General features: G+C 46.3%; 14 protein-coding genes and 2 non-coding genes across 21 annotated transcripts in view; 5 read left to right on the top strand and 11 right to left on the bottom strand.

The window, feature by feature from the left end:
- The window catches only part of LOC144110610 (rho family-interacting cell polarization regulator 2-like), a 128089-nt gene extending 106706 nt beyond the window's left edge, over nucleotides 1-21383 (bottom strand). For both annotated transcript variants that reach the window (XM_077643633.1, XM_077643635.1), the window contains exon 1: nucleotides 20825-21383. The gene's annotated coding sequence lies outside the window, so the exon portion shown is untranslated. The remainder of the gene's footprint in view (nucleotides 1-20824) is intronic.
- A 2420-nt stretch (nucleotides 21384-23803) lies between these two features.
- Nucleotides 23804-92002, bottom strand: Rpn1 (regulatory particle non-ATPase 1). 3 transcript variants are annotated; one of them, XR_013310018.1, is made up of 23 exons: nucleotides 91866-92002; nucleotides 91497-91553; nucleotides 91247-91411; nucleotides 90831-90952; nucleotides 89478-89693; nucleotides 88725-88883; nucleotides 87821-87965; nucleotides 86793-86853; nucleotides 85248-85397; nucleotides 82564-82670; nucleotides 82156-82283; nucleotides 81169-81256; nucleotides 79855-80017; nucleotides 79460-79561; nucleotides 79306-79376; nucleotides 78782-78949; nucleotides 76990-77158; nucleotides 76475-76696; nucleotides 75428-75546; nucleotides 74044-74158; nucleotides 73451-73519; nucleotides 67352-67417; nucleotides 23804-24747 (listed from the first exon to the last, which is right to left on the bottom strand). XR_013310018.1 is itself a non-coding variant. In XM_077644521.1 (22 exons), exons 1-21 carry the CDS (start codon nucleotides 91947-91949, stop codon nucleotides 73452-73454), a joined length of 2679 nt encoding a protein of 892 aa, XP_077500647.1. In that variant the 5' UTR covers nucleotides 91950-92002; the 3' UTR covers nucleotides 24084-24747; nucleotide 73451. The 3 variants fall into 3 exon arrangements, 2 of the variants coding, with proteins under 2 accessions (XP_077500647.1, XP_077500646.1); XM_077644521.1 differs by lacking the exon at nucleotides 67352-67417 and having other exon boundaries at nucleotides 24084-24747; XM_077644520.1 differs by lacking the exons at nucleotides 23804-24747; nucleotides 67352-67417 and having other exon boundaries at nucleotides 73405-73519.
- On the bottom strand, nucleotides 27586-28934 carry LOC144111468 (uncharacterized). Its single transcript, XM_077644786.1, has one exon. It carries the CDS (start codon nucleotides 28786-28788, stop codon nucleotides 27769-27771), a length of 1020 nt encoding a protein of 339 aa, XP_077500912.1. The 5' UTR covers nucleotides 28789-28934; the 3' UTR covers nucleotides 27586-27768.
- On the bottom strand, nucleotides 31621-34042 carry LOC144111422 (uncharacterized). The gene has a single exon (XM_077644719.1). The coding sequence runs from the start codon at nucleotides 33594-33596 to the stop codon at nucleotides 32577-32579; it is 1020 nt and encodes a 339-aa protein (XP_077500845.1). The 5' UTR covers nucleotides 33597-34042; the 3' UTR covers nucleotides 31621-32576.
- LOC144111420 (uncharacterized) lies at nucleotides 34181-35902 on the bottom strand. Its single transcript, XM_077644717.1, has one exon. It carries the CDS (start codon nucleotides 35900-35902, stop codon nucleotides 34673-34675), a length of 1230 nt encoding a protein of 409 aa, XP_077500843.1. The 3' UTR covers nucleotides 34181-34672.
- Nucleotides 34181-38094, bottom strand: LOC144111421 (uncharacterized). Its single transcript, XM_077644718.1, has one exon. It carries the CDS (start codon nucleotides 38026-38028, stop codon nucleotides 36838-36840), a length of 1191 nt encoding a protein of 396 aa, XP_077500844.1. The 5' UTR covers nucleotides 38029-38094; the 3' UTR covers nucleotides 34181-36837.
- LOC144111283 (UDP-glucose 4-epimerase-like) lies at nucleotides 58011-70630 on the top strand. Its single transcript, XM_077644522.1, has 10 exons — nucleotides 58011-58332; nucleotides 65225-65359; nucleotides 66640-66755; nucleotides 67378-67491; nucleotides 68273-68449; nucleotides 69037-69217; nucleotides 69281-69366; nucleotides 69897-69974; nucleotides 70053-70167; nucleotides 70298-70630. The coding sequence occupies exons 2-10, from the start codon at nucleotides 65236-65238 to the stop codon at nucleotides 70435-70437; spliced, it is 1131 nt and encodes a 376-aa protein (XP_077500648.1). The 5' UTR covers nucleotides 58011-58332; nucleotides 65225-65235; the 3' UTR covers nucleotides 70438-70630.
- A 148-nt stretch (nucleotides 92003-92150) lies between the features above and the next one.
- Nucleotides 92151-100731, top strand: Alg14 (ALG14, UDP-N-acetylglucosaminyltransferase subunit). The gene is made up of 5 exons (XM_077644523.1): nucleotides 92151-92578; nucleotides 93004-93206; nucleotides 94256-94396; nucleotides 94686-94745; nucleotides 97468-100731. Exons 1-5 carry the CDS (start codon nucleotides 92413-92415, stop codon nucleotides 97636-97638), a joined length of 741 nt encoding a protein of 246 aa, XP_077500649.1. The 5' UTR covers nucleotides 92151-92412; the 3' UTR covers nucleotides 97639-100731.
- A 9907-nt stretch (nucleotides 100732-110638) lies between these two features.
- bt (projectin protein bent) lies at nucleotides 110639-317445 on the bottom strand. The gene is made up of 134 exons (XM_077644518.1): nucleotides 317008-317445; nucleotides 286979-287337; nucleotides 266019-266040; nucleotides 235705-235867; nucleotides 234733-234874; nucleotides 234053-234182; nucleotides 233014-233198; nucleotides 232296-232311; nucleotides 231444-231654; nucleotides 230685-230775; nucleotides 230130-230356; nucleotides 228954-229044; nucleotides 228176-228396; nucleotides 227340-227430; nucleotides 226847-227143; nucleotides 226140-226173; nucleotides 225938-225986; nucleotides 225770-225846; nucleotides 224553-224719; nucleotides 223834-224141; nucleotides 221974-222816; nucleotides 217475-217581; nucleotides 217275-217393; nucleotides 216214-216450; nucleotides 214012-214051; nucleotides 213028-213121; nucleotides 208171-208441; nucleotides 207210-207349; nucleotides 206348-206489; nucleotides 205310-205451; nucleotides 204514-204638; nucleotides 204279-204417; nucleotides 204018-204148; nucleotides 203801-203887; nucleotides 203468-203674; nucleotides 201813-202115; nucleotides 200683-200840; nucleotides 199213-199357; nucleotides 198616-198760; nucleotides 197735-197871; nucleotides 196641-196946; nucleotides 195755-196057; nucleotides 193693-193980; nucleotides 192784-193083; nucleotides 192145-192447; nucleotides 191142-191423; nucleotides 188406-188711; nucleotides 187479-187781; nucleotides 186747-187028; nucleotides 185738-186043; nucleotides 182507-182809; nucleotides 181486-181770; nucleotides 180967-181266; nucleotides 180092-180394; nucleotides 179165-179446; nucleotides 178330-178629; nucleotides 177240-177542; nucleotides 176357-176638; nucleotides 174970-175269; nucleotides 174506-174808; nucleotides 173587-173868; nucleotides 171734-172033; nucleotides 171043-171345; nucleotides 170002-170283; nucleotides 169281-169457; nucleotides 167922-168044; nucleotides 166303-166602; nucleotides 165289-165570; nucleotides 164779-164969; nucleotides 163809-163923; nucleotides 163084-163219; nucleotides 161749-161915; nucleotides 160916-161197; nucleotides 159129-159425; nucleotides 158019-158318; nucleotides 157173-157451; nucleotides 155739-156038; nucleotides 154975-155277; nucleotides 154072-154350; nucleotides 153452-153557; nucleotides 152811-153016; nucleotides 152262-152434; nucleotides 151495-151624; nucleotides 150533-150820; nucleotides 150356-150463; nucleotides 149719-149910; nucleotides 149086-149190; nucleotides 148384-148581; nucleotides 147702-148004; nucleotides 147245-147405; nucleotides 146052-146175; nucleotides 145629-145928; nucleotides 144844-145146; nucleotides 144203-144321; nucleotides 143916-144081; nucleotides 143632-143774; nucleotides 142735-142894; nucleotides 141526-141714; nucleotides 141016-141129; nucleotides 140811-140915; nucleotides 139810-140007; nucleotides 138727-138838; nucleotides 137503-137681; nucleotides 136423-136701; nucleotides 134966-135138; nucleotides 134355-134484; nucleotides 133037-133342; nucleotides 131906-132190; nucleotides 130704-130991; nucleotides 130279-130444; nucleotides 129848-129969; nucleotides 129724-129759; nucleotides 129541-129606; nucleotides 129316-129406; nucleotides 128953-129156; nucleotides 128295-128436; nucleotides 128013-128212; nucleotides 127775-127927; nucleotides 127608-127653; nucleotides 127414-127494; nucleotides 127191-127296; nucleotides 126735-126852; nucleotides 125646-125818; nucleotides 125228-125273; nucleotides 124358-124505; nucleotides 123389-123566; nucleotides 119378-120118; nucleotides 118502-118647; nucleotides 116916-117072; nucleotides 116427-116549; nucleotides 115128-115325; nucleotides 114507-114620; nucleotides 113260-113490; nucleotides 110639-111407 (listed from the first exon to the last, which is right to left on the bottom strand). Exons 2-133 carry the CDS (start codon nucleotides 287292-287294, stop codon nucleotides 113291-113293), a joined length of 26586 nt encoding a protein of 8861 aa, XP_077500644.1. The 5' UTR covers nucleotides 287295-287337; nucleotides 317008-317445; the 3' UTR covers nucleotides 110639-111407; nucleotides 113260-113290.
- Nucleotides 317446-326115: 8670 nt separating this feature from the next.
- Nucleotides 326116-345075, bottom strand: LOC144111280 (ATP-binding cassette sub-family C member 2-like). Its single transcript, XM_077644517.1, has 11 exons — nucleotides 345003-345075; nucleotides 343943-344153; nucleotides 342629-342939; nucleotides 341076-341402; nucleotides 339139-339240; nucleotides 337439-337633; nucleotides 336277-336435; nucleotides 333328-333494; nucleotides 329950-330144; nucleotides 327269-327428; nucleotides 326116-326220 (listed from the first exon to the last, which is right to left on the bottom strand). The coding sequence occupies exons 1-10, from the start codon at nucleotides 345018-345020 to the stop codon at nucleotides 327290-327292; spliced, it is 1824 nt and encodes a 607-aa protein (XP_077500643.1). The 5' UTR covers nucleotides 345021-345075; the 3' UTR covers nucleotides 326116-326220; nucleotides 327269-327289.
- Nucleotides 331482-331553, bottom strand: TRNAE-CUC (transfer RNA glutamic acid (anticodon CUC)). The gene has a single exon. It is a non-coding gene; the product is annotated as a tRNA-Glu (tRNA).
- Nucleotides 345076-346485: 1410 nt separating the features above from the next.
- On the bottom strand, nucleotides 346486-372547 carry LOC144109546 (multidrug resistance protein mrp-7-like). Its single transcript, XM_077642371.1, has 17 exons — nucleotides 372437-372547; nucleotides 371981-372127; nucleotides 371047-371151; nucleotides 369681-369815; nucleotides 366832-366951; nucleotides 365858-365925; nucleotides 363735-363854; nucleotides 361103-361231; nucleotides 359359-359521; nucleotides 358352-358609; nucleotides 357335-357538; nucleotides 356344-356490; nucleotides 355200-355293; nucleotides 353280-353500; nucleotides 351117-351293; nucleotides 349737-349904; nucleotides 346486-346674 (listed from the first exon to the last, which is right to left on the bottom strand). The coding sequence occupies exons 1-17, from the start codon at nucleotides 372545-372547 to the stop codon at nucleotides 346486-346488; spliced, it is 2556 nt and encodes an 851-aa protein (XP_077498497.1).
- Nucleotides 372548-404572: 32025 nt separating this feature from the next.
- TRNAM-CAU (transfer RNA methionine (anticodon CAU)) lies at nucleotides 404573-404644 on the top strand. Its single transcript has one exon. It is a non-coding gene; the product is annotated as a tRNA-Met (tRNA).
- Nucleotides 404645-416247: 11603 nt separating this feature from the next.
- Nucleotides 416248-435436, top strand: LOC144110092 (peroxiredoxin 2-like). Of its 2 annotated transcripts, none has more exons than XM_077642909.1 (7): nucleotides 416248-416396; nucleotides 426845-427081; nucleotides 431996-432133; nucleotides 433468-433584; nucleotides 433978-434100; nucleotides 434295-434425; nucleotides 435217-435436. In XM_077642909.1, exons 2-7 carry the CDS (start codon nucleotides 426969-426971, stop codon nucleotides 435300-435302), a joined length of 708 nt encoding a protein of 235 aa, XP_077499035.1. In that variant the 5' UTR covers nucleotides 416248-416396; nucleotides 426845-426968; the 3' UTR covers nucleotides 435303-435436. The 2 variants fall into 2 exon arrangements, with proteins under 2 accessions (XP_077499035.1, XP_077499034.1); XM_077642908.1 differs by lacking the exon at nucleotides 416248-416396 and adding an exon at nucleotides 416414-416556.
- Nucleotides 435437-444569: 9133 nt separating this feature from the next.
- Nucleotides 444570-447168, top strand: LOC144110091 (peroxiredoxin 2-like). The gene is made up of 6 exons (XM_077642907.1): nucleotides 444570-444703; nucleotides 445691-445826; nucleotides 445936-446052; nucleotides 446505-446627; nucleotides 446748-446878; nucleotides 446966-447168. The coding sequence occupies exons 2-6, from the start codon at nucleotides 445693-445695 to the stop codon at nucleotides 447049-447051; spliced, it is 591 nt and encodes a 196-aa protein (XP_077499033.1). The 5' UTR covers nucleotides 444570-444703; nucleotides 445691-445692; the 3' UTR covers nucleotides 447052-447168.
- A 2311-nt stretch (nucleotides 447169-449479) lies between these two features.
- On the bottom strand, nucleotides 449480-486846 carry Tnpo (transportin 1). 2 transcript variants are annotated; one of them, XM_077642906.1, is made up of 21 exons: nucleotides 486753-486846; nucleotides 486406-486537; nucleotides 484711-484786; nucleotides 482787-483259; nucleotides 481382-481504; nucleotides 480521-480700; nucleotides 478810-478917; nucleotides 476656-476716; nucleotides 474291-474616; nucleotides 473379-473528; nucleotides 472934-473008; nucleotides 472614-472700; nucleotides 470572-470679; nucleotides 468102-468260; nucleotides 464934-465021; nucleotides 463185-463283; nucleotides 461275-461370; nucleotides 458698-458773; nucleotides 454011-454185; nucleotides 453353-453465; nucleotides 449480-452564 (listed from the first exon to the last, which is right to left on the bottom strand). In XM_077642906.1, exons 2-20 carry the CDS (start codon nucleotides 486520-486522, stop codon nucleotides 453358-453360), a joined length of 2685 nt encoding a protein of 894 aa, XP_077499032.1. In that variant the 5' UTR covers nucleotides 486523-486537; nucleotides 486753-486846; the 3' UTR covers nucleotides 449480-452564; nucleotides 453353-453357. The 2 variants fall into 2 exon arrangements, with proteins under 2 accessions (XP_077499032.1, XP_077499031.1); XM_077642905.1 differs by having other exon boundaries at nucleotides 486758-486780.
- Nucleotides 486847-518374: the final 31528 nt, after the last annotated feature.

Here is a 518374-nt window from a genome sequence, read left to right as displayed (position 1 = left end):
CAGGCCCGCGGACCCTCTACGCGGCTATTCGAGCGTGGGGTATGCCCACCTAATTCCAGAAAAGCCGACCCTCGGAAAGTGGTGCAGTGTCGTCTATATATCAAAGTACCCCCACCCTTTCCACAGCTGTAGCACGTGATGCAACACCTGATGGCCAACGATGATTTTTTTACATTTTCGAAAAAGGTTTTTTTTTTAAACAGTTCAGCGCATGCGCAAGACAAAGCCCAGTCGTACTGTAGAAATGGTTACCGAAAGCTTAAATAACCGATTAAACTGAGGTGAGAAAAAAAAATGATGGTCGATTTGCGATGTGAGGCCAAATTGGAGTTAGGTGCGCTAGCACCTCGGTTTTCGGTTCGGTTCCGATGTCCGGATTCAGTGTTCACTGATGGCAGTGGTTCGGACATCAATAAAGGGTTAATGTCGACATATATTCGGAATTAGTCATTCTCTCCTTTACATTCTAGATCCCTGGGAGTCCTCATACCACTCCTGGCGCAGTGGCGCAGCGGTTTAGCGACGCGCCACTGCCCTTCTATGGAAGGTGCCACCATCGGTGGGTTTGGTTGCTTTTCAAAAGCAGCCTGTCGTGATTAATTGAGCTGCCACCTGACGCGGTGAGCCAGTTGCTAGGTCCGTATTTACACGGCACATGGGCAGGTTGCCCCCTCCGGTGGGCAGGTGCCACAAAGTAGGCTTCAAACACAGAACGGTTAAATGCGGAAAATAGCCATAAGTGCTAGCGCACTAAAAAAACAGGAAACTTCACGCTTTTACGTATATACGGAGACAATGTGATACTTTCTGGAACACACCAATGCAGTGATGAGTGAGGAGGTTTTGGGAAAAAGCCTGCAAGAAAGGGTTATAGTTTGAACGCCTGTAAAGCGTGCAATGAAACTTCGCCTCGTGTTGCACTGCACGATATTACTAGACTACGGTGTGTTTGCCCCTGAGGCGTAGCCAGAATTACACAATGACGTCAGAGTGCACGGCGGGTAGGAGGGTCGGTGGACGAAGCGTTCTCGCAGCGTTTGTGACGCAACCTCGGCCCGCGAACCTCTACCGCCACGTCCTCGTGAGACTAGCGGAAAATGACAGATGGCTTGGGTGTCGACTTCGATGCACTGGAAACCCCTGCGCATGTTTTACGAACGAGTCAGCCCCCACTTTTTCTGGTCTTGCCTGGTGTTCTCTCTTGTACATTTTACACCGTTAGCCGTGTTATGGGAAAGTTTTTTTTTCCGCCGTACCGTAAACTGGTTCGCCATCGTACGCCACCTGGTGGTTAAGTACAATGTTACCCAGGCGGGCCTGAGAGAGAGGAACTATGATAGAACAGGGACTGGCCGTTCTCGTGGACAGTGCGGCACACATCGTCCGCTGTCAACCTCCTGGGCCCGGGAAAAGAGCGCGGCAGTTTTTCGGTTTTATATCACACCACGCCTGCCCCTCGACAATCACGTCCGTCAATTCCGCTCCACAATTCCGTCCGACAATTTTGGTCAAAAAATGAGCCTGATATTTCGTCCGAAACTACGTCCGACAATTCGGCCGACAATTCCGTCCGAAAATCCGTCCGAAACTGAGTCCGAAAATCCGTCCGAAAATGTGTCCGAAAATCCGCCCGACAGCTCTGTCCGTATTTTTACGTCTGCCGGCGCGTGAACCAGAAACGAAACAGCGTCACGCCTCCCAACAAAACACGGTATGAAAAAAAAAACTACAGGTCCGCAAATTATGTAAGCTTTAGGCGGCGGAAGTTTAGTAGGCGGCGGCACAGCGAATAAACACATCAGCGCGCCGAAAACACACACATACACACCAAAAGGTCTACACCAGAGGCATCCGACCCAACGCCTCCGACCGTCGTCTCGCCGCCGCGGTGGGGTGCGTCCCACAGCCTAAATATGCACTTGCCGCGGAGACTCATCGCCTCCCACTTTTGGGGGCGACGGTGCGCGCGACAGTACGTGCATTGACTGCGGCACCGCCAAAAAAAGCATAGTCATCTCCATTTTTGAAAAACGCAGTGCACGGCAGGAGACTAAAGCGTGCAGGGGAGGTTGAGGTAAACGTTTATGACGTCATCACGGTACTGCCAAAAATTCCCACACAAAAGGAGAAGAAATCAACGACTCGGTGTTTAAAAAATTATATGCGTTGAAATCAATCGAAACGGAATACAGTTGCGCTTCTAGCACACTATTTATTTATAAAAAAAATTACAGGAATGCTGTCGGTAGCGCCCACCAAGTTACCGATATGAATCATGCGATTTGAAAAAATTGTTTGTTGTCGCCATGTTAGTACACATTAGTACGCCCTGCATTTGATCCCCACAGTAACGGTGGCTGGTTATCGAGAGGCGTTACCATGATGGCTGCCTCCATGGTTTGCAAGGATTTTCAGAGTGTGCGTGCATCAGAGCGCGGTCCTAGGGTCAAAAGAACGTTTTCATCATCGTCTATATATGATACAGGGGGTATTCACCTAAATGTACAAGCACATGCCGCTTTAAGGCGCTAGCTCCGTCTACTAGCAGGGTCTCCTGATACTCTCCTACTGTTCGTGAACCCCCCCCCCCCCCCCCGGCCCCAAGTTTAGTTCGGCTAATTGGCATATCATAAATGTCTAGAACAAATGGAACAAATCTGCTCTGAGTTCTTGTAATGCGGCTGACTCACCATCTGCTCTAATGCTTCAACATAAATTACATAATGTACAGTCCCTTGAAGCTCGGCGCAGAATACTAAGGTTACGATTTCTCTCTCTACTAAAAAGAAATAAATTGCCAATGGCTCCCGATTTGTATCTTCAACCGATAACGTCCAGGTCCACAAGAAACAGGCACACTGAATCGTTAAAAACCTTACTTTTCCAGAACTAGCATATTAAAATTTTCGTTCTTTTTCCCACACCATTACCGAGTGGAATGAGCTACCACCATCATCAGTAGTTGACATTGATGCCTTAGAACAGGCCGTTCACTGAATTGTTTTTGTTGATGTTTTGCCTAGCACTTTGTTTTGTGCTTATTAAGCCCCTCATGCCGGGGCCCTTCAGTGGGCCTGCAGTATGCTCTAAATAAATAAATAAATAAATAAATAAATAAATAAATAATCACTGTTAACAGTAGTAGCACTAATACTAATCGTGAAGAGCGCCCGCGCTCCGGGCATGCCAGCGCCGCCAACGAGTCATCGTCCCGTTCGGAGAAGGCGAGAAAGACATCCAATACGACGGGTGGGCAAGCAAGGAAGATAACCCGCAGGCTGTTCCAAAAAGCGCACCCCCCCCCCCCCCCCCCCCCCGGGGCGTGCGTGGCTCGACGTTCGTAGTCGTGTACGGGTGCGCCCCCACCGCGATGGGACGCGTGATTCACCGCCCCCAGACGTCAGCTACGACCCGCTTGCGCAACCTAACCAGCCCGCGCCCGACGGAGGGGAACGCACGCTCGCTGCAATGCAGTGTGGGCCAACCGGGGGGGAAGAGCCTTTCCGAAGCGTCGGCCGTATATGGCCGGTGCTTGAGCTAGGCGGAATTCGTACAGGGTGTTTCACCTAAGATCACAAAGTTTTTAAAAATAGGCTTTTTAAGTTAGAAGAGCGCTTTTTCGGCGTAGCGCTGTTAGCGGTGCAGTCGGGGTCAAAAGTCTCTGAACCACGTGTTCCTCGAACGAAGCCGATAGCTCTACTATTATGCGGCGGCTGGAGAACAGACTTGTGGAGATGGAAGAACAAAATTTTGAATTTCACCTGAACAAGTATGATCTCCAGCCTGAGGCTAATAGCAGAGCTATCGGCTTTGTTTGAGGAACACGTGGTCCAGAGATTTTTGACCCCTACTGTACAGCACATCAGAACACAGCTAAGACGTGCTAATTAACTAGCAGGCCGGTTAACTAATATTGAACAGTTACCCTTTTAACTATTACTGTAGGTTACGGCGGTGGCTCAGTGGTTACGGCGCTCGGCTGCTGACCCGAGAGACGCGGGTTCGATCCCGGCCGCGGCGGTCGAATTTAGATGGAGGCGAAACTCTGTAGAGGCGCGTGTACTGTACTATGTCGATGCACGTTAAGGAACCCCAGGTGGTCGAGGTTATTCGGAGCCCTTCAATACGGCGTCCCTCATAGCCTGAGTGCTTTGGAACCCCTATAAACAAAAGCATAAGCCCTAACTATTACTGTTCATTAATTAATTGCAGGCCTGTAGCACACTTTATGTAATATCCATGTCAGGTCTTAGAACTTCGAAAACGCAGTTAGTCTTCGCGCTGCGGACCAACAAATTTTGGCTACATCGCGCCTTATTAAATGCGCATTCGACAAGCTTGCGGATAAAGCAACCTCACCGGTGCACGTAACTCGTTGAAACAGCCAAATTTTGTTACCGCGATTTTGTTACGGTGGGCTACACAAGTTACAATAAAGAAGCCTGACAGTAATATAGTTTAAAAGTTAACTATTCAATATTAGATAACCAGTCTGCTAGTGAGCACGTCTTGGCTGCACTTCGATGCAATACAGCGTTGACTATGGCATGCCCAAGAAAATGTTTTCTAGCTCGAAAAGCGTGTTTTTAAAAATGATGGAATGTCTTAAGTGAAACACCCTGTACGTGGTCGGTGCTTGAGCTAGGGAATTCAGCTCTACTGACGAGGCACAAAGAAATGTTGAAGATCGATGGGGACTTTTTCTCATTGCCTCAGGGAATAAAAGCAATCAATTTGTAATTAAAATGAGCTATTCAAAAATCAAACTTAAACGTAACGACTCAATCAAGATACAAATTAATGAACTACAGGCCTGACCTTTGCAGGATGTTTCAAAGATTAATTAATTGATAATTATTAAAAACAAGTATTCAATCCTCGATATGGCAACCAGACTTCCTGAACTCTATCTCTTCTTTTTGCTGACATGTAATTCTTAAATACCAATTTGATCCTATTTCTCCTTTGTTTTACCTGTATCTGGCTTTGATGGCCCGCCCCATTGTGAAGTTGTTTGCGATTTGTGCAATAAACATCACTACTATTGTTACTATTATGTAATAACAGAAAAAACAGTAAAAAACAAAATAAATATGTAAAAATAAAGCACTCGGTGACTTGTGGATTCGGCCAGCGAGAAAGTGACAAAGGTCACATGACCTCAGCTTCTTGAGACATGTGCAGCTACTTACGCGAATGAGGAAGAACACCCTGGGAAAGCTATACATATCCAAGTCTGTCGAGGATCACAAAATAGCGGGCGTTTTCAGTTGGACATTTTGAACAAAAACCTCCAAGCACATCCCGTACTTGAAAGCCTAAGAGAGAAGAAAGCCCAAGAGAAGAACCCGAGAGTTGTGCTACATAGGGAGTGGTATGTATCTTGACCACAATTAGAGTGAACAGAAGAGCGCGTCAATCGCTTCGGATACTAACAGCCCATTCTAACGGGGCCGAGAGCAACTCAGAGGTGCGAAGCACGTGTCAGACACGCACTGAACAGCCTTTGCCAAAGGTACAGAGCGCGAAGTAAGAGATATGCTTTTGGGGCACGCTGGGTGCATCGCCATCGTTTCATATATATCTTGAAGGTGAAAGGAGCTCATCCTCGCACCTACAATCTAAACAGAAAGGAGTAAACTGCCGTCTTACTCTCTTTTATAAAAGGGTGTGTACTAGGGGACAACTAACTCCCTTTTCTACTCCCATACAGAAAGGAGTAAGAAGGAAGTAAACTGTCGTCTTACTCTCTTTTACAAAAGGGTGCGTGCAAGGGGACAGCTTACTCCATTTTCTACTCCCATATAGAATGGAGCAAAAACGGAGTAAACTATCGTGTTACTCTATCTAATAAAAATGAGTGCGCTAGGGGACAGCTTACTCCCTTTTCTACTCCCATATAGAAAGGAGCAAAAGGCAGTAAACTGTCGTCTTACTCTGTTATAAAAGGGTGTGTGCTAGGAGACAGCTTACTCCATTTTCTACTCCCATATAGAAAGGGGAAAAGAGGAGTAAACTGTCGTGTTACTCCACTTTATAAAAATGAGTGCGCTAGGGGACAGCTTACTGCCTTTTTCTACTCCCATACAGAAAGGAGTAAGAAGGAAGTAAACTGTCGTCTTACTCTATTTTATAAAAGGGTGCGTGCAAGGGGACAGCTTACTCCATTTTCTACTCCCATATAGAAAGGAGCAAAAGGGGGGTAAACTGTCGTCTTACTCTGTTATAAAAGGGTGTGTACTAGGGGACAGCTTACTCCCTTTTCTACTACCGTATAGGCGTATTCCTGTTTTGTGTGTAGGACTTGCATGGATGCTGCAAGAGCCCCAACAGACGGCTTAGATGCAGACACCTCGGCCTCCTTACAGATGTACTATGTACAGCTGAACGTCTGCGCAAGACACAGCCGCTGACGTCACCACATGTTCCTAGCGAGCAACCTTCCTTCTTAAAAAGTCAGGCTTGCGCCGATTTGCATACATCCACGCAGCGAGCACGCGCTATGGGCGAAAGAGCGCCTCGGATGTCACGTGACGAGACGACTGACAAGTGAGGAAGACGAGGAGAAGATATAAAAAAAGGCGTGGCCGGGTTTTCAACATCCCCAACTACGTGAAGGAATGAGAAGAATCATATGAGCTTACCACATGATATAAAGAAAAAAAAAGGTTATGGAAAAGCAGGAATCAAAACTTCCAGTACGGGCGGGAACTGGCATTACCGGTTCGTGACGAAAGTCTGCAGGCGCATGTCGGATGCCGCGCATGCATACGCTCGTCCTTCTCCCCTATGCGCATATAGGATACGCGCGCATGGGCTTGCCTCAGCTTTCTCGAGGCGGTTTACGGCCTTTCCGGGAAGACAGCCGTGAATCATGCGACTCTCGGCAGAAACGTACACGCACACATACACACACATGTGCGAGTTCTCGTCGCTCGAGACGAAGAACGGTGGAACGCGCGCGCGCTCGGGTAGACCTTGGCGCCGAGTACATACTATGCGCGTGTCGTAATCCTCACGGGTAAGAGAAGACACCCGAGGCGCGAAGGCGCCGTGATTTTTCCCGTCTCACTTTGCACTCCGCCTTCGCATTTGAATCCGTGCCTTCCGTGCAGTCAGGTGTGGACGCAGGCTCGGTCAACGGATTGTTTCGCGCGGCACAAATACGGTGGAGTGCGCGCGGAATGTTTGAGCTTTCGCACGAAGACGGTGAAGGACGGTACGGATAAGGCCGCGGAGAAAGTTTGTCCCTGTCCTCCATTTTATGTGTAATAGTGTGCTGTGCGTAGCGCTATCCTGTCGCCTTACGATAACGAACCAACTCATCCAACAAGTTATTTTAACGAATGATTCAAGATTCCGATTGTGCATATTCGTCCCTATTTAATGTGGCCCGCGTGCCACATGCAACCAGGCCTCGTACGCGGGCATGTGTCACATATGGTGCGTGGCTATATATGCCGCATTTCCGCATACAGCACCTGTCCAAATACGCGACAATTCCAGATACAGCATGTGGACACATATGGCCCATGAGCGCACACGAAACATGTCGAGATATAACTCAGCAGGCAAAGGAATGGAAAGAGGTGCTCGTTATGACACAATTGACGGAAGCCAATCGGCAATCACCGAAGCCAAGGATCACTGGGGATGCCTTTTTTCAATTTGCAGTTTTCATCAACGGGAGATTAATAAAAAACATAAGAAAAAAACAACCACACGAAGCCGGTGGTATCCGAACCCACGACCTCCGACGCGAAATTCGGAGGTCGTGGGTTCGGATACCACCGGCTTCATGTGGTTGAAAAAAAGATATCCTCTATGCTCCTTGATTTCGGTGACTGTTGGCTTCCGTAATGTATGTCCAGATGGCACATGGTCACAAATGGCACATGGTTACATAAGGCATATGGTCACATATATGGCACATGGTCGCATATGGCACATGGTCACATTAGAATGCATATTATGCATTAGAATGCACCTATAGTCACCAACTAGCCCGCCTTTCTCTGTTATGCATGGTCACATATGGCCCACGGCCACGACCATGGCCACATATGGCCATGGCTATGGTGGGCCCTGGAGAAAGGTCTCTGGAAAAAGGTCCCTGGAAAAATGTCCCCGACCATGCATGGCCACACATGGACACATACGGAACTGTTCATATGGATATGGGCCATGTCCACACATGACACACATAACCTTACAATGCACATGGCCACTCTGGACATCATTTCATGGCCAGCCGGTAAACAAAACAATTTTGAGTTACGACGTACTACAACGGTGATGGCGACACCGTGAATCCCCGGAAAGTCGCATTTCTACAGACCCGATGGCTGCCGCGTCTACTCCTTCCCCGTCCGCGATGCGCCGCCCTTCCCCTTCCAAAACGGGGCGGTATCTCAACCGCTCCTTTCGCCGAAGTGGACAGCGCAGACCTTGCCAGCTGGCCGGTACGAGACACCAGATTCTTGAGGAGTTCAAGAAAGGAGGCGCCAAACGATAAGAGCCGTACGTGCCGCGTTGTCCATTGAAACGTGTTTACGGACACTAAACTCGTCCAAATCGAAAGTACGCCCGGGATTCAGAAGAAGGAAAAAAAAGGGGGGGGGGAGGGGGGGGGGAGAGGAAGCTCGCGGTATGCGCGCTGCACGCGCACATTCGACGCCGCGAACGCGAATAACATCCGGATAAGCGTGCGAAGGAACGCGAGGCAAGAGATGGCACGATACGGATGCCCTCAGCACCCGACTCACGTATAGCATCGCTTATGCGAACGGAGCCCAAGGGAGAAGACACTCGGCCTTATTGGCAGCCAATGGAGTTTCTTCGGCCGGGAGTGACGCCAAGGAAAAGCGAATGTTGCACGCGACGGCATAGCTGGCCTCGTCGCAGAAATTGCGCGAATTGAGGGTGTACTACACCGCTGGTGTGCTGGTCGAGGCAATATGCAGGGGGTTCCGGGAAAAAACGTCCCCAGAAAAAACGTCCCCGGAAGAAAGGTCCCCGGAAGAAAGGTCCCCGGAAAAAAAGGTCCCCGGAAAAAAAGGTCCCCGGAAAAAAAGGCCTCCGGAAAAAAAGGTCCCCGGAAAAAAAGGCCTCCGGAAAAAAGGCCTCCGGAAAAAAAGGTCCCTGGAAATAAGGTCCCTGGAAATAAGGTCCCTGGAAATAAGGCCCCTGGAAAAAGATCCCTGGAAAAATGTCCCTGGAAAAATGTCCCTGGAAAAATGTCCCCGGTAAAAATTTCCCCGTTCGCTAATGGTTTATGGGGTTTAACGTCTCAAACACAAGCTATGAGGGACGCCGTAGTGGAGGGCTCCGGAGAATTTCGACCACTTGGGCCTCTTTAACGTGCGCTGACATCGCACAGTATAAGGTTCTCTACAGCATTCCACCGAAATGCCACCGGCGTGGCCGGGATCGAACTCGCGTCTTTCGAGTCAGCAGCCAAGCACCATAACCACTGCGGCGGCGCAGGGTACGTGTTTCGTGTTATTCGATACAAACATTTCATAAAAACGTTACAATTGCTGCCAACGGTACAGCTTTTGAAGTTGCAATATCTGTTCGGGCAGATATACGTTCTTGAGACACACTGTTTTATGTTTCAGCTGTTTACCTAGGCCCCGCCGCGGTGGCTCAGTGGTTAGAGCGCTCGGCTACTGATCCGGAGTTCCCGGGTTCGAACCCGACCGCGGCGGCTGCGTTTTTATGGAGGCAAAACGGTAAGGCGCCCGTGTGCTGTGCGATGTCAGTGCACGTTAAAGATCCCCAGGTGGTCGAAATTATTCCGGAGCCCTCCAATAGGGCACCTCTCTCTTCCTTTCTTCTTTCACTCCCTCCTTTATCCCTTCCTTTACGGCGCGGTTCAGGTGTCCAACGATATATGAGACAGATACTGCGCCATTTCCTTTCCCCCAAAACCAATTATTATTATTATTATGTTTACCTAGCGTGTTCTAAATAGCTTGGTAATTCCGCCATGTAGGCCACATCGATATTGAATAAAAGGAAAGCACTTCCCTAAAGGCAACAAATTACCACTATGATGTAATAGACGTTAGTACCGCCGTTGAAATGGTTAACTCCCTGGAAAAAGCAGCTGCGATCGAACCCCCCACCCCCCCCCCCCCCCGATAGGCACGTCTTATAGCTACAGCGTTGAAGTGGAATGTAACATTCGTTAATTCTTTTCTATTAAAGAAAAAACCGACTACTGCGCAGTTGTTACTTGTTTCACTCAATAAACGCCTCGCTCTAACGGCGGCGATTATTTTATGGCTCGTATTATTTTAACGTGAAAGCAGGCCGGAATCTTGGCCGCCATCATGCAGAAGCAGATTGACGTCTAAAGTGACGTCACAGACGGCATTACGGAACACGCGTTGGCACCGTGAATCGATACGTAATTAAGGATAGTGGCCGTCCGTACGAGACAACAAAAAAACACCGAAGGTCGCGCGCAGCAACGCTCTTTAAATAGCAGGTAATGCTACCAAGAGCACCGGCAAAATGGCGTAGCTCCACAGAACACATCCACGGTTTCGACGGCCGAGTGCTCAGCAGCTAGCAGCATCTGAGTAGCGCTTGGGTACAGACATTAACGGCATAACCTCAAATGCTCGCTTGTGGAAAAACAAAATTCCGAGGTGCGGTAACTGCTTGTCTGTGTGAGGTATACATGCCCATATACTATAGTCGTATACAACTCAAGAAAAAAGCTGCTTTTGCCGGTAAAAATAACCGCCTTCCAGCCAATGGCATCGGTCGATTTTCGTGAACCTACTAGCGTGACAATGCAGGGAGTAGCAGATGAAAGGGGATAGTCCCCTCCCTCCATGGTCGGAGATAGCCCTCTCCCTGCATTGTGACGCTTACAGGATCATGAGAATCGGCCGACGCCGTTGGCTTGGAAAGGAGTCCTGTGACGGGGAAAAGCCGCGTTTTTTTTTACTTGTATTCGACTGCCAGAAAGCTTCCTATTTATTCCGTAGCTTTTCTTTCTTTTTACGAAATTGTTCATAACAGCCACAGAGCGCCGCGAACTAAGTAGGCATTCAGCACTGCGAAGTTCTGGGCCAGCTGGTCCATGTTCAAGTAAGCATTTTAGGTGAATCCAGCGCTAGCAGACACGTAACACAGGACGGAAATATAATCCCATATAATTACAAGATATTTACAAAGACGAAGCTGGTCCAGGCGATTACCTTAGTCAAGCATATCTTATTATTAATTACATGAAGCTATTTCTTGATTCCAACATTTAGGCCGCCTGTACAAGGGAAATGCAGCACCCTGTACACGTGAGTGCACTCAAATCACGCGCAACCATTTACCTGCAATACAAGTATTGCAGCCAGAGGTCTCTTAAGTTTCGCAACGCGCGGCTCAAATCTGCAGCGTACGCTCCCAAAGCTTCTGCTTGCTGCACAGAATTGGCGAGACGGGAGGGAGTGCACATGAAAGTTTAAACGCCGCGAGTAAAACAAAACAAAAAAGGCCTAGCTCGAGGCACGGTGTCACCGTAAAGTGGCGCCCTCTCTACGACAATCGCAAACTACGGCGGAAGGGTGCGACCGCAAAAGGAGTGGAAGAGGAACCCGAAAATCGAGTGAACGTTCCTTCCTGCCAGGACTACTGTCATCTTCTGCACGTTATCTTTCTTTTTATTCTCTTCTTTCTCTCGTGCTTACTTTCTTCTGCGGCATCATCCTCGCGTCGCGCATCCAGATGAGTTTTGTCCGTGCTCGGAGCGACAGAGAGGGGAGGACGTGGACTGCCAAGTTCCAGATCCAATTCCGCATGGTGCGAGGGCCCAATTTCGGCGGAAGCTGCGCTTGAGGGCACGCCCGCGGCCCGCTCTCGAGAGGAAGGTATTATTAAATCCTCCCGGCAGTTTCCCGAATTGTCGACGCCCGAGGCAGAAAAGCAACCTATCCCAAGTGGGCTGCGTTATGCATTGCGTGTGGTTATGCCCAATGCTACGTTAGACGCTAGCACGTGCGTTGACGGCCACAAGTCCCGACCAAGTTACGCAGATGATCGACGCGTCGGTAGAAGCCCGTTTGGGTGGCGTATGTATGAGAACCCCCCCCCCCCCTTTCTCCTACCTACCTGGCGGAATAAGCGCCCCCTTTTCTTTGGCAAGTAACGCAGATCTGGGGCTTGCCTTTCGCCTTTTGCTTGATATAATGTTCTTTATTTCTGGCCCCAAAATATATATACTTTTCTCTGCAGCTATCGTTAGGTCTTAAAAGAAATGTATGTGCAAGTAGCAGAAAGAAAGCCAGCGCAAAAGACGGAGACACAGAACAGGAACAAAGGACGCGTCGCTGGACTATCGACTGCATTTATTTTTTCAGAAAGGGTCACATTTATACCCTTCAGTATCAGTACCCTTCAGTTCCTGTCCTGTGTCTCCGTCTTTTGCGCTGGTTGTCTTTCTGCAATCATGTACCGACTCGCCCAGCTCACCAATGTACTGAATTATGTACAAGTGTACATGATCTGAAGCAAAATCAGTTTTAAAAAAAGTGCCGTCTCCCAGTCCAGCGTTTATCTATACAATTCAGCATCGAGGGAAGGAAAGTGTTCCCGATGCTATGATAACACAATAACACCGCAAGAGTGTATTTAGTTGGTTTGGAAGAACAAACGTCTGGCGCGGGTGAGTTGGTGACACCGCCCTATCTATATTCGGCCCGTTGCTTTAAGTTCACGATGCTCATGCTAAAAATGGCTTGCTCGATCTGAATTGCAAGGACAACGCTCGCTGGCGGGAAAATCGATACTTCCTATGCGAGTAGAGAATAAGCCAGGGTACTGTCACCCGTTTCACAGATTATTCAGGAGATTAGGCTCATTATGTTCCCATATGAGATTAAGGTGAAGGGCGCACGATTTTATTTACAGCGCTCTCTACGACGTGATGTCCGCGTGATGAATGCGAAACTACCATCAGGCGCTTCTGTACTTGGAAGTTTGAGAAGCGAAGAATCTTTCGAAGGGCGTCTGAGGTGGACATCTACATTTCAGTGCACATCTCAGCGTGATGGGGCTGCCAGGACGATATAGTAGCATGCAGGTATGAGCGCGTAGCATGCAGCCATTGCAGTGACACAGAAAAACATAGCGGCTGGAACGCGAAAGGCAAGTGTGCGTCACTGATGAGAAAGCCAGATGATGGGACTTAAGAAGCGCGACACACACAATACACAAGTGGTCGTTTGCATTCGGAGTCGCTGTCGTATTTTGGGTAGATCTGTTTTGGTGAAGGCGTCGTGCAAACAGACCACTCCTTTGGAAGTCCCGAGGAGGCAGTTATCCCAATCCAGCGTGTTAGGGCGCTCGGCTACTGATCCGGAGTACCCGGGTTCGAACGCGACCGCGGCGGCTGCGTTTCGATAAAGGCGAAACGCAAAAGGCGCCCGTGTGCTGTGCGATGTCGGTGCACGTTAAAGATTCCCAGGTGGTCGAAATTATTCCGGAGCCCTCCACTACGGCACCCCTTTCTTCTTTTCCTCTCTCACTCCCTCCTTTATCCCTTCCCTTACGGCGTGGTTCAGGTTCCCGCCAATATGTGAGACAGATACTGCGCCTTTTCCTTTCCCCAAAAGCCAATTTACTGTTATTACATTACCCGTACGGACATTAGAGCTGATGTTTTCGAATCACGCTTCGAAGAGATAGACGCAGGCGTATGAAACGGAGAAAATTGAGGCGGAAATGATTTGTGCGCACTGGTGAGGTGACGCTTAGGTATAAACTACCATACACGTACTTCGCGTTATAGGCGAAACACGCCGCTAAGACAGCGCGGTTTATGGTTTGGTTTATGGGGGTTTAACCTCCCAAAGCGACTCAGGCTATGAGGGACGCCGTAGTGAAGGGCTCCGGAAATTTCGACCACCTGGGGTTTTTTAACGTGCACTGACATCGCACAGTACAAAGGCCTCTAGAATTTCGCCTCCATCAAAATTCGACCGCCGCGGCCGGGATCGAACCCGCGTCTTCTGGGCCAGCAGCCGAGCGCCGTAACCACTCAGCCACCGCGACGGCTGCTAAGACAGGGCGAGAACTACCGACTGCTCTCCAACTAACGCAGCTAAGTCCGTTAGCAATAATTCACAGGGATACACTTCCATGCCTAACTACACGCTTGTAGAAGTTCGCAGATATTTAACGCAACGCATAGAAACTACAGCCCAGCCACTCCATCGTCCACCATGGCGCCAATAGATGGCTTTTAAGTGCATCGAGTATCAGTGGGAAAAGAAGTGGCTCCGAATGGAGCAGAGTTCTGTGCATCGTTTTCCCAAATAACTTTGCCGCGGCAATGCATTGCAGCTTTGACGCACATTATCAGGAACAAAAGCACGATAGGTACTACGCCGAGAAGCGATGACGCAGCTGCACTGTTCCTCACAACGAAAAAGAAACAATACGAAAAAAAGACAGACGTCACGGCAAGGACGGGGACTTCGAAAGCGAGAGTCACCTTTCGACTGCCGTGTAGCCGTCAGTATAACCTACGGCGCCAACGCGGCAGAATCCATGCTCAATTACGCCGCTGCCGTCAGAGACGGTCTTAGCGTCCGATCAAACGGCGGCGTCAGCAACACGTACCTGCCTCCCTTCTCGGCCCCCATCATGCATCACTGTCGTTCGCGAAGAGGCCTATCCGTTGCGTCACAGTGACGCACAAAATGTAGCCAGCTGTCAGGGGTGGGACTCAAGACACGCACGAGAGGAAAAAGTGACTTGGACAGATCAGCAGAGAGAGACAGAAAGGCGGAGACTGAAATCTATATACACGCTAGCTCGGAAGTTGCCTGCAGCACTGGCAAAGGCGCAAGGCGTGCACTCGGTTCACCAGCTGCGCCACTGCATAGCGGAGTGTAATCATAGGTGTACGTTGCGATAATGGCTAAGGATGATGAAGCTGTGAGTTGGGAATAGCTGCAGTCCACAAGATGTATGGAGACGATAGAAAGTGGCGCAGTCCACAGGATGCACTCCCGCTTCACCAGCTGAGCCATTGAATAGCAGAGTATAAACATAGGTGAATGCTGCAATAATGGCGAGGATTAGGACAAGCGACTGCGGGAACATGAAGCTGGGGGTTGGGAATAGCTGATGAAAAAAAAAAACACATGACCATAAAAGTTTAGAGCGCCTGGAAACTGAAATTGGCGCAGTCGACAGGATGCATGGGGAAGATAAACGTGGCGCAGTCCACAGGACGCGCGAGCATATAGGCATCCACTATAATCCAGCACTGCAAGCATCCACAGCGCCGATGCGAAAACGGGGGTGCAAGAAGACGGAGGTATACAAGTAAATGCGGAATAAACAGATACGGCGGCCACGCCTAGCCTGTTTACTGTCTCTGCGGAAGCAATGCATGGTGAAGTAGTATTAGAAGGTTTTTCCGTGCCCTATGAGACGGTTCTTATGGGTGGTCTCCGCAGAATGCAGTATATCACAAATTTTATGGTTTATGGAGTGTTACATCCCAAAGCGACTCAGGCTATGAAGGACGCCGAAGTGGAGGGCTCCGAATAATTTCGTCCACCTGGCGTGCAATGACATCGCACAGTACACAGGCCTCAAGCATTTCGCCTCCATCGAAATCCGACCGCCGGTGCCGGGATCCAAGCCGCGTCTTTCGCGTCAGTAGCCGAGCACCACAACCACTGAGCCGCCACCGCGGCAGTATATCGTGGTTACCATAAAGAAAGCATACCTTAAAATGCGCTTTCGTTCGCGTATCTTTGCGCTATCCTTCCGATTATGGATAGCCAGTTATTGCAGGCTGTTTCTATTGTTAGTCTACAGAAACTAAATTTCGTGTCTCAATTATTCCCAATCAGCAACTTATAGTTATCAAAGGGTGCTTTTTTGTTTCTTCGTTTCTCGCGAAAGGTTTTTTTTCCCCTCTTGAATCAGTGCGCCTGGTATTCGAAACGAGTGATAGACCGTCAGGCTAGGCGCGCGGCCCTTATTGGCTGACAAGGTTTGCAGCTTCCACACCGCTGCGGAGAACTACTCAAAGTGAGCATACGCGCAAGAGCGAACGAGAAGGGGGAGGGAACATCGCATGTGCGTATACATCGGGCGAGCAGCGACATTGGAATCTCTGATCGATGGAACAGCTGGTCCGCAGTTCACTGTCATGCTCGAGGCCGCTTGGAGCCCGGCTGCGGGCGAGCACGCGGCGGTCGTTGAACAAATGCGGACGACTTTGCAGCTCTCCGTCGGCGCCGCCCTCGGAGGAACAGGCGCGTACTCCCGCCGGAAATTGACGCAGCTAAAAGTGAAATCCGAGCGAATCGCAAAAAGAGGAGAGTGCGACTGTTTGCGTCGAAATCTCGCGGAGGTTTCGAGCGCCGATTCGGCGAAGACGCCCGGGGGAGGTTTTGTTTTTGTAGCTCGAAAAGAAGCGGCGCTGAAAATGTCAAGGAATCTCGCGTCTCGGAAGGGAGCAGCCATCCATCCAGCTTTCTCCGGTGACTCATCCGAAAAACGCGCTAGCTGGGAGGTCGGTCGATCACGGCTCTGCATGCGAGAAGCGAATTGGAGCCACGCCCACTGAGCTTATTTTAAATGTTTTTTGCTGTCCTTAATTGCGTGCATTTGCTTTCCTTATCAGTCTCTAAGGACACGTTATCACATTGTATTTGGAGGGATAACTAAAAAAAGTGAATTTCATGACCCAAAAACAACCCATCCTCGCAACCGCATTTGGGCACAGACAGCCATATACTAGCGCTAGTGAACGCTGAACCCCAAAATAATATTCTGCTGCCGAAAAAAAAAAACAACGCACCCAGACCGTACAAATAGAAGGCGAGCAATCGAATTTATGCGCGAATAAAAATTTGTTCAGCAGTGCCCACTGTTCCTTTTAAAATGCGCGTCGTTCTCGGCACATAACAGTACATATGCGAACCGCCGTAACCAATAGGATCGACAGAAATACACGAGTAGTCCAACATGACCCTGTCGGGTATATGTTAAAGGACTCATTCTTGAGCCAAGGCTACACATGCGGGCTACACTGTAAGCAGAAGGGAGTAAAAAGGGTAGAGAACCTGCCCTCTACACCCTTTTATGAAAGGGAGTGAGCCAGATGACAGCTTACTCCCTTTATTACTCCCATATAGGCGAATACCTCCGTAACCTGCCCTCTACACCCTTTCATGAAAGGGAGTGAGCCAGATGACAGCTTACTCCCTTTATTACTCCCATATATGCGTATACCTCCGTAACCTGCCCTCTACACCCTTTCATGAAAGGGAGTGAGCCAGATGACAGCTTACTCCCTTTATTACTCCCATATAGGCGTATATCTCCGTTAATAAACGTTTTTTCGACCTGAGCAGCAATTGGGATCGAACCTGCGGCCTTGTGCTTTGCAGGCCCCAGCCACCAAGCCGAAGCACTGTGTGAATTTACGGCCACACTGTCCACATTCGGTACCTGCCTGTAACATGAACATTTCCCTTTATCTCTTGCAATTCAGGTTCAAATTGACCTGTATCCGGTGACGTCATCCAAGCTGCCTTGCTTATATCCCGCGCCTCCCATAGGAGCGCTGGAATCCCACGCTCATTACTTGGCTGCATATCCGTTTCCTTTTGATCGATTACATCTCAAGACCGAAATGGCTGGTATAAGCGGTGACTTCATACACGTTTGGTTGCATACTTTGCGCATCTCCCATACCTCCCCTGCGCAACCGAAATTACGTGCATCCAGTGACATCATGAATGACACAATAACCATATATACAGAGGTGCGAGCAGAAAATGAAGCGACGATATCTCGCACGTCCAAGTAACCTGTTCGCAATGCTCGATGGTATTGCTTTTTTGTTTATTTGTTTCTGGGGGCGCTAAAGAAGGAAGTACAGCTGCCAGGGTGCGCGCGAACGGGTGAATTAGCCCTGTCAACTAATTAAGTTGCCTAATAATCGCTTGCTCATACTTATCAACAATGCGGTTGACGATAAGCAAATTCCTCTTCAATTCACGGCGGAGTTTAAAGCGTGAAGCGCGCCAATACGCTGAACATTAGGGGGCAACACTAAACGGGGCGGGAGAAGCAGGGTTCGTTACACAGGAAAAAAAAAAAATGGGGGGGAGGGGGGTGCATTTAACGTGACGACGCCATATACGCGGTTTTCGGACTCAACAAAACAAGAAAAAATAGAGAAGGCAGGAGCGAAGAGAGCATGCCGCCAGGATGCTTTACCGGCTTCGTTATCTTATCTGTCGGCGGCGGCGTCGCAGCCATTACGCCGGGATAGCGAGAAAGGGCACTTTCCGAAACGTCGTTGTCACCCCGGCGAAGTGTCATAAAAGCGATCATTCCCGAGCAGACTTGGAATGAAAGTTACGAGCTTCCAGAATTGCGTCGTTTGCGGCTACTACGTCACAGAAAACAAAAGGGAAGAAAACGGTGGATGGCTGGGGAAAAAAAATCAGGAAAATTTGTGGTGATTTTAAAACGATTACACTCACCAAACGTACTCGGGCGCATTAAATCAATAGTTAAATTCAAAATCATTCCAGCACCTGCTGACACCGGTCGTAATGTTAGGGCTGAATCGTGAGGAAGCTAGGCTTTTGCAGTGAGTGATCTTACGGCACGCCCCGCTGCGACTTGGACTGAATTAATAAATATAGTGGGAAATACGGTTTGTGTAATGCTGTGAGGAATTAGTTGATATTGCTTTGCCGGGTAAAATGAAAACTGCTGACGATATCGTATACGTGACAGGTTGGGCATTTTCACGGTTAATGTGAACATGAAGCGCAATAAATGCAAGTCGACACCTTATATGCGCCTAGCTTTAAACGATTACTAACTCCAAGTATAGTACTATGCAGCAAACGTTTAAGTAGAACATTTTGTTACGCCGTGAAGCCGTCTGGTGCTCATTAGTAATTCTTCATCAACTGTTACGTTCGCGAATTGTTAGGTACACAGCACCACTGTGGGCTATGGGCTAAGATTTATACTTCCGACCACGGCTGAGACTTTCCAACCTGCACAGAAATCTCGGTACGCGGTTTCGTTACTACCATTATTTCGCAATATCCGTTAGTTCGTCACATCAGCGCCGTTTCATTAAAACATGCCGGGTTTTGCTGCAACACCGTCAGAACACAGCAATGCTCTGAAGTGCCGTCAGAACGCGACTAACACGTCCCGATATGCTCCGTGATAAGAACTGATACGAATAACCCAGTGAAGACTGAGCGATAAGAAAGTACTTGTGACCTGTGATCAAATCGAGGTATATAGTAGTTCGAAGTCGAATGTAAACGCGTGACAGTGACACAAGTACGGATTTATCAACACCAGTTTAGGTAATGCATTTCTTGACAGAGCGCAGTTTCAACAAAGCACTCCTGAAAGAGCAGCTTCCTGTAAATACTCTGGGTGGCTATTTGGGTCATTTAACTTATAAATAAAAAAGCTCCGAGTCGAGCGCTCAAAAACCATAGATACATTTAAAGGCAAAGACCAAGGAATTAAGGGCCGCTAGTCAAGAGCCAGTACGTGCGGATTATTTTAGGTATGAAGATTTCAAGGCCACGTGCTTGGAAGCGCGCTAAACTGTCGTGCTATAAAAAAAAAAAAAAACAGCGATGCAATCTTCACCAACATCGCTGCTATCAAAACGACAACCAAAGCACGCCACCCGACATAAACACGCCATTCAGCGCAGCACACCGCTACAAAGAAGACCCGCCTCCGTCAATTTACGAGTCACGGTAACGCGCGCGCGCGGCCAGCTTCAAATGGCGTGACCACTAGCGCTCATTTGGCGGGCGCGGGCGGCTACCGTAGTACGTCAGACGGGGATAAACTGCGCCCAATTACGCAGCACCTCTACGGCCGGGCACCACCCCTTCCACATTCAGCGGAAAAAAAAAAGGGAAATCCGCGCTGCCATGCCTCGATCACGCCACGGCAGGTGCAAGCGAACGTAGTACCCCATTGCATGCAGCGCCCCAAAGCTTGGAGCGCCGCGCACCCATCGACCTGCTAAAGCCCTCACGTCCGCTTACAATGCGTTATTAGCGAGAGCAGTCAGTGTCAATTAAAAAAAAAAAAAAAACTGGCGCTAGAGCTAGCGGTATGCCAAGCAAATACAGGCAACAAAAGTGCACTGATTCAGCCTGATTTTAAGTGAATATCTGTACCTACTAACTTCGCTCGCCAAAAGCTGATTACCCGTGGTAGTACTATGTCGGGCACGGGTTTGGCTTGATTGCGCAATGAAACGACGCTATAGTTGTGATATATGTGCTCCGAAGACAGATAAACGAGTATGACAAGAAGTAATTAACCTTTTCACGAGAAGTCAGGTGAAGTGAAACAGGTGAAACCAGGCCCAGAGGCGGCGTAATATACGCACGGCTACGGTTACTTGCGGCTTCAGACAAACGGAACGGCGCTGCGCCGTGTAGGTATATACAACACCCGAGGCTGGAAACGCTCAGAACTAATAAACAGTCGTTTCCGCGGGTACAACAAACGAAACACTTGCGCTAGAGCTTACTATAGCGTATGTAGGCCATACGGAACGTCGGAACATAACGTGCAAAGCGGCTTTAAAACGATTTCGCAACTACACCGCACTCGCCACTTTCAATCGAGCTAACAGGCGCTTGCTGCGAGACTCAAAATGGAAGAGGGTCGTCGCTTCGCTGGAAACTGATACCTCACGCACACCACACACTAAGGATTCCAATAATGCGCGCATAGAAAAAGAAATGGAAGAATCCGTCGGGAAACATACCATCACTGGACGGCGCCCGAGTCGAGAGGATCGGCTCAAGGTATCCGTTGGCTCCGTAATGCGCTCGCGGCAACGGCGGCGACGCACCAATCCAAACACGATTCGCACTGGCACGGAGGCAGACAGCGTTCGGCGGTTGCTAAGCGGCAATCACGGCAGGTAAACCAAGTCATCCATCGGTGCGCGTAGCGCTCGTCGAAGATGCGCTCAACAGTGAATCCCGTCGAAGTCGACAGCAGTGCGCGCACACGGTTTCGCGCAAGCAAAACAGCGCCAACAGCGGCGGCTGCAGCAGACGCTTTCTCGTCTCGTTCGCTTGCGTCCTTTCGTCGCCGTGAGGGCCTCCTCACGCGCTCTCTCACTCTCGAAAACGGCTGGCCTCGCCTCTAAAAACCAACTCGCGCCACGGACAAAATAAGCCACTGCCGCGCAACCACCACCACGGCACAGCCGCGCGGCACAACACCGGCTGTTCCGTCGTCGACGTCGTCGTCACGCGGGCGGGGGAGAAAGCTGCGCTCGAGAGATGCGCCGCGCGCGCGCTTCGCTTGCAGAGTGCGCCGCGCGAGAAGCGCGATGGTGGCGCCGGCCTGCGACGGCGCTCGTAACTAGGAGAAACCGAAACTGGAGACCGCGGACACTTGTTTCTAGCACTTGTAGCGCCCCAACGTGATGGTGCTGATAACCGCAGAGCGATGAAGGATATTTGGCGGGAAAAAGAAAACAATCTTGCGCCAAGCTCATGCGCCGAACAGGTACCGTGGTGAATATGTAATAAGCAAAGTTCTTTTTTTTTTACTAAAAAAGGGGGCTTGAAGGATATCACCCAAGAGAAATTGGCCAACGGCCGATGGTTGGTTACTCGCCGGCCTCGAGTTGGTAGCCGATGTGCTCAGCCGACATAGCTCGGGCCAGCCTCGGGCAACGGTTGGCTGTGTCGGCCCATGATTGGCTAAAGGCAAACAACCGACCACTGGCAAACGCCTGGCAATAGTTGGCCACCGACACGTAGGCAAGCAAACACAGGCTGACACCGGGCCACTCCTGGCCCTCAACCACTTCGGGTAAATTTTGACAATTATGCGTAATTATGTGATGTAGTCAAAACGCTACATCTTGATCGTACGCTTAACAGCCGGCTGAACGTTTTTTTAAATATACGAAAGCATGACCTTCATGACATGCGCATGTCGTGCAGTCGTGGTGCCTGAGAAAATCTAGCCTCATTACGTTTGCATAATCTTCGCAACAAAGATTGCAGACACGACTATTGATGGTTTATGGGGGTTGAACGTCCCAAAGCGACTCAGGCTATGAGGAACGCCGTAGTGAAGGCCTCCGGAAATTTCGACCACCTGCGGTTCTTTAACGCACATCGCACAGTACACCGGCCTCTAGAATTTTGCCTCTATCGAAATTCGACTGCCGCGGGCGGGATCGAGCCCACGTCTTTCGGGTCAGCAGCCAAGCGCCATAACCACTGAGCCAACGCGGCGGCTGCAGACTGGACTGTTATTTCTAATAGAAGGTATTTGCAACGTCGTGCACTCATTAGCATTTCTCGTTTGTGTAACCACAGAATCCCAAATGAATAAAATAATATTGCTTAACGCGCAAGAGCCACTGACTCCAACGGCAGGGTTTTAGATTTGGACTGTATAAGATAGTGAAAATTCTTCGTTCTGTGGATGAACGCTTAGCATGTTGGTGATACATGGACTTTTTCTGGTTCGTATAGTGTTTCTAAAGCTTGATATGCGTGTCGCATTTGCTTGTCGTTACGCATTGGTGTTCGTGACGGCGTGATATTACTATTCAGATTTCACCTGTAAACGTGTCGGCACTGGGCCAAACGACTACTCCATTCTGATAAGCTGCAGGCAGCAGACCTTTCCTTTAATGCCTAAATTACAGAAAATCCAAATTAGGCTTTGCGAATATTTTTCATGTATTTTGTATGCTGCCATTCTGGTGTGATCTAGTATGAAAGGCAATTTATCGTTAGGCCATCGTTAGGCATGGCCCGGTGTCGGCAAGCGGTGATCGGCTCGTGCAAGGCCAATGTCGATCCCCAACCACGGCCAGGGCTGGTTTGCCGAGCAAGGGCTATGGACGGCCTGGGTGGCTGCCGGAGTCTGGCCATCGACGGGCCATGCACGCTTTTTATGCGTTGCATATTGCAATCACTCAGTTCAGCCCTTGGGCGCGGCCGGGCAGCCACCAAACCACGTGACGTGACGTCACGACAGCCGGAGGAAAAGCTGGTCCCCAATTCGCGCGGTCGCGCGCGGCCGCAGCCACCACCTGACTCCCGCTCCTCCCGCTAGGGGCGCTGCGCCGGTGCGTGACGTCACGGAGGAAAAGCTGGGCCCCAACTGGCGCGGTCGCGCGCGGCCGCAGCCACCACCTGACTCCCGCTCCTCCCGCTAGGGGCGCTGCGCTATGATTGACGTCACGGCATCTGTATAAAAGAGCTGCGCTCCTTCGCCGGGACAGTCTTATACCCCTGTCACACGGGCATTTCGAGGGCCCTGCTACACGGGCAGTTTCAATGGCGATCGAGTCAATAGCCTATCGAGTCAACGGAGCAGCACGGAACTCCATCGAGATATGCAACGCATTCTTGGCTTAACCAAGCTAAGCCTGGCCATTTTTTTTTCATTGGGTCATGGGCGGCCATGAATCTACCAACAATGCCTCTGTTCATTAAACATAGTATTATCAGGGCAGATAAGTTATATTTGTCTCGATTATTCAAAGACAGTAACACGGGCTATGCACCTCCAGCGGACTTCAGCAGGCGGCTAGCACGTCCTCTGTATGCGTTCCAATACGCAGTTATATTAGATGACTTCGAGAATTTTCGTGCTGCCTGAGCTCATCTACTAGCCTACGTCCTCCAACCTATGGATACAATGGATAAATCAGAATGTCCCTTAGACTGGGGACTTCATGGAGGGAAAGCTCTTCTGGGGAAGCAAAACGCAACATCATTATTGGTGCTGTGCTAAAGCCAGCACAACTCCTCGCACAGTAAAGCCTCGTTAATGAAAATCCCGCTGATCCAGGGATCCGGATAATTCGGACTGCAGGCGGGGTCCCAGCCAACACCCATAGAAGTCAGGCGGCGCAGCGGCTGTGTTCACAACAGTAAATTCTGGTGGGCTCCCGACTGAGCACCGTGTGACAGCATGACCGACTCAGCAAGTGATAATCCAAACATGAATATATAAATGAATGAATGAATGAATGAATGAATGAATGAATGAATGAAACTTTATTCAGGCAGACAAGGTACAAAGAAGAAGGTCTGTCTTAGAGGCTGACAAAAAGGCATCGATACCTGTCAAATGTCAGCTCCTTTTCCGAAATCACACAACACTCAAACATACTGTGTAATAAAAAAACATAATAGATTAACATACACTGAAACAGAGGGTAAAAACGATGGATATCACACAAGCACTAGAAGCAGAACGCGACAAGAGAGTAAAAAGTATATTACAGGTACTGAAAGCGGAATCCGAAAAAGAAATCGTGTCTTCTAAAGTGACAACAAACACACGTTTAATTTTTTTTTGAAGATGCTATGGACGACGATTCATTTACAGTAGAGGCGATAGCAGGATGGTGATTTAAAAAATCTGTTACAATAGGTTATTGCTTTCGTAATCCATTCATCCGCAAGCCTCAATTCTAGCAATTCTATCCCCAATAATTCTGGCATGTTTTTTTCAGATTTGTTGACAGCCACACGGTCCACTCGCCATCAGGAGCACCCTTGACTAATCTTGATGGTGAGGTGCTGGGTTCTTCGGCGTCTTCATGAGGAGTTTCATCAGGGCACCATTCATCTTTCCGAGAACATTGCCCCTCTCCCATAGAGTTGTTCCTTGGCTGTTCGGTGTGCAACACTCGATGGCCTGCAGCATGAAAACACAGACAGTGTAAGCGAATCTAGAGATAGTAGATGTGATCTAGGTCGCGTCCAGTGTGGAATGCTCTGGACACTGGACATTGCAAAATTATCCCCAGTACAATATTCTCGAGCGCCCAACCGGCTTGCGCCGTCAGCGCTCCACTCATTATACAAATCTGTTAAACCAAACTTTCCAGCACACAACGTATACACACCTTTCGCTGCTCTGCGTTTGAGGTATCACTAAATCGAAGGTTTTGTAACGAGAGGCTTAGAGTCAGTTCGTAGCTGACGCAACCTACCTATCGAAGACCGCCAACTGCCATTCAAGCCCCCAGTGAAGATTACAAGTCTCGTCCGCTGAAACATGCACGATCAACGCAAACACTTCCAAAAGGCGAAATTTAGGCACACAGGCAGTTATAATTGAAAGAATCCAGGATAGCGGGCCTGGGATTCTTCTTCGTGCGGAAAATGGGACTGCGATTTGCCCCGCGGCGGCAGCCCGGACAGTTCTGCCGCATTCATGAGTTACATATATGGAAAATTAAGAAGTTGCCAAGGGAGGTAAGAACATCTGGATAGCACCATTGCGTTAAGTCAGCGCCTGAAACTATCTTCACTTACATTCGTGATGCCGAGGGAGTACGTGAGTATTCACGTATTCCTTAGCCCTCCTTAATTAACTAGTACTCACGTACTTTAACCGTACTATATATGACTGAATTGCCAATGAATGAATCGTACTTTGGCGTTAAAGCACGGATTCTTCTGTTAGGAATGACTTAAAAGCAGAAGAGCGTTTATCTAAACCGGTCAGAATGTTGCCAGTCACCCTTCTAGTTCGACCACTGGAAGTATTTGAGCCAATCTTTAAAAATGCTTGAGCACCCTATCTTCTGTCCCCATTGCAGCTAAATTTTCTGCTCGCGGCCTAGGATGAATTTAGAACTGCTTACCATACAACAGTCACTTCCTTCAATTTTCGGTGGTCGCCACAGCATACCGTGTGTACCGGAAATGTCATTTTCTCAACTTTCATAATGTAAGGATGAAAGTAAAGGCGCTGAATTAAGTAGCCCGTTAAGTTGTGCAGAGGGATATAAAAAAATAATCATTGCATATAGCACAGAAGTCATTCCATACGAATAGCAAGCAGTGCAGGATGAGTGTCCTGAATGTACTGGCGCACAAATATGTAATAGAACCATGAAAGCGACCACGCCGCTTCATTAGAAGAAGCTGATAATTATGCAGCGAAAACGGCAATTTGTTTGAGTCACGTGCTCAAAAACACTGCAACAACAGAACGCGCGTTAGATTCGTGTAGCTATACGGAGTTGTGGTGAGTAGAATGCCGGTTGTCTGCACATTTAATCTTGAATTCATACCAAACAATTCTGGAAAAAAACACTTCTGAGCGGGAAACAGTTTATGAACTTAGTTTTTTTTTAATATCATGTAAGATTTCAGTATAAAAATCAAAATATCCGCAGACCACATGACGGCAATGTTGCGTTTTGTTTTCGCTATTAACGTTGAATTACTATAATTACTATAAGGGGGTCAGGATTAGATATCCCCCACCTCACAAAAATCTCCACCAGCAGGAAGCGGTCTATTGGAGACAGCTACAAACGGGAACTTTCCCGAATCTAAACAAGCTAAGCAAGATCCACCCAGGGCTATGTAGCAGCAAATGCCCGTGGTGCGAGGACAAAGCCACGTTAAGTCATACAACGTGGTGTGAAAAGAGAACAAATGCGGCGGCAATAAAAAGAATCCCGAGTGCGGAGCAGTGGGAGAGGATGCTTTCCAGCGAGGATCCGGCGGTCCAGACAGGATGGCCCGGAAAGCCTACCTGGCGGCAAGACTCAGCGGGGCCCTGGACTAGGGGCTCCAACCCTGCCACAAGAGTCACAGACCACATCAAAAGATGTGAAGAGTGGCTCGACACCGAGACACACCCATATATTTCTATGAATAAAGTTACTACTACTACTACTACTAACGTTATTACTGTCATCAAAAGCGTTCCCCATTGCTTTTCTGTGGGAGTCTCAACTGTGCGTTACGATCGACGGCAGCACGTTAAAAGAAAGATTTTGTTACACATAACACCACCTTACAAGCTTTCAACATTCAATTTTTGTCCCAAAATGTTGGACGTGAAGTATACAGTCATTGGATTATATGCGATATAAAGCTTATTTTGCAAAAAAAAAAATCAAAAGCGACGATCAACGTGCGACAGGAGGACGATTAAATTTTCAGCAATGTTGAGCACCCCACACCCAAGCTGTGATGATAATGGCTATTGTAATACCAGTAATTAACTGAATGAAATAATTAACCTTTTATTGAATGCCGTTAGCATGCATGTTTATATTGAAAACTTAGAAACAGTTGCTTTTGATGAACATTCTATTTTGTATGATTTTAGTAACGCGCCTGTGCCCTGAATGCGAGTGTATAAAGTTTCAGCCTATATAGTCCGTCTAATTACGCATGCGAGACCACGGCACTCGGCATGAAACTGCTTATCTCAGGACACAGGCGCCTTACTAATATTGCACAAATAGTACAGTAATCAAATGTCACTATCTCTAAGTTTTCAATATAAACAGTGCATGTTAACTGCAGTTAATACAAGATTAATTATTGCATTTAGTTAATTACTAACATTACAATGACAATTATCCTCAAAGAGATTTCACGTACAGCTGCGCTGTGTTGTATTCCTAGCTGATACGAACTCTACCCGCTGCAAACACCAGCTCCGTAATTACGACGCAGAAGGCGATGACGAGGTTTTCGAAAGAAAGAAGGCCAGAAATGCGAGAGGGCACTTTAATGATAAGAAGCTGGGGTTTCAGTCAGCATGTAAAAGCAATACCACATCGGCGTTGACGCTTGTGCGGATGTCTATATATGCATACTGCAGAGAAAATGGAAAGATCACTTCCGCCATAGCCGCAGCGACAGAACAGCATACAAGCACACAGAAGGTCCGGTGGGTGACGTCCTAGAACATGCCACGAAACTTGCTTCCGATGGTTGTGACGGCATGCTTCACGTTTTTCCACGCATTGCTGAACAAGCGACCCGTCTTCTTCCAGAAAGACACGGGGACGTCGACGGTAATGACCTCTATCGTCGAACCATCGGTCACGTTTGTGATTGTTCCATTAGTCCAGTTGGCGTTGCTGGAAACAACCAAGAGTGGTTCTAAAAATGTCACGGGTTCGAATCCCGCCGGAAGATTGGAGACCAGTACCCCTGTAGTGCCAGCCGGATGGAGCCTGACGGTAGCCGAACCACCAGCAGCGAAGAGATCGATGTGCTCCAAAGACTCCACCGTGGTGCCATTGCTGAGGAGGACCTGGTATTTGCAGACGCCTTCGCTGGTGAGGACGCATTTAGTGCCCAGAGTCTCATCGCTGTCATTTGTGGTCACGTTGAGATCGCAGAAATCTGAGACATCGCCAGAGCCAGCGTCGGCCCTGAACCCCACCGAATACCTGACGGGAACCGCAGACACCACGCTAAGCCGTGAATCACCGCAGGCGCGGAGGTTGCTTCCTCCGGTTAGGGACACTTGTAAGTCCAGGGTTACGGTGTACGGTTCACCGTTGAACTCCGGTTTGTACACGACCAGAGCCACGGAAGCAGGTACGGGGATGCTCATGGTACCATAGTGGCCACACAAAGAGTACACGGTGTCCCCTGACGCATCGGCGTTGCTGTAGACGGCCGCGGGACAACCGGGTATCTCGGCGTCGTGCACAGACCTGATGTCGTTTGCGATGACCAGAAGACCGGAGTGCTGTGGAGCCTCGAACGTGTAACGGCACTCCACGACGCTGTCGGTAGAGTTCACATACTGCTGGATGAGGAGCTTCACGGTCGAGTCCTCCACGACAAAGTGTCCGGAACAGTCGGCCGCCGTCACAGAGCCGGAAACCAGCGGCGCCCCGTGAACTAGCAGAGTCGACAGCAGCCACAATAGGCGGAGTGATGGAGGCTGTCGCGGAGCGAGTCCCATGCTTGTGTACGTTTTCCGCCGCGCTGCTGCCTCCAGTTCAGAGACAGACGCTATATGAGCAATATCTGAAGTCACGTGGAGATGACTCCGTGCCAGCGGACAAGACTAGCACTGACGGATGGACAGCTGTTCGTGACGAGTACATTCGCAGCATTGGAGCCTCAACTCGCTTGTTCTTTTTAACATTATTTTTATTGCAAGGGTTGTCTGTGATTAAGGAAACGCCGAGGGAGTAGTCGTATTTGGAAGACGTCTACGTGGTCAGGTGTGTAACGAAAGGTAACGTGCCGTAACCACGGTCCACCAAATATGCGGAATACGGCTCATATAAAAAAAAACCAACGTTTTGGCTTGACATTCCTAACTTTGTACATATACTCTGCTAGCCAAAAAATAAGCAATTAATATGTCCAGAAAGAAGAGTATGATACACGTGCCGTGAAAATAAATCGCATCAAACAACCGGTGCGAGACTTCAAAACTGTTTTTCATGGAACGCGCACACTGGTACTGAACATTTTTCGAGAGAAAAACCTAATAGGGTGGAAAGCTGGGCAAGAGGACACGGCGCTCCACTTTGTGTCGTCTTCGTTTGTCTTTCGCAGTGTTTTCGCGCTCTTTCATCCATATTGAAGAAAGACCAAATTTGTTTATGGAACACCCGCGCACGCCGCTCATGCATGCACTGTATGTCAACACCATCCAGATGTTTTAGAGCTTGAAAGAACCACGCGCATGCAGTTTACAAAAACCTTGGGTTTCACTCATCCTCTTTATCGCCATAGCATAGCGGAGTTCAAATGCTCCTGTCGAGGTAGTATGCAATGGACCCGTTCAAACAAAAAAAAAAAAGACAACGGCCGCAATTTGCGGCGCGGCTTCCAGAAAGAACGGAACAAATGACCTGTTTTGTTTATGTGATCTAACTCAGAAAAAAAAATCGAGAAATAGCTCGCGAGGGTATATTCAAAACCAACTGCGAAACCAATCTCCGACGGTTTTGAAGGCACAGGTGACGGCGTTTTCAACCGTTTCCGAGGCGTCAATAAACCACCTGGTTGTCCTGTCAGCGATTCCGGAGAGCCCTTGACAACTTTGACGTCGATCGTTATTACCGACTTTATCAGCAGAAGTTCCTGTCGGGGAGCTTACGGAAGTGCCCGTTGCGTTTTACACTGCGGTTTCAGCTGAATTTGCAATGCACGTCGTGCTGTAGGAAGTGCTTGAAGTTGCCTTTTCAGGGGGAACCACAGTGGGTAGTTGTTCTCGTGAGGATAACGGCAAAAATCTCGACGGCAGGTTAGAGACCAGGACCCCAGTGATGCCCGCCGGGTGTAGCCTGACCGTAGCCGATCCACCAGAGTAAACAGCTCTATCGATTCCAGGAACTTTGACAGGATTCCATCGCTCACAATTACCTTATAGTTACAAACACCTTCGCTAATGAGAACGCACTTGGTGCCCAATGTCTCCCCGTCGTCTTTGTTCGTCACGTTGAGGTCGCTAAAGTCGGAAGCGACTCCGGAGGCAGCGTCGGCCCTAGAGCAGATAAAATACCTCACTGGCACGGCGGACACTGCGCTGAGCCGCGAATCGCCGCAGGCGCGGAGGTTGCTTCCACCGGTTAGGGCCACTTGCAAGTCCAGGGTTAGGGTATATGGCTTGCCGTTGAACTCCGGCTTGTAAACTACGAAGCCACGGAGGCAGGCAACGGGATAGTTAAGGTAGCGTAGTGACCGCACAAAGAATACACCGGGTCCCCTGACGCTTCAGGGTTGTTGTAGATGTCCACAGAGTAGTACCCAGGTAAGAGTCTTCAGGGACGTGTATATGTACGCCCGAAATCCATAAAGTGCGGCTATAGTCAGATACAACTCAAGAACAAAGCGGCTTATCCCCGTCAAAGGTTTCCCTTCCAGCCAATAGCATCGGCCGGTTCTCATGATTCTGCTAGCGTGACAATTCAAGGAGGGGACTGTCCCTGACCATGAAGGGAGGGGACTATTCCCTTTTATCCGCCACTTCCTGCATTGCCACTCTAGCAGGCATATGAATAATCGGCCGACTCCATTGGCTGGAAAGGGGCCTTTTGACGCGGAAAAGCCGCTTCGTTCTTGAGTTGTATCCGACTATAGTGTGCTACTGCACTAAAACTTGACGCTTCGGAACTGGGTCGGGTGAAAGTGTGCCATTAAGTGTGCAGCTTTAATTCGTCTAAAGTGGTGAGGAGGGAAGGAGAAAGGGAAGCACACGAACCGGGAGATCTTTAGGGTAGATAAGAGAGCATGTGGGAGTGACATGGTTTCGAGGGCAGTGGTTCTTGGGTTCACGGGGTGCGGGGTCGCCTGGAGCCCCTGAAGCGGTTTTCGCAGCCCCGTGTTTTGAATGGGCCACGACTCATCTACGAGTATCTATCCGTGGCATGCTTCCAGTTTTTGCGAAGCTGAGTTCGCGCTCGATATATTCTGAGTGTCCTCCGACCGTACTGCGCCCTCTCGGAAAGTTCCACCGCGAGCTCCGCGAAGTTGCTCGTGCAGATTTCGCTCTATAGAGAACCGTCTTCTTGTTCATGTCCTGCGGGAAGTGAAAAAAATTGGACAAAATTTGCGTCCCCCTCACCCTATGCCTATTTGGGGGGGGGGGGGGGGTCACTGTCTCCTCTACAACTCCATCCCCCTTCCCCGTGCGCATGCCTGTGTTTACAATAATTACCCAGGCGGCTTGAGCAGCTATGATAACTCGAGAAAACTCATTGTGCCAAACAAGAATAACCTTTTTGCAAAGGTTTAAAGAAGAGTCAAACAAAGATAACTAGCCAGAAATGTAATCGCATTCAAACGTATGGCTTTTATTAGAAAAAAAAAAGCTTCAAAAATTTTTGTACGTAGCAAAACTCACAGATACACAGCAGGCCAGAAAAAACGACGAAATTCGGCGCAGAACCACGTAGTCACGAGTATATAAACCAAAAAAGGGCTCTAAATCCGCCTTTTCACCATAATTACAGAAAACCCTTTGAGGCCATAAGGTGAATTCACGAACGAAAGCGTCCTGAAATATTTTTCCCGACTTGCCCGACAGAAAAGGGCAAATTAAATATTTTGCGTTTAGTCACGTCGTTTTCCGTTCAACTTGAGATCTCTCCTCCTTTCCCACGAGACTTTAGATCGTTCCGGTTATCAACTAATACCACGATCAGCGCCTCTGCCCATGGTAACCGAGCTCCCATACTATACTCTTGAGCGGTGGCACGTACAAGTGCGTTTGCTGGCACCTGCAACGCCAGCTGCACTATAGCGTCATGATGACGCGTTAGAAAGGAAGAAGGCCTTAGTTCTGAGCGCTACGCGACACGTGTGAGGTTATATCGCCTGCAGGCTACAAAATATGCGAGCCTGGCTGATCGGGCTAGTTGGTAATTCATGACAGATAGGGCGGAAGAAAAAGGCGGTGGTGTCCCGTCTTGTCTTTGTCCTTGTATAAACGCTGCGGTGTGTTGTACTCCTAGCTGTAACAAAATCTAACCGCAACAAACGCCAGTCTCGTATTTACCACGCGCGAGGCGATGGTGAGGTTTTCAAGAAAAGAAGGCAAGGAAAGCGAGGGCTAGCTCTTTAATGAAAAAAAAACAAACAAACTGCGATTTCAGGCAGCATTTAAAAGCAATACCATATCGGTGTTGACGATTGTGTGGCTGTCCATATCCATACTGCTGAGAACGTGGAAATTTCACTACCGCGTCACCCGCAGCGACAGAACACTACACATCAGGACTGCCGAATGACATCCTAGAACAAATCACGAAACCACTTTCCGAAGCTTTTGAAGGCGTGCTTCACGTTTTTCCACGCATTGCTGAACAAGCGACCCGTCTTCTTCCAGAAAGACACGGGGACGTCGACGGTAATGACCTCTATCGTCGAACCATCGGTCACGTTTGTGATTGTTCCATTAGTCCAGTTGGCGTTGCTAGAGACAACGATGAGTGGTTCTAAAAATGTCACAGGTTCGAATCCTGCCGGAAGATTGGAGACCAGTAACCCTGTAGTGCCAGCCGGATGGAGCCTGACGGTAGCCGAACCACCAGCAGCGAAGAGATCGATGTGCTCCAGAGACTGCGCCGAGGTGCTATTGTTGAGGAGGACCTGGTATTTGCAGACGCCTTCGCTGGTGAGAACACATTTGGTGCCCAGAGTTTCGTCGCTGTCATTGCTTGTCACATTGAGATCGCAGAAGTCTGAGCCGTCGCCGGAACCAGCGTCGGCCCTGAACCCCACCGAGTACCTGACGGGAACCGCTGACACCGCGCTAAGCCGTGAATCACCGCAGGCGCGGAGGTTGCTTCCTCCGGTTAGGGCCACTTGCAAGTCCATGGTTAGCGTGTACGGCTCGCCGTTGAACTCCGGCTTGTACACCACCAGAGCCACGGAAGCAGGTACGGGGATGGTCATGGTACCATAGTGGCCACACAAAGAGTACACAGGGTCCCCTGATGCATCGGCGTTGCTGTAGACGGCCGCGGGACAACCGGGTATCTCAGCGTCGTGCACAGACCTGATGTCGTTTGCGATGACCAGAAGACCGGAGTGCCGTGGAGCCTCGAACGTGTAACGGCACTCCACGACGCTGTCGGTAGAGTTCACATACTGCTGGATGAGGAGCTTCACGGTCGAGTCCTCTACGGCAAAGTGTCCGGAACAGTCGGCCGCCGTCACAGAGCCGGAAACCAGCGGCGTCGCGTGAACTAGCAGAGTCGACAGCAGCCACAATAGGCGGAGTGATGTAGGTTGTCGCGGAGCGAGTCCCATGCTTGTGTACGTTTTCCGCCGCGCTGCTGCCTCCAGTTCAGAGACAGACGCTATATGAGCAATATCTAAAGTCACGTGGAGATGACTCCGTGCCAGCGGACAAGGCTGGTACTGTTTGAAGCACAGCTGTTCGCGTCAAATACCGCAACATTCGCAGCATTAGAAACTCCACTCGCTCGTCAATTTTAACATTGCTTTCCTTGGCTACATTGGGTGTCTGTGTTTCAGGGAAAGAATGTGCATGCAATGCCGAGGGAGTTGTCGTATTTGGAGCACGTGCACGTGGCTAGATGCCTAGTTAAAGGTAACGTGCCGTAACTATACGGTTCTCCACACGTGCGGAATGCGGCTCATGTATTAAAGAACTGACCTTCTGGCTTGACATTGGTCACATTATTCACACACTGGGCTAGGCAAAAAAATACGAAGTAATTATCTCCGGACCGGAAAGAAAAGTATGATTCACGTGCCTTGAAAATAAATCACAGCAACCAACAGCTGCCAAACGTCAAAGCTGTTTTTTCTCAAACGTGCACACTGGTCTGCAAAATATTTCGAAAGAAATATCTAATACGATGGAAGGCTGGACAAGTCGTTAAAAGTTTATTTTATATCCATGGAACAGAGAGAAAACACTGCAAAATACAAAACAGGAGGACACGGCGCTTCTCTTTGTGTCGTCTTCTTTTGTCTTTCGTAGAGTTTTCGCGCTTTCTAACTATATACAATGAAGAAAAACCTAACTAACTTGTTTATGGAACACACACGCATACGGCGCTCACCTGTCATATGCACTGTCTGACTACACCGAAAGAGGCTTTAGAACTTGAAAGCTAGAGCCACGCATATTCAATTTACTAAAACCTTGGGCTTCATTCATCCTCGTCTTCGCCATAGCATCTAGGAGTTCAAATGCTCCTGTTAAGGTAGTAGGCAATCAACCCGCTCGAACATCAAAAAAAGACAATAGCGCTCAGCGTCACCGCATCAGGAACAACGGAACAAATGGCCGCTTCTGTTCATGTGATCGAGAACGCGAAAAAAAGATACGAGAAAGAGCTCACGAGGATATACATTCAGAACCAACTGCGAAACCAATCTCCGACGGTCTTGAAGGCACATGTGACAGCGTTTTTAACCGTTTCCCAGGTGTCAACAAACCAACTGGTCATCCTGTCCCATAGCGATGGTGGGGAGTCGACGACAACTTCGACGTCGTCATTACCGACGTTATCAGTAGAAGTCTCTGTCGAGGAGCTTACGGAAGCGCCCGTTGTGATTTCCACTGCGGTTTCAGTCGAACTCGCAATGCCCGTTGTGCTGTAAGGACTGTTAGAAGTGGCCTCTTCAGGGGGAACCACAGTGGGCGGTGGTTCTAGTGAGGATAACGGTACGAATCCGGCCGGAAGGCTGGTGACCAGGACTCCGGTGATTCCTGCGGTGTGTAGCCTGACCGTAGCCGATCCTCCAGCGTCGGCGAGGTCTATGGATTCCGCGGACTCCGCCACGCTTCCGTCGCTCAGAAGGACCTCGTAGTTGCAGACGCCTTCGCTGGTGAGGACGCACTTGGTGCCCAACGTCTCGCCGACGTCTTTGCTCGTCGCGTTGAGGTCGCAGAAGTCGGACGCGTCTTTAGAGCCAGCGTCAGCCCTGAAGCCCACGGAATACCTGACCGGCACTGCGGGCACTGCGCTGAGCCGCGAATCACCGCAGGCGCGGAGGTTGCTTCCTCCGGTAAGGACAACTTGCAGGTCCAGGGTTAGAGTGTACGGTTCACCGTTGAACTCAGGCTTGTAGACGACCACAGCCACGGAGGCAGGTACCGGGATAGTCAAAGTAGCGTAGTGACCGCACAAAGAATACACCGGGTCCCCTGACGCTTCGGCGTTGTTGTAGATGGCCACAGGGCAGCCTGGTATCTCCGCGTCGTTCACGGCCCTGATGTCGTTCGCAATGACCAGCAGACCGGAGTGCTGGGGAGCCTCGAAGGCGTAGCGGCATTCTACGACGCTGCCGGTAGTATTCACGTACTGCTGAATGACGAGTTTAGCCGTAGAGTCCTCCAGCACGAAGTGACCGGAACATCCTCCAGGCGTTTCGGACCCACGGCTGAGCGGCGTCTGGTGGACCAAAAGGCCGAAGAGGAGCCAGAATAGGGCGATCGACTGCTTAGCTGCACGTGCCATACCTGTGTGCAGCCGCCAGCTTTGGCGACGGAGCAGAAACAATGAACCGGAAGGAGTGAGCAATACCAGGTGGCTGCGCTTACTGCGTGCGTGTGCAAGCAGAAGAGGCTGGAATGTCATGCAGAACTGCCGCAGCGCGCAGCTTATGACATTGATACCGGGGAGTCATACATCCGGGTGAATTTTCTTCGTGTGTTTTTCATTTCCGGCCGAAGCTTACGTACCTACTCGGGCTTTTATAGCTGAAGCGATACGGACGGTGCTGAACAGATGTTTTTGGAAAGCTGAGCTGTTGGCGATAAGTAAAGTTTAAAGCAGTACACTACGGCATGTATGCAGGCCGCCTACAGATGCGCCAACGCGAACATGAAGTAGTCCCCTGTCAAATGAGCCTGATGTCTTGCTGGTGTGCAGAGAGTTCTGCAGTCAGCATGCGGCTGTAAGAAAATACGTTGTGACAGAATGCACGAAATAATCGGCAGAAAGAAACTGCAAGTCTGGAAGTACACAGTGCAATGATTTGTCACGTGCCGTTCATATCCGTTTTTATTTCTCATCTCATGAATACATACATCATTGAAGGCAATTGCTACAAAAAAACGACATATGATGTATGCGGACGTACCAAGCAAAGCTCGAACAAGTAATAATAAAACACATGAATGCACCTAGGAGTGTTCTAGTAGAGCACGTACACTGCCACTCCAAAGCGCAAAGTGCACAAATGCCACAAGGTCTGCTCGGGCGCGAACAGTGTTTCGGTGGGGCAGATCATGATAGTGACAGTAGAATCCGCGATGCCAGAGTACTCCAATAGCGATTAAAGATAGGCAGAATTACACTCTCACACGTACAAAGTAAATGGCTTAGTAGTAAGTAAATAAAGATAAACAAAAATATGCCCGGAAGATTTGCTTTGTCTGAACATTCAGCTTCAAACTGAACAAACAAGTCAAGGCAAGCTTTAAGTGCATCATCCGGTGTGCCTTGCTCCCTTGCGGTCAATCTTCAGGAAAGACGATACAGATGCGTCCCGAAAGTGGAAGCTATTTCTCTCAGAACCAGCTGTAAATCCATGTCTCAATGGTCTTCCAAGTAAACGTAACTGTGTAGTACATGGTTGTCCACGTCTCGCTGACCCAACGAGTCGTCTTCTGCCAGAACGTCGGTGGACCGTAGTCGATTATCAGGATGAGGTCATCATCGTCGTCCTCATCGTCATCATCATCGCCAACTGTGCTACCGTTCGTGGTCACGTTGTAATCAGTAACATTCATCGTCGGAGCCTCCGTCACGTTCGTCGTCACATTCGTAGTCAAGCTCACGACAATGTCCGCCGGACTTTCCGTCAAAGTCTCGTTAGCATCTGCGGCGTCTGTTGGGCCGGTCGAACTCGGGACGGTTTCTTCGGATGGAACCGCCGGCGGTTCTAGCGAGGCTAAGGGAACAAATCCCGCCGGAAGACTGGAGATCAGGACTCCTGTGATGCCCGCCGGGTGTAGCCTTATCGTAGCTGATCCACCAGAGGTGGACAGGTCTACAGAGTCCGCGGACTCCGCCACACTTCCGTCACCCAGAAGGACCTCGTAGTTGCAGACGCCTTCGCTGGTGAGGACGCACTTGGTGCCCAAGGTCTCGCCGTCGTCTTTGCTCGTCACGTTGAGGTCGCAGAAGTCGGAGGCGTCTCCAGAGCCAGAGTCCGCCCTGAAGCCCACAGAATACCTGACCGGCACGGCGGACACTGCGCTGAGCCGCGAATCACCGCAGGCGCGAAGGTAGCTTCCTCCGGTTAGGGCCACTTGCAAGTCCAGGGTTAGCGTGTACGGTTCATCGTTGAACTCAGGCTTGTAGACGACCAGACCCGTAGAAGCCGGCACCGGGATCGTCGTAGAGGCGTAGTGACCGCAAAGAGAATAAACCGGGTCCCCCGATGCCTCGGCGTTGTTGTAGATGGACACGGGGCATCCTGGTATCTCCGCATCATTCACGGCCCTGATGTCGTTCGCGATGACAAGCAGACCAGATTTCTGCGGAGCCTCGAACGTGTAGCGGCATTCCACGACGCTCTCGGTGGAGTTTACGTACTGCTGTATGACGAGCTTAACTGTCGAGTCTTCCACCACGAAGTGTCCGGAGCAGTCACCCGCAGTATCGGAACCGCGGACGAGAGGCGTTCCATAGACCAACAGAGCCAACAGTACCCAGAAACGGGAGGGTGAATCAGATTGCTGCATAGTGGGCGCCATGCTTGCCTGCACACAGCGCTACTACTGCCTGTGCAGAGGCAGCACCGGGAGATGTGTCGTACAGGAGGTCACGTGGCCTCTGCTCTTATGCGCTCGGGAAAGAGGCCGGCGCAGAGGGGAGCGCAGCTGCGTTACGGGGGATCGCAAATGGCCGTGGCTTCACAAACACGGATCGCGAGTTTTTGTTTTGCAGTTTGCTTTGTTTTACGTTATTCGCACGAAGTGCGACGCGTATACCTCTACGCCCCTGTGGTTGGGACTGCACATGCAGCCAGCACCGGTCAGGAACTCTGCCTCGCAACACACGCCGCGCGTACAGAGAGAAAGTAAAAGGGAAGAGAAATATCACAAGTTATGGCGACGGCGCAGATGTGAGCTGTGCCGGCATGCCGTATATATCTATAGAATTCGCGCGTAAATTGTGGACTTCAGACATTTCGAGATTTGTCACAAGGCCGCGGTATATGCGGTGGACGCACGCGTCAACGTACGCCCTAAAATTGGAACCAAATGTATACCACCGAGGTAACATGGAAGTTTTCTAGAGAAATTATCAGTCATCGTGACAAAGCAGTTTTGAAAACGCCGGTTTGTACACCGGGAACAAATTTCATACCATACCGCAACGCAGCCGGCGCCGTTAGTGGCACCGGACTTTCACGGAAATACCACATACAACCGGCCTTTCAGACTTCTGCCATGTGCCAGTGGTATCGAATAGTGGAGCATTGTAAGGTCGAGTAAAAAGAGAACGATAGTCATGCACATTCGCCATCTTTTTTTTCACTATTTTTAGCCATGCACTCATTTAAAGGGACACCATGGAGAACTTCTTTTACGGCTCTATGATGCGTTATAAGCTGCCCAGAACGCAATTCGACTTCTCTGCCATGCTCCAGACCCTCGGGTAGATTTAAAGCGCGAAGATTGAGAAAACTTCAGTTGATTGCATCGACGTTTGTGCTTGAACTGGACGTGTATTACGTCAACTAAGCCAACCAAAGCGTAATTTGTAAATTGTAGGGTTTAACGCACCGAAGCGATTCATGGGCTGTGAAGAATTCCGTAGTGGACGGCTCCGGTATAATTTAAACCACCTGCGGGTTGCTAACGTGCGCAAGGTGGTCTAGATTAATCCGGAGCCCTCCACTACAGTGTACCAGAAGGAACCAAGAAGGCTGTTTTGTGAGGACGAATACTATATATGCCCGAAACTTGCCCATCGTGATTCCGTGAAATAACGCCTCGAATGAAGCAAGTTACGTTAGAGCACGATAAATAATGATCGCTTTTTTTCTCGGGGGCAATGCATCGAAACATGCACATGAATCAGGAAGCGTGTTCTAGCGGCTCAGTATCAACTCTGTTAAAAAAGTAACTGGACTACGTACGAAATCGTACGTGAATATGGACCCTTAAAACATGCCCGAAGCGCAAACGCATGGGCCCGCACAGCTTTGCGATGTTTACCTTTAGCATACACGTCCATCACCTGTCGTCGGTCGCTTCGAACGCAATGCGGCTCAGACTCCCGACAAACTCTAGGTTTAGCTGAACTATATGGTTGTCCAAACGGTCATCTTATCCCTGTCTATGCACTGGAGGCCGTTAGTCACACGAAGCAAATGACGGCCGCAGGCGAGGCCTGCCGATTATGACAGGTTTTAACTGACGTCTATAGTGCGTCCAGCCTATGCGTCGCAGGACTGCTGAAAAATAAAAAAAGAGTATCGGAAATAAAAACGCTCGGAAAAAGGTGTTCATAATCGACTGCCCCTAATGCGTAAAAAAAAAAATGTAGTGTCTTTAGACAGCGCAGGCTCAAAACAAGAGCACACGTACACTTCCACGTACATGCCAGTCTTCGAGTTGATTGCTGACGTTCAGCTGAATGCGCGCTTTAGTGGGCAGGAGCAACGGCTGTTGGCACACGGCCCAGGTACCAAAGCGCGCACAGAGACCAATCGCGATCCATAGCAACGTGGACAGGTAAAATTCCTGTCGCGCTCGTGTTTATATTCGTCGGGCATCCAGGAATACAGAGAAAAAGGGAACAGGAATCAAAAAGAGCCTGTGAATACAGTGTGAAAGAATAGGGAAGCAACTTAATGATAACAGCATATATAGCACACATGGTTTCAGAATCTTTTACCAATCAATCAATCAATCAATCAATCAATCAACAAAAAACTGTAGGCTGTCCTATAGTAGCAAACATACCAGTAATTCTTGCGCTACGGCGGTGTGGAATGTAGCCTCCTGATTTGCGTTAAAAAATCTGTATTCACCTCGCACTTTAAAAAATAATATGCGCTATATTGTTCTTTGTCTTTAATTAATACCTGGATACCTTGTTGCCCATGTGTTCCTTTTTTTACATTTTATGTACGTAACCGATGATAATTTCTTCATTTATCCCCCTTATTAATGTCGCGTCTGCTGAATTTTCATTCATAGTTCTCGACAAGATAGTATTGACATGAGGTCCCCTCACATTATTCGACTCTTGGAACTCTTTTTACATTTTACACATGCATTGTACTGTACAGAACTGACAGGAGGTTCCCCTTATCAGTCTGACTCTTAGAACTCTTTCTGTATTTTAAATATGCATTGTATTACAGTACTGACAAGAGGTCTCCTTATCAGCCTTGACTATTAGAACACTTTCTGTATTTTAAATATGTATTGTACTATACAGTAGTGACAGGAGGTCCCCTTATCAGCCTTGACTATTGGAACACTTTCTGTATTTTACATATGCATTGTACTACAGTACTGACAAGAGGTCTCCTTATCAGCCTTGACTATTGGAACTCCTTCTGTATTTTAAATATGCATTGTACTACAGTACTGACAAGAGGTCTCCTTATGAGCCTTGACTATACGAACCCTTTCTGTATTTTAAATATGCATTGTGCTACAGTACTGACAAGAGGTCTCCTTATGAGCCTTGACTATACGAACCCTTTCTGTATTTTACATATGCATTGTACTACAGTACTGACAAGAGGTCTCCTTATCAGCCTTGACTATTGGAACTCCTTCTGTATTTTAAATATGCATTGTACTACAGTACTGACAAGAGGTCTCCTTATCAGCCTTGACTATACGAACCCTTTCTGTATTTTAAATATGCATTGTGCTACAGTACTGACAAGAGGTCTCCTTATCAGCTTTGACTATAGGAACTCTTTCTGTATTTTAAATATGCATTGTACTATACAGTAGTGACAGGAGATCCCCTTACCAGTCTTTAACTCTTGGAATTCTTTCTGTATTCTAACTTTGCATTGCACTACCTCTGTTTCAACAAAACCTTTCCAAACTTTCAACTTGCAAATCATTCGCACTGTATCCCGCATTATGCACGTGCAGGTCAGTATACGGTAAACTACGGCGTCGCGGTACAGTGTAGTTGACTGTCTATGCGCCCTTGTCACCGTCATTGTCTATCTATAAGGGACACGGCGCATGGAGGCGTTCTTGACGCATACCGCGACTGTTCGCGGTGACCGCGTTCTAGCGCTTCGAGACGCTATACACTGGCGCCCCTCCCGATGTCAGAAAACAGGAATTTACGGGTCTGAGGGTAGGTTGCAGCCTCGGCGATGAGAAGACAATGGACGGACGAGGCATGGGCGGTAGACAGACATGGAACGCTTTACGAGCTATGGCAAGAAGAGCCTTGCGCAACACGTCGATAGACGTGCTTCGACACGATCGAACCACGCCAAGACAGCAAGCGCATATGTCACCGACGACTGGGCCACACAGAAGTGGGATAAATGCGATCAAAACAACTGATAACAGGGCACAATGCGGTGGCCTATATGGTTCTTTCACGTTAGTTCTAGACGAAATGAAATAATAAAATGAAATGCTGCAGTACGATCAGCAACCCTGTGCGTCCTAGAAGCAGGCAGCAGGAACACACACACTATAAACACGAACACGCTTATATGGGAGTTAAAAGGGAGTAAGCTGTCTAATCTAGGACACACCCTTTTAATGGCAGGGTGTATACGGGCATGGGGTAGATTTACACCCCACTAAAAATACGAAATACTTACGGCTGGCAACAGAAATAAACTTTCTCTTCAAAACGTGCGGAGTTCTAGAATTATGAAAATTTTAACCTAGGCTTCACGGTCCTCTATTAGCTGACCTCAAGACCTTCAATGCAGCGTTTAGATGTCTCTTTCCAATGCTAACTCCACCGAACTACTGTGCTCTGCGGTGCCAAGAGTAAGCATTAACTGTATTTAGTTATCGAAGCTGGGTGCAGCGCATATGGCAGGTTCTCTCAGATCATGAATAGCAGTTTACGAATATCCCTCAAGAGAAAAGTATACAATATCTGTATCTTACCGGTACTCAGCTACGGGGCAGAAACGCGGAGGCTAACGAAAAGGGTTGAGCTCAAGTTAAGGACAACGCAGCGAGGTATGGAAAGAAAAATGATAGGTGTAACGTTAAGAGACCGGAAGCGGGCAGAGTGGGTGAGGGAACAAACGCGTGTTAATGACATCCTAGTCGAAATCAAGAGGAACAAATGGTCTTGGGCAGGGCATGTGATGCCAAGGAAAGATAACTGTTGGTCCTTAAGGGCAACGGAGTGGATTCCAAGAGAAGGCAGGCGTAGCAGGGGGTGGCAGAAGGTTAGGTGGGCGGATGAGATTAAGGAAGTTTGCAGGCATAGGGTGGGCGCAGCTGGCAAAGGACATGGTTAATTGGAGAGACATGGGAGACGCCTTTGCCCTGCAGTGGGCGTAGGCGTAGTCAGGCTAATGATGATGGTGATGAGTGATCGAAACCTACTCCGGGACCAGGGCAGCAGACCCCGCCCCTAAAAGAGAATATGCTAGAGGACAGCTTACTCCCTTTTTTACTCCCATTCAGGCGTATTCGTGCTTAGACTGCACAAAAATTATCTTTAAGGTACACTGAAGAAACTTTACGCAATCATTGTTTTCAGTAAATGCGGCTCTTTCTGGGAATGTTGACATTTGTCCAGCAGCAAAATACGCACTCATCACCCGGGAAATTGTACTTAACATACGATTAGTCTTAGTACGCTTAGTACGCGGGTGTTTAAAGATCGTGCCGTCCTTATCTAAAAAGACGGGTTGCCACCGTTTTGAAGTGGACGGCACTGTGGCGTAGCCCGTGAGATCCGCTACCTGAGGTTTTTAAGCACCGGAATCTTAGTACGTGAGTGTTTCTGCGTTTCATCTCCATCGAAAAAACAGCCGCCGTGGCCGGGATCGAAGGTGACCTGGGCTCAGAAGCGAATGCCACAGCTAGTGAGAGACCGTGGGTTTTTGAAGTGGTTGCACAGGACACACGTGTACAGGTAGAAGACGCCAGTTTTCCGAGGGACATCTTCAAAGAAAGATGCAGGCATTTTTCCTATCCTGACTCGTGTCAGCTTCCTCGCCGGGGACTCGCGAAGCATCGTTACGTAAGTGCAGCTGTTACGAAGCGCAGACGAAAGTAATCCGCTCTCAGAGAGCTCGGTGGCACGTGTGAAGTGCACCGTTTTACTCATGCTGTCGCAAGCCGCGTGTACGAGCAGTCGCTGACGTATATATATGCACAGGCAGCGCAAGCCACGCCAAACGAGCGGCCTGATTTTGCCGGCAAAATGCAACCTTGAACCTATGGAGAACCTGCGCTGCCAAGGTGGCACTGCAATTGTTCCATTCGGGGACCCAAAACTGCTTTTGTCAGCCGCTTGGGCCGCTGCAAACGCGAGAACACATTCTGCGCGATTAGATACCCGCGTTTGGCTGACAGCATTCATTGCCTAGCTTCTCTCGGCGTAGCCCAGATAGCTGACGCACGTCACGTGCGCCTTCGACAGAGCGCGGAGGCTCCCGCCAATAAGCGCTTGAAGGTGGCGCGGAAAAGTACTAATAGTACTACCCAAAACTGCTTGCTCTTCTCGCTATGTAGTGTGTTATGGCGCTGCAATCGGCACCGCAAACTTCAGCGCAAGTTCCCCATACGGGGCGGAAACTTGGACGCTAACGGAAAGGTGTGAAAGGCTAATGAAAGGCATGAAATCCTTACAGCGCTAAATGAACAAATACATATAGACAGGGAACATGGGAGAGATACAGCCTATAGTACTGCTCATGCCCTCTTCCCTCTCCATTTTGTGCTGCAAGTAGTTCAAGTATTGGGCCAACAACGCACAACTAGCCCGCTACATCGACTGGTCAACTAGATCAACCAGGCCGAATTGAGTGGACTAACCAGCGCCGCTAGAAGGTACTTGAAAATGCCTCGGGACATGAAAGCTGGAAGGCCGCTTTAATTTATCAGTCCAGATCGAGCCGCAACAATATGTTCAGCAGCGCCTTTCCTTTGCCAGGAAATGGGATGTGACGGGCAAATGCGAAGCGCTTGAGACCTCCCAACTATAGGGTCCGAGAATAATATAGCGTGGCGTTGTGATATAACAATAATTGGTTTTCGGGGAAAGGAAATGGCGCAGTATCTGTCTCATATATCGGCGGACACCTGAACCGCGTCGTAAGGGAAGGGATACAGGAGGGACTGAAAGAAGAAAGGAAGAAACAGGTGCCGTAGTGGAGGGCTCCGGAATATAGCGTGCGCTGACATCGCACAGCACACGGGCGCCTTAGCGTTTTTCCTCCATAAAAACGCAGCCGCCGCGGTCGGGTTCGAACCCAGGAACTCCGGATCAGTGGCGTTGTGTCAGATTTCACTTTCGGGGCACGACTGCACCACACATGCAGGCCATCGCTTGGAAGCTTTGGTGTTTGCCTCTTTTCCGGGAATTTGAATGCCGCTGCACATTTCTGGCTGTAAGTAGCTCACACGTTGTGTCATTCCAGCCTATGTTTGTAAGCCGCTCTTGGCTGGTTTTCTCGAAAGACAATTCCAGCCGGCGCTGCGGCTAGACAGCATGTCCCCACACCCGTGCGATCGCAACACGCAGATAAAAATCACGGCCACTTAGCGTTTGCTGCAGAGTTTGACAGCACAAAGAAAGTCGAGCCCAACGGGAACCTCCAACTGTAGAGCGAGATCGAAAATAGGGAACTGAAACCTGTTTTGTATGTATGTGAGAGGCCTGCGCGCCCGTCTCTCAGGCATGTGTGATGTGCGCACGCATGAACGAGTGCATCGCGTCTTATACACTGCATGTGCAGCTCACATTGGTAGGAGAGCATCGCCTCGCATCTGTCATTAGCAACTTCCTCACACTAACACTTCCCCCCATCCTCTCAAAGAGGGAACAGTAGAGAGTTTTAGTTTCACGTACGTAGAGGGTTCACGTACGCAAACGTGAGAAGTCTACGTAGCCTGCACGCAGGCGGTTTGAAACCCTTATAGTTACACGTACGCGAAACACGCCGCGCGTTACGCCTAGCGCCATCTACTAAGAAACACAGACACTGGTTGTAGCCAAAATCATCCAAGACAAGTCATTAAGCGAAGCCATTTATAGCGAGACCGTTGCTATGACGACGACCAACGCTACTTCGTCAGGCTTAGCAGCTGAAAAATCGCCCTTCTGTCTGAAAAACAAAAGCTATTTGTCGCTTGAAACCTTATGCGAGGGTGAGAATGGGCAAATCGATGGCGAATACAGCAGTTTAGAACACCATATCGCCTCGAGGGATTAGCGACGAAGCTGTTATCGCCGTGAAGCGGCGGGCAGGGTGCCGCCATGTTTGTCAAACCTACGTACGCAAGCAACGCAAAGACCGCAACGTAAAAATCCGAATCTCACGTACGTACGTGAGACTCGCTCATACCCTTTGCGTTCTGCGCATGCGCACTGGTCACCCGTAAGAGCTCTACGTACGTGAAGCCTCTACGTACGTGAAACTAAAACTCTCTAGTTACAATAGCCATCCACCTGTATACTCAGCCAGCCCGGGCCATATATACGGCTCCTCACAGATGGGTGCTACACTTGTAACATTCCCTCACCAGCCATGCAAGTTATCCAATACGCCTCGCTATACCCTGTAAGTGTGCCCAACCCGTTTGATCAGCGCTGCTGGACTGCGGCTTTATCTCGGCTATCTTTTATAGACAGAGGGTTGATAAGGCGCTACCAGCTTCACGGCATCAAGTTACGTTATAGGTATAAAGAGCGGGCATTGGAATGCATGCCTCCCCTAACGCATTGCGGTGCCGTGATATGCGCATAATTAGGCGAATTGAGAGCGAACATTGACTCTGCTTGTCTTGAGAATCGCACCGCGGTCACGAGAAATTTGCAGAATGGGTCGACCTGGAATAAGCGCTATACTCTAAGGGCTTAAATGCATTAATAATGTTACTGAAAGCGCGCTGTCAAGTGCTTCGTTATCGGATAAATAAGACACGAGATGATTAGCTAGAAGCATTTCAAGATTGCTTTCCACGCATTCTACAAACGAGGTTGGAAGCTATACGGCTACCCTGGTTATAACGTCTTGGAGGACGGCGGGGACGGTTGTGAGCCTATCGCGAACGACAGCTGCGCTGACCAATCACAAGCTCGGGTAAAATTCCGAGTTACCTCCAACTAGAAATGGAGAAATGGAGCAAGCGGGAGGCGAAGGCTTCCGCAACCACAAGTGTGGAGTTCTCCAACACTCATGAGTCGACCACACACGTCTGGAAGGCGTCAATGAAAGTTCTTGTTGAACAGGTTGGTGACGCGCTTTTGAGCTACAGTTGTCCTTCTGGAGCAGCGGGCGCACTCTAAATACGAATGCTTATATGGGAGTAAGCTGTTCCCTAGCGAACCCCTTTTCAGGGGCAAGGTATACTGCTCAAGTTCGGGAGTAGATTTCGATCACTAAATAAGCTGAACGCTTACCCTTGACAACGGGGACATATTCCCACAGCAAAGCATAGTGACTTGGTTCAGTTTGCAATGGAAGCAGGATTTCAAACGCGGCACTAGAGATTTGGGGTCAGTAAACAGGGGAGGTTGAAACCTCGGTCAGAATCTTCGTAACTGCTACAATTAACTTCGCACGTTTTGAATAATAATAATAATAATTGGTTTTGGGGGGAAAGGAAAGGCCCAGTATCTGTCTCATATATCGTTGGACACCTGAACCGCGCCGTAAGGGAAGGGTTAAAGGAGGGAGTGAAAGAAGGAAGGGAGAGGTGCCGTAGTGGAGGGCTCCGGAGTAATTTCGACCGCCTGGGAATCTTTAACGTGCACTGACATCGCACAGCACACGGGCGCCTTAGCGTTTTTCCTCCATAAAAACGCAGCCGCCGCGGTGGGGTTCTAACCCGGAAACTCCGGATCAGTAGTCGAGCGCCCTCGACTACTGATCCGGAGTTCCCGGGGAGAATTTGTTTCCGTCGCCACCCGTAAGTACTCCGTATGGAAATCTACCCCAGGGCTTGGGCAGCACACCCTGCACCTAAGAGAGAATTCGCTAGTTGACAGCTTACTTTCCTTTTAATTATTTCGTGTTTGGAGAGCGGTCTCTATAGATAGGGTGCAGTGTCCGTAGCGGCATCTCCGGCTCCCAGGCATGTTCTGTCAATGTTTTACCAGGAGCTAGATCAGGTTTTACCCAGGTGGCGATTCGGCCCCTCTTTAAAGCTGTCGGGTAATGGGGGAGAAGGCATTGGCGGACGCTGGGTCAAGCACCGAGTTGAAGTCTGAACACCACAGAGAACATGGAGTAAAGTTTTTGCCACGTGACCACTGCAAACTTCTTGAAATCTCATTTTCAACTGAGTGTGATGCCAAAACGAATAGCGATACTTTCCCGCTGCTGGCGACGAGCGATGACGCAATAGATAGGCGGGAATTTTTCTTTCCCTAAAAACAGATTTAAAAGAGGTCCATGGGCGCCGCCATATTGGGCACTGGGCTGTGCTCGTAGTACTGGAAAAAGTTGAGGGTTCAGCTCCCCCACGTTCTCCGCACAGCCCAGAAAACCGGTTTTCCCGAGGGTAAGTGAGAGGTTTATAGAAAGTGCGTCCTTTCTTCTTTCACTCCCTCCTTTATCCCTTCCCTTACGGCGCGGTTCAGGTGTCCAACGATATATGAGACAGCTACTGCGCCATTTCCTTTCCCCCAAAAAAGCAATTATTAAAACCAACTGTTGGTACGCTCTACACTGTATGCCAGAAAGGACCAGAAGGGGTCAGCAGTCAGTCCATTTGATGACTATAACTGGTTGCCACCAGTGTTAGTCCCTCAGAGATCAATCATTACTCCCTTACAAGTGGGCCATCAGCTGTAGCTAGTTCCTCAACGGGGTCTTTAACCGCCCGTCACGACTCTACGCCTGTATTGGAGTAAAAAAGAGAGTAATCTGCCCCGTGTCTGTCTAGTGCATTCCCTGTTATAAAATTGAGTGCACTTGTCCTTTATAAAAGTGCCTTGTCCTTTTATGAAAGGGGGTACGATAGAGCACAGCTTACTCCCCGATCTCCACGCCGCTTGTCTTGGTGCGCAGCGCATTGAAATGAAATTGCACACGGCGCTCTCTTCTTGGTACCTCACTTAGTCGATTCCAACAAACTGCACGAATCGCGCCACAACGGTTCCCCCATCTCAAGCTGACTGAACCCACTAATGGGTTGTTACGTGGGCTTTTCTGCACCTATTTCATCCCCTCCCCATTAAAAATGGCCTATAGACTTCTTATAGGCTCTGTTGCCTTCCTACAGATAATTATTTTTGTCTATCCATAGTCTATAGACTGTCTAAAGACAACTAAAAGTGTATGTCCATAAATCTATAGATTGTCTATAGACTGTCTATAGGATTCGTATTGCCTATAGACTGTTCTCTAGGGTTTCTCTATAGAGAGTCTATACACTTTATAGATAGAAGTATATGAAAAGTCTACAGACTGTCTAAAGAAAATTTTGTAAGGGGCGCCCTCCCTCCCCTTACGGCGTATTACAGGTCTGTAGACTCGGACTGAGACAGTTACCGCGCCTTTTCTTCGCTCACAACCCCCTCCTCTCATGCTGCACAGTCGTAAGCCGAGTCTGCAACGTAATTACTTTGTTTAAGGCGTGCCAACAGCAACCGTGTACGGACGCACTCGTCTTTCAGCGTACTGCATACAAGCGCCTATAGCCGTCTAATGCGCCACGGAGCCGAAAGCGTGCCAGTCACTTTGCTTCTATGTCCCGGCATTTCGAAACGTCCCAACGGTTGCCGCACGCTCCCGCCTACGTATACGTGGGAATACGAGCGCTTAACACGCTTCTCGAGACGACAGTCGTTTTGGCCCGACAGAGAACGAGCAGTTTACGAGCAAGGGCCTGTAGTACTTGGCCTTGTCCTGAGCCCTGTAGCCTTGTCACGCCACCCTTGCCCCCCCCACCAGCGCGAAAGAAGAGACCCAAGGAACACGGGGAAGCGGTAGCTCACCGCTACATCGGGGTCATGCGAGATTAGGACCAACTGATTGAAGAAGGATGCTGCAGTGTAAATATTGGCATGTCACGCACCACATCGGTGAAGTATAAGGGATGACCCTGAAATATACCCTTGACACACCTGCCGTTTCATTCGTCTCCCGAGACTTGCTGTCATCATAGCAAGAAATTCCGGTGTGACACGTATATAAGGGAGCGAACAAATATGAAAAGTTCGCGAAAGGTTCAGTTCGGGCTCGAGAGCCAACCCAAGCAGCACAGGTAATTTGCCCAACATTGGAACCGCATTGGCAAAGGCCGGTCCTATACATAGGACTAGGATGGAAACATCCTGTTGCAATATTGGGCCGATTACCACTGCTACTTGGGAAGTTTATGCTTGCTTATGCATCGAACTTGAGTAGGCATGAATGAGAACGTGCATATTGAAGAAAACTATACTCAGAAAAAAACGGAAAAACAAAAACATAACTGGCCGCCTTTTTACACAGTCCCTCATCAGCGCATCGCTACCTGGCGATTGAAGGATCATCGAGGCGGTTCCTACATGTCTACAAGTCTCGAGGACAGCTCACTCGCTGTTTGCTTCCGTATAGGCGTAACATGCCAGTACTTATTCACCAACAACATGCTCTTTTACTAAATCGCATCTAAAGTGAGGTACTGGCCGAGCTCCAGATTCAAGCAGAGCATGGGAATACAGTGCATGCATATAGGAGAGGAGCGGGTGGGGGGAGGGGGGGGGGGCGTGGTTGCCTGCAGCACCGGATGCCGCTGAGCCCAGTGAAGCCTTTGCTAGCAAGGCAGCACGGCAATGGGATCCGAAACGCGCACTTAAGAGCAGCTTTGTATCGGCTTTGTCAAAAATATGCATTACACGGCAACGCTTTGTCTCTGAGAGCTTCAGTGTGACCTGTTTTGCATCGTCACCGTTCCAACCTCTCGAGCTATCTATATCACGTCTCCGAAGCTCAAAATGTTCTGGGCGGTGGGGGGAGGGGGGGGGGGGGGCTGCGTTACATAAGAACCGCCTCCTGCCCCCGACCCAAACGCACAAAGTGGCCCTGCAGGACATCCGCTAGCCCGAGGTATTTTATAAAGGCTAATAATAATAATAATTGGTTTTTGGGGAAAGGAAATGGCGCAGTATGTCTCATAGATCGTTGGACACCTGAACCGCGCCATAAGGGAAGGGATAAAGGAGGGAGTGAAAGAAGAAAGAGGTGCCCTAGTGGAGGGCTCCGGAATAATTTCGACCACCCGGGGATCTTTAACGTGCACTGACATCGCACAGCACACGGGCGCCATAGCGTTTTGCTGCAGCATAAAGGCTGCAACTTGATCAATTGCGAGGGGTGTTACTTAATTGGCTCGTCAGCTGTAACATATTTAAGAACTAAAAGAATTGAAAAATATTACCTTACGGTGCGCGAAATTTCCTCTCCCAGGCCCCATTTTGTTGCGTATACGACATAAGAAACGTTACTGAAGTAAATCCAGTTCATTCGACTCAAGTTTAAAGTCAGCCGGCTGCAGTACGGCCGCAGAACCAGGCCATTCTGAACATAGTCATGACACACAGTCGAGCGTGTTTTTTTTCTTCCTTTTAGAATGTTTATACGCGAGATTGTTTTGGAAATTGACATCGTTGGAAGAAGGAGTGCTGCGCCTCGTAGTTTGCGTTCGCTTTCTGGCGTTCTTGTATGTGCGTTTCCACCAGTCATGAGCAGGCGCATTACAACTTCGGTTTCGTATCGCCGAGAGCCGGATGCGAAGCCATGCCTTCTCGCAGGATGTATCGGTTGTTCGCGTCTATTTTTACTGCGTAGCCCAGCATTCGTCCAGCGAGCGGCACGCCTTTCCGAGGAACGCGCAAAAAGACGCAGCCAAGGACACACGCGCGGCGCCACAGGCATGCCTTGAACTCACGCAACCTTTTCTCGCACCCCCGTGTTGGTGTACTCGTTGGAATAGGTTATTCGGTAAGGGAGTAGTGTAGAGGGGAGGGGGGGGGGATAGTGTACGCGCCGTAGGCACTTTGTGCTGGAGTGTTGCAAACCTTTCTGCGCCCTCCGGGCTAGGCGCGTACGTGCGCATGTATTTATGCATGCAGGAGGTTAGCAGTGCAGCTATATGACAGTCCAATGCTCACAGCGTCGACATAAGGCGCTGCGGACACAGAACGGAGAACCAGGAATGTCATCGGCATACGCAGCATACACTGTTCCCGCTGAGCAGCGTTGTCGCCTCAGGTCCAACGATTACAGGCCGGTACAGTATAAAAGGGAACGCGTTATTATAACGCAGACAACGACTATACACTCTTCAGAAATGCGAAGCATATATTGATTTTTTTTTTCGTAAACAGTTTTCCTCAAGGAGCACGATCGCTTATATGCAATTTCAGGTTTGATGTGCAAGGAAAATGTTTTCGGGTGGGAAATGAGTCTCACACTGCTTGAACCCTGTTCAACAAGCGACTCATTTGACCTTTCCAAAAGGCACGTGAAGATAACGAAACATCCCCTGAATTTCCCGTCTGACATTCCTCACTGTCATAATAATAATAATAATTGGTTTTTGGGGAAAGGAAATGGCGCAGTATCTCATATATCTTTGGACACCTGAACCGCGCCGTAAGGAAAGGGATATAGGAGGGAGTGAAAGAAGAAAGGAAGAATAGGTGCCGTAGTGGAGGGCTCCGGAATAATTTCGACCACCTGGGGATCTTTAACGTGCACTGACATCGCACAGCACACGGGCGCCTTAGCGTTTTTCCTCCATAAAAACGCAGCCGCCGCGGTCGGGTTCGAACCCGGGAACTCCGGATCAGTAGTCGAGCGCCCTAACCACTGAGCCACCGCGGCGGGGTCACTGTCAGTCTTGCCAACACTCCACGACAGGCGGGAAATGTTCTCGGCACCACTGCTTGTACCTCCACATCTTCCGTGCTAGGGAGAAGGAAAATGCGCTTGGGGGACCTTTACTTTAAACACAAAAGAGTAAAAAGAGGGTAAGCGCTGTCCTCTAGCGCGCTGCCTTTTATAAAAGGAAGTGCCCTAGAGGGCATTTTACTCCCTTTTTACTACCATACAGACGCAGTCGTGTTTAGAGTGCAGCGCACTGGACTGACTCCCACCCCTGTAAAAATTCTCACGTGAAGTTCGAAACCGACCGCGGCGGCTGCGTTTTTATGGAGGCAAAACGCTAAAGGCGCCCGTGTGCTGTGCGATGTCAGTGCACGTTAAAGATCCCCAGGTGGTCGAAATTATTCCGGAGCCCTCCACTACGGCACCCCTATCTTCCTTTCTTCTTTCACTCGCTCCTTTAAGCAGTAACCGCATGAGGCGAAAATTCGCGGCGACACGCCGCGCGATGGCATCGCGCGATGGGCTGAGGGCCGCCGAAGCACTGTCGCTCATCGCGTCGCCCAGGTTCTGGGTTTGCAAAAAATTTCGCCCATCGCCCGGAAGTGCCGTGCGAGACTAGCCAATGACGGTAGGCCTTGCGGATGAGTAACTTCCGATCCGTCTTGCGCGCGAAAGTCGTTTTTTTTTTTTTTCAGTGGGCTTTCCGCGCGGAGCAACAGCCGACGCATCCCTCACCATGGCAGCTATGCAAGAATTTAATGAAATGCTCATTAATGAAGTTCGAAAGTAAAGGGTGTTGTGGGTATGTCCTACACGCACTATAAGTCGCAAGAGCGCAGGAATGTCGCCTGGCGCCTCATCGCAGCGTCCCTCGGGCGCACTTTTCTGCGTCACGTGACTTTGTGTAGACTAAAAATAAAATTATTACCTAAATATATTTTTCAATGTTTTTATTGTGTTTTATCTTGTATGAAGCCTCAAGAGCGTTGTTCTACGCGTTAATTAACACAAAATGACTGAACGCTGAAGCGGCCGCAATCGAGCAACACTGAAAACGCGCCGCTCCGACGCCGAGTCCCGTCGCTTCGTGCGGTTTGCGCCAGCGACAGCGATGGGCGACGGCGGCGTCATCGCGCGACGTATCGCGAAGGAATATCGCCTCATGCGGTTACCGCTTTATCCCTTCCCTTACGGCGCGGTTCGGGTGTCCAACGATATGTGAGACATACTGCGCCATATCCTTTCCCCCCAAACCAATTATTATTATTATTAGCTCACCAAGTAATTTCCAAAGCATGATGTGTCCCCAGTAGACGTAGTGTGCGATCTGTACGGTTCCTCCTTCGACTTCCGGTGCTGTCCGCAGCACGGAGCTTGCATCGCCATCTTTAAAAGACGACCGCCAAGAGCAAGAAACTGCTTCCGCTCTTCCACACTATAGGGACTTGAGAGCCCACGCGCACGTCCTTTATTAAAAGATAATCAATTTCCAACCCTCTTCCAGTGGAAATAAGCGACTGCGGTCTCACCTTGTCCCTACGTTCCTCCCGAGTGGACTAAGGCTTCCTAAGGCCACAGGTGACATACCCTGAGACCGCATTACCGCAGACGGCATATTTCGATAGGCCGGCAGGTGAACACGAAAATACCGCATTCTTATTGGTCAGACGGTGATCACGTGCTCCGAACACAGGGTTTTCTGTTACGCGGCAGCCATATACTACCAAACCAACGACGCTGCCAGCCCCAGAAGACCTCTCGAACAGTGTAGCTTTCGCTTTAGTGTCCGTCACGCTTTAAAACGCAGACCCTGATCCCAGATAGTTTATTTAAGAGTCGGAGTGGATGGATACTAAGAAAAGGAAAACGCAATAACCCTGAAAAAAATTTGCTGGGATAACATGGTCGCGTCGGGCACGAATGTAGTTGCAAAGTGTAGCTGGCGTATAGCTGCAGGTTACTGGGAAAGGCCTTTGCCCTGTAGTGGGTTCAACTCGCTGATGAAGATAATAATGAAATGGATGCAAAACAAAGGAGGATGTCACAAATGACAGAAATAAAAGTCCCTGGATTTCGTTCAGCTAACACTAGTGAAGAAAGCTGCACGATGCAATGTCCTTATACAAGTGTGTCACACAAACTGCGTACATCTTTACAAAAATCACACATGTCACACAATATCTTTCGCATTGTTCGGCATTTGCACGACAAATAATAATGGGTTAATAATTGGTTCTTTGGGGGAAAGGAAATGGCGCAGTATCTGTCTCATATATCGTTGGACACCTGAACCGCGCCGTAAGGGAAGGGATAAAGGAGGGAGTGAAAGAAGAAAGGAAGAAATAGGTGCCGTAGTGGAGGGCTCCGGATTAATTTCGACCACCTGGGGATCTTTAACGTGCACTGACATCGCACAGCACACGGGCGCCTTGGCGTTTTTCCTCCATAAAAACGCAGCCGCCGCGGTCGGGTTCGAACCCGGGAACTCCGGCTCAGTAGTCGAGCGCATTAACCACTGAGCCACTGCGGCGGGTACACGACAAAGCCTGTACGAGGTTATTGAATCGTACAGATTTTTTTTTCACTTGCGCAGAACTTCGCGGAAACAAGAGAAACTGGCAGCTTTGAGAAGCATGTGAGGTAACCTATGGGGCAGGACGCTAACAGCCCCCTGCTCCTAGCTGCCGAGGCACGAACTGCGCTGTGGTCATATGGTCAGACACGCCATCACGAGAAAGCGTTCTCTGCTTACGACAGCTCTCCAGAAAGCATCACGAACACTGATACGTGGACAACTTAACTGCGCAATTACAGACACAAAACCAAGATGTGCAGCCACATCGTGGAAATCCGGGGTCTCCCCATTCGAAGACGTGTAAAGCTGTTCCTTCATTCGAGTCATCCACTTCCAGGCTTTGCTCTAGGTCGCCGTTCTTGAACTAGCTTCGTCTTAGAGAAACACCGACGTTCACGCCTACTTGGCCGTTCCGAGCACAAAGAGACAAGAAAACACCCGAGCCAACACTCAAGCAAGGTCCTGCAGGCCGGCCGCCACAACCACTATAATCGCGCAGAACAGCCCACTTCGAAGTAGCAGATGCCGAGTGCGTTGCCCTCGTTCGCAGACGACCGACGGACAATTCCGAAAAAGAGGCGACCGTGTGGGGGCATCCCCGAACGGCGGTTGCGTTCTCTGCCTGAAAGAGAAACGGCTCTCACGAATGGACGCACGCTCAGTGAAGCAAAGCAGCAACAACAACGGCCAGCAGAAATCGCCAGAGATGAAAGACCTCCACGGGGCAAGGTCGATAGTTGGCCTCTCCGGCCATCTACCGAGAAGGCTCCCGAGGAGCCAGTGGAGATGATGATCGTTTATCCGTCCTCCTCGCTATCGACCTGCGCCAAAGGTCCCCTGGCGCAACGGAATAACCCCAGGCATGCACCGACGGGAGCTCTATCTCAAAAATAAAGGAGAGTAAAAATAGAAAGAAAAACCGCGAAAAGCGACAGAGTGTAGGGTTATAGTGCCTAGAACATACTTCTAGGCACTATAGTAGGGTTCCACCGGAGGGCGTACAATGTTGCCACGCTGCCTGCCCTTGGGGACGACTTGTTTACGTTGGCTGCTTTGTGCTCTTATGTGTTTGTGTACTTCTCATGCAATGCGTGCGATTTATCTCACACACTCTTCGCCCACAGAGCCTAAAATATGCTTCATTGTACAGCATACCTCGGCATCATGAGAGGTGGCTCACTCACACTGATGTCTATACTAACACTCACAACCGCTCACTCACACTTATGTTCACTGGCACTCCCAACCAGTCACTCACTCATGTCCACTCGCATTCGCAACCGCTCACTCACACTCATGTCCACAAGCACCCACAGCCGCTCACTCGCACTCAACCGCTCACTCACACGCTTCCAGTAACACTCACAACCGCTCACTCACACATGTCCACTCGCACTCACGCCCACTCGCCCTCCCAGCCACTCACCCACACCACTCACGTTAACATACTGTGAAATTTGCTTGCAAGTTCACGTGTGGGCGTTTCTAGTTTTCTTTGTCCTTGTTTGCTGACAACGGTGGGGATGCGAGATTTGCGTCCACGACCGACGACGCTCGTGGCTTCCCTAGCATAGCCTGGCCAGCACAGATGTGGTGCCCCCGGGGCACTCACACCCACTCACACTCACAGACGTGTGTGCATAGCCCGGCCAGCACAGATGCGGTGCCCCCGGGGCACTCACACCCACTCACACTCACAGACGTGTGTGAATGAGGCGATATGAGTGCACTCATGAGTGCGCCGACCTATGTCGGCCAGTAGCATCGCGCTGGCGTGGCGTAGCGTTTGCCGCCGCAGTGTGTGCGTGCCCTCACCCTCAAATACGAAGCTGGGCATCGAGGCACCCAAGCCAGGGCGAGCTATTCTACGAACTGTCGAGGCACTCTAGCACCACTAGACCAGCTGTTCTCCCAGCTCTCCACGCACCAACCCACACAGGGCCAGTTGCTCCACCAACTATCGAGACACTCAGCCACACAGTGCCAGCTGCTTTACCGACTGTCGAAACACCTTGGCCACACAGGCGAGCTGCTCTACGAAGTATCAGGCACCGTAGTCTGCCTACCGAGGCACACTAGCCACACAGTTGGTTTATCAAATGGGCTTGGGCAGGGTACGTGATGCGAAGACACGATAACCGCTGGTCCTTAGGGTAACGGAGTGGATTCCAAGAGAAGGCAAGCGTAGCAGGGGGCGGTAGAAAGTTAGGTGGGCGGATGAGATTAAGAAGTTTGCAGGCAAAGTGGATGCAGCTGGCAAAGGACACGGTTAACTGGAGAGAAATGGGAGATGCCCTTTCCCTGTAGTGGGCGTAGTCAGGATGATGATGATGATGAGGGACTGGAGCCTTCCCGATGCGTGGCGAAGGCTCGTGCTCTTACAAATAACTAAGAAAATGTGAGAGACGTGCCAAGGACAATTTGCATAAGCAATCATAGACAAGCATTAGCGCATATTATTGCCCTTTTTTACACAGCTTTCGTACCCTGAACCAGTTCATCCACAATTTTTGCATCCACATTCATCGTCATCATCATAAGGCGAATTAGGCAAGTGCGGGGAAAAAGGTCTCTTCCACCGGGGCGATTATTTAAGCGTACAAAAAAGGAAACAAAACTGTTAGCGCTCGCATACACTCAAGCTACCGGGTCTACAAGGAAAATCCTGCCTCTATGGACGGGAGAATGAACCTTTATTCAGCTGGTCTCACGTTTCAGTCTAAAAAGAAAAACAAAGAAAAAGATCAACGACGCGAATAGCGGCCCCTCACAAAAAGTAACGTGCAGCCGACACGCACGCCTCATTGGAATGCCCGCCTAGGGACGTTTCCGATCGGCCAGCGCTCTCACTTTCGCCTAAAAAAATTAAAAAAAAATGAATACAAGAACAGACGTCAGCGTGAACTCCACCACGACCTCCCCCTCTCGCTCGAACCATCCATCCCTGCAAGCCAGCCAGCCTTGCTCGGCGCCACGCAAGAGAGCGCGGCTATCAAATCCGGATGAGGAGGAGGAATAAGCGATGAGAAAAGAAAAGCGGCCCGACCAGACGAGGCGGCGACGTCATGCGGTCCCCCCTTGCAACAGCCGGCCATCCCCCTCGCCCGTTCTGGCGAAGCGGCGGCGAGACACCCGCCACACGACGCCAACTCGGCCACCAGGCAGTCAGTAGCGAGTTGGAGAGGAAAAGGAAGTTCTTGCGTCGCTCGCCCCACTCCTCACGCAACGACATCGAAGCTCGGGGCTTGCGCGTGAAGCGCTGCACGGCTACGTGTTCTGCACGCTGCAAGACAACGCTAGTCCTCCGTGAAGCTCGACTACTGTGGGCAGACAAGGCAGGCACGCGTAGCCTCCGAGATTAACGTCGCTGCCAGCTCTGCGACCTCCGTTTCCAGTGTAGGACCTTGTCCAGCGTGTACCACCCCTTCCTATTCGGCGGCGGCAGCGACGCTACCAGCGGTAGGTTTATCTTCGACGTCGTACTGCTGTTCTGGAGGACAACTTTCTGTAGCTATGCAACTTAAGCTACGAGCGCGAGGCTACAGCTTTCATCCTATGAGGTTGGTTGAAGAGGGTGTACGAACAGTAGTGTATACATTTGCGGAAGCCCTTGTCTCGCGCTCACAGCTTCTATTGCATAGCCACGGAAGTTGTCGCGTTCGCAGGCACTAAGATAAGCGACGTCGCCTTCTGTGAATGGCATTGCATGGCTATGGAGAAATGCATGCATTAGCGGGAACGTTGTCAACGCGCTGGAATGGAGTCATCGACGAGATATATCGACACCGTGCAGGTTTTGTCGAACGCCCTTTAGGTAGCGTGTGTGACTGCGTCGAAACGCAGGCTGGGGTCATGAATCGAACACGATGCAAGGAAGGAACGATCTGTGGTTTGAGGCAGGTAGGAGTGCGCCCTCGATGTGCAGAAATGTATCACAACGAGGTGCAAGGTAGAGACAGAGCTTCGCATGCTGTTGAGGAACATCAGGATGCATGTGCAAAGCGCACAGAGGCAGCTCCGAACTGACGAACTCTTTAATACCGTGATGCCGAACAGAGTGCGGGCACGTTTGTCTACCATCAGGTCAGCCAGTTTCTGAAAGCCGTGCGGTACGTGTGACGTCCCGCTGCGATGTCAGGAGCCAGGAATTTTCGGTTGGGGACAGCCCCGCCGCGGTGGCTCAGTGGTTAGGGCGCTCGACTACTGATCCGGAGTTCCCTGGATCGTACCCGACCGCGGCGGCTGCGTTTTTATGGAGGAAAAACGCTAAGGCGCCCGTGTGCTGTGCGATGTCAGTACACGTTAAAGATCCCCAGGTGGTAGAAATTATTCCGGAGCCCTCCACTACGGCACCTCTTCCTTCCTTTCTTCTTTCACTCCCTCCTTTATCCCTTCCCTTGCGGCGCGGTTCAGGTGTCCAACGATATATGAGACAGATACTGCGCCATTTCCTTTCCCCCCAAAACCAATTTTATTATTATTATTATTGGGGACTGGTTATCGCAGTGGTGTGCCGGGAAGGAGCTGACGAATTGCACAAGGCTAGCCACATTTTGGCGGAGGAAGTTGTGCTAAGCCCCAGATAAGCACCAAATATGCCTCATTTTGCTCATATGCCTGTCGTTTGTTCGTGGGAATGAATGTGCCGAGCACCATCTCAGTGGCTGCGGAGCGTCTGCACAGGCCGGTTTGGCTTTTCGAAAAACCTTGCAAAATGACAGGACAGCGCAGCGAGTGATGAAGAGGCAAATCGTAAGCGTAACCTTTAAAGCCAGAAACCGAGCAGAATTTTAACGGTTTGATACTGTCCTACTCCTGGTGGACACCTCAGCCGCTCCGTACAGGAAAGGATGAAAATTGGTTTTTGGGGAAAGGAAATGGCGCAGTATCTGTCTCACATATCGGCGGACACCTGAACCGCACAGTAAGGGAAGGAATAAAGGAGGGAGTGAAATAAGAAAGAGGTGCCGTAGTGGAGGGCTCCGGAATAATTTCGACCACCTGGGGATCTTTAACTTGCACTGGCATCGCACAGCCCAAGGGCACCTTACCGTTTCGCCTCCATCGAAACGCGGCCGCCGCGGTAGGGTTCAAACCCGGGAACTCCGGATCAGATGAATAAATGATTATGGGGAAAAGCTGCCTCACCCTCGGCGGGCACTTCAACCGCTCAGTCGTATGCACCGTGAGTGAAGGGATAAAGGAGGGATTGAGAGAAGGAAGAAAGGCGCGGCTGTGGAGAGCTCTGGAATAATTTCGACCGCCTGGGGTACTTGAACGCGCACAGACGGCAGCATAGTGTCCTGAGGTTTGGTTTATGGAGGTTTAACGTCCCAAAGTGACTCACGCTATGAGGGACGCCGTAGTGAAGGGCTCCGGAAATTTCGGCCACCTGCGGGTTCCTTAAACGTGCACTAACTTCGCACAGCACACGGGCCTCTAGAATTTTGTCTCCATCGAAAGGAAAGGGTGAGGGCTGTGAATAGGGATAAAGTACCACACACACACGTGCGTGGCTGTGCTCGGCACCGTGGTTTCTGGCTTACATACAAATGCGCACTTCAGGAGTCATGCGGGCCTGTAGTGGCAGAGTGTATACCAAGCAAAATTCGCCCGTGTGCTGTGGGATGTCAGTGCACGTTAAAGAACCTCTGGTGATCGAAATTATTCCGGAGCCCTCCACTACCGCACCTTTTTTCTTTCACTCCCTTCGCTTACGGCGCGGTTGAGGTGTCCACCGAGATATGAGAGAGTTACTGCGCTGTTTGCTTTCCTGAAAATCCAATTTTGCATTTTTTTTTACCAGGCAAAGGAAGACATAACTTAAAGGCGCAAATAACTAGGCGGAATGGCGGTTAAGAAATTCTAATATGCTTCACGGAAACGATGGAACAGCGCTAACAGACTGGACAGGAGTGAAGAAGACGGACATTTCACTTCGCTCCTGTCCCGTCTGTTGGCGCTGTTCCTTCGTTCCGTCATAGAGTTTCTCATATTAGCCAGAGAAAGTCGCGCTGCGATGGCTGATCCACCATGGATAGGCGCAGGAGTGCCGAGAAGATAAGGTTTCGTATTTGTCTTGACTATTATTTGGCATGAGACATGGTTTCAACGGTAACAGGAAAACTCTCTCGAAGATAAGCTGTAAAAGTTTAACTGTGAAAATGATGTAATCTGCGCGCAAAGGAGAGCATCGCGGCGCAGCTGCCGATTCAGAGGCAGAATCCACGTTTTCGGCCCGACATTAGCCAGGCCAAATACGAAACCTCACCTTCCCGGCATTCCTGCGGTGGATCAAGTGCTCTTTAAGAAACTCGCATAGACGGTGGCGCTACTTTCCCTCTTTTAGTAGGATACAAGTTAAAAAAAAAACATTGTTGGCGTTGGCAACAATGGGCTATGGTCCGCGTCGTCTTTCATTATTCCGCTGATCAGTCGCTGGCGTTGGCAACAATGGGCTATGGTCCGCGTCGTCTTTCATTATTCCGCTGATCAGTCGCTGGCGTTGGCAACAATGGGCTATGGTCCGCGTCGTCTTTCATTATTCCGCTGATCAGTCGCTGGCGTTGGCAACAATGGGCTATGGTCCGCGTCGTCTTTCATTATTCCGCTGATCAGTCGCTGGCGTTGGCAACAATGGGCTATGGTCCGCGTCGTCTTTCATTATTCCGCTGATCAGTCGCTGGCGTTGGCAACAATGGGCTATGGTCCGCGTCGTCTTTCATTATTCCGCTGATCAGTCGCTGGCGTTGGCAACAATGGGCTATGGTCCGCGTCGTCTTTCATTATTCCGCTGATCAGTCGCTGGCGTTGGCAACAATGGGCTATGGTCCGCGTCGTCTTTTATTATTCCGCTGATCAGTCGCTGGCGTTGGCAACAATGGGCTATGGTCCGCGTCGTCTTTCATTATTCCGCTGATCAGTCGCTGGCGTTGGCAACAATGGGCTATGGTCCGCGTCGTCTTTCATTATTCCGCTGATCAGTCGCTGGCGTTGGCAACAATGGGCTATGGTCCGCGTCGTCTTTCATTATTCCGCTGATCAGTCGCTGGCGTTGGCAACAATGGGCTATGGTCCGCGTCGTCTTTCATTATGCCGCTGATCAGTCGCAACACTAAACGAAAGCAGCTTCTTAATAGTTGACTATATCGGCGGTCGCATTTTCGATGGTGGCGAAATGCTAGACTGTGTACTGCGCGATGTCAGTTGCACGTTAAGAATCCCAGGTGGCCCAAATTATCTGGAGCCCTTCACTACGGCGTCTTTCACAGCTTAAATTGCTCTGGCACGTTAAACCCGACAAAACCAAACAATATTCCTGAACTTACTATTAAGCGCAAAATACCGGACGAGGGACAGAGTAAGGGACACACACACAAAAAAAAAAAACGGGTAACGAGCGTTCGTGAACCTCTTTTTTGTGTCCCTTACTCTGTCCCTCGTCCGGTATTTTGCCCTTCCTAGTTTACAAGAGCACCACCAACTAACCCGGCAGCTTGCTCTCCTGAACTATTTTGTCTAGTGATTACCTTTTTCTTTAGGCAAAAAGAGCTTTAACCACGGATTATTTTTTTTTTTCACGAATGGATTCTGTGTGACGGTCGCTGAAGACAAGCTCTATTCGACTTTAGATAAAATTGAGAAACTCTATGGTTTCCGTCAAGATGAACCAACCAGCCCGATTCAGCGCTCTTCTCAAATATTTCGCGGCTTCAAGGAATCTCGCGCAGCTGGCGTAACACAGAGTTGATAATCGAAAAGCCTATCCCACGACACATATCGACGTTCGACATCAGTCAGTATGCGGAAGTCTGTGGCTTTCGTCGTCCAGTGAAACGTCTGCTCCGATGTCTGTCTTCTTTCAAGGCGTCGCAAACGCCCAGAAAATCTAGCCGAACCGCCAAACGAGGCCCATCTTCGCCACGAAAAAAGAAACACTGAAACGAATAGAAAAAAAAAAAGCTCCCGAACCATTCCGCTCGTCTGGCATTCGGTAGCCACCATCGACGTCCCGTTGCACTGCCTTTTGTGTTTTTTTCTTTTCGCGAAGCCATCAATGCTCTCTTCCGGGGGAACGGCGGCCAGCGCTTATCGGTCAGCCGCACTTGCGATTCCAGCGAGGACTACTTCGAGACGGCCGGTCGGGGGCCTTTCCCTCGCTATGCGGAGATGAGGTAGAGACAAGAAGCCTTGCGGCGCACTGCAGTAGCATGGATGAGCAAGTCAGGGTGAATAAGTAAGCAAGCTAGACATTCGTGCGGCCCGTCGGTTCCGAGATTGCCTTGAGTGCTCGGAGGCACGTCGGCTGTAATACGGCGCCTGTGTGCACCCAGCGCTCATCTCTAAGCGGCGGAACGCCGAGTGCGCGCACTTAAGTGTTTGAAAGGCCAGTGCCAGTGTACAATTTTCTTTACTCTCCGCGACGCAAGCGCCACCACTGGACGACAGGGCGGCGCTACGGTCGCGTGACGCGTTGAGGAGCACGCGATACCTTGTCGCATTTCAGGCAACGGGAAGGAGCGGTAAAGGAACTTCTGGTGAAAGTGGGCGCTACTGCTCTCGTTTCTCCTTAGCAGGTGCCGTTAATTACGCTCAGATGAGTGTTCAGACGTTAACATTACGTCGTTAGCCAGGAGACTACCAACGTAAACAAACGACTGCACCAACCCTTACAGACGCATGTCTATAGACTTTCCATAGACAAATCCCGTAGTCTATTCTATCGACAATGCAAATCCCATAGAGTCTATAGACAATCTATAGATTTGATGCCATACACTTTTAGTAGACTTTTGTCTATAGAAATTCTGACTATAAACAAACAAAAGTAAATATCGATAGGGAAGCAATAGTCTATAAAAAGCCTACAGAAAATCTATAGACCATTTTTGTAAGGGAAGGTGCCTTACTGCTCGATGCTGCAGTGCGGTTACTATGCTATTGCGCCCCTGTGTGAGGTTTCAAATACACGAGCCAGAGGCGGATGACTACGAGAATCTCGGCATCTTTGTTAGTACGTCGCTCCTTTCCTCCAATACTCAGCAAGCACTTCGCTGCGGAAGATTTTGTCTATGGGGTAGGATGATTTGAAATGAGCGTCTTTGTTTGCCCTTGAACGCGGTAAGCGACTGAAAGTTAACTCCCAGCATGATGGAAAAAAGCGCATGCCTTTGGGCAATGTTTATGCAGGATCATGCTCACCCATAGCGCAGGGGCTGCATGGTCATAAAATATACAGTACGAAAGCGCTCGTTCAAATGGTAACTAGAAAGAAAACAATGGCCAAAATTCAGCGAAATTGTGACCAATATGGGTGAAGGTGGAACAACAGGGCGTCCTGAATTCACCTTACTGGCATGAACCATCATGCGATGGGCCGCAGAAGATGGTCGTCGCGAAGTTTCCTGCTTGCAAGTTTTTAGTAGAAAATGCCTCAAGATGACTCATGTACGTTGCTCTTTCAAATCCTATATGTCAGCTCTAGCCCTTTGCATTACGTTAGGACTGTTTACGAAAGCAGACCATATGTTGGATTCCATGGTGGTGGCTGCTGTGGTAGTGCATGCTTATTCTGAACTTTTTATGCAAGTGCACATACATAATTTGAAGCTGGGGAAAATTTGCTTGTGACATAGACTGGAATCTTGATCATTTGGCAATCTCGATGCTGCGGCTGTTACAGCTATTCACAAGAAAACAAAGCCATCCAGATATGTAATGTCACACCCGAACGTGCCTTGTTTCCATACACAAACTTCGACTTTTCCAGGGTCTCAAAAAAGAAACTGCGGCACTCGCTGCCATACTGTGCAATGAGGTCGACAGCCAGTAGTTCAATATCCGGCACTTCCTTCGATTAACTGTTTCGCACATTTCCTTCAAATAATGACTAACACCTGTTGGAAACTGATGAACACGGAATTGTCTTAATAGCCATGGTTGCCGTGATGCAGATGCCCATAGCACGCTATTAGGCAATGGATATGCGTTATATAGCCACATAGCGTACGCATATTGTTAAGGGTGACAATTTAGATGGCTTGCAGAGGCGTTCGAGACTCCATTATAGTGCGCCACTGGTAGCTTCCACGGTGCAGGCGAAGATGAGGGGATTCGGTAAACAAGCCAGTTAGTCACATTTCTGGTTCACCAACATGGCAGCCACTGCGACGTCAGTGGAAGTCGTTTACAGGCCATGGCCTGTAATATGGACTGCTGATCAACACAAACGTTGCATTGCTAAATGCGCTGAGCTACAGTGTGCGAGATTCCACGTTTGCCAATAAATGTTTTCAATCCCGTCTGCTTAACAAGCGAATCTCTCCTCACGTCTTGGTCTTCGGTCCCGCAGGTGCAAACAAGATGAGCGGCAGGACGGTGTTCGTGACCGGCGCGGCGGGCTTCATCGGTAGCCACACAGTGATCGAGCTACTGAAAGCCGGCTACAGGGTCATCGGCATCGACAACTTCGCAAATGCTGTTCCAGGTACGCATGCACAGACGAGCCCTGTGCCTAAAGCGAGATGACTAGCACAAGTCAGTTGGACATCCGTCCAACCTTGTGACTTTGAATGAATTCTTATTTGAAATCTTGTAGAATACTGAGCCAACGTGCTAAAGGACTTCGTATTGCACCTTGTGTGTACGTGTGTGTGTTCGGGGTGGGGGGTTAAATGACTCACTGGAGCTGCAACTCCAAGTTGTGTCTATATGATGAAAGTCTCGAAAGAGCTCGCTAGTGAATAGCGTCAAAACTGTGTAGTAGGTGCCTGTGTGACAGCAGCATTAAAAAGGAGCATCTGAGTTCAGTCAGGAATTCGTAACGCTTGGCTTAAAAAATCACGCCTTGCTGATCTGTGACCTGCACTGCCTCATGGCGGAGTAAAGATAAGCGGATGCTTTTTCTCAAGTTGGCTGAATTTAAACCAAAAATACTTTTTTTATGTTTTCAATACCACGAAAGTAACTTCTTCGTGCAGTTCTCTAATCAGGGTCCACAAAGGTGTTTTCGCAGTCCACAAACCTTTCCTCCGCTGTGTTGGTTTTGCATTAGAGAGCGGAAGCAGGAAATAGAATATCTGCATCTTGTTTTACCTATAACCCAAGTTCACTTGCTGGTTGTAATCAGTCGCAAGCTTGATTGTCTAACCTCTAACCTCCAAATTCAAGCGTTGTCGGGTCATCCACCATATGACAGTCCCCGAGGCGTTTTTGGCACACCAATGGTTGAGGGCCACTACTGCTCTTCCGCACTGCCGAGCAAGCTACTCTTTTTCAAGATTTACTCCCTCTTCCACTGCAGACGAATAACACGAATAATCCATCACACAGGAGTAACTGCACAACACTGCCGTCCAGAGGGGACAATATGTTACCCCTTTTGATGAAATGTTTCACTGCCTGGGAGTAACTGCTCACCCTCATTCTGGAAGTGGTAATCTCACGGGGGAAATGATGTGTGAGGGGGTAGAAGACACGGATGCTAATTTCTGCTGCCCCCTGCGGTCAGCACTGCAAAGCGTTCAGGAGGGGGATTTGACAAGCAATGCGGGAGAGAGAGAGGCTGTCGGAGGGAAGACCGTGGACAAGGTCTATAGAAACCAGGGGACACAATACAGTTTAGGGTCTTGCTAAAATAATGACAGGTGAACTGTGGATGAACACCCATGCCAGGAGGTCCCAGTTTATACCAGCTAAGCCTTTTTAATGCAGCACACGCTAGTAGTGCCAGGGTAGTAGTGCCACTCATGTAAGCTGTCATTTCAGGTGAAAACGGCCAGGCAGCCAGTCTGGAGCGGGCTCAAGAGCTCACGGGAAGGACTATGACGTTTTACCCGTGTGACCTGCTCGAGAAAGCGTCCTTGGCAAGAATATTTGACAAGGTACGGGGCATTACCATAGCCCATGATATCTCACAATGTTACTGGATTCAGGCTTACACGACACAGCACCTCGGTGCAGTGTTATTATCCAGCGTGCAGTGTGGGCTCACCATGACTGCCTGTCACATAAATGGTGTTGCACCGAAGAGTCGGTGATTATTTAAAAATGGGCTTTTCGAGTTAAAATAATGGTTCTTCGGCATAGTATTGTCACCGGTGGTGGGCTTCACAAAGAAGCGACAACTTAAATAGCAAGCTGGTTAACTAAATCTATATAGAGCTACCTTTTGGCTACTAGTTAGGTGCCTTAGAAATTTCTACCTTGGCATTAGCAAGACCTTATTTTTAAAAATTGTCAGCACTGCACCGCAAGAAATTATGGCCCTGCATACATGTCAAACCGAAACCGCATGACTAAGGAGCTAACAAACATTTAGATATGCAAGTTGCCCAGCGACATGTGTCACTTTCTCCCTGTTCCTGCCCAGCTGCTGCAGCAGAGCACTTGATGCGCACTTGTAGCGATGGCTTTGTGCACCCCTCAGCCCCGTGATTACTATGCAATTTCAAGCCATCAAGTTGTAACTGTGCCTTACCTATGATTCACATTTTGCTTGTGCAGCACAAGATAGACTTTGTCATCCACTTCGCCGCCATGAAGGCTGTGGGAGAGTCCATGCAGAAGCCGCTGTTTTACTACAAGAACAACATCGTCAGCACCATCAACTTGCTTGAGGTAAGAGACAGGAACGAACTGAAGTAGTGGTCTGAGGTATATGAACTGTTAATTAGCTTTCACCTCACTCATGAAATAATAATAATAATAATAATACGTAATTGGTTTTTGGGGAAAGGAAATGGCGCAGTATCTGTCTCATATATATCCTTGGACACCTGAACAGCGCTGTAAGGGACGGGATAAAGGAGGAAGTGGAAGAAAGAGGTGCCGTAGTGAAGGGCTCCGGAATAATTTCGACCACCTGGGGATCTTTAACGTGCACTGACATCGCACAGCACACGGGCGCCTTAGCTTTTTCCTCCATAAAAACGCAGCCGCCGCCGCGGTCTGGTTTGAACCCGGGAACTCCTGATCAGTAGCCGAGCGCTCACTCATTAAAGTCTGTATGCGAATTCAAGGAAAAAAAAGAAAATGCAGCACAGGGAATTGCGGCAGCGAAACTGCAAACAAAAGAGATGGGAAGTGTAGTGAGAGAGGGCGAGATGAGCCACAATAAAAAACAGGTGCATGGACGTAGTCATGAAGGAAAGCGACATGTGGCACCACGCCATGGAAATAGATGCATAATCTCTGAAGGAAACCGGGAAGGAATCGGATGGCCTGGGAATCAAGACAGAGGTGATAGATGCAAAGAATCTAAAATGAGAAGCTGTACTGTGTCTTCCGTGGCCCTTTAACAGCAGACTGCTGGTATGCAAAATCCTCCACTGTACAGATTGCGATTTACTGCATGCCCAGCAAGCGCTAAACATTGATGGAAGTTTTTTTTATCCTTCAGGTCATGAAGGAGCACGGAGTGTACAGCATGGTATTTAGTAGCTCGTGTGTGGTCTACGGCAACCCCCAATACCTACCAATTGATGAAGCACACCCTACTGGTAATGTGACCAATGTTTATGGCAGAACAAAGTATGCCATTGAGCAAATGCTTGAGGACATCTGTAAGGCTGAGAAGGTAAGCAAGGAACCTGCATGCGTAGTTTATCTCTAATTACATAGCAGCATTGACTATGCACACACTGGGTGGCACTCATCTTGCGAGACCACATGTAGCACATGTCTTCCTCATGCAGCATATGTCTTGCACACACACATGCACGCATGCTGCACCACACACACACGCACGGTTGTAGAGAAGGGCTCTGCATACTCTCACAGGCACGAATGCGTGTGCACTTACAGCGCGCACTGTACACTGTGTATATGTGCACAACACACGGAAGTGTCACAGAAGGGAATCTAGGCCTATTTTACAGAAAAACCTGATCTTCCATGGGAACAAGGCAATGAGCAATAAAGAGAACACAGCCTCCCAGATGGATTGATATTAGGGCTTAAAACAAATGGATGACTGAAAGCTGGATGCCCATTTGGTTCATTTCTGAATACAGAGAGATGGGTTGTGGAAACGAGATGCTCACAAGAATGTCTTGCAAACTTCTCATTTGCGGTGCCCGTATTGTTGTAAACAGTGAAAGCTACACGTGCCTGTGTATGCAGCAAATTACACTTCATTTCACATCCATTTTCTTTTTCATTCAGCAATGGAACATCATTGCTCTGCGCTACTTCAACCCTCTCGGTGCACACCCATCTGGAAAGATTGGCGAAGACCCAATCAGAGCCTTCACCAACCTGATGCCAGTCATTGGAGAAGTAGCAGTCGGAAAGCGATCGGAGCTGGCTGTTCTTGGTGGAGACTATGACACTGAAGACGGAACAAGTTAGTGAAAAATGCTGCTCCAGTCTAATCTTGCACGTACCACCCAATGCTGTTAAAATGCAGGTGTACGAGATTTCATACACGTCATGGACCTTGCTACTGGACATGTTGCTGCTTTGGAAAGGTTGGAACAGAACCCTAGATACAAGGTACGACACTTGACGCATCACTTCCAGAGTGTGTACCTCAAAACTGCACACAGCGGCAAAAATTAAGCATACTGTAAATCATTAGCACACTTTTTGTTCTAGCAGAAGCAATAGCAGCGATCTGTCTATGCGAAGCTGCAGTATATAAAATGCAATTACAAAGAAATAAGCAATAATACTTAAACCTCTCCTAATAAGAGAAGAAAGCTTTAGTAGGCTCTGCTTGGATGAGCAAATGACACAGATAATGGGGCATAAATTGGCAACCAATTGGTTCAAGTTGCATTTTTGACCCGATTTTTGTCTTGACAGAGTTTAGTCTTATTTTGCACAGAGCTGTATAACAATGTGCATAATCTTTGCACGCTTTACCACTATACTTCCACTACTGTGTAACCTTTCTTACAATATGCACAGCAGGCCTCATTTCAGTTGCAGACTGTGGAATATCCTTTATTTTGCATGACACTATGTATGTCTTGAAAATAAATTCATGGTTAAATTCTTGGTTTCCAAACAACTTCCCTTAGGTTTACAACCTTGGCACTGGCAAGGGGTACACCGTGCTCCAGCTCATTGATGCCTTTGAAAAAGTTACTGGAAAGAAGGTGAGTGTGGGGTGCAGGCACAGCCAGTGCAAGTACGGCTGAAAACGTGGCCGTGTGCCGAACTGTTTGTGCACACAGATTCCGTACAAGATCCATGACCGCCGACTTGGTGATATACCGGCAATATGGGGAGACTGCAGCCTGGCTGAAAAAGAACTCCGCTGGAAAGCACAGCACGGGATCGAACGCATGTGTAAGTCCAGCCTGTGCATTTCTGGAACTAAAAAATGGTGTTCAGCACGGTTTTCCTGTAGAGCTTTTTTTTCTTGGAGGCAGTACTGTGCAGTCCTCGTGAGAATGTTAGTACTGTTCTTTGTGTATAGGCGAAGACTTCTGGAGATGGCTCACATCCAATCCTGCCGGATACCGCACTGACAACCCGCACACAAGCCTCAAGATCAGCAACACTGAAATCGGTTGCGGTGATCCATCCCTGGCGCCAGAGCTTGACTGTGACAAGTAGCAGCATTGAAGTCCGCTGGAGTGCTGGGCTTTCAGTATTTATACTTTTGCTGTGCATTACTTCATTAGATATGGGAGTCACAAACGCACACCTGCAGGTCGGGTCATTTCATTCTCTGAACTGGTCACCTCTTTCCTGATTTTTTTTCCTCTCTCTCCGGCAATAAAGATTTGTTGTCCAAGGTAGAAATAAACGTACTGTCTTCATTCTGCAAACTTCATACACAAAAATTATTGACAGACGATAAAAAGAACGAAAAATAAAGTGTCCCTGCCAGTACTCAGCTTCATACACAGTCAACTTCAAGTCCTCTGCGGAGGATCAGTGGCTTCGGCGTTCAGCTGCTGATACCAAGGTAGTGGGTTTGATCCCGGCCGCGGTGGCTGTACTCAGATCGAGGCGAAATACAAAAATGCCCATGTTATGTGATGTCAGCGTACTCAAAGAAACCTAGCTGGACTAAATCTAAAGCCCTTTGCTACGGCGTTGCTCACAGCCCATGTGTGACTTTATGACTTTAAACCCCGCAATTTAAATTTACCGTAACTCTCTTCATGCGGCATAATTTTCAGTCTCCCTACAGCAGACTGCAGGTCGGGTCTTTTAAGGCGAAAGCCTTACTAGCCCAATTACGAGAAAAGTCGGGGTGTGCGTGGCACAGAAAATCCAAGTGATTGCAAGATAAATAGGGTGATGTCATCAAGCGGCCGTAGGACGCACATAGCAAGCCGAGCACTGCACTATCGGACTATCATATACATTTTGCTCTTCCGCCTACATAACTCCCCACTGGTGCCGACCTCAATGTGGTGCCAGTTTCTCGACATTCGTACTAAAATTGTTACGCAGCTGCGTCGTACAGCATTCTGTGCGCTGTCATAACATTTCATGTTGCATACAGCTTGCATGTACTAGTCAAGTTGGAGGCTAGTTGGACAGGGATTCGAACTGACAACATATTCACCTTCAATTGTATGCCTTCCCACGCTTTCTCATCCATTGAAAATGCCAGATAAAAGTTATGAACTTCCAGGACTTTATCACTAATGGCTCCTTTACCACAAATATGTAAAAAGCTTTTAGATTCATTAGGAAAACATTAATTACATATTAGTTGATTTGACCTAATTTTTATATTTGAGTGCCTAAGGTCCCACAACCATGTGCTAGCACATACTACATAAATTTTAGGCTGTTTTGCGTTAGGGCTAGCTTTTGCGTGAATCTCTTTTTCACAGGCCTCCTGCATCTCTGGCAGGTTACACTTTGGCCTTGCATTGATAAAAGTTGACCCCCCCCCCCGCCCCATCATATTTCTGAACAAAAAAAAAAAAAAAACTTGGAGGTCGTTTACGCTTGGCCTTCAATAATAAAACGCGATAGCACTATCCTGTGGCCTCCGCTTATCGCCAGCCGCTACCGGCTGCCGCACGTGGGAGCGCCCGTGGGCACATTCCAGAACAAAAATGTAATATGTAGTCACTGGACTACTCGTCCTCACTAGCGCTGCCGTCGTGATCGCTGCTGCGGTCCCACAGCTCGTCGTTCTAACATCTCAAAATCCCGCTCTTCACAAACACCCTCATCACGACATCGCGTGGAACAGCTGAAAATTTTGCCTCACTGCAGCTGCCACACCTGATCACCCGTTGCAAACGTCGAACTTGCGGCCCGGTGAGCAATTGTTAGTTTCTTCGGCGAAAAGAATGACAGCCATCTCAAATGTAGCCGTGAACGAGCACCAGTTGCGTACCGGACCCGGAGCACAGATGATGAATGACGAAGCACTACATTAGAAACTTGTGAAACGCGGCCAGCAGGAGTCAAATGCGTCAGAGCCAAAGAGAAACTACGTGTGAGCGACGTCGGCTGCAGACACTCCCCGGCGCCGCTGCGGTTCCGAGGGGGGGTGTCGCCGCGATTGGAACAGCGGACCTTCCATCAATTATCGACGCTCCCTGGAGCACCGAGCGCGTGGTTGAAAGTAAACGAAAAAAACAAACAAACTTGGACTGCGCCTATTAAGAGATGAATGTGAATGCGTTATCGGGCCGCCGCCGTTTATCAGCAGACGTAATCTGCGGCCACGTGTGGGGAGTGTGCTGGTGCAGTTTGCTGCTTATTGACAGCCACCATCGGCCACCTCGTGTGGGGTGGGGATGCCGGTTCTGCGTGTTGACATAGCAGCTGCTCAAGGCTTGCACCAAGAGCGATGCGACGGAGCCGCGCAACAAAAATGCAACCACGCTGTAGCATGCTGGTATTTTGTTTGTCTCTCCATTATTTATGGTGCGATGCTTCGGTTTAGATTTCAAGTTGACCCCCGCACTTTGGATTTTCAAATTTTGAAAAATAGGTCGACTTACAATCATGTAAATACGGTACGTTAGCAGTTCAAGAAAATATGCGGGCGGAAATTAAAATTATTCCCATTTTAGTGCTCTGTATCATATATGCAATGTCAGGCGTTAATGGGTTAAGACGCTGTTGAGGTGCCCACCAAGATGCATGACGGTTACTGCAGCATTTCCTTTCCTCAAAAACATATTAAAACTGAGAGCGAACCCTTCTTTGTGCACCGTTGCGGGTGGTGTTATACGATTTCTCATTCCATATAGCATACGACTCTTAAGTTGGAGTCTCCAGACAGGTATTCAAAGACAGTGCTTGAGCATTTCACCCTGACCTTAGTGAATTCAATGTTTGTGGAATCAAGTGTTTGGAGGTGCGTCCTTTCATTTCTCAGTGTGCAACCTGTGTCAAGGTCAAATGCTCAAGATGACACACTAATGCTTTCACCCTCACAGCATGTAAGCAGTCTTCTTAACTTTTTTTATTCCCTAAACTGGTCACTTTTCATATTTTATTTTTACCTCTCCAGCAATAAACTGAAAAAACTGCTCTACAAGGTAGAAATAAATGTTCGCTTTTCATTCTACATACGATGAACACAAGCCAAGAACTGTACACAGTCCACTTTTTTTTTTATTAAGTTAGAGAGCAGCAAACTCACTTCAAGCGGCGTAATTTTCATTCTTCCTCAGTATGACGAAACCTTCCAGAACAGGCGTGAGAGCAATGTCTGGGCAAGCAAAAGTCAAGGTTGAATACGGCTGGAAAAATACTTCAGGTTCCTGCAAAAAATCTCGCAGAGAGGCTTTTGTTCTAACACCACAGATGAATGATGACACACCAGGTTATCCAAAAACTACTTTTGGCAGAGGAAACACAGACCCTAATGTAGAAATTTCATATTAAAACATTATTCCACCCTGTCAATGAAAACTTTATACCGTAGATCATACCTTGTGCAAGCCAAGAATTTCACAACTAGGCTCTTATTTTTCTTTCCTAGAAAGGTGAAAAAGTACCTATACAAGTTGGAGCTGCTTTATTCTGAGAAACAGGCAAGCTTTATGAGCTTTGTGACAGCTGCAGTGCCCATATAAGAATATAACCAGCAATATGGGTATCAATAAAGGGGCCATCACCTGTTTGTTTACTCAGGCGATTTTAAAATCTCATACCCTTTGACTGACGCTTCTTCTACACAACTTTACGGCAGCTTAGAATGAACAAACATTTTCTCCAGCAGTCAAAGGATACATTCTTCTGTGGCAAGTTCTGCTCGCTCTCCGTAGGCAAGCAAGACCGGAGTTGTGTGTGTCTGGAAGCCTGTGATGGTCTTTGGCTTTCCGGCCTGGCCAACCACGTCAACGGCCTGCATTTGAGAAACAGTGTAAATACTCTATGAGCACGCCTCAACGGCCAAGGCGACTCTACCCTCAACAGCTACCAGTCAGATACTGTGAAAGGAGCCCATGATACCAGCATCGCTGGGTGACACCCGATGGCAGGTGTGGCTGATGCTCGTGCTCGCCGCTTAGTTTCGCTTTAGCCCTTTCGCGTCCCCAAAATCACTTGTGCTGAAGAAGCAGCGAAGGGAATGGCATTTACGAAATCTAAAAACTGATATCAATATTACTTAGAGTGGGCTACAAGCCTTCCAATAATCAAAAAGCCTATCAGTAATAGTTAAAAAGTTAACTCTTTCAATATTAGTTAACCAGCGTGCTCGTTAGCACGTCTTGGCGATATTCTGATACACTACACCGCTGACAATGCTATACCGAAAAAAGTGCTCTAGTAATTCAAAAAGCCCATTTTTAAAGACTGCTGACAGTTTTAGGTGAAACACCATGCATAACCACCTTGCTGCAAGGACGCCACCGGAGTTAAGTCAAAACTGACAGCACAGTCAATTCTTACAGCACGAATTTGTCTAAGGGGCCCCCTATAGCCATGGTAATCTGAAGTAATCAACCCCACTCTTTAATTGCAGATTACTCATCCCTTATGTGAGGTGGTTCTAGCTGTATCTCAGACGTGCAGACTTTTGAAGTTGGTTGCGTCTGCTCCATATAAAAAAAACTGGGAAGCATCTTTTGGGCACCAAGCCACCAAGCACCGATTGAACGCTTTAAATTTGGAGCGTAAAAGATACCCCTGATTTCCTGAGACAATGTTTTGTCTTCCGACACCAAATGGTAGCTTTTTGCAGAATGAAGATTGGTTTTTCTTGTCCATAGAACACATCTGAATAGGAAGCCTGCCCAGAAAACATGCACGTTGTTTGCAACTAGAACAACACGCCGCATATTTCATAAAATGATGACTAATTTTTTTTTGTCTGCGCAGCCCAACACAAATCTGTCCAGAGATAGAAACTAGAATGGTCTATACTGTCTTTGTTAGACTAGAGAAATGACAGAGAGAATGTTGAAACTAAAACTGTCTATACCGCGTTGCCATTTCGCTAAAGAAGTCGTGCAGAGGATGCTGCATCAAAAAATGCAAGCAAACTGACAATATCTGCCAATGGACAAGCACACCACAGCCATGACCACCAACACTGTGGTTAGGAAAAGAAGAATGACCACTGCGGAACAAGAAGGTAACAAGTAGACACTGGGCGAGAGTGAGTGCTCACCTGCCCAACACGAACAGGCACCGGAAGTGGCTCCAACTTGTCGTTGAAGGTGACCAGCATGCGAGGCTGGATGGCTGTCACCAGGCAGTACAAGAGGTAATGGGACTTTCCCAGGATGACTGCGGGGGTGAGACAAGGTTTCCCAGGTTCAGACCCTTGCAAAAGCCTGGCTGTCAGTCGGTAATCGGTGAAGCAACAAATACTGCCACACTGCTGCTGTGCAAAGACCACGTGTGTTATTTGTTGACCAATGAACCAAAAGTAAAGAGTTATCGCATCACAGCATTGGTGAGCCACACTGGCACACCCGAACAGGAACATCAAAAAAGACTGTTACAAAGACTGACTTGAACAATGATGCAGTCTGTGCCCAGACTCTGCCTTTCAACTCGTTTGTGGCAATAATCTCGAACCTGGCCAAATAGAAGTAATTAAGAGATTACCATTTTCTAATAACGAAGAGTCTACTCTCACTAAAAGAGCAGCTTCAATAAGCTAGAAAATGTCAAAGAATGAAATACAGATGTTGAACCCATAAAAGCTTCTTCTTTTCTTTTTTTTTTCATCGCAGAACCAGACACCACCAAGTCCTCTCTGTTACCGACGTCCCAGAGTTTGAATCGACTGGCAGAAAAAGAACTGCGATATTCAAAGTTTACTTTCTCAGCGATACTAAACGAGGCCCTCACTACAACATAGCCACAAGAAGCCATGCAATCTATTTTTACTGCAAACTAATATTTCTTGTGGCCCACACTGTCCCTTTCAAGCATTAAAAAACGCTTTCCTCTGATAGGTAAAACCCACGAGACCACAAATGTGGGCTTAATGAAGCATTCAATCAATCACTTTCCTCAAGGAGGCACATGGGAGTATTGTACAAACTTCAAGGACATACTGCCTGCCTTTGTGCTGTCTTGTAGCAATGTTTAGACCAAGATAACAAAAAGCCAACCCCCTAGCTTATGTACTATAGTGCGAAATTAATCCTTTTCTTTCTGGCCACTCCCCATCGTTCAGGGAGGACAGCTGGTGGTTAACACTCACTGTTCTTGACATCCAAGAAGGCGAGCAGGGTGGTAAGCAGCCCTGCGGTGGCTACGGGGCTCATGAGCTGCCGGTCGCTGTGGTAGGGCCCCAGGGTGAGCGTGCCCTTGCCCATGTGCGCCAGGCCCTGGGCCAGACGCACCATGAACAGGTGGTTCGGGTCCTTGGCATGGTACTGTGCCAGCTGCCGTAGCATGGCCGCCAGCCGGGCGTTGTTGGTGCCTGTAATGGCAACCAGTAATTTCAGAGGATGCAGAGGAGCACAGGGTTCTTGGACGCGAGGGGCACAAAAACCTCGGGAAACACGATGCAAGACATACAGGCGCAACAAGGTCTGGCCATATCTTGTAGCTGTGCAAAAAAATTTTGGGTACACCAAATACAGTGGGCAAACAAAGTTGTTCTGTTTCAACAAGACATCAGCGAAAATGTACAATGATTCCATCACAGTACAATGCTGGGTAGGCGAGGTAACCGGGCCAGAAAGGAAAAAACAAAACAAAATAGTGTCTTACCTGCACCAACAATGCCGAGACCAAAGATGGCATTGTGCGCCACCTCACTATCGCTGTCGTGAGAGAACTTGCTGAGGGTCTCGAGGATGTTGAGTCGGGGGTTCGAGACAGAGATGAGAGCCAATGCCAGGGGTACTGCCCTCTTGATCACGGGCTCTCCATAGCGAAGCTGGACATGAAAAAAAGATAATAAAATGGCAAAGGAGATACAGGTGTGTGACATTAGCGCAGAACCTCTCACAGAATCATGATCAACAATGTCACAAATCCATAACGCAATCAAAGAGATGCGCCTCCCCCTTTTCCAGTTCCAAGTCTTAAACCAAATCTGAACCACCACAAGGAAAAGCCGTTCGGCTTCTGCTTATTGCAGATAAGTAGCAAACAAGTTTCAAGTGAAATTCAGTATTCCCTGTCATACTTCTCAAAAGTGTTCACTGTCTTCGGAACTATGACAACAGTGCTTAGAGCTCCATCATTCCTATGACGAAACGCTCCATATGTTGCCTGTTCTAAAATCCAGTATAGTAAAAGCTCGTTGATTCGAACTCGCAGGGGACCAGAAAATTGTTCGAAACAAGCGAAGTTTGAATTATCGAATGGGCGCTAGAATGAGCGTTTATAGCGCTCCACTGCACGGGCAGAACACGAAGCAGTTACATCTCGACTCGTTATCGCGAGCTAGGCACTACTACACATTTGGGGCAGGCATGTTCTGATATTCTGATTGATCCGCTCCTAATGGCAAATGAACTAAATTGATCGGCCAGTTATGTGCCAGAAACAAGTACTAGAATGCATTCGCATGAGCAGCGAGCTTTAGTGCTGGAATATACGAGGCTATTTATGCTCCAAAACATGTTTATTTACGGGGAAGGGTTGTCAAAATTAAAAGTAATCGGCGCAGTGAATTTGCTTGTGTTTCTTCTGCCGAGAATCCATCAGCATCATCTGCAGCTTGCCCAAAGCTCCTGCGCAACGTCAGAGTTCTCACTGACAGAGAAGTAGCGTGCTGCAACATCGAGCGCCGAAGCTACTTCACGTGCACTTGGCGGTGGCATAGTCTTGTCGCTGCCGTCGGACTCATTACTGTCGGCTGTTCTCACCGCACGTGAGCCCCGCGACATGAAGCATGCAGCCTCAAATATATTGGCACCACTCAAGGGCTCCAACATTTCCACGCTGCTGTCCACGTAGCTCGCGCTCGCGGCACCAACAAAATCCGCCAACGCCCGAACCGCCATACTACGTTGTTTACACCATGTGATCACGACCGTGGCACAACGAAAACCTGGAACAGCTCGCGCCGAAGCATCAACGGCGCGGGCGAGGGCTCCGGCAGCGAAAACCTGCTACAACATGCACCGGAACGCGGACTCCATGAACCCCATGCACTCGGCTTTTTTCTTTTCCATTGTTTTACATCCCTTATAAATTTGGAGCGTGCTTTACTCGCTAAGGGTCAACTTCTATCTACGAGGAGCGTTGTCAGCCAGTGGCTCCTAGTTCGAATTAACCGTAGCGGGTGCAGACTTGTTTGAATTATCGGGAGTTTTCCCCCATTGAAATACACAGGGCTGTGCTGGGACCCGGGCATCAGTTCGAATTAACGAGCTTTTACTGTACTCTTTAGAATGTGTCTAAGGCCCAGAAACAGTCACACCCACCCAAGCCAACTAAGCTTGTTTCAACACCGTTACACGGCACTGCCCACAGAAAATGACACACACCCTTGCCTAACACTTGAGCGTGGCGACGTTATTCCTCGGTAGTAGAACATGCAAGTACTCACCAAGTGGCCGAATGCCCTGAAGGCCATCTCCGACCCAATCTCCTCACCCATGGCAATGAGAGCAATGCCCAGGACGGCAACACTCTGCTGGCTGGACAGGTCCACAGACCCGGTCGGCTTCTCGTCCTTGTCCTCTTTCTTGTCCTTCTTGTCATCCTTCTTCTCTTCCTGTCGAGACAACCATTGCAAGCACCGCATTTAGTGCACTGCAATTCAGCTATGCGGTAGAAGTAAAACTACAGACGCTCGGTCTGGTTAGAAAGACTACTAAAAGACTCCACAGCTCCCACATCAAAGTCTTGTTTTCAAGGGTAAGCAATTGATTATGACAACTAAGTCAGAGAGGGTGACAAAAGCGGTACATGCCACCTCTTTTGACTATTAGTAGTGTATTACAAGCACATAACGAGCCGGCAAAAACAGAGAAACATGCTCAGCTCAGGTAATTGTGAGGGGCAAAATAAAACCAGTCACAAAGTGGCACATTCTCAGCAAGCCCAACAAACGAGAGGAAGAAGCCTTACCTTTTCATTTGCTTCATAATGTTCACTGCAGATGTGCAGCAGCTGCTGAACCTTTAATACATTGCCGGTGCCTGCGAGAAACATCGGGTGCTTGCTGGGCCACCATCACCACACAAGGCAGCCCCTGAAAACTGCAGTGAAGGGCCCCACTTACCGGCATAGGCACAAATGTTGACAAGCGTAGTGGCCATGCTCCTGAAAGGCTCTGGAAGGACTTCCAGGGCAGCTGTGATGGTTTCAGCCCCTTCTTGTTTACCTGGCAATGGATGCAAGGATTCAGTACTGGCATGTCACAACAGCGAAGCCACCGTTTTATTCGAAACTTAAGCCACCTGATGGAATAGGTCAAAGGGCGGCAAACGAATGGCTCCTGTCCCAATTCATGCATGCACGAAGGGGTACTCCAGCAGTGGCAACCGCTCAAAGCATGTACGCAGAGTATACATGAATACAAGAGAAACCGCTGGCATGCCACGTGCCAGAGAAAATGCACCACCTGTGCAAGCTCCAGAAATCAGGGCAGCGACAAGCACTCGAGCCGAATCTCACCCAAGAAGCAGAGACCCAGGCCCAGGGGAAGAAAGCGGGCGTAGGTGTCCTTCAAGTCGGTTTCAGACTTCTCCAGCAGGGCGGTCATGATGGTCGAGGTGACATCGCCATTGCCCGAGCCGACCGCCACCATGCCGCAGGCGATGGAGGTCACAGCCAGTACCTGAGCATATCATGCAAGACAAGAGGTGCATTTTATTTGCATACATATTTGTTTACCTCAAGAGCCCATTAGGCAATAAGATGTAGGGGTCTCAGGAAGTGGGCTTTAAAAGAGACAGGGCCCAAACTTTAACGAGTTTGGCTGAAAATTAACACTGCGTATCTAACATGTAGCATTAAAAAGGTGTGTTAAGATAAAAAGCAAAGAGCAAAAAAAAAAAGCAAAGCAAAGCAACGAAATATGTTTCAAAGTACAGTGCCAATAAAACAAGAACAAAAAGACAAATGCAGTAGAACCTCAATGATACGATCCAAACTGATATGAATTTCGGGATGATACGAATTCACAAAATGCCTCAGCCAGAGTACACTGGGTGCAATGGGCATAAATACAGATGTTATGAACAGCCCTCTGACCCACTGCGGATGATACAAACGCACAACTATAGCTTAGAGCACCAATTACTTGCTGTCCGTAAATTGCCTGCACTGGGATCGACAGTTACACAGTGCGCACCGTGAATAGTGAGAGGAGACACATAGCCCATACATTGCCAACGTCGCGATTGCCAGTCGAGTGGCACGCGTCAACGCCACGAGTCAGCGGTGGCATGCAGCCGTAGGTAAAACCCCATCAGCTGAAAACAGACCTGCGTAAGTTCTGCTCATAAATGTCCGTTTTGGATGACACGAATATTTTTCGAGACCCCATGAAAGTTGTATGATTGAGATTCTACTGTAAAACAGTGCACCAGGCATACATAATGCTCCATCGACATTAGTGTGAACACTCAATACAGGTGTGCTCAACTACCTTAATGCAAGCATCACCAAATGTCTTGGCTCAAAGTAATCTTGCATGAACACTGTATGAATATTGTACACATGCATTTACACAGTGTCCTCAAGAACTCAACACCTTCACATGGACTCCATCATACAGCTCCTTAAAGTAAGCAATGCAAAAACAATTCCCTCAAATGCACGAATCAGAAATTGCCCTTTTCATTACAGAAAAACTACCCAGAATGGGATGTAAAAACTCACAAATATAACTCCTCGCGCAACAAATATGCCTCAACCACTCTAATTACAAGAAGATAGCAGAGTTGTTTGGCAGACTACAGCAAACTGTTGAAACATGGGCCCAACCTCCATTGTGGACTTGGAATCTGTGAAGACGGGCAGCAGCAGATGAATGACGTCACTGTGGTTAGATCCCGCATAAGCCAGGCCCAGTCTGAAACAATCGCAGAGCTGATCAGTAAAAAAGAATGCACGTATACAAGTGTGAGCAAGTGAGATAAGAGGATAGGTATAGTACTTCTCATAGGATGAACTGGTATGAACATGCGACTTGCACAGAGCAAAGCATGTCCCGTATATGACACACGGTGGAAATAAATCACATGCAGTGAACAAAAGCTTAAGGGCAAAGAATCCATCTGTTAATCTGTACTGTCAATCAATACAAGTCTAGCAATGACATCAGTACTGACGAGGCAAGCAGCACCCATAGTTACGTGGTGCAAACAAATGTTAGGTGGTAGAAAGAGCACTTTGCGAGAATAAAGTGCAAGCTATTCACTTCAGAGAACACCAACTGCTTGCTTCCATATAATAAAAATTGACATGCGACAGTATATACCGTCCTGCTAGGTGGCATATCTGTACTTTACCATCACATAGTCTTGCTTGAGATCCACTGCTGCATTAAGTGCTGCACAGGAAGAATCTATGATACGAGCTAAGTGAACACAGAGAACATGGCCTGGTTTGGCCACATTTGCATTTTTTTAAGTAATGAGCTGAGCCACTCTGTTTCCTTTTTTTATAGGACAATACCTGAATGAAGTATGCCAGTGAGAGATATTGTGACAATCAGGGCAAATTGCGCGTAAAGTTTTAATGAAAGTCTATAATGGTGCAACAAACATAACAAAAGTAATGCAGTTAATTCCTCTCCAAACATAGTGCCACCGACTTCCCAACAAGAATGAAACAATGGTTATTGTGAAGCAACTAGTAGCAATTCCTACTATAATTAATCACGCAGCATCAAGTAGTATGATAACGTACCTCACTCAAAATAAATGCTCAAGAAATGAGTCGCCACCGGCACTGACAGCCGCCACTTACCCAAGGATGGATCCAATGCGCATCAGCATGGTGTTGTGGAGGACGTAGTCGCTCAGAAGGGCGAGCGCAGGATCACACTCGTTGCGTACACCACAGTTGACAATGCCGCACGCCAAAATGGCTCCTGCCTGCAGCAGCAAATGTCTGTCTCAGACCAACGTGGACGGCACTCCTTTACATAGCTCCCAATAACCAGGCTTTATGTTTACACAGTTTCACACCATAATTATGACACCAGAATCTGAAATTTAGCCCCGCAGAATTGAATGTACCCTGCGGCCAACTGTGAATTATTGTGTGCTTAAGCATGCCGAAAATTCACCAAAGAATCGCAAACAAATATTTGATCCTAAATTTTGCGCACAAACATTTGGTTAATGAAAGTAACCACCGCAAGAAATCACGTACCTTGATGTAGTCCTCTGTGGAGTAGAGGTACTTGTCGATCTGTGCGAGCCCTCCATCGACGTTCCACAGCAGGATCAAGCCAAGTGATGCTGTGGCACTGAACATGCCTGGATGATGATAGGACGGGGGAAGCCACAACAGCCAAGTTTGCTTCGTTCAGTCTCAGCATCGACAAGTAAGCGAAGGTGTCATAATAGACACATCTTCAAAGATTTGAGATGACCAAAGAACCACGACAACATCAAAGACCTTTCACAAGGCAAGGGCAGTGCAAATATTGCAACTTTTGAATATGAATAAAATATGGGTTTAACCCTTTCAGGCGCTTTGTACACAATTGTGTACACAACAAACTCACAGCTTTTTCTGAGAGTGTGCTGCATGTAGGAGTGATTTCATTGTTTCAGTCAAATTAAACATCCTTCTTGTCACCAATAAGTTGGTTTTTTGTGCCATACAGCGAACGCAGTAAATATTTCACTAAACAGTGAGCTGGGTAGCCTCTTGCCCACCACTTCTACGCAGACAGATTTTGCCAAACATCGACTGTTTCTGCTCAGTGTCAAGCGTAATAAGTACCTTCAAAACCTAGTCATCTTATGATCCCCCAGGTGCCTACTTGACAGATCCGGGCATTTCGATGTTACTATTTTGAACCAATCTGACACTTTGTGCATAATTTTTCATATCCTTGTAAAAACTTGCTCACTGAGATTTTGTGCTAGAAAATTTATAAACTGCTCTTCTTGAGGCCTGAATATACTGTTTAGGTGGAAAAATAATTGTTTTCACACAAAACGAATAATGGCGCCAGAAAGAGATAAAGTCTCTTCAAATATTTGTTTTTTTTCTTTCAAAATTACATACAGTGTTCGCAACCTAAACAAATCTAAACTTACTGTTATGCATCATAAAATAAAAAAAAATGACATGCAGAGACGTGAATCCAGATGCAGGATTAGACAGCAAGACTTAGGTTCGTGCTAGCTGGTGCAGAGATATAGCTAAATGAATACGACCGTGCAAGAAAACGAGGACGAGAACACGTAAAATACAGCGCAACGGTATGCAACCTCTAATGTGATCTTGCAAAATGAGTGACAAAATGAAATCCGCTGACACATGAATTATGGATTAATGGGGTTTAACGTCCCAAAGCGACTCAGGCTATGAGGGACGCCGTAGTGAAGGGCTCCGGAAATTTTGACCACCCGGGGTTCTTTAACGTGCACTGACGTCGCAGAGTACACGGGCCTCTAGCATTTCGCCTCCAGCGAAATGGGGCCACCGCAGCCGGGATCAAACCAGCGTCTTTCGGGTCAGCTACCCAGCGCCATAACCACTGAGCCACCGCAGTGGCCCCACCGACACATGAATGGGAACTAAAAACAAAACGATGGGTAGTAACATCTTATTGATTTTGATATCAATAGACTGGAAAGAAATGCTCGATTGTGGATTGTGGGGTTTTTAATGCCCCAAAGTGGTGCACGGGCTGTGGATTAAATGGATTAAAGTTGACTAGTGAGTGGCCTAAGTAGAAAGAGTAGGTCAGGCTAGTATAAGCCCTAATGAAAATCCAACGGAAGGCGCTGGAACGATCTAGTCCTCAGATTTTCAAACTTGGCGGTGCTGACGACATCACGACCCTCTAGACAAATCAGGGATTTTCGTTAGAGAAACTGGACTCTTTTTGCAAACGACAACCTAAAAATGCTATCGCATAAAAAAGGAGAGGAAAGAAAACATCAGCAATGTGCCAATCTAGACTAGGCTCAGCTAGATTAGGTTGCCTGGCTGATGATAGCTGGTCGACCGGCCGTCCCTACAGGCTGACAAGATGCTTCGAAAAGTGAAACCAGAACTAAGTGGCCAGAGCGTTCCCAGATATGGGACCGCCCGTTTGTTGTTATGCCTGCAGAGGTGCACGAGTGACTACACAACACAGAATTCAGGTTTTGAGTATGGCTGTTTCGAAGTCTCTTGCTATGCCGGTCACACCTGGACGCGGCCTCTCCTCAGGAACCCGTTCGAATTAACTGGTGCAAGACATGTAGCATCCGAATCAGCGAGCATACAATGCCACAGACCTACGTGAGTATTGGCCAGCGGGACGGAACCTGCAGTTTGAATTATCCGGATTTCCCAATTGACGGGGGTCGAACAAACGAGCTCTTACTGCATTAGCTCGTATCTGAGCCCGACTCAACCTTTCGCCATGTCTGCACTGCACTTGTCCGCATCGCACCTCATGTAACCGGTAACAATATGTGCGATGAAGATGCGGGTCACGCGCCGAAGTTTTCTACAAAGGAATTCTGTGCTAGCCCATTGTAACGCATCCCCCCCCCTTCGTCACTGCTCTGTGAATCACGTGATTACGGTCGTCTGCCATGCGAGGCAAGGACAAAGTCCGTCTCCTTGAAGTAAGTAACATGATCTCGCAGATCCAGAGGGGGAACTTGCAGGATTAATCAAGCAGGGAACCGCCCACCCCCACCAACTCTGTGATCTATTTAAATATATCAATAGAATTTAAAAACTGCAAAAAAAAAGGGCCGCTCATTATCCTGCAAGTGAATGCAGCTGCACGATAACCAACACACATGCTTTCACTAGGTGAGACTAAGAACCTTGTGCAACAAAAGTCAACACACAAAAATTGGAATGCAAGGCGCACACACCATGTTCTTTGTTCTTGTACAGCCACTTATTTCCGTCTTCCATAAGCAGCCTGTCCTGGCCAAAGGCAGCATTGACAAATCCGTTGACAAAGCTGGATGCCAGATTCTGTCGCGCCGAGTCCACACTGCCTCCAGGACCAAACGATGGCCCTGCAAAGAAGCACAGAAGCCAATTTTCGCAGCAAAGCAGTACATCGGGTATGATGACGTTACCGAATAAAAACTTACAAATCACAGGAGCTGTACCATTTGGGAGATGAAAAAAGGAGTGCTTATTATAATGCTACAAATGCAAAGTGAACATAAGACGCCAGATTCTGCACTGTGTCCTTACATCACATAAGCTATACAGTAAAACCTTGTTGATAAGTTCCCGGTTCATATGATTTCCCGGTTCGTACGCTCAAAATCGCGGACATTAAAAATGTCAAATAGAGTTACACTATATTTTTCCCGTTTAATATGTTCCCGGAAAACACAATTCCCCGGCTACTGCATTTAAAATTTTGACAAATTGTGGTCGCATACAACGTTTATTGACCAACCGCACATGTGCAAACACACCAGTGGACTGAACGAGAGGGCATGTGACATGTTTTCTCTGCAGCGCCTCGATGCAACGAGGCGAAGCACCATCACCACCACCCAGACCAACAACAAAAAAAAGAACCGGCACGCTAGCACTCGCGACGGCCGTTAATGCGGGGACGTGATATGAAGAGGAGAAACACTGCGGTTTCTTCCCGGTGCATAAGGGAAATGAGGCGAAGCTTCTACGAACTACAGCGACACGCGAATATACAAACAGGCTGGGTCTGGGAAACGCAGCTTAAACAGCAAAAACAGTGCGACAATCAGCCGCCGCAATGGCCTTCCCACCGTACTTGGGTGTAAAGGGGGCGAAGCACCCGAAAATGACAAGGAAGAGATTTTCGTCACTGTCGTCGACAGACCGGAAGCGTTACTAATTTCCTTCAACACTAAAAACAGCGCCGCGAACACTGACTGAATCCAGCGAGCACTGGAATAGGATCTGTTCAGCTTTTGTGCCAGGAAATGCCAATCGACATCTTCATAAAGTAAAATTGTCAATAATGTTTTTTTACCTCGTACAACAGTTACATTTCTCAAAATCAGGTAGTTTGGATCATACGTTTTCTTGGATATGTTTTTTCCGCGATTTAAAAAACAAACAAACATATCAATGAGGTTTTACATACTCAATAAAGTGCCTAAAACTATGAGCTTTCTGAAGCATTTATGTGCCAAACAAACCGATCTGATGGACTGGCCTTGCACAAGTGAAACAGTACTACAGGACTCCTGGTTTGCGCACCATGAATAATACAAATGAGTAGAGCACAGAAGTTGTGACCACGTTGTTTGTGAGTTCTTCCTGTCTAAAGTACTGCATTCAAATTCAAACAAAAGACTCAGTGTTCCCCAATAGCCAGCACTGAGGTTAGTATTGATGCCATGATATCAGTAGTGCCAAGAAACTCCAAGCACGTGGTCACGTAACAGAATGACGTTAAATGCACTCACGGGTGTTGTCGAGGTGAGACTTGTAGATGTCCTCGGGAGTCTTTGGCTCAGTGATGTCCAGCTGCATTTGGAAGGCAACGAGCAAGGCAATAATTTTCAACAACTTACACAGGATGCTGATAAAAGGTCACCAAGTGATGGCGGTTACAGGTAATGGCACTGCGGCATGAATACACTTCGCTACTCAATAAAATGGACCATAGGCGCTTCCCATAAAAATCTGGTTGCAAATCCTAAGGAATCACAGATTCCACGAAAATGAATAACACAGGACCGCCCAAAAGCAGAGGCACAGCCAGAATGGAGAACTTTAGAATAGCGAACCCAAAATCAAGATGTATGCCCACTGTGTACAGTGACTTTGCGGGGTGCACACACAACAGTTTTATAATAGGGGGCTGGCTGCATATGAACCGTGCTGGGCGCTCGCAGAACCATTTTCACTGCAAAGTGAATCTTGGAAATTTAATTTCGTTTACACTTTTATTTACATCCGCGTAAACAAAAAGCAGTAATAGATAACAAAAGCACAATGCATTGTGTGAGTAGTTTCTAACCACATTTTTTCATGAGTAAAATCAACCTGTTTAAACATCCAGCACTTTCCGATGTCTTATCTCCACAGCAGCCAAACAATGAATACTTGCTAAGCATAGCAACTGTCCAAATCCAGATGCAATCTTAATATCTGGGGCATTTTAGCGCTGAAATTTTGTCGTGCAGGCACCTCAAGACAAAAAGCTTTGTGCAGTATTTGCTTGCCCTGAACACAAGACACAGTCAAGCTGCAACAACAAATTAATGGTGAGGCGAGCGGATCACCCTATTCTAAAACTCTCCAATAATGTGCAGCAGGCCTTGACATTCCAACCCATCTCCTGTGTTACGCTGCAGAAATATGAGGCTCGTAAAACGCATGCTGACCTTTCCAGTTTTCACCAGGTTCTCCACAAGATGAGTTAGAAAGCAGAAGCACGCTCCTTACAAATAGAACAAATATGGAAAAAAATAATGATAGGAGAACTTGCCTCTCGAGCGAGCCCCATGAAATGGTCGTTGAGGGAAGAGTTCGACACGATTTCCGCCAGGTCTTCCATGCACGGAATGGTATCGTCAGCTTTCAGTGGCATCTGTTGTCTACCCAGCATGAAGGCCATCTGTTTGAGAACATCACTGAAAGAAGAACCAGAATATCAATGCAAATGTGCCCCATAGAGGAGCGATAAAAAAAAGAACAGAGTAGCATTTAGATACTGGCAGTTGAGAAAAGCCTCGTTAATTCAGCCCAATTAATTCAGAAATTTGAATAATTCAGCCTGCCACTGAATTAATTCAGCCTGCCACTGGAGTTCCGCCAAATGCCCAAGCAAGTCTATGGTGTTGGATTGGAATCTCGTTTATTTGGATGCCACAGGGCTCACATCGGAAGCTGGTAGCTGGTCAATGCACACCGTATTTTGTGGATACCGAAGTGCTCTTTGTACATTCTGAAAGGTGCACATTATCAAAAAAGCCACATTATCAGAAAAAAAAAATATGGGTGCATTAGCATGCCATCTGTTATATTATCTTCTATGGAAATGAACATGCTTCATAGTAGATAACGGTTCGGTGTTATATTCACATGCTTTTGGAGGTTTTTTTTTACTTTTTATGAGAACGTCTGTGGTTGACACGGTGCATGTGTGCAGTTTTGCTCTTGTATAAATTGACGTGTGCATACTTCCAATAAAACTCAGTTGAAAGTTCAGCGCCATTCTCTGTGTATCTTATTTTACTCTGTCCTGTTTGTTTACGCTGTTGAACCATCATGAATTTGGGCTCGTTTGCACGTTTCTACCCCTGCATCGTTTATAGTAAAATTGCGTTCTTTCGCTGTTTCTGTTCACCACTAAATGTGACACTACATGAAAAAAAAAAGAGGACACCTACACATCAGGGCACTTGAGGAAGATGCTCTGTATGACATCGAGGTCGCCTAACTGCATGGCCAGGCGCAGGGCTTCAGGGTAGCGCTCGTACTTGTTGAACAGCTCCATGGCGGTTCGCAGGAGGTTTGTGTTCTCTGGCTCTGCTACGTACGGCACACAGCTGCACACAGACCACAATCTGTCAAAGCCCTTTCACTGCAACCTTGGGCTCCAGTGGTCTCAGCGGCAGCAGTAGTAGTGTGCCAAAAGTGAAAGGCTTCATTCAATGAACCAAACAAAATTCTACGATATACAGAAGCTGCTATCAAAAATTACAGAAAGAATGACAAGTAAGCCTAGAGAAGAAGCAATTTAGATTTACATCCTTGAAAGCCATCTCAAATGGGAGGCATACAGTGGCCAGTAGGTAAAAGGTTACTGCAGTTTTTTCACTGCAATGCCAATAATGCAACACAAAGACTATGCTAACCTTGTTGAACACAGGAAATTTGACTAATTGTGCACTACATAAAATTTTATGGCTGCTACAGCAGAAGGAAACCAGATATTCCTTAATGTCGCGGATGCACACCCAGTGAGCTCCATCTTTACAGAAGGTCTTTGCATACGCCACAGTTTCAAGCATTGTCATGGTCCTGCTGTTTACATGACCGACCACTCAAGCACATCAGATAGAAAAAAAAAAATGCATGAAAATAGTCATACCACACAACCCCCAAACCCTATAAGAAAAGATTGCTGCCTGCCCACGCACCTTGTGAGGTACAGGCAGACCCTGGGGTAGGCTTCCTTGTCGACATACTCCTTCAGCAGCTGCAGCTGCTCAATCTCCATGAGCAGGTCGCACGCCTCGGCCTCCGCATTGTGCGCCATATGGTACGGCACAATCTGTTTGGCCAGACCCAGGAGGGCCACGCGGCGCTCTTCGTCAGCCTCGAGCCAGTCCTGGGAAATCTCGCCTGCCAGGTGCCTGCAATGACGCCAACATGCTGCTACTTCAACATGCATGTTGTACAAAGTAAGCATGTCAAACCCTGCTTTGTGAAGTTCGTCTGTGCATGAATTCAAGTAGCGCTTCATGGTACGTTCTTTCATGAAGGCATAGATGGACACACTGTCTCAATGGACAGATGCTCCCTGGGGAACTCGGGCATCAGTTACAGCCATCTCATGCACCATTCCTGTTCAAGTCTGCTCATAAGACAAAAGTCTGCACAAAATAACTTTCGAATGATTGTATGTTTATTGGAACAAAAGCTACACAGCTGCAAAAATGGCAAAAAAATGCTCTCCCACACTAGAGAATCAAACCCAGGACCATTGTAGATCAAAGACCTCTCCCACTGACCTCCAATTAACTCAGTCCAGTGCCACCTTAATCCTGCAAACTTCCCGATCTCATCAGCACACCTGACTACTGCCCCCTGCTCTGTTTGCCTTCTCTTGCAATCCACGCGGTTACACCAAAAGACCCCCAGTTATCTTCTCTTCAAATTATGTGCACTGCCTATGTCCACTTTTTCTTCTCGAATTTAGCCAGGATGTCATTAAATCAAATTTGTTCCCTAACTCACTCTATTATCTTCCTGCCTCTTAAAGCTACATATATTATTTTCCTTTGCACAGCTCGCTGCAGTGCCAGTTCAACTGCAAGCCAGGATGCTACTTTGAGGCCTTCACGTGTCGCACACAGAATTTGTGAGACTTTATGAATGGAATATGTTTGCAGTTGATCGAGCTTAGGCTCAGGCTTGTCTCGTAACATAGACGAACTTTTTTTTTCCTCCATAGTGTGCCTATTTGGCTGCATACTTGTCTACTCCTCGTGCTACTGCTTATTCTTATTTGTTCTTGTTCATTACCCTCCACGTTTCTGTCCCATAGGCAGGTAACAGCAAGGTACGGCTATACTATACTGTCCTCTCGAGAAAGACTGGTAAGCTGATCTTCATGACTTCCCTCCATTCTTAATCTCCAAGACACTTCATTCTTTGCGGCCATGGTCACTAGCAATACATAGCAATGCAAACCCAGGTCCCCGTTTATTCCGACTCATTTTCATTTCAATTAATGTTAGTAGCAAACCCACAAAGCAAGTAACACATACCGCACATATTCATGGCCCCAAGAGCCGATCTCTTCTCGGGAGCCGACAAGTCTGTACTTGAGGCATTCCCTTTCTTCACTGATGGTCATTGCCAGGATGGATATGATGTCGGCACAAAACCTCTGTGCAAAGAAGGATGGGCAGAAAGCAGATATAGAAACTTGAGGTCAAATGACAGGTTCTTTTTGCCCCAAAATGACGAGCGTTTTGCCCTCTGTACCACCACTACCGCCCAGGTTAAAAACTGATTTGACCGCATGAGCATCATTTGTGACTCCCGACGCCCTTGCGAAAAATAAAATATGTATGCACGTATGTAAGTGTGTGTGCCGTAATTCAACTGCTGAATCAGAGGTGCAGGTGTAGGCTCAACTTTGCGGGCGTAGTCGGCTAAGTACACAACCTGCCAAGCTCACCTTAGTTGTTTCTTCGTTGATCTTTTCGTAGACTTCTTGCAGCGTCTTGTAATGAGGCTTGAGAAATTTCAGAGGCTTGGGTACTGACGTCATCGAGGTGGTCGAAGCCTTGATCTGAGAGCGAAGGCTCTCAAGCGCGGACAGGTAGAGTGTTGTGTCGTCCTCCTGTTAGAACGCAAAGAAAAATGAATGAGTTGAAAGGAAACAAGCTCAGTTTAAAACGGGCGCCACAGCATCGACAGACACTTACGACGAGTCGGTGAACGAGCAAATCCAGATCATCTTGAAGCTGCTTGTCTTCCTCGCTCTGAAAGGAGCAACGAGGGATTACACCCAAGACGCCAGAGATGACACTGAAGCCTGGTTTTCAAAAATAGGTACACAGATGAACATTCACCGAGATATAAACCAAAATGATCAGAAACGTGGAATTAATAAGGGTACAGCGTTTAGCGGACACGCAAAACACAAAAGTGCACTCCAACCGCGGGACTTGCGCGAAGTGAGACAGCAATATTTGGAAGAGCATGTCGTCGACTGGTAGGGAAGAAGATTCCGCGGATAGGCAATTGTCAGCTGAAGTGCGAAAAGGTCCTCGGTTATTGTAAACGTCACTTACGAGTTCCAATTCCTTTTCTCCTTCATTTTTCTTCTCTTTAGAAGGCTGCTCGCTTTCAGCCGGCACGCTCGACTTTTCCTTCATGTTTGAAACTCTCTACACCAGGCCACAACGTAAGCGCATGCGCGCATGTCATAAACAAGATAGATCACTTAAGCTGATAGGTAGGTTCACAACTAAATTAAATATTACATCGAAGCACTATTTATTATCAAAAATGACGAAAAGTTTATATTGTGCCTACCAATTTTTTGAACACAAAATTCATCACTCTCGAACCATGGAGCCACCATGACACCATTATGGCCTCAACGGTGAAGTGACGTACGCGTGAGCCTCGAATCGTGCGAAATAATGCGCTGCAGCTAAGTACAGCGTGCTGCAACTTAGTGCACGATAAGCAACGAAGCGTGAGAAGCGCTCGAGAAAGCCGACGACAGTCAAAGATGTAGCGCCGCCGAGCGAGGATCCGCATAAAAAGTAACTACGTGGACATCACCTCGCCAGTTTCAGTTTTGCAGCGAACGCTGCCGATCGCGCGCGTCCGATGGAAGCCTTCGCCTACGCGACCTACCTCCAACACCTGATCGCATCTCTGGCGGTCATCCTGCTCTTTCGGGTTGTTTGGGTCCTGGTCAGAATCAGACATGCGGCCGACGCACGCAAGATTCCCCGCAGCAAACCTGCCAAGTTGATGGTCGTGTTGGGATCAGGTAAGCGTTCGCCGATTAATTTCGCAATCACGTTGTACCTCGCCGTAAACAACGCTCCGTTGGCGGCTGATGATGCAGTGTATACATGCTGCTGTGTGCACATGATCACGAGTAGCTTGTCGATGTTTCTGCAGAGCAGTCTGTTCAAATGTTTGTTGCGACTGTTTAGATAAGGATCGCAGATTTACGACTGCTCATTGCTGCTTGCCACTTGCGACTAACCCGTGACCCGCTCAGAGAGTCGTTTAATTCACCGCCATTTGCGACAGTCGGTAAACTGTAGCGGTTATAACGGACAAATAAAATTAGTAGTGCGATTAATGCTCTGTGTACTCTGCGGATACCACGTCATTGCTGCGTAAGCAGCCAGGTGGTTTTAGTTTTATGTATCGGATGAACGTTGACTTTTACGATGCGCTGCGCAGGCGGCCACACATTCGAGATGCTTAAGCTGGTGGAGAACATATCGACGACGGCGTACAGCCCACGTGTCTACGTGACGGCTACGACCGACCCCATGAGTGCCGACAAAGCCAAGCAGTTGGAGATGTGGCGAGTGGCATCATCTTCGCAGGTTTTGCTCCTGAGATTCCTCTCGTCCAAGAAGGACGCGAGTGATAGTCCAGAGGTGAGCGAATTGTGGCCTTTCCTTAACTTCCTCACTGGCCTCGCCGCACAGACATTTCTGCGCGCTTGCTTTTGGGTCCGTGGGCATAAAGGCTATTCGATGGGTCTTGGTGCTTAATCAGCGGCTCAATACCTTGAAAATAGTGTTCATAGCATGTTTGAGAACGTACTGCGTTGGGTGAGTTGTGATGGTTTAGTGACACATATTGAAACCACAATGCAAGCTGGATGTCATGCTAGTTGATTGATAATAACTTTTATTTAACATCCTTTGCGTGTGATTCAGGCATGCATGGGTAGCAGAAGGCAATACTGCCCATACCACAAAGGCTGTAAAAAGGACGAGTCTTTGAGTCAGTGGGAATGCCGCCCCAAGAGTTGCTCGCCGATGTGGCACTGAAGAGATTACTTGGTTAAAGCTTTATAAAATCGTGCACTAATGCTTCTGTTCCTCGGGGCAGTTCGGCATCAAGAAATGTACGAATGGATCAATATGTACAGATCTAAACAAAAAGCCACACACATGCTTTTCTCAAAATAGTTGCACTAATTGTTCACATCATATGGACTTGATGAAGATGCAGTCAGTGATGTAAATGAAGGCAGGTCATTCCAGGATCCACCAGTTCTCTGTGTGAAGAATAAGAGCATTGTTTGGTCAGTTTGATACAGCTACTTTTATTTGGTGGTCAGTGTGGGACGATATAAGCGCCCGTGAGAGCATCCTAAAAAAACTTTTTTTGGCTGTTCTAAGGGCAACATATTTTACGAATATTGTAAAGATAGGTATGACGTAATGAAAGACCTGTTAGGTTTATTGTGCATGAATTTCCACTTGTTGCCCCTATGGCTTGAGGGAGCTCGGCTGTTTTCCTTGGCATAAACAATTACAGAGTCTGAGATCGGTAATTGGTGTGGTCAATAATACCATTTGGCAACTGCGCTGCTGAACTTGAGGTCGATATTCGTTTTGATGCCTATTTAAATGCGAAAATTGCCGACGTGTTCTGCTCACAGTGTGGTGATGCAATTTTACATCGTATTTTTCAGGCAGACGAACCCTCCGACTATGTTGTCGAGCGCATTCCAAGAAGCCGAGAGTTGCACCAGTCCTGGTTGACCACGGTGCCCACAACTTTTTACGCAATCTTGGCATCGGCACCCATCCTTCTGCGTCATTCACCAGATGTTGTGAGCATTTGCACTTTTACATACAGTTCGGTAATATTCTTTGTTCACTTTCATTTTTCTGTGTTGTGCATCGTGCAGAATTACACTGTGGACTTCACAGCTTCACGTGTCGCTCACAGAGTTTGCGAAACTTTATGAATGGAATATGTTTGCAGTTGATCGAGCTTAGGCTCAGGCTTATCTCGTAACATAGACATGAATTTTTTTTTTCCTTCATAGTATGCCTATTTGGCTGCATACTTGTCTACTCCTCATGCTACTGCTTATTCCTATTTGTTCTTGTTTACAGATAATCTGCAATGGTCCAGGAACATGTGTGCCCATTGTGCTGATGTCATTTCTGCTGGCTGTGAGTAGCATTTCTGTTCGAAGGCTAGCCTCGCGTTTGGTCATTGCTAGCGTTTATTCTTTGCTGACTACCACAGCAGTGCATCAAAAGAAAAATGATAAATTACGGACTAATCTGGGCTACAGCTTAAAGGGACTAGGAAATGATATTTACCGAGGTTAAGTGAAGAAGGCGAGGAAATAGGTATTCCATCATTCATCACCTTGCTGCAAAAATTTTTGAGCTTGCTTCAGTAACACCGAAGATAGTGGTGCTTAAAAATAACTTTACTCCTCTTCCCCCTCATTTCATAACTCTGCCCCCCCCCCCCCCCTCCCCCCCCCCAAAAAAAGGGGGAACAGGTTAGTAGCCTTGTCCGTGAAAACGTTGCACAGCGTGACCTGGCTTGTTTACTTCCGGTGGCCTCACCGTGCGTAGAAACCGGCTTCTGGCCTACAAGCGGCAGCGCAGTTAAGGGCATCATTTCCCCTCCTTTTCACTCCGAGCATGCACAGTGGCTGTGGATACGACTGCAGAGCACACGACTGTCTTGCTGGAAGTGTAGCTGTGACGCCATGCTAGCAGCGAATGGCAGTGCAGGGCGTCCTGTCGCTCACCATGACATCACTATAGTCGTGACATAGACCTTTTCGAAAAGTAGTTCCGAAAACTGTCACTTTGCGCACATCAATCGACCTATCAATGTGCAGACTATTCGGTGCGGAGATTTACTTGTAAAGGTAAATATTCGACAACATTACAGGACACACACCTTTATTAGGTGCCACGTACCATCTGAAATGTTTCAAAACACAATGCTTCTGTTGTTTACGGGCTGCACAGCGAGAGAATGCTTCTTTGCAAGACACAAATGCATAGCCACGTGACGGTCATGGCCATGGTCCTTCGTTGTCCACTGGAATGCATGCGCTAAATGGCCAGCTTTCCCTCTAGAGTCAGTATATTAACTCTATGCCCTGAACCATACTTAAAGTCGGTCAGCGTCTTGGCCTGAGAATATCGGGCAGCACACTTTTAACACTTTTCAAGGAATGCAGTGGCACAGAGACAAAATGGCATGTCTTGTCTCCCCATATTGCTGAAATTTACTTTAGCTCTAACACAATCTTTAAAATAATGCACTGAAAAGTATTGCTTATTTACTGGGTGTCCTATGTGCCTTTCCCGAGAAGTCGAAGGTAACATTCACCACCTGCGATCTGCCTGCCTGGCATTGAGACCAACAAGAATTAGACACCTGGCAGCAGTACGTTGCAAATTCAGAGCTTTATCTGGGAGTGTGCAACAACTAGCGGCGACTTCTTTGTCTCAGACGAATTGAGCACCCTTTATTGCCTAAACTGTGCTTTTTTTTTGTCAATTAGCATACACAGTAAATAATATATCTCAGAATGGTGAGTCCAGTAGCAAGTCCTCCGCCATTTTCATGCAAATAGGTTTTTCCCCCCGCAGTAATATGAGTTGTTCTGCATTTCTGGCATTATATGCAGCTTTGAAATATCCCCTGCTGAACCCTCGAGTACGCATTGTACAAAACCTGGTGCTGCAATGTTCCAATTTTGAACCATTGGTGACATGTAGTACGAAATTTCGTGCATGCAGGTAAAATGCCTGCCATCGGCGCTGTCTGTTGTAAAGCAGATTAATTGTCTTGAGGCTTGCATAAACTATTTAGACAGAAAAATAAAATATGTGAATAGAAATGACGAGCAGCACATGAAAGGGTCAAGTTTTGAGAAGTATGTTTTCCACACTTGAAATATCGTGCAGTGATGCCAATTCCGACATTTTAAAAACTGAGGTCGACTTGGATCTTCACGGCCTTTAATTTGGTAACAGAGTTTTGGGCACTAGAACAGAACGATTTTAATTTGTTTTAGATAACCTTATTAATTTAATTTCACTCTTTTACTTCAATAACATTGCCTTGTTGCACAATACACGTTGCAAACCACACCAAAGTATCGTTCTCTGCAGTGAAAAATCTGCATACAAAAATTTCAAACACCCAGTATAACAACCCTCTTTTATGCATTGAGGCTACAAACACTGCTTAAAAAAATGATGCCGCCACCGTCTGTAAGACGTTGAAGTAACTAGCGTGAGCTGTTTTATAATTTACGTCACCAATCAATCGCCAATTGGGTTGCTACTGATTTCCTATGGCGGCTGCCATCTTGGATTTATCGGTGACGTCGACTATTGGTGGCCATCTTAGATATATCAGTGACATCAGCAATCAGTCCGCAATTCGATATACTAATGACGCCACCAATCAATCACCAATTGGATTGCTATATCGATTTACTATGGGGGCCGCCATCTTGAATTCCTCGAACTGAAAATTCACGCCGAAGGGAGGTGGTAGCAGACCCCAAGAAATAAAGAAACGTGATGAGTAAGAGCTAACGCTCTTAAAAGAATAAAGCAGATTGTTGCAGCAAATCACAACAGTATGTATTCATGACCCTACGAGCTGTTTGTTGAAAAACTGGGGAAGAGTCGCAGCTTTCCATCATTGAAAGTAATTTTTTGAGGTCTGCACTTCACTAGCTGCTGCCAGAAAAGGAAAAAAAAAGATCCGCAAAACATGATGATGCCTGTTTTCTTTTTTTTGATAAGAGGAAACTGCAGTTGTAATGTTCTGTTCTCATTTGGATCACTAGTCGTCTTTATTAATATTTTTAGGTTGTGCATCTAGGTCATGCTTGTGTTTTTGCAGGTGCTGGGCGTGACACGGACGACGGTGGTTTTTGTGGAGAGCTTCTGCCGAGTGGAGACGCTTTCAATATCGGGGCGAATCCTATACCACCTGTCGGACCACTTTGTGGTCCAGTGGCCTCAGCTCACCACCAAGTATCCGCGGGCTAAATACCATGGCCTGCTTATCTAAGTGGGCCACCCACTGATCTCTGGCGCAACTTGTGTGGATTGTGCAAGGCACTATGAAGCACTTTAGTGTGCAGCTGGCATCAAAGTGAACTTGGCGTCTGGCTAGAGCGTGCATTCAGAGCCGTGCCATTTTCCCTCACGGTTCTTCCATATTGCAGGCGAAACTAAGGCTAAGCTACCCTAAGCTAATTCTTGGTCCCCCTTTCCTGGGCTAGGTTTAGCTAAGCCTAGCTCTTAGGCTTAGCCAAACTAGGTCTAGCTTCCCTAAGCTAGGCCTTAGCTAAGCTAAGGTGAAGCTAGAATTGTCTTGGCAGTTTCCCATACATGCTCACCACAAAAGGCAATTCGATAACTTGAGAAAAAAAAAATGCCTTGCATGCACAGGCCCACTTGCTTTTGGTGTAGGCTCTGTCACGCATTCCTTCCTGTTAGCCCCACCATTGTGGCTGTCTTGCATAATCCAGACGGAATTGTACGAGACGGAGATCACTGGATGCCGCACTTTTTGGTCTCTTGCTTTCTCGGGTTCATGGCTGTGCACCAGGTCTCGAGCTGCTTTAATTGTATGCTGGCAGGGGATTGTTGCGGAGTGTGCCATCAAGCAGCACTTTCGCTGCCTGAAAATCTCAAGTTTTGTGTCATTGTCTTTTATAGGTATGGTCTGTCAGCTACTGATAGTGGTTGTCGGATCGTAGTGTTTTAGTGCTTGAACAGTGTTTAGTAATTTAGACGAGGGTTTGTTTTGTGCTGCTGAAAAGAGCATTTAAATGTCCAAAGGATTGCGAGTCACGGATGTGAACATATTCGTTGGTAGGGTTTTTGAGAATTGGATGTATTTAGAAGTGCATATCAGTTTGCAGTTCAAAGGGACGATGGTGTGGTGCTGTGGCTATATTTTTTTTCTTTATCTTAGCAATATTAGCATGCTATCGCCTGTCTTCAGTACATTACCAGATCTGGTCGGCAATATGCCCGTGTGCCAAAGAACTTGCGGCGACATGCAGACACTAAGGTATCGGTTGTGGACTTGTGCATTTGCACATCTGCTCAGAGCGATTGGTGGAGCAGTTGCTAGAATAGGTTTAACGTTTAGCTCAAAGCTGCCTTGTATTATTGTGCCGGACTGCTGTGATGGCACCGACTAGTGTTGTGAGCAATTATGTGGCGTGCAAGCAATGTGCAAGTTAAGCTCTGGCTTCGTGTTGGGCGTGTGCCTGTGTTCTCTCATTTAGGCTGGGTAAGTCGGCACCCAGCAGCGAAAGGAAAAAAGATGTTGACCGTCGCACAGCCATGAACCTGTGGAGGCACTCCGAAGTATTTTTTTTTTTTTTCTTCTCTCGAGTGTTCAGTGCCCTTGCCAAGTACAAGGGCCCATTGTTGCTTCAGGGCTGGCAAAGAAAGGGACAAAGGTTTGATACTTTGCCGAGGCACATTGGGACAGTGGTGGTGGTGTCACTCGTGTAGCAAAACTGCACCTGAAGCGCAGGACCTTCTGCCCAGTGCCTGTGGGTTGTTGCTGGTTCAACGACCCTTAACAGGTGGGCTCTAGGTTCATTGCACAAGTAGCTCGCAGCAGGTTGCATTTAAACTTCGACACCGTGACACCCAAATGCATCGCACAAGATATCGGTGTCTGCTCGGGCCGATGGAAGCACAGGGTGTGTTCCTGTTCATTCTGGCATAGCAGACGGTCTCTGTTCTGCTATTCAGGAAGGCTTTATGATCAGCAACGTGTGGCATTTGGTAGTTGAAAGACAGTTTACGTGGTACAAATTAGCTTTCTGATTAATGGTTTCCTTGGGATGTAAAAGGTGGTGCTGGTTTGGAACAGCACAACTGCATCGATGTGGACAGCACACGGAGCATCTGTGAACTGTCTGTCGTCGTTGTCTGCTTAACCGGTAACCAGGGGGATCGGAGCACACCCATGGGTTGAAAGGCGCTGCGTACTAAATGAAGCCCCTCAAGCCGACTTCTAGCACTGCTGCTACATCTAGGAGTGTTGCTCTCAGTGCAGCTGTTTTTCTTTGTTTCTTAGTCCTTTTTTACACAGGGTTTACTTACCATATGGAGAAGATAGCACTGCTAGGGAGGATCTAAGCAGTCGTTGTGTTCTATTCAATATTTTTTTCCCCCTATATTTCTACTTTTCCTCCAAGAATGAGAGGTTTACTTCTCGCGGGCCCCCACTGTGCCGAGCTGGCCTTTGGCGCGGTGTGGATGGCCTGCATCGAATGCTTGAGATGTTTAGACGGGAAAACCATTACCCACGCAGAACTCGCTTAACAAAAGAACGGGATTATATATTTTAAGGAAAAAAAAGGAAAGAATGCTAGTCGTGTGAACAGCTGGGGCTCATAACATATTATAGGGACACACTGCATCTAGCTTGTAATCTCACTCAGGTTTTGCGTGTTCTTATTAATCTTCCGTTCATTTTTATTTTTTTTACAAACGTAATAACCTAACCTACCTTGTTGCCGGTTTACGGAAGTGTCCTGATCTATTTGAAAACAAAAACCTGCTTTATTTTCCGGTTGAAGTTCGGCTCAAACTGTTTTCGTTGCCTCTTTACCCGTGAGCTGCAGAATTTAAGTGTTTGATTTGTCTCTAGTACAAAGAAGCCGGGGCGTGTGCAAATGTGTCCTGTTTGTGGCTGGTCCACTGACGAGGCATTATGCATTTAAGAGGGATTTATCGTGCCTATTTTGTGAAAAACGGCACTTGAGAAATTTGCTTTTTTTTTTTCCTCCTCTTGTAGCTGCATTCATGTGCTTCCCCACATTGCAATTTCTGACAGTATTGTCGTCACTGCTGCTTTGAGCCAAACTACACGATTGCATGTCGAAAACCTAGCCGATCCAGGGAGGGGACGACGTAACGTTGTTTCGGGGGCTCGTTTTTCAAAAGCTTGACGCATACAGCGAAAGCAGTCAACGCACAGCCTGTGAAACACAGCTTTTTTGAGCAGTTTGACGTATGTCTGTGGCTTACGAAATTGGCTTTGAAGTGAACGCACAATGTGGAAGCTTTTGTTTGAAGTGTGCAATCCTGGATTTTCTGAGATCTCCAGAATAAAGTTATATAACTCTTGCTTTTTGGTTCTGGCCTGTTCTTGTTCCAGAAGCAGTGGCGGGTATGGGGCAATGTAATGCAACATAGGCATAGTAGGAAATATGTGGCAAACGAGCTTGTCTGCCTTGCTTCTGGAAGGAAAGGGTTATTCAGATGTTATGAACTGTTTTCTCTTCGGTGAGAGAGGTCTGCTAATGATTTCGTGCTGAATATGTTCTCGCAAGGGAACAGCAGTTCACAATTGGTAGTGAGGTGCTGGAACTTGTAAGGGAATACGTCTACTTAAGTAAAACCAATTGCTGGGCTAGCTGGTGCATGCTGAATAAAGGAAAAGTTCCACAGTGCTAAAAAAGACTTCTGTGTGCTTAGGTTAGATTAGGTTAGGTTGGGTTGGGTTAGGTTAGGTCTTTTTTGGTGCTATGGAACTTTTCCTTTATTCAGTTAGTCTACTTAGGGCAGGTAGTGGCCATTGCTCCGAATCATGAGAGGGAAATAACTAGAAAAAGACTGGGATGGAGCACATGTGGAAGGTTATCTCAGATCATGAATGGCAGTTTACTAATATCCCTCAAGAGAAAAGTATAAAACAGCTGTATCTTGAAGTGAAAAATCATGTTCCATTTCCATCTTGCCACATTTTTTGAAACTTGTATAACGCCTTTTAAAATTTACTTGTATTCTGCTGAATCTCTCTTGCTATTATATAGCGTTTCTCTTCAATCGTTGTTTTGCTCTAATGCTTTCTGAATTCATGTGTATACTGCCCCACTCACACAAAGCTCTTATGTAAAATGAGCCTGTGAGTGACTTGAATAAATAAATAAATACCGGTACTCACCTACGGGGCCGAAACATGGAGGCTATTGAAATGTGTTCAGCTTAAGCTAAGGACAGCGCAGCTAGCTAAAGAAAGAAAAATGATAGGTGTAACGTGACCGGAAGCGGGCAGAGTGGGTGAGGGAACAAACGCGAGTTGGTGACATCCTAATCGAAATCAGGAGGGAGAAATGGGCTTGGGCAGGGCATGTAAAGCGAAGGCAAGATAACTGCTGATCCTTAAGGGTAACATGGATTATAAGTGAAGGCAAGTGTAGCAGGGGGCGGCAGAAAGTTAGGTTTTGCGTATGAGATTAAAAAGTCTGCGGGGATATGGTGGCCGTTGCTGGCAAAGGACAGGGTTAATTGGAGAGGCAAGGGAGAGAAGGCCTGCAGTGGGCGACCAGACATTCGCCAAGACACGATCTGCTGTTCTGCGCATGCATGAATATATGGCAATAATTCGGATGGGTTGCTCATGTGGCGCAGTAGATTGGTATTGCGTTTTTGAGCACGTTGGGACAGCGGTCTGAATCTAGTTTTCGCTCACACTTTTTTTTTACCGAGCGTTCACACCACAAAAAGGATTTATCATTTACACCTGTGGATAAGTTCCCTTTTAGGTAGCATTCTGAGGTGCTTTTGAGAGGAAATCTCCGTTTAAACCAATCTCTAGAAATACATTTTTCAACCATCTTTTTTTTTTCTCCACCCCTAGAATTACTTGCGCACAAACCAATTAATCCTCTGCGGATGTGCGTCCTTTTAGGTTGCATTTTGACATATTTTGAATAAAAATTTCCTGTATAAAAACATTTAACACCAGCCAGAAGGTGAAACTGCAAATTGCTGCACTGCACCGTTGCGCATACGTAGAACGCAAGATTGCGTGTTGGCGAATGTCTGGTACCTCAGTCATGCTGATGATGAGCTGTGCCCATATTCAGAACCGTATTGAGTGAGCTATGAAAAGAAAAATTATAGGCGATAACGTTCAGGGACAGGAAAAGAGCAGAGAGTGTCAGGGATCGAACACTGGATAATGACATCGTAGTCGAAATCAAGAGGAAGAAATGGGCTCGGGTAGGGCATGTAATGCGAAGGCAAGATAACTGCTGATCCTTAAGGGTAACATGGATTATAAGTGAAGGCAAGTGTAGCAGGGGGCGGCAGAAAGTTAGGTTTTGCGTATGAGATTAAAAAGTCTGCGGGGATATGGTGGCCGTTGCTGGCAAAGGACAGGGTTAATTGGAGAGGCAAGGGAGAGAAGGCCTGCAGTGGGCGACCAGACATTCGCCAAGACACGATCTGCTGTTCTGCGCATGCATGAATATATGGCAATAATTCGGATGGGTTGCTCATGTGGCGCAGTAGATTGGTATTGCGTTTTTGAGCACGTTGGGACAGCGGTCTGAATCTAGTTTTCGCTCACACTTTTTTTTTACCGAGCGTTCACACCACAAAAAGGATTTATCATTTACACCTGTGGATAAGTTCCCTTTTAGGTAGCATTCTGAGGTGCTTTTGAGAGGAAATCTCCGTTTAAACCAATCTCTAGAAATACATTTTTCAACCATCTTTTTTTTTTCTCCACCCCTAGAATTACCTGCGCACAAACCAATTAATCCTCTGCGGATGTGCGTCCTTTTAGGTTGCATTTTGACATATTTTGAATAAAAATTTCCTGTATAAAAACATTTAACACCAGCCAGAAGGTGAAACTGCAAATTGCTGCACTGCACCGTTGCGCATACGTAGAACGCAAGATTGCGTGTTGGCGAATGTCTGGTACCTCAGTCATGCTGATGATGAGCTGTGCCCATATTCAGAACCGTATTGAGTGAGCTATGAAAAGAAAAATTATAGGCGATAACGTTCAGGGACAGGAAAAGAGCAGAGAGTGTCAGGGATCGAACACTGGATAATGACATCGTAGTCGAAATCAAGAGGAAGAAATGGGCTCGGGTAGGGCATGTAATGCGAAGGCAAGATAACTGCTGGTCCTTAAAGGTGCACTAAAGAGGAATCTGAACTCTTCTCTTTACAGCGGGAACTCTATCTACACGTTTCGGGCATTCTTAGAAACTTCGAATTATTGCCCTGTGTGGCCGATTGCCCTAGTTAAATCGGATTAAACATCCCGTCTCCCGCCTTTTTTTAAAACTCAACGCGGTAGGTAGGAGGAGTCAACCAACGCGTCAGCCAGACCCGCGACAGCTTGCCGCTCTGCCATCGGCGGAGTGATACGTAAACCAAAGAGTCCGCGTGTATTTTCATTTCCGTGGTCTTAATTTGCGGCTACACTGTCTGTGACAAACTGTTTATTCAAAAAAACCTAAAAAACAAAATAAAAGTGAAAGCGAAGCCACCGCTGAACTGGCTGAAAGGCACTTCACGCGTTGGTTGACTACGCCTACCTACTGCGTTGAGTTCAAAAAAAGGCGGGAGCCGGGATGATTAATCCGTTCAAATTAGGGCAATCGGCCGCACAGGACAATAATTCGAAGTTCCTAAGAATGCCCTGAACGAGTAGATAATGTTCCTGCGGCAAAAAGACGAGTTCAGATTCTTCTTTAGTGCACGTTTAAGGGTGATGGAGTGTATTCTAAGGGAAGGGAAGCATAGCAGGGGGCAGCAGAAAGTTAGGTGGGCAGATAAGGTTAAGAAGTTTGTGGGGATAGGGTGGCCGCTGCTGGCACAGGACAGGGTTAACTGGAGAGGTATGGGAGAAGCCTTTGTCCTGCAGTGGGCATAGTCAGGCCGATGATGATGAGCTGTGCAGATTTGGAACACATACACGACCATCAAGCTGATCTTCAAATGACAACATACAGGGACATTGAGGTTGTTAGATTACCACAAGCACCGTAGAAGAATTTTACCGAGAATTTTTCAGTCGGGGCATGCACCCGATTTTATGTATCCCGGTGCTGGAAACCATGATCAATGAGCGCGGTGGCGATTGCACGCCAGCAAAAATGCTGTACCAAAAACTAATAAAAATCCCACTTGCCAAAGAGTAATTAGACATTTTTAGTATAGAGTGGCATCCATTTTAGTTTGCACACTCAAAGTTGTTACAGCACAATGAAAGACATTTTGTCAGGGAAAGTTTTAGTCATGGAGAAAGGAAACTCTGAAGAGGCCTTCGCTATCCAAGCTGCACGCCAAAAACTGCTGGAACTCGTCTGCTTTCACAAGGACTACTGGGAGTCTTTGGCCGACTGCACAGCCAATAGCAACGTTGGGTGCAGTGGCGTTGTCTGCTGCATTGTCTGCTGCACATGCGCAAGCGTGCTGAGATGGCAGCCAAGTGGGGAGTGAGGGAGGAGGGGACTTCACATCTGGCTTCAAAAATATGACATAACAGCCTCTCTTGAATTCTTTCCTTCCTCCTTGGTTTTAATAAACCGCAGTTGCCGCTCGATCTAAGAAGTGCAAGACACTGTGGCACCATCTAGTGACAAAAGCTAAAAGCACATGGTTGACAATATGAAACGAGCATTGCTTTTCATCGAAGGGCACACGAGAGAGCACAGACAATAATGAAACATGACGAACACTTGTGAAAGAAATAAAATTAGATATTTTATCAAGATGTGGTCACATGGTGGGACACATCGATAATAATGGCTTTCATCCCGAGGTGGCTTTTTATGCAATTTTCAGTGCCAAATTAAAATCGTAAATTCTTCTTTCTACGATACTACAGTGCTCAATTCTTACGATATGAGGCACAATCTTTTCATTTGCACCATAATCTCGTGACACGTTTTGGTCAGTGGTCGGTGCTTTTCAACCCCATTTGATTTACACTGCAAGAAAAATATGTGGACATCTTGGACTTATTTGAGAGGGGCACCTTTGATCATTGGGGATGTTAAACATCTTTTAACACTCATTTTCTAGAGGCAGATGAATTTGAAGATAATTTCAAAAAGGACGATTTAAATGCGAGAGGTGAAAAGTGATAACATGGTTACCGACAAAGTCGTATCAGTCACTGTATGAAGCGCTACCCAAGCTAACGACTCACCAATCCAAGGGCCTTGCGCATTTAAAATGTCAGTGTGATGTTGAACATTTTCGCACGGTACAAATAAAGGAAGGCTGGTCTTGCTCAGACACAGGAGTGCTCTGTAGAAGGTTGGTTCCCGCTGCGAGACGCAGCGCTCGCGCTAGGCGAACGGAAAGCGGAGCAAACAACGGACGATTATGCTCGGGGTTGGTGCCCATCGGATTAGTGCTTATGCACTGAAAATTAGCCGACAATTACGCTTCTTGGTAACAATTTTTGAGCGCAGCTACTGCAGCGCTCGAACCATAGACAACCGCATACGGAACGTGCAGTGCTGAACGGAGGAGGATGTGGATTTTGACTTGGGCAGCGCGCACAGAGTACTGCCGCCGATGAAGTTCGTCTTGGGCGAATGACCAGAGGACCAGAGCGTGCTAACTGTGGTGCTATCTCCGGGGAGCGATGCACACTTTGTTGGTGACGTCATCGTCAAGCAGGCGATGGCACGTGCTACTCCTCTCTACATGCTGCTGCCGTTCCCTACCACCTCTGCTTTCCTCCGTGCATGGTTACGCCGAGGATGAGGCACGTCGCTCAGCACAGGAACGAGCACCCAAGAGCTGCGCTCTAAAACTAGCTGTTATAGTAAACTGACTTGTGCTGAAAAACATTGCACACAAAACACAAACTATGAAATTTTTTTTCTGAATAACTTAATTTTCACCCAAATTTGAGATAGAAAATTATTGCCCGATTTTTACCTCTGAATTGTGCTAAAAATAAAACCCGAAAATGAAGGGCCTTATATACTCTCGAAAAATATCGCTAAACTGCCATTCATAGTCTCGGAGTAGCTGCCAAATGCTCTCCAGCTCATTCTTATTCTCCTAGTTATTGAACTCGTGGTTTGTATTTGCAGTTTCTACCTGCCTTAAGAAGATGTATTCCCTCATCACAGACTACTATAGTTGTAGTTTTCTGCACATTAATTTTTAGACCCACCGGTCTGCTTTGCCTTTCTAGATTATTGGCCATGCTGTGCAATTCGTCTTCCCGAGTTAATTAGCAATGCAATTCAACCAGCTAATCGCAGAATACTAACCCCAAGCTCTCCCCACTCGAGATCTCTGAATACCTCGTGTAAACATGCGGCGAATACCATCGGTGAGATCGTGTCCCCCTGCCTGGCACCCTTTCTTATTGGAATTTTATTGCTTTCTTTATGGAAGACTGTGGTGGCTGTGCAGCCGCTATAGATATCTTCCAATGTTTTGACATATGGCTTTTCTACATTCTGGTTTGGTAATGACTGCATGACTGTTGAGGTTTCGACTGAGTCAAACGCTTTCGTGTAATCCATGAAGACTACTATATAGAGGATATGATTGTATTCTGCTCATTTTTCTCTCACCTGATTGACAGTGTGATTATGGTATATTGTCAGGTAGACTTAACACAAATAGCCTGGTCGGCCCTTTGGTTGACTGATGTTTAAGGTTGCTCTGATTTTATAGTGACTACCTTAGTAAGTACCTACTTTGTAGGCAACGGACAGTAAGTTGATCGGTGTGTAATTTTTCAAGTCCTTGACGTCTCCTTTTTTGTGCATTCAGATAATATTAGCATTCTTCCAAGATTCCGGTGTGCTGGAGGTCATGAGGCATTTCAGGTACAGGGTGCCAGTTTTTCTAGCACAAGCTATCCACTGTCCTTCAACAAATCTGCAGTTACCCGATCCCAATCAGCTGCTTTCCCTGTTTGCATTGCTTCTAAAGGCTTTCTTTGCTTCCTCTGTTGTTGCTGATGGGATGTTGAATTCCTTTGCACCACTGCCTCCATCATTATCATCCCGATTACTTCGGCTACTGCGTAGATCTGTGTAGAACTCCTTAGCTACCTTGACCATTTTATTCATGTCATCATTTTATTTTATCCACTCGCTTACAAGACTTTCGTCAGACCTAAACTTGAATATACTCATTCTGTCTGGGATCCCCATCAGATTAACCTAATTAATACCATTGAGTCAGTTCAGAATCGTGCCGCCAGGTTCATCTCATCTGTCTACTCCTATCATACCAGCATCTCAGGTCTGAAATCACAATTGCAGTTGCCTACACTAGTCACCCGTCGGAACGCAGCACGTCTCTGCTTATTTCATAAGTTCTTTCACAACTTTCCAGAAGCCAACCGATTAATTCCATGTGTGCATCGCATTTCCCGCCATAACCACCCGAACGCTGTTTACCTTGAACGTGCACATACCACCACATTCCAGCAATCATTTTTCTTAAAAACTGCCCGTGACTGGAATCACCTCTCCGCCAAAGTGGCCACCATCATGAATCATCGACTGTTCAAGACCACTATCGAGGAAGCCTATTCATCAACATAATTTTTGTCCATTTTTCATTAATGTATAATATTTTTTGCCGTGTTATCCCCACCCCTCATGTAATGTCCCGAAAGGTACCTTTGAGGAAAAAATAAATAAAATAAATAAATAATGACATTGCCCTCCTTGTCTCTTCGTGCATACATCTGATTTTTGCCTAAGTCTAGTTTCCTCTTGACCGCTTTTAGGCTACCTCCGTTCTTTAGAACATGCTGAATTCTTTGTATATTATGATTCCTTGTGTGGGTTACGTTGTGTTTATTGACTCTGCCAGTTATATTCTGATGGTGACGATGATGAATTGTATGGCACAAGGGCGTCTGTAGCCAAAGAGCTCCATGGCACAAGGCGTTTTTGTCTACTCAAGGTGGGGTCAAAGACCCATTTCCCAAGCATTTCACCTTAAAGAAGCCAAGCACCAGGCCAAGGGAAAGCTTCTACTCACAATACCACTAGTGAATACCCAGCGGCACTACGACTGAACCCCGCACCTCCCGCATGCGAGGCGGATGCAACCATTAGACCACCGCTGCGGTTGCCAGTTCTATTCTACCTATTGGGTTACAGGCTTCCCTGGTTTGGCGTTGCTAATCGGATCTTTCGTCTCCTGAGAGAACTTACTGGTACCCTGCCTAGCCACCCTACTTCCATTGTGCACTCCGTAATATCTGTGAGGGTATATCTATCTCCTGTATAGTAAAGTAACTGTCCCCTGTTAAAGCGGAATGCATGAAGGAAAGGTTAGGAGAGGCCCTCACTATCTGAGCTGCATGACTAAAGGTGTGCCGGAAGACAAGTGCTTTTGCAAGGGCTACTGGGATTCTTTGGCTCATCACGCAGCGTCATCGTCTGCATCAGCGGCACATCTGTCAGCTGCCAGCAGCCTGGCGTGAGACCATGATCATCTGCTCGCCTTGGCCTTTGCGGCACAAGCACACTGAGACAATGAGCTAAGTGAGGTGGCAAAGCCTGGCTTCAAAAAATGCATCGCAATGGCCTCCCCTAAATTTTTTCCCTTTCCCTCCTCCAAGATGCAGCTAGATTCCGAATTCCTTTACTTTCCCTCTTAACGCTAACTCACTGATGTGCTTCTTCCTAACCAGTTCTCTTCATTTCCTGTTCAATGTTGGCTAATTCGAGACCTTGCCATCCTTGGTCACTACATCTCACCTTACCAAGCACCTCCACTTACTGCACTATACCAGGATGTGTGCAGAATATTTCATTTTTAGTCTCGCCATTCGGCCTCTTCCACGTCCACTTCCGGTTCTCCCGTTTGAGAAAGAAGATATTCATGATCTATAACTTATTCATTCTGCGCCACCAATAACTCCCCTCTGCCATTCCTAGAACCAATGCCATAGTTACTCACTGCATTTTCTACTGCCTGCTTCGTGACTGCCATGGCACTGAAGTCGTCCATCAGTACAGTTTACTCCTGTTTTATTTTACTCATTGCTGATTATATGTCTTCATAGAAGCTTTTTACTATCTGGTCATCATTACTGGATGTAGATGTCTAATAGGCTTGTACCACCTCAGTTTTTAGCTTAATTACGATAACTGCCACCCTCTTGTTAACTGATGCTGATGCATAGAATTCCTCTGTGTTGCCAGCTGTATCCTTATTGATCAAGAATCCCACACCTAGTTCTCATTTGTCCGCTAAACCACAATAGCATATTATGTGCCTACCCATTAACTGTGCCCTCCTAACTTCACTAAGCACTGCTAGGCTAGCCTCACTGGATAAGGTTCTACCATTAAATGTTGCCAGCTCCAGTTTCCAGTGGTGGCCTGTCTGGAGCCAGAGATTCCTAGCACCCTCCACTGCGTCACAGGTCTGACCGCCACCGTGGTCAGTTGCTCTGCAGCCGCACGTCGCTGAGGGCTGATTGGTGTATTCATATAGGACGTGGTGGCCATGTATTGCACCAGAGTGGCCAAATCGTGTTCTGGTGCGAGGGTGCGTTGTTGGCTCTGTTACACCCCAGGCCTGGTTACTCAATTCCATCGACACGTGGATTTTTCTTTTTTTTTCCGGTGGGACTCAGATTCGAATTGCGGCCCTCTTGCATGAGATGCTGTACATCTATGCCATTGCCGCATCTCCTTTTCTTAATGTGCATCAGATGACCACACTCGAGCTGCTTAGTGTGTCACCTGTGCATCAAGTTTTAAGTAACTGGGACTGAAATGTCTTGATTCCTGGATCAATGCAAATATGGATGGTGCACTTGAGTGTCTGCAAACTGAGCCATGCTAAAAGCTGCTAAATGCCTTAACCCTCATTGTTTAAATGTAAGGCATCCCTGTTTGGTTGATCCTGCTTATTCCTTGAGTGACAGGTGATGGAACATGGAATGTGGATTAGTTACTGAGGTTTCCTTGGAAAGTATGTGGTGCACAGTTTCTTCTGCATGTAGCTGACATTGCTCAGCTGCTTTACAGCTACAAAGTTTGCACTTCCGGGGCTAGCTTAAATGAAGGATCAATTCTGTTACACACAAATTTGCGTCTGGTTAACTAACTAAAGCAAGAGCATTAATGCTCCACCATAGCTCAGAATTTTCTGCACTCCTGAGAGGTCATCAACACATATGAGCAGAGATTAAATGCCACATGTGATGCTTGCTCGTGCTCCTCCACAGTTACCCGAAGCACAAACAAACGAAAAGAAGACACTGGGCCGGAGCGTACACCGACTTCTCTTTTATTCACATATGCCCGTAATATGACGTCCAAGCTACAAACGGCTGCTGTTCCGCTAAACTTGTTTTCACTTCTACACGGCCTCAGCTCGGCACTTTATTCAGAAGCTGCCCCCACCTTCTGAATTCTTAGTGCATGATTTTAAGATTGCAATCAACCAGCACTTTTCGTCTTGGCATGAATTTTGGTTGAAGTGCACGAGCTGTGCAGGCCGTGACGGAAGCCAAAACACGTTTAGCCGCCAAACAGCGCGTACTGTCACTGTATGCACGGTTGTGTAGCTTTTATTTTGAAGAGGGAAAAGAAAAAAAGAGGGCGAAGTTCGGCACAAAGACAGGCTGGAGAGAAAGGGGAACACTCCAAAAAATTGAAAAGATTGCGCGAGAAAAAAAAAAATGAAATAAAACAGCAAGCCAAGAAAACCTAGGTCGAAGTAAATTAATATGCTTGTAACTCGGCTTCACTTTGCCTCCGGTGTGCTTAATTGAAAGATGTTCTTGCTTATACTGTTGCACTTTCAGTCTGCCATTGCGGGGTGGCATCAGCACGCACTACGCGTCTGCGCACTCCTTGCCAGCTTCTTACGTATGAGTGAGTCATTGTTAGGGAAAGAAAAAAAAAAACAGGCCATCAGTGATGGGAGAAATAATGCTGTTTCGTGCCATGCCACCCCGCAATATTTTTTTCTTTGTTGCTCTTGTAGGAGGAAAAGAGAGAGTGTTGAAAGAAGAAAACTCCATCGTAGATGATGCACCTGAAAGATGACAGAAAGGAGGACAGGCTTAGAGAAGGCAGAAGGGACAACAGGCAAAAAGGATAGGCGTAGAGAAAGTGGACAGGCAACAAGAAGTTAACATGTGCAGACAAGTGTCAGTGAAAGCTGACTAACACAATGTTTTTTTTTTTAGGCCAGTTACACCTTTATTTTGGTTTTGTTTGGTTTATGGGGTTGAACGTCCCAAAGCAACTCTGGCTATGAGGGCACTGTAGTGGAGGGCTCCGGATAATTTTGACTACCTGAGGTTCTTTAATTTACACTGACATCGCACAGCATACGGGCCTCTAGCATTTCACCTCCATTGAAATGCAACCGTCACAGCCAGGATCGAACCCGCATCTTTTGGGTCAGCAGCCGAGCACCATAACGACTGAGCCATCGCGGCAGGCCCTTTATTTTGGGCCTGTAACAATTTAACACTACCTTTAAAAGGTATCTTAGCAAGCAGAAATATCCCTGGACTGACATGACTAATTCCACAAAATTTACGTAATTGTGTGTTAGCAGCCACATTCTTTTTTTTTTTTGCGTTGTTCCAGACATCAGCAGGAATGACAAAACGATGGGAATGTAACTAATTTAATAACCTGAAGTCTCTTTAAGAAAATTCTGGTAATTAATTAGTTCTGCCGATGTTTTGGCATGCTTGTTTTCCCATCAGCTCAAGCAAGCTAGCTCATCGACCATGGCTGCTCTAGCGACAAGTTCATACTGCTCTATGGGAAGAGTCATGATACTGGAATCTGTCAAAAGGAATATTAATAGTAATGGAAAAGAATGTTTCTTGTCTTGAATAACATCCTTCATCTATTTTGGTATCTTTCTCTTTTTGCATTACCAAGCAGCTCAGGAATGAAAGCGAACGGCAGATGAGTGCCAGACATTTGTGTGAATGCGTCCCACCTGCTCGCAGAGTCACAACAGCAGGTGAGGGATTGTGCACTGGGGCTTTGTCACAAAAATAATTCAGTTGCTGGGGGGCATTGAGTCAAACAAGCGTCATTCTTCAGGTGAGCATTTACTTACCCGATCTGAATTGCAACAGCCACATTCAGTTTTGGTGAAGGTACATGCAGAATATGCGAGGCATGTTGAGGTATGTTGAAGCATGTGCGTAATGTTCGTGTGGAGTATATCACGAATTATTCGATATGCATTAGCAGAACTTTAAATTTTCAGCCGCAGATACCTTACAACATGGCTCTCCAACTGTATTGTGAGCTGCGCTTGTGATCCTTAGGCACTGTTCAGAAGCTAGTCTTTAGTCATGGCTATGACACTGGGCAAGTATCATACATAGTTACATGTGGCATGTCATGCTATTTGTTTATTTCCCTTAATACTTCAATGGCTGTCATTGCTTCATGTGTTAATGTCATTTCCATTCTGTTTCTGCCAGCGTGAAATAGTTGGCCCCTCATAACAATGCACTGGCAGCAGATGAATTTGCACATGCCTTCATACTTGAAACTAGTGTTGCACATAAAGATATCGTCTTACAGATATCACATGATGTGAATATCCTTTTCTTTCATGTGAAGCCTCACTCAAATGAGATTGCATTAACTCCAAAAGCCAATAGCCTAAACAATACTGTGACCTTCATGATGCTGTAATACGAGATGTGACAATTGAATTCATGTTTGGGGGACTCTTGCCACAGGCAGGCAGAGGCAAGGCGTATCATGCACTGGCATGACTTTTGCCGTTAAGTGGTTGTAGTGCCACATTTAGTTAACCGTAGCACATGCCGTTTTCTTTCTGTTCTTGGCACTGTGATAGTGAACTACCACACTAACTGCAGCTTTACATAACAATGGTGACTTACCATTAAAAATACCAGCTCAGCATTGAGGTTCTCATAGCTGGTCAGCCTCAGAGACCACGTTGAGGGCAAAGCTGGCAGTGCTCTCGCCACTGGCGTCTTTTGCGACGACCTGGTACTGGCCTACGTCCGTCACGGTGGCCTGGGTGATGGTCAGCGTGCAGGTGCGGCCGTCCTGGGCGAGCTTGTAGTGGGCACTCTCCTCCAGGGTCTGGCCATCTTTCAGCCACCGAACTGCGACAAGTGCCATCATGCCATGCCGTGAGGTTATGGCGCAGGCACAGTGAAGTGCAGTACAGTACAGTATGGCCTGCACTAAGCCGGTAAGTCACCTGTCTCGGCATGTTTTCACCAGTAATGATGGCAGTGTGGTGGACAGCCTGGATAACATCACGTGCTTGGCTGGCATCAGTGCACAATTCTACATGTGATGCCCACGATGCCAACAAGAAATCAATAGGGCAGCAAATTAGGCACAGCATCGCTCTGTGCTCAATGCAGCGAGCAGAAAAGGCCGTAGAACAGAAAATGCGACAGTCTATGTGCGTGTCTAGAAGAGTGCGATGAGGGGTTAGTTGGTACGACGTTGTAAAAAAAACAAAACAGGAACTGCACAAAAAGAACGAGGCAAGAGGGAAGAAGCATATGGGACGAAGGTTTCCATAGTGTCACTTAAGTCACTAAATCAGGTGACTAAAGGGTGCTTTTGCAGCTTCCCTGACTATTGCCACGAAATATGCAGTTTTAGAAAAGGAGGATTGGAATTTGCTGGACTATAGAAAGAAACAGCATTTGCAAACATATGTCCACAGTAACAAAATTTTTGACCGTTGAATGAAAACTTAAATGGCCACGAACTATGCCACAGAGGTACTCAGATCTGGATATCGTGTTCCATGAAACGCACTTCCACATTACCCTTCCTTTCACTGCATAAGACTCTGCACAACAAAATTATTATATATACCAAGCTATTGGTTAACTTTGGCTATCAACAACAGGCAGTGAGCCGTAAAAAAAAATACTTTGCATTTTAGGGTGCTGCAGAGGAAACGCAAGTTGACAGTTTTTTTCTCTATACTTCGCTTCATCATACCCTCCTATGTTACAACCCTGGAGTCTCACTTTCAGTTTGGAAAGTCTTGTCACTATGTCGTCACCAGTTAGCAAAGTAAAGCTGATGAGGATATAGTGTTAACAGCTGCAAGAGCAGCTAACTGCAGCTAACCAGCAAACTGACTAGTACAAACCTCCAAGAGCTTCCTTGTCTGTTACACACTTGAAGACGACTGGTTGGCCTTCTCCAGATGTCGTCGACCTTGGATATATGGAGAATCCAGGTCCCACGAACGGTTCACCTGGAACTGAGAGGCGCCGAGATTATAGACTACAAGGCTGTGTGGTTCCCATGCACGCCTTACTGCACTGCATGAGAATTGGGAAAGGTCTACGCTGTGAAAACGGGGACTGCATGCAGTTGTTCAAGATAAGCTTGTCTATGCCAGCAGTTATTGCAAGAAATCATACACGCTTCTTGGATGTGTGTGCATGCATAATGGCAGAAGACCTACTGCTGCTTCTCATGAAAACGTAATTTTGCACAGAATAAAGACAAAATAAAAAAATTCATCTTTGCTTAACACGTGCATACACAAAAGAGATGTCCAAACATCCCAGGGATAGAATTCCAGAGTGGCTCGCTAAAAGAAGTTGTTCACCAAGTCTTGAATACAACTGATAGGACTGTGAGGGGGAAATGGTGCTTGAGGACAGGGAAGAAGGGTGCCAACAGTGGGCTGACAGCCTTCCTTTTCGTCCCATCCTTGATCACTACACTTCTTTATGATATCCAACTACGCAGCAGTACTTACCTAGGACGTCCAGAGTGCAGGTGCTGAACGCTTCCCCTACATCGTTGAAAGCTTCACAGGTGTAAGTGCCGCTATCCTCGGGGTACACTTCAGCAATCACAAGCTTGTAAACGTCGCCCTCGGTGACGTATTGGAAGTCCTTGCTTGACTTGATTTCCTTTTCGTTGTGCAGCCATACCGCATCAAACTTGCTGGAACCTGGAGCAAAATATTTTCAAGTATTATGCCACACTTCTGGCATCTGAGACACAGGCCGCATGAATCCGTCACTACAGATATGCGATTCATTCATTTTGTTTATTCACTTGTACACCATGCCCATGAACAGATCGATGCCTTCATGACAGCAATTTAAGGAGTAAAAAAAAATGTTTGTTCTTTCCTGTGTCCCTGTTTCATTGCATAGTTTGACTACCAAAATGCAAACATAAAGAATGAAAGAAAAAATAAAGGTAAAACAATAGCTCAAACAGACTGGAAGAATCTGCTAAAAAACACAAACACGGGCATGTCTACCTCTAACAGCAATGCATTTTGTTTGTTGGCTTTATCCATCCATTCTCATGGAGCATGCACCTTTTTGCGAAATACTATGCTCTTTCCATGCTGTACTTTAGACGAGTCCAGTTAATACCCCTGCCTTTCTGTTACCTGCACTTTCTCTTTTTTTTTCAAAAAATCGAGAATGCCGAAGTGAGTGTGAATAAATATTGCTAAATTGAAACTGCGCCTTACTAATGAGTAGCTGCCAGAGATGCGCTGCTTGTTGCTGTTATCAGCAGAAACAAACAAGCGTCAGTGGAAGACTACTCAAATTCCAACAGACTAGTTCTACCAGCTGCTGGAATTCTACTTTCTGCACTGAGAATTTAATGACTTCATATTCTACAGCGAAGATTTTTGCACAGCTGCACAATAATGTGAACTGTTCAGCAAATTCTTTGCATATTTCACAGAGCAAATATAGATGGGATTCAAATCTCTGCTCTCTGACCCCGTGTGATGGTGTCACAAGTGCCTGGAGGACCCTTGCATGGTGGTGGCATCTGGTGACAGCAAAGACGATTGTCACCACAACTGAACACGCAGTTTGTGATGCTAGGTTTTTTATTATAATGCATTTAACATTTTGGGTGCATTCAGGCACTCTGAAGAGTTCCCAATAACCTATTTCTTTACTGCATTCATAGACAAATGCAGAGTGTAAACATGTGCTCCATACCACCACCTGCTGGTACCAATGAGAAGTGCGCTGTCTGGTGCACAGGCGTGCGTGTGGATTGCAATGTGCATTTTTACCTCTGATCGTGCACTGCAGCGTCACAGCGTCGCCATCCTTGACAACGTGGCTCTTGAGGTGTTCCGCAAACTTTGGCGACTTGCCGTCATAGCCTTTGGGCTCTACCTCCTCTTTCTCCATAGCTGTTGTGAAGAACATGAATGCACAAAAGTTGTAATATGTAGTTGAATAAATGCAGCTCAGTTTGTAATTTTTTATGTGCACATAATAGCTGCACAGCGAAGCTGCTGAAGTAACAAGCATTAGGCTGTGTGAAAAAATGTTGCTTCAGACGTTTTTTTTTTTCCTTTCCACAGATAAGACTGCTTTTAGTACTTTTAGTGCTCTAAAAGTGTTGAATAGTCAAAGATTGACTTTATGCAAGTCCTCAGTGCTTAAAGAACGCAATTCCGTTCATGCTTTCCCAGTGGAAGTTCCTCGTGCTTGTTATGCCTGTTCAGATGAGTACACCGTGTTACTTTTTTTTGTGTGTGGATAAGCCTACTTACGCAGGACGGTCAGCTTTCCGCGTGTCTCAGCCTTGCCTTCAGCATTGGTCGCGACACACTTGTATTCTCCTTCATCCTCAGGGTACACTTCACCAATGCTGAGAGAGGCTTCCCGATTCTTGTACTTCAAGCTGATGATTTCAGAGGACTTCAGAGACTGCAGATGTCAATAGAAAGTGTGCATTAGAAACAGAATGACAGTTTTTCCTGTAAACAGCCATTTCATATTGTAAACCTCTGTCTTTATCCCAATGCTACTCATGCAATACATTCAAATATGAGACTGCACTCTGCTCTGTGAGGGAAATGTCTTAAATATCGTAAGGGCTGCAACCCGTTTTCAACAAGATAACTGAAAAAAAAAAGGTCATTTTTAAATTAATGCACGGGCTGCACCTCCAAAATTGAAACGTGAAATTTAAAAAAAATGCGCGGTCCTTGCACGAGTTTATATGATAAATTCCTTTTATGCATGGATTTTAGAAAAGTTCTCTTTGAGAAAAAAAGTGGTGAATAAAAAATTAAGTTGGCATCAATGGACATTTACTGAGTGGATACAACAAAGCACACAAGCTTGAGCTCCAACTTACACTAAATTGCATGCACAGGTATTCAAAAACGGTGTTATAGCAGTTTTTTCTCCTATGCTTTTCACAGCAGTCAGTCAGCAAAAATGAGAAATTATGACTACATGAAATTAAATTTCCTGGATAAGCATATTACTGTAATCCGCTTGAACCATTCTAGCCAATTTTTTTGCTACCACTTGCCAAATTATTTCTCTCATGTCAACAGAACATTGTTACATTCCAAAGAAAAGCACTAGCTGTGGTTGCACACACTATTAAAGGAGCATGCAGCTCAAAGTAACGACACCTATGTCCAAGCTCTACACATGAGTGCATTCCACTCTTCTGAACCTGATATTTTACAACTAAATTCAAACACATTTCCAATTCAAATAACAATAAACAGCTAATTTGAACAAATTTCAGTATATTTTGGTTTTCAATGTACTATACTTATTTTTACAATGTACTACATTTTCAACATGTTTCAAAGCTGCTTAGACTGTGACTTTCCCCAGTTTGAATGTTTCAGTTACTTTGACTTTCGTGGAAAGTAAGAGAGTGGTGACCAGAGCAGGTTTTTCATGCTTGTTAGTCATGTATAGTAGAATGCTGAGGCCCCGTCAGGTGATACTGAACATTTGGCCTCAGCTCCCCTCTTAGGCAAATGTCTAAGCAACAAATAAAGAAAGATATGTCAAGTTGGCAGCACTGTGCCGCCTAGATAATCCAAATGGCTTGATGCGGCACAGCTTCAAGGAGCATGTGCGGAATGTTCGGTTCCGGGCATGCTGCCTGTCGATATGTATTTGCAAAGCAGTGTTGGCTGTGGCTTAGGCAGAAAAGAAGCAGTGGCGAGGAGCAAGTGTATGCGGTCCATTCAGGCGATTATACGCGTCTGCAGTCGTCGGTGCATTCTGGGTTGACACATTCAGCTCGGAACAGAGACATTCTCCATGTCACACTGGCTGACGCGAGACGCCAAGGGTGTGTCGGGCAGCACCAAGAGAAACAAACCTCGCCATTCTTGAACCACTCCACTGATGGCTCAGGGTCGCCATCCACGACAGCCTTGAGTAGCAGGGGCTCGCCATCCTTAATGCTGATGTCCTGAAGGCCGACCTTGAAGGATGGTGCCACCATGGGTGGCGGTTCGTCTGGAACTGCAAAGCCCAGTGTGCCTCAGACACTGCTTGTTGCCATCAACAACATCACTGTCCTAAATAGACGAGCTGATCCTTATTCTAACCAAGGGTGCACAGTGAGACTTAATGTACTGTGAACGCCACACAGCTATGCCATAGCCAACTTTTATGTATGAAGCAAATGTCAGCTAAAAAAGAAAAGGAACCTTGGCGTGCACCTTTAAGCCAGTTGGGACTGATAGATATACATACTCTGAACCTGCTCATGCAATAACTACATCAATGCAGCAGCAAAAGGACGGTGTTGGAAAGCTTGATCCACAAGTCTAACCACTCTGCAGGTCAGTTAATTATTTTATAACCTATGCCAAATGCCACAGTTTTCACAGATTATGCTTTGGGCACTGATCTTTGTGAACTGAAGGAGTAGCCACCAAAATGGTAGCACAAAGTACTACATGATATCACAGTTACTTTAAAAGGATACATTCAATAGAACAGACATTGGCACGAAGTACTGGGAACTATAAAAGCAACACAGAGTAACAAAGGGTTCCAAGCTAGTTCCTAAAGGATAAGCCAGACATGCTATAACATGGCGCTTGGCAACCGCGGAACGTTTTGCACTGCCTTTCATGGCCAATTCAAAGTTATAAACATCCTTTTTATGTACGCAAAGGCACCCATGCAGTAAGCTCCTCTTTCTGGCCAAACTGGTATCTACGAATAGTGTTCCTGAGGTACTCACGTTTGAGCTCTTGCGTGGCAGTCCGAGATCGAGATGGGCTAGTACCTTCCGCACCTTCCTTCTTACCATAGGGCTTCTGAACACGTTTGGTGGCGCCACCTTCCGGTGGAGGTGAAAGCTTGGCAGCTGCAGAGCTTAGTGTGCTGGCAACACGGTCCTTCGCCGAGTCTCTCCTTGTCAGGGAGGACACATCCGAAGCCTTATAGTCCGTGGTCTTCTTGTCCAGCGACTTGTAATCGGATGACTTATAATCAGATTTGTAATCCGACTTTGACCTGATGTCCGACTTGTAGTCTGACGTGGACCTATAATCCGACGAGGACCTGTAGTCTGACGAGGACTTGAGGCTGGAAGAAGACTTGTAGTCCGACCGGTAGTCAGACTTGGATTTAAAGTCTGACTTGTAGTCCGACTTGTAGTCAGACTTGTATGAGCTGCTTGACCTGTAGTCTGAACTAGCTAAGTGCTTGCTGGTCGAAGAGTAGTCCCTGGCAGAATAGGCTGAGGAGATGTCGCTGGCCCGTGCGGAGCTCTTCAGAGTTCGGGTATCTGCGAATTTGGAGGACGTGTGCAAATAGTCGCTCTTGGAGCGCAGGTCGGAGGCTCGTGCATACGAGGGCAAGGAGGAGTCGTAGCCAGAGTAAGCGGGTTTGGCAGAGTAAGGGAGATGCGAGGCAGGGGCGCCCCCTGTCTGGTGGTGTATCACGGTCGGGGAATGGCCTTCAGGAAGTTTGCGGCGGTCTGCAGTGGAGATGGTGGAGAGAGAGCAACGTGATGTCAGAGTCTGTGCATGTCGGTGCATGTTTTCGCTGCTCGTCCTGCCCCGAGAAGGTTTTTCTGACGCTTGGGACACCCTGGCCAAAGCCAAACCAGGAAGCAGGAAGTCGTGATGCACTAGAGTACCCATAATGTGCTGCACGGCTCCAGCTCATTTTGTGACAGTTCCAGCTCGATCGTGTGGGAATAGAAAAATTCTGCCACTTATAACTGTATGTTTTGTATCACAAGTCTTGTGAATGTGTCACGATGTCCAATGCAACACTTGCAGCGCCTGCCTATTCTGTCTATAATAAAAACTTGCTAAGCTCTGCTCATTGCAAAAGAAATGGCAGCATAGCACGTTTCCACGGTCTAAACAGCAGCACTGACATTACCTGCTTAGGAACTGCATAAATGTGGACTAGAGGCACTGTCTCGACCAGGTGCTCAGCAGCTATAAAAATGTCATTTTTTTCTCCAGAAAGCTGTGGCACTGTTGTTTCTTGCCTATGGAAGCCTGATGTAGTTCAGTGTGTTGCTGATTTTTGCTGTAGGTGATGATAACAGGCTTTTGTGAGTCCTATATAAGCCAGAAAGGTGCTCACATTGAGCCTTGCATTAGGCAAAACTGATAATAAAAAGCAGTGCCCACGTGAGGCGAGATAGCAAAAGAAAGATATACGTTAGGCTTATAAACTTTGAAAGATACTTCTACAGTTTGAATCAAGAATATGTGTGCTTTTCTAAAAGCAATTAGAAGAAGTTGAGGTTTATATTCTTAATGACTGCTGTGAACAGTGTGTGCAGCAAAGGTTTGAAGGAGCCTATCAGCACATTAGAAGTAGAGTCTAGTGCACAAAGAAAATTGTCACTCCTGCAAAACACGCACCAAGACAATGTGAAACAGCATGTAGTCTGTCTCACTACACCCATACAGTGTTCTAGAAGCTAGGGCAAACGTCGGCTCATCAAGAAAGCTATCGCACAATAATGCACAGTGCCTCCGAACCTCTGTCCTTCACTTTCGTGAAGAGAAATAGACGAGACTGAACCGCTCTTTCAAACTTTTTAACCGGCTGGCATCTTTTTCAGCTGTGAACTTGAGCCTGCCTTGGCATGCCTTAAAGCTTCCAGAACACTGCATGGCCATCTAATGTCCTGATTCCTGGTTTGTATACTGCTTCTTTCTGACTTGTGGTTTATATGCATGTAAATGTGAACCCACAGAGGTGCTCGCCTTTGTTGTAATGCACAGGTTGTCGGTAAGGCGTGGGATAGCTATTGTAAGTTTACCCTGTACATTCCCCTGTTCCAGTCATTCTGTAATTTCCTACAGCTCATCGGCTGTACCAAAAATACAATGTGTGGTCGTTGTGTTGCAAAGTGCTTGTTTTATGAATTTAGTCACATGCAGTCATGCAGGTGAACTTATGTTTGACATCCTGAGTGAAAAAATGTATTCATATACAAAATACTGTGCCTTTAGGTTGTGTGAGTATAGTGCAAACAGTTGTGTAACTTGTGTGAATGGTGCAAATAGAGTCGATCCCAGATATATCGAACTCTAAGGGAATCGCGATATAGTTCAAAGTATCGATAATTCAGTATATAGAAATTGGCAGTAGATAAGGTTATCTGTAACTTAAAAGAACGAATACAGTGCACCCACGTCAGCGATGCACTTCTTGCAGAAATGTGCTGCCCGCCGATGTACTGACAGTGCAGCCCTAGTCGATTGGCCTGGCCTGCTTCGCATCGAAGTTGCAGTGAAGATGCTTTGCAACTTGCCATCACTAGCTACCACCTATCCTAAGAGGTGTAATCCTGGTAGCAGTACATGATAAATCTCTCATTAAAATTAGCATACAGTTGGTTTCCGCAAAGCTTTCGGCAGCGAAGCACGGGGGCCACTGGTAGCCTTCGGGCAGCTTATGACAAACTGTGCATTGAATTCTGGCTTCTCCGCTTGACAGCGGTGTCGCGCAGAAAATAATTACGAGACATCAAAAGCTAACCTCAAGCACACCCAACATTCACATTGTTCACTTGGTTTGACAACACCAGTGCTGCAAGCAGCTGTCTAACGCCACGCAGCTGACCAGGCTCACCGCGCAAGAACTGATTGCAGAAGCGAACTTAGGAGAAGCGTCACTTGCAGGGGCGTGGTGCACCATCAGTAACGGCTGCTCCACTGAACATGAGTTCGATAAACGTGAACAATAGTGCTATACTTTTGCATGGGATTTTCAAAGGAATGTTCTGGCTGTTCGATACAAACAACAATTCAATATATCTGGGATTGACTGTGCTAATACAAGGTGCCAATATAGGTACAGTGTTCCGAGTATTGCTTGTGCTCCTGTACACCACAAGTGCCAACTTTACTGAATTGTAATGTGGATGCTCTTAGTTTGTTAGGAGATTATATGCCATGCCAGGCATAAATGCAATTTACGGGAGGAGGATTACGCAATGACTGGGACCAGGCCAAAGGTTGAGGGCCTCGTTATTCCGATGCGTGCACTGGTGGTTTGAGACTACAACAGAATAAAGACCACATACAGTTCACAATACATCACACTTAAGGACGAATTACACAGATTCTATATCAACACAGAAATACTGCAGCAGCATGAAATCTATCTCACATGCTCGATTTTAATGGATCAACTCATATGCACAGGTCACTATAACTGCATAAAAGAAGAAACAAAGTGCATCACAACACGCTACAAACGATCCACAAGACAAAACTAACATTACACATCAGATACAAAACAACGTGAATTACAAGTGCATGACAACAACAAGAATGTTCAGTTGTGAGCATTATTAGAGGGAACAATGTTTGAGAATTCATTCAGTGATTACTCCATAAGTATGCGTAACCGTAACAAGCATCTAGTTTTCCTCTTGGCGTATAATATCAAAAATTAATTACGAAATTTAGTAGAGAAATGACAAAGTTAATAATTGTGCAAAAAGTTTGTTCCCTTTCATATTTCTCACGACTGTACCACACATCGGAAGCAAACCAGTAAGGATTACAAGTACACCAAACAAAGGCTACACAAGTTAGACAGAGTGCAGCACTGACAGAACTTTTCTCGAAGGTAAGTCACAAAAAATCGCAGCATGCAGAATCAGAACTTGTGCCTAAGTGCTGAGAATGCGAGAGTGCTGTTCTCCAACACTTTTTTGCTGCACTGCAACACTGAACCATCACAGTGAGTGACCTTCGTCTTCACTTACCTTCAACGATGAGGAAACAGTTGGTTTCATCCTCTCCGAGAGAATTCTTGGCCTTGCAGACATACTTGCCAGCATCCTCCTTCTTGCAGTTCAGAATCTCGAGCGTGACCACGCCATCCGCGTGGGTCATGTTGTAATCAAACTTGCTGAGCTCTTTGCCATCCTTGTACCATTTGATCTGCAGTTCAAATGCTCTTATTTAAACTCCTGTTCTTTGAAAGCGTTTTGCACCCCGTTCATTTTGAGAAAGTTTTCAAGCCAATTAGACTTTTCAAATACAGAACCGCTTCAAGAAACTCTGCAAACTCTAGCGAGAATCAGTGCTGCAGTCTCATAAGCCAGTGCAGTATCTCAACATCTGGAGCCCACCCCGGTGAAAGAGGCCACTGACTTAGTTCTTCGCACATCTATACAATGGTTTGACGAGTGGTCGTGAAAATTTTGTTCACTAAGAGGGGTGCAACGTTCAGACGCATATGCTTATTTACATTTTAATATTTAGGCAATACTTTCAATAATGAGACTTACGATTAAGTCTAACGGTCTGTGTCTTTGCACTGGGTATGCATATTAGGCAATACATTCAATAATCAGACTTACGATTAAATCTAATGGTCTGTGTCTTTGCAATGGGTATGCATGGCACATACATGCAGTTTAGTAGAACGATGATGTAGTGCGCATAATCATTACCTATATTCCAGAAGAATGAGAGTTTAAATAAATTTTGGCCACACATCAGCTCTGTGAAGTCACCCTGAGGTGACCAAGCAGCGCATTATACAGTGACTTGCAAAACAAGGGTAGATTTAAGGAGTTCCTCGAACAATATTGAATGTTTTGTACCTGAGCCATGGACCCCAAAGCAACAAATACACCTAGATTTAACCTAAGCCCTCTGCATATAGGCATCAAAGCATTCTGTGCTTGGAGCTGGCGATGATGGCAGTAGCGGACGATTAAGCCCACCTCTGGATGTGGCTTTCCAGACAGGCAGCAGAGCAGCTTGACACCGATGTTGGTCTGGATGACACGAGGCCGCAGGTGGAATGTGAAGTTAGGTGCACTGTCAGCAGGCTCCTCCCAGAGCTGGTACCTGAGGGGCTCTCTGCGCCGCCTAGATGTGCACATGCAATATTGTCATGTCAGTAGCTGCTATATGTATCTTCATGAAGCAACTGAAGCGGATATTTTCTGGACTAGATAGGCACGACAATCAGTGACAAGATAGGCACTGCTCGTGGACCTATTTTCAAACATCCCAAGTCCTCCACTTTCCTTCCAAAGTGAAACTGTGTTCTCACGCCTTAAAAGCAAAATGGGTGATATACAGGGTGCTCCACTTTATTCGATACTGATTACGGCTAAACGAATAAGCTAAAAAGTTAACTGGGTCATGTTGGGTGATGATTCGATCAGTTTACAAATAGGCTGGAACAAGGTATGCACCTGGCAAGGTTACCACACAAAAGACATGTTCCTTAGCTATTAACAGTGTTTCTAGAATAAAAAGGCTTGTACTGAATAGAATGAAGCACCTTGCATATTGGATTAAATCTATTACACCACGTTCAAGAAGGAATGAGGTATCTTTGTTAGCTTTTTTAACTGTCATTGAACAGAGAAACTTGTGAAACCATAACAGTAGTCAAGCAAAGTTAGGTTCTTTGTAGCTTCTGTTCTGTGATTAGTTGTGTATTGAAATTTATTCTCATGGGAGGTCCCACCTGCGGTCTTATACCTTGGGACCTCTCGCTGTATATTCTTGTAACTTCTTTTGAATTCACAAATAAACTTTAAACTTCAACCATAAAAAAAATTGTATGTGTAAAAACTCACCTGACAGGTTCCTCAAGCCGAACTTCTGGAATCGTGATTGGCATGGCTGCAGATAAAAAGGGGTCACATAGTAAGTACAGGTCAATGCAGAAGCAGAGCTTACTGATAAACACAAAAAAAAAACGTTCATGATTTCTTAACTAAATGTAGCACCAGAATTTGACCTATATCATCATCGACTACACTTCAAGTGATGCCTGCTGTTTACTACATCAGTTTTCATCAATAAAAAAAACTATACTTTCGAAGAGACTAACAGTCAATCAACAGGCAGAAATTCATTAATCGGCAGATTACTACATCAGTTTTCATCAATAAAAAAAACTATACTTTCGAAGAGACTAACAGTCAATCAACAGGCAGAAATTCATTAATCGGCAGATTAGGCTGCAGGGTGAAGTGAAATTTAGGGCCTTACCTTGGACGTTGAGGAAGACAGGCTCCTCTCTGTAGCCGTAGCTGTTCTCTGCCCGGATAATATACTCGCCACGATCGTCCAGGCGGCACCGGTTCAGGATGAAGTAGTAGTCGTCTCCCTCATAGCGCTTCATGTGCTTCACGCTCTGCCGCAGCTCACAGCTGTCGCGATACCTATGAGAGGAGGTGCAGAAACATCCTCAGTTAGGGACTGCTGCCGCTGCACAGCACATCATGTTTTAGGCGCTTGTCAGGTGCTACAGGCAAATGAAAATAAGAGCATGAACGAACTATCAACCTGCGGCAGTGAGTTAAGCTGTAACGAACTTGAATTTTGGATGCTTGCAGTGTTATGGCTTCCATTTAATAATTTCTCACACTGCAAACAAATCAGCTTATTTTCAATGTGAACTACACTGAGGATGCCTTTAGAGGGTGCTAAAGTGATTCTGAACATTGGGAGGTTTTTATCGTAAATCGTTTGGTTTATGGGGTTTATGGGGATTTAACGTCCCAAAGCGACTCAGGCTATGAGGGACGCCGTAGTGAAGGGCTCCGGAAATTTCGACCACCTGGGGTTCTTTTACGTGCACTGACATCGCACAGCACACGGGCCTCTAGAATTTTGCCTCCATCGAAATTCGACCGCCATGGCCGGGATCGAACCCGCGTCTTTCGGGCCGGCAGCCGAGCGTCATAACCACTCAGCCACCGCGGCGGCTTTTATCGTGAATCAATAGAAAAATCAGTGCTTGCTTGTTTTCACATTTTTCTCTAACAAAATACTGCTGCTGCAGGCCTGGCTTTGAAACTGTAGCATTCGTGTTAAAGCATTTTCATGCAGCAGCATAGATTAAAGTGACAACTGGAACTGTTGAGAATATTAACCTTGATATCTCTGTTTACTGACTTAGAGCATCAAGAAATGAAGTGCACGATTAGCAACAGCACCAAATCATGCTCTGAGTGACAAAGAAAAAAGAAAAGCCACAAAGACTTCACAGAAGAGAGAAAACAGTCACACAAGATAATTTCATGGAGTCGGTGCAAAAGATTCAAGCTAGCAGCCATTAAGACTGCATTTTCTTACCAGGTGATGGTAGCTGGTGCAGCAGCAATGACTCTGCAGTAAAACTTGGCACTTTGTCCTTCGTAGGCAAAGGCACTGGTTGGTTTGATGACAAAGCGTGGAGCTGCCTGTCTTCGATCTGCCGGCACAGGAAAACAAAAACTGCTTCTTAGAACAAGTCATCCCTGTGCAGAATTTTTTAATCACGCCCTTCAAGTACACCACTGCATGCTTTGAGTCATGTGGAACTGAAATTAACAAGCACAGTATAAAAATTCCATCCCAAGAAATTTCCACGACTGACATACATGACTATGTGATGAAAGCTGAAACAGTTTATGAGTTTGAAAATAAATCTGCCTTACAACGCTAAGCATTAGAGAGAAAACTTCTACATGCCAGCTTATGAGTGAAATAAAAAATTTCTTGCTCTTCCTGCGTGCTTGTTGGAATGCTTTAAAATAAAAAAGCACCTACCGAAGTAGAAGTCGTGTATGTTGTATTTCTTGTCGTGCAGCTTTCGTAACGAACTGTAGTTTGCAATGTGCCCAATGGGTACAGTGCAGCTGTCCCAGTAGTGGCCCTGAAGCAGTCAAGGAAAAAAAATTAAAAAATCCACGAACAAGTTGCATTGGTATGACATGCCCATGCATATACTATGATGCAGTGTAAAATTAGTATGTGTAAATCGCAGGCTTACATATTTTGCCCTGATGTGATCCCGGAACTTGATGTAACGGCTGTTGGGTATTGGAATGGTTGCCGACTCCTTGATGTCACCCTGAAACACAACATACGCATTTCAGTTAGACGTGATGGCAACGCTGCTTGTCCTTACTTCGGACAACATAATAATGGTACAGCCTATGAGTACGGCCCTTATTTGGTACATACCTTAAGCCAGTCGTGCTCTAAGCACTCGTGTGCTGTCATACGTTTACTACATGGGGGGGGGGGTTAGAAGAAGAGAAAAGAGATAATGAAGGAAACCTCACTTAGAAAAAGGCGAGCTCTGTAACACTAAGATGCGGGAAAACAGAAAACAAATTGAATGTACATACTCCTTATTCCTTGTGAGCAGGCGGCGAATGAAGTCCTTCCCTTGTTCGGAAACATTTGCAAAGGCCTCATCATCAAAGTCCCAATCACAGGCCTTAACGTTCTTCAACGTTTCTACATCATTCTCGCCCGCAAATGGCGACAGGCCACTCAACCTGCAAAGAGAGGAAGATAGGATGTTTCAGATGCTGTGTCATGCCTGGGCACAGTGGAAGTAGCCTCAAAGAAACCAATGCTCACAGAACGTATGCCAGCACACCGACTGCCCACATGTCTGTGTAGAAACCGACCGGTTCGCGGTCAACGATTTCAGGAGCTGCGAACTCGGCAGTGCCAGTTGATATCTTGACGACCTCATTCGGATCGAGCTTGGTAGCCAGGCCAAAGTCAATGAGTTTGACGTTGGTGCTGGTTCTAGTCTGGCACATGATGTTCTCGGGCTGAAAGAATGCAGCAAAAAAAGACGTGTTAGCCTACGAAGAGAACAACGGCTAACTTCACGTTTGGCCACATGCGCTGTACCTTGAGATCGAGGTGGATGATGTTCTTTTCGTGCATGTGCTTGACGCCTTCACAGATCTGCCGCATGTAGTTGATCACTTCGGCCTCGGACATTTTGTAATCTTCATCTGTGATGCGTTCAAACAGCTCTCCTCCGGACATGCTGAAGTACACAAGCACAGGTAGAAATAATGCCAATCAAAAACAGACCCATAAAAAAACTAATATGTTTGGTAACCACTGATGCTATAAATGACCACTAAAATTTAATATTTTGTCATTAGTGCATATTCTGAACAGCAATAAGTGCATATACAACAGCCAAGTTAAGTTAAACGAAGTTAACTGCAGTTGAACTCATGCATAGTATGGGATGAATTAAACGTAGGTGACTGACTTAACAAGTAACAGTACAGCACATCAACCAAAGAGCAAGACATCTATAAATTTTACCATCAAGCTCTTCATCAACAACATAGTGTGCTGGAGAAAACAGTTGAGCCATCACTAGCCGCAGTAGACTGCGTTGACAATGTTAGACGATGTTGCCAAACATTTAAAAATAACATGCAGAATGCCATCTGATATAGCCCTATCTTCACTGCCTCATTAAACTGTGGTTGATATGCATATACTGCTTGTCGCATTCGCAAAAAAATTAAAGCACGCAAGGACTTACAATTCATAGATGAGCACCATTTCATCATCGTCCTCAAATGCATCGTGAAGGCGGATGAGTTTGGGGTGATGCAGCTGATTCATGATGTCTATCTCCTTGCGGATGATGGACTTCTCCAGCGGATGAGAAACAGGAATGAACTTGGCAGCGTAAATGTGGCCAGTCTTCTTCTCTCGGCAGCGATGCACCACACCAAAAGCACCGCTGGGGGACGAGAAAGTGGCAAAGGCGAAAAATGAGTGCAAGCAAAAACGCATATCTAAGGGCCAACAATCATTTCACATGTTTCGGAAACATTTCTTATTTACAGACATGTCCAATTAATTCTTTTCTTTTTAAGAGGTCAAAACATGGGTTACATACGTTCCGATTTCTTCAAGGATGTCGTAGTAGTCGTATACGCTAGAAGTCTTGATGTCAATTGGTTGCGGAATGTACTTGTCATAGTCTTGCACTGGAGTGAGAAAAATTGAATCAATGAACGAACGAAGTAATGCATAATGTAATAAGTAAAAAATACAGGCGATCACATTTCATTAAAGGAACGCTAAGTTTGTCAAATTCAGTAGTGCCTGAACGATAACTTACCGAACTGGTCGTAGTTTGAAATTTTGCCTTCCGACCTTCCTCTGATCTTCTTTCCGTGTTCATCCACTGAAACGAAACAAAATTACGGTGAATATCAGAGAGACGAAATTACTTTTTTTTACTTTCTAGCGCGGTTAAAAAGAGCACTGGCACATAAACAAACAGTCATATTTGTAAACGTACCCATATAGTCTTTCTTTGCCTTGTCTTTCCTTGATGCTGCAGAAGCAGATAATGCACAAACAACGTAAATGTACTGTCACAGATTAACAGAAGAAAAAAAACCCAGAAAGATTTGCACACTTACGCTTGGTCATGATAGGAGTAGTCGGCTCAGAAGGCTCGCTCCTGCCAAAGACATTCTCGGCATACACACGGAACTGGTATTCCTTGGACGGGTTCAAACCAGTGATCTGGTGAGTTGTGAACCTGTAAACAAATTGTGGTAGGTATTAAGCAACAAAGGACCTGTGTACTACTATAAATAGAATAAATCAGAATGCTTATCAACATTATAGTATTTTCATTCGATAAGAAATTAATTCCACTTCAGAGAAAAAGACTAAATTTCGAAACCTTGCTGCGGGATTCAAAGCTGAAATGCTTATTCATTTCAGTCATTTTGTTTTGATTTTTTTTCCTACTTTGCACGTCTAGACAATGATAGGAAAGACGGAGAAACCAGTAAAATGATGTCCCCAGAAGCTTGCACAACATGTGAGGACTCGGCAGGCATACCTGGTGTTGCCGCAGCGCACCCAAGTGGTGAGTGGGCTCTCCCGCTTTTCGATCATGTAGTTTGTGACGTGACTTCCACCGTCCCACAGAGGTGGCTTCCAGGAGAGTAGGCAGTTGTCGTCGTTGATGTTCTCAACCACAGGGTGCCTTGGTGGATCGGGTTTGTCTGTTTGGGAACAAGAACAGTCACTCTGTTCAAAGAACCGTGAGTCGAAGATAATAGTTGAATAACTGCTGCACTTAATATAAAAATAAAGGCTTGTTTTGAATCAATCGTAGGCTAAGTGAAGCTATCTTGAACAGCCGATTGTAACAGCCCATCATATAGAGGAAGCTGCAGTTGGGTGAAAAATGCATTTAAGTTCCTAATGGCCGCAACGAAAGTAGCTAGCAGCAGGGAGACAGAAGCTTTAAACGATGCTTACCACTGATCTGGACCTTGATAATAGCCGAGTCCATGCCCAGTTCATTCTCCGCGACCAAGCGGTACGGTCCGCTGTCGGTCTTGTTGACGTCGCGGATGGTGAGAATGGCATGCCGCTCGCCCGTCTGGATGTCGAAGTGGCTGCCGCTCTCAATCTCCTCAGCTTCCTTGAACCACTTGATGCGCGGCTTCGGGAAGCCCGTGAAGGGAATCTTGAGAACCACATTCTCGCCCTTCTCGAAGCAGGCCAGTTCGCGGAACCGAGGAGGCACATTGATGTGCGGCGCCGCTGCATGAGGGAAACATAACGACATGCTTAAAAGCCTGTCTCCGAAATTTTGTTCACTGAGGCTTCATTCTGCAAATACTTGAACTCTTAAGTGTTCTTTAGGTTTTTATTTAAGAAAAAAAAGTTAGGCTAATTAGACTAGTTCTGCTACTGTTTAAGGCCTAGTAATGCAGGAGAAAAATTCACATCTCACACTGACTTTGTGTACTTTATGCAATATGTAGGCCTAAGAATATTACGCCGAATGTTCGGCTGACCGTGCCATTTTAAATACTAGCCTTGAGCTCACAGTAGAAGTTGCAGGGCTAGTTCTGTTAACAAATGAATAAGGGGAAACCAGAAAAAGAGGATAGGTGCCACTTAGTAACTATTACGAGTAGTTTAATACAATTTACAGAGAAAAATAGAACAATATAGTAGCAAAAAGAAAACTATTAAAGCATCGGGGATATTTTTTGATGCACCTTGAGGTAAATGAGGGTGATTACAAAGGGATTAAGCTGCACAGATGGCGGCCCAAGGTCTCTGCGACTTTAAACTATTCCTCACTTTTAGTTACACCTGATGTACCGACTTTAGATTACAACTTCAAAGCAAATAGGCACACAAAAGAAACAGTGCATAGACTGCTGAAAGCCTACTCCATTAAGATGTGAATACAACAGTTTTTTGCAAATGACACTTGTCCGGTGACTGACCACTCTTTAGAAACCACTAAAACACCACGCTTTAGGAAGACTAAAATTTATTAATGGGTGCCTCAGTGGTCTTTACTGAAGGTGCTTTCTCTCACTCGATCGTTTTCTCAAGATAAAAGACTCAAGCCAGTACAATCAAGAGGAAAACTGGTTGCAATCTCACCAACTGCCAAATGAATTGAAGAGGGAAAGAGAGAGTTCACAGCAGACACTCACTCTTGATAAGCAGCTCCGCACGGGTGGTGCGGGCACCGCCCTTGTTGACGGCTCGGCAGGCGTACTCGTCGGCATCCTCCCCGAAAATGTCCGAGATGATGAGTGTACACAGTTCACCTTCGCGCGTGATGCTGTACTTGAGACTCTCGTGCAGCTCGCGTGTGCCCTTGTACCAGGTCACTTCGGGGCATGGGTTGCCAGTCACCTTGCACTGGAACTGGGCGCTCTTGTTCTCAATGCCTGTGGCAGTCTTGAGCGGCATGATGAACTCGGGTGGTGTCGCAGCTGAGCGATATGAAAGAACAGTGCACGGAATGTTAATGTCATCATTACCACTGCTACATGGAGCAAAACTGAAATTAGACTATGCCTGGAACACCATTAGATTTAGAAAGGAAGAAGTACCCACTTCAAGTAGCATTTGAAACACAAGTGGACATTATTGAGTCAGATTGGTATGAACTAGTTTGAGGTAGGGCTTGTGACACCAACAGGTTGGACCCATTTAAACTTTTTGACTAGGACAGCACTACCGAGCTTCTCTTCTTCATGGAACGCTCAGAGATGATCTCTCATTTAGACATCTTAGGTGGAGGTCTGACCCGAGCTGGAAATACTTAATAGCTTTAATCTTTAAGGTTCAAAATAGCCTGTAGCTTCAGAACAATATAACTGCTTGCTGAAGGGACTGAAGAAAGTAAGGAACTGCCTGCTGAGTGCAAGACTTCCACCTAGCAGTCTACGTGACATGTCTCATATGTACACCCATAGTAAACGTTTACAAAACAAAACACAAGTAAAAAAAAAGAGCCTGGAGTATACGTATAGATGCAGCCTTATCCCACAAAAGTGAATTACACAGTGTACCATTAAGCCTCAACCAATGCATCCTGGATAGAAATAATTGAGTATACGTATAGATGCAGCCTTATCCCACACAAGTGAATTGCACAATGCACCATTAAGCCTCAAGCAATCCATCCTGGATAGAAGTAATTTAAAATTTTTCACCAAAACCAAGTTTACCATAAACTTGACAGTGGGCGTGCATCTTTTTTTTTTTTTCCTGTACCCTCACAGAGGTGGCCCACAGAACCGTCGCGGCACTGCTGCAAATACCGCGCCACTTACCGTCTGGGTCCTTGATCTTGACCTGCTGGGAATTGGAGGACGGCGGACTCTGGCCGGCCTCGTTGACGGCAAACACGCGGAACTCGTATTGACGGTCCTCGATGAGGTTGGGGATGTTGATCTGTGTTGGTAGGCAGAGGTGTGCAGGGTTGACGCGCTGCCAGGCCTGCGTGCCCACTTCGCGCTTGTCCACCCAGTAGCCCAGGATGCGCGCGCCGCCATCCGACTCCGGCTTTTCCCAGGAGAGGTTGACAAAGTCGCCTCCCACCTCCGTGACCACCGGTACGCCGGGTGCTGTCGGCGGGTCTGCAAAGTACCACACGAGAAAAGCAACTCAAGGCCTGTACGTTTATGCAAACTCGGCCACAATACTCCATGCAGCTTTGATCTATCAGCATATGCAGCGGGCTGACTAAGGGCAACAGATGCTGAAGTCTAGAGAGATGGTTCAGAGCTGAGCAATTAATGCTATAAGCTAGGACTTTTGACTAACTTCAGTCACCATGAGTTTGCCTCACAAAACACACAAGCACAGGCATTTTTTTTGCTCTTTGTATCTGCAAAAATGTGGATGATGTGGAGGTCATGTGGGAGAGGACATGAGCTCTTGCTCATCACACATGTGCACATGAACCATGCAAGCTTATTAACCTGTAACAGGCACCGCTCTGGAGCTGCCAACATTGATGACGTTGCAGCTGAAGATTATAAAAACCAACATGTTGCCACATTGTAAGCTAAATGGCTAACTCCTAACACCTGCACAACAGTGCAATGTGTTTAGCCTGATGGCACAAACCATAAAGAACGACATTCTTTCGGGGTGTACCATAAGGTAGAGACTACACGTGCTCTACTGAAAAGAAGGCATTGTAGGATTCCTGCATACCTAACACTGGCACAGTCTATAGGGGCTTGCCAGGATTTTCGTTGCATAAGTATCATGTGTATTAGGCTAGCCAGCAGTATCATGCTTGCCAAATGACAAGCTCTTAAGTTTGCCACAGATTTTCCACTTTCCAAGAGGCTGAATAAATTTGGCACACACAAATGGATAAAACCAGCTCAAAAATCAGAATAAATAAAGAACAATTCTCAGCCAGTTTTTTTTCAAATATACTATTTATAGACCTGTCTAATTTACGAGATGATCACAGTGCAGTGAATGGAAGCTTTGCAATGTTAACATTATTATGTGCAGAATTCTCAACTTTTTAAAAACTCCATTTCTTCCGTCTTTATTCCATATCTTCATTACAAATCCCTGTACCTTTTGTAAAACAGTAACAAGGTGCAACGAAAGTGACGTGTCACTCACCGAATGGCAACTTCGCAATGATCGGGTTTGTTCCTTCCAGAGGAGCACTCATGCCATTCTCGTTGACAGCCATGACTCGGAAGAGGTACTCTCCGTTCTCAGTCAGGCCTTGCACTGTCATTGTTGTATCCTGGTAAACCATTGCAGAATAAAAAAAAAAAGGAAGACTTTTAGAAATATTCTTACCACACCTCTACACTTCTAGTGGAGGACATCACTATACACACAAAAACAGGAACAAAACTTGTAAACACTTGTAAAGAAACCCTTGTACATAATGCTTGTGTGCAAATGTCTCCTTTGACTTTACATGTGGTATCTTACTCCTAGTTTTTTACTGCGACAACAATCATTTTTTGAGAGTACATGCGAGATGTCAAAGCCAAGGTGAGAGAGTAAGTGGTCATACAAATAAGGTGTGGTAACTACGTAATACATTCCCTGCCTGACAGTTATGACACACTCACTGAGCATTCAGTCTTCTATGCAAAACTCCCTGCCAGTGACAACTTTTAAAAAGCTGCTTCCTGACATCCAAGAATGCCACGAAGCAAGCACCTAAAAAGAGGGCACGCTAACAGGTGGTCCAGTTTGCCAGGCAATGCACTCACACGGCAGTAGGTGCTTGCAACCACCCACTGGTTGTGGGTGGTCTCTCTGCGTTCGACAACATAGTGGGTGATCTTGCAGCCACCATCGTACTTGGGTGGGTGCCATGCCAACTTGCATGTGTGCTGGGTGATGTCCGACACCTCCAGAGGACCAACAGGTGGCCCAGGTAAGCCTGCCAGCAAAAGGTTCCCGCTCAGAATCAGCTTTCTTGGTAACAAAAAGGTAACTGCTGAGCTAGTAGCACGAAATCCCTACGACAAATGTGCATAAGTACAGCATAAGCACAGCATAAGCACAGCATAAGCACAGCACTGGCATAAGCACAGCAAGATGATTTCCGTCGAATATAAAGGAAAAGATGCTATTATATAGCATTTAGAAACATGAACTCCAAAATATTAAAAGCTGCCATAAATGATGAAAAGTTCGCCAGGAGTAACACTTATTTTCTTCGGTAACGTTTCTTGTAATCTTTTTTTTTCCCTATTTTTAAATACTTTGAATATACTAGCATGTTTGCTAGCAATAATGACAGTTGCTCTAATTCTCTTACTTTTTTTAAGCTATTCTTTGGTAACCTGCCTACTAGAAGTTATCTAACATTTATTATCAAAGTTCCCTTTCTGTTGATCTGCTTGTAATTTGTCTTTATTGTTTGAACTTTATATTGTACTGATTGCCCACCTGCTACGGTCTCATATTAAGACTACCAGTATTGTAAATAAATAAATAAATTTCATACTGTTTCGGTATTACACGCTGAAGCCTCTCTGCGTCCCAAACACTAAATTATTTCTTAGTCGCAAGGCAAGTATCCTTCCTTCACAAATGAACAACGGATCCATCGAAAGCCAAACTACGCAGAAGAAGCTGCAATGGGAACACCACAACCATATTCAACACCAGGTGGCATGATACAGAGGAACTGGTTTTTGACCACAACGATGCACCCCTTTGATATCAAGCAAACTTCCTCCCAGTCCACTTCATTGAATTTTTGGAGAAAAAGTCACGAATGAAGGCATCGAAAAAAAAAAACTCGGTTAAAATGAGGTTTACTGCCAGAAATTTGTATGGCTCTTTGTGGCAATGCTGATGTTTGTATGGCAGCTAAAGATGCATTTAATGCCGAAAAATTGTGATTTAGAAATGGAACAATTTTTTTTTCTGACAACATTCGATTCAAACCTGCGCCACCAAGACCGAAAAATTACTCCATGAACACTGTTTCAAAGTGGATGGCTGCGTGGACTGGCCTCAGAGACTCGCATACAAAAGTTGCTTACGACGGGACTGCAGTTTGCTTGTGAAAACGGCTGGTGGAAGTGCCACCTGCATTTTATGTTTTGGCTGTTTCTAGCACATAAAGGCTCTCTTTCAATGTAATTACAGCCTCTGTCATTAGAGCACCATGATTTATGGCTAAAAGCCAATGATGCGAAGAATTCCTGCTCACCTGTGACATACAGTGTGAACTGAGCATTCGCCGAGCCACTGTTGTTCTTGAGGGTGAGCTGGTATTTGCCCTCATCGGGCTTTATCGCCTCACGCAGGTACACGATGATGTAATCATCGAACACAGTGAACTTGAGGTGGTCACTCTCCGGCACCTCGAGACCGTCCTTGAACAGCGACACCTCCATTGGCGTCGAACCCGAGAAGTAGATCTTGACCTTTCCGTTGTCCTTTTCTGGGACGAACACTTCGTTCGGGCAGCGCTCAATTCGTGGTGGTGCTGCAAAGAACCAAGCACCTCTTAGTAGCTGCACAAGTCAAAAAGAATTGTGCAATATTTTTCACTCTGAGCAGCATAACACAAATAAAATAGCAAAAGCAGTACCGTCAAACTACCTGCCATCTTGGAAAAAAAAACAGGACCCTACATTAACTTGCCAATTGCTTGCATAACAAAAGACGCCCTTGGATAGGTCATAAAATTTTGCTGTGTCATTCACTTGTTATCCCAAAAAACCTCAGTGAAAACCTGACAGTTCGTGCAGTAGGACTAAATGTCCAAACTCAACGGCACAGCATAGAAAGAAAACTTCTCTGACCGACTGCAATTGCTCATCAAGCCGACTGCCATATCCGTGAAGAAGCAATTTCTTAAAGGTAAAAATGACTACAGTGCCATCAGTGAATTTATGCCACGGATAAAATGCATTTTATCAAGATAGAAAATACAAAATGTACTAATTTCACATCTTTTTCATGTCTGGCTCAGTAAACGAAGACATTTTGCACCACACAGAACAAGACAAAGTTTAACACCTATAAGGCTATGCCAACCCAGCTTTCTGGCATCCCAGCTTAATAGAAAAAAGCTGGTTCGTCAGTGCTCAGAAAACAACACTATGAAATTGGCACTAGCAGTGGCACATGAATTAGCAGTTTTGAGCTAGTAAGAAAAAAAGAAAGAAAACAGAATCACAATAATTGCAGTGTGCATCTCATGAGACATGCAAAAATCACGATGCAGACACGTTTCTTTGCATTTAACCTTACTAGAAAAATTAAAGTAGGACATCCAACATACCGGCGATCTTGAGGTCAGCAGAGCACCGTGCAAAGCCCAGTGGGTTGCTGATTTCGCAGGTGTACTCTCCTTCATCGCCGTCCTCAATTTCACTGAAGATCAGCTGGTAGATACCCTCCTCTGGCTTCTCAACAGCTCGGATTCTAGTTCCGACACGAATGTCCCTGCCATTCTTCAGCCTTCGAGGGAAACAAAGAAAAGGCAAAAAAAAAAGTTGTCAAAAATTGTGCCGCACAATGACGTCCCCTAAATTTAAATTGAGCCGGCGTTTTCAATTGCGCCGCGTGCGCACAATTAGGTGCAACTTACATGTCGGTTATATCCTGCAGCATAGGCAAGAACAGAAAGGAAGAAGTTTTATGCATTATTTCGGGGCCCATTGTAGACAACAAATAACCTACAGATTATACACCATAACTTAAAATCATGATCTGGAAAAGCAAAGCGGAACCTTGCTCTGACAAACATGAGCAAAATGGCTTCCTTTGAGCCTGCAAACAGAACTAAAGTCTGTTTTTGTTTATTTTATTTTATTTTTAATTGATTATATCAGCAACAGGCTAACATGTGATATACCTCATTAAATACACTACAAACATTACGCTTCACAGTTTGCACCACATTAACTTTTAAAAATTATTAGGCATACTGCTCAATAGTTAATTGGTCACCATTTTTTTCCTCCAAGTGTGCTGCGGCTATAAACTCAAGCGTCCCCATTGATTGCACCGAAATACCGGTAACTTATGACAGTGCAGTGGCCAAGAAAACCAAATGCCTGGTTGAAAGGTGTTTTAATATAAAGAGATTATGCTTGAAGGTCATTCTTAAAAGCAGCGCAGCTACAAGAACAAGCAGAAGAGACGACACATACATTCTGGAGACAGGTGCATAAGCACTGCTTCGGTCAATTTTTTTCAATAAAGAAGTAGGTTATCTAAATTGTTGACACTTGTGGGACAGCATTTCCATTTCCTCTTCTTTTTGACCTCATAGCTGCGCTGTTTTATAAATTTTTTAACCAAATAGCCCAACTTCAAACCATGATAACTTGAAGCTTCCATCTACCGTTGCTTCTGGGAATAGGGATGGACTTTTGGCAGTTGCTAGTGAAGTCCTCGACGAATATGTCTACCATTGCACTAACATCATTCATCTGAGAGAGGCCATTAGCTCATAAACAGTGTTCTTTGAGTACCATATGGACTCGATAGGGAGACTCACCATCTTGATGTTGGTACAGGCTTTCCAATGGCTTCACACTCAAGAATGACCTGCTTTTTAAGGCTGACGTTCTTGTTGAAGAGTCTCCGCACAAACTCTGGCTTTACTCCATCTGGATTGAACACAATCAAGTCAAAGCGTCAGAAAAGGAGCTGGATCGAGTAACAGTCTGTTAAACATATGAATACACATCAATATATTTCTTACACAATCACTGACAGCCCTCAACGGAAGTGCTTATCCTGACAGCCAATATACACCCACCCATCAAGCTCGGCCTGAAAGTGCATCCTGAGAGAGAAAATTTCACAGTGCCATCAAAAAGCATACCAGTATTTTAAGTCAACATTTAATTAAGCTAAAACGATTACCTAGGTCGCTAACAAATCATTTGAATGAATTTCTGTTGGTTATTAACTGGCATGATCTTCCTTTCTGCTGTGCCCTTTTTTGTTTTGTGCACTTTATATCCTGCTTATAAGTATGTCCAAAATTTCTTTTGAAGTGCTTTTATTGCTTTATCATTGACATTTATCTGTAGTGTGCTTCACTGTGCAGCTCGAGGAACCCTGATGCTGAGTTTTCCACCACTGAAAATTACAGCAACGGGAGAATTTTGAAGGGTCACAATACCACGTGAAACACAATTTCTTCCCTCATCCCTTGCATGTTCAATAAACTGTCCATTTTCAGGCTGAATTTGCATACATTTACTATAGTTTTTCATTTTCCATGTTCAAACTGATGTTTGTCATGCCATTAAAGTGTAATTTATCTATTATTCTTGTATTCAAATGTTTTGCTCCAAGGTCTCTAAGCAGGTCACAGAGCTATTCCTCTTGTGTGCATTTGTATGCAGAGGTCACGACAGAATTTAAAAGCAAACTTTTGCCTCACAATAACAACTGAAAATTCTGTTTGTACAGAACACCTTTCTCTCTTTTGTTTCACCCCGAAAAAAATAAAATGAAGTCCACCTATGTCACTGTCCCCACCCACTGTGCCCTCAATGCAAATGACAAGGTGATTTCTTTGGACGCAATCATACACCCTGCAAAAAAGAAAGGCCAAGAAGGCACAAACCTGTATACTCGGTGGCCTTTATCGGTGTGGTGCACATGGACGGCTCGCTCTTGCCGGCTGCATTGACGGCGTACACGCGGAACTCATACTCATTGTTTTCCTTGAGCTTCATGTCCGTGTAGTCACAGTCCAGGATTGTGTAGTCATTGGACACCAGCCAGAATGGGCTACCGACTTCACGACGCTCCACAATGTAGCCTGCAATGAAGGTGTTGAACAAAGGCATAAATTTGCTATGCATGCAGTTCACTTGCTTAAAAATGCTCCAAATAGGATTTTTTTTCTACATTGCAACAAACTTGTAATCGTATAGGCAATCAGGTTAAAAATATAACCATTAGGTTACATCTTTTTATGTTACATGCTCACGTAAGAGGCGCCTAGAAACAGTTTACCATTGCAGGTATGTGATGCTGTTTACGATAAGTGTAGCTGAGACAAATATGTTGGGGAACAGATGAACTCCAATCTGAAGCCAAAATTTCCTTTTGTGTCGCAGCAACAACGCGAGACACAATTTTTAGTAAGGAGGTTACTTCACGGGGTTCAGCGCATCAGGTGTGAATATTTCATTTTATGCTGACCTTTTTATACTAGAAATATGAACAAGTCAATAATTCAGTTCATTTTACTCTTCCAGACGTACACAAATTCTGGATTAAGTTCATGAAAAAAGTGTTTAACAATGGCTTGACTGGGCCCAAGTGAGGAAAAAAATTTAAAAATACCACGTCTGTGAAAAAGCAATTTACTAACATAACATACTTGTGCATAGAAAACAGAACCTGAATAAAAAAAATTGCCCTTTATGACTGAAAATGTTGAGAAAAAATTTATAATAAGAAGATAAAGAAGAGGCTGACAACTTAAAGCCCTTCATATCTAGTATCAATACAGTCGTCATTTTCTTGATAATGACCAAGTGTAGTAAACTAAGCAGATTGCTATAAATCAAACTAGAATGAACGGATCATGACTGCAATAGAACAAGCAGTAAGTACCTGTAATGCGGCTGCCTCCATCTGACCTAGGCTTCTCCCACTTGAGGTCACAATAGCTCTTGCCGACCTTGACGACCTGGACATTCTGAGGTGGTGATGGGACGGCTGCAAAAAAAGCAGTGTCGCCCAGTTAGCTTTTAATGCACAGGCATGTCAACAACAAAATGCAAGAAGAAATAATTAAAAATAACTGAACACTGCATACTGAATTTAGGCTTCAGCCGCAGCGTTGCTGTAGGCTCGCTAGGCTCACTGAAGCCAGCGGCATTCTTGGCTTTCACCCTGAATTCGTAGTCCTTGCCCTCGAACAGTCTGGTGACTGCACATAAAATGCAAGAAAAAGAGAGAACAGCAAATGAAGCGGCGGCTTATGATAGAGAGAGAAGCACCTAACACGAAAGAAAGCAGTAAGGATGCTTTGCACAAAGTCTCGTTTAAAAAAATTCATTGGCTGGTACCAATGAACCCCAACACAAAATAGAAGGCCATTTGAATCAGTGCAACAAACAGTCACAGTCATAATGGCCTTCACAAGCCCTTCCTTTCGACACAACATTTTTACTTAAAAGTCATTCAATAAGCTCATTTAAATCTTCCCATTCTTGGGTGCCCTTCCTTCCGCGTTACGAATTGGCAGAAGCCATATATGCAGCAAAAGCACGAATCTGCTTCCTAATCGCAGCTGCAAGCTAAAAGAAGGAGGATAAACCCTCACCAGTATAGGACGTGTCCTTGACGAGGCCATCAGTGGCGATTCGCCACTTGCCGTCGATGGGCTCACGATACTCGACCTGGTAGCCTTGGATCTTGGAGCCACCATCGCTGGCAGGACGATCCCACCTCAGGCTCACACTGGTGACATCGTAATCCACAATGTCGGGACGGCCTGGTGGGCTTGGCACATCTAAAAGTAAAAGCAACGGACCGATTTGTACTGCCACACTTAGATGGCGACGCAACACCTGACATCAACGCACGCTGTTCCCATGCTGGCAACCGTTATTCCTCTGCATTTCCATCCTGTCGGTCCTTTTACCTGCCATCGTGCACCTAGCGCCCTCCTGTGTTTGTTCTTGTAAGTGCAGGGTATTCTGCGCCCTCTCGTGGCACTGCATGCAACTAGGCCTATTGTAGAAGACTAATTCATTTCCACACACTTATAACAGTAATGTCGGCTATTTGGCAAATAACGGTCGAACGAGTGTGAAATCGAAAGAATGTTACAGAGTGTCTAATTCGAGATTTTCACTGTTTCCAAGAGAGTTTAAATTTACTGAACATAGATGAAAGTGGTACTTCAGCGAGCTGTTACAACCTGTGCACGACAGAAAGGAACTGTGGCTAGAAAGATCGTGTGAACAATGCAACAAGCCAATGCCACTCGCTTCTATGACGCCATTCTGTGTTGTGCAATGCTAGGCAAATTAATGGTAGCTAGATTGCATTTTCGTTATCGTTCAGGGATTTAATACAAAACAAGCCACTATAAATGTGAGGGGTGGTAGCTGGCACTGCCAGCTTTGTATTAGTTCTCAGTACTGTACCGTTGCATTCGTTGAGCTTGATAGGATGGTTGCATTTGCTATATTTGTGCTTTTGTGCTACATGTTTAAAGGAAAAAAAAATGAGATCCGGAATAATCACTGGCAAGCTGGAACTTTTTTCTACTGTTCACGGTGACAACTGAATCTGCAAAGTATGCCTTTTTTTTTTTGACAATGAATGCGTGTTTTAGACACAAAACACTCCTTTTCTGTTTTACTACAACATTGATTGTTAACATGAAATAATAGCTCACAGTATATAAAAACTAAAAGGAAAAGTGAAATAGTCAAACAAAAAGAAACTACTGAACTAATTTCTCCATGTCAAAACAAACTTGAAGTACTTCTTTGAAGTGAGCGACCTAAGTGTACATTCTTACCGAACGGGAACTTGGCAGTGATGGGACGATCAGTCTCCAGCGGAGTGCTGACACCGTACTGGTTTTCAGCACTAACCCGGAAGTTGTACTTCTTGTTTGGTTCAAGCCCGATGACGTCGTAATGACAGCCACGAACAAAGCTCGAAAGCTTGGTCCATATCTGAAACACAAGAGCAATTCTTGATATTAGACTGATTCCACATTTTTGAACATACAATGCTGTCATTTCAAGCATTTCACAATTTTCACTGTGACACAGACTGTGCGTATGCTACACAATACTGACTTCCAAACTAGCAACCATCCTGAAAATGTTTCTTTTACTAGGCTGCGTCAACTAGTGATTTGAAACAATGAGATTACACACAAGAGGTTATAAAAAATGTACATGCTTTAATGTACGCCTTTATCCATTGCACTCAAAGTCATGCTGATAACCCTGAACAGTTTTTGCAACATTGGTGACGCAGTCTGAGTTACAGCAAACCCATTTATAGGGCGGAAGCAGTTGCGGGGACTAAACTGTTTTTTTTTTTATCATTTCTAACTCTCAGGTATAACAAGTGCACTAATAATTAAAACTGTACAGCAAAATAATTTATTGCTAAGGCCACTTCACGGCTAACGAACTAATTCATGTCTCCTTAAATTCCCAAACAGCTTTTGTGATCAATTTGATCGCATAATTACAACTATGAAACAAAGTCTATCTTTCTGCTGGATACGTTACAACTAGTGCACACTGCGGCCTGTACAAATTTCTTGCAACTTCAGTTATCGTTTGACATCTGTAAATTCTAGATTTTGTAACGGCGAATTTCTCCACTTAGTCACCTAATTCAATTAATCAATTAATCAATTTTCAGCTTTTCATTTAAAAATGTGAGAGAAGGTTACCTTGGTGGTGGGATCTTGTTTCTCGACAATGTAGTTGGTGATCGGGCTACCACCGTCATCCAAAGGAGGTCGCCACGACAGTGAGCAGGTTTCGGGAGTAATATCCGATGCCTCCAATGGACCCTGTGGTGGTCCCGGCTTGTCTGAAAAACAGAAAAACACAAAAAGTTAAAGCATAACCTACCTGCTGCTTGCTCTTTCCTACATTTGCTTTCTTTCCTTATCTGTTCACTTAGTACAACAATGGCAATGCATAACTGAACAAGAAAACAAGATAGACGCACCAACAACGAGGACCTTGCAGGATGCACTGTCTGAGCCTTGAGGGTTCTTCAAGGTAAGCGTGTACTTTCCACTGTCCTCACGCTTTGCCTTCTTGTTGAGGAACACAGTGAACGCCACATTGACTTCAGTGTGAATCCTGTCGTCAGGCAGCACAACATTTCCGTTCTGAAAAGCATAACGAAGGGAGAATGTTGGCCGGTTCCAAGGGCCATCAAGGCAGTTCAAAGAAGCAACCTCAATCATGTTTTAGGCAATGAACAGGTGGCTTAATTAGTTCAGAACTCACTATAGTCCAGGACGCCTCTGGTGCCGGACTACCGCTGTATGGCACCCTGATGGTGAACTCTTCGCCAGCCAGGACCACGATGTCGCGCATGGCGAAGCCACTGTCGATCTTGGGCGCAGCTGGGAAGGTAGACAAAAACAAAGAAAAAAAAGGCACTTTAAGACAGGCAAGGCCAAGGTTATTGAGCTGCGGAGAGTAGAGACTTTGGCATCCACTATTGCCTAGAGCTTGAAACCAGAAGCTTCTTTACTTAAACATCATTATAGAACTCAAATAAATACCATATTTACTCATGTGATAGATGCACTCGCACAATGAAGGCACCTGTTATTTTCGTAATAAAAGTTATAAATTTTTGCTAATCTTACCTCGTGTCATTAACGTAACCTCGCAATTAAATTTTTTTTCGGGAGAAAAAAAGGTGCGTTAATTATGCAATAAATACAATGTGGGCAAATAGAAAATCTTTGAGTTGAAAGCCTGAACTCTTTTCAGAAACGAATATGCAGCTTATCGCAGTGACTTGTCTTGACTGCGGCTCACAAAGTTGTTCAGTTATTGTTCAAGAAAACTCATTCAAACCTCTATCAAGAAAAATTGAGGCAACCGAAGAGTACCCAAAAAAGGTTGGCAGCAATTACCTGGAGGAGGCCTTGCATAGATGCCATCCGAGGCATTGCTCCAGGGTGACTCTCCAGCAGCATTGACAGCGCAGACGCGGAATTCGTACTGCTGGTTCTCGACCAGGCCCGGCACCTTGTGCGTGAGGTCTGGAATGGCAGTCGGGGTGACGCGGCTCCACTTGGGCTCGCCCACTTTGCGCTTCTCGACCAGGTAGCCAGTGATTGGCGAGCCGCCGTCGTTGCGCGGCTTGGTCCACGAGATGGTGATGGAGTCGGGCGAGGTGTCCACAGCGTGCGGTGCTCCTGGTGCACCTGGTGGATCTGAAAAAGTGGTCAGCAAATGAAGTAAGTAGCTGCGAGGCATTTGGCTTATTTAGAACCATACAGCTAAGGCTTCAAACACTCCACAGCTACTTGTTACTGTAATTATGCCATAACAAAATACTACTGCATTCATGACGTCAGACTGTGGTGTTATCTAAGTGGCAAGTGGATTGAATGAAGCTTGCCACTTATGAATCGACGCGTTTCCTCAAAAAATAACCTTTTTCACAGTCATCTGGAGCAGCACGTCAAGTGCATTGCCAGACTAACTTCTCTACAAAAAGTACATGTCTTCCATGCTCAATCACACTATCATTACTTCATAAATATCTGGCTGGCAGAGTGGAAGCCATGTGCGGTGCAGTGAAGCGGCAGATTTTCATGTCTACACTACTCGCATAGCTTTCCCAGTGCTATGTGAAGCACGAAAAATAAAATACATTGTTGCCCAGGCCCAAAACTTGACAGCCACATCATACCGAATGGAAGCTTGGCAAGGATCGGCTCGGCAGTGGTTGCCGGATCACTGGTTCCAAACTGGTTCTCAGCCATGACCCGGAAGTTGTACCGGCGGCCGACGGTGAGCCCGCGCACTCGGAAAGCAGTGCCCACGACGTAGGTGCCAATGCGGTGCCACGTCTTGGTGCCTTCCTCCTGCTTCTCCACCACATAGTTGGTGATCTCCGCTCCGCCGTCGTCCTTGGGCGGCAGCCAGCGCAGTGTCAGCGAGTCACCGTCCACCTCTTCACCGCGCAGGTTTTCTGGTGGTGCTGGACGATCTGCACAGACAGATGGATTTGATTAAAAAGAATGCTTGCAACAAGGTATATTCCTCTTTTCAGACCCATTAGTCTCAGATGTGCTCTAGAGATGTTCATTATAGTACAAATCAGAGAACTCACCAAGCACGGTGACTTTACAGTAGACAGTGTCGAAACCATGCTTGTTCTTGAGGAAGAGTTTGTACTGGCCGGTGTCGTCCCTCTTGGCTTTGGTCACAGTCAAGCTGGCATTCTCCTCGGTAATCTATGGGAAGTGTGCATAAACATGTTTATGAAAATCAATACCAAACTACAAATCTATCTGCAAATGCAATCTCAGGTCTACAAAGCTTTTTCCTACAAAACAGAGGTAATTCTGTGCCAATTACTGCAATAGTATGACAGTCACTGCAGCATAAGAAGCGGTAAAAGAAGAGCATTTTGAGCAGCAATTTTTCTCTTTTGAATAAGTTTGTATTTACAACATCCCAAGCGTTAAATGTGTGGACCCATATAATTCAGTGTAATGCCAATGCTTAGATTCTTGCGACACGATCATGGCTGACCAGGCAAAGTAATATTAGCAAGTTGCATAAAGTGCACTGTTCATTGAATTGACCAATTCAGCAATTATAAAACTGCACTAAGAAGACAGGACGAGAGGAGACACAAAGATGCACAACACATCTTTGTGTCTCCTTGTCCTGTCTTCTACGAACCGACTAGCCCAACATCATGCCTGAATTCGCCAACACTTTCAACCGTCTACACCTGAGAGCAACATGATAGCAGGGTTACACTGCACATAGGGCAGCATCAGTTGAGTTAAACAGTACCGCCATGCAAGTCTGCCGATACAGTATTTGTTCACATTAATCCCTTCTAAACCCAGATTACCCATCCACCCTGGAGACATAAGAAGAGAGAAAACTCCATTACACATCCTAGATCCAGGTTATAAAATTAACTAGGAAGAGAATAATTAAAGGCACCGTTCTGTGAGCGTAAGAATCAGCAAAAATATATACACACAGCAAGAGTAATTTTTTGTTGTTTGCTGTGTAGGCTGTCACTAGTGGAACCGTATTCTAGAAAGAGCTAACTTTACAAACCTTGCAAGCCACATGGTCAGGCACTAAAATTAAAGTGTAGTGGTTGGAGGATGCTCAGTGCCTCACAAACACAACTTATGCGCACCATATCAAAAGAACTGCACATCTGTTGACACAGGCTCACTTTGTCAGGAGGAAGTGAAGGCGACACATTATACATATAAACTGCAGCGCACTGTAATATGAGAATAAGTATGACTAGTTGCAATTTCAAATCCTTACCTTGTAAGTCCTCCTGGGCTCCTTGTCGTCAAGATCAATGTCATTCTTGGACCAGATTGCATCAGGCTTGGGGAAGCCAGTGAATGGCACATTGATGCTGAAGTCCTGGCCGGCCTTCACAACAATGTCCTTCACGGCACCAGCATTGATCCTTGGCTTGTCTGGTGAAAAAAAAAAATCATCAAAAATAAATGCTTTACTGAGAACATTAACAGTGCCCAAAAGGTTTCACAGATGTATCTTCATGACTGCCTTCTCTACAGCGGTGTAAATGACAGTCAAATGACAGCTGTGTATGCTAAAAGCACTTAAAAGGAGCCCTCAAAATTTATATTTCAACTAACTGAAGTTCTCAAGGAGAACTTACAAATAATCAGAGCCCTTAAGCTTATATACACACGAGAACCTTATGCAATCACTCCTGAAGTTCAGTGCCAAGTCTGTTTCAAGCTCTCACCTGGCTGTTCCTCCACCAGCACAAGTCCGGTGGGTTTGCTCGGAGGGCTCTCGCCAATGTCGTTCACAGCCACCACGCGGAACTCGTACTCCTGCCCCTCTTCCAGGTTAGGCACCGTGAAAGTGGTCTCTGGGTGTGGCAGGATGTTGACCGGTGTCCAGTCCTTGGCATCCTTGGGCTTCTTCTCGATGATGTAGCCCTTGACCTTGCTGCCACCGTCGCTTGTGGGCTTGTTCCAGGACAGGGTGACCGAGTTCTTGGTGATCTTGTCCACGCGTGGCGTGTCTGGGGCGCTGGGTGCGACTGCAGTGTTTCGAGATGAGGTATGTGAAGAAACACGCCAGATTAAAAAAGAAAAGCTGGCAAAATTTGTTGTTAGGGTTATGCCTCGTGTTTACCGGTGCAAGGACAGCTGCAACCAAGGAAGCTTCTATAGACAAGGCAGTTGTCTTGCGTGAATTCTTATATCCTGTTCTCTCCTGTACTAATAAATGTAAAGGCTGAACAAAACTCAAGTTTTTCTAGGTACCTTGCTCTGTACACTCTCCCTTTCAATGCATTACTGCTACGTCCAGTAAAGAAACTTGAGCTTTGTCCAGAAGCCAGGAAGGAGAACTCTTCCTTGGTTGCTCGTCTTTCAGACAGGCAAGAACGAGCACAATTTGTACGAAGACACACTCACACTTGGGTTCCTTGGCCACAACGGCAACACTGGGCTTGCTTGGTTTTCCTGGGCCGCCTTCGTTCACGGCCGTCACCCGGAACTCGTACGTCTTGCCCTCGGTGAGGTGGGGCACCGTGAACTGAGTGCCGGGTGTTGGGGCGGCGTTGGCCTTGACCCACTCGGGATGGCCCCTCTCACGCTTCTCAACAATGTAGCCTGCATGGGATATATGAGAAAGATATGTCTACAATAGAGGCAATGCACTTGGCGTAGAGGAAAGCTGTACAAGCAATTGGGCAGTTTTCTTGCGGGAAAAAAAAAAAATGACACTGTGCATGTGTTCTTCTGTCGTACTCAGTTTTCATGCAGTACTAGACCCAATGCCTTCGAAGAAACTTTTCTAACAAGATCAATATCTCATGGCACTGCCAAGTCAAAAGAGCAGTAATAAACTCGTAAACCAGTAATAAGCTTGTAAAAACATGAGAAACGTAATGGGTAGCACTATTGATGAGAAAAATGAGGACATTTGTGCTGGCACAAATATGTTAATGCACATTAATTGGCTGAAACTGTTCATTACATAAAAAAATACGGATTATACATTAAATTTCATTCTAAGCATTCACATTTGTTGCATAATAAAAAGCACAACAAATACAAAAAAAGAAACATCAGGATGGTAGCATAGTTAGCTACTGCAGGATACGGGGCACTAACCTTGAATGGGACGTCCACCGTCACTGGCGGGTGGTGTCCATGAAATGGTAGCTGCGGTGGGGCCAATTTCGTCAACCTTTGGCTGACCAGGAGAGTCGGGTGTGTCTGCAAGGGACAAATGAAGTTTGAAATTTAAGAATACGCGTGCAACACCACACTCATATGCATTAAAAATGCTCAGAATCACTCATAAACACCAGAAAATAAGCAGACTGTAATGCACACTTTGAAGAAAGAATGCAAATCAGGGCTTTAGCCAACACAAAATGGGAGGAACATCGTTCCTGATCTATCTAAACACTGAATAATGACAAAGTGTAAGGAAAAAAAACAATGATGCTGCGCTCAAGTAAGAACAAGCAACATTTTGGGCTCTTTTAAAGAACTCCAATTAGCACCAAATTTATACAAACACTAAATCCCACCATTGCCCCAAGGATACTAGATGCTAAAAGAGCTTGCTGCAGTTCACTAGAATTATTAACGAACACGCATTGTTCCAACACCCGTAGAAAAAATCATCCAGCACCCATCTTAAAATTGAAAATTGGTTTTTGGCGAAAGGAAATGGCGCAGTATCTGTCTCACATATCAGCAGACACCTGAACTGCGCGGTAAGAGCAGCGATCTTACCGAACGGGTTCTTGGCAGTGACTGGCTTGCCCTCGAGTGGCTCGCTGATGCCATAGATGTTCTCGGCACGTACGCGGAACTTGTACTGCTTGCCTTCCTCGAGGTTGCGGACAGTGTACGTGGTGTTGGGGCAGTACCCTGGCACTGGCTGCCAGAAATCTGACCCAACCTCGCACTTCTCCACAAGGTACCCTGCAAGCATTGACAAAGAGAGAAACATTTTCTAACACATAACCGAGCACGAAGCATTTATCGCCATTACAAAATGTGTTTAAAAAGTCAAAGTTCATATTTAATATTGCACGCATTCAGGGTAGTATACTCAAGAGTGGAGTGGGTATTGTGATGGAAAAGAACTGGAACGCACAGCACTTATACAAACATCTATAAACATCTCTGGTTGATTTTTAGAATGCAAGAGCACACAATATACTCATGTACTCTCTGTCGCACACCATGAGAGTGCTCGCTGGAAGGCTAAGAGCCTTTGCGCGAAGAAGTACTTGAAAGCACTGAAAGAACTGCTACACATTCGTACCAGCATCTAAATGTACACAAAACAGTCAACCTTGTTTAATGAGACTGGAGAGCTACAAGCCAATATCAGGCATACAATATGACAAAGCAGCAATCGTACCAGTGATTTCAGCTCCGCCGTCATCTTCCGGTTTCCTCCACTTGAGCACAACTGTCGAGTTGGTGACCTCGGGGTATTCAAGTGGTCCCTGAGGTGGTCCAGGTTTATCTGTGGGAGACAAATAACACTGCCTTTGAGCAAACCGATCCCGCCTTTTAGGGCTGCCAGACTACGTACCGTAGACAAGGACATCAATGTCGGCCGAATCCTCTCCATACATGTTCTTTGCCTTGATGGTGTACTTTCCAGTGTCACCTCTCTGCGACACTGGTATGGTGAGGTTGACGGCCTCATCCGCAGTGTCGGTACGGATGCGGTTGGTTGGCGGGATCTCCTTGTCGTTTATCAGCCAGGTGACGGCAGGAGCTGGTGCACCCGTGAGCGGGATGTTGATGTTGAGTGGGTCGCCCGCGCGCACGCGAATGCCTTTTCCGTACAGGCCATCCAGGTGCAACTTGGGCTTCTCTGCAATTGGACAAGAAGGATGCGCAGGTGTCAGCATGTATTGAGTATTTTCAGGTGCTGGGGAAATTAACTTTATCTGTCAAGACAATTTAGATGAGGGCAGCCAGTTATAAGTTGCTGGTCTAGCAACATTGTTTGCAGCATTTGCTAGAAGTTGCTAATGTGTAGTGCTTCATTAACTTGACAATATACAAGTAATTCAAATAAAGTTGCTCTAGCCTAGTCTTGTTCTGGACAATGTGCCCTATTGCAGCTTTTGGATGAAATATGATAAATTAAGTTTCAGCTGAAATAAGTGCTGCGAAAAAATAATTTCGCCATCGCCTTTACTTATTTATTACCCATTGTGTCCTTTGGGCTTTTAAAATTACAAAAGCAGCAACAAGTTCAAAACTGTTAAGAGGACACATACACAACACAAGCAGCAACAAGTTCAAAACTGCTGAGAGAACACATAGACAACAGGTACACATGCTGCAAGTTCCAGTATGATAAAAGAAAGCATAGCAGGAATTTTCTGCATGCCATCAGCTATTTGCACATATATGTGCTCTGCTTACTTTAAAATGCAATTTAGTGTCTTTCAGCACACGCTTCAAGGAGACATGGAGGCCTGGAGTTATTAGCAAGTCATGTGACAGAGCTCTAGCGCTGCCACCACTCAGAACGCTCACCTTTCATTGGCTTGGCTGCAATGGGCTTGGAAGCCATGCTTGGCTCACTGGGGCCAGCTGCATTCTTTGCAACCACCCTGTACTCATACTGATGTCCGTCCGTCACATCCTTGTCCGTATACTCGGGTGTCTAAAAGAGAACGTAGTGTTAACGAATTACTAAAGTGTGCAAACCATCACTTGTAATGAAAACACTTGGTGCATTTTGCAAATGAACAATCAGCTGCCTTCACAAGCAATATGGCAAAGTGAAAATGCACTGGTAAACCTGGGAACTAAATACAAACAAGCTAAACTAAACAGAGAAACCAACCAAAAACAAATTGTTTAGGCTCAAACGGGAGATCTTTAATTTATAATGTGCTGTCGCTCTACAAAGCCAAGTCTGCAGCAGTGCACAAAAGCAGCCAACTTTTGCATGTACCAAAGATGAAATTACTTCGTGCCAAATCAAGCAGAGCTTTCTTTGGTTTGGCACGAAGTACTGCATCCATATAACGCAGTTCAGCCCAACTGTGCTTGTGTACCATTAGTCTGAAGCTGCACATTGCAAGGTCTCCAACATGACTGCTGCTGTAAAATGAGCGAAGCCTCATGACATCAGCTTTATGAATAACAGACTTCAAAAAACTTCATTGCTAAGCACAAACAGGCAATTTAGGTAAAGATAGGCTTAGTGTGACTAAGCACAGACATTCTCATGTCCCACATTCTCTGTTGCCTGAAGCTGAGCCATTGGCGACGAGAGATAAGGCCAGCTGACTTACTCGAACAGGCTCCTTGTTGACGCGCACCCAGCGGTTAGACTTGGTGTCTCTCCGTTCAATGTCATAGCCAGTGATGGGTGACCCGCCATCATTACGCGGTGGCTCCCATTTGATTTTGATGAAGTCACGGTCGTGGTCAACTGCCTCAGGCTGGCCAGGCTTGCCTGGGGTACCTGTATTGTTGTTTGGAAGCAAGAAAACAAAACAACATAAGAATATTGAAGATATATCAAAAGAATGTGTAAAGAAGTAACCCTAGAACACTAGTCAGTTAAAACTGGTCCATAGAAGAATGCAAACCAAACTTTAGCTCTGCGGTTGAAAAGAATATTATGTATACAGTTTGATGCACAGTACCCTTTCTTCCGTTTCCTTCTATACTGAAACATGTAACGACTTTTGTTTCACTTTAACAATGCAGCAGCGAAGCACTGCAGTTATCAGTACACTGTGAAGTTGGGCACTACAACTATCCCCAAGAAAAGTTGGCTCTTTTCACATGCACTGAACAGTGATGCCAGATGCAATGAAGCACAACAGAGCTCTTACCGTATGGGCTCTTGGCTGTGACTGGACGAGTTGTTGTGAGTGGCTCAGACAAGCCCTGTGCATTTTCAGCCATCACCCGGAACTCATATGCAGTTCCTTCGATGAGCTTTGGCACAGTGGCATCGGTGGCGGTTGGGGGCACAAATGAAACTGCAGGCACCCACTGGCCTCCGTGTGTCTTGTCACGCTTCTCAATCACGTAACCACTGAAGGCAAAAAAAGACAGAAAAAAAAAATGAATTGCAGCAGTGTGACTTGAATGTACGTCGGCAGCATGCAGAAAGAAACTGCTTTGTTATCATTAGGAAATGTGCCTCTCACAAGGTCTTGCAAGAACATTGTTGCAAAACATTAACAAAAATTAATTTGCGATCTCTATAACTATGTCACTTATTTTTCTAGAGCAGGCAAATATTTAAAATGCATGATCTGGTCTAATTTGTTTCACAGCCAATGGTCCCTCTTCTGGCAAAGCTACACATTTTGATAATGCCAGAATGGTAATTGAATAATTATCTGCGCCACCATCCACTGAACTTTTTTTGCATTTGTGCATTTATCGTGCACAATGTTCTATGAGAGCAGCATGCCAGCTATCTTACAAAGTGAGTCTAATTCTTTTTAATCAACGAACAACTCACGTGATATCGCTTCCTCCAGTGTCCTTAGGTGGCTTCCAAGAAAGCTTCACGTGGTCTTTGTCAACTTCGTCGACATTCAGAGGACCTTCTGGAGGATTTGGCTTGTCTGTAAAGTAATGAAATATTGATTGTTACTCCTCAGCATCTTATTCTTTTAACATTTCCATCAAATGCTGCATGGCCATTATCATTAAGTTGCCTCGATGAATGCAGGAATATAAACAACCTAAAAGAATAGCAGATTTGTCGTTTTAGACTCAATGTTACGGAAAGCAAGGGTGCTAAGTGGGGCCATCTGAGTTAAAACTTAATAAAGCAAGCAAATAATATGTGCCTATGTATAAAAAAAGAAAAAAAATTAAAGAAACTGACTGCAGTTTGTAAGCTACAGGATATGTCACAGACCTGATTCACTTACAAAAATGGCCTTCACATTTCTTGGGCATTTCAACAAATTGAATACTATTGTGCACTGAGGTTCAGTTTTTCTGCAATAGTCACTATGAGGCACTTGAGAAAGTATATCTAGTGCCTGCCGCGTTGGTCATATAAAGCAAGTCTCGTTATTATTGATGATAGTCGCTGCATTTAAATAAGGAAGACATTTAAAATAGGCTTACCCAGAATGACGACAGGCAAGGTACCGCTGTCCTCGCCACTGTCATTCTTCAGGTGCAGTGTGTAGGCTCCACCGTCAGACCTCTTTGTGTCAACGGTGTTGATAATGGTGTAGTCGTCGAAGTTGGAGATGGTGACACGGTCGTCCGCGACCAAGGGCTTGCCATCGACCATCCACGAAACAGTTGGAGGAGGTGCGCCAATGAACTTGATGTCCAGGTGCAAGGTTTGGCCAATCTTGACCTTGACTTCTTTCATCGGGCTCACAATCTTGGGCGCCACTGGTAGACAATAGTAGTGAACGCATGTTAACTACTGGCCACTGCCATGATTCACTACCACTTCATGCATCAGTGCTTAAAACTTGATGTTACTTGTGTCAGTACCTTCCACTAAGCAAGCAAAGTGCAACAGACGTGGAAAGCACAGTTGATGCTCAGAAACGAAAAAATTAGTGAAAGTAAGGTATAGCTGAAGAGTGGGGGTATGATTAAACACGCTCATAATGATTTTTCATTACCCTAAACCAAACACACAACTCTAATTTAAACCATGATTCAGGAATTTTTTCTATGGAGTGAATGGAAAAACGTAAAATGCTTTCTCAGTCAAATCCAGTCATGCATAGTCAAGGATATTACCGGTTGAAAAGGAAGGAAATTTCAAGCCAAAATTTGACAAATCATTACATTTACTTAAATAATAGATACAGTTGAGCAGTGTGTAAACCCACTGTTTTGTGTGTGCATCGAAATGTAAATTTTTGCTCTTATATCGTCCTGCGCAATGAATGCCTCCTCAATTTTTATTGTAAATATTTCCAGAAAAAAAAAAGAATGTCCCTTACGCAAGTAATGACAGCACTGACATCAAGTTCCCCAAAATAAAACACTAGTTAAACTCACGGAATCTAGGCTTGCATGTGACGAGATCCGAAGGCTCAGAAGGCTCACTCTCGCCGCCAGCGTTGACTGCAATCACCCTGAACTCGTAGTCCTGGTTCTCCCTGAGATCTGGCACGGTGGCCTTGGTCTGCGATGCTGGAACCTCCTTCGCCTTGGTCCAGAGCGGTGAGCCGCGCTCTTTCTTCTGGATGATGTAGCTCTTGATGGGGCAGCCACCGTCATCGGCGGGAGGCTTCCATTCCAGGTCGACATGGTCCTTATCCCAGTCGGTGATCTTGGGACGGCCTGGCTGGCTTGACGCCTCTGAAATGCCATGGACAAAAATTCGCAGTTGAGACATGATCAGCTGCACTTAAAATTATCAAGGGTTATTCACAAACAAGTGTTTCTGTCATCTAAGCTTGTATACTGTGCCCAGCAATGGTCTGTGACAGAATTTAAGGTTTATCAGTGCAAGACACACAAGCTGGGTGACTGACAGTCGCGAAGATTTCACTTGTGAGAGACAGAGAAAGACAGACCTAATGGGAGTGGGGAGTAACATAAGAGTATAGTTGAATTTTGCGCTGTTCTCATAAAAGACAGAGATGAACATCATTGGCAAGGTCAGCCTCACTACAGCTGTGTCACACAAATACACAAGAAATACTAAATGAACACAGAATGCCTTCTGGTAAGCTATAAGGCTTAGAAACATTGCTCATTAAAAAAAAAAAATATGCAGTGACTATGTAATCAAATGCTACAGGGCATGCTCCACCTACCGAACTGATCCTTGGCAATGATGGGCTCGGTCTTCTCAAGTGGCTCCGACTCGCCAATCTCGTTGACGGCCTTCACGCGGAACTGGTAGCTCTTCTTGTGAATCAGTTTCGGCACCTTAAATGTCAGGTTGGGTGTGGTGCCAGCTTCCACCCAGGTGCCACGAGACGTGTCCATCTTTTCAATCATATAGTGCCTGATGGGAGTGCCACCATCGTCTTCAGGAGCCTTCCACGTGATGGTGGCCGAGTTCTTGGTCACTTCTCCAATGCCCAGTGGCCCTTGTGGAGGTGACGGGCGGTCTGAAAGTGAGGAAAGTTTGAGCACATGAAGAACTCGTTTCTCTTTTTGCTCATATGTTTTGCTGCTGGCTGTGTTGGGACAACCTACGCTCAACAGTTTTCTTAGTAGCAGGAACTTACAAGGCTTGTCAAAGCCTTATAAAGGTATTAAGAACAGCACAAATACTCCTAAGCTGTACACACTGGATCACCTGACAGAAACAAGCCTTCATATAGAATAAAACTGGTTAGCTGCACAAAACATTATGCAGAGAACCTCAAGCAATACACTGTCCAAGCCCCGCTGACTTTCCAATGCATGTGCTACGAGACTGACACCTAATGCAAACTCAGTGAACAGAACACATTCTTTCTACTTTAAAACGAGTACTTAAATACTTAACAACAAGAATGCTCTATGCGACTACATAACGGCTCTTGCGAAGTGAATATTTATCAACAGATGCGCATCGGTGCTGCATGACACAGTCAATCAAAAATGCATAGCCATGCTTGCATCTGAATTATTCCCACAAGTACAAGTCACATCTCACTTGTCACTTCTCGCTTGTAGTAAGTGTACTCCCCACTCAGTCTAAAGATGAGAACAATGAGTATTAATAATAATAATTGGTTTTTGGGGAAAGGAAATGGCGCAGTATCTGTCTCATATATCGCAGTATCTGTCTCATATATCGGCGGACACCTGAACCCCCCCAACACCTGAACAGGGCGCCGTAAGGGAAGGGACAAGAGAGGGAGTGAAAGAAGATAGGAAGAAAGAGGGGCCGTAGTGGAGGGCTCCGGTATAATTTCGACCACCTGGGGATCTTTCACATGCACTGACATCACACAGCACACGGGCGCCTTAGCATTTTGCCTCCATAAAAACGTAGCCGCTGGTTACAAAAATTTAATGAAGTCTTTGTTAGATGACAGAGCACTATGAGGTAGATGAAAATGGTGTTCATTCGATCAACTTCATTCCCTCTAGCAGTCAGACAGCGTGGTGTAGACCACTTTCAGCATGATTACGTTCAGTTCAATTGCTCAAACTGCTTTTCCAGTATTCTAGCACTGGGATATTACAATGCAAATGTGGTATAAACAAGCAAATACAACAAAGAGCAAGCTGGCCCAGTATTCCCTGCTCACCGAGCACAGTCACTTTAGCGGAGGCCGACGTCTTGCCATAAGTGTTCTCCAGGACCAACGTGTATTTGCCAGAGTCAGAGCGCACGGAGGACGCAATGTCCAGCATGGCCTGGCTGGCGGTGCCGGTGACCTCGATGCGGGCATCGTGCACTGGCTTGTCCTGGATCTGCCACTCGACGGTCGGGGCGGGCTCGCCCTTGATGGGCACAGTGAAGTTGATGGGCCGTCCTGCCCGCACCTTGATATCCTTCAGGGCAGCCTTGTCCAGTGATGGAGCCACTGCGTAACAAAGAGTTGAAGGGGCGTTCGTGCAATGTGAAATAAGTTTCAGCTCCACTTGTACTGTCTTAATCGTTGTTAATGGGAACACGGGAGTGTGGGGCTTCGTGTACCTTCAGCGATTCTAACAGGACCGCAAGGAACCAGCATATATGCACAGTGCGTGTCTGACATGCACTGCATATACTATATGCTCGTTCCTTGAGTGCATAATAATGCACTTTTTCTGATACATTATCCTGTGTCACCCACAAATTTTTTCTTATTTTCTGGGAGAAGCAACAAAGGGCTTTATGTGAGTAAGCACAATAACTGCCCTGCGCATAAAATTGCCCCCACAAGGTGAATACGAAAGACTGGAATAAAAAACAGTGGCAAAAGTGGCATGCTGTTCAACTCTTCTACCTACCCAGCTTCTTCATGTTTAGTGCCCATATAAAATGATTATTCAGTTACTTTCTCTTAGCAGCAAATAAAAAAAAAAAAAGAAATGAAAAATTTCCCCATGCTTTTCATGCTTTCAAAGGTTATTTGCTTTTTCTCATATGTTTAGCACCAGCAACTTACACTTGCGTGGCTTGCAAACCACCGACTGTGAGGGGTCACTTGGCTCGCTGGGTCCAGCCTTGTTGATAGCGACAATGCGGAATTCGTATTCCTCGCCTTCCTTCAGATGAGGCACGGTAGCCTTGGTGGCATCGCCGGGAACGCGAGCAGCTTCCTCCCACAGCGGACTGCCCTTGTTTCGCTTCTCCACAACATATCCCGTGATGGGGGCGCCACCGTCGCGTGGCGCGCGCCATTCCAGATCGACATGGTCGGCATCCCAGTCGGTGACCTCGGGAGGTGTTGGTTTATTGGGTTGGTCTGAAACGACAATGAATGCCTAGTTAGCTGGGAATGCAAGCACTGCTAACATTCAGAACCTAAACCCTCTGAAACTGCCTTTTGTAACACATGAAAAATAACAGAAGTTGTCTTGCATGGGTGGATGAATGTGAGTAAGGCAAACTCTGGAACCCTAAGAGAAGAGAAGAAAACGCCAAAAAATATTGCAATGCTTATTATTTAAAAACTCGTATTAGGTGCTGCTATTAGCACTAAGCTCCTCATAAAGGCATTGGCAGGGCGCTCAGTAGATGAATCATAGCTACAAAAGCAGCCTAAACGAAGCTAACGTAGAGATGACAGCGTAGCAAGAAAATCAATGGAAAATGATAGGAGTGATGTTAGAAACAGGAAACGAACAGCGCAGATTTTAGAAATGACATGAGTTAATAACATCCTTGCTCAAATCTAAGAGAGTTCATTGGCCTGACATCTAATGCAGGCAACAGATAACGTATGGCCCTTCAGGGTAACAGAGCGGATTTCAAAACAAGGGAGACATAGCAGGGGGATGCAGAGAGACAGGCAGAAAGGTTAAAAGGACATTTGCAATGACAGAGTGTCCAGAGTGGGCACAATTAGGGCTAATTCTAGACCTGTGGTAGAGGCCTTCACCCTGCAGTGGGCTTAACTGGACTGGGGATGATGATGATGATAATCGTCCTAGGGTGGGCGTCGCTGGGCTGAGGATGACGATGGTGATGATGGGCCATTTGATAAGCATACTGTTCGAGAAACGTACAGAGCTTCCAAACTGATTGCTGCTGTTTCCGTCATTTTGCTGCTCACCAAATGGATTCTTGGCAGTGATGGCGTCCGTGGTGGTGGCGTACGGGGAGTCGCCTTCCTTGTTCACTGCCTTCACCCTGAAGTGATACTGGTGCTGGTTGGCCAGCCGCTCGGCCTTCACTGTGGTGCCCATGGTTTCAGCAACGGGCGTCCAGATGCCGGTGTCCAGGTCCTTCTTTTCCACCACATAGTGCTGGATGTCGCAGCCACCATCATCCTTGGGTGGCTTCCAGGACACCTCGCAGTTGTCCTTGGTGATCTTGTCAATCTTGATCAACTGCGGTGCCTGTGGAACATCTGCAGGAAACAGGTTTACAGGTTAGTGTTGTAAAAACACTTTGTGAGCACTGCATACAATTCGCTTTGCTTTGAAGCATTGGAACTGAGTAAAATAAGAGCAAAACGAGTAAATAAGTCCAACAAATCTAAGGGTAAAGAAGCATAAGCGTGTGTAATGATGATAAAAAAAAATTCCGGCCACCAATATGAATGCTACATTTGGATGCTTTGTTGGTCTCGACATTTACTGTGCAGAGCACATTTTCCATCCAGTCAATTTCTGGACTGGAGTCGGCTCGAAGGTAGACCAGACGAGCTCGTTTAATTATGAGCAAATAAAAATGCTTTTCAGAATCGAGAATGCTGCTTCTGAGAGTGACCTACATAGTAATGGTTAAAAAATGATTAACAAGTGGTAGCGAGGGTGGTGTCATAATTTTGTCTTGCGTGTGCTGCACCTAATTAGCGAGATTTGTTGGGATGGGAAACATCAGAGGTGCAGAACGGGGATATCAGCATTTCAAACGTGGCCTCAAACTAAACAAGATCACATGAAAGGCGTTCGCAAGGTAACAGTTTTTTACAGAAATACGCTACTCTTCAAACATGAGCAAGAGTTGAAGACATGCTGGAGGAAGAACACCTTCAGTTTGACCTAACATGGCATCACCATATCGACCTCACCCTAGCATCTGCTAACCGCTCACTTGGTTTTCTTAAACGTAACCTCAGATACGCCCCTATACACGTTAAAAAGCTTGCTTATATAACTCTAATACGCCCTAAAATCGAATATGCTGCGGCCATTTGGGACCCTATTCAAGCCTACGTTATCACTAACATTGAATCCTTGCAAAACCGTGCTGTTCGTTTCATATTTTCAGACTACTCACCCTTCACAAGCCTTTCAGCATTAAAAAAACGTGCCGAACTGGAAGATTTGTCATATCGCCGTAAACTTGCTCGCTTAACCCTTTTCCATAAGCTTTATCACCACCCATCCCTTCGCCGTGATTTGTTTCAGTCACCTGATGCTCTCTTTCCACGCCGTGATCATTCTTTCAAAGTTAAACGCGTAAACTGTCATTCATCGTCTTATGCCAATTCATTTATTCCCCGTACTATCACTGAATGGAATAGTTTGCCATCAGTCATCGCCACAGAAACTGACAATAAAAAATTCCAAGAGCTTCTTCGCTGTGACGGAAATGTGTAAATGTTTGCTGTTTTTGTTAGTGTTCAATTTTTCTTTGTGTGATGCCTTATGTTTTAATTAGCGTTTTTTTTTTTTTACACTTACTTGTTGAAATGTATCGCGATTACTTATGATTGTACCCCCCCCCCCCCCCTATGTAATACCCTCTTCTGGAGGGCCTTTAGGGGTAACTTGAATAAATAAATAAATAAATAAATAAAATCCTGAAAATAACTAACTTTCAAGCCTTTGAATTTAGAAAGCTGCTCAGCACAGCGGACATGGCAATCAGTGCAGCAAGTGTGACGCTTACCTAGGACCGTGACATTGACCTTAGCGGTGTCTGTGCCATTGACGTTGGTTGCGGTCAAAATGAGAACACCGCTGTCGCCACGCTCAGCATTGCGCACGGCCAGCTTGGTCTTGTAAGGCTCGTGCGAGATGGTCCAGCGCTTGTTGTCCTCTATGCTCTTGCCCTCCAGGGCCCACTTCTTGTTTGGCGGTGGCTCACCAAGAACCGGCACTTCAAACTCGAAGCTCTTGCCAACCTTGATACGGATGTCATGCAGGGCAGTGCGATCGATCCTTGGAGCCACTGTGATAAAAAAAAGTTGACGCCATTGTTACTCTATGTCACGACAATGAAACTAAAAAGTTACCCCCAAAATAATAAAGCAGACTCCTGTGTATGCTCTAAAGCCTCAAAATGTAAAAGTCTGCAAAGTTAAACATCTCGTACACACTCAGCAAACAGACATGCTGAGGCCAGCTTTCCAATCTAAGTAAAAGAATCATTCTTCCGAGGCAGTAAGTGAAGTGTCTGCAGTACAAAATGACGAAGGCAATACATCCGACACAAACTGGTCAGCAAGTTATATCTACATTCTCTGTCTACACTACTCATCATCACTCATCACCTACTCATCAGGTTTACTGCAACAAACACAGCCTGCAGTTTCTGAAGGTAGAATGCCAGTTGAGTGCCTCTGCTAGACGAACAACTTTGGCAGCTGCTAATGCAGACTTGGCTGTGTGACTGTTTAGATTTTTTTGTCGCGCAGATGTCCCACAGCTAACATATACCAGAAATTGTTGAAGAAGTAAAGCATCAACGAACTGCACCATTTCACGAGCATGACAACTCACTGTTCTTGGGCCGGGCGACGTGCTGGCCGGTGGACTCGCTGGGCGCTCCTGGGCCACCCTTGTTGACCGCCCTGATGCGGAACTCATATGGGGTGCCCTCCACCAGATCGCCAACCTTCGCCTTGGTCTCGTCTGCTGGCACCTCCAAGACTGGTGTCCAGTCGGGGCTGAACGTAAGGAAGAAACAACATGCAGATGCCACTCATGTCAGTGGTGGGGTGAACTTTCCTGCATCTGCAGTTAAAGTGCAATTGGAAACCAATTATCTGCTTTGTTATACGGTTGTTGACTGCTCGCAGATCAAACTGGTGAAAACTCTCTGACCAGTAATTTTAGCTCTAACCAGTAGCTCTAACCAAACTTTCTGTGTTGTGTACACCACAGCTAGTATATTGCTTCAATGTCTGCTTATTATCCACCTTATAATTTCAAAGATGATTTTAAAAAGAACAGTAAAAATTGTCACCAACAGACTGACATACAAATTGTGAGCTTCTTCTTCACATCAGTGCCTTAACAGCGGTTCAGACCACCTTTCAAAGTTGAAACAAAAGTTTTTTTTTGTAGCTAACACCGTCTGACTACTGCATGCAGGTGACGAGACAATGCCATGTGAAGAAAGGAGCCAGTGGCAGGGCATTTACTAGTGGCTCTTAGTGGTACAGAGAGTAAGCTTCCTGCACGTGTTCTACTACTGCAACAGCAGCAAAACAGATCACTAGATGCACCTGAAAGCATCTGTCTATTAGCCAGTGGGATTAATTAAATGTCTCGTGGTGAAAAATCAGCCTCATAAAAGACACGATCAGCTTGCTTGCAAGGATGGTCATAATTCCTGCCACTGTACGATGTCAGCAACCAAGTGGCTTCAAACCACCTTCGACAATATGTCACACGACATGAAAAAGCAATGTTCCTGATCTTGTATATATGCCAATCCCGCAAACGAAGAGGATTATAAATAAACATCCCTGCTTCGTGCAAGTTCATCGAAAGCACTGCGGTCTGAAATAATGAGTAAGAAATACGTAACACCAAGTAGAGTAGTGTCCTGCAGACTCGAGCCAAATTCAATCTGCATGGTTACATAGTTAAAACAGTTCCTAAAATGGGCTATCAATGGTTCAATGCAGCTCGGAAGCAGGCTATCAAGTTTGTCTGGTCTACTATCAATCAAAAGCAAAATGTTCAAATGTGAAGCATGCCGAAGAATAGCTTTGCTGCATATTCACACCTTTCACAAGGAGACTTTTAGACTATCGAAGTCACAATACTTGCACTTGCAACAGAGATACAATGCAGGCAAACAACGATGGAGCAAAAGTTGAGGCTCACTTGTATTTGTCCTTCTTTTCAACGACGTAGCCTGTGATGGGTGAACCTCCGTCGTTCTCGGGCGGTGTCCACTTCAGTTTCACAAAGTCCTTGTCGTAGTCTTCGATCTCGGGCTTGCCAGGACTGCCAGGTTCATCTTAGAGATGGACGAAGCACCAGTAATACACTTCAGGTGATGGAATTTAGAAACTCTGGTTCAATTCTTGCTATAACAAATCATGACTCGAATAAATTTAAAAGAACAGAAGGCACCAGCAGTATGAGTAACCTGCCAATTATATTCCATGTTTTTGTAAGTTTCAAAACCTCCTTCCCGTACAGTTTTTGAAAGTGATTGATCAAAAAATTAGAACATAAATAATAAGGCACATACATACGGAACAAAGCTGTCCTTGTTCATAAAGGTAGCCAACAACTTAAGATATTGCTACTCTAACGAGGCAATATGACAATTAAAACCTGAACTACAGCTGTTTTAGCAGGATGCATGTTTTCAGAAGTTTCTTTCTAACATTCTTCTATTATGATGCATCAATTTTCTGCTTTTGCTAAATTGTGTTGATGCGCACATGAAAACTACACAGAAAGACATGAACATGTTATTTAAATCGTGAACTGTTTTAATATTATAACTGCAAAGTAGATTTTATGATGCGATCAGCAACTACAGTGTATGAGAAAGCAGATACGAGGCTTGCAGAAAAGCTGATATTGTGAAGACCTACCGAACGGATTCTTGGCAACAATGGACTTGTCAGCTTCAAGTGGTTCAGACTCTCCCTGGCGGTTGGCAGCCCTGACCCTGAACTTGTACGTCTTGCCAGGCTGCAATCCCTTCACCTAGATGGCATGAGGTGATCAACAGCTTTAGTCACCAGCATCAAGTCAGTATGTATTCGAATATGGTACTTGATATGAAAATCTTCCTCTGACTGTAGAGCATCACGGTCACTATTTGTTTTAAAAGAAAAGCATACCAAATGGTAATGAACCCCACTGCAATCAGCTTAAAATGTTCAGACAACTAAATGATTATTGATTCAATTAAGTTATAGGAAAAAAACACAGAGCACGAAAAACTACAGAACCAGCACACACTGTATAAATGTAAAAGATTAGAGCTATGTTAATTATCACACAGCTTGCACACAGTCATCACAGCTGTGAAGAACTGAATTGTATTGTGCCTTTTGCAGAATATTATGAGACGCAGTAGAAGTTGCCTTTCTTTATCTCATATAAGGGATCCCAACTCAAAAAGCATTCACCTTTTCTTGAAGCCAGAAGCAGCAGTTCAATTTAAAGTGATAGCAGTAAGGTATGTGATGCTTTCACAGTGAAACTGGCTACATTAGGCAAAAAAACCATGTTCTTCATGTAGTGTAAGAAACCTGTAGTTTCTTCATGTCCACGTTTCATTGCCAGTTCTAAATAGGAACTGATTATATTCTCATTCTCAATTTTTTTTCCGTTCTGTAGCTATGCGCAATTCCTCAGAGCTGCTGGGCACATTACAGCAGAGAAATGAAAAATGCAAAAGACATCTAGTTAAAGGCTCCCGTGCATCAGAACCATGTTTTGACCAAGTATAATCACTAATAACAACATAATATCAAGTTTAATTGAAGATATGCTATACACATTCAGTGTTTAAAAGTGCACTTCTGATTCTCTAAAACATAGGTTGCAACCAACCTTCATCTGAGTTTCAGGACCAATGGTGTCACCAGCCGGAACCCACAGGCCGGTGTTGGGATCCAGCTTTTCAACCACGTAGTGGTCGACAGGCATGCCTCCATCATCCACAGGAGGATTCCATTTGAGCGTGCAGCCTTCGGCGTGAACGTCTTCAATCTTGAGTGGCCCTCCGGGAGGTGTTGGCTTGTCTGCACACAAATGTAATTTCAGGGGATGAGGCAACACAGGAAACAATTCAATGAGGTTCATTTGATTTTGGCCTACTTTAAAGACACAACTATCAACGTGAGGAGCTACACACGCAGTGCTGTATTTCTGTGCCACAAAGAGGAGCCTAGCATTCAGCCATTGAGTCACTTCATTATAGTTTACATGCATATCTACTGTCACCTTACAATCAAGTACTAGCAGCAATAATAATGATAATAGTAATGATAATGACAATAACAAGAATAAGTCTGTATTAGGCTACAGCCCATGATAAATATGTGCTACTTGATAACTCACCAAGGACGATGACTTCAACATCAGCGACATCCTTTCCGTGCTCGTTGACAGCGGTAATGGTGTAAGTGCCACTGTCAGCACGCTGGGCATGTCGCACATTGAGCTTGGTGTTGTAAGGAACGTTGGTGAGCTTGACGTGGTCCGAGGGGATCACTTTCTTGCCCTTGAGGGTCCACGTGACCTCCGGCGGCGGCTCACCAATGACGTTCACATCAAAGTTGAAGTTCTGTCCAGCCTTGATGCGCACCTTGTCCAGGTTAGACCGGTCAATTTTGGGTGCCACTGAAATAAGCCAACACACGAAAACATTAATGCTAAAACAATGGCAGGCAAGTGCCGGTCCAAGTGAACTTGCTTGGACCACAACAAACTTTAAGAAATTAGGGAATAAATTACTACGAACACTTATCATCAAGGTTAAACTGTTGCGCTGAACAGAAAAAAAAAATCGCCTTGCAACACCTGCAACTTTCATTATCTGTAAAGTTACTGCTGAGAACATCACAAGGAAATTGCACTAAAGCTTTTAGCATACTGCAAGTATCGGAAATGTGGACAATCAATGAAAACATATTTTTGCCTCCCATCTTATACCTTGCAAACACCGCTAAGCACAGTGCCAGTACCAGGTAAACAGCAATCCACCAGCATGCAATGCATGCGCTTTGATCATTTTATCTACTTCCAACCATCAGCATATTTCAACCGTCAATCCTACCCCGCACTAGTGTTGTTTTGCACTCAAGGTGCACTTTGTTTCTGGGTGATTTTAGTAATGCATACTCAGTGAGAAGGTACCATATGAGGCACATTTGACTGACTTAAATGGCTGTGATGTTTGCTGAGAATATTGACTGCAGTTACTAAGGGCTACAGGTAGATATACTAACTCTGAATACTATGCCATCTGTCCCGTCCCGAGCTTTTCTCCCACGATCAGGAGGCTTTCTTTGAATTCAACGTACATCAATGAAAAACAGTCCCCAAGAGCTCAGAAACGAGTCCCAGACTCACACTTTCGTGGCTTGGTGATGATAGGCAGAGTGGCATCACTGGGTTCACCCGGTCCTGCCTTGTTGACGGCAATGACGCGGAATTCGTATGGCTGGTTGGCAGCGAGGTCTCCTACCGTGCCCTTGGTTTGGGTGGCGGGCACCTCGGCCGCCTTCTCCCAGTTGCCCCATTTGTCCTTCTTCTCGATGATGTACTTCTCCACCGGGGCACCACCATCGTTCTCCGGAGGGGTCCACTTGAGGTCCACGTGGTCCTTGTCCCAGTCAGTGGCTTCAACGTTGCCTGGCTTGCCGGGCTCATCTAGTTCATTAAAAATGAAGAAAAAAAAGGAGATCAAGGCACACTGCAGGAACTGAGTGCACTTAATCGCATCTGCAATGAAAGATATCTGCACACTGCTCCAGTACAACATCTGCATGCCATGTTCTTTCAATACTATTCCTGCATTACTTGCGCAATTCATCTGTGTCAGCCTTTGGAATGTGCATACAGGGCGTCTCATGTAACTTGAACCGAAATTAAAAAAAAAAAAAAACTGTACTCCGCAGCTCGGCGAAACCAACAACATACCATTTGCTGTCATGTGGGGCTCCTCAGAGTAACTTTGCTCAATTAAGTAAGTTTTGCTCAATTAAAAAATGAAAAATATTTGCACCTTGCTCCAGCACAACATCTACTTGCAATGTCTTTTGAATACTATTCTTGCGTTACTTGTGCAATTAATCTGTGTTAGTTTTTATAATGTGTATAGTGCGTTTATAATGTATATATGCTTGTTGCGTTAAAGGTACCGCTGCTGGTGCGCAAAGGTCTATAGTCAGTTCTGGTTATATAATTGCAACTGCTATGTATGTAAATGTATTATTTACTTGCATGGGAGGTCTCAATACTGTCCACAACCACAAGTCCTCCTCCTGTACAGCATCTTTTAATGTCTATTTTAGGTAACAAATAAAGACCTATTCTGACTATAATATTAAAATCCAAAGTGGGCTCTGCCAAAATGAGTCAAGTAAGTTATTACTACTCATAATGAAACACCACCAGAATACATGAAGGTGCTGTGGCTACATAAGGATGCCACTAGAACAAAACATTTCAAGGTCAGCCTTGTTTTGTTTGCCTTGCACTCATATTTATCACTGTGCCTGGCGTTGTACAATGTGTATCAAACCAATATGCCAAGACATTGTCTAAGAACAGGAGCAGCACTGTAAATGGAAACTGATCATCAATGTTACCTGCGATTATACAGTTACTGTATCGAATAACAGCACTGAACATCAAAGCCAAACTGTACTAGGCTGCTGGCAGTCAATAAACAGCAACTACTGTTTCCCACTTTTTTTACCTGCATGCACACAGCTCAGTTACAGCAGTTATTAAACTTGTATGAAGAAATGCAGGCAAAATCTGACTACCACTCACATTGCTAGTTAAATGACCACTAGCAACAATTACCTGCATCCATCAACAGACAGGGAGAAAGGCACTCCTGAAGCATTCGCAGCTAATGCATGTCACTCTTCAAAATTCGTGCTATGTTCACATTTCAGTAGCTGCCAATGTCTCTAAATTTGGTGGCAAGTGCTCGTGATCACTTTTAATTGCGCTCTTACCAAATGGATTCTTGGCCACAATGGTTCCGTCCATCTCAAGAGGCTCGGACTCTCCCTCCTTGTTCAGGGCCTTGACCCTGAATTTGTACTCCTTGCCAGGAGTCAGGCCTGTGACATCCATTCCTGCATCGAGAGCACAAAATCCAGAAACATTATGCACTCAAACGCAAGGATCACGATGCTATTTTGAAGTGATCATGAGCTAAGCAGCAGCAAATTCCATTTAATATTCTCACTTATATAAAGCAAAGGGGTAGCTTGAGGCCACAAAAATTGAAAAAAAAAGCAATACAATTATAACACAATACCAGCTTGTTCAAACTTTCTAACTATAGCTAAGAGTATGGAAAGAAATGGTGACGACACTAAATGATATGAAATCAACGGAAGTGTTGGTATTGTTTGAGAGGCGATACTTCATAAATGTGTGTGACATCATCGAGAGCAGCGAAGCCGCCGAAGTGTTAAAGCACACAGTCTTCCATGCAGCAGCGGCTGCCTTGCAACTGCTGTTCCATGCTTTGTGCTGCCCAGTCCTGTGCCCGTTCACCCTGCTTTCCTTGCCCTTCTCTAGTTTACTCTTTTAGTGCCTTCTCTTTCTCAATGGCTTGCGCTGCATTCATTACAACTTCTAGCCATCCTCTACTTTCACTGCGTTGTCGAAAAAGTTGTCAAAAAATTTGCTTCTCCTAACAGCTCGTGAGTTTCGTGGTGAAGCCCGCTACAGCTATCTTCAGTGGCGAGTAAAAAAAACTTGAGTCATATTTGTGAAAATACGGTACTTCTGAGCTAGTCAGCACAAAAAGCAAAGAGAGCCACCAGTGAATCAATACTCTAAACAAAATGAAAGACAGCCTTTCGGTCGCTTGAGAGGGCTGGTCATCCTCCCTCCTCTGCTCACGTTTGATGGCTCAACATCTTCCCTGCTCGAGACTGCCCAGCTCTAACTAAATTGTCAGGCTGCGTGCGACGACCCTTCATTAGACATGCCTCGGCACAGTAACGGGGAGTATGACTTAAAATTATAGAATTAATGAAATTCTTGAATTCAATACAAATAATAAGAAAAAACTGGTTTCAAGCATTGACTCAGATGTCTTGCACTTCCCACTTGTAAATGTTACAGAAAGAATGACAAAAAGAAAAAGGTGAAAAGGTCTGATATTTGAGTAGAACATTTCGGTAAGGCAATGATTGCTGCAAATGAATATCGAATTCCTCAAATCGAAAATGAAAATAGTCTTCAATTTGCATAAAAAGTACTGAATATTGTGCAGCCCTAGTAGAAAGCCACGCTGAGAAAGTATGAATTTGCTATATCATTGCTCAGTGATTCAGCACTAAACAACAGCTACTTACCAGGCTCCTTGGTCTTGCCAACTGGAACCCAAACACCAGTTTCGGGGTCCATCTTTTCCACAAGGTACCCGTCGAGCGGCATGCCTCCGGTGTCCTTGGGACGCTTCCATTTGAGCTTGCAGCCTTCCTTGTGCACATCAGACACCTCCAAAGGACCTTCGGGGTTGCCTGGAACGTCTGCAGCAAGCAAGCAACATGACTTTGTCATGGATGCATAGCTTTAAAGTAGGTAAAAATTGAGTGACAGAATCTCTCGTGTTTTTTGAAGGTCTTCATGGGATCCTTCAATGGACATTCAGGAAACACTTGCAGCCAGTATCTAAAAATTGTATGCGACTTATCTTTAACTAAACCACTGCTTTGCAAATGGGAAAGTGTCATAATAGACTGCGTTCCTTCCATACAAAGCCACCATGTGACACCACAGAGAGCTCAGTTTTTTTTTCTTTTAACTGCTAATCATTTGCAATCTGGTAAACACAGATATGTCATATAAATGCAGATACATGGGGTAAATGTAGGTATGCCAAGTATGATGCTGGAATTGTAAGTTTTCTGGGAGGGAAAAAGAGATCAGGATCAGCCAAATATAATAAGTAGAAGTTTGCGAGCTAATGTTACACGATGTTAAGGACATAGTCTGCCTGACCTCTCCGTTCAAGTAACCATAGTGAAAGTTATTCCAATGACAGATAAGTTGCGAAACATTTGAAATGCTTACCGAGGACATTGACCGTGACAGTAGCGGTGTCCTTGCCAGAGCTGTTTGTGGCGGTAATGGTGTACTTTCCAGAGTCACCGCGCTCAGCTCGGCGCACAGCCAACTTGGTGTTGTAATCTTCGGTTTCGATGTTGCGGTGAGGAGTAGATTTGATGGTCTCATCGTCTAGAGCCCAAACGATAGTTGGAGGAGGCTCTCCCTGGACGTTAACGTCAAACTTGATCGGCTGTCCAGCCTTAATGGTTAAGTCGTGGAGATTCTTGCGGTCGATGCGTGGTGCAACTGAAATGAGATATAAAGCTTCATTCCGACTGGTGATTTAAAATAACACACTGTAGTTATATTGCCCAATACTTCAGCAAACTAACCGTGACAGAAAAAAAAAAAAAAATTATCAATGCATGCACAGCCCTGATTGAAGGCAGGTTTGACAATAAAAAAATCGATTATAATTGTTTTCTTCAGTACAAAGCTTAACAACTCCCAAAGTGTTTGAGCTTAACAATACTTGAAAATGCAGCAAATGAATATGAAAACTTCATCAAACACAAAATATGAATATTGGGGTAAACTGGATCAAGAGTGTTTTGGCTCAGTAACCCATGCTTTAGAGATGCATATCAGTGGCTCGCAGCACAGTACAAAGCACGAGGGGACAATTGCTCCAACAGAGTCATTATAAAATCATTTTCGCAAAGTTGCATCTACTAGTAGAACACTTAGAGAAGATAGCTATACTCTCTGCGTGGCAGTTAGAAGAACAGATGATAGTTGCACTGGTTGGTAAAAGACCCTTAGATTAGGCCCTTAGATTGGTTTTGTCAAAGTTTAGCTCTTCTATTATATGAGTGAGATGGTCACAATTTGCCGTGTTAACAGTGCCTTTCCTGGTCAAGTCAAACCAAACACAACTGTTTTGCCCCCGGTAAACTTCATCTTAACATCAAAAACTAGTGCAATGGTCTTTATAGCCACCGCTTAGTGAGGTAAACTGCAACCACAAGCAGAGCTCGTCGGCAAGAGAGAAGAAACACATCTCACGGAATCTCGGCTTAGCCACGACAGGCTTGGAGGCCTCGCTCGGCTCTCCGGGGCCGGCCTTGTTGACGGCGATGACGCGGAACTCGTACTCCTTTCCTTCGTCCAAGAAAGGGGCGGTTCCCTTGCACTGGTCGCCAGGCACCTCGGCTGCCTTCTCCCACCGGGGGCTGCCCTTCTCTTTCTTCTCGATCAAGTAGTGCGAGATGGGCGCGCCTCCGTCCTTGTCCGGTGGCGTCCACTTGAGGTCGACATGGTCCTTGTTCCAGTCGGTGGCCTCCGGCTTACCAGGGGCCGACGGGGCATCTGTTCGACAGTGAACAAGGCACAGTGCCACAAAGCTTTCGATAACCACAAGCAGTAACCGGACGTAAGCAGTGCTTGTAATAGCTGTGCGAAAAGTTGCTGCAGGCAGGCCATTTTTGTCCTGCAAAAGATACCTCTCTTACAGCTACTTCTCTATATTCAGCCATCAAGTAGTCTTAACAATTAGGTGCTTCTACAATGACATTACTAAACGTTCTGTCATCTACAACTACCAGATATTTATTTTAACAAATACTGCTAGCTTTCTGCAAAAGAGAAGTGTCAGAAAACGTCAATCTGGCACTGGCATAAAAAAAAGAAATTAAACATGTTGCTTGGAGAGTTCAGCCCAAATCGCTGAGAATCTCTGTCCTGTGCTACGGCTTACCGTACGGGTCCTTGGCAGTGATGGGAATGTCAGTCTCCAGAGGCTCTGACTCCCCTTCTTTGTTGACCGCCTTGACGCGGAACTTGTAGTCCTTGCCAGGAGTGAGCCCCGTGACTTGGAACTCGGGCGAGTGGCTCGCACCCACGGGCACCCAGGCGCCCGTGTCCGGGTCCTGCTTCTCCACCACATACTTGGTGATGGGCTCGCCACCGTCGTCCTTGGGCTTTTTCCAGGCTAGCTTGCAGCCATTCTTGGTGACATCCGACACCTCCAACGGGCCCTCGGGCTTCGAGGGCTTGGCTGCAGAGCGATTCGCGTGATCAGGTAGGAAGGCCAAGAATATCTGCCATGCTTTAATGCTTTACACTAAATTAATTTTTCACCACAATTTTAAAGCACTAAGATAAGCAATCCTTCCATGGTGGCTTCACTCCCTTCTTGCCTCTATCAACAGAGCATCAATAATACATGCCTCTTAAGTCTCTGCTTTCCTTTTCCCTGAAACCTTAACAACAAACCGAGAAAGGGATGAGAATCTACAGCCTTGCAGACTGTCAAAGGCTTGAGATTGTAAAAATAAGTCGCCTGATCTGGTTTTTTAGCACTGGAATCAGAAAGTACAACCAACAAGAGTACTGACACTCCCACAGTACCGTGAATGTGAGCATAAAATTCTCCGATTGCTGATGTAGGCCAGAGTTTATCACTGTCATCTGCTATACTGCACCCACTACAGGACACAGGCCTATCCCACTGAACTCCAACTACTCTTTCTAGTCAAGGGTCTGACGGAATCCCGTCTGGTCGGGATGGTACATGACATTAGTAAGTTGCACCGACCAAAAATTATGATGGATGACGCTTCGGCTCCCACATGGGAGCCTTGTTCACAATGAGGCAAAACGTTGTGGTGGTGACTTTCATATACGGCGTATATGCGATCCCAGGCATCTCGTGTAGATAGCTGGCAAATTCCCGTCATTGCGATTGATAGTATGCGCTGTGGTTTGAATAATCAGCGACTCAAGGTAGAGCCGTGATTTCCTGTCTTTCTCTTTGGCGACCACACGTGCCTCTGCCCAGTTGATATTGTGGCTGGCAGATATTGAATGCTCGGCAAGCGCATTTTGTTCTTCGCGCCGGTTCTTCACATCATTCATATGTTCACGTAATCTGCGTGCATAATCTCTTGTTTCACCGATGTATACTGTATACGCCATTCCATCATCATTTTTGGTCGGTGCGACTTACTAATACCATCCAACTGCTCCTGAGCCATCCCAGCTGTGGCCACCCCATGTAAGCAAATTTAATAATCACATCACCCCACCTGACCCTGCTGCCCTCAGCTACAATTTTCTTCTCTTAGAATCCATTCTTTCACCCCCAAAGGCCATTGGTTATGTGTTCTTAACATCACTCATCTCACACAGGTTAATTTTCTCCTCCTGATTTTTGCCGAGATATCATTAACTCATGTTTGTTCTTTAACCTACACTTCTCGCTTTGTATTTATTAATGTTGCCTCTATTATTTTCTTTTCCACAGGTTACTGCACTGCCCTAATGTCTGTTACAAGCTTTTTATCTAACCGCCAAGTTTTCACCACCATAAGTGGGACCTGGCCGGACACACCTGTTACATATACTTTCCTTTTGTGAGAGTTAGGATTCGATAACCTACAGCAACTAGCAGTACCAGCTGTCCTAGTAAGAAGTACAAATTAACTATGACCATGCAACGCTCTTATCATTTGCACCAAAACCGACGCAAGGTCACATTTCTGCCACAATGCACAAGAAAGCATAAAGAGAGAAAAAAACTGCCCAGTGAGAAGAGCATGAGCAACTTACAAATGACGTTGACTTCCACCTCAGCCTCGTCGGTGCCGTACTGGTTTGAGGCGATGATCTTGTAGACGCCATTGTCCTTCCTTTCAGCTTTGTCACAGGTCAGCTTTGTGTTGTAGGGGACGTTTGTGATGTTCAAGGTGGGGCGCTCAGAAACTGGCTTCGACCCAAGCATCCAGCTGATACTCGGAGGTGGTTCACCTTGAACTTTGACGTCGAACTCAAAGTCTTGGCCGACCTTGACTGTGATTGGCTTCAGGCTGCGGCGGTCAATCTTGGGAGCCACTGTAAAGAAATGTAAAAATGCAAAGAAGTTTTAATAGGCAGCAGTTTAAAGGCAGCGTGAATGCAGAATGCACCTTGTGAAGAGAAAGGCCTTAGCAACTCCTATATCTGAGACTGTAGTTTGATGAAAATTACATCCTAACAGTCGAAAGCACACCCTGTGAGTATTTATAAACAAATTAGAAGCTACTACCCTGCAGGTAATAAAATACAGCAGTTTATCGCACCTTCACAATGTTCATTGTCTCTTTCTGATATCGATAGCCAGGAAAAAAAAGTATTGCATTTTTTTCTCATCCGCCTATAGTATTGCACAAAACGTATCAGTGATGCAAAGAACATTGGTGCTGTTTGCTGTGGCATCAATCTGAAAAGGCATCGGCTGCATAAGGAGAAGAAAATCTACAGTTTAAGGAATTGCATAACCAAGAAAACAAAGTGTCACTGCAGCCACGAGCAACCTAATAGGCATTGAAACATTACCGGACGTCCACAGGTCGTCTCAAACGTCCCAAGGACGTCCAATGAAGCTTCAGTGCCCATTGGGATGAGCTACTAAGGCTTTTATCCAGATGAAAAATGGACAAGAGAGACAGAAGAAAATGGGGCATATCGGAAGGTTGAATGCAAGACTTACACTTTCTTGGCTTGGCGACCATGGGCTTGGTGGTCTCTGATGGCTCTCCAGGACCAGCCGCATTGACGGCGCGCACCCGGAATTCGTATGTCTCGCCAGGGATGAGGTCAGGCACACGAGCCTCACACGTCTTGCCGTCGACCACGGCGGCTTTGGTCCAGACGGGGCTGTCCTTCTCCTTCTTTTCCACAATGTACTTTTCAATAGGAGCGCCACCGTCCTTGACAGGCGGCTGCCACTTGAGGTCCATGTGGTCCTTGTCCCAGTCGGTGACTTCAGCTCCGGTTGGTTTGCCAGGAGCATCTGCACAAATGCAGAGGAAATGTTTTGAATAGATGTTAGCGACGGGAGAGATGTAGTGTCCAAATAAAGAGCAGTGGTACATGGGATACCTCAAAGGATAGTTCTTGCTCTAAACGTACAGTAGTGCCACTGCTAAATGAACAACAGGAAGCTGCCCTTACCATATGGGTTCTTAGCAATGGTGCCTTTCTCGGTCTCGAGGGGCTCCGACTCTCCTTCGGGGTTGACGGCACGCACGCGGAATTTGTATTCCTTGCCCGGCTCCAGGTTGTTGACCTCCATCTCGGGCTTCGTGGGCCGACCAATGGGCACCCAGCGTCCTGTCTCGGTGTCCATTTTCTCAACCACATATCCGTCCAGTGGCTGCCCGCCGTCATCCTCTGGTGGGTTCCACTTGAGTTTGCAGCCTTCGGCATGCACATCCGACACCTCCAGTGGCCCCTTAGGTGGAGTTGGTTTGTCTGTAAATTTAAAAAATGAATGCATTTTTATAGGCTCTCCTACGGCATACTATGAAGCATGTCATGGCAAAGGGATTCAGAGTAGTTTTGGCCACTTAAAATTCACTGAGTGCACAGACGATTGATTGTAGAGGCCCTTAAAATTAGCACCACAGAAGGCTGCATGAGTAAGGCTTCGGTGGCCCTTCTCAAAAAAGAACTCGCCTTTCTCCGCAATGGATAGCCTGCTTTTGTTGTTCAATTCTGATTAGTTCTGATAAGATTCTGCATGTGCCTATTCTTGTTGCAATTTTTACTGTATCTATGTGCGTGCTCTTTTCTTCCCACACGTGATGTTCTGGATTTTGTACGCCAGCGCCCTCTCTGCTTCTTAAGGCGGTGTATCATTTCTGAAAATACAGTTGCAAGTTTGCGCTCGTGTGTGTGTGTGCGTGTTTCTCCCTCCCGTCCTGAGTTATTCTGAGCAAAGTTTTTTAAATATGTCGCTACACCAACTGGACCAATGTTCTACCCTAATAAGCACCCTTGCACTTCGCCTCAGCTGAAAGCTCATCACAGCGGCTGAGAATAAAAGCCACAACCTCGTGCTTAATGGTAGAGCATCACAATTGCTGTCATAGCTGAGTGTGACGGCGCAAAGCCATCACAGCAAGTGCTGGCAAATCAATGCCAGAAATGCTTCACAGTCATGGTTCCAGTGTGAATGTCGGGATGGAATAGCTGGAAGTTTTAGGTGCCTAGAGACTTTCCCGATGGAAGCGAATGCTCCCTTATTTTAGAAGTGGAGCTGACGAAGTCCCCACACCATTTTAAGCAGATGTTTTTTGACCATATGTTATAAAAAAGGATGCAGGCAAACTAGAAAGAGACAGCAGGTTCCACGTCATCTCTAAAGCTATTGATTATTGATGAGAAGGCCACAAAAAACAGCATACACTAGCTTCAAACTAAGGCATACAAAAGCGCCCACATCTTCATTTTGTAAAACAAGCCAAAGTATCTTCAGGTGTTAACTAGCTCGCAAAATTAATTAGTAATTACCGATAACACGCACTATTGCAAATCAATGTAGAAAGTAGTATCTCACCAAGCACTGTGACCTTGACCGTAGCCTCGTCCTTTCCAGAGCTGTTCTCAGCCACCAGCTTGTACTCGCCGGTGTCCTTGCGCTCCGCGTTGTGGATCGTGAACTTGGTGCGGTAAGGCTCCTTGTCAATCGAGTACGGTCCGCCATCCTTGAGTTCTGTCTTCTCCAAGAACCAGGAGGTCTTTGGCGGAGGCTCACCGATGACCTTGACATCGAACTTGACTCCCTGACCAGCATGGATGGTCACGTCCTTCAGTGTAGAACGGTCAATCTTGGGAGCCACTGTGGTGGTGCAAATGAAAATGAACATTTTCAACACATGTGCACACAAGCATGCTGCAGCACACTGGCACCGTGTACCTGGCAGCATCTTCTGTAAGCATGCAGTTACAAAGACAGCCCTCCCTTGCTGAAAGGCGCAGGTTTCAAAAAGGTTGAAGTCTAGTCTCATTTCTCCTCTTTTTTTGTTTTTTTATCAGTCAAGACCACGAGTCAGTTTTCAGAATCGGTATGCAGCGATCAGTTACCACAAAGACAGTGATGCCTGTGGAAAACACCAGAAGTGACATATAGCAGGATGCAAAAACTGCATGATCTCTAGCTAGTCCCATTTCAAACTGAAGAAAATAGCATGCTATAAGGAAGCTAAGCATATTCACAGCCATGTCACTTATTCCTCAAGACCAAAACGAAGGTCAAATGGGAAGGTTTTTACCTAGCTCATTTTATTGCCCTGCAAACAATATTTAGAAAATTTTCTACAACCTTCACAGTAGCTCACAGCCTTTTCTCATTCAGATGGCTAGCTTTACATGTACCGTCATTCTCATCTCCAAGGCTGACAGACATTAGATAAGAACCCCAGAAAGACGAGCGAACTCACAGAAGCGTGGCTTAGCGATGACCACGTCACTTGCTTCACTGGGAGCGCCAGGTCCAGCCTTGTTCACAGCCTTGACCCGGAACTGATATTCCATGCCCTCGATGAGATCAGGCACCCTGGCTTCGCACTTGTCGCCGATAATCTCGGCAGCCTTCTGCCACTTGGTGCTGAACTTGTCCTTCTTCTCCACAATGTAGCTGGTGACCGGCGCCCCGCCATCGTCTGAGGGAGGCTGCCAGCTAAGGTCGACGTGGTGTTTGTCCCAGTCCTTGGCTGTTGGCTTGCCAGGCTTTCCGGGCTCATCTGCACAAAGCATAGCATAATTAAGACCATTGGCTATGTTTCTTGATAACAAAAGCTAAGACAAAATTGAGGCAAAAGAAATTACTCAAATCTAAATGTTGATGTAACAGGACAGGAGGCTAAAATGCCTAGTGACGCAGGGTGTAAAAATGTGTCATGATAAGTTCAGGTTTTCCAAAATCGTTTATGCTAAGAAATATTGTTCCATTTTAGCAGCATAAACATTTTGATGTGCTTGCAATGGTAGAATCTGAGTTCAAGGAAAAGCAGCATGTACTTGGGAACGATGATGATGATTATGGATTGTTATGGCGCAAGGGCATCTATGGCCAAATAGTGCCATGGTACAAGGTATTTTCGACTTCTCAAGGTGGGTTCAAAGGCCCATTCCCCAAGCATTTCACCCTAAAGAAGCCGAGCACTAGACCAGGGGAAAGCTTGTACCCAGTGTATCACCCGTGGGTACCCAGTGGCACTGGGTATCGAACTCCGCACCTCCCGCATACGAGGCGGATGCTCAACCACTTGGCCACCGATGCGGTCTACTTGGGAACGTACGATCTATGCATTTAGACAATGCAACTCTTATCATGAAAGAAAGCATTTTTCCCTGCATTCATCAGAAGTGTAGGTGCAACAAATTTCACATAGCAACAGGCACCACTGGACTTACCACAGCAAAGTGTGGTAAGTTTTCAAGGGCTCAGTTACAGAACAACGATGTGAAAGAACAATTTGACAGTGAGAGTGATCCACCAGGCTGAATCTGGAGGCACTGTCCACTAACCATATGGGTTCTTAGCCACGATGCCCTGTTCCGTCTCGAGTGGTTCCGACTCGCCCTCAGGATTGACCGCACGGACGCGGAATTTGTACTCCTTGCCCGGAACCAGTCCCTTCACTTCGGCCTCGGGCTCCTTTGTGGTCATGACAGGCACCCAGCGGCCCGTGTCCGTGTCCATCTTTTCCACCACGTACTGCTGGATGGGCTCGCCACCGTCATCTTCGGGCTTGTCCCATTTGAGCTTGCATCCCTCGGCTGTTACGTCCGACACCTCCAGTGGGCCCTTGGGTTTGGATGGTTTGCCTGCATTCGTGAGCAAAAAAAATTAAGATTAATACATAAAAATATTACGGCAACCAGAATGTATTTTAATGCAAACAGCTGTTCATAACAAAAGTTACAAAATTTCCTTGCTAAATGGTGAGCAGAGCAAAGGTAAGACATTCTGGTGGTAAGCATTGAAGGCCACCATGCTTTATCATGCGAACCCAGTTGAGCATCAGAATGTTGTACATTTTTTAAAAAGGTGAAACCAAATGTGAGGCATCAAACTTATTTCCAAACAATAGTTCAACAGGGCTACTTGAATGTCTGTTGCAATTTTCCTGACATTGTTGACCTTTTTTTGTGTGTATGCAAGAAAAAAACAAACAAAAAGTTTGGCTGTTGTGTGCACTTGTATGCATCTATCAGTCTGACTGCAAGGTATGTATAGAAATGCTGCTTATCTGGACTCTTCCTAGCTTGCACTCATACACTGAAAGCGTACATATCAGCATGCAATCAAAACACTTTTCTTCTTTCTATAAAGCAGCCGCAGCATGGCAGCCATACTCACTGAGCACTTTGAGCTGGATGGATGCCTCATCAGTGCCATGCATGTTCTTGGCTGTGATTGTGTAGGTTCCCGTGTGGGCGCGCTTGGCCCCCGTCAGGATGAACAGCGTGTGGTAGTCCTCAATGTCGAGCTTGATCTTGTCAGTCGGTTTGAGCGGCTGTCCATTGAAGGACCACTCGATGGTTGGGCAAGGCTCGCCCTTCACATCCACGTCAAGTTTCAGCGCCTGGCCGCTCTTGATTGTAGTGTCCTTCAAGTTGGTACGGTCGATCTTGGGTGCCACTGCATAGGAATCAACGAAATGGCTGCATGAGTGTACGGTACGTGGTACAGCAAAGCACACCAGTTCTTTTGACTGCATCTGTTCAGTCTTGGCTATTATTTCCTACCAAGGTGAGCAGCACCCAACTGCAAATGAACAACACACGAAAAAAACTTGTAATTAAGCCCTCAGAACTTGTAACATTCACAGTGGAATGAATGAGTGAGTCAAAAGATAAGGTGGCACATCAAAGTGGCTGCCAAAAGGTGACATCATTTTGCCTCTCTCTCCTTTTTGATGGGCTGGAAATGAATGCGTCAGTTTTCAATAAAATTCATGAGGCTGTTACAATTACAATACTGCATGTATATAAGGATGTGCACATCAGTCAAAAGCAGCTATGACTTCAGCCTGACACTGAGCAAGGTTGCCGTCAAAACACAAGTGCCTTTCTGCAGTCCAAAGTAGTTGGTAATTTTGGTGAAAAACACCACCACAACCCTTTTCAAAGCCCATCAGATCATCATCATCATCATCATCATAATCAACAACAACAGCCAAGTGCAGTCCACTGCAGGACAAAGGCCTCTCCCACAGACCTCCATATATCTGTTTGTGCTCCAGTCACAGTACACCTCTTGTAAGAATAAGGACAAAGGACTTACGTTTTCTGGGCTTGGCCACCACAGAGCGGGAGGCATCACTAGGCTCACTAGGTCCTTCCTTGTTGATGGCGACCACCCGGAACTCGTACTCTTCTCCTTCTTCCAGGTCACTCACGGTGGCCTCGTTGCTGGTGCCGGGCACTTCCTTGGCCTTCTGCCACTTGTGCGTACCCTTCTTGCGCTTCTCGACAGCGTACGCCGTGATCGGAGTGCCTCCGTCGCTCTCGGGCGGTGCCCACTTGAGATCGACGTGGTCACTGTCCCAGTCGGTTGGCTCGGGACGGCCCGGTTTGCCAGGCTCGTCTGTGAAATTGCCCAATTCGACAATATCTCAGACCAAAGACTAGATACAGAAGACAACTGTTAATATGAGTTCTTTATATGAGGAGCCAAGGGCAACTACTATGACTTTTATTGCTGTTTTCTTCCAGTTTCTGAAGTGGCGACTTCAAGACCCTATAAATAAAATTCTATGATAGGCAGGATGATAATTTTATTCTTATCGCACTCCTTGAAGTCAAGACGAATCAATGGCATGCATTTCAGCAAGTTCCCTGGAGCAAAATTTCTTCAGTGCTCTCTTCCAAAAGACATGTGTAACATATTGCATAAGAGCACAAAGACCTTTTTTTGCATGAAATCAAATGAATATTTAGAATCTGCATACAAAGATACGTGTTCCTGAAAGATTTCATAACTGTAACTTCATTAATAAAAAAAAATTTTCAAACAGCAGGGTGCTCCCTTAACCCAACTTTCGTGGCAAAGGTAATAAGGCTTCTTCAGCGGCTAGTTTGATGTGAACACAATAAAACAACGAAAAGACGGAAATTTTTTTACGTAACCCTATTCTTCAACATTATACTGCTCCTTACCAAAGGGATTCTTGGCAAGCGTGCTCGTGTCCGTCTCGAGCTCGTCAGAGTCGCCTTCCTTGTTGACGGCGCGCACTCGGAACTTGTACTTCTTGCCCGGCACCAAGTTCTTGACTTCGATCTTGGGTTCGGTCGACTTTCCAGCTGGCACCCAGCGGCCAGTCTCCTCGTCCATTTTCTCCACCTCGTAACACTCAATTGGGCAGCCACCATCGTCATCTGGCTTCTTCCAGCTCAGCTTGCAGCCATCCTTGCGGACATCGGAAACCTCCAAAGGCCCGTTGGGCTTGCTTGGCTTGCCTGGAGGAAAATTGAAATGCCAGAAATAAACTGAAGTTGCTCTCTTGCATCACGCGTTGTGTTTGCCATTGTGCTGCCACCTAGCTACACGACTGCAACGATGATGCATGAGCTTCAGTTAAGCATTTGAAGGAACTTAATGCACTGAAGTCAGCAGCATAAGTGAACACTCCTGTTTTTTAGACATGGCCTAAACCGCCAAACAACCTCTCCACATACCTAAGACATTGATCTCCACTTCTGCCTCATCCGTTCCAGAGCTGTTAGTGGCCTTGACCTTGTAGACACCAGTCTCCTTGCGGGTGGCCCTCAGGATGCTGAACTTGGTGTTGTAGTCAATGTTGTCGATCTGGTACACCTCGTCGGACTTGACTTCGCCTTTGCCCACGTGCTCCCACGTGACAGTTGGCGGTGGCTCACCAATGATGTCCACATCAAAGCTGACCAACTGGCCAACCTTGATTGTCAGGTTGCGCAGGTTGGTTCGGTCAATGCGTGGCTTCACTGTACAGGTGCATGAAAGAGGTCACGGTGTGAGACATAGTTTGAGTACTGTGTCTGGACATTGTCCGAGACAATGTTCAGACCCAGCCTAAGTAGCATTTATCGGAATCTTGCCAACGCAAGAAAAATGAAGGAAAGAAAAAAAATAAAGAAGAAAGAAAAATAAGTAAGGAAATAAATAAATATAAGAAAGAAAGAAAGACAGAAAGAAAGAAAGAGAGAGAGAGAGAGAGAAAGAAAGAAAGAAAACGAGCTCTGCCAATCTAAGCCTTGAGTAAAGGAGATTTAACCTCAAGCGTGATTCATTGCCTCCCTGAACAAAACAAATTGGCTATGACATAGACATTTTGCCAAACTTTTTTCAAACTCCATAAACAGTTTTGTTAGTTATTGCATTTTGACATAGTCTCTTTCCCAGCAGAACTTCGAGCAGACTTCCCATAAGTCGCATGACTTTCCATGAGTCGCACAATGCATCAAAAGAACCTGCAGCCTACGCCCTGTGGCAAGCCCCACAAGTTACAGCGAGCTAATGCCAGTAGTTTCAGTAGTTGCGCTCTGATGAAACATCCACAAGTGTGCACGTGAGCCTGGAGCAGTTTTACCAGAGCAGTTTTATAAGCATGCATGACTGTGCCATCATTCATTCCATTTGCATGGCATCAAGGCGAAGCTCCCAAGGAGAAGCAGCCTATACAAGCAAGAAGAAGAAAAAGGAGTGAGAGCCCATACTTACGGTGCTTGTGTTTCATGAGGTGAGGCGCAGTGGCCTCACTTGGCTCACCCGGACCGGCCTTGTTAACGGCCCGCACGCGGAACTCGTACTTGTCACCTTCCTGAAGCTTATCCACTTTGCCCTCGGTCTTGTTTCCGAAGATCTCGGCAGCTGGGGTCCAGTCGTGGCTGTACTTGTCTTTTTTCTCAATGATGTAGCCCGTAATGGGTGCACCACCGTCCTTAATGGGCTCATCCCATTCGAGCACCACAAAGTCCTTGTCGTAATCCTTGATGACCGGTGTCCCTGGTGCCCCTGGTTCATCTGCCATGCGATGTGCAGATGACGACATGCAACGTCAGCCTTGGGGCTTTTTCGCACAGCTTTCTACAAACCATAGTACAAGCAGCCAGTGACTAACATTGCACAGTACAGTGAATATGCATACTATATATGTTTTAAGACAGCAAGGCTATGGTTCAATAAAACAGAGCCTAGCACTGAACTAAGGGGGCTGGTGATTTTATTTTTGTGTCACTGAGTTTATCTTTTACTAAAATCCTTGGTAGCCTCACTACTTTCTTTTTTAAGCCAAATCTTATTAAACTATACATACTTACATTCCTTGCAGAGTGTGTGGGGCCCTTTGTATCAGCACTTGCGATGCTTTACAGCTAAAATATGCCACTGGCTGTGCATACTATGCTTTGTAAATATGCTACCTGGTCATGACTATCTATGTCCACTTTTATTACAGCACTATACAATGGAACCAACTTTTTCTTTATGTGCTAATGTCTATTTGCTCTAACATTTCACTGTCAGACATTTGAGTATTATTCATGGCAAGAGTTCTCACCTGACATTAACAATATCTAATTTGTGTTCTTGGCCCATGCCTAATCAATAATTAGGAGCACTGAATTGACAACACTTGAGGACTTAATAGTAGAACACCACACCATGGAGACTGCTCATTATGTAATTGTTCGGCATCTGGTTCTGTACATGTGTATGTGAGGTGCTTGGTATAAGACTGACATGTGAAATTTGGGGGTGGCATGAAACCTGCAGTGCACTTGGCACAAAATTATAAGTGAATTAAGTGATGCTATCTAGTCAGCACTTTTTAGAGCAACTCGTTGCTTGCAATAAATTTTATGTACTGCTTTCATTATCAGCCAAAAATAAAGCAAAGTACTGTTTGAAGTTTGAGAGCCTCTTTCTGTCAAGACAGTGATATAATGCTCATGTGCATGAACATAATGTAGTTTTATGCTGGTTCCACGTTCTATGGGCCTGCAGAGCCTCAAAGTTATTCCCTTTCCATACACCTGGTATAAGTGCTGTTTTCATTTTTCAACCCCTCCTTTCTCAGACTGACTATATAATTACCCATTCATTATCATACTCTCTGTGTTTTTTGTTCACAATGAAAGGCTGTGCGTCTAAAAAGCATATTGGCTACCGAAGTTGTCTTGTTCCATACCTGTGAAGTCTGTAGGTCCAGTGACTTTGACGCCATGTTTGCGGTTAATTAAGACTACGAAACTACAATGAGTATGTTTAAGGAGCATGTCACAGATGTGCAGAGACCTTTGTGGCTTGACATGTTCAAACAATTCAGAATTTTGCTGTGACAGTGTTATTCCCATGTTATATGGTGCAGAACTTGTTGATTTTATGCACTGTTAGGCCGTAAAGGTGTGCTCATTTATTGCGACAGTGTACATTTTTTACAGAGCCGTGATGCGTGCTGTTATAGTGTAGATGGGGCATATCACATTATTATCGTTATTGTGAATGTTACCAACAGTGGCATGTTGTTACGAGTGTGAATATAAGTGGTAATCGATAAGTGGTGGTTGATAAGTGGTGGTTGATAAGTGGTGGGTGATAAGTGGTGGTCAATAAGTGATGACTGGTAGTGAATTGTGCATGTTTATGCAGTTTCTTTTTGGGATTAAGTAAAGCAGTTGACATACACAAGAGAACATTTTCTAATGTGAAAAACCTTTGATAACTCCACTGAAGAAACAGGTTGTCATTGCAGATATGCAAACATGTTTAACTTGAAAAACAAGAAGTGATTGTTTCATAGGCAATCTTTACACATAAAAAAAAAGAGAGACCGTATTGTGCTGAGTGAAGTGTTTCATTCATTTATTTATTTATGAGAAAAATAGATACTATAAGCAATGCAGGTCTGATAAAGTGCGCCTGAACATGAAACTAGGGTAGGGGGAGGGGGGTTGTATTGTTCTATTCCTTATTTTCTAGTTATTAAAGAAACAACTGCACTCACAGATATCACTCATCTTCTGGGAGATTTCTACGGTATGCATGCACTTACAAAGGCATACATTAGCATACAAAAAGTGAAGGGGGAAAAAACCTTTAACTGAATTCAGTAAGGGATGAATTACCTCAAAGTACTATTTAATGACGTGACATAGAACAGCTTTCAAATACACGCTCCAAGCACCTTTGACAAAGGTTATCTGCACAAAGCTTCTTGGCAGAAATTGCAACACGTTTCTAACAGTGATCGCTGCACCTTCTTGGAGCTGTGCTCGTGTGGTTCAGGGGCGATCGCATTTAAGAAAGCACTAATATTTTTGATTTCGAAGTATAGCAATTTTTCATTTCAGGTAAAAGCACGGGCTTATTCAGCACTTCTTGTGAATAAACTTGCACCATTCCTCAAAGCATCAATGCCACGCAGTGTCTATTGTAATTATAATCCCGTCCAAGATTATTCCCGTCACAGGCTTAATACATAGACAGAGCCAACTTATGCAGTCGACATTCATGTCCCCAATCATGTCCACATTCATGTCTTCTAAAAACGACAGAACAACATGGGCAGTCACTGAAAGCTACCAAGATGCTAGTACTATAATTATAGTATCTCCGAGCCAGGAGGCATGTGCAAGGAGCTTATGAGGGAAAAAAAATAAAAATTAGATTCTCTTGTAGCCTTGGAGTCCCGTGTGGGAATTCAGCGCACTGTGTTGGTTGCACATACATATGTAGAATACGAGCTCAGCTTCCATGGTGCACGCCCTAGCTCTGTGGACACTGAAGCTTTCTTGTGAGTGCCATGGCCAGTACATTTCTCTGGTCCCTATCACCACTGCAGCGAGCCGCCGTTGCAGGAACACTTTGTGCAAATGAGTCAGAAAAAACCAAACAGCAAAGCAAACAACAGAACGCCCAGAGATCTATAACAAAAAGTGAGAAAGCACTCACCGTATGGGTTCTTTGCGAGGGTGGCCCGTTCCGTCTCGAGCGGTTCCGATTCTCCCTCATTGTTGATGGCCTTAACACGGAACTGGTACTTCTTGCCTGGCTCCAGACCGGTCACCTTCATCTCGGTGGCATCCTTGTCTGCCTTTCCACAAGGCACCCATCGGCCAGTCGCAGTGTCCATTTTCTCGAGCTGGTATCCTTCGATCGGGGTGCCACCATCGTCTTTGGGTTTGTTCCACGACAGCTTGCAGCCCTTGGCGTCAACATCCGACACTTCGAGTGGCCCCTCGGGTTTGGCAGGCTTGTCTGTGAACAAGCATGCAACATCACAGCTAAGCCCAAAGACACAAACAGGAAAGAGAGTTAAGACATGCATGCCGCACTACGAGTTGATGCAAAAAAAATACAGTATTGCTCACTTCCTCGGTGAAAAATAATCACGCCAATGAAGTATAAACTGTGTGCAAGAACTGTGCTACTGTGCATGACTGTGAATGTGCAACTGCACACATGTGCAGTAGCTCACACGCACAACTGCTCACATGTGCAAATGTGTATTGGGGTGTAACATAAGGTCGACATCAATGCTACAGAGTGGACAAGTAAGTTTCAGCTAATTTGCTAGTATTTCAGCATTCACCTCTTTTGTTATCATTTCTTATGGCATGCTTTTAATGATATCGCAGTGAACGCAACTGATCATAACATGGTTCATAGTTACCCTAGAAACTCGCGACACAGCAAGCAATAACTTGACATAGGCCTTGTGTAGTCGTGGTCACTTATCATCACGATTTTAAAAAACTTGGTGACATAATACTGACGTTCCCTTCAATGAGACACTAAAGTGAAATTATTTCTGTCGCATGCATAACAAACAATATATATCTCAACTAATGCAATCTAGACATCAGTCAGATAAGTAAAACTGAAAAAAAATATGATAAAAAGACAGCACTTGAGAAAAAAAACAAAAACAAGATTAATAGAGCACTTGGGTGCTGCTTACCAAGAACAAGGATGTCAATGGTCTCTTCGTCCTTTCCTGACGAATTCTCGGCTTTGATGGTGTACTTGCCCGAGTGCTTGCGAGTCACCTTGCCTATGCACAGGAACGTCTTGTAGTCCTCGTCCTCAATCTTTACGACATCACTCTTTTCAAGTTCTTTTCCGTTGAAAAGCCATGTGGTCTTCGGTGGAGGCTCACCAATGACCTCCACGTTAACCTTGGCCATGTGTCCAGCACGAACAGTGATATTCTGCAGGTTGTCTCGCACAATCTTTGGCGCCACTGCACGCAACAGAAACAAGCAAATGAGGGGAAGCCAATCTCAAGTGCTGCAGTGGAGATTTCCTCTTGCTAGATAAATGACTGAGTACTGTCTGTAGAGTGAAGCAGTTTGCTATAAACAATTACAGTCCGGTCAACGCCAAAATAAATTGGGCAAAAGAAGGGGGGGGGTTGAGGCATGCATAAATTTAGGTGTTTGAGGAGCCCAAGAAACACTCCAAACCACCCAAGAGTTCTGCGGAAAACAGCGTGAGAACCCCTGAACTACACTACCCTAGTTTGCATCCAGACAACAGCAGGTGTACTAACTCTTCCTAGAAAATAGGTTCCCCCAAGTGACCAATTCAGGACCCGTATTTCTTAGTCATAACCCTGTAGGGATTCCTTTCACTCTCACAAAGTAAACCTTGAACTCTTATGAGGGTGATTCGAAACGTGCTGCGTGCTCACAGAATCGTTCCTTGCAGAGATGCGTTCCCGTGGGCTCGCTGTGCTCGCCGGGCCCAGCTTTGTTGACAGCCCGCACCCGGAACTGGTACTGCTGTCCCTTGACCAGGTCCTCCACCTTGGCCTCGGGCTTGGAGCTGTTGGTCTCCAGGCAGGGCTCCCAGTTGCCGCCCAGCCGGTCCTTCTTCTCGATCACGTAGCCCGTAATGGGCGCACCACCATCGTCCTTGGGGGCATCCCACTTGAGGTCCACGTGCTTCTCATCCCAGTCCACAATTTCCGGCTTGCCCGGCTTACCCGGCTCGTCTGTACCCGAGCAGCAAAAAAGCCATGTACAGTCCATTCCAATATAAAAGGGAATGCCCAAGTTGGCAGCAAAGCTTTTCTTACTTCTTCATTGGACTTAATTCAAAGGAAAAGTGTTAAGAGGCCTACGGTTCACAATGTCAGGGGCAATGAGGTGTTCATTTTAATACTGAAACCAACTGCGAAGTTGTCAAACGCTGACAGAGCAGAGCATGAACCTAAGAAGCACACTATCTGAAGTTTAGGAATGCACTGTGCAGATTAGATAGTCAAGCCAAGGTTGTATGCACTGATTCCAGGCTCCATGCAAACATGGTGAGAAGACTTAGTTGCTTCAGCAACGTCGAGCTCTATAAGTCTTCATAGCAGGCAAACGGGAATGGCAGGCACCTGTATGCTTCGCAGCATCAATTTCACCTTGTGCAAGGACAAAAAAAGCTCGGTTCTTGGTTGGGTTCAACTGATGGTTGGATAACGGCCTAGGTTTCTGTCTCATGGTAGGCCAGCTCTTTCACACTGCTGACGCAATGATTCATTTCGCACAATAACACAGACGACCTCAACTAGTGTTCTAGCTGTACGACCATCACAAGGCATGCAAGGTCAGCAAGTGCGGGCACTCACCGTACGGGTTCTTGGCAAGTGTGGGAGCAGTAGTGACCAGCGGTTCAGACTCTCCCTCAGCATTGACAGCCTTCACACGGAACTGGTACTGCTTTCCAGGTATTAGCCCTGTCACAGGACACTCAGTCTTGTCTGGGTCCACTCGAGCAACAGGCACCCAGCTACCAGTCTGAGTGTCCATTTTCTCCACGACGTACGCCTGAAGCGGTTTTCCGCCGTCATCATCAGGCTTGTTCCACTTAAGCTTGCAGCCTTTGTCGTGCACGTCCGACACCTTGAGTGGACCTCCCGGCCTCGAAGGTGCGGCTGAGGAAGAAAAAACATTTTTTTTAAATGTCAAGCCGAGGAAAGGACAAGTAAGTGTAAACTGCTATTATAACTAGATAGTAAGTGGCAATGATGAACTAATAAGCTAACTAATGACAAATTGTGACCCATAAAGTAGCCTGATAAAACAGTGCCTGATCAATTCTTCTTTTCATTTTCCATTACAGTACCATTCTGCAGCACAGAATGCTCAAAGGTGTTGCCTGTTTTCTACTGCAGATGTTAAGAAAACTCTCGTAAACAAGGCATGCTCAAAGCAGAAAGCACCTTCCAAAGTCGAAACCAAGGTCAGCCAAGAAATTATTTTTCAGTTTGTTTTTGCTCTCCAAGCTGTATAGGTTAGGTTATGAAAAACTTTAAAATGACCGCATGATTATGCAAGGATTCTAGTTCACTTGTAGTTTTGCTTTTGTGTATTTCATTTAGCGTTGACTTCAGCTGTCATGCATTTGCCTCGATCTGTCTTATAACATTGTATGTATTACTGCACGTGTCCAGTGTAGAAGTTACAAATGATTAAAAAGTAAAAAACATATATACATTAAATGGAACCTAAGATAAGCTGCAACAGTTGATGCAGTAGGTTATTAAGTCTGGCTATCTTCAACCAACTTGAAATGTTCAGGATGTTTTTAAACATATATCAGTGCTTGAAAGCCCTGGCATCTTAAGTTCTCAATCATGAAAAATGCTTTTTACTTTTTTAGTAAACAGGTGTAGTTCTCTTGCACAAAAATGCCCGGAGAACAAAGCATATACACCAATTATATAACAAGGCACTAATCTTCATTACTAATAAATAGTGGTGTGCGAATATTCAAAATTTCGAATACGAATCGAATATGTTTCATATTCGGTTCATATTAGTATTCGAGAAATGATATTCGTTAATTTCCGAATATTCGAAAATTCCCGAATACTTGGCAGTGATCGTATACCGCGTCGAGTTTTGTAAATTTGATTGTGGCAAAAGCGCAAGATCTGGGCAAATTATCCGAATATATAGTTTAAAGTTCTAGGAAAACACTATAAAGGCCCTGTTCTCTTTCTTCTCCATCGTTTATTGCGTGGACCGATCGCATTCCGATGCCGCTAGGCTTGACCTTGTGCGCAATTCCGCAAGTGGGCTTTCCCACATACCACACGTGCTGCGGACGAGATGAGGGATGACCCGCTTCTAACAATTGCAACTCGAAAGCGCGTTAACTTTTTTATGGTTCCGTAATATGTTATCTAATTAAAGCCCACACCCATGGTATTCATTTTGTCACCTTGACTCTCTGAGCGTGACCACCGCCATCTTGATTTGGTCAACTACGCTATGCGGGAAAGCCTACTTGCGGAATTTCGCGTGAGGCTCCCGAAGGGGCGAGTCGAGGTGTCCTAACAGGGCAAGCGATACTGTAAAAATCCCGCCTATTTATTGCATGGTGCACTGTAACCCATGCACCTCTTAAGGGGGCGTAACGGCAGGCGTGACAACGTTCGGAGGGCCCCTGTCACTAGGTCAAAAAAATAACCTGGCCGTGTAGTTTTGGTTTCTGAGCTTTGCCACTCGCCCGTGGCAATGGCAACTGTCGGCCCGCGCATTCGCCAGTAGTCCAATCTCAGCATTGTGCCGCTTTCAGATGCTGACTGACACGTCGCTGGTAAATTTTTTTTTCCTTTTTAGAAGCAGTCTCGCCATTCCGACGTCAATGTGCGTTCCCATCTTGCTTACGTTCGCGGTGTCTTCCAGTACGCCGAAACTCTGTGCTCGTCACGTGATTACAAGTGTTTGCACGATAGAGCCGCCTCATAAGACTGCCGCATTTTCGGTAGTTTTTTTAATTTTTTCGGGGCCGCGGGGAATTTTATAGACCGACCTTCGAATAACCCGGGCATTTCTGTTGGTTCTTTGAACTCCGAATTAATGAGGTTTTACTAGCCATCATGTTATTTTTGTTTCCAGTCTTGTCATGCTATGGATTTCATTTTGCCTGACCACATTGCAGGTTAGAAACTGTTAGGCTGTTCAATTAAGTAGTATACATTTCTGCACACATCATGATTTTTTTTATACGGTGCTCAGGGAGTCTAATTTCATTCATTTCAGTTGCAAAGACCATACAGTATATTGAAAAAAATATGAGCAGCAATGCTTGCTTGTTTATCTTTTCTGAATTTATTTTTTGTGGTGATTTTGTGCTGACCAGATATTCGATATTCGAAGCCATTTTTTCTTCATATTCGTATTCGATTCGTATTCGAAAATTTCAATATTCGCACACCCCTACTAATAAATTTTGCCTACTAACTAATAGTGCCAGGACTTGCATACAGAAAAAATCTAAACATACCCCAGATCCTTGCACGCTACTAAATCATTAGATATGTGTTGCTCATGAAAAAAACGCAAGCCTCACTCACCAAGCACTATGATTTCCACTTGTGCTTCATCTTTTCCATGTTCGTTTTCAGCAAAGATCTTGTAAAGGCCAGAGTCCTTGCGCTGGGCATCGTTGATGTTAAGTTTCGTGTTGTAATCCACATTGATGACCTCAACGTTGTCCTTGGTCTCAACGATCTTGTCCACCAACTTCCAGGTGACCTTTGGCGGCGGTTCACCCCGGATGTTGACGTCGAGACGTATCTGCTTGCCCTTCTTGACCATTGTGACGTCGAGGTTTGTGCGGTCAATGTATGGCTTCACTGCACTCGGAAAGAAACCATTGCAAAATCTGGATAAGTTAGCCAGTCAGTTCCCATCGAACATTGTTTCTTATTTTCTTATTTCAGGTGAAAAACAAAAGTATCAATGCGTGAAAAACTGCTAGCACATCAGTTAAGGCTACAAATAAATGGAACCAGAGATGGCTAAAAAGAAAGTCAGCTTAGCCTGTGAGCATGCTACAATGTGTCTAAACAGGATGGTGCACCAGCTTCAGCATGTACTATAAAATACATGCTAGTGCCCCCACCACAATAAGTTAACCCAAGAAACACAATTATTTTGTTCAGAATTGCAAATGATTCATATCGTTCTTTTCTTTTTTTTGCTCCTAAACATATGTTCTGCATCCAGCTCAATATGGATTACTCACTTGTAAACAGGTGAACAAAAAGAAAGAGATACCCTTAAAGAAACGTAGAACTGTTTCCTTAATGTTTCAATGCTTTAAAATGCATTATAAAAGATATTTCAAGGCCAAACAGATGAAAACTACACAAGAGCAGTTTGGAAAAGTGGAAAACGTATTGCGCCTCTCACTGCGAGTTACGGGAACATAATTGTGAATTAAGTACCTGTTCTTCATACTTGATCAACAGGGTCACCAGTGAAACAGCCTCAGTATGCCTCATAGCTTTGACAGCACCATGCAGAACTAGTGAGACAGGGTGCCCAACTAAGCCACAGAAAGTGAAGACTCACGCTTGCGGTGCTTGACAGTGTGCATCTGGGTGGCGTCACTGGGCTCACTGGGGCCGGCCTTGTTGACGGCCACCACCCGGAACTGACACTCGGTGTTCTCCTTGAGGCCAGTGACCTTGGCCTCATTCTTGGAACCAGGCACTTCGGTGGCCTTCTCCCAGTCAACACCGAAGCGGTCCTTCTTCTCCACAATGTACTTCTCAATGGGAGCACCACCATCACTCTTGGGCGGCTCCCACTTGAGGTCCACACTCATGTTGTCCCAGTCGACCAGCTCAGGTGTTCCTGGCTTGGTCGGCTCGTCTGGGGTGCAGGCACGGGCCACGGTTGTGTCAAGTGATGCACGGTAACCGTTTCCCGTAATGCTATTGCCAATAATACTGAGAGAACAGTTCCCATATTTTATCTACGCCTCAGACACACCACATTGTGAAATGAAAGCTGTACACTCCAGTTTCGTTTACACTGAAGCAAGTGCCACGAAGACTAACCCTCATTTTCTGACCTGTAGCATTTAAACCATGCACAAAATTTTTAAGTACTAAAATCCAAGAAGCATAATCCTTAATGTCAAGCTGCCAATACACACGAAAATTCTAGAGTAGCATGGCATAGTGCTACTATAAGACCAGTGCTCACCATACGGGTTCTTGGCAACTGTTCCTTGGAGTGTCTCCAGAGGTTCGGATTCACCCTCGTCATTGACAGCTGTGACCCTGAAGAGGTACTCCTTGTTGGGAGTCAAGCCGGTGACCTCGATCTCGGGCTTGTCAGTCTTGCCCACACGGGTCCAGCGACCGGTCTCCTTATCCAGCTTTTCTACTTCGTAGTGGCGCAGCGGGCAGCCACCATCGTCCTTCGGCTTGTTCCACTTGAGCTTACAGCCTTCCTTGTGGACATCCGTGACCTCCAAGGGGCCTTCGGGTTTGGCTGGTTTGCCTTTATAGGGTAAAGGAAATGGAGACCATTAACTGCTGTGTTCTTTTGGAGAAAGCTAAACGCATTGTTTGTGAGCAAAGCTAGACCTCCATTCGAAACATCATCACTGACCCCACTATTCTTTGGAATGTTCTGCAGTCCTTCAACGATTTTTTGGACTTGAAAAGGATGGTGAAAACTTCTAATAATCAAGCAGTCCTAAAAATATGAACCCTAGTGGTAACTGTACAGTGTTATGGACAATTCTGTAAGCCTGCATAAACAAATGAGACATCCAAATTTTCAACATATAGAAAATTGGTTGGAAGCTGGACCTGAAGTCTCAACAGAATTCTAGCTTCGTGGAGTACCATCACAATTATTTTTGAAAATTATCAAAAACAAACATTTGCTTTAAACTGGCACAGGTAAACACATAAAAGTGCTTCCTACTCTGAAAGGTTTTACACGCTGCTATGATGCTGTGCAGTGTTACATTGCAGGTAAAGCAGTGTGACCTGCATTTTTTTTCAGCCTTGAAAAAGTAGCGCACTCTTCTAAGGTAAACACAGAGTGAAAATTACATGAGCTTACATAAAAGTCGAGCTTCCGCCAAGCAGTGCAGCTTACCAAGAATGGTGATGTCGACTGAAACAGAATCCTTTCCGTTTCTGTTCGTAGCAGTGATGGTGTACTTTCCAGACTGCTTCCGCACAGCCTTGACAATGCCAAAGTCTGAATGGTAGTCCTTGTTCTCAATGGTGGTGTTCTCATCGGGGCTGAGCTTGTGCCCGGCATCGCCAAATGTCCAGACGACCTCTGGCGCTGGCTCACCAATGATGTCCACCTCGTAGGTGTGAGACCTGCCTACCTTCAGGATCACGTTCTTCAAGTTGGTGCGGTCAATGCGAGGTTTCACTGCACAGTAAAGAAGAAAAAAAAGCATAAAAAGGAGAGATATTAGCTTGTATCAATGTGAAGCGCTCGCCTCATGCAGAATGCATGAATGAATCTAGTGGGTGCTCAGACATAAACCTTTTTCACCAGAGAAAACTTGCACTCCTCTAAATGTTGTTCTTCTAAAAAAAGAACATAAAAAAAAGAATTACTGTTGTGTTCTTCAGCTGTTGACGTCTGCTCCGGAATTCATTTGACATGGTTCCTCAAACTGTCATGAATTAAGAACTACTGCTTCATTATGCCTCCACTTTTTCTAGGCACATAAGATTATAACCCAGATATTGTGCAGCATCTGTAGTGCCATTAGGACATGAATGGTTAACACCGAAATGCATGAAAACAAAGAATTTCAGCACAGGATTCGCAGTTTTTCAAGGTATCTCCAATGCCAATAAAAATGAACAATTTATAAGCAAGCAGGTACTATTACTGTTGAGGTGAACAGGCCATTTAAATACTCTAGGAGGTCCCGTGACTAAGGCATGAAAAACCCTTCAGTGACAGGTGTGAAAAACTGGTGTCAGGTGTTATGTTACTCATTTTTTTGCTTCATTTAAACGATGCAGTCACCGTCCAGGATCAATGAAAAAGACACGTTAAAACTAATGCTGGCCAACATTGCATGTTGCAGTCATGCTAGTGCGGTCACAGCGTTGCTGTGATCCAACTAATACGCACACCCTGGTGCACTAATGCGATTGCAGAAAGCAGTAGCCTGATCATCACGCCTTATAGTCTTTGCCTCAGATAAAAAAAGTGCAAGTAATGCCTAACTCTGGAAGCATACAAAACCACACATAGAATGAGAGCAAAAATTTTGACCAGCTGGCTAAAATCTATCGCAGCTAAAGCAGAGTAACAAAATGGAAGACAACAAAAGATGACAGATCAGAAAAAAAAAAACGACCTTTGGTTACAACACTTGTGTAATATAAGATTCAGTGACAGCTATTTAGAGGGCTGGATGTGCCATTTGCAGCTGTGGACAAAGGTTGCCAGAAATCTGTGGCATGGCGAACAGCACATCGTCACTCCACTTTGTTCCTTATTTGTCCTTCATGTTACGCCAAAACCACCAATGCCACAGAACCAGGAACCTAGCCCTTAACAGCTGTCGCTGTAAAACAGATTTTGTTGCCCTGCCTGCAAATGAATGCACTGGTAACGACCGGACTATTGTACTTTGACATTGTGATAATTGAAATGCGTTCGATGTACGCCAGACATAAGCCCCCAGTGACATCATATTTTGCACTCCTGGACAAGATTACTGCTGGGCAAGACTACTGTGATAATGCATGCAGCGTGCTTACACTCATAACTCCTTTCTCCTTGAAACAGAAAACACAACCAAGCTCGAGAGTTAAAGTGCCTAGTTTGCACTTTGTGCGACAGTTATGGTGTCTTTCCACTCCTCCTATCCCGTGTCTATTTAGAGCCCTTTTCCTCTCCTTCAGCCAATCACGTTCACTTCCTTATTCTTTGGTTCTTGGACAAGAAAGATGACAGCTGACTTTTCAGCTCCAGTTGAAGTGCCTGTACCCAATGTGAACTGAGACTTGCTTAGACGTCCTATGGACGTCCAGGACATCCATGGGACATCCAAGGGAGTTTCAGTGCCCATTGGGCAGGTACTGCCACCAGGGAAACCTTTTTGGTGAGCTCTGTCATCTACCGACTGTCTTGAGTGGTTTAGCTAGACTTGTATAGTAAGGTTGCAAAGGCTGCTTACAGTTGCGGTGCTTGACAATGTGGTTCTCGGTGGGATCGCTGGGTTCTCCCACACCGGCCTTGTTGACGGCCCGCACACGGAACTGCATGACAGAGTTCTCCTTGAGGTCGGCAACTGTGGCCTCGCATTTGTCCCCGGGCGTCTTGAGGGCCTCCACCCAGTCGGGGCTGTGCTTTTCCTTCTTTTCCACAATGTAGTGAAGGATGGGGCGCCCGCCGTCGCTCGCCGGCTTGTCCCACTTGAGGTCCACCTTGGTGTTGTCGTAGTCCACAATCTCGGGTTTGCTCGGCTTGCCAGGCTCATCTGGAAAAAAAAGAGAAAGGGGCGCAGGTGAGAATCAGTAACAGTGCTCCAGATGCTGTCATGCAGTACGAGGCAGCAACAAATGTTCATGCCTGGCACCAGAGTAGGACAAAAATCTTAAATTTGAAACTAGTCTTTTATCTTTCCTTTCCTTCCTTTTTAACAACTGCCTCCACCTTGAATTCACAATTTCCACAAAACTTTCTGATGGATGAAGTCAATGGGCTGATGAAACACAGTGGAAGGACACAGAGGATATGAATGCAGTTACATCAAGTCACAGTGAAATTGTTTGCAATGAAGTGACAGGCATCCTATACTAACAGCAAAGCTTTAACTTCAATTTGAACATAACATATGGCGTTATTCCCTGTGGATATAACAAAACAGCACTACGTCACAGCAATTTCAACACCAAATTCAACGTATTTCTGATGTGGCTTAACTATACACACAAACCGCACCTCATTCACTTTCTTTTCTTTTTCTTTTTCTCTGGCCGCTCCAATTTTCAATGTTGTCAGCTTCACAGCATGTGGTATCATACAAGCACAGAGCCCAAAGGATGTAGTAAGGGTCTTACCGTATGGGTTCTTGGCGACAATATCTTCTCCCGTCTCCAGGGGCTCGGATTCGCCTTCCTTGTTGACGGCCTTGACACGGAACTTGTACTTCTTGCCCTTCTGGAGACCATCAATGCGGGCCTTGGTGTCTTTCGGACCAACCTCTCCCGCTGGCACCCAGCGGCCTGTGTCCGTGTCCATCTTCTCCAAAACGTAGCCCTTGAGGTCCTGGCCACCCGTGTCAGGTGGTGGCTTCCATGAAAGCTCGACATGGTCTGCACGAACTTTCTCTGGCTTCAGAGGTCCTCCAGGCATGGCAGGTTTGTCTGCAATAGCACAGGATAGGACGCTTGTTGCAGTAACCCTTTGCCGTAGATGAAGATTACCTCGTAACTGTACTAAGGTCTGAAGCTGGGTACTCAGATGGTTCGAAAGCGCAGTGGAAATGCGCACAAACGCAGGGGAACAGAAGAAAGGAGACATGAAATGTGCCAGCATTAATTCCTAAACGAAGACACACAGACCTGAATGTATGCCTGACAGCAGTAGCTCACTGAAATGAATGCAGTTGAATGCAATTACAGCTGAATGCAAACGAGTAATTATTTTTTTTCCTGTTAGTTTTCCGAGTCAACAGAGAGACCAAGATAACCCCATTTATCCTTATTCAAGTCAATCAGCCAGTGGTTGCTGCAAACAAATAGGATATACATGGCCCGGCTTCTAAATGTACAGTTTCATAACTTACTCTGCAGCATAGACAATGAACAATAACAAAAAAAAAAGAATGCAAAGCATCCAGTGAAGATGTAATGGTCCAGCACTGATGTCATGCACATAAAGATATCGCACCCAAACGAGAAGCTGACCCAGAAAAACTGTAAGCCTACAGTAACATGTCAGAACCACAAAGCAAACCTTTGTACATTGGTCAGTCTTCTATTAATGCAGAAAAAGAACAGTTGTAGAAAAATTTGATTGGGACGCATGAGTCTTTCAGCATACTCATGTTATCTTCCTGCATTTAGAAGTCAGTATAATGTGGGGTCACATGGCTACCGAAGCCACTAAATGACAATTACTAGCCGTACAAAAAAAAGAAAACACATCGCACCTAGAACCACAACTTCTGCTTCGGAGAAGACTGTTCCACTGCTGTTGGTTAGCTTGAGCGTGTATCGACCACTGTCGCCACGCACGGCATTCTTCGTGATGAAGGTGGTTGACGTGTCCTTGATCTCTATGGTTGTCCTGAGAAAGCAAAGTGTACACCACATCTGTCACACACTTGTACAGAATCGTGCACGCGATGATGCCTTCCTCCCTAGTTGTCAATATTACTAAAAGGCAGCACAAAGCTGGGAATTGAAGACCAGTGTAGTATGGAAATCAATGACAACATAACAGTCGCAAAACTGTTTGTTGCCAGTATTCATTGCACCAAATAAATGCTGCAGTCTATTTGAAGATCAGCCCACCTTGCCATTCACTGACATTTATTGCTTTTTTCTACAAATAGGAACAGCTAGTTCTAATGTATCGTAACGCCTGGCCTCAGCTGATGCAACAACGGTTTCGATCCTACGCTTGAAATGAAAAATTTGGTACAGATCATAAGTGCATATAGAGAACTGTTCTGACAGCAGTTAAAAAAATTAGTGCTGAAAAACAAGAGGGAGCTTTCAAGCTAGTGAAATGAAGTAGAAGACAGAGAAGTGATATGCAAACATTGGCATACTGTTGATGGATCCACATCATTGGGCTCATTACAATTAACATCAAAAGTGGGCTGAACAGAAATTCCATTCCACTAATGTAATGACTGTACTGTACATATGCACGGCGGTCATCTTAACAGACTCTAGTATACAAGGAAACCTCAACCTCAGAACCTCAGAAATGCAGGCAGAAAAGACATTTCACACAGGTAGGACCTAGAAAGAGAGATGATGATGAAGACATCTATATGGCATTTAATTTTGACAGAGGACTTGCCTGTCAGTGGCCTTGAGCACATTGCTGTTACGCTCCCAGACCACTTCTGGTGGAGGTTCGCCCTTGAAGTCAATCTCGTATTTGATTGTGGCACCTCGTTTGATAGTCATGCTCTTCAGACCATCACCCAGGATGAATGGCTTCACTGCATAGTTAGCAGGACAGCATAAAAATTTCAATGACATGAAATTTGCGGAAGGCAAGTGACCCAGCAGTTAAATAACCAGAATGTAAAGGAAATTTGTCAAGCAAGAACTTGGTAAAAATACTGCAGCAAACTTTTCTACACACCACATTATATCAGTTTTCTCTACAAAAGTTCCCAGCCATAGGAAAGATTTGCATGACCCAGCAAGTTTTGCATGTCTCATTTTCTCTACCAGTATCCCAAAACTCTTTGCAGGTCATTGACCAGTTAAAAAAAACCAAGTTACCCCTGCAGTAAAATGACAGCCAAATGAACATTCATGACAAGTGAGCTTGGTGAAGATTACATCTCATACAACATTGACAAAGATAAACAGTTTTCGCTACCTCTAAAGATAAACAACTTCATGCAGCTGAAAATTCTGTCTTTAAAAGCAGTGCTTTCCTTACCAAATCTAGGCTTGCAGATGATTGGCTTGGTTGGGTCACTGGGCTCTCCAAGTCCAGCCTTGTTAACTGCTCGCACTCGGAATTCATACTGGACTCCCTCCTTTAAGTCCGACACTCTACCTTCTGTTTTGTCTGCTGGAACTTTCTGCAATTTCAAAATGTAATACCATCACTCCGACTTTTCTCAAATGATGCAACGACGAGCGAGAATAAGAAAACAGCAAAAGAAAACAGCAAAGAAAAAAACATGCCAATGGTTACCATGCCTATGTAACACGACATTCTGAGACAGCTGTTCACGCTGCTGGATGTGCCGTTTGCCGCTCCATCCAGTGGTGCCCTCTCTAATCAGAAGCTCGAATCGCACAAGCACTAGTTTGCACTGCTACAAACAGAGGATGCTAATAATTTGTGCTGCGGCTAAGGCCGGCCACTCTCCTTTGCTTCTCGTTTCACCTCCGTGTTGTGCCAATGACGCCAATGCCACAGAAGCACGAAACTGCTTGCTAGCTGCTGTCGCAGTAAAACTGCCTTTTCCTGTAGTATCTCTTAATGATGTTCTCAATGCTTAGCAGTATGGCCTCAAGAAATAAGGTGAAGCCTCAAATGCTACGATGGAACAACACCGTGCAAAAATTCTCCCTCCACACATTCAAGCTCAAGTTGGAAGGTAACAAATCCGGCTCAGAGCCAGAAGTTTCGCAGTTTGATTCCCCACTATGATGCACTTTGTCTTCCTGGACATCACAGCTGAGGCTGTACTGGATAGTAAAGGTCCATCAGAAAGTGCCATTATTAACTGCTAAGCATTTTAAAAAAGCAAGATACCTTTAACTAATACGCATAATTAGGAATATATCATCAGATCTCAAGTCACATCATTATATTGCTGTTCTTATTCCAAGCTTTGAAGCTTTGGTAATGCTGTATTGCATTGCTTTTCTATAAAGCACTCTCCTAGGCAGCTCCTAAGGCAGCTCTCAAGCAGTCTGTGCATATGCAGCTGTGCTGTGTTTATATTTTTTTAAAGCAACATACAATGCCTTTCTGAAAGAATGATGGAGTTTGATCTGTAGCAAACAACAGAATCAGTTAAACCATGCAGCAAAACCTGCCTTGACACTGCACTTTTCAAAGGTTTCAAAGAAAAAAAACTGGCAGTTTTCAGCTTTGCATTACTGTGTGTAAATCCTTGAGTGAGCCTATATGTTTCACACCTTTCTAAACAATAGAGAATATTATGGCCAGTTGTCTATTAATGACAATAAAACAGGATAGAAGGCTCGCTGTAGCTCGCATGCACTAGTGCTTTTATGCAGAAATGGTTGAAGTACGAAAACAATTCACAAGCAGCACTGTTCGCAACATTTCCCTCAGTTTTACGTGAATCTGTTGACCCCCGTCTTTCGGATACAGTTCCAGTTTTCTGCAGGAGGCTCCCAACTGTAAATGCATTGAGTGAGTACTTACGGCACCGGGAACCCAGTCCCTGGAGAACTTGTCCTTGTACTCAATGACATATCCTTCAATGGGTGCACCGCCGTCACTCTCGGGTTTCTGCCACTTGAGGTCCACCCGGTCGGCATCCCAGTCAGTGACCTCCACATTTCCTGGCTTCGAGGGTTCGTCTGCAAGTAAACCGGTAAGTGCATGAATACATGTGCTGTTGTCTTGTCTGTACACGAATGCCACCTTTCTTTTTATTCGCAGAAATAAAATATTGCAGCGCAGAAAAATAAAGAATAGGATGAGTCGGGATGCATTCATGGGTACTGCATGGATGAACACAACAATAGATAAGGACAAACAGAAGCAACCACAAGTGTAATCATCTCATTTTCACTTGTCTTCATCGTTCTCAGCCTTTCCTCTATCATTCTCACCCCTTAGATCTTGAGTCGACTGTAATGACATTTCATCAGAGATAAGCATCTCGGATACTGGCCCTTGCCTTGCATTTTGACATTACATAGTAAGTACAGGGACCCAAAAGAAGATGTCGTTGAGAAACTTGGCCCAGGCAGCATAGCTGTTGAAAATTCTACATTCGTCCTGCAGCAACAAGTTAGTTTCTTATTTACTTAAAAAACTGTCACCGAGAGTTATTAGTGCAGCTGAGAAAAAAAAAGTGCTAAAACTATGTACAGAACCACACAGTCAACAGTTTGCTAAGATGAAACATTTTGCACTTTAATAGCATTTCAAATTAGGCTAGTTGGTTACTGTCATGGTCTTGCATTATTTTGCTTTTGGAAATTTCACCACAAAACAGGAAACAGCACAGAACATGAATGTGCAACCCTGACTGCGCGCATCCATGCTCTGAGCAGTTCTCTGCTTTGTGTCGAAGTTTTTAAAGAAATTTTTAAATGAAAGTCCATGATTTTGTCCTCATCACATGTCATTGTGTGAAAGGTGCCCTTGCATAGGCTGTAGACAGTACGTATCAGCACAAGCCTATGAGCTCTTTAATAATTTGTGCAATCATTCAATAAACGTTTGAAAAGTTAATGAAAAAGAACAGATACAAACTGAACAGGGTCTAAATCATGAACATAGAGAACACAACAATACAAGTGGTAGAAAGCTGTCAGGCTCACCATAGGGATCCTTGGCCAGGGTCGTCTTGTCAGCGTTGAGTGGCTCGGATGCGCCCTTCTTGTTCACGGCACGCACCCTGAACTTGTACTCCTTCTTGGGTGTGAGATCAGTGATATCAACTTTAGTGTCCTCGGTGGTGAGAACTTCGGTCCAGCCTCCCCTGACACCCAGGTCCTGCCTTTCCACGACGTAGTGCTGCAGCGGAACACCGCCCGTGTCCTTTGGCGGCTTCCACTTGAGTTTGCAGCGATCCTTGAAGACGTCGGTGACCTCGAGAGGACCCTCGGGTGGCTGAGGCACATCTGAAGTTCGAGAACAGCACACAAAGGTACAATGAGACAAAGTGAACCTGCTCAGTTCGTGATGCAAAACCTGCCTTTTCAATGCAATGTTTTTTCAGTACCACACCTCAAAAACATCAGAGTAGTGTGGAAGGTAGGCGAGTTGTTCCTACACTAGGCGTGCGCATCCCTTTTTACATTATGTACTTTTGTCGTCTTTCCATCTCCATTCTTAATGAAAGCAGTAAAGCAAAAAACCCTCTACTGCTCCCCTGTCTCCTCTTAGCGTTATCGTCACCCTCTTTCATTTCAAGCCTTAGTCAGCACCCCAGCCAGGAACACCAGGTATACCGGGTGTCCCAGCTAACTTGTGCCAAGGGTTCAAAAATAAATTATTAGGGACAGGCGAGTGACACCAGTCGCATATTGGTGACAGCCATCGTGCGCACCACAGGCAATTTTTTGTTTTGCAATTAATACATAGTTTAATTAAGTTTAATTATCTAAATTTAAACAATATTGACTTTAGACAACAAATTGCATTTGAAGAGTTGTCGAGTACCTTCAGAAACCCTCATTCCATGATTTACGATAAGAAAGCCTCACGCGTGTCTTTTTTTCCCCAGCTCCAAAGAAAGCCCGCGAATTACAAAAATAAACCACGTGACTAAAGCATTTGCGTGCCACGATCGTGCTGCTGCCAAGCATGATTTGAGCGAACGAAATCACCTGCAGCCTTGACTCGATGGCCTCGTAGCAGCGGCAGACCGATTGTTGGCGGTGGTTTTTCGTCTGCGTCATCCAATTGGCACACATGATAGTGCGAGTTGCTGCTGCCAACATATCAGCTTTCCGCTTCTGTGGGACTGTCGAGTCAAGGCTGCAGGTGATTTCGTTTGCTCAAACCATGTTTGAGAGCAGCCCGATTGTGGCGCGCAAATGTGTTAGTCACATGCTTTATTTTTGTATTTCGCAGGCTTTCTTTAGAACTGGACAAAAAAAGACACGCGTGAAGTTTTTCTTATCGTAAATGATGGAATGAGGATATCTGAAGGTGCTCGACAACTTTTCAAATGCAATTTGTTATCTAAAGTCAATATTTTTTTTAATTTAGATAATTAAACTTAATTAAACTATTAATTAATTGTGAAACAAAAAATTGCCTGTGGTACGCAAGGTGGTTGTCACCAATATTCAACTGGTTTCACTCGCATGTCTCTAATAATTTATTTTTTAAGCCTCGGCTCAAGTTAGCTGGCACACCCGGTGTAACAACTGTATAAAAATGGATAGCGGGAAATTTCCCTAAATGCTACCATGCGCGCAGCCCACGCAACTGACGAAGAAGCAGTACAGATAGACTTTCTACTCACCGAGGATGTTGATATTGAGCGGGAGCTTTGCCTCTCCTTGCGAGTTGCCAAGAGAGAACTCGTAGGGGCCAGATGACTCACGGACAGGCTTCCGGAAGGTTATAATTGCCATGTCGTTCTTTATGACAACATCAACCTCCTTGGTGGGAACTGGCTGTCCGTTGCGCATCAGCTTTCCAACCACGTCTGATGTCCTCACACCGGTCACTGGAATAAAAATAAATAAATAAATAAACTGCACCAAGCACAGATTCAGGCAGCCATCATAGTAACACATCACGATAAATCCAGGCAGAGCTGTGAGACAGAAACAAAAGATAAATCAAGACATACCACTGTAGGGGACTTCAATGGTCAATGGCTTTCCAGTATCTCCAGTGTAGTCTGTTTTGTCCAGCTTTATGACAGGAGCCTTTTCAGCTGCAAAAAGCAAATTATCATAAACACTCATACTTGCATCTGAGTGGTGAGAATGTTTTTCCCATCAAAGCAATGTGACCCTTGTCAAGCATGAACTGTGAACGTATATACACTGTTGACATGGTTTTACCTTCAGCCACGGTGAGCTTGCAGGCGCACTTGAGCTCTTTGCACTCAACGGAATAGTCGCCAGTATCATCAAGTTCACATTTGTTGATGATCAGCTGGTGACGACCATCATCAAGCATTTTAATGTTGATCCTGGATGAGAGAAAGTGACAATGAAGGAGAGATACTAATTTTGGCCAGGACTAAACGAGAAACGGAGGAAAAGCTCTCTTTATTTGTGCAAGGCTGTTGCACGTTATTTCTAAAAAAAATGACCGCATACCTGTCATTTGGCTTGATTTCTTCGCCATTCTTGAACCACTTGAGCGGGGCGTGCCTGTCAAGAAGTTCAACCTCCAAGATGGCCTGCTCTCGTTCCAGGGCATCGACATCTTTTAGCTTCTTGTTGAACTTGTTGGCCGCTGCAAGGACAAATGAAAACCGCACAAGAAAATGCAAGTTATATAAAAAGAATCCCATTTGAGGACTTAAACAAACCAGGCTGGAAAGTTACTCACGTTCCACAAGAAGTTCTCCACTTGTTTCGTCGGCGTTGGTCTTGCACACGTAATTGCCTTCGTCTGTGATTTTGGCCTTTTTGATGTTGATGCGACGCTTGCGGCCTTCTGCCACCACTTCGTAGCTGCAACGAAATAAATTCGAGTTTCTTTGCTGAAGAGGCAGCGCTATCTTCGGCTGTCTCCGATAGATGAGCCATGCAGACCCAACTTAACGTGGCAGTCTAGTTAGAAAATTTGAACAGTAAATCACAGGCAAAAAAAGAGCCATATGGTATGCCACAGTCACCTCTACTGTACTAAACTATACCACGGAGGTACATCTCAATAAGAAATATGTGAAGTGAATGAATCAAATATAATGGCCTGCCTTTACATATGAAAGCAACAATAAAATGACCTACAATGCTTTTCATGTGCTATCCTTTTTAGTAGGTCAAGCTGGTTCATTAAGATAAATAGTTAAAAGCTAAAAAAAACTAAATGAAAGACAGCTAGGAAACACAAGGAGCCAGGTGCAAATGACATGCAACACTTTGAATCAAATTCTTCCTGGCTGTCACCGTATTTTCAACATTTCCTTTTTTTACCGGATGCTTGAGTCAGTTACTTAATCCAAATCACGATTTCATCTGAACTTATTGAGAGCCAAGCACACGGAAATTAAGCCTAGCATTTTTTCCAGAGCCTGCTAATAGCATTTTTTTATTTTTTCAATATATAACACTAGAGTCAGCTACCTAGCACGAGGAAAGGGCACTGAAAAAAAGAGCGTTACTTTAGAAAAAGCACTCACTGCTTGTCACCCTTGATTTCTTTGCCGTCCTTGAACCACTGCACCTTGGCCTCCCATTCGTCCACCTCGCATTCAAGGGTGACAGAGTCGTCTTCAAAGACCTTGAAGCTCTTCAGGCCCTTCATGAACTGGAACTGTTGCTCTGCAAGAATAACACACAGCATTTTGTATACGATGACTTATATCTGCTCCTTTAGAGTAAACGAAACAACACTGCTTTGACTGAGTTGCTACAGACAGGAAAAACTGCACCACAATAGACACGTCCATTTTGCTGCCAACAGAAAAAAGTTGCGCTAAATACAATATCTAAGATTAGCATTACAAATTTTGTGCACACATCTTTGCTCTCACAATTACAAAAAGCAAATGCTTCTATACAAGCAGCTTACTCAGCAGCTGATTTATTTTCCATGACAATGAAACTACCCATGATTAACAAAACATAATGTGCCATGTTCTTTGCTTCCAGATTATTTGAAATCATGGCTGCAAACATGGATTCCCCAGACTCTAAACAGAAAGGAATAAAAAGGGAGTAAGCTGCCCTGTAGCATACTCCCTTTTAAAAGGTGTAAATTGAATGTGCAAGAGGACAGCTTACACCCTTTTTACTCCCATATGGGTGTATTCATGTTTAGAGTGTAATGCAACATCTTCCAAAAAACAAGTGGCAATCACATTACCGGTCGCACGCCAAAGGCTTAGCGCTGAAAGATTTTATTCTTAATATTCATTATTGCATGCATAAAATGAAAGATCATATGCCACTCTGCACAAAAAGATAAAAATTTGTGAACATTTTTGAAAGCAAACTCAAAGAGATACATTTATTCCTTAAAGACTTCCCGAGTTTCGATGATGTGACAATGAAACAAATTGATTTTTTCGAGTTGCTCTGTTTTATAAGACAAGCCGGCACTGCCTGCAGGTAGCAAAGAGGAAGGCAAGCTGTCACACCCAGGTGTATCATCTGCAATGTCTCATTCAGCTCTTGCGCTTGTAAATCGCTTGTGCCAAGCCTCAGTTCAAGCTCACCTGCAATGGTAACCTTGCACGTGGTCTTCTCATCTGCGCTGATCTTGCAGGTGTATTCACCAGTGTCGTCCAGGGTGCAATCCTGAACGCGCAGTATCTTCTTGCCAAACTGGTCTTGCTCAATTACGTACTTGTCGCTTGCCTGCAAAGAAGTTGCAGAAGAATTGCACGCTGTTGCTGCCAACTACATACAAAAATAAAATGCAGGCACAAAAGAGTGAGATCCACAGTAAATGCCAAAAAGCTAAATAGCTGAACTGACGAGAACAAGCTGAAAGCACTAACCGATGAACCGTAAAAACGTAAATTATTAACTGCCTGCGCTAGAGCAGAGGTTCTCAAAGTGGGTTCTACTGAACCGTTGGGTTCACTGTAGTGCTTTTTGGGTTCATCAGGTACCTGAAATCCTCGCATGCTTCAACCTCAACATTTTCTTTAGCCACTTTAACTTCAGGCTAATCATACTGTAACTGCTTATACAGGCTGTTTATTTATACAGCCAGTCATTATTTGGATTTGGCCATTTTTAACGTAACAGTGTGCCTACATGCCATTTCTTGCATGCAAATCAGATAGTAAGGGACGGAAGTCCCAACACACAGAATTCCTCAGCACCCTTTGAAAGCCAACGGGGTTCCCCCAAGGCTCAAAACATTGAAAACCCCTGCTTTGACGAGAATAAAAAACTCAGGCTATATTCTACAGCACATACTCGGAGCCAGTACCCGACAACACAATTTTAAGGCTTGAAGATTATTCTAACGACACAGAACACTTAAAAGGCAATGAGAAAATGGACTCCAAATTTCTTGTTTACTGCAACAGCGATCGAAAACGAGCAGTGAATCTAAGAAGAACTCACAGCAATCTTCTTGCCATCCTTGAGCCACTGAACAGGGGCCTTGTGGCTGTTTGTGGTGCACTCAAGCACCAGTTCCTTCGTGGTGTACTGCTGCGACTTTGACGGAAGCTTTTTGACAAACTTGTACACTGGGTCCGGGTCTGGGTGAGATAGATCACAAACACCATTCATCACTAGAGTGACCACATACTAGAAGGTGGCCACAATAACATTCAGGTCACTAACATTGATAACTGTGCTTATGTATACTTCAGGTGAGATTATAATGTGAGGTCAGAGGTTTTGCGAAAACACCCTTCTCTCAACAGCATACCTCTTACTCTTGGAATAACAAAAAGACAATGGAAGCAGAAAGAACAGATACCACAAGCGCTTGTCTTTTTGCGCTGTTTTTTCCGTAATATTTTACCGACTAGCTCAAATGTTGGTACGTCTCTTACTTCAAAAATTGTATGCAATTATACAAGGTAAAAGAAAGAAAGGTGAAAGTTGTGTAGTATCACTGACATTAATGAGAATGATGTATGAGGGGAAGAAAAGAAAAGAACAAAACATTAGCATGCAACTCTTGGTGAAGACTTCAAAATGGCAGGCTTTCCATTTTTGTAGTACGCGGTTTTGCCAAGTTATAAGCAAATGATTCACATTATATTTCTAGCACCTTGTAGCACAAAGAACACATAACTAGCCTGCAGCAACTATTAATGCAGTGACATTAGATTTAGTCAAGTCATCGTCCTTCAACATAAACATATCAGAACACAGCATTGTTCTAGAGAAAGTAGAAGACTGGCAGAACCTCAATATGCAAGAAACAGAAGAATACCATACAAGCATTTTCAAGATGCTCCCATCATATTGCTGGATGTCCTATTTCCTCAGGCCCCACCAAAGGCTAAAATGTTTCTAGCCAATCTGACAGCTAATGCAAAGTGTTCTGTATGCAGTCGAAACAACGCACCATCCACTTCCAGTATTCCATGGCAGCTGGTGTCGAGGCAAGTGAGTGTGTAGCGTCCCCCATCTTCAACCGTCGGGTTCATGATCTCGAGGACGTGCAGGTCTCCCTGGCTAGTCATGTGGTACTTCTTGCCCATGAAGATCTCCTGGCGGTTGCGGAACCACTTGCCCTTCACACCGCTCTTCGAAAACACAGCCTGGAAGCGCGCCTGCTTGTCCCGGCCTTCTTTAACGTGCACATTCTCCAGTGGCTGGAGGAAGGCATCTGGTTTCTGTGGGGGGACGGGGCAGGAGGCAAATGACGCGAAAGAACCGCACATTGTTGTAGAGCTCCACTGGACATGGCATCCGGTCGTGAACAGCCAAATAGCAGCAGTGATTTTCACCCACTGTTTGCTCGAACAGATGATGCGAATGTTTATTTTTTGGTTCACATTGTTTCAACAAATGCTTTTTTTTTTTCAATGAATGTTTTTGGTTCACATAGTTTCAACGAGATGAGTTGAGGTTGAGTTGAGGTTATTTAAGCTGCTGGTGGGATTAGAGTTGCAGTTATTCTCTGGCAGCTGCACCGCCGTCGTGAAACTTAGAGGGAAGTGCCCATTTATGAGCAAGCGTCTGAGTGCTCCGTCTTCTTTTGTGTTTGACATCTGCTCCATTGATTTAAAATTGGTGACTATACAGGCTGGTTTATTCTGGCCCGCAGATAGCCGAGTGCCCGAAAAGCCCAGCAGCATGAATTATACCAGCAATATACTATACTAGCATGCGTTACGCAATGTCCATCATCACAGAACGTATATAACTTGGTTCTTGTAAGTGAAATGCATACAGTAAGTGAAAAAGGCCAATGCATGCAGATAACTCTGGCAAGAAAAATTGACATCAATAGAAACAGTAAGAACACCAGTTTGTAAGTATGCATGTGAACAGAAAAACCATATAAAGCAAGCAGGTTAACAAGCAGAAGAAAAAAACACAAACAATTCATGTTCACTAGTGCAACAATTGAGAGGTAAGATTTATGCATTTTTATTCTATTGCAAGCACTTATGTTAAGAAATTTTCATCAAGCTGATACTCCATGTATACACTGACATTCATGTAAAGCTAAAGACTCGCGTGCAAGTCAGTTTCAGCCACTCATGCTATAAAAAATTGACCTAGAAAAAAATGTAAAGTTCAAATCAACCAGCCAACCAGTCTCTTCAGGAGAGCAAGCTGCCGGGCTAGTTGGTGATGCATGTTGTAAACTTGGAAGCGCAAAAAACCGGACGACAGACAGAGTAAGGGACCACAAGCGCTCGTGAACCTGTTTTTTGTGGTCCCTTACTCTGTCCGTTGTCCGGTGTTTTTCGCTTCCAAGTTTACAACCAGTCTTTGCAACTGCCAATCGCAATGTTCTGATCAAGTCAGGCAACTGCAGCATAACTACTCATGCTTTCGATTTTACTATAGTGCGCAACATAAATCTGAAAAACAAAATATACAACACAACACAGGACACAACAAGCAAGGCAGAATTCTTTCACAATACACAAAGAACAAAATGACAAAAATACTGAAAGCTCGGCTGCTGATAGCAGAGATTCGATGCGAACTGGGCGAGAAGAAAGATGTGGAAGGACAGAGAGAGGCAGCCGCAAGCCACAACGAAACAACATCCGGCCAGCAGCACTGTAAGCTGTGAGACACGGGTGAGACGGAGGCTACAAGACAACTGCATCATTCGAGTGGCCAACCTCGCTGCCTCGGCGCACTCTGTGCAGCGTCGGCCAGTCTGGAATGATGTCGGCGAGAGACTGTCGCCTACTCTCCCAAGGAGGGTGCAGGTCCAACGTCTGAGGTGACGTTGAAAGGCCACAAACAGGGGAGACAAGACACGTGAGGAAAAACTTGGAAGGACACAAAAAGACACAGGACACACATAACGGGACTCCACAGGCTATCAGACTAAACAAAATGTGACAATACCTATGAAAGACACAACTCAAGTGGCATATGAGCTTAACCGGCATTCTTGCTGAAGCAAGACAGTGCATATCACAGTCCCACAATGCTCAACTATTGGCTTTTATGTAAGCAAGCGTTTAATCTTTACACACAAGGTAAATTCCTCGGTTTACAACTTACCCCTGCTGCCACGTTATCTTGGTTTAAGGAGAAAACACTACGCACAGTGTCGGAATTAAATATGTACGATTATGTGCCACACGTGCCATTAACATTTAGCCCAGCAGCACCTTCATAATGTGAGACAAAGACCTACACTAACATATTAACAAGAGATAAGAAGGCCAACAATTTACTTTTCATGGCAGGTTTAGTCATGAGTCATTTGACTTACTCACAAACAACGAAAACACACAGTGTCTGAACACTGGCAAAGACACAACAAGACGAGGACAGAACATGTGCTGTAAAACAGCACAGAGACAGATAGTCAAAAACAACACACATACACACACTTACACATAAAAAAAAGAACAGAAACCAACAATGGAGAGAGCCTGTCACCTGACACTGACTGCCCAAAGGCTGGCAAAACATTTCAAGAAAACTCAAGAGGAGTTCTGGGTCCGCTGCTTGCAAAAAGCACTACAGAAACAAATAAATGGAACTGAAAAGAGCAGGGGAAGCAAAAGAAGCATCTGCCAGAAATCATGTTTGAAAGCAGAATGAGAGCATAAGAGGAAGAAGAGTTGCTTGATTGCAGCAGGCTCGAAAAGGAGGAGCTGCCAAAACGTAGATCGTTGAGAAACAAAGTTGAGGATGAGCTGCAAGTCTACAGAAGAGGAAAGCGGCTACAGAGAAATACTAGAATGATAGAAGTCTTTTGAGTACAAAGTGCATGCATAAAGTGTGCAGCAAGCAGCACATGAGAAAAGTTGAGGCTTGAGTGGATAGCCTCGGAAAGAACCGGAAAGGGAGTGATTATCAAGAACAAAAGAACACAAAAGAAAGAGACAGACAGAAGGGATCTATGAGAAGTGCAGAGAAGGCAAATGAACAAGAACGCTACAGTAAAACAGAAAGGGGAAAAGATTCTGCAAAGAAAGAAAGGCAGCCTGCAAAGCGGAATAAGGAAAATAAAGCCAGAAAAGAACGGCTCAGAGAAGAGAAAGTGGAGAGCACAAGCCTGCTAGGCTGCCAAGGATGCCCAACCTCCATCTTCTCCTTTGGGACCTTGTGAAGAACTGGCCAATCGGGAATAATCTCTGCCAGCGATCGCCGCCGAAGCGTCGACGAGTGAGGGATCGTGAGTTCATCCTCCTGTAGAGGAGGAGGATTGTAGCAGCAGTCCCGGTTAGGACTGCAACGGTGCCCGTTACGGTGGCAAGACGTACGGAAGAAAGTGAACGCAGCAATCTGTGCTGACCTCTACCACAGTGAGGCCGTGACTCGCAGTTGATGTGTGTCCTGCTCGGGTGCAGTGTAGTGCCACGAAAGATAAAAGGGATGGCGAGAGCCTCACATTGAGCTTCGAAAAGCTTTCCAGCAAAGTAGGGCGATAGAAAATGGAAAAACGGCAGCCGAGTCCAAGGCAAAAAATGAGAACCACAACTGCTGGAAAAGTGAAAAAAAAAATTTTTCGACATGGAACATGGAAGTTTGTTTGAGTCACGTGACAGAACAATGTCACTAACACAAGAGTGCAAAAAAAAAAGAGTTTCAACATATTGTGCACATTGCACGGGACGCAACACAAAAAGGGACGAAAAAGAAACACACACAGGAGTGAAAAATAAGTTGCTCTTGGCAAGATCCAAGAAGAAGCATTTCATGCAGAAAAAGCATGCAAAGTAGTGCAAAAAGTGCCACACAATAATAAAAAAAAAAAGAAAAATTCTCCAGGAACTTGTGGAAGCCTGGAGCTCCAAGGCAAAAACAAAAAATAAAAAGATGCCACAAAAGTGTTCTCTCGATTAGTACTCAATAATTTACTGTTTGAGCAGGACAAAACTGACATCAAAGTATGACTCCATGTGTAAAGTTACTATGCACTAAAAACAAGTTCAACTTAATGACGTATAGTACAAGTATAAGCAAAGGAAATGCAAGCCTTTTAAAATGACATACCTGATATAGCACTGAAAGATGACACAGCTTTGTTTACCTGCCATTAACAGCAAAGCCTAATTATATTTGACATCACTTTTATTCAGCAACTTCTGCAAAACAATTTGCATTTACAATTGTTGCTATGTATTCTTTTCTAATGTTCCAATAGTTCGTCTCAACTGCTCTGCTATGAGCACATCGCAGACCTGCACTGCTGAGACTGCACTTGAGGCCACTCTAAGAGCACACACACTACTGATATGTTTTAACAGGCAAAATGAAAAAAAAATTTTCATTTCATGAGACAGTGCAGCCTCAAAAAACTTTTCACTGCGAATCACAAAGTGAACAAGGATGGGGAAAGCCTCAAGGTGCTTGACAGCACACTGAGGCTTTCCTCACCTTTGTTCAGTTTGTGAATGTCAAGAACCATCTGCTTACCGTCTCTCTACCATGTTCACTGGCATGAACTGCAAGCTTGAATAAAAACACTGCACTGACAGCACTAGTACTGTAATGTTTATAAGCAACTTTCTCACCCAGCATCAAGTTGCACCTGCCTTGAGAACACTCATAAGAAAAGAACTTCAGAGCATGCGTTCTGTGCATCAGTGTCATTCACTGAACAAGTGCCATGCTTCCCTACTACTAGCGATCACTTCAAACATGGCAGTAAAAACTCCAATTTCCAATTAAATAATTCGCGTGAATACTGAGTTCATCTGACTTACAGCACAACAGTTTGGAATAAAATTCTCGAAAGATGTAACATCTTGGCATTGAAAGTTTAGATTACCGGCTTGCGGGCGGCTGCAAGTTCCTTCTCTTCTTCACGTTGCTTGAGTTGCCAGTCGGGGTCATCTTTACCAAGACCCCACTTGGCGTATTGCCTGTGTATGGACAGATAGCAGTGGGTGAGTATGCAGCAAACAAAACAAAGATATGGAAATAGATGAGGTTCCATGCTATGCTGCGGGATCTGTGAGCTTGTGAACAAATAAGTGCACCATTGGCTGCAATCTTCAAAACTATCTCTATCTTCTGTACATCACTTCTATCTTTACCAATTAGAACATGTAACATCAATAAAGTCACAATTAGCTCCATCAGCCAGCCCATCCCAATGGGTATTGAACCTCCCTTGGACGTCCCATGGACATCCTAAACGTCCACAGGATATCCAAGGAAACTTCATTGCCAATGGGGATGTTATTTCTTAAACAGTACATATATCTACATGTTAACATTGATATGACACCAAAGGCTATAGTAACTGCAATAAATTCCAATCAACACAAAGAGTAATAACAATGCATGAAGTTTCATGCCTCAAATGAACGGAGAAACCTTAAGAAAAGAGTTTGTGAGTTCAAAAGAGTTCAAAAGAGAGATCAAGAAAACTACGCAGCTACACATTCGCAAGCAAATCTAAGTTGCTACAAAACCTATCTGGAAAGCAGCCAGTAACAATAATTACAAAGCTTTAGATGCATTTTGCCAGCTTTAAAGCAATGTTGTTTAATGCCTTACTTTCTAAAACCAGGGCATGGGACATGCCACAGTCACTCAAGGTTTCAATATGTATTATAGTTCAACGAACAACACTGTGAAATCATTTACAGTATATTTAAAGCTGTCCCAGAAAACAAACACTCTAAAAGGTAAGCAACTAATTAATTAGTAAAGTGCACATAAAAATAAATCTGTTGGTTCGTGTTTTGCCTGAAGACATTGCTACACAAAAAAAGGCTGCAAAGCAGTTACACCGCAAAGCACTCACCTGTGCTTGAGCATGGCACGGAAATCCATTCCACTTTCATCTGCAAAAAAGTAAATGTTATAGAAGAGGCTAAATATAAGTATTAATTTTTCATAATGTTAAAGAGTACTCAAGCAGGTATGATTATGGTATTGCAATCTACAATAATTTATATTTGTTCATAACAGCAAAGATCTCTGCTAATCTGCAGAATTCAATCAATAATTTCAAACTTATTTACAAACTTGCTAACTGTACAATACAACAAGGACAATAACTTTGCTTCCATTTTTATGAGAGAAATTAAAATGATTAGTGTAGGTGATTGGTCCTATGTGGCAGGTATATTGTAATGGTTAGACCAGGAGAAAATTTGATAATAGCCTATGGATGTCAATGAAACAAGTAATGTTATTTTGTGTTTCATGTCAATAGGTATCACGAAAGGTAAAATAAATATAACAGTGTTGTTAGAAAACATCTTGCTCTTAGCTTCTCACTTGCATTAGAATCTTGTGAATATGAAAGTCGCGGGGTTTTGTTTAGTAGTTCGCAAAATGCTTTTCATAGCTAAGGAATTTCCGACTAATTTCTTTTCACTGGCCTATGAAAATATGAAAGAAATGTTTTAGAGTAGTAGCAAGTAAAAGTTTGGACAATTTTGTAAAATGTATACTGCATTTATTTGCATAATGAACACACCAACTTTTGTCATCAAAATGCATAGTGCTCATTACTGCAAGCAAATACAGTAATCACGGTGTTACAGCACACAATGACAATCCCTCATGATGCTTGTTTTTGCAAACAATTAGTTGTAGGCAGTGGGTGTGGGTTCTGTGCATGTGTTATGAACAAACGTGTTTGAGTGGGTGGTTGGTTTGATGTGCGTACGTCGACCGACTTGCCTTGCGGGGGACCGTCGCGAGGAGATGCGACTTTGCGTTTTGCGGGTTTCTGTGTCAGTGTGGCACCAAACTTCTGCTTAACGTCAGCAATGTTTGTGAGTGGCTGTATCTTTGGAACTGTCTTTTGTACTGCCTTTTGTGCAGCTGTGTTGTGAAGATGGGGGAGTGGCAGAGATTGTTGCACGGCATGGCACAGTGAGACAGGGGCACTTTGAAAGGAGCGCAGCGCACAACAACACACTTGCAACCAAAAAGCTGAGTGGCCAAAAGCCTGTTACTTGGGGACATTTAGTGCCTTGTATTCGATGTGCAGAAGACTTGGGGGGAAGCCAGCTGTTATAAACAACTAATGTCACAAGAGAAAATTTCACTGCACTTTTAGGATACAACATAAATTGCCAACAAAAATTTTTGCACAGAAACTCCACAGCACTCAAGTGGCAAACAAAGCAACGCATAACCGCAGCTGCTAAGTTCCGTATTGAACGCGTGTGCAAAAGTACAGTCAGAGAAACTTACAGGTCAATTAGGCTAGAAAGTTACATGGAAACCACTAGCTGGCAGCTAATTTCACTTTCTGTAGTCTCCTGCACACTACCCATGTGTTATAAAAAAGTGTAGCACCAAATGTACGCAGTGTGTTCACGTGGCTTGCATTGTGAGTTGTATATTTAGTGAGATGGTACAAAATACATTGTAGAAATGTGTCCAAAAACACAACAGTGCACAAAGCATTACCTATCAGCCTCGTCCAACAACTTCTAAATTAGTAAATGTACATAATAATTGACATTAGAAATGTGTGAAGATCGCACAGGAAAGCAGTTGGCTTATCATGTTCTGTGAAATGTACTAGTACCTACTGCACAAGTTCTCGACAAAGGTCTGAGTGTGGTGGCACGCATATGTGAGAAAAAGAGCTCCGTACATTTGTGCAAGGCCTTGAGTAGTAATATCGGAAAACATTTTTAACACTTTTTAATAGCGAACCAGCAAGCGGCCACATTAAACAGGAATTTTTGCAACAGACTTGCCGAACTACAATAAGAGAATGCATAGTGAAAAAATTTCAGTCTTTCAGCAAATGGTGACATTTAGATTAGGATTATGAGCAACCGTCTGTCACTTATGCTATTGTAAAGCAGTGAACTGCAACCTGTGGCATCAATGAAAATGCATGATTTTTCTGAACATGCATACATACAAATTTTTCTACAATTGTGACGTATTACAACATAACTGTGTAGAGGCTGAATTATGTCACTGAACATTAATTTCGCACGAAACAGGATGATGAAAAGTGGTAGCCACTCACCGCTCACAAAGAGGCTCATGGTGACAGAGTCCTCGCCATGCTTGTTGTAAGCGACCACCTTATATTTGCCCTCATCAAGGCTCTTTGCCTTGCGAATGCAGAAACACACGGTGTTGGTTTCACCATCCGTGATCACCTTGTAGCGACCACCCTCATAAACCTCACTCATGCCCTTGTAGAAGCGGAACTGAGGCACAGGGTTGCCCTCAACCTGTACGGACAGGTATGCGGTACCACCTGCAAAGTACACATGGTGGTTGAAATACAGAGCCACAGCATGCAAAACAGTGAGCAGATTGATCAACTGAGATGTCAACTAACCAGCAAAGAGGTCATTTAGAGCACCTTTATCAGTGAGTCAGTTCGCAGTAAACATTGTTACACTGTTAATAGCAAAGTGAAGTTTATTTCACTAAGCAGTTTTCATATAGATGTTCATTCTCTGAGATGTGGCTATACAAACTAGACGAAAAAAGAAAAAAGCATTTCGATGGAGGGGAAAGCACCTCTTTTTCTTCCTTTCTTCTTTCACTCCATCCTTTACCCCTTCCCTTACAGCAAGGTTGGTGTCCACTGAGATATGTGAGACAGTCTTTGGGTCATTGCCTTTCCTCAAAAACCAATTTTAAATTTTCATACAGAGCACTTTATATTTGTTCCATTCACTCTCCCAATTTTCTTTTAGTCCTTGCAATATCCAAAAGAAATCGGTTTTTGGGGAAAGGAAATGGTGCAGTATCTGCCTCACATATCAGCAGACACCTGAACTCTGGCCCCACAGTAAGGGAAGGGATAAAGGAGGGAGTGAAAGAAGAAAGGAAGAAAGAGGTGCGTAGTGGAGGGCTCCGGAATAATTTCGACCACCTTGGGATCTTTAATGTGCACAGACATCGTGCACAGACATCACACATCCATAGCTGTTAGACACAGCTCTGCACACGTCATCAAGATGCCCAGTCAATGAGAAACCCTGCCATGATAATTAAAAGCTTAACTCACTCATTAAAAACACAACACTAACATTAAACAAAAGCATGATTCAAAAGAAAACATGTTATCACCTTCAACAGCTGTGACGTTCTCCTGGTAGTCCACAATGTTAGGAGGACCTTCCTCAGTCTCAGGAATGGGACGCAGAGGCGTCGATGGCTTCTCAACCTTCTCTTGCAGTTCTGAAACGCTGAAGAGGAATGCTTACGTCAGGGCTTGCTGAACAAGAGTAAGGAGGCAGAGGCTAAAGCTGCTAATAACGAGTGCTGACCTGGCGCGTCGCATGTCAATGCTGGAACGTCGCCGCTGCCTAACTTCAACCATTTCACCAGGTCGAAGTTTCTTCATCTTGCCGGCCTCGTCGACAACCATTCCTTTCTGTCAACAGTGAGTCAACAGGGCGTTAGCAACTATCGAGCTGCTCTCGCTCACTTAATTTATTAACAAAAGCAAATAGCTGGTACCTATATTTAAAATCAAAGTATGTTTAGTGCTAGCTGAAAAGCTGAAAGCAATGCTCGCAGTAAAAAACAGTGCAACTTAAGAGGAGTGAGCATGAACAGCTGACAAGTGTAAATAATAACAATAAATATTATTAACACATAAATACTAAATATCTGTATAACTTGTAGCATAGAAACAAGCTTAAATGGCTATAAATGCACAAATTATTAAATTCGCTAAATTTATCCTTAACAATGCATTTTCCATGTGTGCTAACAAGGTAGCTACTTTATTCCATTATCTTACACAGTCCTGACAGCACTGAAATGACAGTGGAAGAAAATGGGAATCTTTACACATAAAAAATAGGGAAACATACAATGGTGCTTCAGGGAAAAGCTTTTGAAGCCAGAGCAGCAGCGGAGAAGGCTGAAATGAAGAGGCCACCAGGCCGCAGCATGCAATATGCAGCCTTAGGAACACATGCAGTGAGTCGGCAAGCATTTGTGGCACAGGAAAACAACGAGAGAGAGATTCAAGGCAGTGACAACAGCATACAGTAGATAGAGAGACAGGCTTGATGCACTGGTAGTCTTGAAAGAACCAGAGCATACAGTGCACATGGATTATAGATCCATAACACAAGAGATGGTCCTTGAAACCAGAAGTGCTCAGGTACAACCTGAACTTCAAAGGGGGACTTGCGCCGCCAGACGATGCACAGGACAAACAGCTGACAAAGCAGTGTTGAATCAGAGAGACAAAAAAAAAGAAATATGAGAGAAAGGCAAGGAAAAGATGTAGAGCGACAGCAGTGGGGAACAGGTGATGGTGGCACTGAAACAGCGCAACAGGTATAAAAGTAAACAACAATGACAGTACAGAACAGCAAATGCGTGGTACAGGATTGTAACAAGGAACAAATGCAGCCACGGAAGAAAGTATGCTTTTATTTATTTCGAAACAGCCGTGTGGAGACGTAGTGTTGGGAGCGAGTTTGCGAGACATGCGTAAAGCTTCAGCACAATAAAGACAAGGCAAAAGACGAAGACATATACCAGTCGATAACTTTCGAATGACTGTTTAAGGACCACCTACTATACTAACAGTGCCATGTTTACGACATCCAAATCTGCAGTAAATGCAGCCCTGTACCAAAACCAGGAGGGTGGATTACTAAACAATCAGTTGAAAGTTAGAGCACAGGCTTCTGAACCCATCATATGTGTCTTCTCTTTTGCCCTGCATTTTTTGCACTGCGTGATTTGCACATGAGATTTACAACAGAACCATGTCAATGCCATTTCAGAAGTACTTTTGTCAAAAGGTAAATGTGTAAGTGCAAAGTCTGAGGGGTACGACTAAGGTGACTCTTTAGAATATTAACCTTTTTAACAGCAGAGGATTAGGACATCACATGTAGTCGCTGTGCCAGACATGATCACAGTTTATTAGTTTAACTTGGTGCTATGTAATGATACTAAAGACAACATATAGTTAGGCATGATATTATCTTGTTGTGAAAGTGAGTGCTAAATAAATACAGTAGGCTATTGATGGTTCAAACTTCTGGGTAATTAAATTGAAATTTGATACTGTGGTCAGCCCACAACATTGGCAATGCGATTACGTTGAAACAAGAAATTTTCATTAATTTCAAACTAGCCACTTCCTTCCGGACCACTTCTACTGGGAGTCAATACCTATGCAGCATCAGGAAGCACTTTAAGAATAAAATATGCCTGGTTTAAACAAAAAGAAAAGCATGCTGTGTTCAAATGTATGACTACCTATGGTTTGTTTAATAAACAGGCTTGTGCTGAAAGCTGTTGAACATGCCTGGTTGCAACCAAGTGCATGCAAAGGCAAAGTTCGAAACTTAGTCTTGACTTGCCATTAAGCTTAAGAAACATTCAAATTAATTCTGGACCATTCAGACATATAATAACTAAAAATAAATATCAAACTGCAAAAAAGTTTGCACCCTGATAGCCTACTGTAAACAGGAGATAAATCTTAAAATCAGGAGAATGGTTAATGACCCTCCCCATTTGGCCTGGTCAGTTGTATGCATACCGTACATAACCCTGTCAGCCATAATAAAACAGAAATGTTGAATACAAATGCTCATGCTGTGACAAGAGTAGAATTCAGTGCTCATTAAATATATATATACATTCAGGTCACATTAAGAAAAGCACCTCTTATGCAGCATGGCGTCGGCAACCAAAGCAAAGCTGAAGTAGCCCCGCATGTTACTGAGCAAAAGCTGGGCAAAGTCCGCAGAGCCTGAAGGATTATGACAGCAACCTTCAACTTAAACAGCACCAGTACTGGTGTGATGCGAAGTGAAGTTTTCAGCCGCACTCTGAAAGCACAAGCAGCCTTTAAAGCAGCCCAGATGACGAAGAGAGCGGCAAAAACGTCCTTCCAAAAAAACAAGCCGGCATCTTGATGTCTTCAAGCAGCGTTCAGCAGGCTTCCACAAAAAGATTTGCAAAATGTTTGATGAAGATGGTGAAAAAGGACAACAAAAAGGACAGCCAAGCCATAGGTAGTGTGACTCTGGCTATATCCACAATGCAAAAAAGTGCCTGAAGCAGCATATGCGGCAAAAATTTCCATTAACGCCTGCAAGCCATAAGACAGCAGATTTGCAGTTCTTCTGCACTGTGGAGGTGGGGAAGAGGCCTTAAGAGCAGAGAGTAGCCGTGATGAGGCATTCATTCAGCTGGGTACAGCAGCGGTGTAGGAAAGCCACACGCAAGCCTGTGGTAAAGTGCCGAGCCAACGAAAACCGGACGTCTGGGAGCGAGGACAGTTCAGGGCCGTTTAGCAACACCGGATATGGTCGTCAACTTGAGGAAAGGCAATTAGAGCTTCATGCAAGCTCAAGGCTGATAAGGTGACAGTTCAAAAAATTGCTCGCGTTTTAATCGAGTTTATGCGCAGCAAGGCAGGAAAGTTGCTGCAATTGCCAAAGGTGCCCTTTCAGCTGAACCTGAATCTGGGGGATGGCTTCATTAACATTGCTCTAAAATGGACAGAACAGTTTCTGGGTTGTACTTCAACTCGCAGTAGCAGCAAAAGAAGAAGCAACGCACAAATGCAACACGTCGAACTACATTAAGAATAAAAAGAAGCATTTTACAAATGCTTGCTCCTAAGAACGCGGATGTCCCGTTTGTCACCTTACCAGAGAGTAACGACAACACATGCGACAGTGGCTTGTGGATTCTGGGTACAGCTGGTGGGGGCAGACAAAGCAGATGGAGGGAGACAAAGCAATTGTTGCAACAGCAACAGCAACAGCAGCAGTGGCGGCAGCAGCAGCTCTGGCTAGACTGCCAACAACGACCAGGCCAAAGAAAGACGACACCAAGAGAGGACACTACGGGGTTAACGCCAGGCAACCACACTGTCCCCGGCCTCAAACCAACCTCATCGGCTGTGATGATGACAGAGCCGCGACGTGAGCCAGCCGGTGAGCCGCCAGGCGAGCCCGGCTCTAGCATGCCACCAGGCCCGACAGCCAACGATTCTTTCCGGTTTGGCTCGGGCGTGGGCTCTTTGACGATGGGCACGACTCGCCGTGGTGGCGCTTCTTCGGGCTCCTGGACTGCAATCTCTGGAACCGACTCCTTTTTCCTTGGCTTTAGCGCTTCGGCGGGTTCGGGCACTCTGATCTCTGGCACGCCATTTGCAACCGGACTCGGTTCTTTCGGCTGACAAATACACGAAAGTCTACTTTGAGGCAATGCTCCGTGGCTGCTAGCGAAGGTACATAGTTTTATCGACACAGTTTGCATACAGCACAGGGAGTGGTGGAGGCCCAGTCAGACCGCTGATGAAGTGTGGCGGCAGTGATCTCAGACGCTGAAAAAAAAAAATGGTCTAGGGTGCTGGCTTACGTACCTAGAAGAGAAAAAAAAGTTAGACATGTCACGCTGCATGCAAGCGGGCTTCAAAACAGAGGCTTTGGCAAGCTTGATGCCAAGGTTGCCAAGTCTGTGATGCAGCTTGCCAGAAAACTGCGTCTTGATGTAGGGTTCAGCCAGGCACAGCAATAGAGCTCGTAAAGCAGTTAGAGAGAGCCGGGGAAAAAAAATAAAATGGCAGCTGGGGTGCGAATGAGCTCGGAAAGGCCACAGTGGAAGCTCAGAATCACTGAGGCATTGCCAGCTGCATTGCCAAGGCAATGATTCAGTTAGATCTTTCGCAAAAGAGCTGAGCTTCTCACGGAAGCCTAGCCAAGTGCATTCAACAGCAGCAGCATTGCAGCAGCGTTGAGAGGAAAGCCCCGATGCGCCGACCTTGAGAGCATACCTCAAGCATCTTTTCAGCATCTTCCACAGTCATGACGACTCCTTGCACAGTGACAGTCGCAGTCTGTGGAAGAGCCACAAGTTCAGCAGGGATGTGACCCACCTCGGGTGCCACACATACGGAGCTGCGCCGCCCTCTCGGTGAAGGCGGGGGCTCGGGTGTCTTTTCTGGCGAGCCAGCGCGCTTCACTGGCCGCATTTTCGGCTTCTTCGGACCCTCCTCCTTGGGAGGCTCTTCTTCGTCTTTCTTGACGCTCCTTTTCTTTTTGGGCTTTTTGGGCGCTTCAGTGTCGTCGACCGTAATCACCGGCAGTGAAGATTTGCGTGCCGGTGGTGACTCAAGCTCCAAGGGTAGAGCCTCATCTGGTTCCCCTTTGTATATTAAGACCATGGGCTCGCCAAAGTCGCGATTTATATCTTCCAGTTCGTCTTCCTGTGGAGGTTGAATCTGGAAGCCCATCACAGTCCTCGGAGACTTCGAACGTGGTGACTGAGAAGGCGAGGAGGTTACAGACTCGGTGTCGGATGGCACCTCAGGCGCCAGGTTAAGAGGTGGCGGAATGCTGTCCCTCTTCTTGGGACCAGCTGGCGGAGGTGTTGGAAGAATGGTCTCTTCAGGGGTGGGCATGGTTGGCGATTTGGGAGCCTCATCTTTCTGGCGAACCAGGGGTTCAATTTTGTCGCTCAGACGTCTCCTGTCGCCAGATGGACGGCGCTCTTCCACTGGAGATGGTTCGCGAATGATCTCGTCCTTTGTCAGCTTCGTGACTTCACCATTCTGCCGACGGTCGAGACTCGTTCTGCGCTCAGGCAGCTCTTTTTTGTCGGCTTCAAGCTCTGATGGCTGCAAAGTAACGGAGCTCTCAACCAGTGCACAAGGATAATGTGGGGACCTGGAGGACGTTTCAGCCGTTCCGAAGAGATCTAGGGTGCTCAGAGCCAGAAAAAATGTTAGCTCGCAACAAAATGAGAAACAACTAGAACAAACCGAAATAAGCAAAAAAAATAACTGAGCACAAGATAGCTCCGAATTATTCTGTTACAGTACTAGTTCTTTTAGGACAGACATTCAATGACATCAAGATTTGGACAGTTAAATTTACGATGGTTATCACACTTCACAGAAATGTAAATCTACTCTAAAGAACATCTCACCTATGGTCAATTTCCATCAAAACAAGTCCAACGTACTAGTCTAGGCACAGAAGCATACCAGTCTTCATGTTGCTGTGAAAGCTAAAATGGACTCACAAGAATAACTACGTAAAAGATCAAGGCAAATATTTATACACACACACACACAAACACACACATAAAAACACACATGTGCTCACAGTTATCAAAACAACAGCTAGCTCTGTGCAGGCACAAGATATATGTACAGTAGGACCTCAAAGGCATGCAGCCTAAGTTTATCCCAATGATACAATTTGCTGCCAAAGTCACAGCATGAAATTACTTTTTAAGTGCATGCAGGTTTTTTTATCTATTAACATTACAAAATATTTGCACTTCCTTGATAGCCGCATGTTTTATAACTCAACATTGTGAACGGCAACACGGGTCTAAAAAAAGCAAAAGCTAAATCTTATGTTTGAAGTCCAATGTCTGAAATACTGCTATCTGTAACAGAGTACATAGGATGGTGGAATGTACAAGTAGAGCCTGAATAGTTTGTTTCAATTAAATCAGATATCAAAAATTTGTTTGCGTTGTCCTACTATCAATATGTTTCATTGTACCTTCCTACTTCACTACAATGCTCATGATGCACTACAGTGCTCACGATGTCATATAAGTGTTCCTCAAAAGCATGCAACATGCAGAGATATACAACAACGCTAAAGAAGACAGGCTGTACCTTGTCGATTGAAGGCTTCCTCTCGACAGCCTCCGGCTTCAGTTCCTCCTTCTTTTCCTCGGCTTTCTTCACCGACGGTTTCCTCTCGGCAGGCTTCTTGGCCTCAACCTTTTTCTCCTCGACTTTCTTGACCTCGGCCTTCTCCTCGACTTTCACTTCCTCAACCTTCTTCTTTTCCTCGACCTTCTTCTTCTCCTCAACCTTCTTCTCCTCGACTTTCTTCGGCTCAGGCTTCTTCTCTTCTGGTTTCTTCTCTTCAACCTTTTTCTCTTCTGGCTTCTTTTCTTCCGGTTTCTTTTTCGGAGCATCTGAAGCAGTTGAGAAAGAGCGAAAGTGGATTGAGCATTTTCCCTCAACACCACAACAATGAACAACACCAGTTACAGCAAGATATGTCGCAAGAATGGTTAGGTTGGTATCCTTTATACATCCTTTCTCAATACTTTCTCTTAATGCGTTAAATTTACTTAAAGATACTTTAGGCACGCAAATTTGAGAATGAGATGAGGATGGCCTTTTTGTGCGACTATCTTCTGAAATCACAATGGTCAATTTTTTTTATTTTGTCATTCTGACATTAAATGATGCCGCTTGTGGCATTGTACAAATTTTTTTTTTGCTTCACTCTCAGCATAAAGTAAAGGGATCTAACTTATGCATGCATAGTTTGCCATATCCCACCACTAAAGAAAGTAATACAAAACGCAGCGTAGGCCAACCTGTGACAATCAGCTCGGCCGAGGATTCTTCTTTGCCAAACTCGTTCGTGAACTCTACTGTGTAGTTGCCAGCCATGTCCTTTGTAGCTGGAGAGAACACAAGCTTGGCGGTGGAGCCGTCGAACGTGATGCGTGTTGTGGTAGTCTCCCGAACAACTCTCTTGTTCCTGAGCAAAAGAAGGCAGTCGGAAAAGTGTGCCACAAAAAGCGGCATCGCTCAGTGGTACATCGCATAAAGATGAAACACACATGCCCCAGTGCATTATTGAAACATAAATGACATACTGTGCTATATGTTTCTCACCAATAAATATGAAAGAAAGAACTGCTATCAAAATGAGTACATCCAACCTAGCAGATATGAACAAAAACTGAACATATATTGGTATGATCAGAAAACGCCTCTAGTCAGGAATAAATGCTATAAAAATAAATGCTAACTAGAGTCTCGCAAGCCTAGTAGACAAAGAGACACTTCCATTTCTACATTAAAAAAAGGTGTTAAAGTGCTCCACATCTTTTTGCATCCATTTTTGTTATTCACAAAAAATAGTGCAGAGATGCCGCTGATGCAAGTGACTTTTCCCTTGCTCTCTAATGTGCACCACAAAACAGAAAAGGGAAGAGAAGTGGGAAACCAACCAAAATACATAATAGACAGTTCAACTGAAAAATTTACTTAACATTTACTGAGTGGTAACATGGCCATTTAAAAAGCTCACAGGATGGTTATGAGTCAGTAATGTGAATTTTTGAGCTGAGCGTTAGCTACGGTGTGAAATCGAAGAATTCTTCAGAGAAATGTTCAGTTCTCACGGTTTTTGTTCAGGTTTAAACTAATCTTTCAAGGTATGCTGAATTCTTTTACGAGAAGCATGAGACACAATTTGAATAAGGAAAGAGAACTGGCATCCTGTGCCATACCATGATTATGCCGTGCCCTCTGTACACAGAAGTGCAAACTAATGCAGGCTCCGTGTGCCGCGGCACCAGAGCCAATCCATATCTACTATGAATCGGCTCTGCGCAGTACGGTCTTCTGGCATCCTTTTTGCACAGAAAGACAAGTGCCGAATGCCACAGCACTTGTAGCGCCCTCTTTGTTCAGTGGTGCAAACTAACGTTTGCAGCCGCTGCCACCACAGCCATAAAACCTGGGGTAAGAGCTAAGAGCACAAGCTCTAAAGGCCAGAAGACAGACTCAAAGACAGACTCACTTCAGCCAGACCACCGTGACCTTGGTGACGGATTCAACGCGGCAGACAAACTCGCAGGTTTTGCCTTCTTCAACAGTCTGAAAACAGAGAGAGGGAGGTACATTGTGCAGTCAGCGATTTCAAGTTTGACGCAGGAGTAAAACGTACAATGCAGTGCATTCAGCCTACCTGGGATGCCAGCATCTGCACAATCTTGGGCTTCTCACCCTTGGGCTTTCTGCAAGAACAAATGCCAGAGTCATCCTGCCAAATGTAACTGGCAAAATCCAACCCATCACTGTCTAACCACACTGCTTATTCCTGCAAAGCACGGCTTTAGAATGTTTAACTGAAAAATAAGTGGCTTGTGGAAAAAAAAGCAATAACTCACGGTTCTTCCTTCTTTTCTGGTTCCTTTTTCTCCTCTAAAGCAGAAAATAAAAAAGAAGGTTGGAAATAAAGACACCTTCTAAAGTGCACAGGTTCACTGCAGCAGACATTTCAAGGAACCTTAACCTTAAACCTTAAAGATTAATCCGCAGAGCTCTATGAGAACGGCCACTTAAGTCGCAATGATACTGGAAAAAAAAAACTAACAAAAATGCTCCACCATGCACTTCAGCAGCAGCATAATGATGCTGATGCAATTCAATAAAAGAAAATGCAAAAAATTACCTGTAGTACATATCTAGACAACCTTAAGGCCCACCTTACACATACCACATGTAGCTCTGTTATCCCAGCCTTAATTTCTTTCTTAAATTGTATCTGTACAGCCGTAACACTTTCTTAATTACAATATGCACCCAGAATGTGCAGTCAGAGAAATGAAAAATGGCTTTTAACTGTTGAAGTTTTTTGTTCTAATTGTGATGCTTATGGTGTTCTGCTCACTATTTGCATGAAAAGGTGCGCACCACGACATCATATGCTATGCTCCTGTCATTCCACAAGGGGCAAGTCAAACCCTCAAAATAAAACGATTCAGAAAATGTTGGAATCACGACCGAAAAAGTGCCACATGATCTCTATACGAAAAACCTGCACCAAGAGAAAATGAGACAGATTAAAAAGAAAAATCTAAATGGGTGCCCTCACCTTCAAGGTCGACAGTCACCGTCTGAGATGCGGCTTCACCCTTGACGTTTTTGGCCACCAACTTATACATGCCCTTGTCCTGTACAGCTGGCTTGTCGATCTCGAGCGCCACGGCGAACTCGCCCTGTGACACCTGGCGGATGTGCACCTGGTGCCTTGTGTCCTCACGCACCTGGGTGTTCTCCTTGAACCAGACCACCTCGGGCTTGTTGGTTGACTGCACGTGGCATTCGATCACTATGGTCTTGTGCAGTTCTCGCCGGACAACCTTCGGCCGCTCCTTGATCACAGGTGCCACTGTGGAGGTGATAGAGGGCAATAAAGGCAAGGATACCGACTTTGCTTCACCGCGGTGAAAAATAATTGTCTTAGATGTGTGTTACGCAGTAACGATAAAAGTAAAAAAGGAGAAATTCAAGTTAGCAGTTGGCAGTTGAACTATGCCTAATGTTTCACTCAGAATCATGAAGTAAGTGTAAGGACAACTGCTTACATTCAATGTTGAGAGTCAGGTTTGCATTGCTCTCGCCCGCCTCATTCTTGACGTTGCACTTGTAGATGCCAGCGTCTGAGAATTCAGGGTCCTGAAGCACAGTTGAGATGAGTAATATGCCAGATGAGTGGGAGATGGAAACGTAGAAACACAACAAAAAATTAACGGCTAAACGAGGCTATGGCATAGTTAAAATATTTAACGAGAGCCTTCATGTTCAATCCTCTCTACAAAACAGCATCCCTCCATTTTCTCTCCCTTCTTCTTGTCTTCTTGTCTTTCTGTCTTCTGCTTCTCCTTTCTCTTAATCGTCTTTCTGTTAGATTGACTTGCTTTGGCATTAATCCACTTGGTGCCAAGCCAAGGAAGAACAACCACAACAGGCTTCAGTTACACAAAGACTCAAGGCGAGCTCCCATTAACGGCTCTCACCATAAAATGAGAACCCAGACAAGCGAAATACACAGCACTGGAGAGATTTCTCTAGTAATACATACATAGTACTAGTATCAACACATGCTTAGACAGAGGTGAAAGCTTGTATGGATGTGCTAATTAGGGCTAAGGAGCTGTTCTGTACTAAGTGAACAAGGCCTCGCAGCTGCAATGCACTAGTGAAGACTGATATGCAGGCTTCTTCACAAAAAACTGCACTCAAAATAGCCTACAACCAAGTAAGAAGCATTTAATGTTTTTCTGTCAGAGCAATTTGTGCCTGTTACATTAGAGGTCTCAAGACTTCTAATCCCCAATTTTTAGCAATGCTACAGCACTCGTTTACACTGCATAATATTAATTCATTGCATGGTCCACAGAAGCCGTTGCTTGACACTCACATATAGCTCTAGGCGAATATGATAGACATCCTTGTCTTGGTTGATGATCTGCTTGATGCGCTTGTTGCCAGCAACAGAGACGCCCTCCTTCATCCAGGTGATGGTTGGCTTTGGGTCGGCGCGCACCTTGCACTCCATGATGATAAGCTTGCCTTCCTGCTCGGCCGTGATCTGTGGCTTCTCCACAAACGATGGAGCCACACCGGTCGGTGCAGCAGCACCTGAGGAAAAACATGGCAGCATGAGCAAGTGACGGGCACGAAGAGCTCGAGTGAAAGAAAAGTCAACTGGTCTGCAATGCTTCAAGCTGACTAGCCCTGTGCCCAGATGACAGTTCAAGATAGCATCCCTAATAGCGATAAGATGTTAGCCCTAATAGCAAAAGATTTTCAATCTGTGTATTACAAGGGGCCCGCCACAGTGGCTCAGTGGTTAGGGTGCTCGACTACTGATCCGGAGTTCCCGGGTTCGAACCCGACCGTGGCAGCTGCATTTTTAAGGAGGCAAAACACTAAGGCACCCGTGTGCTGTGTGATGTCAGTGCACGTTAAGATCCCCAAGTGGTCGAAACTATTCTGGAGCCCTCCACTACAGCACCTCTTCCTTCTTTTCTTCTTTCACTGCCTCCTTTCCCCCTTCCCTTACTCAGGTGCCCTCCAATATGTGAAACAGATACTGCGCCATTTCCTTTCCCCAAAAAACAGTTATTATTATTATTATTATTACATGGGATTGTGTATGCACTCAGGGAAGCATATCACAAATAGATGTTACGTACCAGCAATGTTGAGGTTAAGATTTGCATTAATCTCTCCATCTTCATTTCTAATGTTGCACTTGTATGGGCCTCCGTCATCCTTTCCGGGACCCTGAAGCGCACAAAAGAAAGCAGAGAAATCATTTCAGCTTTTCAGGATTAAAAAACAAATTACAATGCAGAAATTTACATCTAGGGTAAAATAATAGTGACATCTGGAAACACATCTGTGTCAATTTGTGCTTTCAATTTAAGAGCTGTTTTCTTGTTAAAGAAAATGCTTTACTGATAACTTTGAATCGGCCAAGCTTTTGTGAATTGTTCAAATGCTCAAAACATGCATTTCATTTATCGGAAGAACATCACTTTGCGGATAACCAAATATATTCTTTTAGACTGACATGAACAAAATTGCTCACAGTCCTATAATTACATTCTGCTACTATGTTTGGATCATCAAAACTTCAAAACCAGAACAAGAAAGAAAGAAAAGCATAAAATAATTATAGCATTAACAACACTAGTGAAGACATAGCAGAACAGGGCACATACAAGCTGCCTAATATTCCTGGTAGAATAGTAGCTATGAACTCAAAAAATGCCCTGTTCCCTTTTAGAGCTTTCATACTCTGAAAAATATGTAAGAAGCACCTCACATGGCTCATCTCTCAAGCCTGCCAAGTAAGCATTTTTGCCAAAAACTATTGGGCCAGATGATGGTTCCTATAAATGTGTTTCTAGACAATTTCTATATTACAAATAAACAAGTGCATAAACTAGTAAACTATAAGAAGTCTTTCACATGTGTCTGCCTCCAGATCCACATTTGTGGCTGCCTTGGTGACATGCATCGTGCTCTCACTGGTTTGTTTTTCGGGGAATCCCATCCATTTTGTAACTTTGAGTAATGCATTAAATGCCCACTCTTCAGTTTCTACAGTGAAAAGATTCTTCTGGAGCAATTAAAAATGCTCAGTTTTTCACTTTGTGTTTAGCTAATGCTATAAAGAGGTGACCCTTGGGCCTGGCCAACAATTAGAACATTCATTACATAAACCGTCAACAGGGACTAAGCCCAAATATTTGCTGTTGTTGAGTCGTTCCTTACACAGTTGACCCAGTAAGCAGAAAGTGACAAATCCATCAATTTATATGTGGTAATATTTTCAGGTGAAAATTTTCTGCAAAGGCACGCACCGTGATTTCGAGAGTGATGACGAACTCGCCGCCATCCTTGATCATCTTGGACTTGATGTTGGGGGCCTCGCGGACAGGGTTGCCAGCATGGAGCCACGTGAACTGGGGGGCAGTCTTGGATTTTACGTGGCACTCCATGATGATCACTGCGCCGGAGTCCTTTGGAATGATTTTTGGCTTCTCTGTGAAAACTGGGGGCTCGCCTGGCGGCTTTGGTGGCTCAGCACCTGTACAAGATTGACAGGAAGAAGTTACGCTGTAGCCGCTGCACTGAATTTTCACACAGTCCCAGCAATTCTACCAACACCAGTCATGCGCATTTCACTTTAGTCACAAACTTTCGACGGACCTCAACTCAATGCATATTGCTTTTGAGACAGGTCGCAAGCTTAAAAGGGCATAAGCCAGGATGACAAAATATGCCCTTGTGTGTATTTCTCTTGCTGACCATGAAGTTCTCATGAAGCACGGACCACACAAAACATGCCTACGGGTGGCAGCATGTGCTGCATGCAAGTCAATGACATCCACACAGTTTCATGCACCAACACATACCTTGAAGGTTCAATGTAATGTTGGCATTGCTGTCTCCGAGGTCGTTAACAGCATTGCAGCGGTAGTTACCACCATCTTCTGTCGTTGGGTCCTAAGCATAGGGCAAGATGCAAGGTTTTAGTGATGAGCCGAGAAAAACTGAACCAAAGTGAAGACCAAAAAGTCTGCTTATATAGTTAGTTTGCTAATTCCTAACAGTGCACACTCCAACAAAATGAAGTGAACAACTCAAGTATAATTATGGCTGTCATGTAACTTGCAACCACATTTGCTATGGATGTTATGAGAAATACTCATGGCATAGAACACTTATGCTAGGTCATTACTCGTGATGATTGATAGAGTGTAAACGTAACAGGTTTCATTTAGAAGAAGCCTCAAATGTATACGTACTACAGCTAGTACTGCAGCCCAAATGTACAGGTACTTCATATAAAAACTGCAAATCCTAAAATCTAGCTTCATGATAAGAAATTTAGCAATCCTACACTGACAGCTTGAAAAAAGCACTAGCAAGCAGAAGGCATGGCATGCTGGCACAGAATGAACTGTGCAGGCTCAGTGCTTAACATAGCATAGATGCGAGGGTACTGTATCAGCTAAGTAACTGCAATCTCAGCAGCAGCACTGTTTCTTCTTGTATCCTGCAGAGGGCAGCACCTAACAGGCTTTCGCTTCAGTCTAAGGCAGAGAACAGAATTTCCACGAGAGATTTTACTCAAGGGCCATAGCGGCACTCAGGTATTCCTCACAACGCACCCTGATCTCCAAGCTGAGGAGGTATGTGTGCTTTCCAGTCTCCTTTTTGGATGTCCTGTGCCGCAAGCCATCGTTAATCTTCTTGGGCCCCAGGAACCAGGAGATCTCTGGGAAAGGATGAGCTTCGAGGATGCATTCAAGGATGAGGGAGTCGCCTTCTTGGCGAATGGTTGGCTTCTTGGGAAACCGTGGTGCTTTGCCCTCTGGAATCCTGAAACGTAGAATTGCTCGTAAGGCCCCCACACTACACGTGCAAATAAAGGTTGCTCACAGAAGTCAGCCTCTATGGCCTTACTAAGAGTCTGCCCCCTAGGTTTACTCTGTGCAGTAAGAGTAAAGCACTAGTGGTGACTAACAGGTGCAACAGTCGTGAAGCCTTTGTCAAGTCTTCCTTTTCATCACTATACAATTACCTTATGTGATGAATTACTCTCTGGGCACTTACAAGGCTTTAAAGAGTACATATAAATTTAAACTCGCCTGCACTAAAGTAAGTGTTTCGGTCAAGTTGCCACACTAAGCTGGCTATTCAGCTCCAGAAGATGCATAATCAAGATATTTAACATTGCAGCAGCACCAAGAAAGAAGTTTTGCATACATTATATGTTTACTGCTAAAAAATTAACCACCTTGAAGCTCATTCCCGTTAGCTGCCACAATTACAGATCAAAATTACACAACATACACTAAATAGAGATCTCTACAAAGTTTTATGAACTAACGTGATGCAAGCAGGGTTTTCTGCCAAACTGGCTACTAAGTTCTTTTTTGATAATAAAAGAGTTGCAGGCAATACAGTAACGTGCATGCGTGGGCTGAAAATGCAAGAGAGAAATTTTCAGATGTGCTTACTTTGGCTTTCCAGAGTCTGAAACAGAAAGAGCAGAAAAAAAGGGAGAATTACAACACATGCAAATAGATGAGCACAAGTTATAGACATTTCAGTATTACACACTAATGCATTAAAATCTACACTGAAGTCATCAATGAAATTGTAAATTGCATCACGAAGAATATAACGCATGAAGTAACACAACTATTCACTGAATGGGAGAATTCGGATAGTAACAAAGCAGGGCACTATGAAACACGAAGCACATGTGTACTGAGCTCTTGGTGCTTTCCTTAAAATTGGTTTTGGTTTTTGAGGAAAGAAAATTGCGCAGTATCTGTCTCACATCTTGGTGTACACCTGAACTGTGCCATAAGGGAAGAGATAAATGGGGGAATGAAAGAAGAATGGAAGAAAGAGGTGCAGTAGTGGGGGTTCCGGAATAATTTTGAGCACCTGGGGATCTTTAACATGCACCGACATCGCACTGCACATGGGTGCCTTCTGCGTTTCGCCTCAATTGAAACATGGCCGCCGCGGTCAGGTTCGAATCCGTGAACTCCGGCTCAGTAGCTAAGCGCCCTAACCACTAAGCCACTGCGGCGGGCCTTTCATTAACTGCTGATATTAAATGGGCATCAGCTTTCTTATAAACTTGCTGGGCAAATAAATGATTCGCACAAGCTTTTCCTGCAGACACAGAAAACAACTTGAAGCACACAAAAAACAGCCGCATACCTTCGAAGTTGAGGGTAATGTTGGCGTGGCCTTCGCCGTGGTCATTTCGAGCGAGAACTCGGTACTCCCCGCCATCCTCAGCTTTTACGTTGGCAACTTCCAGTGCCACTGTGTGACTGTGCTTATCAGACAGGATTCTGTACTTGTGCCGGGCATCTTCCTTTACTAGGACACCCTTGTGATACCTGGGGAGAGGGTGAATGCAAGAAGTTTTCATCTGTGCTTTCAAGGGTTCACAGGACATACAACGACCCTTACGTGTACACAACAATACACAACAGGTTAGTTGTCTACATGTGAGCATGACGCTGGAGGTGATTTAGAAGAATTCAGGGTAGATGTGTGGTCAGCTTATGGATGCCTACTAAATGCATGAAGGATTTGGCCATATTTTTTGTCGTATAGTAGCTGAATCATCCTTGTCACAACAAGGTTCATAACGGCACCCATTAACATCAGATGCACAGACACACACACACACTTTTCACATGCCATTCAATTGCTGTCCTATCCTATTTTTCGCTTTTTGTTTTTGCCGAACAAGATCACCAAAACTAACAGCTGTGACCTTCACCGACTGTCCATAGCCTAAAAACGCTTTGCAGCAAATGCTAAAGATCAGAACGAAAGTAAGCGTACAACCTCCTCAAAGACACAGATGACTTATTCTACCGTGCCGCAAACAATTACAATGTTCTTAGGAACCAGAATAAAAATCACAATCATAACCTCGTTGTAGATTAGGGCATGACGTGGCCCTTAGAGACAATACAAATTGCTTCCATATTTTGCTTCTGCATGGCAGAAAATAAGTGCCTTCTTTTTTTTTTGCACATAATAATAACAATAATAATATAAAACTTTTATCACTACATAGGCACATTACACCTTGCAGGCCTGCCAATGCCAAACTAGAGTCCCTAAGTAATGCTTAGAAGTTGGGAACGTCCAAACATGCATTAGTGCATCTTCATTACTACACACTATATATATGAAATAAACGAAATCTCCCGCAAACACTAACACTGAAGGAACTCACCATTCAATGGCAGGTGTTGGGTCAGCTACCAACTGACACTCAAAGATTATTTTGTTTCCATCATCGGATTGCCGGATAGTGGGCTTTTCAACAAAAGTGGGCTTTGCCCCTTCATCTGGAACGTCGTCACCTGCACACACACAAAAAAAGAGCTCCATAAAACTTGTGGATACTAAGGTCATGCTACATATAATAACGAGATTAAATGACAAGTAACTGGGCACCTTGCGGCAATTACCACGAGTTAGAGTTGCTGAATGCAACCACATAGCTTCTCTGCTTATAGCGATAATGCCGTTTAAGGAAAATTTCAGTGCTGCATTAATGGCAGTTTTCAGTGACTCGGCCACGTTTTTCCCAAAACTTTCCTTAAAATTCTCCAACGATACCTGGTTTTTGACCTTTTTCGCATTTGCTAGACATGTCATGAAATATAGACATTTTTCTTCTATATGCATAATAATTTGATAAAGGCACTACCTAGATCATATACAGATTTCATACCCAACAAGTCACTTCAGGACATTAAACCCCACAATTTGCAAATTATCAGCTCCTTATCAAGCTGTGCAACATAAGCTGAAGAAGCCGTTTCTCCAATTCATTTGCCAGCCTCACATATTTAACATGCATCAGCCTAGTCAGAGGAAAAAGGAACTTATTAAAAGCAATGTACTCACTGTCAAAGTTGAGGCTGATGTTGGCGTTGCTTTCACCAAGTTCATTCTTGGCAGTGACCTTGTATTTGCCAGCATCTTCAATGGTTACATCATCTATTTGTAGTGTCACATGGTAGGAGTTTCCATCCTTGTCCATGAGCATCTGTTGCAAAAAAATTATGTCTATTAGCTGCTGTCACCACGGTCATAAGAATGTGGTCTTTGTATTTCACAATTCTGCTAGAGGCATTTTGATCCATTATGCATTTCTATCCCCTGTGCAGTCTACTGAAACACTCACTAGACTCACTAAAAAGTTACAGTAGACCTCACATCTGGTCTCTGCATGGTGTACAATGCTTTGCAAAGCACTGTACACACTTCACACAGCTGTAGAAGAAAACTGCAGCTGTGCCCACAGCAGTGAAGCAGATTAATTTTTTAGGTTGGGCTTGTCGGGGGGGGGGGGGGGGGGGGGGGGGTCAATTGTTCATGGGTTTCACTACATTTTTATCTTCATTAGACTTTCAGTGCAAAATGATAAATATTATTGTGTTCATGCTACCTGCTGATGCCTAATCAATAGTATTTTTTAACAGTAGCGAAGTGTGAAGAGGATAAAAATCATGCTGTCATGAAGTCCGCGACTTTTTCGATTCACTAGAGCATTATGCACTCCTTGGGAATTCGCATAAAAAGACTTTCGACGAAGGTCAATACGTTGCGCAAATAGGACAGCGCCCCATAACCGCGCCCAAACCTCCGCGCCCTTCCCAAGATTCAACCAAAAGCCCGCCCCTGGTACCACCTGTTGCGTAAGTGCGGTAGCCTGTAATCAAGTACGTCGTACGTACGGTGATGTGCTCTTTACACGCCACGGAGGCCTTAGCCTGGAAAGTTCTCTAGCAAATAGTACGCGACTATGATCACTCAAGATCGTTAACGGCAGTCATCTAGCTGACAGCAATGTTGAAACCTGCAGGTGTAACTAACCTGGAAGCGGCCCTTTGGAATAACTGGTGTGCCGTTGTGGAACCAGTTAATGGTCGGCTCCGGGTCCGCCAGGATCCGTGCCTCGAAGAGGAGACGCTCGCCATCGTCTTCCTGCCGTATTGTGGGTTTCTTGGCAAACGTCGGCGCGATGCCGTCGATTTGCCTGCGCCACGAAAGAGAGACACATCAGCGAAACAACACACAACTGTACACTGTGAGATACGACACGCCGCATGTAGCTCGCGAAGTCTACACTGGCGAGCAGTGAGCGTAAGTTAAGTACGCACCACGCTAATCAGCAGAGGTCATGCAAATTTGGGTTAATGAGAGCCGCGGATAGCATAATTGTCGAGTAAACCAACGGAAAGTTCACCACCGCGAAACTATTGAAGCCCGCTCGCCCGCTATCAGTTGACTGATGATAGCGATAGCAACTGGGCCGACCAGAAGCACCATCGCCATAAATTGCACAAAGTTGAACAGTTGTTCGGGGCCAAATGCAGAGCTATAGTGCGAGCGAGAAACTTTTCTGAAGTCAGCAACGCATTTAACAGGTTTTTGAGTTTTTACTCGTGCTTTTGTAACCAGCATTGAGGATATGTTAGGCTTAGAAGTGTGATTGGTCGCATGGCGCACATGGTCACGTAGTCACCCCTGAAACGGTGGCTTCTCTACATAAACACTCATATTGCGGGAAAAACACGAGTGCTGGATAACGGAAAAAAATTTTGATGCCACGTAGTACATTCAAGTTGCAAACATTTTTACTAGCTTAGAAAGAATAAATATAAAAAAGCATTCTTTCATGCTGCAATTTAAGTAAAACAAATAAATATAATAATGTTTCATAGAAATTTTAACCATGCGACTGCAACTGTCTCTCCCTTATTCGTAAGTCAACCGGAATCAACACATGTAATACTAGAAGCCTGTAAATGTGTATAATAGCCACCGTCTTAATCTAAATAAGAATTTTTTGCACTTATGATCAATTTTTAAAATGTAACATAACCAAATTTGCTCCTTCTCAAGCCTGTTTTGATAAAAACACACCAGACTTCCCATGGCTGTTCCAAGCCTGCAGTGCTTCATCCCACTGTTTACTGTGGCTCTAAACAAACACAATACGCACGAAAAAAATCCAGCCAGCTTATACAGATGCCCAATAATGCAAACTAATGATAGAAGTGTTGAAAAAGCCAGAATTTTTTGCAGTCACCGTAGGAAACAGCAGTACAAGGCGGCCAAACAACGTATATAATGTCGACACTTTCGGGAAAAGGCCCTTGACACAGCATAAAAAAAATTGACAGTTAACGATTATATTGCTCGGTAATACGAAAGGACATCGCAGATGAGAGAGAATATTGCTCGTTGACAGGTGCGGTACGTTAACTTGGTCAGTGACAAAAATCGCGACGAAAAAGGGCAAAACTGGTTCAAGGCAGCACCCACAAACGCCACTTTCAAGGCACCACCTGTCCCATCGAAGCCACTCCCCCTCGCGCGACACCTTTCCTCCTCTCCTATTTCTTCCCCACCCTCCTCGAGGCTTCAACGACGGTAGCCACCAAACCCACTGATTCAGCTAAAACGTCATTTATTCAACGCGCTACAAGGAGTTCAAGCAAATGTTCTGCTAAGCAAATGTTGAGACAGCTTCGATCGACATCCGTCGAATGTCTGCAGAATGTGAAACATTTTGACGAACAGTTTTACAAATGGCGTCTGATTCACCAGAAGGCATCGAGACAAAGTTCGCCCATTTATGAAACTTTATTAGTGACAGTTTCTCAAAAATGTCTTTTTTTCACATCTTTTGTAACGCGCACTGGCCTGGGTTACACATGAAAGCTCAAAACTGTCTCAGTATATAAGGAAGGGACTACAAGCTATCTAACCATTGCATCCGCGTAAAAAAATCCGAGGGTTGTTCTTTTCATTTTCCTTCTTTTTTCTTCAATTTCTTCACGTCGCCGTCAAAGAGAATGTACGCAACCTGCTCATACAGCCATGACTTCAGCGGTCTTATCAGCATGCCCCAAAGGTAAGCTAATCTTGGCACAATGCTATATGGCTGGTGCGCGTTCGACGTCTGCCCGTTTACCTCGTACTTAGATGAGGAATACGACTTGAATATTTTTTTGTCTGTGACATCTGCACTAATTCAATAACCGTAGCAGAGGCTCCGAGGAGACTCAGTACACACAAATAAGCTAAATAGAACCCACACTCTAAACACAAAAAAAGCCTATATGGAAGTAAAAAGGCAGTAAGCTGCCCTTAGCGCACACTCCCTTTTTTAAAAGGAGGTGCGCTAAAGGATAGTTTACTCCCTTTTGTACTCCTTTCTGTTTAGAGTGCACGAACAAAAAGAGACATCGCAGGCACTTGTTCGTGAGTCGCGTTTAATCGCACTGTTTACAATCAACCGCGTGCCATCTAGCTCACATCAGTATCACGGAGAAGGAGGTACCTCGGAGATTATGCATATTGTTGCCAAGTTAACTACGTGATGGTGGTGTTGATAATATTATTTCAATAACGCAAGGGCAGCTTTGGATAAAGAGCGCCATGGCAAAAGGTGTTTAGTCCGCACGAGATGGGTTTAAAAACCCAGTTTCCAAGCATTCCACCCCAGAAAAACCGAGCACCAGGCAAGGAAAAAGCTTGTACCCGTTGGAAAGTGGTGGTAACCCAGTGGAAATGGAGACCGAACCCCGCACCTCTCTCTCTCTCTCTCTCTCTCTCTCTCTCTCTCTCTCTCTCTCTCTCTCTCACAGAGAGAGAGAGAGAGAGGGGGGGGGGGCTATGCATCCAGCGAGGAGACTGAGCTCTTCCTTTTTATTAGAGAGTTTTAGCACAGCCTGAGAGCCGTATGGCAGATACGGTAACGTGTTGTCGTTGTTACCGCTCCCAGGCCTGCCTAGCCACGTTTTTCGTATACGGTCGCAGTTACCATAGCTACCATGTTTAGTGTACAGCGGTGCTAAAACTCTCTGTTATCACTTTTACGTTGAAACCGTGGTTTCAAGCGGCGTCAAATTTTACTGTTAGACTCCTCAGAAACGCAAAGTTAGGCAATACGTCACTTTCGCTATCGACACGTAGCAGTGTGGTTTAAGTTGATGAAGGAGATTGTTCACACTCACAATATCAATATAAAATGATGATCTCTTCACGCAATTCTAATTCCAGAAAGTAACGTGAGCATGTGTTATAGAAGCATGTTTCATGCTTCGCGAATGAAAATGAAGATGTAGTTATTTCTGTCGCCTGCAGCAAGCAGCAGCACTTTACTACGCTACAAAAAAAAAGCAAAATAATTAACATTTTTGAAGGGGGGGGGGGGGGTAGCATGAAAGATTTATGTCTGGTGCCAACCATGTTTTGGAAAAGCCGCCTCAGAGTTTGTTTTGTTGTTATCTTTAAAAGCCTTGCATAAACTCGTGGTTTTAGAACAGCCCCCCCCCCTCCCTCTCCGTAATGCTAACAATGAATGAATTGATTAATCAGAAAAGTCAGTCAATAAATCAACAAACCAACCAATTAACTAAGCAATCGATCTATCAACCAATTAATCAATCAGCAACAAGCATGTCTAAGCGAAGCAAACAAGGGAACGAAAACCTTGCACGACGCCAGGCCAGCCTCTGGTTTTGATGAGCGCACCACCGTCCACAAAATAAACACGAATTCTCAAGCGCGTGGCTTGTACTGACATGGGCGCCGCGGAGACTCGTCTACAGGGTCAGAGAGACCTGGATGACTGCAGGGCACCCGATATCGTCAAGCAGCACAAACAAATCCTGCAGCATGGTCTCGGACCCAGCGGCCGACGCATCGCGGCGCTCATGTCAGCCCAAGCCACGTGCTCGAGCATTTATGTTGAGTTTATGGGCGGAGGGGGACTCAGCGTAGTGAAAAGTTTACGGCGGGGCCGCAGTATCTAAGCCTCACTGAATACTGAGTAAAAAAATTTTTTTAAATGTAATAATCTAGAGAATAGGCTCATAGTTTATTCTGTAGTATGTGTATCTTAAAAAAATGAAAGTTCTACGAATCGCGGATACAAGTTAGGTACAGTCGGGGACAAAAATTTCTGGTTCCACAAACGAAGCAAATAGCTCTACTATTATCCAGCGGCTGGAGACCACAGTTGTAGATGTGAAAGTTAATTTTTTGTTATTTCGTCTCCACAAGTGTAGTCTCCAGCCGGCGGTTAGTAAGAGAGCTATAGGCTTCGTTTACGAAGAACGTGGTCCATGGACTTCTGTTCCCGGCTGTACAGGCACTACGGAATAAGCCATGCGCTGCTCCCGCACTGTGAGAGACCTCATCGGCTGTCGTGACTGAATGGCTATCTATCAGCGCACAGTATTCGGTTCGTGAAAGTAAAAAAAAAGTAAAGTATCTTGAGTGCTGTGCGACCTATTTTATTCCTGCTATTCGCTGCTTATCAAGTGCTCTGTACAGACGGTGCGATTGCCAGTATTTTTGCGTTTATGCTCGGGAAATATTATGAAACGTTCACAGCTCTGCACAGGCCACATTTCGCAATATGCCTTATGGCGTAATCCACTAGGCGGTCACGATCACCTCTCTATATACACGAAAAAGAAAGATGCCTAGGGACCAAATCATCGCGGTCCAATCAGAGCTCAGGATCTCAATCCCAATCAGCGATTGAAACACGCTCATGGGTTTCGTGGAGCAAAATAAAACTTGCTCCGGATCGCTGGTCGGAAAACGCCATAAACTGCAAAGTCAAATTGTCCAAGCCACTCTGTGCAAAAACTGTAGGTGTCACGACAATACAACCTAAAATTTCAAATTTCGCTATTATTCACTGTGTGTGCTTGCACGCGCTGCAGTGCTACCGTTTTCAGATGTTAGGAAATTAGTACAATTCACTAACTTTACTTACGCACCAAAAATGTCTCTCAATAAGTACACCATATTTTTTTGTACATTTCTACAATGTAACTGCCAGCCACGGCAAAGAACTTGACGTTCTGGACAGTTACTCCAAATCCTCATTGCCTGGGCACACATGACTAAGGCTGTAAGGCTGTGCTTATTTAGGTAATCATGTTGCACAGCGCAGAGCGCGACGTAGGCGTCGGAACGAAAGGGATCTTAAGGAATCGAGAAAGACATCGTGACGATGTACAGTGCTTTCCACACTTGAAGGGAACGCTTAGTTTTTGTTCAAGGCACAATAAATGCAATATTTAGACTAATGGTGAATTATTTCAAACGATGGTCCAGTGCAGCTCTCCGAATCCTCGAAGGAGCAAGACGTCTAAGGAGTCTAGGGACCATACCGAGGCGGTCCAATGAGAACTGAGGAACCGAATCTAAATCGCACTTTGAAACACGCTCTTCGGTTTTGAAAACTTGCTCTGAATTGCCAATTGGAATATTCCATAAGTTACGACTGAGGAAAAAATATTTTCTGACATGACGACATAATGCGTGAAAGGGAAATCTACTAAATATATGCACTGCTCTGCAAGAATTCGGGAGCGGCAGTGTTTGGACTAGTTTTGACTGACACAACAGTACACTTTTTGGTACTGTTGTATCAGTCCTCGTCTTTTCAAGAGATTTCTCGCCCCTACCCTGCAAACATCAGTCCTATACTACGTGTCTATACGTCTGCAAATATTACGCCGAACCTGAGCGGTTACCAGTGCTGAAATTAGCGTTCCCTATAACTGCAGGTCGTACTTTATAGTCAGTCGAGCAATCCAGTGCGTGCAAATTGCTCTCGTATAACTTATGTGATTTTCATGCTTCTTTCTACATTCGAAAAAGGGACCGGCCTCGCAAAGGTGTATCGCCTTTACCAATTCCAGATAGGGTCCATTGTATCCAAAGAAGCAGTGCGGAATAATAGGTGTGTCAGAGGGAGAAAGAAAATTTTTAAAACCCTATTCCGACAAAACGCTTACTATTCGTCCGAGGTGAAGATTATGGCAGATTATATATAGAATTGTTGCTTGTGCTGTTATTTTCTTATTAAATACTGATACGTTTACAGGAAACTAAGATGACGACATCAATGAAAATAAGCAAGATATTGTGCACGGTTTTTTTTTCCTCTCTCACGATCCCCGTTGTTTCGTTCTAATGCATTGTCTACGAGACTGCCGTTTTTCTGATAAATAAAAAAACCCCTCCTCTATCGCGGCCACGATAATCTCCCATACAAAACAGAGGAATGCAACAACGAGCAATAGGCTCATACTAAACGCCAGACGTGCAATAGTGTACTAACTGTCAACATATTGAATTCAGGAGGAGCTTAATAAGAAGTCAGATATTTCACTCCAAACACGAGCATTGCGCCAGCATTTCAAAATCAGTAGTCTTCTGACATGTCACGAACTCACTGCTCTTGTTTAGAGCCACGTCGATTACAAAAAAAACTAAAATTGAGTGCTGCCTAGTTTTTTCGTGCCTTCCTCAACTTTTGTCAAATTAATGCTTACTGAGTCACAAAATTTGGCTCTTTTGTTGGACTTTAATCGTTACAGTGAACCAACGCTCATGCATTTTTATGGCTGCGTCCCGTAAGCGATCAGTGTGCCTGGAAGATCGCAATAAACAATGCCAAGTCGGTATCGATTTTTATCAAACGCAGTTGTACACCCTGTTCAGAGCAATGCAGTGCACAGTGTGTGAGAATACTCAGTTTGAAATAGGTCCATCAACCATAACTAGCAGCTACAGCAAATCTAAAAACAAAATTATCGATCATAACTATAATACATCGTAGAATGTCCGCGCCACAGCTCTCAGTTAGGGACCCATTCGGTTCCAGTGAAGATGGACGGATGCGACGAAATGGTTTGCGTTTGCTTTCAAAGCAATCTTTGCCCTTAAGAAGTAGCGAGCCAGCATTTTCTTGTGAACGCTTTCGAACGCGTGTAAACGCTTGTAAACGCTTGTAAACGCTTGTAAACGCTTGTAAACGCTTGTACGAGTGAAGAACACGCCACCCCCAAGCGCATACATTCCGAATCTGAAGATGCAGTGACATCATTAAACAAACACCTGTGTTGTGGAGCCAACGGCGAGCTGATCGCACTATATACAGAGAATGAGCGGCGAGCGGTGGCTGCTTCAGTAGCCTGTGATGACGTCAGAGGTTGCATGAGTTTTCTGCTCCCCCGCAAGGCATTTTGATGCACTAAACTTATAATGGCTGCCGCTGTAAAAGTGTTAGTTGCTTCATGCTTGCATTTAGGGGGTATATCCTCTAAGGCACAGTGCCACCCCGACTCTCACTACTAGCATCCTGCCTCGGTACGATGAACTCAGGGCGTATACTTGCGCGCAGTACTCATATACTGCTTCTAGAACTCGCGAATATTTCTATTACCCCAAGTACTCCTAGTACTCGCGAGTACTTGCCTGGTGCTACCAGCACTGGTGAATATCCTTGTATGCTAAGTATACTCTAAGTCCTCGCAAATACTCGCTTGGCACTCAGCACTCGCAAATAGCACTCGGGAGTATTCGCGTATTGCTCCCAGCACTAGTTAATATCCTTGTATGCCAAGTACTCCTAGTTATTAGCGCCTAGTGATCACAGCACTCGCCTAGTGTTCCTAGAACTCGCGAACACACCTAGCGGCAAGTACTCTTAGTTCTCAAGAGTAATCACCTATAGTCGGTTGCAATTAAACAGCGCAGCGACAAACACCCCTCAGAGAGACCCTCCAGCCAATGTCCTCGACCATTTATTAAGACTTCGCGGTTAATCCGCCGCTAATTTGTGGTTAATTTGTAGTTAATTCATTATGTCAGAAGTACTTGCTGTTGGGCTAGTTGGTTCATCATAAAGTTGAATGGCGCAAGAGAACGAACACAGGAAGACACAGAGGCGCTCTTTCTGTCTCTGTGTCTTCCTGTGTTCGTTCCCTAGCGCCATTCAACTTTATCATTACGTCACACTAGAAAATGGATAGAAATTAACTGCGACGTTTCGACAGTAGGTCAACGCCATTGGCTGGGGGGCCTCCTTTGAGGACCATTTGCCAATGCGTTGTTGAGTTCTGACTATAGCAGCGTTTACATGAATGCGACAGAAGTCGACTCCAGACGTTCCCGTACCCAACTCTTTCTTTGGGGAAAGAGCAGGTTTCGAGAAAGAAAGGCATGACTCGTCCTCTACTTTCTGCCTCGACGTTTTAGCCCTTTCCCTCAAAAATGGGACTGGAGTCGACATCTGTCGCATTCATGTAAACGCGGCTTATAATGCTCACAGATCTCGCGAACACTCCTAGAACGGCAAGTACTTCGAGTATTCTCGATTGCTTGCCGCGATGCTTCTATAGATGGCGTCATCTCCAGTGCACGCGTAAACAGGAAACCGACGTCGGCTGGCAGCCTTCAACGTGGAGGCCATTTGCGCCTGCCATGCCTGGTGCCCAGCTACAAGCCACGAGTAATCCGGGCGTCGTTTATTTGCTCGGCCGTGGGCGGCCGCAATCCGCGTTGACCCTCACTCCAAAGCGGTAACAGCGAAGCAGCTACTTTTTTCTGTCCGGTTAGTCTTTATTTTTTTCTAGATTTTTTTTCTTTTTCGCTCTAACAGCACTCCCTGGGTGAGCATTAAATTCGTCCCGTACACACACTGCTCGTAAGAGGCGCACTTCTCTTTGTTTACGTCACGCTAAAGACAAGGCTGTAAACGGACTTGAGGGGAAGTTTTAGCTGGCGTAATTCGGCGCGTAACAAAAAAAAAGAAGAAGAAAGAATTCAAACGGGACAAAACAGCCTCGCCTCACGCGTCTGTTCGCCGCCATCGGTTTGGCTGCAGCCTCCCTCTCAGAAAGATGGCCTCCACCGCGCATGCGCTAAAAGCGACAGTGGGGTGCCTTTTTAAGGACGCCCTGAACTGAGCGTGTCCAATGATAACGTTGCATTTTTTCTCACCCTTTCTAAAACAGAAAATCGGCGGCAGTGTTAACACTTTTGCAAAAATACTGAAAGAGAATCGTATGTAAGGCAGTGAAACATCTATAGCGGGTCGGTCGCATGTTACCTATCCTGAAAAGTCGTGGGCACTCGAGAGGAAGCCAGTGCATAGTCTGGACTGACAGCAATGACGCTGAAGAGAATAACATTAGGATTTCTGCTCAGCGATCGACAACCTCTCCTGTTCCATTAAACTCCTCCTCCTCCTCCTCCTCCTCCTCCTCCTCCTCCTCCTCCTCCTCCTCCTCCTCCTCCTCCCTCTGCTCAGAGAAGAGGGCAGGGCAGGGTGCAGTGTACAAGAAATTGCAAAGGCTAGAACGCTTTAGCACGTTTGTCTGCACTGGAAGTAGTTTGGTCGAGAACTGATTTAGACAGAGAAGCTATCTTGGAATATCACTCATGTAAAGTTTGAATTCCAAAGGTCTTTACATTATACGTTCGTTTTAAAGCAGACGTAATGTAAAATACATAAATTTGGCTCATTTCAAACAGGAGTATCGAAGCCAGGCACGTATACAAGTAGGAACCCAAAAGCCACCCCCTCCCCCCCTCCCCCCCTTCCTACTATAGAAAAAGTTACTTTAGGCCCCTGCCGAAAAAAAAAATCTTCTCTACGTGCCTGATGCAAACCATACTAGAAATCTGCGTTTTCTGACTAGCCGTCGACAAGCAGCCACATGTTGAAGATAAACTGATTTTCTTGCATACGACGCACAGTGTACGAGACCAAATAAGTGTACCGATTTAATTTCGTTTCTGAATGTCAATAGCGGCTACGCCGGGGCTGTCAAATTAACTACAAAGTAGCACGCCACAAGGTGTTTCTGATTGTTAGACTCGACAGTAACTCGATTACTGTTACAAAATACTGCGTGAGCACAATTAACCGCCACCAAAGAGCAGCCTAACTGCTATAAAGGAAAGTTATTCGAGATTCGCGCATCTTCGTAGTAAAAAAAGAATTATCCTGGTACGCAGGCCGCTAGCGAGCTACTACTGCCATGTTTGGACAATCACGCTCAGCAAGTGTACTGGCCAGGAATGTTAGCAGGTTTCAGGGGGAGATTGACTTGATCGGCAACTAGAAGCAGGAACGACGCTAGTTAAATGTGTCTTGGAGACTTCTACAAGCTAAAGTGCATTTGATTTCAGGGGACGGTTGCAAGTGATACATGTACGAACAACTAAATATCGTTACAAAATTAACGGTCGCAGGCCGGAACCTCAAGACAACGAGAAAACCTTCAATCACGAACATTTGAGAAAGCTCAATAGCTTTTTCGCTCAATCCTTGGTTTTAAATGCACTCCAGTATATGGGTATACTACCTCGAAAGTATTTGTCAGGAAGACACGTGTCGGCAAAGATTACAGTGACGCGATATAATGACGGTTATCTACGTGTTATGCAGCAGCGCTGGCTGACTGTTTTGAGAAAAATTTGGCTGGAAGATGAGATGCCTGCGGACCCTTTTTTGACCAATGCCAACAGCGGTAAAAGAAAAATGTGGAGGTGGCTCTTAGAAGCACTAACTTGAATCATCACTCCACTCATGGGCGGACCGAGACTTCCTTATCTATCCGTGTTCAAGTCTGTGCGTCCAAGGCTGACAGTGTAACACTCGAGAAAAAGAACTGTAATCGGATACAACTCATTAACGAAGCGGCAAATTCCTCTCAAAAGGTACTCTCTATCCAATGGTTCCACCGGAGTTTCGGGACGTCACATTTAATCCCCGTGGTTAATCCCCTGCCATGCTAGCGTGACAGGGGATTAACTTATAGTGTGATTTCGGATCAGCTACGGATTAACCATGACGTCATGAAAATCGATAGACGCCATTAGTTAAAGGACCTTCTTTGAGGAATATTTGCCGCTTAGCTCTTTACTTGTATCCGACTATAGTATTTGAGCGCTGTTCTGCAATACCACACTTTCACGCAGCCGCCCCAGTAACGATTCCGAAAACAGCCTTAATCGCCGCTGGTGAATGGTTCAGTACCCACAGCAGCACCACGACTGACGTAAATATAACTCGCGAGGGTACAGAGCATGGCCAATCCTCTGCTCAGCAGCAGGTCACGACAGGCTTAAAATGGCGCCAGACGTAAAACAACGATGAAAAAAAGTTTGTTCGGAGAGCTTAAAGCAGCACCCGTTTTCTGTACCAACTGTCCGGATAGCTAGGCAGGTACTTAGCACGTACTATACACATATAATGCTACCACTACCTCTCCCTACATCTTCACATACCCTCCCATTTCCCGTTCACTCCCCACTATACCGTCAATGGGACCTAGCAGAGCAAGCGTTCCTTTTCTCCACGTCCTAGTAATGACCTCCGATAAAGTTGCTTTTCGCATCCTCCTTCCTCGTTTCCTAACTACAACTGATCAGTTCCGCGACATCCCACGTTTATCTAGCTTTGATTTGACGCGGTGGTCGCGATTTCCTCACTCCGAAGGAGACATCAATGCCAGCGCTGGACAAATGTCGGTGACGTCTTCAAGATGTTGCATCGACATATGACATGTACCAAATGCAAAAGCACTCGCTTCCGGTTCTCTGAACAATGTTAGTACGTTCATTATGTCAAGATGCGGCGGTGTAATGACGATCCCTCAAAAGGGCACTCTGTCCTCTTACTCATTTGTCGATCAGGACAAACGTAGGAAAGACTGTACTGACTGTAGTGCCTCACCATCCGCGATACAGCAGTGGTGCGGGCGAGGTCCTTCTATAACCTCAACTTACTATCCGTAGTGCCTCACGAACGACGGGAAAGAATTTTTTTCTTTCTCAGTGCTTCATTATGAACTAACCGCAGCGGTGGCCAAGTGGTTGAGCATCCGCCTCGCATGCGGGAGGTGCGGGGTTCGATCCCCAGTGCCGCCGGGTACCCACCGGTGATACAATGGGTACAAGCTTTCCCCTGGTCTGGTGCTCGGCTTATTTAGGGTGAAATGCTTGGAAAACGGGTTTTTGACCCCACCTTGAGAAAAAGAAAAATACCTTGTGTCATGGCGCTCTTTGGCCTTAGATGCCTTTGCGCCATAAAAATCCATCATCATCATCATCATCATCATCATTATGAACTAATCACGCGCGCAACCTGTGCATATATATTACTGTGTAAATATTTTTTGTGCATATTAACTCTCCCCCCTATCCTCTCTTTGTGTCCCCTCACCTCTTTCATTTCATTTCTCCATTCTACCTGCTAGCCCTTATTTCCGCTGCCCCAGCTCAGGTGCTTCAGCATCGATGGCAGATGCTGGGGCTAGCAAAAATCTTTTCCTTCCTTTTTATTATTTTATTAAACCACTTACTACTTACTGCTTTCTCGGCGCTCAGCAGGAGCGGAGGAATTAAATATAAAACATTCAGCTTTTTCTTTCTTTTTTTCCTATTAAAAGTGCTCTCCTCTTCCTTCCTTCGACTGGCGCCTCTGAGAGCATCGACTCATTTATCGAGGCCGCGGCTGGTCCCGTCGTCTGTGTTAACCCGTGCACTCACCACTACTTTGAGCGGTGGTAGGGCTTTTCATAAAGCGAGAGCTGACACCTCCCTCCTTCACATTCATGTTTACTCTATGACGTAATATTCATATTACGGGGACGCAAAAGTGCAGCCGCGAGAAAGGAAGCGCGACTTGCTTACGGGATCCTTTCGTGAGCGCTATGCTTTACGTAGGGCCATGTAAAAAAGCACTTTTTTTAAAAACGTAAACATTCACCACTAAGCGCATACGGACGGAGGTCTGCCGGATGGCACCAACTGGGCCACTACCACCGCCACGCGCAGGTAGAAGAGAGAGATTACAAAGACTAAAAAAAAAGAAGGGAATAGATGTGCGTCGCAGCCACCAATGTGTGCCTATACGACGACGATGACGACTGCATTCAAGCTACAGTACCTGAACAACCCTATCACACAGCAACATTTTCAACCCGTTCACTTAGTCATGTAAAACGAGCATCAATGCAAAAGTTGCTATCCACCCGAGTTGCAAAAACCTTGCCCTCATTTCCTTTGATACCACGATGTCACAAAGTTCACTTTGCCAAGTACGCTGTCTGTAAGTCTTCCAAGGCAGAAAGAACGCTGCTAATACGAACCGATAGAAAGCTGACCGAAGGTGCTTATGCTCTAGGATATTAGCTAGCGGCTGCCATACCTCTTCGAAATCCGGAAACGTGGAAAGAAATATTGCAGCATTCTGATAATTGTCTAGTTATTCTAGGTTAGTAGAGCCGCCTGTATAGGGAGTAATGAACCTTTCGCGCAGATGCAGGGTGAACAGACGATGTTGCATGAGGAAAGTTAGGCTTAGCGCGACAGTTAACGCGCCTTTCATTTTCTATCAAGGAAGATTGTGAGCGGAAGGGCACTAAGCCTGACTCCAGAGCACCCTCCATGTAACTCCCTCTTTTCAGAGGAAATAAACGTTTTTACCACCACCACCAGCTATGATTGTAGACTTTCAGAGTCTTTGTTTTTGTTTGTTTGTTACGACGACATCAAGTTCTGAAATTTGTGCGGTCTGTCGACTGCACGTATCTTCCAGGAACTGCCAGGAATTTCTCATTCTGTCTCTTGCACAACAACCTAAAGTCACAATATAGTAAGGATTTCCAAATCTCCGTAATTTAGAACTCAGTAGAGTTTATTTCATAAAGAGATGTGTTAGCATAAATATTGTCTTTTCTTCTTTTTCGAAACTTTGGTTCTATTTAAACTAATTGGTTTGTTATCCAAGAACTTATTCGGCTAACATTATGTGCTTCATCAGGAATAAAATTTGTGTTCAAATATGGCAACATGACGTGGAATTTATCCATAGTGCATTAAAATCGTCATCCAAAGAAGTTAACAACGAACCGTTTAGTTAAAACACAGTATGATAATCAGCAGAAGCAGAATATTGTTTCACAAGTACATATTCTAGTTAACAGGAGTACGAAAGTGGAAATAAAAAAAAGAGTTAGGAACTGCAGTTTGTGGCAAAAAATGCTATCATAAACTTCTGTAGAATAAGATTCAGTATCATCTGAAAAAAAAAAAGCAGGAGACTAGATTATGGCAGTCGAAGAAACCAGACCGGTTGGGGTAGGGTTTCATTAACGTAACCAGCCGGTACGTTTTCTTTTATTTATGCCAAAAGGTCGAATAAGTAGTAAAAAAATAAGCATTCTTTTTGAAATCTTTCCACGAGGTTGTGAAATTCGATCAGGAATTTGTGCAGTCTCCTGGAGGTCTGCGAATTCCTTTCAAACCTGATTACCGATGATTACCCAAAGGATACCTTCATGACTAGTATTAAAGTATATTAATGTAACCGACGACAAAATTTCTCTAACAAGAGTAGCAACGCAATTAGATCTTGTCAAACATTTGCGATAGCACGCGAAGGATGTTGGAAAAATGACACTGTATGATAAATCAAAATGAAGCCTCGTATTTTTAACTGCAACATGCAGGCAATGAAAAATAACAAATTCTGTCGAGTCGCTTTCTGTTTGCGACACAAACTTTGTGCATTCAGGCACTTTTTGCGCACGTAGAACATTATTAAGCAACGCTCAATTTCACGGATGGCCACACGCGCCGCAATATTCTGTGGTTGTTTAATTCGTCTGATGTGAATGAATAACCATTTAAAAAAAATTCGCGTGAATTAGGTACATTTTAACTCATGACAACTATTGATTGGTTGAACCTGATTGCCATAGATTTCTAGTCGTGCTTAATGCAGCTAGCGAACAATAATGACAAAATGAAATGCAGATGGGTGCGATGAGGAATGAAGCAGTGGTATTCGTCGGTATTCCCGAAGTCTTCCTGTAGTATGAACGCATGATGAAGTCTTAAGTCGTATTTTCAGTCACTATTAAATAGTGTCTTCTCCTCCTCCCAAGTGAGTGAACGAGAAAACCAGTAAAAGACAGTTTGAAGTCATGAACTGTTTACGCAATATAACGTATTGACTATATCTTGCTTTTGCAAATAATCTGATTTTAGAGCTCAAATAAAAGGCATCAGCCTCGCTGCCAATGTATTTTTGCACGTGAGCATGGCTACTTTGCAATGCACTATTGTTCTACAGGCAGAACACGCTTTACAGAAAGCATTGCGTTCAAATCGTTGTGTTGGGTAGCAACACAAAGCGGAACGGAGTTATTTCTTCATGTTAATGCGGCAGTAACCACAAAATCTCATTTAATACAAGTCTCCGTTCGCAAACAGAGAAACCCCGGAAAGCCAACATTAGATAAAATACGCTGGATAAAATTGCACAAAGCGCCGCATTGAAGCGTACTTTTATTTTTTTTCTCCAGAAATTCACTGTTTTTATACAGTGACATATGTATGAGAGGCATTCCACGGAGCTCATGACGCAGTGAAATAAGTGCAGCACATACCGCACACCCCCTAACTGTCAATCCTGACCCATGAGTGTGATGCAGGTATGCACCTGTCAAATGAGAGCACTCGCGAATGACACCGCACCTTCTGTGACAGCTTGGACCAGGTGAGACTGATCAGTGAGCCCTTCGCGGGGGTGGAGGGGGGGGGGGGGGTGAGGTGCAGTCGGGTCAGCTAGCAGTATCAGGTATTCAACCCAAGGGGAGGACGCGAAGTCTGGGGTACTTTAACGGACATGCCACTTGCTGGATTGTGATGCGCTTCTCGCCACCAGGAAACGCCAACTAAGGAAAGGCGCAAGCTCTACTACACTCGCCGAAAACTATAAATAAACGAGGCGCCACTCCAACGTAACTGCACCCCAACCGAAATGCGTTACTAGGCTCCTCCGAACGCGGACTCAAAGCCAGCGACTGAACGACAGATACTCCCTGCGTCATAAAGGGGCTTCCATTCCAAGTAGGCAAGGGGGCGTCTGCGCGGGCAGCTAAAATTAGAATGTTGTGCACGACGTGTCTGCGGTGTTGACGAACCCGCGAAGCCACTCTGGGAACCTCCTGGAGACTCCAGACAGCCGCTTTGTTCATAGCCGAGCTCTGCCGGCGGAGTACGCAAGATATAAACAGTTCAGAAGGCTCTGCACGGAACTGTTACTGACGCAAGATTTGTCATCACAGCCTGTCAATAAGCTCGCTTTCAATCCGTCAAAACCTGACGTTTGTATTTTCTGAATACACTTCCCTTAGTTTGCCTAGCGAGTGAAGCAAAATATAAATAGATTTGAATGCTAAAAAATAACAGAGGTATGGTACAATCTCTGAGCAAACATTGCAAGAGGCAGAGTCGCAAGATAGTGTCGCAAATAAGCACTCATGACGGCAAATGCAGAGAGCGAGGAGGACAGACACCATAGCGCATGTGATGGCCTTTTCGCTTGCTCTGTGTTACCGGATCTGCATTTGTCGTCACGAGCAAACAACTCGCAAAAACAGCAGCTACCGTTATCAGACATGCTCTGTTTTCGAAACTCACCGCTAGAGTTAAAGAGTGTCCGCGTACAGTTTTTCTAATACATTTTCTTCATCCTCTCCACCAAGATTCTTCATATAGCTGCTGCTTTCTGCATGATTGGTGTGCACCAGCTATAGTTGAGCGTCGTCCAACGCATTAACGTGTCCAACCTGTTATGCTTCTTGGGCTGTATTTTTATTCTTTGTGAAGAGACCGAATCGAAAGATGATACATTCCGTTATGCTTGTCTCTCGTCAACTTTATTGCGAAGTTCCGGGGTTTAAGCACGATAGTGAGTTCTTGTGGCTAGGGTTACCAAAACTCGTTTTCTAGTAGGTAACGTGTTGCGAGTTTTTGAAAAGGCATAACGTCATGAGAGGAAACTTCGTGCTAAGCGGATAAAAAAGAAGAAAAGACAAGGAAACAGTTACATTCACGGTCCACCTTGAGTGCAGACAGACGCGCGAAAGTAGAATTCCGGCAGCATTGTATGAACTTCGTAACTGATGTGAAATATAAATTACGTTTACCCCCCTCTCCCCTCTTCCTTCCTCGGTTATGGCCAAGAAAACCAAACCATTAAATAAAAACTAACGAAACATTTTTAACGGCTTTTATTTTCCCAGAAGCGTTAAATTTATGGGATAACATTGACGCTTATCACTAACTATTATTATACCTCTAAACACGGAACCTAATATCATGGGGACGAGTATACTAACGACACGAAGCAAAACAGACTAGAACCACACGTGTTGCTGGGGAAACTATGCAACGTCGGGTAAAAAACGGGAAGTTTATAATGCACTGCGCTTCGGCGAATATGCAGTATTTGTTTAATTTCTATGAACGGAAACTGCGCTTCGAAGGTGATCATGCTAGCTAGTTTTCACAAAGCAGAAACTGGTAGCGTTTGGAGCGTTCGCAAAAGCAAAAAAAAAAGCTGACCGAAAGAAGTGTTGACACCATTCTAGCAGACCCTTTTGACGTCACTCAATGTCTCGACCAATCAGGACTGAAGCAGCCAGATTTCACGTTTTCGTTAATCTTCTGAAAGTAAGGGAGTAGTAGTAATGATCTCTTTTTGCTGCTGTTCGTAAACAGCTGAGGATTAAAACTGGGGGCTTCGTAGACATAAAGATTCTATTGTTTTATGCACACAAACTTCTGGCATCTACTTTTTTAGTGGTACGTGAAAAAAAAATCGCGAATAAGAAACAGCTTTACAAACCCGGATCTGCTAGCCAAACGGGCATCACCGGCTGATAAAGCGCGTAGCGTAGCCTGATAGATCTTTTCATACGCTGCCTAACCAAGAGCTGGCAATGTTAGAATTGCCAACAGCTCGCCGTCCGGTCCATAATTATGCGTGCCGTCCGCAGAGCCACAACCCCCTTTCCCACAATCTCCGCTCAGCATCTCCGTGCTTGTTGTTTGTCGGCGTATCGGCAAGCCAGGTGCTTCAATGCCAGCCCTCTCTGTCTACGTTTAAATATACTCTTCGGCATTTCGAGCAGCGCGCGTGGGTCGTCTCCCGTCGGGGAACACAAGTAGGGGGCCTTGTGCGTCGATGAAATATCTGCACGCGACGGCGGAACACACTGTCGCAACGTCTCCTAGCGCTGGTTCGTCTGTGGCCAAAACGGTAGTCGCCTCCGAGAAAAGGCAGACGTGGGGAGAGGGCGCCACAGGAACGCCACCAACGCTCTTCTGAGGTCGCGCTCACCGCTCTTAACGCGGCCGAGCTGGAAATAGCCGATCGAGAAAGAAGGCCGCTTTAGGGGCTCGCATGTACGTGAAGCTGTTGGAACGACAAGATTGCGAACGAACCAGTGACCTAGTTGAGGAGGCCGGCTGCGGGAAAAGTGGCTCACTTAAGATGAATACACCGGGTTTCAGGTGGATGTAGACAAGGTGGTGGTAAAGGCGGGTTGTGAGGTAGTTCCTAGGGCTGAAAATTACTGAGATAACCCAGGAGGGGTGCTCTAATCTTGCTCTATTTGTTGTTGCTGTTGTTTGTTGATACGTTACAAGCAATGGTTGTGGCGTATTGTTAGGAAGTAATATTACGCATAAAAACAACTGACCCGTTTATTAATTTCCCTATATTCTTTTTTTTTTCTTTACGGCAAAAAGGGCTTTTTTGCATAACTAGTGTGTCTTACAGATAAAGCACGCTTTACAGAAGCTGATACGTAATGTTTTTTTTTGTTTATGGGAAAAAATGCTGAAATGACCTCTGAACAAAGAAGAACGATAATGTGTTAATGCTCTATTTGTTGTTTTTGTTTATCGATACGCTAAAAGCAAAGGTTGCAGTGTTGTGCTAGGAGCAAGTATTACGCATAAGAACAACTGTCCCATTTTGCAATTTCCCTATATTCATTTTTTTTTCGGGGGAAAAAGGGTTTCTTGCACAACTTGTATGTCGAACAGGCGAAGCACGCTTCAAAAGGGCTCACACGGACTGTTTTCTTTTTAGAGGGAAAAAAATCGCTGAAATGGCCTCAGAACAAAGATAAACTATAATGTGTTAATGCTCTATTTGTTGTTGTTACTGTTGTTTGTCGATACGTCACAAGCAAAGGTTGCAGTGTATTGTCAGAAGCTAATATTATGCATAAAGATAACTGTCCCATTTTGCGATTATCCTATATTCCTCTTTTTTTCCTTGGGGCGAAAAGGGCTTTTTCACACAAATTTTTTGTCGTACAGGCAAATACTATTCATGGGGATGATACGCAATGTTTTGTTTATTTTTAAAAAATTGCTGAAACGGCCTCAGAACAAAAAAGAACAATAATGTGTTAAAAACAAAGGCTGTGTTGTATTGTCAGGAGTTCATTTTACGCATAAAAACAATTGTCCCATTTTGCAATTCACCTGTATTCCTTTTTTGTTTCTTCAGAAGAAAAAGGGCTTTTTTGCAAAACTTATGTGTCCTACAGGCAAAGCACGCTTCAGAGGGGCTGACACGTAATGCTCTTTTCTTGTGGGAAAAAAATCGCTGAAATCGCCTCTGAACAAAGATGAACTATAACGTGTAAATTTTCAGTCAGCAAAAAAAAATCAAACGAACGAATCAACCTGAACATGCAAATCGTAAAATGTACATTCCTGCAGAAAAATACAAACGTGGAAACTGTGCAACAGTGTAAGGCGCTGTCAGCCTAACACTGTTGTTTTTGGCACATCTATGAATTTCAAAGCTGCAGATCTGGCGCTAATGTTGCAAGATTGTTTCTTTTTTTATCTCATCTTGCCATTATGTGAGGATGCTGGCACACTCCTTTCGCTCGCTATAACCGGGACGAAGGCCATCCAGGAAACAGGCTTTAGCGGACCTTACCGTAAAATAAGTGCGCAAAATCAGAACCTGATGACGTTATGCAAACCTTGCACATTTCTTAAACAAGTCAAAAGATTAAGTAACACAATCATAAACTTAACAAATGACATCAACATCTATAATATCAAACTCTCGAAGAATAAAACCTCAGGACATCTGCAGCGTACAAAGAATGATTTTTTTAGCATATCTTGGCGCGCCACGTGTCGACGAATACTGTGCTCTAAAGGCCAAGATTTGTTTGTGAAACCTGTTGACCTAATTCAAAGGACATGTTACGTCGCCATAATTCATAACCGATGAAAACCTACTACAATTCAGATAAAGTCAATGGTCGCCAATAACAAAACATGAAAAATCACTGAAAATGAATCTAAGGAAATAAGAAAGGCAACGGATGAAGAGCTGACAAATAAGTGCGTCTGTTCGGAGCAGACGTGTTCGGCCACCTACAACGATGACGTCCTCCGCAACATTCTGTGACGTCATGAACCGGAGACGATGAAGCGTTGCGAAGTCAGAAATAGGAACAGAGGCTAGGGCAAACATGCGCCACCCTATTTATAGAAACTTCGTCTGGCAAACAACAAGCCAAAGTGGAGACCGCCAGCCCTCTCTTCCTCTCGCCCACCAGGACCCCCATTCCACACTCCTCTTCTTCTGCACATAATCGAACACCTTGTCACTGACCTAGAACATTCTCGAGCGTTTCACAAGGCTGGGTCCTGCACTAGCTATTGACGCTGGCCTAGAATAGCTAAATAAAGGTAAATACATCGCTGATGAAAAGGCAATGAACGCGTCAAAAACACAGAATAAAAGATGAAGCAGCTTTTCCTATTGCTCATTTTTCTCCCTGTTCTGTATTATGAAAAAAAAATAATCAAAGTCTGCTTTTGTCACAGTCTTTCAAGAAGCGCTTTACTCAATGTTGTAAAAAGGCTGCGCATTGAATTTCTCTATTTACAATGATCTTTTATATCATGTCACCAACACGGCGAATGTCAATTTGCGTCAAGAAACGCAGCTTTAGCGCTCAGAGATTTAAACTGCTTTTTTTAAATTCTGCCAAAGTCTGAAGCGCAGATTAGTGAAGACTATTAAGGCCTTTGTGAGTTAGTTCGTGCACTGTACTTGCTAAAAAAAACATGACGTGCTCAATATTTGATGGGGGCACGTATTCAAGTGTATGACACATGCCATACATGTCTGTGTACGCGTTATTCAGAGCCGTTTTTTATGTTATAGCGACTGAATAGTAGTTTCCTGGGTCCTTACTTTAGGCAATAAATGAGAAAGAACAATCTTTACAGTTGTATAACATTCTATACTAAGCCACTGTCGACTTGAGTTCATTGTTGGCACCGAAATGTACCTGTCACAGAATGCAAGCAGGGATACTCAGACAAGCAGCAAGCAGGGATACTAAGACGCTTAGCGATTCTATTTCGCATGTCGGTTCCACCGCTCTTTATAGGCCTGAGTCCGCTTCTATTTTCCACTTCGTTATGCCTACAATCCCCTGACACTACAATTATCGTGGGAACAGGTAAAGATGTAGTGTTACAGCACAGTTTACATAAGAAAATTTGACAGTGGAGGCGTTTACCTTGCGAAGATAAGAAATATCAGAACTGCTAGCGTAACTGACATCGAATTACAACGCGCGACCCCATTCAGAGTTAAACATTGTAAACTGTTTGAGAGAAAATCTTTTGAAATTATTGAAAAAAAAATTGACTAAACCAGGCCCGAAGACAATTTTATCTCGTGTGCAGTACTTGCGAATTAAATGTGTGCTCGAATACATATAATCATAAAGCCTTTTCATGACATATTAAGTAATCCTCGGTACGAGAGGACGCGTACGTAATATATTTGCCACATTCAATTTAATCGGTGCCCGTTGTAGAACTAGATATGTAATTTGAATTTTATTTTCAGACCCGCATTAATGACAGGTGCACGAACACCTGGACAGGAACATAAAGCTGAGAAAGAATCGAAGGCCAAACGCACTCTACGCATATTTGTCAATTATGAAGCGACCCCCGACGCCATCGATCATTTGCGCCCGCTCGCTCCAGCAACTGCGCCGCGACCTGATGATGACAGGAGGATGCGACCTCGGAAGAAGGTGGCACGTGAACCACGTCCGCTATAATTGACTGCCCCCCTTCGTCCCCCCGGCTGCCACATCGGCCTCTTCGACCCCCCACAAAATGTAGGGCGAAGGCGGGGGTGGTAGTGATGCCCCCGAGAAAACGACGCTGTAATATTAGCTCCCTGACTCACGCAAACAAGTCAACGGGCGAGCCTGACACCCCTCCCCCTTCTTCTGCCCGCAGGGAAGGAAATATTAGAAGTAAAAGCAAAAAAAAATGCCGCTCGCCAGCCCCCCCCCCCCCCCCCCCCCCCCCTCAGTCTGTCCTTTTTCCACCGGCCCCGTTCCACCCAGCTTCTTGGCCAGAAGCAGCGTTGGCTTGAGGACCAGCTCTCGAATGTCTCGCTTTCTCTTTCTTTCTTTCTAGCGAGGGGGGGGGGGAAGCTTTCAAAGCGGGAACAAGCTAAAGAAAGCTAGCGCGATAAACAACAGCAAAAACAACGCAGCGGCAGCGACCGCGGCGGGACAAGCGCAACGCGAGCGCGCGTCATCTTCGCTTCAGCAGTGTCAGCGCATTTTGCACACGGCCACAATTCGCCGCCACTCTCCGGGGGCGCGAGCCCCTTCCGCGCGCCAAGGTCACCCCTCCCGGTAGCCTCGACGCCCTGGAATGCTCTCACGAAGGAAACTACCGCTAGATACATGAACGCATGTTACCTCATTCGATATTTTTTTATTTATTTATTTATGAAATACTGCGGACACTAAGTCCAAGCAGGGTGGGCGTACAAATGAGCGAAATAAGAACTAAATAACACTGGAAAATAGACAGAAATAGCACTAATTGGTTAGACCTCATGGGGCAATGGTTGATTTATTTGATTACAATCTATTATAGTTCGTGGGAAAAATGAAAACTTGTAGGTGTCTGTTTTGGCGAATATAGGGGTTAGAAAACTAGGGTGGTAATGTCACGTTTCTCTGGCAGATAACAGCTTTAAGTATAATGAGGGGCCAGACCAAATTTGTTCTCTAATAAAAGCGCAAGAAACTCTAACCTGAACATTTTTCTTCGTAGTTCAAGTCGTTCAATTTGGTTAATTTCCATCAATGTGGTGGGGGAGTCAGTCTTTGCATATTTATTAAAGATGAATCTAACAGCCTTTCTCTGTATTCGTTCCAAATTGGCTATGTTAGATTAGCTTCAGTTCTATAACAGCAGTCGTATATCTTAACTCATAGCTTAAGCTGTATATCTTCACCTTTAGATATTCTGCTTCAGTTACGCTCAATCACCGATCAGTTAGATGAGCGGTATGTGGTTGAGTAGTATGTGGAATTCACGTAAATGCTAGACTCGAGAAACGCTCAGATGAAATAGCGTCTGAGTTGGAATGAAGAAAAAAAAATCGGGCGCTGTTTTATGAGAGAAAAAATGAGAGCAACTAACTCAATAACGCGCCCTAATGACGGAACTTCTAGCCTTTTCTGAGTAAACTCTGCGGTGCTTGAATCATAGCGCGAGTTTTTTTTCTTAATTTGATTTCATGGTAACATGTAAAGCTCGTAGTGTTTACGTAGTTCACAATATCCGATGTGACGGCCCAAACGCTACAACGTTACCGACGCGGTGTTAGGAGAGACTTGAAGTCCTCGATATTTCACAATTTCACCTTTGCGATTGGACCTGGCCACAAGATTGAAGCAGAAAAACTAAACCGACAACGTTCACAGAAGAGCGGCCTGCCCGTTGTCTCCGCTCGTTTCTTGAGTGTGGAATCGGAAAGTGTGTCAAGAACTAACAAACGAGCACGACCGCGATTACTCAGTTACGGTTGTTCAATTTTAATGTATTTATAGGGTTGTACTTGTTTTTGCAGCCCAGGTTAAAAAATAGGTGATGTCAGCTAGCATTTTCTCAAACGTAATTCTGGTGCTTTGCACGACAGCCCCGTAATTATTGCGATAATCAACAAATATCGTGTACCACGTCTTAAAGATAGTGCTGTTTGAAGTAGTTTCCAGGAGAATAATGTTGTCAATGTAGCGCTTGATAACAAGAGCCGACAACCTGTGCATAAAGTTTTTTTTTTCTTCTTGAAGGTAAACCGTGATATGAGGCTGGCCGCCTAGATAATCATTTTGAAACGGCCAATGTGCAAGACAGAGAGAGCTTTTCTCGACAAATATAGGATCCGTACATTTGATTTCCGGCACCACAACTTACACTTGCCCTTAGAGGACGTTCTTTCTTATAAGGAGAGAGTGAACGCATCCGAAACTATCCAAAACAAGTATAAGTGCGAGCTATGGCAATTTGAGGCATGCTACGGGGACCCGCCTACGAAATCCTGCAGAGTTCAAAGTTTAGAAACCAGGCAAAAGAATTCTACCGACTCATTTCTTTTAGAGGGCGAGTAGTTTACGTCACCGCTCACTGAGCTTTACATCCTAGCATAGCACTGTCACGGAAAGCGCTGCATCTTTACGCCTCCAGACATTTGAGCAGCATTCACTGGTAGATCTACGAAGTGGTCACAAACACTGAAAACAAAGACGGCAGAGGCGTTGCCCTCTTGCAGACAAAGTTCTGATCTCTTTTAAAGGCGTAACTGGCTCTCCAGCGTCGAACAGCCACAGCAGCGGCATTCGAAGTATGTTCACACCCCCCAGGAGAAGCTAGGCGCTCGATTGCCAAGGCGTTCTAAACATAGCCCTGGAATCCTTGCTAGTTTCACACTTAAACAACAAATGACCGCGGACGCGTCCTTAAAATAGGAATAACGTTCAACGTTCCCTGTTCTAGCCAGCACATCGACGTTTCGGTTTCGGTTTCGAAGCGCACTTTGTCGCACTGGAATAATAAAGGTTTTAGCCACTTTTCGAGCACACGGAGGTGTCTTTCGCGGGAAGTAGAGTAGGCGCGTTACGCTGAGGACGTACGCTAAGCTCTCGCGAGCCTGGAAAGCGCCGTCGAGAAAGGGGAAAAAGGTGTGGAATTACCGTGTCCCCATCACGCTGGATGGGTGTCGGCAACGACGGCGGTGGCGGCGCTAAAATCCAAACCGGTCCTGGCTCGTGGCGGGCGCCGTCGTATGGCTGTGCACCAGCAAGCAAGCAGGGGATCGAGCACCGATCCCCCCTTCCTCTACCCCTCTCTCCTTGAGGCGCTCTCTCTCTCTCTTTCTTGCTCTCGCTCCTCTGCTGTCGTTCACACCCGAGGCGGCGGGTGTGAAAAACGAACGAGCCACACGGGCCCTGCTTGATTGGGCGCCGGTTGTTGAGTTAATCCAGCTGATGGAGGCACATTCCAGGCGGGTGTGGGTGGGGGGGGTTGCGGCGACAGGCGGCCTTCGCCGAATCCGGCGGACACCGAGGCAAACTCCGAGGCTGTCTTGGGAGGGGGCTCTTCGTCGTATTCCGAGTTCTCTTCGTGGCTTTCGTCGAGTGGCGGACGCCTTGTACCTCCGCGGGAGCTCCCCTTGCTGGGGCTCGCTGGGGCGGGCGGAGCGCGGTTTTTTCGTAAAGTGGGCCGGCCCCGGCAGCGGAGATGGGTGTAAAAGCGGGAGGATGGAGAGGAGGAGGGGAAGAGGAGCGAGGTGAGAGGGGGGAGCGGGTGAACGCTTGGGGCGAAGGAAGAGAGGGCGCTCGGGTGGTGCGCACGGTGTTCGAGAGCCTCTGGCGGAGGAGAGAGGTGGAACAGAGGGGAGCGGTGGGAGAGGACGGAAGATGCCTTCACCGCTGCCGCCAGTGCCGTGGCTGCCTCGGCGGCGGCCTGCAGCTCTGCCACTGCAGCGGCGCCGTAGTAGACTTTGCCAGATTGCCTGTTTTTGCAGGTATTCGAGGAGTGGAGGTAGGTGAGAGTGCAGGCTCAGTGTGAGGGTTGACCCCTGGGAAGGTCGCGCGCGACGAGGCGTTGGAGAAGAGTAACCGAGATTCTCGACCGAGATTACGGAGACCCGGTGGGTGCCGGCGCCGGAGACGGAGCCAGACCTTGGGGAAAGGCCTCGCGCGGTGATTTGGGTTCGCGGAAAAGCGCCCAGGCAGCAACGGAGAGCTGAAGCTCGGGGACTAGACAGAAGTAGTAAAGCACCGTGGTTCTTTCTCTTTACTCTTTAGCGTGCACGCGTTGCTAATGCAGAGGAAAAAGTAAGTTAGCTGCGAAGTTGTCGAGTGGTGTACGTTTTCGGAATACAGCGTCTTCGAGACGGTCATGCGCCCAGCTGCTGCCACCGGCCTGGTTTTTCCAGTCAGTTTTGCGCGCGAGAATATTTTGAGAGTCAGCGCGCGGAAGAAGAGAGAGAGGGGGGTTGAAGATTGAAGAGGGAACTCAGAAGAGCTGGAATCTGCAGGAGAAACGGCGCGATCCCCGAGTTTTCTGTCTCCGCTGAGCAGTTCTTTGTTTGTTGACTCTGTGGAAGCAGTGAGGGTTGTTTAGAAGAGCTAAGACGCTGGCGCCTCCGAGCGCTCCGGTAAAGCAAGGGGCCAAACTAGGTCGCTTAGAAGTGCTGAGCACTCCATGCTCGACTTGCTTTCGGAGGAAAGCAAAATAAATATACAGCTCTAGAACAGCAGAAATTATGTTCATAAGCACTGATCATGGAGCGCCATGCTTTCCTTGCGTTCCTTGCGTCTTTATTTTTTCTTCGGGGGAAATTAAGTTCTAGACCCGTGCGGGCCAAAATTATTAAAGTTGACAAACTCCCAAAGCGGTCGGTGGTTGCTGGATCAGATTTCTTACCTAAACATAATTTACGTAACAATGCAAACTACAACAACCAATGTTGACATCCCGACGCTGACAAAAAGAAACATCTTATGATTCGCCTGCAGTACTTGTATATCTTGAGTTAAATTTCATTATGATCAGCTCTATGCTGTTTTCCTACATGATTCACTAACGTTGCTCACGTCTCGTTTATAGCTCATCATTTACTGATCCCTTAAGGACCCTTCACAGGGTATTAGCTCACAAAAGAACTTTGGAATAATTTGTTCACAGTAGTTTGAAGACATGAGCGGGGCAGTAAAAAGATTTCAGGGAAGTGGTAATCATTAGTGTATTCCGTATGCATCGTAAATAACCGAATGTTATGCTACTGTATTTTGTACAAAAAAATCTCGGCGCAAAAATCTGGACAGAATTTCTGCACGAAATGCGTCCTGCCTAGTAGAGGACGTTGTACGAACTGTCACGCTACCTATATTCCTGTCACAGAACAACATATGTGAGCATGAACTTATGTCAAACGTAATAATAGCTACACGTTGGAAGTTCGAGTTGTCCGGACGCTGTCAGCGCCTCAGCGTTAACAATGTAAGATAGCCGTGTGCAGCAATGGTAAGCTGCAAGAGTTACGGGGCCCAAATCTTCTACAAGTGACCCACCATCGCGTAACGCGAATTTTTTTGTTCCGGTATAGATACCTTTATATGTAATCCTACTTCGAAACCATCATCATCAGTAATAAAACCCTTGCAGAAAATGAACAAAATTTCTTTTCATAAATATCTTCCACCGTCTCTGCAATGCATTATAGCAGCCAGTAATGTTGAATTAATAATTGTTTACGTCATCTAAGTCACCAAACACGTTGAATGACCGCGTCGACTAAGCATGACTTAGATTTTTTATGCATTTAGCGGTTGTGACGTAACGGAGTATATGCCAGCTATTATGACGCTATCAAACAACGAGGTCTGTAATCTCTAATGTTATCTCAAAGGCTAACATAGAATGTGTGTCCAAGCTTTCAGTGTAAACAAATTCCACGCTCAGTCAAGAAAACCGTCCTTACACTTGCTTTTAACTTGCCATGTAGCCCGTTCCGTGCACTTGCAAGTACCAGTGTTATTTAACCCAGATGTAACAGAAAACGTAGAAGTGACAAATCGATGACTAAGCTTTTTTATTATCCCTCCTCTCCTCGCTTCTAGTCAGCTCGACTGTGCTCTTCAGTATTTGAAATATATCCAGATTTTTTTTTCAAGATAAAGACTCTTTCTCGCGGCCTAGTAAACAGAGGCGAAAAGAATAGTAAACAATGCAGATTGAAAAGGATTCTCAGCACGAAATTACATTTTACAGAAAGCGACCATTATAGTCCGAGCCAACTGCCGTAAGCACAGGCTCACTGTATGCACCGCAAAGATTAGGGGCGAAGGGAGGGGAGAGGGTAGCGTTGTTAATGCGTTTCGTACAAATGACCACGGAGGCCACTGATGAGTCGGGCCGAAGCAGTGCCACCCGGGGCCACAAGGTCGCTCCACCGTGTGGCGACTTCTCCCCCCCTCCGCTCTCCGCGAAAGGGAGAGGGGGGAATAGGAGACAGTCGGCGGGGCGTTTAGCGCACTCTCAATTCTCGAATTAGCGGCGCGCGGTTTCTCGGCTGCCAAGCCGAGCTCGTGAGATATGACCACGGAGGTGGGCGTGCTGAAGGCCAAAAATAACACTGCTGCCGCTAGCCCGCGGCCGAGTGTTACTGAGACGACCAGAGGCAGCGAGCAGTGCTTCCGAGCGCCCCGAAAGGGGAGAGGGGGGGGGGGGGGTTACGTTATGAGAGGGAAGGTGGGTGAGGAAGCAGCAGTAGCGTCATGGGCAACGGGCGAATGAATTCTTCACCGCAGCGTGGTTTACTGCCGGTTGGAAACACTGGGGGGGGGGGGGGGGGGAGGGGCTGAGACAGGGCACTGCATTATTCAGCCGGCTCAACGACATCAGCTGTTTGCGGCGTCGAAATGCATTCGGGCGTGCCAAGCCAAACTCTTCTCCGCGGCCTATGCCCGGTCGAGAGCGGAGAGGCAGTGAGAGGGGGGGGGGGGGGGGGTGAGAGGGATAGCTGCTTCGCGAGCCACATATCTGGGAGGGTGGCTTGAAACAGCACGCTAGATGATGGCTTGAAACTTAAAGTGTGCGAGGATCAGCGGGCAGTGAGAAGCTGCTCCACTTGACTTGCGCAACAGTGAACACTGAACGATCCCGCGCTGGCCGCTACTCTAGCGTAGCGAAGACCCGCACCGGACAAGCCATCTGCTCATGCGCAGTGAACAGGTGGGAAAGCCCCCCTGTCACTGCGCTGCGCATGTCCAGCGTCAGTTGACCGCTTTCACCAATAATTATATTCTCATTTTGTCACACTTGGTTGGAGCGTCTAGAATTCTTCATACGTCAAGCGTTTGTCATGCGACATTTAAAAATTCAAGTATACCAGCTAAGACTGGCAAAATCTGGTATTTTTTTTTACGGTACATCAGCAGCTTTAATTTTCGGGGCGGTTCTTGGACTGCATGGGGGTCCTTGCTTACTTGCAGGGATTTAGCTATAGGCTTACTAATGTGCACGCGAATTAATCGTACGTCGACGTCCCTACGATGCATCGCACTTTGTTTTTTCCAGGTAGCATAAAGCGCAATTAAACACGGTGCTTTCTTATCTCGTCCTCGAATGTGCACAGACCATTCCGACTACACACTCATGGAAATATCAGTACAGCTTAGCATTCACGAATTCCGAGTTCATTTTTAATTTAGTTATGCCACCACATAGACAACCTTCTTACAATTGATAACAGAACGCTGTGGTATGCTGTAACTCGAAGCAGTCATAAACACAAATTATTGTCATACAAGGCTTTCTAACTTTTTTCTAGGGGGTAATGTTGAACAGGAAGTGTAGCAAAGAAAAATATGGCGTAGTGTTTAAAAGTGCGAAAAATATAATCATGGTGGTCTCTTAACATACATCAGAGCTCCTACTACAGCCGTCTACTAAACGTATCCACTTAAACATTCACTCAGGTTCCTTAGTAACATCTGCAGCGTCTAGGCGTGATGAAGACTGATAGTTTTTAAGCGCATGGCAAGGCTCACCAGTTGTGCCCTATCTATGCCCGCGCATATTCAGACGACAGTGCTCGTCGCATCAGCCAAGAAGTTTAGCGCGATTACCATGTAGCATCAGAATTTTACTGGGGCCTTTTCTGAATTTTCGTTTAGAGATGTCGCTTTATAAACGCAGCGAAACGAGCGCATGCACAGTTCTACCAAAACTTGCTTTAATACACAACGCATGCTAATTACTCTGCGCGTTAAGCACATAACCATCATCATCGTAAACGCTGTGATTGTCATCTGCATCATCAATCTTGTCACGTAGAGTTCAGAACAAAGGACCCTGCAAGTGTTGTCAGATCAGCCCCGCCCTGCGTCAGCTATAGCCTAACAGACATTGTGTTATTTGTTCTCTCTATTATATGCTTGTATCTCATTTATCGACTCTCTTACCTGCACACATCGAGGCAAAATGATTTTGCGATGTTGAGCTGCTATGGCCACCGTAAGTCCTGAAGATAACATACACCAAAGTAAACATGCACGTGCACTTGCATGCAAGCGACCTCAGGCAAAAAAAAAAAAGGATAAATTTCAACTTACTGGTCCAGGGGCTCGTCAGCAGCTGGAAAGAGAGAGAGAAAAAAATAGCTTTAATGAAACAGCCAACAGAAAGAAAATATTCTAATGTCGAGGTGCATCACGACAATAGAGTGTCAGTTTTACCCAGTGCAGGTATAAAACATCCAGGCGCACAGTTTTAAGCGAATGTTTTTCTGGTTTATTCCTTTCACATTTGCGCCTTTGGTCATCTCTGTCTTGAATGCTATAACCGGCAAATAACACTGCCTGCCACTAACAGTCCTGGCATCATAAGAGACAGCGGCAAACGATAAAAACCAATCAAATTTACAAAATGAGTCCCCTGTAAGATATTCATTAAGACGGCTGCTGTTGTCGGATACAAGTTAAGTCTGCAGTCAAGCTCCTCCCACATACATGACGCCACACATTCTTTTTCCGTGACAAGGAAATATTTCTCTGATGAAGCTATTCTTGTTACTTGGGAAAAAAATGCGAATCGCAAGATGAAGTTATAGCCGCGACGATTTTGATGCCTCTGATTTGTTTAATAGAGCAAAGAATTAATATGATGATTTCGTTTCCTGCTGTAACTTGTTGCAGGAGTAATACAGCCAGCCCTCTGTGGTCCATAGACTGTTATTATCCAATGCTGTTTGTTAAGTTGCATCCTACTAATGTAAACACGTAAGTATTGTAAATAGATCAAAGAGACTTGACTCTAGGGTAACATCAGCCCAGAGGTAATTCTCACTTTAAATTCTTTTTTTTTTCCTTTTCTGGCCGCCCTCTCAGTGAGACTGCCATTAAGCAATTGCTAGTAGTGAAATTAGTTTTGTGAATTAAGTTATTTGTCTTTTATTTTCACGCACCCGCAAGGAGCATGGCACTCTACAAAGATGGTGCACGTTACGAGAAGAATGCTACATTACACAAAGATAAATGACGCAGTGGATATATTATGCAGAGGAAGAAAATATGGAAATAAGAAAGTAATAATAAAAAACGCAGAGAGCTTAAGGCACGCAATGATATATAAAATAAGCATTAATGTATGCACAAGCAAGATCATAACGAAAAATGCGGCAAAAAATCATCACAACATGTGTACTTGTGAGTTGTATAGACAGAGAGAGCTGTTGATGGGATTGCCATGGCAAGTGCGTTTTCCACAAAGAACGGCTTGTAGTCTCAAGCTCGTACGTGATGGTACTCGGATAAAAATTATAACAGCATTTAAGGAGGATCGATGTTATCGCGCAGCATCTGATAAAGGAAAGCAATATCATGCTTTTCTCTGCGCACGACCAAAAGAATAATTTGGAGATGAGAAAGCAGTGAATCGCAATCAAAGAAATGTCGCCTGCCAGTGTATCGATCATAAACTATGCAGACTAGTTTATGCTGGACTCGCACTTTTTTCTGGGACGTTGCTGCCGAAATAGCATTTTGAACTACAGAAGAAAACTCCGCGCGCGGGCTTGACAGGCTTCGAAACAAGTGCACTATGCAGCCATAGTGATGGTTTTTTTTTTTTTTGCTAAGCGTGAAAGAGCGCTAGGTCAGTGCAATGACTGAGCCCCAACAGAAGAAGTGTGGGTACGAAATTCCAACTGGCAGAGAAATGTGGCGCCATGATCACGAACGCATGAAACTCGATTGATTGTATCCGAGGCTAGGAGTCAAGAAAACGTTAGTTTGTTGCGATTGTGAGTAACAGACATAACCGGCATCTTATCTACATTAGGTTCAAGGCGGTTCATTTTGCACCATTCGTCAACAGCGTAGATATCTCCTTGTAAATGCAAACACTCGGTATCATTCCTAACCTGTCGGAACACCTTTAGGTCATCGGCGTATATTAGAGTGACATACTTTTTAAGTGTCGCAAATTAATAATTCACAAACACCATAAATAGCAGAGGTCCAAGGTTAGAGTCCCGAGGAACTTATAGTATCTGATGGCTCTATATCGAATTTCGTTGTGAAGAGGTACATTTTCACACATTTGCGCTTCACAACATAGTAATTACAGCCTGCTTTCGACGCTTGACTTACGGTGCAACTGGAATCGACCGGACCAGCGATTCCATACGAATCTGAGAAATATTTTGGCGACTTAATTTGTGGACATGATATATAATACAAAATATTAATTTGGAAGAAAAAAACGGGCAGTACACAGCTTTCATACCAGTATATACAGAAGAACAGTTGCTTTCAAAAAATGAAGTTTCTGTTAATGGCATAAGTGTTAAACAATAATTGCAGATTCGCTAGAAAACTAAATACCGGAGAATGTCTTCCGTCGTATCTGGGGCACCTCACAACCTCGCAAATATGGAACCACACCATAAACCTTACCAAAATTTCTTAAGACACTCTATACACTGTCCATACACTTCTGCCTGTAAAGTCTATAGACTCCCTATTGACAAACCCCAGAGAACAGTCTATAGGCAATACAAATCCTACAGACAGTCTATATGCATCTATATATTTATGGCCATACACGTTTAGTAGACTTTAGTCTATAGACAGTCTATTATGAATAGACAAAAAGAAATATCTATAGGAACGCAATAGAGCTTACAAAGTCTATAGACTGTCTATAGACCATTTTTTAAGGAAAGCCAGCCCAAAATACTTGGACTGCTCCGTGTCGCATTGGAGTCAAGGAGCTGGTTCAAGCCCTTAGCTTCGTGGGAGGCAGTTCGGGTCTACACTGGCTATTAAATAGGAGAGAATTGTACAGTACAGTGCACAGGAGTACAAAGGTATGAAACGGGTCAAGCCTAGACTTCAGAACGACTTAGGTGACGCATACAGCCTTTGTCTAATAATGTTTAATTATTTGACAGAGAGAAATTTTTTTCTAGGGAAAGGCATCCAATGCAGAACGCACTCGAAGCGCTGTTAAAGCGCGAAACCTAGCTGCGCATAACAACATTTTCTTCTATCGGAAAGCACGTAAGAAAGAAAAAAAAAGGCAGACATCGGTTACACCTCTTGACTGATCGCCCGTGGATGCGTTGGATAACGTGACCTGGCTACAACTTTCATTCACGAGACGCGAAAACGTTCGCTGAACGTGGTCACGGCCGCCATTGGGGATGAAAAAGAAAAACTTTTCTTCCTTTTTTTTTCTGTACAAATATATGTAGCAGAAAATGGGATTCCCTCCCGCTTAATATGCGTCCGCGAAGTCATGTCATGACAGACTCCTGGAGTTCAATTGCTGGTGAGTAGGAGCGTGATTCACGCTGTCTGGATGGGAGACATGTCGAGAATGTGCCTGTTCTGTGAAATGTCATGCGATTGAGGCATGCTTGAAGTTGGACGCCGTCAGTCGATGTGCTGGGGAGAGGAGAAGGAATTGGGGAAAGGAGGGTAGCAACAGATGTCGCTGTCATCGCTTCACCGCTGGAAAAAAGCGAGGACTCTGGCAGGTTCTCAAGATTGTTTCTCTCCGTGGTAAGCCGAGATGCGTCATGCCACCGGGGTCTATATGGGGCTAACCACCTGGGGGTTCTTTACAGCCCATCGCCACCGAGGACGCAGCTAAGGGAAAAGTACTGTTCAGCGCAAATGGTGCTGCACTCGCGCGGGGTAAACCCGTTTACTGGCACTCGAGATAAACTATAGTTGGAGCACACTAAGCGGTTTTAACGTCCATTTAGAAGACGCAGCTTACCGCAGACTCAGAAAATCAGAAGTACACTTATAGTAACAAAGTTCTTATCGATGTGCAGGTATGCTCGTAGCTCCGGTATAACAGAGGACATCCAGTTTGCGAACAAGAACGAATTAGGTTGTCGATTCTGCGCTCATATTGAAAATGTCTTACTGACATTATGCGCCTAGATTAAAAGTACTAAGAACAAAGAAAAGAATGTGCGTTGAACTCTTACCTATGAAGTTATGATTGGTTGGGTCACTTTCATATTGCAGCTCCCAGTGGCTACCAAGAAAGCGTTTTTGTCGCCAATGTGATTAATCGATTGAATAATTGACTGGTTTATTTATTTATTTATTTATTTATTTATTTATTTATTTATTTATTTATTTATTTATTTATTGATTGATTGATTGATTGATTGATTGATTGATTGATTGATTGATTGATTGATTGAGTGAGTGAGTGAGTGAGTGAGTGAGTGAGTGAGTGAGCGAACAAACAACCACCTTTATTTTTGAAAGCGAGGTATGTACGTGCCACTCTGTGTGGTGTGCGGAGCCGATAGCTTTTCAGGGATGCTCGCGTGAGATCACACGAACTACTTTGACCTGGCAACGGCAGGAGAAAATATAGACCACTATAAAACAGGTAACCGCAGAATATTGTGAACATTTTCGTGGAATTCCAGATATATGTAAGGAAAAAACGGCCGATTTTGCTTCACCAAGTCTGCTCCTACGTCAAACTCCGGCAACGGCAGAACAAGTTATCCTTTCCTTCCGGCGTGATACGTAAGAAAGACGAATCTCATCCAATAAACAAGCCCCAAAGCGCCAACGCCCCGAGTTAACGAACACTAAAGCACAAATAAACACAACAAAACCTCGACGCGAGGCGCCATAAGTGGAAACAGGTTGTGACGTAACAGCCGTCTTCGCGGCGCGCCGTGTGACTCAATCGGCGCCACGACCACCTCCTAGGCTTGCTTTTTTATGCAAGGTGTTTCAGGCCAAGTGTCTAAAAGGAAAGCCGGGAAGGAGGGGGAGGGGGGCGTTTGGCAACGCGTGTTGTCTACAGAAAACATTTCGTCCCTTGAGGGGCCGCCGGGGATTCCGCTGACGACGAACCTCCCTTGTTGAGCCTATTTTAACGCGTGCGCGGAGGCGGCGGAGAACTCCCGCGTCGACTTTTCTGCATGGCAGCGCGGCTGATGCGGCTGACATGAGCTAACGCCCCTCAGACTTGGGGGCCAGGAGGATGAGTTTGGGCGCCCTCCTGACGGACAGTTGGGCGGGCAACGTCCTCGTCGGTATGAAGGCCTGAACTCTTATCTGGAGCGCAACGCAAGCGTAAGACTCCCAAGACTTCTCGCCTAAATTCAGGGCGAAGAAGTGGCAGTGGTTGTTTAATAATTATAATAATAATTTGTTTTGGAGGAAAGGAAATTGCGCAGCATCTGTCTCATATATCGTTGGACACCTGAGCCGCGCCGTAAGGGAAGGGATAAAGGAGGGAGTGAAAGAAGAAAGGAAGAGGTGCCGCAGTGGAGGGCTCCGGAATAATTTCGACCACCTGGTCAAAATTGAATAAAGGTTTGGACGCGCCTGTTGCTAGTGGCTAGGTGGGTGCACTGACACCAGATGGCGTTACTTTAAGCTCTACTGCAAAAAGCCGTACCAGCGGTGTATATTCAATTATGAGAATATGAAGTTCATATAAGGAAAAAAATGTTCGGATATCCATATTCTTTCCACATGTGCTCCGTACGGTTTCCGTATCGTTTCCGTACGATTTTACATGATTTTCTTAAAAGCACGACGTCGTACAAAGTTCGTACGTATTTGGATTCTATATACTATGTTCCTGTAGTCGTTACAGATTTCATACTGTTTCCATACGAGCCGTACCGAAAAACGCAGAGTTGTGGAGAATGTCATGTGGAAGATTTAACTAGGGCAGGCCTTTCTATCTATTATATGCTTCGGTCTGAGCACTCCGAAATGCCTATGCGTTGCAAAGGGCTTGCCCGTGAGCACATCGTCGTTGTTGTCAGCATCATCATCATGGTAGTAGTGCTGGCTGAGTTTTTGATTGGAGCTATAGAACACTCGCTCGAGCGACAACGGCAGCTTCATGCGTCAGGCAGCAAACGCCGCCGAACGCGTGGCTATATGGCTGAAGAAATGCTGCGAATGCCACCACAAAAGCTCAAATACGAAGTTTAGTTAAAGCGCCGCCTACAATGAGTCGCAGAAGACGCTACGGTAGTTATGTTAGGTATTTCATGCCAGCATCTACCTATGGTAACAAGATAGATCTGTTTTTTTCTTTAGTAGCTAGCAGACGAACGCGAGGCTATGGGCTAGGCTCACGATACACGCGCGATGGCGCACCGGATCATGACCACGGGACCATACACAGAGAAATTTCACGACCGCGACCACTCTCCTCCAGTATTGTGCAGTACTTTGTGACTATCTCTTTACCTGGTTCAGTATTTTGACCGTTTATCATTGGTAGTTGAGATTCGTGACGTCATGAGTTACAGCTAAGGAAGTGATATCGTTCGCTCCACCTGATACAGAAGCCGGGGCCGACCAATGGCAATAAAGCAGAAGAATGAGTCGAGGACCCTTTCCGAAATACGTCCCCTGTATAAAATTTCTATTGGACAGCAATCTGGCGTTCTGATATTCGGTTTCGAAATCCGACGACGGAGCCATTTAACTCAGAGAAAGTTACCTACAATATCACTGTAGCGGCGCTGGTATCGGAACCTGAACAGTTAAAGGAGAGGCTGAAGTTGAAAGAAGTGCGAGCTCCAGCGCTCGTGGATTGCAGAACCTCAGCACCCTGATTCGGCGATTACCCAGTGCGGGTATGCGCAATTTGTTGTTTAGATCATCATAATAATCATGATCATCACCATCAAAGTTCAACAAATGTCCAAGGCAACAGCATCTTCGGTCTGCTCCCCAGCTCACCAGTCGCGGCTAGCAGGGCCCCTTCATAAATGAAGGTCTGCAATCATCGGGCCGCCTGCCACCTTCCACACCCAGCCTGACCTCCACAAGCTGGTGATCCACACGTGATTTGAACACGCAACCTCGGTGGTTAGGGCGCTCGACTACTGATCCGGAGTTCCCGGGTTCGAACCCGACCGCGGCGGCTGCGTTTTTATGGAGGAAAAACGCTAAGGCGCCCGTGTGCTGTGCGATGTCAGTGCACGTTAAAGATCCCCAGGTGGTCGAAATCATTCCGGAGCCCTCCACTACGGCACCTCTCTCTTCTTTCACTCCCTCCTTTACCCCTCCCTTACGGCGCGGTTCAGGTGTCCAACGATATATGAGACAGATACTGCGCCATTTCCTTTCCCCCCAAAACCAATTATTATTATTCTGACCTTCTGGTAACTATGGACATCAGCCTCTACGACCGAAAAGTCGCAACTACCGCCTATGCGCTCCCGGCTGGCCCTCTTCTCAACTTGGCCGGCCGCTTCCAGCCTACTGTTTCTTCCACCCGACTGGTCAATCGGTGCTTGACGTACTGACCATTCCCTGCCATTCGCCGGCAACTTTCCCACGGCTTTCGCCAGCTTGCTCTTTTCAGCCAGCATGTCCGCGCCTGCGTGTCCTCAAGGTTAGTCGCTTGCTCCTTACTAGCGCCTGACCATTCCCAGACTACCGAACTGCCAGCCCTTCTACGCCAAGGACCATGTCTTGTGGGTGGCGCTGCAGGGCTCCCAAAGTTCATGTTGACGTGTTCCGCCAGCTTTCCCGACACCTTTACGTCAGTCGCGAGCTCCTATGAGGTATCTTTCCAAGGCTTCGGTTGCCGCCGTCTGGCCCTGTCATCTACGCTTATTTAAAGAAGGCCATCTCTAGCCACCTGGGCTTGCAGCCGCCGCCGCCGCCGCCTCCCTGAGCTCTTCCTGCGGCTTCCGAGCCTTCGCCACCACTGGAAGAGCTCACACTAGAGTTCCCGAAGCTACGACACACCAAGCCCCTACCACGCTGCATTCTTCCCTCAAGGTTCGCCAGGAGACACGTGCAGACAATTCGGACTCCCTCCCACCCTGTATACTGGTCACGTCGTCTACCTCCTTGGCTCCCACCCGGATGGCTTCAGGAGCCCCTTCCACACTTGGAGCAAGATCCCCCCTTCATAGTATAAGACCCACCCCCAAGCCTTTTGCCAACCACGTACGACGCTCCTTTCCTGATAAACAGCCCGTCTGGGGCCGATTACATGATTCCTGGGCCCGCACTTCTCGCGGTACCCCCTCAACCTTGCTATGACGATTCATCGCGGCCACCGATTCACCCTGCCCGCTCCGCCTCATGTCCAAAGCCCTACGTGACCTACCAGCGTGCGTTTTCCCTGTTGCGGGCCCCGTTGCTATGAAGACCAATCACCTTTCTCTCGATGAGGTTGCGCAGGCAACGACGTCGCAAGAGCCTTCACCCGACGTCGCGCTTTCCCGCCCTGAAGTGCATCAAGCTATATTCCCGCACTGCAAAGAATCCTTGACGCCAGCGACTACTTCTGCAACCGTGGGTGTTCTCCCACCCTATACACCGTCCTGCATTCTGCCGCCGTAGAACTCGGCTAGCACCATAATCATTTAACACGTTGCCCACGCACGCAGCTTATGGAAGTTGCGTGAGTGAGATGTGGCCTAACGTCCGTCTTACCACCGTCCCTTCCAGGATCATCCAGTGTGTCGCACCTGCGACTCCTACCGGCATATACGTTGCCTCCGAAGTTCTGCGGCTCACGTCACTCAGCCGTTAGGTCTGGCTCATCGCCATACCCGAGCACTAAAAGCAGCCACGCGCGCCCTCCGGCATTTATTCGCCGCTCACCTTAGGCCTCGCACGGACATTTCGACTCTCGTGGGCTGCCCCTTGAACTTCCTAAGAAATTCATATAGCTCACACTTTCTTTTCTGTTATCATACTGCGCACAGAGCCATATATTCCTTTACTGCGCATGGCGTCATGGGTAAGCCTATGTAGCGGCGCTGGTATCGGCACAGGCGCAACAGACGAAGAGGCTGAAGCTGGAACCACGAGCCCGTATGCACGCCGAATTCAAAACAGTTCAGCAACCGGCCAAGGCTTTGAGAGTCCGCTCCGCTGGCTCATCAGCCGCGGCTACCGGGCCCTCTTAATAAACGGAAGCCTGCAATCATCGGACCACCCGACACAGCCAGCCTGGCCTCCACACCTTTATCATAGTAATCCATCATTTTAAACATACCACGTCATCGATGCACCGCCACGCACTCCTCTGTAAAATGCCACGCGCTGAATGCCAAATCGACGGTAAGTATCCCCTATGATCGCTGCAGCTGACGAGTATGAGCCCGCGGGCTTGATCTCAACAACGGCAACCGAATTTCAGTGCAAGCGAAACGAGAAAGCACTTTTGTGAATACGCAGACTTAAGGACCTATTAGAAAACTTATGAAGGCAAAAATTTATACCGAAGTACTCCACTATGCGGCATGCCTCATAGTTCAGATCTAGTTCAGGCACATGAAAATTCAATTCCTTCTATGCCAGATTCAAAATGTTGCGAAACTTTCGCAAGAAAGATTGGGATGGGGTCTAGGGTTTCGTTGCAAGGAAGCGTGGCCTTTTTTTTAATTTCTACTCAGGTGAGACACAGCGCTTCTCGTTCGCAAAGTGAGTACCCGTGGCTCCTTTTGACCATTACGGCATGTCCAAAAACATAAATAAGGGTTCAAAGTGGCCGACCTTGTTTGCCGTTGATTCTTGCACGGTTGAACCCTTGCTGAAAGCGCATGAAGGACGTAAGAGAAAGGGCCGACACGTGACAACACAGGGCTAATACGCGCATACCAAGCACATAGCCCGGACTTTCTCTTTTTAAGGCCCGAGGTAATTTCTTTTGGCGGAGAGAGGTCTCTGAATTCCTTCCCCCCGCCCTTACCTCCCTCGATACCTGCCTGACGCATACCATTTACTCGAGCCGTTCAGAAGCGCAGGGCAACGCGCATATGAACTTCATCTGATCGCTAATATACTGCGACCGAGCTTATGCGGCAACAGCGCTGACTTCCTTATCCTTGACCCGCTGTGGCGGGTCAGAGGTTAATGCGTTCGTATACCGAGTGCGAATACGTAAATCCGATCGTGGACACAGCTACGCGACTGCATTTAAATGGAGATTAAATACAAAAAGATCCTGTAGTGAGATATTGGTGCACGTTCATAAAGCTCAGATCATTCTTTTGTGCCCCTGAAGCCGCAACGCTTTGTTACAAAGCGTACCTCCAAAAGCCACGGATTAAATCTCATTCTCTTTCCAAACTCCAAACTTTACGAAAGTTTGGACATTATATGCTCAAAGTACAATACCCGCGAACAGCTGATTTTCCTTTGACGTTTGTTTTGCATTGTAAAAACGGCTTATTGCTCACGACGTCAGGTAGCTACGAGCGTAAGAGTTCTTCCTTCATACGACGAATACATTCTGGCCTACACTCTCGTGTATTCTTAGTGCGAGTTGTCGAGCAGCTAAAACTGCTCATGAGAAACAATGGGCATTGTCGTACTTTACACGGCACAGTTTCACTTCTCATGAATCAAGCAGACATTTTGGCTACGAAAGAAGGTAAGAGGGAGCGGGTACTGGTGATACTTCTGGTTCACGGATATAAGTCGCGTCAAGTAGTGACGCATAGTGCTTTACACTCTCAAGTACATCTCACATAAGCGGGCAACGTCACCAGCAAACACGAAAAGGCGCCGATGACCGTGCCAGAAATGTGAAACCCTTGCGACTGGAACGAGCTGCAGAAGAAACAGCGCAGGCGACAGGAGCTAACGCTCAGTGCAAGGCGCATGGCGATGCGGTGAAGCCAGCAGGGAAGTCAACTCAGCGCTCTGACGCCGAAGTAGAAGCGGGATAACGGCGGTTTGAAGCGAAGCACAAGCGGAACAGAAGCGCTATAAAGCCGAATGTAAGCGGAACGGCATCGCTTGAAAGCCTAGCATAAGCGGCACGTTATCGCTCCAACGTTTAGTATAAGCAGAACGGCACCGCTTTCGAAAGCGAGACAAGAGGCGGGACAATAGCGCTCTGAAGCCGAGCTATAGAAGTGGGATAACAGTGCTGTAAAGCCAAGCACAAGTGGAAAAGCAGCGCTCTAAAGCCGAATGTAAGCGGAACGGCATCGCTTGAAAGCCTGTCATAAGCGGAACGGCACCGCTCTCGAAAGCCAGACCAGAGGCGGGACAATAGCGCTCTGAAGCCGAGCTATAGAAGTGGGATAACAGTGCTGTAAAGCAAAGCATAAGCGGAACAGCAGCGCTCTAAAGCCGAATGCACGCGGAACGGCAACACTTAAAAGCTCAGCATAAGAGGAACGTTAGCGCCCCGCTGCTTAATATAAGCGGAACGGCATCGCTTGAAAGCCTAGCATAAGCGGAACACACCGCTGTCGAAAGCCAAACCAGAGGCGGGACAATAGCGCTCTGAAGCCGAGCTATAGATGTGGGACAACAGTGCTGTAAAGCCAAGCACAAGCGGAACAGCAGCGCTCTAAAGCCGAATGCACGCGGAACGGCAGCGCTTGAAAGCCTAGCATAAGCGGAGTACTTCAACGCTTAGTATAAACGGAACGGCAACGTTTTCGAAAGCCAGACAAGAGGCGGGACAGTCACGCTCTGCAGCCGACATAGAAGCGGAAAAACAGCCGTTTAAATTCGAATATAAGCGGAACGGTAGCGCTCGAAAGCTTAGAATAAGCGTAACTGTAGCGCTCACACGCCGAGTTAGATACGGAGAAACAGCGGTTTGAAGCTTAGCATGTAGCAATGCCGAGGTGCAGCCAACACTGATCGCTAAAGATGGTCACTTATATTTAGTGATGTCCAGTCTCTTGCTCTGCATGTTAGTTATCTTTTATATTTTCTTACGATCGTTTGCCTTTAATTTATTTTCATTTTGCATAGCTGTTTCCTTCCTTAGTTTGCCAAAGAGTTGTACGCCCTTTACACGGTTTTCCCTCTTACGTAATATCCGATGGGGCTTTGACGGTATGTTAGACGACGATAACGTCGACCGAAATGTGCTTTTAGGGACTGAAAACTGGCCAAAATGGGGCGTCAATTCATGGTTCATAGGATATGATCTTGCATTAGATTGACAGATTCGAGCTTAAAATGTAGTTCAAAAGCGTGGCTTTTTGGGCTTGTTGGTGAGTGACTATAGCAAAAGAATATAGCGCAGAGTAGGACGGGACACAAGAAGAAACGAACAACACGAGCGCTCGTGTTTGTCGCTTCTTCTTGTGTCCTGTCCTATTATGGGCTACATTCTCGAGCTTGAAGTCGCCGGTTAAACAGTGTTAATTCGGCGGAGAGCATTGACATGCGACATGATAAAACGACATTCTCGTGTGAAACTTTCGCACTGTCGGTACCCATGTAAGCCCGTTGTACCTAGTGGGACGGGCCAGGACATTTTATATTTCAGTCTTTGTGCCTGTCCGAACGCACCTTTTGTCGGTATACCCTTCAACGTGAACGCATATCGACAAGCGTGCGCTACCTGCTCTTAAATGAATAATATTTTCTCCTTATTAAAGATTTCTGCGAATGTTCCTTTCTCTAGACTTAACAGTTTGACATTGTGAGGCTTAAGAATAGTTGATGTTGATACGAGGTATTGCCCTCGTGTCTACAGGTGGAACGACAGAACAGCTGCAATCCTCAAAACGTGGCGTTGTGTGTCAGTGCGAATGCGTGCCTAAAAATAAAGCGTACGGAAGTGCGTACATTGCTACGCGAGTAATGCGACGGTCCTGAAGGCGCATTGCAAGATCGCACTGGCATTATTCAACGCATATTGCTACAATTTTCGGCTGACACCCAGTTTTTTCCACTTCGAGACATTTTCCAGAGTACGTCACCACCTCTTTCAACAATCATTGTTTTCAACATCGACATAAAATTCTTTTTAAATATGCATATCTTAGCGCATATCTAAACTAAATGCTGCTGGATGGGGAAGTTTTAACGCCAAGCTTTTTCGTTTCGACATATCACTGCTGTCCGCAAAGATCAGCTGAAGGTGACTTCAAGTTTGTTAGACGGTTGAACTGGGTTGGCTTTGCGGTTGTGGTGCAATGTGGTTGCTCTCGCAACCTTAACAAAGCAAATACACTTAATGGGCGCAGGAAACTCGTTATATTAGGCCATCTTGCATGAAGAAAGCGTGCAGAAGTACTAATGCTTCTAACCCTCTCACCCTACACTCTAAACAAAGGACTAAAAAGGGAGTAAAACTGTCTTCTAGTGCACACACTTTTATAAAAGGGCGTGCGCTAGAAGACAGTTTACCCCCTTTTACTCCCATTTAGGTGTATTTCTGTTGTACCATTTAGGTGTATTTGTGTGCATTGGAGTGCACTCATTTATGCCGCATGGGGAAGTTTCGGACGCAATAGCAAAAGAACGATACGAGTAGTGCGCTTTCAAGAGTACTGTGCCTGAGTTCGAGGGCAGAGTTCGAGGGACGTCCTGGCCTTGGCAGTCCCCGAAGCTCCTCATGTGAGGGAGCCATTTATTTCGAATTACGAGAGCCCCGACCAGTCATTTGGACGCGTTCCACGCAGGCGGACCTTGATACGAACGCTCACTTTATGCGAGCGCTACACGCGTTTAGCCTGTGTGGCTTGCAGTTGAGAAACCGTTCTATACGCGCACAGGAGCCGCTGTTTGTGACGAGTTCGACAAAGCGCTAATTACTCCCGCGCAGGTAAAGGCGCTAATTACCTTGTGTACTGACTTGGCGCCGTTACCCAACTGTTTTTCTTTCTGCGCATTCCTTCAATCGTTTCTCTTTATACCCTCATTGCGAAATTTCACTTGGGGACAATTTTACTCCGGATACTTTACTACATACACAACAGTGTTTGGAAACGATTTTGCTACACATACAAAAAGGGTTTGTTCCTGGCGTAGAGGAACCATATCCCAAGCAGTACAGATAATCGGCCCAATATTGGAAATACATTGGCAAAAGAGCCGCCGCGGTGGCTGAGTGGTTACGGCGCTCGGCTGCTGGCCCGAAAGACGCGGGTTCGATCCCGGCCGCGGCGGTCGAATTTCGATGGAGGCGAAATTCTAGAGGCCCGTGTGCTGTGCGATGTCAGTGCACGTTAAAGAACCCCAGGTGGTCGAAATTCCTGGAGCCCTTCACTACGGCGTCCCTCATAGCCCGAGTCGCTTTGGGACGTTAAACCCCCATAAACCCCCATAAACCAACATTAGCAAAAGACGGTCCAATAAAGGGCCAGAGTAAAACCATTCATGTCCAATATTGGGCCAGTTTCCTGTGCTGCTTGGGATATAATCCTCATCTTAGGTAATACTGGTTTGTTGGATTGTTTTGCGAGGTTTAACGTGCCAAAGCAACTCAGGCGACGAGGGACGACGTAATGAAGGTCTGTGGATAATTTAGACCGCCTAGGGTTCTTTAACGTGGACTGACAGCGCACAATACATGGACCTTCAGCATCTCGCCTCCATCTAAATGCGACCGCCGCGGCCGGGATCGAACCCGCGTCTTTCAGGTCAGCAGCCACGCACTACATTAAAGTAATACTCCTAGTTACGGTGACCCCGATGCCGTGCCAAGATACCGGCTTTATGATAGCGATGAAGATTGCACACCGCAGCACTACACTTGGTTTGAGAACTACTGCCCCTTCTGTTACTGATAGTGGAACGAGAAATAGCGTGTTTAGACGCGCCTAAAAAGTTGTTCGCTGTCGGCAAGGTTCGGTGCGTTCCCATCGCCGTCTCTCAATAAATTTTAATTGGTTTCCATGGTGCACCATGAACAAAGAGGAGGAGGAGTAACAGGTATGTGGGCGAATGAGGATAACAACAACGTCCCTCACTTCATTCTGTTGGAGATTTCCCGTTTCCAGCGGTTCCAGCATATCTCAGCCAGCTTTTGTAATTCGTTGTTCAATACCGCGGAATTTCAGCACTTAGGAAAGTCGGGTCATGTAAACCAAGGCTGTGTGAGGTGTCAATGGCGATTCGGCGATACAAAATCTTCCACTTAAATTTGTATCTATGCAGATGCGGGTTCGCTCCGACTAATATTTGTGTGTGGAACATGCGGGGAAGCTGAATCAATAGAAAATTTTCTCCTCTCTAGCCAGCGGTTCGCACTTCAGGAAAATACTTATCTGGAGACACCTTTTTCTAGGTCGCCTATCCGTGTCACTTCCAGTTCTCTCGTTCGGTATAGGAGCGCCAAGAGATTCGCGTTAAGTAGAGTTTGCGAATACTTTCACGACTACATCATTGCAACTGGAAGGTTACCTTGTTAACTGTGTTCAAAATTCTTCCGTATGTGTAAATATATGTATTTTTCCAACTCCTGGAACTTCAGAATTGTTTTTTTTTCAATTATTTTTTTTCTAGTTTCACTCATTTTTCTACTCTACTTCTCCGCCCTATGCCTTCCATTTCCTTGCGCTTACCTACGTGATTCTCCTTGGCGTTCACCACCAAACATTGGCGAATCCCGCGCGTGGGTATGTGCCATGTTTACTGAGTTCAACAACAGCAATAACGACAACAATAACAACAATATCCCGAAGCAGCACAATATCAGTTTTCGGTGTTCTGTTTCTAAGAAGGGCTTCACGGAGAATGCTGAATATTAGAACCGTGGGAGCAAAATTTAAGTATACTTCTCTCATTAGAAAAATGAAAATTCTTCACTAGTTATTACTCCCCTCGTGGCAGCTGTCCGCTGGTGACTTAAGATGATTTATTTATTTATTTATTTATTTATTTATTTATTTATTTATTTATTTATTTATTTATTTATTTATTTATTTATTTATTTATTTATTTATTTATTTATTTATTTATTTATTTATTGGTGAAACCAACGCGAAAAGTAAAAAAATCGTTCGCCTGCTCTTCATGCATGGCGCGTGAAGCCTTTGCATTAGAGCCTTATGAAAAGGGGCAGCTTAAAATCCCGGCTTTGGTGCATGATCCCATTTTATTGATTTCAAACGAGGCACCGCGTTTTCAAGGGGGCAAATAAACTATTACCGTAATTAATTTTTACTAGCTGAAAGCAACACTGTACTGGGCACGCCGCAGTTGAGGTCTCCGGATTAATTTCTAGCCTCTGTCGTTCTTTTAAGGTGCCCCTAAATCTCAGTACAAGGGCGCTCTTACATTACGCCGCCATTGAAATGCAGCTGCTGCGGCCGGGATCGAACCCGCATCCTGGGACTGAGCATCCGAAGGCCACAGACCCTGAGCCGGAGTGGCTGGTGAAGGTTATTGAGAACTTTGAATCGTTGTCGTGCAAGGCCGGTTGCGATATTTTTCCTCTAAAAACTACAAACTTTACTGCTTTCAGGCTAGGCACGCTCGGTTCTGAGCTCACCACTGGAATGTCTAGCCGGTGCTGTAATGATCGGCGGATGTTTTTACAGCCGATTTCGAAGCAAAGGAAAATGTCTAAGAGCAGGGAGACGGGTCCATGCCATTGGTTCGGGACGTGGCCTTGCTACAGACCTTAGCGTTAGAGTATACTCGGCAGCGAAGGGTGCTCCCCCTGAAAGGTGCCGGAAGGGACCAGCCATAACACAAACACAGCGCCCCCTACACTTGGTGTTTCCGGGGGCAAAAACAAACGCTTGTTTAACGAGCAGGCCCACACACAAAGGCTGCGCCCCCGCATCTGGACAGAATCGGCCTAATGGTGTTTTGCCCGCGCGCGTCCAGATGGCGCGGCTTTTAGCTCGGTTTTACGCAATCCAACGATGCACTAAAACGCGGTCAAGGGCGGGACATTAGGACGGCGAGTTGCTCAGGTGCTGAAAGATGCTGTTCGTCGAAGCTCCTAATGGAGCTGCAGAGTAGACACCGTATTGAATGAGCATAACAATGATGACGTCCAAGGTTTGGAAAACAACCTAACGCTAGAGCAAGCAAAGGCAGCTGTGGTCGAGACTAAAACAAAACTTTTTTGTGGACACCAAACAAGTTACTAAAAGGGATGAAATTCCGCTACAAGAAAACACTTCTGTGTAAAATACTCTTTTAAACGAACTTCTTTGCAATTGCTAAAAATTGTCCGCGTTGTCACGGGACCCTCAACTTTGCCGAACTATGGATTATGTCAGTACTTTGGGTGACATTGTTCCTGATGCCGCATATGGCTTCAGAACGACAGAAATGTTTATTTAGATTGCGTACGCAGTTTTTTTTACCTGTGAATGAAACGCAAAGTTGTAAAAATAAATTAATTTATGCGAAGTTTACGTTATTTTGCCTAGTACACGTTTTAAGTAAATAATGCTTGCTCCTTTAAAAGCGTTTTTCTTCAAAACCTCGGCTGTCTGCGCTAATTTTGGCACACGCCCACAAGAGAAAATGTGCGAAAAGTCAGATCTCTGAAATGTCACTGCGCGTATTCTGCAAAATAGCACGAATTCCGCACGTAGCCTGCATAACGTATACTGTATAACATACACGTATTCTTCTTGACAAAATTTCAACAACTGAAACTAACCCTTACCAATGACTGTAACTTAATTCTCTTCTTTCTTTCTCCTCATACCGAGTTACATCGTTCATTATTCTGCGTTTTTTTTTTCAATTAAATCGTGAAACTTCGTCATAAAAGGTCGAATGTATCTCTTTTTTATCTTTGTCTCCTGGAGAAATGCATTACGGAAGAATACCTATGTCCTTAACTTATAGGCACCCAAGTACTTCAAATTACCAGCGTGCCAAGGTCTCTCTGTTTCCTTTTTTTAACGGACAGTCTCTATAGACTAATAGCAAGCTTCAGTAGGAATGTCCATGGGATGATTCCATTGCTTACGCTTTCTCTGAAAGCCCATTAATATCTCGTGAAGACAGCGTGCAGACCCGCAGACTCGCTCGTCGTATTTCAGGAACTAAAAGCTTACACATGTCGAGAGAACAGCACTCATGGGTTCATGTTTGTCAACACGAAGTCATTTCAATCTATAAAGAGCTTTCATTGACGTCACACTAGCGGCGCACTGTGATCCAGATGTGCTCGTTCAAGACCGGTGCCAAAACTGCACCTCCTTCCTTCCGCCAACTCCCTTGTCCTAGATTTATTCTTTCCAACACCGGTAGAGTTAAAAGAAAAGCGGATCCGGTTTCATGGCACGTGTTCTAAATCTTGGTTCCAGACAACACGAAAATTACGAAGTGCTTTCTTGGATTATGCGGGGATGCGAGTTAACCTGGGTCTCTGTGTAGGGACGCTATTAGCGCGAGGGAGCCAGTTGTCGACTAGCTGTGGCGAGCCAAGCGAACTCGATCTTTGGCACACTACCGCATGCGCATGGGGACAAAGACAACATGATACAATATGGAGGGGCCGGGATCATACCCGCAAGGTTGGGAGAACGAACGAAAAGAGAGGTAGAGAGGAAGGAAGGAAGGAAGGAAGGAAGGAAGGAAGGAAGGAAGGAAGGAAGGGAAAGGAAGGAAGGAAGGAAGGAAGGAAGGAAGGAAGGAAGGAAGGAAGGAAGGAAGGAAGGAAGGAAGGAAGGAAGGAAGGAAGGAAGGAAGGAAGGAAGGAAGGAAGGAAGGAAAATAGGCAGCAAGAAAGAACGGAATAGGTGCAGGAAGGAAGGAAGGAAGGAAGGAAGGAAAATAGGCAGCAAGAAAGAACGGAATAGGTGCAGGAAGACAGGATGGGAGACAGAAGGATGTAAAGAAGGAAAGAGGACGTGAGAAAAGAACGGACGAAGGAAGAAATAAGAAAGGAAGAAATAAAGAAATGAAAGAAGCAAGGAAGAGAAAAAGAAAGTGGCGAAATCTTAGTGGGCGAACTTGGTTGCCCTTGTTTCTCCTATTGGAAGGATAACTCCACTTTTTCTATCAACTGCACTGGGCCACAAGAACAGGTTCTTGTATAGAAAGTTTATCTTCAACATAGTGCTGAAAAAGAGACACACTGTTTCCCGAAGGTTAAATACCATAATGAGCCCTTAGGTCGCATTGTGAACTTAAAGAAAACAAATAGAGCAGTGTCAGGTAAGGAAAGAAAAAAAGTGGAGGATAGCTTCTTGTTCAAAAGAGAAAAGAGTTGTGAATAAAGGTACTCGCCACTTTCTTTTATCTAACTTGGCGGCAACTTGCTACAGTATATACGAACACTAACTGAAGATACGAAAGCAGTCTTGACTGCTCAATCGACGATAAATTCAGCGTTAAACCGGTGTTTCCACTTACCAAACCAGGGTTAGGGCTGCCGCGTTAAAAGGGCAATTGAAAGCTGGACTTTCTGAGGCTCTAAAAACCGCTCGTTGCAGATAATGATGCCCACAGGCATTAGTCAACAGCATAGCTCATGTCTGTTGTCTTCGGCTTCTGGTTCAGCTTTTGACTTTCCGGACAACAATACGAATCATGATAGTTTAGCCCAACATTCTACATCACACCGTAAAGCAGTGTTTATTAAATCTACACATCGGCTTGCACCGAGGTCCCTGCCTGCGCCTCCAGTGGGGGAGCTCACGTCCAACACAGTGCTGAAGCTGAAGTCCACTACAGTTGGATACAATTTAAGTCCACGGTGGAACAATTTCCGGTAGATAAAGCAAGGCTAACCCCACCTGTAGCATTCAACACCTCAACTCAACTCCACAGTGAAGCTCCGCCCACATTCACGACCGCGGTACAGCATTCCTCCGTGACAAAATGTAGTCCGTTGTTAAAACCTCTCTTGTTACCTAAACAAGAAACTAATCACAGCAAAAAATTACAAGGGCTACAATTTTTATACCTGGCTTGTTTAATAAAGTCAAACATTAAAAGGCTGATTTTGTTTACTGTTGTGATTAGCCAGCGGAGTAATACAGGGTGCCACGGACTGTGGCCTAGTGTTACAAACAGCTGTTTTTTTTTAAGTTGTATCCTGCAATAGTGTACCAGTCGGTGGCCTCAAGTCGGGTACACTTGTGGTTTTAAGGTTATACCCCCGTACATGTATAGAAACATAAGTTTTTTTTTTTTTCACAAAACACGACGCGCTAAAGCTGCTCCCAAGAGCCAACTGTGCCTACGCGGTGGCAGGCGTGCGGCTGCACCTGTCACCTCGAGGCAGGGGTTCGCGAAGTACGTCACTCATCGCGCTATGCAAGAACTCTATTACTTTTGCGCGAACTGCCACATGTGCGCGGAGAAGGACCCCTCCGCCACCCCCCCCCCCTTCTCTTAAAACGCAAAGATATTAAGGCATGTGAAATAGGAATTAAAAAAGAAGTAGCTTAACTATCTTATGTACCACTTTCCTGAGCGCACGATCTCTGTTCAGGTTACGAAGGAACTGATCAGAGAGTATGAGATCGATTTACGCCAATGCTCGCTGAAGATCATAAATAGAGCCGCCGCGGTGGCTCAGTGGTTATGGCACTCGGCTGCTGACCCGAAAAACGCGGGTTCGTTCCCGGCCGGAGTGGTCGAATTTTGTTGGAAGCGAAATTCTAGAGGCCCATGTGCTGTGCAATGTCAGTTCGCGTTAAAGAACCCCAGGTGTTTCAAATTTCCGGAGCCCTTCACTACGCCGTCCCACGTAGCCTGAGTCGCTTTGGGACGTTAAACGCCCATAAACCAAACCAGATCGCAAAGAATTTCATGATGTATTAGGAACGTGCTTGAGTATACGGGCACCAGAAAAGAAAGGTGCCCACTACACATGTGCAGTGGCTATTAGGTGACGTCAACATACCAGCGCGCATGCGCAGCAGGCTTCTGGCTCGTCCGGTATACGTCTACGCTAATTCGACTTCGTGCAGCGGTGGCTCAGTGGTTAGGGCGCTCGACTACTGATCCGGAGTTCCCGGGTTCGAACCCGACCGCGGCGGCTGCGTTTTTATGGAGGAAAAACGCTAAGGCGCCCGTGTGCTGTGCGATGTCAGTGCACGTTAAGGATCCCCAGGTGGTCGAAATTATTCCGGAGCCCTCCACTACGGCACCTCTTCCTTCCTTTCTTCTTTCATTCCCTTCCTTATCCCTTCCCTTACGGCGCGGTTCAGGTGTCCAACGATGTATGAGACAGATACTGCGCCATTTCCTTTCCCCAAAAACCAATTACATAATATGCATTCAAAAACTTCAATAGATTTTCAAGCTGAGGTTTACGTCCTGCTACGCTAAAAAAGCCGCAAACTCTGTGCATCAATGGCGAACTGAAACAAATAAAAAACCCCATCGAGGAGCAGGAAACTCACGGCTGAAGTTGAGGTTGATGGAGGAGTCGACCTGGCCCTCGCGATTCTTCGCGAACACCTTGTAGAGGCCCCCATCCGACTCGATGACGTCGTTGAGCTCGAGCGACACGTGGTACTTCCGCGGCTCGATCTCCACCACGCGGATGGCGGTGCGGTGGTCGTCATGCAGCTGCACGTCTCCGCGGAACCAGGACACCTCGGGCCGCGGGTGCGACGTCATCTGGCACTCGAACACGAGCCGGTTGCCGTCGTCCTCCTGGCGCAGCGTGGGCTTGTGCAGGAACGACGGCGCCGACACGTCCTCCTCGTCGTCCATGGCGGCGGCACCCGGTCGCAGCAGGCCCCTGCTCGGGGCGCGCCTGCACGAACACAAGAGGAAGCGGGCGTTCGCGGTGAGATATACAGGGTGTCGTGTTTTAATTAATTCTCGGCTTTTATTGGTCCAAGACTGCTATAGCAGCTACAGAGCACTGATTGCAAGGTTGGGCAATGTGGACAGGAGGTTACTTTTTTCAAGCGTAGTTGTGTTTAGTAATGACATCCTAGTCGAAATCAAGAGGAAGTAATGGGCTTGGGCAGGGCATGTGAAGCGAAGGCAAGGTAACCGATAGTAGTTAACGGAAACGTAGCGGGTTCCAAGGGAAGGCAAGCGTAGCAGGGGGCGGCAGAAGGGTAGGTGGGCGGATGAGATTAAGAAGTTTGTAGGCATAGGGTGGGCGCAGCTGACAAATGACAGGGTTAATTGGAGAGATATGAGAGAGCCCTTGCCCTGCAGTGGGCGTAGTCAGGCTGATAATGATGATGATTCTATTTTATATTTGTGGTGAATAAAACGAAGCACTCTGTACACCACGCTGCTTAGCTGGGGTAGTTATCATCACAAGGGAGAGAAATGAAACCAGAAAAAAATATGATGCCAATCACATCCGCGGTAGCGAGGAAGATCAGCGCTATCCGGCTCAACTCGTGTATTTGCAGTGGTCGCTTTTGCTTTGAATGCTGCTATGTCACGCATGAGACTGAGACGATTGCGTTTCAATTTTGAAACGATTACAACGAGTTCTCCGTGGTGTGAGAAATGTATTGGCAAGGACTTGACCATCTTTTCGTGCAGCGTGTTTACGGGCAGCGTCCCAACAGCGTTCGTCCTCTGTTGGACCTGCCGCATCGTTTTAGCTCTGGCCTCCTCCATACGTGCAGCGTTCATAGCACGACGCTCCACCATGGCTGCATGCATGGTCATCCCGCAACGCGACTCGTGTGCTGCGTCGGCGCTGGCGGATTCATCGTAACTGATGACGCTGCTAGTGCGCATGCGCGTAGGATGCCGCGCCACCCAGTCACTGCAGGATGTTTTCGCGTGAGGCGTTTCAAGGCGCTTGGCACCGTCCTGTTAGGAAATTGCGGCCATACGCCCCTCCTGATAACGACAAAGTCAGCGCGTGGTGCGAGGCACTGGATATGTGCAAGGGGTGTGAGCATGTGATCGCGGACGTTGGATGGGCACTACTACTACTACTACTGTTAGTGCTACTACTACTATTGCCATTACTACTACTACTACTACTACTACTGCTACAATACTACTACTAGTACTACTACTACTACTACTACTACTACTACAATACTACTACTAGTACTACTACTACTACTGCTACAATACTACTACTAGTACTACTACTACTACTACTACTACTGCTACAATATTACTACTAGTACTACAACTACTACTACTGCTACTATTGCCACTACTACTACTACTGCTACTACTACTACTACTGCTACTATTTCCACTACTACTACTACTGCTACTACTACTACTACTACAACTGCTGCTGCTACTATTGCCACTACTACTACTACTACTACTATTACTACTCCTACCGCTACTACTACTACTACTCCTACCGCTACTACTACCACCACGACTAGTACTACTATATGTGAAGCCGGCAGCCCTCGCTTTAACAGCTATAGCCCTAGAAAAGGACTGAAATGTTTTCAGTCTTCGAACCTCTTTTACACTCCGGCAGAAGTAACTGCCCAGTAGCCGAGTATTAGTTTACGTAGGCCAAATGACCTACGTAACCTGCCTAGCATAAATTATTTGTTTTGTGCTGCGGTGGAGCTCACAGTAGGCTGCAGTCATGCTTTCATGAATCAAATGTGGCTGTTTGAGGCACTTATAATATTTATGCCAAATTTTAACGCCTATACTTAGATCTTTATGTCATTACACTACTTGTCATTTATTTTTAATAAATATTGTGTACATAGTTGGAGTCGGCGCCCGTCCTGTCTGGTCTTTCTGTGTGGTTTGTGTCAAAATTAGTGCTGTTTTTTATCTTTTGTTACACAATGTTACACCAAATAGCCCAGAAAGAGGTACTGTTATTCAATAAATATCTTCGTTATTTAACTTTATCGCATATTTCTGTGGAGGTTACCCTGCAAGCCGCTCAGTATATGCCCAACGGACTGCCCGGCGAGCTCTATGGCCCACCGCAGCTGCTTGACATAAAGGTTTCCTTAGTAGAGTGATCCGCTCACAATAGACTGCCGTCTCACCGTGCTCCGGTTGCCTGCATTACATAAGAGGCGTTCTATCACTAAACATGACTCAAAGTCAAGGAGATTTCCACTCAGCCAGCACGAGGTACTTGGCAGGTTGCCGCCCGGAGGGTGTGAATCATGCCGAGCGAGGACTGGCTGTCAGAAACCGTCGGACATGTTACAACACGGACAGAAAGTCTTCAACGCGTTTGTTACTTTCCAGTCTCATCAAGTGCAAAAACCGATTAAACATTCTTCCAAGCACATTCAATGTCTGTGTTTTTTATGATGTCTTTTTTAATTTATTTCCGCCATATACTTAATACTGCCGCTAGGCTTTATTGTTTTCTTCTCTATTTTTAAATTTAAAGTCGGGCAAGGATATATCGAGTTGTTTATACCGCCCAGTCAAAACATCCCCTTAAAAATTATCTGCAAAAGTATAGCAATGTTGTTCGCATTTATCGAACTCTCATTCAGCGCAACACACTATATATCGAACGGCACGCTGCACCCCTGCAAGTTCCGTTTCTCCTAGTGGCACTCTCCGATCACTTTTCGCAAGCGGAGGCGGGTCGACTGTGCGGCGTTGGGCACCTACTGCCAGCACAAGCTCTTCTAAATCGCTTGGCAAGGTTATCGTGGGGTGTTATTGAGGGTGGTTTTCTATAAAACTTCTTTTTGGGCTAGTTGGTCCAATTTGAACCTAAGGAAAGGAGCAGCGCCAAAGCATGCAACCACATACGAAGAAAGGACAAGGCACAAGCGCTGGCTATCAAGTGAATTTTATTCAAGGAAGGCACACCTTAAACAAAGCGAGGAACAGAGGTGAATAGGAGGTCAAACAATCGTGAAAGATAACAGCAAGCCCAAGCAAGCAACAAGACAAAAACTAAAACGTTAGCTTCTTCTAAAAAGTCGACCTCTGCTGCAAAGAGTGATAATGAGCTAGGGCTGATGCTACCACTAGTACTCAAACACTGTACAAAGAGGCACTGAGTCGCACTGTATGAAATCCTGTCTCTAAAAATCGGGCCCGCTTCATATGCAAAGCTGTTTTCAGAATCAGATTAGCCGGATTTTGGCGACGGGTTTCCCCCTTCGTTCTTGATTACTGTCACTGAAACCCCTCTTCAGAAACTGAAGAATGGAACAAGAAGAATGGATGGTGATCGTCGGAAGGCCGATAAGCCTGTGGTCGTGCCATACCTGCACAAGACTTCGCACAACATCAAGAAAGTGGCCAACAGGCATGGTGTGTCCGTTGCATTTTCGACACCCAACAAGCTGGGAAAGTTATGCCCACGCATTTGCGGCTACAAGCAAACAGGATGCCAGATACGACATGACAATCCGTTTGTCAAGTGCTCAACAGGGGAGATTTATGCCATTCCCATGACGTGTAGAAAGGTTTATGCAGGCGAAACAGGCCGCTGTATCAACGAACGATTGGGGGAACATGCCCGAAATTTGTCATTTTAAAGATAAGTACGCACATTTGGTTGCGCACGCAAGTAAGTGCAGGGGATGCGTGGCTCGTTTGGCTGAGACTAGGATTCTAGGCAAGAGTGCCGACAGGACTGCGCGTGTTAGCCTGGAAGCTCACTATATTAAGAGATATGGCGCCTCTTGCATCAGAACTCCCTCATTATCACTCTTTGCAACAGAGGTCGACTTTTTAGAAGCAGCTAACGTTTGAGTTTTTGATGTTTTGCTGCTTGCTTGGGTTTGCTGTTATCTTTCACGATTGTTCGCTCTCTTCCTTTTCACATCTGTTCCTCGCCTTATTTAAGGCGTGCCTTCCTTCAATAAAACTCAGTTGTTAATCAGTGGTTGTGTCTTGTCCGTTCTTCTTGTGTGGTTGCATGCGTTGTCGCTGCTCCTTTTCTTAGGTGGTTTTCGATCTCTTTTACCGATTTTTCACACCACACTTCCTTCATGCAGAGAAGCGAACCTAACTGAAGCCTAGCGGCGGCTTCTGCCTGGCGTGCTTAACTGTTGAAGGTGCTGCGGAAGCCAACTCGACCTTAATTTTAATAAAATATTTTCATTTATAGTGTACTAGTAAGAAGATAAGGCATAGTATGATAGGCACTGTTTAGTCCTGAAACGCCGTCCGCTGCGGCTTCGATGCTAAGCAAGTGGGACCAAGCAACGCCTAGCGAGCTGTGGGCTGCCAGCACACGTCATTAAGAAACGCATCACTAGCTTGGATGGAATGCATTCTTGCTTCCAGGTTACAGAGAAGCCTACCTATTTTCGCTTCTTATATATCGAATTACCGATATATCGAACTTTTTCGGGAACCCCTTGCATCACGTCTCCTTCAGTGTGTCGCGTCTCCTCAGTTTCTGTTGCCCTTGTATTGGGCGCTAACAGTCCGGGGAATAACCTTCGAGTTCCCTACATTCAGGTTCGACTTTATTGTGTTCGGTTTCGTCCTTTTGTCGCCGTAGGCGCAAGCTATCGTCGTTTTCAGCTTACCTTCGAGTGCAAGAATTGACCATACACCCCAATTTTAGTTTTTGTTAACCGCGGCAGCTGCGTTTTTATGGAGGCGAAACGCTAAGGCGCCCGTGTGCTCTGCGATGTCAGTGCACGTTAAAGAACCCCAGGTGGTAGAAATTATTCCGGAGCCCTCCACTACGGCACCTCTCTTCCTTTCTTCTTTCACTCCCTCCTTTATCCCTTCCCTTACGGCGCGGTTCAGGTGTCCGTCGATATATGAGAGATACTGCGCCATTTCCTTTCCCCGAAAACCAATTATTATTATTATTATTATTATTATTATTATTATTATTATTATTATTATTATTATTATTATTATTATTATTATTATTATTATTACGTAAAGCACTCGCGTGTGTCAGTATGCATACAAGTAGCGCGCCCGTACTTTACACTTTTTTTGTGGCGCGTATGCAGAGCAAGCAGTGCTGTAGTCGTTTTCAGAGTTGTTTTACGTGTTCAACATTTGTGGAGAAAAAAATTTGACTATTGGAAAATTATAAGGTACTCTTATTGAAATATTGAAGGTAATGGTTCATTCTTCGGATGTGTAGCAAAATCTTTCTTTTATAGTTGTTCCATCGCTCGCGTCGATAAATTAAGACTGCTACAGAAAATCAATGGGGAACGTTTTTGACGATATCAAAAACGTTATAGCAAAAAAATGCAAGCATGCCTACGGGAGATCTGCGGGTATGTTGATTGTTATAGCGAAATCTTAAAATATAGGAAAAAATTGCGTTCATAAACTTTTTGCGAAACTTTCCATAAGGTCTATGCATCAAAAAACGGCGGTTTGAGGTGGACGAAATTTAGGTGTTCACGGATTGCCGCGCCGCTCGCGGTGAATGATGTAAACTGTGTTCAAATTGCAAACTCCCGACCGCGGCGGACCCCGCCGCGGTGGCTCAGTGGTTAGGGCGCTCGACTACTGATCCGGAGTTCCCGGGTTCGAACCCGACCGCGGCGGCTGCGTTTTTATGGAGGAAAAACGCTAAGGCGCCCGTGTGCTGTGCGATGTCAGTGCACGTTAAAGATCCCCAGGTGGTCGAAATTATTCCGGAGCCCTCCACTACGGCACCTAATTCTTCCTTTCTTCTTTCACTCCCTCTCTTATCCCTTCCCTTACGGCGCGGTTCAGGTGTCCAACGATATATGAGACAGATACTGCGCCATTTCCTTCCCCCAAAAAACCAATTATTATTATTATTATTGATAAATGCATAACTGCCTGCGAACAAAATCAGTGAGACAGATTCATTAACAAAAAATAATAGACATAACAGTGCGAGAGATAAATTAAGAGACAAAAGAAGCAAAATGTTTTTCAAAAGACAATGACGCCATACGGCAACAGCTTTTATTTGGCACTTCCAGATGGCGCAGCCATCTGTAAGCACAAGAAAAGTGGCTAGCAAACTAGCCACTTTTTGAAAGGGAGTATCGCAACTGGTATGATTTAATAGCTCTTCGTGAAACCCACGCGGTAGCGGAAGACAAAACGACGGCGGATACCAATTCGAAGACGCAGTGTAGCTGCCAGCTGCCTTTCAGAAGCACCACCGAGCAGCCACCTCCCCAATCCACCTCTTAGCTACGAGGCTGTGCACCCACCCGCCTTCAACGTCCGGGAAAATTCTGCCGCATGTGTGAAGCCTGAGCATAGAGTAAAGCGTCAAAGCCATCATCCCGGTCAAACCCAGCTGCTATCGCAGCATATTCGCATACGGTTTAATGATCGTTTGACACTTTATTACAAGGCCCATGGGGCCCAAATACGTCGTCGGTCATAAAATTCGCCATTGATTGGTAGGAACTGAAGTCCACCAGACCGGAGTATTCCCACTCGCTGGAGAAAAGTGACGTCATCGTAGCTTTCCTATTGGCTTAAGGGAAGTGAGGTCACCAGACCACATCATTCTCATTGGCTGGAGAGAAGCGACGTGGCTTCCGGTAAAGGCACCCAGAGCTGCTAATGCCATCCCATTGACAAAACATAACGGAATCAGGTGTCCATTTCAATATTTTAACGCGATAGAGTTAAAGGCCCCGTGCACCAGAAAATCCGGTGTCGGCGTTGTGAGCGAAAAATCACGAGCATGACTCTGGCAGGTGGGGCCCAGGGAGCAACCTAGGAGGCAGGTGGACTACCTAGGTCACGTGACCTTGCGGCGTTACCACATCCTGCCCACACGATTGTGAGAAAACAGCCCACTTCGACAGATGGCAGTTAATGACTGATAGGTCGGTAATAGCAACCTGGGTCGCACAACGCCCACCGCTGGGAGCACCTGCCATCGCAGCGCAGTGTAGCGTCGCTTAACCGCTGCACCCCTGCGCCAGGAGCGGTGTGAGGACTCCCAAGGATCTATGGATGTAAAGTATAGAATGACTTTCTGGTCCCGGGTTCGAACCCGACCGCGGCGGCGGCGTTTTTATGGAGGAAAAATCGCTAAGGCGCCCGTGTGCTGTGCGATGTCAGTGCACGTTAAAGATCCCCAGGTGGTTGAAATTATTCCGGAGCCCTCCACTACGGCACCTCTCTCTTCCTTTCTTCTTTCACTCCCTCCCTTGTCCCTTCCCTTACGGCGCGGTTCAGGTGTCCAACGATATATGAGACAGATACTGCGCCATTTCCTTTCCGCGAAAACCAATTATTATTATTAATTATTATTATATATGGGAATTGACCCATTAGGCTATCGCGCCGCATCCTTACGGCGGAGCTTAAGTGCGTCCTCATTTTTTTTCTCGCTTCTCGGAGCCAAACACTCTTTCTCCATCACCTCCGGTCCCGCAGCCGTTCTGGAACGCGGCCGCAGGGCCAATCCACGACCTCGCATCGAAGTATTCGATCGTGCCAAGCTACAGCGGAGGTGTCGACCCAGAGCGGGAGGAACTTTGGGACGGGGAGAGGACGGCCCTCCTTCGCGACGCTATATTGGTTCCCAAGATGTGCTCATAATTACGTACAGCGCCGAGCGAACGTCAGGTCTTGTCGATAAAATCACGGAGCCGTTTGGCAGACGCCTGTTTTGTGCTGATAACATCCGACAAGCTGAGTCGGTGGCAGAGCCACCTTGAAGTGTAAAGTTGCTTCATTTTTGCTTGGAAGTTCGCTGCACTGGCTTTTACCCTCTGGACTGGCGTTCAAGGACGAAAAAACGGCGATCAGATTTTCGAGAGAAAGAGCAGTATGGGAACAATGAATAACTGCGCAAAAAGGACGGCAAAAGGGAGAAGAACCACACGAGACAAGCGCAGACTAATAGCTGTTTTATTGCGCCGACGCCTCCTTACTTCAACAACAAAGCGCATGCGCACCAACCACAAAGAGAAAAGCCGTAATCATCTCGTCAATCCAAGAAACCCCAACTCTTTGCGGTACAGGTGTATGGAAGCCTCGCTAACACATTTGTCAGGCCCTAATCTCGCGATTTCCAAGGCTTCGATAACTTCACGTTCTTTATTATGCCTCGCGCATCCGATAATCTTAGTGCAGCCGAAAATTGGAGTGCAATCTTTGTCGTCATGCTTGCAGGTCTTACAATGCTTAGGCAAATACTTCTTTCTAGAATGAGCCAAGAAATAGGCATGCTCTAATAATCTAATGTTGATGCAGCGGCCAGTTTCCCGACGTACACATTACCACAGCTCAGCGCAATTTGGTAGATTACATTCGATCTACAGTGCACAAACTTGTTGCTGTGGTTGGTGCTACACTCAATCTTATTTTGCCTATCTGGTATAACTTCTGGTCCTATCTGGTCCCGTCCTTTTTGCGCAGTTATTCATTGTTCCTATAATGTCGTACCAACTAGCCCCTCACCGCACTCTTCTAGAAAGAGCAAGTTTCGAGAGGAAAAGGCACGACTCATCCTCTACTCTGTTCCTCGACGTTTTTGCACTTTCCCTTAAAAAGTGGACTGGATTCGACTTCTGTCGCATTCATGTAAATGCGACCTATGTTACGTTTACTTGAACTCGACATAAGTCGAGTTGAGTCCCCTTTTTGAAGAAAAGTGCAAAAATATTGTGGAAGAGAGTCCATGTAAACGCCTGATATATACATGCTGATATATACATACATGATATATACAGAACAGATCCTAGCCAGGCTTATTCACCCAACGTAGGCTAACATGACAGCTAAACTTAAGCTAAGCGAGGCACAAATTTAAAACTAGATTTTGCGGGAATCATAGTCCTTATGTCTCCTGTCTTGGAGTAATATTATATATATATATATATATATATATATATATATATATATATATATATATATATATATATATATATATATATATATATATATATATATATATATATATATATATATATATATATATATATATATATAAGTGCGGAGCTCCATGATAGGCGAAATTCTGACACCTGCAGGTGGCAAGCTACGTGAGCACTCCGTGATGAATCCGCCAAGGAGTAACAACATCTTCGGCATATATCCCTTGACAATCGCACGGAAATATCAGTCATGATGTTGTATCTTCCCAGCACAATACTGGAGACAACCAGTTATAGAAGTTTCAACTGAAAGTGAGAAGTCGGTCGTTGACGTCCGAGGTGGGCACGGGTAGGGGTCGCGGCACCGTGAAAACGATAAAGTAAAAGCGCAAAAGCGTCATGATAACCAAAATAAAACTCGCTGCTCGTGTCAGAGCAAATCAATACAAAGGATCCTTCCGGCGAATCGTGCTTCCCCGTTTGAAGGGGAACTTGGTTACAGGCGCAAACGCGCCGAGGTCTATTGGAAAGGCCAAGGCCATGACAGCTGAACAATTTACTGCCACACGAGCAATGAGGCACTTTCTCCGGCCTGTTGTCACAAGCGCGAATATTCACTTCTGTCAGTCTTGCAGATTGAGCTCCCGACGCGTACGCACAGAATAAGTACACTTCAGAAACAAGATGCCAGGGCTCCAGGACACTTCAGCACAGCTGTCGCCGGTACACTCCTTCGGTAGTTTCTTTTATCGAGGTTATCTGCTTCTTAGTCTATTCCTCTCGCAAGCCCACCATAGATACCACTGCGTTCTATCGACGCTATACCTTGCCGCCAAGGCAGGCTTTATAAATGCTTCTCGTTTAAAAATAACTCACGACTGTCGAGCCTCGCAACTACGAGCCACACCATGAACTGTCTTTGCAAAAAGCAACAAGGCAACGGGCTTTGCTTTTCATCTGTATAATAAAGTTCTTAAGGTATCCATAAAGATGAAAAAGTGTCTAATGGTGAGGTCAGGGGGTCTCCTTACCGTACATAGATTTAGAGCTAGATGACCTTAAGTGTTCCACTATGCGACTAAGAAACAAACCACGGTGATTGGTTACTTTTGGCAAAGACTGTACCTCTCTTCTGTACCTCACAATCTCACTTCCCGTCTGTTGCGTAACGATTTCTTCACTATTCCCCGCGTTAGCTTTTTTTTCTGTCTTTCTACTTGAGAATGAGTTGGTCGGACGACAACAGATATCTTCTCTACTTTTCGTGTTGCCAAGAGTCCTTTCAGACTCTAAGCAAGGTAATGAAGCTAACTTCGCCGACTGGCCGCAGGTCCGAGCAAACTAGCATTCCCCGCAGCTTAACGTATCGCGCAAAGCTCGCGCCACATAGTGTGTGAAGCTGGACTTGATGTGCGATGGATGTACACTGTTGGAGGTAAACCGAGTCTTCAAACAGCTGACTACAACAAACCCGAGCATGGCGTACTTCTGACATTGACCGCGCGCTCTGAATCGCTATATCACCGACACCTCGTCAAGACACCATGCAGCCTGCCATCTGTCGGCGCTATGCCGGATTCACCGATGGTGACGATGATAAGGTGAGCAGAACACACTAAACACCAACGAACCCAGATGTCAGTAGGTTTGTCCCCTAGCGGCCTCCCTAATCGCGGTTCGATAAACTCCGTTATACTTAGGCCAGATGTTAACCTCCCTCCCCCGCCAAAAGAAATACAAAGTACGTACCAAGTACTTTGGGGGGTGAAAATTTATTCCAGGGCTAGCGGAGTATATGGAACCTCGATTAGAAAGGACAACAGAAAGCAAGACTACTCCTGTCTGGGTTGATTCGTGTTTTGACATACCCAGCAATTCTGGACAAAAGCATTTTGCGGCAGGAAAGAGTTTATGAACACAATTTTTGTAGCGATAGCTACATTACGGTAGCATTTCGAGCCTTCAGCGTGGGGCGCCGTAGCGGTGGCTGCGCCGCCACCGCTACGGCGCCCCACGCTGAAGGCTCGAAATGCTACCGTAATGTAGCTATCGCTACGGTGTCACGTGCATAGTGGTGGTTCAACAGCGCAAACACACACAGACCATGTAAGAGACGAGACACACAAACCAGCGCTGAACTTACAACTGATTTTTTATTAGGAAGAAGCACGTCATATATACACACACAAAAATAGCGGACATGCGCAATGTCAACAAGACTCCTAGCGCAAGTACAAGGTAAAAAACGCTTTAAAAGCACGTGTGTATCCGCAGAACCGCTACCTACTACGTAGCATGTTGATTTCTCGAGGCGATAATGTAACAGATGGCGTACTCACGCACCCTTTACTTTTTCTGATAATATGAAACGCCTCGGCTACTTCTCTAGTGCGCTGGTCAAAATGAGCGGACAAGACATCAGTATCATCAAGAAACGGCGCACATTTGCACGTGAAACAATGCTTAGCTAGGTTAGTTCCGTTCTTTCTTAAAGAATTAGCGAATTAAAGAAAATCAGTTGTAAGTTCAGCGCTGGTTTGTGTGTCTCGTCTCTTACTTGGTCTGTGTGTTTGCGCTGTTTAATCACCGCCACTTCATCAACACCAACTAGCCCAATCTGCAGTTCTTCTACGGTGTCACGTGGTTGGTCACGTGGTGCGGAGCAGCTGCCGGCAGCGAGGCGCCGTGGCTGATCACGTGGTTGGTCACGTGACCAGCCAAAACGTTGGGCGAAACCGAGCTGCAGCAGCTGTGCGCATGCGCCGTGTCAAGTGGAACTAAGATGAAGAAAGAACGCCCAGCGAAACGGAGCGGCGAAAGACTGACTTTGCAGTTCGACTGAGCAAGTTCCACTCGGCCAGCTGTAGCTATCGCGTCACTCCAGGTTTAACCAGAGCTAAACCACCGCCAGTTTTTTTTTTTTCGATATAGTAAGATTTCACTAAAACACCAGATTCAAGGACAGATCTTCCCTTGGCAGGCTTGCATATTTTTTTGTTGTTAACGTTTTTGCTATCTTAAAAAAAAACGTTCCCCTTGATTTCCTATGCCAGTCTTAACTACTCGATGCGAACAATGAAAAAACATTCAAACAAATTTTCCTATGCGTCGGAAGAATGGAACATTAGTTAGCTTCAATATTTCCGCAACAGCACCTTACAATTTTCCAATGCTCAAAATTGTCGTCCAAGAATGCTGGACATGGTGAAGTTTCATGAAGTTTAGGATCGAACAATCAGAATAGCTTCAATGCGACAGCAGTTCACAGTGCACCCCAGTAGCGTTGCATAACGCTGCACTGAACTCCTGAAACACGGCTCGGGGCAAGCGAAGCGGAACAGGACATCAGGTAGGGCAAGGGTAAACAAACAGGCTGAGGAGGTCGCGCGGAGGATGAGGGACCAAGTTAGACGCGCCGAATCGGCAACGCCAGCGCAACATCGGCTCCTGCCGTGACCGCGCCGGCAGCCATGGCTGATGTGCGCCGGATGACAGGTGTCTACTATCTCGGCGACGGCGCGCGGGGGCGCGGCGACGAGCAAACAATGCCAGCTCTGTGTTCTTGCCGCTCCTAAGGGTGTACGTTTTCTGTATTTGCTGTGTACTTGTGGTTGATTTGAAGGGTGTATTCGTGGTGTATTTGAAGGGTTTGTGCGCAAGGAGTCGTGCACTGCTCGAAGACTGGAATCTGGAACCCGGCCGTTCTGAGAACGTGGTTCCTCGAGCCTACTTCTACAGCGAGAGCTGTTACTGCCTCAAAATACAAGGTGTCGGTGTCGGCGGTGTCCGCATCAGGCGCCGGTGTGAGACGAGGCGGAATGTGATGTATGGGGTTTAAAATGCCGAAGAGACTTATGGGATATGAGGAATGAAATATTGGCCGATTCTGGATTAATGTATACCATCTGGGGTTATTTAATGCTTGCTGTCATCGCACAGAACACGAGCGCTTTTTTTGCGTTTCGCTTGCCACTGGGGATGGGTTCGATCCCGCAACCTCAGGATCAAGTGTTGAAGGCCAAAGCCAATGTGACACGCACTTGGAACGGTCTGCGTGCGACAACCTGAAACGTCTGTCATAACAGAAAACTCAGACGTCATCAATTCGTGACCATCTGGTCACTTTATAGCCAATGAGAATGGACCTCTGCAAAACTCAATGGCCGACCGAGGCGAATGTAAACCTGTAGTGATCTCATTGAGGTTCGGTTACCACGTGCAAATATTAAAAACTTCGATGACTGCAAGCGAAGAAACAATAATGATATGCGTACGAGCACCCACATTTTCCCTCAGTCTTTCATATTCGTGGAGAATGCTGTAAACAAGTCGGTGCGTAGTTGGCCAGCAGTATGTGGATTCTTTGTCACCTTGTCTCTTTGAGACATTTAGAATAGGGGGACGCTATCGGTTAGTGGCATAGGAGAATAGCGGGGAGCCAGTGCGCAGGCGCAGGCGCAGGACAATAGCGCCCCTCCCTCCGGTTATTGTCCTGCGCATGCGCACTGCCCCCCCCCCCCGCTATTCCCCTATTCCCCTAACCGATAGCTTCACCCTATTCTAAATGTCCCTATTGATGTCAAGTAGTAATTGGCGAGAGGCGCATGTTACGGGATTAGAAGGATTCTTTTAGCGTTACCTGAAAGCCGAGCGTCAGCTGGTTTCACGACGTCCTGCGTACGCACAGGTGTAGACCAGGGATACACCAACATCCCAGCCTCCCCAATGCTCAGCCGATCTAGCGTCACAACAGCACTGGCTATAAATACTGAGAGTCGACCTCACTATCGAGAGCAGATGCAAGCATGAAATTAATTGTAAGACGGCTAATTGCCGGTGATGGCCAGAGAGAGAGAGAGAGAGGGTTTATTGATAGGAAAGGCAGAGAGGTTGGCCTGAAAAATAAATATCTGGCCTGCTACTCTGCTCTGGGGGACGGGAAGAGGAGATAAAAGAAGGTCACGATGGGGGACGATGATGATGGGAGGAGGCAGATGAAAAACTACTTAAAAAAACAAAAACAAGGCACACTTTCTGACATCACAAACGCGAGACAAGGTCCGTGTCGCTCAAAAACCGTGAGAGCGCTTGCGTTGCCTTTACAGTTGTAAAACTATCTGGCCAAGCGCCGAGGATCAAATCCTCAGAGAGGAGCGATGTGTCCATAGGCTTCAGAGCAGATGCGAGTATGACTCTTTCACGTGCATACGCTGGACACGCCACTAAAACATGTTCTATAGTCTCTAGCACGCCACATGTGGTACATTCCGGGGAGTCCGCTTGTCCTATTAAGTGCAAGTATTTGCGCGTGAATGCCACATTTAAACGTAGTCTACGGATAACGCATGCAATAGGGCGAGGTATTCCGCGAGGAACTGAAAAGGTCATCGTCGGATCTAGCCGTTTAAGGCGGATGCGGCGGGTGTCTGGCAGGGCCCAGCCCTGCCAGTACCTAGCCGTCGCTCTCCTCATCAATTCCGAAAGGAGACAAGTTGTGTCCACTATAGAGAACGGTACAGCTGTACGCAGGCCACTGCTGAAGGCGCTCCTTGCTTCAGCGTCGGCGGTCTCATTTCCATCGAGTCCGCAGTGTCCGGGGATCCACTGAAACACTATACGGTGGCCGTTTCCCTGAGCAAATGATACGAGACTAATGATATCAAGAGCCAGAGCTTGGTAGGCTGTCTCGAGTCTAGAGTACCCTGTTGTTTTCAGCAAACTCTTAAGGATGGAAGCATGCTTGGTTTCTTCTGCCGCTTTGGTTAAGCAGCTAAACAGCGCCGGTATAAAGTGGGTATGTGGCGCCGGGGCGTGCTATACTGAACACTGGGGTGGACGCCGCAGCTGCAGCCTCAGGCATTAAAACCATGGACTAGGGGTCCCTTCATTCTCTCTCACAACCCCTTCAATGAAGATGTTTATTCCACCTCCTCATCCGCTCCTCCGTTACCAGCAACGTCGACTCAACTGCAATAAATGGAGCAGTATTGTCGTGGAGCCATCCACATGTAGCGCGTGTTGGCGCCACCTACTCCTCTTTGGCACGGTGCCGGCGCTGGTCACGCGCGTCGCTGCAGGCGCCTTAAGAGCCGGCGCTTTCAGTTGCATCTCTTTTTTGGTCTGAGCATGCAGCGCGCCCAACTCTTCTCGCTGCATTCATAAGGTCTTTTTTTTTTTGCTTTTTGAAGCGCCATAGGGCTCATCCGCGCTACAACGGCTATCGCAAACATTCGTGGTGCCTAACGAACGGATGAAGCGTATGATGAAGACGACGACATAAAAAGTGCAGCGCGAGAGTGTTGCTTTCCTGCGTGCTTTTTTTTCGCCTTTACTGAGTACAGATGAATAGCAACCTCTGCCTGCTGATGTTCGATCTTTTGAAAGGCTAACAGCTAGCAACAGCAACAGCCGGTGGGCTAAGGCATCGGGGAACGAAGGTGTTCTGTTTGCGCCGCCAGTGGTTCAAATGCCTCTAGACACAGTTTATTTCTACTGGATACCGCTCCGACCGGAAGTTTCTGATAAGTTCGGCTTCATGTTCGCCTTCATTCCCGGCGTAATGAATGCCCTCATGTTCGGCTTAAGGATCGCCTCTGTTTCCGGACTTCGTTCGGCTATAATTGCTGACAACTAGAGCTAAAAGCATTTCGTGCACACCCCCCTCACCCCCCCCCCCCCCCGTGCTCTATAACGTAGCTCGTATGCTGATCGCACGGCGGTCAGCGAGCGTGCTGTGGCACGTTCACTCGTTAGCACGCCAGAGAAGATCGCTGGCCGAAGCCATCTTTGATGGCTGTCAGGTATACCATTTTACTGCATTACGTTCGGCTCTACTCGCAGGATTTTACTTTCTTTAGAACTTTTCTGGCAAAAGAAACATTAAGAAATTTATAAGCACGTTGGCTTGGTTTATTTTGCAATTATCCCTTAAAAAATAGTCAATAGACAGTCTATATACTTCTTATAGACTATTTCCTTCCTTAGATATTTCTTTTTGTCTATTCGTAGTCTATTTGTATTCGTGGTTTGTCTATTCGTATGGCCGCACACTTTTAGTAGGCTGTCTATAGACAGTATATAGACTTCTTATAAACTGTTTCCTTCCTATACATATTTCTTTTTGTCTATTCGTAGTCTATAGACTTTATATAGACAAAAGTCTACTAATAGTGTATGGTCATAAATCTATACATTGTCTATAGACTGCCTATGAGAATTGGTTTGGTTTGGTTTGGTTTACTGGGGATTAACGTCCGAAAGCGACTCAGGCTATGAGAGACGCCGTAGTGAAGGGCTCCGGAAATTTCGACCACCTGGGGATCTTTAACGTGCACTGACATCGCACAGCACACGGGCCTCTAGAATTTCGCCTCCATCGAAATTCGACCGCCGTGGCTGGGATCGAACCCGCGTCTTTCGGGCCAGCAGCCGAGCGCCATAACCACTTAGCCACCGCGGCGGATGCCTATGAGAATTGTATTACCTATAGACTATCCTCTAGAGTTTGTCTATGGAGAGTCTATAGACTTTATAGACAGAAGCCTATGGGAAGTCTATGGACTGCCTAAAAAAATTTGTAAGAGATGATATTGCCGTGGGAACAATGCGATCTGCACGCAATCCATCTTGCAGAGCGAGTCAGAGTAAAACATGAGACGCAAGTCTACAGGAGTGTTGAACCTTGTTTGTGGCATGTAAAGCGTCCATGAGGCTATCTGAGCTTCGACGGCAAAGATCACGCTCCTCGCGGGAAACGTGCATACCACGGAGGGTTCTTGAATACGGCGCCTTTCGAGTTTTCGGCCGATGAACTGATAACTGCACACCCTTTTAAGCTAGCTGAAAGCCTTAGTCCAAACGGTTTAAGTGAATGCCTTAAGAAGAAAGGCCACACCGGGCCTTCCTCCTCGGTGTGAAGGTCCTATTTAAACCTCGCCAATGATGAGCGCTTTCTGCCAGCGAAGACAAGTCCTCTTGTCGAAACGTTGGAGAGTATCTTGACGCTTTCCCGTCCCTTCTCCAAGGAAGAGTAAGGTTTGCAATAAGAGAGTAATTAATAGAGTAATTTTAAGATATTGCTGTCAAGTCACAGCCAAGCGAAAGAGGGCCACGTCTTTGTAAAGCTGTGTTTCACAGCTTTTTCTACGCATCCTCTGTCTGTACCTCTACAAGACAGAAACAAAAATTTGAATTTGAAATCCCCACAGCACCCACGTAGGCGCAACCATACAGGTACAGAGGAAAGCAACACAGCTTGCACGGAAAATTCCTAGTTTAAGAAAAAATCCCCCCGGTTCGGAGATCAAACCGGGACCACTGCCTGACCGGGAAGAAATAGACGGATGCTGAATTAATCAACAACTCGAGTGGGAACTGTATTATTCTAATGTGTTAAGGAAAATTCCTCAAGGAGAAGTAAGGTTTGAAAACCTGAAAGCTTACAGGGGCGCCTTACGTACGATCACCGTAAATAGTGTGCGAAAGCCGACATTGGAAAATAATTTTAATTTATTTGCGTACAAGGCGCGTTGCTCGAAACTTGATGTTGCGCTGCGTAGTTCGTTCACTCAAAACTATGCTGCGTATATTTACTATTTGATACCTAGAAATGCAACGAATAAATTAATTTTTGGTTTTTGCTTTATTTTTGGTTTGGGGTTTAACATCCCAAAGCGACTCAGGCAATGAGGGACGCCGTAGTAAAGGGCTTCGGAAATTTCGACCACCTTGCGTTCTTTAACGTGCACTGACATTGCACAGCGCACGGGCCTTTAAAATTTCGCCTCCATCGAAATTCGACGGCCGCGGCCGGAAATGAACCTCCGTCTTTCGGGTCAGTAGCCGAGCGCCGTGATCACTGAGCCATCGCGGTGGCGTCAAAATTATTTTTTTTCGCTCATATTGCCTTTCACAAGCGTTAGTTTGCGGGTTTACGCACACAGCTGATAGCAATGTGACTGAAGGTGTGCCTTTATTTTTTCTCCACCAACGCCTTCAAGCTAAGTGAAGGCAATTCATGAAAAGAAAATGAACAAGGAAATCTTAATATCTCCCTCAAACCATAGATCTGCGTCGGTTGAAGCTACGCGGTGCTGAAAAAGTTTAAGCCTACAACCCAGCTGTCCTGGCAATTCTAATTTTCCCGCGGTGTGTTTCACTATCTGCCAGAGACACGGCGCTCAGATCCTTGCAGCTGAACACAGAAGCTTAAGCCGTGACTTAAAGAGCTACCACACTGAGTTAACGTGCCTCCATGCCTTGCCCTCTTTCCCTCGCCCACACCATTTCATTCTGTGCCTCATTAATCATCTCACCTCGCCTCCCACGGTGACACAGTGAAAATTAATGACGAAAGCACCAGCGGAAGTGTGACCCTTCGGACACACAACACGCAAGCCCCACACACGGATTAATAACGCAAGAAACGCCGACTGTCCACTAATTCTTATCGGCAGAACAAACATTCGTCCCAAGCAAAACTAATACCGCGAAAGCAAACGCATAAAACATACTTGGAAAACATCGCAGTAATGTATTGTTCTTAACACGGTGCGCACAGCCTTTAGCGCATCGTCTTCGCGTTGTTTATTCTTATAATATCGGCCCTCGTCTCTCGCGTTGAATCTTCCAATTATTCCTCTACACCTCTAGTCGTTAGCGCTCGAAAGACACCACCGACAAGCTTACCGTAAGCCGTGCAGTCGCCGAGCGTAATCCTAAAGGGAGGAGCTAAGCAGCATCCACCGTCAGACAGTCGCCGCAGTCAACCCGAGCCCCGCACAAACCTCCGGGGTGAAAAAGCACCGACAACTCCCCACAAGACGCGCTGCAACACGTGCACGTCCGACAAGCCCGAGCGGGGGCGACACCTTTGCCGCGGACAGAGACAGACCCCGCGACGACCGCCCCGTCGCGTTCCCTCCGGTACGTATAAAACATAAAGCGACCGGAGTCACGCCTATTGCCGAGGAACGGCAAGATAGACGCGCGGGAGTGAGACAGAGAAGAGAGGAGAAAGAAATAAGTCGCTAAGGAAGTGAGTGAAGTAGGAGAAGGAAGGAAGGAACGAAGAAGGAAGGAACGAAAGCAGACAGGCAGGAGCGCGGGGAACGCAGTGAACCCACGCGCGACTGGTCTCGAAGAAGAGATGCCGCGGTCGTCAGACCCCTGGAGCCGGGACTGCGATGGGAACGGGCCGAAATAAGCAGTCGGAATGCGCGAAACTAAGCAAGAGAAAGTCGCGCCCAAAAGAGCGATCCACCCCCTTGGAGGGAGTCCTTTTTTTCCCCTTTGGTTTGGACGGACAAAGACGCCGCTCTCAGAGTCGACGCGGTACAACAGAGCGGGCCCCAGACGCACGCCCACACACGGAGAGAAGTGGCGTCTCGTATCAGGGTTGCCAAGCGTCGGGTGCCGGCAGCGAGGAAGATAGCTGGAGTCTCGTCGTTATATAGGCACCCTTTTAGCCTGTAGATAGGAATCGGGCCGGGCATCTGCATTTCGATGCAAGAGAAATGCACAGGCGCCCACGGGCTCAGGTTCCGATGCAGGCTTTTTTATACGCGTCGTTCATTTGTTTCCGATTCTTAAAGTTCACTCCCTCCAGACTATTTCGAGAGAGTTTAGGCGCGTTTATTTTTTTATTAACGTGATAGCAGTGAAATCCTCATAGTGCTAAAATACGCCGTCGGTCACAAATGCTCTCCAAATGGCTGAAGAAAAGTGACGTCACCACACCGCAGCATTCCCATTGGCTGGAGGTAAGGGACGTCACTAGGCCGGAAGTGACATCACTTAAACATTGCATTGCACTGCCAACCGATAATTGAATCAGGTGTCCCTGTGAATTGATAGAAAAGCGGTTTTAAATATGTGGTTTGGATAAGACGCGACCGCGAAGGTGTCGGTGCCGGCATTGGCGACACTATTGCTTAGCACCAAGCAGCTTGGCAAATGTCAATTAATTTTCAAAAAACTGTTTTTATGACCATTACACGCAAGAAGCACAAACTTAAATATCCATATGCTACTAACGACATATTTCTCTCCGAAGTAACACACTACAAGTATCTAGGACTCTGGATCACTAATGATCTCACTTGGACTCAGCACCTTGAATATGTAGTAGCTAATGCTAACCGCAAATTATTCTTCTTGAGGAGGGCTTTGAGACTTTCCACCCCTTCTGTCCGTCTGCTCGCATACAAAAGTGTAATTCTGCCGATACTAGACTATGCATGTGTAATTTGGGACCCTTTCACCAAGACTAACATCACCAAGATGGAAATGGTGCAAAGAAAAGCAGTTCGCTTCATATATAATAGCTTTGGACGTACATCAGTAACCGAACTACTAATGAAAGCAAACCTGCCACCATTAACGGAAAGAAACCGTGTATCACGACTAAAATTCCTCTTTCAACTTATTAACGGTCATTATAAAACCGACCTCACGGGAATAATTAGTTTTTCATCTGGGTATTCTACAAGGCAGAGACACAGTCGCACAATAACCGCCTTTAGCACCCATAATAACTGTTTTAAGTATTCTTTCTTTCCCCGAACAGTAACTGAATGGAATCTACTAACCAATGATCAAATTTCAAAATCATCACTATCGGCATTTATTTCAGGTATTGTTTAGAAATGTGTTGTCTTTAACTGTTTATACGCTCCATGGATCTAATTTGTATTATATGCTTTGTCTGTGTTATTGTTTTCATTATGTATTTATTGTATCCCACCCTGCTAAAATCCCCAGAGGGGATTGCAGTATTGATAAATAAATAAATAAAATAAATAAATAAAACCGATATGTTTTGGACGTCGATACTAGTTTTTCACAATGTACCTTGCAAGTGGCATAAGTGTGAAATAAGCATATTAGCTATTTTTAAACGGGCATATTGCGAAAAACAGCCATATTTATGTCGAGCGCAGTGACTAGGGAACCTAAGGTTGTCAGCCAATGGCATCTACATATTACAAGTCGTGGCACTATCATATCAAATGTGATATTGCGAGCCAAACACAAGAAGCCAAAAAGAGGCTTAGAGACGAATATAACCCCTGTACATGGCATAAGCGGTTACATCAGCAAGGTAAGAACATTTGTATTTCAAAAATACATAGGGCAAAATATAAGCATCATATAGCATTTGCGTGATGCAGCGTTTTAATAATTAAGTAGGAATATTATTCCATTCTGTTTAGGAAATCTTCCAAGGTGAAGTCCCCAGGACGTTTTTTTTTTTTTAACTGAGAAATTTGTATAGATTATCTTTGCAGCCTACGCTGGTTGGGTTGTAATGAGCAATCACTCCCGCATTATAGAAGTATTATGCTGGCATCGCAATGGGCAGAACAGTAACTACAAAAAGCTAAGATAACCGTTCATACTCACCTAGATGGTCCTTTATGCAACACAAGGATTATGTATAGCGTTAAGCATTTGGATAACCAGAAATAATCGAAGCATTTGAGAACCATATTTAGTCTGGTAACGAGGTGAGTATCAGTCATCATTAGCTCGTGTAAGGTAAGGTTTTTTTGTTTTGTTTTTTTTGTGGGGGGTTAAGGAGGGGGGTTCAAGTTGGACATATTGTTGAAAAGGGGTTCTTGTTATTTCGCTTGGTTTTCAACAATAAATTAATAACGTGCTGTAGAGCTCATTTTCTCAGCTTATTCGTAATGAAATAAGAAGGGGCGATGCACGGGAATAGTATGAAACGTTGGCAATGATGCAAATTCTATTCCTTTTTTGTAGGTTTTCATCCTTATATTTGTGAATGTTGTTGTGCACCATACCATGTGACAATACGTAGGATTGAAATACAGTAACGAATAATATAATACAGACTACCTTCAGCTTCTGTGGCAAAAGGCAGCGCGCACCCCGGTTATAATGCCTCCACCTTTGAAAGCTTAGTGCTGTGGTTTTTCATATGATTATCCCAGATCATGCTCTCATGAAATAAAACACCGCGAATCTTCAATGAGGAAACAATTTATATTGTTACCCAAAAAGCATATCGCGGAAACTACAGAGGTCCTCTGCAGTTACCGTGCTATGCTTTTTGTGTAGCGATGAACCAACACGCCCAAACATATTCCCTCCTGAAATTCATAATGTATTGGAGCCGAGCGTTTGTCAATGTCAATAGTTTTGTTTTCCGGAGGAATACATTCATTCATTATGGCATTCATTTTCAAAGAGGATGACGTGCTCTAAGTGAGCAGCTGATCTAGCATTTTGTTAGCCCTTTGTTCCAGTTCGTGTAGTCGCTGCAAATAAAACAAAATATCTCATTCGCGCAAACAATTATGTGGCATTTTTTACGTTAATTACATCATTAATGTACAGGTTAAAGGTCTTAGGATACACCCATGCGGGACACCTACGCAAATAAGTCTTAGGTTTGATGTATACCTGTTTATGGCTACCTGTAGCTGACGACGCTGAAGATATGTTCGAAGTAGCTTCGAGAAAATTCCGCGCGAACCGTAATGTTCAGGTTTAATAATAATAATTGGCTTTTTGGGGGAAAGAAAATGACACAGTATCCGTCTCATATATCGTTGGACACCTGAGCCGTGCGGTAAGAGAAGGGATAAAAGAAAGAGTGAAAGAAGAAAGGAAGAAAGAGGTGCCGTAGTGGAAGGCTCCGGAATAATTTCTACCACCTGGGGACCTTTAACGTGCACTGACATCGCACAGCACACGGGCGCCTTAGCGTTCTGCCTCCATAAAAACGCAGCAGCCGCGGTCGGGTTCGAACCCGGGAACTCCGGATCAGTAGCCGAGCGCCCTAACCACTGAGCCACCGCAGCGGGTATAAAGTAGTGTTTCGTGATTTAACTGGTCAGAGGCTTTTGAACAATCAGCAAAGACACCAAGTGTACATAAGTGTTTTCGAATGGTTCATGGTTTATGGGGTCATAATGTCCCAAAGTGATTCAGGCTACGAGAGACGCCGTAGTGAAGGGTTCCGGAGTAATTTCGACCACCTGGGGTTCTTTAACGTGCACTGAAATCGCACAGTACACGGGCCTCTAGAATTTCGCCTCCATCGAAATTATCTCTCCTCTGTAAAAGCAAGGGCAAACTTCAATAGGGAGAAGTCGGGAACGTTCAGCCCGTTGATCAACGTTAAGACAACGGGAATTGTATTAGTCAGAACAAGTACAAAGACAAAACGGTGGTCAACAGACGCCAGACTTTCTTTCCTCCCTTTGGTCAAGTCTCCACTTCGAAGCAGCAGTTCCTCTTATGAACGTGTAAAAGTAAGTGAAATTTTCATCTGTTCACCTTAAAGAATTCAAGTTGATCGAAATTCACTCGGAGCCCTCTAGTCCGACGTATACCCCCACAGCCAATAGCGTCCGACCATTAACATTCCAGTTTACCTCTGGCAAAGCCTGAGAATTTATGAAGAAAACTACACGACCATAAGGGACGTAGCTGAAAAGTGAACGTCCAAACAATGAGCTAAAAGCGCTGTGACCCTAAACGTTGGCTGATAGATCACTTCCGGTGCAGTCGAAGCACTTGTAACAGACCTTTGCTCAGTACAAAACCCTGCCAAAGTGTTCCGCAAGAAACGTCAAGCGACTTTCAGCTGCAGAAAATAGACTGCCGGTCTAAAAAAGTCTCAGCGCGTCTATTGAGAAACTTGGGCTCAGGATGTGAGCGCACAGTCGGCTGAAAAGCGATGGCAGAAACTTCCGTGACTGTAAATGGATATCCGTACACTGTTCATACATGCATATATAGATGAACCGCAACAGGTACCCACCCTGCAAGCAGAGCACCTTGTGCACACACCTTACAAAGTTCACGTAAGAGAACACTGTGGTCTTGACTTATCCTGTTACTCTTTAAGACGAAGTTATTTGCACTGCTACTGCAAGAGTTTTGAAAAGCTCAATCCTTGCTGTAAAGTTAGCCTCGCATTCCATGCCAGAACAAATGTTCATCTCTCTCACCAAGAAATTTCTCAAGTTAAAAAAAAAGGTGCATCGTCAAGGAAGAAACATCGAATAGTACCCACGAAAGAAAGCTTGCAAGCTAATCCTTGCTGCGCCTGTATTACCTTAGTTCATTTCGTGCAGTAGGATTTATTCCTTTGGGCAGTACACTCTACATACTCTTAAAAGAAAGGAGTAAAAATGGAGTGAACTGTCCTTTAGCGCACTCGCTTTCTAAAAGGGAGTGGGTAGGAAGACAGCTTACTCCCTTTAACTCCCATAAAGGCGTATTTGAGTTAAGAGTGTAGGTACTTCTCTTCGTACTTCTGTTAACGCCCTAACAAAAATGTCTTTAGACAGTCTGTAGACTGTCGATAGACTTCTGTCTATAATGTCCATAAACTCTCTACAGACAAACCCTAGAGAACAGTCTGTAGGCAATAGAAACCGTATAGACAATCTATGGACAACCTATAGATTCATGGCCTTGCACTTTTAGTAGACTTTTGTCTATAGACAGTCTATATGCTGTGAATAGACAAAAAAATATTTACAGGAAGGCAATAGAGTCTAAGGGAAGTCTATAGACTGTCTATAGACCATTTTTGTAAGGGCGGAGCTCCCACAGAGGCTCACGTATTCTTCGAAGCTGTCGTCTACGCTTGTAACCAGATAGGTGGGACGTTCAGCGTGCCCACAGATGCGCAGGCGCAGCTTCCGTGCACAAAAAAAGGGCAGGATTCTGAAGAGCAAGCGGACATTGTGAGAGCGGAAGGAGAGAGACCGAACACCGGAAGATCGTACAGCGAAAATCCGGAGAACGGAGACCGGAGAACGGAGACCGGAGAACGGGAGATCGGACAGCGAGTGACCGGGCATCAGGAAGGTCAAAAATTGGAGGGGACACTTAAGCCTTAAGAATATGACACGATAGCGTTAATGAGTTAACGCCCTTATATGCGGAATTAGTCATTGTTAACTTTACATTCATACGTTCCTGGGAGTCCTTACATCACCCTTACAGAAATGGTCTATAGACTTATTAGCGACTCTATTGCCTTCCTATAGATATTTGTTTTCGTCTATTCATAGTCTATAGGCTGTATATAGAAAAAAAAGTCTACTAAAAGTGTATGGACATAAATCTATAGATAGTCTATAGACTGTCTATAGGATTTGTATTGCCTACAGACTGTTCTCTAGGGTTTGTCTATAAAGAGTCTATACACTTTATAGACAGAGGTCTATGAAGAGTCTATAGACTGTCTAAAGAAATTTTTGTAAGGGCAGTCCTTCCGCAATGATGCAGCAGTTAAGGAATGTGCCACTGCCCTGCGATGGCAGGTGCTGCCCCCGGTAGGACTTGTGCAACCCGAGTTGCTCTTTCCGAGCAACCTCACGCGATCAACCACTAATTTAACACCTACCACGGTGGTCAGTTTGCTCACAGTCAGGTAAGTAGGTTGTGAAGGCTTCACAAGGTCAGGTGACCTGGGTGGTCCAGCTAGGTTGCTTCTACGGCGGTGTCCGCCACCCTATTTATCGCTCACAACGCCTAACAACGCCGAATTGAAATGAATTGAATTGGCTGTTGTGGAAAGGACATGGCGCAGTATCTGTCTCACATATCGGCCGACACCTGAACCACGCCTTAACGGAAGGGATAAAGGAAGGACTGAGAGAAGAAAGGAAGAAACAGTTGCCGTAGTGGAGAGCTCCGGAACAGTTTCGACCACCTGGGGATCTCTAACGTGCACCGACATCGCACAGCACACGGCCGCCTGTGCGTTTCGCCTCCATCGAAGCGGGGCCGATGCCGAATTTTCTGGGTAATGAGGCCGTTAACCGCAAGATGCACTTCGCGCGTTAAAAAACGTAGTAATCCAAACCGCGAGATGACAAAGTCTGCAACGCAACTACATTGCACTTATGCGTATATCTCATACAGCAAAGCGTCAAGACGCCGCAGAGCGCCTCAAATACAAAAAAAAACACGTGTCACCGCGTTTGCCTGGTATCAACACTGTCTCAACCTCACTCTGGCTCGTGCCGCGCTGGTGCTACCGGTAGAAAATAGCCGCCTGTTGTACTTAAAAAAAGCCCACGACGCTGCAGGTGGAGACGGCGATGCCAGACACCAAAGCGGCGGTTCGCAGTCGAGCGATAAGACGACGGTGTGCTCTCCCGATTGTGCGGCCGCGGGTACTCCCACCGGCCGCGTGATGAATGGCTAGCGATAGGCGACGCAGACACGGGGGTTGTTCAACCGGCGGCCGCGCGCGCGCTCTCTACAGATCGCGCCGGCCGCGGAGAACGGGGGTGTATATTTAGACGAGCCGGAATCCCGGCGTCGCTGGGAGCGGCCGCAACTAATCCGGGGCCGTTCTTACGCTTTCCCCTTTCCTGCCGTACCCTCCTGCACCTGTCCCTGCTCCCGAGAGGCGGCAACTGGGATCCCATCGGCAAGTACAACGCAATAATGCAGGTAACTCATCTAAATCTCTGCATAGCACGTTTGTTAAAGGCCACGGTAATGTCAACACTTTTAAAGGGACACCGTTAAAGGGTCCGTTCACCAAAATATGGTGTCGGCATTGTGAGAATGTGGGCATACTACCCGACTCCCTCAAGACGCTATTGTGGCCGCAGGGCAGTGCGCGCACTCGTGAGCGAACCTTGGCGAGCCTCTGTGCATTCCTCGAACACATGGGCTTGACGTCCCGTCTGTTCACCGCCAGGTAGTTACACGCAGTGACCGAAGGCTCCGCGAGTTCTACCTTGAACGTTTAATAACTGGACGCCCCACTCCAGTTGTAGTCAACACAGTGCTGTGCGTGTGTTTTTATTCCTCCAACATGAACTAATCACGCGCACAACCTGGACACATTTCTTATTGTGTAAATAGTTTGTACATATTACTTCTCCCCCTATCCTCTATTCCTGTCCCCTCACCTCTTTCATTTCATTTCTCCATTCTGCCTGCTGTCCTTTATTTCCGCTGCCCCAGCTCAGGTGCTTCAGTATCGATGGCAGATGCCGGGGCTAGCAAAAATCTTTTCCTTTTTTTTACTATTATTTTATTATAAAAAACCACTACCTCCAACTTGTGAGCGAAAAATTGCTAGTATAACTCTGGCGGGTGGTGACCGCACCGCAACGTAGGAGACAGGTGGGTCACCTAAGTCAAGTGACCTTGCGGCGTCAAACGGCTTGTACGCAAGCAGAGAAAGAAATTAAGTCCAACTGGAGACGTGCATTGAACAGTCTCTAAAAGGCGTGTTCTGTTCGGAAGTCATGGCTGCTACGCTTTTTAGAGTCGATGAATTATTTTTCCTATTACTCTGCAGACGAGTCAATCGTAAACAGAAGCGGTAATAAACATATTTAAGGTTCCCACAGCTGCCACCTGCTAATGGCACCAAAATTTGAAACGCACTTGGCAGCACACCACATGGCCACCACGAAAGGCAGCATGAAATCCTCCCCTACAGTTTTATGCTTTTTTTTTCGTTATATTAAAAAACTATATTGCAATGCCTGAAACGTATTTTGATTGTGATCATGATCAAGTTTATTAATTATCTAACTATAAAGGTAATTATAATTTCTTGCTTTTATTTCGCCCTCCATTCTTTCCTACTGATTTGCTACTTATCTACACCCAAATATTTGCTAGATTTAGTGAGTGGCTTCTATAACGCATATACTACAGTCGAACCTCGTCATAACGAAACTGTTTATAACGAAAGAATGGATATTATGAAGGAATGACTACTTCTCTTGTAAACTCGGTCAGCACGGGCTATAACGAAGCTACGGTTATAACGAAGTAATCGCCAGACTCCTTCAACTTCGTTACAACGAGGTTCAACTCTATATGATAAACTTGCGATATACTACAGGCAACCTAATCCATATTTCCTTGCAATCGGCAGTGATGACAGACTGGTGGTGGCATGGATGGGAGCTGAAACACAGGCCATTCTTCAGTTTAAAGCCTTGATTATTCGAACTGGTGTATCTATTTTTTTTCTATATATCTAAATCTTAACATGAGAGTGAGCTTACAATTCGGTTGGTTACAGAGAATTAACGAATAAAAAGTCAGTGTTATGAGCGTGTATGTGACCTCTCCCATTGAAAGCAAAGCTAGAATTTGTACCAGACATTTGAATATTGACTAAACTATCCGAATTTAGGACTTTAACCAGAGCATTTTTCTCTGCCATATATTTTTACCGTTTTTTTTTTACTCTTTAAGCTCTAACTATTCCAGTTAGGGCAAGTTCAAGAGTACATTTCTGATTGATTCTCTTGTTTTATTTAGTCTTCTCAAGTCACTGAAGCCTTTCATTACGCGCAAATGGCAAGATAACACATTTCTATGTTAATGTATCGTTAATCGCGATTAGTTTCTAACTCACCCGAGTTGACGCCAATTTTAAAGCTAGGCAATTTCACTAGTAGCCGTCTTTTTAACAGCTACGACCTTGAAATATTACTTCCATCTCCGTCACGAATTCTATTTAAGTCATCAAGGGAAAGATGAATTATTGTTCTAGCCTTAATATCTATTATCGCGCACTGATCATCGTCATAAAACAGCTGCTGATTCTCGACAAGCGAATTTTTATTTTATTCAGGAAACGATGAATAGAATTACCCTCCAACGCCCAGCGCAAGCCTTACAGATACTGCTGTTTTGGCCTGGCATCAAAGAATATTGTAACTAACCAGTTGTAGCTATTTTCATTTGCATATTTCTTTGTTTTTTTATTTTACTTTTTCAGCCAGTCTCTCCTAAGATGCCTTCTTGGACCGTAGGTGCTGAAATAAACAGTTCTGCTTGCTTTCATTCTCGTCAAAAAAAAACACCGGAAAGTTTCTGCCAACATTCCTAATTTTCTTTCGCGAAACTCTTTTTTAATTTTGACGACCGCTCCTAAGCGACAGCCGGCTTCAGATAACCACAGAAAGAAAACTGTTTCCTACTCGCTAAGCCCTAAAGTGCAGAGGCAGCCGGGCTCCTAAAATAATTCTGGCCACCGCGAGCCGCCCTAGCTTGGTTTGCGAACCTAACTATAGAGGTTTGCCCGCTGGAAACGGCGGCGGCCGGAGTTTTGCAAGGAAGCGCCCCTCGAAGAGGCTCTGCGCACGGCGCTTCACATTTTTGCACGCGCAACTCGATCGAGGTGCCGTCGGCAGCCAGCAAAAAACACGTGGGCGCCGCCATGTTGGCTGCTGACGTCGATGAACAAACGCAGTTTCGGTTCAGGTTGTACGTAATGAGACATCCGAAATTTCAAGGAAATTAAAAAGAAACTAGTTTGAGCAAGCAACAGTCCTGTACGGGATTTCGTAAATGGGTGAGAGTTTTGGATGTTATTTAGCGACCATGACCGAATCGCCGGCAGCATGCTGTCTGGGGGCAGCCATCTTTGACAGCGGTTCTCATCGCGCTTACTGAAACTGAGTTGAGCTGATCTACGAACTTCGTAAGAATTAAACGGTTTCGAAAAATAAAAATAAAATGAAACACGCAACTCTGGAACGCTGCGTCGAGTACGAATGCTATATAGCGTGCTATTCTGGCGCACTGCGGACATCCGCCCACCACATGGGAGCCGCCATACTATAAGCACACCACCCGAAACCCGGGAAGTGGACCATCATCAACAGCAACATCAAACAGTTGCGCAAGTCGAGTGAAAGAGGGAAGGAGGGGGGGGGGGAAGGAGGCGGTCAAACGGCACTCACCTCTATTCGATAAAACTCGTCGTCTTGTGGCGTCGAGCTGCAGTCGATTCGGACGCTCACGTGCTCGCTTCTGTCTACTCGGATCGGATCGGTGCCGTCGGCGGGGGGTAGGCTCGGGGGGTCGACTCGGGACAACGCAACGCAACCACAACACACGCACTCCACACACAAAAGAGAAGGGGGTGATGGGAAACCAAAGCGGCGTTATTCCCTTCCTGAGCACACGCCGCAAGCTAGGAAAAAAAAGGAGTTTAACGCGCGGGTGCTACTATAACCCCCGCACGCGCGCACGAAACGGCGGTGCCCGCGTCTCGAAGGGACAGCACCTCTTTCCCGTCTTCTTTTCCGGGCCCTTTCCCTCTTCCCCTCGCCCACAGCGCTCGCCCACGCCGGAACGCCAGACGACAGCGTGCGTCCACGTGTGGAAGCAAAAAAGCCTAACCAAAGAGACGGCGGCAGCAGCTCGCCGAAAGAGCGGCTAAAGGCGAGGAGGTGCAAGTTTTCTCGTGTGGGGAGGAGCGGGTGCAAGGGGAGGAGGGTACCTGGAGTAGAACGAAGAGAGGAGCAGGGGTTTGTACCCGGCATGCAGAACTGTCAAGCCGAGGAGAAACGACTCCAAAAGCCGGCCCCACGGCGACTACGCGCCCGCCGCGCCCCCTCCGAGGCGCGCGTTATCTAATTTTAAGCGCGCGCCACTCGGAAGCGGGATGCGCGGGTGTTTCGAGCCCGCGCGCTAAATGATGTGGGGAGGGTGCTGAAGACGCTGGTGGCTTGGGCAGGCCTGTAGAATCCAGCGAGGAGTCGCTGACTGTGTTGTTAGCGGAGAAAATAAACTTGGGTCTTCAAAGTTTACTATCCAGAACCACCAATTGCAAGAAACTAAAGCAAAAAAAGAGGAGCATAATGGCGCCGTCACTGTTCGCTACCGAAAGGCGCTCATGTTATTCATCCATGCTTCAAGTAAACCTTCTCCCCGAGCAGAAATCCACCGAAATCCCCCCTTTTGTAGCATCAAAGAGAGAAACAAGTTCACAAGTTAGGAGGCACCAACAGGAAGGAATTCAAGATTTTAATAGAAATCGTGGATTCCAGCCGTGACGCGCTTGGGCGTTAGCGGCTTATTTGCGTAGGTTGCACGCGCAGTCGCAGGCGAGCGGGCAAGTTATGAGGAACCAAAATGGCCTCTTCCGCGAGGCGTGCCGCACCCTGCGAACCGGCCTGCTCGACAGCAACTCTCTCGCAAGAAGAGGCCCCGGTGGGTGCGCGCGCGCGTGTGTACCGGGCTTGTCCGCGGTGCAGACGCGTCTTCGGTTCGGGCAGGTCTGCGCGTGCACGCAGTCAGGAAGCGCTTGCTCGCCGCTCGAAATACGACTTCGGAAATAACCGCGCGCTCGGCCGCCCCGCCAGCAGCAGCAGAAGCAGCAACAACAGACGAGAAGCGAACGAAAACAGACGCCGCCACTCCCCCCCCCCCCCCCCCCCGCTCCCACTTTTTGAGGAGGAGGAGAGAGAGGGGATAGGAACCCTGGGGGTGAAGGAGGCGGGGGAGAGGGCGTTGAAGAAGGGAGCGTGCCCGGTAACTCTATCCCGGGCAGAAGGAAGGCGCGGGCAAGGGTTTCGCTGCCAGCCAAGAACCTAGGCTCGCCTTATAAGACGGCGCCCGCTTCCCTCCCTCTCGCGTCAGAGACCGGCGGCAGCGGTGGTTAGCAGGGTTTCTGGGACCCCGCTCCGGATTTTCTAGCAAAAAAAAAAAGAGGAAAAGAGAAAAAATTAAGCAAAAACCCTTCCACTTTGCACGGTTTTTTTGTACGGGATACCCGGAGAAGCCGAAAAAAAGAACTCGTAAACTCGAACGCAGCAGGCAAGTGACCCAGAACTGGCTCAGGATCGGCTCTTGTCTCCCCTCCCCCCCCCCCCTCGTCTTTCGGCCCACTTTTACTCAGTTCGGGTCGCGGTCGTTGAGGAAAAAGAAATCATTAAAGCGCAAAAGAAGGTTCTCGAACGATTGCCCAATGGACCCCGGTGGCCTCAGTGTTTCAGTCTGGGACGGAACTCGCACTCTCCCACGGAACACCCTCGTTAAGTCTTTCTCTCTCTCTCTCTTTCAACCGTTGGCTTCGCTGTTCCTTGTTTCTTTCCCGGCCTTTGCTGGTCACAGGCGCGAATATCGTGCGAGTGCGCAGGAAATGGCCCTCTGTTTGCGGCTGCCGTGGCTCGCGTTCAAATTCGAAATAGCGGCTGCGGTCCAGCGCGTTCGGATGGCATCCCTTGCGTTGCGTAATAACGACATCGAATACTGCCCGCTTCGGAACATGTTTCTGCAGCGATAGACTCTTCTTTCAATTTTCGTTTTGGTTTCAAACATAAGCAATGTACGCACGGCCCACAGTGCCCTGCACTGTACTGATGCTAGCAACGATGAAGCGGCTTATACTGCTCATAATGAGAAACCATTAGTGCCGCTACTTTCAGTTAACACAGGTTCATGATGCAACAAAATGTTATTCGAATACTACAAGTAAGCAACACGACTGAATTCCTTGAAGATACAGCGGGGCTACTCTTTTTTTATAACACATATGCCAAAATACAATACAGTTTTGTGCCGGCAAGGCTAATGCAGTCTACACGTATACCTTACCGAAGTCCCAACTACTTCGCAGTCGTAATGAAAGCTAATTTTAGCCGGAGAGCAACAGGCAAGCTTTATTCGCATCTTTTGGCTCACACTCAACGTCGAATAAGTTATTCTTTCTCTCAAAGTGAGGTCCGCATTAAGGTGGCTTTAGTTACGAGTGCTCAAGGTCGCTCTTACAGGGTCACGAAACAACTCTATTTCAAGGCCCGGAGAGTTTAATGTGTTCGTGTTTGTCGAGAGAAAAAGAGCAACAGCTGAGTTGAAGTACCAGGGAGAAAAACCAGTAACCGTACACGATCTCCTGACTACTTGTAAGGTCGGCTTTGTTGCAGTACTAAGCTGTCAAAATGAAAGCTAGCTTTGACAAACGCCACATTATATGCGCCCACCTGTCACGTCGTCTCAACGTCACATGTTTATTTTCATCGTAGGCCTACTGATACTACCTACAAGCTTCATAGCTTGTAAAGCTGGCTTTTGTACAATGCAGCACTGCGAAAATGAACGCTAGCTTTGACTAACTCTGCATTATAAGCGCCCATACCCCTGCACGTCTTTTCGACATCAGGACGTGTTTATTTCCATCGTAGGTCTTCTAATTCTACATACAAGCCTGATAGATTGTAAAGCTGGCTTTGTTACAGCACTGCGCTGCGAAAATGAAAGCGAGCTTTGACGAGCGCTACTACATAAGTGCACCATTCATGCAAGTTAATTTAGCAACGATAACAAAATTTGAAACAAATTTATGGCAATTCATTCAATATAATATTTTTATATTTTGTGCATGCTGTGCAACTCTACAGTGATCGATTATTTACTTTTCGCATTAAGCTAATGAGCATCAGTGATCGCGGCTCACGCATGTTTGAAACAAAGCAATATGAAAATGAGTTACTGTCACAAATGCATTCTTTAGGTCTCAAGGGGCCGATAATTCCCAAGATGTATTACGTTTTACAATTAATATCCGTTTGACATTCACTTCAAGGAGTTTTCACCTTTCTGAAGGCTGCAACCTTTGCATTCATTTGATGTTCATCTTACATAGAACCCGCAACACAGAAAAACTAGATTTATACGGAAACTGCACCTGTATGTCCGCAAAGCGACAGTTGTTTCTTTTTATAAGGAGGGAGAGGGAAGATTACTTCGAATTTGAAAGAAAGTAGCTGATTTGAGACAATTATTTAGTTTTGCGGATGTGTCATTTGAAAAGCGCATTTCTGAAAACACTGCAATTATCTTTCCCACGCTTAGTTATCATCTCTTTTACGATTCAGACCGTATGGCAGTTCTGCAAATAGGCATGCTAAGCTTGGCAACAGGCCGCTTTACCTCGTGTGTCCTTTCATTTTATTTTTCTTGTGTTTCAGCAAAGCTGCCAGATATATTTATACTCAAATAACAATCATCATGTTTTCTAGCTTTCATACACTGACCTTTCCATGGAGGCATCCTGAACTAAAATCTGACGTCCCTACATCCACTTTGCATTACAGTGTCATTCGCTGCTAGGCAGAATGTCAAAACGCAGAAGAATAAAAACCCTGATATATTGCAAAGTGTCTAGCAAGCAGCGCCATGTTCCCACAAGTTCCATCAGTATACTCATTTCTCTGAAGACACCATCTACCTAACGCGAGCGTAAAATCAATTTATTTACAATACTGATGACCATTCCACGCTATTAACGAGCAGAATATGAGCGTCACGCAGACATTACGCAAAAATCAAGTCCGTCCTTTGATGCAAAGTTTCGGGTGATTTGCATCTTTTGAACGGATGATAACCGAGTCTGCTCTAGTCGTAATTTTTTCCACTGAGGCAAGAAAATGTCCCTACATAAACCCTTAATCACCGAGCCCGAGTGGCACGACGGTTATCAAAAAATTTTCCGCGCTGGAAAGTAAAGGCAGGGACATTGTCTGTCGATGTATTAATTTGTTCAGAGTTCTCACAAATCCTAAAAAAAATGTTTTTACTTTTTTGTTTGTTTGGAGCCGAGTTACGAATAAGGGGACGTGGCTAGACGGAGGGATTCGTTGGAGACGTCTCTGCGTGACACGCGGCCGAGCAGCGGGCCAAGCGTCTGCGGCCGGGCGCGGTTCAGGCTGTCGCCAAAGAGCGGCGGCTGTGGCCAGGCAGGTAGTGCCGTGCCCCGCGCTCCCGAAAATAGAGACCGCGCTGGCTCCTATCCCCCCCAGTAAAAAGATAGCCGATGACATCAGCACAGTGCTCTCAGGGGGCCCCCATTTCTGGACCATGCCGCCGGCGCGCGCTCGCCTCTTCTGAGACGCCCCAAAGGGCACCACCGCGGTGCTCGAAGGGGCGTTGCAAGTGTCGTTTACCCGCGTGGCCGCTCAGCGGACCACTAGCGGCCTCTGGCGATAGTGAGCGCGTGCGCCGACAGGTGGCGCAAGTGGCGTGAAGGGCCACACCCTCTCCCGTGGCACTGTGCCACGAGTCCTTCGATCATAGATGCACCGAAACCAACCCAATGGCTCGTGAGAAAACACCCACAGTTGAGCGGAATGTCAGTTCCGCTCCACATTTGAGGGTTTTTTTTTTGTCTCAGTCTATGTATACCAATCGTTCCCGCTTTGAGATGTCGATCAATTCGGTCTCATCCTACCACAATCCGGGTCTCCTGTTTAGCTTACTTAACGCTGGTAATCCAGGGCGTTTTAAAACGCCCAGGAGGTGCGCTTGGGCTGTGAGAAGCAGTGTAGTGAACGACTCCAGATTTGTTTCGATAACATGGTGTTCTTCACAGTCCTCTCACAGTGCACAGTGCACGGGTGTTTTGCACTTCGCCCTCGAGGGATAGGGAAATGTGTACGCCGCGCCCGGAATTCTATCCTTCGACTTCTTGCTGATCATATGAAAGCCTTAGTCACTGAGCTACCGCGGCTGGTATCTGAACAGTTTAAGATGGCTTATAGACTGCACCGGTGGGGTTGTGGAGCTAGGTTCAAGCCCCGAGCGAGGAAGAAATTTTTGTGAATTGCGATTAGTTTACATAGCTGTATACCTTTCACTTGTAGCCATATGGCTTCACTCATCTAGATTCTGACTGTAATTAGTCCTTCAAGAAAGTAAACTTCGCGCTAAAATTCGGCCACCTCCTTTTACCTCATTTTCAAATTAGTTTCAAGCAGCAAAGAGCCCAAAGTATGGAGCTCTCGATTTTTTTAACAGATAACCTCACGGCCCGCCGGCAACCGTTAACGCTACATTTCTAAAGCAGGTTATAAGCTAAACAACGCTCAATTAGTTTGTGATAGGGGGCCGGAGAGGGTTTCTCAACTAGCGCTTCAAAGTTCCGAGAAGTATGCTGCGGTGACTCAATCGTTGTGGCGCCTGCGGGCGTTACTTTCTCACCGAGCACACCGTTCTCTTTTTGAAAGGCTCATACATGCGTTCAATTTACCTCAGTTCGGTGCAGTACAGCTGCTGCTGAGGCTTCACCGCTGGATAGGTTGTCTAGGAGGAGCGTATTCGAGCAATAGATATGAAGGCGACTCTCTCTGCGGCAAACAGAATCGCCATCACATTATGCTGCCACCGAAAACAACCGTGTCGACCTCATCGCCAACGCAAATGTTCCCAGTCAGACAAGGGGACTGCGCGTTCTTCAGACAGAGAGCTACTGAAGTACAGACCATTACATATATCACTGCCCCAACGCGCATGTCTTAGTTCACACCTTTCGCCACTAGGACAGAAACACTACCGGCGGTGTGGCGCTAATGTATACCTTTTTGAACAAATGGCCACCTCTATTATTTAATTGCAAAGAGGACATTTTTACCATTCATCCACGTTATGGGCGAGGTAGTGCCATCGAAAGGAAGGTGGGAAAGACGGAAGACTCCTTTACTGATCTCCTGGAGCGCGATAAGTTTACTTATAGCTGTTTTAATTGCGATTTTGAGAGAGCAAAAAAAGCCAAGGTAAATGGACTAAAACTGGATGCACAAAATAGCAGACGATGATGACGGTCATAACAGACGAACGGGGCAACCGAGCGCCATCAACGGCGAAAAAGCTAACAAAAGTTGGCGCACGCAGCTCCATAGGACCCCGCCAGCTGTGCGGGTCTATAGTTCAGTAGGTCTTGCTTCAAACAATCAGCTGTGATGTCACGTGATCCACATCATAGGGTGGGAGTCCGCATGTGGAAGGCGTGGGTGCCCTGGAGCTCCCGCTACTACCTCTTCGTCTCCTGAGGAGGGCGAAAAGTCAACGCATTGTTTTGCAGCGCTAGCTGTATAGGGGGTATTCGCGTGACGTCACGGGCGCCCTTTTGGAGCACACCGCGCACCGTGAGTGGTGAGGGCCGGAAATGGTCAGGTTACGTCGATCAGACATGGGCGGCAGCCGTTCGCCGCGCTCGGCGTGCGGCAAAACGGAGGTCACCGTGGTTTGAGTTCATGCCCCCTATAGAACAACACCCAGATGTGACGAAGTAAGCAAGATGCGATGGCGCTGCTGTCGCCGAGTCGTGGTAACAGCTTGGAGAAAGGAGGAGGAGGAGGAGGAGGAGGAGGAGGAGGAGGAGGAAGAAGAAGAGGAGGAGGAGGAGGAGGAGGAGGAGGAGGAGGAGGAGGAGGGGAAAGGTAATAGCTTGGAGTGCAGCCCATAGGAATGCATGTAAACTAAAGTTTTCAAAGTGTTTTTCTGATTTCGCACTCCACTTATAAGGCCGCCCATTCGTCAATAAAAGCTGAATATACTTCTCAGAACAGAATGTGCAAGTATGGAGCGTCATTTCGAATCTAAAAAATTTTTTCAAACGCCGCAATATGCGGCTGCTCGAGTTACCCCCGGTTAGGATTACCGGGGCGGGAGATCGGACCATAGAATCGGATGTAAACAAAGCTTTCTAAAATTGGTTTTCTGTTATTGCGAAAGTATTTTATGATCCATCAGTCGGAAAATCCGGCGTTCCGTCCCCGAGAAACGCACAAAAACCCACGTGACTCCATGGCATCACCGGCAGTGCCTACACCATCAGGGGAAAAAGAAAAATTAAATTTATTCTGTAGGAAGCTCCGAACCCAGGCCAGCGCGAACAAATTAGCTTCGCTGGCCACTTAATCAGAGCACTACGCCATCGCCACAGCATAACAGCCCGAGCGCTCAACTGCCAGCTCTCTCGCGCCGGGTTTGGGTATCGTCATCCTCATCAACTTCCATTCGGGCGACGCGAACAGATCAGCTTCGCTGGTCACTGCATTAGATTAGTACGCCATAGCCGCATACGAACATTCCGCGTAGATGCTTTCACATTCACAGCACGTAAGTAGTATTACGTATAATCCGTAATTTTTTCACACTGCATTCATGAAGGCAGCCATTGGTTAACCACTGGCTAGCACTATTAGAAAGAGTACGAAAAAATATGCGACATCATTTCGCATCTGGCACCTTGTAAAACGTCACGATAAATGTGTTCCTCAAACATTTATGTTCCTCAAAAACCAGCCATGTGATAGCTATAGTAGGATACAACTTGAAAACGTATGCCTATTGTATGTGACACCCCTACAAACGTTTATGCGCTCGGCTAGCTGCCTGATTCTCCGAATCGCGCGAGTGTCTCATTTAGTCAGACATGCCCCCGCATACGCTACATTTCCTGGAAAATACAGTTGCTCAGTCAAAACAGCCTGGACAGCTCTACATGAAAGACAGTCCTCAAACGGCATGATAAGTGAACTATGCACAGTAGCCGACGACGGCGCAGACAGCATCCCCTGCCACCTCCTGTGACCGCCAGCGCCATCTATATTTGAAAACGCGGTGTTGGTTCATACAAGGAGTTTTGGCTGGTTTCGCAACATTCGATGTCCGATTTACTCTGGCATCACATGATCATGCGAGCCGGTAAGCCCATGTGCAGAGAAAGGGTAGATTTACCGTTAGGCCTCCGCCACAACTCACGTGATTACCTGCTTTAGCATCATCACAACACTAGCTAAACTGTTCCAGTTCAGCCATTGCCCGTCAGTCCATCGCATGGCGGCATGCTATCCTCTGTTATGGCGGCACGTGATAACCGCATCATTCATAATTAACGTCATGTGGAGGACGAGTTCATCGACCAGCTAGCATTGAAATTGTAAGCATCCATCATGGCCACCTAGTAAACGTCTTCATACAATGGCACAGACACAAAGAAAAACCGCATAATTTATTTCACATTTTTACACTAACGACGTGCAGATGTCGCTAACGCTGGTGGTTCGGCGAGCGACAGCATTTAATATGCGTCAAAAAAAATAAATAAACGGCTGGTGATGCTCGTCTTGATTTTGGTTTCTCACCTTGTAGGAATTTACAGCTCAGATGCGATCCCAACGCGGGAGACGCACCAGATTCCAGTGACACGTGTTGGGCGTGCGATTACACAATTTCGCCATTGTCATTTCTTTCTACTTTTCTTGTAAACAAGCTCTCTCTCTCCCACTTCGTTGCCCGCTGCTCGCAGAGAACACTCCCTCGTTTCCTTTTTTCTTTGTTCTAGTTGCAGCGCAGAGCAGGCAGCGGCTGGTCCAAAACTTAGAGAACTGTTGAAAACATACATTGAGATGTGATTTTAGGCTTTTCCTGCATCACGTGTAATGTTGAACGAAAGCTCATACACTTAAGGGTATAAAGCCTGTTAAATAGCTTGTGTAAAAGGCTTGTGCAAAAGTTTATAAACGTGTCGTTCGCTCTTGACAGCTCTAGATGCACAGTAAATTTTCTCTGCCCTAATGGCGTCTCAACCCCAAATACATTTTAGCAAAGAACTTGCATTTCGCCTGTTTTTCATGAGAATGAGCTTTCTCACACCAGTGCATCACACACACACACAGTAACTGTGCAAAAGGCAGAGCCCATAAAGCATAGAAAGCTTAGGCGCACATGAATACTCAAGCAATGCAAGATGAGTGAGTGCGGAACCAAGCAGGAGTTTTAAATTGGAAGCTTTCTTGTTGACCTCATTCAACAGTTTGTAAACAGCCAAGCAAACGCCGACCTGTCACTGGTTCATTTCTGAAGTGCCTCTCAGCAGTGTGGCAGACTTCTAGCCGACAATGGCAGGCAAATCTTTTCACTAATACGTAGAACAATCTTTCGTATAATCGTTGTATGGGAGCTGGTTGCAGCAAAAAAACAGCAAGAGATTAAATTGGCTTCGTGGCTCTGAAAGCGTAGAAGAGTGATCGCGCACTTCTTCTAGTATTCCTGATATTTATGCGATTTAAAGCGGGAGCTTGCCAAAAATTTACCCTTGGTGCAAAGTGTGCGTGTGTGCGTGCGTGCGTGCGGGCAAGCATGCGGGCGTGCGTGTGGGCAAGCGTACGGGCGTGCGGGCAAGCGAACGGGCGAGCGGGCGAGCGGGCAAGCGAACGGGCGAGCGGGCGAGCGGGCGAGAGGGCGGGCGGGCGGGCGGGCCTGCATACGTGCGTGCGTGTAGAAAAAATTTTGAGGGAGTCCACTAGGACCAGTACTGGTCGTCCTCCAGTTTCCTTCATAGGCACATCTTACTGAATCCCTACATGCGCTAAGAATCTAGTGCGTGTCGAAGAGAATGTTCTTTTTTTTTGCTTTTGTTTACTGTACACGTACCTAATATTGAGGAAGCGCCTACTAGCTGACACCCTGCGTCGCCTGCTGCAGGTCGATCCCAGCAGCCTCCGCCATTTCTCGGAAGACGGAGCTCGCGTCGCCAGAAAGCTCGGCCACGGTGCCGAACTCCACGACGCTGCCGTCCCTCATCACCAGTATCCTGCGAAAGAACGTGGCGCGACTCAAAACACACCACGCGCCCGGTAACGGTCAGATGCCGAGGTCTTAGGTTTGCGAAGAAGGAGACGGAGGAGGAAAGGCAGGAAAGTTAACCGGGAAAATAAACCGGTTTGCTAACCTGCACTGGGGTGAAGGAATGGGGGAACAACTGGCCCGCATTCGTAAGCTGTTAACGAAGGCCACTTTCAATCCAAATGCTGTTCTTGCTGCATTTTGCACTGAAACATTGGGACAACTGCGAGATGGGCGACGTCGTACTTAATATCATTTTTTTTAGAGTGAAACTCTCAGGCGCCCTTTCTTGCATTCCACGTCGTAGCTGTAGGCTTAACACGCTTCCTGGCAACCCTGGCAGGTGGTGGCAGAGCAAAACGCCGCCTACCACGGAGACAGAGAGAAGGAATGGACACCGCGAAGGTGGCCCGCCAAGGGAAGATCCCGGAGTGTGGATATATGGCAGCGTAACATGCCACCTGACAGCGGTGGCAGGTGGTGCGTGAAGAGCTGGACACAAATTTCGCATTACCGACTATCGTAATCGTCTGTCAGTTTTTCTTTACTATTTTCTGTACTGTTGGCTATTACGTTAGGCTTAGGATTTTAGAGAGCTTATCACTCATTCACATTTATATGACGACAGCTGCTTTCTCTTTAAGTTTTGTACTGGCTTATCGTTAATGCAGTTATCTTAAACGCTTTACCCTTTATATATCTTGCAGTAATATTTTTCCGTTCAGTCTGGCTTGTACTCTCCGATTTTTCTTTTATGACTTGGGTGTGGTGTTATAACTTTGTATATATTCCATTTTTAATAATGTTGTTTTTGTCCCTCTTGCTCAAAGCACTTTTGGTCATATACAGTATCATAAATGAGTAAATAAATAAACAGATAAAAAGTAAATAAATAATGTTAGAGGTCACTGCAGTAACCTGCACTGGAGGGATGCGAAAGCATTGATACCTCCTCGTTTCTCTTTGCCTCACTTGTCCCATCTCCTCACATTTACTCGACTAAGCACTGGTGTAAATTCATCCAATTTCCCAATTACCACAATTAATTGTCTTAATCAAGTTCCATCAATTCCAAATTTTAATTTTTCAAACTTGGTGCCACGCTTCGTTTTCAAATCTGGCGCCACGCGTTGGCTCCGCCCACACTTCCGATTTTTTTGGAAAATTTGGCGTCACACGCTGCCCTGGCTTCATCCATTTTTGGACATTTTTGGCTCTAATTAATTAACTAATCAACTTATCGGCGTAATTCTTTTCTCGGCATGAACCTCACATCATTCTCTTTCGATTACAACCATTCGTTTGGCGCTACTTCTTTTAAGTTCCTCACAACTGCTGCGGACACGTTTTGCGGACACGACCTTGTCGACATAGCCTAGTAATGCTTTCGCATTAATAAATAAATATTTCAATTTCCAGGTGTTGCCCAGTGGCACTGTTTACGAGGTAGGCATCTGCCATAAGCAACATACAAGAACACCGACAGCATTGGCAATGCAGAATGTTCCTCAAACACCTATCATCGTAAAACCAGCCATGTGTTAGCTATTGTAGGATAAAACTTAAAGAAACAGCAGTTGTCAACCCTGGGCCACGATCCGCGGCGTACTGTATTACTCCGCTAGCCAGTCACAAAAGTAAACTAAATGAGCTGTCTAATGTTTGACTTTATTAAACAAGCCAGGTATCAAAATTCTAGAGCTCGTAGCTTTTCTTCTTGTGATTAGCTTCTTGTTTAGGTGACGAGAGAAGTTTTAACAACGGACTACTTTTTTGTCGTGGGAGAATTCTGTGCGGTGGTCCGGAATGTGGGCGGCGCTTCACTGCAGACTTAAGTTGCATCCGACTATAAAAGAAGGCAGCTAACACGAGTTAGCTCTCAATTAAATCTCTCAAGTTAACAACTCACAAATATCTCATAATCAAGTTGATCTCATGCTGTTAGCTGTCTTATTATAGCTTTAAATGAGGCAACTAATTCGTGTTAGCTGCCTCATTTAAACCAATAAGACAGCTAACAACATGAGATCAACTTGGTTATGAGATATTTATGAGTTGTTAACTTGAAAGATATAACCAATCATAATAATTTTGTTTACTTATAAACTACTTATGAGAAAGCTAACGTAAGCTCGTAAATCAGTTAAGATGAGTTAACTCATTTTAGTTGGTAATGAGATAACACCATGAGATCATCCACATAATGATCAGAAAACGGTTAAGATGAGTCAATGAACTTATCGTCTCACGAGATAGTCGTCATGAGGTACTCTGCCAGTTAACGTGACATTTTGCTTGCGTAGAAGGCTGAGCAATGGAAAGTACGAATAACAAGAGAGTTAAATAATCCACATTATATACATTTTCCTCGTGCGCAGCTTTGCAACCCCTCGGCGCACCTCGTATCTGCCTCTCCCACAGATTGTGAGACGGTGTCTGAAACCTGGGACGACGATTTGTCCCAACACGGTCATCAGCGAGGGACACACCTGTCGCAGTCCAGCACCGTGTGCAGTCGGTGGGCGACGGTGAGGACGGTGCAGTCGGCGAAGCCCTCGCGTAGGGTTTGGTGCACCAGCTGCTCTGTGTCGCCGTCCATGCGCGAAGTGGCCTCGTCCAGGAGAAGAACGCGCGGACGACGCAGCAGAGCCCGCGCAAGGCACGCCAGCTGCCGCTGTCCAGCACTGAGAGAGAAACGGGTGTTCGCATTTCCGTAGGTATTTCTTGAAGATTTATGCCAGTGTTTTTGACAGAGACTGACAGAGACAGACAGACTGACAGAGACAGACAGACAGAGACAGACAGACAGACAGACAGACAGACAGACAGACAGACAGACAGACAGACAGACAGACAGACAGACAGACAAGACAGACAGACAAGACAGACAAGACAGACAAGACAGACAAGACAGACAGACAGACAGACAGACAGACAGACAGACAGACAGACAGACAGACAGACAGACAGACAGACAGACAGACAGCCAGAGAGACAGAGACAGACAGACAGAGACAGACAGACAGAGACAGAGACAGACGGAGACAGGCAGAAACAGGCAGAAACAGGCAGACAGAGAGAGACAGGCAGACAGGCACAGACAGACAGAGAGAGACAGGCAGACAGGCACAGACAGACAGAGAGACAGACACGCAGACAGGCAGACAGAGACAGACAGACAGAGACAGACAGACAGAGACAGACAGACAGACAAAGACAGACAGACAGACAGACAGACAGAGAACGACTGACTGAACGACTGGACTGAACGACCGACTGAATGACTGACTGAATGACTGACTGACCGACTGACACTGCGCATTTCAGTAGGTATTTCTTGAAGATTTCTGATAGTTTTTTGTAGCGATAGCTACATTAAGGTAGCATTTCGAACCTTCAACGTGGCGGCGCCGCCACCCTGCGGCTGCGCCACCACGCTGTCAGATGGTTGGTCACGTGGTGCAGAGCAGCTGCCGGTGGCGCGGCGCCGTGGCTGATCACGTTGTTAACGTGGTTGGTCATGTGACCAAGTTCAACTCGGCCAGCTGTAGCTATCGCATCACTCCAGGTATAACCAGAGCTAAACCACCGCCAATTTTTTTTCACACTGACTCAAAGGCAGACTGACCGACTGCCTGACTCTGGCCGACAGACTGAGAATGACTGGCTGACAGTGGCTGACTGACTGTGACTCGCTGTGACTGACACTGCGCATTTCAGTAGCTGTTCCTTCAAGATTTCTGACAGTTGTTTTTCACACTGACTCAAAGGCAGACTGCCTAACAGTGAGTGATTGATTGAGTGGTTGATTCCCGATTGATTTCGGACTACGGGAGCGATCACAGGTGCCCCATACAAAGTTTCTCGAATGAGCTGATCTGTCAGCTTGTTACCTCTAAACCCGGCATGACCAGGAGCCCATCTAATCCAAAATAACGTTGGGGAGGATTCAACATATTGGCTTTCTAGTTTTTGATGATAGTGTAGCAAAAGGATGTCTCGTGACAAAATAAAAAAGAACTTCCGACACCGGGAATCGAAACCGGGCCTCCTGGGTGAGAGCCAGGTATCCTAACCACTAGACCATGCCAGAGACGCTGGTGTCTGGAGAAGAGTAGAAAGTTGTGCCAGCTCGTCAAACATTGAAAAAGTTTGGCGTTGAAACGTACGTTTGACACTGAGGCACACAACACGGGCCTGTAATTGCAACTGACCACTTGTTTATTGCTATTTGGTGGGATTTGAAATAAACGTTCAGTTGTAAGATAGCGCTCGTGCCAAACCAAAAAAAAATACGACAGAGGCAGTCCCAAAATACGGCAAACATTTTGTAGTTTTGTTGTAAGGACAATTTTGTAGCGATAGCTGCATTACGGTAGCATTTCGAGCCTTCAGCGTGGCGGCGCCGCCACACTGTCACGTGGTGTGAAGCAGCTGCCGGCGGCGGCGCGCCTGATCACGTGGTTGGTCACGTGACCAACCACGTGGCGCGGAGCAGCTGCTGCTGCTGCTGCTGGCGGCGCGGCGCGCCGGCGAAACCGAGCTGCAACAGCTGTGCGCCTGCGCCGTGTTTAGTGGGACGAAGATGAAGGAGCGCCCAGCGAAACGGAGCGGCGAAAGACTGGCTTTGCAATTCAACTAAGTGAGTTCCACTCGGCCAGCTGTGGCTATCGCGTCACTCCAGGTTTAACCGCAGCTCAACCACCAATTTTTTTCTTTTTTGTAGTTTGCGAGGTTGTGAGTTGTCGCGACGCAACCGGCTCTGTCGTTACTACAGGAAACAGGACAATACTACAGAAAATCCTCTTGTTACTGCAAAAATTCGTTGTCAGGTCCCAAAATACAACAAAAATATTTGTGTTGTATTTTACGATGGGGATATTTTGTGCGCCTGACTGTCCGTCTTGTGTTTCCGCGATATTAATCAATTATTAGTGTTTCCTGAGGTCGGCGAAGATAAGCAATGCACATCGAAAGTGAGTGTGTCGCTACAAAGAATAGGAAAATGTCGCCAAGATAATCCCGTCTGAATACAGCCTGCAGAGTAGGTATGACTGGCGACACGCGTAGAGCCTCCTATTTCTTTTAAAGAGAGCAATCCCACGTGTCGATCATCAACCAATCCGGCTCGAACATGCAGCAAAAAATTCAGGGGGCACTTTGTTGACCTAAAGTGCGGTGAAGCGAAAGCCTTTGGCGCGGTGTTGCTGCTTGTGTCGCTGATGTGTGTTGAAGATGTTGAATAAAGACTAAGCAATTGTTCGCTCCATGAAACTTTCGCTGACGTTCATAAGCACGCACACGCTTGGTTGCTGGAGAGCGTTTAGGCGACATCCTTCCAGAACAGCGCTCAGGACGTGTCTGTCAAGGTTGCCTGGGGAGCGCTCCCCTCGAACGATGGTGGCGCCACTAAATGACGTCACACGCATGCGCAGTAGGCTGAAGCAGAGGTGCATTGTCTTCTGGCACCTTGCGCATGCGCAGTGCATTATCGTATACAGAGTTCCCAGTTGCGACATACTGCACCAACCACTAGTATTACTAATCACTAATCAACAAATTATCAATTAACAAATTATTATTTAAATAACTCCAACATTACCGATTGGCTAATTACTAATTAACAGTGAGTACAGTTTGCCTGCTTACGTGGAGGAATGCAAAAGCATGTGTTTTGAGGAAAAGACGCAGTATGTCAGATCTGGAAATCTCGGTGGACACCTTAACCACGTTTGATTGACATCTATAGTGTGACACTTTTCTGCGAACATCCCAGCTCGCGAGTCTATAAAGCCTTTAACCTTAATATTTTAGCAGCATCAAGTTGCCTCTGCCGTCAGTGCGAACGAAGGCGCGCAGTAGCGTACCTAAGGTTGTCAGCGCCGTCGCCGATCTCCAGCATGAGACCCTGTGGGTGCGCTGACACAAAATTGGCCAGGTGTGCCTTCCTCAGTGCCTCCCAGACTTCCTCGTCCGTGTGGCTCTGCGTGGCGTCGATGTTGTCCCGGAGGCTTCCTTTCATGAGGTATGGCTCCTGCCGACAACCCGGTGAGAGATAAATGTTAGTCCTAGAACGAAGGAAACGACAGCTTTCACGTGACGTCACGGGCGCCATCGTTTTCTGAGCACCCACCAAGATCGCAGCACGCAGCCTCCCATGCAATGGCGCGCAGTCGAACAAAATGACCGGATCACCGTGGAACGCCGACTGGCATTTGACCCTCCACGGAGGCGTCTGCCTTTCGTAGAGGGCCCTTGAGACCCCGACATTTGCGCCCTTTCCTGAGCACTAGGGTAACTACTAAGGGGGTCCCGCAATCCACCGGCAGCCATGACTGACCACCTACCGCACAGTTGCTGAGTGAAAAAATTATATGCCCCATCTACTCCATTTAGGAGTAGTGGATTGAAACAAACTATAGATGGATACAACTCAAGAACGAAGTGGCCTGTCAAAGCGCCCTCTTCCAGCCAATGGCGTCGGGCGATTCTCATGACCCTGCTACTGTGACAATAGATGGAGTGGCTGATGAAAAGGGATAGTCCCCTCCTTCCATGGTCCAGGAAAGTCCCCTCCCTGCATTGTAACACCCTGCTTGCATTGTCACCCTAACAGGTTCATGAGGATCCGCCAACACCATTGGCTTCAAGGGGGGTCCTTTGTAGGGGAAAACTCCTTTGTTCTTGAGTTGGATACGACAATAGGCAGAACGGTCCTTTGTCACTGTGTCTTGGGGAGTGGCTGGCTCAGCCCTAGGGATCTTTCATCCTCTCTCGAAAGAACAACTCACTCCCCACAGCATGGGGGACAAAGGACTGCCCCCTACTTTGGCTTTTCCTTGCCCAAGGACCGCCTTCCAGCCAATGGCATCGGCCGATTCTCATGACCCTGCTAGTGTGACAAAGCAGGGAGTGGTAGATGAAAGGAAAAATATCCCTTCCTTCTATAGTCAGGGATGGACAGCTCTCTGTTGTGGTGCTGCTCACTGCTTTGTCAGGCTAGCAGGGTCATGCGAATAGGCCGACGCCGTTGGCTTGAAGGGGGTCCTTTGATGGGGAAAAGCCACTGGGTTGTTGAGTTGTATGCGACTATAGCCTCTGCTCGCTTTACTGCACTGCCATAAAGAGTAACTGGTTGGCGATAAGCGGATTAGGAAAGCAGCCAGGCATTCGCCATGCTTCCTGACCCAAAGATGGCCGCCACTATGACATCAATGTAAAACACTTCTTTAACGGCTGCCTTCGACGCATCTTCTTCCTGCGGAATTCCTCGCATAGACATCTGCCCGGAATGGGTGCACCATAGTTCGGTCACGTGTCCTGTTGCTTCGTTTCTTTTTTTACTCTTTTTTCCACCAGGAATTATATTTATTGTTTTTATTATTCATTTATTAATACCACCTTACGGGATCCAGGCGGAACGTTGGGTTACGGGTTACAAACGACATTCGAGTACAATAAGCAAAAGTACGAAACGTAATCAAAACTAGCTGCAAAGCAATCAAACAAGCGAGTTTCAAAAACAGTAATAAAACAACAAAAACTGTACGTTGCAGAGAGGAAAAAATGTAAACGCAATTAGGAACAAAAATGCTTGCATAAAAATAGTGCTGCACCTATGCACTATGCAAAAAGCAAAATACAACCAAAAACAACTCAGAAAAATTTCAATAGCCCCGCCGCGGTGGCTCAGTGGTTAGGGCGCTCGACTACTGATCCGGAGTTCCCGGGTTCGAACCCGACCGCGGCGGCTGCGTTTTTATGGAGGAAAAACGCTAAGGCGCCCGTGTGCTGTGCGATGTCAGCGCCCGTTAAAGATCCCCAGGTGGTCGAAATTATGCCGGAGCCCTCCACTACGGCACCTATTTCTTTCTTCTTTCACTCCCTCCTTCATCCCTTCCCTTACGGCGCGGTTCAGGTGTCCAACGATATATGAGACAGATACTGCGCCATTTCCTTTCCCCAAAAAAAACCAATTATTAAAACCAATTATTGAAATTTCACTTAACATATCAGTAATGTTTGTCCAACTGAGTATTATATGTACCAATTCTAACCCAGTTTTCTGCATTAAGAATCCTTAAAGGATTCTTAAAAGAATCTAGAAAAGAAAAGAGGAATCTGAACTCGTGTTTTTTACCGCGGGAACTCGATCTACACATTCCGAACATTCTTAGAGACTTCAAATTATTGTTCTGTGCAGCCGATTTCTCTAATTTAAATCGGATTAAACGTCCCGGCTCCAGCTTTTTTTTTTTTTAACTAAACGCTGAAAGTAGGAGGAGTCAACCAACGCGTCAGCCAGTCCCGCGGCAACTTGCCACTCTGCCATCGGCGGAGTGATACGTAAATCAAAGAGTCCACGCGTATTTTTACAACCGCGGGCCTAGCTTCCTGCTACGTTATCTGCGACTGAAACTGTTCATTCACACAAACCTAAAAACAAAATAAAAGCGAAAGCGAAGCCGCTACGGGAGTGGCTGAAAGGCACTCCACGCGTTGGTTGACTCCTCCTACTTTGAGCGTTGAGTTCGGAAAAAGGTGGGAGCCGGGACGTTTAATTCGATTCAAATTAGAAAAATCGGCTGCACAGGACAATAATTCGAAGTTTCTAAGAATGTTCGGAACGTGTAGATCGAGTTGCCGTGGTAAAAAGAGAGGTTCAGATTCCTCTTTAGTTCACCTTTAATACAGCCACTTCTACAAAAATAACATATGCCGCATTTAGCCTTCATGCAGGGCAAGTCTTTTATATTCCCTGGGCACAAAGACAGCGAGAATTAAGGGTTGGAAGACGCATGCTATTCGGGACTCGCCTGCGGAATGACCGTGATCGTCGAGCGTAGCCGACGCAGGGGAACCGAGGCGATGTCCATGCCGTCGATGACGATGCGCCCCTGCGACGGCCTCAGCACCCTGAGCAGGGCCAGGATGAGCGACGATTTCCCAGCTCCCGTGCGACCCACCACGCCCACCTGCGGAGTCGATATATTGGCTGGCTAGAGACGCTCAAATTTTCTCTTTTGTCCAAGGCTCACACGACCCGTGCGAAGTCCTTCCCATACAAAAATTTCTTCCTGTAGACTGTCCATACACTTCTGTCTATAAAGTCAAGACTTTCTACGGACAAATCATATAGACTAGTCTATAGGCAACACAAACCCTATAGACCGTCTATTCATGATCAAGCACTTATAGTAAACTTGTCTATAGACAATATATATAGACTATGAATAGCGAAAAGTATATATATTATATATATATATATATATATATATATATATATATACAGGAAGGCAATAGAGTCTATAAGATATCTATAGACAGTCTGTAGGACATTTTTATAATAGTTAAACTGCGTGCTTCTTCAAAATAACAAATAGACCTCAAGTGCGAAAAGGCTGAAGTCGTATCTTCAATTAAGCTGAGCGAAACTGTGACAGGCATGTCTTCAGTGGTGGCACATTGCAAACCCATTAGGTTTTCGAAGTTTCACGCTGCGATATGTGACCACTTTTATACTCCACAGCAGCTTTTCATGGTTATGAGAGGAAGGCTGCCGGATCCATGATCACTGCTCAAGTCTTCGACACGCCTTAAACCGAGACCTAAATTCATTCGCCTCTTCCACTTCCTTCAAGATGCGCCTAACAGTAAGAAATGAAAACTTTCATGCTGCATTGGCAGTGAGACGTCGTTATCGCTAATATGGTGGTGGTCGTCGATGTTGTTTACGATGTTGTTCATGATAATGATGTCGATGGTGTTGTTCGTATTGATGCTGCTGTTGATGATATCGCCGATGCTGTCATGCTGCTGTTGACACTGTGCTCAGCCATGTCTTGAAGAAGTGTCACTACATTGTCAAGAGCGAGAAGAAACTACCATGCATCCGCAGACTACAGCGGTGGCACACACTTTCTACTGCACTACACTCGAAGAACCCAAACCAGAGACCTCAGGGTAGTGGCAACATACCTTTTCACGGGCTTTTATAGCGAACGAGACGCAGTTCAGAACAGGTGCCAAGACGCCCTGCTGGTAAGACGCCGTAAAGTCCTCAAATGCAATTTCTCCTTCGGTAGGCCACGCAACGTGCCCAGCTTCCGGGGAAACTGCAGGAACATTTGGTGCTCCTTCCCGCTCGCTATCGCAGTCGACATCGCAGTCATCCTGAAAAAAAAAGCAGGAAACAAACAAAACCGTACTTAGAGGACTCACACGTTAACGCAGCCAGGTAGGTCCCACAATAAATAGCGCCCTCTCGTCCCGTCTGTCCTTTCACAAAGCGCTGCTTACAGGGCTACACGACATATCCCTCCATGCCCATCAACGTTCGCCATACGGCCTAGTGCCGCTTGTTGAACTAGACATGACACACCTAAATAAAGCACAATAGAATCGGCAAACCACAGAATTACCTAGAGTTACTAAACACTCCGAATGGTATCGACATTTCGCACTACACTAGCTGCTGCTGAAATTCTCAATACCGCGGAGGTAACGTCTAATGAATTTTTCCCGTTCATTTTTTTTAGGAAAAGACAATGCTGAATACAATATCCGAATTGAAGTTAATTGGACGCGAGCATTTATTTGTGCCGACGGTGGCAAAAAAAAATGATGGTCGATTTACGCAGCAGTTCGGTTTGCATTTCGGCTCCGGCATTCAAATCCAGTGTTCACAGATGCGCCACAGCCCTTCTATGACAGGTGCTGCCATCGGTGGGACTTGGGTTGCTTGGGTTGGGTCGCAATCCAGATTACTCTTCCCGAGCAGCCTTTCACAGCTGAGCTCGTTCGTGCATGTGCGCGCGTACGCGTCTGTGTGTGTGCGCGCGTGTGTGCGTGTGTGCGTGTGTTTCACCTGAGACATTAGACAACTTTTAGAAAAAGGTTTTTTGAGTTAGTAGAGCGCTTCTTTCGATGATGGCCGTGTTTGGACGAGTTGGTTTTTCATGCTGAGCGTAAACGCGCAAAAAAAAGGACATAGAATAAGACAGACAACACGATAGGATAAGACAGACAACACAAGCACTGGTGTTGTCTGTCTTATCCTATCGTGTAGTCTGTCTTATCCTATGTTCTTGTTTTTTGCGCTTTTACGCTCAGCTTTTTTCGACATAGCATTGTCAGCTGTGTAGTAGCACATCGAATGCAGCTAAGACGTGCTAACTAGCAGTCTGGTTAACCAATATTGGATAGCCAACTTTTAACTATTTAACCAGCAACTTTTACTAGCAAGTAATATTATTAGTTTTTAGAATTTCGAAAATGCGGTTACCCTCGTCACTGTGGCACACCAGATTTCGGCAGCATGCGCCAAAATACATGCGCTTTCGAGAAGCTTGCAGGCAAAGCAACCTCTCCAGAGCACGTAACCCATCGAAAAAGTGAGCCTTAAAGAAAGAGCTAGCGTACAGTTGCAAACAGTTGGAACAACAAGAAATCTACAGTGAGTGACTACAGCGCAGTCCCAGCTGACTTTTTGCACAACTCCTAACCCCGCCCCTTTACAGGACTCTTATCAAATAACACCCTCTGATGTAGCACTCTTCTGCTGCTCATGTAATACTCTATACAAGGAGTCATTGAAGTGTAGCAAAATAAAATAAAATTACAGTGTTTCGCCTGGAATACGACAGCAAAAAAGAATGAAGGCATCTGCCTTGACTCACTTCGGGTGGTAGCCTGGTGTACTCAACTGCTCGCTGGAGGGCGATCAGTCCCAGGAAACAGAAGAACAGGGAGGCGTTGATGGCCGCCAGCAGCATGGGTATCTGCGCGAAGGTACGATCAAGCTGGCACAACTTATCCGCTGCGTTTTTTTTTTGAAGACATGTTTGAAGAAAAATTCAAAAAATTTATGAATTTTCTCTGAAAGCTGTATAGTTTTTTTGTAGCCTTATGGCAGCACTTAGGTCGATGCCAATGAGTAATTACTCCCCCATTGCAAGTCTACTGCACCTTGAGGGATGCCATTAAACATTGGACCAACACCATTTCCACTTCGATCAGTTCGTTCTCGCCCGACCGTATGACCTCCTAGCCTTCTTGATTAGCTCAGTTAGAAGAGCGACTGGCCTAGATAGGCGGTGGTCATTGTTCGATCCTCGGACAGGACTATTTTTTCCTAAACAACGAATTTTCTGTGAAATTTTTAAAGCTTTCTTATGTAGCCGTGGCTGCGCTTGGGTGGATGTTAATGAGTAATTATACCCTTTCAATAATTAAAGGTATTTCAACGTTTATTCAATGACTCTTGAAGTTGTTTGTTTTTCACCATCATACGTTTAGTAAGCTACTTTTGAAGTGGAATTTGACTTTTTGTTCAAATAACACACACAACAAGGAATTTGGCAAAAAGTCGATAGCACGCCAACCAAGTGTAAATTTGTTATGATGTGTGACAGACCACATATAGCATGGCAAAATAAATCGCAAAATTCACGCAGACATATAGTACTTATGCCCTAAATAAAGGTCATATAACTTGTATCCTATCGAAAAACACAAACTTTTTTGTCATCACAACAAATTTTCTTTAGCACCTTGGGATATAATCTTGTAAACAACAAAGTTTAATTGCGGCAAAAAAATTCTTGTAGTTATTAGGCTGTCCTATGTAGCTGCGACATAACCGCAGAAAATACTACTATACTACAAAAAGTACAATAGGGCAGTAAAATCTGTCATTACAACAGACAAGAAAACACTTTGTTGTATTTTGAGCCAGATATTTTTCGATTGGGATGAATTGCATAAATTCAGACCAAGATAAATCCTACAATTCCAAGGGTTTGGGGCATGAAATGGTCATTAAGCATAAAACAATACATACTTAATTACCACGACGCTTCTTCAAAACGTCCACACATTTGTAGAGTGGTAATTATGGAGGTCAGTTATCGGTCCTAGCTGCAGCAGATTTTCATTGGTGGCTGAATGAGTGCCTTTCCATTCCAAATTCATTCATAATTCTATACCGAGGTGCACCAGCACCTTGTTACATGGGTTCTTTGCTACTCTGCTACACTCGAAAAAGGAATAACTCTATGATAAAATAGGAGTTGACTGTCCACTACCGCACTCCCGTTTATAGAAAGGAGTTCACTAGATAACTCCCTTGAGAGAACTCCGTTTTATGAAAGGGTGTGCACTGGAGGGCAGCTTACTCCTTATTTACTCCTTTCTGTATAGATTGTCCTGTGCGACAGTTTATTTATTTATTTATTTATTACTACACCCACAGCGCCATGAGGCATTACAGCGGAAGGGGGGGGGGGGGGCAAGACAACTCAAACACAGTGGAAAAAGCAGGAAATGCAGATAAAAAGCAAATAGGCAAGCTACTGAATCATATAAGCGTACAGGCACACTTCTAACGATCATTGAAAAAAAAAACAAGGCCTTAATTGCAATGCATATTTCGAAAAGAGGAAAAAATACATCAGTGGAGGTAATGGTAGCAATATCATGAGGGAGTTTATTCCATTCGCAAATTGTTTAGGGGAAGAAGGACACGGAGAAGTTTGTTGCCGCCCGTCAGCCCAATCACACTCATGAAAATCGACACGCCACTCTAATACGCGACAGGATGGCCCACATCACCCACCGACATGGAGGAGCTCAGGGCCAAGCCGACTCCGCTCTGCGACGCGGTCGCCGCCGACATCGACAGGTTCAGCAACGAGCCCGCGACGGCGCAGAAGCCCGCAGCGGCCCCGGAGAGGCGTGTGAGGCGCACGCACGCCACCAGGGCCCAGAAGGGCCTCACGGCGCCGTCCACCAGGCGGTAGAAGCGCCGGCACATGAGTCGGCCGGCACCGTAGCACCGCACGCTGCTCATGGAGTCGCGTGTCTCGGTCAGGTGCTGCAGCACCCGCGACATCCACGCGTACTCCTGGCAGCGGACAAAGTTGGAGGCCCGCACGGTCACTGCCTGCGATCGACAAGGGGGGCGAACTGATTGGTTTATCGGCTAAAATTGATTTCTACGTGACGAGAGATTCGTTTACAAGTGAAGGCACAGAAGTCGGCCTGAGTGGTGTTTCTCTGGGTTGTGATTGATTGGTTGTTTTTTTTTTTGGACAATTTTACAATGCTTTGTTCATTGCCCATTCCCATGATAGGTTGAATGAAACCATTGCTATCGACGCCCTATTTCGGCTGACAGTAGCTTTGAATTAATGGACAGGTTAATTGATCTATTTGTTGATTGATTGATTGATTGATTGATTGATTGATTGATTGATTGGTCATATTGACACATTGGTTGATTCTATCGTATGATTACTTGATTGATTTTTACGAACAAAGACAGAGGTTTATTGACAAAAAAATGAAAAGAGGTCACTCTAGCTGCGACTCTGCGGCATGTTACTCCACAGTGAAGAGGTTAAAGAAACAGCTTAGCTTGCTACTCCAAATGGCAGTGAGGACCGTCGGTCACGAGGATCGCCGAACTCCAAACGGGCAGTGATGGACTCATTCCGGACATTTGCGCAGGAGTCAGGCCTTTATCACCGTCAAAAACAGCCTCCTTCCCCCCCCCTCTCTCGCACTTCCCTCTCTCCCATCTTTTTCGAAATGAAATACATAAATGTGCAAATTTTCTTCGCAATAACAAGCTTGTGTACATGCAAATGATGTGCTCGAAGCTATCTAGCGCACTGCAAGCTGGAGACATCGGTGTCATCGGCCGTCAAATTTTAGAACGTGTTTCGCGTGAGCTACGGAAAAACGAATTGTGCTGGCGAGCGCCTGTCAAGGTGACATGGCATGAGAAAGCCACGGTCAATGGCGAGTTTAGCTTTGGTGGATAGGTATAAGGGCAGCTGCAAGGACTCTTGCTTAAATCGTTTCGATACTGGGCTGTACACATGCTTTCACACGTCTACTCGGTTTAACCACATTGAGGCCCTACAAATTTTTTATGCCAGGCTTCTAATACCTCTCGCGCTGTTGCGGAGCTTCTGCCTATATTTCGGCATTTATTTATGAGTGTGCCTAGGCTTTCTCTCTTACTGGCCTAATGCCTAAATAATGAGTCCAGATGAAAGGAAGCGCTTGCTTCTTGTTTTTCTTCCTTCTGGTTGTTTTTCCTATCACTGCGCTCCAACCCTTTTAAAAACAAGCCTCAATGGTCGCGGCTGCTCTAGTACTCACCGCCACGGAGAGGTAGGCCCCCAGGGACAGCACTCCGAGGCCGCAGGCCATGGGCGCCTGCGTCCCCACGACGACAAGCCTGGCGAGCACTCCGGCGACTGTCTGCAGGACCTCCTTGCTGGTCATGTAGAGCTGGCAATCGACCAGGTGGAGGTCGGTCGAGAAACGGTTCAGCAGCCTGCCACGGGGCGTCGCCACGAAGAAGGACATTGCGCTGCCCAGCACACTGCGCACCATGCGGCCATGAAGGCTAGTCGATAATCGCCGGAATGACAGTGCCAGCAGGAGACCACCCAGCGTAACGAAAAGCACTGCGTGCGGTCGTGTATGAGGAAGAGAGGAGTTAGTCTGAGTAGGCCAGAATGCAAATGACGAGTAATGTCTCGTCTAGCTGAGCAGAGAGTCAGATTGGAAGAGTTGGTCAAGCATGCTGAAACTCTCTCACACAGACACTGAATATGACATAAGAACGGAATCAAAGACAAGAGCTGACAGACAGTAGACGATAAACAAGCAATACACTGGACGCACAACTGATAGGACGTGTTCCTAAACAAACGTTCGTTTATGGACACCTATACAGATATTATACAAGCTAAGAACGCGTAAAAAGACTCATCATGCCACAGGCTAAAAAAAATTCATAATGGTCCCTTACAAACCGGTCTTTAGACAGTCTGTAGACTTCCTATAGACTGTTGGCTTCCTACAGATATTTATTTTTGTCTGTTCATAGTCTGTAGACACAAGTCGACAAAAGTGTATGGCCATAAATCTATAGATTGTCTATAGACTGTCTATAGGATTTGTATAGCCTCTAGACTGTTTTTTAGGGTTTCGCTATAGATTGTCTACAGACTTTATAGACAGAAATCTGTGGACAGTGTATAGACGTGTACATAAATTTTTGTTACGGGTCCTCCAGAAATGTTGCAAGAAACCCTCCCTTACTACTGCAAAGACCACGGCAACGGTAATTCTTGGTATGGTTTACATGAGTATACATAAACTTCGCAAATGACTACACCTCTTGCCCAGGCAGTGTCCGTTTACCAAAACGCCGGAATAGCACCAGGCACCAAACTCACTCATTTGCAGCCCTTGCTTGTCTTTCAGTACTTTCGCCCAGTACACGAGACGTATCTGCGGGAAGTCCGCTTTCTCCGAGCTCCACTGTCAGTTTCCTTAGCCTCAGCGAAATTTCCACCTCAATACCCAGCATTCAGCTACAGACCGTGCGCTCTGACCCTATGAGACTTATACAGCCGGTCGTGCTACAGAGCTTTCACGCAGTGTCACGTGGCACATGCTCACAGTCGCAAAGGCACAGGGCCGCCAGCACTGCGACCCAGGTGGCGGTAGAGAGGCCTTGGGCGACGCCGCTGGCGGCGCTCGAGTCGGTCCACTCTTTGATCCAGATGAGGAAGAGACCGACGGCCACACCGTGCGCCGATATGCACAGCACGGCCAGAGGTAGGCACGCGCCGGACATCGTAACCAGCGACCGGAGCAGGTCCACTGCGCCCTGTCAGACAGCGTTGCGCTGCTATTAATGCGAGAGCTTCAACGGAAAAACAATATGTCGTCGGTCGTAAAATTCGCTGGTTGACTAGAGGAAAGTGACGTCTTCAGAACGAATAATTCCCATTGGCTGGCGGGAAATGACGTCACCAAATCGGAAGTGACGTCACTTCCGGTAAAGGCATCAACCGCGTCTACTGCTACCACAATGCAAACACATAATGTAATTAAGTGCTGCCATGAATTTTGCTTGGTGCCATACAGCCATCATTGTAAATGCTACGGGAAAAAGACTGCAACCAAGAATTTTGCTCAAGTTTTCGTTAGACTTGGTCAAGAAAGAGTTTTCCTTAGCGTTAAACAAAACTACATACATACATACATACATACATACATACATACATACATACATACATACATACATACATACATACATACATACATACATACATACATACATACATACATACATACATACATACATACATACATACATACATACATACATACATACATACATACATACATACATACATACATACATACATACATACAAGTTTTATTCTCCACAAAGAAGTGGAAGGAGGCGGAGGGAAAAGCCGTACATTTGCGGCTTGAAAAATCCTCCGCCCCCTTACAGTGCATACAGCAGCAGAGCGGGACAATAGACAGTCACATTTTTTTTTTGTTGCAAAGAGGCAAAAAAAATAAAATAAATAAACAGCACTATATCGCATCACAAAATAAAATAAGCCTAAATAAGAGTTTCAATAGAACACTGGGTTTGGACTCCTGGAAAAACATTTTTGTTTTTGAAAAGTAAACAATGCAATGTAATTGACCATATGCTTACTACTTTCGTCACTCGCATTTCCTGGGAGGTCAGTTGCGCGAAGGCCCCATACTCGTGTCTCAGCAAAGCGTCGTAACTGCAATGAAACCAAATATCGATATTAGTACAAAATTAATGGTGTAACTGAAAAGCATTGCTTAGTTTAACGACCTACAAGTAGTCATGCTTATGCACCATTGCCGTAGTGAGCTAGCAGCGGTGCTGCCTCAGTAAGCAGTTATTTTGAGTGGCAGTTGGCAGCGAGAATAAACTTGCAGTGATTTCTTCATAAAACGTCTAGCCTTGGGCACATCGAGACATACTGTGCTAAAACGGCTATCTTAGTATAAGCAGCAGTGGTTTTTACCGGTGTTTGTGTACGTAGGGACGATCAACAGCCAGCAGTTTTATGACCTTGATTAGAGTCCGTACGAAAAATTAGCCTTGCTGCGAAGCTGCGGAGAAGTAAGAACAAATACTGCCCACGTCAGTAACATGTTTATGAAAATACCCAGTCACAGGTTTAAAAAAAAACGGGTGAGGTGTTAACGAAATGATCGGAGCAGTGCACTAGAAACCACTCAGCACGCGTAGGATAAAAGTGAGCTACAGCGTTTTAGATTAATGAACTACATATATAAAGATAATTAATTGTTCATTTATTGATTTCCCTGTTTGGCTTTATGCAAAGAATGTAGATCACTCCCCAAAAACCACAAGAGTCAAAGCGCCATCTCTTCATATTTAATATACAAGTCACATTATTGGCAAGTTATCTAGAGCGTAGTTTTTTAGGCACTGAATTCTTAGATGTGTTGATTTGGTTTAGGGGGTTTAACGTCCCAAAGCAGCTAAGGCCATTATTAAAAGGCTGCGCAAATTTCGACCACCTGGGGTTGTTTAACGTGCACTGACACCGCACAGTACACGGGCCTCTGGAATTTCTCCTCCATCGAAACCCGACCGCCGCGGCTGGGATCGAACCCGCGCCTTTCGGGTCAGCAGCCGAGTAGTCATTCCAATTGTTTCTTATAGATGCATTAGTGCCTCTTCTGTTCAGTTGTATACCATTAGTCTTCAATATAATGTCTATGATTACAATGAGCATTGTTTAACGGGGCCTTTAAATCTATCGCGTTATAACGCACTATTAAAATAATTTTGTCTGCGCGCAGAAGACAGCATGGCGGTGCAGCTGCCCAATCATAGGCAGAATCCGCGTTTTCAGCCCAACGCATAGCCAAGCCAAATAAGAACCCGTGTCATCCCGCATTCCCACGGTGTATGAAGTGCCTTTTAGTAAAATCACAAAGATGATAGCGCCAGCTTTCCTTCTAGATAACGCTGAGAAACTCTACGCGGCTACGCACGTGACCACAGCATCCCTTATGTCTTGGCCGACATTTGCAACGTTCTCTTTCGGCAGCAGGTTAATGCTTAGGCTTTACAGTATATAATATGACGCCATTAACCTGGGAGACATTGCAGTGTTAGTGTTTCTAAATCACCTGTTGTCCTTGGGTTTTGCAGTTGGCGACACCTGCTTGCTTCCGAAAAGCAGGGCCTTGGGAACCTCAGTGTCGGCCTTCAAATCAGAGAGGGACACGTATAGATGGACGCGTTTCTTTGACAAAAGCAGCAGTTTGTCGACGTCATTCAAAAAGACACCTTGATTGCAGACCATAATTCGTGTCTGTAAAATAAAGATGTCAAGAGAAAATTACTTCACAGCAGAGATTACGAAATGTCACTCACAGCAGCGATTAGGAAATGTCATTTTGCTTTCCTCCTCCACCCGCCGCGGTGGCTCAGTGGTTAGAGCCCTCGGGAGCAGTCCGGAGTTCCCGGGTTCGAACCCGACCGCGGCGGCTGCGTTTCGATGGAGGCGAAACGCTAAGGTGCCCATGTGCTGTGCGATGTCAGTGCACGTAGTCGAAACTATGTATATTCCGGAGCCTCCACTACGGCACCTTTCTTCCTTTCTTTTCCCTTACTTCTTTATCCCTTCCCTTCCGGTGCACTTTAGGTGTCCGCCGATATGTGAGACAGAAACTGCTCCATTTCCTTTCCCCAAAAACCAATTTTTCAGTTTATTTTCCTCCTCCTCAGTGGCTTATTCTGTCGACGCAAAAAAAAATAGGTTATAACTTATCGTTAATAACGTCAGAAGGCGAGTGACAGGCTTATGTAAGTAAGCAACTGTTGCGGTAGAATGTCTCGGTAACCCATCAAACACCAGTTTTCTTATATTGTAAAGGAGGTTCTACTCATATAACATTGCAAGCCCAGAGAATACTAGATAACTGCGACTATTAACCCAATTCGCTACATTGAAATTTTATAAAGCAGCACCCGAAGAAACGGCAGGGACCCGCCGCGGTGGCTCAGTGGTTAGGGCGCTCGACTACTGAGCCGGAGTTCCCGGGTTCGAACCCGACCGCGGCGGCTGCGTTTTTATGGAGGAAAAACGCTAAGGCGCCCGTGTGCTGTGCGATGTCAGTGCACGTTAAAGATCCCCAGCTGGTCGAAATTATTCCGGAGCACTCCACTACGGCACCTATTCTTCCTTTCTTCTTTCACTCCCTCCTTCATCCCTTCCCTTACGGCGCGGTTCAGGTGTCCAACGATATATGAGACAGATATTGCGCCATTTCCTTTCCCCAAAAAACTAATTATTATTATTATTAAACGGCAGGGTGGCAGGAAGTGCAGTTAATGGAGATCTTTAGAATAAGGAGACCCTTTAGTTTATAGACATAGAGACAAAGCGGAGAGCGAATGCGCATGCGCAGAATAACGCCCTTCCTGCATATGCACGCTGACGCCCCGCTCTGCCCCTAATCGGTAGGGTCCCCCTATTCTAAATGTCTTTAACGACGTTCTATTCCCGCGCTGGGGGATTTAACTAGTTGAGCAAGTTTTCGCTCACGAAGGGTGTTTAGTGTCACGGGCTCCCATATAGTGATGACGCTACCTTAAAATAATTTCTCGTTGAGCTTAAAATCTTAATCAAATTATGTAACTGGATATGTCCGCCTTCATACAGTTTCAGGCAGTCCTGAAATACAAAAAAAAGTCTTAACTTTTCACAGTGTGAACGTGAAACTACTTAAGGAATTAGACACAATTAAAGAAGAATTCAAAATAATCGCAGCGCGTATCGAACAGCGCGCGCATTTTTATGACTTCGTTATCCCTTTAGAACTCACTAAACATTGCGTGTACTCTTTGGTAGCGTGCTGGGTAATTGAAGGTTATTTTAATTTATTCTACCATGTGTTTCAGGGAAGCCAGCCATTAATTTTAAAAAATAAGGATTTCGAGGTGAAGAGGTTTTCCGGCATATAAGTACCAGTGTTGGCGGACGTCAGAAAACAGGTGAAACATGTTACCTAGCAAAGTGGTCAACAAAATTTTAAGTCAACTTTTTAACTATTACCGACAGGCGCCCGATTGCCATTAGATTCGCAGCCCGTTAGTAATAGGCAGGTCAGTTTGCAGGATTTAGAAAACGCAGTTATCCTCGCCGCTGTAGCGCAGCTAATTTGTGTCATTTTTACTGCCATTCGAAACCCGTGCGCCTGAGGGGAGCGCTAAGCGGCGTCAATCAAATCGCGCCACTCCATGGCGGATACAGCACGTGACATTCTCTGTTCCGCCCGTGGTAGAGCAGCGAAGTGGCAAGGAGCACCGCAGCACGGCAAGATTTGATTGATTGATTCATTCATTCATTGACTGATTCATTGATTGATTCATTCATTCATTGACTGATTCTTTGATTGATTGATTCATTGACTGATTCATTCATTGACTGATTCATTGATTCATTGACTGATTCATTGATTCATTGACTGATTCATTGACTGAGTCATTGATTCTTTGATTGACTGAGTCATTGATTCATTGATTGACTGAGTCATTGATTCATTGATTGACTGAGTCATTGATTGATTGATTGACTGTCATTGATTGATTGATTGTCTGAGTCATTGACTGACTGATTGACTGATTAACTGAGTGATTGATTGATTGATTGATTGGCTGATTGATTGATTAATTGATTGGTTGGTTGATTGATCGATCGATTGAATCGATCGATCGATTGAAGAATTTCCACCAGAAAAGACGTTTCCCCCCACCCCGGCACGCAGGCCTGGGGGACGGGGATTTGCGCCTCCGCGGTTAGAGGTTGGCTGGCAGTCCAGGACTGTAGCAGCCTCCTCCGCCAGATGGTGTTGCGCTGGAGCTCAGGGAGCACGGCATGAGCAGAGCATGTCGCGTGGTACGTACGTCACGGTGTGACGCTCTTTGATTGACGTCGCTCTGCGCTCCCCACAGGCGCGAAGTTTGCTACTGGCGTGAGAAATGGCCCACATTAGCTGAGCCGCAGCGACAAGGACAATCGAGTTTTCAAAATTCTAAAAATTGATACGGCTACTATACTAACGGCCAGCTAGAAATCTGACTGCAATCGGGGGCCTATTGGTAATAGGTAAAAAGCCAGGTATTCGAATTTAGTTAATCACTTTCCTGGTTAACATGATTCGCCTGGTTTTTGACGTCCGGCAACGCCGGTATTATTATGCCTCAAAAATCTTCTGTTCACCTCAAAAACCCTATTTTAAAATTAGAGGACAGGCTTCCCTGCAACAACATCCGGCACATTTCTGACCTCAGCGATGGCTCATTTCTTTTCCACGCATGTATTCTCTCAAGCGCCGCTGGTGATTTCAACTACCCGGATGCTCGTCGTACCTTGTGTCTGAGCAGACCGTCCGGTCCTATTACCCGTGCAAATACCTTCGCAGCTACGTGCACGTCCAGGCCACTGAGCGTGTCGTCTATGAGGTAGACGTCGCTGTTGCTGTACACGGCTCGAGCCAGCGCCACCCGCTGCTTCTGTCCTCCGCTGAGCGTTTCTCCCTGCGTGGTTGACGGTGGGTTTTAGCACATTATAACCTGGAATTCGGTTAAAGCTGATTTTTGCGTGAAAAAAAAAAGACCATGCACCGCACGGCAAGAAGCATGCCAGTAATCTACACCCTGTGACTGCGTTACAAACTTAATTCGCCTTTAAAATGCCACCTACTCGTCTTGTCCACCTCAGTCTGATCAAGGAACCTGTACGGCTTCCGAAACGTCTTGCTTGACTGTCTGACTTGATCAATGACTGTAAATGGTTTTCACTTCCATGCATGAGCAGACGAATTTTCGCCGAATACTTTACTGCATAATACGCTGTCGCGTATACAGCTCGTTCGGTCGAAACGCCGTCGATGTCGTAGTAGTTGCAGCTGTGCGCATCGCGCGTCGAAAATATTCGGGGGCTGCGTAAAAATCCACCCGCGCTCAATGGATAAAAAAACCGGGATCTAGGCCGGGAATCAAACCAGGGCCTTTGCCGTTCGAGACAGGGATGCTTCCATTCCGCCACGACGGCTCAACGTTTGAGCATGAGTAAAGACGCGTCTAGTGAATATGCACGGGTTTCTTTGAAACGTATCTTCGAGATCTGTACTGAGGGTTGCGTGAGTAATTATGAGCATGTAAATTGCAGATGTCGGAATTAAGCGAGTACCATGCGTTTCCGGTAAATTTCCTCCGTGCTTGGCGTGCAGTCGTAGCGCCATCATGTGGCACCCACTGAATGTAATGGTTATTTATTTTATTAGGAATGGTGCGGGCAAACGCATCCGATAAACAAATTAGGGTCATGACAACATAAGAATATTGAGCCGCTGCGGTGGCTGATTGGTTATGGCACTCGGCTGCTGACCCGAAAAACGGAGGTTCGATCCCGGCCGCGGCCGAATTTCAATGGAGGCGAAGTGCTAGAGGCCTGTGTACTGTGCGATTTCAGTGCACGTTGAAGAACCCCACGTGGTCGAAATTTCCGGAGCCCTTCACTACAGCGTCCCCATAGCCTGAGCCACTTGGAGACGACAAACCCCAAGAACCAAACAAACGCTCGTGTCGTCGTGTTTGTTCCGTCCTTGTGTTTTTCCGCGCTGTTTTACCATGGATAATATGACTGCAGGAAGAATACATAGAAGCATTATACGAAGACATCAAAGAAAAGCATATATAAGCAATGTGCGACACTTCTGGGCGTAATAGAGAGCAGTTGCCAGCCACCTTTTCTCCCACTTCGGTGAGATCACCGGCGGGCAGAAGTTCCAGGTCCCGCGTCAAGTCGCAGGCTTCGAGCACTTGGTGGTAACGGTACGTCTCCATCCGCCTGCCGAAGAGCACGTTGTCACGGATGGACATGTTGAAGATACAGGCCGATTGGGGCAGATAGGCCACTCTACCCTGCGTCCAGGCAATCGTGTACCTTTCAAATCCTTGGTTGTCATAGTGGCTTCAAGCACTCCAATAAAACATGTTGATCATGATATTCACATGTTCTGCAAGGTATTCTACTTCGAATTTCAGTAATCTAGCTCGAATCTATGAGCAAACTTCATGATGGGACAGCAGACATAAAACCATTTTGTCTGCTTAATCGCTTTCATTTCAGTTCCGCTCTGAATCGTAGTTAGCGAATCGTATTTTAAGTATTAAACGCTGCTACCCAGCGGTTGCAAACCGCCCTGGAACCCGGCCCTGGCTCGGTGACCATCTTCAGAATTCTTTTAGACCCAGTATTGACTAGGGGTACGTGAACAGCACATTTTCGAAACCGAATCGACCACAAACAGTCTAGCTTCGGCACCATTCTAATACGAATAATGTAGTTCAACACCGAATCAAATACGAATCGAATATTCGTATAATCATTCGCTGTTCATTGTTTTATTTATTTACAAGATAGTGCAGGCCAAGTGTCCAAGCAAGAGTGGCTTACTTGTGCGAAGTATTCATACAAAACAAATATTTATTCGGAAATTCGAAGCGCTATAGAGGCGAGGTTATATTGGACAAAGTTAATTTTGTAGCTGTCGAAATACGCGGCACGGATCCCCAGTAGTGAGCATGAAGCACCAAGTCAGTATATCAACTCAGTGACCGTGACGTCATGCTAATCGAAAAATTTTCTTTTACCGAACTAGCGCCATGTCCTGGTTGATAAAAGGAACGCTAGTTCTGAGGCACTGCCTCCTATATCAAGCATGCATGCCGAGTTTGTTGAACATGGTTCAACAGTGCCGCGTCATCCATTCCTGGAGGCTTTGTGCATAAACATCATGAACAGCGCCAGATGAAGTGGGTCCTTCTTTTGAAACAGCCGTCAAAAAAAAAAAAGCTATGACGCCTTCTGTACTAAGCTAGTGCCTGTAACTCGAAAACTTCAGTTCTTTTTCGATTCGCTTCGAATAATTTTTAACGCGCACTATTTCTTTCGTTCTGATAACCGAAGAGGATATTCGATTGGCATTCGGAAGATTTCGAATATTCGCACACCCCCAGACAGTCAACATACATCAAAGTCCCTCACTCATTTTTATTTTATCCCTATTGTTCTGCTATTTTTCGTTATATATTCTCGCAACAGCAACACAGATGCTTGCTGACTATTGTTGAGTAGCGTTCTGAGCGTTATCCCTTGGCCAAAGAATCAAAAGTGCCCGAATTGGCAATAGTCATTTTTACACATTCAGCTCCCCTGACTAACCTGTCATGGAATGGTGGAAGTTTGGTTAAGAGCGGCCCCATTAAATCGAGGTGATGGAAGAGGAGACTATGCTCAGTAATGTATTTTTAAATTAATTTTCTTCCAAAAACTCCTTTCCTGGTTCCCCCTCGCTGTCAGTTATGTTTCCATGGCAGTTAGGTTACTGTGCATTACAAGGCACTTACACTCTAAACAAAAGGAGTAAAAAGGGAGTAAAACTGTCCTCTAGCGTGCACCTCTTTATAAAGAGGTGCACGCTAGAGGACAGTTTACTCCCTTTTACTCCCCTATGAGTGTATTTGTGTTTGGAGTATAGGTTACTCCTACAATTCTCTCTCTTCACGCCGCTCCTATGCTTTTCCGTCTCCGACGCTACAGCAGTTTCTTACTGTCGTCTACCATGGGTATTATTTAGTTTCCATTCGTTATCACTGAGCACTAATACGTATAGGCCAAGCCACAAGGTAACAAAAAAGGCGGTTTGTTTCAGGATCGTTTTTAGCATTGCGCTACGTTACCAACACAATAACGAACAAGGAACACGCCGCGAGTGTGTCGCGGACATTCGTGGCGTCTCGATGAACACATAGCGCAGTCGTGAAAAAAATGATGAAATACAACTAGTCCATTCTGATGCCTCAATGCGGGTTTCAACTGAGACGCTTCCGATATGGAACACTTACAGCGACGTGAACAGTTCCTCGAAGTCGTCGCAGCTCGCCTAGTATAGCAGCAAGCAGAGCGGATTTGCCGCTCCCGACCAGTCCCACGACGCCTACCAGGGCACCCGGTGTGACGTCGAGGCTGACGTCACACAAGGCCGGCTCATCCGAGCCTGAAGCTTCTTCGCTGCCCTCCTGCGGCCCACTCCACGCGAACGTGCAATTCTCCAGCAACACTGCGCCTTCGAGGTTAAAAAAGAAAATAAAGAATTTCTGGAACTCTTTACGTTATTACAAATTTTATGCAACTTTCATAACCTCCTACTTCTCGCCTCTAAAAATATCGGTGCCCCTGCAAGTCACCTAATAAAAAAACCGATCGAGGGCACAGTATGTGGCCAGAAACAACGAAATGATGTGATCATTATCAAGATTATCGGTACGCATGTTGAATTCATTGCAATAAAAAGGCATCTCCCATTTATCTCCCGTTATCTTTGTCCTGCACCAGGCTGGGCTTCCTCCCATCCCAGTAAATTTCATCTCAACCTTCGTTCTTCCCTCTGCTGCTCGCTTCTACATTTGCTTTCCTGGATGTCAGCTGTGTTATCCTGATACACGACTGGTTATCTTTCCCCATAGGATGTGTCCTGAACAAATTTCATTTTACCTTCTTGATATCAGCTTGAGTATCATTAACTCTAATCTGTTCTGTATTCTTCTCTTTCCTTCTTGACTCTTAACGCTACCAACACAATTTCACTTCCAATGGCTCTGTGCGCTGTGAGGCATACTACTAAAGCAACAGCAATAGAAGCTCTATCGGGAGAAAAATTGCGGCGTCGGTCACAAATCTCGCCCATTGCCTACAGCGAAGTGTCGTCCGCTGATTGGAAGTGTCATATCACCAGACTGGAATTGCAATCACTTCCGGTAAAGGCATGAACAGTTTCTAATGATATTGTTCTACCAACAGATAATGTAATTATGTAACACATTATGTAATTAGGTGTCCCTGTGTACTTTTGGGCATGTTATTTGCACATCCAAATATTGCCGTTCCATTCAGCGCGTTTAGCACACAAACAACCGGAAAGGTTTCCCAGTCAAAAATACTACAGAGCCGGTCCTAAAATAAATTTCTGTCGTCTTGTCGTTACGACAGATTTTTCTGTAGTATTGCGAAACTGTGTGTTGTTGCGACAGAACTGGCTCTGTCGTTACGTCAGGAAACTGCTCAGTACTACAGGAAGTCCTGTTGTAACAACAAGAATTTCTGTTATGTCCCAAAGTACTACAGAGAAATTTGTTAGGAAAACCGCAAATTTTTTGATGTGTTTTTACCCAAGCACCACAGGTAATTGGCCCAATATTGGAATAGGATGGCTTCACATTTGTTCCTTGTCGGACCAGCCTTTGCCAATATAGTTCCAATATTGGGCCGATTACCTGTGCTGCTTGTCAACTTTTAACAGAAGCGACTCCTCCCCGCATTTCAAACATTTTATAACATCATAGAAAAATCGGTTCTACTGTTGACCGATTGTGATGATGACGAGAATGAGGCTGGGGACAGCAGGATCAAACCCGAGCGTGGAAAGAACCAGACGGGACTGGAAGGGTACACTGGTCATGAATACGGGATTGAAAAAAAAAAGATACGGCCGAATAAAGACACGCGGTTGCTGCTGCAGGCAGGCTTGAGAGTCACAGGTGTCCACACATTCAAGGCGACAAACTCAAGCATAAATTTTTTTACGAACTCAGTAGATGCATCGACGAAGAACTAACATCCATCCGCATCCTCTGAGACTACCTCAGTGAAACCGGTCTTCACTCCTTCGTTTAACTTTCTATCTCCTTTCTGTATCCTGCATTCAATTCCCTCTTTCTAAAATTATGACTCATAGCACATTTCCCGAATAAAAAAAAAGAACTAACCATTCTCGACTTCATGGTTATTTCTGGCACAGGCGCCAAATTCGTCTTCTTCGGCTGTGAGCGTTTTCGCCATTCTTTGCAGGCCCTGGGACACCTACGAAAAACGAAGCGAAAAACAGCGCCGATTTGTCTTAATTTATGATAAACTCCATTTGTTTTTTTTTTGTTTTTTGATGAAAGAAAGCAATTTCACGTGGTAAAATTTCGCACAATGTATAATGGCTGCGCTTCAAAGACTGCTGTAGTAATCATTTTAGTTTCTCGGAGAATATACTAACTACCTTTTAGGCAGTTTCTTCGGCCCGACCGTATGCTTACTGACCTTTAATGGTAAGTCATGTCCGTTTTCTACTTTTTTGCCATTGGTGTGCCGTTCTTTAATGCAAACATCACCTAGCCACGACAGATAGCACAAGGTTCAAGAAAATTTTTTGGTACCCGGAACTATGGGGTGTTGCGAGTCTTGCGACAGCGAATCGATATGTCATTGCTAGGCATCCTGCGTCATACAAGGGTGCGCTCGACAAGACAGCTGTTGAGAAGTGGACTGGACGGCACTGGAGAATGCGCTGGGCTTAGCGTCGAACCATAACCTCGCAGTCGGTGACCGGGCGGTAACTTTAATCCCTTAAAACAACAGAAATTCGCTACTCGTAGGGTGAGCATGAAGATTTAGCCTTAACGCCGACGCGCCATATGCATTGAAGACAAAATTTGGCTTGAAACTGTCGTAGTCATGTTTATTTTAATTTTAATGACAGGCAATTTCAACTGACGTTCATAGTAAATCATCACCTTAGATTGTACTGTTGTATTGTGTTGTACTGGCCACCTTTCTTGCAATAATGGACACATTTAGCATTCCGTGTATCGTGTTGCCGTTACAGGAGTACTGGGAGCCCGCGCGCAGTCAATGCCCACGCGCTGATTGGTCCCGCTGCGGCAGGCGAACGCGCAGCTGCCGGGTACATGGCGCCATCTGGAGCGCTCAAAGCGAACTGGACATGCTCAATGACGGCGCGCGGGCTCCCGGTACTTCGGTAACGGCAACATGGTGTGCTTAAGGTGTCTAGTGCCAACTTATAGTCCGTACAAAATATGTACGTTGACGACGCATCAGAGCTGACGCATAGGGAACACGTACCATACTCCTGTATCGAAGAACCGTAGGCATGTTGACGAATACAATATCCATGATAGAAAGCATGTAGAGAGCAGAAAATAAGTGCGCCGCCGACAGCGTCACCGACTGGTTCACGGCTGCGAACGTTCCAAGAAGTATTAGCGTCATCTGAAAAAAAAAAGTGTGAGAGTGCCAGCAACCTCTATCAGCTACAAAACACCTCCTGAATTCTGGGACAGCATTCTATAAGGATTCATTTCAAATGCATATCTATTATCCATTTTATTTGGAGTGACGAAAGCAGCAATCAGCCAGTCACACGAATCACAAAGTAGCAGGTCCCAACGTCGGCGATAGCCTTCGCTACTGGTCGCACTCGTCGTTGATCATAGGCTGCCATATCCACTTGCGAATGAGCCACCGGTCCGGTCGCTTCCCTCAGACGCTTGATAGCCGATGCCACGACCAAATGCATCCGAAATGGGCATTGACAAATGAATCCTTACTGACTACGGGCCCTGTTGCATGATATATGCGCGGCACTTATAGCTACGTGATGTGCGGTAAATGACTGAGCTTTCTAGTGCGCAAAAATAATGAAATGAAATATCGCAAGCAATCCTATGGTCATTGCCTTTCCGTTCGGGTTGTGACGCATGCCATCATTCAGTTTCTACTACCTGCATGAATGCAGCTACTCTCAGTTTCAGTTTACTTGTCCTACAAAGCATATCCCCACCCATGCACATATAATTAAATGTGGGAGGAGGTCCATCTACAGGTGCGGAACAAATTGTTTAGCTTGTCAATAACGCCCAAAATAGCATGAAATACCCAACGCGATTCTATGTGCAAGGTGCGGATTGTGTACCGTAAATTACGCTAAACGGCTTTTGAGCGGAGTTTCCAAGAGGAATAGCCACTCCATCGCTATATCCATTAAATTGTTACAAGCCATTCCGCTATAGCGATATTTGACTAATTCTCATAGAGACCAGCGGTCAACACTCACCACGGAGTTGGACGAAGACTGCAGCGAGTCGACGAAGCCGTCGAGCAGGTTGGAGAGGAACAAGAAGCGGCCTTCCCTGGCGCGCCAGCGGCTCACAGCCGCAGTGACCGCCCCTTCCCAGGCGTAGAACTTCACCAGTCGCACGCACGACAGCGTGTCGGCCATCTTGTTGAGCCTCTCATCCCGGTAGTGAACGATGCGCTTCTGTTGACGATGCCAGGAAAAGGAGAGACCAAAGTCAAGCTCATAGCACTATAGTGCTAGAGAGTCTGTAGACTGTCAATAGACTTCTGTCTATAAAGTCTACAGACGCTCTATGACGAACCCTAGAGAGCAGTCTATAGGCAATCCAAATTCTGTAGACAGTCTATAGACAATCTATAGATTTATCGCCATACATTTTTAGTATACTTGTCTATAGACAATCTATAGAGTTAGAGTAGACAAAAATAAATATCTATAGGAAGACAGTACAGTCTATAAGAAGTCTATAGACTGTCTATAGACCATTTTTATAAGAGATGCTTGCATCTAAACACACCGCACGTGCGATCATTGCGCATCTCCATTGGGTATAGCGTAGGAACGGTGTGCAATGGACTATATGTGAATTGAGAGTGAAGGTTCACTGTACTTAAGCGAATGAAACGGGACTTTGCCGCCAATTGGTGAACGCAAACTGACTTACAATCAGCCCTCCGTGGAATTGTAAAGAATCTAATTGATTCACCACCGCTCTGCAACCCTTCACTCTAAACAAAATGGAGTAAAAAGCCACGTGACCAGCCACGGCGCAGCCACAGAGCTCAAGGGTGGCCACGCAGCTCAAGGGGTGCCACGCTGAAGGCTCGACGTGCTAGCATAATGTAGCTATCACTACAAAGGGGAGTAAGCTATCCACTAGGGCACTATATTTTTACTCCATTTTGTTTGGAGTGTGACGGGCACGCCCCCACATCTTCTGTCCGCCTCCGCAGCCATCGCAAGCAAACAACAGTGGCGCATATATGTACTCGCCCAGAGACCCCGCTGGATCCAGGAGACAGGTACTGAGAGGGCGAGAGAAGCGAGCGGCCAGGCGATGCAGCCAGCGACGGGCGGCACGCCCACCCGTTTCGAGAGCATCCACAGCACGACGGGCAGGCACAGAAGCCCGCTCAGCGCCTGAGAGAAGAACAGCACGGCCGTGTGCAGCTGGTCGCAGTCGACGCCCACCAGGGAGACCAGGTAGCCCGCCGGTGCCTCGGACAGGGCACTGGCGCTCATGCGAGTCATCTGCCGACAGAGGTCGCGCGTATCGGTTGGGGTGAAGAGGTTACAAGAAAAGGCGCGGTATCTCTCTGTTGGTCATTGAGAAAGTTACCCCGGTGGGTCGGAGAGGGAGCACTCTCAGTGCTCTGTTTGGTGACGTCATCAATAAGAAGCTGGTCTGGGTCAGTTACTACTTGACCACGTGACCTAAGAGACGGAATTATGGGAGGCTTCACTTGTACCTGGGCCGGGCAGACCAGCAGAGCGACGTTCGGCCGAGGACACCTGAAGTAGTGTTGAAGCCTCTCTTGCTTGTGCACTGGTACATCGTGTGTAGTAAACGGTCTTCAATCACCTTTTCCTTACTTTCTTAATGCAGAGTCTCAGCATGTGACCCACCGGGCTGCAGTTCGCAGCAAGTCTGACAAAGTACAAGTCGGCCGTCGCAAGCTTTTTGGTCGAAAATCAGGGCACTCTGAAGCAGCAGGAATAGTTCTGTAGTATAGTACTGTTAAGATGTCATGTGCCCTACTACCCTCAACGTTGAAGTACTGCTCGAGTAAAAGGCCAACTTTGGACATAACTTGCTAGCCTGGCTGATCGGGATAGTTTGTAATTCAGGACAGCTAGGAATGTAGCACGCCTCAACTTTTAGACAAGTTCTAAGAAAAGACGGAACGCCACAGCGTGGTGGTGTCCCATTTTTTCTTCGTCCTCGTCTCAACTTGCACTGTGTTGTAATTCCGGGGTGGATAGACATAAGCGTCTCTCACCTTTGTGAACAACGCCGCCTCCATGAGCAGTTTCAGCTGCGTGCTGAAGCGCAGCGCCACGTACTCCAGGAAGCCCGAGAGACAGACCTCGGCTGCGCAGGAGCACAGGAAGAGAGCGCTCACCGCCTTCGCCGCCTGGCTGCCCACGTCCTCGATGAGCGACCTGGGATAGCCATGGCGCACAAGACGTGTCATGACCGAGACAAGTCCGCGGCTCTCTGACGACATCGGTCGCGCATCTCCCCTTACGCCCATGTAATAAAATCCGGCCCTCTGATTAGTCCAACCGAAATTCGGAGGTCAGAGGACTGTCAAGCCCCCGCGCGGACATTCCATGGAGGAAGGAAAGGCTTGGACAGGCCCTCGCTATTCGAGCTGCATGGCAAGCCCTTACAAAAATTTCTTTAGACAGTCTGTAGACTGTCCATAGACTTCTGTCTATAAAGTCAATAGACTTTTTATAGACCAGTAGAGAACAATCTATAGGCAGTACAAATCCTATGACAATCTATAGATTTATGGCCATACACTTTTAGTAGTCTTGTCTACATACAGTCTATAGACTATGGATAGACAAAAAGAAATATGTATAGGAAGGCAACAGAGTGTATAAGAAGGCTATAGACTGGCTATAGACCATTTGTATAAGGGAAGTGTGCCGGAATCGACGCGTTTTCGCAAGGAATTCAGGGACTCTTTGGACCACCTCACTGCGGCATCGTCCACTTCATGCGTCTGTCAGCTGTCGGTGGACCGGCGCGGAGCGAGATTGTCTGCTCGCCTTGATCGTCATGGCGCATGCGCTAGCACGATGAGAAGACGAGCTAAGGTGGCAAGGCGGCTTCCGGCTTCAAAAAATGCGGCATAATGTTCTCTCCTAAATTCCTTCCTTCCTCCATGCATTATAACGGAAGCCAACAATCACCAAGACTAAGGCTTCCGTCATGTATGTCATAACCAGCACCTCTTTCCATTCCCTGGTGTGCTGAATTCCTTCCTCCGTGGAGATTCAGATGAACTGAACAGTGCTACTTAAAATGTGGCTGGAATGAAGAAAAAAATTGGAGTGCACAATCACGGGCATGGCGCGATAGCGCAATGGGTTAATTCCCATATATGCAGAAGGTCATTATCTACTTAACATTCATATGTCCCTGGAGTCCTCATACCCCTCCTGCCGCGGTGGTGCAGCGGTTAAGCGATGGCAGGTGCCCCCAACGGTGTACCTTGTCCCGGCCCAGGTTGCACTTCCCGAGCGAAAAATCATTAATTTAACTTCCACCTGCCACGGCAGACAGTTTGCTCACTCTCCGGAGGGCAGGTGGTGTCCGCAAAGTCACGTGACCTAGCTAGCCCACCTGCCATCTAGGTTCCTCTCTGGGCACCACCTGTCAGAGTCATGCTCGCAATTTTTCGCTCACAACACCGACTTCGGATCTTCGAAACAACGGGGCCTTCAACGCTATCGCGTTATAAACCTCCTAGGGAGTTACCAATAGTTGTCTGCCAAGCTCATAGGTGGCGCCGCTGCTCGTAACATCCAGAAACTGACGGTAAGTTATGTACTCATTCTGGCGCTTAGTTTCTTAACACGTGGAAATAAAGAGCTTCATCCATGACGAGAATTGTAGCTGACGCCTCTATTATGCATAGCTATAGCGCATGGCTACCAGAACCGGCTCCAGGACGTCCAGAAGTCGCCCAGAATTCAACATGCAAGGTCAGTACGCATGTTGAAACTCACTCCAGCAGCGGCACTCGGACGATCAGGGCGGCGAAGTACGCGAGTCCAACGAGTGGCACCCACAGGGCCTCGTGCCAGAGGACACGCACGAAGGCACAGAAAACGCGGATCCTGGCGTTCGGTCCGGTCCTGGAATTAAAGGGGTTTCAAAGCGCCAGGCAGACAATACACACCGTGACAGGACATCTCGTAGTTTTCGTAACGAATGAACACGTTAGAAGACAGACTAATGATTGATTGGGTGAATCAGGCATGTTGGTACATATTTTACAGGAAATGACTTCCCAGCAAAAACAGGACAACAGAGGAAGAAGGAACGAACCCAAGAACCGAATTAATCGGTTTTTGGGGAAAGAAAATGGCGCAGTATCTGTCTCATATATCGTTGGACACCTGAACCGCGCCGTAAGGTAAGGGGTAAAGGAGGGAATGAAAGAAGAAAGGAAGAAGGAGGTGCCGTAGTGGAGGGCTCCGGAATAATTTCGACCACCTGGGGATCTTTAACGTGTACTGACATCACACAGCACACGGGCGCCTTAGTCTCCATAAAAACGCAGCCGCCGTGGTCGGGTTCGAGCCCAGGAACTAGTATCGAGCGCCCTAACCACTGAGCCACCGCGGCGGGTACCAGAAGCGACTTCCATCAGGTTTATTGAGGTCAGAGGACATGAATATATTTTCTGTCCGACGCACCGTTATCAGTCGCACGTGCGCAGAAAAGCCAGCTCTTTTGCAGAGAGGAGAATGGAAGCGGCGCCCAAGCACACATTTTACACGACGAGACCAGACAGAAAAAAATCTGATTGCCGTGATTCTCAGCTGGGTCCGACCGATGCCCAAATTGCGTTATGAGTAGCATGCCAGTGTGCCTTGTGTAGCAACAACAAATCACCTTCGGGGGTCATGGTTACACCAATGGGCAGGATACCAACATTTTAGGCAGCCTCGTGTCCAAAAGATGCTGCCAATAATAATTTTTAATAATAATTGGCTTTTTGGGGAAAGGAAATGGCGCAGTATCTGTCTCATATATCTTTGGAAACCTGAACCGCGCCGTAAGGGAAGGGATAAAGGAGGGAGTGAAAGAAAAAGATGCTGCCATTGATCCTCTTCTGCCGACGAAGCTGATCAAACCAGTCTGAGGAATAACGGCTCCACATTTTTCCACTGCTTCGAAGAGAAGAGCTTTGCCACCAGCGGAGAAATGGTACCCCCATTTTTGGTCAGTCATGTTGTTTTGATCAAGGAATAACAAGGTTTCCTTTGAAAACGTTCTTCGAAGTCGCTGCAAACCTGCTAGCAGCATGTTTTTCGAAGGACAATGGTTGCTTCGAAGTAATACACACTGCATGATGAGCTACGTAGTGCATCGCTGCGCGAACATTGAAGCACTAAGTGACGCCCCAGTAAACAGAAACGATCGCTGTGTAAAGTGTTTCCACTACTGTTGTGCCCATGAAAACGATTAGAACTTCTCGCGGTAAGCTGTGTTTCTGCCGCAGATAGAGTGCGTGCCATACGTAGACTTATGAAAATCAGAGGTTCCATTTTCTCATTGTTTAGGACAAAGATTGCGCTAATATCTAAGCCTATAAAGGCCTCTACCATTGAACACAGGGGTAAAAATTTTTTATGTCACTGCGGCTGACAGCCCAGTCATCACACTACGTTGGGAGTAGTTTTAGATATAACTTGACCGTGCACAGTAATTGGTTAGAAGGTTGATCGTATAACACTGTTCTCCAGGAGTACAGTTAATTTCCGCATCCACGTCATTTATTGCTTGACCAGTCTTCGGCTTTTAATGCGATACGTATTGATACTGAGCATTCATACCTCGTCAACATAGACATTACCTTCGGCAGGGTCTTTTCTTCCCGCGCTATGAGACAAGGAAGTTTGGGTTTAGGGTTTATAGAGATAACGTCCTAAAGCAACTCAGGCTATGAGGGACGCCGTAGTGAAGGGCTCCGGAAATTTCGACCACCAGGGGTTCTTTAACGTGCACTGACATCCCACAGTACACGGACCTCTAGAATTTCGCCTCCATCGAAATTCGACCGCCGCGGCCAGGATCGAGCCCGCGTCTTTCGGGTCAGCAGCCGAGTGCCATAACTACTGAGCCACCGCGGCCACCATAAGACAAGGAAGTCCCAGTTATACTTGAACTACTTTTGTATTAGTAGATAGAAGAGATAGTAGCTTTAGTAACGCTAAGAAGTAGAAACTAATCATTCGATAGAAGAGATAGTAGCTTTAGTAAAGCTAAGAAGTAGAAAATAATCATTCGGTGCTGACCTAATAACTTGTGAAAAACCTTTTTTGCCTTCAAATGGAAAGAAACTGCATTCGTAAGCTAAACTCTAAATTTGCAAAAGAATATAAATACGAACTGCATAACAGATCCACAGAAAAGATATGAGAAAATCGGGCGAAGATATGCGAACCACTGAAAAGAGTAGAAAGAAGGAAAAGGAAATATAGTCGCACATAATAAAAGTCTTGTGACCTCGGCAGTGTCTGGCGATGATCACAGCCTAGTTTATTAACGCCCAAGACGCCCGTAACTCACGACTTACACGCTGCCATAATTGCTTAGCTTTTAGAAAGCTGAACGGAATCATAATCTTACCATTTTTGAACCAGAGGAGACGGCAGGCAGGCAACAAGTTGGCCGCACTTAAGCCTCCTTACAGGCGGAAGAACGTCACTGTCCACGTGCTTGGAGAGAAGACCAGCGTTCACGACGAGCCTGCGCAATAACAAACAAAAATAAAAGCATTCTTTGGTGAGCTCGCCCTATTATTTTCCCCATAGTGACCCTCTCGCAACTTACAAATCTACCTCGCCACAAATTTAGAAACACGTTTGTTCCCCTCTTCACGAACGAAAAAAATTAATTGAGCAGCGTGTCAGTGACCGGAAAGAGTCAGTTACATTATAAATCGCGACACAGCGATGCTAAGTGATATACCTTTTCAATTTTTTAACGCCGTAAAGTTCCGCCTAAAAAACGGAACCAACTCTGTCTGTCTGTATAGCAAGCATGGATACATCTGGGAATCATAAATGCGTCCCATTATTGTTATTAAAAATTGCAGGTAGGAGATGGTTTATAGAATTTAACGCCTCAAAGCGACTCAGGCTATGAGGGACGCCGTAGGGAAGGGCTCCGGATAATTTCGACCACCTGGGGTTCTTTAACGTGCACTGACATCGCACAGTACACGCACGGCCTCTAGAATTTCGCCTCCACCGAAATGCAAATGCCACGGCCGGTATCGAACCCGCGTGTTTCGGGCCAGCAGCCGAGTGCCATAACCACGCACTGAGCAAGCGTGGCGGCTTGTAGGTAGTAGAAAACGACCTTATATATGATATATGATTGCATGGTAAGATATGAGTTAGGTTAACTCCGCAACTGTTGAGGAAATATCGTTAAAGCTTTTGAAAATCCGGCCTTGGCAATCAAGTCCTCTGTAGGTATTGAAATCCTTATTCCCTGCCCTAGATAGCAGCGGGTGCCTTCTGAGAGAAAAAAAATCCTTTTCTTTTCAATACATCGCTCACTAAAAGCAAGTGCTCCGTTGTTCACCTTTCTACGACTTGTTCTTTTTAAACTATTACCTGATCCTTTCTTCCTTTAATTGAGGCCCATTGATCCTATCCAGCCCCCCCCCCCCCCCCCCCTCTCTCCTCTCATCGGCCCCGGCTTTTTCGCCCGAAAGAGCACGTATACAGTTATCAACCTGCCGGAAAAACACTGAGCTCTTCAGTAAACAATTTCCTCTAAATAGCACGCACAGAGCGTGGTCACGAATGGACGATGACATTCACCACGCGTGGCACTAATTATCCCGGACAGTGGAGTGTATCAAAGCACGGGGAGAAATGGAAAATAAAAACAAAACCCGACAAAGCCGCAGCCGGTAGGGCATCAGATCTGTCAGCTGGTGCGTCATGCTTCAAAAATGTGCAGGTTCAAAATCCGGATGCGTAATGAGTTGCAGTGTTAACAGCGTAATTATACCGCACGCGTATCTGTCTGCGTACGCGCACATGTGGCACACATCTGCAGACTAATGATGCAAGCGGTGCTCGAATGCTTGCAAGTTTGTTTATCAAGCTTCACTGAACACAATTAAAACAGAAGCAGATGCTACTCGGTTAGATTGTGCTGCTAGTTTTGTGCACGCTGCGTAAACACACCTATGCGTGGCACCTGTTAATAAGTCGTATCTATAGAGAAGCGCAAACTCGCCCATTGTGTTATTTAGCCTAATTTTTAAACACATCGAGTTAAACGGTTACGAGTCGGACAAAAGGTGTCCGCGACAGCGTCAGCTCGATAGAAATCAACAGGGTGAAATAGTGCTTAAGTGATGCTATACTATTTGTGTTTGGTCCCTTAAAAAATAGTTTATAGGCTGTATATGGAGTTCTTAAAGATGTAGGCTATCTATGGACTTCTTATAGATTCTACTGACTTCCTATAGTTATTTCCTGTTGGCTATACATGACCTACAGATTGTCTATAGACAAAAGTCTCCTAAAACTGTAGATTGTCCCAGACTGTCTGTAGGGTTTATATTTCCTATAGGCTGGTATATATATATATATATATATATATATATATATATATATATATATATATATATATATATATATATATATATATATATATATATATATATGCCCCCAAGCACTCTCCCGCTCGCCAAAAAAAAATCCCATGCGAAAACTAATCACACTGACCTGAGCACAGCACTGCCGGAAAGTTTGCCGCACGACGAGAAGGTTTCTTCGTCAGCATCACGTCGTATCTAAGGAATAGGAGATAGCAAGATGTGAATCAGCTCTAATGAGCGCATTAATGCACGACTGTATAGTGAGCAGCGCCAGTGATAACAGGGATGAGAAGGACAGACAACACATGCGTCCATTCCAACTTTTTTATATAAAAAGTTCCCTTATATATCTCTCTTATATAAAAGGAAAGTGCACTATAGGACCGTTAACTCCCTATATACTCCTTTCCGTTTAGAGTGTACTGCAACAAAGTTGGAAGCAGCGCACGTGTTGCCCCTGTTTCGTTCCACCGCGGCAAATATTGTCGTCAATGGCACCCTTCACATAATTAATCTGTGCTCCAGCAAGAGTAATGCACAGTACAACTAATTAACAAGCTGGAATCAGAAACAAAGCCAAAATAATATATACAAGAAAGCAAGAAGTATGTTTCCTACTTGACGAGAGTTCATTCATAACAGGATTAGAAAAATCGACACGTAAGCAAACACGGACGGACGGGAAGCAGTTTGTTACAAGTGCTTGAAGTCCCCTGTCCTACTCTTCCTACCTGTGGCGTCATCTTTTGAAACTCTAGGAAAGCAAGAAACCGTTTCGGATTCAAAGCTGAAGACATGCATTCTATTACGCAACAAGATTTGACGTTTTGTAATTGCATTGTTTCTCTATTCGATCTATCTCAGTCAAAAGATCGTCGTTATTGCAAAGACCGACCAGCCAGTACAGCGGATAAAATCATGCAAAATGCGAGCAGAAGTCGCAAGCTTCTTCTACGGCTGTTTCGTCCGAACACTTCATGGCCTGAAACATCACGCCAGTTCTCTCGAAAATCTTGGCACGCGGGTACGCGTTGTCATTGTGAAAAAACTGTCACTCTTCTAAAAAAAATGGCGGAGATTTGCTGGCATGTTGTTCCAAACCTGAAGCGTATCCTTGTCGACCACCGGGCTGCTTCGGAAACCGGAGAACAGGAAGCTCCCGAGAGTTGTCAGGGCTAGCAAGGAACGCCAGGTTGCCGCGGCCAGATCTTCGTTGCGGGTCTGGAACAGAGTTTAAGTTCTTTTCTTTAATGCGATATCATTAGACACCTCATCGGAAAAAAAAAATATGTCGTCTGTCATAAAATTTGCTCACAGTTCAGTTCAGTTCAGAAAAACTTTATTTCCGGCAGATGGTGGTATCCGTACCCCCTCTCAGGCTCGGCCGAAGCCTATGACAGATCAGGAGGAGAGGCCGTCGGCTGAGGACGGTGTAGCTGATGCCTCACGGCCTCAGCCGCCACGCGGGTGGCTTTGCGCGGCGCGTTGGGGTCCTCGCTCGGCAGCAGCGCCTCCCAGGCTTCAAAACTAGTTATTTCTTCCTTAGCCCCTGGTGAGCTAAGACATTCCCAAGTAATGTGGTTTAGCGTACCCCTTGCCCCACAGTCGATGCATTTTTCGTCATCTGGGTCACCTAGTTACATTAAGTGTTGACAATATGACAACGTTAACAGCTGTTGATGCCTTTATCGGAAGTGACGTCATTTCCTGTCTCAGAACGTCACTATCCTCCAGCCAATGGGAATTATCTATTATTGTGACGTCACTTCCCCCAGCCGATCAGGAAATTTTAGCAATTTTGGCTGGGGTATACATATCGCCAGCCAAAATTGCTAAAATTTGCTGACTGGCTGGGAGAAGTGACGTCACAATAATGGATAATTCCCATTGGCTGGAGGGTAGGGACGTTCTGAGACAGGAAATGACGTCACTTTTAATAAAGGCATCAACAGCTGTTAACGTTGTCATATTGTCGACAATGTAACTAGGTGACCCTGTGAAGTTTTTTTAAAGAAACAGGCCTTCCACGCTTTTAGGTTTAGAGGAGTAAACTCGCAAGCTTTTCTGTAATGTCAATCAACAGTTCAAAAATGGTTTAGGTTTAGGGGGTTTAACGTCCCAAAGACTCGGGCTATGGAGACGCTGTAGTGAAGGGCTCCGGAAATTTCGACCACCTGGGGTTCTTTAACGTACACTGACAACGCACAGCACACGGGCCTCTAGCAGTTAGCCTCCATCTAAATACGACCGCCGCTGCCGGTCAGCAGCCGAGCGCCATAACCACAGAGCCACCGCATCATCGTCAGCCTGACTACACCCCCTGCCGGGCAAAGGCCTCTACCCATGTCTCTCCAATTAACTTTCTCCTTTGCCAGCTGCGCCCACCCTAAGCCAGCAAACTTCTTTATCTCATCCGCCCCACCTAACCTTCTGCCGGCCCCTGCTACGCTTGCCTTCTCTTGGAATCCACTCCGTTACCCTTAAGGACCAGCGGTTATCCTGCCTTCGCATTACATGCCTTGCCCAAGCCCATTTCTTCCTCTTGATTTCGACTAGGATGTCATTAACCCGAGTTTGTTCCCTCACCCACTCTGCCCGCTTCCGGTCTCTTAACGTTACACCTATTATTTTTTCTTTCCATGACTCGCGGTTTCCAAAAATGCTTTGAGAAAGCATTACAAGTAGAATAGAAATATGCATAAACATCTAACGACGAGCTCATTATTAATTTAGCTTCTCGCTTTGTGTCGAGGATTGACAGCCTTATTCGTGCGGCGAGTTTTGAAAGAAAGCCTGCATTGCGCGCACTTCGAAAGCCGTCCGCGTAATTTGTTATTAAAGTTCTTTCATGCCGTTTATCATTGCCCTGTCGGCATTGAAAAGGCCAAATATTTACTTACCTCTCTATGTCTCAGACCACGTAGACCGCAGTTTCACTGTACGGTAGACCACATGCAAAACTGATGAACTACCAGGGACGTAAGTGCCCACGGAGCGGGAGCGCATTCAAAGAACTTATCGCTGCAATGGCGGTATATCTTTCTTTATGGCCACGTCCACTTCTGCTAGTAGGGGCGGTCGTCCGAAAGTGCCCCCGGAACGGTGTTCCAATCCTACAGCTTGATACGCGAAGCAACGCTCCGGCAGCCCGCAGCAGCGATGGTGGTGAAACAGAAAAAGAAATGCAGGTAGCCAACGCCGCTTGTCGACTCATCGTGTGGACTGCTTATCGCGCCAAGCCCAAGAGCAGACGCTTCCAGGCGAACACCCCCTGGCCCGCAAAATGGAATCGCCCTTCTGCTGACTCGGGTGACGCAGCGACGCATTTGAGCCAGCGGCCGCGGGCCCTGCGAACTTCTGTCCCCTATAAACGCTTTTGTCGAGCGTTTTCTGTTCTGGCAACATTGCGACTTAGCCCCAGAACGCTCCCCGTTGGAAGAGGGTGCATTTTTCGAGCAAACAATTACCCCAGGGAAGAAGAGAAGCATCGAGGGCTGGTGCATCGCCTGCACCGGGGATAAACAAGATATCGTTGGTTGTACCGATACTCTGTTTCGAAATAAGCCTTACGTTTTATAAACATTTCCTACTCTTTCGCACGGCTCAAAAAATATAACTGCACTTTTCACATTCGTCACGGAGTGTGAATTTCTTGTTCCTTCTTATGTATCGACAAATGCTGAAGGCTTGAACATCAACTCAGGCAGCTTTAAATTTTTCCTCTGCTATCCTTTCTTTTTATTTCTTTCAAAATGAGGAGGAAATAATTCAATTTTGATAACTTAAATTCAGAAACCCTACTAATTCAGAACCCTTTGTCGCAATGTCACGCGTGACTTTCTTTTATTTCTTTAACACAACCGGAAAATAAAAGAGAGTAAATTTTGCAGGAACCAAGTGCGTGTAGATGCAGGGCGCTGACCTGGAAGCACATTAGAAGCTGAACTCACCCAACTGAACATCAGCCTGATGGCCAACAACTCGCTGGCGGCGGCCACGAAGTGAATGGCATGGAGGGCCCACAGGAAATTGGAAGCGCACAGGCCTTTCCAGCGCTGGCATATAGCGCTGGCAGTGAGCCACACCTGCGCAATGAAAAAAAAAAACAAGGACACCCAATTACGTTATATGTCGCCGGTATACCTTTAGAAGCTGTTGACGCCTTTACCGGAAGTGATGCCACTTCCTTCCAGCCAAGTAGCGAATTTAGCTTCAGACAAAGCATTTTTTTTTTCTCGATGGGGTTTCTAATGCTAAAGAATTGAAAGGCAGACGGTATTCGTCGACAGTTAGTGGGCGAATGAATCGCCGACATAGCCATCACCACCATCGGGCTAGCACCGGTGTTATGTACTATTAGGTCGGAATTAAACGCGAACAACATGTATGAACAAAGCAGAACATCTTGTTCTTCTTCCAACTATAATATACAAGAAGTACGGTTTAGGTTTGTGTAAAATGAGCCAGCTAAGTACGTATATATGCGTAAGCCAATTGGATATGAATGTTTCGTTTCGCAGTAGAAATATACGGCATGTGCGAGTTGCCGGTTCGTTTCGACCCTACAATATAAGTGACAGCCCTAACAAAAATTTATTTAGACAGTCTATAGACTGTCCACAGACTTCTGTCTATAAAGTCTATAGACTCTCTATATACGGACCCTAGATAACAGTCTATAGATATTATAAATCCTATAGACAGTCTATAGACAATCTATAGATTTATGGCCATGTACTTTTAGTAGACTTTTGTCTATAGACAGTCTGTAGGCTATGAGACAAAAGATAAATATCTATAGGAAGGCAATATCGTCTATAAAAAGTCTATAGACTATCTATAGACCATTTTTATAAGGGAGAGAACGTGGTCGTCAACTATATCCGGCCAGAACAACAGCCCCGCCATAACTACACGACCACACCACATATGGGTGGAAGGTGCTGGGTGAGCTTCTGGAAGGTTGTGATGGGTGTTCATACGGCACGCACAGAGCGGTCCCTCATTTGAAGGAATGGGTAAGAAGATCCCACAGTGTGAATTGTGAGTGTGGAGAGAGGCGATGTATGTGTCACCTCTGCCGTGATGCCGATATTGCCGACAACGTTAGTTGTCTCATGTGCCTGGAAGCAGTACAGGGCACACGAAACGCAACAAGTCTCTTCAACTTCACTGGCTATGCACATCGCCTCTCCGCTTCGTGTAGTTTCCACAAAACAGCGCAGGAAGGAGTTCAGTTGATCTTTTAATGAGCTCGAGCCCCTGTTCAAGCGTTCCAACGTGCTTACTCCTCAGAAATCAAGTGGAAACACTCACCACAGCAACAGCGACGGCTACGTCTGAGACCACGTGACTGCGTCCGGGAAAAGTGGACGTCGCATTCGCCCAGAACACAGTCGCCGCAGTAAACATGTTGCAGAGCTGAAAGGAGAAAAAAAATAAGACTCCAGGCCAAGCTAAGCCTTCCGCGGCCTACATTAGGACGATGTCGCTGCATGTAAGCAGGGGCCGCATTCCACAAGGGTAATAATAATAATAATTGGTTTGGGGGGGGGGGGGAAGGAAATGGCGCAGTATCTGTCTCATATATCGTTGGACACCTGAACCGCGCCCTAAGGGAAGGGATAAGGGAGGGAGTGAAAGAAGAAAGGAAGAAGGAGGTGCCGTAGTGGAGGGCTCCGGAATAATTTCGACCACCTGGGGATCTTTAACGTGCACTGACATCGCACAGCACACGGGCGCCTTAGCGTTTTTTCCTCCATAAAAACGCAGCCGCCGCGGTCGGGTTCGAACCTGGAACTCCGGTCCATAAGCACTGAGCCACCGCGGCGGGGTCCACAAGGGTCCAGTATCTGTTTTCCTTTACAGGACCATTTGGCATTGGCCACCGTTGTTCGGTGACGTATGCCTGCGGCTTTCAAGCGTCTGTGAGAAGCGACGGGACCACTGGCTTATTGACGACCAGGCTTCGCCATTGGGTGCATATCGCAACCAATAGTTCACCAGTGCGTGCACTGTGAACACCAATACGCTTATAAGGGTGTAAAAAGGGAGTAAACTGTCCTCTAGCGCAAAAGGGTGTGCGCTAGAGGACAGCTTACTCCTTTTTTTACTCCTTTCGTGTTTAGAGCGATAGCGTGGTTTGCAGGCCCGTTTTCTTCAGCTAACACTTGGAACGCCCTTTGGATTAAGAAGATTACTGAACCTTACGGTAGAAGAGAGGCTCCTGTAAGATTCGTATGCGTCTCACCAGATAGGCGAAGTCGACGAGGGTGACACACACCGGTCTCCGGGGTGACAGGTCCGGCCTCTGCACCAGCTCGGCGGCAGACAGGAGCGAAGACCCGAGAAAGGCCCACTTGAGGAGAACGGAGGCGCTGCCCACGAGCTCCGAGGGCTGTTGGCGCCGTTGTTCACGGGTTGAGCGAAACGCCGGCACGAAAAAAAGGGCCAAGTTAGAAACGCAGAAACGTGCAAACAAAAGTAACTTTGTGATTTAGGTACTTATTTATGTACAAGGCTTCACAAACTTTGACTAGGTCATTGTCTGAAGAAGGGGCTATGTTAAGGAAAAAAATTGGAGGGGAGACTTAAGCACCGCCCTTAGGATATGACGTGATAGCTTAGTGGGTTATATACATGATTCCCATATATACAGAAGGTCATTCTCTCTTTTACATTCATAATTCTCTGGGATTCCTCATACCTCTTCTGGCGCAGTGGAGCAGCGGTTAGGCGAAGCGCCACTACCCTGAGATGGCAGGTGCTCCCTGTGGTGGGCTATAGTGCGACCCAGGTTGTTCTGCCCAAGCGACATGTCATTAACTTAACGGCCACCTGCCACGGTGGACCGTTCTCTCAGTGTCCGGTGGGCAGGTTGCGATGACGAAGCAAGGTCACGTGCCCTAGGTGGACCACCTGCCTCCTATAGGTTGCTCTCTGGGGGCTACCTGCCATTCACATGCCCGTGATTTTTTTCGCTTACAACGCCGACGTTGACAACGCCGACGCCGGACTTTCTGGTGAACTGGGCTTTTAACGCTGTCGCGTTAAAAATATAACAGGGCAGAACCAGAGTCCGAGAAATTCACGCACTGCTTTTTTTTTTCTGCCAGAACAACCCACTGACGCGAAGACTGTAATCGTCGTTTTGCCAAATTCTTTGTTCTTCGACGCAGGCACGCGGCTTTAACACTGTTTGCCTCGCAAAACACGACAAGCGTCCTGTTCGTAACATCCATTTCGTTTCTATTTCGATTAGCCTTCGTTATGAATTTGTCTACGTTATAATTTCTTTGTATACCAGTAAATTGATTCCAATTCTGAAACTGATTCTGAAAGCAAGCGCTGGTGAAGAAGCAAACACAGGAAACACAGTATGTAATCACTGACAAAGTTCCCTCTGGGCTCGGATTTGAACTCCAACTGATGGCATCAGGAGTCGACTATTGTTTGTTATAGGTGACTGTGCTTATAGCTATGTAGATCAGTCAGGTCACAGGTATGTGCCTGATTTGTGGACCATATTCAGCATTTAAGTGTCGCCACGGTGGAGCAGTTTCCGGCAGAACCCGCAGGGCTAACGCCACCAGTAGCTGCAACAACCTCAACCTAAAGAACCTCTACCGTGACAAGATAAGTTCACATGGGTCGCTTTTGATTTTTTTCGGGCTTGTTCAAGAAATTTTGAACGCGTTAACCTGCCTCCCCTTACGCAATGCCTTCGGGCCGTTAAGGCGAAAATAAATTACATAAAAGTGGTGCTCGAATGCGATCTAGCCTTGGGCCAGCGACATCGCCTGGAGAAGTGGATAGAGTTTCCTAATGTAAATAGAAGGAAAGCTGGCTGCGCTCTACTTCCTCCACCATGGATAGGCGCACGAATGCCGGGAAGACGACACTTCTTACTTGGCTTGGCTATTGTTGGAAAGTAAACGTAGATTCAGGCGTAAAAATAAGACTCCGTTTCCGAAGCGATCCTCAAAGAAATGCTGTGAAAGTTTTCATACCGGCCGAACACCGAACTTTCACTGGCGTTAAATCTATTGAATAAGTGAAAAACTTAGTATCGAAAGAACTTAATCTGTGCACAGAGGAGGCAGCATCGCGGCGAAACTACCAATTTTGTGGTACACGCTAAACAGAAATGAGTAGAAAAAAAGGAGTTATCCTCTAGCACACAAACTTTCATAAAAGCGAGTACGCTAGATTTTACTCCCGTGCAGGCGTATTCTTGTTTAGAGTGCACAATTCGCGCTTTCAGGCTAACACTAGCCAAGCATGAAACCCCGCCTTCGCGAAATTCCCGCCGTGGATGACGTGCTCCTTATGAAACTCGCACAGACGTGCTAAAGGGAATAATGGCGCAGCATCAGGTGACCAGGACAGCAGCACATCGCGTCCAAGTGCGTCACTGTTTTATTATTGTTTACAGCGTGGGACGTGTTGTTTTGTATAAATTGGGCATAGTGGCAGCCAAACAATAAAGTTGTAAGTTGGCGCTTGTGCGTGTGTGCGCTCTCAAGTTGTCCTGGTCACTTGATGCTGCGCCATTATTCCCTTTAGCATGTCTGACCAACTTTCCCAATCCTATACGCTTGTTATTGGCATAGACGATGGCGCCAGCTTTGCCTCTATAGGTAATATTCATAAACTCTACGCACTCTAAACACGAATACACCTACATAGGAGTAAGAAGGGAGTAAGCCGTCTTATAGATCACTCCCTTTTATAAAAGGTAGTGAGCTAGAAGACACTTTCGTTTTACTTCGTTCTGTTTAGAGTGTGCGGTAGTGGAACGGGAGCTTCGAAATGAGGTGAGTCGACAAATAGGAATACAATAAAAAATAATTGTTTATATATTTGTGGTTCGTAACAATTAAAACACCACTTTAGTTACTCGTTATAAAATGTTCTAGTTGCGCACATTCCAATGGAAAGTGGAAGGATTTTTTTAACAGAAAAAAAGTGCATTCGGGTTCTGACAGAAGTGGCTCTAACAGCTGTAATGCTACCCGGCTTGATTCTTCGGCTTGCTTGCCACAAGCTGCGGGCCTTGGCCCGCGTGCGCAGGTCTCGTCATCTCATGAGTTTGTTCCGTGAGGCTGCTCCTCTTTTATCAGCGTTTATGTCAAGTACTTGGTTAGTTTTTGTCTTCGCGCTATGTACTCGTCGGCTACGTTTGTGGGCTTGTTTTTTTGCCGTACTATAGCCACAGTTCCAGTCGTACGCTTTTCACGCTACGTACTTCGGAAAGACGATGTTGTTCGACACAAAGAGCGCACAGCACGCGAACAAGTGGCGCTCTTTAGGAAAGTGTCAAAGTGAGAACCGCTTCGCTGGCATCACACTGCTGCAGTAAGGTGTTACAATCGCTTTTACTCAGGACTGAGTGCAAGGTTGTGAACTATCGGTGTGTGCCCTGTGTACCCTGCAACTAATGGCCAGCGGACACGTGGAACAGTGATCTCCCTTTCCTCCCTCCTCTTTCTATCTCTCCCTCCGTTCCCCTTCCCACGTGTAGGGTAGCATACTTGGCGTCGCTATAGTTACCCTCCCTGCCTTTTCATTCTTCTTTCTCTCTCTATCTAAAGTCGCTTTGTTACTCTAGTATGCCATTGCCACTAACTTTTGCTTTGCCTGAAAACTGTACCTCTCGGGTATTAAGACAAATAGCTGGGCCTGTTGGTACATAAACACCGTGAAATTCAGCAGGACACAAGACGCGAGGAGAATGGTGAAAGACAATGAGAACTATCTAAAAATAGCGTCGGCAGTCAGCACTCGTCGTGTCTTCTTCGCCCTTCAACCGTCGACAAGTTCGAGGATTTATTTTTCCCGCCAAACAACACCCGACTATGATATCACGTTCGTATGACGTCATTAGTTAGTCGTACACACAATTTGGAGGTGGCGCTGGCTTCGCACCCCAAGCTGCAATGTTCTGAACGTATGAGCTTCCATGGAAGCTACGCTACCACTCTATGCATCTAGACTTGCGGTCGGTCTGGTCTCGGCACTGCCGCTGGCCACCCAGTTGCCATCGCATCCAGTCTGAAAGAGTACCACAGACCGGGCTTCGCCAATTCGCAGCACAACCACAGCACGGTTCCTCTGCCGAGACGGGATTAGTGCCGACAAATCTCCTCAGGTGTGCCAAACGTATCGTTGCACTGCCTCATCCGTCAGCGTCAGCACCGGTGCGCCAATGCAAATGGGGTGAGACGACTTCACGCAGCGTGTTTCAGTCACGACCAGCGTGACGTCATAAGGGTTACACGAGCGCTTAGCCGCGGGAGGGCTAACCTAACCAGAGCCGAATGCGGGACGCCCCAAGAAACGAAAAACAACAAATTATCCGCGCATTCCTTCCCCCTGGAGGCAGAGACAATGCAGACGCACTCTGCGGTTTTTGCGTGCCTGATGATGATGACAGTGATTTTTTATAACGCGAAGGTATCTGCTGCCAAAGAGCACCATTGAACAAAATATATTTCGTTTCCCCAAGGTGCGGTCAAGGACCCATTTCCCAAGCATTTCACCATTATTAAGCCTAGCACCAGGCCAGGGGAAAACTTGTACGCCTTGTATCACCAGTGGGTACCCGGCGGCACTGGGGATCGAACCCCGCACCTCCCGCATGCGAGGCGGATGCTCAGTCACTAGGCCACCGATGCGTGCCAGCTGTAAGTGCTGGTACACTGAACACAATGCTGATTTGCACCACTTGGGCATCGCGAAGTATAGGAGGTCCAAGAGACTACAATACCTCGATGATCCTGTCCATTGCTGGATCCTGGTGTTTGCGGTCGCAGTGAGATGCCTGACAGCGTCCCGTCGACAGCTTCGCGACTGCGACCTGGATCCCCCACACTGCGGGCACGCGCCAGCTGCGAAAGAAACAAAATCGGAAACATTTGTAATGCGAGCTGAGCAGCTCATTAAGCCGGCGAACCACGTGACAGCTGTGCCCAGCAAGGCGTGAATGTCACGGCTACAACGTGCCACGGGTGCACTTGGGGCGAGAATTTTTGCTTCTGGCCGTAAGGCCGCGGGTTCAATGTCTCTGCCATGACAGCCACGGGCGAACGGGGCCAAATACATGAATGTGTACTTTTCTTTTTTTTAATGCGTTAGCATTAGAACCCCTATAATGGGAAAATCTGAAGCCTTGGTTGGCAGGCGGGAAATTGAGACAGGGAAATCTAGGGAGAGTGAAAAATGGGGAACGGAAGACGAAAAGAGGGTGGGGGGGGGGCGAAAGGTGAGAAAGAGTGGAGAGGGAGTAGGTGTGTCACACTGTGATTGCTGGATATCGGGAGAGGGGAGCGGGGCTGGTGTCACATGGCGATTGACGGACTGCATATCACGCTTCCCGCATACGTGGTCTGAACTTGTCAGCAGTAGCGGCTGCTGCGTGGGAGGGGGGAAACACTAATGTTAACGCATACTCTGTAGCATCGATCGCATTAATCGTCTATAATTTTTTTCTTACTCAAATACTTGCCACATGGGTTATGTTGGGGCTACCTATATACTAGCGCGGGCGCTATACCTGCAGGTGTTTCAATGAAGCCGGCCATAAATTTTTAAGAATAGGCTTTTTGAGTTATGGATGAGGGCTTCTGCTGCAGGATAATGCCAGTGTCAGTGGACATCTGAAGACAGGTGAATAAAGTTAACTGGCTAGCCGGTTAACTAACTCTAACTCCTGTAATCAACTTTTTCAATATGTTTTGTGGGATTTGCTACATGTGCATTTTTTCAGTACCTGTTCCTAGCCATCCCCCCTTCCCCCTCCTATTAACTTGTACCTGGCTCCTTAACTTTTTTATTTCTGTCTTCAGCCGTTTATATGCTGTGTTGTACATTTGTCAAGCTTTATTTGATGAATCCCCCCCCCCTATGTAATGCCCGCATTGGGCCTTTAGGGTATTGAAATAAAAATAAATAAAAAATACAGTTAGATACCTGGTTGCAATAAGAGACCTATATAGCCACTCGTTAGTAATAGTGATATCAGTTTTTGGAATTAGAAGACACGATTACACTTGGCCCAACAAGTTATAGCTTCATCGTGCCAAAATACATGCGCTTTCGAAAAGCATGAAGGCAAAGCAACCCTTCCGGTGCACGTAAGTGTCGAAATAGCCGAACTTTGTAGTGCCACAGCACCGATGGTAATTGCGTTTTCGAAATTCTAAAAACTCATACGCGTATTATAAACGACCGGCTACCAATCTTTAACTGCAACCAGCTGCCTAACTGTGATAGTTAGAAACCTAATTATCAAAAATTAATTAACCGGCTAACTAGCTAACTTCGTCCATATGTTTTTTGATCTCCACCGACCCTGATATATTGCGCCGCAGAAGTCGTCTTCATAAATCAAAAAGGCTGTTTTTTTTTTAAGCTAGAGGCCGACTTCCTTGAAATACCCGGTACATTCCTTCCCAAGCAGGTTCCAGTTCTTGTTGTTCTTCGTCAGGCGCTTGGAATGCCCCCCCCTGTAGTCCTAAGTCGACCTTCGCGCAATATCCTTTGCTTTGGCGCATTTCTCTCTGTGCTCTCACAGCCAGGCGAACATCCACCACAGCGGCCGGCCTGGAACGTTTCAGGCATGAGCTGAGCTCTGCGTCTTCCTGACATCCCCATCGGCCCACGATCAACAGGGTAACGGCCAGCCCATCCCTGATTCTTCTGAGAGACATTTAATTGTTACGAAGGTTTCTGCACATGGCCGTATAAACATATAAGAAATAACGTCGCTTTTGTCTGCCTCCGAAACGGATCGGTTTTTTCGCAATGACATATGGACGGGAAAATAATCATATGCAGACAAAAGGTGTCCTAAGATGTCGTAGCCAGTGTTGGCCAGGTTGGTCTTGAGTTCTTAACTGTAAATAATAGTATACCAGGGGCAGTACCGGCAATGTGCCATATGCAGTCAAGTGGCCGAAGTGTACTTGGGGGGTGGGGGTGTGAAAGGGCGTGGTGTGGAGTTTTTCATGAAACACTAACTCTAATCAAGTATCTTTAGCTACTCCAGACATACCAACCACAAGCAAGAATCTTTTCTTGTGCTCCGAGCTTACCAGAGTAACTAACCCAAGCTTACCCGAATAACTCGGATTATTAAGTTCTAAAGAATGCCGCGCAAGCTGCAGCCAATGGGAGGAAGCGTCATCACAACCTGCCCCAGCAGGTGGCAGTTCAGGATTGGTCGCAAGATGGGCTGCACAATCCCTACCGGTGGCTGTGATAGAAACTGTCACCCAGTGCAGTGTCTTATCGCTTAACCGTTATGCCGCTGCGCTGGTAATAGTATGAAGGAGTCGCCACGATCCATGAATGTTAAGCAGAGAATTACCATTTCTGCATAAATGGGCGTTGACCCACTAAGCTTACCGCGTCATATCCTTAAGGCGGAGCTTAGGTGCCCCCTCCAATTGAAGGAAGAACTCCCGCTTTCGCACATCGACTCGGTTTAACTACGTTAAACCTAACCACTTTTGTTGTAGCTCTATACGGCAGTTAGTATTCACGGTGTTTCACATAAGACTTTACACATCTTTTTTTTTTTTAAATAGGCTTTTTGAGTTATAACAACGCTTCTTTCGGCATACCATTCTTAGCGGTGTACTACATCAGAATACAACTAAGACGTGCTAACTAGCAGATTTGTTAACTAACATTGAGCAGTTAACTTTTTAACTATTACTGCTAGGCTCCTCAATTTGAGATGCATGTAGCCCGCTGTAAGTAATATCCATATCGTTTTATTAGAATTTCGAAAACGCGGTTATCCTCCGCGGTGTGAGCAACAAAGTTTGGCTATTTCGACGAGTTCCGTTCACTGGAAAGGTTGCTTTGCCTGCAAGCTTCTAGAAAGCGCCTGTATTCTTGTGCGTAGTGGAGGGCTCCGGAATAATTTCGACCACTTGGGATCTTTAACGTGCACTGACGCTTGTGTGCTGTGTGAGGTCAGTGCACGTTAAGGATCCCCAGGTGGTCGAAATTATTCCGGAGCCCTCCACTGCGGGCACCTCTTTCTTCCTTTCTTCTTTCACTCCCTCCTTTATCCCTTCCTTTACGGCGCGGTTCAGGTGTCCAACGATATATGAGACAGATGCTGCGCCATTTCCTTTCCCCAAAAACCAATTATTATTATTCTTGTGCGATATAGCCAAAATTTGTTAGGCCAGAGAGGCGAGGGTAACCGCGTTTTCTAAATTCTAAAAACTGCTATAGATATAACTTACGGTGGGCTACATGCCTCTCAATAATTAAGAAGCCTAACAGTAATAGTTTTAAAGTCAACTATTCAATATTAGCTAACCAGCCTTCTAGTTATTGTGTCTTAGCTGTATTCTGACGTACTACGCCGCTGACAATGCTATGCCGAAAGAAATCGCACTTCTAAATCAAATAGCCTATTTTTAAAAATTGCTTAAAGTCTTGGATGAAATAGTCAGTATAAAATGCTCAATCTTGATAATGCTCAGAGCGTCTTGTTCTAGCGACGAATATTTCAGTGCTCAGGTGAGAAACTGCGACAGCTTCCTCTGTCTACCTCCTTTAGAACTATATGTTGTTCCCGGCTATAAAATATGCCTGGGATGTCCAGTTAGCGCAGCTTCGAAAGAGGATATCTATATTTGGCCTCGTTCCGGTTGTGCACCGCTAACAGGAAGGGCCTGCCGGCCAATTAATTCACACGCGGCCAGCACGGTAAGCCGTCAGTTGAATCAAAACAAGGCATTGCGGTTGGATTTCTCGGTACCCCTACAGGTGCTCGACGTATCGGCTTTAACAAATCGCAATTTTCTCGCAGACTTTATTTAGCACATTACTGCGAAATTATGCTGTGTTTGCATATTCAGACAGTGTTCTTCCTAATCACATTCTGTTCAGCCGCAAAAACTCGGATCGCACTAAAGTCTGCACCCGCCGCGGTGGCTCAGAGGTTAAGGCGCGCGGTTACTGATCCGGAGTTCCCGGGTTCGAACCCGACCGCGGCGGCTGCGCTTCGATGGAGGCGAAACGCTAAGGCGCCCGTGTGCTGTGCGATGTCAGTGCACGTTAAAGATCCCCAGGTGGTCGAAATTATTCCGGAGCCCTCCACTACGGCACCTCTTTCTTCCCTTCTTCTTTCACGCCCTCCTTTATCACTTCCCTTACGGCGCGGTTCAGGTGTCCAACGATATATGAGGCAGATACTGCGCCATTTCCTTTCCACCAAAAACCAACCAACGACTAAAGTCTGTTAAGAGCGGAAATGCCAAAGCCTGTCCCTTTCCTCTCTTTCTCCCTCCATTTTTATTATTTGAATTTTTTTATTTTTTTATTTAATTTCTTTGTATTTTAATTTATAAATTTTACGACGCCAGTACACGTTCCATTACGTCATCGGACGACATCCAGGTAATATGTCGACGTCCGTGGCTGTTGTGACGTCTAAGTGCAATTTTCATGTTTAATTAATTAATTGCAACTCACCAACGAAATTTTTTCCACAGAAAAATCGGATCACGCACTATCAACACAATAAAATTTTGCACATTTATCTTCACAGAACGACATAATCATGCGGACAAGTTTCGCGGACCCGAAACATGGGACATAGCCTAGTAATGTTTTCGCAGTAATAAGCGAATTGTTTTTGGAACCTCGGTGAACGTCGGGGAGAACAGACAAGCAGATTCAGGTGTTACTGAAACGAACTCTTTATTGGGCTGACTTGCGCCCAAAAAGATCTGAACAACCCGGCGGCGGCGACAGCAGCAAACGTTCTTGGCCGTCGCCGAAGTACGGAATCAGCACTGCTCTCGGCTGTGCTCAGTTTAGAGCTAGCTAAGACCTTCGAGATAAAAGCATCTTCAACAGTACCGAACAGTACACAAGCAGCTGTGAGTGGCTGCGGTCATTCGAGATAACCGCATCTCGCCTGACAAAGTGATAAAGGCGCATGCCGGCGGCTCGCAGCATGATCAAGCAGTACAAAGCTTTGTGGCACTATCTGACAGGTGCGTAGGATCTGCGGCCTTCAAACAGGCGCAGTTCTATTATTCAGAAAGCCGTAATAAATACTATGAAGTAATAAAAAATGATTGCTACGCGCTTCAACACTCTCGAGGTTACTCTGCGCTTAACATAAATGCCTTACATAATGTAAGGCAAGACAGCCGCCGCAGTAGCTCAGTTGGTACAGCACAGTACGCGACATCCAGAGGTCGTGGGTTCGGATCCCACCAGCAACACGTGGTTGTCTTCTCTTCTGCTTTCCTCTAAATCTTCTCGTATCTAAAAGCATTCCGCAATTAATTTTCCTTTATCCAGAAAAGCCTTATTAAACAACGTATAAAAAGGTAACATTCCTTTGCGCCTTCCGTGGCCTGTTGACTCTTGACTGATTTTTTTTTTTCGCCCCTCTATTGGAACTCAATAAGGCAAGACCGAAAATGGCCCCTTGATTCGCCGATTAAGAGCGAATGACAGACACAGATCCGCGCTTTAAGAACTCTTGGGGCGCACCACCACAATTTGCTTGTGCAGACAGCCGGCGGTGGCGACACCTGTATGTATTTTCTTTAACCTTTTTTATGCTATAAAACCTCAGTTTTCAGTGAAAGCAACCATCTTTCCTACTGAAACGCGGTACTCTGTCGAAGCAGGCCAGCTTAAGTTTGAACCCAGTGTCTCTGTAGGGGCGCCCTAAACGGTTCGCTTTTGAAGCCATTGCCAGCTTGGCTTCTTGCCTCCGTTCTTGTTCTCAGCACCACGTGACAGAATTTTGCCCACTGCTGATCCGGAGTTCCCGGGTTCGAACCCGACCGCGGCGGCTACGTTTTTATGGAGGAAAAACGCTAAGGCGCCCGTGTGCTGTGCGATGTCAGTGCACGTTAAAGATCCCCAGGTGGTCGAAATTATTTCGGAGCCCTCCACTACGGAACCTATTATCCTTTCTTCTTTCACTCCCTCCTTTATCCCTTCCCTTACAGCGCGGTTCAGGTGTCCAACGATATATGAGACAGATACTGCGCCATTTCCTTTGCCCAAAAACCAATTAATAATTAATAAAGGCCACACTGCAGCCTACAGACACTGCACACATCAGGTTTATCATAATTTAGCATGGCAGGCATTTTCTTACGCTTGAAGTTAAAAAAAAAGACTAAAAAACCCGAGGGGACATTTAAGCTCCGCCTTAAGGGTATGACGCGACAGCGTTAATGGCTTAATGCCCATATATGCGGAGTTGGCCACCCTATGTTTTACATTCATAAATTCGTGGGAGTTATCACACCACTCCTGTAGTAGTGGTGCAGCGGCTAAGCGATGCGCCACTGCTCTCTCTGGCAGGTGGCTGTCACCGGTGAGGCTTGTGAGACCAAGGTGACACTTCCCGAGCGACCAGTCACGACCAGCCATTAACTTAACCGCCACCTGCCACGGTGGCAAGTTGGCGCACTATCCGGTGGTTAATTGTGATGACGTTACAAGATCATGTTACCTATCTGACCCACTTAGGTTGCTTCTCTGGGATTTTCCGCTCCCGCCGCCTCGTTTTGCGTTGAACGGGACCCCTAAAGCTGTTGGGTTAAAACTGAAACCTCACCATGTCAGATGTTCCCCCCTGACTCAGTGGCCAAATTAAAAAGAACTCCAGCCGCTTACCTTTACGATGCGACGAGCAATCAGCGCTAGCTGGTTCGCGAAATGATTAACACGATGATGACGGTACGCATCACTGCCACTGGCACCGATATGTTCTCTGACTACACAGCATTCCTATCAAAGGCATGCATCTGAAAAACTCACAGCATGGACCCTATTACTGCTAAGCACTGAACCAGTTAGGGGTCAGTGCAAAGGTGGCGCTGAATTGAGATCGAACATGCGAAATTTGGCAGAACGTTAACTTAGGCATTGGTTGAGCACACGTGCTATCGGCGCCAAATGAAATGCGACAGGCGGAGGGTGTGGTGAAAGATCCAGCTTACGTCGTCTGTCTGCCGCCATCAGAGACAGACGCGCTCATCCGGTTTGCGATAATTTTGCTTCTGTTTCCTTTTAGTTTCCCTTTCTCGCTTTGTCATTGCGCCGTATTCATACTTTCCACCGATCGCAAATTGCGCAGCGCGGCTTCGCTGACGGCGACGGCTGTAGCCCACGTGGGTAAAGCGAGCTCTCTTGGCTCCCCGGCCTGCAGCGCTTTGACTTCGGTTCCGTCATCGCTCTATTATCAGCGTCTGGTTGCGACGCGAACAGTGAAAAAGGCCGATCGGGTTGCGGTCGGTGTCCAACGTGGCCGTCAATTCCTGAATCGCTTGTTTCTGACAGCGGATAGAACGTGTCGCCATACCACCGTATCGCCACGGGATATGTGGCGCTCCAGTGAGAAAGCGAGCGTTAAAGAAAACGTTAAGAAACGTTAAATAAAGATCTCTTATGACGACAGGCAGACGGCGTGAAATAGACCTTTTCCGCATTTTCGCTCCGCTGTTCGCATTTCATCATATAGTACATAAAGCCGGCCAAATCTTTAGCTAGAGTGAGCGACGACCACTTTTTTCTGCTCCTTACGACGATGCAAAGTTGCGGGAAGCTCAATATTAAGCACGGCCTTAGTGAGTCTGTGCTTAGATTCAATACTTTCGCAAGTTTACTCCGTCATAAGCTGCAGGAGCACGGAAAACCGACACGCACGTCAGCTAAAGATTTGGCTGGCTGTACTACATACTCAGCAAGGCAGCCTCCCCCTTACAAAAATTTCTTTAGACAGTCTATAGACTTCTTGCTGGGCTAGTTGGTGTAACATTGTGTAACAAAAGATAAAAAACAGCGCTAATTTTGACACAAACCACACAGAAAGACCAGACAGGAGGGGCGCTGTTTTTTATCTTTTGTTACACAATGTTGCACCAAGTAGCCCAGCAAGAGGTACTGTTACACGAAGCTCTATAAACAAACCCTAGAGAACAGCCTATAGGCAACATAAATTCTACAGACAGTCTATAGATTTATGGCCTAACACTTTTAGAAGACTTTTGACTATAGACAGTCTATAGACTATGAACAGACAAAAATAAATATCTATAGGAAGGCAATGGAGTCTATAAGAAGTCCATAGACTGTCTACAGACCATTTCTGTAAGGGCGAGCCGTCAGGTGAAGGCACCCATCCTCGACGTACGTGAAAGGACCAGTAGCGTATGAACAAAGGACATGAAGACCTCCGATGTCCGCGTCATTTGCAAGATCAAGGACAAAAAGGGTCTTTCCACTTGCGAATTGTCCCTTGCTAACCAACAGGCAGGTTGTTTCGGAGAAACTCACCTCAGTTATTATTTTGCTGGAAACACTGGAGGCATTACCAGAAGGCTTGAATTCACGTTGCCAGTACAGCCGATAACGGAAGCGCAGAGAGGACTGGAAGATAACGACTAAAGAAGGCGGCGACACACGCGCTACTCACGTCTGAGGTTGTTGTTTTTTTTTTGCGAACCAGGATATGTATATAAACAGGAAATACGTGTCAAAACAAAGAAAATGGAAAACTAAGCAGATGCAGGGCAGTTCCGCCTGTCATGTTACTGGGAAAAATACATAATAAAGACTTACACGTGCATATGATAACACGAAGCAGAGTTATATTTGGCATCTAGAAATAGTTTCATCCGCGCATAGACCTTTTCACATTTGCCTCTCTTTTTTAGCGCAGCCATATTATTACTGGACTGTGTCAGCAACGTTCTAATTGGCGGATTATATACAGGCATCGACAGCGCATGCGCAGCACAGTCCAACGCGCACGCGCGCTTAGTCAAGCTGTGAACAGGGAAAAGGTCTATAAACTGATATGCAGTCACGGGAAAAAAGTTATCGGGATGCGGGCTCGCGCCGGAAAAAAAAATTGCACGTTGCTAGGCAGCCAGCTCTTATTCTTTTAGACGATGGAGCACTCATATATCCCATCGCATTTCAATGCTCTTCATAGATCTGCTTTTTGCGACCGCTCACAAATAATTTCTTCTCATGCGAAAGCATTGCTATAGTCTCACTGCGAGAAAAGCCGGCAGCATGTGTTAGCGTGCTAATATGCTAGTGTGTGCAGTCCCAGATGGTACAGAATATCTCAGCGATGCCAATGAAAATAGTGTGATGTGATCAAGCGGCCGTATCACGCATACAAAAAGCTGAGAAGCGCCATTTCAGAAAATCGTATACATGTCGTTCGTCTATATATATTACATCCATGTGGCGCCAGTTTTTCCGACTACAAACGTACCAAAACAGTGACGCAGTAGTTTTTCGTACAGCGTTCCGGCTGGTGTAATACGATTTCCCGTTGCATATATATAGCTTACATATCCTTGTCAAGTTTGAAGCTAGACAAGGATTCGAACCGACGACATATGCACCTTCAGTTGTGTGCCTTCCCAGACACCGCCGTATTCAAGTATGAAACTTAAGCTCCGACTCAAGTTTATATCCTTCTCTTTAGGCGCCGTTGAGATCTCCACCAAGATGTGAAACTGCGCAATTTCCTTTCCTCAAAAAACAATTTTCGTATCAAAATTGTGTTGCGTCGTACACCTTTCCGGTTAACGTAATATATAGGCGCGCGCGTGTGCGTGTGTGTTGTGTGTGTGCGTGTGTACGTGCGTGTGTGGGCGCGTGCATGCGTTGTATGTGCGTGTTTATGTGCGTATGTGTTCAATGTGCGTGCGTGCTGTACGTGCGTGTGTGTGCGCGCACACACATTCCAACACGTAAGCAGCATTAAGTGTCTGCCAATTTTTTTCCCGCAAAAGCGCATCCCGTAAACCTATGTCTATGGCTGTATGCACAGCAGTTGATTTAGCAATATAATGAGCTGCCTTTAACTCGCGTGTAAACTGATTGCTCTTTTTGAACAGAGCTGATGTGCTTCTCAGAATTGGCGCGCCATCATAGCTAGCGAATGCATCGAGCATCCAAGTGAGAACAATGAGGTCATTTTTCAAAGTTTTTATGGTCCCTCAGCAGCACGTTCAGCGTCCAGTTTTTCAGTCACACAGTAATTAAGCGTCAATACGGAGGTGATCACCCTCGTGGCGGCCGACCAAAACCAATACATAGTTTTCTTTGTGTAACAATCCTTCATTCTCCAAACAAGGTTGCTGTGAAGGATGCAGTGGTGAAAGAGTCAGGTATCCCCATGTATTTTGTTCGATCTTCTTCCAAATAGGAACTTAGGTACAGCAATGTATCCGATCGACTGGGTTATGATGACATAAAGTGATCAGCTATGATGTACTACATCCCAGAGTTTTACCAATTTAGTTCAGTGCCTGATACCCCCACACGTAGGTTTAACGCAGTCAATTTCCGGACCTTCTCTTTTCTAGACTACCGGGTGCACGCGAGAAAACTTCGCCGGGCCAGAACAAAACGCTGAGCGACCGTTCAATTAATGTTAAGTGGGAAGGGCAAAAGAAAAGACGGAAATTTTTCTCTTTCCCACGCACCACCTAACGCAACCGGATTAGCCCTAAATATACAATTAGAAGCCCCACTAAAACACTTTTGAGGGCCTCGTCAGAATAACGGGATGTGGCTCACCCTGTCAACCTGCTCTTGAACTCCCCCACCGCACTGTATTCATGTACGACTTTGTGAGAGCACAGCTAAAAGAAGAAACAGCAGTACGGTGTTTAGCACTTTTTTATTGGGCGGGAAAATAGCGAAATCAGTGGTATTAAGCTCCCGGGCTCGAAACGCCAGCAGACATCACATATAACTCTAGGGGCGTGCATACACTTTAGGTTCCGCGTACGAATCGAATATGTTTCTTATTCCGTTCATTATTTGATTCGAGAAAAACTATTTTACCCGCCGCGGTGGCTCAGTGGTTAGGGCGCTCGACTACTGATCCCGAGTTCCCGGGTTCGAACCCGACAGCGGCGGCTGCGTTTTTATGGAGGCGAAACGCTAAGGCGCCCGTGTGCTGTGCGATGTCAGTGCACGTTAAAGATCCCCAGGTGGTCGAAATTATTCCGGAGCCCTCCACCACGGCATCTCCTTCTTCCCTTCTTCTTTCACTCCCTCCCTTGTCCCTTCCCTTACGGCGCGGCTCAGGTGTCCAACGATATATGAGACAGATACTGCGCCATTTCCTTTCCCCAAAACCCAATTAATATTATTATTTAGAAAAACTATTCGAAAATCTGCGAATATTCGGCCGCAACCTAATATCGCGCCGAGATCCATAAATTCGACCGTGGCAAAAGCACAATATAAGCGTGAGTTATCCCAAGATCGAGTCCATGTAAAGTGTCAGGAAAACAGTACGCAGGCATCCTCTTGGCTTTCTTCTCTATCGTCTGTCGCATGGACCGTCCACATTAGGACGCTGCTACACTCGACGACAGCTTGTCTTGGCAATGGAGTGAAGGCTACAGGGGCGGAGCATACGTAACAGCGCCGGTATGCCAAAATTCTCCTGGGCGTCTGGTACGTTGCTCTTACCGCGACAGCTTCCGTAACTGGTGCAACTGGCGCCATCTGTGAAAGTTTCTTCTAACCAGGCGTCTGCCCAGCCATTGCCTCCAAGATTACTAGCGCACGAAACGAGCGCCGCTTGGAATCTCGGAGCCACAGCCCAGAAAATTTGCTGTAATCAAGAAAAGTTTTTTGTTCTTTATTTCACTGTTCCACATTCTTGCACAATACATTTGATATAAAGGACTGCTCATCATTTTTCTTTCTTTCTCGTCTTCCTTCTGCTTTATCTCATCATTGTCTTCAGCAATGCAGGGCTTGTTGATCAACAAGGCACTGTGGGGAAAAGAGTGAAAAAAAAGCATGTCTTAATATCAGTGCGAAACGCGAGTCAACGGTAAGGGTTGTCATCTTTTGAGAACTTAATAAGAATTGCAACATAACAGTCAGGCACGAGGAAAGGGTTGTCGAAGTGCTACGAACATGCCTCGGAAGGTAGCTGCATGCAGGAGAAAACAATGTCCAGAAGCTGCACATCAGACTTATGGGTTTTAACAGAAAAGATTGTTTTCAAATGATGACCTTGCGATTTCTTCACAGCGTCGGGGAGCTACGATTAAGTCCACTCCGTCATTCTAGTAATCCAGTGACTGCCTGTTTCCCCTCCCTTTCAGTGACTACCTTCAAGAACTTGCACTGTTCGATGTCATGTACGAGTCTTACAGTTGAAATCTACTAAACATCCTCCTCAAGCCATTCTGCAGATGTCTTGTAGAAGTCTTACAGTTGAAGTCAGCTAAAAATCCTCCTGAAACCAGTCTGCAGACATCTATGATAAAGAAATTAGAGTTGGTTTATTCAAATGATTCATGCGCTGGAAATCTAGTGCTGTTATGTAATTATTTCAGGTAGTAAAACAGTTAACTCTGAAATATTTATTGCATACTTGCTTCAGCAAAGTAAAAATAAAAGTTTTTCGGTACAAAATATGTTCGCATGCTCTTCACAAAAGAGGGCCTAGCATGCGGTTTATATAAACAAACAATGAGAACATTTTGGACTGCAGTTTTCAGCAAAATTCACTGCGACTGGAGATCCACGCGCTTTCGAAACACCCGCCAGGAACAACGTGTTAGACCCACTCTAGAGCGCCAGATGGCGCTACCTTTTCTTTTTCTTTATGAGCAAGCAAATAAATGTTAAAAAGCAGAAAAAGATACCTAAATTTTACAATAATGGCAGCTTTTATGCTAGCGCTTGCTTTAAAATGAAACTGTTGCCCGTTTAGAAGCGTTATACGTTCGGAATGTCGCAGACTTCTTTCGACTGAAGACATAACGGTGCTAAATCCTCTCCGGCCTACATGGGGAAGGTTTTACGCCAGTGCAGAGAACAGCTGTAGCAGCAGCTTGCGAGGCGACGGGTGAAACGAGAGTAGCCGGCTCATCAAACTTCGAACAGACGAATCCGAAGGGAAAACGGCGGCCAGTGCGTCTGGTAGTCGCGGGGCAGCGCTGCTGCGCCCCTTCAACTAGAGTCACTGAGTGACTCTACCTTCGACTACCGTCGTTGGGCCAGCTGGCGCCATCTGTGGCTCGAAACTGCAGTCGGGGCAGGCGCTTTCAAAAGACCCGTCATTAGCCAGCGGTGTGAGGTCCACTCCTAAAGGCCAGATGGCGCTGAAATATTTTGGACGACTAAAAATTAGGCAAAGTACTTCGTTACCACGATTACCGAGGCAGACCACGGTGAAATGGGGTGATCGACGCTAGCACTCAGTTACAAAATCAGAAACGAATAAGCAGGGCACCGATATATCCGCACAAAGCGCGGGCACTTCGTTTCATGAAAATCATCATGATGAAGTACGTCCAGGCAGTATATGACTGCAAACATATACCGGTTTAACCATGGAGGAAGTGATTTTCTTCCGGCATAGAGGAAGTATTCCTTCCTCCATGGGTTTGCCGGGCCCCTCCCGCGCACGCACAGTGGCTCCCCCTGGCCCCAACAATGCTAGCGGGGGCGCATACCGGTAAACCGGTATGCGCCCCCGCTAGTATGTCTCCGGTATACTAAAGACGTCCATCACCTGTGCTATGTCGTGAAACATCGAAAAAAACCTAAAAAGACATTAAGCAGTTTGAAGTAACACCAGGACTAAGGGGAGTTTGTGCTATTGCATAGTTTTTATCAGTAGTTTGTGGCGGTGACAAATGCGGTGTTTTTTCTCGCAACTGTGCGCCCAAAACATTTTGTTACATAAGCGCTGCTTACGGAGGAAAGTTGGAAGAATAATGCAAAAAAAAAAACAATTTCGCACTTTGTTTCGTGTATAGAGGTTAGCCCATCGACAAAACTCAGCATGATAGGCACAAATAGTGTCGTATGTTGTACCGCATTGATATTCTACTACAGAGCACTGTAATGAGGTCTTGTCAAGGGGATGCCGCTGATGACCTAGGTCGCGAATGGGTTATATGGGTTATCCTGTGAGGGGTTATATCGCGCTCCAGTAATAGTCACAGGGGGTGTTGAGTTGTCTCCTCTGCGGTAGCAGACCCAAGGTATAGCGATGGGCCGAGTCAGACGCCTTGTTTCCAGCACTTTGGACAACGGTGTTCCATAGCTGAAGCACAGAACTGGGCCGAGGATCACAGAAAACTGAACAGCGATTTGCTTACGTGGTTACAAGTGGGAGAACGACAGCGAACATGGGAGAGAGATAGATAAAAGTGGGAGAGAAAAGCCAGGGAGGTTATCCAGAAAGGATGTTCTGGTTGGCTGCACTGTGGGAGAGGGATGAGCGGGGGCTTAAAAGGATAAGAGGACGTAGAGCAATGCGGTCCGTTGCAAGCAATGACATAAGCAAGGCAATGACAGGCAATGAGCAAGGCAATGACATAAGCACTGAAAGTCCCTGGCTGCCGCAGCTGTAGCCTGCACACCTTGAGGTCAGCCGAGCGCTGGCGAACATGGGCTCTCCAACTCTTTCTAAGGGGTCCCCTGTTCCCAGGTCACTAGCTGGGGAATTTAGTTCATTCGATGATGACAATAACTTCGGTTTGGTCACATACTACAGTCTTCATGGACAACGCTCAAGAGACGTCACCGACACACTATTCCCGCTCTTTCGGCGTAGATGCCGATACTGTAGCAGTGATGACAGGCCCGGATGGAGGTCCGGTCGGCGACCAAGGTCGGAAGCCGCGCACTGCCTAAAAAGCCCTTGTCTTTGCGCCGGTGGTAAAGAAATGTGGATGCAGTTCTTCAAACCAGGCCCAGACGATACGCTTTTTCACAGGCGTGAACATGCCGGCGTCTGTGGGTGTTTTTTTATAAACACAGCCGCATTTACTCGTTCTTGAACTCGAGAGCACATCTTTTCCTCTTCTTTCGGGTGAAATGTTTTAATAAAGGAGACTGCAGAAATCTGCAGAGATTGCAGACTTCTTCGCTGCAGAAACAGCCTCAGATGATGAAGAAGTTAATTAACTGTGCATACATGTGTTTGATGGAATAATAAGGACGATATTCCGCGAGCGTGGAAGGTGCGGCTTGCGAGAATTCCTTAAGTTTTTGAGCCATTCATGTTGTTTCTGTGAGATAGGGGGTACAAATATTCACCCGCAAATTTTCAGATTTTTCTCGATAGCAAAACCCAAATCGTGTCTGAAAGGGTTATAAAAGTAATTTCTTCCTTGTTGAAATTACAGTTCACCTTGAAGTATTTTTCCCGAACGTTACCTATCTTTCATCCACAAAGAACGTAAAAACAGGAACGCAAGAGGCGAAAATTCAATATTCATGCCAAGCCTTATTGGAAGCCTTTCCTTCTGATGATCAAGCGTCGATTGGATCATCGGATGAAATTTACAAACTCTATCAAATCTACCTGATAACGGAGTTGACGCTAAACTCAATTCTGGCAAACGAGAACGCCTCTACTGAACACACAAACACGCACGCCATTATATTGTAATATTGCGGTAAAGCGCAGTAAGCCTCCAACAGGAAATAATAATAATAATTGGTTTTTTGGGGAAAGGAAATGGCGCAGTATCTGTCTCATATATCGTTGGACACCTGAACCGCGCCGTAAGGGAAGGGATAAGAGAGGGAGTGAAAGAAGAAAGGAGGAATTAGGTGCCGTAGTGGAGAGCTCCGGAATAATTTCGACCACCTGGGGATCTTTAACGTGCACTGACATCGCACAGCACACGGGCGCCTTAGCGTTTTTCCTCCATAAAAACGCAGCCGCCGCGGTCGGGTTCGAACCCGGGAACCCTGGATCAGTAGTCGAGCGCCCTAACCACTGAGCCACCGCGGCGGGTCAACAGGAAATTGCGGCAACACCACCGGGCGCGTCGATGCCCCCATGCATAACACACGGCAGACGGATCCTTTTTTTCACTGGTGTTCAGAGTGCTTACGCCCCCTGCAGCTTTTCTTTCTAATTATTCCTAAACTACTGCCCTTATCAGCCTTTTCAGTCACCTTAAGCCGAAAATGCGGCTGAATTGGAAAAAGAACAAACCTCATAAACAAATGAACCGGTTATGTTTAAGGAACAATCGCTCGAAGACTTCACATAGCTGCATACCCCATGACTAGCATTTTTTTAATGACAGGCGACTAACAGCTGTGAATAGACCGGCCAGAAGGAGCTTGTGTGCTCATTCTCACATGGCCACTCTCGATAATCGTGCATACACGATATGAACCCTATTCCTTCCGTCCCTTATCCCCAATCCCTATCCGCGCGCCAACGTTCCCTGTCCTTCCTTCGAAAACACGCCCTAGGGGTTTCGCAGGGCTGTGTGAAACCGAAACCACAGTGCTTCCTAGCGGTTGTGCCGCGGACCACCGAGCGAGAAATGACAGAGGACCAGAAACTGGCAACAAGTGGCCCACTAACACTGCCGCGGACAGACAGAAAAACAGTAACAATGGAGTGATTACACATTAGCATCTCCCCAAGCGCGGCCATACGCCTACAAAGGAAAGCTATCCCGCTTTCATAGAGATTCCGTAGTTGAAGAAAATTCTTCCTGGTCCAGGGTTCGAACCCGGGACCATCCACTGTACTAAACTAAAGTCACTGTACAAACAAGGCTATATAAGCGGGGACGGCCAGCAGATCGAATTTTGTATTCAGTTACGGTGTTTCTGTAGGATGCGCTTGGAGGGGTGCTAATGAGTAATTACTCCGTTACTACAAATCTACTACACCTGGATCAGAAGCAGCACAGAAAAAAACAAACAAGAATGCTCACAGGACGGTTACAGTGGTGGAACGCGAGATTTAGCGAGAGCTGTTTGTGATGCATAAAACAACGTTACTTATGCTTTGGGTTCTCCTCTGGTAGAAAGCGCGTGACGTCACCATGCTGTCGCTTTCTTCGGCCCATTCAGCGTGGCGCGTTGGAGTGAGTCGTGCCCGACGTCACTACATGCTGACCAATCAGCGTGCCGCGATTACGCCAACGACGCTGAACAGGAAAACGCTCCTTTAGCAGCTTCTGCTGTAAAAGGAAGGCAGATCTGGCAAGTGTAGCGGCCAGTGTACACACTGAGTCCAGGTAGCATGGTACCCCAGTTCCCCAACCATGGCCGTAGCGGAAACGTTGCAATACATCTTTGCTGTCGTGCAGAACGCGCACTGATGCACAAGTTCTGTCTCCGCTTCCTTCTGAATGTGTAATGAATGCATCGCTCGCAGAGCTGATGCAGCAGCTGATGAAGGTTTATTCGGCGCGCGTTCATAAGAGACGGTATTATGGTGATGTAAACGCCAGGTCTTCTTGCGACAGTAATGAAAGCATAAAGCCAACAAAAGTTCCCTCGTCAGTGCGGAGTGTTAATGACGATATCGGAGACGTTTAGTTTACCACTTGTGTCAGCATAGTAGCGGCTTTTCGAACGTAGGAGATTAAGCACCAGGAAGGGTATGTTTATGCAACAGAATACGTAATGTGGCAGCAGCCATATATAACACTTGCAAATCCGGAAACACGGAGAGAGGAGGAATACAATACTCTGATAAAGTTTACGGTCTGTCACGTCGCCAAGGTCGGGTGCCGTCACGAAACGCTTTTCAGAGCCAGCGTAGCACTTTCTTAGACGTGTCAGTGGCGCCCCTGAGCGCTTTGCTAGAATCGGCGTCGATGTGGGAACACACCTATGAGCTGCATATACGTTTTGTAGTGGACATGCTGTCTTAACTCCGTCGACGTTAACGAACTTGTGTAACTAACGTGCAACGCATACGACTACGGTGCCTCCGTGCGTGACGCTAAGCGCTGCTGGGGCGCGCTCCGAGAATAGCTCCCCCCCCCCTCTCCCCCGCACCTCTTTTGCATCTGCGGGCCGCCAGCCGTGCTGCTATGCGCTTCCTCATTTCAAAGCAGTGCGAAACGCTCTCGACGAGCTTCCGGCAACGTGGGTTGGTACCGGCCCCTCGACTGCGGTAGTCGCGCCCGTTTGATCGTCACGTTATCGTCCGCGACAGGAGGTGTAAGCGTATATTCATACCTTACGAAATCCCCCCCCCCCCTCGCACGTCTTTGGCTAACAGACAACGGGGCGGGAGACGGCGCAGACGATGAGAATGATCGGACAACGCGAAAATGGCGAGGGCAGCTCCGCTCCCTCGCAACCGTTCGCGCCAATGCCGCGGGCAGCAGACGACGTATACGTCTGCCCCGAGCCAGCCCGCGCTCCGTCAAGGCCATCTCCATTTGCGCAAGTCTTTCCCCGTTTCTGGGGCGGTCGCCGCTATCATCTTTCGCAACACCCTCCTCGCCTGTGTGATCTCGCTCCCGGGAGGGCGATGGAAGCGGCAGAAATCGACAAAGAAATGGATCTGGTTCCAGCGTGCGGGGGCCAGAAGCAACCACCTGGCGTGCATCTCCGCGTATTCACAGCCTGGCCATCCGTAATTACCCGACGCAACTGTGGGCACTACTTTGATTACTTTTCTTTCCTTAACGTTTCCTTTTCTGGAGGCGTAGTCGAGCGGGTGTTATAACAAGCGCGGTTTCCTCGAATATCCTGTAATGGGTGGCTGTAGCGTACGTTTGTAACCTGTTGGGATACTGACGGAGCTTGTCTATGCCTTATTAGAGGCTATACTGTGGCCGACGACTTTAGGGCTCTCCGGCGCGGGGATGTGAATGCCTGGATGGACAGAGGAACGTTCTCAGAAGCCGATGAGCTGGAGCCATGACATTATTTTCTGCTAGTCACTTTAGTGGCAGGGAAAGCTGTTAAAAGTTCTGCTGCAGACGACACCTCACACGCGCACACAATATCATATGCGAATGCGTTCGTCATAGAACATGAAGATCATGCTAACACACGTTCGTGCGATGGTCATACATAAGCGTGCGCAAAGGGAGGGGAGGGGGGGGGGGGCGAAATTTGTCTTACAATGCTCCCCTGCTAAAAACAAGAGATGAATGGGTGCTACCATGTGCTTCGAGTCTTTGACCCAACGAGAAACACCTGCCAAGCCAAGGAGAAGGTGTTCATGAATCGCATTTTTTTTTTTTCAGCCCGGAGAGAAAATTGTTCTGCGGTTATGAGCCACAATACAGAGCCGCGAATTGCGTCAGAGGGGGGGGGGGGGGGGGGGGGGAAGTGCGCATAACTGAACGACTCTGTCAAGTGGCTCAATTTCTTCACGTAGTGCGTCATATAGTAATCCCACCTAAAACGCTGAGTGAATTGCATAACGCTATTATTCCCTCATCATCAGCTTTCACTCCACTCCTGTTTCCTCGTAGCATTTTATGAGTCTCCTCACTCCACTATTCTGCAAAACCTCGCTCTCTCTGCCAGCTCGTCAAGCTCCTTTTCCGTCCACAAGCTCATCTGATGCAAGGCATAGCAACACCTTCGCCAACACAGTGCACACAACTAGCGCACAGCAGGGAGCAGATCGCTCATACGTGCCGACTTGCGGGGTCTCAGGTCGTCACGCTTCCCATCATAAACCCTGAGAATCTGTTTACGGCGCGTCGTCAGCCAAGCCGCGTCGCGAAGAAGGCAAGCCGCGCGCGCCCCTATCTCCGGCCTTTCCGGCGCATTCAAGCGCGAGGCAGCCTGCTCGTGACGCTCGGCCCTGCCAAACACTCGCCGCCCATAGCACGTGCCGCCAGGCTCCGCGATGCGTCCCTTCCTCGACTCGGGCTAACCTTCGTCGATGCGACACACTTCTACGAAACGGCACACAGCGAGCGGACGCGCGAACGTGTGAGGACCTGTGCGCTTTGGATCAGTGCGTCAACAGGTGGCTGCTTCACACACTGAGTGTATAACAGTGCAGCAACGTCACAAGTCTGCTTTTGGCGTCGACGTATCACCAGGTCGCGGCATGCCAGCTGGATTCCACTCCCGCTTTATTTTAAGCCCGCTCGCGGCCTGACGACAGCGCGTGCTGAAACGTGTACGTATATGCATGGAATTATCCTGTGTGGAAAAGGTTCGAGGAGATGTTGTACCGCGACTGGCATACGGACTGACTATGGACTACTGGTGAGCATCTGGTGGGTTCTTAGCGTGGACTTGGCGCAAAACGTGTTCGATATATGACGACGAGGGATACCCGACGGCACCTTTGTGCACGCGTGAACGTGCAGGTGAAGAGCAGTGGTCCCAAACGGCCGTATCTGTACTTGATCAGCGAAAGGAGCAGCTACCGGGTTTCAGGAACGAGTTCGAGCTGCTCGCGTATGCAAATCATACCCCACAATGTTTCGTAACAAAAGTCGCTTCATGCAGATGAAGTTTGGAACGCACCCCGGTGTATATCAAGGTTGTCGTACTAGTAATAGCTAGCAGGTCGTCTGACCGCAGTCGTGTTGAATGCGGAAGAGCTCTTTTTTTTTTCAAGTATAGAGCCAAAACGACTGCGCAGTAGTCTACAAAGAGAGCAGCACGAAATAAAAGGGTGCGACCACTTTCAAGCGGCCCATCAGGTTATGGAAGCGCTAATTCCGAAGGCGCAAACCGAGCAGAGTGCACGACAAATGGATCTATACCCAGGTCATTCAAACACGCTTAAGGCGCCCCGCTCGCGTTAGCCGTGAATGGCTCAACGGCGGTTGCCAACTGTACAGGATGCCCTCAAAGCCCGGCGACGTGCACGGCGCATATTAAGTGCTTTGTCGTCTACTTCGGCCGGCGTCGCTGGCTCGCTGGATGCGACACTGGGCAAAGGAGATCGCCATGCGCATCATTCGTCAGCAACGCCGCCGACCGAGTCTGCAGCGCGTCCAAAGAAGACGACGACAAAAATGGCCAGAGGGCAGTGCCGGCCGCGCGGTCCTGACCGGCCAGCGAGGGGACGCCGGTGGCTCTGGCCGCCGGCCCAAGATGGCGGACCCCGTGTACAATCTACTCCTGGGACTGATCATCGTGGCTGGCGTCGTGTCCGTCTTGTTCTACACCACGCTGACCATCATTCCTCGCGTGCTCGTGACCATAGCTATGTTGGCGGGCATCTGGGCCGTCGTGGAGGGCATCTGGGGTGAAAACTTCTGAGTGGATTGAGTGGCCATCTGGAGTGACAAGACCGGAAGGACGCGCCCGTACCGGAGCCGGACCGTCTGCTACTGCTAAACACCCGCGTCACATCGCGGTTGTCTGCCGGTCTTCACACGTTCGTCGAAGTCAGCCGGAACAGCTTGTCTGGCTTGAGGTTGAGCAATGTGTGACAGCAGCTGGAAGACAGATTCGTGTGTGCCTGACAAGATCAAGCAGTGACTTGCTAATCGGTAGCCAGTCGTCTCGGAAGACACATGGTGGATGTAAGTGTGTGTGGTGAGATAGAACGGTCTGCCCCAATATGCGACGATGATCTTCCAGGAGAGCTAAATTCCGAGACGTTCAGAAAGTGGTGATGACGTGCTAAGTGCTCGCCGGGGAGTCAAGCAATACGTGATGTTGGAATTGTTTTAGATGTTGCTGGTGTGACCCTGTGATGCCCTTAGCGGTGGTGCTTGGATATCGAGAAGTTATTGTGAGTGACGTGCTTGTTGGCCGGTACGCGACCTCGGGAGATGAAAAGAAAGCCAGACCTATAAGGAAAGACAAAAGTGCATTCAAGAAGCGCACACGATGCCGGTTGCAATGTCCGTGCAGAATTCACCCTGTCAGGGTATCAGTGGTTATCACAGATTCTCTTCGCCAGCTGGATCGAGACGCAGCCTGGAAAGCACGGCTTTTCAACAATGTCCAAGACATCTCAGAGCTCACACGCCTCAGAAGTATATAGGCTGAGGGCTGTGCATGCCCTGATTTGCTCAGGGTTGTCAGAAAAAACAACCATGGTGGCCATAGCGTCAGTTTAAATAAGGCGTGTGGTAGTCTCCAGACCTCGAACATTTTCCACCGCAATGAATCCGTGATTTAAGCACAATATATGTATGCATTGAATTTAGCCTATATGTGTTCTGCGTCTGTTTGAGATCCAGATGGCCTGCTTGAAATAACCGTGCTGGCGAAGTCTGTTGAATCCTGCAAGAAAATGAGGAACGCAAAAATTATATTTAATTCTTTCGCTATCAGATTTGTTGGCTGACAGGCTAGTCAAGTACATTCTGTCGTATGTCAGCGAACGAAATGCTGCACAGAAGGTAGGTAGTTCGGGATATGAGGTTTTCTTCAAAATTTTCCTCGGCCTCAATGCGATATGTAAGTGTACAAGGGCGATGGAAAGAAACAAGCCTAGGCGTTCCGCTGTTTCCATTTCTTTTCGTCACGCGTTTACTTCAGCGGTAGAAAAAAGACGTTAGACTCGTCCGTGATGCATTCTAGGACGACTTAGGCGTCTTTTTCTTACCACCACGGTAAGAGTGCTATCAAAAGATATTCGAAGAGCGGCGCGCTTTGGCGCCGCGTAGTTCGCGTTTCCTTCCATCGCGACAGTATGCACTTGGGGACAGCCTCGGTGCCTTAAAGTGGCCTTGGTACGCTCTTCGAATATAAAGACGTTGAAAGCAATAAAAGCGTTATCGTGAATTATATGCTTGCGCAAAAGTGAAATGAACGCAAACTTTCTCCGCAGTTGCATCACTTGCCGGTGAACATCGGAGCCAAAAGTGACTTGCCCTGCGTACCGGGGAGGTGCATATTATTTTCCGTTTTCAATTTGTTTTCCATTTCCGGCACCTTTTCAAACCTCCGACCTTGGTTTTCCCTTTCAGAACGCCATGGTTCTTAGAAGGGCGGCAAGTGTGCGGCAAAATGATTCGCTCAGCCACATACCCAGCAATTGTGGACAAAAGCATTTTTGAACGGGAAACCAATTATGAGCGCAATTTTTTTCGTTTAATATAAGATTTCACTACACAAATCAACATGTTTGCAGATCACCCGACGACAGTCTTGCATTTATTTTTTCATTAACGCTTCTGCTATTGTTAAAAGCGTTCCCCATTGGTTTTCTATGGGAGTCTTAACTGTTCGATGCGATTGATGGAAACACTTTAAAAGAAATATTTTGCTACATGTCAGAATAATGGACCATTACCTTCAATATTACCACACAAGTATCTTGAAATTCGCCACTCTTTTGTCCGAAATTGCTGAACATGAAACGGCACGTTTAAAGGTACTCCAAGGCATTCTTATCTCCTATAATTTTTCCCATTTGCAGCGAGTGACTACTTGATCTAGATATATACAGCTGTAGTTATACACTACTTCAAATACCTCATTACTCACTGCTAACCGTTGTTCCTTCCCGAGACTACTGAACATTATTTTTTTTCTCCACCCCGATTTTTAAGCAAATCTTGCACCTTAATGGCTTCGAGAACGGCAGCCCCGTGGCTTGTTTAGCTTTGAGAGTTTTTTTCAGGTGTCCCGCATTGACTCCCAAGCCCATTCCTTCGCAATCCAATCCTTCGAAATGCCACCGGTAAACATGCAGTGAATAGCAACGGATAGATTGTCTCGCCATATATAACTGACACCCTTTCTGAATGTTGTCCTCTCTCCTGCTGTGGAGGGCTACGGTCACTGTGCAGTGCCCGCAGACTTTGTGTGAGAAAGACAGTGAATAAAGAAATATAATATGCCGTATACCCCGTAGTTGGAAACGAAATTCAAACATGAGTTATTAGGAGCTTATGGATCGTCCATTAGCTGCGGTCATGTTTCAGTGCGGACCCATCGCAATTGTCCGAGAGTTTTCCTCCTCAACCCGTACCGCGTCCTCCTGCAAATACCCTGAGTGTACGGAGACACCACTGGACTCGGTCTGGACAGCCAGCACGTCGCTGATGCGTGGGGACGACGCTTCGGTGCCTGAGTCGGTCAGCTGCACACTGTTTGCTTTTGCTTGTTGGCTGACCAAGTCCAGGATCTTTGGACAACAATTTTAATTGTGAGGTGACAGTGAAATATTGTAACGTGCTGTTATGGAAACATTAAAGTTGATGGTCCTTTCTTCCGATACGCAGCAAAATATTTCATTTAAAGTTTGTCTACCTCTCGCAACGAGTAGTTAAAACTGGCGTTGGAAAACGATGGGGAATGTTTTGACTATAGCGAAAAACATTCACAGCAAAAAAAAAATATATATGCAAGCCCCCCCAAGGGAGATCTGCGGATATATTGATTGTTACAGCATAATCTCACAAGATATGAAAAATGATTTCGTTCATAAAAAAAAAACTTCCCGTTCAAAATTTTGTTTGTTGAGAATCTCTACCGTGCACCAGCGGTGGACGATGCGAGAGTCTGCAAAAGCTTTGCATGATTGACTTCGGCCCTGTACTTTAAAAACGGCCGACGAGCTTCGAAGCCAAACACTATTGAGGCTCTGTGTGAGGTTAAAGTCAGTGCAGTGCGGTTGTGAGGTTGCTTCTGAAGCTAGCTTTCTGCGTTTCATTCATCAAGCTCGAAGCATTCTTTTCACACTTCAATGCGAACGCGTCACAGACTGGTAGTCTCACAATGTGTCGCACACTTAGCTCAGGGTGGAAGACAGACGAAAATAAAAACAAAACAAAAACAATAAGGTCGTGCGCACCAATAAGATCGAGGCTTCGTTTGACGCACTGACATTAACTGTCCGAAAACTTGATTTCTTTTACCTTCAGGGCTTTCGCATTGCAGCAAGAGGGTGGTGCCTACACATACCTTCACACCACTGTAATGCATAAAAATATCAAATATGGAAGCGTGCTGTTAAACTTGGTTTAGTACGATTATATCACGGACACTGTGCGTGGCACTAAGTTGTGCTTGTCGTTGAAGCTAACACAGGCACAAGTCTATAGTGCAAGCCGCAAAAGGAGGAATAATGTCTGGTAAAGCGTGCAAATATCTACCATTTTCGTGACATATTAGACACAGCATAGCATTATATAGCAGTAAAAGCTTTAGGTTTTTAATCGAGCAGGATTCTACTGTGTACGAATTCTATGTTGATATACAATGTCATACAAATTCGGATATCGCACTGCCATTCATTAATTTAGTAATTACACACCGAATGAATTTTAACTCTAAATGATGGGTAATTGAACTGTAAAGTCACCAGCGCCTCCAACAAAAGACGGAGCCACGGCATCCACGATACCCACTTCGTTTCGACTCGCCGTGGTCGCGACCTTGCGGAAACGTCAAATGCTACAGTGAGGGGGAGCCGGAGGGCTTCGGTCAATGACCCCCGTTCATAGGAAAGGAACTCCCCACCACACCACAATACTCGGGGCCAGCTGGCAGTTTCTCTGTTGGGAGAGCGCACCCTTGACAGAGAGGACAGCGACCTTTCTTCCCGACCGGGGTTTGGGGGGGGGGGGGGGGGGGAGGCAGTGAGAAAGAGGTTGGCGCGGTCGCACGAGGTCATCGACCCACAGCGGACCGGCGAGGTGAGTACCTGAAGGGAGCTCTGGGCTGCTGTGTCGTCAGTGAAAAAAAAAAAAACTGATTTCGTGCTTCTACGGATACCCGCCGCGGTGGCTCAGTGGTTAGGGCGCTCGACTACTGATCCGGAGTTCCCGGGTTCGAACCCGACCGCGGCGGCTGCGTTTTTATGGAGGAAAAACGCTAAGGCGCCCGTGTGCTGTGCGATGTCAGTGCACGTTAAAGATCCCCAGGTGGTCGAAATTATTCCGGAGCTCTCCACTACGGCACCTCTTTCTTCCTTCTTTCACTCCCTCCTTTATCCCTTCCCTTACGGCGCGGTTCAGGTGTCCAAATATATATGAGACAGATACTGCGCCATTTCCTTTCCCCAAAAAAACCAATTATAACTTCTACGGATCACGACAAAATGGTTGAGAATTTTTGTGTTTGTTTTTGTGCGCTCGGAATACTTCGTGACCACGATCACACACGAAAATGGCACTCCGTAAACCATGACACTTGAAGTTTGAAGTTTATTCATTGTTAAACAGGTAACAAACGAGCAATAAAGCAGGAGCTAAAGGCGTAGCCTGGCAGGGGCTCCTGCCCTATCGAGCAGTAACGGCAGACAAGGTCCAATTTCAAACAAAACTTGCAAGCATCTACCATGCATCTTGTACAGACAGCGAACGCTGAAACTGAACAGAAAATAAAAATGTAAAAGCACCAACATGCGTATAAAATACATCAAATATACGTAGCACGCGTTTAAACAGAAAGTAAATTATTGTACTTTAACAAAGCAACATAAGGAGAAATTATAAAGGTAATCATTTATTATTTCACTCTCCAGCAGGAATCTTCTGAGTGACTTCTTTGAAATACGTGCCCCGAAATCAATCCTGTTTCCTAATTTATTTAAAAATAGGGGGACTTGGTAGTGTCAGTGTTGGGTGCCATAGTTTGCACGTATGCGTGGTGTTCTCAGTGTTTCTTTTCGTAAGCAGTATCGGCTTGGTGTATTGGTGTCTGTGGAGCCTTTAGATCAAGCGGGACGATCTGGAGGCGACGCGGAATAAATGAATGTAGATAGAAAAAATAGCGCTCGTAAATATAAATACGAGAATAATTCCTCTACCGCTATACTTCGTTAATAGGCGGGAGAAGGCCTGGGGAGCGGCGCCCTTGGCCCCATAAACAGGCACGCGCCGTCAAGCTTAGTGAGGCGATCCCGGTTCCCGCGGCAGCGATCGATAGAGGCTAATCGACTTGGCTGTGCGACAGCCGCGTATTGGGTGCCGCACGGATTAAAGCAGTGCCATTCCTTTCGAGAAGGTGCTACGCTGTGGAACGAGCGGCAACGTTCAATACACGCCGTTCGTTGTCTTGCGCTAGCCGCATCTTATTTCCAACAAATCTAAAGGAAAGCATTTTTGAGCGGGAAAAAGTTTATGAGCGCAATTTTTTCGTATATTTAGAAGCTTTCACTAAAACAGCGATCATAACAATCAATATGACCGATGTTCTGCCGTCGGCAGTCTTGCATGTTTTTGCTATTAACGTTTGTCCTATCGTCAAAAGCGTTCAACATTTGTTTTCGAAGGCAGTCTTAACTGCTCGATATGCGAGCGATGTAAACACTATAAAAGAAAAATTTGGCTGCATACCAGAAGAATGAACCATTACCATCAATATTTCTATATCAGTATCATAGTATCTTCAATTTTCGAAAGTTTTGTCCAAGAATATTGGACATCTACACTGCAGACAACTTCCGCAGGAAGCAAGGAGTTTGTTTGAACCAGTTGTCTGGTAACTATATATAGCGCAGCGTGCGGTGAAAGTGCCGTAAGAATCTCAGATCCAGAGCATAAACTACAGAGTCCGGGGCCAATACTCCTTTCATTTTCCCCGTACTTCTGCACCTTCTGTTCTGACGTCGACGAGACTTTAACGAATACAAACGTAACGCAACCATTGCTATTGATTCAAGTTAATTATTCTGTTGTCTGACATCTAAAGAAAGGAAGACCGTAATTAAGTTAGGTAGATGACTGCACCAGCAGCACTGCGGTATAAGCGGCGTGCAAGGCTTCCAGCACGGAGATTTTAGTCGATGTTGAAATAAATAAACAATTAAAGCCAAGGCAGTCCAAATATATCCGAAGTCTTCCAACGTGCAACTCCTCTCGAAACCAATATGTAGGTTAAAGATTCAAAAGATAAATATTTGAATATTGATTAAGATATTTATATCTCAGTATCCATTAAAATATTAGAGGCACTACTATGTATACGGATAACAATATTTGAAGTTACTGATTACAGCCACAGTTATGTTCCTGCTGGTGCTTGCGCAATAAGCTCCTGAAAAGGTAAAAAGAAACGATTACCCATGGCGGTCACTCGAGCGGCATTCAAACAGCACGCCTGTAGGCAATCGATTTCAGTGCCGCGCTGATGATTACCGCTAGCTTTCAGTACCGTGCCGTCTAGCAGAGTGGCGCAGTGGAAGCGTGCTGGGCCCATAACCCAGAGGTCCGTGGATCGAAACCACGCTCTGCTACAATTTTTTTTTCTCCTAGCTATAGTGCATTATTTTTAGCTAATAAACACACATTTCCTGTCTTCACCGGAAGCGACTCCCACAACGACTGTTTCCTTCAAATCTGACGCAATACTCATTCCACTTAAAACAGCAAGGGAACACTTTTTTAAAACCTTTCTATGCCTGCCTTCTTTATCGCTGCTTTTTTTTTTCTTTTTTCTTTATCCTACGAGATTAAACGCTAAATGAAGCCTTCGCTCTTTTGTACAGAGACCAGGCGCAGTGCTTAAAATGCACCTGCACCCACTATAGGTAGCTGCCAGCTTTATGACCTGTGCCTCGGGCAACAACTCGGGCAGTAAAAACTCGAAAGTTGTTGCTTCGAAACAACCTTGTTAGGCCTACGTTGTCTCCGCAACAAAGCAGCCGGTAATTCGGGCAATATGCCAAGGGAGTCAGCGTGATATGCACGGGCTCGCCTGAACACGCTCGTCAGTCGAGGGCTCGGTTGTGCACATCGTACGATGGCTTGCCCTTGAGCCAATACTAATATTTTCAGCTCACCTTGATCTAGATCAGTTTTCTTTTCGTGTAAATCGTTCTCGTGACATCTGCATTGAACCTTAGGCCGGCGGCACGGCAGAGGGTGGGGGAGCCAAGCCACAGACAACCAGCACAAAAGGGTGAGGCAGATTTACTTCAGACGTGCCCAAAAGTGATCGAAATGGAAAAGGAAGGGCCTGCGGAAAAATTCTTAACCCCCACCCCCCTCTTCTCGCATTGTCAGCGAGGATACATTTGTACCCTTATATGCCTTCAGCCCACTGACAGTTCCTTATTAAAGGCCCTCAAAAGGCATCGAATAGCGTATGTCAGTCTAAACTGTTGCATATTTTCTCATATGCGATTTGAGAAGAGTATATATCGCGTCTTGGTTATCGCTTGTACTCTATTTTATTTATTTTTATTTTTAGATGACTGCGGAAATACGAGTGAAATAAATGAAGACAAAATCAGCGGGAACAATAGCGCAGAGCTCGCAGACGATTGCGCAGCAGAAAGCGCGCGCATGCACGCCCGTCTGATGTGCGTACATGCAGGATATGGTTCTGTTGCGGGAAAATGAGAGGTTTATATTACTCCGCATAATATACAGCTACACCTTCAAATGAGGCCTCCATTCATACACAACAGCTGCTTTCCTATGTACATTGTCCGTATTCGCGTGTGAATACCGCATCTCGAATGTCCCGAGGCGTAACGAAAACTAAAAAAAATACTAAGAAGAGAAAGAACACAAATGCAAGACAAAAAAACATCCTGAAAAGTTTTTTTTTCTATTTGTTTCATAGCGGGTATCGTTTGCATGGCCGCCTATATATGCTCGCTGGCTGTAATTCCTCAACGTACGAGCGTGCCACAAAGTGATTACGGCGTCAACAACAGAATGACACTCACACTTACGGAGTCGTGAGGCGCGACGCGCAGTGCTTCCCGGATTCCCACAGCTCCTTCCCATTGTCTCGAACACGGGTGTGTACAAAAACACAGCCATTGTCTCAGGTCGCCACAACAAACCCCTAATTGAAACTCGTGTCCGTAGCGCGCATCTCATCACAATGGGTCATATAAGGAAGCGTACTGAGAAACAATTAAGTATTTGTAATCAGAATATGTGGGCTGACAGTAACTGTTTATATATGCTTCCTTATAAGTACGACATCTCATATATCTTATATGTACTGTTCGTGTCTGGTAAATATGAAAAGTATACATATATGACAGTTCTGTGCAGTCGTCTTCTCTTTTAGTTTATCTATGTTTAGAGCGTTTAGATACGCTTTCTTATAGGTATGAGATCTCTCATATCTTATATACGCATTCGTGTCCGGTATATATGAACAGTACAGATATGTCAGCTCTGTTCCGTTGTCTTCTGTAGTAGTACCTCTTTAATTGTTTAGGGCGCTACAAATACTGTCATTGTTTGCTAGTAAGATTACTTAAAAATTATTGTTGTTATACCTGTCGGCGCGAAACTTATTAGATGGATGACAGTCTGTAGCAGGGTTGGTCTGTGAATCGTAATCATGACGGTTACGATTCCATGAGTTGTTTTCCGTCATGTTCATAATTAGATGAAAGACCAAGACCAGCAACATGAGGCAGAAGCTAGACTTTCAAAGACGACACTTTGAAATGTAGTTTTGGCAATCGGCTGCTATCCAGCGCAAGTGTGAACAAACCTTTCTTGTAAAGCTCTCCTCAAGCCAATTCCTACAACAACTTTTACAGCCAGGAGCTTCGTACTTTGTTCTGACAGCTGGAAAAGACATTTCTAACAGCGTGCGATGTCGGGAAGAATGAAAGGTTTGCGTAAATGCAAAAACCACGCAAAATATGGGGAGTCTGCGCTGCCAAGGTTGCACTGCAATTGTTCCATTCGGTGACTCGCAAATGCTTTTGTCAGCCGCTTGGGCCGCTGCAAACGCGAGAACACATTCTGCGCGATTAGATACCCGCGTTTGGCCGACATCATTCATTGCCTAGCTTCTCTCGGCGTAGCCCAGATATATCTGACACACGGCACGTGCGCCTTCGACAGAGCGCGGAGGCTCACGCCAATAAGCGCCTGAAGGTGGCGCGGAAATGTACTAACAGTACTACCGAAAACTGCTTGCTCTTCTCGCTAGGCAGTATGTTATGGCGCTGCAGTCGGCACCGCAAACTTCAGCGCAAGTTCCCCATAGCCGGCAAGTTTTTTTTTTTTTTTTTCGGCTGAAGTCGTCAGTCGCGTCCTCTTCTTACGAGAGTAAAGGGACTGCGCCCTGGCAAACCAGCGCCTCATATATGCTCCGATGCATGAGTCGAGTGTTCCACCGGCGCTGACGTCACAGACGGCGCCGGCGGCAATTTGTGCATCCTGCCGTTTCGCCGACGTAAAGGCGCGCTCACATTAGCGGGAAAACGCGCAACGCTGGACGTTTTCCGCGTGCCGCTTCCCGCGCAAGCCGGTTTTTCTCCCGCGGACAGCCTGCTCTGCCGTCCCGCGGAGCGATGGGTTCGGTACCTATTTTTCCCGTGCCGGTGACCAGAACAGCCAATGGGCGCCGACCGTGAACCGTGACGTCGGTCCCAGTTCAGTGACCCCGTCGGCGGAGGCGAAGGCTGCGCGCGTCCGGCCGGCCGGCCGGGCACTCGGCGGCTGCTTTGCCAGGGCGACGGGAGGGGAGGTAGCAGGGTGCGCTTTCCAGTCTTCTCTAGTGTCACGTGACTATCCCCTTCTCTTTCTGCTCGTTCGAGTCCTCCCTCAGCGCCTCCTCTCTCCACATTCCAAGACAACCGCAGCGAGAAAACGCGCGCAGTGTGAGCGTCATTCTGAGGAGCTGCGAGGCAGCGTCGACGTTGACGCTGTGCCGGCGCGGGAAGCTTCCCGCTAGTGTGAGCGCGCCTTAAGACAGATGGCCCGACCGCCGTAATCATCCAAACAGATGCGGCACGCCACTCAGCGGGTAGACGGAGGGATGGCGGATTGCGAATAGAAGGGCAGTGTGTCGAAAAGGTACAGATACGGATGGGGATCGACTAGCATCGATAGTGCCCCGACAAGAACAGATGGATTCATGAAGATAACGAGCGCGGATACATCTTGCGACTGTAATGTATCCTGCTGTGCAATTCACTGCGTGCGACACCGCATGTCGACACCGGTAGGCACGCCCCGAAAGACGTGTATTATCGGCGGCTCGAGCGTAAAATTGCAAGACAGCAACGCCCAGCAGCTAACACTGCTGACACACGACTCACGTGAATAGCTAAAGGTTCCGAATAGTTAATAGGAGCTTAACTGCGGTAGTGGCATAGTGGTTTAATTTATCAAAACTGCTCATGCGTTATGAGGGACGCCGTATAGAGAAGGACTCCAAATTTCGATCTTCTGGGGATCCTTAACAGGTACTGACAACGCATAGCAATTGGGCTTGCTATGCGTTTCACCTCACCGAAAAGCGGCCACCACGGTCTAGATTCGAACCCTGCAAACTTGAGCTCACCAGTCGAACACCGTAGCCGCAAGCCATAGCGGCTGGTCTTTAGTGGAAGAATGGTCTTTAGAGGAAGAATGAGAGCGTTCACCAACGTTACCAGCGATGCCTGCAGCGCCGTCTCGTGGTGCCGCTGGAGTTGTCGACGAGCCGCGCACACTGGTGATGAAACTGCAGCCTGTGTCCATCTTTTGGAACACCGCAAGCAGGGTTTACGAGCTTCGGTTTTCGTCACAGCGGGTTTCCTGATTACACCAAAAAAGAAAATTCCCATTGCTGTTTTAAAGCGATAGCTCGACGCCTATCAAGACCCGCCTCCGGCGATATTCAGCGCATGACCTCTGGCTCCGCAGTTTGACCTCTAAAGAGCCACACGTGTTTCTAGTTACGTACGCCGCGCGCGACGCAGAGAGGAAGGGGATAGCGGCGTCCCAGCGGGTGCCTCGATGCCCGCGCCTCCCAGCGAGATGCGTGTGCCCCCGTGGAGAGGAGGGTAGCTGGCGCGCTGCGCATGCGCGCGCCGCCGCGGAGAGCTTCGGCAGCAGATGTGCGCTGCGTCACCGTCGCCACGTTGCATAGGCAGGACATGAAAGCGGGTTCTACATAGAACGACTTTGCACTTCGCTGCGTTCAGCGGAACGTTGGTTGTGTTCGATGCAATGCCCGATCGCCCACAGCGAAAAGCTCCCAGCCGGGCAAGGTAATAATAAAACGTTGAAACCAGCGTTGTGTCTTATATCACCGGAGATATCTCTCCAGCGGCATATGGTTCAGCAGCGCTGAACCCCTATAAGTTTTTGTTCATTGCGTGACATTGCGCTCGTAATAACTCGATAAAAAAATTCCTGAAGGATTCATCGTCGATGGTTATCTGTGTAAACGAATAGCTTCTTTATCCCGATGAATTATCGGTGGGTGTCCGTGGATCATTGAAGTTCAGGGCGTCTTCTAATTCTTCTTGGTTGAGGACACGCTTCTCCGGCATATTTTTGAGAAGTTTTCGTTTACTACGGCGGACACCAACGCAACACTGCTTCCTGGCACGAAGCGAACACTGCCAATGCTGCAAACGGGAAGCGAGAAGTCGCACAGGCGTCTCCTCACTCGCCGCTAAAGCACATCTTTTAGTCTCATACCTTCTTTTAGCAGCCTTTAGTCTTGCACGCCGACGCCCGAAAGTTTGCGGAATGGCTCTACTACTTCAATAGCAGTAGAACAAACGAAGCAGGTAAGAAATTCGAATAGGTCTCGCCCCAAATCTAAAATTGTCAAATAAAATAACGTAAGAACCTAAACTATGTTTATTCGATTCAGCGGCAGGTTGCTCGTTTAATTTCATATATATACTGTCTGTCATCGACCTGTAGGGTGTGGTTAAACGGGTATCTGGAGTCCCGTATGCGCGGAAGAATCTCTTTACTTCATTTGATTCCCGCGGTTTTCTTTGCGTTTCGCAGCAGTTTCAGCAGAATTAGGAGACTACGCTGATAAGATGGCTATGCTTCTAACGCTGTAAAACTGCATGCAACTCCGGACACCCATCGGTAAAAAAACTCTTCTCCCACGCACGAGCGTTGCTAAACGTGAAGATGATCCCACGCATGACTGCTGACCATTTGCAGAGGCTTGGAATAAAAGAGGAGAAGGGAGAGGGGGTAGCTCAGGTAATGCCGCGCCCCCTGACCCTCGTTCATGTGCTTGACCCTGTATTACAGCCTAATTCAATTCCCCCCGTGAAGAACAATACAGGGTACGCTAGTGACCAATTGCAAATATCATGAACAAGCGGTATGCCAAGAGCTGCCTCAGCGTCGCACTCAGTTACTACATATACAGCACCTGCAAGCAGCAACGCTTTTCTTTCGCTATAGGCAGTGAAGCGTTAATTCTTTTCATGTTATCGCGATAGTGTTATGGCTCCCGTTCTGCACAAAATCCGGAGTCGGCGAAAAAGCAGGGTCACGTGACGTCACCGCAACCTGCCCACCGTGGCAGGTGGCAGTTAAATTAATGACTGGTCTCGAGATTCGTCCCACAAGCCCCACAGGTGGCTGTGCATTCGAAAAACAGCCACCTGTCGGGGCAGTGGTGGGTCGCTTAGGACTCCTTCCAGGGATGTCTGAAATGCAAAGTATAGAACGAGCAATTCCGCATATATGGGCATGTAGGCGGAACCCAGGGGAAGTGACAGGCAAAGAGGACCCCAGTCCGCTGAGAGGAGCCATTGTAACGCTATCGCGTCATAGCCTTAAACAGACCTTAAGTGTGCCCTTACGTGTTTCTTATTTGGTCTCGAATACTGCCCTTTTCTTTCTTCCGATACCTTATGTTATATCTATCACTGTATGAGCGATGCGGAAGGAACTGTTGAGAGGCTCACCGCAGACAGCACGGAAGTGGCGAAATCCGTGTTGCATGTCTTGTCATCACATAGATACCGCAATCCGTCCCACTCAAACCGACACACACAAACTCGCCAACTAACACATCCAGCCAGGCTCCTTCCCTATATATATGTCATCTCACGAGTAGTTCCATTGGACGGGAACTTACGAATAATAATAATAATAATAATAATAATAATAATAATAATAATAATAATAATAATAATAATAATAATAATAATAATAATAATAATAATAATAATAATTGGTTTTTGGGGAAAGAAAATGGAGCAGTATCTGTCTCGTATATCGTTGGACACCTGAACCGCGCCGTAAGGGAAGGGATAAAGGAGGAAGTGAAAGAATAAAGGAAGAAAGAGGTGCCGTAGTGGAGGGCTCCGGCATAATTTCGACCACCTGGGGATCTTTAACGTGCACTGACATCGCACAGCACACGGGCGCCTTAGCGTTTTTCCTCCATAAAAACGCAGCCGCCGCGGTCGGGTTCGAACCCGGAAACTCCGGATCAGTAGTCGAGCGCCCTAACCACTGAGCCACCGAGGCTGGTAGGAACTTACGAGCGCGAAAGGCTTTCGGAGCTCTCTAGCTCGTTAGGGGAGCGCAACTTGTGGAAGCTGTCGCCTCGCCCTCGGCGCTTACTCTCTACTGCAGGAAGCTGTGAGATGGAGCTGGGTCACGGCCACTATACTCCCCTACTGTGGTGCCTTGGTATACTACAGAGGTAACGCGTAAATAAAAATAGTATACTGCTATAGAAAACTCCGTCGGACAACAACTGGCCACGAGTGTCGCAGCTATTAAATGAGGTGCCGCCCATGCGGTGTGTGTAAACACACCGCTGCCCCGGAAACGCGGGAAGGTCAGCGGGGCATCGATCCGTCTCGCGCCCCGGGTCGCTGTGTTTGCCCGCGGCCCGAACATGGGGGCGCGAAGTCGGAAATCACTTCGCTGCCATATATCGACTGTTCCGCGTGAAGAGTATACAGTGAATTCCGTAGCAGTCTACACGTAATTGCGGAAACAGGTAGCCATGTGTAGGTGTGGAAGTGGAACAGAAGAGGGGGACTGTGAAGAAGATCGACTCCACAACAGGTGTTTCAGGGTAGAATTTAAGTAATACTCAAAGATAGGTTTTTGAGGTAAAAATGTGGCTTTTTTCGGCAAAGCGATTAACCTCTGCGTTCTGACCCAACAAATATTGGTTCTTTTGACGGGTTAAGTGCGCTGGAGCTTTGGCTGCAAGCTTCTCGAAAGTGCATGTATTTTGGTACGCGAAACTTGTTGGGCCAATGCGCCGAGGGTGACCTTCGTTTTTGAAGTTCTAGAAATTTATATGTATATTATTTACGATGGGCCACCCGATTCTCAATTAAGAGCCCGACAGTAATAGTTAAAAAGTTAGCCATTTAATATTAGTTATAGAGCCTGCCAGTCAACACGCCTTAGCTGTATTCTGACGTATACTTCACCGCTGACAATGTTATGCCTAAAAAAACGTTCTTCTAACTCAAAACGCCAATATTTAAAAATTGTGTGAAAAGTCTTAGTTGAAACGCCCCGTGTATGTGTGAATAGATAGTGCTGGGTGTTATCCATCATCTTCGTCGTCATCATCATCATCATCATAATTTTGCGGTATTCTGAATCTTCAGTTACGTGCGAACTGGTCGACGTTTCTACATTAATGTAGTGACCTCCTGACGGTAACGAACGCCAATTGACTTCGTCCAATCGCGTTCAAGTACTCCCTTAAAATCGTCTGCTCGTTTGCAGACGCGAGGTTATAGTATAAGCGTGCGGAGTGCGCCGCACACATTGCGAAGTGTGCAAGGGGATTGCTTTTGAAGCGAAAAGCTTCACTACGTTAGGTAAAAAGCAGTCGTCGCGTAGGCCGGAGAATGACCTTGAACGACCTTCAGCCCAACCGCGTTTATCCGTTCCTTAAGGCGCGGTTAGAGTGTCCATCGATATACGTGAGACAGTTACAGCGCCATTTCCTTTCCTCAAAACCAATTTTCACCTCCATCATTTGGTTGAAAACAAAATATCAGTTATCGTGAAATCTGTATGAGGGATTGCTTATCTTCATATGGCTCTGATATTTAGTAATCCAGGCCATGAAGATACGTGCTTTGACTGCTCAGGCAGGTGCAAGCTATGTTACCGCGGCTTCGGTTCGGAGTTGCGTAGTCGCCTATTGTGTGTGTGTGTGGGGGGGGGGGGTGGGGAGGGCACAAATGAGTCGTGACGATGTGATGGCGCGGCAGCAGATTGCGATGAGCCAATTTCGCCGGCAGTGTAGATACGAAGTGTTCAGAGGAAGCCATCCTAGATGACCTCTTCTTTTTTAACATAACACAGACAGCAATGTTGATCCAGCTTTATTTCCAAACTACCTTGGTGCCATTTGCGCAAGGATCCATGCACTGACCAGCCTCTGGGAATCTGCCCTTATAGGCAGGCTTTTTCCATCCACGTCTGCCCGAGCTTCTGTGTTTGCTTTATACTCCGCACCCACACGGCGCACAGATTCCGCCAGGAGTTATTGTGCATGACCGTTTTCATCGGCATACAGCTACAGTTCTCGCATCGGAACCGTACAAGTTTTTGGAGGTGCCTCGACTTGTTGCATAACCTTCCTGGATGGATCAGAAGTTTGTGTACGTATACGGCCTGCCAGTTATGATTACACATAGTGTAAAAGGGTCCCTCCTTGTCAAAGGCACTGCAAACAACTCCTCAGGAACAGCCCCATACATCAACCGCTGCCACCATTGGCTGATAGCTAATTATTTCGTCCCACAGGCTCGGTTTCCGTGCAAAAATGGTCTATAGATGGTCTATAGACTTCTTATAGACTACTTCCTTACTATAGTTAATTTTTATTTATTCATAGTCTATAGACAAAAGCCTACTAAAAGTGTATGGCCATAAATCTATAGATCGTCTATAGACTGTCTTTAGGATTCGTATTTCCTATAGACTATCCTCTACGGTTTGTCTATAGAGCGTCTACAGACTTTATCTACAGGTGTCTATGGACAGTCTATAGATTGTTCAAAGAAATTTTTGTAAGGTTTAGCCCCGTTTCGGCTGCTCTACAGGACCGCTTCCTGCAAGGAGGCAGGAGATTCAACGTCACCACCCCCGCTAATCCTCGTTCGAGGCTTCAGTACGTGCCGTTCGGCGACAGATGAAATTTGCTTCATCCTGAAACTGCATTGCTGCATCTTTTCATTCCTTAATTTCATTCATTACTTTTTTTTTCACAGTCAACGCACATCAATTTCGGCCAGCATACGGACGAGACCATTGCTGTCGTTGTTGTTGTTTTTTACGTCGTATTCGTCATTGACTGCTCATTTAATGACACATGGCCACACACTGGGGATCAGTCAGGAAACGATGACGTAGTTACGGGTGGCTAATCAGCAATAAATTTTGTTCGTATAGAAGAAGGTTATGAAACGGAAGTGAAGGAAAAACAGAACACGTAGAAGACTGACTAAAAAGGATAAGGAAATAAGTGACAGGAAAGTAATACCCGTAAAGAAGTAAAAAAAAGCATAGAAGCATGGTTTCCGCGACTGTTAACAGGTACGTGTAAATGAGCACAGCATACTCAGCAATTCTGTATATTTTTTCAACGCGAAAGAGTTTATGAACGTATCTTTTTCACACACACACACACACACACACACACACACACACACACACACACACACACACACACACACACACACACACACATATATATATATATATATATATATATATATATATATATATATATATATATATATATATATATAGCATACCCACAATGAAGCAAGCTCATTTCCCTGCTTGACAAGTTAATCGAGGAAATTGTGGGTAGCGGGGTTGACGATACCGCACGTGCCTTGGAAATATGTTTCATGTTCTTTTTTTTGTTTATCGCATGTGGGTGATTGCAGTACATATGTGTTTGACAAGACATCCTCACACGTGTGTGCGTATTGTATAAATTGACTCCTTACTGTCGAATAAAATTCAGCAGTAAGTTCAGCGCCTTCTATTTGTCTAGTCTCGTCCTCTGTCTGCGTTTCTTAGCGCTGGTTTTTAATACCATGGATCACCATCAACTCACCCGATCTTCAGTTCTTCTACAAGAATGTTGGACACGATCACACTGTAAACAGGTATTTATCATCATCATCACCACCATCAGCCTGACTATGCCCAATGCAGGGCACAGGCCTCTCCCATGTTTCTCCAATTAACCCTGTCCTTTTCTATCTGCGGCCACCCTAGGGCCTTCAAACTACTTAATCTCATCCGCCCACCTAACATCCTGCCGTCCTCTGCTATGCTTTCCTTCTCTTGGTACCCACTCCGTTACCTTTAACGACCATCGGCTATCTTGCTTTCGCGTTGCATGCCCTGCCCAAGCCCATTTCTTCCTATAGATTTCCACTAGGATGTCATTAATCCGCGTTTGTTCCCTCATCCACTCTGCCCGCTTCCGGTCTCTTAACGTTACTCCTCCATAGCTCGCTGCACTGTGCTTAACTGAAGCTCAACCCTTCTCGATCAACGCGATGGCAAAACGGGCGAGTTGGTGATACATACTTAAGCGAAAATAGCGCAAAAGGCGAGGACAATTGACAATTGAAGGTTTATTCACAGGAAGTAAGGAATATAAAGAGAGCAAAACAAACAAGATAACAAAGTAAACAAACGTGTTATCTTGGTTGTTTGCTCTCTTTATATTCCTTACTTCCTGCGAATAAACCTTCAGTTGTGAGTTAGCGCTGGTCCTGTTGTATTCTTTCCGTGTCCTCGCCTTTTCGATCGTTAACCAGAGAAGCACCAATTGGATTGGAAAACATTTCATTCGTCAGAAAAGGCAGAATGCAGACGATCCGTGCTAGGTGGCTATCAGTCCACGGCTGACAGCGACCTGGGTAGCCCACTCAATGACCCGGGTTTGAACTCCCAAGTCTGAGCTGACCAACACGGCCTCCCACTGCTCGAGAGTAGGAACCTGTTTTAGAGATTTCGGGGGCGGCTCCTCTTTACAATTCCACAATAGGTGATCATAAGTGGCTAAATCACCACATAAGAAACGGCAGTCATTAGAACACTGCGTTGAAGGAAGACGAAGAGCGGTCAGCTGTCCAGTCGCAGCAGCAGCAGCGGGCTGCGCACAGCGAAGCTCGTCTGTCATCGCCCCCCATTCACCGTCGCCGCACGCCAGAGCCGGGGCCCTGAAGGCACGCACGCGGCATTGATCAGCTGCGCGGCCGGGTCAGCTGCGGCGAGTGCGGTCCTATTAATAGGGTGAGTACAACCGGCCCGCACGGTCGACACGCGACCCCCGCACGCCGTCAGCTGGTGTCCGCGCAACAACGCTTCGCGCCACGGCTAGCATGGGGTCCGCCTGCTACCGCGCCTCGGCTGCGTCGGCTGCGCTCGTCGTGGGAGCCTTGCAAGGCACCAAGTAGGCGGCGCTGCTTTCCGCATGCGACCTCCATGTTCGGCTCCGCTGTTGAGGGCAGCGACAACTATATATTTCTCATGTTCAAGTCGCGAAATCAATTTTGCTACGCCGCACTAGTTTTTTTTATTAATTTATTTCGTGAACTCAGACAATTACGGCTTCTTTTTGGTGGGAAGGGCCGCATTAGAACCCTTGCAAAAGGCCGAATTTTTGACTATCAGGGACGCAATAGCGTTAGCTCTTGGGCCAGTTGGTGCATGTTGAACTAGAAAAAACGGCATGCCAGGGAAAACGCAAGGACGCATACACAAGAAAAAGGTGGTAGACACGTGTCTACCACCTTTCTTCTTGTGTATGCGTCCTTGTGTTTTCGCTGGCACGCCGTTTTTTCTAGTTCAGGGACGCGAGATCGACCTGCACTGTTGACAGGAATGCGAGTTTTAAGTGATCATTCAAGGGTTCTATGAAATCCTAGTGAAACAGAATGACATCTCCAAACTAACCTAAGCGAACGTACAGGCATAGACATTTCCAATGCTTACAACTTGATTAAACACGCATGCGTGCTGCATTGTGCTGCGCATGCACATTAGATGCTTGTATATATGAAATCAATCAATCAGAACACTGCTGGCGCAGCCTCAGTGGAAATCTCTATCGACGCACATGCATTTTACTTGCTAAATTGTCTGGATGGTGGCGACACCTGTCGGGGAGAGGGGTCTACTCGTCGTTAGCATACCGTGGTCTATAAATTAAGCCCTCATTCTTTTTAACTGCCTTCCCTGCTATGGAAACATCAACCTTATAGCGATATGTCAGAGTAGATGTGTCAAGGTGACCAAGCGAGCACGAATCACCTGTGCCCGATGGAATCAGTTCACAGCTGTGAGATCGAATTCGTAGCCGTCCCACGCTGTCCTACCTGTCGTGACGCCGCCTGCACGGCTGTTTTGGATCGCGACCGTCGGAAGCACCCCCCCCCCCCCCGCCCTCCCCATTGGCGTACCGAATGAGAGGCGACGCATGTGCCGCTTGTTTCCTCGTCGGATCAATCAAAGCACGTTGCGTGACTGGACGACACCGCGGAACGCTGACAGCACGCCGGACCATCGAGGTCGGCGCCAGCCCACAAATGGTAGCGCAGACTGGGCAGAACAAGTGGACGAGGAAATGTAGAGGAGGAAGACTTTGCAGTGGACATGGTGGCAGGGGGGCATCGTAAAGACTATTCGGGCTGCAGATGTCAGGCAAGTTGGTTACTTGAAAAAAAAAAAACCAGTCGCAAAAGACAAGGGACAAGAGAAGGAGTGTACACGCCACAACGACTGGTTTTTTTTTTTTTCAAGTTACTATGAACCAACTGGCCCGCATTTCAACCCTTCCGAGTTGGTTAGAGTGCGGAGTCAGTGGGGGCAGTCAGGCGCGTAGCGAGGCAGAAGACGAGAGGGGGCCCAGTCGAAAAAAAGTCAGAACCTTGTCAGAAACAGGACAAAATATTTTGCAGTTTCGTAGCCACGAGAAATTTTTGTTAATAATAATAATTGTTTTCTTGGGGAAAGGAAATTGCGCAGTATCTGTCTCATATATCGTTGGACCCCTGAACCGCGCCGCAAGGGAAGGGATAAAGGAGGGAGTGAGAAAACGAAAGGAAGAAAGAGGGGCTGTAGTGGAGGGCTTCGGAATAACTTCGACAACCTGGGGATCTTCAACGTGCACTGACCTAGCACAGCACACGGGCGCCTTACCGTTTTGCCTCCATAAAAACGCAGCCGCCGCAGTCGGGTTCGAACCCGGGAACTCCGGACCAGTGTGCAGTATTTTCCTGTAGTACTGCAGTATTTCCTGTATTAATCTTCTGTGCGCACGTCTATAGTACTTTTCTGTACTAACTACACAAAATTCTCTTTTTAATACAAGTTTTGATTAAGAAACATTACAGAAAATTTGTTGCGACGACAGAATTTTTCCTGTATGTATAATAACAAGGGAGGGGGGGGGGGGTGCTTTTGATACTTATGATCGGCCCGATGTTAAGCACGAAAGTTGTAAAAACTGACGAGCGAGAAAAATAACTCAGTCGCCGTCACACAATTCGCCGGGTGCTTGAGGAAAAACGAGCTGAAGTTCGTATATTATCATAGAAGACAACGATCTTCGTATTCGTGGCCGACCAAGTGCACAAGGCAGAAGTTGACGGGTGAAGAAGTCGGATAGAATTGAAAGCAAAGAGGAGAAAAGAATGTAGAAGGGAAAAAAATGGCGGGAAATGCGAGCAGACCGACCTTGATAAGGTCTTCAAAGGTATGAAAGGTAGCGAGGAGGTCTACCTGAGACCATTAATTGCAGTCCATTAATTGAGTCCATTAATTGCAACTCGCAAGGAAGGGGCCCTGCTTCACGTCGTCCTCGGCAGAAAACTTAGTAGAAGAGCGTTGGAATGTTCATACTGGGAGCCCTAAAGATATGCAGATGACACCTTCGAGTTATTCAACTCGGAATTGTTGGTGGAACTATGAAAGACTTCACAGCCGCTAAATTGCTTGACGTGAAATGTGTCAACTAGAAGCCCATGTCCAACATTCTTGGAGAAAAAATTTGAAAATTGGAATACTTCAAGATACTGTTATGGAAATATTGAAGGTAATGGTTCGTTTCTCTGGTATGCAGCAATATCTTTCTTTTAAAGTGCTTCCATCGAACGCATGTAATTAGTTAAGACTGCCACAGAAATCCAACTGGGAACGCTTTTGAGGATAGGAAGACTGCTAACAGAAAAAAAAAAATGCAAGACGCCCGTTGGGTGATTTGCGGATATGTTTATTGTCATAGTGAAATCTTATATTAAATGAAAAAAATTGTATTCATTTACGATTTCCCGCTCAAAAATGCTTTTGTCCAGAACTGTTGGGTATATGATAAGAAAGCGCTTATCTACGGCGACGACGGTGCATTTCAGGGGGGGGGGGGGGGGGGGGTTGATAAAACTTTAATTAAGTGAGTTAGGCTGTTCCAAAGCCACACACGCTGTTATACGTAGAGGGGTGTCATGACAACAGCATCTGAGTGGCTATTTTAGAACTGTATACGCTGTAACGATGACGAGTAAATATACCAAATATGAGAAAATTGACGTCTGGTCCATCAGTGTCGTAATCAAAGCGAATGTGCCTCCTCTAGCTAAGATTTTGCCAGTGCGGCCAATCTCCGAGTTGATTATTTCGTTGTCGTATACACAGCCTCTGTGTGCTACATCATTGCATACCTCTGGAAATTTTATCTCACGCCCGATGGTTGAGTTATCGAACCGATTTCCACAGTTGCGGCGTTTTCGGGCTGCGCAGTATACAATCAGACAGCAATCCTTTGACTGCATGCGAGCTGCAGCCACAGCTGAACTCGCTATTCCAGATGACACTGATTTTTTTCCGCTCCTAGTAATTAATTACGGCATGATAACGCCGTTTCGTGACCTCGCAATTTATCACAAATGGCAGGATGCCATTTTTGATATTGACGCAAAAATCAAGGAAGCATTACAAGTAATATATAAACTCATTGTTTCCTACAAAGGTGAATTATACTTGACACATAACTGACCATAAGCTGTCCAGCTACGTGAACTGATCGGCAAACTGATGACGTGATAGCTTATTTATTCATTTAGTTCTCAAGTATCTAGGCTAGAAATATGTAAACGGATAGGGCAGTGGCTTATTAGGTGCTTATAATTGGTTTCTGGGGAAAGGAAATGGCGCAGTATCTGTCTCATATATGTTTGGACACCTGAACCGCGCCGTAAGGGAAGGGATAAAGGAGGGAGTGAAAGAAGAAAGGAAGAAAGAGGTGCCGTAGTGGAGGGCTCCGGAATAATTTCGACAACCTGGGGATCTTTAACGTGCACTGACATCGCACAGCACACGGGCGCCTTGGCGTTTTTCCTCCATAAAAACGCAGCCGCCGCGGTCGGGTTCGAACCCGGGAGCTCCGGATCAGTAGTCGAGCGCGCTAACCACTCAGCCACCGCGGTGGGTATTAGGTGCTTCTCAAAATTAGGTTTTCTTCCTAACAAAATTCCAATAGCGACCTACGATTCACTTTCATCAGCGTGCAGAGTGTTTCAGAGCGCTTACATGAGAGCTGAAGATTGAGTGCTCTTATCGCCCGATAAGGCCTGCTCGCCGCACTCGTCAGGGCATGATAACCATCGACAAGCATCAACGTCAAGCATTACGTCACCCGGGCGGCACTTTGTCAGCAGCAAAGAGTTCTTATCACTCGGTTCAGATGAAACGGTGTCTCTGAAACACGCCTCAGATAAAGAAGAGCATACGTAGAAAAAAACGTGTGTTTCTACTCAACCAATATGTCATACAATTCAGGTTATATGTCATGCCCAACTCGTGTGATACAGCAAATGGTCGGCGGCCGAATTAAGGGAGGCGAGGGATGTGTCGCTTGCTCGCAATTCCGGTATAACCGCGTGAGGTATAAACCTCGCGTCATACGTAACGCGTGCATGACGCGAGGTTCTCTCACGTACTGAATGCGATTGTTAAACAAATCAGACAGTGAACAAACAATGCATAATGGCATTACTAGCAGTCGTTGGTAATTACTCTTGCATCCCAGTCGTTGTCTTCCAACATACGAAGATGCTGCCATTAAGCACTCCTAGCTCGCGTAAGTAGCGCTGTCATGTGTACAGTCACATCGATTAGAGTCACGCGAAGCCAAACGTACGCATCCTTGCGTCATCCCGTACGTTGAAGATTCCTCAATTGCCTATAGACAAAAAAAAAAAGTGGAAAGATTTATCACGGGACACCTAGAACCTTTCCAAATGCGACCGCATGCACCATGCAGGATCCATGCACAGACCACGCCGAGGTTACGCGATCCACGTTGTTGTTATGTTTTTGTTTGCAAAGAGTGAGACTGCGGCACATGTGCTGATAATTGAGAAAGATGTCCCTAACTCTATAGCCGGCCTGCAAGTATTTTGATTGCCTGATCGCTTCATTCATACCTGGGCAACCGCGAAGGCACCCCGAGAGGTTTAGCCATTCCGCCTTGACCTTCGGAAGTGGTCGTCGCATATCGAACACCGGGAAACACAGGCCGAAGCAAAAGAAATGGGTTGCGATGGACAGGTGGGGGGAGTAGGGGTAGGGGGGAGAGGGGGGTCACAACGCCGAGCAGTAAGTAAACAGCAATGCGAGCACTTATTCGTATTTGCTGTGCACACGAGATGCGCTCGGAACTTGTACGACCCGCTCAGTTGTAGGCGACGTAGGCACGTGTACGACCCGCGTGTGCACACACTATATCCTGCTCAAGTCCGGGCAGCCGGCCGCGCCGCTGATGGTCGAAGCTCACGCGACACATACAGCGCGTCTTCGCGAGGGTGGGCGTCCATCGGCGGCTCGAGACAGAACCGTATACACCCGTCGGGGCCAGTATGAGCTTCTTGCGTCGGGGGCAAGACTCGAACAGAAACCCGATTTCCACGTTCGGCAAACCAACGTTTGGCAAACCGACTAGGGTGTTCCTTAGCCTCGGCCCTGTAAACCGGTGAGTGAACTTCTGGCGCACAAGAAAGTTTGTGGCCATTCTTGTGGAAGGGTCCTAGCGCTGTGAGAAGGGAAAAGAAAAACTAATATTTAAGCTACGCTGCTTAATATGCGAGAACTCAGCGATAGCTGCTACGCTGTGCAGTACTCCCGGGGGACAACTTTTTGTGGCTCTGCAGCCAAGGCTAGGTAGGAAAGGAAAGGAAACGGGCATTCGTCCCCTGCTGTGGGAAGTGGCCTACCTTATCTCTAACGGTCCCGCACCGTACCTCCAACTTCACCCGGCCCTCCACACCCCTAGCCCGAACCACGAACAACCCAGTCACCATGGCACGGGTACAAAGGCCCGTCTCCTTCCCTTTGCTTCCTAGCCTTGGCTGCACAGCCACAGAAAGTTGTCCGGGAGTATAGACGTGCGACGTCAGTAATAACGTCGCTAAAGGCAACCAAAGTCGCGCACGTAGCACAAGGTAACGGCGATTTTACTCTCTTCCTTCTCCGAATCACTATGGCACCGCGCTTGCACACCCCTCCTATTACCTTGACTGAGCGGACGCCGCCTACGGCAACGTTCGAGATTCGGATGTTCATGCCATTAACAGCTCTCGCTGTAGGAGAGCCCATCACGTGTGGGAAGAGAAACTGCCCTATGATTCGTAATCGCCGCTCTCTGCTTGGATTCCTGGCACGTCATTTGGCATGTTAGCTGGCTATAATCGGTGCATGCGCGTCTGTCTGAAAACTTTTGAGTATAGGTTTCGACCTGCCACAAATGATAGATGGGGTTTAACGACCTGCCACAAATTGTATAGCATGGTAGGTGGGGTTTAACGTCCCAAATGAGTGCGGCATACGTGACCTCACCGAGCAAGGAATGAGAAGCAAACTCCCACGACGACCGCCGCCAGGACGGGCAGCTGTTACATCACATGTAACAAAGCCTGCCGTTCATCACCCCAGAAAGCCGTTCACCCATCTACGACCTGCTCACGACGGCTCTAAAGCACGCGGCAGTTTGCTTGGGCTGTGAGAACACTTAGACAGTATGGCAGAGTCGGGATACGACGGCCTGCAGATGAACGTGGTTTATGACCAGTCCGTGACGAGAATGCGGCGAGGGCACTTTCTCCGCGTGCGTCGGAGCCCAGACGAAAAAGAAAACGACAAAAACGCCTCAAAAATACGACAAAATATTTTGTAATTTTGTCGTAATGACAGAGTCCCCGCCGCGGTGGCTCAGTGGTTAGGGCGCTCGACTGCTGATCCGGAGTTCCCGGGTTCGAACCCGACCGCGGCGGCTGTGTTTTTATGGAGGAAAAACGCTAAGGCGCCCGTGTGCTGTGCGATGTCAGCGCACGTTAAAGATCCACAGGTGGTCGAAATTATTCCGGAGCCCTCCACTACGGCCCCTCTCTCTTCCTTTCTTCTTTCACTCCCTCCTTTACCCTTCCCTTACGGCGCGGTTCAGGTGTCCAACGATATACGAGACAGATACTGCGCCATTTCCTTTCCCCAAAAACCAATTATTATTATTATTATTATTATTATTAATGGCAGAGTTTCCTGTTATTTTGTAGTACTTTTCTGTAGCACTGCACTTTTTTCTGCAGTAGTTTTCTGTAGTCTGTAGTTTTGTAGTACCTTCCTGTGGCAACTACACAAAATTCTGTTGTTACTATAAAAGTTTGTTACTACAAGTTTTTGGTCAAAAACATTACAGAAAATCAGTCGTCACGACACAAATATTTCTGCTGTGTTTTCTGACTGAAAAGAACGAACGCAAAATGCGCAGCAAAACCGGTTCCAAAATACAGCACAAATTTTCTGTCGTCCTGTTGTGACAACAGAACTTTCATTGTGTTGCATATTCGCCTGTCGATGTCGCGGCAGAACTGGTTTTTCTTTGGTTACGACAAGAATTTCTGTTGTTACGACAGAAAGCTTTGTCGTTTTTTTTGTCGCATTTTCTCGACTTCGCGACTTATCGTATAGGCAACGAGCACAGTATACTTGCCAGAAGATAGCTGCAAAAGTTATTGCATTTGAAAGACTATAGTAAGTCATGCGAGTTGCAGCTCGGTTCCACGCTACAGACTTCTCTGTTCAAAGCAACTGGCAGACTTCAGCAAGGTCATGTACACGTACCAAACCCAACATAAATCGAGTGCAAGCCTGTGTAGTGCCGCGTGACATTGTCAGTGCGCGCAGACGATGCATCCGGCTTGCTGCGCGAGAGTTATGCTTCGTCTGCTGTAGCTTAGCAAACTATTTGAGCGACTCAGTGCCGTGACCGCCACACCTGCGCGCGTCTGCATTTTCCTCTACAGCAGAAAAATACTCGTCAAGAGGATATGTGTGTTTTTGCGCGCGGTACCTTGCTTCAACGTGCCGGCGTCCTGCGCGACGCGTTGCAACGTTCTCTGTGGCCGTACCACTTGCGAACCTTCGCTTCGAAAACAGCTCATGTCCTGTAACGATATTTTGGGAACTATAGTAGGATGCAGTTCAGAGACTGTCCATGCCGCAGCCTAAATTCCCTCAAACAGATACAAAAATTCCCATCTGAAGCCCTTTTTCCCCCGCAGCATCTTGAAAACTCCTTCAATTTAGAAAAAGTGGGACACTTTCGCTTTTTAAAATTCCCCTGTAACTCCGCAAAAATTCCCTTCTCTCCTAACTTCACCCTTCAAGCTCCTTGAAAAGAGGAAAATTCCTCGAATGAAACATGAAACATGAAATGAAACATGAAACTGATACAGCTTAAGAAAAGCAGGAAATACCCCTCAGAGGGAACACTTCATTCTGTGGCATTGTCTTACTGTCATATGACGCCGCAGGCAGCCGTCTATAGTGAGATACAACTCAAGAAAGCAGCGGCGAATGGCCCTCAGAGAACGCCCTCCAGGCAATGGAGTCGACAGGTGCTCATGGCGTTGCGGTTAATTCCCAAGCTTAAAATCGCTGATAGCTGGCAGGTGCCACAGTGAAACTGGATTATCCGCCACGTCATGACAATCGGCCAATGCCATTCGTTAAAGGGCCTCCTTTGACGGGTATTTTCTCCTGCCCTTAGAAAAATTTCTTTACACAGTCGATGAACTAGCTAGAAACTTTCGTCTATTCTATGGACAAATCCTACAGACTGGTCGATAAGCAATACAAATCCTATAGACAGTCTATAGATTTATGGCCATACTTTTACACCGGACTTTTGTCTTTAGACAGTCTATAGGCTACGAATAGACGAAAAAAAATATCCATAGGAAGGCAATAGAGTCTATAAAAAGTCTATGGACAGTATATAGACCATTTTGATAAGGGTGCATTTTTCACTTGCATCCAATTGCAGATCGAGCCTGCTAGCGGCCCTGACACGCGCAAGGCGGTGCACCGTGACGTCATCGTGATAGATCTAGGCCATCGGTTGGAGGTCACCCCCTTTGAGAAGAATTAGCCGCTCCATTCTTGAGGGGAGCAGAATTTCGGGTTGTTCGTTTTTTCAAGGAAGGTTTACGAGCCCTTCCTCTAGTGTCGTTGGGCGTGGAGGATCCATGGACAGAAGGCGTGCTTGTCAATGATGACAGCAGAGCACATATATACAGCATACATATACGGAGAGTTAAACTGGAAGAAGCAGAAATGAATTTACAAAAGAACAAACTTTGCGCTACTTTACTCATCGACCCGATGGGTTAGAGCCTAAGTAGCGCCACGTTAGTAGTAGTAGTAAAGACTTTTATGTTACATGCTAAGCATGGAGCCCCAGCTCAGACCGGACTGGACTGCCCTCCATCCGTTCACGTGCGCTTTTAAGCAGTTAATTAACAAAGGACTAAGGGCGGTCATTTTCAGGGGCCCGCCCTAAGCATCAATTCTCCAATCAAAAATAACATGCAAGATGGGGACTACCCCGTGGGTTGGGCTTAGCCTCGAACCCAGGGTCTCGTTAACAACACAAACTAAATAAAAAACAAATACGCCACCACTCTCTCTCAAGTAAGAGTATCCACGCGCTCTCCCTTCGGAACTATTCTTCCGACTTTCCTCAGGCACCCCCCCCCCCCTTCCGCTCACGTTGCTCGTCAAGTTCTTGACACTGATGTGCTGCCACCCATCGTCGCCCGTCAGCAACAGAAGAGGAAGCGAAAGGGCCACGAATCCGGCGCACTACCGACGGCGGGACACGGCTAATAAGAATGAATGGGCTTATTTGCCGCTCGTTCCCAGAAAAGCGCCGCAGTTACCCTTTTGTGTGCTCTTTGCCGCTTCGGCAAACCAGATAAGGAACGGCCCTGTTTTCTCACGGCTTGGGTGAGTACGGCATATTTGTCCTAACAGGTGTTTGTCATTGCCATCCTGGAAATACGCATTTGGCCACGAGGCACTGCGGGACGCTGTGGGACATCGGGTGCCTCTCCCCGACGATAGCCTACGTCGTTAGGGGGTCTCGTCAATGCGGCGGCGGTGCGTCAAACGACCCTATCCATTTCTCGTATGCACTTTGCCTTGCAAGAGCGGTGGCCTTGCAAGGGGCCTGCGAGTTCCTTCTGGAAAACGAACAGCCGGCTTCGACGATTGGCAGCGTCTTCTGCAGTATTATGTTTTTTTTTTTAGTTTGTCTGCCCGCGCACAGGTAGAGCGATAATCCGTATGTACTGCCCACTCCTCGCAGAAGTGACATATCGTCTCTGACATTTATCCGATGCTCCGCGCAGGTTGTCCGGCCCGCCGCAGGCGATCAAGGCGGCCGAGTCCCGCAGCGCCACCACCGCGCAGGGTCAGCACCAGCAGTCACCGGAGCAGGCGGGTGAGGCGTCCACTGCCGCCGCCGCCAGCGCTATGCCTCCGGTGAGGACGCACCTCAAGGACAACTCGCCAGTGGGTATCGGCGGCCCGCAGCGCCCGCTCCAGTACGTCGACTCGCCCGTGACTACCGAGCTGTCGGAGGCAGGGTGAGGGAAAGGCCATGTCTGGCCGTTTAACTTCGACTTCACATTTGCATTACGTGAAAGACACAAATGACTCTGGGTAATTCAAACTCGCTTACATCGAACTTTCGTTTTATACGAACTGACGATATCGTCGCCTTCCCCAGAGAAAGAATTGTCAAAACGAATCTCCTTAATTCGAAATGTTCTTGGTCCCTTTCAAGTTCGAGTTATCGAGAGTTTATGCAGATTGCTTTACAGCAGAGTTCTATAGCTGTCGCCTGTTGCACTTCGCTGGGGCAAGGACACCCAAGCTGCAGTCGAAAGAAAAAAAAAGACAACAAAGTCAAACATCCGCGTTCCTTGTCTGCCTGAGAGCGGAAAAGTCGTTAGTCACAACGGCTTGCTGCGACGCCGTCGGCTTCCCCACTGGGCGCTCCCTCGCCCGTGACTCGTCCGTACACCTAAGCTGTGAAGTCCGCAGCGACGTTACGGTGACGTCAGGCCGACATAGGACAAGCGAAGAATGGCGGCGCGAGCGAGCTGTGCGTCGTCTGCAGGGTACACGCAGAAACAACTCGAGCGGTCAAGACAAAAAAAAAAAAACGATGAAACTGAGGAGGACCCGTAGTGTACGCGCGCTGCTCGGCGCGGAATGCCCGAGCGAGATTCCTTTGATTCGTTACACCGTCTCGCGCTCGGCTTCGTCACGACTGCAGCGCCGCTGTTTCCGTGACGTACGCCGCCGCGGCAGGAATTGCAACGAAACGTGGAAACGCGGAGGGCAGACGACATGCAGGAGGAAGACGCCCCGGATGAACCCGGCAGATCGCCTTTTATACGGCGACGCTGCGGCGTAATGAAGGGCATCCAGCCAACACGCCTCGAGCGTTAAGCTGGGCGCCGCGTGCACTACCGCATTAGCGCGAACGTAAGCAGCATGTAGGCCTGAGCGCTCCCATATTATAAATGTTTTTTTTTCTTCGGCTTTATACCGTGGAAAAAAAAGATATAAATGTCAACTTAAAAGTGACTATGATGACGAAACATATCGCGTGCAATAGCGAAGTCAAGTAAAGAAGAAGGGATACGAACCGGTATGTGTCACCACAAATATAGCTATAGGCATTGGCTGTAGTCGGATACGAACCAAAAACGAGGCAGCAGATGTCCCTCAGAGGGGGCCCTGCAGCCAATGGCGTCAATCGATTCTCATGACGTCGTTGGTAAATCACCTTAGACCTGCTATTAGCATGACATCGCAGGGGGTTCGTGGCGGATGAAAGGGTGTTGACCACGGATTAATCGGAATAACGGAAATGTCGTGAAAATCCAAAAATCGCTTGGATCTGCAGCTTCGTTGATCAGTTGTATCCGACTATGGAGTCACCTATCACGCTGGGAGAGTCTCCTTGGCTCAGCGGTAAAAAAAAAAAAACAAGGTGTGAAAATGCGACACCGTTGGGGGTCATGAGCGGTTGCCCCCCCCCCCCCCCCCACCCCCCCCCCCCCTTAATGCAGAAACGAAGTTTGTTGTCTAGTGGTACGTAGGGCGGAAAGGAGTCTTGAGGGAGCTATCGGGGAAGATATCGCCTGAGAGAAAGCTGCATATGGTTCTGAAGACCCCCCCCCCCCTTCTTTTTCAACGAACGCGATTGGAAAAAAAATGGCTGGGGTTCAACGTGGCTTAAACCTAGTTATACGAGCGAAAGCTCTGCTAAGCATGGTCTCCACTGTTTCAAATCAAATGTCAAGGGTCAAGGTCAAAGGTCAAGGACAGCTAGGTGCCCAATTGTAATAGTCTTATGATCAATCACGCGGTTAGACTACCATAGCTTGGGCCATAGATACCACCACGCAGTTGAGGTCGGGTTGACCTTGTGACGCATTGGAGGTCATTGTGAATGTGATGCCCACTGTCCCAGATCAAATGTCAAGGTCAAGGTCAGGTGCCCAATAGCCATAGTCATATGATCACGTTGTCGTACTACCATAGCTTGGGCCATACCACCACGCAGTTAAGTTCGGTCTGACCTTGTGAGGCATATTGAAGGTCATTGTCTCATCCACGTCAAAATCAGAAGTTGTACTTCGAAGAGTAGAGCTCTCGATCTAAAAAGAAAAAAAATAGGAGGCGGTGGTTAAATTTGGGTTGTTGCGGTATACCCGACCGCACGGTGACTGAGGAGGAAGCGTGCGCTTTGCTCAACCCGCAGAACGCGGCAGCGCATTGCGCGGCTCTCACCCTCCCTCCCAGGACGCCCAAGAAGGAAGGAGAGCGCCTACGGCGTCTTTTTGTCAGCGTTGGGCAAGCGCGTCGGCAGTCGTGCATGCTTCGTTCACGCAAACGGAGACGGGAAGGTTGCATAACCTATAGCTATATAGAAGCAGCCAGCGAGCCGGACACAGATGGATTCGGCCACAGCGTCATAATCGAAGCAACTTCCACATATGGGTGAAAAGTTACCGATTAGATGTTTCCTCACCCGCCGCGGTGGCTCAGTGGTTAGCGCGTCCGGCTAGTGAGCCGGAGTACTCGGGTTCGAACGCGACCGCGGCGGCCGCGTTTCGATGGAGGCGAAACGCTAAGGCGCCCGTGTGCTGTGCGATGTCAGTGCACGTTAAAGATACCCAGGTGGTCGAAATTATTAACGGAGCCCTCCACTACGGCACCTCTTTCTTCCTTTCTTCATTTACTCCCTCCTTTATCCCTTCCATTACGGCGCGGTTCAGGTGTCCACCGAGATAAGTGAGACAGATACTGCGCCATTTCCTTTCCCCGAAACCAATAAAAAAATTGGCGGTGGTTTAGTTAGCTCTGATTAAACCTGGAGTGACGCGATAGCTACACCTGGCCGAGTGGAACTTGGTCACGTGACCAACCACGTGATCAGCCACGGCGCCGGCAGCTGCTACGCACCACGTGACCAACCACGTGACATCGTGGCGGCGCCGCCGCCACGCTGAAGGCTGGAAATGCTACCGTAATATAGTTATCGCTACAAAATGTTTCTGCCAGGCGGGGTATTCCTATATCGACATCCTTATCTCACCTCTCTGGAGGCCCCAACAGCATGTGCCTTCTTCCCCTGGCATGCACTGATGCCCTCACAGGTTATCGGTTACCTGTTCTCCGCGTTAGCTTTCTTCCCGAAGTCAATTCTGTTCTCTTGGTTTTCACCAGGATATCAGTCAATCATTTTGTTGTCTAATCTATGACGCTTGCTTTCTGTATCTCAAGGCTATCTCTACCATTTTCCTTTAGATGCCAACCTGCTGTGCTGTCCTTAATCAATTTTAAAGGTTTTTCGTTAACCTCCAATTATCGCCCCGTAGTTGAGCCACAACTATGGCAGGGTGCTACTGTTATGATTTTTTTTCTTGGGAGGGGGGGGGGGGGGGTAGTAACGGTAAGCTTCTGCTCATGCGAGTGACTGACAAATGCCCTCCAACTCATTATTATCAGCTTGGTAATTTTTTTTTGCTCGTGACCTGGATCATAGTCACTACTAGGCATAAACCGACGTACTCGTTTACTATACTACAGGTACTTATACTACATCGAAACTGTTCCCTTCAAAGAATATTGCACAGTGGTTGTTCCCTTCCGAGAACGTTACACAGAAGGTCAATTATAATTTTAATTTTAGCTTTTTGGTTAGGTTAAATCTGTGAAGCGAGGCGAGTCCTTGTCTAGTTCACACCTCCTAAGTACTAATTTAAGCTCCACTGTACTGAGCTCCACAGCAGTACAGTTTGGTCACCTTCTTTACAGTGTACTCGTCTTCCCTCATTCTTAATTGACCAAACCATCCCAGCCTACCTTCTTAAATATTTCATTAATTATCTGTGACTTTCGCCGTCCCTTTAAGTGGCATTTACGGACTCTTTCTTTTCACTCCACACCTTCATCTGCAATCCGGAGTTTTCTGAAGGATTTCCAAAGGCAGCTTAAAGGAGGAGAATGACCCTTTACCTCCTTCCTCCCCAAACACACACACACACACGTAAACACACTGCCTGAATTTTCTTGACAAAAAAAGTTCGAGAAATTCATTGCGCGAACGCAGTTTTCCACTGAAGACAGGAACTGCTATTGTCTGCTTATACTTCGTCTGCATCACACAGTATTTTGGATATATAGTTCAGGTCGCGGACAGCGGGAAAGTCTGATGAGACGACGCAACGCCTCGCATGGGACAGCCATAACAAAAACATTCGCGCTACCGTTCAACGGACCCTGCGCTCCGCACTTCAACGACAGCCATTTAGCGTCAGGAGACATAGGGGGCGCTGTAAAACGGAGCAAGTAAACATACAGGCGACCAAGATAAGAGCGACTGCCTGCAGACGCACCACTCGTTCTAAGCTGTGGTTCGGCAGCTGCTATCTGAATACTTATATAGCGACTTCTGGAAACAAATGACATGGTATTTCGTCGAAACGGAAAAAAAAAACTAACGAATTAATTTTGAGAATCAATTTCCGCAATACGCAGCTCCACTAAGCCACCGCGGCGGGTTACACCTTGAAGTTAATTATTTTTTCTTTCTTCGCGATTTCATTAGTAAGGCTCGCAATATATAAGAGACATGAATTACGTAAGCACTGGTTAACGTGAATATCAGTTGCCTGATAAACCACGACAGCACCGAGTAAACAAGGGGAAAAAATGAAACCTCAATGCCCCCTATAGCCAGCGTTTCGACAAGGGGATTGATTTCATCGGGGCAAATGCGCTCAATCACTGGCAGGTTTTACGCAGACCGTTCACTCCAAGGCGAAGGACCAGGATGGGGATGAGGTTGCGCATAGGAGAAGGTAGTAACGTGCCGAACTTAGGCCTTGATCAACTTTTGTCCGAGCGGGGAGGCTGACCTGGATAAACAGGAAGCGGTTTCTAAACAACTTTTTTGGCTTCTTGGCTATCCTTTTCAGCGACATGACCCTGCCCGAGTTAACCAAGCCCGCTCCGGACTTTTGCGGCATTGCTGTCGTCGATGGCCAGTTCAAGGAAATCAAGCTGTCCGACTACAAGGACAAGTACCTGGTGCTCTTCTTCTACCCGCTTGACTTGTAAGTAACCAGAGGTGAATTTACTACGCACGTTAATGTGGTAAAGTTCACTATATGGTAAAGGTAGACGTAATATGAAGTGAAACACGCGAGCCCCGTTGCGATGCGTGACGATCGAAGGATTGTGGCTGTTCCAAACAGTGGAGGCACGCCCTGTTGAGCTTTTGTGTCGTCTGCTTTAGAAAGCCGTTTGCCAGCTATGCACGCTAATGTGCTCGTTCGGCGCGTATCGCGGTTTTCAAATAGGTAAAGCACTGCTCTTAAAATTCTTTCTTGAAGGAGTATAGACACCTAAATTTTGGGTGCGCCTTTTCTTGTTTGTACTGACGCGTAACGCGCTATTATACATGGATTACCGCCTGGTATTCTCCTACGACCGCTAAATAATTTGCAATCGCATTTCTTTTTCGTGCTGTTTCGGTAATTTCAACAGCCGAATGAGGACTGTGACGTCAACGTGTACTTACAGGTCACGTGAGACATGAAAAAACAACAATGTAATCGCTGCTTGCTCATTCGTTCTCATTCCGGCTCTTGAGAAAGGCTGGCTTCAGCACTGCAGCAAATTAAAACGATGAAGCGGCGATTCTGTGGACGTTTTTCTATGCCTCACGTGACACAAAAGCACTCTGACGTCACAGCCATCGTTCGGCTGATGAAACCGAAACAGCATGAGAGAAAAAAAAATCGATTATAAATTATTTAGCGGTCGAAGGCGAATATCACGGGGTGATTAATCCGTAGTAATGTCTTCCACATCATTGTAGAGAAGAAAACATGCCACCAAAATTAGGTGTCTATACTGCTTTAAGTGTCCTAAAAATTAGGGCGGCGAGCCCGTGTGCTGCGCGTGTCAGTGCACGTTAAAGATCCCCAGGTGGTCGAAATTATTCCGGAGCCCTCCACTACGGCGCCTATTACTTCCTTTCTTCTTTCACTCCCTCCTTTATCCCTTTCCTTACGGCGCGGTTCAGGTGTCCAACGATATATGAGACAGATACTGCGCCATTTCCTTTCCCCAAAAAACCAATTAATTAAAAAAGCCTCCCTTTCATGAGTAGGGGCGCACCTCCAGTTTTAGAACAGCAAAGGGCACGAAAGGCCCGCATCGCCAAGGGCTAGCGTGTTCCGTTTCATACTGCTTCTAGCTGTACATTCTTGCATGCATCCTTCGGAGACGACAATGTCAGCTTCCACTGACAATATTGTTCTGCCAGCTCCAGTTCTGTAAGCTCGTGTAGACCATGACATTACTTGCTCACCGTTAACCGCTCAACTCGCATTATTTGTTTTTCTCGCGCGCTTATCGTCACATGACCGAATTCTCCTTTCAGCACTTTCGTCTGCCCCACGGAAATCATCGCCTTCAGCGACAGTGTCGAAGAGTTCCGCAAGCTGAACTGTGAAGTCGTCGCCTGCTCCACAGACAGCCACTTCTGCCACCTAGCATGGTACGTTTATTGAGGCCGTTACCCTCACTATCGCGCTTGTGTGCTTTGCAATCTAAATTTTATGCAAAAACTTCGAACAAAGCAGCGCAAAATAAAAACTGGATAGTGCCATCCTTTCTTCTCGTGGGCGCAGCGTTCAGTTATTCTGCAATGACATCATCTAGTTCCTAGTTATTGCAGTAACTTGGGAGCCAGGCAGATAGCATTTTTCCACGCTTCATCTACACGAATTTCAGACAATCAGTATATCAGTACACTGGTTTTTCAGTTCACGTTCTATATCTCTCTTGTTCACACTGTTTGCTACATTCCTTTGCATATTTTCATCCCGTTTACTCAGCTGGCTTCAATTTTTCACCCCATTCACTCTTCCCAACCCTACTTGTTGTTCAGGATCAACACACCTCGAAAGGAAGGTGGCCTTGGCCAGATGAAAATCCCGCTTCTGGCTGACAAGACATGCAAGATCGCAAGGGCTTATGGTGTCATGAAGGAAGATGATGGTGTTCCTTTCCGGTTGGTGTCCCGCCCAAATTTCTCATTTCTCCGTCGTGAAAAAGTGTTCCATGACGCAAGATTATGTGCTCCAGAGGACGGCCACATAAAGACCTCGCGTTCCTTTTTCATACTCTTGTTACCACGTTGAGACATATTGCGTCTTTATTCCCTTTAGGCAACTTCCCCAATGTCTCATCTTCAATCCATTCCAGAGGCCTTTTCATCATCGATAACAAGGGTGTCTTGCGCCAGATCACAATGAACGACCTTCCAGTGGGCCGCTCTGTTGAAGAAACATTGCGGCTTGTCCAGGCCTTCCAGTACACAGACAAGTATGGAGAAGGTAATAATAATAATAATTGGTTTTGGGGGAAAGGAAATGGCGCAGTATCTGTCTCATATATCGTTGGACACCTGAACCGCGCCGTAAGGGAAGGGTAAAGGAGGGAGGGAAAGAAGAAAGGAAGAGAGAGGTGCCGTAGTGGAGGGCTCCGGAATAATTTCGACCACCTGGGGATCTTTAGCGTGCACTGACATCGCACAGCACACGGGCGCCTTAGCGTTCCGCCTCCATAAAAACGCAGCCGCCGCGGTCGGGTTCGAACCCGAGAACTACGGATCGGTAGTCGAGCGCCCTAACCACTGAGCCACCGCGGCGGGGCTATGGAGAAGGTATGATTGGGCTTTCAGTGCACCCTCTTCGGTTCCTTCATCGATTATTGTGCCAGCCATTCCGGTAACAACATTATGAGATCACTGCGGCACACGCATTGGAGGAATGCGTAAGCATTGACGCCTCCTCGCCCCTCTTTGCCTAAATTAATCAACTTCCATCATTGCCCATTTTGAGTTTTCAAACTTGGCGCCACGCTTTAGCCCCGCCCACTTCCGGTGTTTCCAAATTTGGCGCCACTTTTGCTGCGGCCCCGCCCACTTTTTGGACATTTTTGGCTCTAACTAATAACCCCAGATGCACCTAATGATTTCCCTTGCGAGATTTTTTGATGCTACATCTAATGCAACCATTCTTTTTCCTATAAGTCAACTCGTTCGAACGTTATCGTGATGGCACGAAACCGCAAACATAGCCATACAATTCTTTCCATTAATAATTTTCACCTTGTTGCTGTCTAGTGTGCCCAGCCAACTGGAAACCTGGCCGAGACACCATGAAGCCAGACCCCAAGGGAAGCAAGGCCTACTTTGCCAAGAGCAACTGAGCCTCAACTGTTTCTGCTTCAAGCCAAAGCCCAGTGTCGTTCCCCGTGTTTAAATGTGACCTTCCATTGTTCAGCCGTGTTTTTTGTGTGTGTTTGTGCTTCACGTTAACTATTAAAGCAACACTTTTCATGTACTAGCGGCTCCAGGCCCTTCTACATGCTTCACGGCAACCAATGCGATGCTATTGTCACTACGGATAACGTGAGGCAGCCTCAAATGAAGCCACTGCTTGCATGCAACCGACAAGCTAAGATGTCCACGAAATTATAATAACTTGGTTCTAAATAGTCACTGATAAATATAAGTGGGTCTGTATAGATTGAATGCCGCATTCTAACGACAAAGACGCTATATTTGAACCGAAAAGGAGCTTGCCACCCAATTTCGCAAGGAAACTGCGGTGCGTGTGCACAGATCCCGGAGGACTGGTTACACCGCCATTCATTTGTAAACTGGTCACGGAGTCATTTTCGGTGCAGACGTCACGAGTTTGAATCGAGTGGGGGGGGGGAAGGGGGGGATATTTATCTCAGCCATAAGTAGTACTTTGCTGCAGGTCGCGAAGATAAGCATAGCCTACTGAGAACAAAAAAAAAAAAGGTATGGAATTTTACTACACAATTCTTCAGTGGTGCATGGCCAGCTTGGTCAAAGCGCAATGGTTAACGTGTTTTTGGTCAGCAAGAAATGGAGTTATAAGAACCTGTACGAAGCGGATGTTCCGACCGCTAGCCCTTTGCAGCATTGTACTCTTGACAGTCAGTCGTGTGCAAGGGCACTGATAATTTCGCATTAGGTTGAAGGCCTCGCCTTCTAAGGAACAGGCCCTGGTCTCGCTCGACTAGTGACACCCCCACACTCATCGTAAAAGGTGCCGGTTTATTCCGGACCAAACCAACGCTTCCCAAGGGGCGCAACACAGAACGTAGCGGTGAAGCTGAACATGAAGTCGGTGCTCTTGAGAGCGCAATGCTGTGGCTATATACGGCAAACAAAAACACACTGAGACGCGAATGGGACAAAGCAGCACAGGTAAGGGCTCGAACTATGAAATGCGAACGTGGCCAAAGATCCAGCTTACGCCGTCTGCCTGTCGCCATCAGAGACAGGCGCGCTCATCCGGTTTGCGATAGTTTTGCTTCTGTTTTCTATGAGTCCACCCTTCTCGCTTTGCCACTGGGGCGCCGCATTCATGCTTTCCACCGATCGCAAACTGCGCAGCTCGGCTTGGCTGTCTGCAGCGGCTGCAGGCGGCGTGGCTGAAGCGAGCGCTCATAGCTCCCCTGGCCTGCAGAACTTTGACTTCGCTACCGTCATCGCCCTGTTATCAGCGTCTGGTTGCGATGTGAACAGTGAAAAAGGCCGATCGGGTTGCGGTCGTTGTCCAACGTGGCCGTCAACTGCTGAATCGCTTGTTCCTGACAGCGGGCAGAACGCATCGCATTACAGCCGTTATAGTGCCTAAAGAATGCATACGGTATATTCAAGGCGTTATGGGGAACTTGAGCTGAAGTTTGCGGTGCCGACTGCAGCGCCATAACACACTGCCTAGCGAGAAGAGCAAGCAGTTTTGGGTAGTACTGGATGGATGGATGGAGCGTCCCCTTTGAAACGGGGCAATGGTTGTTGCCACTATGCTCAGTTTTTTTTCCTTTTTTTGTTTAACTCTGCTGTAAGTTGTTAATAAAATTCGCCATTTTCTTTAAAATACGTCTTCCTACACTTTAAAACTTATGTCACCTCTCTGCTTTTGTGCCACCAATCCTCCAATCGCGTTTTGCTAATTTCCACCGCAGATTTGTTTACATGACTATTGTTATCTCTAAACCCTTATGCCTCAGGAAGTGTGACTGTGCCTGCATCGACATCGGGATGGATACCATCACATTTTAGGATGAGATGTTCTATTGTTTCTACAGATTTACCACACACAGCACACGTGTCATATTCTTCGTTTAATTTCTCTTTCTAGCTGCGCGTTCTATGGGTAAGACACCCTGACCTAGCTTCAAAGAGGAGGGCACTGCCTCTTTAGTTATAAAACGTTTCCTTCCTGATCTGCCTTTTCCAGCATCGATATAGTTCTACACTAGGCTTCTTTTCCATTGAATCTATCCAATTTTCACCTTCGGCGTTTTTAACCTGTCGTTTAATGCTCTTTCTTTCTCCTTCCTCGTCTCTGGAAAACTTACTGGCCAGCTTTCTAGTTCGTTTCCGCCACTGTGTGTCAACGCTCTTTCTGTACAGGTATTTAAATACCTTGGCTGCCCACCTGTTATCATGCAATTTCCTCAGGTGTTCTTCGTATAGTACTTTACTCTGAGCTTCCCGTGCTTCGACCGTTGCCCAGCCCATATCCCCCTGTACTGCCTGTAGCTGGATGGATGGATGGATGGATGGATGGATGGATGGATGGATGGATGGATGGATGGATGGATGGATGGATGGATGGATGGATGGATGGATGGATGGATGGATGGATGGATGGATGGATGGATGGATGGATGGATGGATGGATGGATGGATGGATGGATGGATGGATGGATGGATGGATGGATGGATGGATGGATGGATGGATGGATGGATGGATGGATGGATGGATGGATGGATGGATGGATGGATGGATGGATGGATGGATGGATGGATGGATGGATGGATGGATGGATGGATGGATGGATGGATGGATGGATGGATACGGCTGAACCCTTTACATCGGGCGGTGGCTCAAGCCACCTAGCCATGTCTTGTGAAATTTTACTCCTGTCTTGCTTTTAGCCACCAATCAGATAACCTTCGCTTGGTTACTTCTAACCTCTTAAAATCCACTTTCCCTTCACTATCCCTAAACCCCAATGCCTTGGGTAAGTCAGCCCCGCTGCCTTCCACTGTAGGGTGAAGCCCTTTACAGAAAAGTATCAAGTGTTCAGCCGTTTCCTCCTCCTCTCCGCATGCAATGCACAAAGTGTCTATCTCCTGGTACCTGACTCTATACTTCTTAGTCCGCAAAACTCCAGTCCTGGCCTCAAACAACAAAGAACTTCCCCTACAATTATCATAGATATTTTCTTTGACAATTTCCTGTTTAAAGGTCCGGTATGTTTCTAGTGCCGATTTCGTCAGCATCCCTGTTTTCCACAAAGCTCTCTCTGTTCCTTTAACCTTTTTCTTAACCGATAATTGCTGATTTGCCCCTTACTGCTGTCCAGATATTTGCTTGTCAATTTTCTAGTTCGCTTTCTCCATTTCGTGTCAACATTCTTTATATACAGGTATCTGAAAACTTTCCTAGCCCACCGCTTTTCCTCCATCCTTCTCAATCGTTCCTCAAATGCTATCTTACTGCTAGCCTCTCTGCTCTCGAAAGACGCCCATCCCATATCACCCTGTACCCCCTGATTTGGTGTATTGCCATGTGCTCCCAAAGCTAACCTCCCTACTCCCCGTTGCCTAATTTCCAGCCTTGCTTGAACATCTGGCCTCATACACAGGACCGCATTCCCGAAGGTCAGGCTAGGGACCATCACCCCTTTCCAGATCCCTCTTACCACCTCATACCTATTGTAATTCCACAGTGCCCTATTCTTCATGACAGCTGCATTCCTACTAGCTTTATTCATTACATATTTTTCATGCTCTGTCAGATACTCAACACTGTTATTTATCCACACCCCAAGATACTTGTACTCATTCACTACCTTTAGCACGAACTCCTGTATTCTATGCTCGCCGCCCTCTTCATTAAATGTCATGACTGCAGATTTTTCCTTACTATACTTGAAGCCTAATCTATCTCCCTCTGTACTGCATATGTCTAACAACTTCTGCAGGTCTTCCTTGTTGTCAGCCATTATCACTATATCGTCCGCATATATTAGTCCCGGTAATGTCTGTTTAATCAATTCCCCTTGCTTGAAAAAAGATAGGTTGAAACCTAGTCCGCTCCCCTCTAGCTTGGCCTCCAAACCTTGCAGGTGCAACATGAACAACAAAGGGGACAGAGGACATCCTTGTCTAAGCCCCCGCTGTATCTCTACAGGCCCTGATACATTTTTTTCCCATTTTATGAGCACTCTGTTACCTCTATATATATCTTTTAAAAGATTAATTACTCCATTTTCCACATCCAATGTGCCCAATATGTCCCACAAATGCTCCTGAGTAACGTTGTCATAGGCTCCCCTAATATCCAGAAATGCTAGCAATAAGGGCCTATGTTCCTTTTCCGCAATTTCTATACACTGTGTCAATGAAAATAGATTGTCCTCCAACCTCCTTTGTTTCCGGAACCCATTCTGTAGTTCCCCTAGCACCCCCTCGTTCTCCACCCAAGCCTGCAGTCTATCCTTTATAATTTGCATCACCACCCTGTAAACCACAGACGTCACTGTTATGGGGCGATAGTTACTTACGTCTGCTTTGTCCCCCTTTCCTTAGTACTTTTCCGCGCCACCTTCAGGCGCTTATTGGCGTGAGCCTCCGCGCTCTGTCGAAGGCACACGTGCCGTGCGTCAGCTACCTGGGCTACGCCGAGAGAAGCTAGGCAATGAATGCTGTCAGCCAAACGCGGGTATCTAATCGCGCAGAATGTGTTCTCGCGTTTGCAGCGGCCCAAGCGGCTGACAAAAGCAGTTTTGAGTCACCGAATGGAACAATTGAAGTGCCACCTTAGCAGCGCAGGTTCCCCATACCATTGTATCGCCGCCACAAATGCGGCTCTCCAGCGGAAAAGCTAGAAAACGAATGTTTAAGGAAACGTTAAAGAAACATCTCTTACGATGACAGGCAGACGGCGTGAAATAGACCTGTGGCCACGCGCTCCGCTGTTCGCATTTCATTCGACGCCGATAGTTCATGAAACCTGGCTGCTCGCGTAGCATGCGACTCACGCCAAACAGCTATGATGCCGTCTGCGGCGACGCGCACTTTCATCCTCTGTATCTTCATCCTGGTAAGGTGCCGTCCCGTCGTCCCGATGGCTCGCGTTCGCCGCCGAAAGCATAACCGCCTCCTCCGCAATCCACTGGCGCACTACTTTCACTGCGCTTATCAAGTCATCACCGCAGCGATCACAAGACACAGCTCTCGTTCGGACATGCGCAGTTGCACTGGAAGAGAGCGCGCGCAGTTTAAATGACTGAAAGGGGGCCTCAGAGTCCCACATGGTCCAGGAAATTTGGCAACGATTAAAATTAATCGTTGTGACTGCAAGGCTCTTCCAAGCAACTCTACACCGGCACACTAGCCTGCTCCGCAGCACAGCAAAAGGCCGTTAAGATCCAGGCAGCATCGACAGAGCTTTCATTTGAGTAGTAGTAGTCAGTGGTTCTAATAAAAATAATAATAGAAAGGAAGGAAAAGGTTTTGCTAGCCCTGACATCTGCCATCGATACTGAAGCCCCTGATCTGGGGTAACGGAAATAAAGGATAGCAGGCAGAATGGAGAAATGAAAGAGGTGGGGACAGGAAGAGGAAGGGGAGGAGAGATAATGTGCACAAAGGACTATTTACACAATAATAAATATGTGACAGGTTGCGCGCGTGATATGTTCATGAAAAAGGGATAAAAACACACGTGCACAACTCTATGTCATTTGAGCCCCTTACGCTCTAGAATTTGCGGAAATAGCCAAGGTTGCATGGACTTAACTGTTATAACTGACTGGGGCTCATTTTTAGACAGAGCACTCTGCTTCAGGATCCAGTTGTATATTTAAATGCAACATGGAACAATGGATGTGTGCAACTTTAACAGGTAGATCATCCTGGGAAGGATAACAGGTAAGGGTTCTCATTAATGAAATTAAAGGTTAATGCCAGTTACGCACATGAAAAAATTATGAAACAGTGAAGGGAAATTCAGCAATATAGTAGTAGACAAGGACACCTGCAAGGAGGTAAGCTTGATACGCGGTTGAACGAATAATGTTGAAGTAAATTTTTGTACCGTCGTCATAAATGATGCAGGTATGGGGAACCTGCGCTGCCAAGGTGGCACTGCAATTGTTTCATACGGTGGCTCAAACCTGCTTTTGTCAGCCGCTTGGGCCGCTGCAAACGCGAGAACACATTCTGCGCGATTAGATACCCGCGTTTGGCTGACAGCATTCATTGCCTAGCTTCTCTCGGCGTAGCCCAGATAGCTGACGCACGGCACGTGCGCCTTCGACAGAGCGCGGAGGCTCACGCCAATAAGCGCCTGAAGGTGGCGCGGAAAAGTACTAATAGTACTACCCAAAACTGCTTGCTCTTCTCGCTGGGCAGTGTGTTATGGCGCTGCAATCGGCATCGCAAACTTCAGCGCAAGTTCCCCATGGGTATGTGGAGCAGACACGAGCGACCCGATGGAAGGAACGATAAAAAGTCTCATTGGAATGAAGGTGAACCTTAAAGTCAGTGGGCCAGAGGACTACCTATATACGAGCTTCATGCTCCATGAAAATGACTTTCACAAGCGTGTTGCTTCCTCAAGTCAAGCTGTGACATTCCAGTGTCCATTGTGTGTTTCAAGTTCAGTATTAAAATAACATTTCTCACGCATGTACTATCTTCATGTACCCCTGCAAGAGTCCGACGGTTGTGCGGTCGCCAGCGCCCGGCCATACGCAAAAGTGGACATCGCACTAACATTACGCACTACAGCCAACGGACTTGGCGCGCTCACTTTCAGTGGCAGGCAATTGACAGGAGCGACCCGGAGAGCGCGGTAAAATGCAGGTGATTAAGATAACAGCGGCTGCTTGAAGTAAGACCAACCATGATAGCTTAAGCTGGATGGCTGCTATCTAAATACGCAAGTACGACATTCCCTCGGCTGCTGTTGGACCCATTCCCATTACATTCGTTGGATTAAAAAGCATACCGTTAAAATGTAGCGACTTCTGGAAGCAGCGAATTGCCACATGTGACAAATTTTCAAATTCGATCATACTGAAACGCCATTTCAACAAATTAGCTCGTAGCTTCGTAACAAATATATTCACGTAATGAGAACAAGTAATATTCGCGTAGCATATGTGTAATGACTGCCTGAGCATCGTTATTTGAGGGTGTCTGTTTGGTCTGTCTTAAGAGAATTAAGTGGGGCAGAAACGTAGAGGCTAACGAAAAGGGTTCAGCTTAAGTTAAGGACCACGCCACGAGCTATGTCAAGGAAAGTGATAGGTGTAACGTTAAGAGACCAGAAGTGGGCAGAATGGGTGAGGGAACAAACGCGTGTCAATGACATCCTAGTCGAAATCAAGAGGAAGAAATGGTCTTGGGCAGGGCATGTAATGCGAAGGCAAGATAACCGCTGGTCCTTAAGGGTAACGGAGTGGATTCCAAGAGAAAGCAAGCGTAGCAGGGGGCGGCAGAAAGTTAGGTGGGCGGATGATATTAAGTTTAAGGTTATGCCCCCGCGGGTGGCACAGGACAGCGTTAATTGGAGAGAGATTTGAAGAAATCTTTGTCCCGCAGAGGTCGTAGTCAGGCTGATGAAGTTAATTCAGATGCCGTTTACAAAATTTTCGCACCCATTTCCGGTGCGTGGTTTGTGATGTGTGGGGGTTTAACGTCCCAAAATGACTCACGCTACGAGTGACGCCGTAGTGAAGGGCTCCGGAAATTTCGACCACCTGGGGTTCTTTAACGTGCACTGCTATGCCGAACTGCCGGAGAATATTTTAAATGCATTCAAATGTAGCGACTTTCAAGCTCTCGATTGTTTCCAACGGCCCCGAGAAAGTTTTCTTTCCAGCGCAACAAGTTTCATCGAAATGGGCGCAGCGACCGACGAGCAGGAAGCGTATTTCTGCGTTTCCCATGCACACGGATTTTCACGGCTCCTCCGCGCTACGGGCGTTCCTTACAACACACTCCCTTCAACCGTGCCAGGAATGCAAAATGCGCAGGCGCCGTCCGAGAAAGGCGTGCCGGCGATCCGTGATTGCATCACCGGAAAACGTCACGGAGCGCGCGTGACGTCACGAGGGAAATCCCGTCCCGTCTGGCGCACCCCGCCGCCAGCCGCTACCACGAAAGAAACCGCGCTTCTACGAAGGGCAGAGTGCGTTGCCTTATGATTATCTCACGAACCCCTCATAGAGACACGCGAATGTAACGGCGCGGTTTCAGACTGCCTTCGGTTCCGGAATTCTAGAGCAGTCTAACCCAGGCGTAATCAAATAACGATGTACGATAACGCAACGACGCTCTTTGCTGCTACGTCTGCTGCTTATCTCTTGTATTTGGCGATAGCGACGGTGATACGGAGGACAGTCGCATATCTGCTTGAAGAAAATGCTGATCCCTGAAAGCGGATCAATTGTTTAGTTATCAGCAGGTCAGTGAAGTGATCTCAAGAGAAAGAACCCGCAGCAGAGGACATTGTGGTTACAGCACTGGGCTACCGAGCCGGTGGACACGGTTTCCATCCCGGCCGCGTTTCGATGTAGGCGATACGGCAAGGGCGTCCGTGTGCTGTGCGATGTCAGCGCACGTTAAATAACCAAGGGGTCAAAATTAATCCGGAGCCTTCCACTACGGCGTCCCTGGCAGCCAATGTATGCAATGTAACCCACTCGAAAAGGAAACAGAATAAGAAGCATCATCTTCCTTGGGCATGCATATGAACAAACAACCAGAACCAGTTGAAAACGCTGTATTCAAATGGCATGCAACCAGTTTAAAATGCGTTTGGAACACGATTTTTTTTTTTTCAGTGGAATTATTTGGAATTCACCAACACATCCCATACGTGCGGCTAGGCGTTCATACACAGCTCACAGCAATTAACAGCCCGACGGATTATCGAGGAAGCAAGACAGGACACGCACAGCGCTAAACTTAAAAAAAAAAAGCGCGCGTAGCGTGTTCCCGCTTGATGGCAACACGTGTGGCAACGCTTACTGCTGCAAACGCGCTCTAGAATATTCCAGAGAGCAGCGGGAGTGGGCTCGTGACGGGAACAACGCGACGAGTCGGACACGACCGGAAGCAGAAAAGAAAACGAAAGCTGAGCTGACTGCGTCGCGCTAGTAACGAATTTGACGTTTCTGCTTTCCCACGAACGTACCGACAAAATACCGCGAGGTACGCTTATCTCTAGTCAAATGGCGTTCTCGCAAGGGCTTGTCTTCGAAAGCCCGGCGGAACCGTCGACGGAGGCGCACCGCGCACGCGCGCCTGCTGGCGCCGACGCGCGGCATGACAGCACCGCCTGTCCCGCCTCCTCCCTTGCCGCCACCTCCTCCTCTCGTCACGTGACGCTCTGTTCGCGCCGGCACAAAAAGTACAAGAGCGGCGGGACGCACGCGCGGTTGTCGCAGTGGCAAGGCAGTGGGCTGTAGGTTCGGGTTGCGGCTTGTGCTGAATCTCTGTGGATTACCCCCTTCTCTTTCGTCACACTCTACCTCGCAAGCAAGTAAGTAAGCGTGTTGTTCTACCTCAGTTGAGTGGCGCGAGCGTGTTTGTTTTTCGTGTTGGAGAATGCGGTGATCCGCGCTTCTCATTCATCCGGCCGGCGTGGTGCGTGCGCCAGGCAGGAGGCAGGCAGGCAGGCAGGCTTGCGGAGCCCTTTGTGCCTTTGTATCTGTTGTGTTCTCCGGCAGGACTCTTTTAGCTGCCGATGTAGTGTCGCTTGTGTATCGGAATCTGCAGTGTGACGCGCCAATATATTTCTGAAAGTGCCGTTATGTAGCGTATGCGGCTTCTTCTGCCGCCTTTATATTTTTCAATTTTGCTCTACGTTCCATTGTGTCGTTTGCACGTTGCTATTCCGACCTTCTTCGCTGCTCTGACATTGAGTTCGTCCACGCACCTCCCCTGATGCTTATTTAATTGCACTACAGTATGCCACTGCGGCCGACACTTCCGTTATGTCTTGTCGGCGCATATGTCCTAGCGATCAATACACCGGTGTGCCGGACTCGGCTTCCGCTATCCCATTATTTCAAGGTCGTCTTTCCGCTCGGTCTCCTCTAGCTATTCATTTGCTAATTCGCATTACTCCTCATTCATGCTGGTTCGTTGCCGATTCTGCTCGGGGCGCTTCGTTTCTTTTTTGTTTTTGTTTTCACCACACCCTTCCTTTTGCGCACCCAGAGCCCCAAAACCGCCCTGGCAATCATCTAATCATTAGAACTCTTGGTATCGCTTGGGCGTCTCATTGCGGCGCCGCTATTATATCTTATTTCTCTCATCGATATCCTGATGCACGCCTCTCTTCAGTTCCGCGCGTCACTTTTAGGCCCCTTTTCGTACGCGCCGCAGCTGTGCGCGCTTGCCACGAGTCCTGTAGCTGTTTCTACCGCGCCACACCTGCCCGCGCCTGCATCCTGTGCCGCGTCGAAGCTCGCGCTTCCCGTTGCAGTCTGCGAACGTCTATAGTTTGGCTCCTTTTCTCCGCCAGACATGACCCTGCCCCAGTTGGCCAAGCCCGCACCTGACTTTTGCGGCACTGCTGTCGTCGATGGCCAGTTCAAGGAAATCAAGCTGTCCGACTACAAGGACAAGTACCTGGTCCTCTTCTTCTACCCCCTCGACTTGTACGTAATCGTCTTCAGAAATTCACAACCAAACCCGTTGCTTTGGGCTTCATAAGCCCATTAAGTTTTCACTTCTTCCTGTGACCACGTGACCCCATCCTCATTTCAGCACTTTCGTCTGCCCGACCGAAATCATCGCGTTCAGCGACAGTGTCGAAGAGTTCCGCAAGCTCAACTGTGAAGTCGTCGCGTGCTCCACTGACAGCCACTTCTGCCACCTCGCATGGTATGTTTCTTAGAAATCTGTGCCCATTTTTCCACCTTCTTTCCGTTAATCAGTCTGGACCATACATGCGACGAATTGGAGCAATGACAGCACACCAGACATGTTTTGTAGCAATAGCTACATTGCGGTAGCATTTCGAGCCTTCACATTGGCGGCACCTGCGCCACCACGCTGTTCCGTGGTTGAACACGTGGTGCGGAACAACTCAGCAAGTTCCACTCGGCTGGCTGTAGGTGTCGCGTCACTCCAGGTTTAACCAGATCTAAACCACCGCCAATTTTGTAGCTATAGCTACATTACGGTAGCATTTCGAGCCTTCAGCGTGGCGGTTGCGGCGCCGCCACGCTGTCACGTGATGCGGAGCAAAGTTCCACTCGGCCAGCTGAAGCTGTCGTGTCACTCCCCCCCAAGTCTGTTTCTCACTGCATTCACTGTTCTCGCTTTTTGTTCAGGATCAACACATCTCGCAAGGAAGGTGGCCTTGGCCAGATGAACATTCCCCTTCTGGCTGATAAGACATGCAAGATCGCAAGGGATTATGGTGTCCTGAAGGAAGACGATGGTGTCCCTTTCCGGTTGGTCTCTACTCGTACACATTTCCCGTTAACGAGTTCTGAAAAGGGCTACTCAAAGACCTTGTGTTCCTTCATGCCCATTAAGCAACTTCCCCAATGGCTGCGCCTTGTCCATTTCAGAGGCCTTTTCATCATCGACAATAAGGGTATCCTGCGCCAAATCACAGTCAACGACCTTCCAGTGGGTCGCTCTGTTGAAGAAACATTGCGGCTTGTCCAGGCCTTCCAGTACACAGACAAACATGGAGAAGGTATGCTTGCCTTTGTGCATATCCCCTTGTACTTCACCGTCCTCCCATTCCCTCTGCCATAACCACTTTCACCTCGTTACTGCCCAGTGTGCCCAGCCAACTGGAAACCTGGTCGCGACACCATGAAGCCAGACCCCAAGGGAAGCAAGGCCTACTTTGCCAAGAGCAACTGAGCCGCAACTCTTCCAGCTTAAAGCCAAAGCCCACTGTCGTTCCCCCCATGTTAAACTGTGACACTCCGCTGTTCAGTTGTATGCCTCATGTTAACTATTAAAGCAACATTTTTCATATCTTGTTAGAACTCCCTTCTATGCTGCAGAGTGCAACTGTGCTCGAATTTTCATCGCCATGTTGCACAATGTACCCAAGCCACTGTACGCCCACATGAAGCTCTGACAGCTCAGAGGCCTAGTGCATTTTCTCAAGCACTACAGCTCTTGCCACAGTGTGCAGTTGTAATAATTAGTCTCCCATCCTCTGCCAGCTAGCTTCTCAATTCTGGAATGGGATACTTGTGTTGAAATTAAGCATGTATTGGTGCAACGTTCGCTGTCCTTGACACTTATGCATGAACAGGTAAAGTTGCTTATATGCTGCCTGGGTGACAGATAATGCAGTTACGTGCGTTGCACGAAATATTACAAATTATGAATGCTCAGTTGGGTAATACCACTGACATTTCTTGCTCATCATGCAAGTCGAGATATAACCCTTTAGTATTTTCGGGCAGTAATGAGATCTTAGCCAGCCATAGATTACATGCATGCTGCCAAAATTTTGAAACTTCATAATTCGCCACCATTATTTCACGCGACACTGCCCGTAAGCAGAAAAGCATGGGCTCAGGGTACCACAGGGCAGATGCACCCATGTGCCCAGCAACAGCTTGGTCTGATCCTTTAACGACACCGAAATTAGGCTTAGCTCTTTATTAATGTAAGGAAGCACTAGAAATCTGACACGGATACAGATGAACGCCGAGAAGAAAACTATTCGTTACCCAATTTGGTGCTCTGTCAACCCAGCAGCAAATCAACAGCACACATCAGTAACCTCAACAAGAGTACTCCCCAACTTGCCAGCTGCGTGTACAAGATGACTGGCTTCTCCCATGCTCGCCAGCCAATCACAGATCAGGAAATAAATCGCTTCCAGTAGCACTCCACTATTTAACCTGACAGGCCATACGGTCATGCAGCAGCATCCTTACTACACAAAATAAAATAAAAACTCAACGTAGCGCTACTGCGATATGGTGAACGTGTGGGCCGCCGCGGTGGCCGAGTGGTTATGGCGCTCGGCTGCCGGCCTGAAAGACGCGGGCTCGATCCCGGCCGCGGCGGTAGAATTTCGATGGAGGCGAAATTCTAGAGGCCCGTGTTCTGTGCGATGTCAGTGCACGTAACAGAACCCCAGGTGGTAAAAATTTCCGGAGCCCTTCACTACGGCGTCCCTCATAGCCTAAGTCGCTTTGGGACGTTAAACCCCCATACACTAAACTATCCTCAATGTGTCCCGCTTCTGTCAAACGCGCATGCGCGTATGAATTCAGGCATTCGGTGCCCTGGAGTTCCTCGGCAATATATAGTGCACTTGGCAGACGCACCTTCCTACCGTCAGCACTTTGTAAACGGTTGCCTGTACGTGGTGGGGCTACAGAACTGACTTTTAGAGCGCCTCCAGCTGTCGATGCACTTTTTAATGGTATGATGATAGTGTGGCATTGAGGGCGGGCACAAGATTTGTGTCCTAGCCGGAGTAAGAAATTAAAATAAGACGATAAAAAAAACGAAGCGCACATAACCAGGAGCCACAACACGCGCACGGCTATTACCGCAGCGCGCTCAGCCGCCATACGAGAGGATCCAGCTACGACCCCATGGGGCCACTTGCACATCGATAGCTCACCGCGTTACGCAAATCTACTAGTTGTTCCGCTACTGCTTACCGACAACGTGCATGGCCAGATAATACCCACTCGGCAGCTGTGAACACAGCCGTTCCCTCATGGCAGCTCTCGCAGTGAAGCTAGACATTCACATTAAGGGCTCCCCGGGCATCGCCATAGGTTCACTCGACCGTTACGCGTACTTCAAGCTAGCACGGAGGCAGCGTTGCCAGCTTCCGAACCCTAGTCAACTCTACAACGGATATTCGCGACCGAGGTGCCTGTACACTGTGCTAAAACTCTCCTATGCTCAACGTTTTTACCACCAGCCGCGAATGTAAGGCCAGGTACGAGTAAATGGACACTGCAAAACTCCGAAAGCCAGCTTTCCTGCATAGCGGACCCCCCGACATAGCGGTGCGGTCAGTCCTAGCTTGAAGGATTCATTTCCAAGCCTTTATGCCGCGAGCACTTGACAAGCACAAGCTTGGCACAGCTGCGCGCAAACTATCGCGACAGCAACACATGGAAGGAACGCACGCAGCATTCTATAAATTCTTGCCCCCAAAACCAGCCCGGCTGCCATTGTACAAGGGTTTTCCTTGTGCATAAAAGCAGGCAGAGTTCCGAGAACATGACCATTGGTGCAGCAGCTTGCATGACCGGCTGCCATTTTGGTACAAAAAAACTAAGTAATGGAGACAGACACAAAGTTGTGTTTGAAACAACTGCATGCATTTTTTTTCGGGTGAATGTTCTGAAGTGAATAAAAACCAAGGTACACACAAGCTCATGCACATTACACAGAGAAAAGCAGGAAGTCACTGTTGCATTTTTTTTCCACCGTCGAATAACAAAAACAGTGCCACTGTGCCCTTTATATATCACTTTCTGCTTTTTAATCATAAACAGTGGTCAAGAATCATTAGTGCCTATAGCACAGAATATGACTAATAACCATCTCTCCAACTCTCCACACACACATGCAATAACACCTCAAGGTTAGATTTGACTTTGTTGCAAAAGGAATAATAAACTGTCATGGCACACAGCAGAAACATAATAGAGAACCAGCAAAAAGTTTTTATACCTACATGCATCATCACAAGAATTTATCTACACACCAATGCAAAAAGGTTTGGAACAAGAAGTTTCACAGCACACGGACAACCAGACACTGCTCCCATAACGGACAGATTCGTCACTATGACAAAAAGCACAAAACAGTGCCCAAGGCAGGCAGGTACATGTGGCAACGAACAAATACGAATGGGAACGCCACTTTCCAGATAGAATGGACAGGCTTTGAGCTTCCACTTCCTTAAAGAAAGAAAAATTCCAAAAGCGGCGTTTTCCTTTTTTTTTTTTCCCATTTCAAAAGCAGGCTCAGCTGCCGAAGCAAGTGGCAGCAAAAGGATGCGCAACCAGCCCTGCCTACAGGTGCAAAGCCACGGAGCAAAACTACGGAACGGCTCGGCACAACTGCCGAGCAAATAGGAAAAACTAGGGACCAGCCCAGAAACAACACAAGTTGGATATACTAACAGCTTCGTTCTGCCACTGTGCAGACCAGTGGCCAAGAAAACAGAGGCAACAAAAGCGGCTGCTAACCTACAAAAATTTAGGAACAACGAAACAGCAAACAACTGCCCATGGCCAAAACAGTGCCACAAGCTTCATAGATACGGTAGAGAGAACAACAGGGAAGGGGAAACAGGAAAAGAAAGATGAGGGGGCAAACAGAGCAAGACTGAGAGATATCAAAGTTAGATAAGTTACGCATCCTATCGAACAAAAAGGACCAATGGTGCGGCGGACCAACGCGATTCGTGCCTTCCAACTGAGCCGCGAGAAAATATCGATTTCCATTCCGGTAAATCCGCGGATATTTTGATTCGGTCAGCTTTATTTTTTTTTGTCTTCAAACATGCCCAAAGTAAAACCAGATTTTCTAGGTGAGCCTTTCATCACAAGGAATGACAAGAAGTTGTGTGTGTGATGTGTCAACAGGAAAAAAAAAAAAAAGTTTAAAACGCGAAGGAAGAAAAAAAAATCACACTCACACGCGCACTCGCTAACACATTCACGCGGTTCCCACCCATCCCACCCATGTTATGTGTGTCGTCCGTGAAAAATAAACGATGGAAAAAAGCGATACGTGAAGAATACTCCCTGTACAACAACGATTTATCTCTTGCACTCTAGTAATTGTAACATCATCACAGATCCTTTGAGAAAAATTGTATAAGTAAAAAAAAGTTATTAACCTAACAATAAAGCTAAAACAAAAAGACCAATTTGTTTCACTCTCCTAAAATTGCTAACCTGACTGACCAGCACAATAACGGTGTAACCTGAGGACCCCGACGCGTTTCGTTAAAGTTGTCGCGTTCCTGCTGACGAGTAATTAAGGAAAAAAAAACAGAGGAACTTGATTAATTTTCTCGCCACTAAAAAACAAGTTGACAGTCCTAACTCTGTACAAAAAAATGGTAAAAATAGTCTTCTTAAGTACAACAAAGAAAAAGGAAAGCTGCCTTTGGCAAGATGAAAACATTTCCTAGCACTGTGGTAAAACAGACTGTCACTTAATCCATAAACTACACAGTGAGAGCACACGAGTTGGCAAACCCCCAGGAATCATCCTAGCTGAAGAGCACTGGGAAGAAGGGAAAAAAAAAAAGAGTTCTTAGTGGCTGCATAACAATAAAGAAACAAGCCACCAGATGGGACACACAGAGAACAAGTCTCCCAGAAAAAAAAAAACAAAAAAAAAAAAAAACCCAGCCTAACCCTCGGCACGCGTGCACAGCGACCTAACAACGCGTAGACTATCGATTGCATCCGCGAGGTAAATTTCTGACTTTGCCCCGGAAAACGCGTAACAACGTGAAAAAGGGGAGGCGATCCCGTCACTGCAGACCTCACCGGTGAAAGACTGCAATGACTTTGCAAAGCCGCGAGAAAAAAGGAACGGCTTTCCATTGGCAATAAAATAATAATAATAATAATAATAAAAAAGCGACCTAGAGAATGCTCGAGAGTGACATTGTGTGCTGTGCGTGCCAAAAAAAGGAAAGCTGCGTTTCTTTTTCATTGGCTCCAAAAGGATTTGGCATGCGCTTTGTGGATCCGTAGAGCCGGTGAGGACGCAAGTTCAGCACAGTTCGACGATGATGCGCCGAAAAATGGTGAGGGATTGTTCCGGTGCTTGAAACAGTTCCTGCTTCCCACGGTGGTGCTGTCCATTTCCTTTCCTGGCTGTTGCTCCCACCGAAATTTGGCAGCTGAAACACCTTAGTGTCACGCCACTGTCCACGTTTCGGATTCCTCCTACGCAGGTCTTGCACAATGTGAGGCGCATGTCATTCTTAAACCCGTCCGTTTAACTTAGCGGCAGAGATGTGGCGACGCGAAGCTATTCCTAACTGACGCAGACTTGAAGACGAACCCTCTCTTTGGCCAAGCCCAGATGCTTTTCCTTAGAGGACGACGCGAGATTATGTCCATCACACGAGGCGAGACGCGAACGCGATTGCTGTCGCTTGGTGACTTCGGCCCCCTCCCCGTGAACGCGGAACGCGCCCTCCCTCCCTCCTTGGTTCTTTCGCGATGACGGCGGTGTGTGACGCGAAGGCGGCGGTTGGCCTGGCACGTAACGGCGGTGGCTTGGGGGCACACATCGGCTTCTTCCTCCTGCGGCTCCCAATGGCTGCGTAGAGAACACCCATGGCGTGTTTGTCCTCTTCCTCTACAACGCCTCGTCCCAGCCCATTTTTCCCTCAGACATAGGCCACCCTGCAAACAAGAAATATCTCTCCTCAGCAACAATGCTCGTCTGGCTGGAGGCTGTTATTGCTTTTTTCGACACCATCGTCGTCTAGATGTATGCAAAATGTCACTCTGCCGTGATATTACAGACACAGTCAGAAACAAAGTGTTGAGACCTTGCTGACCTGCACACACACATTCTTTAGCACAATGCATGAGCACTACAATAACGTTAAAGCATTCCTTGCGCTTAAATCAAGGCTGCTATAGACCTATTACAAACGAGATTCGGCCTCCGCAAAAAATATATGCATGTGCATTGATGGTAATGGCACTGATCTCCAAAAAATATACACATGTGCATTGATGGTGACGGCACTGATCTACTTCTACACTTATAGGAGAAAAAAAACGAAAATGGAGTACATGTGATACTCTCGCTATCACTATCACAATGGGTAAGTAGCTGCTGCTACTTTCTGCAGAGTATGAATCATACTACAGCAGGCTTCTCTTTATACAAACATGACAGGATCCTACAGTTCTGTTCCAACTTGTCAGATATTCAGCGATGATACTAATTCGCAGCATTTTCTGGCAAGAGCTGCATTGTGTACAATGTGCACAATTTTGGGTGCTGAAAGCACACTAACACTAGCATGCCACTACCCCCCAGCAAAAAAATCTTCAGCACTACACCTGTGGGGAAGTAAACAAAGGCAGCTGAACTGCTCACTAGGTCAGTGCCAAAAGCTACAGATTCAACTACACCTCCAAACTCACATCTGAGTGGTGTGCTGAACAGAACTCGGTACCTTTCTCAGACCCCATAGTTGGCTGAAAGGCGCTCCTTGAGTGCAGGTGGAAACTGTTCGGAGAAGCGTTGCCAGTTCTCACTGCCAACCTGGTTCTTGAAGCCGTGGAGTATCTGTGGCGGACAACCAGAGGAAGTGATGTCCAACTTTACACTCATTCGACCACAATGAAACGACTGCAGGTGAAAAGGTACAAGGTCAAGTCATCTGCATCAAATCAGGTTGGAAAGCGACACAACTGAAATGGTAAACTGCAGGGTGCAATGTCCCAAATCAAGTGACCTATCTGGGATGCCATAGTGGAGGGCTCCGGATTGGTTTAATACTACGTGGGGTGCCTTAGCGTGCACAGACATTGCACAGCACAAGGGCACCTTTGGCATTTCACCTCCGTTGAAACGTGGTTGCTGAAGCCATGACTGAACCCGGGACTTCAGTAGCCAAGCGCCCTAACCACCGAGCCGCCACGGTGGGGCAGTTCAATTATACAAAGGGGCTGCAGTGACGGCAAATCTACAGACAAGGATTCAGCTTCAGTTCACAGCATCTAATCTCTTGGTAACAGCGTGGCTGTGACTACCTGTTCAACAGCAAAAATAGCACCCACTTTCTTTATTGTTCACACTTTCTGCACGCGCACCACGGACTCAACTCTCACCTCGTGGAACGTCTGCTTCAGGTCTGCCTTAGGGTTGACCCAGGACGCCACGGCGTCGCAGAAGAAAATGAAGTCATGTACCACTCCACCTGGGTTCACACTGATCATGCTGCAGATGCCACGGAAGGCAGAGTCCTTCTCTTCATTGTCCCTAATGTTTCGCAGCGACGAACACCTTTGAACCGCCAGCCCAGATAAAAACGAGCAGCACCGTTAGAAAAGCAGACTATACAGAGACAGTACTGAGGCACATCAGAAAATTACAGCTGCTTGCACAATAACAGCACTGCTATTCAAGCTTGAGGTGACCCTTTTACGAAGAGAAACAGAGTTCTGACTCAAACCTACTGGCTTTGCAGAGTTGGGGTGCTGGGAAAATGTTTCAGAGCTTCCACTCGCACCTGACGTTAATTAACCCTTCGAGCCTTAACTATCGACAGACCTAAAAAGATAAGAAAGCACCCTGTTCATTGGTGCAGACTAAAGTTGCTGCAATCAAGTGATGAAATCACTCGTGCTGCCAATAACGCAGGAATTGGAGAAAACTGCATATTACGAACAGGGCACTTCTATTTTTTTTTTTTAAAGGCAGTGAAAGCTTTACACCTAATCCTGCTTAAACTTGCTTCAGGAAAACAATCCCAACACTAGGGAACCAGCAAGTAGGCTGGCTACGTTAGACTACATACGAGCATCAAACTATAGTGGCTGACATCTGGGCCACTTAAATTTGCTGCATAACAACGGTTCGCGAAATAAAACAGAGAAGGGCTACGCAATAAGGTAGTGCTCCCCGTGGCGTATTCGATGCCCGAGTTACTTCTCTATTGCAATCAAAGCAACTCTGGCAACTCTACCTTCAGCTAAGCTGAACAATTATAGGCTGGCCACAGTCTACGAGGTATGCCCAGAAAACACCAAGACTTAGTATCCGAAACTTGTTGCCTCACTTGAACCTTGTTAAACCATGCGGTGGTCTGCAAAAGCAGACGCCATGGCCATTCAGAAGAAAATCTTGCTTTGGCCTGCTATACTGGTGGTGAATATCACCAGATGATGTGAGTGTTTTCAATGTCCACCTGGCTTGCCTGCTCATTCACTGGACAGCCCACTAGACTGTTCATGAAAAGTTACCCGGCTCCAAAGCACGCAACTTAAAACTTCTTGCTTTCACAGCATCCATTTCTCCAACTGGCCTCAACACAGCTATAGAAAGAAAAACTTCAGCAATCTGAGAAAGATCCTTCCCTGTTGAGCCACAAAAGTGACCCAATGGCACAGCTAATATTGTTTGTTGCTCTGGTTACAGTTTTAGCTAGGACACGGGGAGAACAAAAAGAAAGCCACTGTCGCAGCAAGAAAAAAAAATAAAGAGAGAAAAGGGGTGCATATGGGGGCACCTAGATCACTCACAAACAACCGCTAATGCTGACTGAAGGTTAGCTTTTGACAAGGAAGAGTTTTGCGCACGCAACAAGCGACATCATCATTCTTCCTGCCTGTATCTGCACAAGATGCCTGACGCACCCATGTGCCAGAACCCTCAAATAAATTAATACAGAGAGACCCCCAAAAGGAAGGTACACACTCAAACTGCAGCGTTAAAAAATAACCGCCTCTGTTACTTCCAAGCACACCATTCGTGGGGCACCAGCCGAAAAGTCACTAGCGCAAGATTTAATTGTACACTTAATATGTACCTGCCGGCATAAGAAAACCAGGAAGTGGACAAGACAAAGCGGCCTTGCATGCTTCGAACACTGTACACGCAAACACAAGTAGCTAAGTATAGCTATCTGTTTAACAGCTAGGCTGGTCCACGAGAAGCAGATGCATGGGTGATGATAAAGGAAAAAAAAAAAAAGGCTATTTGGAAGTCAAGGCACAGATAGAAATGAATCTACAATGAAAGACAAAAAGAAAAATCAAGGGCTCGTGAAGCACACAAGTGATTAGGGAGGAAAAAAGTCTGGTTCCTCCTCCCCTTGCCAACGACTGTGGATAAGCAGGCACTGCAGGCATCGCAACACATTCGACATCCTGAACAGCTAATGACTAAGATAACGACATCATTATGACAGCTAAGAACATTTTGCTAAGTGCACAGCAGAGGACAATGAAGGCATGTACTCTGCACTCTTATAGTGTGCAGCATGCTGACTACTCCAAAGAAATTTTACGGTGAACAAAAACCAAATAATATGCAAACAATTTTTTGAAAAGCTGGCTTTAACAACGCTCTCGATTAATACTCACAAGACCGAATCTGCTCTCTAATCATCACCATCTGGAAGTGAATAGCAGTAGACAAAAAAACTGTCTTGATGCACCAGTTTGGTTGCAGAAACAGTTGGCGGTGACAATATCTGCATTTCATTTTTAGAGCGACAGCTGTTAAGGCCACACTTCCCAGTTCTGCGGCGTAGTTTGTGTACTACGATGGACGAATGCGGAGAAGAGCAGTGGCCCCAGTTGCAGCATTATGGATTTGCACTGTCCTCTATGCGCAACATTGTGAAGCAGTGTTTGCATTGTTCGTACCTATGTGCCTAGAGGGCTCCACGCAATGGCACAGCGAACAGTGCATTTAGCACAGAGTCATACAGCTAATATGGTCAGTAGTAATGCACTGCTGTTGCCATGCTTGCCTAGATGCATTTGTAGTACGATTGAAGTTGGCCAGTACTGGTAGCGTTCTAATCACGAACATGCTACTTTCCCCAGAAAAGGAAGCTTTCACAAGCTGGGAAGGGCCAGAAAAATGAAATGCCGATATCACAGTCGTAGGCCGGTTTAGCAAGCCAACTGCGACTATATCAAGTACAGTCTTGTTACAAATTGTTGGGCCACACAGTCCGATTTTAAGCTGCATAATGGAGCACTCACGACACCTTTAGAAACCAAAGTGCCTTGGAAGGCAACGACAGGGGTTCTTGAGGGGTGGCTTGAATGCTACAATACATTGCTGAAAACCAAGCCCATTGGCCTTAAGAGTTCTGAAGGGGGCATACTTTCTTTCTGCTCACGTCTCTGAGGCTAGGCTTCCCTGCTAACCACTTTCGGCAAGTGATCCCAAACGCTCGCCTCGTTGTCGTCAATGTCGCGGGTTTGAATCGAGAGGTGGGGAAAAAACTTTCCGCATCTTCAACTCCAAATTCCTCAGCAATAAATACTGTATATACTCGTGTAAGGGCCACACTTCTTTTTCACGGTTTTGATAGCGTGCGACCCGTACATGGAACCGGCATTCTTCTGTGAAATTTTTCCTATTACAGTTAAACCTCGATTTAACGAAGTAGGTAAAACCAGCAGTTTATTTCGTAACACTGAAATATTGCAACATCGAAATTCGCTTCCTAGCATGCTCAGAAACCGCCAAAAATGCGCTGCAGATAACTGACAGGAAAAGCCTTTATTTGCGATTGAACTGCTCCTTCTGCCCTTTCTTCGCCAGCATCAATGGCGTTACACGCATCTCATGTTGCGAGCTCGCGAGTCGCCCAGCTCGTCTATCACATACACACACCTCGCAGGTAATGGGAATGACGCCCTCGTCTTGAGTTTTAGTTTTGTTGTTATCATCATCCTCTTGTAAGTGCCCTGAGCACACCGTAGATACGACGTCGCTGCTGTCTGTCATCATTGCAACCTCGTGGCCGTCGACGGTGGCCTCGCAACTGGCCACGCCGTCGGCTCCCTACCTCCTTCGGCGAGAACGAGGAATGTGTCCTCCAATCACCAACCAATGAAATGAAATCAATTTTCTGCCATAAGCGCAAGTGTGTGTCTTTTTGCACATACGTGCATCGTCTGAGTGAGAAGCGAGGTTGTCAGGTGTGAAGCGCATGACGGACTTAACAGCTGACAGGTGTGCCAACGGCACTGACCTTCCAGTCCTTTTGCCAAGCTTTGGGCATCGTAAATGTGATAAACATAGAGCGCTGCCTTCGAACGCAAGCAGCGCATCACATTCGGTGCCGATTCGCCGATTTTGGGCGAGAACGCAGGAGCCACGGGCTGGCCTGGCAGGCTGCCAAGGCTAGGCAGACACTCATGACAACATTGCCCATACTGCCCCATATGGCGCGGCAGGCAGCACGCTGACCACTATGATCGTTGTCGTATTTACGTCTGTCATGTGCTCTGTACGCGAGAGCAGTGTGGCGCCCATATTACATATGCGCTTCGGCATGCGCTCCGCTCAACCACTCACGCCAGAGATACAATTTTTCCTTGGGTTCGTTTCCAGCCAGCAATGAAATTTCGTTGCACTGAAAGTGCGCCAAAATCTACTTCGTTACATAGAGGCTAAAAATACATGGTGTTCTATGGGCACGAAGTTATGAAAACTGGAATACTTCGTTACATCGGGGTTTAACTGTACAGGAATGGACAGTCTCACCACATACGGTGTGTTGCCTGAAGTGCCCAGGGTAGGGAAGGAGGAAACAGACTGACAAAGATGCACACACAACGTGGCCAATCTACAGCTACAAAAATGAGACGCCAAAAACCACATACTAACAGCTAAAAAAAAAAAGAACAGTTACGGGTAACTAAAAAAGAGCAAAAAGAAAAATCATAACAAAGAGCAATATGTTTCAAAGACAAGACAGGTATAGAAAGAGAGAGAGAGAGAAAAGATTACACGGTAAGACAAACAAATAAAAAAAAGGGGTTTACACACCACGGGCGTATAAACTGCTGTAACATGGGTGCCACTTCCTCTGGGCAAACGTAACCAAGGCGCCCGATCGTAATGGCTACACGTTTGGGGAAAAGGAAGAGGTCCATGGTGGGGGGGAAGGGCAGCAGCGGGGGGGTATCGGGGAAGCAGGGTCCAGGGGCAAGTCGCAGGAGCAGCAGCCAAACGGGAAGGGGGTGGGGTTTGGGGAGCAGGCAACGAAACCAGAGTTACAGCGGTGACGGTGTGATGGCAGCAGAAGCACGACGACAGCAGGGTTACAAGAAGGCGATGCGGTGTGGGGCCGGGATCATGGGCAGGAGGAAGGTTGGGGGGAGGGATCGCCATTGCCAAGGTGGTGGTGGTGGTGGTGGGAGGAGGGGATGGGTTCCAGGAAAGGGGAGGGAGAAAAAAAGGAGAAAAAAAGAAAAAGCAAAGACAACCCATAAACAAACAAACACAGCACACTGCAAAAAATCATCGGCAACAGTTCAATCAATCAAACAACGGTCCACACGCCAAATGTGCATGTAAGCCAAAGGAAAAAATCGATGTTAAATAATTAAACAAGTTGATAAAGAGAGACAAACGAGAAATAGAGAGAGAGACAGTGTTGACATAACAAGGTGTACACACAGCGCACCCAACCATAAGAATAAAGCAACAAACAAAGATAAATAGCAAACGGCACAGAGGATTGATGGCACAGCTCGAGCCAGGCTCAGTGACTGATGGGTGAGTGCAGCTTTGGATGACTATGGATAGTTTACATCAGACACTTTGGCGCACACCTTCCCAAATATGCCACAGAAGAAGACAGTTGGCTAAGAACAACGCATAGCCTAAATTACAGTTATGATGGCAGTCATAAGACTAGCGTACTGTATATTATGAAATATTAGCAACAAACACCTAGTTCCGATTTACCATTTGTACTCAAGCCGTAATTAAGCAGCCAAACTACTATATATTGTCACAAATAAGTCAACTCCAAGTTTAATTTAAGTCCATATCCCAACTCACAGACCTCTTTGGACAAAAAAAAAAAGAAAAGCTCGACTCCAAATATAAATCGAAGCATACTCCCCGCCCCTACACCTACTGCTGCACCATTACGCTGAGAGATGGCACTGCGGTGCACGCAGCTCAAAGTAACGAACGTGTAAGCACGCAAACACAAGGCCAGCTTTCCGTACTTGCGTGTGGCCCAGCTGAAAAGCAGCGAACCAAACTGGAAATGGTTCTGTAGTTTGCTCTCATGTTGTCTACCATTCGTATAGGGAGCCGAGTACCAATGCGAGCGAGGCAAACAGCATGCAATTTGAATTTTTGTTCGGCATTGCCACCGGGTGCGTACTGCCCGCAGCTTGGAAGAGTTACTTCAGACACCCCTAGCCAGATGGTCATTATATATATAAAGAGGATGACTTATATGTGGCAATATATGGCGACTAAAAGCGCAATCTCTTAAAAGGCCCCTGAAATGAACTGCAACACTGAAATTTTGGATGTGCTACAACTCCCTCTGATTTTCTGAGAAGCACTTGTACCTGCCGGCGCCCCGCTATTTGTGAGACACCTTGAGAAATTTCCAGCAAGCACGAAAAAAACGGTAGGCGCCTGCACATGCTAACTGCACAAATCTCGCGCACGTTGCAATTGACAAGGGGTAAAGAGAGAGCAGAGAAAAAAAAAATCAGGTTCTCAATTTGCCTACTGAAATGTGCACTAGAATTTGCCGACAGCACCACAAGGACACTAATAACAACGACAGAGCAGGTCATAACGGGGACATGCAGGCAAGGCTCCATCACAATCTAACCACCACAGCTCTGGCACAAGCTAGCTTCTAATAAATAAAACCACACAGAATTCATGACAAGCTTCACCCCAAGTAGTAATGTAAACAACTGTGCGACAATGCAGGGTAGATGGTCAAAAAATTCGAAGTTTACGTACAATTATCGCCAAGTAAAGAAAAAAAAAATGCACCTGTACCACGAGAATGATCTGAAGAATCTGTGGTCTCCAAACACTCACAAAAATTACAAGTAACTGGGGCAGAGCAAGATGAGATTTCAACCATTAATTATCTGGTCATCAACACTGTGTGCCAGGTACAATCAGTAACTGATTAAATTTAGCCACTACTTCAGTGGACAGGGCAACTGTGTTAACCTTCAGCTGCGCACGAAGAGGAATGGAAATATACTGAAAAACCTCAAGAACGTGTTAGGAGCTTAATGCTTTTAAGGAGCTTAGTGCTCAGCTGTTTAAGTGACAGGATATATAGGATGCCAAGCGATGCTACTGACAAAGAGAGGAATCTAAGCATGCACTCGCAACACAAGCTGTTAAGAACTGAGCATGATAGCAAGAACTGAATGAATAAGCTATGCTTCCTGTAATCACTGATTTCATCTGTCACCCTGTATAAACATTTGGCCAAAGGCACTACAATGAGAACAGATTCCTCTAAAATAGGCCGCCCTGCGAGAGCTATGCAAGCGACAGAGAGAGAGCGGACAGAAGAAGAGAAAAAAAAACTCCACACAGACGCAGCCTGCACACTGACTGTACCGGTGTTCTCCAGCAATGTTTTCGGCGTGTTGGGGCGGTTGATGATAGTCACCAACTGGGTGAGCACCATGGGGATGTACGGCTTCATGTCCCTGCCTGCAACACAGAGAGAAGGAGCACGAAAAACTCAATGGGTCACTCTTGGCACAAATCTGACAGTGAGCCAACAACAACCTCTGGCACGGTTTCTCACTTCAAGCAGCAAGTAAATGAAAATCTTAAGTCTTGGCACAGTGCATATTAAAACCATTTTTATAAGCCCAGACATGCCTTTTGTTAGCTCCAAATTCCCAATGCATTGCCTGCTTTTTTCGATAACGTGCTCCCCTTCTATAAATAGAAGATGGCTGATTTCTTAAATTTCCGTGGCTGAGCAAGGGTTGCACCAATTCAGCAGAAGCTTGCAAGGAATGCAAGAGGTGCAAAATCAATTTTTAACAAGATCGTTTCTGAGCTCCCTCATCCTTTGGCCAGAAGCAGCAGCACTGAGGAAGCTACAGCTGCTGTCAGCGCATCACGAGAGACGAGCGCGCACCAAGTAGTACATTGTGCCCATGGCTATGTCATTCAGTTTGCCACAGTAGAAGCCGATGAAGCTGCGGACACACAGCAAGACTTCAAATTTACCGGTAGACACGAAGGCAGCCCAATACAGCTGTCCCGAGCGGCCCTAGCCTCTGCTGCTCACTGGTGACTGACAGTGCATTTCATAGCCTGCTGTCACACAGTCACCAAAGGCACACAGTAGCACTTCCCTCGAGAAAAATACTACTGAAGAAACTAGCTATGTCTTCCTTGCTTACCAGAAGCTGCCAGCAAAAACAAAGAAAGAAAAAGGCAAAGAAAGTCAACGCAACAGGTTACACAATTTTCTAGGGAACTAGTGAAGAAGTGCCCCCGAAAATTCGAAAATTTACCTCACTCCCAATGTGAACCCACCCGGGGCACCCCCAAAATGGGCCTGGCCCACGCCCGAATTTGGGGCGGCCCACCATGCTTTGCATAATAATTCATGCTTAGCAATGTTAATCCTTTGCATGGGGCTCCTGAAGGGACGAGTCGAGGTGTTGCAGCAAGCCAACAATCGCGTAAAAATCCTGCCTACCGCATGGCGCATCGTAGCCCGCACACCTTTTAAGTCGCTGTAACGGCCAGCATGACAATGATCGAAGGGCCCCTGCTGGCAGCTGTCGGACCGCACATTTGCTAGTAGTCCGATTCCAGCTCCGTGCCGCTTTCGGAAGCCGACTGGCGCATCGTTGGCCGTTTCATTTTTCCTTTTTAGAAGCAGTCGCGTCGTTCTGACGCCAATGTGCGTTCCACCCTTGCTTAAACTTGCGCTGTTCTTTTAGCACATCGAAACTGGCCGCTCGTCACGGGTTCATAGGTGTTTGCACGACAAACCCGCCTCATAAGGCTTTACCGTATTTCGCAATTTCGGGAGTTTTTTTTTTTATGCGAAAGCATAAAGGCTACACAGCGCAGAAAACCTAGTGTTGGCGTTACCAGCAGCGTGGCCGAAAACTTAGGACTAATCGATTACAAGAGGTTCCCATAGATGGCGCCAGCCAAACCAGCGGCTCATCGGAAATCCCTGATCCTCGGGCCCTGGAGTTGCAGGTCAGACATGCTACCGCTACGCAATTTTTGAAAACCCTTACTGAAGACCCATGAGGTTGTAAGACAATACAAAGCACTCTGCTCAATCATGCAAATATTACAAGGGAAGCCATTTCACCACACAAGGTGATTATTTCCATCCACATCACACAAATAAGCACGCACACAGTCCCTCCAGCCTTCCCCACTAACACTGTCCCATGCAATCGTACACCCTGCATTAATGTGCAATGTGGCGCACTAAATGCTTCAAGCTGCTGGTGGCCACTTCTGAACAAACGAGCACTCACCAAGCTTGACAGAGATCTCTCCAATGGCCCAAGTCGCATTATTGCACACAGATATTATCTCCGGGTTCAGGTTCTGACCCAGAATGGGTAGAAAGTCAGCTGAAATATGAAACATTGCAATCATGAAATTACACAGAGACCACCTTCAGAAAGAAAGGAAAAAGAACAAGCAGCCTCGGACACCCACAGCACACAGCAAAGAGGCCACATCATACCCTTAAAAGCCGGACAAAGAGCACCAGAATGCTAGCTAGAATGGCACCGACCACAACAGGTCAATACAGTGCAGCAAGTGTAACAGCACTGTTCAATGAGAAAAAACATACCGCATTTACTTGATTGTAACCAAAGTTTTTCCCCTTTAAAGTCTACCTTCGCGTTATAATCGAATACTGCGCTTCGACTGGCCTAAAGCAGTGCCGCGAAGCAGCCATTTCAAAGCAATCAGCTTGGTTTCGGTTTCCGCAGTTTTGCGATCTTATGCTGGCAACATGGGTACCACGGAAGCCAAATCCTCATCCATCCAAAGTCAAAGCATTGTTCTCTACCATTTTTTTGTGTTCGTCGTGACCTTCCGCTCAACGTGTCGTCGCGTCGTGTTCTTGTGGCATCGCTCGCAGTGTATTGATTCAGTGCACACGATGGCAATGCGTCGTGCTTAGTACGACGCTCGTTTTAAGAGAAAAGCGATCTTGTTAGCTGAAGAGGTCGGGAATTCTGCGGCAGCTCGAAGACTTGACCTCAACGAGTCAATCATCAGCGGATGGCGGCTGCAACGGGAGGGGCTTTTTAAATGTGAGCCCGACCGCAAAGGATTTCGTGGGCCTTGCCACGGCCATCACATCGAGCTGGAGAAAAATTAGCGGACTTTATTATCAAGCAGCACAACTGTCTCATGGCGGTCAGTGTCGAGCTGATCCGTTGGAAAGTTAGAGACGTTTCTCGGGAGTTGGGAAGTTGAGAGCACCTCGTGGGTGGGCCCAAACGTTCATGAAGAGGAATGGATTCTCTTTACGGCAAACAACATCGATACGGCAGAAGTGACCGGGAGACTTTGATAGCGAAAAGGAGGACTCCGCTTCCGAGAACTCCGCCTCCGAAAGCGAGGAAGATGTATAAACATGTTGGCCACGGTACCTTTGTTTTGCATCCTTAGGCCTCGCGTTACATCTGTGGTTTTTTTTTTCGTGCTGGGCAGCATATAAAGTCACCTCTCGCGTTGCATTCACAGTTGCTTACATTTGAGTAAATACGGCATTAGTGACAACATAGAAAGTATTTTTACTACTCTAACGTAGTCATGCATAACACATACTTCTTGATCACATAACATGAAGCACACGAAGTAAAGGATTTTATTCGAAAAGACTATGCGCAGTTAGGCATGGTGTTTAGCTAAGTTCACCATCGTTCACATCACTCTAGACAAATGAAAGGGACTGAAAGATCTGCCGATCCACTAACACTCGCAGAACAGCGAATCCTGGAGAAGAGTAAAAAAACCTCATGTTATCGCCCTAGTTTGAGACCCAGCACGAAATTCCATGTGACAGGGGACACGCAAAAAGACGCGTAACCGTGTGAGCTAGACCGAACGACATAATCCAAGACCAACAACACGACGCGGATGACAGAACTGCTTTCGAGAGGAATGCATCGAGCACATCTGACAGCAGCTAAGTGCCCTTCCCGTAATCAAAACACAGGCAGAACAACCCTGTTACACTAGAGATATGATGATCAACATACAGATGCAGGGGTTCACATGCTGGAAGCAGGCCTTGGTCAGGTCTCCAAGAAGGGCAAATGAACTCTGCCGTACTTCAGGCATCAGGTCCTGCAAAAGGAAGCCAAACAAGTTTGCAAATGCACACTGTGCAGACTGCCACCATTTAGCAATGTACTGTGAAGCATTCAAGAAGCAGAGAGAAAGAGAAAAAACAAAGCGTGCATAAAACAAATGCAAAAATTTCTAAGGACAATTACGATTCTCCTTAATGCAAAACTTGAGCGCAGCTTTGTCGGTGTCTCAGGCTCTGTAGGCTCACTGTTCTGCTTTGCTGGGTCGTCGGCACGTCTTGCAATGATATTAGTTCAATAGTAGTATTAGTTGATGAAGACGATGTGCAATGCACAAAACGCGAGACTCTGATATTAGTCCGAGAGAAGTATTAGTTAAGGGGAGACACTGGTCTTAGACCTATTTTCCTCATGTTTAGTCCAATCCTAATGAAACTGTATTTCTCAGTTTTTTATAATGATTTCCAATATGAAATTGCTTGTTAATTAATTTGTTGCTTCCTAAGACAATTTTAATCAGTCATTTACTAGTATCTCGGTACAAAAAAATTGGCCCAATAAAAATAATTTTTAACCTATGGCTACATAGTATGGTGAGTAAAGAGTGCAATAATCAAAGCAGTTTTTTCATTTTACCCTCATTAGTAATTTTACAGCACTTAGAATAGCAGCATTCAAAGTGTGAGTATCATGCATAGATAAATTTTGCAAAATTATGAATTCTTGAAGCGTGACTGAACAATTGTGCTTCAATTATTGCATACATTGTGCCTTCAGCTTCCCTCAGCAAACAATATGACATGTCTATCTGTCCTAGACGTTGAGATATTGACGTACTAAGACAGCCAGGTGTCCAAAATTTTCATGGTGTTAAATTGCCTGCTCCTGAACAAATTGAGCCCACACAGTGATCTAAATTTAATATTATGGCAAAAATACCGATTTCCGGCAGGAGAAAACTGGTAGAGTTGAAGAAAAATAGATATAGGGTCCAAAAATGTCATTTTTAAAAAATTGATCTTTGGGTCATTTTTTTGGTCTCAAAGACCAGTAAGGTTAATATGACGACGATGTGCAATAATACACAGCGCCAGAGTGTGTAGCAGTTTAACATGAGGCATGATCTGCTGCGGCAAGAGCCTAGTGCTCTCGTGCAGCGGCCAGCGAAGCTGATCAATTCACGGCGTGACGGGTTTGAATCCCCCTCGCGGCAATGTTTTTTTTTAAGTTTATGGTCTGGCTCAGTTATACAGACGACGACGACACGGCTCAACCCACGAACAGGCGCTTAAGTGGGGATCGGAGTCAAACTCCTTATTTTTTGTAGTAGACCAATGAAATTTGGCACGGTTATTGGGAAGCATGCTGAATGACTAATTACAAAATTTCATTGATATATCTCTAGTAGTCTTGACATTAAAAAATTCTTATTTACATCATGCAGGGACGTTCTCCAAATATTTTTATCACCGTTATTTTTTTTTTACACAGAACATTATAACCATGTCTGAAAAATGCTGTCGTTATAAACATGCAAATTTAGCTAAACAGTAAAAAAAATGAGTGTTATTAAAAATTATAGGAATGTCACTGCATAGAGAAATTACTAAGAAATAAAATGCAACAAATCTCATGCAAATCCCACAAGGCTTCTATGCTTTCTGTAAGCAGGACAGTCGGCTCAAAACTCCCTTCTGAGAAAACTGGCTCTAAAGTTTTGCAAGCACTGCAGATTTATTAGAAAACACCAGAGCTGCAATATTTTGCATCATTGCTGTCAGACATCTTCTTGCACCTTTGCCTCTTTGTTTGGCCGGCTCTGGACACCTTCTTCAGGTGTTTTTGGTTCTCTTCTTGAGCCCTCTGCATGGCAAAGGCACCATGATGTACACCCAAGGTGGCACACATTGCCGAGTAGGCTTGATGGCGCCCTGAATTGTACTTCACGGCTGCCTCATTTACTGCCATCTCTGTTGCAAAAAGCGAGGCATGCTCGTCCTTTGACAGTGCCGACCAAACTTCCCTTCAGTTACGGACACTGTGCGAAAGGAGTCGCGAACGCTTCTGCCGTCACTGCTGACACGGAACGCGGCTCGAGGCGCGCCTGAATGGCGCTTACGTTCCGGCTACGATTCGTCCGGTGAATCTTCAGCTATCACACTGTAACTCGTCAACGGTTGGGGCTCAATTGCAGGCTGCGTGTCCGTGTCGCACGATGCACCAGAAACAGAGCACGCCGTCTCTTCCAGCGATGGCGACCTTCAACCCGCGTCGCCTCCAACAATGCGATTTCGCCTACCGATTCGTGCCGCCGTACGCACAGGTGCAAGAGTCACTACTGGAGTCACGCGGTGCAAAATAGCATGGCACGTTTCCGCATGTTCAGTCAGATGCTCAGCTTCTCCTGCTGGCCGCCGTCTTTTTCTTGCCGTAAGAGGCTTGCGGTTCCGTTTTGCGAAGGCACGCTCCATCGAAAATTTCTTTTCAAATGAGCGACGATCTATCACTAACCTGGGAGCTTTCAGAAATCCGAATTCTGAGTGTCAAATGAAGACTCTGGCATGGTTTGCGAAGCAGACAACAGCGGTCCGCAGTGGCTGCCAGCTTGCCCGCTGCAGCAGCAGCAACTAATGGGGAGGCGCCTTTCAGACCGGCAGCCAATTGGAGGCCCACTTTCATCGGAGGGCCCGTGTGACCACCCCTGGCATACCCGCGCTTCTTTTGTGTTTGTGCGACTGATGCAAGGTGGCGGCGGCTGAAGAATTCAGAAACGGAACAGCGGAACTTTGAGCTTTGAAACGATACCAAGATGGAAGGGTTTGGTGGCGGGAAATACGAGATATGGCTCCGCGAACTGCCGTGATTTTACCGGATTTAAAACCGTTTTCTCACATGTGCACTGACAAATTAATTTTTTTTCGGGCACTTTTAGTGCGGTTTCAGCTAAACCATTTTGATACAACGTAGATTAGGCGTCGCAGATACAAAAACGCGTGGTTTCCAAAAATCGATTTTTTTCCCGCAATTTTCACGATCTGATCCCCCGTGCGTCCCGTCCCGCCTTAAGAGCTGCGCTCTAAATGTGCAGTAGCAGAAGCAGCAGCAGTAGCAGCCCACCTGCATGCACTGGTAGAGCAGCTGCATGATGTTGGAGGACATGACGAGGGACTCCATGTGGCCGTTGAGGCCCTCCGCCAGACCGCTGAGCAGGTCTAGCGCCACAATCACAAAGTCCTTGTCCGGGGCCTCAAACTGGTCCGGGTGGGCTGCATTGGCCTGCATGCACACATACCCAGAAGGAGGGTTCACACTTGCATGCCATTGAAAAATGGCACAGCAGCTGTGCCTCTTGCACAAAATTATCACCCCCCCACGACAAGACAAGAAGCTGCTTGTTCCACCTTCCACGTGGGTCGTTCTGTCATCCCACGCACATCAAGAAACTCGAATCACCATCCTTCTTCTGCAACCCTCCCCCCAATTACCATAACTTTTCATTCCAAATTCTGTACACAATGTGATAGTAATATACAGGTTGTCCCAGCTAAAATGAACGAAGTAAAAAAAAAAAATAACTCAACAAAAACTAAATCTCTCTTCAAAACTGAAATCAGGTAAATTCTGTCAAGAGTTATGTAAAGTAACGGTTAATATTTCATTTGTTCTGCTCACTTTATTAATAAGTTGACATCAATTATTTACATTTTAAATATAGCTTTTAAATGCTCAGGCGTGAACCGGAAAGTGGTTGAGCACCATGAGAATGGTCAAGCCTAGGTGCTCCCGTAGCCTTATCATAGCCCATTATATTAGGTGAAAATGAAAGCCCACAAAATTTTAACAATACCCCATCACAGCGTGCACCTGAATTCACTGCAATTGCAGCGCTTGCATCCAGACTATGGAAAGCGCCGCCAATTTCATGCCATGAGGGGGCTTCACGTGCTGTTAGTTCCGAGATAAGTGCGGCGTGCTGCAAGCAGGCGCTGTGCCACTGTCATCTTGTGTGCCACAGAGCACCTGATCGACCTGACTGGACCACCACAAGAAATGAGTCAATGACAATAATGAGCTGCCAGAGCTGTCACACTGGCTAATCTGTACATGTGCGTCACGAAATCTTCAATGTCAATTAACTTGATCAGGTCATTTAACCAACTACAATTCACCATACTTTTTACTACCATTCACCATAGACCAAATTTTCAAAAAAAAAAAATCAATTTTATTTGCATTGAAAGCAATGCATTCTTTCTCCGTTCTTCATACACATTATATGCACGTGTCTGCAGCCTTTGCGACAAGCAGAAGAAAGACATTAGCAAAGACAAATCCATCTCTTGCACACGTACCTTCACGCATAAACAGTGGATACAAACAAAGCAGCTGCCAGCAGACAGGTAGCACGTGGTGCCGCAGTGGAACGGGTCAACTCAGACCACCTGGGGGTTCTTTTTAATGTGCACCAACACTGCTCAGCACAGTGACATTTTTGCACTTCACCTTCATTGCATTGCGACCACAGCAGCTGGGATTTAATCCCAACACAGCAGCTGAGCGGGCATGCTCTTAGTTATAACGTTATTTGTTTCCTTGGAAATTCACACATTTTTGGCAACCATCTCAAAACAAGGACTAAAACCGAACCAATCTGAACATTGTTGTGACACTGTTTGGCGGTACATTACCGTAAAAACCGGACTATAGGTCGGACCGGAATATAGGTCGACCCCCTAACTAACCAATTCTAAAAATGAAAAAGATCTTTTTTCAATGGGAAAAGTACCGAAAGACATCCTTACTTTGAAACAAATGCGACTCGAGAGGTTGCACAATGGTGACAGTATTTAATTTCATTTAAATGCTGCTTGTATGTACACCCGGCAAATTTTTTAACAATATCGCGCACCAATCCCGCCTGTTTGTTTCTGGCACAGGCAAGTACGGCGCCGTAGAGCAAAGCCCTCCTCTTCATGAATCGCCGCAACCAGGATGGCGAGCCTTTGAATTGCGCCCTCGTGAGTCTAGAGGCACGCGCGATCTCTGCCGCTTTCACGCGGATGCATTCGGCAGTCACAGGCAGCGATCTTGCTCGCAGCGCAACGTTTCCTTCCTATTCTCGATACATTACGCAGCTTCTGCCTCCGCCAGTACTGAATGCTCTTTTCGGATACTCCAAATTCGCGCTGTGCCACCAGGTTCCCGTGAGCTTCCTCGTACTCAATCGTGTTTTTCTTGAAGGCGACGGTAAATTGCCGTTAGCTTCCGCTTTGCATCTACTGAAACGCAAAATGGCGGCACTGCTGCTGATGGCGATGGTGATGGAGGCTGTTGACTTCAGCCACCCATTGTTGCAAGACTTCCGTATTTTTTCCGCCAATGACCGGTATATAAGACGGGGGTCGACTTTTCACCATGGTTTTCTGAAAAAAAGTTCGACCTATATTCCGGTCTTTACGGTACTTTCAAATAACACTCCTGTGCAGCCTCAACGACACTAATTGGCCACAATGATTCCGACTTTCTCACAAAAAGCTTTTTAGCGCCCAGAATGTGCTAAAAAAAAAGAGCAACCAACGACACTCACCATGTTCTGATTTAGCGTCTGCTCCACAAGCGACACACACCTCCTAAACACAGGCTCACAGTAGGGCAGGAATCCCGACTGGAGAGCGGTTGCCACACTAGACAGGCACTGCACGAGAGTTCCCGCCAGAAAGAGCACCAAGCAGTTCATGTTTATTCAATTACTTACAAAATACCGCTGGCGAACACACATGCAGGAGTGGCGTATAAAAAAAGACAAATAGGTATGCAACATAAAAGGGAAGCACAAAAAAGAAAACTGACAAAAGGCACTAACATTTGATATAAGCTCAAAGAAAAGATAGGTACAGTCATACTCGATGCGACCTGCAATGCTCTAGTCTGGAGTAGCAAGTTTGTTGGCTTTAGGCCTGTGCGAATATTCGATAATTTGGAATATTCGGTCGAAAAGGAAAGTTTTCGATTCGAACCGAATGTTTGGCATTTGAAATCTCGAAGTACAGTATTCACCTTGAACGAATAACATCTCTAACTCTTGCTTCGTACTCCGGGACTGCAACGCGGCACGCGCGTAATCAAATCCCCGAATGTCCAATGCAACAAAAATATTTATCGCTTGTTTTCCCTCCACACACACGGTAATTCCACTCCGATGCCTTGTCACCGCAGTAGGAACTTTTCAGAAAGAGCTTGATGCCGAGATCGTACTCCCAATCACCTCAGCCAATTCTGACACTGCCGTCACATGTCTAGCACCTTTGCTTTACCAGTAAGGCTACTGAGTGACTAGAGGTTAACCACGGCAAAGTCAGTCCGATCAAGCGGTCAAACTGCAAAGTCAGTCTTACGTTTCCCTGTTGCAGTTGATGCTAATTCCTGCCGTTTTGCGTGCACTTGCTCCAGATCGCAAGGCATCATTCTATAGCGACTAATGCAGCTGAAATCTAGTGATTTCACTTGATTTGAGTGCTAGGCCTATCTGATCCACATGTTCGTCAACCTCATCATTTGACACCAGCATTCACTCATTTCCGATATCTCGCAATACCAAGCCACCTTCCACGATATTTCCGATCAATGCTTTGTCACTCTCTCTTTGATTTTGGCATATATTTGCCTCAATATAAAACTTTCACTACATAGTAGACATTGCAAGGTTTCTTTTCATCACATGAATAGTGCAGCGAATGAGAACGCTCATGAATTTTTTTTCCCTCCTGGTTTTAAATTGAGCCACAGTGGAATGAAGTGCTGGTGCGTGAAATTTAAAAACAAAAAGCCGCTCTTCCAAATGAGACCAAGATATCACCAGCTCAAAATGAGCCACCATCTGACATGTAACTAACGATACATCTCAAATATTGAAGAGATAAGGAACTTGGAAGATCAGGAGAATGGTAGCTGGAGGCTAAAAAAAAAAACATTTTTTAAAAACACAGCAGCAGCAGTCGAGCATTTAGCAAACTTCACACACTTTCAGCATCACCAGGGGTTGGAGAGAGAGTGCAGGTGAATTATTCCAGTCGGCAATAGTATTTAGTGAAAAGGGAGAAAAAATGAGGGTGGAATTTTCCAACAGACTTTCTGTAAACCCACTCTACACCAGCTGCTCTGGAAAAGCTTAGAAAATACAGTGCACTACCTCAGCAGCCAACCAAATGTTTTCGCACTTTTTACACCCGAGAACTGGAGTTAGCCGAGTCCATTTTATTGGGAGCACATTGGTGCACTTTGCTATTTTTCCACCACATTTCTATACCGCTCGGTAGCAACTCATGACATTTCTGCAGGCGATCGAAAACTGAAATCTTGCACCCAGTGCGCCACGAGTAGCAGAAGGATAGATTCAGCCTTGAAGTAAGCAGAGAAAAATATTTTAAAAAAGAAAAAAAAATGAGAGCAACAGGAGTGTGTCTGTCAGACAGTACGATTCACAGATGATCAAAGCCCAAGAAGGCTCAGCTCGAATGGTGTCATCATGACAGGTGCAAGGAAGGAGGTAGGGATGCGGGGGAATAATAAAGCATTGCGTGAAAAGATGTGCATCAGGGATGATGGCCACCTGAAGATAATGTAACATACCTCTAGTAGAGGAAAGAGGTCCTTGTCATCATCCTTCAGGACATTCCACTTCTCAATTAATGGTGGCATCAAGAGGTTGATGTATTCCTGAAATACACACACACAGAAAAGGGGGAAAAAAAAAAAATCTCAGCCCGGCTGCACATGAGACAAGCCAGTGCAGACAAACAACCAAAAGAGCCTATTGCACCATGTATGCCCAAACCCTCATACTAACACAAATCTGGGCTGAACAACCTTAATAATAAGCGCGCTGCCACCTTGGCAATGCACAACAGGAACAGAACTCACAACAGCCACAGCAAGGACCATTATCTTACCGGCTTGTTGAGATGATGTCCCACAGAGTCTGCCAGGGTCCCTATGGCGTCGTAAAGTATAAGCAGGTTCTTGTGCTGCGAGACAGAGGTGGAAGTCGAAAGCAATGAATGAGAGCTCATGCAAGAGAATGACATTTGTTTACAGGGGGGGGGGGGGGGGGGAGCACCAGAGGGTATGTCTGTCAGACAGTACGATTCACAGATGATCAAAGCCCGGGAAGGCTCAGCTTGAATAGTGTCATCATGACAAAGGACAGGGAAGGGAGGGAATAATAATAAAGCATTGCACGAAATCATGTGCAATCTGAGAAGATGGAAATTCATCCAAATACACAAGCACACATGCAGTAAAAGATGGCAAAGGCTGACAGAAATGCACAAGGGGACAAGGGTGGCTGAAAAGCTCCAGCACTGTCCTCCCGATTCCAAGGCAGTCACTGCTCACCTGGTACTTGCTGAAGGCAAAGACTAGCGTCTCCAGGATGAAACCGAGGTAGGGCACCAGTTCTGTGCAGGCCTCCTCCTCCAGAGTGGCAAAGGCACTGCAGGCCGCCTCTTGGACCCTCTTGTTGGCGTCCAGCACCCGCTTCAGCAACTGGACATCGAGGGACAATAGACGAGTGAAAAACCTTGAATGAAATATGAATGCTAGACAAAGTCTTGCTCACTGTTTCTGTTAACCAGAGAACTTGGAAGGGGAGGAGAGGGTAATAGGACCAGAACAAAAAAAAAAAAAAAGTCCTTTGAAATGCAGCCATCGCCTCTTCAAGGCAGTAACACCAATGTGTACCATCCACCTTCCTTTGCTTTCAGCTGGAGCCAAAGCTGAAGTCTCCAAATGATGCAAACAAAAGAGGGCATAGTTCAAAGCCTCCCGCACCCGCCGCCATGGCTCAGTGGTTAGGGCGCCCGACTACTGACCCGGAGTTCCCAGGTTCGAACCCAACCGTGGCGGCCGCGTTTTGATGGAGGCGAGACGCTAAGGCGCCCGTGTGCTGTGCGATATCAGTGCACGTTAAAGATCCCCAGGTGGTCGAAATTATTCCGGAGCCCTCCACTACGGCACCTCTTCTTCCTTTCTTCTTTCACTCCCTCCTTTATCCCTTCCCTTATGGCGTGGTTTAGGTGTCCAACGATATATGAGACAGATATTGCGCCATTTCCTTACCCCAAAAACCAGTTATTATTATTATTCAAAGCCTCCCGCTCCTCGGATGCTTTCTATACAGAGTTTCTCAAAATTATCCAGAGAAAAAGGCTTTGCCATGCCACTGTACGAAAGCCCGGGAAGTGAAACGTTTGTACTTGGCTAGACTAGCAAGTGGCTAGACTAGCGACTACTAGACACCCCCCTCACCTCGGTCATGAGGGGCTGGAGGTAGCAGTCGTGCGGCTGGCTGACCACCCAGTGGGAGTAGCGGCTCAGGGTCCAGCAGGTGATGGACCGCACCAGGGCCTTCTTGTCGCTCAGGCAGCCAATCAGGTAGGGAATCAGCTCCGGCAGGTGCGGCACCATGCCCCCCATGCAGCCCTCGGCGATGGCACCCAGGGCCAGGATGGCCGACTCCTTGATCTCCCAGCCCTGGTGGAACAGCGTCTCCTTCAGGATGGGCAGCAGCACACCCAGCAGTTCCTCGTGGAACACGTTGGCCAGCACATCCAGCGCGGCCGCTGAACACTTCCCTGCGTGCACACAGACAGCATGGCATTGGCTGCACCCTGAAATCCGACTCGAATTGTCTTCCAAGGACATGACCAGTTCTGCCACATGTCCCACTGGCTGCAGCAGCAGCAATGTACAGGGTCGTCTACTTTTGGGGTGAACATGCGTGCGAGTGGCTGTGCTTCACAGATTGCAGCCATGCGCTTGCTTGTTCACCCTAATAGTGGATGACCCTGTAAGCGGGACGCACCTCATATTATATATTATATTATATATTATATTATATATTATATTTTCATATTATATAGTAAAGTGCACAAATACTAATTATGGGAACTCCTGCCATTACATTTTCCCACTTGCACTGTCAGTGATGATCCTTTAATCTACTTCCGGATACTGAACACCCAAGCTAAAGCAAAATGGCAAGTTAACTAATTAAAGCAGCAAACATATACAGTAGAATCTCGGTGATACGAACACGGTTGATACGAATTTCGCGATGATACGAATTCGTAAAATTCCCCGGCCAGAGTGCATTGTGCACAACGTACAGAATTACGGATATTCCGAACTCTCTCCCGGGCCACATCGGATGATACGAACACGCGAGCCGCGACTGCACCCTTGAGCACTAAGTGCGGCCTTCACATCGCTGAAATCACTATCGATAATCGCGCGGTATGCACTGCGAGCAGTGAGCGGCCCTCATATCGGCAAAATAGCGATTGCTAATCGCACGGCTTTCGGAAGGTTTTTTTTTTTTTTCCATGGGGGGGTGGGGGATATTATGTACGGAGGCCTTCGGACGAACCGGGTAATTCTTCCAGTCCTTGAACTCCGAATGACAGAGGTTTACCAGTCATCATGTTATTTTTTGTTGCCAGTCTCGTCATTTTATGAATTTTGTTCTGCATCACCTCATTATAGTTTGGATACTGTTATGCTGTCTAATCAAGTATTACACATTTCTATGCACATCATGTTTCTTTATATGGTACCGAGGCAGTCTAGTTTTATTTTAGTTGCAAAGACCATACACTATTTTGAAAAGAATAAGGGCAACAACATTTTGTTATCATTTTCTGAATTTTTTTGTACTGAACAAATATTCGATATTCGATTTCATATTCGAAGCCACTTTTTCTTCATATTCGTATTCGCATTAGAAAATTTCAACATTCGCACACCCATAAAAAAAAAAAACATCTCTTTTACCTCACACTCAACACAATTGATTCTGCCAGGTCTGATCATTTTTTTAATATTGCTTTTCCGCACCAGTTTCTAGCCATTTAATCACGTGGTGGCCCTTGGCCACGGTTTGAAGGTATGGATAAAATGAACACACTAACAAACACCGCTTTTACTGGCCTAGTGAACCCACTCGCATAACACACACTCCCCCAATTTTGTCACTGAGAATTTACTTTTTTAAGCATTAGCGTTTTTTAAGTGCTTTTCTCAGTTCACGCCGTCCACAGTGCAGACCTTCGCAGTGCACTAATAATACCGCGGTGTGTTTATCTACTGACGATACCTCCGGCAGTGGTGGCGCACTCGGCGTACTTGGCAGAGCGCCAAGAAGCTGTGTGCCCTTGACAGGTGTGCTGAGGGTGGTGACACGACCAGCTATGCCAGTATATGCCTAGAAAGTCGGCGAGCGCTCAAGCATCAGAGAGGAAGTAGCAGTTTAAACGAAAATGCTACAAAAACCTCCTCTACACTGAAATCTATGCAGCAAGCAGGACCTTCAGACTGCCAAGCGATTTTGCCAGCTCGAGATCAGGAGTGCAAATTAAGAACACACTCGAGCTCTGCTTTTGTTGACGATGGATGAAGCGATGGACAGGTGGGTCGGCGGACGGACACTGATATGAAATTTCGACTTGCAAAAAAATCTGTCGAAACTTTTGAACCCTACCCCCAAATTTGATGCCAACTTTTCCGGAAAAAAGAAGTGGGTTCATTACTAGTGAAATCTATGCCTTCTCATTACACTCGTTGAAGACAACTCCTCAAAAATCCCAGCTATCTCGATGGCAGCGGACACACTCACTCAGGTTCCAGTCGGAGAGAGTGTTGTCATCGTCGAGGCCATCGTCCGACACAGAGTCCTCCTGCAAAAGGCCCCGAGTGGAAACTTCGGAAGAGCCCAACAGTGGCAACCAGACACGGAGGCCTACTTCCCTCTACAAAAGGCGAAGTAGCCCCATGCCTTTAGCCCAGAACACGGCACAAGAGAGCACAGCTCAAGGTGCGATTCCAATCTTTAGAATAGTTAGTCCGACAGGAATAATTAGAGAACTTTTTTTTTATAGATTGGTACTACATTGAGAAACGAGAAAGTGGCCATATTTATATAATTCAAATGCACAACTGATTTACATGTTTACTTACCGAAAACAAGAAATTTAAAGCCTGAACCAATGCTCATTTCAGCTTTCATGTTACCTGTTTGGAGAGTTCTTCAGACTATGCAGAGGAGCACACTGACCTCTCAGCCTTGTAGTGACGAGCATTCGTAGCCACCGTAGGTGTTCTGGCTCGCATGCAGACTACGAATGATGGTAAGGGACACCTTCAACGAAATGCCCACACAAAGTGGAGTAACCACTATCCCAAGATCATACATGCATGTCGTTAGCACTTTGAAGGTTTGTGCCATATAGGTACAGTGGTGGACTTTCGCATCACACTGTTTTTAATGTACGGGAATGGTGCCGACCTTTCATTCGAAATCTCGTGCCATTCTCAAGATGCTCTCGCTAGGAGGTGCTGCCACCTCCTAGAAATTACAAGTGTTAACAAAACTGCTTGTGCTGCCTTCCTCGCTGCGGAGAAAGCGAGAACAGATTTTGAGCACTGGCATTTCACGTGGTTTCCCTTTCTCTGTGTGATCTCAACTGAGGTACAAGTTGATTGTTATCGTTATTGGTACACTCTTGCAGAGGACCACAAAAGTTGATTTTGATTTTTGTTGGAGCTGTCCTCAGTTTATTAATGACGCTGGCAGTCACTAAAATACTGTTCCCAATTTCTTCTTTTTTTTGTTTATTCAAAAAATTTGTTTCATTCAAAATCAAAAATATAAAATTTAGGCACTCAAAGGGTTAAGAATCTCGATTTTCATCACAAACACATGCATGCGTTAGAAAAGGGTAAGTACAGTAATCGATTTTTATGTGCCAGAGCTGCACCTAGGCTGCGAGAGACACTTTGAAGCTGGTCTTCCAAGCTTAATCCACCTAAATGTCACACGAGTGCCACTGTATTTTGTTGGCACCAGAACTAAGGCTGGGGATGGAAGATTCAAAACCATGTTCAGCAGCAAAATGTTATACTGTAAAACAATGTTAACTAGGATTTCAGGGGATCAGTGAAAATGTGCAAATTAAATGATGGTCAAACTGTCAAGGGGGGACCAAAAGAAAAAAAAATCAAAAACGTACCTTTGTTTCCTGGAAAAAAAAAGAAAAAGAAAAGAAACTGTAATCACTGACTGCTTCATGCAAGAAATCTGCACAGCAATAACTATTTTTCTGGAGTTCCGGCAGATGACGCAGTGCGCGCACCGCTGTCTGGTAAACCAACACACGTCCCCTTACGACACCCAGGGCATCATGTCGGGGCACTGACTAGGGCAGTGCCAGTGGTTCTAACTATGTGCATTCTCAAATTACTAGGCAATTCCATTAATGATACTACCACCTATTTTTCGGGAATCATCAAATCAATGCACTGTTGAGGCCACCACTCAAGAAAGTGCACCAAAAAAATGTGTAGCTCAGGATGTCTCCATGTTTTAACAATAACCACAACGCACCAGAAATAAGAGCACAGCGCAGCGAGACAGACTACAGCAAATTTCCTGCGCAGTTTTACCGTCTAACAAGTGCCGTCATTTTGAAATGTTCACCTGTACGAGCAACAGTGAAATTGGCACGAAATTTCCGTAGCATCAAAGAGTTCGAGGAAAGAAAAAAAAAAGAAGAAAGAAGCGGTTCATCTTTGTCGGGAGAAAAATTGCGCATACTAGGCACAAGAACAAGAACAGACTATGACATGAGTGTGCAGCTCAAACAATACTGACAATATAAATGCTTGGTACTTGCATAAAATTACAGGGGCTACTGAACAGCACGCTACATTCTGCTAGCCTTGATGTATTGAAACAAAATAGTAATAAAATAAAAATAAAGGCAGCACTCACATCAATGTTGTCGTCCATGTGCTTTTGACTGTGCGTTTTTGACTTGTGAAACCTTGGTCGGATGTCCTCCTCCCGATCAGGAATCATCTCGTCTTCTTCAACGTCTCCCTGAACGATGGACAGGCAGGCCCCCAAGCACGCCAATTAAAGCACAGGCAACATCCTTGTGCGCCGCATAAAAGCTCTCTCACAACGTGCTCAGACAGTACGATTCACAAAAAGCCATCATTTTGGCATCACACTGAACTTCTGTCATCATGAGGAAGAGAAAAGTTAACAAACTAAAATATTTTGTTATATACATGCCTGCAGTACAACATCATCCTTTAACAACAAACAACACGAATATCACTAGATTATCTGCTACGTCCTTCAAGCTGCAGCTCACAGACTCATTATTTTTGTGATCACCAGGAAAAGAAAAAAAGAATGGATTAAATGTTGGCAACATTGCTTCTAGCCCTCCAGAGCCTATGTCATTGCTACACAAGGCAATTTTGGCAGCTTAACCTCGGCTTGTATGTAAGCCAAACAGAAACCAGTGTATCTTGCAATCGATAGCAGATGGAACCATGCGATTCTTTCCAATCAAACTCCAAGCGTAACCTGATAATACACACGCACACACGAAAAGGCGCATAATATCCAACACTCGAGCTTTACCCCCCATTGGACATTCCACAATGACGCATTTCCCAAGCTGTCAGTTCTGCATGGTCACTTAAAACTACATCCGCTAAACACGCCCCATGGTCAAGACACAATTTTTGAGCACCTTTGTTTCGTAAGAACAAAACTGAAGTTGGCCTGCATAAACTGAACATCATTTACCATTGAAAAAAAAAAAAAAAAAGCCACTTTCCCTAAAAAAAACGAAGCTTTCCTGAACTAGAAAACACCAAAAACTGAGAAGCCGGCATTGTTCTCGCAGGCAAGCAAACTGCAGTGATGCATAGAGCAGCGTTAGCCAAGCATCCCCGAGGCTAGATAGATCATACAGCTCGGCTCCCCTTTGCTGCCATCTTCAAGTTTCCAGATACACTCGACCTTGTCATCAACGTCATGACTTTGAATTAGAGCAGTGGGCGGAAAAAAAAGGGGTAGGGTTCTAATGTAGCTAAATTGAGTAGACATGCGAAAGCATGTGTTTAGCCTGACTGGCACATGGTTTTGCTGTGCTGGGTCATCGGCACGTCTGGTGACAATATATTCAGGTTGAGCTGATCTGATCTGTTCGCGCCGCAGATGGAAGTTGATTAAGATGACAATGTGCAATGTACAGCACAACAGTGCGTTGCAGTTTAACACGAGGCATGATCGGCTGCGGTGACAACATAGTGCTCTCGAGCAGTGGCCAGCGAAGCTGATCTGTTTGTGCTGCCACGGGTTCGAATACCAGTTGCAACAATATTTACTTTATTTGTTCAAGATCAAGGCTTCAGCGATGGCCTGGCTTTAGTAGCTTTGGTCATGAAGTAGAGCTTCCGCTATAAAAAATATCTGAACTTTGAACAGCACTTTTCTCAAGCCATAAATGCATCTCGTTAACAAACGCCATTACACAAAAGGGGCCCAACTATAAGATTTTACTCAGGTAAAATGTTCGATGGGGCTGTGCTCGCTGTCCCTTTGCTGAGCTCCCTTCCCTCCTCGACAGATCTTCCACCAAAGACCTCAAGCTCGAGAGAAGCTGGAGGAGGAGGCCTCTCACCTTGAGCAGGATGATGTCAATCTCGGAGTACTTCATGCCCCGGACCAGAATGGGCACCAGGCGCGAGAGGTGGGGGGCCAGCACCTCCCTGCAGATGGGCTGCTCCGCCAGCGAGAGCCAGAACTCGCAGGCTTCCAGCGCCACGCCTTCGTCCGAGTCTTGTGTCCGCATCAGCATGTACTGGGTTGTGACACCAAGGGAGGCACCGTCACCTTGCCATTTATCTATGCTGTACTCACCACACAGGCTGTCCCAGCTAAAATGGATCCAGATTTTTAAAAGAAAGCGTACTTCCCAAATTCAAATGACTGTTAGAAGTTATGTAAAGCACCAGTCAGTACTTTTTCTGTCCCACCTACTTCAATAATTAGCTGACATTAATCAGTCAACTTTTTAAATATGGCTTTAAAGGCTGAGGTGTGAATTGGAAAGTTGTCGAGCACCATGAAAATGGTTCGACCCAGGTACTTCCGACGAGGCAGCCTTAGCGCCGCTCATTTCATACAGCAAAAATGAAAGCCTGCGAAGTTTAAATGCTACCATGTGACAGCTTAATCCATGCACCCGAATGCGCCGTGATTACAGCGCTCTCATCCACGACTAGGTAAAACACAGGTAGTTTCACGCCTTCTGAGCTGCCCATTACAGGACTTCACGTTGCCGTTTGGTTCCGATATAACTGCCACCGGATGTTGGCGACGCTGTGGAAAAGTGCGCCGACATTAAACTATCGGTTAAGCTCTCCTAATTTGCACACAGTTCGGTTACCACTTCAATGTGTCACCTGAAGATGACATCACCAGTCTGTGTGAAGAGGACATACAAGAAGCAAAGTTTGCAGCACGCAGAAGGGAGCCTCACCTCGATGATGTTGTGAATGTGGGGGATCAGGCGGTCCATGCGAACCTCCAGAAGCATGACTAGAGCTCGGCACACGTTCTTCCGCACCTCAGAGTCTTCGTCTGAAGCGAGGTGGAACAGGTTCTGCAGAAACAATGTCGGGGGGGTCAAAGGAACGAGTTGCAGAGAGGCTCTGTACTGCTGCAGCTCTCCAAGAACAGCAACTTCTAATAGGAGGTAGGTGTCGGATTACAAAAGCAACGTTTAAAGGGTTTACTGATATTCCACAGGTTTACTGATATTCCTGAAACCAGATCAGATTTATTGATTTCAAAGAGGAACCACAGAACAGTTCTATATATTGGTCACTCATTATACAAAAACGTGACGATATGAAGTGCACATAAAATAAAAAGGTAATAATTTACTGACTCTTTAAAACCCAGATATATGAAAGTTTCGAGACGACTACACCAAGTTCAATGCATTAACAATTCAACATATAAAATATGCCAATATACAAAGTGCATTTCATGAAGGAATGAAGGTGCACTCACCGACCCATTTTTTGGACTTGTGAGATATTTCAGACTTCAATGAGGGGCCGACAGACCCCTCACACGAATGTGTACATATCCATGACCGATATTTAGGGACTCTGTGGAGTCCAAAAGTATTTTGTGCTAAAATGCCAGCAATACCGTGGAGATGGTTTTTTGACCAGCAGTTGGTTTTTTTGGCCTAACATAGATGCGAGCAGGCATTGCTGTCACAACCAACCAGCTCTCCGCTGCTGTGAAAGGCGCCATCTTGGATTTAAACAGGGCCAATTGGATGGACTGGCTATTTGTTCTTCACTGTTGCCACCCGAGATAATGGCACTTTCTTAGTAGTCTGATCGAGTTGAAGATGGGAAAGCTGCAGCATCTGCCGCAGCTTAGACAACGCCACCCATAGTCCACGCCAGGTAGGGTACATTGAAAGGCGCTCACTTCTCCCCGAGGGTTACCTCTCTCGGTCTTCACGACCATTGTTACCCACGAAATCTAGACAGTTGACGCATTCATTTGCGGCATGATGTGCCGCCACATCGCACTCTCTGGTATTGTGACACGAGGTGGTGCAGACATGGCGAAAGCATGACTGTGGCTCATATACAGTCTAACATAGCTAGCTTACAAGCAGAATGTCCGGAGCAGAAAAGTTTGCCATTTTTAAAGCAGCTTTTTTGCAGAAGAGTGAATTTCTTCGAATTCCCGGATTTTTCAGACTGATCAATTACAACCATTTTCCTGGTCCTGCCAAGTATGGAGAATCGGTTGAAGACTGTAGTTTCAAACCCAGATACATTTTTTAGAGAGCCCCACACACGATTCGATATACTAGCAATTATACACGCAAAAACATGCGGACACGTAAAGCGCACCTCAATGAAGGAGTCAATGTGCAGCATCAGGGCCTGTGTGCGATTGACGATGAACTGGTTGATGCAGGCGATGGCATGCGACCGGATCCGGGGGCTACTGTGCCGGAAGAACTGCAGGAACTTGGGCACGAGCACATTGAGTGGCCTGTTGAGTGCGTCTGTGTCCAGCATCTCAGCCGAATCCTCGCAAATCTTCTGCAGGGCCCCGAACGAGCCCTCGCAGACATTGTAGTCCTCCGAGTCGAGTAGCTGGCAGAGGCGTGGCAGCAGCTCGGGCCATTGGGTGAGCTCGCCCTTGGAGGCGATGGTGGTGATGAGGATGCCAACCGTGGCACGAATGAGGGGCGAGTGGTCGCCCACACTCTCCAGGCATTCCGCCTTGATGAACTCGCCCACCTCCCGGGGAAACTTGTCAAAGTGGGCCTTCACGTTGTTCTTCAGGATCAGCCCACTCAGGGACCGTGTTGGTTCATCTGCATTTTTTTACACGCACTCATGGGGTTGGCAGAGAGCACAAGTACTACACGTAACAGGGAGCATGGTGCTGTGCGGGACAGCTGGTTGTCCGGGACAAATGAATGCAACACAAAGACGACGCAGACCACTGCCCTGTTGTACGAGTCGACTGTGAATTTTGCATAATTACTGCGCAAAGCAACACAGAAAGAACAGCCAGAAAAGACTAAGAATAGAATGGGATACTTAAGAGAACGGAACATAACAATGCCCCACCTCACCACCAGAGGCACAACGGGCAGGCCAGAAAAGACAGGCACCCATGCACCGATCAAAAGGACACCTTCACTTCTGCAACCCCATCATGCTCAGGTTTAATATGTTAGACTGATCTTCACACACCACTATTGACGGAATAGAGGCTGATGTATAATCCTCCTAGTAGGCAATGAATGGGAACAAATGAAAACTAGCATGCCGAAATATCTGTTAGCATATGCGCGTAGGACAAGGGCCAAAAACAACTAAGAAGCGAGCAGTGAGGCCTGCCTTGACAATCTGTCAGGTTAGCAGTGTGATGCCAATCTTAATGCCATCATGGGCCTCCTAGAAATTTAACTAACACACACTGTGGCCATGATACTGGTCTACTGGTTTCAACACAAAGCAGCAACACCATAGTTAAGAGACAGTGTCATCATCAACCTGGCTACAACCCTGGCAGGATGAAGGCCTCTTCCGCAGACTCCATGACTGAGTTCGACCTGTCCTGCACCTGCTATGGCCACCCTTTTAACATAAATTTCCCCGTCTCATCAGCCCCCACCTCTCTCAATTTACCTCGTCTTGGAATCTGCCCCGTTACACGTCCCGCCCGTCTCCAATTTCTCTTCTCGGTTCTAGCTCCGACGTCACTGACTTCTATTTGTTGCCTAACTAATATTCTACTATCTGAATATATGCCCTATATGTGCCTTCTTACAGCCTCCCGTGTTGTCCTCAATTTCTTTTCTAGCCTTTATGCTAACCCCTCAGCTTCTGTACGAAAGGTAGGTACTGGTAAGATGAGACTATCACGCACTACTATGCGGTGTCGCCTTCACGAAAACTCAATACAACAATCCCTTTCAGCTTGCACATCAAGTGAGAGTTCATCAGCTTGGATGAACACGACCTTTTAATGTGAACAGAGGACGTCTACAGCAACCCGACTATTTCTTCATTTCGTAAAAAAAAAAAAAAAAATGCGTTTTCATTTTCTGGACCATGGCTTATCAGGTCCCTAATTAGTGATTACTGAATGCATGCACACATGCAAGCCATTTGCTGTGCTACTAACAAGAATGCAGAAAGAAAAGAAAAACAACAGAGAACAGTCACGCTATGCCGATAGGAATGAGCAAAAGCTAACAGAAAAAAGACTGCACTGCATACAAAACCAATGCAAGACAAGAAGCTGCAAGCTCACCCTCAGTTTTCAACTTTGTGAGGACAAATATGAGGTAGTTGTTGAAGTCTGGATACTTGTTCAACTCCTCGAGTTTCTGCCAAAAAAAATAAAATGATTATAACAAAACTCAGAGCAGTGTGAAAAATTATGGGAAAAAGACCCGAGGAGGACGCATTCATTTAGGCAATGGCTGTGCCAATTGAAACCCTGCTGTGCTACGTCTCATTGAAGCAATGCAGAAGTGTGCAAAGTGCTGGCACTAACCACTTGCAACAAAGACCAGAGCATCAATGCACGAAACTCTTCAGAGCTCCACAAGCACCTGGTTTTTCTGCGCGGCAGAGGTGAAGGCAATGCTTCAAGTGCCTAGCATGTGAGCGTGAATAAATAGGTTCCTTTAACCACTACCAAGAGCACCCCTCGACTTTGTATATTCCCTCGCAACTTTAGCAAGCAACTGCTACTGTTGCACCTCGTTTAATTCACAATGCTGTCTTGGGCAAGGGAAATCACTGCTTTCAGTTTATTAAGTCGGATCCGCTCACTAGAGAACATGACAGGGACCATAAGCCTTAAACTATTAAAACTATATTCGAAGCAGCTCACTATTCACAACCCCTCCCGAGATTACAAAACAGCTTTGTTTGAAGACTGCGGACATGTTTTTAGGCAGTGCAGAGAGAAAGATCCCCTTAATTCCATGCACTATGGCTTCTCTGCAAGTCCGCGGGGTTATTCGAAACCAGCGCCCTCAAATGGCTCTGTGCACTATCACAAACTTGGCTTCGTATACTTAAAAAAGAAAGATCCAAGAAGACGACGCCAGAAACGCAATTGAACGCGTCTCCCTGTTCTGTTTTAAGATTCCAGAGGCGCGGAGTCCTTCAACTTGTAGGTCACGTCTGCCATTAAATGCATGTTCTTTCTTACCGGGAATGTTCCGCTTCAGCTAAGTTCTGCCGCGTTCTATGACATCCTGAAAAGCCTCCCTCAGTTACAATTAATCGTGAGCAACGATTCGCAAAAGACTGCAAACTAGAAACACGTTCAACGAAACGCAGTGATATTGCTACCGGTTGACCCGGCGTCGCTGCACACTTCAGACATATTCGAGAGTTTCTATGAACCACAGTCCAAATAACGCACCTAGTGTGAAAAAACACTGCGGTCATTAGCGGTCGTTTAGAACCGGCTTCACGTCAGCGTGTGGCCTTCATTTATTATTTATATTTTTTTCCGCTTTCCGGCCATTCATGCCCGATCGAAGCCGGCGGCGCCAGACACGTTCCAAGCACTCTGCGACACATCAACGCGGCAAATGTTTCCTCATGCGGCCTAACCTAACCAACCCTGCGTTAACGGGAAAGGATGCGAGCCCGCACAGAAGCCGGCAACGGTAGCGACGACGCGAACACGATCAATGGTGCGAGATTAGATTATTGCCCAGTACGCAAAAACCTCGGAGGTCGGGGCGTTGTGGCGGAAAAAAACCGGACAGGCTCGAATCTGCGCCGTGAAACCACACGCTCGATGCCTCTCGAGCAGGCAAAATTCGTTCGCGAGGCTCGCGCAGCGAGCATTTCAAAACTGCCCATTGATCCGCGGTGGATGGTTACGAGCGCGACTAGGCCTAACTCATGCTACCTCCGTTGCGTGCGCGAACACACGCATCGCGAAGAGACAAGACGAACCGAAGCGGCCCGATGGTAATACCTGCTGAACAGCTCGCTGCGTCGCCGTGTCGGGAGACTGGGATTCTTTCAGCAGCTGCAGGATTTGCCGGAGTCCGTCTTCTTGAGGTTGCCACGATAAAGACATGCTGCCTCGCATCTTTCACGTAACCGGCTAAAATTCGATGCGGACGAGGAGGAGAAGAGAGAGAAGGAGGGTGAAAAATACAGTGAGAAAGCAGCGCTGCTACGGCGCAAAACGCACCGCACACGGGTCGCTCGCAAGCTCACGAACGGAGCGCGTCGCAATTGCCATCGCCACAGACGCAATTACGCGATATGCGGTGAGCCTAGTGTAGTATTATCTCGTTAACAGTGAATGGGACAAACCTTACGAATATGTCAGTCGGTGCTCATGGCGGATAAGTGAGGCGGCTGTAGGAAGACGAGGTGCGTCAGAGTCGCAGTCGTGTAGTTTATGGTATACCTTACACAGAGTGCCAAAAACATTACAATAAATACTTCTTGACATAAAATTATAGGCCTAAAAAAATTTATAGTAAAAACTATTACAAATGCTGCATCGTTACTTTTTATTATTTTCAGCATAATTCAAAAGGTGGCGCTAGCAGCACAGCACGCGTTCGCGCGCGCAATATAGCGCGAGTTTTAAATTTGAACCACAGGAGCAAATCTGCGTCACCGCTGCATGCAAATTAGTCCGCGCTTCATTGTCAGCCTGCTGTATTTGTTTTTCCCTGTCCCAGGCTGTTTCTATTTCTAGAGTGCTTGGCTTCACTTGGACTCGGCAGGTGAACAACGGGCCTCAGCGGAGAAAGCGCTCTTTTTCACTGGGCCTTAGTACTGGCCTCTTTCTCCTCGAACGTTTGATTGAAACACCTGTTCAAACTTCACGCCATCACCACCATCATCACTATCAGCCTGACTACGCCTACTGCAGGACAAAGGCCTCTCCCATAGCTCTACAATGAACCCTGTCCTGTGCCAGCTGCTATCACCCTATCTCCGCAAACTTCTTAATCTCATCCGCCCATTTAACTTTGCGCCCCCCCCCCCCCCCCCCTGTTACGCTTCCCTTCCTTTGGAATCCACTCCGTTACCCCTAAGGACCAGCGGTTATCTTGCCTTCGCATCACACGCCCTAAGCCCATTTCTTCCTCTTGATTTTGACTAGGATGTCATTAACCCGCGTTTGTTCCCTCGCCCACTCTGCCCGCTTCCGGTCTCTTAACGTTACACCTATCATTTTTCTGCGTTGTCCTTAACTTCAACTGAACCCTTATCGTTAGCCTCCACGTTTCTGCCCAATAGGTGAGTGCCGGTAAGATACAGCTGCTATATACTTTTCTCTAGAGGTCTGTTATATACTGACCTACTCTAACCTCGGGTCGATGATTAAGGTCTTGTCGAGTTTCTCTGTGTGAGATCTTTTCTTTTAAGTTACAGTTTAACTGTCTATGTGACTCAACTTGTAACGCAGTTTGCCCTTGTACATCCTGCAAATATATTTTCTCTTTGTCTTCATCATCTGGCATCAATCATCGTCAGCTCCTTCAACACCGTCGAATTCACGTTTGGAGAGGTCCTGTGCCCCTCCGAAGAAACGCAAAGATCCATCTTTGAATTTACTATTGGTAAGCTGACATTCATGATCTGAGGGAACGTTCCAAATGCGCTCCACCCCATTCTTATTCGTCTAGTTATTTCGCTTATTTGCTAGTTATTTTACATACTTGACGGCATCTTTTCTAACGCAAAGCTCCAGCTATTCCGCATTCTAATCGACTTTTTATGGTCATTAGGGGTAACTCACTAGATTCCAAGAGAAGGCAAGCGTAGCATGGGCTGACAAAAAGTTAGGTACGCGAATGAGATTGAGAAGTTTGCGGGGATAGGGTTGCCGCGGATGGCGCAGGAGAGGGTTAGTTGGGAGAGGCCTTTGTCCTGCAGTGGGCGTAGTCAGGCTGATGATGCATGATGGTGATATTGATGACGACGACGACATACTGTTGTTATGACCGATACCTAGCAGTTACGCAAAAAGGCAGGCATGGGCGAATCTCCTCCATCCCTTGAATGGTCCCACGCATTCCGTCTCCCTAACTGCACACCTTTCAATTTGGCAGAACTGGCACTGGTCCTGGCCTGGCGTGAATTGCTCTGATCTTGGTTCAGCAATATCTGCGGCAGCTTCTTTACCGCTGTGCGTAATAATCATTACGGGTACTCAAAGCTCTGGTTCTCGAAGATGAACAATTTATTCACGAATGTGTGATGCCGGCCAGCATACGTTGAAGAGCAGAACCTCAAGGTCTCGAAATTATATGCCTGAGGTGTCCACTATGTACAGCACCTCTTTCTCGTTGCCTCGATCTTGATTATGAGGAAAGGAAATGCGCCGTAGCTGTCCCACTTCTCGATGGACACCTCAACTGCGCCGTGAGGGAAGGGATTTTGAGATTTTAGAAGCTTAAAATTTGAAACACAGAGCCGCAAAAATAAGGAAGTGGAGGGCAAAAAGAAATACATAAAGCAAAAACAAAACACGAAAAAACGGGTCCAGATTTGTGGGTGGCCATCGTCATGTGTGCAACTGTGTTTTTCTTGCCTATGTACTTCGTGCTTCCAAAGAAGAATGAAAGTATACAAACTCGCCCAGTATTCAATTCTGACTCAGTTTCCTCTTGCCCGCTCAGCAGAAGAGCATTTGCAATCATATCCAATAATTCTGGACACAAGCATTTTTGAACGGGCAAGAGGTTTTGGACGCAATTTTTTTCATATCTTGGAAGATTTCACTATAAGAATCAATATATCCGCAGATCTCCCGTCGGCAGGCTTGAATTTTCTTGCTATTAACGTTCTTGCTATAGTCAAAAACGTTTCCCAATCGGTTTTTTATAGCATTCTTAACTGACCGATGCGAGCAATGGAAAAAATTTAAAACAAAAATATTGCTACGCATCAGAAGAATGAGCCATTACCATCAATATTTCCAAAAAAGTCCTTGCAATATTGCAACCCAAGCAGCACAGGTCATCGGCCCAATATTGCAACAGGATGGTCCCATCCTGCTCCTTTGTAGGGCCAGCTTTGCCAATACAGTTATAATGTTGGGCCAATTACTTGTGCGGCTTGGGAATATTCAAAATTTTCGTTCAAGAATGTTGAACAGGGTCAACGAGTTTGGCCGCAGTTAAATGCTTCTCTCTCAGATTTTCAGTCAGATTTTTATTTTGTGAGTGCGTCGCTTTTATGCGGTCCCCCATCATTTCAAACATGCAAATTTATGCGTTTTTTGGAATAAATATCGTGATTGATTAATTGATTGGAAGGGGGCAGAAGCCCGAAACAGAGCAGTGCTGAGCATTTCGGAAGTATCCACAAAATCGACATGTCTACATGAGCATATGGCCTAAACTAGGCAGCTTCTGTTGGTCCAAATAACCGCGGACACCTTACTTATCTCTCAACCTCGGATGACCGCCACTGTGACCAACGGTGGCGTTAGCAATCGTTTGTCATTTTGTGCAAGAGCAGCCATTTTTTTTTATAATGCACCAAACGCGACATGATCGCAAATGCTGGAGGGACTCTGTGTCGGTGTTGTTCGTGAGAACCACGAATTCTGGATGCATGCACCAGAAGCGTGCCGTAACTTTCCTCCATAACATATATTGAAAAACATTTCTCTAATGATCGGTTTATATGTAGAACTATACACCAAGGAGGAGACGCGTTTCAGGCGTTCGGTAAACGTTGGTGGTTGATTGGGTTGAATGTCAGGGATGAACATCGGGGGAATGCCCTAAGCGCTTTAGACAAGGACGGGATTCTGAGTCCTTGTGAAACCATGTGAACAAGACTAGCTTTCAAACGGCCTCAAAAGCCATTTCGACGCGTCCTCAATGTCCAACACTGAGCCGCGTCTAAAGAATTAACATGATGGTTTGACACCACGGCACTATACACTCTAAACAGACAGGACTAAAAAGAGGGTAAGCTTTCCTCTAGAGCACTTTTATAAAGAATCCTGGCATATCCTGGCATAGCTCGGCTATGCCAGGATATACGTAGCGAAAGCTAAGGCATAGTAAGCTTTCCTCTAGATCACTTTTTATAAAGAATCCTGGCATATACTGGCATAGCTCGGCTATGCCAGGATATATGTAGCGAAAGCTAAGGCATAGCTTGGTTAGCCTTGGTTAATCTTGGTTGCAAGTCCAGGTTAGTCTGGTTGTCTGGCTAGTTGTTGTCACGTGGTTCGTCACGCGGCTGGTCAGGTGACCAGTCACGTGGTTGGTCACGTGGTGGGGTGCGAACACGGTGGGAATGCGAGCACGGCGAAGCTGCGAGTTCGTAGGCAATGTAGCTTTCGCTACAAAAGGAGAGAACTATAGGACAGCTTACTGCCTTTTTACTCCCATATAGGCGCATTCGTGTTTAGAGTGTACACAACGGCCAACGCACAAAGCTGCGCCCATAGTCTGCAAGTTTCACTGAGTAGACAAGTCCGCAATGTGGTCTGAGCCATTTGATTGGAACACCAAAGGAGAAGGTGACGGCTGCGTGGCGACAGCTGACCTGTCTTTCCTGTTACGTCATCACGGCTGAAATCAAACTTGCCATTGCGTCAATTACTCTATAGTGCAAATGAGGGGACTACAAAACTTGCGCCGTATATAGAGGCCTACGTATTCATTAAAACGTTATGGAAAGCTGAAACAGCAGCCTGTGTTTGGTTGAAACGCGGCGGGAGCTTCTAAAGGCAACTAACGCGATCCGAGGAAGCGGTGATGGCTTTTGCCGTTTTTTTTTTGGAAAAAAAAAATACGCCAAGTTAAGCCGCACCAATTTGTACATGTCCGCTTAGTGTTGCACACCTTTAAAATGCGAGTCCTGTTCATCTTGTTTCGGGATATTCCTGTTGAAAAATACAACAGAAAATTTTCTGTTGTCACAACAGATTTTTGTGGCATTTTTGGCCATGAAGTATAGTAGTGGCAAAAGAAATTTTCCTAGTGACAATGAAATTTTTTTGTGATATTGTGCAGTTCCTTGTCGCAGCGACAGTAAAGAAAATGCCATAGAAAAGTACTGCAATACTGTAGTCGGATACGAGTCAAGAAAAAAAAATTGGAATGGGGCACTTAAGCTGGGAGTCCTCATACCACTCCTGGCGCAGTGGTGCAGCGGTTAAGCGATGGCCCTGCGATGGCAGGTGCTCCCAGCGGTGGGCCTTGTGCGGCACAGGTTGCTCTTCTTGAGCGACCAATCATTAATTTAACTGCCACCTGCCACGGTGGGCAGGTTGTGATGACGCAGCAAGGTCACGTGTCCTGGGAGGCCTACCTGCCTCCTAGGTTGCTCTCTAGGTGGCACCACCTTCCCGAGTCATGCTCCTGATTTTTCGCTGACAACGCCGACACCTGATTTTCTGTACAACGAGGCCTTTAACTTTGTCGCGTTAATAAACCTCTCCTATACAGTTTTAGCTCCTATGAAGTCCCCCTGCTCTTAATAGCGCCACACTTAACAGCAATCCTTCGAGCCGGGACCTGTGGTCTTCAACTTGGGAACGAGGTCTTTCTAATACCCCTGTTACACGGGCGTTTTCAACGGCAGTTCAGTTGATTCTCAGTTGAACTGAACGGCAGTTAGCGGTGTTACACGGCAGTGCTAACTGCCGTTGAAATCTCAAAGGCAGTTGAGTTCGACTGAGATCGGGGATACCAGTTGAACGGCCAACTGACAAGATGGCGACCTACAGACCGAAAAACGTGCCCTCTTACTGGATTGTCTTGGCTCAGTGTGCTTCAAACCCGCAAATTTCTACCGCAAAGCAAAAAGTACACAAAAATAATTGTCACTATAGTAAATAATATATACACTACGATCATTTACAACAAGAAAAAATGCACACACTGCTTTTTTTCTTATTTAAACTTCGCTCTAGACGCGAGGACATGTGGTTAGAGTGCTAACTGAACTGAACGCGAAGTGCTCGTGTAACAGCTGGCGATTCCAGTTGAGTTCAACGGCAGTTGAAATCCTCAACTGGAGGTTAACTGAACTGTCGTTGAAAACGCTCGTGTAACACGGGTATAAGGTCCCTCATCGAACAGAATGGTGACAATTAAAAGTGCACTGCTGTGCGAGAAAACAGAGAGAGAGAGAGAGAGAGAGAGAGAGAGAAAACTAAAGGAATTTTGCCTACCTACTCTGTCGAAAAACACGCGACACAAAATGTTCTGTCGTTGCAACAGACTGTTTGTAGTATTTTTGGCCATGAATGCGTAGTAGCAACAGAAAGTTTTGTAGAAATGACAGAACCTTCTGTAGTATTGTGCTGTCCTTTGTCTTAGTGACAGAACTGCGAAAAAACTTTGCATTACTACAGAAAAATTTGCCGTAACGAGAAAACAACAAAAATGTTTGGCGTATTTTGACTATTATTCTGCCATCTTTTCGACTGGGTAACACTTGACACGTGTGCAACTGTAGAGAAAAATATAAGAAATTCCCAAGTCATAGGGAAATCAAATTAAGCCAACTTCACGATTTTTAATTGCTTACAGCTGCCCGTTGCCTCGTAGGTTTATTAACAATCAGGACAGAAATCAATGAACCAGTACATGATCCATTCAAAGAGAGGTTTATTTGGTGATCAGTCATTTTAAAACTGCGCGAAGAAGACGGGACGACAAGACGATACACAAACAGGACCGCACAAAGCGCAGACTTCCAACCAGACTTCCAACCGTGAAAGCAGGAGTCTTATAAGGGTCTTCAAAAAAAAAAACAATGTACACTCTCAGATTAAGTTTGAACGAGGCAGAAACAAACAAAATAACAAGGGAATAACAATGCCACGTACGCACTAAGACCGACAGAGAGTACTGACGTGCCTATCAGGGAATTTAATCTTTTTTCTCGATAATGATAAAGATGGGGAGCTGACGCAGTTGTCACTCCTTCTGGCGATGTAGAAAGCCTCGATTAGTTCTTCCGTTTTTGTTTTTGCCTTCTACAGGGACGCCGTTCTTTCCGACAACGGTGAGCAGCTGTTGCAGCCGCAGCCCTTACAATGCAGGGGAAGATTAATATCTACCCGTTTGCGCATGGCTCGTTAAAAAATTCTAGAGCGCGCTCATTAAAACAGCGGTCAGTTTGTCCAATGTAGGACCGGCCGCACGACACGGGTACCTCGAAATCACGTCATAAATGCATTATGTGATTTTGCACTGACGGTTTTGAAGCGAAAATCTTCACTACGCTAGGTAAAGCAGTCGTCGCGTAGGCCGGAGAATGACCTTGAACGACCTTCAGCCCAACCACGTTAGCCGTGTATGACCATATGTGGTACAGCTATGGTGTCAAACCATTGATCCCTGACCTTGACCCATGACCTTTAGTTGACATTTGACATTGTGTGAACTTGGGGTTGGCCTTTGATATTACGAATGTGAAGCCACGTGATGACATCCGATAGCGGTGTCGTAAGACCATGTGATACCACGTCATAGCCACGTGGTCGTGTGGGTATACTACATATAGAACGGCTGTCGCGAGCGTGTACCGGAGCTGCCATGGACGAGCCTCAGACGCTTAGCAACAGTCCTTGCTTTTCGCTGAGTTCAAGGGTTAGCTAAGTTAAGCCGCTGCCAATTTTTTTTTTCTTGCACAAGTTGGCATCCCGTATTTCTTTATTTGTAGGGGGCTGAAAAAAGGACACGAATCCCATATCTTCCAAGCAACCTTCTTAATGCTGTGTGGATAGACAAGGATAATACGGCATAACAAAAGGTGGTTTTTGGTCTGAGCGTCCATCTTTCCATTGTGAGGTTTTAAGCTTCTGAAGCGATCTTTCGCATGTGCTGCGAATTGGTTGGTGCGGGTAACTGGTAGAGAGCAGTGAAAACTGGAAGAAACCATGTGTGCACAGGACTTGTGTGTAGGGCAGAGAGGCAACCAACTAGACATGATGATGTCTCGTTTTAAAACCTAGGCATGGGCGCTCTTGTAAGGTAAAATATTTTTGTTCAACCTTGGATTATACCACCAACAAACGTGGGCACCGAGGAAATGTAGTTTTAGAACTAAAAACTAGACTATATTACAATGGGCAATGGTACCGTCTGTTAGTGGACTTTGCGCTAGATTTGGCTGGTTTTCAGCTTGCTTAGGTGGTGGTAGTGGTTTTATTAAAAATAATAGCAAAAAGGAAGGAAAAGATTTTTGCTAGCCCCGGCATCTGCCACCGATACTGAAGCACCCGAGCTGGGGCAGCGGAAATAAAGGACAGCAGGCAGAATGGAGAAACGAAATGAAAGAGGTGAGGGGACAGGAATAGAGGACAGGGAGAGAAGTAATATGTACAAACTATTTACACAATAAGTAATGTGTCCAGGTTGTGCGCGTAATTAGTTCATTTTAGAGGAATTAAATCACATGCTGAGAGGGAACAGAAATGCGTTTTCAATGGAAGCCGAATTTTCTACGGAGCTCTCAGCGCAATGTGCCTACATTTAGTCGACTTACAGGGGATTAAGAAAAGTAGCCGTGGATTAATTAAGTGCGGCTGCGCGAAGCCAGCCCGCTTTCGGCAAATCATAAGCTCAGTTGAGGTTCAGATTGAAGGGTATCCGGTTCTTGCAGGAATCTCGGGTTGGAGCGGAATATTTAATGCTACACTCTGAACACGAATAACCCTGTATGGGATTAAAAAGGTAGTAAGCCGACCGCTAGCGCACGCTTTTTTAGTGAGCAGGGTATGCTGCACAAGTTCGGGAGTATATTTCGGTCACTTAATATTCGGAACGATTATTCTCGGCAAAAGGAGGCAAGTGCTCACTGCAAAACACAGTCTACAGAACACAGTAACTAGATATGTTACCCGTTACGCTAAGAAAAAAGGAACGCGTTATCGCCCTACGTTACCTAAAAAAAAAGTAACGCGTTACTGTTACCGTTACCGAAAAAAATTGCCGCACGTTACTTTGCCGTTAATTGATGGCCATAAATTTTAATTAGTGCGTCTGCGCCTTAAGAACTCAAGATATCAATTTTATAAAGCTCATATTTCACATGAAACATCTAGCCGGACAAGCATTTTACGCGAAATACTGATTTAACGAGAATACTTTGCACAAATGTGCAGAAGCTTAGCAATGTTATAGTGGCCTAAAGTTGTCTGTAGAGTTACATGTGATGGATCCTAACTCTGTGGCACATAATAATAATAATAATAATTGGTTTTTGGAGAAAGGATATGGCGCAGTATCTGTCTCGAGTATCGGCGGACACCTGAACCGCGCCGTAAGGGAAGGGACAAGGGAGGGAGTGAAAGAAGAAAGGAAGAGAGAGGTGCCGTAGTGGAGGGCTCCGGAATAATTTCGACCACCTGGGGATCTTTAACGTGCACTGACAACGCACAGCACACGGGCGCCTTAGCGTTTTTCCTCCGTAAAAACGCAGCCGCCGCGGTCGGGTTCGAACCCGGGAACTCCGGCTCATTAGCCGGGCGCTCTAACCACTGAGACCCCGCGGCGGGTCTGTGGCACATGGTGAAGCCATTGTATGAATGTGAAATTAAACACGAAATGACACTTCATCATCAACTCTATAACTTCACAAAGAAAACATCGCTGAACTCGCAACAAATTTACAGTAATTTTGAAAAATGTGATGTTCCAAAATGCTCGGAATGCTTCCACTCTTTTGAGAGTTGTGTGTGTGAGTGCTTCGGGAAGAGGAGGTAGATGAAGGCAAGTGTGTGAATGCGTGTTCGAGCACATGATTCGTGGTTTACGGCTATTCTGCCTTTTTTTTTTAGTTGGGTGGGTCGTCAAGGGCAGGTGTTTTCTGGCATGCATGCGAGCCGCAACAAAGGTCGTCGAGAGCACCTGTTTATTTGCAACATGACTAGGTGCTCTGCGCTTTTTTTTTTGTAAAAAAAAGGGGCGTAGTGGGGGACAACTGGAACAAAAAGTAACTAGTAATGTGACACCTCACGTTACCGAAAAATGTTAACCTAAGTACGTTACCCGTTACCGTTCCGAAATGGTAACGAGTACGTTACTAAGTTACCGAAAAAAGTAACGCGTTACCGGTAACGCCGTTACTTATAACGCGTTACTGCCAACACTGGCTAGAAGATAGAAAAAAATGCAAGGAAATACAGGTGTCGCCATCACCTGCCGATTTCGCAAATTAAGTGCATGCGTCGAGACAGTTTTTGCACGAATCTCAGAGGCTACGCTAAATCAACATTTACTTCAAAACGGTGGCGACCAGTTCCCCTCTGTGTGGATGTCACGAGTTTGAATAGAATGGCGGGAAAATTTTGAAATTCAGTTTTTCTCAGCCATAATGAGTTTTATGCTCTCGGAAACACGCTAATATATCAAGAAATACCAAACAAATAATCAGTTTTTACCACGAGAAATAATTGGATGTAGGTGTCCTAGTGTCCGTTTAGTATGTCTGATATGTCGACCCACCAACTAGACCATCTAAACGCTTTAGCAGTTGCGTGCCCTAAACGCCCAAAGAGACGTACAACTTAATCCAGCTTCTAAACGGTGGTTTATCGAGAGGAAGCAGGTGCGAGGAGTTACAAATAACAAACTGTGCACGGTGCAACGCGGAGCAGGTGTAACTAATCACGGTTTATTTCGTGGCAAACACATATATTGGACAAACTGGCCGCTGGGTCAATGACTGGGGCAGGCAACGCTGGTGAGGAAAACAACAGCAGCAGGCAAACCAGCTGGCGGTAAAATACTAACAGTGCAGGTGAAATGCTGATTTTGCGAGCGCTTCTAGGTTACCAAAATACCGAGATCGGCTTCCCTCCACCCCCTCTTTCAGGAAGAGGGTGGAGCATCACACAAACCGGCGCAACGGCTTGTGCGATGCTTGACCTTGAGTGTGACCTTGGGCAAACCTTAAATAAATAAACCAAATAAAAATTACGGGAGCACTCTGCCAATCTTTAGTGCGGCAAGGCGAAAGCCTTTGGCTTTGCCGACTGCGATTCTAGCTTCGCAGGTTCCCATACCAGTGGCGCTCCCAAAAGCTTCCTGCCACACTTTCGATCTAGACGACGTTGTTGGCGCTTGCGGTCTGCTTCTCTGGTGTTCTTCTCTGGCTTCTCTGGTGGTCGCACGCCGGTGGCGCCACCAGCGTGCGCGCCGTTACCATGACGACCTCGGGTGTGACGTCATCCTCTCCAGTCGCTATATCGACGTCCGCGCTATATCGACGCATTTGGTGGTTTTCTGTTTTTTCGCTATAATTGGCTATAATTAATCAATTAATAAATTTAATGTGATCAAACTTTGCTTGGATGTTACATTTTGTCCCCTATATCTGATGCTGCTATTCGTTTTCTGCTATCTAGATTAGTTTCCGCGTTATTCGTGGAAGACAGCGTTACACCGGGCGCGCGAGTATGAGGAATTAATGGTTTTCGCCTTAATTACTCCCGCGACTGGGATTCGAACCCGCGACGGCGCGAAGAGATCAGCTTCGCTGGCCGCTGCACGGCAGCACTGAGACGCACTCTCACGCTGTGCATTTCCCATCGTCATCTTCATCAACTAAACTACCGTCAAAATAATATTAATATTAGCGCTTTGAGCTATGCCGCGGTAGTGACGGAGAGATGTGCTCTGCATGCGTTGGCATGGACAACATTGCTGCATAATTGTGGCACAGGAGCATAGGCCAACGGCGTGTATTAGGTAAATTGGCATTGACGATGAAAAAGTTGAAGACGCGCATACCGTTACAAAAATTTCTTTATTCAGTCTATAGACTGTCCATAGACTTATGTCTATAAAGTCTAAAGACCCTTTCTAGACAAACCCTACAGAACAGTCTATAGGCAATACAAATCTTATACACAATCTATCGACAATTTATAGGTTTATGGTCATAGACTTTTTAGTAGACTTTGGTCTATAGACAGTTTACAAAACTACGAATAGACTACAATAAATATCCATAGGAAGGCAATGGAGGCTATAACGACTCTATAGACTATCTATAGACCATTTTTGTAAGGGTAACTGGCTTCCTGTATCAGTGGACACCACAGGCGTGCTTTCAGGTACTCGGCGATAGTGTCCGCCTGCAGAAAACTATGCTTTCACACAATACTTCGTGGTTCGAAATGCTAAACCGCCGGCCAATCAGCGCAGACAAAACGAGGGACAAACACCGCGCAGTGTTTGTCAACTCCTTCATTTGTCCCCCTTTTTCTGTGCTGTTTTTTTTTTGTTGCCAAACATGAGCCTTGACTAACTAGCCCAACTCACGGTCTTAAATGATTTCGTTTCCACCCTTTCTCTCCACGCCATAATAGTGTTGTACTGTACTGTCAAATTTTAAATAAACTGAAATTATCGTTTTTTCTCTAGTATAATGCTAAGCTTTCTGTTGTCGCGACAGAACTGGCTCTGTCGTTACGACAGGGATTGCACAATACTACAGAGAATCCTGTTGTCACGACAAGCATTTCTGTCGGCAGTTCCCAACATAATACAGGAATTCTTTGGTTACAGGCGCGAAAACAGGCACAACAAAAGGTAGTAAGACAGGACAGGCGCTCCGTCCTGTCTTACTACCTTGTGTTGTGTCTGTTTTCGCGCTTGTAACCAAAGGTTTACATTTACCAACTTGACCAGCAAGACGTTCTTTTATAGTACAGGAAGATCTGCTGTGGCAACAAACAATTTTCTGTTGTGTTTTTCGATAGGGCTGGGGCCCCCAGACGGGAACGCGAGCATCGGTCGGCCGCGTGCGCGAAGTCAAGGTCAGGCGTGGTGCAGACCGAGCTCGACTGAACCAACAGAAGGCCATCCTGTCGGAGACGCGCTCACTGGTGCATGCAACGAAGCAAAGGCACCCAATAATGACGGGGCAGTCCCGGCACTGAGCACCGTTCGCATGTCCTTCGGTAGCGCTCTCTGCGCCGCAGACTTGAGCGAGGCCGTACGCTCCAAGCTTCGTCCACCGTTATGGCGGCGGCGTTGCTGGAATCAGAGAGAAACAAGATAGAAGAAAGTCTGTTGCAAGGATATATTTAGGCTTGGTATAGGATTTTGCTTCGTTACCCAAGCCCCGCGGTCAGGCTGCATGCATGGGTTTTTTTTGACCGCACAAGATGTTCTGCCATCTTGTTGCTCGGCGGCGTTTCATCTAACAGTAAGCAAAAAAGAAAAAAAAAGTAAGGAGAGCCGATTCCTCAACACGATGTAAGTGATAGCAATGACGGATCACTGAGGAAAGCTTAAGCAGCCATATGGCTATAGCTTGTGCAAGCGCGGTCCTTGATACGATAACGCTTACTTTGCTTGCACAAACAAGGCTGTTAGTGAGGATTCCGCGCACTGCTCGTCATAAAATGCCGTCGCTTCAGTAATGATGGGTAGCGCACTGCTAAAATCTTGGCATGAGAGGCAAAATACGTGCGCGAATGTAGGGGGCAAACGTTGCCGCCATTCCGAGCACGCAGCTTCCATAGATTGCGGCAAAACGATCAAAGGCGGCTGAACTGAGCGCGGAGACAACCACCCCATTCCGTAGTGTCGTCTCGCGTCGCGGTGAGCCTTGCAAGGTTTCTACCCTTCATTTATTTTCCTCGATTTATATTTTTGTTTGTTTCTGAAGGCAACATTGCAGGGAAACGACCTTGGAACATGCATGTTCCCCTTTGGGGCTGCACGCTCTTGACAAAGTGGAAAGCATGGCGAAACACGTTGGAAGTCATCATGTGGTGGTGGTGGTCAACCGCCGCGGTGGCTCAGTGGTTAGAGCGCTCGGCTACTGATCCGGAGTTCCCGGGTTCGAACCCGACCGCGGCGGCTGCGTTTTTATGGAGGAAAAACGCTAAGGCGCCCGTGTGCTGTGCGATGTCAGTGCACGTTAAAGATCCTCAGGCGGTCGAAATCATTCCGGAGCCCTCCACTACGGCACCTCTTTCTTCCTTTCTTCTTTCACTCCCGCCTTTATCCCTTCCCTTACGGCGCGGTTCAGGTGTCCGCCGATATGAGACAGATACTGCGCCATTGAATTTCCCCAAAGACCAATTATTAATAATAATCATTATTATTATTGGTCGTCATGTGGAAACAATAAAACCATACGCGATCGCCGAGGCTTTCGAAACAGAAAGTGTTCCGTTCCAAAACTGCTTTCTGCACGGGCCAGCCTCGTCACCCCTTACTCCATTTTCCCTGCAGGTGGCGAACTGTTCTCCGCTTTCACTCGGTGGACCGGAAATAAAAAATAACAAAGATAACGTAATAATTTCAAAGTGCTTGGTTGGGCTATAGTTGGTAGCTCGACATAAATATTAACTTAAGCTCCTATTTGCTGCATATGGAAGCCAAAGCGGCCTCATCAAGGCCCCTCGATCAGGTCCAACCTTAGCAAAATAGGCAGTGCACTGACTCGGACATACAGTGGCCTTGTGCCTTCCTCTCAAAATAAAGGACTTTCAATCAGCCAATAAGGTAAGTGGTTATAGCGTTCGGCTCCTGGCCCGAGCGCCGTAACCACTTACCTGTGTTCAATCCCGGCCGCGGCGGTCGCATTTCGATGGAGGCGAAATACTAAGAGGTCCGTATACTGAGCGATGTATACGTTAAAGAACCCCAGGTGGTCAGAATTTCCGGAGCCCTTCACTGCGGCGTCCCCCATAGCCCGAGTCGCTTTGGCACAACTAGGGAGAGGACAGAAGAGATGCTATAGTATCCTGCCGTAGGCCCTGCCTTCCTGCCAGGGCAGGACACAAGCGTCTGTGTCCTGTTAGTTTTCCTTGTGCACGTGCATTTTTTTTTTTTGCGCCGGTTAATATGCCTCAAGTAACGATTTCCGCAACGTACGAAAAGATTTCGGCAACCATGCAGGCTTGCAACACATTGCAACACCAGCTATGTTAAAAAAGTTAATAAGAATTGTTGCGTACGCTTGCCTTTATAATAATAATAATAACAATATGGTTTAGGGGGTTTAACGTCCCATAGCGACTAAGGCTATGACAGACGCCGTAGTGAAGGGCTCCGGAAATTTCGACCGCCTGGGGTTCTTTAACGTGCGCTGACAGCGCACAGCACACGGGCCTCTAGAATTTCGCCTCCATCGAAATTCGACCGCCGCGGCCGGGATCGAACCCGCGTCTTTCGGGCCAGCAGCCGAGCGCCATAACCACTGAGCCACCGCGCGGCTAGCAACAGGAGGTATAGTTACGCTAACTATATTGACATGCTGAAAGTAGGCTTGTATTTCATGTTTGCTTTCATAAGGCAATATGAACGCCGACGCTCAAGGCGCTGGACACGACGCCAGGAGCAGGATGCAATGTGCCGAGGTCAAACACAGTGGTCGGTGTTACGATTGGAAAGTGCGTACATATCACAAATACAGAGCAGCGACACGTAATAATAATAATAATAATAATAATAATAATAATAATAATAATAATAATAATAATAATAATAATAATAATAATAATAATAATAATAATAATAATAATAATAATAATAATAATAAACTATGCATGTTGCCACATGTATTTTACGCAGCAAACGTACACAGCTAATGAAAAAAGCTAGAGAAACTTTCACATCTTCAAAGCACGCAGCGTCAAAGTTATAAGTAGAGGGTGAGGGGCTCTGTCAAAATAATTGTATATTAGTTGAGTTGGGGCTCCATACTGTCGAATGCGTGTCATTTTGTTTCCTCGTTACAGCGCTGCAATGATTACGCATCGCGCTGCATTTCCCGTAGTAGGCTCACGTCGACGTGGTATTACAAAACCTCGATCCTCGTTGACATTACTCATCGCGCCGCTCTTGTTACGCCACGTGCCGCTCGCCGACAAGCCATGCATTTTGATCGAGATAAAAATGCTACCCACTGGCTATCCTCGCATAAATTCTTTGCACTTTTTTTTTGCCTGTTAAGCCGACCATCGTTTCGTATTCAGATCGGCGAATTTGATTAAAAACGCCGTAAATCCGCATTTCAGACAAACTCTTGACCCGGCTTGCCCCGTCTAGATCGACGGCAACAACCACTGGCGTATTTACTGTTATATTTTTGCATAATAAATATACTCGCCAGACGGTATCTCGAAAATCGTCAAGGCCGTCTTTTGCGGTTTACACAAGCACCCGTTTATTGGACTTCAAGACACACGTGTGCACGTTTTAAGGCGAAAGCCTTTAACGGCTCATGACTCGCCAAGGTGTACGACCCAACGATCGTGCGATCGTGTATTACGACCCAACTGTCAATTATAGTAAACGACTAAGATTAGTTCACGACTAATTATTAAGCAGTTAGTGGTAATTCTGAAGTAAGAAGTTAACAGTAACTATGTAGTAATTAGTTAAGACAGTGATTAGCGATCGTGCACTAATTGGTTAATAGTTAAATACAAATTAGAAATAGTACGTAGTAATCAGTTGCTCAGTAATAGTTATTAATTAGTAATAATTAATATCCAGAAAGAAACTAGGTATTGAGTAAGTAGCTAGTTAGGAATTGTGTGCGTTCTGTGCATGCGCAGTGGGTCCAGTGACGTACGCTGTGCGCATGTGCAATGACGTCACCAGGTGGCGCCACACTCGCCGCCTAGCCGGCTTCGCCAGTCGCTCAGAGGCAGTCAAATCGGCGCGAAAAGGCTTTCGCCTCACCGCACTGTAATTGACCAAAGTTCCGCCATGATTTTTTTTTTGCCTGCGCCTGGAGATATTAGCTGCGAAATCAACCCACAGATGGCGACACTGTTGCTCCGCTAGCGCGGATCGGCAGCCGGCGGCACCTGCTGGAACGTACGCGGCGGCTATTCGCTTCCAAGTTTAGGGAGGGTTTTGTGCCGCAGAAAACGTCCCCTCTGCAATGGATGAGTGAGATATACGGCTTAAAAATACTTCGGTTTTGCTCAGAAAAGCGAAGAATCGGCCAACGCTGCGTGAAAGAAGCGCGGATTGAAGGAAAGCATGGGACTGACACGACAACCACATAACTCCTGTTTTGTGATTTGCTATATACTCTGACCAGGTAATATTTGCTGTTACATTCAGCTAGGTGCTGGGCATGTTAAGAATCCTCAAACGTTTTCGCAGTTTTTTTGAGGCAAAATATGCTCACCACTGCGATGCGACGGATGCGCAGTAGCCTTCAACTGAGTTTAACAACAATAAAGAAAGACAGAGAGGTGAACGGAGATGTCAAAGGGAGGTTAACTAGGCGACGCCCGGTATGCTACCCTACACGTGGGAAGGGGAACGGAGGGAGAGATATAGCAAGGGGAGATATGAAATTGAGATCACTATTTCACGTGTCCGTAGACCATTATTAACAGGGTACACAGGGCACACACAGATATTTCACAACCTTGAAATCAGTCCTAAGCCCTTCAAGAACGTGAAAAGCGCCTTACATGTGCCTTTAAACACCGATTAGCATAGCGAGAAGAAAATACTCAAACAACTTTATTATGCAAATTGAGGGCACAGAATGACCCGTTCGAAGTGCTTTCTGCTCGGCAGCCGACTCCCCCGACTCATGTGTCATTACTAATTGTTGAATTTCTCTAATGCAAGCTGCGTCTATCTTCATGATTCCTTGCAAATTTTATAGCCATAGATTTTATTACAACTGCTGTACAGCCAACTATTGAAACTCCTATTCAAAGTCTCACCGCGCCATATGGTCATGTGAATGAATTTGCGGTGCAGGTTAGCAGAAAGTGATTGGAAGATTGGTGGCTCAAAAGCAGTGAGGTGAAATAAGGTTTAGAAATGTAGGATTACAAATTTATTTAAAGAAAACGGCGAATTTATAGACTGATTTATGACACCGTAAAATAATTAAACAGGAAAAAATGAAGGAAAAAGAAAAGAAAAGAACAAAATCTTAGCGTGGTGGCAACTGGCATCACCCCGTTTCAAAGGGGACGCTCCTATCTTACATCCGTCCATCCACAGCCAGAGAGCGCTTGCTTGACACAAGGCTGTGTTGACCGAAGCTCGAACATGCCCAACAATTTTGGACAAAAGCATTTTTGAGTGGAAAACAGGTTTTGAACGCAATTTTCGTCATATAAGATTTAACTATAACTATTAATATATCCGCAGATAGCCCGACGTCAGACTTCTTTTTTGTTTTCTTTTAAAGTTTTTGGTTTAGTCAAAAGCGTTCCCCATTAGTTTTTGTATGGCAGTCTTAACTGTTCGATGCGATGGATGGAAACACTTTAAAAGAAAGATTTTGCTACTTATCAGAAAAATGGACCACTATCTTCAATATTTCCACAATATCTTCCAATTTCCTAACTTTCAAAATTGTTGTCCCAAAATGTTGGACATGAGTCGTGGACGTGCATATGCACAGAATTGGCAGAAAGGGATTACACTGCTTCAGACAGCATTCGCCTGTTTTCGCTGAGAACATTCTCTTAGACAGTATTTCAATCAGCTAACGAATCGGTAAAATGATTTCAGCTAAATCGTTTCGAACACGAAGCCTAAATCGATCTGAGACTCGTGGAGGCCTCTGCGGCGGTCGGCGCTAAAACGGGCCGGACGACATCGATCAGGTATACGGAAAAAGCATATGATGCTGCAAAGCCTGTAGCTTGACCGCAGAGTATTTCTTCGTGTGCATGCGTCCTACGGCCTGTTCCGTTGACGACATCACTGACTACGATACAAACAAATCAGTACAATCTCACCGCTACGCTTTCTTTCATTATGTTTTTTTTTAATTTAACACCGACAATCAGCAGATAAAACGGCCACGAAATTTATGGCGTCCGCTACCATAGCGGCGAGCGTCGCTAACGGCTTTCCCTTACAAAAATGGTCTATAGACAGTCTATAGACTTCATATAGACTATATTGTCTTCCTACAGATATTTCTTCTTGTCTATTCGTAGTCTATAGACTCCCTGTAGGCAAGTCTACTAAATATGTACGCCCATAAATCTATAGACTGACTGTAGGATTTGTATTGCCTATAGACTGTTCTCTGGGGTTTTTCTATAGAGAGTCTGCAGACTTAATAGACAGAACTCTATAGACAGTGGCTTTAGGATTTGTATTGCCTATATATAGACTGTTCTTTAGGGTTTTTCTATAGGGAGTCTACAGACATTATAGGCAGAAGTCTATGGACAGTCTATGGACTGTCTATAGGATTTGTATTGCCTATAGACTGTTCTCTGGGGCTTTTCTATAGAGTCTACAGTCTATAGACCGTCTATAAGATTTGTATTGCCTATAGACTGTTCTCTAGGGTTTTTCTATGGCTAGTCTGTAGACTTTATAGATAGAAGTCTATGGACAGTCTATAGACTATCTAAAGAAATTTTCGTAAGGGTTGAGCGAAGACCCACAGCAGCGCTGAGGGCTGTTCAGGGGCTTGCAGTTCCTTGCAAATAGGGCGTGCGATACGGAGGAGCAGAACTTCGTATCTGCGATCGCTCAGGTGATAATAATAATAATTGGTTTTTTGGGGGAAAGGAAATGGCGCAGTATCTGTCTCATATATCGTTGGACACCTGAACCGCGCCGTATGGGAAGGGATAAGGGAGGGAGTGAAAGAAGAAAGGAAGAAATAGGTGCCGTAGTGGAGGGCTCCGGATTAATTTCGACCACCTGGGGATCTTTAACGTGCACTGACATCGCAAAGCACACGGGCGCCTTAGCGTTTTTCCTCCATAAAAACGCAGCCGCCGCGGTCGGGTTCGAACCCGGGAGCTCCGGCTCAGTAGTCGAGCGCCCTAACCACTGAGCCACCGTGGCGGGTGATCGCTCAGGTGAAAGAACGATTCTCAACTGTTTACCGGACTTCGTCAAGCACGTGTTGTGCCAATGACCGAGGCGGAACAACTCTCCTCGGGCCATTTTCTGACAAGGCTATTTTTGTCAGCTTATCCACTCACACCTTTATCATCGCTAGCTGCCTCTTATGACCCCAGGGCTGATCAGCTACCGGCTCCTAGACGACCTATAGAGCTAGACGATCTATAGATTTATGCAGAAGCGTGAATTGTTGGGCGAGTTGGTACATGTTCACGTGAAAAAAAAAACAGAGAGAAAAGACGCAAGACCAGAAGACGCGACAGTCCGTGTCAGTCCGGCGACAGTCTGTGTGCGTCTTCCTCTGGTCTTGCGTCTTTTCTCGCTGGTTTTTTATAGATTTATGGCCTTACACTTTTAACAGACTTTTGTCTAGAGACTGTCTATAGAATATGAATATACTAAATTAAATATCTACAGGAAGGGAATAGAGTCTATAAGAAGTCTATAGACTTTATATAGACCATTTTTGTAAGGGAAGACTACCACATTTTCTCTGAATCAATCCAATTGATCGCCACTAAACAATGGCAAACGTGCTAGGGCACTTATATCACATTTAGCTTATTAGCTTAACAAGATAAAGCGGGGGCCAATTTTTTTTCTGATACACTGCAAGGGTACGAAAAGCTATGGAAGTACGAACACAAATATTTAGCTAAATAACTGATACCTTAGTCTTAAGCCGTCACTCTTCAGTGGGGGAATAATTCATTAAAGTTTGGCGCCGTCAAACAGTAGACTTTGATAACCATCGAATCTCCAAAAAACGAGCCAGCTGTGGTTGCTGTTTTTTCCGCAACGCACAGAATGGCGCACGATACGCGCATTATGCTAAGTCTTGGCGAGTAAAGGTGAGGTACAAAACCGGACGAGGTATAGCCGGAAGTGGAACGCTACTGCTCCCAAACTGTGACGTTCCCGAATTGTCCTCAGACGTTAATGAAGCAAGCTGAGGCAGTAGAAATTGAGAGGATTCAAACTGCTTACTGCAATAACACCCTGTCTTGTCGCTGCAAAAAACGAAGCTACATTTGTGATCACTCATAGTGACTGCGTTTACGAAAGAAGGCGCTTAATCTGCTTCTAAAGGGCGGTGCCCGACCACCCTTTGGAAACGCCGCACAATAAACCCCAGCAAGAAAAGATGAACAGACAGCACTACGCCTATAGGGTCTACAGGTTAAATAACACAGTATTTGACAGAGGAACGTAGCCGTAAAACAACACGTAGAAAAGACGAGAACAGGACGGAGTAGTGTCCTCCTGTCCTTGCCTTTTCTACGTATTGCTCTAACGCTGCGTTCCTCGTTCAAATAATATGTCTGATCAACTGGCCCTGGTCTACCTTATTAACCAACATGACAGAATGCCGACGAGCCTATAGCGCAAACAAACCAAGAACGTTACTTCGATAATTTAACCTAACACTGCCACAGACATAGGAGAGGTTCATTTTGGAAGAATATTTGTGACAGATCGACTTATGTCCATTGCACGAATAAAGCTACTGACGAAAACCCAATATAAATTACCTTTATGGACGGTACACATGAGCGTGCGCGTGACCTCTACCCTCGCAGGGGCATCTGCGGTGTGAACACGCCACCATGAACACGTAGGGTGGATCCACCCACGCAAATCTTAAACCGTCTTTACCTGCACTTCTCTCTCTCTCTCTCTCTCTCTCCATTATTTCATAACTTCTTTCAGGTTCATCAGAAGCGTGCACGCGCAGTGAAGCAATTTTTGTGTCATTCATTTCTTCATCGACTCTTCCATCAGACCTCGTGACGGTCGTGGCGAGGGTGGCCTAATTCACCGCATTGAAAGCCTCTCTCTTCAGTTCCCTATGAAGTCACAGCAACCCTTATTGTAGACCGAGGTCATTTATCACCCAGTAGGGCTGTTTTTACGCCTTTAAGAACAGAAGCGATATGCATGAGCGAGCAGGGCCAGTTAACACGAGAAGCAGGTAGAATACATGTGCACTTGAGGGCCGACTCGAATGCAGGCAAATAAACGTCCCTCAAATTTAACGGAACCTTAGGAGTACTATGAGAAACGACCAGTGTCTTCGCCGTATAAGTAGATTTTCCAGACAGAGTGAGGACAAGGCAATGTGAAAATACACCAGAAGCCGCGCCATTGTGACCAGTCATCGATGGGTTGTCGGCGCTGTGACTGCATTTTATACAAGTGGCTGCATGGCGCAAGACTGAATGTGCGCTTTTGACGAGACGGTACACACATTCACACTTCTTGGGTACACTCCGAGCTCCGTGGCACCATCGTCCTCACCTGCTTTTAGAAGCAGTTCGCAGAATGACCGCTTTGTCAAAGGCAACGCGAGAGAAAGTCCGCACACCACTCACAGGCAAAGCGCTTGCTATCCCACGGGCAACTTCATGCGCGAGACTTGAAGTCTTCCGGTTGAAACAAAATCGCAAATATCAGCGCTGGGCGAAGCTGAAGATTGCTTTCACAAAAACCAGAAGCGCCAGTCCTCAAGCTTCGACGGGGACGCATCTAGAACGGGTGCAAATGACAGTGTCTGATTCCGCAGGCGCTCTCCTCCTGTTAATCCTTGGCCCAGGACCTGTTAAGCGCCTGACGTAAAGGCTGTCTCAACAAACGTGTCACACCACCACCACCACCACCTGCTGCTAACATCCGGGCATAACGACGGAAAGCCACAACCGCTGCTCCCAAGAGCTTCTTGAGAACAGCCACCCATTCCCACGCTTACACAGCCCACAACACCTGAGTGAGGAGGAATGCACTCTCTCACCAGGGCAGAATCAAAGGACCAGTTTAGCAGGTCTGTCATGCAGGACTGGACAAGCGGCATGCACATTCAGTACACCAGCCCCCAACACAAGCTCACGGGCTAGTTTGGTTTGCGTTGTGACAGCGCCACGTACCGACTTCCTGCCTATAGATCCGTGTCCCGCTGCCGCACTGTTGTGTAAGTGCACATCCGCTTGCACAACACCCAACGTCTGTGATCTCAAGTAGTGGAGTTGCCGTCTGAAGAATATACTGTAAGTGATGACCAAGTGAGACCGGCTTCTCTAGGCCTGCGGGAAATTTCTTCATGCTATCGAGTTACTGGCATACGTAGGGCCGGCTCGCCTTGTCATGTTGTCTGCGTCCTATAAAAAACAAGACGCTCACAGAACACCTCTCACTGGCGGCTTTTGCATGCTTGGAGGAAAAACAGGTCTTTGAAGCAGCTTTGTGAGGTATGGCAACTTTTCCACCAGTCAAGAGAATCGCCGGTTGCCTCACCATCTGGAAGATCACGAACCCGACATATTCGACATACCCAACGGTTTTACAAGACGGGCAGCCAATGAACGTCTTGAAAAGCCATGTCTGTGCGAAGGACCGTGTTATCAAGTTGTAAACAGCCGTCGCTTTTTACAGAGCTGGCTGTTTGTGGGATGTGTAGTGGTTTCGCGTTGTCCGAAAGCCGTGTGCTTTTACGACACCAGCCTCGTGGCTTGTGGCCTGTGGCACGTGGCGTGCAGCTTGTGGCCTGGCTTGTGGATTGTGGCTTGTGACTTGTGGATTGTGGCTTGTGACTTGTTGCTTGCGACTTGTGACTTGTGGCTGGTGGATTGTGGCTTGTGTTTTGTGACCTGTGGCTTGTGGATTTTGGCTTGTGAATTGTGACTTGTGTACTGTGGCTTATAGCTTGTGGCCTGCGGCTTGTGACTTGTGGCTCGTGGGTTTAGCCACGTGGCTGGTGGGAGCACCGTCACTCAGTCGCTCGCTACCGAAGTAGATAAGACGACTCACCCGAAGCAGTGCCTGGAAGAACTTCGCGACCTTCACGTAAACGCGAACGAAAGCGACGACTGCGTGAAGATCCGAAGTTGCGTGCACTTGAAGCGGAACGAAGGCGTCCGCGGCGAGAAGCTTCGGCTCCACGGACACGTGCGTGTCCGTGGAGCCGAAGCCGCCAGACACAAGCGACAACTGAACCACGATGGTGCCAGTCGGGCGTTGCAGCGCCAGTTCAGTGCCAACCCGTTCTGCTTTGAGTGTTCGCTCACCGAAAGACTTTCACGACGGCGAAAATTTTAGCGGTTTCTGAATACGCTTTAACCGTCTCATTCTTGAGTAACATCCCAAGGAGGCGGGGTTAGGCGAGACCCGCTAGGGATGAAATTTCCTGCGTCTCTGACCGTCACCTGGTAATTTTCCCCGACTACTAAGCGAGGGTTGCACCTTCTCAAGGGTCTGCTTAACCACTGTCCTCAACTAATACTGGAGACTAATGCTCCGTTCGACGCTCAGCACCAAAGTAACTGGAACGAAGCCAACATCGATCGTTTCTCAATCGCATAACCGACGGCATTCCGAACAAGAAGGCATGCCCTTGGCTGCACAGCTCAAAGCCTTCACTTCGGCAATACTTTACTATTTCTTAACGCCTATATTGCTTGGGCTTGTGAGGCATATGCGCTGGCTGCATGTACCGCGCACCTATAAATTATCGGCAAGCGCATCTTCCAACAGGAATTTTTTTATGAACGCATTTTTTTCATATATTGTGAAATTTCAGTATAACAATCAATATATCCGACAATCTCCCCTCGGCAGGCTTGCATTTTTTATATTAACATTTGTGATATCATCATAAACGTTCCCCATTGGTTTTCTACGGTAGTCTTAACTACACGATGCGAGCGGCGGAAAAACTTCAAAAGAAAGATTTTGCTGCGCTTCGGAAAAATGAACCATTAATTTCAATATTTCCCTAACAGTACATTACAGTATTTCGCAGTTGCGTCACAATTAAAACTGATGTCCAAGAATCCTGGACTTTGACAGCGTCGTATTGAGGCTACGCTTAAATTAGAATTCAAGCGAAACTAACTTCTCTCCATAGCATTTCGCCAGCCGTGTAGTTAAGTTTGGTGAAGCTTAATTTAATTTTTGCGATTTTTTAGTCCACTGCGTTTCCCTCTAATTTCAGGCTCAAGTGTCGGATATCTTTTGTCTTTTGCTTCCGCTCATATGTCTGCATAGTGACATGTCCCGTGTACTGTCAGTTGCCTCACACTTGTTATCAATCGCTGGAATCCATTGCCGGTGGCTCGTAAATAATCGGGTGGCGATCGAACAGTACTAAATCTAACCAAAGATGTCAAATTACGAACAAAGAACATTGAGGTTTCTTCTTCACGCCACATTAACGAAGACAAGACTAATCTAGAGAGGCTAAGCTGGCGCCTTAGTCAGCAGCCGATTCTCGTGAATCAATCCCTCTTCATATTCCACGGTTATATTGCGCACTGCGGCTCGCTTACCAGATTCCACGTCCTGTCAAGACCTCACCAAACTGATTCATCGTGGATGCGGTAAGGCTTACCTATCTAAGGCTGTATTCAAGACAGCAGCGCCTTGGCTACGAAGGCGGTCCTGCGAACAATATCTTCCCCGAGCAATACGGGTAATTGGCCAATATTGGATATACACTGGCAAAAGTTGGTCCTATGAAGGACCGATGTGAAATAACCATTTTCCAACATTGGCCGAATTACCTGTGCTGCTTGGGTCTATTCAACCTTATAGGTCACCCTCTCTTCCAATTCGGTTCTAGACGTTAGACTGAAACATTGAAACAAAATTTGAGCCAAGATTTCGTTGCCCGTTGGTTTGTCAATGACGTGCGAAACGTTGTCACTCCACTCTTCCTCATGACCCGCCACAACTCAAGCAGCACAGGTAATCGGGCCTATGCTGGAAATGACTGGTTTCACTCTGACCATATGAAGGATCACCGACATTTGCCAATGTATTCCAATATTGGGTCAATTGGTGGTGCTGCTGGGGATGACTGTGACTCGTGGACGCTGGCACTCCCAACGTCTTCATCAAGTGGATGGGAAACTTCAATCCAAATGCACCCAGGTGCTTGCGAGAGAAATTAACCCAGCCCACTGAAATCTTCTACCTGAAAAGAAATAGTAGCAAATAGTTTATAAGGTAGAGGGCGTAGTCGGTGATCAACAGGCTGACAAAGAGCCAAACGACTCACACATGGCACACGTTATCCAGTCTGACTCGACTGCCGTACTCAAAAAGAGCTGTGGCTCACAGCAACGGAATCTTTATATGCACTTTCCAACGACCGCGTTGCGTGCTTAGAGTAAATTGTATGCATGGAAACCATATCACGATAATCAGTTTTAAAATATCTCGACATTTCTCCCCTTAGAAAAACCTAGAATTTCCACAGCATCAAAATAACTGAAAAACCGCGAAACGCTCGCACCACGCGTAGTCGATTGTCCGGCTATATGTATCACGCAGACGAATTGGAAGACCGGTGCGCTATTTTGTTTATTTTATTGCGTTCGAACAGTACATACGCGGTCATGAAAACAAAAAGAACCGGTTAGTGGACGCGGCGACCAAGGGACGCAAGATTATAGGCGACCGTGAGAGGAGCATCGCCTCCATTGACGTCAGCGATCGCGCATTTTACGGGACGGGGGTTCCGCTCGCCAACGTGGCCTTCCGCTGGCACCGCTGCTGAGGCACGGGTCAATACTCCCCGATAATAATCGGCGGCGTAATCGATGCCCGCGTTTACCCGCGCCATCGACTTGGCATCCCGAGCTAAAAATTCTCTCGCCCGTTAATCATCCGCGTTTGAAAACATAGCGGCGTGCGACGTTAGGGGCAACGCCATCTGACGGGAACGGACGATGTCGAAAGCATCAACGACTCGTCGAATTTTGTGAGTGTTTTTCGGGATCTATGACGTCATGGCGACTCGCATCTCGAAAGCGAGCTAGCAAGACCTACGCCCTTCGTTACCGAGCGGTGCAGTCTAAAAGTTTCCAGGCCTCATTAAGAGCGACCGATTCGAGAGATTGCCCGAAGCACATGGACGCAGAAGACGCAAGAGAAGCAGCCTGAGAAGTTGTGGGAACAAGTGAGCATGCAGATGTAAGAGCTTGTTTCCGAGAAAGCCATTAAAGGAGCGCCAAAAAGCGTTCTGAAAAAAAAATCGTTTTCAATTTTATTTTATTCTAAGGGGTTTCCGTGAACAAACAGTTTCATTCGCAGACAACACAGGCCTAAATTAAGCGCACGGAAATAAATAAACGCGTAGAATATTTGCTTTTGCGAGATTCAACCTCTTCTTTTTGCGACGGTCAATGAAAGTGCTATAATCCGTGAAGACACCGAGAGAAATCTTTATTTGTTTTTGGAAACGGCGTAAGTAATGATTTGATAAAACTGCTACGTATTTGCGGTTCAGTGAACAGATCATCGAAATAAAAAGCCCGAAACAAGCGGACCCAATTGGACTATGTTTTCTCGTCGTCTGCTGCCGCAGGGGTGATGCTCCCTAACCGTCTGCTCCGGCTGGACGTAGTCCGGCCAGCAACCCACACATTTACGAAGATCACTCCGCGTATTACTCTGCCAATGGCTGAGCGCCGAGATGCCACGTGATTGGCTGAAAGGCACTCTGCGCGTGCTTTTCACCATGGCAGCCATGTTGGTTGACTCCTCATACTGCCCGCGACGGCGAGTTAGAAAAAAAATATAAAGGCGGGAGCCGGGACGTTTATTACGATTTAGCAGGCAAATCGGCCACACAGGATAATAACCAGAGTTTTTAAGAATGCTCGGAGCGTGTAGATCGAGTCCCCGCGATAGAAAGACGAGCTCAAAATCCTCTTAGGCGCATATTTAAGAAACGAGGCAACTTCAGGCTGTCGGCTCTGAGCTGTGTTAAAAAGGGGGTGCATAAGCTGTGCAGATAATTACAGTTATGTGACAGATTGAAAATGTGCGTCGTGTAGGAAAAGAACCATCGGGATATGTGACAAACACAACTGCGCCGTGGTCCCCGCATTCATTTAGTCCGGCGCTTTTGCAATTAGATCTCTAGATGACCGCATGGTGGCCTAGTGGCTTCAAGCATCCGCCTCGTACGCGCGGGAGGTGCGGGGTTCGATCCCGAGTGCCGCCGGGTACCCACCGGTGACACAATGGGTACAAGCTTTTTCCTGGCCTGGTGATCGAATTAACGGAGCTGAACTGCTTGGAAGATGGATCGTTGACTCTCCATTTTGTACACGAAAAACACATGTGTGTCGGCGCTCTTTGGTCGAAGCTACCCTTCAGACATTAAACATCATCATCATCATCATTATCAGATCTCTGGATGGATGAGAGGTACGGATGCAGCGCGCTCTATCATCAGTGACTGAGCGCCATATTTGGAGACGCATGTGCAGTTTCAGTGCGAACCTCAAGCTTGGCGACCTCGAATAAGTCCGCGCAAGGCCGAAATCGAAACTCAGCTTCAAAAGATCTCTGTGTCCGCAGACTTTTTTTTTAAGTTAACGAATCCAGTTCTCTTCATATTGGTGTCGCGGTTAATCTGCCGTAACCTCTCATATTTTTCCATCGAGAGGAAAATTGGAGGATGAAACCGAGCTAAAACTTGCCGTGAAACAAAAGCATGTTTTTAAGTGCTGATGCGTGCCAAAGAACGTAGCCCCTCTAAGTTCAAAACCCGTTGAAAAAAATGTAAACATATTTTTGGTGGCACGCAACAAGTATGCGTCGATAATATCGAGAAAGCCGCTCTGCAAACCTTGATTTCTTGAGCAAGCCAACGACCGTTATGCCAGGGGCAGCACGTCTGTAGCTGTGTTTGCAAACGGCCGTCACTCGAGGACTTAACTTCTTGGCTGATCGACTTTAACTTCAACGCAAGTTTCGATGCACCTGTCCGCAGCAGATCGACAGTGATAGCGTCTAAACCGCCATCACTTACTGATATCTGTATTTTACAGCGTCTCTAATGCGCCGAACGAAAACACAGGCTAAATGTCAAATCAGATTTACAGTCGACAGAAGGAGGTATTGAGCGCGTTATCGAAGGCAATACCTTAGACAGGTCGCCGAAACATCGCGTCAACGTATCCGTAGCACTATAGCCGAGTTGAGACGTGAAAGATATACGCTGGAGTAAGTAAAAGAAAATCTCAAATACCGAGTTTAACGAATGATCCGACGATGGGCGTTGGCAACAAAACATTGCGCACTGTCACGAACGTGCGAAGACGCACGGCTTCCAGGCGATGCGAAGACACAGGGATGGTTAATGACCGATGTGTTAATTTCTCACCTAAGCGAAGCGCGTATATTAAGTCAGAAATCAAGCGACGACCACACGCCTAACTTGGCTCGCGTCAGTCCGAGAAGACAACGCAGTGAGATAAACAAAAGCGATAGTTACGTGACAGAGTTCCCAAGCACCCGCTGTAAGCGACGAAGAAGAATGCGCAATGCTATATGCTTGTATCGGCGGCGAAGACGCTTAGATCCATGTGCGGCCGACTCACGCGCTGCGCCCTGACACGCGACTGCAATGCAATAATAATAATAATAATAATAATAATAATAATAATAATAATAATAATAATAATAATAATAATAATAATAATAATAATAATAATAATAATAATAATAATAATAATTGGTTTTTTGGGGAAAGGAAATGGCACAGTATATGTCTCATATATCGTTGGACACCTGAACCGCGCCGTAAGGGAAGGTATAAAGGAGGGAGTGAAAGAAGAAAGGAAGTGAGAGGTGCCGTAGTGGAGGGCTCCGGAATAATTTCGACCACCTGGGGATCTTCAACGTGCACTGACATCGCACAGCACACGGGCGCCTTAGCGTTTTTCCTCCATAAAAACGCAGCCCTATATATAGTTCAAGTGAACACGGATGAAACTTTCTAACTACGAACGTCTTCCTCGCTTTATTAGGAGGGCACGGAGAGATATGGGAGCGGCCTTTGTCCAGCAGTGGTAGTAGTTATGATGATGATGATGATAGAAGATTAACGAACTTGTGCGATGAGTGGTGCGAAAAAGGCAGCATTCAGTGACTCTGGTGTAGCCCGGATGTAACACCTGCTGAAGTGACCTTCTCAAAAAATACGTTAAACGTTACCTGTAGCAGTGGTTAGGGCGCTCGGCTACTGATCCGGAGTTCCTGGCTTCGAACCCGACCGCGGCGGCCGCGTTTTGATGGAGGCGAAACGCAAAAAGGCGCCCGTGTGCTGTGCGATGTCAGCGCACGTTAAAGATCCCCAGGTGGCCGAAATTATTCCGGAGCCCTCCACTACGGCACCTCTCTCTTCCTTTCTTCTTTCACGTCCCCCTTTATCCCTTCCCTTACGGCGCGGTTCAGGTGTCCAACGATATATGAGACAGATACTGCGCCATTTCCTCCCCCCCCAAAAAAAAACAAAAAACAATTATTATTATTATCACTACCTGTAGCAGTCCTAATCGAGCATCGTATACATCCTCGACGGCAGGTACAGTGTTTCAAAGGCGGAAATGATTGTGCGTACGAAACAAGACACTCCGTGTTTTACAACGTTTTTGGAAGAAAGGAATATAGCATACCGGTTTATTTAAGCACGGAATGCTCGGAATTTTTTTATGCTTTTGTGGCGAGTACTTTCAAGTGAAATGCTCAGATTTTGCCGCAGACCTGTGCAACTGACCAGATTTAGTTGCAAAGGATTCGGCAATATTTGAAAACATTTGGATCTAAGATTTGGAATTGAAAATAAGGATATGGCGCAGTAATTGTCTCACATATGGCGGTGCCGAACACGCCGTAATGGAAGATAGGAAGGTGGGAGTGAGAGAAGAAAGAGATGCAGTAGTGGAGGGCTCCGGAATAATTTCGGCCCCCTGGGGATCTTTAACGTGCACTGACATCGCACAGCACACGGGCGCCTTTTTGCGTTTCGCCTCCATCGAAACGCGACCGCTGCGGTCGGGTTCGAAGCCAGGAACTCCGGCTCAGTAGACCAGCGCCTTAACCACTGAGACAACGCGGCGAATTTTAAAATATTTGGTTTTAACATTATTTGACTCGTGAGCCCTTCATTGCACCAGCAAGACGGCTGCGTTTCACTAGAAGCTCAAAAGGATCATGTCAGCTGCGTCCAATCGCTGTTCGAACCAACCACGCCGTTGTTACATCTACTCCAGTAGGGGACCACTCTGAAAGGTTTTTTTTCGTCTATTAAAAGTTGTTGGCATACATCCATCCCGCATATAAAGACAACGTTGATTATGATACGAAAATACGTTAAAAAAGGCACTTGGTAAAAGTGGGTTATGGTCTGCGGTGTCCTATTACACCACTTACCAGTCACAACAGTAGTACATGAAACCAGCTATTTAATGCATGACCACGTCCCCTCCCCCCCCGCCTCCCCCCCCCCCAAAAAATAAAGCCAGACACGTTAAAATTCTTATCCTTATAATTCCGTCTGGTGGTTAGCCCCTTTTTTTGGGTAACAAGAATAACTTTAGCCGTGGACTGCATTTTGTCACGAAGGAATTATGTGGGGTGGTCACTGCAGACCTAGTTGTTCCTGACTTTTTTTCTGTGCTCCAGACCTCTGTAAAGATGTCGAATATGAATGAATGAATGAATGAATGAATGAATGAATGAATGAATGAATGAATGAATGAATGACTATAATGTCCATGAAAGAACACTGAACTTTCTGAGAATCAAACCTGCATGGGACCGCGGATTCCAAGGCTAGCACCCTGCCGTTTCGCCCTCAGATTTTTTTTCTTACAAGGTATTTACTGTAGGCGTCTGTTTTTATCAACGCGCAAAACGAACGTCATAGCGAAGTTGACGAGTCGACTAGCGCCACCGAGTGTCCGCTCCACAGCCAACAGGACAGCGTAGGCAGATGACATTACGTCAACACGAACAGCGCGTGTATCTCCCAACAATGCACCTGCCGATTCCGCGAGATCTCTCTCATCAAAGAGAAGCACTGGTTGCGTTGCAAAAGATAATTTTTTGAACGTCGAGCTTGTATTTTGTCTATCGAGCATCGACTCAAAAATTACTTTTTTTTGTCAAGCTGCGTTCACAAAGTTCCATCCTTCCATTTTCTTCTCGCCTTTAACGTTTGCTGCAAGGCGCACTCGGCAGCAGAGCGCAGTAATTAATGGTGTTCCGCTGACGCAGCAGAGCGAGGTATACGGTGGAAGCAGGAGAAGCGGTCTGCCT

This window comes from Amblyomma americanum, chromosome 11, assembly GCF_052857255.1.
Source record: "Amblyomma americanum isolate KBUSLIRL-KWMA chromosome 11, ASM5285725v1, whole genome shotgun sequence".
NCBI classification, from domain to species: Eukaryota; Metazoa; Arthropoda; class Arachnida; order Ixodida; family Ixodidae; genus Amblyomma; species Amblyomma americanum.
Note: the sequence above shows the minus strand (reverse complement) of the source record. Positions and strands in the feature narration are given on the sequence as shown.

Bases quoted from the DNA above. Each gene is read 5' to 3' on its own strand.
- LOC144110091 (XM_077642907.1), top strand. From the start codon at position 445,693: ATGACCCTGCCCCAGTTGGCCAAGCCCGCACCTGACTTTTGCGGCACT. The intron at 446,053-446,504 runs GTATGTTTCTTA...CTTTTTGTTCAG, and splicing joins CACTTCTGCCACCTCGCATG to GATCAACACATCTCGCAAGG. The intron at 446,628-446,747 runs GTTGGTCTCTAC...TGTCCATTTCAG, and splicing joins GACGATGGTGTCCCTTTCCG to AGGCCTTTTCATCATCGACA.
- LOC144111283 (XM_077644522.1), top strand. From the start codon at position 65,236: ATGAGCGGCAGGACGGTGTTCGTGACCGGCGCGGCGGGCTTCATCGGT. The intron at 66,756-67,377 runs GTACGGGGCATT...TTGCTTGTGCAG, and splicing joins TGGCAAGAATATTTGACAAG to CACAAGATAGACTTTGTCAT. The intron at 69,367-69,896 runs GTACGACACTTG...AACTTCCCTTAG, and splicing joins AACAGAACCCTAGATACAAG to GTTTACAACCTTGGCACTGG.
- LOC144109546 (XM_077642371.1), bottom strand. From the start codon at position 372,547: ATGTCGCTTGGGCAGAACAACCTGGGTCGCACTATAGCCCACCACAGG. The intron at 371,152-371,980 runs GTGAGACGCATA...TTCTCCTTTCAG, and splicing joins TCGTCGACTTCGCCTATCTG to CTCTGCAACATGTTTACTGC. The intron at 349,905-351,116 runs GTGGCTGGCAAC...TCAACCACGCAG, and splicing joins TCACCGAAGTGGGAGAAAAG to GGAGAAACGCTCAGCGGAGG.
- bt (XM_077644518.1), bottom strand. From the start codon at position 287,294: ATGGACGACGAGGAGGACGTGTCGGCGCCGTCGTTCCTGCACAAGCCC. The intron at 182,810-185,737 runs GTGAGTGCTTTC...ATCGCATGGCAG, and splicing joins CCTCGCAAAGAACCCATACG to ATGAACCAGGGGCACCAGGG. The intron at 129,760-129,847 runs GTAAGTGTGCAA...CTGCTTCTGCAG, and splicing joins TACTCCTATCATGACCAAGC to CATCAAGGAAAGACAAGGCA.
- Tnpo (XM_077642906.1), bottom strand. From the start codon at position 486,522: ATGCGAGGCAGCATGTCTTTATCGTGGCAACCTCAAGAAGACGGACTC. The intron at 481,505-482,786 runs GTGCGCTTTACG...TTGTTTCTGCAG, and splicing joins ACATTGACTCCTTCATTGAG to AACCTGTTCCACCTCGCTTC. The intron at 461,371-463,184 runs GTGAGTGCTCGT...TCTGTGTTGCAG, and splicing joins AGAGATCTCTGTCAAGCTTG to GCAGGGACATGAAGCCGTAC.
- LOC144111280 (XM_077644517.1), bottom strand. The intron at 341,403-342,628 runs GTGAGTACTAGA...TGTCGATCGCAG, and splicing joins GGGCCTACCTCTCCGTGGCG to GCAGTGACCGTGCGGGCCTC. The intron at 330,145-333,327 runs GTACGCTACTGC...TTTCTCTCTCAG, and splicing joins GACGGCGCTGACAACCTTAG to TGCTGGACAGCGGCAGCTGG.
- LOC144111468 (XM_077644786.1), bottom strand. From the start codon at position 28,788: ATGGGACTCGCTCCGCGACAGCCTCCATCACTCCGCCTATTGTGGCTG.
- LOC144111420 (XM_077644717.1), bottom strand. From the start codon at position 35,902: ATGACATTCCAGCCTCTTCTGCTTGCACACGCACGCAGTAAGCGCAGC.
- LOC144111422 (XM_077644719.1), bottom strand. From the start codon at position 33,596: ATGGGACTCGCTCCGCGACAACCTACATCACTCCGCCTATTGTGGCTG.
- LOC144111421 (XM_077644718.1), bottom strand. From the start codon at position 38,028: ATGGCGCCCACTATGCAGCAATCTGATTCACCCTCCCGTTTCTGGGTA.
- Rpn1 (XM_077644521.1), bottom strand. From the start codon at position 91,949: ATGAAGGAAAAGTCGAGCGTGCCGGCTGAAAGCGAGCAGCCTTCTAAA. The intron at 80,018-81,168 runs GTTGGGCCCATG...TGATATGCTCAG, and splicing joins ATTCCAAGTCCACAATGGAG to GTACTGGCTGTGACCTCCAT. The intron at 78,950-79,305 runs GTAAGGCTTCTT...TTGTCTCGACAG, and splicing joins ATTATGAAGCAAATGAAAAG to GAAGAGAAGAAGGATGACAA.
- LOC144110092 (XM_077642908.1), top strand. From the start codon at position 416,486: ATGGGGTCCGCCTGCTACCGCGCCTCGGCTGCGTCGGCTGCGCTCGTC. The intron at 416,557-426,844 runs GTAGGCGGCGCT...TGCTCCGCGCAG, and splicing joins GGAGCCTTGCAAGGCACCAA to GTTGTCCGGCCCGCCGCAGG. The intron at 432,134-433,467 runs GTAAGTAACCAG...TTCTCCTTTCAG, and splicing joins TTCTTCTACCCGCTTGACTT to CACTTTCGTCTGCCCCACGG.
- Alg14 (XM_077644523.1), top strand. From the start codon at position 92,413: ATGGAAGCCTTCGCCTACGCGACCTACCTCCAACACCTGATCGCATCT. The intron at 92,579-93,003 runs GTAAGCGTTCGC...TGCGCTGCGCAG, and splicing joins GATGGTCGTGTTGGGATCAG to GCGGCCACACATTCGAGATG. The intron at 93,207-94,255 runs GTGAGCGAATTG...CGTATTTTTCAG, and splicing joins ACGCGAGTGATAGTCCAGAG to GCAGACGAACCCTCCGACTA.